At 43.0% G+C, this 565630-nt stretch overlaps 41 protein-coding genes, 1 pseudogene and 4 gene segments (V, D, J or C); 33 read left to right on the top strand and 13 right to left on the bottom strand.

The window, feature by feature from the left end:
* Positions 1-596: 596 nt before the first annotated feature.
* Positions 597-24960, top strand: ttyh2l (tweety homolog 2, like). The gene is made up of 14 exons (XM_041957691.1): positions 597-725; positions 4424-4596; positions 8570-8681; positions 12898-13118; positions 15952-16047; positions 17566-17638; positions 19932-20001; positions 20096-20151; positions 21604-21696; positions 21782-21874; positions 22991-23133; positions 23255-23440; positions 23519-23597; positions 24841-24960. Exons 1-14 carry the CDS (start codon positions 597-599, stop codon positions 24919-24921), a joined length of 1605 nt encoding a protein of 534 aa, XP_041813625.1. The 3' UTR covers positions 24922-24960.
* Positions 24961-27081: 2121 nt separating this feature from the next.
* On the top strand, positions 27082-32157 carry LOC121621215 (charged multivesicular body protein 6-like). The gene is made up of 8 exons (XM_041957607.1): positions 27082-27270; positions 27528-27637; positions 27925-28012; positions 28477-28563; positions 28956-29021; positions 30163-30243; positions 31656-31731; positions 31843-32157. The coding sequence occupies exons 1-8, from the start codon at positions 27205-27207 to the stop codon at positions 31890-31892; spliced, it is 624 nt and encodes a 207-aa protein (XP_041813541.1). The 5' UTR covers positions 27082-27204; the 3' UTR covers positions 31893-32157.
* A 1353-nt stretch (positions 32158-33510) lies between these two features.
* baiap2a (BAR/IMD domain containing adaptor protein 2a) lies at positions 33511-84486 on the top strand. The gene is made up of 15 exons (XM_041956822.1): positions 33511-33709; positions 47114-47189; positions 51324-51410; positions 63542-63603; positions 64682-64753; positions 67302-67439; positions 73064-73216; positions 75631-75873; positions 76463-76694; positions 77778-77979; positions 78101-78169; positions 78249-78402; positions 78637-78674; positions 82362-82404; positions 82918-84486. The coding sequence occupies exons 1-14, from the start codon at positions 33638-33640 to the stop codon at positions 82387-82389; spliced, it is 1626 nt and encodes a 541-aa protein (XP_041812756.1). The 5' UTR covers positions 33511-33637; the 3' UTR covers positions 82390-82404; positions 82918-84486.
* A 1285-nt stretch (positions 84487-85771) lies between these two features.
* Positions 85772-116723, bottom strand: aatka (apoptosis-associated tyrosine kinase a). The gene is made up of 16 exons (XM_041956443.1): positions 116623-116723; positions 115742-115770; positions 103401-103534; positions 98415-98556; positions 95095-95174; positions 94542-94660; positions 94319-94406; positions 94052-94185; positions 93029-93113; positions 92803-92924; positions 92274-92423; positions 91283-91472; positions 88061-91228; positions 87765-87954; positions 87463-87666; positions 85772-86254 (listed from the first exon to the last, which is right to left on the bottom strand). Exons 1-16 carry the CDS (start codon positions 116721-116723, stop codon positions 86226-86228), a joined length of 4965 nt encoding a protein of 1654 aa, XP_041812377.1. The 3' UTR covers positions 85772-86225.
* A 2755-nt stretch (positions 116724-119478) lies between these two features.
* On the top strand, positions 119479-132464 carry LOC121621193 (immunoglobulin lambda-1 light chain-like). Of its 4 annotated transcripts, none has more exons than XM_041957559.1 (4): positions 119479-119622; positions 119715-120040; positions 131002-131035; positions 131926-132464. In XM_041957559.1, the coding sequence occupies exons 1-4, from the start codon at positions 119583-119585 to the stop codon at positions 132249-132251; spliced, it is 726 nt and encodes a 241-aa protein (XP_041813493.1). In that variant the 5' UTR covers positions 119479-119582; the 3' UTR covers positions 132252-132464. The 4 variants fall into 4 exon arrangements, with proteins under 4 accessions (XP_041813493.1, XP_041813494.1, XP_041813496.1 ...); XM_041957560.1 differs by lacking the exons at positions 119479-119622; positions 119715-120040 and adding exons at positions 120789-120845; positions 124230-124555; XM_041957562.1 differs by lacking the exons at positions 119479-119622; positions 119715-120040 and adding exons at positions 120790-120845; positions 120931-121256.
* A 719-nt stretch (positions 132465-133183) lies between these two features.
* LOC121621191 (immunoglobulin lambda-1 light chain-like) lies at positions 133184-143967 on the top strand. Of its 3 annotated transcripts, none has more exons than XM_041957554.1 (4): positions 133184-133295; positions 133388-133713; positions 142583-142616; positions 143450-143966. In XM_041957554.1, exons 1-4 carry the CDS (start codon positions 133256-133258, stop codon positions 143773-143775), a joined length of 726 nt encoding a protein of 241 aa, XP_041813488.1. In that variant the 5' UTR covers positions 133184-133255; the 3' UTR covers positions 143776-143966. The 3 variants fall into 3 exon arrangements, with proteins under 3 accessions (XP_041813488.1, XP_041813490.1, XP_041813487.1); XM_041957556.1 differs by lacking the exons at positions 133184-133295; positions 133388-133713 and adding exons at positions 134582-134637; positions 134723-135048 and having other exon boundaries at positions 143450-143967; XM_041957553.1 differs by lacking the exons at positions 133184-133295; positions 133388-133713 and adding exons at positions 140777-140833; positions 140919-141244.
* A 698-nt stretch (positions 143968-144665) lies between these two features.
* On the top strand, positions 144666-150303 carry LOC121621203 (immunoglobulin lambda-1 light chain-like). Of its 2 annotated transcripts, none has more exons than XM_041957585.1 (4): positions 144666-144809; positions 144902-145224; positions 148942-148975; positions 149765-150303. In XM_041957585.1, exons 1-4 carry the CDS (start codon positions 144770-144772, stop codon positions 150088-150090), a joined length of 723 nt encoding a protein of 240 aa, XP_041813519.1. In that variant the 5' UTR covers positions 144666-144769; the 3' UTR covers positions 150091-150303. The 2 variants fall into 2 exon arrangements, with proteins under 2 accessions (XP_041813519.1, XP_041813520.1); XM_041957586.1 differs by lacking the exons at positions 144666-144809; positions 144902-145224 and adding exons at positions 147304-147450; positions 147536-147855.
* A 929-nt stretch (positions 150304-151232) lies between these two features.
* On the top strand, positions 151233-164198 carry LOC121621200 (immunoglobulin lambda-1 light chain-like). 6 transcript variants are annotated; one of them, XM_041957577.1, is made up of 4 exons: positions 151233-151339; positions 151432-151757; positions 162874-162907; positions 163690-164197. In XM_041957577.1, exons 1-4 carry the CDS (start codon positions 151300-151302, stop codon positions 164013-164015), a joined length of 726 nt encoding a protein of 241 aa, XP_041813511.1. In that variant the 5' UTR covers positions 151233-151299; the 3' UTR covers positions 164016-164197. The 6 variants fall into 6 exon arrangements, 5 of the variants coding, with proteins under 5 accessions (XP_041813511.1, XP_041813513.1, XP_041813512.1 ...); XM_041957579.1 differs by lacking the exon at positions 151432-151757 and adding an exon at positions 152654-152979 and having other exon boundaries at positions 151285-151339; XM_041957578.1 differs by lacking the exons at positions 151233-151339; positions 151432-151757 and adding exons at positions 152512-152568; positions 152654-152979.
* Positions 164199-164885: 687 nt separating this feature from the next.
* On the top strand, positions 164886-172015 carry LOC121621186 (immunoglobulin lambda-1 light chain-like). The gene is made up of 4 exons (XM_041957547.1): positions 164886-165046; positions 165139-165464; positions 170580-170613; positions 171494-172015. Exons 1-4 carry the CDS (start codon positions 165007-165009, stop codon positions 171817-171819), a joined length of 726 nt encoding a protein of 241 aa, XP_041813481.1. The 5' UTR covers positions 164886-165006; the 3' UTR covers positions 171820-172015.
* A 927-nt stretch (positions 172016-172942) lies between these two features.
* LOC121621192 (immunoglobulin lambda-1 light chain-like) lies at positions 172943-181837 on the top strand. Of its 2 annotated transcripts, none has more exons than XM_041957557.1 (4): positions 172943-173049; positions 173142-173467; positions 180453-180486; positions 181313-181837. In XM_041957557.1, the coding sequence occupies exons 1-4, from the start codon at positions 173010-173012 to the stop codon at positions 181636-181638; spliced, it is 726 nt and encodes a 241-aa protein (XP_041813491.1). In that variant the 5' UTR covers positions 172943-173009; the 3' UTR covers positions 181639-181837. The 2 variants fall into 2 exon arrangements, with proteins under 2 accessions (XP_041813491.1, XP_041813492.1); XM_041957558.1 differs by lacking the exons at positions 172943-173049; positions 173142-173467 and adding exons at positions 177838-177894; positions 177980-178305.
* An 875-nt stretch (positions 181838-182712) lies between these two features.
* On the top strand, positions 182713-189106 carry LOC121621188 (immunoglobulin lambda-1 light chain-like). Of its 3 annotated transcripts, none has more exons than XM_041957551.1 (4): positions 182713-182856; positions 182949-183274; positions 187730-187763; positions 188580-189106. In XM_041957551.1, the coding sequence occupies exons 1-4, from the start codon at positions 182817-182819 to the stop codon at positions 188903-188905; spliced, it is 726 nt and encodes a 241-aa protein (XP_041813485.1). In that variant the 5' UTR covers positions 182713-182816; the 3' UTR covers positions 188906-189106. The 3 variants fall into 3 exon arrangements, with proteins under 3 accessions (XP_041813485.1, XP_041813486.1, XP_041813484.1); XM_041957552.1 differs by lacking the exon at positions 182949-183274 and adding an exon at positions 184344-184669 and having other exon boundaries at positions 182800-182856; XM_041957550.1 differs by lacking the exons at positions 182713-182856; positions 182949-183274 and adding exons at positions 184202-184258; positions 184344-184669.
* Positions 189107-189714: 608 nt separating this feature from the next.
* LOC121621199 (immunoglobulin lambda-1 light chain-like) lies at positions 189715-194100 on the top strand. 3 transcript variants are annotated; one of them, XM_041957574.1, is made up of 4 exons: positions 189715-189851; positions 189944-190269; positions 192854-192887; positions 193701-194100. In XM_041957574.1, the coding sequence occupies exons 1-4, from the start codon at positions 189812-189814 to the stop codon at positions 194024-194026; spliced, it is 726 nt and encodes a 241-aa protein (XP_041813508.1). In that variant the 5' UTR covers positions 189715-189811; the 3' UTR covers positions 194027-194100. The 3 variants fall into 3 exon arrangements, with proteins under 3 accessions (XP_041813508.1, XP_041813510.1, XP_041813509.1); XM_041957576.1 differs by lacking the exon at positions 189944-190269 and adding an exon at positions 191174-191499 and having other exon boundaries at positions 189797-189851; XM_041957575.1 differs by lacking the exons at positions 189715-189851; positions 189944-190269 and adding exons at positions 191032-191088; positions 191174-191499.
* A 703-nt stretch (positions 194101-194803) lies between these two features.
* Positions 194804-202203, top strand: LOC121621197 (immunoglobulin lambda-1 light chain-like). 2 transcript variants are annotated; one of them, XM_041957569.1, is made up of 4 exons: positions 194804-194964; positions 195057-195382; positions 200853-200886; positions 201665-202203. In XM_041957569.1, exons 1-4 carry the CDS (start codon positions 194925-194927, stop codon positions 201988-201990), a joined length of 726 nt encoding a protein of 241 aa, XP_041813503.1. In that variant the 5' UTR covers positions 194804-194924; the 3' UTR covers positions 201991-202203. The 2 variants fall into 2 exon arrangements, with proteins under 2 accessions (XP_041813503.1, XP_041813504.1); XM_041957570.1 differs by lacking the exons at positions 194804-194964; positions 195057-195382 and adding exons at positions 196307-196362; positions 196448-196773.
* A 1602-nt stretch (positions 202204-203805) lies between these two features.
* On the top strand, positions 203806-205145 carry LOC121620404 (the record flags this gene model as incomplete). The annotated part of the segment is given in 2 exon segments: positions 203806-203836; positions 204619-205145. Coding segments are annotated over 2 exon segments (357 nt in total), but the record flags the coding sequence as incomplete, so codon positions are not given.
* Positions 205146-205882: 737 nt separating this feature from the next.
* Positions 205883-212914, top strand: LOC121621187 (immunoglobulin lambda-1 light chain-like). 2 transcript variants are annotated; one of them, XM_041957548.1, is made up of 4 exons: positions 205883-205993; positions 206086-206411; positions 211541-211574; positions 212388-212914. In XM_041957548.1, the coding sequence occupies exons 1-4, from the start codon at positions 205954-205956 to the stop codon at positions 212711-212713; spliced, it is 726 nt and encodes a 241-aa protein (XP_041813482.1). In that variant the 5' UTR covers positions 205883-205953; the 3' UTR covers positions 212714-212914. The 2 variants fall into 2 exon arrangements, with proteins under 2 accessions (XP_041813482.1, XP_041813483.1); XM_041957549.1 differs by lacking the exons at positions 205883-205993; positions 206086-206411 and adding exons at positions 209978-210034; positions 210120-210439.
* Positions 212915-213593: 679 nt separating this feature from the next.
* Positions 213594-220922, top strand: LOC121621194 (immunoglobulin lambda-1 light chain-like). 2 transcript variants are annotated; one of them, XM_041957564.1, is made up of 4 exons: positions 213594-213754; positions 213847-214172; positions 219549-219582; positions 220409-220918. In XM_041957564.1, exons 1-4 carry the CDS (start codon positions 213715-213717, stop codon positions 220732-220734), a joined length of 726 nt encoding a protein of 241 aa, XP_041813498.1. In that variant the 5' UTR covers positions 213594-213714; the 3' UTR covers positions 220735-220918. The 2 variants fall into 2 exon arrangements, with proteins under 2 accessions (XP_041813498.1, XP_041813497.1); XM_041957563.1 differs by lacking the exons at positions 213594-213754; positions 213847-214172 and adding exons at positions 217748-217804; positions 217890-218215 and having other exon boundaries at positions 220409-220922.
* A 697-nt stretch (positions 220923-221619) lies between these two features.
* Positions 221620-239894, top strand: LOC121621185 (immunoglobulin lambda-1 light chain-like). Of its 8 annotated transcripts, none has more exons than XM_041957540.1 (4): positions 221620-221780; positions 221873-222198; positions 238452-238485; positions 239372-239894. In XM_041957540.1, exons 1-4 carry the CDS (start codon positions 221741-221743, stop codon positions 239695-239697), a joined length of 726 nt encoding a protein of 241 aa, XP_041813474.1. In that variant the 5' UTR covers positions 221620-221740; the 3' UTR covers positions 239698-239894. The 8 variants fall into 8 exon arrangements, with proteins under 8 accessions (XP_041813474.1, XP_041813479.1, XP_041813477.1 ...); XM_041957545.1 differs by lacking the exons at positions 221620-221780; positions 221873-222198 and adding exons at positions 222945-223000; positions 223086-223411; XM_041957543.1 differs by lacking the exons at positions 221620-221780; positions 221873-222198 and adding exons at positions 229019-229124; positions 232524-232849.
* A 620-nt stretch (positions 239895-240514) lies between these two features.
* LOC121620405 lies at positions 240515-241138 on the top strand. The segment is given in 2 exon segments: positions 240515-240715; positions 240801-241138. Coding segments are annotated over 2 exon segments (378 nt in total).
* Positions 241139-242943: 1805 nt separating this feature from the next.
* LOC121621204 (immunoglobulin lambda-1 light chain-like) lies at positions 242944-246138 on the top strand. The gene is made up of 4 exons (XM_041957587.1): positions 242944-243000; positions 243086-243408; positions 244747-244783; positions 245608-246138. Exons 1-4 carry the CDS (start codon positions 242961-242963, stop codon positions 245931-245933), a joined length of 726 nt encoding a protein of 241 aa, XP_041813521.1. The 5' UTR covers positions 242944-242960; the 3' UTR covers positions 245934-246138.
* A 695-nt stretch (positions 246139-246833) lies between these two features.
* LOC121621198 (immunoglobulin lambda-1 light chain-like) lies at positions 246834-251239 on the top strand. 3 transcript variants are annotated; one of them, XM_041957571.1, is made up of 4 exons: positions 246834-246934; positions 247027-247352; positions 249864-249897; positions 250733-251239. In XM_041957571.1, exons 1-4 carry the CDS (start codon positions 246895-246897, stop codon positions 251056-251058), a joined length of 726 nt encoding a protein of 241 aa, XP_041813505.1. In that variant the 5' UTR covers positions 246834-246894; the 3' UTR covers positions 251059-251239. The 3 variants fall into 3 exon arrangements, with proteins under 3 accessions (XP_041813505.1, XP_041813507.1, XP_041813506.1); XM_041957573.1 differs by lacking the exon at positions 247027-247352 and adding an exon at positions 248424-248743 and having other exon boundaries at positions 246880-246934; XM_041957572.1 differs by lacking the exons at positions 246834-246934; positions 247027-247352 and adding exons at positions 248282-248338; positions 248424-248743.
* A 776-nt stretch (positions 251240-252015) lies between these two features.
* LOC121621202 (immunoglobulin lambda-1 light chain-like) lies at positions 252016-259040 on the top strand. Of its 2 annotated transcripts, none has more exons than XM_041957583.1 (4): positions 252016-252070; positions 252163-252488; positions 257586-257619; positions 258522-259040. In XM_041957583.1, exons 1-4 carry the CDS (start codon positions 252031-252033, stop codon positions 258845-258847), a joined length of 726 nt encoding a protein of 241 aa, XP_041813517.1. In that variant the 5' UTR covers positions 252016-252030; the 3' UTR covers positions 258848-259040. The 2 variants fall into 2 exon arrangements, with proteins under 2 accessions (XP_041813517.1, XP_041813518.1); XM_041957584.1 differs by lacking the exons at positions 252016-252070; positions 252163-252488 and adding exons at positions 255776-255815; positions 255901-256220 and having other exon boundaries at positions 258522-259039.
* A 925-nt stretch (positions 259041-259965) lies between these two features.
* LOC121621196 (immunoglobulin lambda-1 light chain-like) lies at positions 259966-270944 on the top strand. 3 transcript variants are annotated; one of them, XM_041957567.1, is made up of 5 exons: positions 259966-260101; positions 260194-260506; positions 266596-266599; positions 269562-269595; positions 270418-270944. In XM_041957567.1, the coding sequence occupies exons 1-5, from the start codon at positions 260062-260064 to the stop codon at positions 270741-270743; spliced, it is 717 nt and encodes a 238-aa protein (XP_041813501.1). In that variant the 5' UTR covers positions 259966-260061; the 3' UTR covers positions 270744-270944. The 3 variants fall into 3 exon arrangements, with proteins under 3 accessions (XP_041813501.1, XP_041813500.1, XP_041813499.1); XM_041957566.1 differs by lacking the exon at positions 266596-266599 and having other exon boundaries at positions 260194-260510; XM_041957565.1 differs by lacking the exons at positions 259966-260101; positions 260194-260506; positions 266596-266599 and adding exons at positions 268236-268292; positions 268378-268703.
* Positions 270945-275051: 4107 nt separating this feature from the next.
* LOC121620406 lies at positions 275052-281117 on the bottom strand. The segment is given in 3 exon segments: positions 275052-275253; positions 280591-280924; positions 281017-281117. Coding segments are annotated over 3 exon segments (576 nt in total).
* A 4061-nt stretch (positions 281118-285178) lies between these two features.
* On the bottom strand, positions 285179-286231 carry LOC121620466. The segment is given in 3 exon segments: positions 285179-285348; positions 285769-286090; positions 286176-286231. Coding segments are annotated over 3 exon segments (375 nt in total).
* Positions 286232-288309: 2078 nt separating this feature from the next.
* LOC121620407 (immunoglobulin lambda-1 light chain-like) lies at positions 288310-291859 on the bottom strand. Its single transcript, XM_041956445.1, has 3 exons — positions 291729-291859; positions 291311-291636; positions 288310-288861 (listed from the first exon to the last, which is right to left on the bottom strand). The coding sequence occupies exons 1-3, from the start codon at positions 291766-291768 to the stop codon at positions 288496-288498; spliced, it is 732 nt and encodes a 243-aa protein (XP_041812379.1). The 5' UTR covers positions 291769-291859; the 3' UTR covers positions 288310-288495.
* Positions 291860-292626: 767 nt separating this feature from the next.
* Positions 292627-294707, bottom strand: si:dkey-282h22.5 (uncharacterized protein LOC107988040 homolog). Its single transcript, XM_041957790.1, has 4 exons — positions 294639-294707; positions 294248-294341; positions 294043-294172; positions 292627-293284 (listed from the first exon to the last, which is right to left on the bottom strand). Exons 2-4 carry the CDS (start codon positions 294339-294341, stop codon positions 293005-293007), a joined length of 504 nt encoding a protein of 167 aa, XP_041813724.1. The 5' UTR covers positions 294639-294707; the 3' UTR covers positions 292627-293004.
* A 5573-nt stretch (positions 294708-300280) lies between these two features.
* On the top strand, positions 300281-301515 carry LOC121621452 (tetraspanin-10). Its single transcript, XM_041957927.1, has 3 exons — positions 300281-300378; positions 300529-301124; positions 301209-301515. Exons 1-3 carry the CDS (start codon positions 300289-300291, stop codon positions 301513-301515), a joined length of 993 nt encoding a protein of 330 aa, XP_041813861.1. The 5' UTR covers positions 300281-300288.
* A 1554-nt stretch (positions 301516-303069) lies between these two features.
* Positions 303070-303510, bottom strand: LOC121621263 (annotated as a pseudogene).
* A 1743-nt stretch (positions 303511-305253) lies between these two features.
* On the top strand, positions 305254-309943 carry ccdc137 (coiled-coil domain containing 137). The gene is made up of 8 exons (XM_041957642.1): positions 305254-305351; positions 305758-305789; positions 306362-306644; positions 306851-306993; positions 307103-307328; positions 307447-307529; positions 308293-308372; positions 308460-309943. Exons 3-8 carry the CDS (start codon positions 306574-306576, stop codon positions 308655-308657), a joined length of 801 nt encoding a protein of 266 aa, XP_041813576.1. The 5' UTR covers positions 305254-305351; positions 305758-305789; positions 306362-306573; the 3' UTR covers positions 308658-309943.
* Positions 309944-311499: 1556 nt separating this feature from the next.
* Positions 311500-316724, bottom strand: LOC121621290 (G-protein coupled receptor family C group 5 member C-like). Its single transcript, XM_041957700.1, has 4 exons — positions 316578-316724; positions 314719-315718; positions 312310-312413; positions 311500-312231 (listed from the first exon to the last, which is right to left on the bottom strand). Exons 2-4 carry the CDS (start codon positions 315689-315691, stop codon positions 312133-312135), a joined length of 1176 nt encoding a protein of 391 aa, XP_041813634.1. The 5' UTR covers positions 315692-315718; positions 316578-316724; the 3' UTR covers positions 311500-312132.
* A 4155-nt stretch (positions 316725-320879) lies between these two features.
* btbd17b (BTB (POZ) domain containing 17b) lies at positions 320880-324104 on the top strand. Its single transcript, XM_041957900.1, has 3 exons — positions 320880-320967; positions 322425-322710; positions 323030-324104. The coding sequence occupies exons 1-3, from the start codon at positions 320880-320882 to the stop codon at positions 324102-324104; spliced, it is 1449 nt and encodes a 482-aa protein (XP_041813834.1).
* Positions 324105-325015: 911 nt separating this feature from the next.
* LOC121620673 (dual specificity mitogen-activated protein kinase kinase 6-like) lies at positions 325016-333516 on the top strand. The gene is made up of 12 exons (XM_041956828.1): positions 325016-325333; positions 329348-329417; positions 329990-330038; positions 330121-330234; positions 330485-330604; positions 330695-330811; positions 331094-331145; positions 331254-331381; positions 331714-331791; positions 332599-332738; positions 333004-333049; positions 333318-333516. Exons 1-12 carry the CDS (start codon positions 325315-325317, stop codon positions 333393-333395), a joined length of 1011 nt encoding a protein of 336 aa, XP_041812762.1. The 5' UTR covers positions 325016-325314; the 3' UTR covers positions 333396-333516.
* A 20711-nt stretch (positions 333517-354227) lies between these two features.
* On the bottom strand, positions 354228-357938 carry LOC121620351 (inward rectifier potassium channel 2-like). Its single transcript, XM_041956376.1, has 2 exons — positions 357819-357938; positions 354228-355780 (listed from the first exon to the last, which is right to left on the bottom strand). Exon 2 carries the CDS (start codon positions 355542-355544, stop codon positions 354228-354230), a length of 1317 nt encoding a protein of 438 aa, XP_041812310.1. The 5' UTR covers positions 355545-355780; positions 357819-357938.
* Positions 357939-358688: 750 nt separating this feature from the next.
* Positions 358689-359837, bottom strand: LOC121620408 (inward rectifier potassium channel 16-like). Its single transcript, XM_041956446.1, has one exon. The coding sequence runs from the start codon at positions 359835-359837 to the stop codon at positions 358689-358691; it is 1149 nt and encodes a 382-aa protein (XP_041812380.1).
* Positions 359838-365949: 6112 nt separating this feature from the next.
* LOC121621106 (5-hydroxytryptamine receptor 3A-like) lies at positions 365950-370784 on the top strand. The gene is made up of 9 exons (XM_041957427.1): positions 365950-366103; positions 366208-366353; positions 367766-367810; positions 367893-367999; positions 368095-368264; positions 369115-369230; positions 369684-369894; positions 370002-370160; positions 370250-370784. Exons 1-9 carry the CDS (start codon positions 366004-366006, stop codon positions 370504-370506), a joined length of 1311 nt encoding a protein of 436 aa, XP_041813361.1. The 5' UTR covers positions 365950-366003; the 3' UTR covers positions 370507-370784.
* A 1639-nt stretch (positions 370785-372423) lies between these two features.
* On the bottom strand, positions 372424-376034 carry zgc:112148 (uncharacterized protein LOC550424 homolog). The gene is made up of 7 exons (XM_041956967.1): positions 375986-376034; positions 375729-375796; positions 374932-375076; positions 374311-374400; positions 373691-373816; positions 373459-373587; positions 372424-373366 (listed from the first exon to the last, which is right to left on the bottom strand). The coding sequence occupies exons 1-7, from the start codon at positions 375995-375997 to the stop codon at positions 373340-373342; spliced, it is 597 nt and encodes a 198-aa protein (XP_041812901.1). The 5' UTR covers positions 375998-376034; the 3' UTR covers positions 372424-373339.
* A 630-nt stretch (positions 376035-376664) lies between these two features.
* On the bottom strand, positions 376665-380145 carry LOC121621171 (proton channel OTOP2-like). Of its 3 annotated transcripts, none has more exons than XM_041957519.1 (7): positions 380124-380145; positions 379205-379575; positions 378962-379098; positions 378815-378873; positions 378212-378354; positions 377268-378118; positions 376665-377176 (listed from the first exon to the last, which is right to left on the bottom strand). In XM_041957519.1, the coding sequence occupies exons 2-7, from the start codon at positions 379572-379574 to the stop codon at positions 377006-377008; spliced, it is 1731 nt and encodes a 576-aa protein (XP_041813453.1). In that variant the 5' UTR covers position 379575; positions 380124-380145; the 3' UTR covers positions 376665-377005. The 3 variants fall into 3 exon arrangements, with proteins under 3 accessions (XP_041813453.1, XP_041813455.1, XP_041813452.1); XM_041957521.1 differs by having other exon boundaries at positions 380112-380134; XM_041957518.1 differs by lacking the exon at positions 380124-380145 and having other exon boundaries at positions 379205-379750.
* A 1883-nt stretch (positions 380146-382028) lies between these two features.
* On the top strand, positions 382029-388368 carry ush1ga (Usher syndrome 1Ga (autosomal recessive)). 2 transcript variants are annotated; one of them, XM_041957613.1, is made up of 4 exons: positions 382029-382219; positions 385563-386016; positions 386405-387201; positions 387554-388368. In XM_041957613.1, exons 1-4 carry the CDS (start codon positions 382056-382058, stop codon positions 387555-387557), a joined length of 1419 nt encoding a protein of 472 aa, XP_041813547.1. In that variant the 5' UTR covers positions 382029-382055; the 3' UTR covers positions 387558-388368. The 2 variants fall into 2 exon arrangements, with proteins under 2 accessions (XP_041813547.1, XP_041813546.1); XM_041957612.1 differs by lacking the exon at positions 387554-388368 and having other exon boundaries at positions 386405-387205.
* A 1257-nt stretch (positions 388369-389625) lies between these two features.
* On the top strand, positions 389626-393560 carry LOC121621395 (tripartite motif-containing protein 16-like). The gene is made up of 6 exons (XM_041957846.1): positions 389626-390223; positions 390349-390444; positions 390564-390797; positions 391047-391218; positions 392364-392438; positions 393018-393560. The coding sequence occupies exons 1-6, from the start codon at positions 389819-389821 to the stop codon at positions 393551-393553; spliced, it is 1518 nt and encodes a 505-aa protein (XP_041813780.1). The 5' UTR covers positions 389626-389818; the 3' UTR covers positions 393554-393560.
* Positions 393561-394055: 495 nt separating this feature from the next.
* On the bottom strand, positions 394056-396621 carry amn (amnion associated transmembrane protein). Its single transcript, XM_041956447.1, is given in 3 exon segments — positions 394056-395529; positions 395531-395613; positions 396523-396621. Coding segments are annotated over 3 exon segments (1656 nt in total).
* A 43-nt stretch (positions 396622-396664) lies between these two features.
* Positions 396665-399358, top strand: LOC121621394 (proton channel OTOP2-like). The gene is made up of 7 exons (XM_041957845.1): positions 396665-396761; positions 397234-397634; positions 397713-397849; positions 397934-397992; positions 398061-398185; positions 398262-399067; positions 399180-399358. Exons 1-7 carry the CDS (start codon positions 396709-396711, stop codon positions 399348-399350), a joined length of 1752 nt encoding a protein of 583 aa, XP_041813779.1. The 5' UTR covers positions 396665-396708; the 3' UTR covers positions 399351-399358.
* Positions 399359-400059: 701 nt separating this feature from the next.
* Positions 400060-408459, bottom strand: hid1a (HID1 domain containing a). The gene is made up of 19 exons (XM_041956662.1): positions 408323-408459; positions 407499-407648; positions 406457-406627; positions 405913-406029; positions 405025-405131; positions 404778-404894; positions 404115-404322; positions 403978-404034; positions 403751-403891; positions 403568-403658; positions 403326-403477; positions 403137-403215; positions 402794-402958; positions 402444-402671; positions 401760-401911; positions 401597-401683; positions 401123-401214; positions 400867-401025; positions 400060-400780 (listed from the first exon to the last, which is right to left on the bottom strand). The coding sequence occupies exons 1-19, from the start codon at positions 408386-408388 to the stop codon at positions 400717-400719; spliced, it is 2403 nt and encodes an 800-aa protein (XP_041812596.1). The 5' UTR covers positions 408389-408459; the 3' UTR covers positions 400060-400716.
* Positions 408460-409351: 892 nt separating this feature from the next.
* On the top strand, positions 409352-412850 carry LOC121621423 (protein FAM104A). Its single transcript, XM_041957895.1, has 3 exons — positions 409352-409882; positions 410147-410264; positions 410673-412850. The coding sequence occupies exons 1-3, from the start codon at positions 409866-409868 to the stop codon at positions 410886-410888; spliced, it is 351 nt and encodes a 116-aa protein (XP_041813829.1). The 5' UTR covers positions 409352-409865; the 3' UTR covers positions 410889-412850.
* Positions 412851-436442: 23592 nt separating this feature from the next.
* On the top strand, positions 436443-497899 carry LOC121620969 (BAH and coiled-coil domain-containing protein 1). 6 transcript variants are annotated; one of them, XM_041957233.1, is made up of 28 exons: positions 436443-436614; positions 463753-463935; positions 470130-470255; positions 470469-472808; positions 473720-473834; positions 474193-474392; positions 474982-475143; positions 476642-476967; positions 477311-477656; positions 478554-479492; positions 480990-481159; positions 481303-481439; positions 481643-481756; positions 484569-484683; positions 484994-485228; positions 485374-485568; positions 486831-487004; positions 487139-487422; positions 488084-488164; positions 488662-488791; positions 488890-489004; positions 489695-489770; positions 492161-492269; positions 492400-492516; positions 492625-492786; positions 493173-494410; positions 494583-494819; positions 494957-497899. In XM_041957233.1, the coding sequence occupies exons 1-28, from the start codon at positions 436443-436445 to the stop codon at positions 495164-495166; spliced, it is 8808 nt and encodes a 2935-aa protein (XP_041813167.1). In that variant the 3' UTR covers positions 495167-497899. The 6 variants fall into 6 exon arrangements, with proteins under 6 accessions (XP_041813167.1, XP_041813166.1, XP_041813169.1 ...); XM_041957232.1 differs by having other exon boundaries at positions 474985-475143; positions 481640-481756; XM_041957235.1 differs by having other exon boundaries at positions 474985-475143; positions 481640-481756; positions 485377-485568.
* Positions 497900-514781: 16882 nt separating this feature from the next.
* fscn2a (fascin actin-bundling protein 2a, retinal) lies at positions 514782-527258 on the top strand. Of its 2 annotated transcripts, none has more exons than XM_041957366.1 (5): positions 514782-515676; positions 522503-522659; positions 522751-522876; positions 522940-523157; positions 523791-527258. In XM_041957366.1, the coding sequence occupies exons 1-5, from the start codon at positions 514854-514856 to the stop codon at positions 523994-523996; spliced, it is 1530 nt and encodes a 509-aa protein (XP_041813300.1). In that variant the 5' UTR covers positions 514782-514853; the 3' UTR covers positions 523997-527258. The 2 variants fall into 2 exon arrangements, with proteins under 2 accessions (XP_041813300.1, XP_041813301.1); XM_041957367.1 differs by having other exon boundaries at positions 522751-522872; positions 522990-523157.
* A 7401-nt stretch (positions 527259-534659) lies between these two features.
* Positions 534660-539678, top strand: LOC121621359 (transmembrane protein 235). Its single transcript, XM_041957792.1, has 4 exons — positions 534660-534835; positions 535730-535807; positions 536196-536333; positions 539434-539678. The coding sequence occupies exons 1-4, from the start codon at positions 534664-534666 to the stop codon at positions 539676-539678; spliced, it is 633 nt and encodes a 210-aa protein (XP_041813726.1). The 5' UTR covers positions 534660-534663.
* The last annotated feature ends 25952 nt before the right edge of the window (positions 539679-565630 follow it).

Consider the following 565630-nt stretch of genomic DNA (forward strand, 5'->3'; position numbering starts at 1 on the left):
GTGCAATCAACATTTTTTTTGCGTTCCCTCGCGCACTAAACAGTGTCATGTGGAGAAATGGGTGGAGGCCACTGACACCCACCCTCGCTATACGTGACACCTCGTCGCTGTTTGATCGTGTTAATGGTTCAGCTTGCAGTGTAGTTGGAAAATTCTCCTCATGCTTTGTTTTTCAGTGCTGAGGTTCAACAGCTTACTGTTTACTTCTCTGCAGCCAAAGTCTGCGGTGGACCAGACACCACTTGACTGAAAAATGGTTGTCACGCCTTCTCTGCTCAAGGAGGCAGGTTCATACAGTCACTCAATCCCATGTCTCGGATACAAGCGCTTGGCCCGCTCTGAAGCTGTGTGGGTTTTTGAGCCGTAGCGCAATTTAACAGTTCGTGCAGACCTATAGGAACCGGGGTGTAGTGACAATCTGACTGTCCTGAAGGTGTGATGGCAAAAGAAGAACTTTCTGTATTCTGTGGTGATTGTTCCCTCAGCTGAAGTCGCGTTTCTTTCTTTCTGTTTTTCACTTTACGAGGAGTCTGGGAATATTTGAGTGGCAAGGTCTCCAAAGGGAAGCGTGCGGTGGAGCGGCTTTCCGAGCAGGAATGGCCACTGCAAGGCTTGATTACGTTGCTCCGTGGTGGACATACTGGCTACACAATTTCCCTCACTTCAATTTCTCCTTCCAGTCGCTCGACAACACTTTCAAGCCGGAGGACGCGAGCTACCAGCAGGTTGGTAACTGCACTTGCGCGTAAAAGCGCACGTAGTTTCAAAAGAACAGTTATTGGGAAACGCTGTCTTTGAAAAGCAATGGTGAAATCCACGTTTAAATGTTTGGATAAACAGACAGTTATTAAACTCGTGTTAAGTGATTAAAACTTTTTTTTTCCCCCTTTTTGTTTTATTTGGTTGTTTCTGTGATGCAGCAGCGTCGCTCCTTCAAATCCTGTCAGGAAGTAAGAACCCATGTTCCGCAGCTCTCACATGATCACACATGACATGTATTAACTGGGCTGTGAAATATTTTAGGCCTTGAACAACCGTGTCTGTAGACCGTATCTCTGTATGCTTTTAAGTTGGTCACACTGCTTAGAGGGGCAAAACCATCCTTTTTCTCAATCTTACTATTTAACACTAACATACATGCACTAACGTACATCAGCAGCTTCTAACTATACTTGTGCACTATTTTTCATGCAGTTTGCTACAGTAAGTTAAAAAAGCAAACAAAATAATAATAAAAAACTTTGCATGACTGCTCATTCTACTTTGAAAACACATTATTTGTAGGAGATGGTTGTGTTCTGCTCTTTTCTATTTCCTGTTCATGATAAATTGTATGAGACATGTCCAAAACGAGGAAACTCTTTTTCCCAGTATGAAAAAAATGTCCCAAAAAATCTTTTTCAATTGAAATATTGTGATTTCAGTCCATTTACGGTCATTTACTGTACAGTATGAGTCCCACTCTGTCATGTTTAGTGATGGGACTGACTGCAGGCAGCAGGACCAGAGTCATTATAGATAAAAGAGGCTGCATGATGGGACAAAAATATTGGATGCTCATGCTCAGCTGTTGTCATCGTTTTCCATCTGCACTCCATCACTTCATTATTATACATTCACGTTTTGGACTTTGTTTTCCTCCCTGTCTGTTTGGCTCGTCCTGCATTCCTGGCTTGAGTTATAATGTGTTTGCCTATAAAGGCGTTGGATTTCTCCTCACACGGTGTATTGCAATACAAAAAAAAAAGTGCTGTGATATCCTGACAAGATGGTTTGAAAAACCTTAATTGAATTAAAAAAAAACCCTAACGAAGTTCACATGAGCCAACACTATCAACACTGCCTTGTTGAATTTATTAAGCTTTGTGTTTATTTGCTTGCATGGCAGAACTGTTTCTGAATCTAATTTTAAAAATTGTGTACATATTTGTATAACTTGATCATTTTGAGCTCAGATGGACTTACACTTGTTTTTTTCTGGCCTTTCTTTAAAAACCAGACAACCCTGTGAATCCCCATGAAATATGAACTGAGTTTGAGTCTAAGTATTTCTGTGTGTGTGTGTGTGTGTGTCTGTGTGTAAGTGCATATCCACATGGTACCACATGCTCCTTTCGCTCCCTGCTCATCTATGAATCCAGAAGCTATTACCAAGAACCTCCCAGATCCATGTCGTGTCCTTCACTGCACCTCTCTGTCTCCTTGTATCAAGGTCCATCTGGGTCAGTGAATCCCAGCAGTGTCACGACGGCTCAGCTGAGCGCCAGTCAGTGAGGGGTGAAGAGCGCCATGTTGCCTTCACAGGGACACTCGGTAGCCTTTGACACACGCTCATGTTCTTAACTTGTGTCGGCCTGTCGTCCGGTTTGGAGAAAGTGGGGAGAGCAGAGCAGCTGCACACACGTTTCCCTAAAGCTTTTTGTTTACTGCTTAATTAAATTAGACAGAGACCACTCTTAAGCCTGCTTTATACAAACATCCATCTGGGAAGATGAAAGATCAATAACCTCATGGTCAACGGCCGCGTATACTGTAGTTGTTTCCTCCCTCTTTCTCCCACCCTCTCCTGCATCCTTTGCCTTGTTATGGCATTGCAGCGGGTGGAAATTGAAGTGCCTGCATGTCTAATTACAAAACAATGGAGTGGAAAATTAGAGGAGAGAGCGGAACTAGCAGCATTGTGCATATGAAAGGCCTGAGTTATAGTGACAGGAAATCTAAGCGGGGTTGAAGCCACTGTGAAACTCCACACAGCGCGACTCTTGGCTCACCAACAGTGTCCTCAAAAACCAATGATAAGCAAATCATTGGATTAAGGTTTCGGCCTGGGTGCCTGTGAAGGTAGGGCAGCTCAGCCTGCACCGTGTCTATATTGACCTATTTCGCTGAGGGTATACTGGGTATGACGACAAGTGTATTTGTATATATTGGCCTTTTTTTTTTTTTTTTTTGAGGCCGCTGTTGATCTCTGCAAAGCACCAGACCAGCGACATCGTGTTTATTACTGCATGGCAGCCCGCCGCAGGTCGAGCGTCTGATCTCATTTCTAATTGGAATATGCTGACGAGTGAAACTAAGAGCAACGTAGAGCCCAGCACGGCATAGCTTGAAACAAAGTTTGAACAATGAAGGACTATGTTAGAATAATATGCAGAAGAATACCATTTAAATTCAGTCACAGTGTCAATGTCATCCAAATGGAATAATTAGTTGCAGACGCTGTAGCTGAGGAATAGCTGTGCTTAGTCAGCCAGACAGACTTTCTGAACTCATGGGCATTAAAACTTAAGTGCTAATTATTTGCAAGTAAAATCAAGGTCATGCTTTTCTTTCATTGTCTTTAAACTAGTGTAACCAGGAACGCAGTGCTTTGAGTTTGAGCCCACTACATTTAACGTGCCCAGTAGTGATCAACACTACAGGGGTGCCCCAATGGTGATTTTTTTTTGCCTCCAATATCAGCGAATACCAATGTACCGATGTTTGTGCAGCGGTGGAAGCACTTTTTATTTGTTTGGGGGTTTGTTTTCTGGTGCTGCTGTAAAGACAAATGGATCAATTGAAGTGTCTGCTGCCTCCAGACAGCTTGTTCAGCGAGAAATAAGTTACAGAAAACTACAAGCGTGTTTGTTCAATAGTCATATGACATGTCTGTGCAAAAATAAACAGGATTAGAAACTGATTGGGGTGTAATTCAAGAAATGTTCCCCCAAGTACAATTTAAGGCGAATAAACAATTCCATTTGTGTCTGCCTTGGAGGATATATGCTACCAATTCTGTATTTATTTACTGTGTAGTGATAAAAGCTTTTCAGAGAATAGGAAAAAATTAGAGGACTCATGGGGATTTATCATGAAATAGTGTGTGTGTGCAGTGTTTCATGTCCAATCTGTCCACATACAGGCTCTTTCAATACAGCATTTCTCTAATGACTGTTTTCATCCTCCAGGCTTTAAATATTTTGCACACTCAGAAATCACAAGACTGGATGAAAGCCTCTGTGCCACATGATGCTCCCCTCCCTCAGGCTTAGACCATTTCTGTTTTCCCTCTGAGCCGCAGTCCAATATCTGAATCAAGATGGGCCCCTTTCGCCGCCCAGGACCACCAGCCTCTATGTTTCTGTCCCCTTTTGCTGTAGGCAGCGGTGATAATGTTGATCAGTGGATAGCTGCGCATATCTTTACACATGAGTGTTGTTTGATGCTGGTGGGTTGTTTTCACTCAGTGCTGTCAACCTCTGGAGCGTTGGGGTCACCCAGCCTGACATCTCAAGACCACACACAACAGCTGCCTGCCCATTTCAAGATATGTGTGTTTAATCTGCTGCAAACCTATTTTTCAGTATAAAATGAGATCCCAGCCTTGACTTTAACTGCAGTTTTGTCTTTTGCCTCTTCTCTCTCCACTCTCCTGCCTCAGTCTCTGATCTTTCTAGCATGTGTCGGTGCAGTGGGTCTGGGGCTGAGCCTCCTGGTTCTGGCTTTGTACCTGGTCTGCATGTGTTGCTGCCGCAGGGACACAGATGAGGACACCAAGAGGCCCGAGACCTGCTGTGTCACCTGGGCTGCTGTCATCACGGGTCTCATCATATGGTGAGTCTGAAGGGCAGTTTTATTGATGTGGCGCCAAATGATACCACAAGTTATCTCAGGGTGCTTGCAAGTCTGGACTCTATAATATTATTCGCAGACACCCAAAGATGAAGCACTTGGCAACAGTGGCAAGGAAAAAAGAGAGAGAACAAACAGTAGCACAATGCGAGTTCTGCATAGGTGTAAAGTAATAATAATAATGATGATGAAAGGTGAGATGGTCAAATAATGCCATACAAGTAAGGCTCGTTCAACTGGTGTATTTCTGACATGCACATCATCAATAGGGCCCCATCAGCTGACGGCGAGCTGACCAGATCTCTAAATCCCTCAGGTGACTGCTCAGCTGACTAAGCCCACCAAAACTTGGACGTCTGACTGCTCAGCTTGGTCCATTTAAATGCTCGGCCTAACCAGAAAGCTGCATCCTCCGATTGCCAACCAAAATCTCATCTCGCTACAGGTTGCATTCCCTAACTGCCTTCGCTGCGCCGCTAATTTATGCTTGCATAAACAAGAAGGGAGCTTGCATAAAACTTGCCAGACGTAACTGCTCGTTTGGGTATGACGTAATCCACATAAGCGACCTTGTCAGAAAATCTCCAAAAAAGACTCGATTGAATTTGCCCACGGATCCGCTTCAACTTGTGACATTTATCTAAGTGTTGGGCTTTAACTTTGTTAGCTTTCTGTGTCCGTTCCGAGCCACTGCTGCAGCACACAAGGCCCGTTGTAATGTTAAGTGACTGGGCATGATGCTGCTTAGCAAAGGATCTTTGTTCTCTGGTCTCCGCACAGAGCTCTCATCTCTCCCTGTAGAAGCTGCTTCAAGTGGACGTTAATATATTCAGCTCAACAAATTAACCACCGCATCTGGCATCCGATTAAATGATCAAGCCATATGAGGTTGAGCAGGCTGCCTTTACGTTGCAGGTTAGGTTTAGTGGTTTAGAGCAACGCCGGCAATAGAGTTTGGCGCTGTGGGGTACGGGAGGAATAGATCGGCACGCATGCTCACGCACACAATCCTCCTCTGTGAGTTCACGTGCTGGCTTATGGCTCATCCCAGACTCAACTCATAGGCTGCTGAGTTGTAAATAATCTGTGCTGGTGAGGAGGGGTGAGGGTCATGGCATTACACCAGCTTTGGATAGAATCTACAACACTCTGACCAGAAGTTAAGACTGAGCTGAGTCTAAATTTATACTGCAATAGAAAGGGGCAGAATGGCTGATGGTTTTACAACGAAATAATCGTATAAATAAACATATGAGGTTGAACAGACGGTCTTTATATTACAGGTTCGTTTTTTTTTAACATTTAATCCTTTGCGCCTATTGCCTGGTGTTGTTATTGGAAGTTGTGAGCTATAGCAGAATCATCTTAATCGAAAACATGCATGTTTTCATGCTCCATAGGAACAAAGAAGGCTTGTGCAGAAGCGCAATTAGATGCATATAGAATGAAAACTCTCGTGCATAATATGCTTAGCCGGACGCGGCGTTGTTCTCTTATGGTGGGTTCATGGGACTTTCATTTGCAAAAATGAGTCGAAATGTACTTTCATGTCGTCCGAGAGAGATCTAATTATTTGTCATGATCGCCCCATTCACTTTTTCCGGCTTTTTGATGTTCAAGGATGAATCGCATTACGCCGAAGAACTCGAATAGGAAAAGGCGTTTAAAAGCTGCTGCGCCTCTCTGAATGATTATTTCTGACCCCGCGGGAATGAATGGGGTAAATTAAGGTTAAAGATAGAAAACAAATCTAATATTCTAAAAATCCTTCCTCCCCAAGTCGATCTCTGTTAACCCTGATACAGTTTATGAAAGCAGCAATACGCTGGTCTCCACAGAATCAAGGCATTTATCTGCTATTACTTGTTCATCCTGTCCATTTGTTCAGCTCATAACATGCTTTGAATACTAATGTCCTGCTATCACACAGTCGGTGAAGTGATACATCCTTAGAGGAACAAAGGCACTAAATATCCTGCAGCACATATGCTGTAGTCCTATTGTTCATTGTGTGGGTTTTCACACCTCCAGCAGCCACAAAAACCCGGAGGTGAAGCTGCCTCATGACATCCTGTGTCATTACGGTTTCATTACCGTGTCATTAGTGGGTCTTTATTGTCGCTGACATGTCACCAGGTTGGCCCAGAGGGCTGATGAAGAGCTCATTATCCAGGCTGCCGTGGATCATCTGAAACACAAATATCCTGAAAAGCATAAAGGAAGATTGTTCCGTTTTCTTTAACCAGCTGAATTGTTTTATAACCACATCCATGCAGTTTGGGGTTTGAGGCTGACTGTAATTCACTGTAATTGCATCTATTTTTGTTATTGTTTTTTCTCACTCTGGATTGTACAAGGTATACCCTCGCAATCATAACCGGAGGGACCCGGTTAAGCTGAGGAGACACAGGCAGCGGTTTTCATTATGTTTACAAGGTTACAGTGAAAGGATGACACAAAAAGAAATTCCGGTGCGGTGACATATCGCACGCACACCCTGACAGGATGTATTAAATGCTAAAATAGAATAACTCCACATCCTGTCTTCGCACTTAAGATTCCCCTCCACTTAAATATGTCTTTGTTCTTGTTCCTACAGTTAAAGTTGTGGTGCTTCAGTCTACAGAACAACGTATGCACACACACTGAAGGACGTTTTCGCATTTATCTGCCGAAAGCGGAAAGTTTCCAAATCAGATTTTCAGGGGCGGCCCTACAGGCACGATTTGGGACATCACAAATGCTTTGGAAGCCAATCCGGGCCCAAAAGTCAACTTGTCACATATCTGGAGGGGATTTTTGAACTAACTCCCTTCATTTCCTTTCTGTCTATACCTGGCTGGCTGCGCATGATGTTTTTGCGGCACAGACGGTGTTAAAAGTCTTCAACGTACCAGTCATTGTGAGAGTAAACATTTCTTTTAAACATTTCACTGCTCTGACTTTCTGCTATCTGAGGTGTGATTGATGGGCTCCCTCCTCTCTCTATGGAAGCTGCCCCTAAATGCAGTTCAAAATGCTGGAAACCTCCGACCTTTGTGTAGAGTGACAAACTTATTGCAATCAAGTATGATGAAATTGTGTCATTGCTCATGTCACGGTAGACTGTTAGCAGTGGGGTATATTGACTGCGGGGGTTAGGACACCAATCCTCCCTGTTACAGAGGCTCAGGCACAGTCTCAGGCTGCAGGAAGGTGGGAAATAGGGATCCTGTGTATTACACTCGGATACGTTTTCGGATGCCGAGCAGAATTCTGATGTGGTTTTAGTCTCGAATGGAATAACAAATTCGGTCCAAGTTGCAGCTGAAAATAGAGGTTTGATATGTTTAACGGCGAATCTGCGTGTGAGAGAAAAGGGTGCACAAAACAGATGGAGGTACTGATGGGTGGAGGGAGGGATCTTAAAGGAAGAAAGATGACAAATATGAAGAGTTTGGCTTTCATGAATCAATTCTTTTTTGTTTTCTTGGGCCCATATGGCAGCCAGGTGGAAGAGATGAAAATATATTCGTTTGACTGGAGTTCATTAAGACATCTGACAAATAAATGATGATAAAAAAAAACTGTTGAAAAGGCTGAAAATTACTGAATCTTATATATATATATATATATAAATCATAAAGATTTTTTTTTGTATATCTACCCAAAGATGTCTTCATTTATTCATGCATTTGTCGATTTGTTTCCAGTTGCCAGTAGCATGTTTTATTCTATGAATGTAAAATAACAGCGATGAAGAATAAACAGAACACAGAACATTGACTGGTGTGATACATATTTACCCTCAAGCCTCAGTGTCTCCCCTTTGAGAAAGTACGAATAACATCTGTTTGTCTCACTTGTCCTATAATAACCTCATGCAGTCCATAACCAAGAAGCACAATGATAAAACAAATGGGGAATTAGGCATGTTTATTCATTTATTTAAACTGATTCTCACCTTTTTCCACAGTTCTGCTGTAGGAGTTGGTTTCTATGGAAACAGTGAGACCAACGATGGGGTGTACCAGCTGACCTACTCGCTCTACAATGCCAATCACACATTGGGTGGCATCAACAATCTGGTGAGAGAAGCCTGCCAAGCTCCTCTGTATAATCTACAGTGGCACCAGCATTATTTATATCATTTACAATTTCAGAATATTTTCCAGTTGAATCAGTGTGAGTTGACCAGGCGATAAATGTGTCATTGTTGTTTTATGTCATTTTCCTGTGAATAACTGCTTGTTCCATGCTTCTTATATGCAATTAGCAAACATTTTTTATTAGCCGCGGCGCCGCAAAGCATCATTTTAATGGCTTACTCCACATTTGAAACAATGATTTGCAGCTGTTAGACACCAGATCCCCTCCTCTGTTGATGGATTGTGCATCTGTCTCAAAGCATCACCTCCCTGCGGGGGGTCTGTGTCCGCTTTTTGTCACAGCGAAGGAATTGAGGTGACTGCCGCCTCGGGATTTGTAAATAGGGATTCTTCCTATACGACTCCTGACCTGCATTCAGGGAAGTTATTTGGGAGGCTTAGGGGGAGGGGGAGGGAGGAGGGATAGGAAAGAGGAAGGAGAGCAAGGGAGTCAGAACAAGGCCCTGCAAGAAGCAATAATCACAATGAGGAAGAAGAGGATTAACTCCCATCTGTAGTGCATTAATGGATGTTAAGCCTCTCCTCTCTCCATCTCTCTCAGCCCTACTGTCTGTACTGTATATGTTTGTGTGTGTGTGTGTGTGTGTGTGTGTGTGCATGACAGTATCACACATCCACTTCAAGGCCTCGCATGCACACGTATTGCATTCATGTGTGGGCACAAACAGATCTGTGTGCACTTTGTGTTTGCAGAACATCACGGTTATGTGAGGAGAGAGCAGATTTAGGTTTAATCCAGTTGTGGCTCACACATTAATTTGGGTCGTGATGGATAAAGGGTTACTCATGAACACTTCTGCCATTAATCCTACAATCACGAAGCTCCCAGTCAGTTTTTGATGAAACTGTTTTAGCGGCGATTCAGCTTCATTGTCGTTTTAAAAGCTCTGCCCTCGCCGCTATGAGCGTGGGGGACAAAATATTAGAAACGGCCAGAAAGTTGAGTCAACAGCTCTCTAATGCAGCTGCAACAAAAACTGAAGATTCCACCCTTTCTAAAGGCAGGATTACAGCGCTGGTGTATTGGGCTGCATTAGTTCCGGCTCAGTGTAACAAATCACCTGGAAAAGGGGTGTGCTTTGCTTTGTCTTTGCACTGGAGGAAGGAAATGGGATCCAACATTAACGATTTTGCATCCTCGCCGCCGACTCTCTCTTCTGCATCTTGGTATTGATTTGATCCAGTAGCATGATGTATGCTGTGGCTGCATGAGAAACGTAGCCGCCCCCCAGGGAAACAAAGGCTCTCTCTCACTTGCAGAATCGTGGCTTGATGTAACGTACTCCACTCGCGGAGCCGACGAGTCGGCCGGCTGCTCGCCCCGTAAAGCTAAAGCTGCCTTCGTCTGTGTTTAGTCTTTGATTGAGGGAGTAGTTCCTCTACTGATCTTCATTGGTTTTTCAAATCCTTTCTTGGCCCTTCATGTGTCTTTCTATTAAGGTGGTTCAAAATAATAATCTCAGCAGTTTGCATTACATTAATGCCTTAAATACAACACTGGGTTGATTTGTCCGCTAAAGTAGGCACAGCAGCGTCCTGATATCTCCTGCTAGGCTTCGTGATTCACACCAGCGGCTGTCTGGCTCTAGCGGTGGAAGGCCGTTCTCATCATGAAGCGCGCACTCTCGGGCTCTGCGAGGGATCGCCACGTGTCATAGAGGGAAAGATTTGATGAGGAGGCCCATTCGGTCGTCTGCCGTCGAAGCGGGTGGGGCTTCTGATCGTTGGCAGGCGTTCGTTATTTTCAGCGTTCAGCCTGCTATATTAAGAGCTCTTCAGTGACGCCTGGGATAATGTTAGAGAAAACATGGCATTCACACTTTATCAGAATGTCTGCTTCCAATTTACAACCCTGGATGCACTTTTATATATAGCTCTTCCTCTTTGAAAGTGAAAGCTGTCTTGTGATGCTTGGAACAAAATGATTACTACTTTCTGCGTTATGCACCATTCCCCTGAGTGTCTCTCCTCACTGTCCCGTTTCTCAATGTACTACCTTGCTTGGCTTTAAACCGCTGCCGTCATATATATTGTTTTATTGTCACAGTTAATACAGTAAATCTCAGATATATAAAATCACTGAAGGCATCAAGCAGAACAGCTCGGCTGCATATGAATTGGCACTTGGAGTACTGCCGCTGCGAGCCTCAAATCAGTCAGTCTCATTTAACAGGCGTGTCCAATACGGAGAAGCCTCCTTGTGACCCGCTTTCAGTAAAAGTGAGCTTTAATCCATTTTAAGGGAAGACGGGACGGTCCAGATTAGGGAAATGTGGATCACCCAGAGCAGCTAGCTGATGGATCCCATTTCTCACACTCAAGCATACAGGCTCGCAGATAAGATTCGGGGCGTTATGGCAGGAGCTGTTAGAGATGATGAACATAGAGGTGGGGAGTGGGAGCAGTTTACTGGCAATCACTTCCTCCCCCTTGGGAGTGCCGGAGTGGAGGATGGGCCTGTATCTCTGCCTCATCTCCACGTGGATACTCTTTCTGGGCTCTTGCCGTCAGACGCATCCACTAATCACGAGGGTTTGAAATGTGACAGAGTCAAGGAGATAGTTTTTATCTTCTTTGTGGTTTTTAGTTTTTCGTAGCGTGGGAATGAACCGCCTCACTCAGAATACTGGGATGTGTTAAAGAAGTCATGGGTGTAATGAGCTGCTGCTAAATGCTGCAGATTAGAATACAGAATGCAGCATCTGTTCAGAATTAGTGGAGCCTCCCACTCAGTTTAATGTTAAATATACTGTTGTTGCAAACTTATTGTGGTGTGGGTGGTGTGTGTGTGTGTGTGCGCGAGTCCATTTTTTAAACTAGGGACCTCTTGCTCTCCCTAGCCGTACCCTTTACAGCCAGCTTCCTTTTAGCTTAGCTTAGCACCAATACTGGAAACAAGGGGAAAAGTTAACCACATCAGCCTACCCGCACATCTAAAGCTCACTAATTAACATGATGTCATGGTCATTTGCCGGACCAGCATCTTGGTTCGGAGCAGTTGCCAGGCAACTAGTGGAGAGTTACTGTTCAGAGCCAGGAAATAGTCCGGCACATGACCCAGTGTAAAATTGCAAATTGTTGCTTTTACGTGTCTTTTTTTTTTTTTTTTTTTTTTTGCACAGATTAAAGATATGAGATGTAACGTCTTAATTAGTAATTAGCTTTAGAGTTGCTGGTAGGCTCATGTTAGAGTCAGGCTAGCTGTTTCCCTCTGTTTCCAGTCTCTATGCTAAGCTAAGCTAACCAGCAGCTGGCTGTAGCCTTGTATAAAAAGTTGAATAATGAGAGTGGGGTTGATCACCTTATTCAACTCTCCTCCAGAAAGCGCGAAGGATATTTCCCAAACTATTCTTTAAAAAAAAAGGAAAGAAATTTTTTTGTCTTTCTTCAAACTGCATATCCTTGTGTTTCCTCCGATATTAAACCCAAAACATCTTCGCTAAGATTCAAGTGTTCTATCGAAAGGCCTGATTTTGAAATGAGAGCAGGTTTCAAGCACATATTTCCATTTTGATGGCAGGGTTGGACTTTTGTTTACAGTTGCGGAGTGGATTGTGCCTTTAATGCCACTTTCAAAAATATCTGTATAAGTGGGTCAAGCTATTGTGCCTGTGATTCTCACTGAAATGTGGCTACGGCAGAAAAACTATTCCCCCCTGTCAGCACCGGGCTAAAATTGACCTGTTTCCAGCTCCGCTGATGCTGTGAAAGTGCAGGCGTTTACTGCATCACATTGTTTTTGTTCAAACAGAAAAATAAAATGTATTTACTCCGTCGTGCCCCCTCCCACTCTGTTCTCACAATCAAAGACCCCTGTGATAACAGGTCTCCCCGGTATTGTTATCGGTATTCTACTCTAACATTGTTTACCTGAATAAAACACACGGTTGAGGAGAAAACTTAATCTTTTCTCAAGGGAGTCCTGCTTTGGTTCTTTCACCTCTCGATATATTTTCAATCTTCTTTTTATGAATATCTGTTTTTTATGAATTTATTTGTGTCCCTGTTTCCTTCTGACCATCTTTTTTTCATTGACTTCTCTTCACCCCGTCCCCTCTCCTGTGCTGACACCTACTATTTCCTATTTTCAGTTTCGGATTTCATCCATTCGTCTTATCTCTGCTTTACTTTACAGGTTGCAGGATCTCTGGGCAATGCTGAAACTGGACTCAAACAGCACCTGCAACGGCTGGATGAAATCTTTGCCACAAGGGCTGACTACCTCCAAACTCTGCGCTTCATGCGGCTGATGATCAACAACGTCATCCGCGAGCTGACGGCTCTGCCGGACATCAGCAAGGCCAACGTCGACTTGGCAGCTATTGCTGACCAAACGGCCTTCATTGAGTACTACAGGTAGGCGGAGCCTTGCTTACCCCCCCCCCCCCCCCCCCCCGGGGTGATTGACGTTATTTTGTTTCATCTGCGTGTGACTGAAGTAAACATGCTGCTCAGAATGGCACAGTAAGTGATCTAGATGAGACACAGAGCAGATGGGATTTTATTGATCTCCCCTGAGGAACAGAGACCGGAAAGCTATTTTTCCTGATTGCTAAATAAATGAAAGCTGAAATAGAGCTTATTGCCCACTGTGCAGTTCGAGCTCTAACGCTTATTGCTCTCACAGAATGTTATGCATGGCAGAGTGGCTATTAGACCATAAATGATCTCCTTGCCCGCAGACCATTGCTCACATTGCAATTATTATTTTGATGTGGTTCCCTCTTTGAGAACTGTGTTCTTTTCAAAAGAGAACTGTGACGGTTTGAAAACTGAAATTCAATAAACAGATATTACAAACCCGACCAACACCAAAGTAGTCCAAATGAATAAAATATCCAGCATTAATTCACAAGCCGGGTACTAATTTATGAGGCTCCAACGGCTGCTGCTCTTCCAAACTGTGAGTGTAATTTGATAGCTTCTGTGAGTTTATTTTTATTTTTGAGCACATAAAACTTCATAGCGCTGTTATGCTGCGAAGTGTCACATTTGCAACCTTTTCATTACCGTACTCTGAGAGTAATTTGAATGAAATTAGAAGGCGAGACTAATGGCACGTAGATTTAGGGTTGTACGGTGCCTTCTATGAAAGGATTGTTTTGTATATGGTGGACACAAAGGGACCGGGGCTCATCTGGATGCATGCGTGCGCAAGCTCTGCAGAGATCTGAAGTTGATGTCAGCTTGTCCCATAACTCCTGTTATGCGCCAGTAGGTTGCAGATTTAGTAGAAGGTGAAGTGCGAAGTATAAAACCCATTCTGAGACATCTCGAACGCCGAAGTGCTGCATGCTCCTGACGAAACATATGTTGAATCATATTTCAGTGGAAAGTTACAAAAAATATGCATGCCTCTGCAGCACGATGATGAACAACACGGTTTATTGCTTTGTTTACTCGTTGAGGCTCGCCTCCCTGCGTCTGCGCGGAGCTGCGTTAGTCACCTGGCCCCGGGTTAGATAGGCAGTCGACGATAACCTCCACTGCGGCTCCATATCCAGCCTATTCACCATCTTCACAGAGGATTTTAGTGGTTTTATTCAAAACCTCTCCCCCTAAACGGTTCAGCTTTATCATGAGCTTTTAATGCCATAAATGCACTTGTTCTGGTTGGATTAGGCTGCTTATATTAATAGTCATGGATCTTGATTCAAACTAGAAATTTGCTCAATAATACTGGTTTAACTTTTTCCTTTATTATGTTTGCCATTGTTTTAAGTGGTGACTTCTTGTTTTGGACCGCATAAGGAATGTCAGGCAGTCCTACACGTCCACTGCAGATGCATATGTAGAGAAAAAGAACCACACAGTGTAAGAGAGCTGATGATCATGACTCACAGCTTCCAGCTGGTTGCCATGCAAACCTGTTTGTAGTACGTTTGTGCCTGCAAAGTGATACAGCAGAAACGTCTGCACAGCTCCGTAGTCAAGGTCTGAATTAAGTCTTCGGCTGAATGAAATGTGAGGGATGTTTGGCTCTAATGTAAACTGTAAAGCCCAAATTAAATGATAAAATAAGCCTTTTTTTAATGTATTTATCCAACCATCAAAATTTTGACTGGATTTTGATGTATAGCTTGCATAGGTTTCCACACTTTCTTCTATGCCTCTTAATTGAACCGGCTGTGCTGACAGCAAGTGTGTCTGACAGAGCACAAATAAGCACAGCTGGATCACTGGTGGTGACTCACTGCCCTGCGCCTCTCATTAATGTCGTGCATACAAATCCCCACACGGTTCGTCGTTCCCATCCTGGTATCAGATCTCCTTTAGCACCACAGTTGCCACTTTGTGCGTTCTGACACCAATCTCCTGGGTGCTGATTGGATTTCATGCAGCCGTCGGTCTATGACCAGCCTGTGGCAGGTCTTTATTGATGAGCAGCAAATGTTACGGCCAGCCCAGTGTTATTCCAACAAGGGGAGCTCATATCTCCCCTTCCCTTTTTTCTATTTCTGAATTAATCCCCGTCCCTGTGCTCAGAGAAACGCGTCTGCAGCTGTGTTTATGCAGATAAAGTAGAGTGCAGTCTCCTTTAGTGTTTTTCTCCATCCGCATGTCCTCTTCTGTGTGCAGCAGAATAACCAGGCGGCCGTTTATTTTCCAAGCTGATTATGGTACCAATAGGCGCCTTCGCGTAGCACGATAGAATCATATTCTGTGGCGGCCTTGGTGTACAGATTCACTACGACAGTGCAGGTAATTAAGCAGCATCTTCATAATTCACCCGCCTGTGTGACATCCTGAACGGCAATGTTGTTGGTCAATGCTAAAAGATTTACAATGCTACCGGGGCTTGAGGAGGTAAGAATGAGTCATAAGCATTCCCACGTGTTTGGCTGGTCAGAACACACACACACACACACACACACACACACACACATACACATACACACACTCCTCTAGTACAGGCCGACTGTGGGCCATTCCTGTGAAGGACATTTTCAGAGCTTGAAAAATTCATGTCTATGGATTTGTGGTGTTGAATTATTAAGCCAACCAGGCTGGAAATTACCTGAAACAGATGGGCTCTAACTAGGAGACAAGGATGCTGATGTACACAGACCTCACACGTTCAGTCCCGAACATATGTCGGGCGAGCGCTTCCCGAGGCTCGTACATGTGCGTAAAGTGTGCAAGCGGAGGTGATCAGTCAGGGCTGATGCCTCGCTGTCCTGTCTCGTAGATGGCTGACCTACCTGCTGCTGCTGATCCTGGATCTGGTCATCTGCCTGGCCATGTGCTTGGGGATGGCCAAGCAGTCCCGATGGCTGCTCATCACGTAGGTACCCCGAGTGTGTATGTGGATGTATTTGCTTTTCACGTTGTTCCCGCAGACATGCAGGGCACCAGTCAGCCTCTCCGGCACCATATAGGTCACTCCATTAACAGCACCAACGATAGATTTACATCTTCAAATAGCGCTGACAGTGACTCTGCCCTTATTCCTATCCTCAATGACTCGCCTTTTATTTCCTCACACAGTTAAAGGCAACCTTAAAAAGTTTGGAACTGCCTGCGACAAAAAGCTTAGCTCAGCACAATCAGCTGAGAGGACGTCTGTATTCTTTTGAATGGTCTTTCATGCTTTCAGCTTGTAGCTTGTAAGTCATCTTTACTTACTTATTTTGTATGAAAGACATGCAAAAAAAGTGATGTTTTGTACACGTAGCATGCTGCACCAGTGGTTCAACCAGACTGACAAATAAATGCTCTGGAAGAAATAGGAGGATCAGCAGGAGGAATGTTAGATTTAGTAAATTACCACCAGCAGTTTAAACCAACACTGATGTCTGACAAGCAAATCCACAGTCCAGACTTCCCTTCCCATTTGCCCAATTTAGTGCGGTCTACGTGTTAGCAGATGATGCTCAGGATCGCTCTTCACATCCCTCTCTGATGGGCCTCACTAATGCCTATTGATCGCTCCGGCAGGATGAGTCCGCTCCCTTAACTAATTATTAAGTGCTCTCAGGCTACTTTATTGGTGCTATCAAGAAGGTCTGAGGAGTGAGCTGAGAACAGAGGCGCTCTGCAGCCTTTGCACATCCATCATGGCGAATCTTTCTAATTCACAGCGACTTTCTCGAGCTTCTGCCATTGGCCGCTAAGAAATTGCGGTTAATAGCGGGGAGATTTTTTTTTAATGTCCTTTAGTATTCCACCTCCATAATGTTAAAGAGCCGCGTTGAACTCTTTTCAGACAAAAGGGGGCAGATAAAGCAGGAGGTCGACAACGCAAAGCTCATGTCGGCTTTTGATTGACAGCGACGGCGCACAGTGATTTACGGCCAATGCGCCCGTGATTGAGAGAAAGTGCGGCCAATTAAAACGTTGCCAGTGGAAAGAGGAAAGACAAGAGATGCAAAGTCCCCGGACTTCAAGTAGTATTATCTGACGCTGTGGCTTTCTGAGACCTCTATTGAACTGCTTCAATCAAACATATTTCTGAATAGGTCTTTTTTTCTATAAGTCTAGCGCTAACAAGTGAATTCAGCAAGGAGTCACGAGTTAATTTATCTTGATATCACACCATGATAAATTGAGTTTCAGCTGTATCGTCTAATCTGCGATGCAGCAGTACAAAGCGCGAGTCGGGCCTCTGTCTTCAGGCACAAGGAGAGCAATTCCCAAGCAAACGCTGAAAAGAATAAATCAAATTAACTAGGTGAAGAAGGGCTGAAGATCGCTGGTACAAAGACAAACGGATTCATCTGCTTCTCCCTGCGCGTCTTTGTTTTTGTCTGCATCTCCCTGTCACCCCCTGCCTCTCACCCCCGCTCGCTTTTTTTCCCCCCAGGATCATGGCCTTTGTAGCGCTGTCTCTGATCCTGAGCTGGGCCTCACTGGGAGCGGGCACCGCTACAGCCGTGGTGAGAAAACACTCTCTTTAAAAACTTGTCACAGTTGCTCCTTTGTTCATTTATTTCTTTATTTATGTGTGTTTGTGTTTGATTGGACCCTCAGACGCTCTTGCCAACCGCTTGTTCCTTTCCTTTAACCCTCGCAAGTCGAACCCGCGGACATCCTGGTGGACGGCGATGGTTTTTGCGTTTCGCCTCCCGGCTCATGCGATAACTTCCCAGGGGTATTGCTGTCAATGAGCATGTGTTTCTCTGACATGTTTCCTGGTTAGAAGAGTGTCCGTACGTGTTTGTTTAGTTTGCTCTGCTGCGGTCAGTCATGCGGTAAAGCTGATTACAAGTCCGCAGGCTTTAAGGTTAATCAACCCTTAGCCCCGCCGTTGTAAACAAAGCTGTTTCCAGCATTAATTACTAGCTCTGCTTTTCTTCAAAAGCTCCTCTTTCGTCGTGCTCGGCTTTATTTCTCCTTCCTCGTGTCCTCCTTGTTCCTGACAGATTGTTCTCTCCTCCTGTCGGTACGCCGTGCGTTCAGAACATCTGGGCTTAATGGAGCTGGCATTAGGGATGCTGTCTGGGGTACAAAGAGCAACCCCTTGCTTCCAACCTTCCTCCATCCCTCATGTCCACTGTCTCCTCTCCTGGATTTTGCATCTGGCCAGCTGTTTGGAGTGAGGCAGGGGGAAGAAAGAGGGCTGATTTTAACCTGAAATCAACTACACATGCGAGAGATGTAGACACCTCTTGTGTTTCTCTGTGAACACAGAGCTTCCCTGCAGCAGATTACCAACATCTGGGACTGTGCCTGTTGCTTAGCATTGTTCATTATAGTAGAACATGACCCTGCACGGCTCTGACCTCTCCGGCCGGCTGGCAGTATCCAGTTTAGTTGAGTATAGCTCGACTGCAGCGTGCATCTCTCTCAGATGCCGCGAGTTGAGCTGAGGTGAATTTGCTGAGCAACTTATACCTGCCTAGTTATTAATAGGCAGGCCGGTCCTCCACACAGAAGCGGTTTATCAAAGAGCGCAGTCCTCGGTAATAGAATTTGAATATGGGACAGTATGAAAAAGTAAGCATAAAGACATTAGTCGAAAGCTGCACGGTGCAAAAACACGGTGCATGTTTGTAAGGAAGGTACATGACGGCGGTGTCCTAGAAAATGCTCATAAATTTGTACATATTTGATGAGACGAAGCATAAACAAAATGTCCCTGCCAGTATAATGAGATAGAGATGAAGGGCAGCATCCCAACAGTGCTGTGCAGTCTCTGCCGAAAACACGCGGCACGTGATGGACGGCAGAGATATGTCAGTAAAATGAAATTGAGTTGGAACGAGTGTGACTTCAGCTACAGAGAGAAAGTGGAAATGAAGGTTAGGCGGGCCGACTTTGTGCCTTGTCTTGCTTTACAGTTGCATTCCCCTGTGTTTTATTTTGTTGCATCCTGTATTGCATCATGTCTTTTTTCATTGATCATTGCTTTGTTAGATCGAAGCAGGTCTGCTCACCGTAAAGTCCTTTGAGCTGTGCTTTACAAAGACAGACTATAAAAAGACACTTCTTGATTCGGGCTGACATGAAAAGCAGCGGACACGAGGCTGCATCGGGAATAAATGATGCGAGGCTTTGATTTTTGAGTGCGCGTCACAGCAGATTTCTCGATCCCTTTGAGCTTGATCAATTTGAATGTCAGCCTGTTAATTATGCATGTGTGAGAGAAATTATTCTGCTTAAGTTAGTTTTTGTTATTTGCCCATTTTTTTGTTGCCTTCTTTTTATATTCTAGAGAAGACAGTACACAGAGGCAGCATGAACTTGACCTCTAATTGCTTATGCATGCACATTAGCAGCTCTGAATGGATGAACTAGAGAGCATGAAAATATTTGGTAGATTTCCACCACGGTCAGGAAAGCAGGACATGGTTGTAGACGGCGAGTACAGCCTGAAGGTCTTCTGCTACATACTGCACATTTCCCTGTGTGCTTGTTTAATGCATGTGTGTGTATCTATACTGGTATGTGTGTGTGTGTGTGTGTGCACATGCTCACATGTCTGAGTGCATTTTTGTGTGAATACTGTTGTTTCACATTTTTTGCTTGCTCCGGATTCAAGAGCGATAACAACGTTGTAAACAAATAGTTTGTGCTGTTGAGAGATCGTCAATAACTGCCCGTTGCAAAATCAGTTTCGCTCGGCCGCAGCACCAGAAATTGGATCTAGTTCATGGTTTGAATAAATACCGAAACTCCTCTTGGTGTTGCGCGCTCGCCAGATTACAGCATGTTGTTGTTTTCCTGCAGGGCACCAGTGACTTCTGCGTGTCCCCAGACAAGTTTATTGTGAACCAAACGAAGGATTTCCTCAGCGCAGGTAATTTGTCTCCAAACGGAACTGCACGGATACCATCTCCCTGTAACTGAATATTAAGACACTAATGCCAATCTCTTTTCTCTCACCCCCCCAGATGTTGCACACTATTATTTGTTCTGCAGTCCGAATCTACCCAACCCCTTCCAACAGGTATCGACAAAATGTCTGAAGTCTCCGCTATCTGCTCGCACATGGAATTGTTTACTGAGAGTCACGCACTGGAAAATGTATTGCTATTTTAAAATGAGTTTTTCCTTGTTAGATGCCAGGCAGCCAGATCATTATCAGGCCCTAACCGGCTGTTCTGAAAAATGAGTCCCCAACACTAATTGAATTACTTAAAGTGATAAATGTTGATCAAAGAATATTCCTTTTTCATATGTGGGTCTCCAAAAATTAGCCGTATCTTTTACCCTGTGCATAATCCGTGCCTTGGGGTATACTCATGAGCAACAGTTTTTTTTTTTTTTTTAAGTAATTTATTCAATTTACTGTATATCATGAGTAAAGGCAGCTACTGCACATAGGCAACTCGTGTTATCCTGATACATTTCTATATATTCTTGCACGTATGACTTTTAAAAAAAACATGTAGACACCTCACAACCTCCAGAGAGGCTGGGTGTCGGTGCTTTAAAGGTGGTGCAGGTGCGTTTGGAATTGTCTAAAAAAGAAATGTAGAAATGATACAGCTGTCACGAAACCCTGGAATTTAATCAAATGCTTAAACGCTATTCAGAAACCAGTTGTTTTCAAGGCCAGCAGACTTCACAAAACCCAAGTTGTCTTTCGTTGTGTTTTTCCATGAGAATTATTTCCATCTGGATGTCTGAAAGAACATTTTGCAAAAGGCATTAGGCCTTAATACAGTTAAGGTCACCTTACCGTCCGTGGGCAGGTGCACCGGATGATACTGTTGGGTGAACAAATTCACTTAATCTGTCACTGAACCCGGTGTCAAGTTTTGGTGCACAATGTGAATTTTAGGCCCATTTACCAATGAAGAGGGTTTTTGTATTATCATTTCTTGTATAATACTTCACCTTCCCACCTCACAGTTAAATGCTTGCATGGCTTCATGCATTTTAAGCTAGTGTGATCCTGCTATTTCTTATGCATTATATACAAAGTCAGGCGTGTTTTTCACGAGCCGCACCGTATTTATGTGGCATGTACGCAGGGAATTTGTGGAGGATTAATCCATGACCAGTAATTATTAAAACCCACATGCTTACTGTAGTTATCGACGCAGCATCCATTTAGGGATTAAAATGATGCTTGTTAAGTCGGTAAGGATAATATTTTTCTCTGATGGCCTAGTTGATATAAATATTGCTCTTTTGTTTGTGCTTGAGATTGGTTGGTGGGAACGGGAGGAGGGATAGTGACTGGTGGGCGAGACGGTCGGTGGCGGGGGATAATCTGGGCCTATCTGTCTGGAAAGAAGTGTGTCCTCGCGTTAAGCGCATTATAAAACCTTCTTTAACACCAAATTACTTGTTGACATGTCGCGCCCGAACAATGCTCCCCTTAATGTGATCCTCTAATTGTTGTGGTGGATGTCTGTGCGTGCGATGGTGGTGGGCGATTATGTTTTCGCAGTCTTTGACAGCCTGCCAGCGTTCCCTGACCACCATGCAAATCCAGATCCAGGGCTTGCTGCAGTTCTCCGTGCCTTTCTTTCCCACTGCAGAGGTAAGTGGCTGGCTGACAGACTATTACACCAGACTGTGGAAAAGTGTGTATCATTCTCTCCTCTCCTTCATGCCTTGTTATACAGAGAGACCTTTTGGGTATCCAGCGACTGTTGAACTCCACTGAGTTCAGTGTACACCAGCTAACAGCCTTGCTCGACTGCCGCGGGCTACATAAGGTAAGGTCAGATTCTGAGGACAATTTTTAATAGTGCTGCTCTCTAGCATAGCTTAAAGCCACTTAGAGGACCAACTTCACTGATTCTCAGCCTTATCTCTGTGTTCATCTCATAGACTGACATGTTTAGATACGCCGCTGCAATTGTCAGTACACTGCTCGACAAGCTCTTTTCACCACCCCCAGTTTTTCTCACTTTAAAGTCTAACTTTGCTTTTGCAGGTTTCAGATTGACGGTTTTATCTGTGAGAGGAATGAGACATGTCCGCGCTGAAATTGGTCTTTTCTTGCTGCTGTGATCGTAGGATCAGATGTAGGCTTTTAGACGAATAAAGCCGTCACATGACAGCTGTAATAGTGCGTGCTGCGTGTAGGTGTCTCATAAGGTAATGTGGATGGTCAGGACGAGAGAGGTCAACGTGCATGCTAGTAATACATTCTAAATACATTAAAGAGTGCTTGATAACAGCGATGACACAAGTCCAGAGTGTCCTCAGAGCTGCTTACTCAGACATAAAACAAACAGAGAATGCATTGATAACATGTCATCAGATGTAACATGAGGGTCTCGGAAAAAGACAACATGATAACTGCGTGCATGAACTGTTTGTGAAAGTCTGCCCTCTGCTTTCCGGATGCTATCTGCTGTGAAAGGCTGCAGATTATCAGATTTAGAATAGTAATGTTGTATGTCAGCGTTATAAACAACGTTAACAATCTAATCACTTCCAATCCAGTATATCTCAAGTTCCCAGTGGACTCTCATTTGGAGACTAAGATTCAGTCTTAATGATAATAATGAAATGATTTTTAAGGGAAGAAAAAGTTTAGGGTGTTATGTTAGGTTAACCTGCAGGATAGGAATGAAAGCCAATTAAACGTCCCTAAGAAATAATATAGGGAATCATTTAAGAGTCATGTGAGAGAATGTCATGTTTGTCTGTAAACCTCATAACTCAAATCACCACTTTCTAACTGCTGCTGATGGGTTGAGAGGGATACGTTATGTACATGCAGACATAATACACTTAGGGGTATTGGTGAAAGGCGATATTGTTACTGGACAGCGCCGGTAACTGGAAGCACTATATTTATCTGTGTGTGTCCATTCTTCTAGGACTACCTGGATGCCCTAATGGGTGTGTGCTATGATGGGGTGGAAGGGCTCCTCTACCTCTCTTTGTTTTCTTTGCTGGCTGCCTCAGCGCTCTCCGCATTGCTGTGTGTGATTTTCAGAGTGTGGACACTAATGGCCAGCAGGTCAGCACCAAGCAACCCCCTTATCCCATTACGTACTTCCCGTGCTCCTGCAAAGTATTAACGCACGCACTCTTTCCGTTTGTGTCTTTGTTTGTGTGTTGTGTGTCCCACTTCCACCCAGGGACAAAGAATATGACGACATAGATGAGGATGACCCGTTCAACCCCCAAGCGCGGCGGATGTCCTACAACCCCAGAAGGTCCAACATCCACAGTTTCTGTAGCTATAACAGCAGCCTCGGTAGCCAGGCCAGCCTTCATCCACCTCCGCAATCTGCATCTAATGTCGCACCGCCTCCTGAATACATGTAAGATCAATAGATGATGACAGTATATGAGTATATGTGTTTCATCTCTTACCGCCTTTCTCTCCCTCTGTGATGCAGGAATCAGTCCATGCTGTTTGGAGGGAGTCCTCGATATGAGAACGCGCCGCTGATAGGGAGAGGATCCCCGCCTCCCTCGGTGCGTTGGCCCTATGAGGCTCTAGTGTCCCTAGTGTGATGGGGACGATGGCTCCACTGACCTCAACACTGCTGCAACACTAACTGAAAGCATGCGTAGCAGCAGAACACAACAATGCATATATACACTGTACAGAAGCTCACACTGTCAACGGTTAGTGAGGGGAGTGATGTTGCTCTGTGAGCGAGGAAAGACTGCCCTCTGCTGGCCGCAGGCTGAAATGCATTCATCTCTGTGTGCAAACACCTGATCTCACTAAACTGAGCACATTCTCATGTCCTTTTCACCACTGCCTTGGATTGCATTTCTGATTGTTTTCACATAACGCTTAAGAATAATGCATATATTAGTTAGGTGTTTGATGGATAAAGACAGTGCAGGTGTCTAGTTTTAAAGGAAGGTCTTGAAGCGTGTCTCCAGAGCTGAAGCTAGATAGTAGATAAGACAGGCAAATCCACAGGTAGAGTTAAATCCACAGTCCACAAGTTTCTTTTCCATTAAGTTTTCTGTTCTTTGGCTGACTCAAAACTTGAAGCACCAAATGAGAGAGAGGGAGTTTAAAGTTTTAGTTTGCCTCTGTGAGACATGTTTTTAACAGGCACTTACGTGTTTTTTTTAAATTATTTCTGTACAGAGATGCATTGGAAAATATATTTTCAGTAGATTAACAACACTGCAATGATTGAATCTACAGAGGGAAATGTGCTTTTCTTGTTTTGTTTATTTTCAGTGAATCAGCTTTGCAACGCATTTCACTCACGCTTTTATATAAGCTGTTTCTCAGTGAGGTGTCTAACTGCTCAATATTAACTAACCCTTTTGCCATTTTCATTTTTGTTACTCAGACTTTTAAAAACCGTAAGTTTTCTGTCTTCTCACTTCTTCCTGATTTGTCTCGCTCTCACCCCTCTGTGATGACGCTTGCTATGCAGAATGTTGTAACCTGTAACCCCAAACCCCCCTTAAAGCTCTATACAGTACCTCAGCTGCGTGACCTCCGGGCTCAGTGTTACATGTGAGTGTAACTTCCTCCGTGACCCCCGACTCATGCCTTCTTCACTTGCTCCTCGCTCCATTAAAGTACCACCCCCTGATTCCACAGCTTCCCAATTAAAGAGCAGCTCATCCTCAAAAGAAACGCTCCCCAAACTTGGACCACGTGCCATTTCACGCTTCATTTTTGAGATGCTGTTGTTTGAACGCAGATGTGCTAAATTGTGTTTTTCAATTCTTTCTCTTGCAGTATTCGCCCAGTATGAGGACCACATATCTATCTATGACTGATGCCCAGATCAGACACTTTGGGACTGACTTCCAGGTGTAGCCTGCAGCCTACTGAATCCTTTCCAGAGAAGCACTGTCTGAGACTCTGGGTCGTTATCAAGGAGGCTGTCTTCATGGCATAATCCTGTTTACGGGAGCTGCAGCCTGCTGTCCCAGTCTGAGACACGAAAGCAGGCCATATGAGACAATTACCTCAGTAACACACCAATGCAGTGCTCTGAAAGCCCTGCATGCGGCTCTGAACAAAGTCGACCTGTGATGTATGGAAACACTGTTGCTCCAGTGTCAGCATTTCCATGAGACAAATCAAGAGCCTTTGAACTGATTGGATCAAAACATATTTTTCACTTTTTCCTATATTCTGGTGGCCTACGTGGATATGATCATCAATACGGTCAGTATTTTGATGGGAAGCAGGGTGGCTGAATACGACTCATACACCATCCATCATGGCATTCAGATTTTTTGCATAATCCCGACTCTTTGGCAGCAATTTACATCCATTGTATGTCAGGTCTTTGTGAAATTTCTATTGGTTGGTGTTCAACCTTTCCAAATAATAACAGAAAATGTCAATGAAACAGTAGCAAATGTTGTAGTTTGGTTGTGGACAGTCAAAGATGCTACTAAGTTCATATTTGTGATCAATTTTCTCTTTCTAGGTATGTAACTACCACAGGTTTAAGCATCTTCTACGTTCTTGTAATACTATATTGCATTGTATGACCTGCTGATCAGGGGCGAGTCAAATAGTAATAGCTGGAGGGGTTTGCTGTAGTTTTGCTACATTTGGAGGTTATATAGTGGTTGCATGTGGAAAAATTCCCCTGGACTAAATAAGCAACACAGAATGGGATTGAATTCACCTCCAGGCATGTATCACTGAGCTGCGGCAGAGCAGGTAAAACAGAAATGTGCACAAATTTAAAGTTTATTCTTAGTTTATCCCCTATACCGTGTGAAAGAGAAATTGTTCTCTTTGTTGTTGGAGAAATCTGCTGTATGCTGTTTTCTCTGTTGGATAATGTGTGATACTAAACTAATGTTTGACCATAAATGCTGTATTCAGATTGTGTGTTGTCCTGTCGTCATTCATTTACCACTGATTATTTACTCTGACTCTAATAACAATGATAGGATGATCAGGATTTTGAGTTTCCCGCACCAGATGATGCCACACAGAGAAATATCCTGAGCCAGTACCATAAATCTAAGACCTGGTAGAAAATGTGTCACATGCTCCATCCGTTTTGCTCAGAAAACCAACTTAATAGCAGGCTAAATAACAGCTTCCTCTATGGTTGAAAGCCCTGGTGCCCCCATGATGGAAAAAGGGGCTGCAAAAGTGCCCTCTTGGATGCCTATATGGTAGATAAAACATGATAAAATGCCCTCTATGGTGGCCTGGTGTGCAATAAAACTTGATGGAGCATCCTCTAGGAGGGTGCCCTTCCAGTGGAGGAAATGTGATGCAGGGCCATATAGGCTGCCCTACAAGCTAGAAAATCAGGCCTATAGTTGCCCTCTGTGTGTCTCTGTCTTGTTAACACTTCCCTGTGTGTTATTACAAAGGGGTAGTGGTTTACTTATTTATTTGCTGCTACCCCTCAGACCACCACTGATGTGTACAATACTATATAGTACAATCTCATGAATCTCATAACTGAAACTTGCCGTGAGCTCTTTTCAAGCTGATGGACTCCTGTGAATATTGCTGAAAAAATGTATGTAAACTAATACTATATACTATTCAGCTGTAGTAACTTCTGAACACTATGAGTAGATAAACCACAGGGGTATACCGTCCTCCTGTCCTCCTGTTCAGCTCAGGTGAGTCATTTTCAGCAGATTTTGTAGTGATCGCTGTCCAAGGTGCTGATCCTAGACCCCCCGGGGAGTCAGGAGCTGTCCACGGGACTGAGCCTGGCGCTCGTGCTGACAGCCCGGAGCTATATTTACGGCTGACTGTGTTTCTCATTGCAAAAATAAATGTTATTTGTGGACGCTTGGCGATAATCTCTGCTGGTTTATTATTTTACGTCCTCAGTATTTTCTTTTTTTTAATCCGGTCTCGGATTGTAGGCCTGTTTATGGTGCTGATTCAGGATGCTGGAACTGAGAGAAGGATCGTCAAAGTCAAGTAACCGACCGACTGCTTGTCCTGCCTCGCTTGCCGTAGGAAACGCGGAAAAACTGTGGACATGGTGGTTGTCGGTTAGCCTGCTAGCCATTTTAGGCTATTTATCAGCATGGCAAAATGTTCAGTAAACGGTGATATTTTGTCTGTTGACGAAGGAGGATGTAGAGGGGATGTGGCTAAATAATGGGCAACGTTTTTGGGAGAAAGAGTCGTCCTTCTCGTGTAACGGAACAAGACAAAGCCGTTTTGGTGAGATGATAGCGGTTGTATTAGCAGATTAGTCCCGTTACATTCATACAAGGCAGCTAGCTAGCTGCAGAGTGCTGTGGCCACTGAGGCAACATGGATTAATGTTAGCATGTTATAGCATTTACTGTTCACTCTGAGTGCTATGCAGTATTGTGCAAATGAGTCAGCCAGATTATGAATTTGAATTGGTACGTACATGGTTTATTGTCAATATATATATGACATATATATCTGACTTTGTGCTTCTTGTTTCCCAGCAACTGAAGCAGCAGAGAGATAAGCTGAAGCAGTACCAGAGGAGGATCACCTTACAGCTGGAGAAAGAGCGACTTCTGGCAAAGCAGTTGCTAAAAGATGGCAGGAAAGAGTAAGCATGAAACACCAGTTTAGACCTGGAACATATCTGTCTTGTAGTCACACCACAATGAATGCAAATACTGTGCTTTTATTCTTGTGTAATGATGATTGGGGACACTGTTGGTATGCATGCATGCATTACGTGCACAGCTTCACACAAATAGCCTGTTTTAAATGCTTTTAACTCTTCTGAGTTGCAGACGCCTCAACAGGCTTGATGGCTTGATTTTGTCTCTTTTATTCTGTATGAAAGCCTCAGAAAAATATGATACTTTCCCTTTTTATCTGTTATTTCAGAAAAGCCCTGCTGCTTCTTAAGAAAAAACGATATCAGGATCAGCTACTAGACAAGACTGAAAATCAGATTTCAAACCTAGAGCGCATGGTAAGTTTTACGAGATTACACAGTTTGACCCAGAGCCGTAGCACATGGGGTTCAATGTGATATGAGATATTAAAATAAGAAATAAAATCTTCAAAAGTCTGCTTTTTCCCACCATCTGAAAGCTATAGATTAATTTCTGACCTCTTTCTGCTTTGAGCTGTAATCTCCCAGTGTGCTGTGTAATTTAATCAAGCAAATTTTCTGCAAAGTCAAACCTAAATCTGGGCTGCAAAAACGTGTAGAGAATGATAGATGCAGTTTTTTTTTAACATTATGTGGCTGACTCAAATTCAGTGCAGGTTCAGCACTATTGGTGTTGAAGCACTTCAGAATGAACCACTGTGTAGTCAATGCTGTATGACACTCTTAAAGCAGCAAAATGTTTTAGAAATATTTGCAACTTAGTTGTTTTTGTTTGCCATTTTGCCATTTATTTTTTTTCACATGCTAACATTTGTCAACAGGTTCAAGATATTGAGTTCATGCAAATTGAGATGAAAGTCGTCGAGGGGCTCAAAGTTGGCAATGATTGTCTGAAGAGTATGCACGAGGTAGATATGTTTTTTCTTCCTGCCTTTTGTGTTTAGAAATTTCGCATTTGTGTGATAATGATGCCCCCCTAAGCTGTAGATATGTGAGCGTACACTTAAACAATGTCAAAATTTCCAGTGATAAGCACACTTTCTTTAATGTGATCCTTGGGTGAGGATTGAGCAGCAGGGAAAGCGTGTGGTTTGTGTTAGCATAGCTGGTGCACATTGTTTGAAGATTAAAGGATTAAAACGGAAAGCCTTGACTACAGCGGTGTGACTGCTGCGCATCCTTGGATACAGTGCACAGATCTCGCTCAGGAAACACAACACGGCCAGAATATGTGCAAAGCACCTTTCATCCAAAACACTTTTCTCCTGTAATGTGGGCTTCCTTTTCTTGCTTGTGGCAGATCATGTCAATTGAAGATGTGGAGAGAATCCTGGATGAGACCCAGGAGTCAATTGAATATCAAAGGGTAAATGTCTGCTTGATGTCATTCATGTACACCTTTACAAAGCTATTTCTACTTTCCTACTTTCTTTAATTGTTTATTAAAACCTGTACCGTATATGTTTACATTTGGCATAAGCAGTGGTGGAAGGTATGCTTTTACCAGCTCCTTTACTTACGTACAGTTTTGAGGTACTTGCAAACATGATAAAAAAATATGATGCGTCGTTGTAGATTGAACTCCTGACTGATTATTGAGATGAGTTGAAATTAGCTCCGCATTGAGTACTTTTCTTACGTTAAGCACATTTGGCTGATCATGCCTCTGTACTTTTACTTCAGTAAGTTTTGGAATTAAGGACTTTTACTTGGAACAGAGTTATTTCCATTATTGTACGTAGTTCTACTTAAGTAAAGGATCTGAATACTTCTTCCACGCCTGAGTTCAAGCTTAATATCCACTTAAGTTCACTAAAATTGCACTGTAACAAATCGTCAGGATCCAAATGCTGTTATGAGTAAATACTTTAATCATTTCTTTATATGTATATATACCACAACCCCGATTCCAGAATGTTGCGCCGCTGTGTAAAACATAAATAAAAACAGAATGCAGTCATTTGCAATCAAACTGTGTTAACCAACACAAAGTGTTCCTGAGCCCGTGTAGTGATATTCAATGATGTGTTCATAAAGTGTTGAACCTCGCTCCATCCTCGCTTGTGAACGACTGAGCCTTTTCAGGATGCTCCTTTCATGATACTCTCACCTGTTACTAATCAACCTGTTTACCTGTGGAATGTTCCAAACAGGTGTTTTGTTGCTCCTATCCCAACTTGTTTGAAAAATGTTGTTGCACCAAATTCAGAATAAGCAGATATTTACAAAAAAATGAAGTCAATGAGGTAAAGCATCAAATATATTGTCTGTACTGTTTTCAATTCAGTATATGTCAAAAAGTATTAACAACCAATTGCATTCTGCTTTATTTATATGTTACACAGTTCGTTGGAATCAGGGTTGCTTATGTTTAGAGGATCCGACTTAAATCAGACCTATCCTTGACATTAAAAAGTCATCCATAGATAACTGTCTGTTTATACTAAGTCAGTGAAAAAACTGAGCTGTCACTGTACTGTCAGTTAACACACTTTTTGCTGCGGCAGCAAATAGATGAAATGCTGGCTGGAGCCCTGACGGAGGAGGATGAGGACGCTGTTTTAGCAGAGCTGGAAGCTATCACTCAGGTCGGTGTCGAGCTGCATGTTTAACCTTTATCAGTACAGAGAATGTCTGCTGAGCATGCATGCTCTTTGACTGTAACACCACACTTCACATTTCTAGTATAGTTACATACACACTGAGGGCTGATGTAACCACAGTGCTGCAGTTAAAACTGATCCAGAGTTGATCCAAGTGGGGATTTCACACCAAAAATGCACCCTAACCCTCAGATTTAGGAATAATTCTAGTAATATTAGGAGGAAGCCACAATATGATTCATATCTAATAATAGGCTGTATAATTGAAACTGTCATAATAATTAAATCATCAGCAGATTTCTTTTGTGATCTAATTATTATTCCAATCAACACACACAAACCACGCAAACTATTATGTTTCACGCTTGAAAACAGACACAAATTCTACGCTGAACAAAAATAGAAATTCAAGACTGTAGTTTTTACCCCTTTTGCTCACAGATGTGTTATTCTGTGTTAGCGAGCGCTTCTCTTTGCCAAGATAATCCATCCACCTGACTGTTTTGGAATACCATGATGCCATTTAAATAGCATGATTATTGCACAGGTGTGCCTCGGGCTGGTCACATAAAAGCCCACTCTGAAATGTGCAGTTTTATCTCACGACTCAAAGCCACAGATGTGGCAGGGGACGTGCGGTTGGCATGCTGACTGCAGGAATGTCCATCAGAGCTGTCGCCCGTGAATTGAATGTTCATTTCTCTACCATAAGCTCCCTCCAGTGTCGTTTCTGAGAGTTTGGCAGTGCATCCACCGGCCTCACAACGGCGAATACGTGTAACCACGCCAGCCCAGTACCTCCACATCCGGCTTCAGTAGAAGGCGTGTAGGCGAGCGCTTTGCTAATGTCGGGGTTGTGAACAGAGTGCCCCAAGGCGGGTGTGGGGTCATCGTATTGACAGGCATAAGCTACGAGTCCACAAACATATCGTTCCTCCAGCAACATCGAACAGATAAAACACCGATTTTCTTCCAAAAAGTCACTAAAACAAAAGTTTATGTATCTCATATTCATGTTATTTTGTTATTGCTGTTTCGGAGCCGTTTTGTTCGTTTTTATTTGTTTTTTGTTGCTGTGCGCTTGTGACCGTTTTGTTTTCATTACAGGTTATTGCTATTTGTTCTTTCGTGTGTCGAGTCATTTAATTTATTTTCTAATCTTTACATTGGGCTCATATTGCAATTTCTCATCTTATTGATAAGGTGTGATTTTAAATTGCCTTTTTTTTTATTGTTTGTTTTTGTGTGGACCCCATCAAAGACTAGGGACCACAAGCCAGGGGGATCCAAATAAAGACAGACGAACAGAATGTTCTTTTTATTATCAGCTTCGGTTTGTCGGTATAACCTTTATTGTTCCATCTCTTATCGCCCCTCTGTCTCTTCTCCTGACGCAGGGAGAAGATGTAGCACTTCCAGAGGTCCCCACTGAGCCAATACCAGAGGTCTCAGATGCAGCTAAAGCTGAACCGGGTACACTTGTTGGGGCTATTTTTTTATTTCACCACACATGCATTCCTTACACACTTAATATATTTGTGATTAATGCCAGACTGATCATACTTGCTCTGCTTTCTTTTCTAGAGAGGAGAGAAGCAAAGAACAAGCCCAACAGAGAGATGCTGGCAGCCTAACAGACTGAATTTGTGTCTGAGAGTCGTTACTGATTCTGCTCATTTCAGTATTTCATCTTTAATTGTTAGTCGGTGAAGGTGGGACCTGCAGACATCGGTGCACCTTCGCTCATTTTACTGGATCAGCACTGTGTCTGTCCTCGGCTCACTGCCCCCCCCGAGGTATCTTCATAAAGGAAGTGAAATGTTGGATTTCTGTGTCTGACTTGTCGTGACAGAATGAAAGGACTAATTTTTAGATGTTTTACACATGAATTTCAGTTGTTTTCCATAGTAAATTGAGCTGTGGCAGCAATATGTTGTCTTGACTTTTATTTCATAAACCGATTTTATGTTTTTCAGAAAGTTTCTATGGCTGTTGTCGTGGAGTATTGCAGTATTTTTGCTCACATTTCCTGTTTGTGTATCATACTTACTCCAGAAGGGGGCACTCTTTGCTAGTTTCTGTTTGTTTTGTTTTTTTTGACTCGACAGTACACAACAAATTCATTCAGATCCCATCAGTAGAGTGTGTGTGTGTGTGTGTGTGTGTGTGTGTGTGTGTGTGTGTGTGTGTGTGTGTGTGTGTGTGTGTGGTTATATTGACAGAGAGTAAAAAGCTCATGTTGCTGATATGTGGGAGATGTTTAGACAAGAAAGCTAATATAATATTTATTTAAGTGGGCTCTAGACTCTAATTAACATGTACAATGAAGCTAGCACAAATTATCCACTGTGAGCAAAGCATCACCTATGTTAGTAAAAACAGAGTATGACTCGCTTCCAGCCTTGCACAATGCAGTTATATACATAAAATGTTCTTTTGTGAGCAGACAGAGGAGAAACATGGCGACAGCACATGCTTGTTTAGGTGAATCATGACAGTAGAAGGTTGCACAAAGCCTTTACGGAACGAAAACAACAAAATGCACCATTAATATGTAGGCTAATTGTTTGATGAATGCAAATTTTACATCAACGCTGTGCCGTTAAGCACGTGAAGTACGCATTACAGGTGGCAATACAAGCAGGCAAATATATAAGGACGGGGTAAGGATAGCGTTTAAATATTACATTTATTTAAAGAGAAACAAATGTGTCTCGGTATATTACAGGAATTCTGGAGCTCAATTGGTACAGAAATATGGGGGGCGGGCACTAAATCTGTACTTTGACAAGATGGTGCTGCGTTATAATGCTGTGGAAATTGTTGCCCTCCGGTTTTTTAGCGCGCGTATGGTGAAAAGGAGCTCTGTAGTATGGAAGCCATAGCAATTTTACTATATGTTACTGGCTTTTATTGTAATGTGGCTTTTGTAAGCCTTTATTAGCACCCATTTTTTTCAAACTTTCACAGCAGTAATTCAATTTGTGTGATATTTCGCCATTAGGTATATTTCTGAATTTCTCCTGCCCAGCTCCAGTGCATTGGTGCACCGTTGTTGTTGTTTTTTTTTTATCCATGACTGCATATTTTACAAATAAGCGACATATGTTGTTTTTGTTGTTTCACTTCATTTCTGAACCCTCCCGAGGCGCGTCTGAGAGTGCGAGAAAGCCGAGCCGCGGAGGAGTCCGTGAAGGCAGCAGCGGGCTGTCAGCTGTGGAGAGGGAAGGTGCGTTTAGTTGAAGTGGGGTTTCGGGAGCGCAGCATCGTCTCGCTCGCTCACGGGCACATTGCCTCGCCTTTTGTTTGATCCAACTCGCGTATTTAGCCATTTTACCCTCCTTTCACGCGGATACACGTTCGAAGGAAAAAACCGTTTATGGTCCTGGCTGAAGATTTCACGATGTCTCGCACCGACGAGGTTCACCGCCTGACGGAAAATGTCTATAAGGTAAGGGTCAACTAATGAATAAAGTTTTTCAGACGCATATGATGATATAATTTCAGCTGTCAGACACACAGTGTGATTCCACCCTGAAGCAGACTTTATTATTTATTGCTTAAGACGCATTCAGAGCCTTGTGGGGTTTTTTATTCGATAATCTCTTTAGGGAGAGGCGCATTAGCTTTTTTTTTTTTGTGAATCACTTCCATTTGATCAAAATGCTCTGTCCTCCACCTCCACACATTTCTTTATGATACGCAAATCAAAGTCAGTCACTCAGGCCTGTGTTTTATTCCTCCACTGCGCTGATTGTAGTGTTGGATCATTCTGGGATTCAGTGGATTTCTGCAGCCCAGTTTATTTGCTGAAATGGAGACATTCCAGAAGTCAGTGTTTGACGGGTGGAGAAGGTTGGGCTTATCTGTTGCAACAAGTAAACATTTGCCCCATAGGGATTTCAACATTCAAACCTGTTCTACATAAAGAACCTGTGAGAACTTTGCATGTTACTGTTAAGCCTCAGTACTGAAAAAAAAGAAAACTATTCTCAGTGATCGGAACAGAATGGATTGCTAGAAGGGCTGCACCTAAGGTTTCTTTTCACAGGATGTTTTTTTGTTCCTACCAATTATTTGATCGTTTGACTATGAAATGAAAAAAAAAAAAAACTGCTTCAAATTGCCTGTTTTGTGCCACCAGCAGCACCAAACTGCATTCAATATGCAATCCTACAAAAAACGAAAAGAAGCTAAATGAGGAGTCATTTATTAACCACCGATGCTTGTCACTGTCGGTTGATACATGGCTGTGAAATGTTTAATTTGTCACAAAAGTAAAGGTTGCTGATTAACTTTCAGTGGAACAAGCGAATCCATTGGTCGAAAGCTGTTGCAGTGCAGATTTCTGTGTAGTTTGTTAAAACTTACTCTGGGCTTTGGTTCACCTATTGAAGGAATGTTAACAAAGCTTCCTGTTATGAGGGCTGCACACCTGTCTTGAGTGAATCTCAGGTTTCGCTTTTGAGAAGGAGGTCTCTTGCAATATATTCCTCGTCATTATTTACACGTAATAACCCATAGATATTACCCTACTTTTAACTGCCCCCCCCTTCGCCCTCAGCCAGCTGTAGCTCCCCTAACAGAAGGCCAGGAACGGGCAGGGGGTAGCTGCTCATTCTCCTGCAGGGAATAGACATCTATCAAAAAGGAGGTCAGATGAGCAGAGACTGACTGGTGCTTCTTTTAGAGCCGACAGGGGAAGCAAATGTTTCAGGTGGCTATTTCTGTCCCGAATTGGTCACACAGCCTACAGTGTATCCTTCTCATTGTGGATTTTATGCTGCGCTCTGTCGGGGGCTTGTCCAAGTGTTTACGCCTGCTAATGTGGGTTAATCAACATAGACACAGTGTAGGTGTCTGGATCCCGAACCCTTGGGGAGAACGGGCCCTTGCATGCGTGGTCTTGTTTTTCAAGTGCAAGCCCAGCAGCGGGGCTCTGTCTCTGGGGTGAAAGCACCCCGTCAGAGTCCTGACAGCCAGGAACGCTGCTGGGCAGTGGAGTGGACAGAGACAGAGTCCCTCTTCCACACTGGGGATCTGACCCCGTGGCGAAAGCGAGGAAGGTCACCCGGAGTGTTATCTAGAGTCACTGCTTTTCTTCCCCTGCAGTGTTAAAAACAAGTTTCTGAGTGTGCTTTAATATTTAAAGAGATGCGTTCAATTCGACTCAGTGATGAAAAGCACGAGTCTCTTGCACCACTTTGCATTTTTTTTAGATGTTTTTACCCTCATAACCACACTTGTTTTTGTTAAATTATGCCATTTAATTGTAGGGATGGGCAGTACTTGACATGTTTGGTCACCGAAATCTGCCGCCATTAGTTTGGATGCAGCATGACGCATTGTGTGAGTTTGAAGTGCAGACTATCAAGTTTAATTTCATGGGCTTCTGAGCCACGTTGGGGGATTGGTGAAGCTGCAAAGCTGGTTGCATAAGTATTGAAATGAGATAAAAATTGCATGATTTTGCAAGTAATTGAGAAGATGCCAAATGTATCCGAAATCCTGAAGTAAAGCTCACCCCATCATTAGTGGCACAGACAGCAGGGCAGGATGACATTTCTTACCAGGGAGCAGAGTGTAATGTTCAGAGTTGTTATTTCCACAGTGTTGCACCTTTCGACTTCTTGGAGCATCTTCTCGTTTTATGATGCATTTTCTAATTGTTTGCACAGATGATTAAACATGGAGACTTTTCATGCACCTGCAAGTGTTGGAAAAGCTCCAGCAGCCCAGTCACATTAACTTTGGTTGGGAAATGAAGGAGATTTTAACGTCAACAGCACAGGCCTGCCCATTTCTCTCCCCGACATGCATTTGAATGCCTCCGCAGAAGGTAATTGTGTTTGTCTGCTTTGTACGCCAGCAGACATCTCCAGAGGAAGAGGAGATGTAAAAAACATACGGCGGCTGCAAAGTCATAGCAGCCGGCAGCTGGGCCGATACTGAGTAATCGCTGGGGAGGAGAGGGGGGCAACTGCGCTGCTGTGAGTCATGTTAGCCCAGTTGAGTGTGTGTGTTTAACAGGGCTGGGACTGTAGGCACAGCGCGAGCGAGACAGGAGATTCAGAATCTCGCTGCTCCTCCGGTGGAGGCCGGAGGCACTCCTTAGTTTTTCGCCTTTATCTCGATCACCAGGGGAGTCAACCCTGTAAACCCGGCAATCCCGGCCTGATCCTGTGTGACTCACTTCCATCCTCCTCCCTCACGCAGACGGGCAGTTCCAGACGTGGCCATTGGCATCTAGTCATTCCCGCACTGACGGGGTGAGACAGATACTTAAGACTGACACCCGCGTGTTTGAATGCATCCGTCCATGTGCGTGCGCGCGCATGTCCGCCAGCTGGCCCGTGTCGCCTGGTGTCTGTGACCCCGGTCAAGCCTCTTATCGTGCCGATGGATGAAGTCTGAGCGCCGACCTGGCTTCTAACTTAAGCGACCAAACAGATTAATCAGACCGGAGGCCGAGGAAGAATGGAGCCGTGCGTTGAATCAGTCGGTAATGAAACGGTTCAAGTGCCGTGAACTTTTATCCCGGAGAGTTGAGGCAGTGGAAGGTTTTGATGGAAGAACACACCCTTTAGCACAATAGAAATGTTACTTGTGTTTATTCAGAGGCTTTGTTATAGGAAGTGTGCGTTCAGTAATCGGTGCACACGGTGCAGGTTTTGAACACACCCTGCCAGGTAAGGGAATAGAAGGGTGTGTCCCGTCTCTACCAGCCCTCAGGACTAAACACTCATTTTCCCATGCAGCACCACTCCCTGATTGTCAACACGGCCTGGAAAACAGTGAATGCCAGTTTCTCAAATGGTTGTTATGGCGAAGGCAAAATAGTTGTTTGACGTTGAACTCGATCATGTGTGATCGTCAGTCCTCTCTGAGGTTGTAGGATCCTGGCTGTGTCGCGAGGCCGCAGCACGCGGTTTGATGCGAAACCCCGATCCGAAAATGCGGCTTTTCTGCCTAAAAGGCGTCCTGTTATATAATCAGTTTCTCTCTCAGTTGCAATATTGTCGTGACATTCACTACACTCAAACGGGTGATATTCTGATAATGATAAGAGGACTAACAGTTTCACCACAATCTCATGTGGGAGATCTGAACAGGTGGTCTCTTAGCAACAGCGTGCCATTATTCTTATGTGTTTCTGTCATATCATTGTGCTAAAAGACTTGCAGTCGGTGGAGGGCTGGAGAAGGCAAGTGAGAGGGAGGAAAAGCGATGGAGAAGGGGAGGTGACGTAGTTTTTTTTCGTTTTCAGAGAGGGCTAAATCAGAAATGTGGAACCTTCTCTTAATTGATGGAAATGCTTCGTAAAAGGCCCATAAGGGGTCTGGAGTAAACCAGCTGGGCATACAGTGCCGTGATCTGGTCTTGAATTCAGAAGTTACCTGGAGTCACTCCATTGACGATGCCTCTCTTCGCTTTATTTACCCCTTTTTTCCAGCAGTATATCACATCAGGCGCCACTTGCCTTATAATATGCAATTTAATGGAGTTTAAAATGACTTCAGCTCCTGAACATCTGCCTCCAGAATATAGTGTTTCAACAAGTTTATGCCTGCTGGTGCCCGGGGCCTTGAAAAGATTGCATTATGCACTGCAGGAGATATCATAACATTCATTGCCTGTGGAACAGCAGATTTGTTCCCTGCGCCTTTGACTGCGATGCAGAGAGAGGACTATTGCTCCACACACCCACCTTCTCTGCACGTCCGGGGGTGGATGGTTTAGAGACATTCTCTCTTTTCTTTTACTCATCACTGCCGTTTCAAGGACGGAGACTTGAGATGCTCAGTGCTAAATCCAAGGCTACACCGAGCCGACTGCGGAGAAGCTCGGGAGCCGTCGCTGACGGGAAAAAGGTTGATTCTGAAGTCACCTTGTTAGCGTGGCTATCATCCAAAATGTGAATTGTCCGTCACAAGAGGAAGCACACGGCAGGATGTTCTTCGCGCTATAGAAAATGCTTTATTGTGGGGGTGGAAGAGAGAGGGAGATGAAGAGAGGGAAAATAGATGGAGACATTCCACATCCTTGTTGAAATAGTCCCTAATTACTGTGGAGGGTGAAGCTGTAATTACACAGACTGAAAGAGACACACAGGAGCAGAGACAGAACATTTCAGCTAGTGCTGTGGCAGCGGACAATGGCCTTACATTTACAGGTCGTGGCCTACAGTTAACATGCCTGTGGCTTGTGTTACTGTACGGCTTTGTGGCGGATGCTGCTACTTTCAGCTGCATGGGCCGCACTACACCCAGCGGGCTCGCTGAGCAGGCGACCGCAGCGTTTCTGCAAGCCCCACGCCAGTATCGCTATTGCACAGAAAGTAGCAAATTCAGCTTGCACGCTCACATGGTTTGTAGGCTCTTTTAGCTTAAGGCGTTTCTGTGCAGTAAAGTAAAGCGACTAATGCAGCACTCATTGTTGTGGCACTCCAGGTTCTTCCAGTTTATCTATGAATTTAGTCCCAAATCCAAAGTGCATTTGCATTATTTAAGCTGTATTAATTGACAGTGCGGCAGGATGTGCGTTTTTATCGCAAGCTGGCTGTGATGCATCAGTATGAAATAAAAGACAGACGGGGAAAAATAGTGCCTCCTCCGTGTCGCATTCAAATTGACTGAGCACTTAGGAAGACTGGCACTGTGGGACACTTTCATAGGAAATGTAGATGTATTTTGAATTTACATTCGCTAAGCACTAGACACGTTTTCTGTCTATTTGGGGCTATGCTGCAGTCTGAATGTTGCAAGCAGGAGGTCAGCATTGAGACCCTCACACAACACACCCATAACTCATAAAACAGCCTTCAAGGCTGCCATGCAAAATGTGAATTTGCTCATATCCCCTTCATCTAACCAGCGAAATGAAACTGAAATGGAGTTCCTCATCGCACAATGTGGTGCTTTCTCATTCGATGGTCATTTAGAGAAGCGTCAGTCCCGGCCGTCTGTTTATTAGCGTCTCGCTTTCACAATTGATCAGAGTTGGAACGATGTTTTGAGGGATTTTCAGAGGAGTGCCTCCTTTTCCTCAGCCGAAATGAATGGCTCTTTTGCTGGTCAAAGAACTAAAGCTAGCAAATAAGCCTGGGTCTTGGTTGCTGTGGTAACCAGTGCCTGTTAGTTGAGTTGCTGATGCCGGCACTGGCCTGAGTGAGTGTGTGTGCGTGTGCGTGTGTGTGTGTGTATGGGGGGGGGGGGGGGGTCACACTGGCTGCAGATGACAGTAGACAGAGCAAACAAACGCAGTAAATAGTTGGTCTCTGGCGAGCAGATTATTTGTTGTGCTCTGGCAGCGGGAGACACACAGTTAGAAGGTGGAGGCAGAACAAAGAGCCTGTTTCAGAGGTGGCTCCTCCACCTGAGACCTCTTGTCGGCGACTGCGGGGCCAAACACAGTCATCAAGCCTCATATCTCATCCAGCTGTGATTGAATCTGGCAAAATTGTGCCTTTTTAGATACGCCATTTCACTGGCAACAGCCCATAATAATACATCTGTTGGCAACAAACAGGCATGTCACAATTATTACATCATTTTGCACAGTTGTTAGAGTCCACAGTCAAGAGAATTTTAAGTCAAGTACACGAAACAGACATTAAGGCCGTGTTTCCGTCATGTTTTCCAGCATTTGAGGTTTGACTGGTGCTCTTTTAATTGCATCACCTCTTCTTCTGCGGCGGTTAAACGGCACCTGACTGGAGAATTAGTTCTGCCAACTTTTTGTCTTGATGCGCCCAACGGCTAATATTGGCATAATGGGGGTGGAAGGAAGCTTTTGATGACTTTCTTTACATTATTGGGTACAAGCTAGTCCCAGACCAGGGAAATGACTTTGTTACAGACAGCAACAATAGTAAGTAAGAAGGAGAATACATAGAATACATAGATACACAAACAACAGAAAACAACAAATAGACAATAAAAAGGAAGACACTATATATATGCAGCAGAGTGAGAACTCATGTGTGCAAACTAATTGATGCTAACTGACGCTATTTTGCCAACAGCAGCATCACTTTAATCAGCAGCCAACATGGATTTATGCCTAGCTGCAAAATCTAAACACAGATAATCACAATTATTTGTATAACAATGAATCATCAGCTAAAATGTCATGAGTGTGACAGCCCTAGTGACAAACGTTTGTACTTTTCTTTGCACGGTCGGGAGGCGCCTCTCCAACGTGACGAAGCATTTTACCTCCATGTAGGTTGGCGTGCATTGTTCACGATGCGTCGGCACTTTGGGGACATTTAAAGATGCGGCGCACGTGAACAGCTGACACTGAGAGATAATGAAGGATTATCACAAACAATAAGCCTGCATTTCTGCCGAAGCCTCCTCTACCTTTTAGCTCTCAGAGTCCCGGTAGCAAGGTGCAGATTGTGTTTGCGTGGCAGAGAAAGGGAAGAGCGTGGGACGTGCAAGAGGACGAATGTTAGTAAGAGGTGATTCAAGATTCATGGTGATGGAGATCCTTTCGCAAGAGTTGAGTTTCCTCGGTTAGCATAGCTCCTGTCTGATTGTATGAGTCACGCTGGACTCAAATATTGAATAAGCAGAATGAAATCTAGCTGAAACTTTGTGTCTTTGTGCTGTTATGTTCTGTCCACGTTACATAACGACAGAAAGATGCAGAAGAACACAATTATTGATGCAAAGGTTTGTGCCTACACTGACGGCGGAGTGCTGATGTGCATGTCCTCTTCGAGGTTCTGCAGGGTCATGAGTTTCATTATGACTTCTGTGGCTACCACCCGTAATTGGATCCCTGCTGCTAATAAGTTAGCTGTAATAACCAGCACCTAATGCTTCCTGCTCGAGCTGGACGAAGAGATCACAAGAGGCTTTGATGTCTCCGTGTCAGAAAATGTTACTTATCATCGGTCACAGGAGACTAAACCTTTTTACATCTGATCCCAATACGGAAGTGAGATAACTGTTTTAAGCTTTGTGCATTATGTTGTCAAATTCACTGCAGAGCTTCGGCATCCTATCCATTTGGCATGTTAGCATCACCTGTATTATTCAGGTTGTGTGATATACGCTGCGTCGGTGTCTGTCACATACGACCGAGTGCTGCAACTGTCAGTGTTTGCTGCGTCAACAGACAAAAGATTGCCTGTCACTTGGTGAAGTTATAAGGAGGACGCCTTTGATCGGCTCCGTATGGATCCCCGTCTGCGTTTGTGTGCAGTAATATACTCTGCACACTTCCACAACAAAAGAACACGAGAGCTGTTCTCAAACTGAGCAGTCTTCTCTCGGCTCACAACGTCGAAAAGTTTGCTCTCCTCGGTGCAGCCTGGGCACAAATATCCACGCGGCGCTCTTGCACTGATGTTCGGCTCGGCCTCCGCCGTTAGGAGCGAGGCTTTAGGTGTGACTTCTTCGTGGCGTGTGTTCAGAGCGTATACCTGCACTTTGCTCTGAAATAAGCATGTGACAGTCTGTGTGTTTTCTGGATTCATGTGTGTACTTTAGAAAGTTCTCTAACCCCTCAGCCTGCCTCTGTTTCCTTCACTTGTACAGAAGCTCTGCAGGGATTTTCAGACTCCTTGTACTCCCCACCTAAGATTTAACAAAAAGTTTGCCAGCATCCCTTATGAGGACATGGGAGAAGCGAAGACAATGACTTGAGTCTATTCTTGAGCATGATGTTCAAATTAAATTTGCATTCTTCTGGTGAAATGTAATGAGATTTGTGTGGCATGCAACCTCTCACAAGTGGCTGTTGTCTTTCCAATAGAGCAAAGAAGTCTGACATGCTCAGTTGTGACAGCAGGAGGAAAACTTTAACAAGAATATGAGGAGTTTGGGATGAGCTGTGACCAGTTCTCAACTTCCAGAACACTTAAAAGTTAAAGAAAAACCAATCAGCTCAATCATACGCTATAAATGCTGTGGTACATATAATTAATAGTTCGATGTATAATATATAACTAGCTTTTCTAAGCTCTCTGAAAGAAAATGCTAACTTTTCTGTTCCTACATGTGTGCTGATGCTGATATTCGCAGCGTGCGCCTGAAGGCAGCATGATGTATTTTTGACATGTTGTTTGGTCAGTCTATGAAGAGTACAATGGCAGCAACCAGAGTAAAGCTGTTGCACGCACACAGACACACACACACACACACACACACACACACACACACACACACTCACACACTCACACACTCAAAACTCCAAACCTCTGTTTTTACCACCGAGTATCAAAGCGATGCAGCATTTACTCTATAACTTCACAGACTTCACAGAGATTTTTGCCCTTTTTGAGCTCACTGTCCGCACTGCTTTTTATGGCCGTGCTCGTCGGATTTGCGTGCTCAAGCAATGCTAACTTGAGCGTGCATTGGTCCCTGTGGCGATGTAGAAGAGCTGTGGAATCCACACAGTGGGCTAGATGAAGAGGAACAGAACTGCAATCACATGCACACCCGCCGCTGCCCCGAGGCTCGGCTTAGCGCCGTTGATTTTAGCTTCGTTTAATCGTGGACAATTTCCTGTGCACATGTTTGCATATCGCAAAGTTGATTTTAAAGCTGCTAGCTGGACAAAAAAATAGAAAAGTGTTTGCTGAACTTCCACTCTGACTCACGGCGTTGCTTTTTTGTAAACATTGCACAAGTGATGCCACCAGCTTTATCCTTTAGCCTCACGTAAGGTAGCATAAGATGATATGGCACAATTAGCAGTTTTCTTCAGTGCAGTAACATGAGCAACACAGGGTTTCCCCCCAGGAGACCGTTGAGCCGAGGTGGATCCACCCGGATCCTGACGTGTCTCCTCTTGGTCCGGCCTTGTTCCTCAGCAATTGGTGGAGTCAGCCAGACAGGGGATCATGCTGCAACCTGACTCTCTCCTCTTGGCAATGCAATTCGTTAAAGGTCTCATCTATCCTCTGGCTGATTGAGACCCATCATACACTCACACTTTTCCTTATTAAGAAAGAAGGGGCTAACTGTGTGGTTGTCCATGATTCACTCCCCTTTTTTTTTTCCACTCCTCTCCGAATATAACATTAGGCTTGGCTGCCCCTGCTGCCTGTCACCACGTGACATGTCCTCAAAGCCCTCAAAAATACAGTAAGTGGTGGCTCGTCTGATGCCAGCCTGCGTGTAGAAGAGGGGACGACGAGGAGGAAGGAGCGAGGGGAGGGCGGCTAGGAACAGATGATGGCATCCTGGCGTCTGATTGCGCGTGATTCCCCCCGGTTCTAATCAGCCGGTGCCGCTTTGAAATTACCCCTTTGCATGTCATTACCGTGTTGGCGTGTGTGTTTGCGTGTGTGCAACTGAACAGAATGGGTGGAGGTGAATATCCCATATTATCCCATATACGAATCAGCAATCTGTTTCATATACGCTGACCTTGTTACAGTCGCTGCTTCCACGCCGAGGAGGAATTCATCGGGTTTGAAACCATTGTAATCCACTTAATAATGTTTTCTGTTATCTGCGGCCTTTATTGTCGCGCTCCCGACTTCTCTGTATTCTTCCCGTCTCGCAGCACAAATGAGTGTCGGATAGATTTGATTCATTTCGTAGGAGACAGTTCTCTGCCCCCCTTTAATTGTCTGCTTTAATTTTTGCCCCCAGTGCTGATAATGAATTCATTCAGTCTTCGTGTAGGCACTCGCAAAACGGACAACTTCACCGGAAAGGAAAAGATTACGCCTCAGCTGTGACACGTCTCTTATTTTATTATTACTTTAATTGAAAGATGATACAGAGTGATTGAATGGGAAGGGGGATACACCGAGTGTGATTAAATACCTTTTATTTCATAACTCTTAAAATATTCCATCCCCTCTTTCTGTCTTCCTCTCTGTCTCTCTTTCTCTTCACGTCATACAACTTCAGTGCCTCCTGGCCCCGTTTCCCAATTAGCTGCCACAATTAGGGTGACAATGTAGTACAAGAGAACTGGGATGACAAATTTAGCAACGATGGGAAGAAATGAAGGAAGAAACTACCTCACTGTTTTTTTTCTCTCCACTTCCCCCTTAGCTGCGTGTAATTTATGTCTTTTATATAATCGGTATATCCATGGTAATTCTTTATGTGCAGTTCTTCAGTAACTGCATGTATTTTCTGTGTGTTTATTAAGTGCCAGTGGGTCAGCGTGTGTGTGTGTGTGTGTGTGTGTGTGTGTGTGTGTGTGTGTGTGTGTGTGTGTGTGTGTGTGTGTGTGTGTGTGTGTGTGTGTGTGTGTGTGTGTGTGTGTGTGTGTGTGTGTGTGTGTGTGTGTGTGTGTGTGTAAGAAAGGCCTGTGTCAGCTACCTTTGGCCTCTTTCAGTGGGAGAGTGTGCCGTAATGATGCTGCGCTGGGCTTTGCTTCGTTATGTAATCCTCCCACCAGCTCGAAACACCACCACTCTTTTTATTATAAAGCCTCATACTAATGTAGGCGCGTGCGCAAAGGTGATTCGCACACGTTCACGTGCCCCCCCCCCCCCCCCCCCAATCAATGAGACGCACTTTAGTTCAGAATCGGGCGGAGCTAAGGAATGAGGCCCCCGAGGGACGTGTTAGGCTTTTATCTTCCCCGAGGCAGCGAGAGGGGGGATACCTTTTCATGCGAGCGCTGTCTGTGTCTGTGTGTGTGTGTTTGAAAATGGGATTCTCCCCCAATTACTCTGCTATCTCGTATCTAGTCTATTAGACGCTATTAAACGCTAGTTGCTGTTGGAGTAGTTCACAGAGCTCATTCTACCGTCTCTTTGAGGTAGCGTTGGAATAAGTTTATGTAAAACAATAAGCTGACATGACGCCCTCTGCACAAAGCAATCAGCAGTGTATTCAGCCTGTAGAGCCTTGAAATGCCCCCCCCCCCCCCAGGACCAGCTGTTTTGTCTTTAAAAGAAGCTTCTCTGCAGAATCTCGCCGTGTTCCTGAGAGCTGCTGAGCCGATGCACGGTGGACTTGCTGCAATCCTTTTGGCTCGAGGGCGAGAGCCAGCTAACGCCGGCAGAGGAATTCAATAAGAAGATAATGACCTCTGAGTTCAGACAGGCAGTTGCCACGGGGACCTGAGGAACACCCTAACGCTCTGTTGATGCTCACCTCGACCGAGGCCAGAGTTTGAGGCGATGTTGAAATATGTGATGCAGAGGTTGGCATCCTCCGAAAATGCAGCAAACTATCGAGAGTGAGAGCTCCAACTGCTACTCGATTAGGTGATCAAGATGAAAGTAATCTGCAACTATTTTGATAATTGATTATTGGTGTTAGTAATTTTTCAAGCTAAAGGCTGAACACTTCTTTGTTGTATATGAAATTTAACCCAATATCGCTCCTGTTGGACTGTTGGTCAAATAAAACAAGCTATTGAAATGGGTCGCTTTCGGCTGTGGGAAATTTTTCATCATCTATTTATTTCTTTTCTTAATTAGTCTATTAATCAAGCAATAAATTGGCAGATTAATTGGTTAGGAAAATAATCATTTGCTGCAGCCATAGATGCAAAAACGACTCTAAAACGAATTTCGGCTAATTCTCATGTTGATTGTAACCAATTTAGGTTCATTAGAAACTATTTAAAATAGATTAAGCTGCATCTTTTTCTTTAACAGCTTTCTTTTGTAATCCAGTCCAGTTTCTGCTGTCCCGGCTTTAGCTGCGCGCACAGCCACGGAGAGGCGTAGTAAAATAGTTACTGCTGGTAATGAAAGTATCAGTGGTTTACGTCTGACTCATTGATATTTTTACTGTAGGTGGGTTATACTGCACTCAAGCCACTTGAACTATGACTCCTGACAGGATACACAGCAAGACACACACACACACACACACACACACACACACACACACACACACACACCGCCCTATCCAAAGCTTGGCTCTCATTAAAAACAAAAGACAGACAGCAAGATGAAGGCAAAAGCCAAAAAAGCTGAAGTATGACTGATGATGAGAGGCTTGTGATTTTTCAGGATGAGCTGCCGAGGTTGTTTCAGGTTGACGCTGGTGGCACCCTGCCATATTATTCTGCCACAGTGTGGATCCAGGCTAGAAGTAGATTATTAAGTGTTCTCCTGCAGTATTGATGGCTTGTGTTTGGGACTGCTGCTGCAGCAGTGTTGTGGTTGTCTCTCTGTCCCCTGGCTCTTCCTGACTAGCTGACTGGGGACCGGCTAATTGGAGGAAGCCCTGGAGGAGCACAGGAGGAGGAAGGACAGGAGGGAGAGAAGCAGAGGAAACAATGGTGGTGGGAGATGTCAGGCATCGTGCTTTCTCTGCATTTGCGCCGACTCTGCCTGTGGTGCAGGATGGTACTGTATCTCCACAGCAGAGCTGCGTTGTTTTGAAGAAAAAGAGATGTTAAGGCAGTAGTTTTAAGTCTAGATGCTGATGAATTACGGCCAGCAGCATCGTGCATTATGTCCGTCTGCAGGATCGACACTGCTCCGTTCTCTAGCAGCCCCGATTAGCCTTTGTGTCCATCATCTTCAGCTCTAGGCTAACTCTATGCATCCCTGTCAAGGCAAATTTCACAGTCACTTTGTTTTCATCTCCCACTCCCCCGCCGCCTCTCCCGCCTCATCCACCTGCACTGTAAGAGGGCAGGACGTGGGTGGAGGAGCCCATTCCTGCCCTCATTAACATTCAAGACAATCACAGGGGATCGCCAAAGATTCCGTCAATGGCTGTTTACCAGATTTTGTGCAGCCGGTGCAGGTTTGCATGTGTCAGAGGGAGAAAGAGAGGCAGAAAGTGCATGAGAGAGTGAATAGAGCAAGGCAGAAGTCTTTCTCCTCTGCCCTTGACCCCGCTCTGCTGATAAATGAAACCTCCACCCCCTCCACCTCCCATCCATCTCTTGTTTTCTCTTTCAGACCATCATGGAGCAGTTCAACCCCTGCTTACGGAACTTTGTTGCCATGGGGAAGAACTATGAGAAGGCCCTTGCCAGTAAGTCCTTTTTTTTCTCATTTATTTTCTCTGTGTTCTTCGCTGCAGGTTTAGGCACACAGCCAAGCCAGCACTCTCTCTGTCTCTTTCTCTTTCTTCTCTCCCTCGTCACGTATACATATCTATCTACCTATCTTTCATTTTTTTATCTTACTAAAAGAGGACGATGTTTATCCTCTCGCCAAATGGGCAGGACTTATCGTGTGGTGCGCAGCCTCTGGCGTGGCTTGCATATTGTAGGGGACCTGCATTCAGAGAAACACAAAAAGCCTCTAATCCGATGAAGAGGTAAGGGGAGCTCACTGTCAGCAGTGAAATTCACACAGGGAAACATGGGGATATATGTTTGGAACTCTTTTTGTGATTTTTCATTTGCCCAATTGCTCGGCTTGCTCACCACTTCCCAAAAACCTTTCCCCAAAACGTCTCTCACCCTTTACACAAAGCCGAACCCTCTCAATCCAGCTAATCGAGAAATTAGTGGGGCTTCTTCCCTCTCCCCAAGCCTGTGCCTCTTTCCCCTGACACGCACGATAACTAATCCTGGCCTTGGTGTAGGTAGGAGACAGACTGGTAGGGACTCACTGAGCCATTAAAGACCCACTTTGCAGGATTGGCTCAACCCAAGGGACTAAGAGGCTGTGATGTGCGGGGGCAGGGGATGGGAGGACACACTTCCACCCATATGGTGCAATCACGGAAATTATTCAACACCAGAAATGCCAAAAGGGCTCCACGGGTAGGCCCGCTAGATCTGGACGTGGGTACGTTCCAGGTTTTCTAACACAGCAGTCAGCCGCTAAATCTCACAGCGTTTGATAGGTGTAAAAGCAACAGATGCACACAACTGAGTGACTCCGACTGCCTACCAAACACAGCCTGGAACTTGTTATACAAGTCCCCTGACAGCATGATGAGGACGGTGTAGGTGCAGGAAATGATTGTCGTCCTGATTAAGAAATGTGTGGTCCTTCCTCCTCTTCTCCAGAGTGAAGGATGAGTGATGGCTCAGTAGCTCTGAGATGAGCCCCTCCCCTACCGATTGTCTCCCAGCCTCGCAATCAGAAATCCGGTAATCCTCTCCGTCTGTCTCTGTGAGCCCCCTCACCACACATTTCATTAGACAGAAGTAAAGTATCCACATAGATCCAGCTTATCTACTCAGCCACCCTTCAGCTACACACACACACACACACGCGCATGACCGAAGCAACAGCATCGGCGAGAAGAAAGTGTCTGTTGCTTGGAGATCGCTTTGAAAATCTGCCGTAGCGCCCACCATCCTACTCATTCACACACACACGCACACACACACACACACACACACACATACACCAAGGCAGGCAGGAGGTCTGTTTGGCATAATGAAGAGAAATCAGCCGTGATGCTCGGGAGGGGCTCCGCTCTCAGCGCTCAGGTGTTCCCCCAGCCAGAGAGGAAGGAGGAAACGCATGCCACCTTCTGCCTTTGACTCAGCTGTAATTGGGATTAGCATTAGCATATGTCCCGCATCCTCGGAGCAGAGCTGCGAGGCTTCCAGCCCGGGAGACTTCCTCTATCGCGAGGCTGCATCTGTCTGCTGGAATTAGCCTGGCCCTGCCAGGCTATTGTTGTAAATGTGTCTTTCACCTGGCAGCTGTCTGCAGGCACAGGGCCCATCTGTCACCTGGACCGCTGTTGAGCTCACCTCCAAAAGCGGCGGCCATTATTCGCTGGAGATGGTGCTGATTGGCAGGCCGCGTGGCAGCCGGGCAGAAATCACCGGGAGCTGGATCTGCCCCGCGTGACCTTTGTTGGCCGGCACAGCAGCAGTTGGAATAATAGGGACTGAGGGAGGATATTGATCTGCAACCAGGAGCACTCTTGATCTCTATTCAGTCAGTGAGAGAGAGAGAGGAGGAGCTCTGGCTGCTGATTGGGATTAACCTCACAGATTGTTTTTGTGTACGCTCCAGATGTAAAGCAGAGGTCAAGAATTCTGCCTGTGCATCACACAGCAGGTCTGCGCATGCATGACATCTGGTTTTTGCGACCCTTGAACTCTCCCGAGTGAAAAACAGGTCATCAGGTGGCCCCATTAGATCATGAAGTCAATTAGAGTTACATCAGTCATCAATTCTAGAGCGAAAGACTCCTTTCGCTTACCCCCTCCCCCGAAGACTCGAGCTGCAGCGTCAGCCGCAGTGCAGCACACCTGAAGCTGGTCGACATCCACTGTTGCAGAGGGTCACCTCAGTCTTGTCTACACAGGTATATGAGCCATAATTCACCCGCTAATCACAGAACCCCCCAGGTCACCGTGTCGCCCCGCTGTCTAGTGTTCAGACATATTGACAAAAGAGATGAAATGGAAAGGAGGAAGGGAAAGGCCAGTGGTGGTTAACAGCATGTGATTAACAGCATGTGCCCGACAGTGTGATATTTGTATTTCCTTGACTGGCAAATATTGAATCTTGCTGGCCCGTCTGGTGACAGATCAAAACGAGTCCAGGAATGAAAAGCGCCCCAAAATTGACTCCGATCACCAGACAGCTGCAAAAATAAGCATGAAGTCTTATTGACCCGCTGCAATGTGTGCTACGTATCACAGATGCAGCAACAGACAAACTGTTAAAAACACGGAGAAAAAGCAAATGGAGCGTTTCCAGTTGTTATCTGGAGAAACTGACGAGTTCAGTGCTACATTTAATTCAGGCTTCACTGAATTTGGAGTGTGTGTGTGGGGGGGGAATATCCTTAATGCCAAAAAAAAAGGCTTCTAAATATTAAACTTAATGCTCACATGCACCAGCTTCTCATTATCACACGGGGCCAGAAACAAAACACAAAGGACGACACCTTTTGTGCTCGTGTGGCTTTCCCATCAAGCGCAGATGATCTGTCGGAAAATAATTTCCCCCTTCGCAATCAAGCGCGCCGAATGCCAACACGCTGCTGATGGGGAGTAATTGCGTAGCAACATCGCCGCGGCCTTGTTTTCGGATGGCGAGAAGCTGTGATCGGCGACTTGAGAGGCAGCTGAGTAAAAGCAGAGCTACGGTAGAAGGAGAGAGAGCGCAGATGCTTCGGCGTCACTGGCCAGACCGCTGACGGGTTTGCTTACACAAAGCTGAGCTGTGCTGTCTTTTCCGAAGTGGAGACGCAGGCTCTCACTGTAACCTGTGGAACGTGACAAAGGACATTTACTAAAGTACAGATTCCAGCGACTTTTACTTTACTTGGGTATTTCCATTTTATGCAGCTTTATATTTGTACGCCACTGCATCTCAGAGGTGAATGTTACACTTTGTCCTCCACAACATTTGCCTGGCAGCATTAGTTGCTACTATTTTATACACTTCCTGTCCAGTGAAAACCATGTATCTGCAAATTTTTCTGATAAACTGGAGGAATAATGTTCCTTTTTGGGTTGAAAAAAAATGCTCCTACTTCTTAAACTAAATAAACTATTAAAAAAAAACATCTTGGATTAGCTGGAGAATGTCACAAAGCTGTAAACAGGCTCCTTTTTTTTAACTATAATGTAAAGTTGATTTTTTTAGAGATACGTGGCTCTCACAGGACAGCAACACTACAAGCATGATGATGTTTTAGAATATGATGCATTGCTTTAGATTAAACTACCCAACTGTATGTAAAGTAGTTAAAATTGCCTCAAACTTAAACATCTACAGCAGCACAATGCAACATGCACATGAATGCAGCAGTAATATCAACCCAGAAACATCGTAAATGAAGGTAAAACACTGACAGGGACCATTTCACTGCACTATGGGTAGTTTTTCTTGTCATACTTCATACTTTACTTTGTATTTCATACAAATACAATTTGATAATACTTTAAGTGTGTGTTTTTTTCACTCAGTTGTTGGTTGTTTTATGTGTAATTTCACATGTTTTCTGATCTCATGCTTCAGTTTTTGGCTTTATTGATACAGTTCGATTTTTAAATTAGTATTGTTGTGTCATAGCGAACCTGAGGAAGACTAGCGGCCACTTTGTGGAAGCTAATTGTGATCCATTAAAGAATGAAGTGTTTTCACAGTTTTGTATTGATACTTTTACCTAAGTAAAGGATCTGAATACTTAACTTTATAACCATCCTGTTTTTTCTTTATTCTTTTTACCTCCTAGATGTGACATTTGCTGCCAAAGGCTACTTTGATGCTCTGGTCAGAATGGGTGAACTGGCCAGTGAGAGTCAAGGATCCAAAGATTTGGGTAAGTGACTGACATGCACCTGAAGACCTCCGTTATTTTCTTTGTATATTTTATGCCATTTTCTCTCTTTCTTTCCTGCCTTCGGCCCTCACGGCCACACTGGCCTCGCACAGGCAGCGTCGGCTCTTGATGCACTCACATGCGCGCGCGCATCATCCCAACATCAGCTTCCTGTGCAGGGGAAGCGTTGAGCGAGACGTGTGGGCCGACACAGGAGGTGTTTTTTAATTAGAATTTTTACTGAATCACTTCAGTTCTAAAGCAGTTTGTCGTTAGGCTGTGTCCTGGAGGAAATCACTTTTTCAATTTGTAGGCTTCCTTTTTGTGAGAGGCATGTCATCAGAGATAGAAATAGGAACGGTAATGAATGCAGTACCGTCAGCACGGCGAGGTGGGAGCTGATCATCATTTATTCACGACAGTATAGACGGTGGTAACATGTTTTCATCCGAGCTGAGGATTGATTCTGGAAAAGGCTTTTTATTTGACTGGTAGGAGTTTGCCAAGTATTTCCAGCGTCGTATTGATTCTGTGTGCAGTCAGTGGACCGCATGTCAGAAACGTTGCACCTTATGTGATGTGTGCATGTCATGTCAATTACCTGTGTCTGCCTGTGTGTGTGTGTGTGTGTGTGTGTGTGTGTGTGTGTGTGTGAGGAGGTCAACTGGAGAACCAACACCTGGTCCTCTCACCGCGAGTAGTTTCCCAGGTGATCTGTCTCGCAGAGCGCCTGTATCTGCCGTCGCCGGCCCATGGGGAAATCAGCTCCTGTTTGAAGAGGTTCCCTTTGCACTGATTGTGCTTTCGACGGCTTGATCCGCGCCGAAGTAGCTGTTGATTTGACGGGGCCTTTGTTGCACTGGAGCTGAGATCCAGTTTGGGTTTCCTCCAGCCCAGCCAACAGGGACTGACATGAAAGTGCTCTCAGGATGTTTTATTCAGTACGCGGCCCCACCCCCCCCCCCCCCCTCTCTCTCTCTCTCTCTCTTTCTATCTCGCGGCTTCTGTGAGGTTTCCCATTGATTCCAGAGTTTACAGCAGCTCCTCCGTGTTGAATTGAGCCTCGCTTACAGTAGCGGGCTCCTCATCCTCAGCTGAACTTGTCATGGAACAAAAAAAAAAAACAGTAGAGAGTGATCTGACTGATGGCTTGTTGGCACATTTTAAAGAATGCTTATTGTCAGACGCTTTTAAATGTGCATTTGCATTCCGGTGTGTGCTGATAGGTAGGGATGGGCGATATGGCCTAAAATAATATCAGAGTATTTCAGGGTATGTCGTTTGTCAGCTTGGTTAAAAGCTCACTGTCGCTGTTGAGCTCTCCTTGCAGCAATTTTGGCTCTCCTCGTACTCAACCGGTTGTTTCTTGAATCGCCCTGCCCCACCTTTTCTTATCTCCTTGCACTTCTTACATATCACTGTGGTTTGTTGTACATCTGATCTCTTGTAACCAAACCACTTCCACTCTAATGGAGTCGCTCCTCCACCGTGGATTCGGCAGCGATGCTACTTTCTCTTTCAGCCGCGCTTGCTGTGCTTAACAGCAGTGATAACATATGCATTACTCTGAATGACATGATATGGCACACCCCTGCTGGTAGGTGAGTCGACTCTGCCTTGCCAAGGATGGAAATCGTGCATATCTAGCGTATGTGTGTGTGTGTGTGTGTGCAAGCGTATCAGCTTCCTCACCTCTTTTGTCACAAGCATGCGTGACAGAAGTGAAAAGTGGAGTGAAAACTCTGCCCGGAGGTAGATCTGGATATTTGAGATGACTCATTCTCCTGGTCATCTGCTCGACGAAGGCAGACACAAACAGACTGAGCCTGAGTGTCTCTGTGCAGCTGTGAGGTTGTGATGTAGCTAAAGATATTAGCCCCTGTTGTTCATTGTCTCCAGCGCAATGCAAGACAAGAGATAAGATAATCCTTTATTAATCCCACAGCGGGAAATTTGCACTGTTACAGCAGCAAAGGGGAGAGTGTGCTAGAAAGAGGCACCAGTTAGAGTAAAAAGTACTAAAAATGCAGCAGTTACACTCCGCTGCGCTTCCCAAGGGAAGGATTGGTGTTTTTCCAGCCACCTGCTTGCCACTTTTTGCAGTCTCCACCCATGAGGACGCTGCTGGTGCGCTGACCTCCTGTCAAACGAAGTGCAGGGTTGAGCTCGGAGTTTCCTGTTCATCTGGTGGTGGAGCACAGAAATATCCCTAGATCCGGAGGAAAAGGGAGTACTGGAGGTCACAGCCTGTGTGCTAAGCTTAGTCGGAGATGGAAATCTTACCTTAATTCAAGAGCTTTGTGATTGATCTCGTCTTGATCTTTAAGAGATGTTTTCATGCAAATAAAGAGAGCAAATAAGTATTTTTTTTCCCACAGGAACTTTGTATCTTAATAGCTGTTTTCACCCACTTCTAATCTGTGTATTGATGGAGATTTTATTAAGGCTTAAGCTTTATTTAGGGTCTCTCCGGTTTCTCTGATTCAGCTGTGATGACTCCACCCAGGCTCCGCTACGTTGTCCATTATTTTCCTCACTCGCCTCAGTCACGTGATCGCTGATTGGCCGATCGTCCTAACAGCGGACGCGTGCACCTGCTGCTTTCTATGGGCTGTCTGTGTGTGCGTGTGCTCACACTTTCATGCGCGAGCATAAGTTTGGTCTCTCTTTGCAGCACTTTAAAGCCCGTTAATTCCACAGAGGCTCAGGGAGAGGCGGGCTGCGAGTGGTCCCACCTACACACCTAAGAGTCGGCAGCTGCTCTCCATCGCTTTCTTCCTTCCTCCCTCCCTCCACCCTTTTTTTTTTTGCCCTCCTGTATTTCACACACACACACACACACACATATAAACAGTATGCTTAAAACACGGGTTGAAATTACCTTGTGAAATAATGCCCCTCTGTCGCTGTTTTTATTATCTACAAATCAACATGCTCTGCAGCGTATGTTCCCACAGGAATGTGTGTGTGTGTGTGTGTGTGTGTGTGTGTGTGTGTGTGTGTGTGTGTGTGTGTGTGTGTGTGTGTGTGTGTGTGTGTGTTCATGCCTTTTTTTCTACTTGGTTGTATGCTTTTTCTATGCATAAATCTCCTGTCATTTCTACGTGTTTATACAGTACGAGTGCTCTTTTAATCCACTTGTGTATATCTCCGCCTAAAGAGACAGTCTCTCTCGCTCGCCAGCCCCACTACTCCCACACACTCCCTCCCACGTACCCTCCTCTGGTTGGGCTAATCATCGCCTGTCACTTTGCCACCCACGCACACGTGCGTGCGCACACACACACACACACACACACACACACACACACACACACACACACACACACACCTGCCCTCCCTCCCTCCCTCCTGCTTTTTCCCCTCTCTTCCTCTGTTTCTGCCATCCTCCTCTTCTTTTACCCTCTTCATTAAGTTACATTTGTAGCTTTCCAAGCCTTCTAGGGAAATACAGGAAACATGGAGTTCGTGGGGCTGGAGATATTTATGACGATCTTAACCAGCCAGCTCTGCTCCATTGTGTTTATATTCCTCTGAACTAAGAGGCTTGTTATTTACGTCCAGACCCGAAGCCAAATGGGCAAATTAGAGGTTTTAACTCCTAAAATTCCTGCCATTTTGATGCCCCTTTATCTTTGTTGTAACAAAATTCCAACCAAACAGCCGAATTTGCCTTTTTACAGAAAGTCAGGCTGTGTTTTACAGCTGTAGGTTGTAGAGATCACTTTATAGTTATGTATTTGAATGAATGGGTGGCTCGTCCTAACACCTCTGCTGCATCAGGTGACGAGCTAATGTTACTCAGGGCCAGTTACGTGTCACAAAGTCATCCGGGGGGCTCATCTTTATTCACATTTTCCTGCACACTAAAAAACACTGACTTAATATAATTCTGGGTTTACTGTATAGCAATGAGTAGAAGACCACCCAAGTTGAGTTGTTTTGATCCAGTAACTGTAATATAAAACACCCGATTGGTACCGATGTTGAATTGGTGCTACGCAGGGGTTGCTTCACTGTGTTCATTTACTCTTCTATGGTTTTGAATTCCACCATATTAGTTTCATATATTTCAAGCTTTTATAATGTTTAATATCTGTCAGGATGTAATATTGTGTGAAATCCTAATAAAGCATTTGTCCAACCCCCCAGAATCCCCTTGTTTTCATCCCAATAAGGGTCACTGTAAGTGATAATATCAATAGAAATGATATTTTTTTAGTGCTTCTCAAATGGTTTGCTTTTGTGATCTGTTTTGCTCGGCTCACTAGCTCCCTCAGTCCCAGAGAAGGACCATAGCTGCTAAGTGACGGGGCAGCGTGGCGTGCAGTGGTTCAGCTGGACGGTGCATTTTAGGTGCGCCACCCACTGGAGTCCAAAGCGGGGCCTGTTTTGATTACTGTGAATTCTGAATTTGAGTAGTGATCAGCCTGATCGTCTGTGTTCAAAGGATGTTTTGCAGAGACAAGACCAACAGAAGTTAGTTCAAAAGACCCAGTTTTATGCATCTGTTGTCCCACTTGAATCTAATGCACTGACAGAACAGTAAAGAGGTTATCTGCACCGTAGTACTGAAGGAAACAGGTTTCTGGCAGTGGGCCTGTTTACGACTCGCCAGTGTGGTCAGCCTGTGCTCTTCGTGTCCTCAGGTGAAGTGGAGTCTGTGCTTGGCTGGGCGTGTTCCACTATGCTGTCCTACATGGATAATGTTTCACTGTTGGAAGTTTTTGAGGATTAGTGTGAAAGTCAGAGCACAAACTGAGCACTAGCCTGATTCTTGCATGTATAGAGCAGACAAAATGAGCCGTATCTCATACTTGCTGTGGCTTCCCTCCATCCTGCCCCTCCCCCTTGTTAACGATTCAGAATGAGGTCCCTCTCGAGCCATTCGGCAGTTTTCGAGAAACCCGAACAGAAATGTAAAGTGCTTACAGTTCAGCCTCCCCAGCCAGAGGAAATCAAATATCTTTCTCCCCTCCTATCGACTTCTGTAACCTTGCTGATTGCCGGGTTTTAATAACACGCATGTGTGATTCAGCACAAATACATGCCTTTTGGGAAATTACATGCATGAGAAGGAAAAAAATGGGGGTTATTGTAAACTGTAAACACTGGATCACTTAGGTTGCTGCTGGGGAGAGAGCCCATGGAAAAAAAAAAACAACAACAACAAAAAAAAACACCTCCCAGTAATTACCTGAGGAGAAAAAGGTTCACAGAGGGAAAATGAGGCTGCAGACTGATGCAGCATAATTGTCTTTTTTAGGTTAATGGATCGGGGACATGAGCATTACATTTTCTGCCGGTAAATGGATGGCCGTCTGAAAGGCTAAATGACATGCCTGTTGACAAGAGCAGAGGTTAGCAGTGGCGGACGAAGTGTTAACTCTGGCATGCTGTGTTTGAATGAGCGCCCACGAGTGCACGTACTGTATCCACGCAGCTCTCTCTCTCTCCCTGTTTCCCCTCTCTGTCTCTCTGCCTTCAGTCTGGCCTACCTCTCTCCTCCTCCAGCACCTGTCCCTGTTTAAATGAGAGCAGAGGAGCTCTTTTCTTAGCTCTGTGCCACCATCCCAGGGGTCCCTGCCTGCCTTCTCCTGCTCTATTTCTGAGATGCGCACTGCATGATGGGAAGCCGCTGCCCCCCACACTCCGCATCTACACGCACTCGCATTGCCCTTCATTTGTTCGCGGCGGCGACACGTGCCGAAGGTGAGCTCGGACGCAGCTGGGATGGACGTGGCCGAAGCTGCACTGGCAGCGCTCTCTTATCCCTGTTGAATAAGCACACACACACACACTTACACTCCAGCACACGCTCGTGAGAATCAGCGATGCGTTTACTGTACGTTCTGCGCCGGCGAGGCTCGCACGCAACCATGCAAAGCAGCACAGTCAGTGCCATGCTAATGTGACGGTGTGGTCAAACCGGTACGCCCACATTTTGGGAGATATGGTGCTGCATGTTTTTAGGCGTGCAGGTTTTAGATCTTGTCCGTCATGTGATCATGACGAATGAGGCATCATCACTGGTAGCATCAGCAGTGTTTGTTATTTTTCCTCCTTCCAATCCTGCGACCTCTTATCCTCTTTGAAATGAGTTAAGATATTAAGTATGTGTCTGCCACTGCCCCCCCCCCCCCCACACTTGTGCATATTCAGACTTGATTAGTGTGTTTGGAGACTTGCACTGACCCTGGTTTCTTAGGGTGAACTGGATGGATCAAATAACATACACACACACTGCCAAAGAGCTCAGTTTGGGTTTTCACTCCGCCCCTCCTTGAATCTCCATACCTCAACAGGTAGCTGCATGACTCTTCACTTTTTTCCTATCGCCTCAAGTGCAAAAGGCTCTGCTACACAGCTTTGGAGAGGTGTCGTCAAGGCCTAAACGGCAGCTTCTCTTCTGCCACACTGAAGTATCACTTGTTGTTGCCGCGCTCTCGAGGGATTTTCCCAATCACTCCACTTTTTTTTTGCCTCCCCAGCGTTCGCTCTCTGCCTAATTTGCCCCAGAACGAAATCTGTTTCTCTTTCATGTTGAGCGTTCTTCGCTTTGCACTTCATTTGATCTTTAGAAGACTTTGTCGCAAAGAGCGGGGAGACAAAAACACCCCAGATCTTTAAAGGATTCCACACCCAACTTGTCGCAAACATACACACTATAATCTGCGCGTCACAGAGTAACTGTTCCTGCTCTCAATCCTGCCGTCGTTTTTGCTCCTCTCGCCATTATTTGACTTTCTTTCTGTCTCTACATTTCACCAAAGTTTGTCAAAGCCATCAAAGTGCTTGGAATTTGTCACTTATTCTCTCAGCGACGAGGAAAAGCAGATATATTGGCAGAAGGGGGTTTTTGTGCTGCGGTAATCAAAGTTTCTCTCAGGGGACATACTTTTTTAAGAGAGTTTAAGTCCTATCTCACAATTGCTTTTGCAGCCTTGTGCAGGTTTCTGTTAAGGTATTAAACTTCTACGGTGCCATAAAATCCTGCTTCAATCAGGGGCGACAAAGTGAAGGATATATGACCAGCTTATATTTCACGATGGGTAACATGATAAATGAACCAGCCCGCCGAGACTTGTTCTGGACCAATCAGCAACTCTGCAGAGAGCAACATGCAGCAGGTTAAGACGTATCAGCCACGCGGCACAGTTATTATCTTATGCATACTAGAGCAGGGGTTCAAGGATTAGAGAGGTGACACACATAGGTTAGCTTTATGTTAGCTTTAGCCCAGTCTATAGCCAAAGTCATTATTGCTCAAAAGCTGCAATGAGACCTGATATGTTTTCATTGTAAAGGGTTATCAAGTTTAAACACCTAATTGTTTTGTTAGCATTCAAGAACTACAGCTCCCATGAGGCTTTGACAGCCATCCTGTGGTGAAGACTCATGGGATATGCTGTTGTTGAGCTCAAACTAAACTATTATTAAAATAACTATCATGCTGTCTTTGCTGAAATGGCAAGATGCGAGAATGCATGCTCAAGCCATGACAGAAACAGTATTTAATCTAAGGACCGGAAACCTCATCGTTATGTTTCAGCCTGTTTTTTTTTTTTTTTTTTTTGCTCTGTGTAAATTGTGTCGTGTGGTTGAGGCGAGTGGGGCGGCGGCGGCTTATAAAGGAGGCCAGGATTTTGGCTCACTGATAGCAGCTTTCGGATTTGCTGCATCTTATCCAGCAGACAATGCACGGCAACCTACCTGAGACCTTCTTACGATAAACGTCGGGATGCTTTGCAGCCGCGCCGCGGCCCACTTCTCTTTGGCGGTCTCGCACGCCTCCCGTTAGGCCCTCGTCATGGCCTAAATGCATGACACCATTGCTGGACAAACTTATATTAGGCTAGTAGGCTGAACAGCTGGGATGGCTGCGCTTCCAATTTTAGTATCCGTATCAATAGTTTTCTCCTGTGAGAGGCTTCCACCCAGTTCACAAAACCGCACTGTGTGTGTGTGTGTGTGTGAGAGACAGCATGGGCAGGATGAACTGTGAGCATAAGCTGCCCTCGCTCCCAGATTAACCGTGTTGTGGTTTCACAGGGAGCGTACTCACACATGTGCACACGAACGTACACACTCCCGCGGCCACCCAGGCTCTCGGCTATTATCTGCGTCTCGCACATTATCCCGCCGCCGCCCCATTGTACTTGCCCACTTGTTTGTTTCCCTTGTGACTTAGCATGCTAGGTAGGCAGTTATTAACATCACTGTACTGTTTAGTCACACACACACACACACACACACACACACACACACACACACATACTATACACAGGCTCCCCAGGTGGGACTCACTCCACTTTCTCCCTCCCCGGCCATGTGTAGATGCTGATGTAATGGTAGCTGGTAGTAAGGGTGGAGATCTTTTGAACAGTGTTTTGTAACACAACACTTTGCAGCCGCTGGCCCTCATCTTGCAACTTCTCCCATGGCAACGACCCTAGCATTATCCTGCTTCCATGACAACCCGTAGTGAATCCAGCTTGACCTTCAGCAGTGATTCAGTGTCTCTCCATCCACCTCCACTCCTCTCTCCCTCCCTCCATCTCTGTCTCTCTTGTTCTCTCTGCAACATTGCAAACTTCCACTTTTTTATATATATATATATATATATATTTTTTTTTTCAGCTCCGTAGCCCACATTCTGTTAGTCTGTTTTTCTTTTTCTCTACCTGTGTGGGTGTATCATCGCTTCTGTTACACAAGCAGTCAATACAGCTACACCAGCTGATGTCATACTTCAGGGGGACAGTCTGTTCACATGCACCCGAGTCCTGTGTCCATGCTTCCTCCTCTGACTCAGTGGTTTAAGCTGGCAGGCTTGTGGCTGCTTGTTGCCGAGCTGCAGGTGCAGATCAACCTGAGCTCACCTCCCTACAAAGGAACTATTGTTTTCCCTCAGCCAGGAAGGACGCAGGCAGGGTTGAGGCGAGCCTGGAAGTCTTGATACATTAATGACAAGTCTTTTAGGGTTTATCTACTGTGTGTTTGTGTGTGTGTCTTTGTGTCAAAGCGTACGCTCTCTGCGTGCTCGTGAGCCCGTCACTGTGGATATCGACCCGTCTGTCATGTCGCTCTCCGCCGGTATGCGGATATCCTCGTCAGGCTGGCAGCTCTTACACCAAGTCTCACAGGTTGTGTCATGCCTGCCAAATATTTTCTGTACGAAACAATAATGTTACACAACACATTCAGATTTTCCACATTATGCATCTTTATTGATTCTTGATTGAATTCTCTGCTGTTAGCTGCCCCCGAAGGTTGCAGCCCAATTTTCTGTTACTGTTGTTGTTGCGTGATATGATATCGAAGTTGCCATGGCAACTGTTTGCATCTCCAAAGTGTGAATTTTTTTTTTTCCCCCCCTCCCTATGCTTTGGCATCCTACATTGTGCAGTAATGAAACTGCAGATGACAAGATGAGCTCTCTCCCAGATTCATTCATTCTTTACCTTTCTGGCTTCTTGCAAGCACCCTGTCTTACAGCCAGTTTACTTGAAGCGTGTGAGACTGTCTGTCTGTGTGTGTGTGTGTGTTTGTGTGTGTGTGTGGCACAGTGATGGCTGCTCATTTGTTAATTGATCCAGCTAGTTGAAGCCGCCAGGGTTTCTAAGCCTTGAAGGGCTGTGATCAGGGATGAGTATCTGTAAGCTGCTTAGCAGGCCTGCTGGGAACTGACAGCATGCTTTGTCCTGCCTCTCCGCTCCTGTGAGGCACTAGACCAGCAGGCAGGTTGCACCGTGGGCAAGTGGCCTGGCTGCCTGGGGTGTGCTGGAGTTGTAGGTGTTTGCCAGTGTTTGTGCTGAATGTGGATTTTGTTGCACGCACTTACATGTTGTTGGTGATGAACAGATCATCAGTATGTTTGAAATAGAATTTTACCAATTAATAGGTCATTAGTTATATCAGTGTGCAGCATGTTGAGCTCACATTGCTCTCCAGGAATCTTTTACTGTTTGATTTCATTGTAACCCTTTACTCTAAGTCCCCATTGTTAGCATGAATAAGCTGCATAGAAGCGTTTAATATGTCGTTTATAATACACTATAAAAATACACTATAATGTAGCTGTAAGCAGGTGCAGTGTGTCAAGTGTCTGTTAATGTACTCCACCAGAAATGAATGACAGGGAACTTTCAGAGTCTTTTTATTTACACTACAATATAAAACACTCATATTACACTGAAGACTATGTGTAGTTGTTTTAGATAGTTTTGCATGTGTGTGTATATATATACTGTATATATATCTGTGTGTATACATAATACACTTTAGTTTTTCCATTTTTATTTCTCCCATTATATTTTATTCTTTATATTCTAATTTTAATGTCTGTTCATACATTTTCTCTCTGTGCAGCACAGATGGGGCTGCGATTGCGGTTCCTGTGCAATCCTGTTTGTATAATGACAAATAAAGACCCTGAACCCTTGAACTGGAACTCCTCCTATTGGATTGCATTCAGGAAATGGAGGTTGGCACATAAACAGATAATGAATGACAATATTGTCAAACACTTAATTTGTAATGATATAAAATATGTCTTTACAAAAGAAGTTATAACAATTAATGTACATTACACTTTACAATGTTGTTATATCCGCTTATAACCAACACTTATGCATATAGTGCTAGTGAATGCTACATTAAAGTGTTAATGACTTGTCTATAAAAATGGCAGTTGAGCTATTAAACTTATCAGCTCTTCATACATTTTGCAGTATATTAATAACATATTTATTCATTAATTCTGGAGCAGCTGAAGTAAAGTTGCACTTTACGTTTGTGCGCGCTGTCTGTTGAGGCGGAGACCGTTCAAAAACCCCTCGGCGACTTCGACTTAAGTTTGTACTGAAACCACTTCAGCATCACTTCTGATTTCACTGATGGAGCGCGTTGAGAGGGGCTGAGATGCGCTCTTACAGGTTAGCTCTGGAAAGAGGACGCAGCAGGGGAGTGCAGTGAATCTGAAGTGTTGCACTAAAGCATGCGGCTCCTACTCAGCCACAAATGTCCAGTGCTTGCTTTTGTATACGCTGTATTGATGTCTGCGCTAACACGGCGATGGATGAGAGTTTACCACAGTTCACTCTTGCTCTGTGCTCTTTTAATCGTGCTTGTTGTGTGCCAGAATTGAATAGGTGTTATGATTTGCTCTTTAAATTTCTTGATACCATTTATGAGCTGTCACAACATTCTTGATATTTTCATCAGCGGCCTCTTATTGGACCTCTCTGCTCACTTAAGTGTTCTCAATAAAATCAATATGCAGTTATTTAAATTTAATGCACTTTCCCGAATAGCTGCAGTCGATACGAACCGCTATGAATGCTGATTTTGCATGTTTTCACGAGGCAACAAGTAAATAACTCATGTAATATGTTGGAGCCTAAGCGGAGGGGCTTTGGACCTCCAGGGAAATGTGTGCGTGTCTCATTTTTCTGCACATGCAGCTCTCACACTGTCTCTCCACCAGGTCTCTGTATGTATATGTGTCCTTCGCTCAATGTAGCTCTTTGTGTTCCTTTTCCTGACAATGCACTGCATATTCAGAAGAGGCAGCCTGTAGGTATATGAAAATGAAACACTCTCACTAGCTGCATGATCCTCCTTATCTTGCCCTTTTGCTTATTTCCTTTTCTACTCCTTCTAACGTGGAGACTTTAACCTTTCTTTGAGGTGATTTATTTATTTTTTGTTCTAGAAATCACATTGCCTGATGTTAAGATTAATCAAAGAAAGAAAGGCAATATATTTTCATCTCCGCCAGACATCAGTACTTACACGCTTGAAGAACCAGAATTTAATTTGAAGCATTTTGTCTCCACCATTTTTCACACTCGTCATCACTTGTTTCATTTTCTCTGTTTTCTGTTGTCTTGTACCAAAAACAAACTTTCATCATGTTCTCCGTTGTCCCAGTTCCGAGTCACTCGTCCTGTGTGTTTGTGTGTCTTGTGTTCCTGCATGATGTTTGCACGCTGGGGTCTCTCTGTTTCTCTCTCTTGCCTCTGCCTTCCCTCTCTCCTCTCTGTTTTTTTTTTTTTTATCTCTATGCTCATGCTCGTTGAGTCTTCTTCATGTGTTCTCTCCCCGTCTCCCTCTTTCTCTCTGTGCAGGGGATGTGCTGTTCCAGATGGCTGAGGTCCACAGACAGATCCAAGTGCAGCTCGAGGAGATGGTTGGTATTCTAAGCTCAAAGGGTTCTTAGCTGGGCGCTTCAGCGCTACAGCACTCTCAACGAAACTCCGGCTCTGTGAAAGGTCTCGTAATGTTTCAACAATAGTTTAGACGCGACAGCGAGTCAGCGCAGCAGTGGTGCACGTCAGTTTGGCGGCGCCGCTCTGCTCCATGATGCTCCGCGGCATATTTGCCCGGCTGTGACGCAGATTTGTCCCTGTGGCCAGTACAAGGAATACATTATAATTAAATGAACATGAGCTCATATTGAACGGACAGACATGCTGAGCTCATATAAATCCAAACTGCCAGCACAGGTGGCTTGGGAAGCTGAGTGAGATAATTGAACAGTGTGGCATTCTGGGTAATAAGCGCCTGTATGGCGAGTTATCCTCAGTTAATATTAAGTCCATTAGTGTGTGTCTGGTACATAGAGGGGTGCTCACCAGGTGGATGCCCTGCAGCTTGAGCTGAGGTCCAGCTCAGCTGCCCATGAAGGAAAAGGCTCATAAGTCTACACTGTCCACATATACACTATATCATCCTTTATTTTAGAAATTTCAAATAAATAGTATCATTATATAGTTGCACATACGGAATATGCACAAAAAATATATTTCTAAGTTTCTGAGGGGAAAAAAAACCCCAAAACCCATTAAAATAAATTCAGAAAAACAATGGAAAAATGACCTTATTTAAGACGATTTGTCAGTCTATAGAAATGAATGAGAGCAGATCAGAGATTGATCTTTTTGTCCAGATTTGGTAGCTACTTCTCCAGGCAGGTCAGTTTACAATGTAGTGACTAAATATTGTGTCAGATAGCACTGCATCTGTGACCGTGGCAGTGATTTGCAAGCTGAGAGAGGCTTCGCGGGCCAGCACTGTGTTGGTGAAACATTTATTCTGCAACTGAGTAAATGAGGCCAACACATGTCACTTAATAACTTATTTGACTGTCGCGCTACAACTTCACGTGGAAGCCTCTACGTATCTCTGTGCGGCGTCTGTGAATGATTTTGCGACCATAATAACAATCGACAGCATCGTATTTCACTGTTTTTGTGCTTCCTCCCCAGTTGAAATCCTTCCACAACGAGCTGCTCTCCGAGCTGGAGAAGAAGGTGGAGCTGGACGCTCGTTATCTGACGGTGAGTACCTGATTGGCCCGTGCTCCACATCTTAGCTCGTTGTAGGGCTTCATTTTATGTTGCGTCGGATCCGGGAAGGCCCGATTTGACTGACGATGGAGGTGAAGTTGTGTCTTAACATCTGGATCAAAGTCTGTCTCTGAGACAATTAGAGGATGTGTCTGTGAAAGGGGATGCTTTGAAATAACATTTAATCTCTACTCACCCTTCAAGGGAAGACTGATTATAATAAACCCCCTCTTGAGTGTGCGTGTGTGTGCATGCGTGTGTGCATGCGTGTGTGTGTGTGAGTACTGTGGAGCTGGTTGTGTGATATCTTTAGAATGAGTGGGTTGCAGCCTGAGTGTAGAGCAGCACTGCTGTGCGTTGTTTTGGGGGATGGGATAACGTTGCCGTTATTGTATTGTACTATTGGAAGAGCTACGTTACGAGCTGCTTCGACTCATAGCCACTCGCCCGCTCGTTATGGCAGATAACAGCTTTTGTTTGTGAGTCATTTCGGCTGCTGTTCTTTGACCTGAACAGGGAGACTTCTCAGGAAAATCAGATGTTGTCATGTTGAGTTCAAAAGAAAACCTGCTCTGATTTAATCTCATGTAATCTCCGACTCCCTACACATCTGCAAAATGTGTTTTTGCTGTCTGAACTGATACGGAAAAAAAGATCTGGAAATGTTTCATGCTTCTCACAATAATTCAACTACACCAACCATTTCAGACACTTCTATCCAGGCGTATCCCCGAGGTTTTAACATCCATTACTTTTAATGAATTTCCCACAGATCTGCCGCAGTGATAATAGCAGTCATTTTGCTTCAGACTTTGTGAATTAATCATCTGAAATTTTGACTGAGTTCAAAAAAGACTCAGAGGAAAGCTCGCTGTTTTCCAAGACTGAAGTGTGTGTGCCGTTCCCAGCGGTGCGCCTCCCTCCCTCTCTCTCTGCCTCGCTTTCTCTTGTCTCACATAATGGCTTACTGGGGGGGTTTTTACACACAACACAACACTCCTCAGTCATTATGCAGAGGTCACAATTTGGGCATAGACGTGAGACACGAAAAAGAAAAAAGCCTGTAGATCTGTATTTCTGGCAGATGAGCTGTAAAGGACAATAGTCAGATTCTGCATGTGTACCAAAGTTCATCTGCTGTCCACCCTGTTCCCGATCAGATTTAATCTCACTTATTATCAGTGATTGATTAGTTAGTCAACAGCCCTTTGCTTTGTTAATGACGAGGAGCATTCCCGCTCAGTGAGGCGGATGCTTGGGATGTTATTTATTGTTATTTACCCCGTTTGACCCTGCAAACTGAAACGCCTGATCGTGTCCTCCCATCACTGCGCTGTGTGATCTGTGTGTTGGAGATTTTCCACTGGGGGGCTGCGGTTTCTGGGAGTTAAATCGCAGATATGAACAGCAGAGCAACGCAGATTGCTTGTTGTGCTTTGCCTCTGAGGAGGGAATGAAAGGATGATTCATTCATTGTTATTGGGTGAAGACAAGACCAGTGCAAAGGCATGTTGTGGTCCACTTTGTGTGGAAACCTGTTCAACAGATCAGCCTCTCAGAGAGACCCCTACCTTGAAAGGTTCATTGTAGGTAGTTTCGTTGTTTTGAGGTTTCCAGTCCGGCTCAGTCCTGCAGAACTTATACCACCCGTCTTTGCTATGAAATGCAGCGCTTCATGTGTCATGCTGCTGGTCTTCCTGACACCAACAGCTTCCTTTCAGCTGCTTTTCAGCCAAACGACACCTAGAGGGGCATCTCAGCGTCTTCCAGTATGCAAATGTGGGTGTTGAACCCTCATGCATGAGCTCTCCTCTGCCACTCTTTTCCCCGTAGAGAAACGGCATGAGCTTTGTCACACCAGACACAGTTACTATAGCAACAGAGCTGGAACAGCCCGGAAACAAAGTTGTTATTCTCAATAAATGAACGATTAAATAAGCAAATTAAAAGAATTAAATAAATAAATCCTGGCTGTAAAAGGACCAGGCCAGTCGCTTGTTCGGCAGATCTGCACATTAGTCTCTACTTCGCAGGCTGCCGCACATTTCTGTTATTCTCACGACACAAAGAAAACCCACTTGGATCTGCTTGAGATGGGTAATCACTTACAGTGCGTGTTTTAAGAGACACATGTTGCAAAATCAAACCGGGAAGACAAATAATAAGCAAACATCTGAAGGAATCGTCGTTTCTTTGATTAAAAAGATTGCTTTCAGATGTCAAAGCCTCCGTGAACACACCACACACAGGGGTTTCAAAACAATCCAAACAAAGATCACGTCTGCTGTGGCACACAGATAATGCAGCTTCAACAAAAAAAAAGACATTTTCTGAAACGTAACGCAAGTTTATTTTCATACTTTTCATACTGCAGTGAAATCCAGTGTTTTGTGAGGTAGGAATTAGTCTAAAAAGGCTCAGGAACGGGTTGGCAGCGGCGTCGGGTGTTCGCTCATGTGCGCCCCACCCTCTTTCACCCAGGCTCTTTGACTTCGTGGTCCTAATTTACTGTTTGTGCTCTGCCTGTTGACCCACGTAGGCCGCCCTGAAGAAATACCAGATGGAACACAAGAGCAAAGGGGAGAGTCTGGAGAAGTGCCAGGCCGAACTGAAGAAGCTGCGCAGGAAGAGCCAGGGCAGCAAGAACCCCTCCAAGTACGGCGAGAAGGAGATGCAGGTGAGCATTTTCCCACAAAGCCTCATATGATGAAAATGCCTCATGCTGTTTAACCATCAAAATGGACTTCCATCGCGACGGGCTAAGAAAAGGGACAAAATACCCAGAAATGACAGAAGCAGAAATTAAAATACAAACACTCTCAAGCCGGCTCGTAGCGGTGTTCATTTTTAGCAGAATCTGCGTGCATGTGGGTGATTGTTGGATTGGAGACTCATGAGCTTTTGGTGCAAACTAATGACTTTATTCTTCGTAAAGTACAAAACAGCAAGGATGGGGGTGGAGGCAGTGGCGACGAGTTGCCCTGAGTGGGAAGGCAAATAGTGGAGGTTTGATTATGAATTGTGTGCCCTCGCCAATCGTTCGTACATCTACTCACGTACAGCAGGCGCACAGACACACACACGCACGAGAGAGAAAGTAAGTCGGCAGCAGCAATCGATGTCCTGGAAGAGAGTACGCATTTACTACAACTAATGTGTTCATGTACTTGGCTTTGATTGAGCTTTAACATAGTGAGTACAGGTTGTATGTTACCACAAAAAAGCTGACTCGAAGCTCCAAAGAGGAAGAAGAAGATAAGATGGCAATTTTTTTACCTCAAACACGGACATTTCAAAATAAAAGCTTACAGCAGAATACTATTATTTACCATGTTTTATAGTTATTTAGTGAAGGACTTTTATTCATCTTTCTCCCTATCCTTTTTATTCCTGCTGTCGTAACACATGAATTTCCCCGGTGTGGCGTCAATAAAGTCTTATCTTATCTTATCTTATAATATAGCATTCTGCTGTGAGTTCTTATTTTGAGTTGTCTGGGTTTTGTTTCAAATCTCTGTTTTTTAGTCAGAAATCTCAGTCTCTCAGGCTTGAAGTGGACACTGACGGCACATGTGAACATGTGAATGTGGATTGATTTGTTTGGGCATGCATGTGTAAGTGTATTTTAAACAGAAATCATGGAAACGCCTTATTATAGCAAAGGTGGTTAAGTGGTTTCTGGTCGTAACTTTTTTGCAATAGTTTCACTCTTGAGGAGTCCGACATTTACAACTTGTCAAAATGATCAGATGTTAAGGAGCAACGCAGAATTTGCTTCAGGTGCCATCAGTCATGCGATTATTTCCCCTGCAAAGCAAACTCCGACAGAGCAGCTCAGGTGGAATGTTTTTTGATGAGTTGGAAAGGAGCCTCGGCGTTAGACGTAGCTTGATTAGCTGTCTTTCACATTTAGTTTTCCGCCGCTCGACCGCCTACTTGACGGGGGAAGTCGTGACTGTGTTCTTTCTCCAATCAGATACGCTCACACGCCTGCGAAGACGCAGCACTCTCTGTATGAATCCCTTCATTGCAGGCCTTCACTGCGGCGTTGCTAAATTTATTGGTTCAGTCCTGTCGCCTGTGTTGCTGTCAAACTGAGGGGGAAAAAAAAATGACGCAGCAGAAAATGGCCACAGTGTGACTGCTGCGCCTTCACAAGGATTTCACTGGAAGCTGGAAGTCGGGCCGCCTGCAGGCATGGAAACAAAAATCTCAAACTAACAGGTCAAGGCTTGCAGGGTAATTGCCGAGCTCCTGTTGGTCTTGCTGTGAAGTGTGGCCGGCCGTGACAGAATCGGATAGATAGCTGGAGCAGAAACAGGATTCTGCTAACACTTACGGGTACAATGTTTTTGCGGAGTTCACTGAGTTTGGAAACTTTGCTCTTTGCTAAACAGATTGTAGAGTTCGTACAGGGGCGCACAAACATCGGCCTTTTCCTGTCTGGGATGGTATGGCGGTGCTGGATTGATCTGGCTGCTGCGTCGTATGTTTGTTCCACTGTGTCAGGGATGCCACCAGGAGATGGAGTGCGAAGCGACGTCTTAGGGCATCAAAGCTGGCGGCGTGTGCAGCAGTCCGGTTTTGCGTGGAGCGGGGGTTGGGATTGGAGGGGCGTTAGCCGGTAACTCTCAGTCAGGAATGGCAAGTTGTTGCATGTTCGTGTCTGACTGCTTCATGTGTTGCATCATTAGGCCTCTGATAGGTTTCCACTATGACATGAAGCACAATTTGATGAAGGCATCTTCTGTTGCAGATCAGTTCGAACCAAAAATCGAAAGACAATAAATCTAAAAATTCAAATCTAGATCTGTAATAAGTTGATCAATACAGATATGTTGGACTTGAGAGTTTACAGCCTGATGAGTAGTGGTGCTAATCTAAAGTTTGTCTTACAAAAGGCCACAGGAGCTTATATATCTAATATATCTAGTGTGCAATGTTGAAATTTTAAACCAGTGGTGGTTCAAGAAGAGAGATCCACACAAGAAATATATTCATATTTATATCCATATTATTGTGATTTCTTAGCAATCTGTCTGGTAGACATTGATATTTTATTTGTATTCGTTGAAAGTTTGGCCATACAAAAGATCAGGGGTTCCCGAAAACCTCTGGATTTGTCCTCGCAGTGTCATGAAAGTGCAGATGTGGTGACAAATGGAATAAAGCCAAACCACTAACACGGCGCAACAGTTTCAACTTGTGCATATCGGACATGGAGAGCAGCACTGGCCCGCTCTTACTGATCTGTATGACTGATCAATGGGGCCCATCTGTGCAGAGGAGCGAGCTCATCAGGCTCCGGACTCATAATGCACAGTCGGTTAGCAGGGGAAAGGAAAATCAATCTCCCTTTCTCGTTTTCAGTCTGCTCACTTTCACCGATCATATCGCGGCTGTGGGCTTGTGAGGGAAAAGTCAACCGTCAACACGGACAACCATCCATCAGAAAGGCTTCGGCGGTTTTGATCAGCTCTGAGACGGCTCCTTTCAGCCGCTCGGAGGTAGAAAGTACGAGTGAAAGTTGCTAGGCGAGCTCGACATTTCCTCCCCCTCGTACTCCTCCACCACATCTGTGTTATTTTAGCAGATGAGAAGTTTTCCTTTTTATCTCCTCTCTTTTCATTAAAAAGTAAAGTACGTCTGAGCGCAGTCTGGTGGCGCACACAGATGGCGGCGGCGTTTCATTGATTGCCGTCTCCATCGCTCTCTCTCTCTCGCACTCCTCGCCGTTGTCTCTCCCACCTCTGTCTCTTTGTCTGTCTTCCCTCCCCCTCCCTGCTCCCTCCCGCCCTCAGACACTTTCACTGTGCCATCTCATCAATGGGTAAAGCCCCTGCCAAAATGATAATCAGCTCATTATGTAGTTCAGTGGAGTGGACCAAGGTACCGTAGAAAGGGGGTTTCATCTAGATAAACTCCTTTGCACTACACGGGCTGTTAATAAGAGCCCAGACAGAGAAAGAGACAGACGGAGTTCAGGATTCAGAATTAATATCTCACGATGTTTGATAAGCCCTGAGTTTCTTGGTGGTGTCTTAAAATTGAAAACTGAGTCCAACCTGGAATTGCGGATTCAAACAGATGCAGAGAAAAAGGGCTTGTTGATGTGATAAGCACCAGGTACTGTAGGTGTAGGTGCTTCCTGTTGTGCCCGGAGCATTACAATGCGATTCTTTTGATTCCAAAGACTGCTGATGATGAAGGAAGAGAAACGCAGACCTGACTGTGCAGGAAATGCTTTTGAATCCCTACAGGAATGTAAAGGAGTATAAACAGTCTGTTTGTTGTGAATCCTGCCGTATGCTTGGTTGTGAGAGCACTTTTTTGCTGGTGTGTTCGGATTTTGTCCTGAATATGTCAGCGCGAGGGGACACACGGATCAGTTCGAGCCTGAATGTAAGAATCGACGTGCAGCAGGTTTCATTTATATTCATGACCTTTGCCAAACGAGTCATTCCAGCTATGATGTAACCTGAGGTCGCTTGAATATAATGGTGTCTGCTGTCTGCACGGGCTTTTCCCTCTGCGCTAATTGTCTTAGGTTACTTTGGTGACCTTTTGTGTGCTTGGAGAATTGGGCCATGTGGATGTGACAAGAGGAGAGGCCTCTTCACCTCGTCGAAGCTCACGCTCAGCCCTTTACCTGATCGCTGTGCCCGTCGAGAACTAAAACTAACTGAACTCAACCCGTTTCAAAGCACTTAGCTCAAGCTTACGGTGCACAGGAAGAGCAGAATAAGGTCAGGCTCTCGCTTGATTCGGCGACTCGGCTGTCTGGGTCGGTGTAATGGCGTTGGTGGGTTCCTTCGGGTGCTAATGCACACGGTCGTTCCTCAAAATGTTTGTGTTCAGTATCAGTTTGCCACCTTAAGTGTTCTTCCCCACTTTGCATTCCAGCAACCTCGTGGCTGCTGGCAGTGGGGAAGCAGTGTGCTCTGGTGGTTACTAAATGAAATGCATCTGCACCGTGTGGTGGCACCACAGGAACTTGGATTTGGCTGCAGGGAGGAACTTAACAAACTCCATTAGTCTTTCCATCGGCCTTTGCTGAATTTAATATGAAACTTTCTAAAATGTGCTCTAATGAGAACGCTGAACTTGAGGAGATATTAATCACACGGCAGCACCGACAACAACATGGATTACGATAATTTCTTCTCTCCTGTGGCTGAAATGACAAAAGTAACACAGTTATGGACAAACTTGATGCAGTGCCTGTCTTTACCATTTCCTGACACAAAGTCATGTGTCAACAAACAAGGTTCAGGAATTTATTTAAAATAAGATGCATTTGATCATTATCCAAACCAGCTTTCTTTGTATAACGAAAGAAAAGAAAGGTGTATGCCTCTGATACCGGCTAAGTGGGAGAAACATAGCCCATAACGAACTTCAAACCAGCCAATACCCAAGAGTAGAGTTCAGTCTAGGTCAAATCATTAAAGCAAGTAAATATAACGCTCTCTTCTAGGTCAGTATTTTTCAGCAGATGTTACAGTTTTAAAGCCATGAAACTGGACACAGTCGACCCACTTTGAGAGTACAGTATCGAAACCCTTCAGCCTTAAAATGCAGCGCCTGACGTGCATCTGCACACGCTCGGAAAAACACCTAAAGGCCACTTCCTCTTCAAAATTGGACTCCCCGTAGCTCCTTCACGCCGCCGTCGCTGACCATGTCGCGTGTGTTGCCAGTGAACTGGCTGAGACTTTCCCCTCTGACATTTCCTGTTTTTTGAGCGCCCCCGCGAAGACGAACTGACAGCGCCAGATCTTCCTCCCTCTTCTGCACTGTTGCTCAGTGTTTTACGCACATCTGCACACCTGTTGGCGTTGCCCAACGTTTAAAATGAATTAGTGGGTCGCTGTGAGCGGTGGGTCCTGCACACTGCGGGATCTTCGGTCATAATTGCCTTGCCTCAGTAGCACTCTGCAGGGATAGTCTGACCACAGAAAGTTCTGAGTAAGGATCTTTCGTTGGACTGCTATTACCGCCGAGGTGCACCTAACCTCTAATTGCTCCGGTGGAGCTGTGCAGTGATTGCCTGGATTTGTGAATGCGTGTAATTTTGCGAATGTGAAGCAGGGTGCTTGGATACTTTCCTTGTCAGACCTTCTGTCCATCGGCCCTGCCTGCTAAATGTGTGGCTAAGAGATGAAGCACCTGCAGACCAAAGCTTCCCTCTCACTGTCTCACTTGTAAAAGCCATAAAGGCAATAATCAGGTGTTGTGATTGTGTTTTATACAAATCTGTAGATACTACGTCTCAGCGAGATGTGTCAATGTGTGTTTCAGTTTGTGGAGACCATCAGCAGTAAGCAGACTGAGCTGGACACCTTCATCGCCGAGGGATACAAGACAGCCTTGTCTGAGGAGCGCCGCAGGTACTGCTTCCTGGTGGACCGCCAATGTGCCGTGGCCAAGAACAGCAGCGCCTACCATGGCAAGGTAAGTCCAAGTGGCACTTGAGGATTAAAAAGGAGATTTATTTTGCCGTCAAAGAAGGATCGTGGACGCCATAGTCGCAGGAAGCCACGGTTAACGTCCTCAAGAAGGCGGACGTTTAGTCGATTTGGCGACACCTGTTGTTGCTGGCGGTGAGAGCAAATGCGGTTTAATGCTGCAGGTCACAGACCTCTGTGGACAGCAAAAGATGTCAGGCAGTCCATCACAGAATGATGAGGCCGATATTATGCTGCGCACGGCGTGAGTCTGCAGACAGCAGGGGAAGGAGTTAGTAACATTGCAGAGAAGTTCACTGTGGCTCCCTGCAACATTTCAACCTGATCCGCTGTCAAACAGTGCCAAAAATGACCGTTGTCTTGTCGTGTAGACACAATTTTGATTAACGACTGTGGCAAGTGCGTCGCATTTCACCACTTAAATGCTTTTAATGTGAAGCTGCAGAAGTAGGAATTCTGGGAATGTGGCCAAAGGCACCCAGTTTGTAATACTGGGGATATATAAGTATTTCAGTGCCTGCATCAGTGGGTCATAGGCTCAGTCACCATTGTGTCACCTCTTTCAGCTATAGCTAGTCACTTAACAGACATTTATTTAAATGAAAGTCTTCAGGATTTCTCCTTTAAACCTTGAAAATCAGCTAATCCGCTTCATCAGGACGGTCAGTGTGGGTGTGGTTTGATTTTATTTGATTGACAATGATGGCAGCTTAAGCAAAACGCCCACAACCGCCATCACATTTTGATTCAAATGTTGCAGAACTCTGATTGGTGCACAGAAATACATTACATCATGTTTTTCTCCAACTGAGCCACGCCCACTTTTAATCGGGGAGCAAGAAATCGCTGTTCCTCTTCAAACTTTGGCAGAACGTAGCGTGTTGACCACATCTGAGTTTGCGGTCACAATTGAATAATTTGTTCAACCCTCAAATACTTGTTTGCAGTGGAACCTCAATAACTAATGGAACTCGGCCTGGTTTCAGTCCTTTTGATCTTTCAGTTAATCAGGAACACATTTTCTGTCCATCACGTTCAAAAAGGCCACGTGCCTTTTTGCAGAGCTCGTTAGGTCAGTGTATGAAACCTAACTTATTCCCTTTGTGCTCCGGTGCTGATTCCAGCCAGCTACTCCCCGCGTGTCATCTCTGTTTTATTTGAAACTCACCTGCTGTACACCATTGTTCAGCGGAAAGAGCGTGCTGGATGTATAATTCAAAGTCACATTAGCTTCGACCGCTCATAGGGGCCTCTTCGTTTTAAAAATTTATTAAGACTGTAGACAATGCCCAGCTGACAGGCATATCTGAAGCCGTAATCCATCACTGCGCCCTCGAGCGTCTGGCCACCTTTTTTGTGTGGGGAGCTGCCTCATAAAAGGCTTTCGCCGGAAAAGGCATCAAAACGCTGAATGCAGAGAGGAAGATGGATCGAAATCAAAGCTCAGTGCAACGAACAGGACAAGAGCTGTTTCTCACCCATATTGTTTACAACGGGCGGCTGGGGAATTTTAGAACAGCTGCTTGTTGTTTTCTCATTGCTGTTGACATTTGAAGCAGAGAACTTTTAAATCCAAACAAACTACTCCCTATATCATACCATCAGAGGTAATGGAGCGTTATTAACCGGGCTTTAGTCATTCTTTCTGCTTGTTTTTGTCTCTGTGTCTGTGTGCTACAAATGTATGCCTATCCATTACCCAAGAACCTAATATTCTTGGGTAATGGAGTACATCAGTCTCATGGGATTACTGGTGGGTGTGAACTGCCAGCATGAAGATGTGGCTGGAGGAGGACAGTGTGTGTGTGTGTGCGTGTGTGTGTGTGTGCACACTGTGTTCCCGCTTCCTTTTTCAACATGGAGTCTAGTCATTAATCAGGATGGGGGCGTGCGTGGGAAGAGTTCACCTTCAGCAAACTGAAGAACCCTCTCCCAGAGGGTTCCTAGTGTGTGTTTGTGTGTGTGTGTGTGTGTGTGAGCGCCCGAGAAAGACAAAAAGAGCTACAAATTAGCACCTCCAAAGGGAGAGACTGTCTGCGTTTTGCATGTGTGTGCATGCGTGTATTCTGTACAGTATATGTTGCGTTCGTGTCTGCCCGTTAAACTCCGTGTCTGCGGTTGTTGGTGGAACAGCCGTGTCCACAGGCTGTGAGACGCTGAAGTGGGCAGCTGGGTCGTCTGTCCCACATCCTCACCCACGCAGCACATTATCATAGCTGTGCAAAGGGCAGCGGTCAAGGGTACAGATAGAGGAAAAACCTTTGAGAGCAGAATGTTTTTTCAAGGATAGGCAGGAAATTGAAAGTTTAGCAAAAGAAAATGCTTAACTGGGCTTTTTTTTTTCCTCTGGCCAGACTGCAGCTGCATCGATATCTCTGATTTTTTCCTGCCTCCTGCCAGGGTAAAGACCTCCTGACCCAGAAGATCCCAGTGTGGCAACAGGCTTGCTCAGACCCGAACAAGCTGCCAGAGAGGGCCATGCTCCTGGCCCAGCAGATGGGCTCTGCTGCCCTCGGGGGCACAAGCCCCCTGCACAGCTCCAAATCCAACCTGGTCATCTCAGACCCTATCCCCGGGGCCCAGCCTCTTCCTGTGCCCCCAGAGCTGGCTGTATTCATGGGCAGTGGCCTGGGACACCCAGCGGTGAGTTTAGGAAATGATCTACTGTGTTTATATGTGTTGCTATTTTAGTTTGCCCCTCGTGCCCCTCGTCTGTCCCACGGAACAAGGTTTGAGGTGACCATTGATTGGATGATTGGATTTTGATATAAGAAGACTCACTTGAAATTTAATTAATTTATTCACACAGCAGTGGTTCTCGTTTTTCTCAAGAGAACTGAATTACTTAACTGAAATGACAACTTCCTCGTTTCCTTTCCACCACTGTGAAGGAGCTAACGGCTCTTTGGTAATGTCAGCTTGTCCACCTGTGGCCCTCCATAAAGATGCAAATCAGACAAACATCCCTCTCGTCTCACTTTAAAGATGGCACTTAAGTTAATGAGCTGTTTAGAGTCTACGTTTCATGCTGCGCCGCAGCTGACAGACTAGACTTAGATGAACTCTCACTAGACTTCAAAGTCAACCCCAAAGTTATGATTTGTCTTTTTTATCAAGATGTTGGTCGTAACATCACTTCAGCTTCTTCGAAATATTAGATAAAGTCATTTCTGCTGTGGCCATTTTCTCAATTTTACTAAATTAAATCCATATATCTGCTTGTTTATTCCAGAGGCTGATGGGCCCTGATGGTATGTCCATGGTCAATGGGACAACAGGAGTCCACGGGGAGGAATATTGGACGGACGGAGGGACTATGTCCGTGTCCCAAGTCAGGCCTTCATCCCCCCAGACCCAGGCGCAGGGCCAGTCCCAGGCTCAGCCCCAGAGACAGGTCAGCGATGTGTACTCCAACACCCTCCCTGTTCGCAGGCCTGCTCCCGCCAAGAACAAGAACCCTGTAGGTAAGACATCCGCAAGAGGAGCACCGCGTTTGATCGAGTCTCAGACCTATTTCTGAGGAGCACTTTAACATCATGTTAAAGGATAACTTTCATTTTTTACAACCTGGACCTTATTTCTAGCATTAAATACGACGATTTACCCACCCAGACAACTTTGGTGGCATTTGGAGACGTTTTGAAGAAATTAGCCCCAGAGGAGCGGCGCGTATATCCGTGTAATGCGAGTACTCGGGGCAACCATGCACAGCCTCTAAATAACGCATAATCTGCGGCGAAACTCATTCATATTCCAATATTTTGTTATGATATTCTGGTGCTGTTCCCCTCTGAGCCCGTGGTGGCATGTTATCAGCATCCGGCGTCTCTAGGCAAAACAGCTAAACTAGCCGACCGCCGCAGAGTCAGCTGTGTTGTGGCTGGCTGCTCGCAATGTGAGGCGTTCGGAAATGACATCATCCACGTCAGAGGTAGTTGCCTAGAGACGCCAAATGTTGATAACATGCCACCATGGGCTCAGAGGGGAATAGCCCTGAGTACTTGCATTATACGGATATACGTGCCGCTCCTCTGAGGCTAATTTCTTCAAAACGACTCCAAATGCCACCAAAGTTGTCTGGGTGAGTAAATGGTCGTATTTCATGCTAGAAATAAGGTCCAGGTTGTGAAAGACGAAAGTTATCCTTTAATAGTTCCGATCACAACAACGCTGATATCGCCATGCTACATTACAATGCTGGCCACTGGGATGGGAGGATTTAGCAGGTAGAAGTAACAACATACACTCAGAAACAGTATTTATGAGAAATATTGGCATGATATAGTCTACCAATTAACTCAAGAACTCATTTTTTATGGTGATTTTGCCAGAGTATCAGTGAATCTGGCAGTGATATATGTTTATTTACAAATGCTTGTTCAAGAGCACACTTCAAAAATTGCTAAATTCACAACATCTGCCTGGATGCTGACAGTGCCTAAAGAGACATGAACGTCGCCTTTAGTGAGCACTGCAGACTCCAGTTATTCAGAGAGTTTGCGCCTCTCCATGAACTTCATGTCACTGACTGTCCGCGAACCCCTCAGGAGAGACACGGACCCTGCCCAGGTCCAGCTCCATGGCGGCAGGCCTGGAAAAGAACGGGCGCTCCCGTGTCCAGGCCATCTTCTCCCACGCTGCGGGCGACAACGGCACCCTGCTCAGCTTCTCCGAGGGAGACGTCATCACCCTGCTAGTGCCCGAAGCCCGCGACGGCTGGCACTATGGGGAGAATGAGAAGAACAAGATGTAAGCGACGCATTCATGTATTCTGTTTTGCCTGAATCCAGACTGTGGGATTGGAGAAATATTTGTCCTGCATGTGGGTACAGTGAATGCGTAAGTTTAACGAGGCCTTTGCTTTCCGCAGGCGTGGCTGGTTCCCGTTCTCCTACACGCGCGTGCTGCCTGAGAGCGACAGCGAGAAGCTCAAAGTGAAGTACGTAGCGTGTTTGTCATGAACTGAGTGTCAGCCTCATGAGCTGGGGTCTGAAGCCTTTGTTTTCCTCCCCTCCCAGCCTGCACCATGGGAAAAGTAGCAGCACAGGGAACTTGTTGGAGAATGATGGATCACTGCCCACACCTGACTACGGCCTGACCGCCCGGCTGCTGGCACAGAGCCTAGCACAGACCCGCCCACGCCCCTACAGCATGGCAGGCTTTGGCACACAGGTGGGTACAACTTGACACGTGTAGAATCCGTGAACAGCACACAAACACTTGTTACTCTTGCTCAGCTAATTTGTAGCCCCCGTCTGGTTTTGTCCTGTGTTGCGTAATTGGATGTGAGTAATCCTGCAGTAACTGAGGAGACTTCTGCTCGAGATTCTGCTGCCACCTAGTGTTTGTATGCAAGTACAGCAGGTACAGCACACAAAGTAAGAAATCTTTCCTCTTTCTTTTCAGCCTGCTATTGAGGATTATGACGGGCGCTTTGCCACAAGGTAAGTGCCGTTTCTTCCCTGCCCTGTAAGTAATGACTGTTACGACTGCTGCTGTTATGGCCTGTATAGTTTTGGAAGTAGTGAGCTATCAGAGGAAGACATGAGAGCCAATCACCTCAGATAAATGGCGTTTCACCTGAGTTACTACATGCTCCAGCACTCAACAGACAGCAACTCAACTGCTCAACAGAGTTACTATAAATATACTATACTTAAAAAAAAGTTAGTATTCATACTGTATTCTCCTAAATACAGACTGGTGGAGTCACTTGCAGTTGCAAAACATGACGACAGAACACTGTTTTAATTCTGCGCACTTTAATCTGCAGAGGCTTTTCAAATTCACATTTTGATTGATGTCCGTCAGCACATATTGCATAATTTTGCGTGTATAAAATGTGTGAAAATAGGGACAAACGCTGATGACAGTTTCCTAGAGCTGTCTTCAAACGACCTGTTCTGTCTGAACAAAGTCCAAAACCAAAATAGAAAATATGCAATTTATGGTTAACAGGGAAAAATAAATTGATTTGACGGATTAATTTTTCGGCCCATTAACTAGTCAATCGATAGACTAATGGCTTCAGAGCTAGTTAGTAATACACAGCGGTTGGGCTCAGGCAATAGATTTGATGTATGCAGAGTGTTTCCTTTGAGTATTCTTTTACTGTGTCTTCTTTGTCCTTCCCTCTTTGCTCTGGCTTTACTTTTTTCTTTTTTTTAAGTGGCTCTTTAAAGTAATGAATGCAGCGTAGCGGGGGTCAGCGTCTCGCAGTTTATAGTCCGAGCGCTCTTGGCCCGGTATATTTGCACTGTAATCCTATCAAGTCCTAGCTGACTCACCAGGGCTGTGTGAGGTTAGGGTTAGGAATTATGCTGTGCCTGTTTCCGTCCAATCAGGGACTACATCCTTGTGTACATGTATATAAATGTGTGCGTTCGTGTGAGAGACAGCGAGTGCGCGTGAGAGGGGGGGGGTGAAATGGCCTGGTGGGCTCGTATCGGTGTTCGGTGGAGTACGTGTTGTGACAGTAGACATCATGCTGACTTCATCTCAGTCATCACTGCTTGTCAGCCTGGGGCTTCGGGCACCAGTGTCAAGCTGTTCTACACACTCTTGTCTGCTCTGAATGTGTGTTGGTTTTTTTTTTATTTTTATTTTTCCTGTATCAGTATTTTGAGACAACACTGTCCTGCAGGGTGTATTCACCCCAACAGACTAATCTAACACTACATCCCTCCAGCAAAGGAGATGACTTGATTTTCTCATCAACAGTAACTCCTGGGTTTGTTTTTGTCAACTTTTCAGTGACAACCTTGCTCTAAAATTGCTTGATGTGAATATCCAACCAGCAGATATATCTGGATTTTAAATAAAAAAAAAAAACAGTGTTGATGAGGGAATTGGAAGTCCGATCTTCCTGATCACGGCAGGTGTGTTTGGAGTTGTACCTGTAGGTGGGGCGGCGTAGATTTCCTGACCCCGCCTACGCTTCTCCTAAACTCTACCGCGCCTCCTTGTGCCTGTCTTGTCTTTCTCCATTTCTCTCTGAGTGTGTCCGACCTGGCAAGCTTCCTTCTCTCTTTGTTCCACAGTGACAGTCCTGATGGCAAATTGATTTCGACTGTGTGAGAACAGACATACAGACAGACACAGACAGCTCCGGATAGCACAGGGGCCTCTTCCCCCCCATCTTTCCCTCCTCTTAGCCTCCCTCCTGTCCACTTATCTCCACCTCTCCTCCTCCTCTGCCTCCACACACACCCCTTCTCCAAGTGGAAGAGGCCAGTTTCATCCCTCCTTTCTGTCCTCTCTTCCTCCCCGGGTCCCTCCTTTCCTCCTTCCGTCCGTCCTGGGTGCTGCTGCTGGTGGTGTCGGTGTGGACAGTAGCGGTTGGTGGGTGGAGGATTGCATTGAGCGAGAGAGCCAGAGCGGGGCCTACCTGCTCGGCATGCAGCGATATGGACTCTGAGTAATCTCTGATCACAGTCCACATCACGGACTGATCTCTCAAGAGACTGCCTTTGCTACTGCTTGTCTTTCATGCATGTACATGGTTGTGTCATTTTGTCAATCTAAAGGACATGTTCATGTACTGTACAAGTGCCAAAAGACTTCAATGTCATTGTACTAAAGCCACCGGCTGAATGGCCTTTATAAGCACATGTGGGGCCCAGTATTATCGAGTTCCCACCCAACACACACATGCTCAAAAAAAAAAAAAAAAAAGCTTTGTTCCAAGTAAGGCTGTGCAGCAGATTACTATGTTTCTGTTCTGAGAGATCCCGTAGGTCGCGCTGTGCTTCCTTGTGTCAGTGCTAAACTTGATTTTCCGTCCAGAGGGTGTGTGTCATATTTGCCTTACTTTGCTTCTTTTCTTTTTCTATTAAACGACACACTTTATGTGCAACGAAGCAAACCTTCAAATCGAGCTTCAAGAATATACGGTATATATATCTCTATATATATAAAATGTTTCCGTCAGTCCACCAAATTGCACTGTATTATGATCATTGCCAAAACATGTTTTCCAGTCTCAATCACAGCCCCACAGAAACTGTTTTTTTTTTTCTTTTTCGTTCTTGACTGAACTTTCCCGCCAGAATTGTCGGTTAAAATAAAATGCCTCTCTCCAATATAACCTTCAGTTTGGTCTTTTTTCTGAAGCGGTGAGTTCGGAGGGGTCTTTGATCTTCTGTTGAGCATCCTCAATAACAGCTGTGAATTCATTTTAGGTTAAATGACAACCACGGCTTTTGCAGCTCTCAGTGTTATTTATGATTGTATTCCCTGAGTGGCTATGTAGTTTTTGGTCTTTTCTTTAAAAAAAAAAGAAAAAAAAAAGATTATTGTCCTTGTTTTAAAAAAAAAAAAGAGCAAATATTTCCAGAAACAGTGAGAAAGTCCTGATTCGTTGAAGTGTTTATCTTATGCATGCTGTGGAGGGAAACCAGAAAAATGTGATACTGAAAATTGACCTTGAATGTATGGTGACTTTTTACAAAGGTATTCTAAATAAAACATATCTCTATATATTAATAAACAGTCTGGTCTGACGAGAAATCTGTTCTGTCAGTGACAATGACATTTTCAGTTTTGTTGAACATTTTCCTTGTTAGTTACGGCTCTAAACTGTTTTTTTTTTTCCTTCTTTCCCTTAAATGTTTCCTTTTTTTTTCCAAACCTCCACCCTTGCTTGAATCATTTCAAGCAGCATGCAGTTTCATCCTCCCCCAGTAACACCCACAGCATCTGTGCTTCTCTCTGTTGTCACCGTTAAGAAAAAAAACACAGAAAGACTGTGTGTGCGTGTGTGTGTGTGTATTGTGAGTATCTGAACTCTGCCTGCCTGCTGTGTTTTCTTTTTTGGTCGTATTTTAAGTGTGTTATTTTAGGATGACAGACATATTGATGCACACGTTTTAGCAGACACCACCTGCCTGTTGATTGCACTGCATCCACATCACATAGTTTAGGGTTTGGAAGGGAGCGTTACGGCGTTCGGCATGTCGAGCATGAAGTGTGTACTTCTGTTTTCCATCCCTCATTTCAGTTACAGTTCTTACTATCGACCGACAGTATGTTCATCTTGCGCCAGACTAACCAGCAGTGTTGTTACAAAATGTGACCCATGCATGATCTGAGAGATGAGCCATTCAAACCCAAAGGTTCTCTTTACCTTCCAGTTTGGGTCCAGAATTGTCCCGGTTCTGAGGGAACAGGACCTCCGTAAGTCACCAGCTTCCATCGCCTTTCAGCCAGCCAATCACTTTTCTTCTTCTCTCTATTACTGCCTGGTTCTCTCTGCTGTCATTGGCTGTCTGGCTGCAGTAGGATGCTGGGAATCACTAGTCTTTTCTGTCCTTTGGCCTCCTTGGATGTGGCAGCCTTTGAGTCTGTCAGTCCAGCAGGCCTTGGGTTGTAAAAGAATTACTTTTCTTTTCCCTTTTTTTTGGTGTGTGTGAATATCATACAGAGAAGGCACTAACCCTGCATGTGTGCACATTACAAGCTGCTTTTGTTCATTTTTTTCTTATTTTACTTGTTTTCTCACACCATGCTTGCTAAAACTCACAGTAGATACTGCAACCTTTTGCTCAGCTTATACTGTAAGAAACAAAACTGCAGGAAGGATCATTTCTGTGGGTGTGGTTATGTAGTCGACCTGAGTCTCTCTTATTTGTGTCACTAGTTCAACCTAACTGTCGCTGTTCCTTGTCTCACCCCCTCCTCTCCCCACAGTGACCGTTCCCTGGAGGTCTACCTCCGGCCCACCTTCATTGATGACCGATCTGCACCCATCTTCTACTAGCAGCCCGCTGTCCCCTTTTGTCCACTAATGGGCTCTTTTGAAGGGGAGAAAGAAAATGGCTAACAATGGCATGTTTGAGTTGTATGATGCTGATCACAAGAGGGCCCAGAAGCGTGACGAGCGGGGGGAGGGGGTTAAAAAGTCACCTCAAGGAACCTGTTGCACTACTAAGAATATAATTTCTTTGACACGGAAATTCACTCAGACAATTTCTGGTTAATCCTTGTGATGTTTCGCAAACGCTTCCACAGACGCTGAATGTCTCAGCCTGAGCATTCGAGTGCAGGTGTGATGATAGATTTTGTTAGTTATTTAGATCCCACCTGTTGTGGATAAGGTATGGCTAATAGGTTTTACTAGTGATGCCGTCACGTTATTATTTATCTGCACTTCTACTATGGGATTTTTTTTTTCTGCAACACTATACACTGTAAATTTCATTTGAGGATTATTTACATTAATGAGCAGTGAAGGCGCGCTCTGCATTAGCTGTTTAAGTGAGGCTTGAGGGAGGATAGAAGATGGTCAGTGCATCACTGTAACATACACTGAGGACAAAGTGTAGATTGGATACTGCCACAGATAGCTAGAACTTGACAGTTGGTGAGTAGACTACAGCTCTGCTTTTCTTAAGTGATATAGTTCTATATATAAATATATTTAGTAGTTGTGATACAGTGTGCCCATATTTTCAATGTGGGAACTGTGCCTTCTCATTTTCTTTTTTTTAAACTTATGCTTCATGCAGCATTGACCCGAACATCTGTAAACTGGTTTGAGGGCATATGCATCACTTCGACTTGTATTTTTGATATTCCTAAAAATATAAGTTTCGTTTTCTTTGCTTGTAATCTTGAGGCTTTTGTTTTGTTGTTTTGCTTAGCAAGCCTCCAGCACAGTGCAATTCCACCAAAATGATTCAAGAATATTTTGAATTGCTCTTCTTTCCGTCTCTTTAAATTTTAGTAGTATCTAAAAGGCCAGGTAGCCGAGAGATGAAATACAGTGCATACCTATTGGGTCTTTTTTTTTTTTTTTTTATATATATTTAGCTTTGAGGGAGTGGTAGCTTATTGGATAAGGTACAGTATTATCATGGCTTGTGATCATTCATTCTCAGTATTATACACTCATCTGGGAGAAAAGCTTGGAGCGGAGGCATTTATCTACAGTATGATGTGTGGGGATAGTAGTGAAATTGTACGGGATGGAAAAGCAATAATGTGTATGGTTGTGTGAATGAGCTAAAATGCCTCTTGGACTGCAATGAATTACAGAGTTCCATCGTGAAAAGTCAGTTTTCCATGGATGAGTCCTTTACACTGAGTGATATGATCAGGCTTTTATTATTTCATTTGGGCAGCAAGTTTCAAATGCTTTTTTTTTTTTTTTTTTTTACTTTTATATAGCTTTCATTGTCCATTTCTCACTTTTGTCCCGGTTTGTATTATATCTGTACTGTACAGAAAGTGCATATAAATTATCTTGTCCAAAATAAATCTATAAGTGGGCACAAACATCATACTTTCATGTACGTGTTGTTGTGTTGTTTCATGTTTTTGTTTGTTTTTTGCAGAACTTGCACTTCTTGGACATCAATGCAGAAAAATATACCACAGACACAAGAAGGGAAAAAAACGTATTTGGATTTATTTGTTTGGGATAGTACAATAGCAATGAGTGAGGAGGGGGGATGGGGGGTGGAAACAGCAATGTTGTTACTACCGGTGCACAGAACAGCCCACCTCACCTTCCCCAAAGGTGTCTGCCACTTTAGCCAAATTGGCTTTGTAATATCTCTTTGGCAAATTTGAGAGACTGTCATCCTGGATTGCGTCTTTTCAAATCGTACAAAAATACTAGCGACGTTTTCTCTTCTTGCAGAACTTAAAAGGCAAGGTGAGAGGAAACAGAATTGGCACTTTGAGCTACAGAAGGATAGAGAGGGGGAGGGAGCTGTCGATACAGCAGTAGTAATTCAAGTCAAGCTACCTGCTACATGTTGATAAAACATTCATACAATATGTGAAATATGTCATATTTTGAATGTCTTTTTTGTTTTTTTTTTGTACACCTCAGACCTGGGCATTCGGCACACATGTAATAGAATACATCATGTATGAGAATATGGACAATACGCAGACGTAGAAAAGATGCATAAAGATGGTCATGACATTCAACATTTATGACATGACAATGCTGAACTGTGTTGAAACACCTCCCTGTCCCTTTGGCGTCATTCTATTGCTGATGAAATGTAATATAAACAAAGCTAATGTGACACAAAATAAAGTGAGCCTGTAGCTGGAGCTGTGGACACAAAGAGGAGCCTCACACGTTTAGATATTTCATTCCAGGATGGGGAGATGTCGAGCAACAGAGCCATCACTTCTATAAATAAAGACCAAGTTTGGCTAATACAAAGTGCTTCAGACAGATATTGTGTCGACATGTATTGTAGGTCATCATTAACCAGAGTGAGTGGTGGTGATAATTAAGGGGGGACAACACCTGTGTTATGCCGCACGCTGAATCCGCCACATCCCACCATATATATGATTTAGATATGATCTTGATTAAATTTCAGCACCTCCATCTTCAAACACCACCACCCACGGCTGTTAAAAAGTCATATTTTGCGTCTGGAAATCCGACGCAGCTTCTTATGCGACAATCACCCGGCGTTGCTCTCTGGCTCCAACTATGAGAGCTTTAACAGTCTTTTTAAAAAAAAAAAAAAAAAAAAAAGCCAAATCAATGGTAAGCAAATGGACCAAGGCAGCCAATGAGAGGAGCAGCTACGACGCCTGCCATGTCACTATTATTATTTTTTTCCTCCTTTCATTCTTATTTTCGTTTAGATTAACAACTTCAATGACCCGAAACTGACGCTGCATTGAGCAAATAAGTTATTGTCATATACTGCATGTTAAAACTAATATACTGATGATTTCTGTTTTTTGCAAACAATGTAATCTGACTTTGGATCCACTCTCTGGTTTGTCTCAGTCAGGTTTATACCAGCAGCTATCACTTGTTCTTCACAACAAAAAAAAAGTGTGCAAATCATTGAGGGTCTTTCACTATAATATGAGGCACTGTCTCATAAAGGGTCACCAGGGTCAGATGCCCAAATGTTGATAAAAATAAAACTCTGTAAAACATCTAGATATAATAATGCTGCTTTTCTGTGTTGAGAAGGACCAGGACTCGTCCTCCAGTCAGGACCGCGGGGTGCTCAGTCTCTTGGGCTATCTTCACTGTTCCCTGTTGGAAAATTGATGGGAAATTACTATGACAGCTTTCATTGTGAGAGACTAATTAAACAGTTTTACATTATCTCCTCCCAAAATGTACTTATTGTGTCAAATACTTACCTTCCTGTGAGCTTGAAAGTTAGCTTTTAAAGATTAGCAGTTTCGTCCCTCAGAGACATTATTTGTTTCAGAGACAGTTTTCATAGCAGTAAAACTGTGAGTGCTGCAGAAATGAGTCCTAAAACCTAGAAATGAGTTAGCGTTGTTGCCCTTCCAGTGACGTTGAAGTCATGTGACCCTGGTGTAGTTCATATATATAGCCTAACATTAGCTTTTTACTTCTGCTGATTTCATTTATGCTTCAAAAATCCTAAAAGTGGTGTTCATTTTTTAAGATTATCTCACTGAACAAAATGTGCAAATATCTTCAACGTATATTCTGGAAATAAAATAAATCCAGAAGGCAGTGTAAAATCCTACTGACTTTTTGTCATGGGGACCAGCGCCATGGGAACTTCCAGATTCGTCTTACAGTACAAAACTATTTCATCCCTGCAGCACTCCATTTATTCACTTCTCAACTCGCCATCTTTACACTCACAGCCTGCATGCTGCAAACTCTAAGATATTTACCATAATACCTGTCATTTCACTTATTATTATGATTATGTGTGTTTACACCACCAAAATTTGAAACTCGCATATAAGCAACAAAAGGAGACCATTTCCATCCACCCAAACGCGTAAAGGTTTGGCATTTTTCACTAAAAAGTTTGTTGGTGGATTATCACTAAGACATTATGCTCACCGAATATTACACCAACTTTAAACTCCAACTGAAATCAGCCTTTTTGCAGTCAGAAATAATGTCAGAGGTATTTAAAATGTGTCATCAATCTGCTTTCTTTCCCTTTTTTGTTCAACTAATGAATGGAAGACAAAGAGGCATACAAGTATGGTTTAAAATTAAGCAATGCAATTGGCCATTTGGTCTCAACGAAGTCTCTGTGTTGAAGCTAAACCAAAAACTGTAAAATTTTAATCTCTCCCTTTTGGTCTCTGAGATGTTATCAAAGGAGAACACAAGCAGCGGAGAAAACAAAAAAAAAAACAGCGTTTTGATTTCAGTTGGACTTGAAAAATTTTGAGATCTTATTGCGAAATAAATGAACATTATACAACAGTCCATACTGTGTATGAAAGACAGTTAATACAGACCTGTTGCTGAACCCATGTGGGGGTCGGAGACATGTGTGATAGAGAATCGTGAGACCATAAAACGGTTAAGTACTACAGCTGCAGGTTTAGGAGCCTCGGGACTGTTGGAGGTGGATGTAGGTGAGGACTGGGGCTCTGGGATGGTGTCAGGTGAGGACGGGCGGGGCTCAAACGAGAGGTCATCTTTCCATTCATAGCCCCCACCTGAATGCACACAGACACGGTTACAGTTATCGTGGACAATCTGGGATAAGTCAACTGGGATTACTCCATGTAGCAGTTTATGTGCTTGACAAACTCACCCTCTTCTGAGTTGTTCCCGTCTGTTTCTTCAGAAACGCAGAATGTTTCGCAGGATTGAGCTTCAAGTTCAGCTTCAAGTTCAGGGTCAGGTTGCAGCTGTTGGTCAGAGGTTTTTCCCTCTGAGGATTCCTGCTCACTGGACTCTCCTACGGAGAAGGCATAGTCAGCCAGCTCTCCTGTGGGGCTCTCCTGGAAGTCATAAACACAAATATTCCTCACATACTCTCAAGCAATAAAATAATCCAATCAACAGATCATAAGCGTTGCACAAACTTGACCTGTTAATGTGTCATACCTGGTCAAAAAGGAACACCGTAACATCATCAAAAAAGGACACAGCTTTTTTCTTCCTCTCCAGCTCATCGCAGAAGGACTGAGTGAGCAGGGTGGGCATCTTCAGGAGGCTGCGGAGGTGTCCAGCCCTGCTGCAGTCGCCTACTACCACTGGCACTGCGGTGAAATCCTCCTCACTCTCCTCGCTGTCTTCATCTTGGATGTTGTAGGTCCTCAACTCTTCATCAGACTCGCTGTCTTCTGAGTCATCTTCATCCTCCGCCTCCTCCAGGGGAGCTCTCACTTCTTCTCCGCAGAGCTCCAACAACGACGAGGAAGAAGACAGGTCAACGGGACCGTTGGATTCTTCACATAAACTGTCCTGTGAGTCACATTCCTCTGCATCTATGTCCTCAAAATCTTCCTCATTTATTCTCACAGCCTCCCTTCTGTCCTCCGTCTCTTCCTTGACATGATTGAATTCGGGCAGCTCTTCCTCCTCGGTGGATCCATCACTGTTTTCATTTTCTTTGGGTGCCTCGTCTCTGTAGTCAGTTATGGTGGAGTCAGAATGCAAAGACTGGAATGGGGAGCAATCTTCTGCGCCCCTGTTCCCCTCCTCATGGTTACCTGAGGCCTCCTGGACAGTGGAAGAGGGTACAGACCCAATGGAGGAGCTAAGCTCAGAGGAAGGCTCCTCTCCTGAGTGTTCTGTCTCCAACCCGAGATCGTCATCAGCAGGGGCAGACTCTTTGGTCAGGCAGCCGCCCATCTGCGGAGGAAAGGGTGACAGCATGGACAACCCAGGGGTAGGAAGGGGATGGGGTGAACTAGGGTCAGCCTCTGAGAGATTCACCAAAACAGAACTTTTGATGTGTCTCAGATTTGTTAAATGATCTTCATTGTTGAACTGTCTTTTGACAGAGTCATCATCTCTGATACAGCTTAATTTCTCAGCAGTGACGTTCCTCGGACCTGCATAAAACTTGGTGCCTTCCTCTTGAGGGCTCTTCTCATTTTCAGCATCATAGTCAGAGAAATAGGCTGAGTCCCTGTATGGGTTTTTATCAGTCAGGCCCTTTAACTGTAGCTCTGAGGTGCTTGTGGAAGTGCAGACCCCTTGGCCTAAACCCACCTGCAGAACTACTTCAGCTTGTCCACCCAGCCTCGGGCTCCTCTCACCACCTCGGGGGTCTCCAAGCTCTTTGAAGATAAACTCTGGAGATTCGTTGTTCTCTGTGTCATAGCCACTGTCCAAGGATTTGGGTAGGACAGGGGTATTGAAGGGATCTGGACTGAAGGCCTGATCACACGTGCTTGCCATCGATGAGGACAGGTTCATGGTGTCTACAGAATCAGGAGTCCTCTCTGGATTCTTCAGTGGGCTTAGCTCTTCCTCCTCCACCTCAGCATAGTCCAGGTTGAAGTCTGCAAAGATCCCTGATGTTATATCTGTGATGTCTTCATCATCATCCTCACTGTAGTCACCAAGCTCAACCAGGCCAATGCTTGAGTTTCTGACCCCCACTCCACAGTCCAATGCTCTTCTGCTTTCTGATGTCTCTGCATAGTTAAGCCTCTTGTCCCCCAGACCAACAGAGATTCCTGCTGAAACCCCCTCCCAGATGTTACCTCTCTGATTCACAGACAAGGCTGCTGTTTGACCTGTCTGAGGCTCCTTGAAAGAGGATGGGGACTTTATAAAGCTTGCCTCAGGTATCATCTTAGGCTCAGAGTACAGTCTCTCTCCATTAAGCAACAATTGCTCATATTTTCCCTCTATTTTCCCATCCTCTGCTCCTCTGGCATTAATACTTGAGCTGATAAGAGAATCAATACTTCTTTGATTTTCTGCAGCTAACTTCCTTTCTCCTTGAGTGTCAGATCCCTCTCTTTCTTTATGATATAAGTGAATGTATGAACCTATTTCAAAGGGCTTGCTAGCAGCGTTACAACCAGAGTCTCCTCCTTCAGCCTCTAAGGTGCCAGAAGACCGGGAGCTGTGGAAGGTTCTGGTGGTGGCCTTGGTTAATGACCATAATTCTGTTGTGTTAGAGTGATTGGTATATTGAAGATCCAGATAGCTGTCATGCCCGCTGCCTGTATGCCTGCTGTCAAAGCTCAGGCTATTATTATTTGCGGAACGGTTTGAGGTCCAGTTAGTGGCCTCTCCTTCAGAGAAAAGGTCATCCTCAATGTCTTCACTTCCCCGCTGGCCCACCAGCAGGCCGTCGTCTGTCCCTACATCAATGGTAATGTGGTTAACAATGGGTAGTGTCTTTCTGAGGGGACCCATCATATTATGGCAGCTTTCATTTATCGTGCTACGACCTGTGCTCGCTTCAAGGTAGGGATCGCAGAATCCTAAGCTGGGGCTGCTCACTGCTTGTGACAAACTGCGTGGGTTGTCTAAACGCCCTACTGGATGGACAAGGTTTGTTTTGGACTCTGGCGATGTATCCAGTCTAGACAGACATGATTGGTGGTGTGTCTTGTATGCTGATGACTGTTCACAGTAGACTGTGTCATCATGACTGGATGAGAAGCAGTTGTGGGAATGGCCTAACTCTACAGGACTGGTGCTGGATGCCTGTCTTAGCAGTGGTTCCATGGTGAGTTGGACAGTGGGGCTTGAATCAGAGTCATAGGCTGTAGACTTGGTGTTGTCAGCGGTTGCCCAGTAAGCGCTGGGCTGTGCCATGGATGAACCAGTCCGACTCTCAGAGGACAACCTGCTGCTGCTGGCCTCCAATCCTGGGCTGTAGTCCACCAAGGAGTCATCCAAGTTAATGTTACACTCTACTGGTTCTTCTATGCGAATGTAGTACTCGCTGCTGACAGAGGGGCTGTGGGCACTTAAAACTGGGACCACACCTGGATGTTCAGGTTCATAGTAGGATGGGGATGTACCTGAGGTCAGACTGTCAGTCTTGCAGCCCCCTGAGGTGCTTCCTTTACTTGAATAGTAGATGTCCTGGTAATGTGGGTTCCCCTGGCCCAGTGGCCCACTGGTAGAGGACGAGCAGTATGGCTGCTCAGCTCTGGCTTGCTCCCATTTGTACTCAAAGTTGAGACCTTGGCTGGTCTCTGTGACAGTGAGTAGGTCGTCCCCTGTGTCAGAGTGGAAGCTGTCAGAGAAGTGCTCCAGGAGGGGGAAGGAGGACGAGGCAGAGGAGGCCAGCTCCACTGTCTGAGTTTGTTCTGCACAGGGCTCGTCAGCTGAGGCAGGCGTTGGGGTCAGGACCAGGGCTGTGGATGTCGCTGTGTGGGTGGTGCTACCGAGGAGGTTGGGTCTCAAGGCATTCCAGCGTTGTTCAAAGTCTTCTTCAGCCTCACTGGAGCCTTTGGCACACAAGTATGTGACCAGGAGGTGTACTTCCTCACTGCTGGGTCTCAGCTCGGGCTGCAGCCAGCAGAACTGCATCACCTCATACCTGGAGAGCAACGACAGAAAGAGAACAAGATATTTTAAGTCATATCTGTGTCACTCTTCTTATCAAATCAGTTAGCTCAGAAGAAGAATTTATTCATATCTTCAGAATATTGTTTTGGGTTTTTTTTTTTTTTTTTTTTTTACATAAGGAGAGATATTGGAAAAGTTAAAGAATTGATATAAGAATAACAACAAGGCAAAATAAAAGAAAACTCTTGAAGTAAGCACTTTCTAGCAACACCTAGTACTTTTACTTGACACGAGCCAAAGACATATAGAGTATATGAAGGAGGTGCAGTGCAGATGCTGACATAGTTAGAAGATGTTTACATCCCTCCTTGTGTGTGTGTGTGTGTGTGTGTGTGAGTGTGTGTGTGTGTGTGTGTGTTGCTCCTCATTGTTGGTGCCAGGCACATTTAATTTAGTGAGGAACAAGTCTGAAAAACAAATAAATAAAAACAATATTTGGCTGGCTTCCCAGGGAAAGATGAATGAGGTGATTCAACTCCAGTCGATGCCAAGGGGATCATAAAGAATAGGGAAAGTATTGATCATCTGCCCTTGCTAGCAAAGAGAAATACTGCTACAGTGGACTGGTGCACCATCAAAAGCAGAAAGCGATTTTAAAAACAGGACACACTGACTTGTTAGAAATTAATTGGTCAGTGAGACCTGGAGGTTTAGTAGTGTCTAAAATGGACCTTACGTGGTATATAAGATATATAACATTCTGAGTGTCAGCCTGTGCATGTGTATGTACAGCATGTCTGCCTGAGTGTGTGGGCATGCAACTATGTCTCACCAGCGCTCAACCATTGGGAATTGGAGCTGAGGTTTGGGCAGTTTGAGCTGCTGTTCCTTCACAGCATATGTCAGCACCTGTCTGTCAGAGTAGTGTCTGTACGGCTGGTTTCCCAGCTCAAACAGCTCCCACACAGTCACCCCCAGTGACCTGGAACAGGCAAAGAAATCATTAATTGTGCTCACCGCTCATATCTCAGACGTGGCCGTGCTCCAAAGAGGCCGTTCATTTCATACTGAAAACTTTCTTGATGTTATATATCTTTGTGCTGTACAGATATTTCCCAAAGCGTATAACAATAAAAGCAGAGGAGATCACAGGAAAAGAGTTCCTTCATGGGTACAAGCTAAAACTAAATCTATCCATGCTGCTTTAAATGTTAGAGAGTTGTAGAATTTTAAATGCATCACCCCTCAAACATAAAAGAAAAAGCCAAATCCTGTGCATTCAAAGTAAGATTCTAGCAATAGTCTGCATTAGTTCAAACTTGCAATAATATTTCCTGTTTGTCACTTTTTAAATATCTCACCATATGTTGCTGGATTTTGTTTGGTCCACGACAAGCAGGTTTCCGTGGACCTCGTCTATAAGCTCAGGTGCAATCCAGCGCAGGGGCACCCAAATCTGGTCTTGTGTTACATAGTAGTCATCCTGTAGAACAACAACAACGGCATAAAACATGTTTGAGTACTGATCGGGCGATAAGGTTAAAAGCACTCAGAAGAAATAGAAACATAATCAAATGACAGTCTGACCTTGTATCGGCTGTGAGAGAGCCCATAGTCTCCGATCTTAACTGACATTTCTGAAGTTAGCAGGCAGTTTCGCAAGGCCAGGTCACTGTCAAAACAAAGTAAACTGTTATCTAGTGTAGTACAGCTGAGCTGCATAAACATACTCATATTCATATATTCATGTTTACGTTCTTTACAGGCTCTGAAAACCTATTTTCTCAATCAGCATCTTACTGGGAGAGATTAAATCATATGTGAGCACAAAACCTTCTGCCAGCTGGACGAGCTTTAGTTTGTTTTACCTTCCCTATAGCTCTTGTTTTGTTTTGAAGCGATCGGGGTTCCTTTGGGAAAGTGCAATGTCACGTAATCCCATGCTCCAGTTGGGGTTTACACTTTAATCAAAATGTGTTTTGAGTTATTTTGCCAGGCCATTGTCGGTCATACTTGACCAAACCACACAGTTTTTGAGTATCTAACACTTAACTTAAAAATACTCACTTACCCCAGATGTGAAACCACATTTTCAGGGGTTGTAAAGTATTACTGAAAGGGTCAGGGTTACCACTGTGACAATATAAACAGCATATTATGTTCATTATGGGAAGTATTCCCTAGTAACACTAGGGTATCAGTGCTTTTTAAAATGTGTGTGTCATGTTGTCAATAAATAGGTCTCACTGCCTTATGATTATCCAATGCAGCCACAGCATTGATTAAAGCTTATCTATAGTTTAATTTACTGTTGCTTCTCACCTGATCATGTAAAGACACAGACTAAACTAAGTCACATTGTTTAATCTCACCTCCTCCGCAAACAGGGAGCTCTTTTGCCTGGCAGCCACTGATTGGTTGCGAGAGGGGTTCGCCCCCGGCAACAAAATCACTGATGCTGGAGTTTGTGACAACTACTCAGGCAGCACCAGGATGTTGTTGCAGGGAGAGACCAGCAGGGGGTGCACAGAACATTCAGGTGGATTCTTCCTTTCTAGGGCATTACTATTGATGAAGGTAGATGGAGCTGAACTGACTGACATACTGCACCTGTGTATAAAGTTGTATTTGTGGAGGTGCAGAAGCCCTGAGGCAATGTCACAGGCCATTCGCTGGAGGATCAAAGGGTCAGGAGTCTCGGAATCAGCCACCCGACAACTGCGCAGGTAGCTCTTGAGATCACCCTGAGAGGAGGGAGGAAGCGAGGTTGCTCTACGGTTTATGAATAATCCAAACAAAATTTCACAAAGAAAGGAAATAATGAGGTATATGGGAAGGACTGAATAACCAGAATTTGATCATTAATGTGCATCTCACCAGAGGGCAAAACTCCATGACCAGCAGATAAGGAGTGACCTCTGAGCACTGTGCCAGGCACTGCAGGAGGGCAGGGTGCTGGAGCGTTCTGACAGAGGAAACAGGATTTGAGTAGGTATGAATGCAGCATACAGTAAATGATCAGATCACTGATTTACGCTGTTTTGCTGCTGCGTGGTGCTTTTCGTGGGCTGAATGTGCTGAGCGATCGCTGCGAACTGACCGGTATGGCTGCACCTCCTCCAGGAACTGCATCTGATCCTGGACACTGGCACTGGCCTTCAGCTCTTTTACCACCACCTGGGTGGTGCTGAGGCCTGCGTTGACCTCGCCCAGCAGAACCTGAGAAGTACACACAAGAGAAAAGAGCAAACTCTAGGAATGTAAAGCGCAATTTACTATGAATGCCATCAACATGCAGTTCTCAACTGAGAATGCGTGAGGAAAAAAAACGAGGAGGGTGTGTGAGCGAACCCAGCAGCATGCACTGCGCAGTAAACTGCGAGGAATTTACTGTGACTGTGAATTTCAACTCCTCTCCCATGGAATCAACACGCTCACACGAGCGCCAAGAAATTAGCCTCGCTAGAATGAGATCATCATCACATTACCCTCGCATTCCACGCAGAGGAGAAACACATAGGAGTACAGTCAGTACAGTAAGGACAGATGCAGATAAAACAGTTAAAGCATGTAATGAGTACACAGGTGGCGTCTCTGGACCCAAAAACTCTGCGTGACTGTGTGTATGGAAGAACAAAAAACCTTGCTTTTACCTTGCCAAACCAGCCATGTCCAATCTCCTTTAGATATAGTAGACTATGGCGACCAAGGTCTGATGATTTCAGCAGCTGGACTGGAGAGAAGAGTAAGAAAGACATAAGATTACTTTTAGACAGAAAAAAGTGTGTTATAGTTGGAAAGAACTGATGAAGAGGAAAGAAGCTAAGGGGATTCCAGACAAGAAAGGTTTTCAACATAATAAGCAAAGTAAATAAAAGAAAAAGTAGAAAGCTGGGATTTGAATGGACATGGACCCCTGCAGGACATCGCAGACAGAGTTAAGAGGAAACAAATAGAAACTCCTCTAAGCTAAGCAATAAATGCACATTTTCCCCAATAAAAAGCTTCATCAGCTAAAGAGGACATGTCGCCTGAAGGCAACATGACAACCAACATGTATCTTCCCAGCTGGAAGCACCTGTAAGTACAAGGAAGCTTGTTGCCATCACACACAAATTCACTAAAGAGGACTGAAGTCTTGTGCAAATTCAAATACCTCCATGGATCCTCATATTTCAAGAATGGAGATGATGATGGTGAGTGGAAAGGTGATGCTGACGGAGCAGTGGAGCGGCCAGCCACTCTGCGCACCGTGACAGGGACTGAGTCCGAGTCCAAGGCAGGGATGAAGTACTGGTTCAGAGTGTGAGAACCGAGAGCCCGTGGCCCCGGCCCCAACCCCAGGCGTCCTAGCCTCATTGTGTGTATGTGAGAAAGAGCCCACGGTCGCAGTGTGTGTGTGAGAGAGCCTCGGCAGGATTTAACCCTCCGAGCCCTCGTGCAGCTGAACAAGCTCGCCACGCTGCCTCTCCCCGTCTGCACCGAGCTCATCCTCCAACTGGGACACACACAAACACACATACTGTCCTCGTCTAGAGCTCTCCAGCTGTCGAGCAAACACCGAAATCCTTGGTTCCTATACGGACCACTTTTAAACCTACAGTAAACTGAGCGGGACGGAAACCTCTCGCGGCTTCGAGTCGGCGGAGCAATCTGCTGGCGGTTCTCCGCAGGTGTTCCGGGGAGGACTTCTGCCCTGGCCGCTGAGATTTTCTGGTCATGTATCACGCCTGATGTGACCGTCACGCATGTTGGTAGTGTGCCGTCTGACGCGCCAGCTCTGTCTGCAGCTTCAAGACACCCAGTAGTGACATAAGGCCCACATAATGCCCCCCCTGTCACCCAGGACAGCAGCATTCCTCGGCCAAACAGGACACAAACGCTGCTCTGTCCGACGCAGAAAAGACCTCTGTCATACACGCTCGCCGCCCCTATCTCAAGCCTCCCCTCCCCGCTCTTAGGTCCTGGTACATGCCACCACCCTTCCCCTGTCTCTCCTCATTCTGGCACAGACACCTCACTGTATTCCGCCCATAATGCCAGTCCTCCACTGGTGCGTTCCACGGACGTTTCAGCGCGGCCTTATGCTCACCCACTGCCCGGCCGGCCTAAATCAGGGCCATTGTTCGGCTCGCTCACTCACACGCTCGCGCTGCATCTCCTGGTACCCGGCGCACCGAACACACACTCATCTGCAGACACACACAAGGCCCATTCTCCACTGGATGATAACAGACCCACACTTCTCCACCCAGAACCCTTCCCCGGGCCTCCATCGCCCCGCCCTGACCGAGAGAGAAAGAGAAATTAAGAAGCGGTATTATTCCAAATGTGGAATGTGTGAGCGTGAGTGTGCATTCCCGTCCTACTCACGGCATTCCCAGAGAAGATGGTGGAGCGATACGCACACAATCGCTTCACACATGCACTCACTTTGATGCATCGGGCCTCTGTGGTGGGTTTGAAAGCTTTACATGACCTCTTGAATAAAAGATTAGAGCAACAAGTGAAAAGGAGGACTGTCAGATCAATGGCAAACGTTGTACTGTGTGTTCACACAGATGTGTAAGTGATGCTCAGCTCATATAGAATGCACCATTCATGGTATAAACTATAGTAAATAACTGGCGTTTTTGTTGAACGCGCAATTACTGGCTCATTTACATCGAGTGTATGTCAGTGTGGGGGTGGATAATTTGTGATATGTGCATGATGTTAGTATGTATGAGGAGTCTGTTCAGTTCTTGACCTGCGTCTTGTTGATGTAATATGAGATTATTCCATTTCCTGTCAATCTTCTTACATTTAACACCAAAGCAATGGAAAACAACTGCAAAGATTACTTCCAGTCCAAATGCCTAAGTGCGCACAACACATACAAATAAAGAAAAGCATATAAAACATACAATAACTTAACATATTTTACTGTCTTTACATAAGAAAGGAGGAATGAGTAAGGGACGATTCTCTGTCTGCCTTAGCGAAAGGAGACGTTCTCCCTCTTTCACCATCTCGTCTCCTTTCGCCATTTATCCATTCCTCGCCCTGCAACACCTGGACCAATCATACAGCCGTAGCTATGGAGGACAGAGGGGAGGCTACTGATTGGCTGCGAGCCTGAGGCTGCCTTGTCCAATCATTGCCGGAGCTCACATCCTAGGATGCTGAGCCCCAACTCACCTCCCTTCTGGCTGAGCACAGTGCAGCGCAGACAGCCAGTGAGTCATGCAGGGAGAGGCATTTCGGGCACCCAGGATCTGGCTTACACTGAGATTCACACACACACACACACACACACACACACACACACACCACATGCATGCACAGGCTGGTCGTGAGGCAGAATGACCTCAAGAAAAACAAACAGGCTGTGATGTCGCTGAGAAAGATCATGGATATAGAATACAAACTGAACATGCCAGCATGGTATAGACATGTGCTGACACTGGATTTTGCAACATTCAAATAGAATAGGAAGAAAAGTCATACTAGACTCACGTACATGTAATGTAATGCATTTACAAACAGAAATTATGTACACAGAGGTTAGTCCAGATTCATTCCTCTCCATCGGGCCACACTGTTCACATACAGAATGCATCGCAGCACTGCAGCAGGTCAGTTTCTAAACGCATCACACAATGGACAAATGTCTGTCCTGTTCCTCGTGGGGATAATGCATGATAACAAATGAAAGAAGCCATGTCTGCTCCAGCTAAGGCTGACAAAATGTGCTTATCTCATCCACATCAACAGAGTGAGTAACATGTTCAATAATCCACTTTGGCTGTGCTCCAGAGAAGTAACAAGCTTTCTTAACGGAGTTAGTGTGATATAAATTCACTCCTTATAATAGGCTGGGAATTAAAAGTGACAGTGGAGTCATGCAATTCAGAGAAGAAGAAGTGGAAGCAAAGGAAAACTCAAGTGGGCAGAATTTGTCATGCGTTTATGGTGTTGTGTCGCTCCTTACTGGATCTGCCAGGCTGTCTGGAGACAGGCAGGGAGACCTCCGTGAGGGGAAGGATGTAGACCTCGGGGCCATTCTGGGAGGAAGGCGAGGCCAGGGCGGAGAGATCTGCCTGGTACTCCTCTCCCTCAGTGTTTTCAAACTCCTGGTGCAAAGACACATGCTGGGATTAGTCATCCACTCACAGCCATCCTACCACTGAGACAGTGGGAGACAATGGCTCAACTGTGAAGACATTCAAATGCACTGAGGCACGCCCACCTAGCCATATATTTAAGTCATGTACATTGTGGGGCGTATTGTGTGAGTCACTGTGAAGACGCTGTAGGGGGAGCACACAAATGTGTGTGTTCAAACTATATACACAAAGCCTTTCTTTCTTTCTTTCTATCTGTCTTTTCTTTCTGCCTCATATACACATGAACTGAGGTTCTTATAGTGAAAAAACCTGAAAAACTGCACTTTACATACTTTAAATACTGAAAGTAAGAGCAGTAAATATACAGTAAGATGATTTCACAGAAATTCTTAGTTTTTGTTTTATTTGGACAAAGTAAAAAGTACATTTTGTTTTCAAAGGATGTGTTGCATCTGCCAGGACATTGCACTACTTTGAGCCCAACTTTTTCCATCTCCACGATTTTTAATACCTGGAAAAATATGTTTTATTACACAATAATGTTGCAAAAACACACAAAATACAAGTGTTTTACTGTCATCAATAATAATCACAAGACCAGGACCTTCTGTTGAACATTTACACCAGCACGTAACTGTAAAATCCTGCGTACAGGTAAGTCCTCTACTGTGCACCTTTACAAAGAGAAGCAGAAATAACCTTTACAATAAAATGTGTCCACATTACTTTCAAATAAGAGTAAAAAAGAGTGGGAATTATCATCAGCTGTGCAGAAAAAATACCTCTAGTCCCTCAGATTCAACCCCGTCCTCCATACTGAGATGGTTGAGGAGGAGAGGGAGTGGAAAACAGTGACCCTCTCCCTTTTCATCCCAATACACCATATCCCACATCCTCTGCCTGTCTGCTGTATCCCTGCTACCCTTCTCTTGCCCCCATCTGTTGTTGCTCCCCGATCTACTGCAGTGTCCTTGCTCTCTAACTGCTGTGGTGCGTCCCTGTAGCACTCCGTCTCTGCAAACCCACATACAGTACAGTACGTCAGTGCTGATCTTAAATCAAAAGGTACGGCTGAAACCGACTTTGATGCAACAGAAGAATCTTGCATTGTGCAGAGTAGGAAATATATTAACAGTAAACTAGACAAACTGCATAATGCAGCATGAGGCAGGTCACACAGTAGAGTAGCTACTGTTACATAGTTACTGTGGGCTGTGAGCAGGGCTGAACTGTGCTAATTAAGACTCAATATTTTGGAGAAAATCTCCTCTTTTCCTGGAAGAACTGCCTGCAGGAACCTAACGCTATCAGCCCAAGGCGTGCCTGTGCTCCGTGCCTCAAAGCGCTGAAACAATGCGCTGAATGTGCTGCATGTAATTATAACCTCAGGTCAGCACTAAAGGTGATCGTAAACATTAAGTTAATATATTAAAGACAGTTATGGAATAGTTGGAAAAGAGAGGATGAAATGATTCTTCATGACGATGATGTGATTTGACTAAAAATATCACCATCATCATAATCTAACATGTGAAACAAGAAGAAAACTGAAACAAATCCTACTTCATTTCAAACTTCATTTCTTTCAAGAAGGATTTCCGGGTTAAAGACAGATGTTGCTGGATGCAATCTTTTAAAAAAAAATCCAAGGCATCATCCCCGAGTAATTAGTGGGCCACCGTTTCTCTTGAATGAATCTTCTATATTCAACACAAACATGGTAAAACTGACCAGACCTCAGTCACACAGTAATACTAATAGGAACCAGGAACAGAAATGCTGCAATTCTAATGATTTCTTTCTCTGTATAATTTAAATTATATAAGAAATCAACCCTCATCCCCCCTTTTCATTAAATATATCAGCTGAAGTCAGAATCCCTCCCGACGCCGTCCTGACTGTGTCCCGCCACAGGAGGCAACATCCCAAAACCATTCAAGTCGATCTTGTTAGCAGTCTCTAAGACTGTGGCTATGTTGGGACACCAGGCTGGCAATAGTGCTCTGCTCACAAGCACCCATCCATCCATCCATCCATCCATCCATCGGCTATTGAACCATTACCCATAACAAGCCTATCTCTCACTTTCAGCCACCAAGGCGGTAAAGAAAAAAAGAAAAAGTGAAGAGAAAACAGGAGGAACTGAGAAAGGAGGAGAGCAGCAGAGTGGGTTAATATGAAATATTTGAATGGCTCATTGTGTGTGTGTGTGTGTGTGTGTGTGTGTGTGTGTGTGTGTGTGTATGTGTGTGTGTATTTGAATGTGTCCTAAAACACCAGTGTGTGCACATAGGAATGTGTGTTTCTCATTCAGGAGAACCATCTGCCACTCTCCTCGGAGCGAAGTGTGAAAGCGAGCACCTGGCCGTGAGTCAGCGTTGCATAGCTCCCCAGAGAGCCTTCAGTTTAGAAAGCACTTAATGCCCAGCCTCACACAACGCGCTCCGGTAAGAGCGCAGCGATGGAGGGGAATAATGAAGCCTTTCTGGACGGCGCGGCGGTGCGGCGCCGTCCCGCACGAACGCACGCCTTACGAGTGAGCTGCTGAGCGACGGGGCTGGTGCCAAAGAGAGCGAAAAAGAGTGGAGACCTCTTGACCATTATGTGATGTTTGCTGCCACACTAAGAGAGCAAGATGAAGATTTGATGCTTAAAGATTAAAACACATCAGCCATTATACCGGCTTGTGTATGAATGAGCCCTGATCTAGACAACACGCACATATTTTATTAACTTAACTCTTTTGAGTTTGATGTTTGTTGACACATAAATAAGAGGATTCCTTCTTAATAATCAGCTACCACCACACTTGCTTTTATAATACCAGTAACCCACATCTGAGTGAGTCACATCTCAGTAACACTGTCTGACACACAGAAACAGCTGCTGTCCTTCAAGCAAAAACTCTCCACCTATTATTGAGCCCGGGCTCGCCTCTCTTCCCACATATCTACAATAAGATAAAAGCAGCATACATGCTAAAACAACACACACAGGGTGGCGTAGTGGTTCATGGCAGTCACTCTCACTCAAGCGTCCTTGAGCGAGACGCCGAACGCAGCTGTGTCTTGGCTAAACTTTCACCTCGGCTATCAGATGACAGGGTGCTACAGGACCATATCTCTGCAGGAATCAATAGTGTCATTTTGGTACGTCGGCCAGGCTTGAGGGGAGGCCACGGACGGTCGCGACGAAAAGAATTAACGATAGTCCGATGTTGTTTTAGCAGCTGAAGCCATCCTTCTGCCATTGCACAGTAAAAAAAAAAAGCCAGTGGAAACCTGGACTCCTACTGTTCCTGCAGATTATTAAAATACACTTTCACATAATGAGGCAGAGGCGATCTGCACAGGCGCGGGACAGACAGACGTGGGCACACATATAGGAGAAGTTGTTAATGATGCCCCTCCATGCTGTGCTCATTACTAACACTGTCATCCCTGCAGATTCTACCTACCACAGGCTGTTCACTGTTCACTGAAACTGAGACCTGAGCCTCCAAAAACAACAACAAAAAGCCAAACATGGTCTTCATTCCCTGTATCCACAGTATTCCAAGCCCACATGACTCAACACACAAAATGATTTGCATAAGTAATCTTAACAGAAGAATCAGGGCCTTAATTTAGCCGTTCTGCCACTAAAAGACTGAGAAATATTAAAATGCATGAGCAAAAATGAAAATATGTAATGATGCTGATGCCATAATATGGGAAACTTGTAACGGCAAGAAGCAGCCAGCAGAGCGACTGTGGAGTTTCTCCTCCCTCTCCCTCTCCATGTGCCTGTGTCAGTCTCTGTTAGCGCTCATCAGCCGCTCAGTTCAGCGCTGATGTTTGACACAGCATGGCTGAGTCATGCTGGCAGCTGAAGGCAACACAGAGACAATGTGTGCCAGCCTGGGATGGCTAAGGGTAGTTAGTTGCATCACTTGCACACAATGAGGCCACAGTCCTCAGGAAAGGGGCTTAGGGAGCAGATCAGTGCTGAAATATGAGAACAATCATGATCCTCACATCGCCTGAGAAGTTTTCTCCAACACGTCAGCCGCAACGATTAGCTGCTTAATCAATCAGTCAGTAGATCGACAGAAGATTTACTGGCAACAGAACAATCATGTTAGTATTTTAAGGAAAAATGCCAGGAATTTGTTGCTTCCAGCTTCTCAGATTCAAAGCTTTTGTGTTTCAAACATTAAAGCAAACTGAAACTTTGGATTCTTGATTGGACAAACAAGACATTTAAAGACGTCGTCTTGGACTATGAGAAAACAGCCATTCTTTCTGACATTTTACAGACAAAACAATTAATCAATTAATGAAGAAAATAATCAAATTAATTAATAATAGAATTGATTGTTAGTGGCTGACCTACATTTTACTACTATGCTTTTTTTAAATTAAACTGATTTCGTATCTCTGGCCGAAAAAGGGAAACACCTTAAATACATACAAGTGAAGCACAGGAACGCAATGGGCAACAAATCACTCATTAAAGCAATCAAGCAAAATATATAATTCGAGGATTTTCATTTCTCTGTTTACCCTCATGATTTTCAGAACTTGTGATGGACATCTTTCCCTTTAAAAAAAAATTCATCTGTTAATTCAGCCTGTATTTAGGGGTACATTAAAAAGAGGTTGAATTACAGTTTATTCAAACATATTAGAGACCTTTGGGTGTGTTTTTCATGTCTGTACAAAATGCATATAAATACTGGCAAAGCACACTCAGTACCTTGAAAGTATTAGTTCCTTTTAGGTTATTTAGAAACTCACTCTACCTCCATGTGCACACATGCAGTTTGTGCTCTCCTCATTACTTCCAGCAGGGGGCAGCAGTGAGCTCACCTTGAAGCCTATGTCGCCCTTCTTGCAGCAGAGGCAGGCCAGCATGAGGAAGACGAAGGTGAAGAGGCCAGAGAAGGACACAGCTACCACCGCCAGGGACGAAGGCCACGACAGCTCGCTCAGCGGAGCCCCATCTGCAACATCAGAGGATGACTGTGTTAAAAGGGTGGAGATCAGACGGCAAACTGCCGGGTCTTACAGGAAATGAAAAACAAAATGGAGATAAAGGTGATTTGAGTACGTACACACGCACACACACACACACTCACTCTCTCTCTCTCTCTCTCACACACACACACACACACAGATGTGTGGATGTTTTATTGGCAGCGCGAAGAAAGGAACATGTGACTCATCATTAGCATTCTCTTCTGCTTCCTATTCATCGCTACAATCTGGGAGTCTGAATAGGCAACAGGCCCCTGTGGCTTAATTACAGTGGTTACTCTGCGCTCAGGACTCATGGAGGCTAAAAGTTTGATACCACCCATAAAAACATTTACTGGCTCTCAATAATAATTGAATAAAGTAAAGGCTAAGTAGGCGTAGTGGCTCATTCTCAATGTAAACAGTTGTGATGAATGAAAATGCTCGCTGCCGATCTATAATCTGCTTTTCATCCTCTGCAGTGCCCTGCAAAGCTGTCCTCACAGCAACGTCTGCCATTCAAAACACAACCCGAAATTTATGTAATTGAAGAAACCGCTTTCCAGAACAATGCACACAATGCTATTAAAACCTAGCACACAATGAGAAGTGGTTATGTTTGAGTGCATGGCGCTTTGAAAAAGACCACAAATAAATATTTTGTGTGGGTCTGCGACCAATAAGCGGAAAGCACGCACATGTTTATTGGTGATTTTGTGTAATTGTTCCTCCGTCGTGCAAGTTATTTGCGATCTGACATTGTGTTCTCTTGTGCATATGTGCAGCACACGTGTCAGCTTCTCTGTTCGCCTGTAGGACCGGCCAGAGGGCCAGATGTCACAGTTTGGAGCACCTCCACATAATGTGATTTACAGTTTTAAACCTCCTGCCAGCACAGATGAAAGAGACGAGAGGAAAGGAGAAGAGAGGAAGAGGGTGAAAGAAACGGTGGGAGAGGTTGCACAAAGACGTGCACAGACACAAAATACTATTATTACCAGGAAGTTTACCCGTCAACACCTTTCAAAAAATGCGCCTGCATCAGCTGTGTACTGGGAGCGAAGAGGAGATCTCTACTGTTGCTGTCATCTCACAGGACACCTCTGGAGAAAGTATAGCATGCTCATCTATCTGACCCTCAGTCATATTTAATGCTTTAAAATGAGTTAATGCAGAATTGATTTTCTAATTTCCCCGTATGGTCTATTTTGGGTCCCATCCTGTTTACTAATAGCCCTGTCGCACTTTTAATTACATGCTACTTTATAAAGTGCCCGACTGTAATGTTAATTAAGAGGGAAGGATCGCCTGTTGTTGCTGCTCTATGTGCTGCTCTAATATGAAAATTTTAAGGTGTGTTCAAGGAATTCAGCTGCTTCCACACGTGGAAAGATAAAAACCCAAGAAGCAGACGCAGAGGAATCTGGATTTTTAAGGGTCAAGCTTAGAAACTGCTGTGTCCTACAATTCCCACAATGCACCTTCATAACATATTTCATAAGATGCTCTCCAGCTTGAACCACAGGCTGTTAAAAATAAGTCTCATAACCAATGAAACTGAACCCTGATGACATCATCAGGGTTATTAGGGTTATCAGGTAACTTAGGACGGCTCCCTCCAGAGCCACAGAAAACATAGTATAATGTTTCCACAGGATGAGTAAGGCAATTTTAAAGAGTTTAATCTGTTGAGTCATGACTAAATCATTAAGATATATATATTTTTTTATAATGCTACATTTGCATATTTTGTGGTTAGTTTCCCAAAATGGGCTCACAAACATTATAAAAAATGTTTTGGTTGCAAATTCCTGGCTAAATCCATTCATCCTCACTTTACCATGTTGTTTATATAAACCTCATTTATGCATCTCCGTCCTTGAGTTCTCACTCTTAACCGTTTTTCTCACAGCTTGCGCTCTTGTAAAAAATTGTCCCCTCCATAAAAGAAAAACCCACCAAACCCGAAGCTAAACTTAACTAGCCAACCACGGCAATCTGGCAGAGCTCCTCCATCTGTCAACACACCCCGTGACACCAGCTTGCCTACTTCTGAAATGTCCCACGCCTGCAGTTACCCATGTGGATGGCATGTTTGCTCTTGTTCCCTTTCTGTATGTACTGTCAGTCCATCCATAACAGCCCGTTAAAGAAGATGGTGAGCAACATGTCCTCGCTCCGGGATTCCCTTTGTTTCTCTCCCCTTGTGAGGACAACGTGGCGCTCCGGTGCTCACCGGGTCCACTAAGAGCTGCGGTGTGTGATGCTTGTGCGTGGGTACTTTTCCAGCTCACTGACTGGACTGAGACCCAGCGGTCCTGACCCATTTGGCTGGAGGGAACACACTGTTCCAGACATGACATCTCCTGCCGCACCAACAGCGCCGCTCCAACCAAAGCTTGACCCTAATGCCACGGCCACAAAGCCTATATGCACGGGAAGAGACACACACACACACATGGGCGGATGATGAAAACAGACAGGCAGAAAGCATCCGGGTTCCTACTTGAAGCCTGGTTTAAGAACTACAGTGTGTGTGTGTGTTTGTGTGTGTGTGGGCACTGACCTGCCAACACATCACCATGGCAACAACTTCGCTGGCCAACACATATTAATTGATTGGCATTTACGGTGCACTAAACCCTCTTTATTTCCCCACATTTGGAAGAAACTGTTTTGCTGATGGCACTCTCCTGTTTTTTCCCTCCTGTGCTATGCTGTGACAGCTTGTGCTAGTGTGTGTGTGTGCGTGAATGTGTCTGTGAAGTGGGAAAAGAAGGAGATTACCAAGTTAAACCAAGCAGTGGCCTTTCTGGATCCACCACATACCACAACACACAGCGTGGGCGGGTGGTGACAGGACGCATTGTGGAGAGGCTGATAGGGGAAACAGGGATGATGCTCTCCTTCTAATGTGCATATTCACAGCTTCTGTGCCGTCCCTTTATTATCCTCGTCAAGCAGCTCAGAAAACTAACTGCTATGAATGTGCTTTCTCCCTCTCTGCCATTACACAGATAAATTACTGGCAAAGGAGCTTTAGCACTTTACAACTGTGTTTTTCAGCCATTCAACAGAGTTTTTAGGCTTTTTTTTAGTACATATCAGTTGCCTATGTATGTGTAGAAGGACGGATGGATGTGAGCAAGACGGATGGAGTAGAGAGAAAGCACACTGGGCAGATGGTGTCGGAAACAGTGATGGCCCGTGCTGAATCAGAGGGCACAGTGACTCACACAACACACACACACACATTATAGTTTCTGGAGGAGCCCATCAAATCGGTTTTCATGATGCGCAAACCCTGCGCCTGATCACATGCTCTGGTTTCTGCCTCATTTTAAACATTGCCCTTCTATTTTTTTTCGCAGCGATCATCTCCTTTAAAAAGAAACAAGCATCTCCTCACATTAAAGTTTCAAGCAACTTTTCACCTCGAGGTAGGAAGTGTACGATCGTGTCCACTTCCTCCTCAGCTGGTCGCGTTCCCGCCACAAAACCTCATCCATCTTGATAAGCCGGCTGCCTTGAAAAGTTATCCAGCCCGAGGCTGATGTAGCTGGCAACTGTCAACCCTCTACAGGCACCGATGGAGCAGATGGTGAACACAAGCGTGCAGAGGACCAACTTATTGTTCCGCCACAGAAAATGGAGGAATCATGGAAATTGGCAGTCCACTCTAAATCTGTTCTGTATGTCTAGAGCAAATGACTGTTTCCCCTAAAGTAGTAACAGGGGGGCGTTCGGCCTTTTACATTTGGAACAAAAGCTGTGTTTGCATCCATTAAAAGCCACATTACATTGGACTCTGACAAGGGTGTGCCTCCTGTCTCTTTTATTCGAGACCCTAGCAGACAAGCTGAAGCGGCGCTCTGGAGAGTGTCAGGTCTGGTGCTGATGTGGTGGTGCGTCTGCGATGCTGATGATGTGGCTCTCTTCTGGAAAAATGACACATCCTTCAATTCAGATGAGAGGCAAGTAAATGCACAAGTAGAGGGGATCAGATATTTAAAGGCCTCATAAATAAGTAATGGTAATGGTTGCCGGCAGTGAAGAGGGAACTGCGGCAGGTTTTTCCCAGTAATGCAGACCTCAAGCCACAGCTACTTTGAAAGCACGGCTGAGCAATTAATCTAAATATCATCGAAATGGCAACGTTGCCAAGTGCAGTAATCACATCGCAGGAGCTGCCATTTTTTGATAAAGGTAAAAAGTGTCACAACACACCTTCATAAATGAAGCCATGCGGCACTATCATGTCATATAAATCATACTTTCCACATCGCCATTTTTATATATTCTCAATGAAAATGATATGCAAAAAATACCATTCCCACTAAAACTGTGACGCTGTTATCCCAATTGCAATGTGATTGCTCTGGCTTATCATTCAGCACTGCTTAGATAAATGTCTAAGTGCATGATTGGATGGATGCAGACTCCAGGGCAGACAGGTGGGGGAATCCCTTTAAAGATTTGGAGAAAGTTGCGGAGATAAATGATGCTTCTCTGCGCATCCTTTCACCACCATGACTCAGCCCAGGACAAAGGGTCGGAAAATAGATGAATGATCATCATCTGGTTCCCATTTAGCTTCATAGTTCTTCTGTTTCTTGGTGCATTGTGCAGTTATTGGTGTACCTGTGGATCCCCTGTACCGTGGCAGCTGGACTCATAAGATATACAGTAGCTATTGCATGTTTTAACAACAACAGACAGATCAACTGTTATTGAGTCTTCATTTACCACCAGGAAGTCTAATACGATCATCCAGAGGAAAATCAGTTGCACTATTTTCATAAGAGCCACATTTGGAGGACCCATCTCCCCCTCTCTCTGAAGGAAAGCGAGAGCGCGACGACCCGGGGTCCTCCATAAATATTTGAGGAGCACACATTACTTCGCCAGCTGCAAGGCGAAATGAAAATAAAGCACTTAAAGCCAGGCTCATACCCGCTTTATTAAAAAGCCGTCTTCTGGACCAGAGGAAGATGAGCAATGTCCTGACGGACGGGTGGGGAGAGCAGTAGAGTCACACTGCCACCTCCACAATTCAGGCGGATAATGAGGAGGATGCAGTGGGGTGAAGGGAGGGAAGGAGGGATTTCCCAGACTTATCGATAAAAGTCTCACTTCAGCGTGAGTTTGTACTCCTGCTGTGGATCTGTTTCCCTCAACTGATTTGCATCTCCTTAATGAGAGAGGAATGAGAGACATGTAGACTGACAAAGGCCCAAAAGAGGAGGCAGGAAAGCCAGGGAATGCTGTGTAAATGTGTGCCGATGGGTGTACGTACGAAACGAGAACGCAGTGCGTTCAGCACAGCCGCCAAGCTTTTCATGGTAGATCATAAATAAAGCATGCAGCGGCAGGGTAGAGCTTTCTGTTGCCGTGCAGCTGGAGCGGGTAGCCGAAGCGACTGAACGCCGGGTCTGCAGCTGCTGGGATATTTACTGTGTGTAAGTACCTGGTATACACGACAGAGCTCATCATGCATTCAACAAATCTGCTCCAAAAGGACTCGTGTAGGAGAGGGAGAGCGGACAAACAGGACAAGGGAGGCTAGAGCGAGAAGATCGGGATTTTTATTCAAGGCAGAGTGATGCATATTACAATGCCTCCCACACCCGTACCAAGGCCAGGGCCGAGCCGTGCGTTCCCACTCGCTTACGAGCGTGAGAGCACGCACCCACACAAAAAGCCAAGTCAGGGCATCTCACCGGGCTGCAGAGGAGAACTTTGGAGTTTCCGTGGTAACTGAGAGCAGCGGGTTGTTTCTGCTCCTGATAGCAGCAGCCCCCCGACAAAACCCATGAGGAGCAGCTCTAACACACCACAGATAATGTTGTGTGCTTTAATACACTCCTTTTTTTTTTTTTTTTTTACCTCTGTCTTTCTCTTTCCATGCAGGTCTGGTTGATTTGCATGCCCAAATGCATGCACATGCACACACACACACACACACACACACACACACACACTCCGCTTCTTGTTTTTCACCAAAAGACCAAGTAATGACAGTGCTGCAGGGTGGGCACTTTGCCAAACTACACACCACTGCAATCAAATTGTCTTGAGAAAGAGGGGGAGCCGAGGAGAGGGCAAAAGAGATACAGTTACAACTGCAATTAGTATTCAGTAGATTGGATACAAATAGGGACAAAGCAACCTGCTAGGTAAAGGTCTCCAGTTAATGTGTGGCGATTGGCTACAGACGGAGGTCCCACCTGTCCATCCAACAGCACAAAGAGAGCAGTCACTCCATATTGGAACACGCGCAAATAAAGGAGCACTTATGTGCCCAGGTGGCACTAATGACCAAGCTGCGTGGAATAGAATGCAAAAAGACCGGGGGAAGTTAGCAGTCGCCATTATTTAGCCACTTAACTCCCCTCAATGCTCCTGATGGCTAAAATCTGTGTCAACATGAGGGGAAAAGAACGAGACCCGAATCTTTCCGAGCACGCGTTTACATACGGCACGGTGCTGCAGGGGCAAACAAGCTCCTCCATCTGCCGTGCCTGGACTGCACCAACAAGAAAAGCTCGCATGTGCTCCCAGACGGATGCGTACACGGACAGCTGCGGACACGTCGTAGTTCTGTTTATACTGCTTTCTAGAGTCCACGTGTAGGATGCGCTCTACACGTGCACAGATGTATGTCGTAGCTTTGTAACAACAACTTGGAGGCAAGCGGATGTCCACACAAAGCCTGTGTGCACACCCTCTGATGACAAAATCTAAGTATGATTTTGGCTTCTACACACACATACACCAGCAATGGCGATGTAGGTGGTGTTGGTGAGGAAGTGCTTGGGATAGGACAGCCATGACAGACAGAGACAGGAGAAAATGTGACCTTTAAGTTTAGATTTACAGGTCGGTCAGGAGGCGGCAGGAGCAGTTCATATATTTACATGCAGTATATAAATGAACATACACTGATTTTTGACTGGATGAAAGGCCTAGAACAGGACAACTCATAAAAACAGCCAGCTTACAGTGGAGAGCTGCCCTCCTGTATATGAGCCAAGAAAAATATTGATTTTCCACTGCTTTTGTGCATTTGTAATTAAAATGCATAAGGGCCGTCGTTACGGATCAATCGTTGGCTTTGGCGGTGAGCTCATCTTTGGTGTCAAGATGTAATTTGAGCACCTGTTTTAAAAGACTTGCTCTATATATACCGGCGTCTAGGGATGCAGAGTGGCTGGAGTTAGTTCTCGTTTTCTTTTCTTTCTTTTTTTTTTTTGACAGCCACTGGGAGAGTCAGCGGGCTGCGCTGAAGGAGAAGTCAGCTGTCCTCTGACACAGCCTGGTTTCCCAAGAGAGGAAAAACGTCCGGCAGCAGCCCTCCGCTACAGGCTGCACGAAGAGGGGACAGATCACGAGTTAGGACGGGGGGAGGGAGCAAAAGTGCTCTGAAGAAAGGAGAGATAAAGTTGCAAGGTTGAAAAAAAAAATGGAGAGGAGGAGGTGCTCCGCAAGCACACACATGCACAAACATGTCAGTCTCAGGAAGGGCTGACAGCAGAGGGAGCAGCATGACATGATTAATGGCAGGGTACGGCATCCTCCATCGCTTTACATCCTCTCTGCTGCTCTCGAGTCATGCTCTCTGTGAATGGCTGCAGATGGCAGAGAGATGCGCTGGCCTGCAGAGAGCCATGATAACTGTCATTAACTGGGAGTGAGAGCCCAGGAGGACCACCATGGATCAGCATTACAGGCCTGTCATGTCCGTCCCCTGACAGTCGGGGAAGGGCGCGCTGCTGGAGAGAAGGGGTCTGAATATCAACTCTGCCTTTGATCTGCAGATATTTTAAGCTTATTTGGCGAGCTCAGTGACCGAGGCGTTGCATGTAAAGGTGCTAGCTGTAGCATTTAACATCAATAATGCATTAATGTGGGACATTTTTGTATTTAATGTAAGAAAGCACAAATGACTGCAGAGGAGACTGGCAGCCTCTACTGGCCTCTGTCCTGCAATTTTCAGTGTGGGCTGGTGGGTCAAATTTTGAAGGAAATCCGCTGAATTGGGGGTTTATTATGCCGGCACAAAAAGAATGAGAGCTACTGTCTCTTCTGCACAAACGGAACAAAAGCCGTTCAGAGTTTATCACACTGGCAAACAGAGAGTCAAATGAATGAATGGAATGAAAATATTTTTATCCTCTTTAGTCAAGAGGATGAGGAGAGGAGGAAACTCGACTGAGGACTCAAGGGTCCTCTTTGCAGCAGGAAGCAACACAGTTTATAGGAAATGCAAACTGTGATGAGGGCCAGCACTAACAGTCCTGTGAGACAGATGCTACCAATGTTTTGTGATCCGATCAGCAGTTCACAGTCATGCTAATCATCACAATGCTGCTGTCTGTAAAGTTAAAGAAGCAAACAGAGCTGTCAGATTACAATTTACCAAACTACTTCACATTACAAATAAAATAAAGAACACAATCGATTTTAATGAAGCAATGGCTCTTTGATAATTCAACCTGTATAAAGCAATATGTATGACAAGAGCATTTGCACACAGACCTGACAGAACAGAGCTTTACACACATGCAAGCATGCACACACACACACACGCACACGCGCACACGCACGCACACACACGCACACACACGCACACACACACACACACACACACACACACACACACACTCCAGGAAGGAGTGATTGGGCCCTCGTGTGTTTAGGCCTCAGGCTGATAAACACAAATTAGATGCATGTGCAAACCATATGCAGACATAGAAATATGCACTTGAGATGACATTTCAGCCCGGGTCTCATGACGCAGACAAAGGTGGTGTGTGTGTGTACATTTGTGTGGAGATGCCTGTGTGTGTGTGTGTGTGTGTGTGTGTGTGTGTATGCGTGTGTGTGTGTGTGTGTGGAGTGCATACAAACATACCTGAGCAAAATAAGTTAGTGTGAGTTATGCTGCCTCCTCAGCACTCATCATTCCTCTCATAATCCTCTGCTTCCCTGATGCTATTGTTCAGCACATGCCTGGACTCGCGGCGCACATGCAGCGAGTTCACACAGTCGCACTTTGTGTTAAGAACACACTTGTATGCCTTTCTGTCATTTCGTCGCCTGCCATGAAACATCCCTAAAATCAGCCCACCTCACCTCAGCCTCGCTTCGCAACAACCGAACCTCTCCAATCCTAGCCACCATGTGAGGTGTAGCTAAATGGCTCTCGGGGTGCTTTAACGTTTAAATGCACCACGAAATGATACTCAGTGACGGGTTAAATACCGCGTGGGACCCTATCTAAAAAATTAAGCATGTAATTGCAAGCGCACGAGCCTTCAACCAGTGTGGCAGCAGGAAAAAACCTCACATCCCCCACATCATCACACAGACAGCACATAGAGGAGACATAGATGGTTCCCCTTCACTGCTTAAATCCACTTCATTCTTATTCTAGTTCCCCCAGAGGCAGACTTATGTAACTAAAGTGCTTGGTGTTACACATGGAGAGATGAATAATCAAACAGTCAGTGGCTTGTACTGGCTGAGTCAGTGGGAGGAGCTCCGCGAGCAGGTCGAGAAACCATTTTTTAAGTCCTTTCTCTCCAGTATGGGCACCACTGTGATTATACCCTGCAGTGGTGCGTCCATGTGTGCGTGGGGGCACGTGGCAGCTTTCCTGCATGTGGAATGTGCATTATGCATTATGACCTGGTGTGTGTGACTGACATAAAACGTGTGCGTGTTAATTCACGCCATCCGTAACATGCTAACACTGGCTGTTACTGCCACCTCCAGGCATCAGAGGAGACTGCTGAGAGACAAGTCTCCCACAATGCTGTACAGTCAGCTTGTCGGTGTATCAGTGCCGTGTTCCAGGTCAGCCTGTCTCCTGTTTGCCCCGACAGGAAAGTGATGCATATTACTGCAGCCAGGTTTACAAATAGCTGCCCTGCGGACACACACACACACATCTGTGCCCTCTCCTGATGGGAGAGCTCTCCGTGGTGCTGAAGCAGTAGTCAGCCAGGTGCAAGCTGCAGTTGTCGCTGGTGCAGAGTGCCACACATGCTGGGCCAACACCACCCGTGGCTGCACACAAACCAAGCCGCAGTCTGGGTTCGCAAAGGACGATGCAGTCAGGAGATCAGAAGTCCTTGTATGGTGCATCCGTCTCTGCTGACACCTTATATAACGCCATGCGAAGTGACGACTGACCTGGCTCCTCTGTGTGTGTGTGTGTGCAGAGGTGAAACACACTATGTTCTTACATGTCCTGGTGTGCAGGTATGGAGGATGGCTTTAGGGGTGCTACAGTTCAGAAATGTAAGTGTTTTTCATTAATCTACTCATCACCCTCAAAGACAGCATATTCAGCAACTACAGCTGTTTGAATGCTGTGGATCTCGCCCCTTTAAGGGACTCCAGCATTTCTCTGTCCTTAGCACTGGCCATGAAAATGATTGGTCCCTCCTCACACGCCCCCCTCTATCGCCTAGACAACATTGATCCTCAGTGAGGTGGTGAGTTGCTCCTCTAATGCAAAATGTAGATCATTACGAAAGGGCAGCGACCATGCATTCCCCATCCTCTAGTCCAGCTACATACAAGCTACATGTGTATGCCCACTCACGCCCCACCCCCCCCACCTGAAACTAACCAATCGCAGTGCACGCATGCAATCGCATCCCGAGCTGTCACCAAGGTTATCCATTCATCCACCACCAGCCTGAATAAAGAAAACATGAGTGTTTCACTGCACATTCCTGAGGGGGAATTTTTCAAAAACTGCTCCAGGAAGAAAACACGAAAGACAATTAAATTAGACGATGCCCCTGAAGAGCCACAGTAAGCAAGCATTTTATCCATAACTCAGCTGGGAACCATTTATCTGGCTTCAAATTAAAAGATTACACTCCTCTGGTAGGTTTGTATCAAATTTCACTGCACGGAAGCAGGGAAAGCCAGCTCAGCATACACTCCATGCGCTCCATGCCGAGAACTGCTTTTGTCACGGGTTTTCCAAATACCTTCACACTAACCCGATTTCTCTTTGCGGTATATTTTAGAGCAGAGCAGACTAATATCTGGAACAGGTCAAGCATCATTTATGAACAAATCCTTCAGTGGTGATGTCACAGTAGTCTTATGTGATCAGTGATCTAGAGATCTGCTTGTTAATCTAAATGCTCTCTCAGTTTTTCAGCCAAAGCGCTCTGTGTGACGATAAAAGCGTCTTTTCTGGGTATGAAAATATACACTTATCACTTGTCTTGCTGCGGCGCTTTGCTTGACAGTGCTGTGCAATGCTGCCATTGCACATAAACTTGCCAAATGCACAGGGACAGCATACGTCGCGTGATCAACCAAAGTGATTACAAACGGAGGCCCCTTTTAGTGCCACATTCTGAGAAGAGACGCAACGAATGAGAAAGTGGGGAGTCGCAGGAAGGTAGACGAGGGCGGAATCGCTGGACGAAGAGGGATCAGAGATCACAGAGAGTGTGCAGTTTGGGGAGGACAGATAGAGCCTGAAACTTGAGAGCCACTGAGCTCACCGTCATTTGTATGCTCAGCACACTGCGCTCTGTGCGGGGGCTCTCTCTCAGTCCTGTTTACACTCTTGCACACGGTTAGTTATTCTGCTCTAATTCGAGCCCTCTCACAGGCTGTAAGCACAGGCATGACTTCCTGTTTGGGAAGAGTGGGGGGTGGGGGGTCCCTGTAGCACTGCAGCAGCACCTGGGTTCTCCTTCGCCAAAGGGTCCCATCACCCCTCGAAAGCCAGATGATGTCGACCAAAGGGGCACCAAGAACGGCAACCTCAAGCACCAAAGCCTCACACCTCTGTAACGTTGTATTCAGTTGCCACCCTGATCAGAACACACACATGCACACACACTCAGCTGCAGGGATGGATGTGTGGGACTCTGCAGAATCTGTGGAGGCACTTTTAACCCTCTTGTCACCAAGCTATAAGGGACTGAACGGAAACATCCACGCCTGAGCTAATCTTTTGAGGTTTAGGCTTACTGTGATCATGATGATGATGATGATGATGTTATGGCAATGATGCCGCTGCCGGTGGCTAAGAAAATGGCAAACACGGTGAATGTAGCGCCAAGAAACCGCGCATGGCCTTGCAGCAAACATCAGCTTGATTTTGAAGGAACGTCTGCAGCAAACGGACAGACGCCCTCGTCCAAGTCACTCACCTGTATCAAAGTGGGAGCTGAAGGCAAAACTGGGATTGAAAAACGCCGAAGACATGACAATCACATGTAGGGCAAAGAGCATCCTCCTCGCTGCAGAAGACGGCAAAAGCCTAAACACGAACAGGTCGAGGATAAACTCCCGCCTCAGGTGCGTTTCAGACTAGGTAACCTGTGGTCGAAGCAGTAATGCGCAGCATTTTATTCCATCGCACTTCACAGAGAGACCCCCGGTAGTCCTGCTCCACCTTCAGCTCGAACAGATTCGGATACAGATGTTGACATCTCCCCACATCTGTTAGTTTACTTGCTTGACAACAAAATCCCGCCTCGCGACTATTCTGGACGTGTTTACTGTGCCCACTCGGTCACCCGGTGAAACGCTTATCCGTTATTTACACCAATTTTAAAATAATGACCACTGCAAACATTTGGTCATCTCCCGTCAGTGCTCCCTCCAGAATGAACCCCCCGGCTGCTCTTTTTTTCTCGTATCACGCGTCAAAACGCCGTTTTTTCGGCAGAGCAGCTGGCTCGTTTTTAGAAAGATGCGTCGGTCAGCGATGCGCATTTGGGTTTCAGCTTCGGTTCAGAAAGAATGAGCGACATCTTGCACCACAGTCAAGCGACATAAGGTATAAAAGCAGTTCCGTTTCTAGCTTTCAAAATAAAAACATATGCGCGAGAGTTCTAATGCTTTTCTTTTACTTTGAAGACAAAATCGCGTACAGCTCCGGCTTTCTCTGGCGCGCTTGACGCAGCCATTTCCAGAGGAATCCTGCTGGTGATCGTGCGCGTGCGCCTCCGTGCGTGTGTGTGTGTGCGTGTGTGTGTGTTTCAAAACAGGACATTTTGCTGAAATGCTTCCATTTGCTTTGACTTACATTTGGGCCACACGGGCCACACCACACCTCCTATCCTGACGTCCCACCAGGTCCTGGAGGAGGCGAGGAAGGACACCGAGGGCCGGACCAGGCCACGACATACCGGACTGCAGGCCGGGCGCGAGGGAAACAGCATGTTTGGCTTCAGAGACTCTGGAGCTCTGGGCCAGTGGAAGACTCTGCTGAGTCCACCGTGGCCAGATTGTCACTATAACCCCACTAACAGAGTTAGATTTTTTTTTCCCGAGGCACATTGTTGAGGCGCAGTGGGAAGGTTTACCGGAAGAGACACGCAGCTGCGTGGGAAAGTAGCTAATGGTCAGGTGATTGGCAGAAGCCGAACAGGGCTACTAGTGGACAGGTGAGGAATGGCAGGCAGCACAGGCGAGTTCACTGACGGATACTGTATCAGTCAGTGTGGATAATTTTAATCTGTATATTTACCCCACATATGCTTTCTCCAGACAGAAATAACCTTTAAACCGAGGCAGTCAGAGCGAGCTTGCTTATGCTGCTTGGCATGATACCGAAAATTCCTCTTCTCCATCTTGTGCACCCCCTCTCTGTCTCTCTCTCTCTCTCTCTCTCTCTCTCTCTCTCTCTCTCTCACACACACACACACACACACACACACACACACATACACGGATATTTGCTACTGGCCCTCTGCTGGTTGTCATCAGTATGTCAGTAAGTCCCGACGATTGAGGGACATATTTATTTATTTATTTCATTTATTGATTAAAGAAGCAATTGCAGTTTTTATTTACTGTTACTCAAGTACTCTTTATACTCTTTATTTGCATACATTTCTTTCAATATATGAATAATTTACCACTTTGACTTTATTCAAGATTCAAGATTCTTTATTGTCATTGAGCATGACATGTCAATGAAATTTGCATTGCAACCCCCATGTTAGAAACAAGATAATAAGAAAGATAAGAAAGATTAGAAAAAATGAAATTACGATAACTACAATAAAACAAAACCAATGTGCAATAAAAATATTTGTAAATGCAATTAAAAATATACCAGAATGAAAATATACTATGGCAATAAAAATATACTAAACAATAAACAATGAAATATACTAGTGAAATGTGCTAACAGAATGAAATATACAAACAGAATAAAATATACACAGTGATGAAATGAAATACCAATGAAAATGAAATGTGCCAATATACTCAAATGTATATTTCAGTTAAGTGTGTGTGTGTACTTAAATGTTAAGTACACAGAAGGTGCAGGTGGAGGTGGAGGTGTAGGTGTAAAGTGCGGTGTGCAGTGGTTCACAGTTCTCACAGTCTCTCACTCCAGTGAGGGGCTGCTGGGGGTGATAGCTCTGACAGCTCTGGGGAAGAAGCTGTCCCTCAGTCTGTTAGTGGTGGTGCGGATGTTCCTGTACCGCTTTCCTGATGGAAGCGGTACAAACAGTCTGTGGCCTGGGTGGCTGGGGTCCGTGGCGATGGATCTTGCCCTCTTCCTGACCCGGCCTTCATATATAGAGTCTAGGTCAGGAAGGGGGCAGCCCACGATGCCCTGTGCAGTTTTAACCACACGTGCCAGTTGTTTCCTCTCCTATGCCGTGCAGCTGCCATACCACACTGTCACACTAAGGCAGAGGATGCTTTCAATTGTGGCCCTGTAGAAGTTGACGAGCAACGGAGAGGAGAGTCCAGCCCGTTTCAGTTTCCTGAGGAAGAAGAGCCTTTGTTGTGCCTTCTTTACCAGGCGGGAGGTGTTCATGGACCAGGAAAGATCAGATCTCTTTATGTGACACATCCTGATGACAACAAATAGGGCGGATATACAATAATATAATCACTTAACATAAGACTATGTTTGTCAAATGATATGTTGTTTTTTTGTCATTTATGCCAACATACGCTCATATCCTTACATTTTGTGCAATATTGCATATTTCTTTTACTGTTTTGTATATTTTCTCAATAGTATCGACACTATTTATTATCATTATTAATCTGAAGGCAGCATACATTTTTTCCAGTTATTGCAGCAATGCATATGTCTTATATATTTTTTCAATATTCTTTTTCTTTTATATAGTTTTTATATGTAAATTTTTGCTTGTATAATATGTGCACATATCTAGTCAACTTTTTATTTTGTTTTTTGAATTTCTCTATCTCTGTTGCTATTTTACATTCCAACTGCTATTAAATGCTGCTGTAATACCCAAATTTCCCCAGCTGGGGATACATAAAGTTTTATCTTATCTTATCTTATCTTATCTTATCTTAACAGAGGACATTGTTATTCTGTTGAATGCACACAAGAGAGCAGCACAGGTTCACGATTAGAAAGGCATACATAGGGGGAAAAAAAAGAAGCTTAGTTTCTGCTAGAACGTGGGCTCATTTTTCAACTCCACTCTCTCATCTGCAGGATGCACCTGCAGGCATCCTGTCTCTATTTAGCTTCATGTAAATAAAGTGGTTTTCTGTAAAACTGCCCTTGACTGGAAACATGCAGATGTAGTAACCCTGTATTAAGTGTCAACTTGAAACTTGTGAAAAATCTGTTAATATGAAGATTTTTGGAAGCTGTGAATCAAGCAAGGAAACATAAGGAGTCAAGGGTTTTACAAACTTTGATGCATTCCATTAACCCAAATCATTAGGCACAAAGACTGCTGCTATTACGATAAAACGACTGGAGACCTTTTCAGATCTTAACACACTGGATAACATTTATTTATTTATTTTGGTGCAGGGGGGGTCACCTGCACACACACAAAAAAAGACAAATTAGACAAACATGACAAATTATGCAGATTGAAGCACAGCTCCTCCTCCTGTCAGTCACTCTCAGTTTCCGTGTTGTATTAAATTGCTCCTCCAGCACCTCCTCTCCTCATCCTCCAAACCCTCCAATCTGTCAGCAGGAAGCTCACTTTCCCAGTTACAAGGCCATTCTCAGCACACACTGACAACATGCTGGGGACCCTCTGCACTCTCATCACTGCTCTAACATGTAAGGAGGCTGACTGACTGCAGCTTTGACCTCATGTTGGATTCATCAGTCTGTGTGTTTCTCTTCACTTCACATCATCTTGTTGTTTCCAGGTGTGAGAGGTGTGACGGTGGTGACACAGAAGCCTCCTGTTGTGGTGCTGAGGACAGGAGAGACAGCCACCATGGACTGTAACCTGGGAACTGTTACTAACCAAGCTGCTTCCTGGTATAAACAGATTCCAGGAGGATTTCCTCAGCATGTAGTGAGGTTTTATCACGGCTGGAGCTCTCCGAGCTATGGTTCTGGTTTCTCGTCTCCAAAGTTCACATCTACTCATCAGTCACAATCAGATTATCGTTTGATCATCAACAATGTGGAGGAGGGAGACTCTGCTGTCTATTACTGTAGCACATGGGACAGCTCTGCTGGTGCAGCTGTATCACAGTGATTTACACTGTGACAAAAACCTCCTCACTGAACACTTCTGCTTTTTGAAGTCTAATGCGACATGAGCAAACATTTAATTTCACCATTTCTGCAGTGTGTCAGCACTGACCTTTGCAAAGTAAGCCTGTAACTAAAATCTGTTTTTCTGACAAATATATAAATATTCACCCATCTTGAAATGGAGCTGCTGAAATTAACTTCTAGAATTCCAAAGAACAGGAACTTTTGGTCAGTTAGAATTTTTGTTGTCGGTAATTTTCATTGCATTCAAAAGGCCAAATGTTTACACTGAAACGTCTCAAACAACACATGCTACATAAACCACTTCTTCGATGTCCAACAACATCTCATAAACGAGCACACTGATGTTAAAATACTGCAGTATGTCAATGAGTCGAGTTGTGCATGCGATTGGACCTCCAACTGATAACTGACTGGGTCCATGAAATCACATCTGTTAACTGATATCACAGTGAGCAATTTGAGGACTGAGATACAAAACATCTTGTATACACACGAGAACTTAAAGTTCATTAAAAGTTCTCTGTTATGAAATGACTTGAAGATGTGCTGTGAAACCACTGACATGTTGTAGTTTATCTATGGCTGAAACTGTTCAGTGTTGAAACTCCTCCTCCTCCTCTTCTCCTCTCCTCAGTGTCTTTATAAGCTTTAGTCTCTCTTCTCCTCACACTCCAACCCTGCTCACCTCTCAGCTGGACAGTAAGGGACGTTTACACCACACACTGACAACATGCTGGGGACCCTCTGCACTCTCATCACTGCTCTAACATGTAAGATATTCTTCTCATTGCTTTTACAGCCCAGATGTTCACACACAAACCTTTCACTCATGGATTTTTCTCTGTATGTTGACAGATGTTGATGCAGTGATAGTGCTCACCCAGACGCCTGCTGTCCACACAGTTTCTCCAGGACAAGAGGTTGTTCTCCACTGCAATGTTCAGAGAGATGATGTATATACAGCCAGATGGTATAAACAGGTTCCTGGTGAAGCTCCTCAGTATGTTCTAGAATTTTACCATTCAAACAGTTCACCCAGCTTTGGAACAGGATTCTCCTCAGACAGATTCAACTCTAAATCCACATCAAACACAGATTACCAGTTCATCATTAAGAGGGCAGAGGCAGGAGACTCTGCTGTCTATTACTGTCACACATGGGACGACTCTGCTAAGGCGCACGTATCACAGTGATTTACACTGTGACAAAAACCTCCTCACTAACTACTCCTGCTTTCTGAGTCTCTGACGCATGAACTAAAGCTCTCTATAACTACCAAACATGAGACTTTAGAAAAACTACAAACCAGTTTCATCAGTCTGATCTTGAAAGACCAATTTGAAATAAAAGTAACTGACAAACCTCTCAACACTGAACTTGAAGAAAGAATCAGATTTAGTTTTTATAATTTTCTTTGTTTCATTTTGTTCTTTTCATTTGCTCGAGACAAAAAACACCAACAAATGATAAACCACAGAGAATTTATTCTAACTGCTGGGGATAAATATATGTGGTAAATATCTTCATTGATCAATAAGTGGACATGATGAATTTCTTCTGTTTGTGGTCTCAGAGACTCCGTCTGTGAAACAACTTTTAATTCAAAGGATTTGAATCAGCTCTCTGTGTGATTGGTGCTGTCAGCACTTTCTATGCAGCATGTCACCTCCCAAAGACCAAATTATTGTTATGTTCACAAAGAGCGAGGCCAGGACCCAGATGCAGAGACGAGAACAAAATTTATTCGTAGAAAGAAAAAAGCAAATAGCAAATTCTTCTGTTCAAAAGGTAAAGTCCAAATAAGAGAGGCCATGGGGGGCAAAGTATCAACAGAAGCTCAAGCAATTACAGGACACAGGGAAAATAACCCAGCAGCAAGAACAGAGCGTCATCATTTAAAACAATAATGTTCAACAAAATGATAATTACAGTTAATCCAGGACACACAGATAACAAACATATTTCTCTGACTTCAAAATGCATATTTCAATTCAGAAAGCTTCATTCTTATTGGTTATTAGAGATTAATAGCACTTTGTCTTGATTTGTTGTTTGCAGCAGTTAAGATGTTAGAAAAATCAGATGAAATGAACAAATGAAAGTGAGTTTTCATCCTCCGTCAGTGAAGCATCACCTCTCTACTCCTCCCTCTCTTCCTTCCCAGGATGCACCTGCAGGCCTCCTCTCCTTATTTATAGCTGCATGTAAATGAAGAAGTCAAGTGTCAGCTTTTGGCAAGAAACAGTGTGAGTGTGTGTGTGTGAAAATAAATCTTGATCTCATGAATCTCATTAATCAGCCTCTGGAAGCAGGAAAAACACACAACTCTGATGATGATTTTCTCATGTCATCAGTTTCAAAATGATACTTCTTCAACCCCAGAAGAACGATTGTGAATGCAGAAGGTGTAATTTTCTGCACAGAAGATATGAAACCAAAAAGTTTGTCTGATCACAGAAGGTGCAGTAACTCAGGTATTTCCTGCTTTGCAATCAGAGAAATCAACCCGAACAGTGTCAAACAAAGACTGAAAATATTTTCGAAGCAAAGCTCCTCCTCCTGTCAGTCACTCTCAGTTTCAGTGTTGTATTAAATTGCTCCTCCAGCACCTCCTCTCCTCATCCTCCAAACCCTCCAATCTGTCAGCAGGAAGCTCACTTTCCCAGTTACAAGGCCATTCTCAGCACACACTGACAACATGCTGGGGACCCTCTGCACTCTCATCACTGCTCTAACATGTAAGGAGGCTGACTGACTGCAGCTTTGACCTCATGTTGGATTCATCAGTCTGTGTGTTTCTCTTCACTTCACGTCATCTTGTTGTTTCCAGGTGTGAGAGGTGTGACGGTGGTGACACAGAAGCCTCCTGTTGTGGCACTGAGGACAGGAGAGACAGCCACCATGGACTGTAACCTGGGAACTGTTACTGCTAGTGCTGCTCGCTGGTATAAACAGATTCCAGGAGGAGTTCCTCAGTTTGTACTGAGGTTTTATCACAGCTGGAGCTCTCCAAGCTATGGTTCTGGTTTCTCGTCTCCAAAGTTCACATCTACTCATCAGTCACAATCAGATTATCGTTTGATCATCAACAATGTGGAGGAGGGAGACTCAGCAGTCTATCACTGCAGCACATGGGACGGCTCTGTGAATGAGTGGGCATCACAGTGATTTACACTGTGACAAAAACCTCCTCACTGAACACTTCTGCTTTTTGAGGCTCTGACACGTCTTGACTTGCAGTCAGCAAACAGCAAATTCTTTGTCCAACTTCACCAAATGTTTATTAAAATTATCTTTACAAACCTCTCAATCCCTTCATAAAATCCTGACAACTATCCAGTGGAAGTTGTCCATTATACAAACAATATTTTCTCAAATAAAGTCAAGTGTGTGACATGACTGTAAAAATCATTGTTTACACTTGATATTCATATTAATGATAACTTTCTCCTTTGTCATCAATCTTTTCTTCCCTTTTATTAGATGGTCACATACATCCTGGACTGATCTGGTTGTAGCTTTCTGTTTTATGTTCACAACATTTGCATAAATTAAATAATTAATTTGTCTTCGTAATCATCAAAAGATCACAAGAAAACAGAAAAAAACACATTCTTGTTTTAATCTGAATTCTCATCATGTAATAAATCCTTTCTCTGAAGAAATCCTCTGGTGCACATGCAGTGATGATTAGATTAAATCATATTTCAGATGTGTTATTTCCACGTCCTCAACAGGAAGAAGATCATATGTGAGAAAACAAAAACTGCAAAAACAAAAGAAAATAATTCTGCAATCCAGTGAGTCACATTTGTCTTGTGATGAAAGTTTCCTGATGTCTTTCAACTCTAACAGGACTTAAAAAGAACATTTGTGCCGCCCCTGAGAATATTAACAGTGATGTGAACTCCTCCTCCTCCTCTTCTCCTCTCCTCAGTATCTTTATAAGCTTCAGTCTCTCTTCTCCTCACACTCCAACCCTGCTCACCTCTCAGCTGGACAGTAAGGGACGTTTACACCACACACTGACAACATGCTGGGGACCCTCTGCACTCTCATCACTGCTCTAACATGTAAGATATTCTTCTCATTGCTTTTACAGCCCAGATGTTCACACACAAACCTTTCACTCATTTTTCTCTGTATGTTGACAGATGTTGATGCAGTGATAGTGCTGACCCAGACGCCTGCTGTCCACACAGTTTCTGCAGGACAAGAAGTTGTTCTCCACTGCAACATTCAGAGAAATGATGGAAATTATGTCCGTTGGTATAAACAGGTTCCTGGTGAAGCTCCTCAGTTTGTTCTGAGCTTTCACTATTCTAGCAGTTCACCCAGCTTTGGAACAGGATTCTCCTCAGACAGATTCAACTCTAAATCCACATCAAACACAGATTATCAGTTCGTCATTAAGAGGGCAGAGACAGGAGACACTGCTGTCTATTACTGTAACAAATGGGATGACTCTGCTGATGCAGCTGTATCACAGTGATTTACACTGTGACAAAAACCTCCTCACTAACTACTTCTGCTTTCTGAGTCTCTGACACATGAACTAAAGCTCTCTATAACTACCAAACACGAGACTTCAGTAACAACAAACCAGTTTCATCAGTATTTCTTAAAACTCAATAGTTTCCTTTCTAATCTCTTTCAACACTGAATTTGAAGAAATAATTTGATTCAGCGTTGTTCTCCTCTTGTCATTGGCAGAGTGACACCAATGAGTGATCAAGATAAACAAAGATTCATTCTTGACCTTGGGAAAAACTAGATGTGGTGAATATCTGTGTCGTTTAGTGAATAGATCAGTAAGTGGACCTTGAGGTTTGAATATTAACCACATCAACAAAGACGACTCCAAGAACGTGTCATGATTTTATGCTTTCATATGTAAAGAAGAGAAGGTCGCTATGCTCCTTAAATATCTCACAGTTCAGAGGGCAGAGGCTCAAGCTCAGATGAAGGTCACAGCAAACAACTCAAATTCACACCAAAATGTATTTACAATAAAAGTGTATTTACAAAACCCACGAGTGCTATAATATATACAGTGAAGTACAACCAACGAACCAAATACTGAGAAAATATTGACACAAAATCTAAATTCTCTGCAACATTTCTTTTCAGTCAGAAATTTGGTTTTGGGGAGTCGTTCATTCAGTGGATCAAATGTCTGTTTAATTCATTCAGTCTACATCGGTTCTAATCAATAATCACACCTCTCAATACTTCACAGTGCAGGAGGAATAAGAAAAGGATGTCCACTCTCTCCATTATTGTTTAACAATTTCACTGAACCTCTTGCGGCTGCTATTTGACAAAAAAATTGTATTATAGGTATGCAGACAAGGCATTTCTACGACAAAATTCATTTTTATGCAGATAACATTCCGTTATATATAAACCCTCAACAGCTCTACCACAGTCAGTGGGTTAAAATAAACATATGTTCAGTTTTTTTGTACAAATGGTTCCGGCTGTATTGATCTAAATATCCAATAATGCGCTGGGTTCACCGGACCTGTAAACACTGGCTGAGTTCCGAAAACATGTAAACAAACAAGGTTCAATCATTTCTGTTTTGCATCAAGAACTGATGTCAGAGGGATCATCCCGTCTGCTTCTTTTGATGATTAATGATCAGATTAGAAGTTATTTTTAGGAAAAGGAGATGTGACAGCAGACGTAAGAAACATCTTGTGTTGATATTTTGAATTGTGTTAGAATGGATAATTTAAAGTGACAAACATGAAACATGTTGAATCTCAATTCATTTCTGAGCTAATAAAACATGTGGTCATAAACAACGTGCAGATGTTCTGTGAAACTACAGACATGATGGAGCTGAATTCTGACTGAAAACAGTGTTGAAACTCCTCCTCCTCCTCTTCTCCTTCCTCAGTGTCTTTATAAGCTTCAGTCTCTCTTCTCCTCACACTCCAACCCTGCTCACCTCTCAGCTGGACAGTAAGGGACGTTTACACCACACACTGACAACATGCTGGGGACCCTCTGCACTCTCATCACTGCTCTAACATGTAAGATATTCTTCTCATTGCTTTTACAGCCCAGATGTTCACACACAAACCTTTCACTCGTGGATTTTTCTCTGTATGTTGACAGATGTTGATGCAGTGATAGTGTTGACCCAGACGCCTGCTGTCCACACAGTTTCTCCAGGACAAGAGGTTGTTCTCCACTGCAACATTCAGAGAGACGATGGAATTTCTGTCCGTTGGTATAAACAGGTTCCTCGTGAAGCTCCTCAGTATGTTGTGAGATTTCGCCATTCAGACAGTTCACCCAGCTTTGGAACAGGATTCTCCTCAGACAGATTCAACTCTAAATCCACATCAAACATAGACTACCAGTTCATCATTAAGAGGGCAGAGGCAGGAGACTCTGCTGTCTATTACTGTCAAACAAGGGACGACACAGCTGATGCAGCTGTATCACAGTGATTTACACTGTGACAAAAACCTCCTCACTAACTACTTCTGCTTTCTGAGTCTCTCACACATGAACTAAAGCTCTCTATAACTACCAAACATGACGCTTTAAAAAACTTCAAACCAATTTCATATGAAACTTACAAAACTCTCACAGCACTGAACTTGAAGAAATAATTAGTTTCAGTATTTGTTGTTTTCTGCTTTTCCGTTTTGTTTTTTCATTTGCACCAGACAAAAAACACCAAAGAATCCCAACAACTGATAAACATTCAGAGATATGATGGAAATTATGCTCATAAACAGACACAAGAACAGTTTCTTCCCACAGACCATCTGACCATCCATTCACTGCTGTTGAACAGTTAAATCAGTCTCATGGTGTCAGAAACCATCAGTGTGTCATAACCCTGAACTCTAAACATGCACTGTGAATACATTATAAATGAAAGGTTTCATAGTTTCAATGCACGTGTTTCTAAGAAATGCAAATGATCAAATATAAAGCTGAGCATGCTGTTTGGACACATGTATCCATGCATGCTGTCATATCCACCTATGTCATGCTTATAAAGGAACCTGTTTCATTCGTCATTCAATATTCATTCCATGCCTGTAAATATTCTCATTCATCCAGGTCATTGTAAGCTTCAGGGCATTCAATCGTTCGCAACTGGACCTGAAGGCAAGCCTTCCCTGAGCACATTAACTCAGTGGACAAGAACATCAAATTCACTCGAGAGGATGTCAAGGACAGAACAGGCGCCTCCATATTGGGGTTGACAGAAAACCTACCCACACAGACCAGTATCTCCTTTTTGACTCACATCACCCACTGGAACACAAACTAGGTGTTATCAGAACTCTCCAACACAGAGCTGATAATGTTCCAACCAGCCAACAGGCCAGAGACAAGGAACACAAACACCTGAGGGGGGCCCTCAAAACCTGTGGTTATCCCAGCTGGTCTTTTGTGAAAAGTTCAGCCGCTTCCAGAAAGAACAGGGTGACAGAGGAAGAAAAGAGAGACAGACGGCATAACATCGTCATTCCATATGTGTCTGGTGTATCAAGAACAATCTGGTGTATGCAGTCCAGTGCAGTGAGGAATGCACAGACTTGTATATTAGGGAAACCAAACAGCCACTGAACAGATTCATGGCACAATACAGAAGGGCTAACTCTTCAGGTCTAAACTCAGCTGTTTACCTGCACCTCAAGGAGGAAGCACACTCCTTTGAGGATAAAATGTGCATATTCTGGACAGAGAAGACAGATGGTTTGAAAGAGGGTTGAGAGAAGCCATCTATGTCAAGGTTGAAAAACCATCTCTGAACAGAGGGGGAGGTCTGAGACACCACCTATCTCCCACATACAATGCTGTCCTTTCATCTCTCCCAAAGAGATTCAAAGATTTAGCCTCTGAAAATAAACAACAAAGCCATTCACACATGACTCAAGGAGCCTCCCAATGACAACAATGAGACACTAACGAGGCAGACGACTGTCGTTGACACTCAAGGGTTGCACCCTACCCCCGCCTTAATGGGGGATCGTTTGCCTCACAATAGAGTGATACCATCCTTGGTTTTGGGGGTTGGCCTCACTCAGAGGATAAACACTGAACCTAACACCATTTCATGAGACTAGAGCTGTCCCATCTAGTCTGGTGCGCATGAACTATTGAAGCTTTCTCAGATGAGAGGCGAAACGTCTTCCAAGACAAACTGACAAAGTCCAGTTGCGAACGATATCATCAATAATGAACGTAAAAAAATTCACTGTTGTTTTCTGCTTTTTATTTTGCTCTGTCCATTTGCACCAGACAGCAGAGTGAAAAAAAAACCCAGAACCCATTTCTATGCAAATAAAAAATTTGGTCATAAACAACTTGCAGATGTTCTGTGAAACTACAGACATGCTGGAGCTGAGTTCTGAATGAAACCAGTGTTGAGTGTTGAAACTCCTCCTCCTCCTCTTCTCCTCTCCTCAGTGTCTTTATAAGCTTCAGTCTCTCTTCTCCTCACACTCCAACCCTGCTCACCTCTCAGCTGGACGGTAAGGGACGTTTACACCACACACTGACAACATGCTGGGGACCCTCTGCACTCTCATCACTGCTCTAACATGTAAGATATTCTTCTCATTGCTTTTACAGCCCAGATGTTCACACACAAACCTTTCACTCATGGATTTTTCTCTGTATGTTGACAGATGTTGATGCAGCGAAAGTGCTGACCCAGACGCCTGCTGTCCACACAGTTTCTGCAGGACAAGAGGTTGTTCTCCACTGCAACATTCAGAGAGATGATGGATATACAGCCAGATGGTATAAACAGACAGTTCACCCAGCTTTGGAACAGGATTCTCCTCAAACAGATTCAACTCTAAATCCACATCAAACACACATTACCAGTTCATCATTAAGAGGGCAGAGGCAGGAGACTCTGCTGTCTATTACTGTCACACATTGGACAACTCTGCTCAGGAGGACGTATCACAGTGATTTACACTGTGACAAAAACCTCCTCACTAACGACTTCTGCTTTCTGAGTCTCTGACACATGAACTAAAGCTCTCTATAACGACCAAACATGAGACTACTAACCAGTTTCATCAGTCTCATCTTGAAAGACCAATTTCATATAAAAGTAACTGACAAAACTCTCTCAACACTGAACTTGAAGAAATAATCAAATTTACTGTTTATCATTTTCTTTGTTTCATTTTGTTCTTTTCATTTGCTGAAGACAAAAAATGAATGTTATTCTAACTGTTGGGGATAAACATATGTGGTAGTTAATTTAAACACAAGATACTTGTGCTCAAAAAGAGGATTCATTCTCAGTGAAGAACCTTGGAGCTCTAATCTGCCTCTATACCTGCCAAAGAGCAGTGATTCCTAACACGTCTCTGGGGGTCATCAGGTGGAAACCTCCCTTCAACAGTGTTTCGCCTACTTAGTCCCACTACACCTCCAGGAGGTTAGGCAGTGAACTCCGGCGTCCCAGAGTCACCCCCCCTAGTGCCAGTTCACACTGCTCCTACACAATCCAAACAGCACCGCCACGTTCAACTGACCCAGAGATGCTCCAGGTAGTGGCCAGTACCGATGCTACCATTTAACTATTGCTAATGCTAATGCTAACCGCTAGGAAGAACAGAAGAAGACAATACAGTTCCGATGCTACCATTTAGCTAATGCTACGTGCTAACCGCTACCTGCTAAGAGGAACAGAAGAAGACAATAAAGCTAGATTCACCTATACTGTTAATGTTAATTGCTAGCTACCAATACTAACTGCTAAGATACTATCATACTCTCACCGCTTTAGCTATTGTTAGCTGCTACAATGCTACCACAGGCCTTTTTCTCCCCCTCTCGAACAAACTGCACATCAAACCTCTCCTTTCTAGAACTTCCAGAATTCACCTGCTTCCTTCTCTCCTCAATGATAGGTAAATATCCCCACTCAATGATATGTGGTAAATATCTACATTGATTAACAAGTGGAAATGATGAATTTCTTCCGTTTGTGGTCTCCGTCTGTGAAACAACATTAAATCCAAAGGGTTTGAATCAGCTTTATATGTGTGATTGGTGCTGTCAGCACTTTTATGCAGCATTCCACCTCCCAAACACCAAATTATTCTGCACAAATTTACGTTTCTGGAGTTTAATCACAGTTTGTTCAGAAGAGTTCGAACAGGGAGTTTGACCCCTCAGGTTTAATTTGCCTCAAACATCAGAAACATCATCATGTGTCAAAACACATTTTACATTTCTTTAATGAGTTCTTGCCAAACAAAATGAATTTAAAGCTGTCCATGTTTAGTCCAGATAACATAAAAAAAACATTAAATACATCTTTATTTGGTGCGATAAAGAAGCTTTATGGTCATTTCTGTATTTCATCGCTGTCATCAAGTCCAGTTTGAGGCAAAGTGGAGGATGACCACTTCAATATTTTTTTACAAAGTGGGTTTTAATGAAGTCATCAGAAGAGCAAATTGAGTGTATTTACACATACAGCAGTGGGTCTGTGGGTCTCCAACAATGTGAACAAAACACAGGGTTAACACTGTCACAGGACTAAATACACAGCCTGATAAGTTCAGTATAGCATGAGACATTTTTGTGTGTAATTATGTCTCTAACATTAAATCAACTGCTTTGATATAATGTGATTGCTGCATTGTCTGAATGATGCTGTTTTGCAGGAGGAACATTAGACTGAATTGACTGATGATATCTGGACTTTGAACATCTCCAGCATGAAAACAAAAGGATGCAGCAGAAGATTCAGAGTCAGTCCTCAAGTCCAGCAGTGTTTGTGAATAGAAGCAGACTGATGAAGTGAAGGAGATGTTGACAGTGAAAGTTGGTCTCAACAAGATGTTTCAGTTCCACTCCCCTCATCAGTGAGAGTCAGGAGGTTTTTGTACAGCCATGTGTACAAACTGAATCACTGTGGTATTCGGACAAGGCACCAAGCTGACTGTGACAAGTAAGTACTTTTTATCTGATCATTAAACAAGACAGATTCTCTGTTTTCATGTATAATTCAAGTATTTCATTTACTTGCTGCTTCTTGTCTGAAACATTGAACAGATGTTTAGTGCAGATTAATTGTTTGATGTTTGTACAGCAGCTTTGAAAAAGCATCAAGTTGTGCTTTACAAGACAATGGACAGGAGATAATTGTATTTTGAAAATTTTCAATACAAATCTGGATAGTTGTTTTTTTTTTTTTTTTTTTTTTTGGAAATTAAATAAAAATGGTCCAACTTGATGATGATGATTTTTTTCGTTATAATTAAATTTCAGTCAATACTTTCCAGAACTTTTAGGATTTTCAGATGAAGTTTGTTCCACTATTTGTCAATAGTAATTAGCATTTATTGCTATTGCTGAATGTTGATCTTGTAAAAACAAGAGTTAATTTAGGTTGATCTTCAGTCGATCAGACAGAGTAAACATTCTGTACTTTGCTTTGTTGAAAATTTGATGCAAAAGTCATCTTTCAGACTGAAGTGATATCTGCTGTAGTTTAACACAGTGACTGATAATATTAGATGATGTTCAATCACTGTGGTTGGACATAATTTCAGTGGTTGAATCAGAATCTTTCTGAAGTGATCCTCATGTGTCTGATTGCAGTGAGAAAATGGGAATGCTTCAAAATGGTTGAAAGTAAACTCTGCTCATGTTGTTGATGATGATTTTTATATATTCTGACTGATTTGAAAAGTTTATTTTTTGCTTTAGATGATTTTATTGGTTGTCAACGCAAATAATCTCCACATCCAAAACTGTGTCGAGCGTCTTTCTGTGACTTTTCTGTTTTCTATGACTTGATTTGTAGTTGTATGATGAATGTCCTTCATGTGTTTTCAGGCTCCAGCCTCCCTCCTCCTGTCCTGACAGTCTTCCCTCCGTCCAGTGCTGAGCTCCAGTCCAACAAAGCCGCTCTGGTCTGTCTGTCCAGTCAGTCTGTGCCTTTTGCAGATGTGAGCTGGTTGGCTGGTGGGAGTCCAGTGAGCAGCGGGATCTCTACCAGCACCGCTGTTCAGCAAGCAGACCACACTTTCCAAATCAGCAGCTATCTGGCCATCCAGACGTCAGACTGGAACATGGATAAGGTTTACACATGTAAAGTGTCTTTGGGCTCCCAGACTTCAGAGAAAAACATCCACAAGTCAGACTGTCCCACTGAAGAATAGCAGAGGAGCAGAATGACCATTTCAAAGCTGCTTCTTTACTCTTTGTGCTGTTTGCTCATTACAAGGTTCACATGCTCGAAGAGATGTGTGTGCATGCTTGTAATACATGTTGTGACCGTTAGGTGGAGAAGTTGTATCAGCTTTGCAACTGCTGCATTTGTCAAGACTCATTCAATAAAAAATAAACATACAAAAAAACTGTGGACAACAAAACTGTTTGTGTTTATTTGTATTCTTGAAAACATCATTTAAAACAATAATGTTCAACACAATGTTGGAACTTTATTTTTCTCCTGAAGTTCATCTCACTGACAATTACAGTTAATCCAGGACACACAGAAAACAAACATATTCCTCTGACTTTAAAATGCATATTTCAATTCATAAAGCTTCATTCTTTTTGGTTATTAGAGATAAATTTTCACTTTGACTGGTTTTAGTTGTTTGCAGCAGTTAAGATGTTAGACAAATCAGATAAAATGAGCAAACGAAAGTGAGTTTTCATCCTCCGTCAGTGAAGCATCACCTCTCTACTCCTCCCTCTCTTCCTTCCCAGGATGCACCTGCAGGCCTCCTCTCCTTATTTATAGCTGCATGTAAATGAAGAGGTCAAGTGTCAGCTCTCTGTAAAATCAGAGGGAACTGAATTCAATCCCTTTTATTAGCAAGTGAGCAAAGAAACAAATGCATGACAATATAAGAGCAGGAAGTCTTTTTCAAATCATCATGTTGTAATATTTTGGGGTCAGGGGGGAGACATTGCCTACAGAGACAATAATGGAGACAGAAAAGACTTTTCCCTTCAAACAAGATAAGAGAGTAAGAAATGTGAGAAAGCATGCAGATTGAAGCAAAGCTCCTCCTCCTGTCAGTCACTCTCAGTTTCAGTGTTGTATTAAATTGCTCCTCCAGCACCTCCTCTCTTCATCCTCCAAACCCTCCAATCTGTCAGCAGGAAGCTCACTTTCCCAGTTACAAGGCCATTCTCAGCACACACTGACAACATGCTGGGGACCCTCTGCACTCTCATCACTGCTCTAACATGTAAGGAGGCTGACTGACTGCAGCTTTGACCTCATGTTGGATTCATCAGTCTGTGTGTTTCTCTTCACTTCACGTCATCTTGTTGTTTCCAGGTGTGAGAGGTGTGACGGTGGTGACACAGAAGCCTCCTGTTGTGGCACTGAGGACAGGAGAGACAGCCACCATGGACTGTAACCTGGGAACTGTTACTGCTAGTGCTGCTCGCTGGTATAAACAGATTCCAGGAGGAGTTCCTCAGTTTGTAGTGAGCTTTCATCACGGCTGGTGGTTTTCAAGCTATGGTTCTGGTTTCTCGTCTCCAAAGTTCACATCTACTCATCAGTCACAATCAGATTATCGTTTGACAATCAGCAATGTGGAGGAGGGAGACTCAGCAGTGTATTACTGTAGCACATGGGACAGCTCTGCTAAGGAGCACGTATCACAGTGATTTACACTGTGACAAAAACCTCCTCACTGAACACTTCTGCTTTTTGAGGCTCTGACACGTCTTGACTTGCAGTCAGCAAACAGCAAATTCTTTGTCCAACTTCACCAATTGTGTATTAAAAACAAACTTCTCAATCCCTTCATTAAATCCTGACAACTATCCAGTGGTAGTTGTCCATTATACAAACAATATTTTCTCAAATAAAGTAAATAAATAGTCATATTAATGATCATTTTAATTTATTATGTTCATAATTATCATAAAAGATTTAAAATAAAGAAAAAATCTGTGGCCACTTTTTGTCTTCAATATTTTCTACCCTTTCATTAGATTGTAGCTCTAGATCTAGTTGTAGCTTTTTGTTTTATGTTCACAACATTAACATAAGTTAAATAATTAATTTGTCTTCCAAACCATCAAAAGATCACAACATAACAGAAAAAACACATTCTTGTTTGAATCTGCATTCTTATCATAAATCCTGTTCTCGAGAAATGCTCATGTGCGCATGAAGTGATGATTACTATTCTTACACTTAAATCAAATTTCAGATGTATTATTTCCACGTCCTCAACAGGAAAAAGATCATATATGAGAAAAAAATTGCAAAAACAAAAGAAAATAATTCAGCAATCCAGAGAAGTCACATTTATCATGTGATCATATTTTCTCGATGTCTTTCAACTCAAACAGAACTTTAAAAAGAACATTTGTGCCGCCCCTGAGAATATTAACAGTGATGTGAACTCCTCCTCCTCCTCTTCTCCTCTCCTCAGTGTCTTTATAAGCTTCAGTCTCTCTTCTCCTCACACTCCAACCCTGCTCACCTCTCAGCTGGACAGTAAGGGACGTTTACACCACACACTGACAACATGCTGGGGACCCTCTGCACTCTCATCACTGCTCTAACATGTAAGATATTCTTCTCATTGCTTTTACAGCCCAGATGTTCACACACAAACCTTTCACTCATGGATTTTTCTCTGTATGTTGACAGGTGTTGATGCAGTGATAGTGCTGACCCAGACGCCTGCTGTCCACACAGTTTCTGCAGGACAAGAGGTTGTTCTCCACTGCAACATTCAGAGAGATGATGGAAATTCTGTCCGTTGGTATAAACAGGTTCCTGGTGAAGCTCCTCAGTATGTTGTGAGATTTCGCCATTCAGACAGTTCACCCAGCTTTGGAACAGGATTCTCCTCAGACAGATTCAACTCTAAATCCACATCAAACATAGACTACCAGTTCATCATTAAGAGGGCAGAGGCAGGAGACTCTGCTGTCTATTACTGTCAAACGTGGGACGACTCTGCTGATGCAGCTGTATCACAGTGATTTACACTGCGACAAAAACCTCCTCACTAACTACGTCTGCTTTCTGAGTCTCTGACACATGAACTAAAGCTCTCTATAACTACCAAACACGAGACTTCAGTAACAACAAACCAGTTTCATCAGTATTTCTTAAAACTCAATAGTTTCCTTTCTAATCTCTTTCAACACTGAATTTGAAGAAATAATTTGATTCAGCGTTGTTCTCCTCTTGTCATTGGCAGAGTGAAAAAACACCAACGACGATCAAGATAAACAAAGATTCATTCTTGACCTTGGGAAAAACTAGATGTAGTGAATATCTGTGTCGTTTAGTGAATAGATCAGTAAGTGGACCTTGAGGTTTGAATATTAACCACATCAACAAAGACGACTCCAAGAACGTGTCATGATTTTATGCTTTCATATGTAAAGAAGAGAAGGTCGCTATGCTCCTTGAATATCTCACAGTTCAGAGGGCAGAGGCTCAAGCTCAGATGAAGGTCACAGCAAACAACTCAAATTCACACCAAAGTGTATTTACAATAAAAGTGTATTTACAAAACCCACGAGTGCTATAATATATACAGTGAAGTACAACCAACGAACCAAATACTGAGAAAATATTTACACAAAATCTAAATTCTCTGCAACATTTCTTTTCAGTCAGAAATTTGGTTTTGGGGAGTCGTTCATTCAGTGGATCAAATGTCTGTTTAATTCATTCAGTCTACATCAGTTCTAATCAATAATCACACCTCTCAATACTTCACAGTGCAGGAGGAATAAGAAAAGGATGTCCACTCTCTCCATTATTGTTTAACAATTTCACTGAACCTCTTGCGGCTGCTATTTGACAAAAAAATTGTATTATAGGTATGCAGACAAGGCATTTCTACGACAAAATTCGTTTTTATGCAGATAACATTCCGTTATATATAAACCCTCAACAGCTCTACCACAGTCAGTGGGTTAAAATAAACATATGTTCAGTTTTTTTGTACAAATGGTTCCGGCTGTATTGATCTAAATATCCAATAATGCGCTGGGTTCACCGGACCTGTAAACACTGGCTGAGTTCCGAAAACATGTAAACAAACAAGGTTCTATCATTTCTGTTTTGCATCAAGAACTGATGTCAGAGGGATCATCCCGTCTGCTTCTTTTGATGATTAATGATCAGGTTAGAAGTTATTTTTAGGAAAAGGAGATGTGACAGCAGACGTAAGAAACATCTTGTGTTGATATTTTGAATTGTGTTAGAATGGATAATTTAAAGTGACAAACATGAAACATGTTTAATCTTAATTCATTTCTGAGCTAATAAAACATGTGGTCATAAACAACGTGCAGATGTTCTGTGAAACTACAGACACGATGGAGCTGAATTCTGACTGAAACCAGTGTTGAAACTCCTCCTCCTCCTCTTCTCCTCTCCTCAGTGTCTTTATAAGCTTCAGTCTCTCTTCTCCTCACACTCCAACCCTGCTCACCTCTCAGCTGGACAGTAAGGGACGTTTACACCACACACTGACAACATGCTGGGGACCCTCTGCACTCTCATCACTGCTCTAACATGTAAGATATTCTTCTCATTGCTTTTACAGCCCAGATGTTCACACACAAACCTTTCACTTGAGGATTTTTCTCTGTATGTTGACAGATGTTGATGCAGTGCTGACCCAGACGCCTGCTGTCCACACAGTTTCTGCAGGACAAGAGGTTGTTCTCAACTGTAAAACTGATTCAAGAAATTATTTCAACTGGTATAAACAGGTTCCTGGTGAAGCTCCTCAGTTTGTTCTGAGCTTTTACTATTCAGACAGTTCACCCAGCTTTGGAACAGGATTCTCCTCAGACAGATTCAACTCTGAATCCACATCAAACACAGATCACCAGTTCATCATTAAGAGGGCAGAGGCAGGAGACTCTGCTGTCTATTACTGTCAAACATGGGACAACTCTGCAGCTGTATCACAGTGATTTACACTGTGACAAAAACCTCCTCACTAACTACTTCTGTTTTCTGACCTGCTGATACATGTTGAGCTAGAGTGAAGCCATCAGCCACTGCTTTTATAAGCTCCCCACTGGAACAAATATCATCTTAAACTTCTAAAATCTTGTTTTGGACTCTCATATAAGATAAGATAGGAAAAAACTTTATTTATCCCCAGCTGGGGAAATCTGGGCATTACAGCATGGAAAATCAGTTGGAAGAAAAATAGCAACAGAGATGGAGAAATTCCAAAAAATGAATTTCAAAATAAAAATGTAGACGATATATATGTACATACTATACAAGCAAAATGAAATGTTTGACTATACAAAAGACAAAAGTATGTAGGAAAAATACATAAACATATGTATTGCCCCAATAACTGTGAAAAGAATAGTTAATACTATTGCACAGAAGAATAAAATATAGAATACAGTAAAAAAAATATGTAATATTGCACAAAATGTAAGGATATGAGCGTATGTTGGCAAAAATGCCAAGAAAAAAAAACAACAGATTTTTTGGCAAACAACATCAGCACAGTTTTCTGTGTGATGTGGTGCTGGACTTGAATAATCTGACAGCTAATAGAATGAAGGACCTGCGGTAGCATTCCTTCTTACACACTGGATGCAGCAGTCTGTTACTGAAGGAGCTGCTTAGGGCCCCCACTGTGTCATGCAGGGGGTGGGAGGGCTTGTCCATGATTGATGTCAGCTTGGCTAACATCCTCCTCTCACCTACATCCTCAGTGGTGTCCAGAGGGCAGTCCAGGACAGAGCCAGCTCTCCTGACCAGTTTATTGAGTGTCTTTCTGTCCCTCTCAGAGCTTCCGCAGCCCCAGCAGACCACTGCGTAAAAGACTGCAGATGCAACCACAGAGTCATAGAATGTCCTCAGTAATGTCCTACATACTCCAAAGGACCTCAGTCTTCACAGAAGATGGAGACGACTTTGTCCCTTACTTTTCAGGGCATCAGTGTTCGTGGACCAGTCCAGTTTATTGTTGAGGTGTACACCCAGGTATTTGTCCTCCTCCACAATCTCAATGTCAATTCCCTGGATGCACACCGGTGTAGTCTGTGGTGCTTTCCTGCTGATCTATCACTATCTCCTTGGTCTTGCTGGCTTTGATGTGCAGGTGGTTTAGTCCACACCAGTGGACAAAGTTCGTGATGACTTCCCTGTATTACAAATTGTTCCCCTGCGACACACATCCAACGATGGCTGTATCATCGGAGAACTTCTGGAGGTGGCAGCTGGTTGTGTTGTGTCTGAAGTCCGATGTGTAGAGGGTGAAGTTAAGGCTACAGGCCTGAAGTGGTTGGGCTCCCTGGGATGCACAGTCTTTGGCACTGGAACCACACAGGAAGTTTTCCAAAGGGCAGGAACTCTCTCCAGGCTGAGGCTCATATTGAAGATGTGCTGAACAACTCCACAGAGCTGATCTCCACAGTCCCTGAGCAGCCTGGAGCTGATGCCATCAGGGCCAGTAGTCTTCCTCATCTTCGTCCTCTTGAGCTCCTTCCTCACCTGATCTGCTATTATGTAGAGGCCGGCTGGGGGACAGGGGGGTGGGTCCTGTTGGGTGAGGAGGGGTGTTGGGTCTGTAGTCTGTGATGTGGATTGGAGGGGGGTGAAGTCGTGTGAGGACGGAGCTGCTGGCCCCTCCAAACCTCTCTGTTGTTGTTCCCCTGCAGGCGCTCCTCCAGCTTCCTCCTATAGCTCTCCTTGCCTTTCCTGAGCTCTCTTTTCAGCTTCCTCTGCAGCCTCTTCAACTCAGTTCTGTCCACAGACTTAAAAACCATTTTCTTCTCGTTCAGTAGGGCTTTCAGTTCAGGGACCACTCAGGGTTTGTTTTTTTTGGGCAACACTGTACCTTCCTGGTTGGCACAGTGTTGTCCACACAAAACTTAATGTAGTCCATGACGCATGTTGTTAAACTGTCAATGTCCTCCCTGTGAGGACTGCCCAACACCTCAGTGGTGTCAAAACAGTCCCTCAGTGCCATTCTGGACTCATCTGACCATGTCTTTACATAACTAATGGTTGGCCGTTGTTTACGAACCAAAGGTATGTAAGTAGGTTGCAGATGAACCAGGTTGTGATCAGGTCTTCCCAGTGGGGCGAGTCTATTCTCTGGCACTCGAAGAAGGCGGACGCTTTTTCTCTCGCTCCCTCCCTGCCCTTATCTACCCTCCTATTGCTCTCTGCCCTGTGCTGTCTGTGTCTAAACTATCTCGGAGCCTCTCTTTACATTTTCCTCCAAATCCAAAATGATGGATCTGGTCAGCTGGTCTCTCAATGCAATTGACCGAATTTTCTCCACGATGAAGATGGGTAAAGGAGAAGCCACCTGCCCTACCCTGAACGTTCGCAGCCGGTTACACATTGGACTCCTGGGAGAAGTGGAGGATCATGTGTCTGTTGGTCCTTTCCGTTGAGGATGTTGAAGACGCACACATAATTGAATTTATGATTTCAGACTTTCTGCTGATTGGATTTGGCAGCTTCCTGACTTACTGCAATAAAAGGAATACGTTTCTTCTCAAGGATGCTTATCACTCTCCTGGATGTTTCTGCGGACAAGATGCTCCGACCCCCCACCTCCTTCTGGGACATTCAACCTTACCCTGAACTCAACACCTTCTTTGACCCCTCACCGCCTCCTTCGCGTAGTCGGCGAAGGGTTGAGGGCAGTGCTCTAGGAGCTGTAGCTGTGACCCCCCCCCCCCAACTTCCTCCCCCCACCCACTTGTGCAGGTGTTAGAGTCTTGTTGTAATGTCTTAAATGTGAGGTGATTTTTTTTCCCAATCCCACACTGTGGCCCCCCCAAGGGTGCACAGTCTGGGATTAGCTTTTTTTCCCCTCTCCCTCCCCTCCTGTTTTCATTTGTTTTTCATCTAAGCAGACGCCCTGCTGGCTGCATCGTGGTCCTCCTGTCCCCATCTTCTCATGTCAATTATTTGTACTGTCTCTTGTGCCTTTGTGTCCTCTGGGACGGTTGTAACCAAATGTAATTTCGTTGCACTTGTGGAACTCGTTGCACTTGGGTAATGACAATAAAACGTTTCTGATTCTGATTCTTCTGATTGCACCATTTCTTGTTCACAAACATCGCTATGAGATTAAAAAAATATTTCCTCATTTAGAATTTGATGCCAGCAACACAGGACAGTTTCAAAGATGTTCATGTTTCGTCCAAATACATTAAAAATGTGGTAATAAAGTTTTATGGTCATTTCTCGATTTCATTGCTTTCATCAAGTCCAGTTTGAGGCAAAGTGGAGGGTTCCTGCTTCAATACTTTTTGTTTTTAATGAAGTCATAAGAAGAACAAATTGAATATATTTACACATACAGCAGTGTTTCTGTGTAAGTACACTGAGAGCAACGGGAAAAATAAATTCCTTGTGTGTGTAAACATACTTGTTAATTAAAGCAGATTCTGATGATTACTGAACACTGTTTACTGCACACACTGCAATAAACAACAAAGAGAAAACATGGATCTGAAATCCAACAACATCATATTTATTATATGATCATATTTTCTTGATGTCTTTCAACTCTAACAGAACTTTAAAAAGAACATTTGTCCCGCCCCTGAGAATATTAACAGTGATGTGAACTCCTCCTCCTCCTCTTCTCCTCTCCTCAGTGTCTTTATAAGCTTCAGTCTCTCTTCTCCTCACACTCCAACCCTGCTCACCTCTCAGCTGGACAGTAAGGGACGTTTACACCACACACTGACAACATGCTGGGGACCCTCTGCACTCTCATCACTGCTCTAACATGTAAGATATTCTTCTCATTGCTTTTACAGCCCAGATGTTCACACACAAACCTTTCACTCATGGATTTTTCTCTGTATGTTGACAGATGTTGATGCAGTGATAGTGGTGACCCAGACGCCTGCTGTCCACACAGTTTCTGCAGGACAAGAGGTTGTTCTCCACTGCAACATTCAGAGATATGATAATGTTTATGTCTATTGGTATAAACAGGTTTCTGGTGAAGCTCCTCAGTTTGTTCTGAGGTTTGACCATGAAGACAGTTCAGTCAGCTTTGGAACAGGATTCTCCTCAGACAGATTCAACTCTAAATCCACATCAAACATAGATTACCAGTTCATCATTAAGAGGGCAGAGGCAGGAGACTCTGCTGTCTATTACTGTCAAACATGGGACAACTCTGCTAAGGAGCACGTATCACAGTGATTTACACTGTGACAAAAACCTCCTCACTAACTACTTCTGCTTTCTGAGTCTCTCACACATGAATTAAAGCTCTCTATAACTACCAAACACGAGACTTTAAAAACAACTACAAACCAGTTTCATCAGTCTGATCTTGAAGACCAATTTCATATAAAAGTAACTTAACTCTCACAACACTGAACTTAGAGAAATGATCAGATTCAGTTTTTATCATTTTCTTCATTGCATTTTGTTCTTTTCATTTACTCGAGACAAACACTGATGACTGATAAACAAAGACAAACAGAGAATCGTATTCTAACTGCTGGGGATAAATATATGTGGTAAATATCTGCATTGATCAATCAGTGGAAATGATGTATTTCTTCGTTTGTGGTCTCAGAGACTCTGAAACAACATTAAATCCAAAGGATTTTGACGAATATATGTGTGTAATCAAACTTATCAAAGTATAGGAATATGACCCAAATATAACTGCAAGCAGTGATAACAATTTGAATCAGCTCAGCCATAAGTTTATGTTTTTGGAGTTTAATCACAGTTTGTTCAGAAGAGGTCTATTAGGGAGTTTGACCTCTCTGAGGTTTAATTGACCTCAAACATCAGAAACGTCATCATGAGTCATAACACATTTTACATTTCTTGCCAAACAAATTGATTTAAAAGCTGTCAACACAAAGCTTTATGGTCCTCACTAACTATGGTCCAAAGTGGAGGATGACCACTTCAATCCTTTTCTACAAAGTGGGTTTTAATGAAGTCATCAGAAGAACAAATTGAGTGTATTTACACATACAGCAGTGGGTCTGTGGGTCTCCAACAATGTGAACAAAACACAGGGTTAACACTGTCACAGGACTAAATACACAGCCTGATAAGTTGAGTATAGCATGAGCCATTTTTGTGTGTAACTATGTCTCTAACATTAAATCAGCTGCTTTGATGTGATGTGATTGTTTGAAGAGGACTTTTGGCTGCAGCAAGTTCAACATGAAATGACTGTTATCCCATCCCTGCAGTCAATAACAGCCACACAAGTTTAGCTGCATTGTCTGAATGATGCTGTTTTGCAGGAGGGACATTAGACTGAATTGACTGATGATATCTGGACTTTGAACATCTCCAGCATGAAAACAAAAGGATGCAGCAGAAGATTCAGAGTCAGTCCTCAAGTCCAGCAGTGTTTGTGAATAGAAGCAGACTGATGAAGTGAAGGAGATGTTGACAGTGAAAGTTGGTCTCAACAAGATGTTTCAGTTCCACTCCCCTCATCAGTGAGAGTCAGGAGGTTTTTGTACAGCCATGTGTACAAACTGAATCACTGTGGTATTCGGACAAGGCACCAAGCTGACTGTGACAAGTAAGTACTTTTTATCTGATCATTGAACAAGACAGATTCTCTGTTTCTGAGTCAAACTGACTAAAAAACATCCATTTATGTGCTACTTCTTCATTTAACATGTTGTTCAGTGGATAATAGTTGTATTTGTACATCAGCTTTGATAGCAGGTTGTGTCTTTGACGAGATGATCTGCAAATGATCACAATATGTAAACTATTTTCTACAAATGATCCACTTGTTTAGTGAGGGTTGAGGATTTTTCATTAGATGGGGAACATTTTCTAGTTCGTGTTTTTCTTTTCTTTCACAGTTCATGACAAACTTTAAAATGAAGAAAAATCTACGTATATTACAACATATGTGACGATAATTTTCTTGACAATATCAATTTAAAACTGCTGCACTTGTGATTTTTATTAACAAATCTTTAAAGTTTAAAGATAACTTTGAATTGATGTAAATTGTATATTGGCTAAATTTTCTTTTTCTTTTTTTTTTTTTGTTAAATAGAAACCACTGAAGCAAACTCACAACTGACAAACTGTAATTTCCTGAAGTAACTGAAATAATTATATGAGAAGTCAAAAATCATTTGAAGGTGTCTCTTTAAATGTCTTAATCATCATATTTATTTTATTTTAAATATTTTATTTAAGCTTATGATTTATGAGTTTTGTTAAAAACAAATGAATTCTTCTCTTTTTTAAGATAATGATGTCTAGATGTTCAGATTTAAAATACTTGTTCTGACCAGATTTATGATATTGTGAAAATCTAATCTGTTGCTGTCATGTTTTGAATTAGTGATTAGATTTGTAGTTGTTTGATGAATGTCCTTCATGTGTTTCCAGGCTCCAGCCTCCCTCCTCCTGTCCTGACAGTCTTCCCTCCGTCCAGTGCTGAGCTCCAGTCCAACAAAGCCGCTCTGGTCTGTCTGTCCAGTCAGTCTGTGCCTTTTGCAGATGTGAGCTGGTTGGCTGGTGGGAGTCCAGTGAGCAGCGGGATCTCTACCAGCACCGCTGTTCAGCAAGCAGACCACACTTTCCAAATCAGCAGCTATCTGGCCATCCAGACGTCAGACTGGAACATGGATAAGGTTTACACATGTAAAGTGTCTTTGGGCTCCCAGACTTCAGAGAAAAACATCCACAAGTCAGACTGTCCCACTGAAGAATAGCAGAGGAGCAGAATGACCATTTCAAAGCTGCTTCTTTACTCTTTGTGCTGTTTGCTCATTGCAAGGTTCACATGCTGGAAAAGATGTGTGCATGCTTGTAATACATATTGTGACCGTTAGGTGGAGGTGTTGTATCAGCTTTGCAACTGCTGCATTTGTCAAGACTCATTCAATAAAAAATAAACATACAAAAAACTGTGGACAAGAAAACTGTTTGTGTTTATTTGTATTCTTGAAAACATCATTCAAAACAACTATGTTCAAAAAAATGTTGGAAGTGTACAAGATTTTATTTTTCTCCTGATGTTCATCTCACTGATAATTACAGTTAATCCAGGACACACAGATAACAAACATATTTCTCTGACTTCAAAATGCATATTTCAATTCAGAAAGGTCCATTCTTATTGTTTATTAGAGATTAAAATCACTTTGTCTGCTTTTAGTTGTTTACAGCAGTTAAGTTAGAACGTTAGAAAATCAGATAAAATGAGCAAATGAAAGCGAGTTTTCATCCTCCGTCAGTGAAGCATCACCTCTCTGCTCCTCCCTCTCTTCCTTCCCAGGATGCACCTGCAGGCCTCCTCTCCTTATTTATAGCTGCATGTAAATGAAGAGGTCAAGTGTCAGCTCTCTGTAAAATCAGAGGGAACTGAATTCAATCCCTTTTTTTGCAAGTGAGCAAAAATAAAAGTGCAGGAAATCGTAAATTCAAATCATCATGTCGCATTTTGGGGTCGGGGGAGACATTGCCTACAGAGACAATAATGGAGACAGAAAAGACTTTTCCCTTCACACAAGATAAGAGAGTAAGAAATGTGACAAAGCATGCAGATTGAAGCAAAGCTCCTCCTCCTGTCAGTCACTCTCAGTTTCAGTGTCGTATTAAATTGCTCCTCCAGCACCTCCTCTCCTCATCCTCCAAACCCTCCAATCTGTCAGCAGGAAGCTCACTTTCCCAGTTACAAGGCCATTCTCAGCACACACTGACAACATGCTGGGGACCCTCTGCACTCTCATCACTGCTCTAACATGTAAGGAGGCTGACTGACTGCAGCTTTGACCTCATGTTGGATTCATCAGTCTGTGTGTTTCTCTTCACTTCACGTCGTCTTGTTGTTTCCAGGTGTGAGAGGTGTGACGGTGGTGACACAGAAGCCTCCTGTTGTGGCGCTGAGGACAGGAGAGACAGCCACCATGGACTGTAACCTGGGAACTGTTACTGATCAAGCTCGCTGGTATAAACAGATTCCAGGAGGAGTTCCTCAGTTTGTACTGAGGTTTTATCACGACTGGAGCTCTCCAGGCTATGGTTCTGGTTTCTCGTCTCCAAAGTTCACATCTACTCATCAGTCACAATCAGATTATCGTTTGATCATCAACAATGTGGAGGAGGGAGACTCAGCAGTCTATTACTGTCACACATGGGACGGCTCTGCTCAGGAGCACGTATCACAGTGATTTACACTGTGACAAAAAACTCCTCACTGAACACTTCTGCTTTTTGACTCTCTGTCACATGCCAACTGATAATAGAGTCATCAAACAAGCTTCACTGTAACATCCCACCATGTACAATCGTTTGTTTCAAACATTTAAATGATTTTATTGTTTTTATTTACAAATTAATCAGTGAAAGTATATATTTATGTTTAACTTTCCTACATTCTTTTAAACTGAAAAAAGCAATGCACAAGTAAAAGCACTCCACATTCATCCATAATATCTGATATGTTCATATGCTGTAATTCAGGCTTAATTCATGTGGATGAAAAAAACAAAAAAAATGGCCACTGCGTCCCCAAATGGTCGCTACATCATTCACCTCCCACCCACCAAAACCCTGTCGAATAGATCATTGTTACAAGGTTGACGTTGCTTTCTTGTCCATTTGTTCCATAAACGCATCAGTTATCTTGCATCAACACTTCAAAATGTTTCACCCCTTGGCGCCTGAATTTGTTCAGAATTATATTTAAAAATTAATTCTTTGTGTTTTTGCTTTCAGATTGATTCTAAATTAAGAGGAGTTTGTTAATTTTTCTGTAGCACATACAATAGATATAAATTTAGGTATGATGCAAACAATAGTGACAACGGGCGTTAATGCTTGCATTTAAGCATTCACGCCTGTTGTCCCTAATTTACCTTTTTTTTTTTTTCAAAATTCAAAAATGTTCATCATAAAAGCCACAAAATTGGCTTATAACCATTACACTGTAACAACAAAACAACGGATGTAGTTTTCTACTTTGACCGGTCCGACAAGATACCAGTGCTTGCAAAAGGTTCCTTGGTGAATATGCACAAACCAGCATTAGAGGAATGCAATGTGGATTAAAGCGGTATGATGCGAATTCGCGACAATCTGCGTTAAGGGGTCAAAACCATGCAAGTGGCCTGGCCAGCATCATCATGAATCATGTTCTGTTGACTCTCCCAGTCAGACAGGTAGTCCTCTGCTTGGCTTGACCCCAGGTCTATTGTAAAATCTATACAATGTGTGAACCATGAGGGCACTATTGTGTGAACCATAATTGATCATCTAATAGAACGTCTTATTCATATTAAACCTGCTGCTTCTGTCACCAGCGTCTCTCCATGAGCCTTTTAAAATTTCACTGCTCAATGTGAAATCTTCAGGTCGCAAAAAATGTAAATGACTCAGACACTAAACTCTTTTTCAATGTCCTGTAAATGTTTTTTCACAGCATGTTATGGGCTTCCCACGGAAACAAGGACACACCCTCAACCGATTATTTCTAAAGGCCTCAATAGAACAGAAAATGACATTCTGAGGCTGTTGACATTTTCTGTAGGGAGTCCACAAGGTTCAGATCTTGGTCCACTGCAATTCAACCTATATGTGCTCCTTCTTGGTCCATCATACAGAATCACAATGTAAACTACTAATCCCATGCTGACGACACAAAGCTGTACGTCTAACTTTCCGTAGCAAACCTCAGTCCCATAAATGCATTGAAGACATACACTCACCGGCCACTTTATTAGGTACAACTTGCTAATACCAGGTTGGACTCCCTTGTACATTCAGAACTGCCTTAATCTTTCATGGCATAGAATAGATTCAACAAGGTACTGGGAACATTCCTCAGAGAGTTTGGTCCAAATTGACATGATAGCATCACGCACATCCATGATGCGAATCTGTGCCTGTTGTAATGCGATGTGAGCCGAACCACCTGCAGCTTCACTCTGGTCAGATAAAGGACTGAGATCAGAACTGAACATTTGACATATTCTGATTAGTATGTTCACTGAACATACAACAATGAAAGATGAACATGAACTGATACACTGATGATGATCTGACAGGAGTTAATAATACTCCTGCAAAGGACATCAACACACCTTTAAACACCATCTGTTAATAAACATTAACATTATAAATTTGAGCTTGTTTGTATGAAAATGATTGAATGGCACAATGTGAAACCACAAACACAATTTAGCTGATTTCTGAGTGAAACCAGTGTTGAGTGTTGAAACTCCTCCTCCTCCTCTTCTCCTCTCCTCAGTGTCTTTATAAGCTTCAGTCTCTCTTCTCCTCACACTCCAACCCTGCTCACCTCTCTGCTGGACAGTAAGGGACGTTTACACCACACACTGACAACATGCTGGGGACCCTCTGCACTCTCATCACTGCTCTAACATGTAAGATATTCTTCTCATTGCTTTTACAGCCCAGATGTTCACACACAAACCTTTCACTCATGGATTTTTCTCTGTATGTTGACAGATGTTGATGCAGTGATAGTGGTGACCCAGACGCCTGCTGTCCACACAGTTTCTCCAGGACAAGAGGTTGTTCTCCACTGCAAAACCGATTCTGGAAATTATGTCTATTGGTATAAACAGGTTCCTGGTGAAGCTCCTCAGTTTGTTCTGAGCTTTTACTATTCTAGCAGTTCACCCAGCTTTGGAACAGGATTCTCCTCAGACAGATTCAACTCTAAATCCACATCAAACACAGATTACCAGTTCATCATTAAGAGGGCAGAGGCAGGAGACTCAGCAGTCTATTACTGTAACACATGGGACAGCTCTGCTCAGGAGTACGTATCACAGTGATTTACACTGTGACAAAAACCTCCTCACTAACTACTTCTGCTTTTTGACCTGCTGATACATGTTGAGTTAGAGTGAAGCCATCAGTCGCTGCTTTTTAAAACAACCCCCCTGGAACAAATATCATCTTAAACTTCTAAACTCTTTTTTGGACTCTCACATAAGTCTTCAGGTCTTTAAACCACAAAAACACAAGTTATGATCTACAACAATGTTTCCACCAAAGTTGGGACACTGTGTAAAATGAACCAGAACGTGATGATTTGCAAAACACTGAAATCATTGTTGTTTGAAAATTATATCCTCATTTAGAATTTGATGCCAGCAACACAGGACAGTTTCAAAGATGTTCATGTTATGCCAGAAAACATAAAAATAACATTAAATACATCTTGTTTGGTGCGATAATGAAGCTTTATGGTCATTTCTCTATTTCATTGCTGTCATCAAGTCCAGTTTGAGGCAAAGTGGAGGATGACCACTTCAATACTTTTCTACAAAGTGGGTTTTGATGAAGTCATAAGAAGAACAAATTGAGTGTATTTACACATACAGCAGTGGGTCTGTGGGTCTCCAACAATGTGAACAAAACACAGGGTGAACACAGGACTAAATACACAGCCTGATAGGTTCAGAATAGCATGAGCCATTTTTGTGTGTAATTATGTCTCTAACATTAAATCAGCTGCTTTGATATAATGTGATTGTTTGAAGAGGACTTTTGGCTGCAGCAAGTTCAACATGAAATGACTGTTATCCCATCCCTGCAGCCAATAACAGCCACACAAGTTTAGCTGCATTGTCTGAATGATGCTGTTTTGCAGGAGGAACATTAGACTGAATTGACTGATGATATCTGGACTTTGAACATCTCCAGCATGAAAACAAAAGGATGCAGCAGAAGATTCAGAGTCAGTCCTCAAGTCCAGCAGTGTTTGTGAATAGAAGCAGACTGATGAAGTGAAGGAGATGTTGACAGTGAAAGTTGGTCTCAACAAGATGTTTCAGTTCCACTCCCCTCATCAGTGAGAGTCAGGAGGTTTTTGTACAGCCATGTGTACAAACTGAATCACTGTGGTATTCGGACAAGGCACCAAGCTGACTGTGACAAGTAAGTACTCTGATCGTTAAACAAGACAGATTCTCTGTTTCTGAGTCAAACTGACTGAAAAACATCCATTTATGTTCTACTTCTTTATTTAACATGTTGTTCAGTGGATAATAGTTGTATTTGTACATCAGCTTTGATAGCAGGTTGTGTCTTTGACGAGATGATCTGCAAATGATCACAATATGTGAACTGTTTTCTACAAATGATCCACTTGTTTAGTGAGGGTTGAGGATTTTTTATTAGACAGGAAACATTTTCTAGTTTGTGTTTTTCTTTTCTTTCACAGTTCATGAAAAACTTTAAAATGAAGAAAAATCTTCGTGTATTACAATATATGTGATGATGATTTTCATCATGACAATATCAATGCAAAACTGCTGCTCTTGTGTTTTTAGTAACAAATCTTTAAAGTTTAAAGATAACTTTGAATTGATGTAAATTGTATATTGGCTGAATATTCTTGTCTTTGTCCGTTGTCAGTTTGCTTTAGTGGTTTCTATTTAACAACCAAACTGTAATTTCCTGAAGTGACGGAAATAATTATATTAGAAGTCAAAAACCATTTGAAGGTTTCTTCATGTCTTAATGTCTTAATCATCATATTTCTAACCTTGTGATTTATAAGTTTTCTGAAAACAAATGAAGTCTGCTCATTTTTAAGGTAATAATGTTGAGATGTTCAGATTTATGATATTGTCAAAACAACAAATAACTAATCTGTTGCTGTCATGCTTTGAATGAGTGATTAGATTTGTAGTTGTTTGATGAATGTCCTTCATGTGTTTTCAGGCTCCAGCCTCCCTCCTCCTGTCCTGACAGTCTTCCCTCCGTCCAGTGCTGAGCTCCAGTCCAACAAAGCCGCTCTGGTCTGTCTGTCCAGTCAGTCTGTGCCTTTTGCAGATGTGAGCTGGTTGGCTGGTGGGAGTCCAGTGAGCAGCGGGATCTCTACCAGCACCGCTGTTCAGCAAGCGGACCACACTTTCCAAATCAGCAGCTATCTGGCCATCCAGACGTCAGACTGGAACATGGATAAGGTTTACACATGTAAAGTGTCTTTGGGCTCCCAGACTTCAGAGAAAAACATCCACAAGTCAGACTGTCCCACTGAAGAATAGCAGAGCAGCAGAATGACCATTTCAAAGCTGCTTCTTTACTCTTTGTGCTGTTTGCTCATTACAAGGTTCACATGCTGGAAAAGATGTGTGTGCATGCTTGTAATACATGTTGTGACCGTTAGGTGGAGGTGTTGTATCAGCTTTGCAACTGCTGCATTTGTCAAGACTCATTCAATAAAAAATAAACATACAAAAAAACTGTGGACAACAAAACTGTTTGTGTTTATTTGTATTCTTGAAAACATCATTTAGAACAATAATGTTCAACAAAATGTTGGAACTTGACAAGATTTTATTTTTCTCCTGATGTTCATCTAACTGATAAATAAAGTAAATCCAGGACACACAGATAAGAAACATATTCATCTGACTTTAAAATGCATATTTCAATTAAAAAAGCTTCATTCTTATTTTTATTAGAGATTAAATTCACTTTGACTGGTTTTAGTTGTTTGCAGCAGTTAAGACGTTAGACAAATCAGAAAAAAATGAGCAAACGAAAGTGTGTTTTCATCCTCCGTCAATGAAGCATCACCTCTCTACTCCTCCCTCTCTTCCTTCCCAGGATGCACCTGCAGGCCTCCTCTCCTTATTTATAGCTGTATGTAAATGACGAGATCAAGTGTCAGCTTTTGGCGAGATACAGTGTGCGTGTGTCTGTGTGTGTGTGTGTGTGTGTGTGTGTGTGTGTGTGTGTGTGTGTGGGTGTTATGTGCACAGCTAAAACATGTTTTCCAATAGATGAACACTCTTCACTGTTGTTTATCCAATATTTTGAAAAATGAATCTTGAACTCATGAATCTCATTAATCAGCCTCTGGACGCAGGAAAAACACACAACTCTGATGATGATTTTCTCATGTCATCTGTTTCAAACTGCACTTTTTCAACCCCAGAAGAACGATTATGAATGCAGAAAGTGTAATTTTCTGCACAGAAGATGTGAGAGCAACGAGTTTGTCTGGTCACAGAAGGTGCAGTAACTCGGGTATTTCCTGCTTTGCAATCAGAGAAACCTTCCCGAGTGTCAAACAAAGACTGAAAATATTTTCAAAGCAAAGCTCCTCCTCCTGTCAGTCACTCTCAGTTTCAGTGTTGTATTAAATTGCTCCTCCAGCACCTCCTCTCCTCATCCTGCAAACCCTCCAATCTGTCAGCAGGAAGCTCACTTTCCCAGTTACAAGGCCATTCTCAGCACACACTGACAACATGCTGGGGACCCTCTGCACTCTCATCACTGCTCTAACATGTAAGGAGGCTGACTGACTGCAGCTTTGACCTCATGTTGGATTCATCAGTCTGTGTGTTTCTCTTCACTTCACGTCGTCTTGTTGTTTCCAGGTGTGAGAGGTGTGACGGTGGTGACACAGAAGCCTCCTGTTGTGGCGCTGAGGACAGGAGAGACAGCCACCATGGACTGTAACCTGGGAACTGTTACTGATCAAGCTGCTTACTGGTATAAACAGATTCCAGGAGGAGTTCCTCAGTTTGTATTATATTTTTATCACACCTGGAGCTCTCCAGGCTATGGTTCTGGTTTCTCGTCTCCAAAGTTCACATCTACTCATCAGTCACAATCAGATTATCGTTTGATCATCAACAATGTGGAGGAGGGAGACTCAGCAGTCTATTACTGTAACACATGGGACAACTCTGCAAAGGAGTGGGTATCACAGTGATTTACACTGTGACAAAAACCTCCTCACTGAACACTTCTGCTTTTTTTTTAAGTCTAATGCGACATGAGCAAACATTTAGTATGTCCATTTCTACAGTGTGTCTGCACTGACTTTTGCAGTAAGCCTGCAAATAAAATCTGTTTTCCTGACAAATGCAAATATTCACCCATCTTGAAACGGAGCTGCTGAAATTAACTTCTAAAATTCCTAAAAACAGGAACTTTGGTCATTTTGAATTTTTGTTGTCGGTAATTTTTATTGCATTCAAAAGGCCAAATGTTTACACTGAAACGTCTCAACACATGCTGTATAAACCACTTCTTTGATGTCCAACAACATCTCATAAACGAGCACACTGATGTTAAAATACTGTAGTATGTTAATAAGTTGAGTCGTGCATGCGATTGGACCTCCAACTGATAACTGACTGGGTCCATGAAATGACATCTGTTAACTGATATCACAGTGAGCAATTCGAGGACTGAGATACAAAACATCTTGTATACACACGAGAACTTAAAGTTCATTAAAAGTTCTCTGTTATGAAATGACTTGAAGATGTTCTGTGAAACCACTGACATGTTGTAGCTTATCTGTGACTGAAACCAGTGTTGAGTGCTCCTCCTGAGTTGACTCCTCCTCCTCCTCTTCTCCTCTCCTCAGTGTCTTTATAAGCTTCAGTCTCTCTTCTCCTCACACTCCAACCCTGCTCACCTCTCAGCTGGACAGTAAGGGACGTTTACACCACACACTGACAACATGCTGGGGACCCTCTGCACTCTCATCACTGCTCTAACATGTAAGATATTCTTCTCATTGCTTTTACAGCCCAGATGTTCACACACAAACCTTTCACTCATGGATTTTTCTCTGTATGTTGACAGATGTTGATGCAGTGATAGTGCTGACCCAGACGCCTGCTGTCCACACAGTTTCTGCAGGACAAGAAGTTGTTCTCCACTGCAACATTCAGAGAGATGATGGAAATTATGTCCGTTGGTATAAACAGGTTCCTGGTGAAGCTCCTCAGTATGTACTGAGATTTTACCATTCTAGCAGTTCAGTCAGCTTTGGAACAGGATTCTCCTCAGACAGATTCAACTCTAAATCCACATCAAACATAGATTACCAGTTCATCATTAAGAGGGCAGAGGCAGGAGACTCTGCTGTCTATTACTGTCAAACGTGGGACGACTCTGCTGCTGCAGCTGTATCACAGTGATTTACACTGTGACAAAAACCTCCTCACTAACTACTTCTGCTTTTTCAGTCTCTGACACATGAACTAAAGCTCTCTATAACTACCAAACATGGGACTTCAGTAACTACAAACCAGTTTCATCAGTATTTCTTGAAAGAACAATTTCACTCAAAAGTTTCCTTTCTAATCTCATTCAACACTGAACTTGAAGAAATAATTTGATTCAGCATTGATCTCCTCTTGTCATTTGCACCAGACAGCAGAGTGAAAAAAAACCAATGACTGATCAAGATAAACACAGATTCATGAGTGACTTTGGGGAAAACTAGATGTGGTGAATATCTGTGTGGTTCAGTGAATAGATCAGAAAGTGGACCTTGAGTTTTAAATATTAACCACATCAACAAAGACGACTCCAAGAACGTGAAACACTGAAAAAAAAGAAAAAAGAAATAACTTCGCTGCGCTCCTTGAATATCTCACAGTTCAGAGGGCAGAGGCTCAAGCTCAGATGAAGGTCACAGCAAACAACTCAAATCACACCAAAATTTATTTACAATTAAAGTGTCTATACAAAACCCACTAGTGCTATAATATATACAGTGAAGTACAACCAACGAACCAAATACTGAGCAAATATTTACACAAAATCCAAATTCTAGGCTCAATAGCGACGTTACTGGACAGGAACAAAAACTGGAAACAAGACTAGCAAAATAACACTAAAGGCTGACTGGGACACCAAGGGTTAGGGGGACAAATTGCAAACTAGACAGATATATACGGGACCAGAACTCGACAGCTGAATTGCACCTGCAGATGCAGAAAAGACTTTTGATGAAGTCAACTGAAATCAACTGGACATTTCTTTTCATTCAGAAATTTGGTTTTGGGGAGTCGTTCATTCAGTGGATCAAATGTCTGTTCAATTCATCATCTACATCTGTTTTAATCAATAATAACACCTCTCAATACTTCACACTGCTGGGGGTACAAGAAAAGGACTTCCACTCTCTCCATTATTGTTTACCAATTTCATTGAACCTCTTGGGGCTGCTATTTGACAAAACATTTGTATTAAAGGTATGCAGACAAGGCATTTTTTTAGACAACATTCATTTTTATGCAGATGACATCCAGTTATATATAACCCCTCAACAGCTCTTCCACAGTCTTCGATCTCATATCCATGTCCTGTCTCATAATTTCTGATGAGTCCATAATTGGTCTAAATCTAAAATTCTACCAATACGTGTAGAAGACTGGAATAGTACTGAAACTGAAAAAAAAACTCCCTGTGACAATGACGACAGGCAACAACATTGAAGACCTTGGTATCAGTGTTTCCACCAATCTGTCAGAGCCGGGTCTTCTGCATTGTGCACAATGACAGAAAAACATTCACATTTATCCATCAATGATCTAACACAGGTAAATGGCAAATATTATTCACATGTGATGTCTGTATTGCTTGTAATTGGGTTGAAATTAACATGTTCAGTTTTTTTGTACAAATGGTTCCGGCTGTATTGATCTAAACATCCAATAATGCGCTGGGTCCACCAGACCTGTGAACACTGGCTGAGCAACAAAAACATGAAAACGACACAAGGTTCAATCATTTCTGTTTTGCATCAAGAACTGATGTCAGAGGGATCGTCCCGTCTACTTCTTTTGATGAATAATGATCATATTATAAGTTATTTTTAGGAAAATGAGATGTGACTGCAGATGTTCAAAACATCTTGTGTTGAATTGATTGCCATTACGATGGATAATTCAAAGTGATAAACATGAAACATGTTAAATCCCAAATCATTTCTACTCTAATAAACAACGTGCAGAAGTTCTGTGAAACTACAGACATGATGGAGCTGAGTTCTGACTAAAACCAGTTTTGGGTGTTGAAACCCCTCCTCCTCCTCTTCTCCTCTCCTCAGTGTCTTTATAAGCTTCAGTCTCTCTTCTCCTCACACTCCAACCCTGCTCACCTCTCAGCTGGACAGGAAGGGACGTTTACACCACACACTGACAACATGCTGGGGACCCTCTGCACTCTCATCACTGCTCTAACATGTAAGATATTCTTCTCATTGCTTTTACAGCGCAGATGTTCACACACAAACCTTTGACTCATGGATTTTTCTCTGTATGTTGACAGATGTTGATGCAGTGATAGTGCTGACCCAGACGCCTGCTGTCCACACAGTTTCTGCAGGACAAGAGGTTGTTCTCCACTGCAACATTCAGAGAGATGATGGAAATTATGTCAATTGGTATAAACATGTTCCTGGTGAAGCTCCTCAGTATATTTTGAGCTTTCACTATATAGACAGTTCCTCAGCTTTGGAACAGGATTCTCCTCAGACAGATTCGACCCTAAAGCCTCCTCAAACATAGATTACCAGTTCATCATTAAGAGGGCAGAGACAGGAGACTCTGCTGTCTATTACTGTCGAACAAGGGACGACTCTGCTGATGCATCTGTATCACAGTGATTTACACTGTGACAAAAACCTCCTCACTAACTACTTCTGCTTTTTCAGTCTTTGACACGTCAACTGATAATAGAGCCGTCAAAGAAGCTGAGTGTAACTTCTCATCTCATCTAAAATCCATTGTAATTTTTAGTCTTTTTTCTAACGCTGCTGGTCACATCCCGATGCAGCACACTCCTGAGAACCACGTTTTGGCCTTTCTTTGTCATGCAGGACACCAGGGATGTGTCAGCTGTGAACACAAACTTCGAGGAATTACAGCTGAGCTGAGGTGAGAGCTCTGGCTTGTTTTGTCATTGTGTTTCTGCCGTCATCAGCTTCCTCTTCAGGAGCTCCTGTTTCGGCTTGTGAGAAGTAAAAAAGTGATCACCTGTGATGTTGTGATCACGGAGTCCTGCGTCATTTCGCATTTTGGTGCTGCTGACTTTCCACCTGCTGAAGTTGAAGAGGCTGGTGCTGTCACACCTACAGTCCATTGTTAAACCATCACTGAACCCCCTTCAGTTTGCCGACCAGCCAAAGGTGGAAGTGGTAGAAGACTTCATTGTCCTGCTTCACCTTGTCTATTCTCACCTGGACAGGCTGGGTAGCCCTGTGAGAGTCATGGTCTTTGATTTCTCCAGTGTGTTCAGCACCATCCAGCCGGCCCTGCTGGGGTGCAAGCTGAAGGAGATGCAGGCAGACACTAACCTGGTGTCCTGGACTGTGGACTTGCTGGGGCAGCAGGTTGAGATCAGTCGACAGCAACACAGTTGACCTCATGATGACAGATGGACAGCGGGAGCATGAGGTCCTGAGCAGCTCCAGGTCCATTTCAGCTCTGATCTACACTGCTGGTTTAATGATGGGACACTATGATTACGACTATAAACTGACAGAAACATGTTCCTCATATTCAGAAAAGTCTTCTTCTTCCTAAGTGGAAGACACTCATTCACCACTAGCTTCTCTCCTCCTCTTCCTCTGTAGGGGGGCTGTTTACAGTTTAGTTCACAGACACTGCATTAAATACCCAAATTGTGATAAATACCTTTGGAGAAAGATCACCTGGTAGCCAGGAGGTGATGATTGCTTCACTTCCAGCTGCAGTAACTGCGACAGTAATCTGATTACATGAACCCTGTTTCATGAGACAAACCCCAACATCAACTGACAGTTTTAAGAAAACAGAGCTCATTTATGTTCATCTGAAATGAATGAAAACACAACAACGACGTTATATCAGGTCACCTGTGCAGAGATTCTTCATTTGTTTTAATCTGTTTGGATTATTAGAAAACATGTTTGTTTGCTGGGAAGAACATTTAGACCAGTGAAGATACTGAGATTAGAGGAGAACATTTCACCTCCACATGTTCTCATTATAGAAGAATGTTTACTTCAAACACAACAATGAAAGATGAACTAATGCACTGATGATGACCTGACTGGTGTTAATAATACGCCTGCAAAGGACATCAACACACCTTTAAACACCGTCTGTTAATAAACATCAAGGTTATGAAATGATTCAGTGACACAATGTGAAACAAAAAACGCAGTTTAGTTGATCTGTGACTGAAAGCGGTGTTGAGTGTTGAAGCTCCTCCTCCTCCACTCTGTGAGAGACTCACCACAGCTTTTATGAATCCTCACAGCATTTTCAGGATCAATCTCAGTTTGATGCTGATTTATGGAGTTTAAACAAACCAAGGTTCAGAATCAGTCCTAAAGTCCAAAAAAAGTTATTTATTGTCGTCAACAAAATGTTCAAACATTTAATAAATTTTATTTTTCTCCTGATGTTCATCTCACTGATGAATTCAGTTCATCCTGGAAACAAAGATAACAGAAATATTTCTGTCTGACTTTTTTTGAATATATGTATTTAAATTCAGAAAACTAAATTGTATTGTCACTTTGTCTGGTTTTAGTTGTTTGCAGCAGTTAAGACGTTAGAAAAATCAGATAAAATGAGCAAACGAAAGTGAGTTTTCATCCTCCGTCAGTGAAGCATCACCTCTCTACTCCTCCCTCTCTTCCTTCCCAGGATGCACCTGCAGGCCTCCTCTCCTTATTTATAGCTGCATGTAAATGAAGAGGTCAAGTGTGAGCTCCCTGTAAAATCAGAGGGAACTGAATTCAATCCTTTCATTATCAAGTGAGCAAAGAAACAAATGCATGACAATTAAAGTGCAGGAAGTCTTTTTCAAATCAAGTATTCAATTCAAGTATTTTGTGGTTGGGAGGGAGACATAAATAATAATGGAGACAGAAAAGACTTTTCCCTTCACACAAGATAAGAGTAAGAAATGTGACAAAGCATGCAGATTGAAGCAAAGCTCCTCCTCCTGTCAGTCACTCTCAGTTTCAGTGTTGTATTAAATTGCTCCTCCAGCACCTCCTCTCCTCATCCTCCAAACCCTCCAATCTGTCAGCAGGAAGCTCACTTTCCCAGTTACAAGGCCATTCTCAGCACACACTGACAACATGCTGGGGACCCTCTGCACTCTCATCACTGCTCTAACATGTAAGGAGGCTGACTGACTGCAGCTTTGACCTCATGTTGGATTCATCAGTCTGTGTGTTTCTCTTCACTTCACGTCATCTTGTTGTTTCCAGGTGTGAGAGGTGTGACGGTGGTGACACAGAAGCCTCCTGTTGTGGCGCTGAGGACAGGAGAGACAGCCACCATGGACTGTAACCTGAGAACTGTAACTAACGTTGCTGCTTACTGGTATAAACACATTCCAGGAGGAGTTCCTCAGTTTGTATTATATTTTTATCACGGCTCGAGCTCTACAAACTATGGTTCTGGTTTCTCGTCTCCAAAGTTCACATCTACTCATCAGTCACAATCAGATTATCGTTTGATCATCAACAATGTGGAGGAGGGAGACTCTGCTGTCTATTACTGTCAAACATGGGACAGCTCTGCAGCTGTATCACAGTGATTTACACCGTGACAAAAACCTCCTTACTAACTACTTCTGCTTTTTGACCTGCTGATACATGTTGAGCGAAAGTGAAGCCATCAGCCACTTCATTTTATAAGCTCCCCACTGGAACAAATACCATCTTAAACTTCTAAACTCTTGTTTTGGGCTCGCATATAAGATAAGATAGGATAAAACTTTATTTATCCCCAGCCAGGGGAAATCTGGGCATTACAGCAGCATGTAAAAGCAGTTGGAAGAAAAATAGCAACAGAGATGGAGATATTCAAAAAACAAAATACAAAATAAAAAAGTAGACGATATATATGTACATAATATACAAGCAAAATGAAATTTTTGAATATATAAAAGAACAAAGTATGTAGAAAAAATATATAAAAAATATGTATTGCCCCAATAACTGTGGAAAAAATGTATGCTGCCTTTAGATTATTAATAATAACAAATAATGTCAACAACTGTAATATTCAGAGATATGATGGAAATTATGTCAATTGGTATAAACATGTTCCTGGTAAAGATCCTCAGTATATTTTGAGCTTTCACTATATAGACAGTTGCCTCAGCTTTGGAACAGGATTCTCCTCAGACAGATTCGACCCTAAAGCCTCCTCAAACATAGATTACCAGTTCATCATTAAGAGAGCAGAGGCAGGAGACTCTGCTGTATATTACTGTCAAACATGGGATGGCTCTGCCGATGCAGCTGTATCACAGTGATTTACACTGCGACAAAAACCTCCTCACTAACTACTTCTGCTTTTTCAGTCTCTCACACATGAACTAAAGCTCTCTATAACTACCAAACATGAGACTTTGAAAAAAACTACAAACCAGTTTCAGATGAAACTTGCAAAACTCTCTCAACACTGAACTTGAAGAAATAATTAGTTTCAGTATTTGTTGTTTTCTGCTTTTCAATTTTGTTTTTTTCATTCGCACAAGACAAAAAAACACCACAAAATACCAACAACTGATAAACATTCAGAGATATGATGGAAATTATGCTCATAAACAGACACAAAAACAGTTTCTTCCCACAGACCATCGCTGTTGAACAGTTAAATCAGTCTCATGGTGTCAGAAGCCATCAGTGTGTCATAACCATGAACTCTAAACATGCACGGTGAATACATTATAAATGAAAGGTTTCATAGTTTCAATGCACATTTTTCTAAGAAATACAAATCATCAAATATAAAGCTGAGCATGCTGGTTGGACACATGTATCCATGCATGCTGTCATATCCACCTGCATCATGGTTATAAAGGAACCTGTTTCATTCGTCATTCAATATTTATTCCACCACTGTTTGTACTCTGCACTGTTGTGTTCTTGTTGGTCTGTACAGAAACAGTCTGCCATGTACATAGACATTGTTTGGTTGTTCATTGTTGATTTATATAATTTTTCTCTTGTATGTACAAACAGTACATACAGCTTTGTCGTCCTTGTTCTTCGTTGTATGTCTGTTTCTGTGTAAGTACACTGAGAGCAACGGAAAACCAAATTCCTTGTGTGTGCAAACATACTTTTGAAGCTGATTCTGATGATTACTGAACACTGTTTACTGCACACACTGCAATAAACAACAAAGAGAAAACATGAATTTGAAATCCAACAACATCAAATGTATGATATGATCATATTTTCTTGATGTCTTTCAACTCGAACAGAACTTTAAAAGGAACATTTGTGCCACCCATGAGAATATTAACACTGATGTGAACTCCTCCTCCTCCTCTTCTCCTCTCCTCAGTGTCTTTATAAGCTTCAGTCTCTCTTCTCCTCACACTCCAACCCTGCTCACCTCTCAGCTGGACAGTAAGGGACGTTTACACCACACACTGACAACATGCTGGGGACCCTCTGCACTCTCATCACTGCTCTAACATGTAAGATATTCTTCTCATTGCTTTTACAGCCCAGATGTTCACACACAAACCTTTCACTCATGGATTTTTCTCTGTATGTTGACAGATGTTGATGCAGTGATAGTGCTGACCCAGACGCCTGCTGTCCACACAGTTTCTGCAGGACAAGAGGTTGTTCTCCACTGCAACATTCAGAGATATGATGAATCTGCTGTTGGTTGGTATAAACAGGTTCCTGGTGAAGCTCCTCAGTATGTTGTCAGCTTTGACTATGAGGACGATTCACTCGACTTTGGAACAGGATTCTCCTCAGACAGATTCAACTCTAAATCCACATCAAACATAGATTACCAGTTCATCATTAAGAGGGCAGAGGCAGGAGACACTGCTGTCTATTACTGTCACACATGGGACGACTCTGCGAAGGAGGACGTATCACAGTGATTTACACTGTGACAAAAACCTCCTCACTAACTACTTCTGCTTTTTGAGTCTCTGACACATGAACTAAAGCTCTCTATAACTACCAAACATGAGACTTTAAAAACTACTACAAACCAGTTTCATCTTGAAAAAATAATTAAATTCAGTTTCAATCATTTTCTTAATTTCATTTTGTTCTTTTCATTTGCTCGAGTCAAACACTGATGACTGATAAAGACAGATTTTTTTTCTTTTAACTGCTGGGGATAAATATGTGGTAAATATCTGCATTGATCAGTGAACATGACGAATTTCTTTTGTTTGTGGTCTCAGAGACTCCGTCTGTGAAACAACTTTTAATCCAAAGGATTTGAACTAACCCAGACGCAGACACAAGGGATGTAGGAATAACTAAACAAATTTATCACAGTGACATCCAAGGAAAACCAAAACTCAGGGAACTAAGATTTAAGACACACTAGACTAGAAACTCAATTACATAAACTGTGGCAGGACTAGAGACATAGACACAACTAGGAACAAACTATCAGGGAATAAAATAAAGAACAGAAAACGCTCCCGAAGGAGGAAAACAAAAGCTGTGAAAACACAACTGACCAACTGAACTAGATATGAAAAGAGAACTCAAAATTCACTCCTGGAAAACAGAACAAGAATCAAAATAACAAAAGTAATCTAACAGAAAATGGCTCTTTACGAGGAGAACAGATCGGCTAAGCAAAAACTAAATTATAAATTTTACAAACAAATAACACTCATGAAAGGAACATGGCATGGAACTAACAAGGGAAACGCAGACAACACTAAGGACAGGGACTCTACATAAAACAAGACATGAACAAAGACAAGAACAAGGCGATAAACTAACTCGAACTGTGGAAAATTAAAGACAAAGACGAAACACGGAACCACTCAGACCTGAACAGAAACACGGATATGCACAAAGGTAAGGCAACAAGAAACACTTACATGAAACATGACATACACTCACTAAGGTACTATGGCTAGAACTATGACAATGGTGAGGACCATAGACAACAAAGTAACACAGACACCTACCCAACAAAGCCTGGGGCAAAGACACAGACTTAAATACACAAAGGAGGCAACACTAATGACACACAGGTGGAAACAATCTGACAATTACATGGGAGGGAAAACACAGGAAGTAAAGAAAATCAAAGACACATAACATGAACCTTCAAAATAAAACAGGAAGTAACAAAACCTAGACAAAGACAACACACAATGGGAAACTTAACAAAAACTGACGTGCATGGCACGGGTCATTAGAGAATCAGCTCTATCTGTGTAATTGGTGCTGTTGGCAGCATTTTTATGCATCATTTCACCTCCAAAACACCAAATTATTCTGCATAAATTTATGTTTTTGGAGTTGAATCACAGTTTCTTCACAAGAGGTCTATCAGGGAGTTTGACCTCTCTGTGGTTTAATTGACCTCAAACGTCAGAAACGTCATCATGTGTCACAACACATTTTACATTTCTTCTTGCCGAACAAATTGAATTTAAAGCTGTCAATATAAAGCTTTATGGTCATTTCTCTATTTCAGTGTGTTTTAATGAAGTCATCAGAAGAAGAATTAGTTTATTTACACATACAGCAGTGGGTCTGTGGGTCCCAGACAATGTGAACAACACACAGGGTGAACACTGTCACAGGACTAAATACACAGCCTGATAAGTTCAGTACAGCATGAGCCATTTCTGTGTGTAATCATGTCTCAAACATTATATCAACAGCTTTCACATATTGTGATTGTTTTTGGACTTTTGGCGGCAGCAAGTTCAACATGAAATGACTGTTATCCCATCCCTGCAGTCAATAACAGCCACACACGTTTAGCTGCATTGTCTGAATGATGCTGTTTTGCAGGAGGAACATTAGACTGAATTGACTGATGATATCTGGACTTTGAACATCTCCAGCATGAAAACAAAAGGATGCAGCAGAAGATTCAGAGTCAGTCCTCAAGTCCAGCAGTGTTTGTGAATAGAAGCAGACTGATGAAGTGAAGGAGATGTTGACAGTGAAAGTTGGTCTCAACAAGATGTTTCAGTTCCACTCCCCTCATCAGTGAGAGTCAGGAGGTTTTTGTACAGCCATGTGTACAAACTGAATCACTGTGGTATTCGGACAAGGCACCAAGCTGACTGTGACAAGTAAGTACTTTTTCATTGAACAAGACAGAGTCTCTGTTTCTGAGTCCAACTGACTGAAAAATGTCCATTTATGTGCTACTTCTTCATTTAACATGTTGTTCAGTGGATAATAGCTGTATTTGTACATCAGCTTTGATAGCAGGTTGTGTCTTTGATGAGATGATCTGCAAATGATCACAATATGTGAACTTTTTTCTACAAATGATCCACTTGTTCAGTGAGGGCTGAGGATTTTTATTAGACAGGAAACATTTTCTAGATTGTGTTTTTCTTTTCTTTCACAGTTCATGACAAACTTTAAAATGAAGAAAAATCCACGTATATTACAATATATGTGACGATGGGTTTTTTTTATGGCAATATCAATTCAAAACTGCTGCTCTTGTGTTTTTATTGACAAATCTTCAAAGTTTAAATATAACTTGTAAATTGTATATTGGCTGAATTTTCTTGTCTTTGGTTGTTAAATAGAAACCACTGAAGCAAACTGACAACTGACAAACTCTAATTTCCTGATTATACTAGAAGTCAAAAACCATTTGAAGGTGTCTTTATGAATGTCTTGATCATCATAATTAAAAGCTTATGATTCATAAGTATTGTTAAAACAAATTAGGTCTGCTCATGTAGGTAATGATGTCAATACGTTTAGATTTAAAATACTTTATCTGATCATTTTTATGATATTGTCAAAACAACAAATAACTAATCTGTTGCTGTCATGTCTTGAATGAGTGATTAGATTTGTAGTTATTTGATGAATGTCCTTCATGTGTTTTCAGGCTCCAGCCTCCCTCCTCCTGTCCTGACAGTCTTCCCTCCGTCCAGTGCTGAGCTCCAGTCCAACAAAGCCGCTCTGGTCTGTCTGTCCAGTCAGTCTGTGCCTTTTGCAGATGTGAGCTGGTTGGCTGGTGGGAGTCCAGTGAGCAGCGGGATCTCTACCAGCACCGCTGTTCAGCAAGCAGACCACACTTTCCAAATCAGCAGCTATCTGGCCATCCAGACGTCAGACTGGAACATGGATAAGGTTTACACATGTAAAGTGTCTTTGGGCTCCCAGACTTCAGAGAAAAACATCCACAAGTCAGACTGTCCCACTGAAGAATAGCAGAGGAGCAGAATGACCATTTCAAAGCTGCTTCTTTCCTCTTTGTGCTGTTTGCTCATTACAAGGTTCACATGCTAGAAAAGATGTGTGCATGCTTGTAATACATGTTGTGACCGTTAGGTGGAGGTGTTGTATCAGCTTTGCAACTGCTGCATTTGTCAAGACTCATTCAATAAAAAATAAATATACAAAAAACTCTCGACAACAAAACTGTTTGTGTTTATTTGTATTCTTGAAAACATCATTTAAAACAATTATGTTCAACAAAATGTTGGAACTTTATTTTTCTCCTGATGTTCATCTCACTGATAATTACAGTTAATCCAGGACACACAGATAACAAACATATTCCTCTGACTTCAAAATGCATATTTCAATTCATAAAGCTCCATTCTTATTGGTTAGTCGAGATTAATATCACTTTGTCTGGTTTTAGTTGTTTGTAGCTTTTAAAATGCTGGAAAAATCAGATAAAATGAGCAAACGAAAATAAGTTTTCATCCTCTGTCAGTGTAGCATCACCTCTCTTCTCCTCCCTCTCTTCCTTCCCAGGATGCACCTGCAGGCCTCCTCTCCTTATTTATAGCTGCATGTAAATGAAGAGGTCAAGTGTCAGCTCTCTGTAAAATCAGAGGGAACTGAATTCAATCCCTTTTTTTAGCAAGTGAGCAAAGAAACAAGTGTATGACAATTAAAGTGCAGGAAGTCTTTTTCATATCATCATGTTGTAATATTTTGGGGTCAGGAGGGAGACATAAATAATAATGGAGACAGAAAAGACTTTTCCCTTCACAGAAGATCAGAGAGCATGAAATGTGACAAAGCATGCAGATTGAAGCAAAGCTCCTCCTCCTGTCAGTCACTCTCAGTTTCAGTGTTGTATTAAATTGCTCCTCCAGCACCTCCTCTCCTCATCCTCCAAACCCTCCAATCTGTCAGCAGGAAGCTCACTTTCCCAGTTACAAGGCCATTCTCAGCACACACTGACAACATGCTGGGGACCCTCTGCACTCTCATCACTGCTCTAACATGTAAGGAGGCTGACTGACTGCAGCTTTGACCTCATGTTGGATTCATCAGTCTGTGTGTTTCTCTTCACTTCACGTCATCTTGTTGTTTCCAGGTGTGAGAGGTGTGACGGTGGTGACACAGAAGCCTCCTGTTGTGGTGCTGAGGACAGGAGAGACAGCCACCATGGACTGTAACCTGGGAACTGTTACTGCTAGTGGAGCTCGCTGGTATAAACAGATTCCAGGAGGAGTTCCTCAGTTTGTACTGAGGTTTTATCACAGCTGGAGCTCTCCTCAATATGGTTCTGGTTTCTCATCTCCAAAGTTCACATCTACTCATCAGTCACAATCAGATTATCGTTTGATGATCAACAATGTGGAGGAGGGAGACTCAGCAGTCTATTACTGTCAAACATGGGACAGCTCTGCTAAGGAGAACGTATCACAGTGATTTACACTGTGACAAAAACCTCCTCACTGAACACTTCTGCTTTCTACTTTATGACACGTCTTGACTTGCAGTCAGCAAACAGCAAATTTTTTGTCCAACTTCACCAAATGTGTCTTAAAATTGTCTTTACAAACTTCTCAATCCCTTCCTGAAATCCTGACAACTATCCAGTGGTAGTTGTCCATTATACAAACAATATTTTCTCAAATAAAGTCAAGTGTGTGACATGACTGTAAAAATCATTGTTTACACTAGACACACACTAAATTTTTTAATTTATTATGTTCATAATTATCATAAAAGATTTAAAATAAAGCCAAAATTTTTGGCCACTTTCTCCGTTGTCGTCAATATTTTACCCTTTCATTAGATTGCCAAATCCTGGAACTATCTAGTTGTAGCTTTCTGTTTTATGTTCACAACGTTAACATGAGTTAAATGTTAAATTAATTTGTCTTCCAAACCATCAAAAGATCACAACATCACAGAAAAAACACATTCTTGTTTGAATCTGCATTCTTATCATAAATCCTGTTCTCAAGAAATACTCATGTGCACATGTAGTGACGATTATTATTCTTACACTAAGATTAAATCAAATTTCAGCTGCATTATTTCCACGTCCTCAACAGGAAAAATATATATAAGAAATGTGATCATATTTTCTTGATGTCTTTCAACTCTGACAGAACTTTAAAAAGAACATTTGTGCCGCCTCTGAGAATATTAACACTGATGTGAACTCCTCCTCCTCTTCTCCTCTCCTCAGTGTCTTTATAAGCTTCAGTCTCTCTTCTCCTCACACCTCAACCCTGCTCACCTCTCAGCTGGACAGTAAGGGACGTTTACACCACACACTGACAACATGCTGGGGACCCTCTGCACTCTCATCACTGCTCTAACATGTAAGATATTCTTCTCATTGCTTTTACAGCCCAGATGTTCACACACAAACCTTTCACTCGTGGATTTTTCTCTGTGTGTTGACAGATGTTGATGCAGTGATAGTGGTGACCCAGACGCCTGCTGTCCACACAGTTTCCCCAGGACAAGAGGTTGTTCTCCACTGCAACATTCAGAGAGACGATGGATATTATGTCAGCCGGTATAAACAGGTTCCTGGTGAAGCTCCTCAGTTTGTTCTGAGGTTTTACCATAGTCACAGTTCACCCAGCTTTGGAACAGGATTCTCCTCAGACAGATTCAACTCTAAATCCACATCAAACACAGATCACCAGTTCATCATTAAGAGGGCAGAGGCAGGAGACTCTGCTGTCTATTACTGTCACACATGGGACAACTCTGCAGCTGTATCACAGTGAATTACACTGTGACAAAAACCTCCTCGCTAACTACTTCTGCTTTCTGACCTGCTGATACATGTTGAGCTAGAGTGAAGCCATCAGCCGCTGCTTCTATAAGCTCCCCACTGGAACAAATATCATCTTGAACTTCTAAAATCTTGTTTTGGACTCTCATATAAGATAAGATCGGAAAAAACTTCATTTATCCCCAGCTGGGGAAATCTGGGCATTACAGCATGTAAAATCAGTTGGAAGAAAAATAGCAACAGAGATGGAGAAATTCCAAAAAAATGAATTACAAAATAAAAATGTAGACGATATATATGTACATACTATACAAGCAAAATGAAATGTTTGACTATACAAAAGAAAAAAGTAAGTAAGTAAGAAAAATACATAAACATATGTATTGCCCCAATAACTGTGAAAAGAAATGTCTGCTGCCTTCAGATTAATGATAATAACAAATAGTGTTGATTCTATTGCACAGAAGAATAAAATATAGAATACAGTAAAAAAAATATGTAATATTGCACAAAATGTGAGGATATGAGCGTATGTTGGCAAAAATGCCAAGAAAAAAAACAACAGATTTTTTGGCAAACAACATCAACACAGTTTTCTGTGTGATGTGATGCTGGAGTTGAATAATCTGACAGCTGATGGAATGAAGGACCTGTGGTAGCGTTCCTTCTTACACACTGGATGCAGCAGTCTGTCACTGAAGGAGCTGCTTAGGGCCCCCACTGTGTCATGCAGGGGGTGGGAGGGCTTGTCCATGATTGATGTCAGCTTGGCTAACATCCTCCTCCCACCTACATCCTCAGTGGTGTCCAGAGGGCAGTCCAGGACAGAGCCAGCTCTCCTCACCAGTTTATTGAGTCTCTTCCTGTCCCTCTCAGAGCTTCCACAGCCCCAGCAGACCACTGCGTAAAAGACTGCAGATGCAACCACAAAGTCATAGAATGTCCTCAGTAATGTCCTACATATTCCAAAGGACCTCAGTCTTCTCAGAAGATGGAGATGACTTTGTCCCTTACTTTTCAGGGCATCAGTGTTCGTAGACCAGTCCAGTTTATTGTTGAGGTGTACACCCAGGTATTTGTCCTCCTCCACAATCTCAATGTCAGTTCCCTGGATGCACACCGGTGTAGTCTGTGGTGCTTTCCTGCTGATATATCACTATCTCCTTGGTCTTGCTGGCTTTGATGTGCAGGTGGTTTAGTCCACACCAGTGGACAAAGTTCGTGATGATTTCCCTGTATTCCAAATCGTTCCCCTGCGACACACATCCAACGATGGCTGTATCATCGGAGAACTTCTGGAGGTGGCAGCTGGTTGTGTTGTGTCTGAAGTCTGATGTGTAGAGGGTGAAGTTAAGGCTACAGGCCTGAAGTGGTTGGGCTCCCTGGGATGCACAGTCTTTGGCACTGGAACCACACAGGAAGTTTTCCAAAGGGCAGGAACTCTCTCCAGGCTGAGGCTCATATTGAAGATGTGCTGAACAACTCCACAGAGTTGATCTCCACAGTCCCTGAGCAGCCTGGAGCTGATGCCATCAGGGCCAGTAGCCTTCCTCATCTTCGTCCTCTTGAGCTCCTTCCTCACCTGATCTGCTATTATGTAGAGGCCGGGTGGAGGACAGGGGGGTGGGTCCTTTTGGGTGAGGAGGGGTGCTGGGTCCGTAGTCTGTGATGTGGATTGGAGGGGGGTGAAGTCGTGTGAGGACGGAGCTGCTGGCCCCTCCAAACCTCTCTGGTGTTGTTCCCCCGCAGTCGCTCCTCCAGCTTCCTCCTATAGCTCTCCTTGCCTTTCCTGAGCTCTCTTTTCAGCTTCCTCAGCACCCTCTTCAACTCAGTTCTGTCCCCAGACTTAAAAACCCTGTTCTTCTCGTTCAGTAGGGCTTTCAGTTCAGGGGCCACGCAGGGTTTGTTTTTTTGGGCAACACTGTACCTTCCTGGTTGGCACAGTGTTGTCCACACAAAACTTAATGTAGTCCATGACGCATGTTGTTAAACTGTCAATGTCCTCCCTGTGAGGACTGCCCAACACCTCAGTGGTGTCAAAACAGTCCCTCAGTGCCATTCTGGACTCATCTGACCATGTCTTTACATAACTAATGGTTGGCCGTTGTTTACTCAGCAAAGGTCTGTAAGTAGGTTGCAGATGAACCAGGTTGTGATCAGATCTTCCCAGTGGGGCGATATTCTCTGGCACTTGAAGAAGGCGGACGCTTTTTCTCTCGCTCCCTCCCTGCCCTTATCTACCCTGGAAATGCTCTCTGTCCTGTGCTGTCTGTGTCTAAACTATCTCGGAGCCTCTCTTTGCATTTTCCTCCAAATCCAAGATGATGGATCTGGTCAGCTGGTCTCTCAATGCCCCATAATCAACCCTGTGAATAATTCTCATTGCTCTTTTTTGTAGTATGAACAGTGGCTGAAGTGCAGTTTTGTGTGTATTTCCCCATGTCTCTGTACAGTACTGTAAATAAGGAAGAATTAATGAATTGTACAGCATATAGAGCGATTTATGATCTAGGACATGCTTTGCTTTAACCAGAACTGAAATGCTGCGAGACAGTTTAGATTTAATATGTTTGATGTGAGGTTTCCAACAAATTTTGTCATCTATTATCACTCCCAGGAATTTATTTTCATGTACTCTTTCAATGTTTACACCATCTATTTGTACCTGTATTTGATCGTGTATTTTACAATTTCCAAATAACATGATTTTTGTTTTGTTCAGATTTAGTGAAAGTTTATTCTTATCAAACCATTTTTTGATTTCCTTTAACACTGAAGTGATGACATCCAAAAGTTGCTGCAAACTCTCACCAGAACAAAAAATATTTGTGTCATCTGCAAATAAAATACAATTAGCTAAACTGGACACATTACAGATGTCATTAATATATAGTACAAAGAGTTTCGGTCCCAACACTGACCCCTGGGGGACACCACATACAATATCTAGACATTCTGACGAACAGTCTCCCATCTTTACATATTGCTGCCTGTTTCTCAAATAGCTTTTCACCCAGTTCAAGGGAACCCCCCTAACCCCATATTGTTCCAATTTATTAATCAATCTACTGTGGTCAATTGTGTCAAATGCCTTTTTTAGGTCAACGAATACTCCTGCTGCATATTGCTTTTTATCTATGGAATCTGTGATAGTTTCTATGAGTTCTGGTAAAGCAAGCGATGTTGAGTGGTTTGATCTGAATCCATATTGACTGTTGCTGAGTAAGTTGTGTTTTTCTATAAAACTGTCCAGTCTGTTGTTAAAAAGTTTTTCTAGTATTTTTGAGAATTGCGGAAGAAGAGAAACAGGCCTGTAATTTGTGAAGACATTTGAGAGATGAGACATTTTTGTGTGTAATTATGTCTCTAACATTATATCAGCTGCTTTGATATAATGTGATTGTTTGAAGAGGACTTTTGGCTGCAGCAAGTTCAACATGAAATGACTGTTATCCCATCCCTGCAGTCAATAACAGCCACACAAGTTTAGCTGCATTGTCTGAATGATGCTGTTTTGCAGGAGGAACATTAGACTGAATTGACTGATGATATCTGGACTTTGAACATCTCCAGCATGAAAACAAAAGGATGCAGCAGAAGATTCAGAGTCAGTCCTCAAGTCCAGCAGTGTTTGTGAATAGAAGCAGACTGATGAAGTGAAGGAGATGTTGACAGTGAAAGTTGGTCTCAACAAGATGTTTCAGTTCCACTCCCCTCATCAGTGAGAGTCAGGAGGTTTTTGTACAGCCATGTGTACAAACTGAATCACTGTGGTATTCGGACAAGGCACCAAGCTGACTGTGACAAGTAAGTACTTTTTAACTGATCATTAAACAAGACAGATTCTCTGTTTTCATGTGTAATTCAAGTATTTTATTTACTTCTTGTCTGAAACATTGAACAGATGTTTAGTGCAGATTAATTGTTTGATGTTCATACACCAGCTTTGAAACAGCATCAAGTTGTGCTTTACAAAACAATGGACAGATTTACAGGAGATTACTGTATTTTGAAAATTTTCAGTACAAATCTGGATAATTTTTTTTGCAAGTTCAATGAAAATGGTCCAACTTTTTGCGTTTTTTGTTATATTTAAATTTCAGTAAATACTTTCAAGAACTTTTAGGATTTTAAGATGAAGCTTATTCCATCATTTGTCAATCGTAATTAGTATAAGAATTAGTATATAATTAGTAATTAGCTGAATGTTAATCTTGTTAAAAACAAGAGTCCATTTATATTGATCTTCAGTCAATCAGGCAGAGTGAACATTCTGTGTTTTGCATTTGTGAAAATGTGATGCAAAAGTCATCTTTCAGACTGAAGTGATATCTGCTGTAATTTCACATAATGACTGATAATACTGGATGATGTTCAATTACTGTGGTTGGACATAATTTCAGTGGTTGAATCAGAATCTTTCTGAAGTGATCCTCATGTGTCTGATTGCAGTGAGAAACTGGGAATGTTTCAAAATGGTTGAAAGTAAACTCTGCTCATGTTGTTGATGATGATTTTTATATATTCTGACTGATTTGAAAAGTTTGTTTTGGCTTCAGATTATTTCATTGATTGTCAACACAAATATTCCCCACATCCAAAACTGTGTCAAGTTCTTTCTCTGACTTTTCTGTTTTCTCTGACTTGATTTGGAGTTGTTTGATGAATGTCCTTCATGTGTTTTCAGGCTCCAGCCTCCCTCCTCCTGTCCTGACAGTCTTCCCTCCGTCCAGTGCTGAGCTCCAGTCCAACAAAGCCGCTCTGGTCTGTCTGTCCAGTCAGTCTGTGCCTTTTGCAGATGTGAGCTGGTTGGCTGGTGGGAGTCCAGTGAGCAGCGGGATCTCTACCAGCACCGCTGTTCAGCAAGCAGACCACACTTTCCAAATCAGCAGCTATCTGGCCATCCAGACGTCAGACTGGAACATGGATAAGGTTTACACATGTAAAGTGTCTTTGGGCTCCCAGACTTCAGAGAAAAACATCCACAAGTCAGACTGTCCCACTGAAGAATAGCAGAGGAGCAGAATGACCATTTCAAAGCTGCTTCTTTACTCTTTGTGCTGTTTGCTCATTACAAGGTTCACATGCCAGAAAAGATGTGTGCATGCTTGTAATACATGTTGTGACCGTTAGGTGGAGGTGTTGTATCAGCTTTGCAACTGCTGCATTTGTCAAGACTCATTCAATAAAAAATAAACATACAAAAAAACTGTGGACAACAAAACTGTTTGTGTTTACTTGTATTCTTGAAAACATCATTTAAAACAATAATGTTCAACAAAATGTTGGAACTTTATTTTTCTCCCGATGTTCATCTCACTGATAATTACAATTAATCCAGGACACACAGATAACAAACATATTCCTCTCACTTTAAAATGCATATTTCAATTCAGAACGCTCCATTCTTATTTTTATTAGAGATTAAATTCACTTTGTCTGGTTTTAGCTGTTTGCAGCAGTTAAGATGTTAGACAAATCAGATAAAATGGGCAAACGAAAGTGAGTTTTCATCCTCCGTCAGTGAAACATCAACTTTCTACTCCTCCCTCTCTTCCTTCCCAGGATGCACCTGCAGGCCTCCTCTCCTTATTTATAGCTGCATGTAAATGAAGAGGTCAAGTGTCAGCTTTTGGCGAGATACAGTGTCAGTGTGTGTGTGTGTGTGTGTGTGTGTGTGTGTGTGTGTGTGTGTGTGTGTGTAATGTGCACAGCTAAAACATGTTTTCCAATAGATGAACACTGTTCACTGTTTTTTTTGTGATATTTAGAAAATAAATCTTGATCTCATGAATCTCATTAATCAGCCTCTGGACGCAGGAAAAACACACAACTCTGATGATGATTTTCTCATGTCATCAGTTTCAAAATGATACTTCTTCAACCCCAGAAGAACGACTGTGAATGCAGAAGGTGTAATTTTCTGCACAGAAGATATGAGACCAACAAGTTTGTCTGGTCACAGAAGGTGCAGTAACTCGGGTATTTCCTGCTTTGCAATCAGAGAAACCTTCCCGAGTGTCAAACAAAGACTGAAAATATTTTCAAAGCAAAGCTCCTCCTCCTGTCAGTCACTCTCAGTTTCAGTGTCGTATTAAATTGCTCCTCCAGCACCTCCTCTCCTCATCCTCCAAACCCTCCAATCTGTCAGCAGGAAGCTCACTTTCCCAGTTACAAGGCCATTCTCAGCACACACTGACAACATGCTGGGGACCCTCAGCACACTAATCACTGCTCTAACATGTAAGGAGGCTGACTGACTGCAGCTTTGACCTCATGTTGGATTCATCAGTCTGTGTGTTTCTCTTCACTTCACGTCATCTTGTTGTTTCCAGGTGTGAGAGGTGTGACGGTGGTGACACAGAAGCCTCCTGTTGTGGCGCTGAGGACAGGAGAGACAGCCACCATGGACTGTAACCTGGGAACTGTTACTGCTAGTGGAGCTCGCTGGTATAAACAGATTCCAGGAGGAGTTCCTCAGCATGTACTAAGGTTTTATCACACCTGGAGCTCTCCAAGCTATGGTTCTGGTTTCTCGTCTCCAAAGTTCACATCTACTCATCAGTCACAATCAGATTATCGTTTGATCATCAACAATGTGGAGGAGGGAGACTCAGCAGTCTATCACTGCAGCACATGGGACGGCTCTGTGAATGAGTGGGTATCACAGTGATTTACACTGTGACAAAAACCTCCTCACTGAACACTTCTGCTTTTTTAGGCTCTGACACATCTTGACTTGCAGTCAGCAAACAGCCAATGCTGTCTGTAACTTCCCCACAGAAATATTAAAATTATATTTTTCAACTTCTCCACCCTTTTCATGGATTCTCACATTCATCCTGAATACTCTCTTAGTTTTTTTCAATTGCATTATTTCCATTTTCTTCATTCGCCCAAAGTTAATCTGGGAGAAAAGAAGTTGCAAAAGCAAACAACCAAACAAGAATATTGTCAAAATGCAGCTAAAACACAACCAAATGAAACCACTACATTGACCTGCCAGTGGCCTCAAACAGGCACCAGTGGTTTTCTCTGCAGTCCTGACTGTCCGTTGTAGTCTGTTTGATGGATGAACAGAGTACAGACTGGATGACTGCAGTGTGGAACTGGATCAGCAGCTACTGTGGCAGGTTGAACTTCCTGACCTGACAGGAAGTACATCCTCTACTTGGTCTTTTTGATGATTGTGTTGATATTGGACGTCCGCTTTGGGCTGTGGGAGACTGTGGATCCCAGAAACTTGAAGGTCTCATTTCAGACACAGTGCTTTTGATGATGGTGATGGGGGACAGCATTGGGGGTCTCCCCCTGAAGTCCACTGTCACCTCGACAGTTTTAAGAGGGTTCAGCTCCAGGTTGTTCTGACCAGACCAGAGGACCAGCTGTTCAGCCTCCCCTCTGTATGCAGACTCATCACCGTCCCGGATGAGGTCGGTGATCGTTGTGTCGTCTGCAGACTTCAGGAGAGTAACAGACAAGTGTCCTGAGGTCCAGTCGTTGGTGTCGAGGGAGAAGAGCAGTGGAAGATTACTGATTATCCAGGTGCTGGATGTGATTTTTTCCAGTCTCACCTGCTGCTTCCTGTCAAACAGGAACTTTTTGATCTGAAAGGTCCAAAATAATTAGCAGGATGTTGAGCAAACACAACTGTTTATCTCTTTACTCAGTTTGATCACACATTGCTGACGTGTCCTCTCACCACCTCAACATGATCCACTTTAAAAAAGAGTCCCATGATTAATTTACTAGAAAAACATCATTAATCTGTGACTCTAGATCAGGGGTCGGCAACCTTTACCACTCAAAGAGCCATTTGGACCTGTTTCCCACAGTAAAGAAAACACTGGGAGCCGCAAACCTTCTTTGACATTTAAAATGAAATAACACTGCATGTAACTTTTTTTTTGCCTTTATGTTATGTACAAACAAACTATAATGTGTAGCATTTATGAAATCAATAAACGATTGCAGACAAAACTGAATGACATTTATGCAAGCAAAACATCTTGAACTCAGAATTAAAGACGTTGAGTTGAAGGTTACTTTCAAGTAAAATACTCAGTGTTTATTTGAGTCCTTCTTGTATTTATGAAAATAATTCTCCACCGGCAGCAAACCAAAAATGCCGTCCACTCTCTGCGTGCCGTCATCCTTTTACTGGCGCGTCAGTCTGAATAATAAAAGGACTATTTGACTGAACAATGAAAAAATATGAATATATGCTAAATAATAGGCAATTAAAATATTAATCAAAGTGGTTAATGTGATTTCTGCTCCTGACCCTCAGCGCACAGGGTCTGCACATCAGTGCTGTGCGCCATCACCTGCATCTTTACTCAGGATCGTAAACTGTCATCTGTGAGACGTGCACGATGTTTGTTTCAAAACGAAAAACTAAAATAAAATACATTTTAATTAAATGCTTATTAATTATTTTCAGGAGCTGCATCAGTGGGATGAAAGAGCCGCATGTTGTCGACCCCTGATCTAGATGGGCACCAGTGGCCTCCATTCAGGACTCCATTCAGGACTGATACATGTCCACAGTCAGGAACCTAGCAGCAAACATCACTGCAGACCCATCACACCCTGGACACAACCTGTTCCAACTTCTGCCCTCTGGTGGGCGCTACAGAGCTGTGCACACCAAACCAACCAGAGACAAGAAGAGTTTCTTCATACAGACCATCACTGATGAACAGTTAACATCATATCAGAAACAATCCAAATTCATTGTATGACTCCACATTGCAGCTGATTATTACTGAACACTGTTTACTGCACATACTGTGAAGAACACCTGAGACACATGAATCTGAAAACCAACAACATCAAATTTGTTATATAATCATATTTTCTTGATGTCTTTTAACTCTAACAGGACTTTAAAAGAACATTTGTGCCGCCCCTGAGAATGTTAGCACTGATGTGAACTCCTCCTCCTCCTCTTCTCCTCTCCTCAGTGTCTTTATAAGCTTCAGTCTCTCTTCTCCTCACACTCCAACCCTGCTCACCTCTCAGCTGGACAGTAAGGGACATTTACACCACACACTGACAACATGCTGGAGACCCTCTGCACTCTCATCACTGCTCTAACATGTAAGATATTCTTCTCATTGCTTTTACAGCCCAGATGTTCACACACAAACCTTTCACTCATGGATTTTTCTCTGTATGTTGACAGATGTTGATGCAGTGATAGTGCTGACCCAGACGCCTGCTGTCCACACAGTTTCTGCAGGACAAGAGGTTGTTCTCCACTGCAACATTCAGAGATATGATGGAAATTATGTCAGCTGGTATAAACAGGTTCCTGGTGAAGCGCCTCAGTGTGTTGTCAGCTTTTACTATGAGGACGATTCACTCGACTTTGGAACAGGATTCTCCTCAGACAGATTCAACTCTAAATCCACATCAAACACAGATTATCAGTTCGTCATTAAGAGAGCAGAGACAGGAGACTCTGCTGTCTATTACTGTAACACATGGGATGACTCTGCTGATGCAGCTGTATCACAGTGATTTACACTGCGACAAAATCCTCCTCACTAACTACTTCTGCTTTCTGAGTCTCTGACACATAAACTAAAGCTTTCTATAACTACCAAACACGAGACTTCAGTAACTACAAACCAGTTTCATCAATATTTCTTAAAACTCAAAAGTTTCACTCAAAAGTTTCCTTTCTAATGTCTTTTAACATTGAACTTGAAGAAATAATTTGATTCAGCGTTGTTCTCCTCTTGTCATTTGCACCAGACAGCAGAGTGAAAAAGATAAAGATAAACAAAGATTCATTCTTGACCTTGGGAAAAACTAGATGTGGTGAATATCTGTGTCGTTCAGTGAATAGATCAGTAAGTGGACCTTGAGGTTTGAATATTAACCACATCAACAAAGACGACTCCAAGAACGTGTCATGATTTTATGCTTTCATATGTAAAGAAGAGAAGGTCGCTATGCTCCTTAAATATCTCACAGTTCAGAGGGCAGAGGCTCAAGCTCAGATGAAGGTCACAGCAAACAACTCAAATTCACACCAAAATGTATTTACAATAAAAGTGTATTTACAAAACCCACGAGTGCTATAATATATACAGTGAAGTACAACCAACGAACCAAATACTGAGCAAATATTTACACAAAATCCAAATTCTCTGCAACATTTCTTTTCAGTGAGAAATTTGGTTTTGGGGAGTCGTTCATTCAGTGGATCAAATGTCTGTTTAATTCATTCAGTCTACATCGGTTCTAATCGATAATCACACCTCTCAATACTTCACAGTGCAGGAGGAATAAGAAAAGGATGTCCACTCTCTCCATTATTGTTTAACAATTTCACTGAACCTCTTGCGGCTGCTATTTGACAAAAAAATTGTATTATAGGCATGCAGACAAGGCATTTCTACGACAAAATTCATTTTTATGCAGATAACATTCCGTTATATATAAACCCTCAACAGCTCTTCCACAGTCAGTGGGTTAAAATAAACATATGTTCAGTTTTTTTGTACAAATGGTTCCGGCTGTATTGATCTAAATATCCAATAATGCGCTGGGTTCACCGGACCTGTGAACACTGGCTGAGTTCCGAAAACATGTAAACAAACAAGGTTCAATCATTTCTGTTTTGCATCAAGAACTGATGTCAGAGGGATCATCCCGTCTGCTTCTTTTGATGAATAATGATCATATTAATAGTTATTTTTAGGAAAAGGAGACGTGACTGCAGATGTTCAAAACATCTTGTTTTCAATTCTGTGCCATTACAATGGATAATTCAAAGTGACAAACATGAAACATGTTAAATCTCAGTTCATTTCTACACTAATAAAACATGTGGTCATAAACAACGTGCAGATGTTCTGTGAAACTACAGACATGATGGAGCTGAATTCTGACTGAAACCAGTGTTGAAACTCCTCCTCCTCCTCTTCTCCTCACCTCAGTGTCTTTATAAGCTTCAGTCTCTCTTCTCCTCACACTCCAACCCTGCTCACCTCTCAGCTGGACAGTAAGGGACGTTTACACCACACACTGACAACATGCTGGGGACCCTCTGCACTCTCATCACTGCTCTAACATGTAAGATATTCTTCTCATTGCTTTTACAGCCCAGATGTTCACACACAAACCTTTCACTCATGGATTTTTCTCTGTATGTTGACAGGTGTTGATGCAGTGATAGTGCTGACCCAGACGCCTGCTGTCCACACAGTTTCTCCAGGACAAGAGGTTGTTCTCCACTGCAACATTCAGAGATATGATAATGTTTATGTCCGTTGGTATAAACAGGCTCCTGGTGAAGCTCCTCAGTTTGTTCTGAGCTTTGACTATGAGGACGATTCACTCGAGTTTGGAACAGGATTCTCCTCAGACAGATTCAACTCTAAATCCACATCAAACATAGATTACAAGTTCATCATTAAGAGGGCAGAGGCAGGAGACTCTGCTGTCTATTACTGTCACACATGGGACAACTCTGCTAAGGAGGACGTATCACAGTGATTTACACTGTGACAAAAACCTCCTCACTAACTACTTCTGCTTTCTGAGTCTCTGTCACATGAACTAAAGCTCTCTATAACTACCAAACATGAGACTTCAGAAACTACAAACCAGTTTCATCGGTATTTCTTAAAAGACCAATTTCACTCAAAAGTTTCCTTTCTAATCTCTTTCAACACTGAACTTGAAGAAATAATTTGATTCAGCGTAGTTCTCCTCTTGTGATTTGCACCATATAGTAGAGTGAAAACACCAACGAGTGACATTGAGTTTTAAATATTAACCACATCAACAAAGACGACTCCAAGAATGTGTAATTATTTCATGCTTTCATATGTAAAGAAGAGAAGGTTGCACTCAGCAGTGTATCGTTTAATAAGTTCAGTCATCTGTCTGGTAAAACACAAAATGTTTTCAGCCATCCAGCCGTCAGTGTGAACAAATGCAGGGATACAATCCCGACTTAAGGGTGCCAGGTAAGCCAACAGGTGAATGAAATCGACCATCATTGTGTTTTCACCTAGAGTGGAATCACAGAGTTGACCATCAATCACTGTGACTCCTCACAGTAAATCATTGCTGTGCATCAAAACTCTTTATAATTTCATCTGAACCTCAAGAGTCAGACATTTTGAATACAAACATCATAAACTCAGAACATGCAGAACAGCACATGATTTCTGTGAACACGGACACAAGAATGAGCTTTTGGAAGACCCCTTCCAGGGTGAGTTTTGGCTTGTGATGACAGAGCGTGCGTCTGTTTTGTTCATTGTCTACATCTGTTTTAATCGCTAATCACACCTCTCAATACTTCACACTGCAGGGGGCACAAGACAAGGATTTCCACTCTCTCCATTATTGTTTTCCATTTTCATTGAACCTCTTGCAGTTGCCATTGACAAAACATTTGTATTATAGAGACAAGGCATTTCTACGACAAAATGCCTTTTTATGCAGATAACATCCCGTTATATCCAACTCCTCAATCGCTCTTCCAGAGTCTTCAATCTCACATCCATGTCCTCTCTCAGAATTTCTGATGAGTCCATGAATTGGTCTCTATCTAAAATTCTACCACTGCTTTATTCTTACTGCTGGTGATAAATATATGTGGTAAATATCTGCATTGATCAATAAGTGGAAATGATGAATTTCTTCTGTTTGTGGTCTCAGAGACTCAGTCTGTGAAACAACTTTTAATCCAAAGGATTTGAATCAGCTCTATCTATGTGATTGGTGCTGTCAGCACTTTTTATGCAGCATTTCACCTCCCAAACACCAAATTATTCTCCATGGGATTATGTTTTTGGAGTTTAATCACAGTTTGTTCAGAGAGTTTTGACAGGGAGTTTGACCTCTCTGAGGTTTTATTGACCTCAGACATCAGAAATGTCATCATGTGTCATAACACATTTTACATTTCTTTAACGAGTTAATTGAATTTAAAGCTGTCAACACAAAGCTTTAAGGTCATTTCTCTATTCCATTGCTGACATCAAGTCCAGTTTGAGGCAAAGTGGAGGATGACCACTTCAATACTTTTCTACAAAGTGGGTTTTAATGAAGTCATAAGAAGAACAAATTGAGTGTATTTACACATACAGCAGTGGGTCTGTGGGTCTCCAACTATGTGAACAAAACACAGGGTGAACACTGTTACAGGACTAAATACACAGCCTGATAAGTTCAGTATGGCATGAGCCATTTTAGTGTGTAATTATGTCTCTAACATTAAATCAGCTGCTTTGATATAATGTGATTGTTTGAAAAGGACTTTTGGCCGCAGCAAGTTCATCATGAAATGACTGTTATCCCATCCCTGCAGTCAATAACAGCCACACAAGTTTAGCTGCATTGTCTGAATGATGCTGTTTTGCAGGAGGAACATTAGACTGAATTGACTGATGATATCTGGACTTTGAACATCTCCAGCATGAAAACAAAAGGATGCAGCAGAAGATTCAGAGTCAGTCCTCAAGTCCAGCAGTGTTTGTGAATAGAAGCAGACTGATGAAGTGAAGGAGATGTTGACAGTGAAAGTTGGTCTCAACAAGATGTTTCAGTTCCACTCCCCTCATCAGTGAGAGTCAGGAGGTTTTTGTACAGCCATGTGTACAAACTGAATCACTGTGGTATTCGGACAAGGCACCAAGCTGACTGTGACAAGTAAGTACTTTTTATCTGATCATTAAACAAGACAGATTCTCTGTTTCTGAGTCAAACTGACTGAAAAACATCCATTTATGTGCTACTTCTTCATTTAACATGTTGTTCAGTGGATAATAGTTGTATTTGTACATCAGCTTTGATAGCAGGTTGAGTCTTTGATGAGATGATCTGCAAATGATCACAATCTGTGAACCGTTTTCTACAAATGATCCACTTGTTTAGTGAGGGTTGAGGATTTTTTATTAGACGGACAACATGTTCAAGTTTGTGTTTTTCTTTTCTTTCACAGTTCATGACAAACTTTAAAAGAAAGAAAAATCCACGTATATTACAATATATGTGACGGGAATTTTAATGACACTGTCATTGCAAAACTGCTGCACTTGTGTTTTTTATTGACAAATCTTTAAAGTTTAAAGATAACTTTGAATTGATGTAAATTGTATATTGGCTGAATTTTCTTGTTTTTGGTTGTTAAATAGAAACCACTGAAGCAAACTGACAACTGACAAACTGTAATTTCCTGAAGTGACTGAAATAATTATATGAGAAGTCAAAAACCATTTGAAGGTGTCTCTTTAAATGTCTTAATCATCATATTTATTTTATTTTAAATATTTTATTTAAGCTTATGATTTATGAGTTTTGTTAAAAACAAATGAATTCTGCTCTTTTTTAAGGTAATGATGTCTAGATGTTCAGATTTAAAATACTTGTTCTGACCAGATTTATGATATTGTCAAAATCTAATCTGTTGCTGTCATGCTTTGACTGAGTGATTAGATTTGTAGTTGTTTGATGAATGTCCTTCATGTGTTTTCAGGCTCCAGCCTCCCTCCTCCTGTCCTGACAGTCTTCCCTCCGTCCAGTGCTGAGCTCCAGTCCAACAAAGCCGCTCTGGTCTGTCTGTCCAGTCAGTCTGTGCCTTTTGCAGATGTGAGCTGGTTGGCTGGTGGGAGTCCAGTGAGCAGCGGGATCTCTACCAGCACCGCTGTTCAGCAAGCAGACCACACTTTCCAAATCAGCAGCTATCTGGCCATCCAGACGTCAGACTGGAACATGGATAAGGTTTACACATGTAAAGTGTCTTTGGGCTCCCAGACTTCAGAGAAAAACATCCACAAGTCAGACTGTCCCACTGAAGAATAGCAGAGGAGCAGAATGACCATTTCAAAGCTGCTTCTTTACTCTTTGTGCTGTTTGCTCATTACAAGGTTCACATGCTAGAAAAGATGTGTGCATGCTTGTAATACATGTTATGACAGTTAGGTGGAGGTGTTGTATCAGCTTTGCAACTGCTGCATTTGTCAAGACTCATTCAATAAAAATAAACATACAAAAAAACTGTGGACAACAAAACTGTTTGTGTTTATTCTTGAAAACATCATTTAAAACAATAATGTTCAACAAAATGTAGGAACTTTATTTTTCTCCTGAAGTTCATCTCACTGATAATTACAGTTAATCCAGCACACACAGATAACAAACATATTTCTCTGACTTCAAAATGCATATTTCAATTCAGAAGGCTCCTTTCTTATTGGTAATTAGAGATCAAAATCACAAATTGTCTGGTTTTAGCTGTTTGCAGCAGTTAAGATGTTCGAAAAATCTGAAAAAAATATCAAACGAAAGTGCGTTTTCATCCTCCATCAGTGAAGCATCACCTCTCTACTCCTCCCTCTCTTCCTTCCCAGGATGCACCTGCAGGCCTCCTCTCCTTATTTATAGCTGCATGTAAATGAAGAGGTCAAGTGTCAGCTTTTGGCGAGATACAGTGTCAGTGTGTGTGTGTGTGTGTGTGTGTGTGTGTGTGTGTGTGTGTGTTATATGCACAGCTAAAACATGTTTTCCAATAGATGAACACTGTTCACTGTTTTTTATCTGATATTTAGAAAATAAATCTTGATCTCATGAATCTCATTAATCAGCCTCTGGACGCAGGAACAACACACAACTCTGATGATGATTTTCTAATGTCATCAGTTTCATAATGATACTTCTTCAACCCCAGAAGAACGATAGTGAATGCAGAAGGTGTAATTTTCTGCACAGAAGATATGAGACCAACAAGTTTGTCTGGTCACAGAAGGTGCAGTAACTCGAGTATTTCCTGCTTTGCAATCAGAGAAACCTTCCCGAGTGTCAAACAAAGACTGAAAATATTTTCAAAGCAAAGCTCCTCCTCCTGTCAGTCACTCTCAGTTTCAGTGTCGTATTAAATTGCTCCTCCAGCACCTCCTCTCCTCATCCTCCAAACCCTCCAATCTGTCAGCAGGAAGCTCACTTTCCCAGTTACAAGGCCATTCTCAGCACACACTGACAACATGCTGGGGACCCTCTGCACTCTCATCACTGCTCTAACATGTAAGGAGGCTGACTGACTGCAGCTTTGACCTCATGTTGGATTCATCAGTCTGTGTGTTTCTCTTCACTTCACGTCATCTTGTTGTTTCCAGGTGTGAGAGGTGTGACGGTGGTGACACAGAAGCCTCCTGTTGTGGTGCTGAGGACAGGAGAGATAGCCACCATGGACTGTAACCTGGGAACTGTTACTGATCAATCAGCTCGCTGGTATAAACAGATTCCAGGAGGAGTTCCTCAGCATGTAGTGAGGTTTTATCACACCTGGAGCTCTCCACGCTATGGTTCTGGTTTCTCATCTCCAAAGTTCACATCTACTCATCAGTCACAATCAGATTATCGTTTGATCATCAACAATGTGGAGGAGGGAGACTCAGCAGTCTATTACTGTCAAACATGGGACAGCTCTGCTAAGGAGTGGGTATCACAGTGATTTATACTGTGACAAAAACCTCCTCACTGAACACTTCTGCTTTTTGACTTTCTGACACATCTTGACTTGCAGTCAGCAAACAGCAAATTCTTTGTCCAACTTCACCAAATGTGTAATAAAATTGTCTTTACAAACTTCTCAAACCCTTCATAAAATCCTGACAACTATCCAGTGGTAGTTGTCCATTATACAAACAATATTTTCTCAAATAAAGTCAAGTGTGTGACATGACTGCAAAAATCATTGTTTACACTAGATAGTCATATTAATGAACATTTTAATTTCTTCATAGTTCATAATTATCATAAAAGATTTAAAATAAAGTCAAAAGTTTTGGCCACTTTCTCCTTTGTCAATATTTTACCTTAGATATTCAAAATCCTGGAACTATCTAGTTGTAGCTTTCTGTTTTATGTTCACAACATTAACATAAGTTAAATGTTAAATTAATTTGTCTTCCAAACCATCAAAAGATCACAACATAACAGAAAAACACATTCTTGTTTGAATCTGCATTCTCATCATGTAGTAAATCCTGTTCTCAAGAAATACTCATGTGCACATGTAGTGATGATTATTATTCTTACACTTAGATTAAATCAAATTTCAGATGTGTTATTTCCACGTCCTCAACAGGAAAAATATCATATATAAGGAAAAAAAATTGCAAAAACAAAAGAAAATAATTCTGCAATCCAGTGAAGTCACATTTATCATGTGATCATATTTTCTTAATGTCTTTCAATTCAAACAGGACTTTAAAAGAACATTTGTGGCACCCCTGAGAATATTAACACTGATGTGAACTCCTCCTCCTCTTCTTCTCCTCTCCTCAGTGTCTTTATAAGCTTCAGTCTCTCTTCTCCTCACACTCCAACCCTGCTCACCTCTCAGCTGGACAGTAAGGGACGTTTACACCACACACTGACAACATGCTGGGGACCCTCTGCACTCTCATCACTGCTCTAACATGTAAGATATTCTTCTCATTGCTTTTACAGCCCAGATGTTCACACACAAACCTTTCACTCATGGATTTTTCTCTGTATGTTGACAGATGTTGACGCAGTGATAGTGCTGACCCAGACGCCTGCTGTCCACACAGTTTCTCCAGGACAAGAAGTTGTTCTCCACTGCAACATTCAGAGAGACGATGGATATTATGTCAGCTGGTATAAACAGGTTCCTGGTGAAGCACCTCAGTATGTTGTCAGATTTTACCATAGTCACAGTTCACCCAGCTTTGGAACAGGATTCTCCTCAGACAGATTCAACTCTAAATCCACATCAAACACAGATTACCAGTTCATCATTAAGAGGGCAGAGGCAGGAGACTCTGCTGTCTATTACTGTCGAACATGGGACAACTCTGCTAAGGAGCACGTATCACAGTGATTTACACTGTGACAAAAACCTCCTCACTAACTACTTCTGCTTTTTGACCTGCTGATACATGTTGACTGAGAGTGAAGCCATCAGTCACTGCTTTTTAAAACATCCCCACTGGAACAAATATCATGTTAAACTTCTAAACTCTTGTTTTAGACTCTCACATAAGTCTTCAGGTCTATAGTGGTAGTAATATACAGTAAATGTAAACCACAAAAACACAAGTTGTGATCTACAACGCTTCCAAAATAAATAAATAAAAATGGGACAATAGAACCAGAACATGATGATTTGCAAAACACTGAAACCTCACATTTAATGGAAAATAGCACAAAGACAACTTATTAAATATTTCATTTTTGTTTGTTTGTTTGTTTGTTTTTTTGGAAAATGATATCCTCATTCGCACATTGATGCCAGCAGCCCTTTTTAAAACAGTTGGGTCAGGGTCATGTTTACTGCTCTGTTGCATCAGCTCTTCATTTAAAAACACTCTCAGAGGTGGTTCTGGCAAGACTAGAGCCCTGGACGAACCCCCCCAAACAAAAAAAACAAAACAAAAAAACCCACAAATAAAGGACTTACCCCCAAACAACACAGCAATACATGATATCATTTGGATTAATTTATTAAATACATTAATAAATACAAAAAACATAACTAGAACAAAGAAAAAGCAGATAAATAAAGAAGAAAGCAAAATAAGGCAACTATATATTTTATCTTAAATACAAAGAACAGAGAAAAACAAGATCAATAAATAAAATATGGACAGAAATTGCACATGCTTGAGAAATTTGAGGAAATTGCCATTAGATAGTGATGTTTATCAGCCAGGTCCTGCTGAGCAGTGGTATGATGATGATGTAGAAAGGACTCCGCTGATACAAGCTTGAGTTGAAGAGACCTTTATTAACAAGCAGTATCAGATCAGATGCCGGCCATCTGAGAGAGCTTCAGGGTCAGATCAGAAGACTCTGCCGTTATCCTAAAGACAATACAATATATAGCATAATGGTCTGTCCTACTCCACCCATGTCTTACCTAACTCCCAAGTAAGGCCATGTTCTACACATTGTCTTACTGAGGGGTGCATTCCTCCACTCTCACCCATAAATGTCAACCTCTGTTGGGGATTCACATCTAAACAGTCCCCTTTGTATACGTTCCCACACTAGGACTCCCTCTTTATGGCCTGTCCTGTGTAGTCTCACATATCACTGAGAGTGTCTTGCAGTTTAAACATCAGTTTACCTCTTATCATGCTTAATCTAACATATGTGTAATATTTGACTCATCTGATCATATACCTCAATAGCGTGGTGTAAGGACGAAGCTGCTGGTGTCAGGGATGCACCAAGGGGGGAGGGAGGGGATGCTGACAGGTAACGCAGTCTGGTCTGAGCTCTGGATGGGGGAAGAAACGGAGGTAGAATCAAACCTGTTCAAAAAACAGGTTCAGCTCATTTGCCCATTCCCGGTCTCCAGATTCTGGGCCCCCGCCGTTGGGGGGGCCACTGCTGTGGCCTGAGATGGTTTTCAGGCCCCTCCAAACCTCTCTGGCATTGTTCCCCTACAGTCGCTCCTCCAGCTTCCTCCTATAGTTCTCCTTGCCTTTCCTGAGCTCTCTTTTAAGCTCCCTCTGCACCCTCTTCAACTCAGTTCTGTCCCCAGACTTAAAAACCTCTTACCTGTTTAGTAAGGCTTTCAGTTCAAATCACATGCAGTGTTTGCTATTTGGGAAACACTGAACCTTCCTGACCATGTCTTTACATCCCTAATGGTTGGCTGTTGTTTACTAACCAAAGGTATGTTAGTGGGTTGCAGATGAACCAGGTTGTGATCAGATCTTCCCAGTGGGGCGAGGGGTGAAGAGCTGTAAGCGTCCATTGTGTTTGCAGACACAATGTGTTTTATTGTCTCTGGTGTGGGATTTGACACACTGGGTGAAGGTGTGGAGAGTTGAGAACAGGGAAGCATGGTTGAAATCTCCAGAGATGAATAGGAAGGCCTGGGGGTGTGATGTCTGCAGCTGTGAGACCACAGTGTGTCAGAGCTCGCATGCTGCTGCCGCGTCGGCCGAGGGAGGGATGTACACAGTTATCGTGATGACATCCGAGAACTCCCTCGGCAGGTAACACGGCCGGATGCTAACAGCTAGCAGCTCAGTGTCTCCTGTGCAGCGCTGCTCCTTTACATCGATATGTGCTGAATTACACCATCTCTTGTTCACAAACATCGCAAAAGATTTTAAAAAAATTATTTCCTCATTTAGAATTTGATGCCAGCAACACAGGACAGTTTCAAAGATGTTCATGTTTAGTCCAAATACATTTAAAAAAAAAACAAACAAAAAAAAAAAAACATGTCTTTATTTGTTGTGGTAATGAAGTTTTATGGTCATTTCTCGATTGCATTGCTTTCATCAAGTCCAGTTTGAGGCAAAGTGGAGGGTTCCTGCTTCAATACTTTTTGGTTTTTAATGAAGTCATCAGAAGAACAAATTGAGTGTATTTACACATACAGCAGTGGGTCTGTGGGTCTCCAACAATGTGAACAAAACACAGGATTAACACTGTCACAGGACTAAATACACAGCCTGATAAGTTCAGTATAGCATGAGCCATTTTTGTGTGTAATTATGTCTCTAACATTAAATCAGCTGCTTTGATATAATGTGATTGTTTGAAGAGGACTTTTGGCTGCAGCAAGTTCATCATGAAATGACTGTCATCCCATCCCTGCAGTCAATAACAGCCACACAAGTTTAGCTGCATTGTCTGAATGGTGCTGTTTTGCAGGAGGAACATTAGACTGAATTGACTGATGATATCTGGACTTTGAACATCTCCAGCATGAAAACAAAAGGATGCAGCAGAAGATTCAGAGTCAGTCCTCAAGTCCAGCAGTGTTTGTGAATAGAAGCAGACTGATGAAGTGAAGGAGATGTTGACAGTGAAAGTTGGTCTCAACAAGATGTTTCAGTTCCACTCCCCTCATCAGTGAGAGTCAGGAGGTTTTTGTACAGCCATGTGTACAAACTGAATCACTGTGGTATTCGGACAAGGCACCAAGCTGACTGTGACAAGTAAGTACTTTTTATCTGATCATTAAACAAGACAGATTCTCTGTTTCTGAGTCAAACTGACTGAAAAAACATCCATTTATGTGCTACTTCTTCATTTAACATGTTGTTCAGGGGATAATAGTTGTATTTGTACATCAGCTTTGATAGCAGGTTGTGTCTTTGACGAGATGATCTGCAAATGATCACAATATGTGAACTGTTTTCAACAAATGATCCACTTGTTTAGTGTGGGTTGAGGATTTTTTATTAGCCAGGAAACATTTTCTAGTTTGTGTTTTTCTGTTCTTTCACAGTTCATGACAAACTTTAAAATGAAGAAAAATCCACGTATATTACAATATATGTGACGATAATATTGATGACAATATCAATGCAAAACTGCTGCACTTGTGATTTTTATTGACAAATCTTTAAAGTTTAAAGATAACTTTGAATTGATGTAAATTGTATATTGGCTGAATTTTCTTGTCTTTGGTTGTTCAATAGAAACCACTGAAGCAAACTGACAAACTTCAATTTCCTGAAGTGACTGAAATAATTTTATTAGAAGTCAAAAACCACTTGAAGGTGTCTCTTTGAATGTCTTAATCATCATATTTATAAGCTTGTAATTTATTAGTTTTAAAAAAAAAACAAATTAATTTTCAAGGAAATGATGTCAAGATGTCCAGATTTAAAATATTTGATCTGACCACATTTATTATATTGTCAAAACAAAACAAACAAACAAAAAAAAAAACTTGTGTGATGCTGTCATGCTTTGAATGAGTGATTAGATTTGTAGTTGTTTGATGAATGTCCTTCATGTGTTTTCAGGCTCCAGCCTCCCTCCTCCTGTCCTGACAGTCTTCCCTCCGTCCAGTGCTGAGCTCCAGTCCAACAAAGCCGCTCTGGTCTGTCTGTCCAGTCAGTCTGTGCCTTTTGCAGATGTGAGCTGGTTGGCTGGTGGGAGTCCAGTGAGCAGCGGGATCTCTACCAGCACCGCTGTTCAGCAAGCAGACCACACTTTCCAAATCAGCAGCTATCTGGCCATCCAGACGTCAGACTGGAACATGGATAAGGTTTACACATGTAAAGTGTCTTTGGGCTCCCAGACTTCAGAGAAAAACATCCACAAGTCAGACTGTCCCACTGAAGAATAGCAGAGGAGCAGAATGACCATTTCAAAGCTGCTTCTTTACTCTTTGTGCTGTTTGCTCATTACAAGGTTCACATGCTAGAAAAGATGTGTGCATGCTTGTAATACATGTTGTGACCGTTAGGTGGAGGTGTTGTATCAGCTTTGCAACTGCTGCATTTGTCAAGACTCATTCAATAAAAAATAAACATACAAAAAAACTGTGGACAACAAAACTGTTTGTGTTTATTTGTATTCTTGAAAACATCATTTAAAACAATAACAACAATTTTGCTCAACAAAATGTTTGAACTTCGTGACATTTTATTTTTCTCCAGATATTCATCTCACTGACAGACTGGTTTTAGCTGTTTGCAGTAGTTAAGATGTTAGAAAAATCAGATAAAATGAGCAAATGAAAGTGCATTTTCATCCTCTGTCAGTGAAGCATCACCTCTCTACTCCTCCCTCTCTTCCTTCCCAGGATGCACCTGCAGGCCTCCTCTCCTTATTTATAGCTGCATGTAAATGAAGAGGTCAAGTGTCAGCTCTCTGTCAAATCAGAGGGAACTGAATTCAATCCCTTTTATTAGCAAGTGAGCAAAGAAACAAATGTATGACAATAAAAGTGCAGGATGTGTTTTTCAAATCATCATGTTGTAATATTTTGGGGTTGGGGGGAGACATTGCCGACAGAAACAATAATGGAGACAGAAAAGACTTTTCCCTTCACTGAAGAGAAGAGAGCAAGAAATGTGACAAAGCATGCAGATTGAAGCAAAGCTCCTCCTCCTTTCAGTCACTCTCAGTTTCAGTGTTGTATTAAATTGCTCCTCCAGCACCTCCTCTCCTCATCCTCCAAACCCTCCAATCTGTCAGCAGGAAGCTCACTTTCCCAGTTACAAGGCCATTCTCAGCACACACTGACAACATGCTGGGGACCCTCTGCACTCTCATCACTGCTCTAACATGTAAGGAGGCTGACTGACTGCAGCTTTGACCTCATGTTGGATTCATCAGTCTGTGTGTTTCTCTTCACTTCACGTCATCTTGTTGTTTCCAGGTGTGAGTGGTGTGACGGTGGTGACACAGAAGCCTCCTGTTGTGGTGCTGAGGACAGGAGAGACAGCCACCATGGACTGTAACCTGGGATCTGTTACTGATAGTGGAGTTCGCTGGTATAAACAAATTCCAGGAGGAGTTCCTCAATTTGTATTATATTTTTATCACAGCCGGAGCTCTCCAAGCTATGGTTCTGGTTTCTCGTCTCCAAAGTTCACATCTACTCATCAGTCACTATCAGATTATCGTTTGATCATCAACAATGTGGAGGAGGGAGACTCAGCAGTCTATTACTGTAGCACATGGGACAGCTCTGCTAAGGAGTGGGTATCACAATGATTTACACTGTGACAAAAACCTCCTCACTGAACACTTCTGCTTTTTGAGGCTCTGACACGTCTTGACTTGCAGTCAGCAAACAGCAAAGTCTTTGTCCAACTTCACCAAATGTGTATTAAAATTGTCTTTACAAACTTCTCAATCCCTTCATAAAATCCTGACAACTATCTAGTGGTAGTTGTCCATTATACAATCAATATTTTCTAAAATAAAGCCAAGTCTGTGACATGACTGTAAAAATCATTGTTTACACTAGATATTCATATTAATGATAATTTTAATGTATTATGTTCATAATTATCATAAAAGATTTAAATAAAGCCAAAATCGTTGGCCACTTTCTCCTTTGTTGTCAATATTTTCTGCCCTTTCATTGGATTGGCACATAAATCCTGGAACTATCTAGTTGTAGCATTTAAATCATCATTTAGATTAAATTTCAGCTACATTATTTCCACGTCCTCAACCAGAAAAAGATCATATGTGAGAAAACAAAAATTGCAAAACCAATAGAAAATAATTCTGGAATTCAATAAGGTCACATTTATCATGTGATCATATTTTCTTGATGTCTTTCAACCCTAACAAGACTGTTAAAAGACCATTTGTGCCGCCCCTGAGAATATTAACAGTGATGTGAACTCCTCCTCCTCCTCTTCTCCTCTCCTCAGTGTCTTTATAAGCTTCAGTCTCTCTTCTCCTCACACTCCAACCCTGCTCACCTCTCAGCTGGACAGTAAGGGACGTTTACACCACACACTGACAACATGCTGGGGACCCTCTGCACTCTCATCACTGCTCTAACATGTAAGATATTCTTCTCATTGCTTTTACAGCCCAGATGTTCACACACAAACCTTTCACTCATGGATTTTTCTCTGTATGTTGACAGATGTTGATGCAGTGATAGTGCTGACCCAGACGCCTGCTGTCCACACAGTTTCTGCAGGACAAGAGGTTGTTCTCCACTGCAACATTCAGAGATATGACGAATCTGCTGTTGGATGGTACAAACAGGTTCCTGGTGAAGCGCCTCAGTATGTTGTGAGCTTTTACTATGAGGACGATTCACTCGAGTTTGGAACAGGATTCTCCTCAGACAGATTCAACTCTAAATCCACATCAAACATAGATTACCAGTTCATCATTAAGAGGGCAGAGGCAGGAGACTCTGCTGTCTATTACTGTCAAACATGGGACGACTCTGCTAAGGAGGACGTATCACAGTGATTTACACTGTGACAAAAACCTCCTCACTAACTACTTCTGCTTTCTGAGTCTCTCACACATGAACTAAAGCTCTAATGACCAAACATGACACTTTAAAAACAACTACAAACCAGTTTCATCAGTCTGATCTTGAAAGACCAATTTCATATAAAAGTAACTTACAAAACTCTCTCAACACTGAACTTAGAGAAAAAATCAGATTCAGTTTTTATCATTTTCTTCATTGCATTTTGTTTTTTTCATTTACTCGAGACAAAAAACACCAACGAATGATAAACAAAGACAGAGAATTTATTCTAACTGCTGGTGATAAATATATGTGGTAAATATCTGCATTGATCAATAAGTGGAAATGATGAATTTCTTCTGTTTGTGGTCTCAGAGACTCTGTCTGTGAAACAACTTTTAATCCAAAGGATTTGAATCAGCTCTATCTATGTGATTGGTGCTGTCAGCACTTTTTATGCAGCATTTCACCTCCCAAACACCAAATTATTCTCCATAGGTTTATATTTTTGGAGTTTAATCACAGTTTGTTCAGAGAGGTTTAACAGGGAGTTTGACCTCTCTGAGGTTTAATTGACCTCAAACATCAGAAATTTCATCATGTGTCATAACACATTTTACATTTCTTTAACGAGTTAATTGAATTTAAAGCTGTCAACACAAAGCTTTAAGCTCATTTCTCTATTCCATTGCTGACATCAAGTCCAGTTTGAGGCAAAGTGGAGGATGACCACTTCAATACTTTCCTACAAAGTGGGTTTTAATGAAGTCATAAGAAGAACAAAATTGAGTGTATTTACACATACAGCAGTGGGTCTGTGGGTCTCCAACAATGTGAACAAAACACAGGGTGAACAATGTCACAGGACTAAATACACAGCCTGAGAAGTTCAGTATAGCATGAGCCATTTCTGTGTGTAATCATGTCTCTAACATTAAATCAGCTGCTTTGATATAATGTGATTGTTTGAAGAGGACTTTTGGCTGCAGTAAGTTCAACATGAAATGACTGTTATCCCATCCCTGCAGTCAATAACAGCCACACAAGTTTAGCTGCATTGTCTGAATGATGCTGTTTTGCAGGAGGAACATTAGACTGAATTGACTGATGATATCTGGACTTTGAACATCTCCAGCATGAAAACAAAAGGATGCAGCAGAAGATTCAGAGCCAGTCCTCAAGTCCAGCAGTGTTTGTGAATAGAAGCAGACTGATGAAGTGAAGGAGATGTTGACAGTGAAAGTTGGTCTCAACAAGATGTTTCAGTTCCACTCCCCTCATCAGTGAGAGTCAGGAGGTTTTTGTACAGCCATGTGTACAAACTGAATCACTGTGGTATTCGGACAAGGCACCAAGCTGACTGTGACAAGTAAGTACTTTTTATCTGATCATTAAACAAGACAGATTCTCCGTTTCTGAGTCAAACTGACTGAAAAACGTCCATTTATGTGCTACTTCTTCATTTAACATGTTGTTCAGTGGATAATAGTTGTATTTATACATCAGCTTTGATAGCAGGTTGTGTCTTTGACGAGATGATCTGCAAATGATCACAATATGTGAACTGTTTTCTACAAATGATCCACTTGTTTAGTGAGCGTTGAGGATTTTTTATTAGATGGGAAACATTTTCAAGCTTGTGTTTTTCTTTTCTTTCACAGTTCATGACAAACTTTAAAATGAAGAAAAATCCACGTATATTACAACATATGTGACGATAATTTTAATGACACTATCATTGCAAAACTGCTGCACTTGTGTTTTTTATTGACAAATCTTGAAAGTTTAAAGATAACTTTGAATTGATGTAAATTGTATATTGGCTGAATTTTCTTTTCTTTGGTTTTTAAATAGAAACCACTGAAGCAAACTGACAACTGACAAACTGTAATTTCCTGAAGTGACTGAAATAAATATATTAGAAGTCAAAAACCATTTGAAGGTTTCTTCATGAATGTCTTAATCATCAAATTTCTAAGCTTATGATTTATAAGTTTTGTTAACACAAATGAATTCTGCTCATTTTCAAGGTAATGATGTCTAGATGTTCAGATTTAAAATACTTGTTCTGACCACATTTATTATATTGTCAAAACAAAAAATAACTAATCTGTTGCTGTCATGCTTTGAATGAGTGATTAGATTTGTAGTTGTTTGATGAATGTCCTTCATGTGTTTTCAGGCTCCAGCCTCCCTCCTCCTGTCCTGACAGTCTTCCCTCCGTCCAGTGCTGAGCTCCAGTCCAACAAAGCCGCTCTGGTCTGTCTGTCCAGTCAGTCTGTGCCTTTTGCAGATGTGAGCTGGTTGGCTGGTGGGAGTCCAGTGAGCAGCGGGATCTCTACCAGCACCGCTGTTCAGCAAGCAGACCACACTTTCCAAATCAGCAGCTATCTGGCCATCCAGACGTCAGACTGGAACATGGATAAGGTTTACACATGTAAAGTGTCTTTGGGCTCCCAGACTTCAGAGAAAAACATCCACAAGTCAGACTGTCCCACTGAAGAATAGCAGAGGAGCAGAATGACCATTTCAAAGCTGCTTCTTTACTCTTTGTGCTGTTTGCTCATTACAAGGTTCACATGCTGGAAAAGATGTGTGCATGCTTGTAATACATGTTGTGACCGTTAGGTGGAGGTGTTGTATCAGCTTTGCAACTGCTGCATTTGTCAAGACTCGTTCAATAAAAAATAAACATACAAAAAAACTGTGGACAACAAAACTGTTTGTGTTTATTTGTATTCTTGAAAACATCATTTAAAACAATAACAACAATTTTGCTCAACAAAATGTTTGAACTTCGTGACATTTTATTTTTCTCCAGATATTTATCTCACTGACAGACTGGTTTTAGCTGTTTGCAGTAGTTAAGATGTTAGACAAACCAGATAAAATGAGCAACCGAAAGTGAGTTTTCATCCTTTGTCAGTGAAGCATCACCTCTCTACTCCTCCCTCTCTTCCTTCCCAGGATGCACCTGCAGGCCTCCCCTCCTTATTTAAAGCTGCATGTAAATGAAGAGGTCAAGTGTCAGCTCTCTGTAAAATCAGAGGGAACTGAATTTAACCCCTTTTATTAGCAAGTGAGTAAAGAAACAAATGTATGACAATAACAGTGCAGGAAGTCTTTTTCAAATCATCATGTTGTCATATTTTGGGGTCATGGGGGAGACATGAATAACAAAGGAGACAGAAAAGACTTTTCCCTTCAAACAAGATAAGAGAGCAAGAAATGTGACAAAGCATGCAGATCGAAGCAAAGCTCCTCCTCCTGTCAGTCACTGTCAGTTTCAGTGTTGTATTAAATTGCTCCTCCAGCACCTCCTCTCCTCATCCTCCAAACCCTCCAATCTGTCAGCAGGAAGCTCACTTTCCCAGTTACAAGGCCATTCTCAGCACACACTGACAACATGCTGGGGACCCTCTGCACTCTCATCACTGCTCTAACATGTAAGGAGGCTGACTGACTGCAGCTTTGACCTCATGTTGGATTCATCAGTCTGTGTGTTTCTCTTCACTTCACGTCATCTTGTTGTTTCCAGGTGTGAGAGGTGTGACGGTGGTGACACAGAAGCCTCCTGTTGTGGTGCTGAGGACAGGAGAGACAGCCACCATGGATTGTAACCTGGGAACTGTTACTGGTAGTGGAGTTCGCTGGTATAAACAGATTCCAGGAGGAGTTCCTCAGTTTGTATTATATTTTTATCACAGCCGGAGCTCTCCAAGCTATGGTTCTGGTTTCTCGTCTCCAAAGTTCACATCTACTCATCAGTCACAATCAGATTATCGTTTGATCATCAGCAATGTGGAGGAGGGAGACTCAGCAGTGTATTACTGTTGCACATGGGACAGCTCTGCTCAGGAGCACGTATCACAGTGATTTACACTGTGACAAAAACCTCCTCACTGAACACTTCTGCTTTTTGAGGCTCTGACTCGTCTTGACTTGCAGTCAGCAAACAGCAAATTCTTTGTCCAACTTCACCAAATGTGTCTTAAAATTGTCCTTCCAAACTTCCCAATCCCTTCATAAAATCCTGACAACTATCCAGTGGAAGTTGTCCATTATACAAACAATATTTTCTCAAATAAAGTCAAGTGTGTGACATGACTGTAAAAATCATTGTTTACACTTGATAGTCATATTAATGATAATTTTCATTTATTATGTTCATAATTATCAGAAATTATTTAAAGAAAGACAAAATTTTTGGCTACTTTCTCCTTTGTAATCAATCTTTTCTTCCCTTTTATTGGATGTTCACATAAATCCTGGACTGATCTGGTTGTAGCTTTCTGTTTTATGTTCACAACATTTACATAAGTTAAATAATTAATTTGTCCTCGTAATCATCAAAAGATCACAAGAAAACAGAAAAAACACATTCTTGATTTAATCTGAATTCTCATCATGTAATAAATCCTTTCTCTGAAGCAATACTCTGTTGCACATGCAGTGATGATTAGATTAAATCATATTTCCGTTGCATTATTTCCACGTCCTCAACAGGAAGAAGATCATATGTGAGAAGACAAAATCTGCAAAAACAGAAGAAAGTAATTCTGCAATCCAGTGTAGTCACATTTATCATGTGATCATAGTTTCCTGATGTCTTTCAACTGTAACAGGACTTTAAAAAGAACATTTGTGCCGCCCCTGAGCATATGAACAGTGATGTGAACTCCTCCTCCTCCTCTTCTCCTCTCCTCAGTGTCTTTATAAGCTTCAGTCTCTCTTCTCCTCACACTCCAACCCTGCTCACCTCTCAGCTGGACAGTAAGGGACGTTTACACCACACACTGACAACATGCTGGGGACCCTCTGCACTCTCATCACTGCTCTAACATGTAAGATATTCTTCTCATTGCTTTTACAGCCCAGATGTTCACACACAAACCTTTCACTCATGGATTTTTCTCTGTATGTTGACAGATGTTGATGCAGTGATAGTGGTGACCCAGACGCCTGCTGTCCACACAGTTTCTGCAGGACAAGAAGTTGTTCTCCACTGCAACATTCAGAGATATGATAATGTTTATGTCAGCTGGTATAAACAGGTTCCTGGTGAAGCTCCTCAGTTTGTTGTGAGCTTTTACTATTCTAGCAGTTCACTCATCTTTGGAACAGGATTCTCCTCAGACAAATTCAACTCTAAATCCACATCAAACATAGATCACCAGTTCATCATTAAGAGGGCAGAGGCAGGAGACTCTGCTGTCTATTACTGTAAAACATGGGACAGCTCTGCTCAGGAGCACGTATCACAGTGATTTACACTGTGACAAAAACCTCCTCACTAACTACTTCTGCTTTCTGAGTCTCTGACACATGAACTAAAGCTTTCTATAACTACCAAACATGAGACTTCAGAAACTACAAACCAGTTTCATCGGTATTTCTTAAAAGACCAATTTCACTCAAAAGTTTCCTTTCTAATCTCTTGAAGAAATCATTTGATTCAGCGTAGTTCTCCTCTTGTGATTTGCACCAGATAGCAGAGTGAAAACACCAACGAGTGACATTGAGTCGCTCATCAATAAAGACGACTCCAAGAATGTGTCATTATTTCATGCTTTCATATGTAAAGAAGAGAAGGTTGCACTCAGCAGTGTATCGTTTAATAAATTCAGTCATCTGTCTGGTAAAACACAAAATGTTTTCAGCCATCCAGCCGTCAGTGTGAACAAATGCAGGGATACAATCCCGACTTAAGGGTGCCAGGTAAGCCAACAGGTGAATGAAATCGACCATCATTGTGTTTTCACCTAGAGTGGAATCACAGAGTTGACCATCAATCACTGTGACTCCTCACAGTAAATCATTGCTGTGCATCAAAACTCTTTATAATTTCATCTGAACCTCAAGAGTCAGACATTTTGAATACAAACATCATAAACACAGAACATGCAGAACAGCACATGATTTCTGTGAACACGGACACAAGAATGAGCTTTTGGAAGACCCCTTCCAGGGTGAGTTTTGGCTTGTGATGACAGAGCGTGCGTCTGTTTTGTTCATTGTCTACATCTGTTCTAATCGATAATCACACCTCTCAATACTTCACACTGCAGGGGGCACAAGACAAGGATTTCCACTCTCTCCATTATTGTTTTCCATTTTCATTGAACCTCTTGCAGTTGCCATTGAGTTGACATCCCGTTATATCCAACTCCTCAATCGCTCTTCCAGAGTCTTCAATCTCACATCCATGTCCTCTCTCAGAATTTCTGATGAGTCCATGAATTGGTCTCTATCTAAAATTCTACCACTGCGTAAAGAAGACTGGAATACTACAACTGAAAAAACTCCCTGTGACCATGACGACAGGCAACATTGAAGACCTTGGTATCAGTGTTTCCACCAATCTGTCAGAGCCGGGTCTTCTGCATTGTGCACATTTACAGAAAAACATCGAAGAAGGCATCAATGTCTTAATTATCATATTTATAAGATTAGGTTTTCTACATTTTCATTCATTTTATGTCATTCAAAAAATGAATTCTACTCATGCATTAGGTGATAATGGTTAGACTGTTATGCAGAAAATGTTTTGGGAGGTTTATTAAATTTTATATTTATATTTTGGGAGGTTCAGACTGACCATCAGCCAGCTCAAAAAAGAGCTGCTCAACTGCTACCCACAGGACCAGACCCTCAGCAGCCAGCCACAGGACCAGACCTTCAGCAGTCAGCCACAGGACCAGACCTTCAGCAGCCAGCCAGTGGAGCACTATGGATGACAAAAAATGGTGAAATTGAATTGTCGTCTTGACCAAGGAATGACACTCTGCCCCTCATGTCATATGGTGTATAGGCTGGCATGAAGAGGCTATGTGTTCAATGGGGCTGATGTGTTGTGTAGCCTTACATGAATGTATTCAATTTCTAATTAAGTTCAAAGAAATAAACATCAAGAGTGATGCCAAATGTTATTTCATTCATATTTGTTCATGATACACAAATTATTTTTAGGAAAAGGAGACGTGACTGCAGATGTAAAAAAACATCTTGTGTTGATATTTTGAATTGTGTGCTGTTAGAATACATCATTCAAAGTGACAAACATGAAACATGTTGAATCTCCATTTTTGTGCAAATAAAACGTGTGGCCATAAACGACTTGTAGATGTTCTGTGAAACTGCAAACATGCTGGAGCTGATTTCTGAATGAAACCAGTGTTGAGTGTTGAAACTCCTCCTCCTCCTCTTCTCCTCTCCTCAGTGTCTTTAAAAGCTTCAGTCTCTCTTCTCCTCACACTCCAACCCTGCTCACCTCTCAGCTGGACAGTAAGGGACGTTTACACCACACACTGACAACATGCTGGGGACCCTCTGCACTCTCATCACTGCTCTAACATGTAAGATATTCTTCTCATTGCTTTTACAGCCCAGATGTTCACACACAAACCTTTCACTCATGGATTTTTCTCTGTATGTTGACAGATGTTGATGCAGTGATAGTGGTGACCCAGACGCCTGCTGTCCACACAGTTTCTGCGGGACAAGAGGTTGTTCTCCACTGCAACATTCAGAGAGATGATGGATATACAGCCAGATGGTATAAACAGGTTCCTGGTGAAGCTCCTCAGTATGTTCTCAAATTTCACCATTCATACAGTTCACCCAGCTTTGGAACAGGATTCTCCTCAGACAGATTCAACTCTAAATCCACATCAAACATAGATTACCAGTTCATCATTAAGAGGGCAGAGGCAGGAGACTCTGCTGTCTATTACTGTCAAACATGGGACGACTCTGCTAAGGAGCACGTATCACAGTGATTTACACTGTGACAAAAACCTCCTCACTAACTACTCCTGCTTTCTGAGTCTCTGACACATGAACTAAAGCTCTCCATAACTACCAAACATGAGACTTTAAAAACAACTACAAACCAGTTTCATCAGTTTGATCTTGAAAGATTAATTTGAAATAAAAGTTACTGACAAAACTCTCAACACTGAACCTGAAGAAAGAATCAGATTTAGTTTTTATAATTTTCTTTGCTCATTTTGTTCTTTTCATTTGATTAAGACAAAAAACACCAACGAATGATAAAGAAAGACAGAGAATTCATTCTAACTGCTGGGAATAAATATATGTGGTAAATATCTCCACTGATCAATAAGTGGACATGATTAATTTCTTCTGTTTGTGGTCTCACAGACTCTGTCAGTGAAACAACTTTTAATTCAAAGGATTTGAATCAGCTCTGTGTGACTGGTGCTGTCAGCACTTTTTATGCAGCATGTCACCTCCCAAAGACCAAATTATTGTTATGTTCACAAAGAGCGAGACCAGGACCCAGATGCAGAGACGAGAACAAAATTTATTCATAGAAAGAAAAAAGCAAATAGCAAATTCTTCTGTTCAAAAGGTAAAGTCCAAATAAGAGAGGCCATGGGGGGCAAAGTATCAACAGAAGCTCAAGCAATTACAAAGTGACAAATTAAAGGATAAAGTAAAATGACCGATATGGGAAAAAACTTGTGACTACAAATTATAGAAAAGAATACTCAAAGCAAAATGCACTGCGTGGAAAACTCGATAAGCAGAGCGAGGCGAGAGACAGGCAATCACAACAACACCATACAGAGGCACAGACACAGGGAAAATAATCCAGCAGCAAGAACAAAGCGAAGGCTGCTTATAAAGAGCCAGTGATGAGGAAATTGGGGACAGGTGTGTCTCTGCGCTCTCTGCCAGGTGATCAGCACCGCCCCTCTGCTGCTCCAGCCTGAAACAAAAATAAAACATAGTCAGTGTGTCTCAGAGGACAAAGATTTCCCAACCACAACAATTATTCTGCATTAGTTTATGTTTTTGGATTTTAATCACAGTTTGTTCAGAAGAGGTCTAACAGGGAGTTTGACCTCTCTGAGGTTTAATTGACCTCAAACATGAGAAGCATCATCATGCTTTAAATTTAAAGCTGTTCATGTTTAGTCCAGATAACAAAGAAAACTTTAAAGACTTCATGAATCGACTTTTCATGATGATCATGAAATGACTGTAATCCCATCCCTGCAGCCAATAACAGCCACACAAGTTTAGCTGCATTGTCTGAATGATGCTGTTTTGCAGGAGGAACATTAGACTGAATTGACTGATGATATCTGGACTTTGAACATCTCCAGCATGAAAACAAAAGGATGCAGCAGAAGATTCAGAGTCAGTCCTCAAGTCCAGCAGTGTTTGTGAATAGAAGCAGACTGATGAAGTGAAGGAGATGTTGACAGTGAAAGTTGGTCTCAACAAGATGTTTCAGTTCCACTCCCCTCATCAGTGAGAGTCAGGAGGTTTTTGTACAGCCATGTGTACAAACTGAATCACTGTGGTATTCGGACAAGGCACCAAGCTGACTGTGACAAGTAAGTACTTTTTATCTGATCATTAAACAAGACAGATTCTCTGTTTCTGAGTCAAACTGACTGAAAAACGTCCATTTATGTGCTACTTCTTCATTTAACATGTTGTTCAGTGGATAATAGTTGTATTTGTACATCAGCTTTGATAGCAGGTTGTGTCTTTGATGAGATGATCTGCAAATGATCACAGTATGTGAAATGTTTTCTACAAATGATCCACTTGTTTAGTGAGGGTTGAGGATTTTTATTAGACAGGAACAATTTTCAAGTTCGTGTTTTTCCTTTCTTTCACAGTTCATGACAAACTTTAAAATGAAGAAAAATCTATGTGGCGATAATTTTAATGACAATATCAATTCAAAACTGCTGCACTTTTTTATTGACAAATCTTTAAACTTTAGAGATAACTTTGAATTGATGTAAATTGGATATTGGCTGTTTTTTCTTGTCTTTGGTTGTTAAATAGAAACCACTGAAGCCAAATGACAACTGACAAACTGTAATTTCCTGAAGTGACTGAAATTATTATATTAGAAGTCAAAACACCATTTGAGGGTGTCTCTTTGAATGTCTTAATCATCATATTTCTAAGCTTGTTTTGTTCAAACAAATGAAGTCTGCTCATGTAGGTAATGATGTCGAGATATTTAGATTTAAAATACTTGTTCTGACCATATTTATTATATTGTCAAAACAACAAATAACTAATCTGTTGCTGTCATGCTTTGAATGAGTGATTAGATTTGTAGTTGTATGATGAATGTCCTTCATGTGTTTTCAGGCTCCAGCCTCCCTCCTCCTGTCCTGACAGTCTTCCCTCCGTCCAGTGCTGAGCTCCAGTCCAACAAAGCTGCTCTGGTCTGTCTGTCCAGTCAGTCTGTGCCTTTTGCAGATGTGAGCTGGTTGGCTGGTGGGAGTCCAGTGAGCAGCGGGATCTCTACCAGCACCGCTGTTCAGCAAGCGGACCACACTTTCCAAATCAGCAGCTATCTGGCCATCCAGACGTCAGACTGGAACATGGATAAGGTTTACACATGTAAAGTGTCTTTGGGCTCCCAGACTTCAGAGAAAAACATCCACAAGTCAGACTGTCCCACTGAAGAATAGCAGAGGAGCAGAATGACCATTTCAAAGCTGCTTCTTTACTCTTTGTGCTGTTTGCTCATTACAAGGTTCACATGCTGGAAAAGATGTGTGTGCATGCTTGTAATACATGTTGTGACCGTTAGGTGGAGGTGTTGTATCAGCTTTGCAACTGCTGCATTTGTCAAGACTCATTCAATAAAAAATAAACATACAAAAAAACTGTGGACAACAAAACTGTTTGTGTTTATTTGTATTCTTGAAAACATCATTTAAAACAATAACAACAATTTTGCTCAACAAAATGTTTGAACTTCGTGACATTTTATTTTTCTCCAGATATTCATCTCACTGACAGACTGGTTTTAGCTGTTTGCAGTAGTTAAGATGTTAGACAATTCAGATAAAATGAGCAACCGAAAGTGAGTTTTCATCCTTTGTCAGTGAAGCATCACCTCTCTACTCCTCCCTCTCTTCCTTCCCAGGATGCACCTGCAGGCCTCCTCTCCTTTTTTATAGCTGCATGTAAATGAAGAGGTCAAGTGTCAGCTCTCTCTCGCCCCTATCAGAAATGTAATACAGCCTTCCTCCATATTCCACAGGTCCCTCCAACTAAGTTTCCTCTTCTCAACACCTTCCCAATTCAACCATTGTCCCTGTTTGGCCTGACCAACTGCTCTTGCCCCCCTGAACAACTCCTCCTGCCTACGCACCTGTTCCACTACAAGCTTTCTTTTCTCCTTTAGACCTGCTTTGTCCCAAACTGGTTTGCGTGGGCCAAGCCCCAAGCCTCCCTGGTCGAATTGAACATTTCCTACTTTTTCTGCATGGTAGGCAATGTTCAATTTGGCCAGCTTAATATAATCCTAAACTTTGAAACTCTTGTTTTGAACTCTCACATAAGTCTTGAGGTCTATAGTGGTAGTTATATACAGTCAATGTAAACCACGAAAAACAAGCTTTCATCCACAACAATGTTTCAAAAAAAGTTGGGACACTGTGTAAAATGAACTAGAACCAGAACATGATGTTTTGCAAAACACTGAAATCATTGTTTTTGAAAACTATATCCTCATTTAGAATTTGATGCCAGCAACACAGGACACTTTCAAAGATGTTCATGTTAAACCAGATGACATAAAAAACATTAAATACATTTTTATTTGGTGTGATAACAAGGCTTTAAGGTCATTTCTCTATTTCATCACTGTCATCAAGTCCAGTTTGAGGCAAAGTGGAGGGTGACCACTTCAATAGTTTTCTACAAAGTGGGTTTTAATGAAGTCATCAGAAGAACAAATTGAGTGTATTTACACATACAGCAGTGGATCTGTGGGTCTCCAACAATGTGAACAAAACACAGGGTTAACACTGTCACAGGACTATATACACAGTCTGATAAGGCCATTTTTGTGTGTAATTATGTCTCTAACATTATATCAGCTGCTTTGATATAATGTGATTGTTTGAAGAGGAACTTTTGGCTGCAGCAAGTTCAACATGAAATGACTGTTATCCCATCCCTGCAGCCAATAACAGCCACACAAGTTTAGCTGCATTGTGTGAATGATGCTGTTTTGCAGGAGGAACATTAGACTGAATTGACTGATGATATCTGGACTTTGAACATCTCCAGCATGAAAACAAAAGGATGCAGCAGAAGATTCAGAGTCAGTCCTCAAGTCCAGCAGTGTTTGTGAATAGAAACAGACTGATGAAGTGAAGGAGATGTTGACAGTGAAAGTTGGTCTCAACAAGATGTTTCAGTTCCACTCCCCTCATCAGTGAGAGTCAGGAGGTTTTTGTACAGCCATGTGTACAAACTGAATCACTGTGGTATTCGGACAAGGCACCAAGCTGACTGTGACAAGTAAGTACTTTTTATCTGATCATTAAACAAGACAGATTCTCTGTTTCTGAGTCAAACTGACTGAAAAACGTCCATTTATGTGCTACTTCTTCATTTAACATGTTGTTCAGTGGATAATAGTTGTATTTGTACATCAGCTTTGATAGCAGGTTGTGTCTTTGACGAGATGATCTGCAAATGATCACAATATGTGAACTGTTTTCTGTAAATGATCCACTTGTTTAGTGAGGGTTGAGGATTTTTATTAGACAGGAAACATTTTTTGATTGTGTTTTTCTTTTCTTTCACAGTTCATGACAAACTTTAAAATGAAGAAAAATCTACGTGTATTACAATATATGTGATGATGATTTTCATCATGACAATATCAATTCAAAACTGCTGCTCTTGTGTTTTTATTGACAAATCTTTAAAGTTTAAAGATAACTTTGAATTGATGTAAATTGTATATTGGCTGAATATTCTTGTCTTTGTCAGTTGTCAGTTTGCTTCAGTGGTTTCTATTTAACAACCAAACTGTAATTTCCTGAAGTGACGGAAATAATTATATTAGGAGTCAAAAACCATTTGAAGGTTTGAATGTCTTAATCATCATATTTCTAACCTTATGATTTATAAGTTTTCTGAAAACAAATGTAGTCTGCTCATTTTTAAAGTATAATGTTGAGATGTTCAGATTTATTATATTGTCAAAACAACAAATAACTAATCTGTTGCTGTCATGCTTTGAATGAGTGATTAGATTTGTAGTTGTTTGATGAATGTCCTTCATGTGTTTTCAGGCTCCAGCCTCCCTCCTCCTGTCCTGACAGTCTTCCCTCCGTCCAGTGCTGAGCTCCAGTCCAACAAAGCCGCTCTGGTCTGTCTGTCCAGTCAGTCTGTGCCTTTTGCAGATGTGAGCTGGTTGGCTGGTGGGAGTCCAGTGAGCAGCGGGATCTCTACCAGCACCGCTGTTCAGCAAGCAGACCACACTTTCCAAATCAGCAGCTATCTGGCCATCCAGACGTCAGACTGGAACATGGATAAGGTTTACACATGTAAAGTGTCTTTGGGCTCCCAGACTTCAGAGAAAAACATCCACAAGTCAGACTGTCCCACTGAAGAATAGCAGAGGAGCAGAATTACCATTTCAAAGCTGCTTCTTTACTCTTTGTGCTGTTTGCTCATTACAAGGTTCACATGCTGGAAAAGATGTGTGTGCATGCTTGTAATACATGTTGTGACCGTTAGGTGGAGGTGTTGTATCAGCTTTGCAACTGCTGCATTTGTCAAGACTCATTCAATAAAAAATAAACATACAAAAACTGTTGACAAGAAAACTGTTTGTGTTTATTTGTATTCTTGAAAACATCATTTCAAACAATAATGTTCAACAAAATGTTGGAAGTTGACAAGATTTTATTTTTCTCCTGAAGTTCATCTCACTGATAATTACAGTTAATCCAGGACACACAGATAACAAACATATTCCTCTGACTTCAAAATGCATATTTCAATTCAGAAAGCTCCATTCTTGTTGGTTATTCGAGATTAAAATCACTTTGTCTGTTTTTTGTTGTTCACAGCAGTTAAGTTAGAACGTTAGAAAATCAGATAAAATGAGCAAACGAAAGTGAGTTTTCATCCTCCATCAGTGAAGCATCACCTCTCTACTCCTCCCTCTCTTCCTTCCCAGGATGCACCTGCAGGCCTCCTCTCCTTATTTATAGCTGCATGTAAATGAAGAGGTCAAGTGTCAGCTCTCTGTAAAATCAGAGGGAACTGAATTCAATCCCTTTTTTTGCAAGTGAGCAAAGAAACAAATGTATGACAATAACAGTGCAGGAAGTCTTTTTCAAATCGTCATGTCGCATGTTGGGGTCGGGGGAAACATTGCCTACAGAGACAATAATGGAGACAGAAAAAACTTTTCCCTTCACAGAAGAGAAAAGAGCAAGAAATGTGACAAAGCATGCAGATTGAAGCAAAGCTCCTCCTCCTGTCAGTCACTCTCAGTTTCAGTGTTGTATTAAATTGCTCCTCCAGCACCTCCTCTCCTCATCCTCCAAACCCTCCAATCTTTCAGCAGGAAGCTCACTTTCCCAGTTACAAGGCCATTCTCAGCACACACTGACAACATGCTGGGGACCCTCTGCACTCTCATCACTGCTCTAACATGTAAGGAGGCTGACTGACTGCAGCTTTGACCTCATGTTGGATTCATCAGTCTGTGTGTTTCTCTTCACTTCACGTCATCTTGTTGTTTCCAGGTGTGAGAGGTGTGACGGTGGTGACACAGAAGCCTCCTGTTGTGGTGCTGAGGACAGGAGAGACAGCCACCATGGACTGTAACCTGGGAACTGTTGCTAACATTGCTGCTTCCTGGTATAAACAGATTCCAGGAGGAGTTCCTCAGCATGTATTATATTTTTATCACGGTTGGAGCTCTCCAGGCTATGGTTCTGGTTTCTCGTCTCCAAAGTTCACATCTACTCATCAGTCACAATCAGATTATCGTTTGATCATCAAGAATGTAGAGGAGGGAGACTCAGCAGTCTATTCCTGTCAAACATGGGACGGCTCTGCTAAGGAGAACGTATCACAGTGATTTACACTGTGACAAAAACCTCCTCACTGAACACTTCTGCTTTTTGACTCTCTGTCACATGCCAACTGATCATAGAGTCATCAAACAAGCTTCACTGTAACATCCCACCATGTACAATCATTTGTTTCAAACATTGACATGATTTTATTGTTTTTATTTACAAATTAATCAATGAAAGTATTTATTTATGTTTAACTTTCATACATTCTTTTCAACTGAAAAAAGCAATGCACCAGTAAAAGCACTCCACATTCATCCATAATATCTGATATGTTCATATGCTGTAATTCAGGCTTAATTCATGTGGACGAAAAAAACAAAACCCTGTCTGAAAGATCATTGTTACAAGCCTGACATTGCTCTCTTGTCCATTTGGTCCATAAACACATGTCAGTTATCTTGCATCAACACTCGAAATTGTTTAAAACCATGCAAGTGGCCTGGCCAGCATCATCATGAATCATGTTCTGTTGACTCTCCCAGTCAGACAGATGGTCCTCTGCTTGGCTTGACCCCAGTCAAGGTCAGCAGCAAGTCCATTGTAAAATCTTTACAATGTGTGAACCATGAGAGTAGTATTGTGTGAACCATGATGGTTCACGTAATAGAACGTCTTATTCATGTCAGGCCGGGACTCAGATACGGACTCAGATGCAGAGAGTTGAACACACAGATCTTTATTGATAATTATTCACTCAAGGTCCACTTCAATGAGTGTCAAAGGAATAGGCTATATAATTATACTAGGCCTACGGCTATAACTATGACTATCAAAATAATAGCAGAAAACGCTCACTATGAGGATAAACTCGAAAACACTAAGAAATGAAAATCACTAGAAACAGAAAACGCTCTCTAAGAGGATAATCTAGAACTCACTAAGTACTAAAAAGACAAAGAACAGAAAACGCTCCAAAGGGAGGAAAACACAATGGACTATGACTGCTAGGAAAACGAGACTGAATAAGATAATCTATGAAATCAAAAGAACTATCCTAAATACGAAATAACAGAAATATCTATGCTAAAAAGGAAACAACAGAAAATCGCTCAAGCTAGAGGAAAACAATTTGGCTAAGGAATAAACTGTGAAAATAAACCAGAAACTAAGGTATCAAATTTACACACAAAAGAACACTCACGAGGAGGAAACAGGAGCTTACAGAACGAACGAGATCTATGGCTGTGACAAGGACGGACGGGGAAAGACAGGCTCGGGTGAATCGCCGACGGACAAAGACACACTGGCACAAGACAGGGGAGACGCAGACTATTTAACACGTGGAGGGTAATCAGGCACAGGTAGAAACAATGGGTAATCAGGGCGGACACACGGGACACACGAGGAAGGGCAGGTGCTCTGAAACGAGAGGAGAGTTAGACCTTCAAAATAAAACAGGAAAAGACAAGACAAAACCCCAATGACAAGACAGACCTCACCGCGGCGTGACAATTCATATTAAACCTGCTGCTTCTATCACCAGCATCTCTCCATGCTCCTTCAAAGATTCACTGCTCAATGTGAAAACTTCAGGCCGCAAAAAATGTTCATGACTCAGACACAAAACTCTTTCTCAATGTCAACGGTTTTTCACAGCATGTTATGAGGTCCACACGGAAAACAAGGCCACACCCTCAACCTGATGATCTCTAAAGGCCTCAATAGAACAGAAACTGCCATTCTGGATATGACAATTTCAGACCATTTTTGCATCATTTTAAAATCTGACCTTTGTACCCAGACATGGCAATCCTCCTCACATCAGCATAACAGCCTAGTTGCCATGTTTAGTGTTTCACGCATTAACGCCAGTGTTCTTGACGAGGTGGTACACCAGCTTAAATCTTCTACCTGTTCTCTTGACCCCATCCCCACAAAACTGTTTCAATGTCTCTTTCACTGCCTATCAGATGATCTTCTCCAGATACTTAATGCCTCCCGACAGTCCGCTGTTTTCCCCTGTTGTCTCATTGGCTTGTCTGGACCTGTTCTTTAATGGCTCTCAGCATCTTCAAAAGGAAGGATTATCTCCGTATCTCTTGGCAACTTCTCATCTGAGGCTGTTGACATTTTCTGTAGGGGGTCCACAAGGCTCAGACCTTCGTCCACTGCAATTCAACCTATTCGTGCTCCTTCTTGGTCCATCATACAGAATCACAATGTAAACTACCAATCCTATGCTGACGACACAAAGCTGTACGTCTAACTTTCCTGAGCAAACCTCAGTCCCATAAATGCATTGACGACATAGATTACTGGACGTCTGACAACTTTCTACAACTTGACCACGAAACGTTCTGATTGAAGGCCCAAAAGTCAAAAAGCAGTAGACCGTGCCCATTCAATCATCCTTTTTTCTTCAGCATGTAGCAAATTATTCAGAACAATCTCAACTTCCAGCAACTCATCACTGCTATTTCATCACTGCTATTTCTGCTACTGCTACAACAACAGATTTGTGATTTAAGAAAATATTTTGCTTCCTGTCCCAGTCTGACACTGAAACAGTGGTCCATACATTCATCTCCAGCAGATCAGATTACTACAATGGCCTTTTGCAGGACTTCCCAAAAAGTCAAGGCTCCAGCTCACCCAGAATGCTAACCAGGACAACAAAAATCCACATTACACCTGTACTGAAAACACAGTAGAATTGAAATTAGTTGTGCTCCTAAATATATTTTTGACCTTCTGACTGGCTGTAGCCTGATCAGATCCTCCAGATCAGCAAGCATGTGTCCCCTGAATGTACCTCCAATTGAGACTAAATCAGGCGAAGGTGCTTTTAGTTGCTATGGTGCTGTTCACTGGAACAAACTGCCTGATGACTTGAGATATGTTGCAACCATATCGTCTGTGTGTTGTCACGTTTCTGTGTGTGTGCTTGTCTTTGTGTGTGCCTGTTATAATCCATGTGGCAAACTCAATTACAATCATCAGTAACCACCAACACCCAATAAATTGAGCTGAACTGAATTGGTGGTTCTGTCACCATCTCTGTTCACCCTCTTCACCTCTTCAGACTTCTTTCATCTGCAGAAGTTTTCTGAAGACTCTGCAGTCGTGGGCTGCATCAGCGAGGGGAAAGAGGCTCGAGCTTGAGCATCATGGACTGAAGCAGCATGAGCCGAACCACCTGCAGCTTCACTCTGGTCAGATAAAGGACTGAGATCAGAGGGGAACATTTGACCTCCACATATTCTGATTACTATGTTCACTTAACATACAACAATGAAAGATGAACATGAACTGATACACCGATGATGATCTGACTGGAGATAATAATACTCCTGCAAAGGACTTTAACATTAAACATCATCTTTTAAAAAACATCAACGATATAAAATGTGAAATTGTTTTTATGAAAATGACTGAATGACACAATGTGAAACCACAAACACAATTAAGTTGATCTGTGACTGAAACCAGTGTTGAGTGTTGAAACTCCTCCTCCTCCTCTTCTCCTCTCCTCAGTGTCTTTATAAGCTTCAGTCTCTCTTCTCCTCACACTCCAACCCTGCTCACCTCTCAGCTGGACAGTAAGGGACGTTTACACCACACACTGACAACATGCTGGGGACCCTCTGCACTCTCATCACTGCTCTAACATGTAAGATATTCTTCTCATTGCTTTTACAGCCCAGATGTTCACACACAAACCTTTCACTCATGGATTTTTCTCTGTATGTTGACAGATGTTGATGCAGTGATAGTGCTGACCCAGACGCCTGCTGTCCACACAGTTTCTCCAGGACAAGAGGTTGTTCTCCACTGCAAAACCGATTCTGGAAATTATGTCTATTGGTATAAACAGGTTCCTGGTGAAGCTCCTCAGTTTGTTCTGAGCTTTCACTATTCTAGCAGTTCACCCAGCTTTGGAACAGGATTCTCCTCAGACAGATTCAACTCTAAATCCACATCAAACACAGAATACCAGTTCATCATTAAGAGGGCAGAGACAGGAGACTCTGCTGTCTATTACTGTAACACATGGGACAGCTCTGCTTCTGCAGCTGTATCACAGTGATTTACACTGTGACAAAAACCTCCTCACTAACTACTTCTGCTTTTTGACCTGCTGATACATGTTGAGTTAGAGTGAAGCCATCAGTCGCTGCTTTTAAAAACAACCCCCCTGGAACAAATATCATCTTAAACTTCTAAACTCTTTTTTGGACTCTCACATAAGTCTTAAGGGTAGTTATATACAGTCAATGTAAACCACAAAAACACAAGTTATGATCTACAACAATGTTTCCACCAAAGTTGGGACACTGTGTAAAATGAACCAGAACGTGATGATTTGCAAAACACTGAAATCATTGTTGTTTGAAAATTATATTCTCATTTAGAATTTGATGCCAGCAACACAGGACAGTTTCAAAGATGTTCATGTTATGCCAGAAAACATAAAAAAACATTAAACACATTTTGTTTGGTGCGATAATGAAGCTTTATGGTCATTTCTCTATTTCATTGCTGTCATCAAGTCCAGTTTGAGGCAAAGTGGAGGATGACCACTTCAATACTTTTCTACAAAGTGGGTTTTGATGAAGTCATAAGAAGAACAAATTGAGTGTATTTACACATACAGCAGTGGGTCTGTGGGTCTCCAACAATGTGAACAAAACACAGGGTGAACACAGGACTAAATACACAGCCTGATAAGTTCAGAATAGCATGAGCCATTTTTGTGTGTAATTATGTCTCTAACATTAAATCAGCTGCTTTGATATAATGTGATTGTTTGAAGAGGACTTTTGGCTGCAGCAAGTTCAACATGAAATGACAGTTATCCCATCCCTGCAGTCAATAACAACCACACAAGTATAGCTGCATTGTCTGAATGATGCTGTTTTGCAGGAGGAACATTAGACTGAATTGACTGATGATATCTGGACTTTGAACATCTCCAGCATGAATACAAAAGGATGCAGCAAAAGATTCAGAGTCAGTCCTCAAGTCCAGCAGTGTTTGTGAATAGAAGCAGACTGATGAAGTGAAGGAGATGTTGACAGTGAAAGTTGGTCTCAACAAGATGTTTCAGTTCCACTCCCCTCATCAGTGAGAGTCAGGAGGTTTTTGTACAGCCATGTGTACAAACTGAATCACTGTGGTATTCGGACAAGGCACCAAGCTGACTGTGACAAGTAAGTACTTTTTATCTGATCATTAAACGAGACAGATTCTCTGTTTCTGAGTCAAACTGACTGAAAAACATCCATTTATGTCCTACTTCTTTATTTAACATGTTGTTCAGTGGATAATAGTTGTATTTGTACATCAGCTTTGATAGCAGGTTGTGTCTTTGACGAGATGATCTGCAAATGATCACAATATGCGAACTGTTTCAACAAATGATCCACTTGTTTAGTGTGGGTTGAGGATTTTTTATTAGCCAGGAAACATTTTCTAGTTTGTGTTTTTCTGTTCTTTCACAGTTCATGACAAACTTTAAAATGAAGAAAAATCCACGTATATTACAATATATGTGACGATAATATTGATGACAATATCAATGCAAAACTGCTGCACTTGTGATTTTTATTGACAAATCTTGAAAGTTTAAAGATAACTTTGAATTGATGTAAATTGTATATTGGCTGAATTTTCTTGTCTTTGGTTGTTCAATAGAAACCACTGAAGCAAACTGACAACTGACAAACTTCAATTTCCTGAAGTGACTGAAATAATTTTATTAGAAGTCAAAAACCATTTGAAGGTGTCTCTTTGAATGTTTTAATCATCATATTTATAAGCTTGTAATTTATTAGTTTTTAAAAAAAAACAAAAAACAAATTCATTTTCAAGGAAATGATGTCAAGATGTTCAGATTTAAAATATTTGATCTGACCACATTTATTATATTGTCAAAACAAAAAGTAACTAATCTGTTGCTGTCATGCTTTGAATGAGTGATTAGATTTGTAGTTGTTTGATGAATGTCCTTCATGTGTTTTCAGGCTCCAGCCTCCCTCCTCCTGTCCTGACAGTCTTCCCTCCGTCCAGTGCTGAGCTCCAGTCCAACAAAGCCGCTCTGGTCTGTCTGTCCAGTCAGTCTGTGCCTTTTGCAGATGTGAGCTGGTTGGCTGGTGGGAGTCCAGTGAGCAGCGGGATCTCTACCAGCACCGCTGTTCAGCAAGCAGACCACACTTTCCAAATCAGCAGCTATCTGGCCATCCAGACGTCAGACTGGAACATGGATAAGGTTTACACATGTAAAGTGTCTTTGGGCTCCCAGACTTCAGAGAAAAACATCCACAAGTCAGACTGTCCCACTGAAGAATAGCAGAGGAGCAGAATGACCATTTCAAAGCTGCTTCTTTACTCTTTGTGCTGTTTGCTCATTACAAGGTTCACATGCTAGAAAAGATGTGTGCATGCTTGTAATACATGTTGTGACCGTTAGGTGGAGGTGTTGTATCAGCTTTGCAACTGCTGCATTTGTCAAGACTCATTCAATAAAAAATAAACATACAAAAAAACTGTGGACAACAAAACTGTTTGTGTTTATTTGTATTCTTGAAAACATCATTTCAAACAATAATGTTCAACAAAATGTTGGAAGTTGACAAGATTTTATTTTTCTCCTGAAGTTCATCTCACTGATAATTACAGTTAATCCAGGACACACAGATAACAAACATATTCCTCTGACTTCAAAATGCATATTTCAATTCAGAAAGCTCCATTCTTGTTGGTTATTCGAGATTAAAATCACTTTGTCTGTTTTTTGTTGTTCACAGCAGTTAAGTTAGAACGTTAGAAAATCAGATAAAATGAGCAAACGAAAGTGAGTTTTCATCCTCCATCAGTGAAGCATCACCTCTTTACTCCTCCCTCTCTTCCTTGCACCTGCAGGCCTCCTCTCCTTATTTATAGCTGCATGTAAATGAAGAGGTCAAGTGTCAGCTCTCTGTAAAATCAGAGGGAACTGAATTCAATCCCTTTTTTTGCAAGTGAGCAAAGAAACAAATGTATGACAATAACAGTGCAGGAAGTCTTTTTCAAATCGTCATGTCGCATGTTGGGGTCGGGGGAAACATTGCCTACAGAGACAATAATGGAGACAGAAAAAACTTTTCCCTTCACAGAAGAGAAAAGAGCAAGAAATGTGACAAAGCATGCAGATTGAAGCAAAGCTCCTCCTCCTGTCAGTCACTCTCAGTTTCAGTGTTGTATTAAATTGCTCCTCCAGCACCTCCTCTCCTCATCCTCCAAACCCTCCAATCTGTCAGCAGGAAGCTCACTTTCCCAGTTACAAGGCCATTCTCAGCACACACTGACAACATGCTGGGGACCCTCTGCACTCTCATCACTGCTCTAACATGTAAGGAGGCTGACTGACTGCAGCTTTGACCTCATGTTGGATTCATCAGTGTGTGTGTTTCTCTTCACTTCACGTCATCTTGTTGTTTCCAGGTGTGAGAGGTGTGACGGTGGTGACACAGAAGCCTCCTGTTGTGGTGCTGAGGACAGGAGAGACAGCCACCATGGACTGTAACCTGGGAACTGTTACTAACATTGCTGCTTCCTGGTATAAACAGATTCCAGGAGGAGTTCCTCAGCATGTATTATATTTTTATCACGGTTGGAGCTCTCCAAGCTATGGTTCTGGTTTCTCGTCTCCAAAGTTCACATCTACTCATCAGTCACAATCAGATTATCGTTTGATCATCAAGAATGTAGAGGAGGGAGACTCAGCAGTCTATTCCTGTCAAACATGGGACGGCTCTGCTAAGGAGAACGTATCACAGTGATTTACACTGTGACAAAAACCTCCTCACTGAACACTTCTGCTTTTTGACTCTCTGTCACATGCCAACTGATCATAGAGTCATCAAACAAGCTTCACTGTAACATCCCACCATGTACAATAATTTGTTTCAAACATTGACATGATTTTATTGTTTTTATTTACAAATTAATCAATGAAAGTATTTATTTATGTTTAACTTTCCTACATTCTTTTAAACTGAAAAAAGCAATGCACCAGTAAAAGCACTCTACATTCATCCATAATATCTGATATGTTCATATGCTGTAATTCAGGCTTAATTCATGTGGACGAAAAAAACAAAACCCTGTCTGAAAGATCATTGTTACAAGCCTGACATTGCTCTCTTGTCCATTTGGTCCATAAACACATGTCAGTTATCTTGCATCAACACTCGAAATTGTTTAAAACCATGCAAGTGGCCTGGCCAGCATCATCATGAATCATGTTCTGTTGACTCTCCCAGTCAGACAGATGGTCCTCTGCTTGGCTTGACCCCAGTCAAGGTCAGCAGCAAGTCCATTGTAAAATCTTTACAATGTGTGAACCATGAGAGTAGTATTGTGTGAACCATGATGGTTCACGTAATAGAACGTCTTATTCATGTCAGGCCGGGACTCAGATACGGACTCAGATGCAGAGAGTTGAACACACAGATCTTTATTGATAATTATTCACTCAAGGTCCACTTCAATGAGTGTCAAAGGAATAGGCTATATAATTATACTAGGCCTACGGCTATAACTATGACTATCAAAATAATAACAGAAAACGCTCACTATGAGGATAATCTAGAAAACACTAAGAAATGAAAATCACTAGAAACAGAAAACGCTCTCTAAGAGGATAATCTAGAACTCACTAAGTACTAAAAAGACAAAGAACAGAAAACGCTTCAAAGGGAGGAAAACACAATGGACTATGACTGCTAGGAAAACGAGGCTGAATAAGATAATCTATGAAATCAAAAGAACTATCCTAAATACGAAATAACAGAAATATCTATGCTAAAAAGGAAACAACAGAAAATCGCTCAAGCCAGAGGAAAACAATTCGGCTAAGGAATAAACTGTGAAAATAAACCAGAAACTAAGGTATCAAATTTACAAACAAAAGAACACTCACAAGGAGGAAACAGGAGCTTACAGAACGAACGAGATCTATGGCTGTGACATGGACGGACGGGGAAAGACAGGCTCGGGTGAATCGCCGACGGACAAAGACACACTGGCACAAGACAGGGGAGACGCAGACTATTTAACACGTGGAGGGTAATCAGGAACAGGTAGAAACAATGGGTAATCAGGGCGGACACACGGGACACACGAGGAAGGGCAGGTGCTCTGAAACGAGAGGAGAGTTAGACCTTCAAAATAAAACAGGAAAAGACAAGACAAAACCCCAATGACAAGACAGACCTCACCGCGGCGTGACAATTCATATTAAACCTGCTGCTTCTATCACCAGCATCTCTCCATGCTCCTTCAAAGATTCACTGCTCAATGTGAAAACTTCAGGCCGCAAAAAATGTTCATGACTCAGACACAAAACTCTTTCTCAATGTCAACGGTTTTTCACAGCATGTTATGAGGTCCACACGGAAAACAAGGCCACACCCTCAACATGATGATCTCTAAAGGCCTCAATAGAACAGAAACTGCCATTCTGGATATGACAATTTCAGACCATTTTTGCATCATTTTAAAATCTGACCTTTGTACCCAGACATGGCAATCCTCCTCACATCAGCATAACAGCCTAGTTGCCATGTTTAGTGTTTCACGCATTAACGCCAGTGTTCTTGACGAGGTGGTACACCAGCTTAAATCTTCTACCTGTTCTCTTGACCCCATCCCCACAAAACTGTTTCAATGTCTCTTTCACTGCCTATCAGATGATCTTCTCCAGATACTTAATGCCTCCCGACAGTCCGCTGTTTTCCCCTGTTGTCTCATTGGCTTGTCTGGACCTGTTCTTTAATGGCTCTCAGCATCTTCAAAAGGAAGGATTATCTCCGTATCTCTTGGCAACTTCTCATCTGAGGCTGTTGACATTTTCTGTAGGGGGTCCACAAGGCTCAGACCTTCGTCCACTGCAATTCAACCTATTCGTGCTCCTTCTTGGTCCATCATACAGAATCACAATGTAAACTACCAATCCTATGTTGACGACACAAAGCTGTACGTCTAACTTTCCTTAGCAAACCTCAGTCCCATAAATGCATTGAAGACATAGATTAGGGACGTCTGACAACTTTCTACAACTTGACCACGAAACTTTCTGATTGAAGGCCCAAAAGTCAAAAAGCAGTAGACCGTGCCCATTCAATCATCCTTTTTTCTTAAGCATGAAGCAAATTATTCAGAACAATCTCAACTTCCAGCAACTCATCACTGCTATTTCATCACTGCTATTTCTGCTACTGCTACTGCTACAACAACAGATTTGTGATTTAAGAAAATATTTTGCTTCCTGTCCCAGTCTGACACTGAAACAGTGGTCCATACATTCATCTCCAGCAGATCAGATTACTACAATGGCCTTTTGCAGGACTTCCCAAAAAGTCAAGGCTCCAGCTCACCCAGAATGCTAACCAGGACAACAAAAATCCACATTACACCTGTACTGAAAACACTTCACTGGCTGCTGGTACAGTAGAATTGAAATTAGTTGTGCTCCTAAATATATTTTTGACCTTCTGACTGGCTGTAGCCTGATCAGATCCTCCAGATCAGCAAGCATGTGTCCCCTGAATGTACCTCCAATTGAGACTAAATCAGGCGAAGGTGCTTTTAGTTGCTATGGTGCTGTTCACTGGAACAAACTGCCTGATGACTTGAGATATGTTGCAACCATATCGTCTGTGTGTTGTCACGTTTCTGTGTGAGTGCTTGTCTTTGTGTGTGCCTGTTATAATCCATGTGGCAAACTCAATTACAATCATCAGTAACCACCAACACCCAATAAATTGAGCTGAACTGAGTTGGTGGTTCTGTCACCATCTCTGTTCACCCTCTTCACCTCTTCAGACTTCTTCCGTCTGCAGAAGTTTTCTGAAGGGCTGCATCAGCGAGGGGAAAGAGGCTCGAGCTTGAGCATCATGGACTGAAGCAGCATGAGCCGAACCACCTGCAGCTTCACTCTGGTCAGATAAAGGACTGAGATCAGAGGGGAACATTTGACCTCCACATATTCTGATTACTATGTTCACTTAACATACAACAATGAAAGATGAACATGAACTGATACACCGATGATGATCTGACTGGAGTTAATAATACTCCTGCAAAGGACTTTAACATTAAACATCATCTTTTAAAAAACATCAACGATATAAAATGTGAAATTGTTTTTATGAAAATGACTGAATGACACAATGTGAAACCTCAAACACAATTAAGTTGATCTGTGACTGAAACCAGTGTTGAGTGTTGAAACTCCTCCTCCTCCTCTTCTCCTCTCCTCAGTGTCTTTATAAGCTTCAGTCTCTCTTCTCCTCACACTCCAACCCTGCTCACCTCTCAGCTGGACAGTAAGGGACGTTTACACCACACACTGACAACATGCTGGGGACCCTCTGCACTCTCATCACTGCTCTAACATGTAAGATATTCTTCTCATTGCTTTTACAGCCCAGATGTTCACACACAAACCTTTCACTCATGGATTTTTCTCTGTATGTTGACAGATGTTGATGCAGTGATAGTGCTGACCCAGACGCCTGCTGTCCACACAGTTTCTGCAGGACAAGAGGTTGTTCTCCACTGCAACATTCAGAGATATGACGAATCTGCTGTTGGATGGTACAAAGAGGTTTCTGGTGAAGCTCCTCAGTATGTTGTGAGCTTTTACTATGAGGACGATTCACTCGAGTTTGGAACAGGATTCTCCTCAGACAGATTCAACTCTAAATCCACATCAAACACAGATTACCAGTTCATCATTAAGAGGGCAGAGGCAGGAGACTCTGCTGTCTATTACTGTCACACATGGGACGACTCTGCTAAGGAGGACGTATCACAGTGATTTACACTGTGACAAAAACCTCCTCACTAACTACTTCTGCTTTCTGAGTCTCTCACACATGAACTAAAGCTCTCTATAACTACCAAACATGAGACTTTAAAAACAACTACAAACCAGTTTCATCAGTTTGATCTTGAACGACCAATTTGAAATAAAAGTTACTGACAAAACTCTCTCAACACTGAACTTGAAGAAATATTGAGATTCAGTTTTTATCATTTTCTTCGTTTCATTTTGTTCTTTTCATTTACTCGAGACAAAACAGAACACCAACGACTGACGAAGACAGAGAATTTATTCTAACTGCTGGGGATAAATATATGTGGTAAATATCTGCATTGATCAATAAGTGGACATGATGAATTTCTTCTGTTTGTGGTCTCAGAGACTCTGTCTGTGAAACAACTTTTAATCCAAAGGATTTGAATCAGATCTATGTGATTGGTGCTGTCAGCACTTTTTCTGAAGAATTTCAGTTCCCAAACACCAAATTATTCTCCATAGGTTTATATTTTTGGAGTTTAATCACAGTTTGTTCAGAGAGGTTTAACAGGGAGTTTGACCTCTCTGAGGTTTAATTGACCTCAAACATTAGAAGTCATCATGTGTCATAACACATTTTACATTTATTTTACGAGTTAATTGAATTTAAAGCTATCAATACAATGCTTGAAGGTCAATTCTCTATTTCATCGCTGTCATCAAGTCCACTTTGAGGCAAAGTGGAGGATGACCACTTCAATAGTTTTCTACAAAGTGGGTTTTAATGAAGTCATAAGAAGAACAAATTGAGTGCATTTACACATACAGCAATAGGTCTGTGGGTCTCCAACAATGTGAACAAAACACAGGGTTAACACTGTCACAGGACTAAATACAAAGCTTGATAAGTTCAGTATGGCATGAGCCATTTTTCTGTGTAATTATGTCTAACATTATATCAACTGCTTTGATATGATGTGATTGTTTGTGTGACTGTTTCATCATGAAATGACTGTTATCCCATCCCTGCCACCAATAACAGCCACACAAGTATAGCTGCATTGTCTGAATGATGCTGTTTTGCAGGAGGAACATTAGACTGAATTGACTGATGATATCTGGACTTTGAACATCTCCAGCATGAAAACAAAAGGATGCAGCAGAAGATTCAGAGTCAGTCCTCAAGTCCAGCAGTGTTTGTGAATAGAAGCAGACTGATGAAGTGAAGGAGATGTTGACAGTAAAAGTTGGTCTCAACAAGATGTTTCAGTTCCACTCCCCTCATCAGTGAGAGTCAGGAGGTTTTTGTACAGCCATGTGTACAAACTGAATCACTGTGGTATTCGGACAAGGCACCAAGCTGACTGTGACAAGTAAGTACTTTTTATCTGATCATTAAACAAGACAGATTCTCTGTTTCTGAGTCCAACTGACTGAAAAACATCCATTTATGTGCTACTTCCTCATTTAACATGTTGTTCAGTGGATAATAGTTGTATTTGTACATCAGCTTTGATAGCAGGTTGTGTCTTTGACGAGATGATCTGCAAATGATCACAATATGTGAACTTCTTTCTACAAATGATCCACTTGTTTAGTGAGGGTTGAGGATTTTGAGGATTTTTCGACAGGAAACATTTTCTAGTTTGTGTTTTTATTTTCTTTCACAGTTCATGACAAACTTTAAAATGAAGAAAAATCTACGTATATTACAATATATGTGATGATGATTTTCTTGACAATATCAATTCAAAACTGCTGCACTTGTGTTTTTTTATTGATAAATCTTTAAAGTTTAAATATAACTTTGAATTGATGTAAATTGTATATTGGCTGAATTTTCTTTTTCTTTTTTTTTTTTTTTGTTAAATAGAAACCACTGAAGCAAACTGACAACTGACAAACTGTAATTTCCTTAAGTGACTGAAATAATTATATTAGAAGTCAAAAAAACACTTTAAGGTCTCTTTATGAATGTCTTGATCATCATATTTATAAGATTGTGATTTATAAGTTTTGTTAAAATCAATAAAGTCTGCTCATGTAGGTAATGATGTCTAGATGTTCAAATTTAAAATACTTGATCTGACCAGATTTATTATATTGTCAAAACAAAAAATAACTAATCTGTTGCTGTCATGTCTTGAATGAGTGATTAGATTTGTAGTTGTTTGATGAATGTCCTTCATGTGTTTTCAGGCTCCAGCCTCCCTCCTCCTGTCCTGACAGTCTTCCCTCCGTCCAGTGCTGAGCTCCAGTCCAACAAAGCCGCTCTGGTCTGTCTGTCCAGTCAGTCTGTGCCTTTTGCAGATGTGAGCTGGTTGGCTGGTGGGAGTCCAGTGAGCAGCGGGATCTCTACCAGCACCGCTGTTCAGCAAGCAGACCACACTTTCCAAATCAGCAGCTATCTGGCCATCCAGACGTCAGACTGGAACATGGATAAGGTTTACACATGTAAAGTGTCTTTGGGCTCCCAGACTTCAGAGAAAAACATCCACAAGTCAGACTGTCCCACTGAAGAATAGCAGAGGAGCAGAATGACCATTTCAAAGCTGCTTCTTTACTCTTTGTGCTGTTTGCTCATTACAAGGTTCACATGCTAGAAAAGATGTGTGTGCATGCTTGTAACACATGTTGTGACCGTTAGGTGGAGGTGTTGTATCAGCTTTGCAACTGCTGCATTTGTCAAGACTCATTCAATAAAAAATAAACATACAAAAAACTGTGGACAACAAAACTGTTTGTGTTTATTTGTATTCTTGAAAACATCATTTCAAACAATAATGTTCAACAAAATGTTGGAACTTGACAAGATTTTATTTTTCTCCTGATGTTCATCTCACTGATAATTACAGTAAATCCAGAACACACAGATAACAAACATATTCCTCTGACTTCAAAATGCATATTTGTATTCAGAAAGGTCCAATTTTATTGGTTATTAGAGATTAAAATCACTTTGTCTGGTTTTATATGTTCACAGTAGTTAAGATGTTCGAAAATCTGATAAAAATTAGCAAACGAAAGTGTGTTTTCATCCTCCGTCAGTGAAGCATCACCTCTCTACTCCTCCCTCTCTTCCATCCCAGGATGCACCTGCAGGCCTCCTCTCCTTATTTATAGCTGCATGTAAATGAAGAGGTCAAGTGTCAGCTCTCTGTAAAATCAGAGGGAACTGAATTCAATCCATTTTATAGCAACTGATCAAAGAAACAAATGACAATAAAAGTGCAGGAAGTCTTTTTCAAATCGTCATGTTGTAATATTTTGGGGTCGGGGGGAGACATTGCCTACAGAGACAACAATGGAGACAGAAAAGACTTTTCCCTTCACTGAAGAGAAGAGAGCAAGAAATGTGACAAAGCATGCAGACTGAAGCAAAGCTCCTCCTCCTGTCAGTCACTCTCAGTTTCAGTGTTGTATTAAATTGCTCCTCCAGCACCTCCTCTCCTCATCCTCCAAACCCTCCAATCTGTCAGCAGGAAGCTCACTTTCCCAGTTACAAGGCCATTCTCAGCACACACTGACAACATGCTGGGGACCCTCTGCACTCTCATCACTGCTCTAACATGTAAGGAGGCTGACTGACTGCAGCTTTGACCTCATGTTGGATTCATCAGTCTGTGTGTTTCTCTTCACTTCACGTCATCTTGTTGTTTCCAGGTGTGAGAGGTGTGACGGTGGTGACACAGAAGCCTCCTGTTGTGGTGCTGAGGACAGGAGAGACAGCCACCATGGACTGTAACCTGGGATCTGTTACTAGCAGTGCTGCTCGCTGGTATAAACAGATTCCAGGAGGAGTTCCTCAGTTTATATTATATTTTTATCACAGCTGGAGCTCTCCAAACTATGGTTCTGGTTTCTCGTCTCCAAAGTTCACATCTACTCATCAGTCACAATCAGATTATCGTTTGATCATCAACAATGTGGAGGAGGGAGACTCAGCAGTCTATTACTGTCACACATGGGACGACTCTGCTAAGGAGGAGGTATCACAGTGATTTACACTGTGACAAAAACCTCCTCACTGAACACTTCTGCTTTTTTTTAAGTCTAATGCGACATGAGCAAACATTTAGTATGACCATTTCTACAGTCTGTCTGCACTGACCTTTGAAAAGTAAGCCTGCAACTAAAATCTGTTTTTCTGACAAATGCAAATATTCACCCATCTTGAATTGGAGCTGCTGAAATTAACTTCTAAAATTCCTAAAAACAGGAACTTTGGTCATTTGAATTTTTGCTGTAGGTAATTTTTATTGCATTCAAAAGGCCAAATGTTTACACTGAAACGTCTCAACACATGCTGTATAAACCACTTCTTTGATGTCCAACAACATCTCATGAACGAGCACACTGATGTTAAAATACTGTAGTATGTTAATAAGTTGAGTCGTGCATGCGATTGGACCTCCAACTGATAACTGACTGGGTCCATGAAATGACATCTGTTAACTGATGTCACAGTGAGCAATTCGAGGACCGAGATACAAAACATCTTGTATACACACGAGAACTTAAAGTTCATTAAAAGTTCTCTGTTATGAAATGACTTGAAGATGTTCTGTGAAACCACTGACATGGTGTAGCTTATCTGTGACTGAAACCAGTGTTGAGTGTTGAAACTCCTCCTCCTCCTCTTCTCCTCTCCTCAGTGTCTTTATAAGCTTCAGTCTCTCTTCTCCTCACACTCCAACCCTGCTCACCTCTCAGCTGGACAGTAAGGGACGTTTACACCACACACTGACAACATGCTGGGGACCCTCTGCACTCTCATCACTGCTCTAACATGTAAGATATTCTTCTCATTGCTTTTACAGCCCAGATGTTCACACACAAACCTTTCACTCATGGATTTTTCTCTGTATGTTGACAGATGTTGATGCAGTGATAGTGCTGACCCAGACGCCTGCTGTCCACACAGTTTCTGCAGGACAAGAGGTTGTTCTCCACTGCAATGTTCAGAGAGACGATGGAAATTATGTCTATTGGTATAAACAGGTTCCTGGTGAAGCTCCTCAGTTTGTTCTGAGGTTTTACCATAGTCACAGTTCACCCAGCTTTGGAACAGGATTCTCCTCAGACAGATTCAACTCTAAATCCACATCAAACATAGATTACCAGTTCATCATTAAGAGGGCAGAGGCAGGAGACTCTGCTGTCTATTACTGTCACACATGGGACAACTCTGCTAAGGAGTACGTATCACAGTGATTTATACTGTGACAAAAACCTCCTCACTAGCTACTTCTGCTTTTTGAGTCTCTGACACATGAACTAAAGCTCTCTATAACTACCAAACATGGGACTTCAGTAACTGCAAACCAGTTTCATCAGTATTTCTTGAAAGACCAATTTCACTCAAAAGTTTCCTTTCTAATCTTTTTCAACACTGAACTTGTAGAAATAATTTGATTCAGCATTGATCTCCTCTTGTCATTTGCACCAGACAGCAGAGTGAAAAAACACCAATGAGTGATCAAGATAAACACAGATTCATGAGTGACTTTGGGGAAAACTAGATGTGGTGAATATCTGTGTCGTTCAGTGAATAGATCAGAAAGTGGACCTTGAGTTTTAAATATTAACCACATCAACAAAGACGACTCCAAGAACGTGAAACACTGGAAAAAAAAAAAAAAAGAAAAAAAAAAAGAAATAACTTCGCTGCGCTCCTTGAATATCTCACAGTTCAGAGGGCAGAGGCTCAAGCTCAGATGAAGGTCACAGCAAACAACTCAAATCACACCAAAATTTATTTACAATTAAAGTGTCTATACAAAACCCACGAGTGCTATAATATATACAGTGAAGTACAACCAACGAACCAAATACTGAGCAAATATTTACACAAAATCCAAATTCTAGGCTCAATAGCGACGTTACTGGACAGGAACAAAAACAGGAAACAAGACTAGCAAATTAACACTAAACGCTGACTGGGACACCAAGGGTTAGGGGGACAAATTGCAGACTAGACAGATATATACGGGACCAGAACTCGACAGCTGATTGATGAAGTCAACTGAAATCAACTGGACATTTCTTTTCATTCAGAAATTAAGTTTTGGGGAGTCGTTCATTCAGCGGATCAAATGTCTGTTTAATTAATTCAGTCTACATCTGTTTTAATCAATAATAACACCTCTCAATACTTCACACTGCTGGGGGTACAAGAAAAGGACGTCCACTCTCTCCATTATTGTTTAACAGTTTCATTGAACCTCTTGCGGCTGCTATTTGACAAAACATTTGTATTATAGGTATGCAGACAAGGCATTTCTATGACAAAATTAATTTTTATGCAGATAACATCCCGTTATATATAAACCCTCAACAGCTCTTCCACAGTCTTCGATCTCATATCCACGTCCTGGCTCATGATTTCTGATAAGTCCATAAATTGGTCTAAATCTAAAATTCTACCACAACGTGAAGAAGACTGGAATGGTACAACTGAAAAAACTCCCTGTGACTATGACGACAGGCAGCATTGAAGACCTTGGTATCAGTGTTTCCACCAATCTGTCAGACCTGGGTCTTCTGCATTGTGCACAATGACAGAAAAACATTCACAGTTATCCATCAATGATCTAACACAGGTAAATGGCAATAATTATTCACATGTGATGTCTATATTGCTTGTAATTGGGTTGAAATAAACATATGTTCAGTTTTTTTGTAAAAATGGTTCCGGCTGTATTGATCTAAACATCCAATAATCCTGGATCCAACGGACCTGTGAACACTGACTGAGTAACAAAAACATGAAAATGACACAAGTTTCGATCATTTCTAATTTTCAGCAAGAACTGATGTCAGAGGGATCATCCCGTCTACTTCTTTTGATGAATAATGATCATATTATAAGTTATTTTTTAGGAAAAGGAGATGTGACTGCAGATGTTCAAAACATCTTGTGTTGAATTGTTTGCCATTAGAATGGATCATTTTAAAGTGACAAACATGAAAAATGTTAAATATCAATTCATTTCTCTGCAAATAAAACATGTGGTCATAAACAACATGCAGATGTTCTTTGAAACTACAGACATGATGGAGCTGAGTTCTGACTGAAACCAGTGTTGAGTGTTGAAGCTCCTCCTCCTCCTCTTCTCCTCTCCTCAGTGTCTTTATAAGCTTCAGTCTCTCTTCTCCTCACACTCCAACCCTGCTCACCTCTCAGCTGGACAGTAAGGGACGTTTACACCACACACTGACAACATGCTGGGGACCCTCTGCACTCTCATCACTGCTCTAACATGTAAGATATTCTTCTCATTGCTTTTACAGCCCAGATGTTCACACACAAACCTTTCACTCATGGATTTTTCTCTGTATGTTGACAGATGTCGATGCAGTGCTGACCCAGACGCCTGCTGTCCACACAGTTTCTCCAGGACAAGAGGTTGTTCTCCACTGCAAAACTGATTCAAGAAATTATTTCAACTGGTATAAACAGGTTCCTGGTGAAGCTCCTGAGTTTGTTCTGAGCTTCTACTATTCAGACAGTTCACCCAGCTTTGGAACAGGATTCTCCTCAGACAGATTTAACTCTCAATCCACATCAAACACAGATCACCAGTTCATCATAAAGAGGGCAGAGGCAGGAGACTCTGCTGTCTATTACTGTCAAACATGGGAAAGCTCTGCAGCTGTATCACAGTGATTTATACTGTGACAAAAACCTCCTCACTAACTACTTCTGCTTTTTGACCTGCTGATACATGTTGAGCGAGAGTGAAGCCATCAGCCACTTCATTTTATAAGCTCCCCACTGGAACAAATACCATCTTAAACTTCTAAACTCTTGTTTTTGGCTCGCATATAAGATAAGATAGGATAAAACTTTATTTATCCCCAGCCAGGGGAAATCTGGGCATTACAGCAGCATGTAAAAGCAGTTGGAAGAAAAATAGCAACAGAGATGGAGATATTCAAAAACAAAATACAAAATAAAAAAGTAGACGATATATATGTACATAATATACAAGCAAAATGAAATTTTTGAATATATAAAAGTATGTAGAAAAAATATATAAAAAATATGTATTGCCCCAATAACTGTGGAAAAAATGTATGCTGCCTTTAGATTATTAATAATAACAAATAATGTTAACAACTGTAATATTCAGAGATATGATGGAAATTATGTCAATTGGTATAAACATGTTCCTGGTAAAGCTCCTCAGTATATTTTGAGCTTTCACTATATAGACAGTTGCCTCAGCTTTGGAACAGGATTCTCCTCAGACAGATTCGACCCTAAAGCCTCCTCAAACATAGATTACCAGTTCATCATTAAGAGAGCAGAGGCAGGAGACTCTGCTGTATATTACTGTCAAACATGGGATGGCTCTGCCGATGCAGCTGTATCACAGTGATTTACACTGTGACAAAAACCTCTTCACTAACTACTTCTGCTTTTTCAGTCTTTGACACATCAACTGATAATAGAGCCGTCAAAGAAGCTGAGTGTAACTTCTCATCTCATCTAAAATCCATTGTAATTTTTAGTCTTTTTTCTAACGCTGCTGGTCACATCCCTATGCAGCACACTCTTGAGAACCACATTTTGGCCTTTCTTTGTCATGCAAGACACCAGGGATGTGTCAGCTGTGAACCCAAACTTAGAGGAATTACAGCTCAGCTGAGGTGGGAGCTCTGGCTTGTTTTGTCATTGTGTTTCTGCCGTCATCAGCATCCTCTTCAGGAGCTCCTGTTCCTGCTTGTGAGAAGTAAAAAAGTGATCAGCTGTGATGTTGTGATCACGGAGTCCTGCATCATTTCCGAGACAACTCGCATTTTGGTGCTGCTGACTTTCCACCTGCTGAAGTTGAAGAGGCTGGTCCTGTCACACCTACGGGCCCTTGTTAAACCATCACTGGACCCCCTTCAGTTTGCCCACCAGCCAAAGGTGGAAGTGGTAGAAGACTTCATTGTCCTGCTGCACCTTGTCCATCCTCACCTGGACAGGCTGGGTAACCTGTGAGAGTCATGGTCTTTGATTTCTCCAGTGTGTTCAGCACCATCCAGCCGGCCCTGCTGGGGTGCAAGCTGACGGAGATGCAGGCAGACACTCACCTGGTGTCCTGGACTGTGGACTTGCTGGGGCAGCAGGTTGAGGGCAGTCGACACCAACATAGTCGACCTCATGATGAGAGATGGACAGCGGGAGCATGAGGTCCTGAGCAGCTCCAGGTCCATTTCAGTTCTGATCTGCACTGCTGGTTTAATGATGGGACACTATGATTACGACTATAAACTGACAGAAACATGTTCCTCATATTCAGAAAAGTCTTCTTCTTCCTAAGTGGAAGACACTCATTCACCACTAGCTTCTCTCCTCCTCTTCCTCTGTAGGGGGGCTGTTTACAGTTTAGTTCACAGACACTGCATTAAATACCCAAATTGTGATAAATATGTTTGGAGAAAGATCACCTGGTAGCCAGGTAGTGATGATTGTTTCACTTCCAGCTGCAGTAACTGTGATGGTCATCTGATTACATGAATCCTGTTTCATGAGACAAACCCCAACATGAACTGACAGTTTTAAGAAAACAGAGCTCATTTATGTTCATCTGAAACAGAAATGAATGAAAACACAACAACGACGTTATATCAGGTCACCTGTGCAGGGATTCTTCATTTGTTTTAATCTGTTTGGATTATTAGAAAACATGTTTGTTTGCTGGGAAGAACATTTAGACCAGTGAAGATACTGAGATTAGAGGAGAACATTTCACCTCCACATGTTCTCATTATAGAAGACTTCACACACAACGATGAAAGATGAACTGATGCACTGATGCACTGATGATGACCTGACTGGAGTTAATAATACTCCTGCAAAGGACATCAACACACCTTTAAACACCATCTGTTAACAAACGTCAAGGTTATAAAATGATTCAGTGACACAATGTGAAACCACAAACGCAGTTTAGTTGATCTGTGACTGAAAGCGGTGTTGAGTGTTGAAGCTCCTCCTCCTCCACTCGGTGAGAGACTCACCACAGCTTTTATGAATCCTCAGAGCATTTTCAGGATCATTCTCAGTTTGATGCTGATTTATGGAGTTTAAACAAACCAAGGTTCAGAATCAGTCCTAAAGTCCAAAAAAGTTATTAATTTTGTCAACAAAATGTTCAAACATTTAATACATTTTATTTTTCTCCTGATGTTCATCTCACTGATGAATTCAGTTCATCCAGGAAACACAGAAAACAAACATATTTCTGTTTGACTGTTTTTGAATATGTGTATTTAAATTCCAAAAACTAAATTGTATTATCATTTTTATGGTTATAGTTGTTTGCAATAGTTAAGATGTTAGAAAAATCAGATAAAATGAGCAAATGAAAGTGAGTTTTCATCCTCCGTCAGTGAAGCATCACCTCTCTACTCCTCCCTCTCTTCCATCCCAGGATGCACCTGCAGGCCTCCTCTCCTTATTTAAAGCTGCATGTAAATGAAGAGGTCAAGTGTGAGCTCCCTGTAAAATCAGAGGGAACTGAATTCAATCCTTTTTATTAGCAAGTGAGCAAAGAAATAAATGCATGAACAATAAAAGTGCAGGAAGTCTTTTTCAAATCATCATGTTGTCGTATTTTGGGGTCGGGGGGAGACATTGCCTACAGAGACAATAATGGAGACAGAAAAGACTTTTCCCTTCAAACAAGATAAGAGAGTAAGAAATGTGACAAAGCATGCAGATTGAAGCAAAGCTCCTCCTCCTGTCAGTCACTCTCAGTTTCAGTGTCGTATTAAATTGCTCCTCCAGCACCTCCTCTCCTCATCCTCCAAACCCTCCAATCTGTCAGCAGGAAGCTCACTTTCCCAGTTACAAGGCCATTCTCAGCACACACTGACAACATGCTGGGGACCCTCTGCACTCTCATCACTGCTCTAACATGTAAGGAGGCTGACTGACTGCAGCTTTGACCTCATGTTGGATTCATCAGTCTGTGTGTTTCTCTTCACTTCACGTCATCTTGTTGTTTCCAGGTGTGAGAGGTGTGACGGTGGTGACACAGAAGCCTCCTGTTGTGGCGCTGAGGAGGAGAGACAGCCACCATGGACTGTAACCTGGGAACTGTTACTGATCAATCAGCTCGCTGGTATAAACAGATTCCAGGAGGAGTTCCTCAGCATGTAGTGAGGTTTCATCACGGCTGGAGCTCTCCAGGCTATGGTTCTGGTTTCACGTCTCCAAAGTTCACATCTACTCATCAGTCACAATCAGATTATCGTTTGATCATTAACAATGTGGAGGAGGGAGACTCAGCAGTGTATTACTGTTGCACATGGGACAGCTCTGCTAAGGAGCACGTATCACAGTGATTTACACTGTGACAAAAACCTCCTCACTGAACACTTCTGCTTTTTGAGGCTCTGACACGTCTTGACTTGCAGTCAGCAAACAGCAAATTATTTGTCCAACTTCACCAATTGTGTATTAAAAACAAACTTCTCAATCCCTTCCTGAAATCCTGACAACTATCCAGTGGTAGTTGTCCATTAAACAAACAAAATTTTCTCAAATAAAGTAAATAAATAGTCATATTAATGATCATTTTAATTTATTATGTTCATAATTATCATAAAAGATTTAAAATAAAGCAAAAATCTGTGGCCACTTTTTGTCTTCAATATTTTCTACCCTTTCATTAGATTGTAGCTCTAGATCTAGTTGTAGCTTTTTGTTTTATGTTCACAACATTAACATAAGTTAAATGATTAATTTGTCTTCCAAACCATCAAAAGATCACAACATAACAGAAAAAACACATTCTTGTTTGAATCTGCATTCTTATCATAAATCCTGTTCTCGAGAAATGCTCATGTGCGCATGAAGTGATGATTACTATTCTTACACTTAAATCAAATTTCAGATGTATTATTTCCACGTCCTCAACAGGAAAAAGATCATATATGAGAAAAAAATTGCAAAAACAAAAGAAAATAATTCAGCAATCCAGAGAAGTCACATTTATCATGTGATCATATTTTCTCGATGTCTTTCAACTCAAACAGAACTTTAAAAAGAACATTTGTGCCGCCCCTGAGAATATTAACAGTGATGTGAACTCCTCCTCCTCCTCTTCTCCTCTCCTCAGTGTCTATATAAGCTTCAGTCTCTCTTCTCCTCACACTCCAACCCTGCTCACCTCTCAGCTGGACAGTAAAGGACGTTTACACCACACACTGACAACATGCTGGGGACCCTCTGCACTCTCATCACTGCTCTAACATGTAAGATATTCTTCTCATTGCTTTTACAGCCCAGATGTTCACACACAAACCTTTCACTCATGGATTTTTCTCTGTATGTTGACAGGTGTTGATGCAGTGATAGTGCTGACCCAGACGCCTGCTGTCCACACAGTTTCTGCAGGACAAGAACAAGTTGTTCTCCACTGCAACATTCAGAGAGACGATGGAAATTCTGTCCGTTGGTATAAACAGGTTCCTGGTGAAGCTCCTCAGTTTGTTGTGAGATTTCACCATTCAGACAGTTCACCCAGCTTTGGAACAGGATTCTCCTCAGACAGATTCAACTCTAAATCCACATCAAACACAGATTACCAGTTCATCATTAAGAGGGCAGAGGCAGGAGACTCTGCTGTCTATTACTGTCAAACATGGGATGGCTCTGCTGATGCAGCTGTATCACAGTGATTTACACTGTGACAAAAACCTCCTCACTAACTACTTCTGCTTTCTGAGTCTCTGACACATGAACTAAAACTCTCTATAACTACCAAACACGAGACTTCAGTAACAACAAACCAGTTTCATCAGTATTTCTTAAAACTCAATAGTTTCCTTTCTAATCTCTTTCAACAATGAATTTGAAGAAATAATTTGATTCAGCGTTGTTCTCCTCTTGTCATTGGCAGAGTGACACCAATGAGTGATCAAGATAAACAAAGATTCATTCTTGACCTTGGGAAAAACTAGATGTGGTGAATATCTGTGTCGTTCAGTGAATAGATCAGAAAGTGGACCTTGAGTTTTAAATATTAACCACATCAACAAAGACGACTCCAAGAACGTGTCATGATTTTATGCTTTCATATGTAAAGAAGAGAAGGTCGCTATGCTCCTTAAATATCTCACAGTTCAGAGGGCAGAGGCTCAAGCTCAGATGAAGGTCACAGCAAACAACTCAAATTCACACCGAAGTGTATTTACAATAAAAGTGTATTTACAAAACCCACGAGTACTATAATATATACAGTGAAGTACAACCAACGAACCAAATACTGAGAAAATATTTACACAAAATCCAAATTCTCTGCAACATTTCTTTTCAGTCAGAAATTTGGTTTTGGGGAGTCGTTCATTCAGTGGATCAAATGTCTGTTTAATTCATTCAGTCTACATCGGTTCTAATCAATAATCACACCTCTCAATACTTCACAGTGCAGGAGGAATAAGAAAAGGATGTCCACTCTCTCCATTATTGTTTAACAATTTCATTGAACCTCTTGCGGCTGCTATTTGACAAAAAAATTGTATTATAGGTATGCAGACAAGGCATTTCTACGACAAAATTCATTTTTATGCAGATAACATTCCGTTATATATAAACCCTCAACAGCTCTACCACAGTCAGTGGGTTAAAATAAACATATGTTCAGTTTTTTTGTACAAATGGTTCCGGCTGTATTGATCTAAACATCCAATAATGCGCTGGGTTCACCGGACCTGTAAACACTGGCTGAGTTACGAAAACATGTAAACAACACAAGGTTCAATCATTTCTGTTTTGCATCAAGAACTGATGCTAGTGGGATCATCCCGTCTGCTTCTTTTGATGAATAATGATCATATTATAAGTTATTTTTAGGAAAAGGAGACGTGACTGCAGATGTTCAAAACATCTTGTTTTCAATTGTGTGCCATTACAATGGATAATTCAAAGTGACAAACATGAAACATGTTAAATCTCAATTCATTTCTATGCTAATAAAACATGTGGTCATAAACAACGTGCAGATGTTCTGTGAAACTACAGACATGATGGAGCTGAATTCTGACTGAAACCAGTGTTGAAACTCCTCCTCCTCCTCTTCTCCTCTCCTCAGTGTCTTTATAAGCTTCAGTCTCTCTTCTCCTCACACTCCAACCCTGCTCACCTCTCAGCTGGACAGTAAGGGACGTTTACACCACACACTGACAACATGCTGGGGACCCTCTGCACTCTCATCACTGCTCTAACATGTAAGATATTCTTCTCATTGCTTTTACAGCCCAGATGTTCACACACAAACCTTTCACTCGTGGATTTTTCTCTGTATGTTGACAGATGTTGATGCAGTGATAGTGCTGACCCAGACGCCTGCTGTCCACACAGTTTCTCCAGGACAAGAGGTTGTTCTCCACTGCAACATTCAGAGAGACGATGGAATTTCTGTCCGTTGGTATAAACAGGTTCCTGGTGAAGCTCCTCAGTATGTTGTGAGATTTCGCCATTCAGACAGTTCACCCAGCTTTGGAACAGGATTCTCCTCAGACAGATTCAACTCTAAATCCACATCAAACATAGACTACCAGTTCATCATTAAGAGGGCAGAGGCAGGAGACTCTGCTGTCTATTACTGTCAAACAAGGGACGGCACAGCTGATGCAGCTGTATCACAGTGATTTACACTGTGACAAAAACCTCCTCACTAACTACTTCTGCTTTCTGAGTCTCTCACACATGAACTAAAGCTCTCTATAACTACCAAACATGACGCTTTAAAAAACTTCAAACCAATTTCATATGAAACTTACAAAACTCTCACAACACTGAACTTGAAGAAATAATTAGTTTCAGTATTTGTTTTTTTCTGCTTTTCAGTTTTGTTTTTTCATTTGCACCAGACAAAAAACACCAAAGAATCCCAACAACTGATAAACATTCAGAGATATGATGGAAATTATGCTCATAAACAGACACAAGAACAGTTTCTTCCCACAGACCATCGCTGTTGAACAGTTAAATCAGTCTCATGGTGTCAGAAACCATCAGTGTGTCATAACCCTGAACTCTAAACATGCACTGTGAATACATTATAAATGAAAGGTTTCATAGTTTCAATGCACGTGTTTCTAAGAAATGCAAATGATCAAATATAAAGCTGAGCATGCTGTTTGGACACATGTATCCATGCATGCTGTCATATCCACCTATGTCATGCTTATAAAGGAACCTGTTTCATTCGTCATTCAATATTCATTCCATGCCTGTAAATATTCTCATTCATCCAGGTCATTGTAAGCTTCAGGGCATTCAATCGTTCGCAACTGGACCTGAAGGCAAGCCTTCCCTGAGCACATTAACTCAGTGGACAAGAACATCAAATTCACTCGAGAGGATGTCAAGGACAGAACAGGCGCCTCCATATTGGGGTTGACAGAAAACCTACCCACACAGACCAGTATCTCCTTTTTGACTCACATCACCCACTGGAACACAAACTAGGTGTTATCAGAACTCTCCAACACAGAGCTGATAATGTTCCAACCAGCCAACAGGCCAGAGACAAGGAACACAAACACCTGAGGGGGGCCCTCAAAACCTGTGGTTATCCCAGCTGGTCTTTTGTGAAAAGTTCAGCCGCTTCCAGAAAGAACAGGGTGACAGAGGAAGAAAAGAGAGACAGACGGCATAACATCGTCATTCCATATGTGTCTGGTGTATCAAGAACAATCTGGTGTATGCAGTCCAGTGCAGTGAGGAATGCACAGACTTGTATATTAGGGAAACCAAACAGCCACTGAACAGATTCATGGCACAATACAGAAGGGCTAACTCTTCAGGTCTAAACTCAGCTGTTTACCTGCACCTCAAGGAGGAAGCACACTCCTTTGAGGATAAAATGTGCATATTCTGGACAGAGAAGACAGATGGTTTGAAAGAGGGTTGAGAGAAGCCATCTATGTCAAGGTTGAAAAACCATCTCTGAACAGAGGGGGAGGTCTGAGACACCACCTATCTCCCACATACAATGCTGTCCTTTCATCTCTCCCAAAGAGATTCAAAGATTTAGCCTCTGAAAATAAACAACAAAGCCATTCACACATGACTCAAGGAGCCTCCCAATGACAACAATGAGACACTAACGAGGCAGACGACTGTCGTTGACACTCAAGGGTTGCACCCTACCCCCGCCTTAATGGGGGATCGTTTGCCTCACAATAGAGTGATACCATCCTTGGTTTTGGGGGTTGGCCTCACTCAGAGGATAAACACTGAACCTAACACCATTTCATGAGACTAGAGCTGTCCCATCTAGTCTGGTGCGCATGAACTATTGAAGCTTTCTCAGATGAGAGGCGAAACGTCTTCCAAGACAAACTGACAAAGTCCAGTTGCGAACGATATCATCAATAATGAACGTAAAAAAAAATCACTGTTGTTTTCTGCTTTTTATTTTGCTCTGTCCATTTGCACCAGACAGCAGAGTGAAAAAAAAACCCAGAACCCATTTCTATGCAAATAAAAAATTTGGTCATAAACAACGTGCAGATGTTCTGTGAAACTACAGACATGCTGGAGCTGAGTTCTGAATGAAACCAGTGTTGAGTGTTGAAACTCCTCCTCCTCCTCTTCTCCTCTCCTCAGTGTCTTTATAAGCTTCAGTCTCTCTTCTCCTCACACTCCAACCCTGCTCACCTCTCAGCTGGACAGTAAGGGACGTTTACACCACACACTGACAACATGCTGGGGACCCTCTGCACTCTCATCACTGCTCTAACATGTAAGATATTCTTCTCATTGCTTTTACAGCCCAGATGTTCACACACAAACCTTTCACTCATGGATTTTTCTCTGTATGTTGACAGATGTTGATGCAGCGAAAGTGCTGACCCAGACGCCTGCTGTCCACACAGTTTCTGCAGGACAAGAGGTTGTTCTCCACTGCAACATTCAGAGAGATGATGGATATACAGCCAGATGGTATAAACAGGTTCCTGGTGAAGCTCCTCAGTATGTTCTCAAATTTCGCCATTCAGACAGTTCACCCAGCTTTGGAACAGGATTCTCCTCAAACAGATTCAACTCTAAATCCACATCAAACACACATTACCAGTTCATCATTAAGAGGGCAGAGGCAGGAGACTCTGCTGTCTATTACTGTGCAACATGGGACAGCTCTGCTAAGGAGCACGTATCACAGTGATTTACACTGTGACAAAAACCTCCTCACTAACGACTTCTGCTTTCTGAGTCTCTGACACATGAACTAAAGCTCTCTATAACGACCAAACATGAGACTACTAACCAGTTTCATCAGTCTCATCTTGAAAGACCAATTTCATATAAAAGTAACTGACAAAACTCTCTCAACACTGAACTTGAAGAAATAATCAAATTTACTGTTTATCATTTTCTTTGTTTCATTTTGTTCTTTTCATTTGCTGAAGACAAAAAATGAATGTTATTCTAACTGTTGGGGATAAACATATGTGGTAGTTAATTTAAACACAAGATACTTGTGCTCAAAAAGAGGATTCATTCTCAGTGAAGAACCTTGGAGCTCTAATCTGCCTCTATACCTGCCAAAGAGCAGTGATTCCTAACACGTCTCTGGGGGTCATCAGGTGGAAACCTCCCTTCAACAGTGTTTCGCCTACTTAGTCCCACTACACCTCCAGGAGGTTAGGCAGTGAACTCCGGCGTCCCAGAGTCACCCCCCCTAGTGCCAGTTCACACTGCTCCTACACAATCCAAACAGCACCGCCACGTTCAACTGACCCAGAGATGCTCCAGGTAGTGGCCAGTACCGATGCTACCATTTAACTATTGCTAAAGCTACTGCTAACCACTAGGAAGAACAGAAGAAGACAATACAGTTCCGATGCTACCATTTAGCTAATGTTACGTGCTAACCGCTACCTGCTAAGAGGAACAGAAGAAGACAATAAAGCTAGATTCACCTATACTGTTAATGTTAATTGCTAGCTACCAATACTAACTGCTAAGATACTATCATACTCTCACCGCTTTAGCTATTGTTAGCTGCTACAATGCTACCACAGGCCTAGATGCCACATGTAACTGCCAATTGCCACACTACCATCATTTACCCCTGCCTCTCACCAACTGCACCAAGAAAAAGCGGGGTGGGAATACAAACCCTGGTTCGGGTAGGGGATAGAAAATAAAGAGGTAGAGTCAAAAGATGAAAGTAGGGATTGGATACAGACCCTTGTTCGGGTAGGGGGTGGAAAATTTAGAAGGTGCTGAAGGTGGAGGCCTAAACCACAGACTAGATTTAACAGCCTCTTCTAACATTTCCTTCAAGAAGCAGCAAACCCTACCATTTCCTTCAAAAAGCAAACAGAGCAGGAAAACAAACCCTAACATTTCCTTCAAGAAGCAAACAAAACAGGAAAACAACCAAAAAGATCAAAAAACAAGCCAACTCTGTGTCTTACCACGCAAACTCACCTGAACAGGCCGCATGGTCCCAAAGAGAGACTCTAGCTGGCCACACCCCCACCTTATCTAAACTTCCTGGTTCTCTTCCTATTGGCAGAGCGAGAAGATGGGGCGGGGAAAGCAGAGCAGAGGAGAGGTGTCTTGTTCAGACTTTAACCTCTTCTCTTGCCGGGTTAGGCATGCATGTCCTCTGCCTGCCCCCCCCCCCCCCCCCCCCCCACTGTCCCTATTTCACTCCCCAACTACTATTATTTCTCCTGATCCATATCCACTGACTAGACCTAGCAGCCTCATCTGACATCTCCCTCACTGTCTTTCTTAAATTTTGCCCATGCACTCCCAGCTCCCTCAACAGTGAAACAGCTGACCCTGCAACAAAACCTCTACACCCCACTTCAACCGGACAGACCCTGGTCTTCCATCCCCTCTGCTCAGATTCTGTCTTTAAATCTGCATACTTAGTCTTCTTCCTTTCATAAGCTGCCTCCACTGAATTTTCCCAAGGGACTGTTAACTCAATAAAATACACAGTCTTTTTACTCATGGACCATAAGACAATGTCTGGCCTCAGATTACTATAAACTATTTCCTGGGGCACAACTAGCTTTCCTCCCAAGTCGACCTGCATTTGCCAATCATCAGCCCCTACCAGGCAGCCACCTACCTGCTTTCTCCCTGACTTAGCAGCTCTATTTTTCTCCCCCTCTCGAACAAACTGCACATCTAACCTCTCCTTTCTAGAACTTCCAGAATTCACCTGCTTCCTTCTCTCCTCAATGATGGTAAATATCCCCACTCAATGATATGTGGTAAATATCTACATTGATTAACAAGTGGAAATGATGAATTTCTTCCGTTTGTGGTCTCCGTCTGTGAAACAACATTAAATCCAAAGGGTTTGAATCAGCTTTATATGTGTGATTGGTGCTGTCAGCACTTTTATGCAGCATTTCACCTCCCAAACACCAAATTATTCTGCACAAATTTACGTTTCTGGAGTTTAATCACAGTTTGTTCAGAAGAGTTCGAACAGGGAGTTTGACCCCTCAGGTTTAATTTGCCTCAAACATCAGAAACATCATCATGTGTCAAAACACATTTTACATTACTTTAATGAGTTCTTGCCAAACAAAATGAATTTAAAGCTGTCCATGTTTAGTCCAGATAACATAAAAAAAACATTAAATACATCTTTATTTGGTGCGATAAAGAAGCTTTATGGTCATTTCTATATTTCATCGCTGTCATCAAGTCCAGTTTGAGGCAAAGTGGAGGATGACCACTTCAATATTTTTTTACAAAGTGGGTTTTAATGAAGTCATCAGAAGAGCAAATTGAGTGTATTTACACATACAGCAGTGGGTCTGTGGGTCTCCAACAATGTGAACAAAACACAGGGTTAACACTGTCACAGGACTAAATACACAGCCTGATACACTGAAGTTCAGTATAGCATGAGACATTTTTGTGTGTAATTATGTCTCTAACATTAAATCAACTGCTTTGATATAATGTGATTGCTGCATTGTCTGAATGATGCTGTTTTGCAGGAGGAACATTAGACTGAATTGACTGATGATATCTGGACTTTGAACATCTCCAGCATGAAAACAAAAGGATGCAGCAGAAGATTCAGAGTCAGTCCTCAAGTCCAGCAGTGTTTGTGAATAGAAGCAGACTGATGAAGTGAAGGAGATGTTGACAGTGAAAGTTGGTCTCAACAAGATGTTTCAGTTCCACTCCGCTCATCAGTGAGAGTCAGGAGGTTTTTGTACAGCCATGTGTACAAACTGAATCACTGTGGTATTCGGACAAGGCACCAAGCTGACTGTGACAAGTAAGTACTTTTTATCTGATCATTAAACAAGACAGATTCTCTGTTTTCATGTATAATTCAAGTATTTCATTTACTTGCTGCTTCTTGTCTGAAACATTGAACAGATGTTTAGTGCAGATTAATTGTTTGATGTTTGTACAGCAGCTTTGAAAAAGCATCAAGTTGTGCTTTACAAGACAATGGACAGGAGATAATTGTATTTTGAAAATTTTCAATACAGATCTGGATAGTTGTATTTTTTTTTTTTTTTTTTTGGAAATTAAATAAAAATGGTCCTACTTGATGATGATGATTTTTTTCGTTATAATTAAATTTCAGTCAATACTTTCCAGAACTTTTAGGATTTTCAGATTAAGTTTGTTCCACTATTTGTCAATAGTAATTAGCATTTATTGCTATTGCTGAATGTTGATCTTGTAAAAACAAGAGTTAATTTATGTTGATCTTCAGTCGATCAGACAGAGTAAACATTCTGTATTTTGCTTTGTTGAAAATTTGATGCAAAATTCATCTTTCAGACTGAAGTGATATCTGCTGTAATTTAACACAATGACTGATAATATTAGATGATGTTCAATCACTGTGGTTGGACATAATTTCAGAGGTTGAATCAGAAGCTTTCTGAAGTGATCCTCATGTGTCTGATTGCAGTGAGAAACAGAATGTTTCAAAATGGTTGAAAGTAAACTCTGCTCATGTTGTTGATGATGATTTTTATATATTCTGACTGATTTGAAAAGTTTATTTTTTGCTTTAGATGATTTTATTGGTTGTCAACGCAAATATTCTCCACATCCAAAACTGTGTTGAGCTTCTTTCTGTGACTTTTCTGTTTTCTCTGACTTCATTTGTAGTTGTTTGATGAATGTCCTTCATGTGTTTTCAGGCTCCAGCCTCCCTCCTCCTGTCCTGACAGTCTTCCCTCCGTCCAGTGCTGAGCTCCAGTCCAACAAAGCCGCTCTGGTCTGTCTGTCCAGTCAGTCTGTGCCTTTTGCAGATGTGAGCTGGTTGGCTGGTGGGAGTCCAGTGAGCAGCGGGATCTCTACCAGCACCGCTGTTCAGCAAGCAGACCACACTTTCCAAATCAGCAGCTATCTGGCCATCCAGATGTCAGACTGGAACATGGATAAGGTTTACACATGTAAAGTGTCTTTGGGCTCCCAGACTTCAGAGAAAAACATCCACAGGTCAGACTGTCCCACTGAAGAATAGCAGAGGAGCAGAATGACCATTTCAAAGCTGCTTCTTTACTCTTTGTGCTGTTTGCTCATTACAAGGTTCACATGCTAGAAAAGATGTGTGTGCTGCTTGTAATACATGTTGTGACCGTTAGGTGGAGGTGTTGTATCAGCTTTGCAACTGCTGCATTTGTCAAGACTCATTCAATAAAAAATAAACATACAAAAAAACTGTGGACAACAAAACTGTTTGTGTTTATTTGTATTCTTGAAAATATTATTTAAATAATAATGTTCATCAAAATGTTGGAGCTTCACAAGATTTTATTTTTCTCCTGATGTTCATCTCACTGATCGTTACAGTTAATCCAGGACACACAGATAAGAAACATATTCCTCTGACTTCAAAATGCATATTTCAATTCAGAAAGCTCCATTCTTATTGGTTATTTGAGATTAATATCACTTTGTCTGGTTTTAGTTGATTGCAGCAGTTAAGATGTTCGAAAAATCAGATAAAATGAGCAAACGAAAGTGAGTTTTCATCCTCCGTCAGTGAAGCATCACCTCTCTACTCCTCCATCTCTTCCTTCCCAGGATGCACCTGCAGGCCTCCTCTCCTTATTTATAGCTGCATGTAAATGAAGAGGTCAAGTGTCAGTTCTCTGTAAAATCAGAGGGAACTGAATCCAATCCATTTTATTAGCAAGTGAGCAAAGACACAAATGTATGACAATAAAAGTGCAGGAGGTCTTTTTCAAATCATCATGTTGTCGTATTTTGGGGAGGAGACAGGAAAGACTTTTCCCTTCACAGAAGATAAAAGAACAAGAAATGTGACAAAGCATGCAGATTGAAGCAAAGCTCCTCCTCCTGTCAGTCACTCTCAGTTTCAGTGTTGTATTAAATTGCTCCTCCAGCACCTCCTCTCCTCATCCTCCAAACCCTCCAATCTGTCAGCAGGAAGCTCACTTTCCCAGTTACAAGGCCATTCTCAGCACACACTGACAACATGCTGGGGACCCTCTGCACTCTCATCACTGCTCTAACATGTAAGATATTCTTCTCATTGCTTTTACAGCCCAGATGTTCACTCACAAACCTTTCACTCATGGATTTTTCTCTGTATGTTGACAGATGTTGATGCAGTGATAGTGTTGACCCAGACGCCTGCTGTCCACACAGTTTCTGCAGGACAAGAGGTTGTTCTCCACTGCAACATTCAGAGATATGATGGAAATTATGTCAGCTGGTATAAACAGGTTCCTGGTGAAGCGCCTCAGTATGTTGTGAGCTTTTACTATGAGGACGATTCACTCGACTTTGGAACAGGATTCTCCTCAGACAGATTCAACTCTAAATCCACATCAAACACAGATTATCAGTTCGTCATTAAGAGGGCAGAGACAGGAGACACTGCTGTCTATTACTGTAACACATGGGATGACTCTGCTGATGCAGCTGTATCACAGTGATTTACACTGTGACAAAAACCTCCTCACTAACTACTTCTGCTTTCTGAGTCTCTGACACATAAACTAAAGCATTCTATAACTACCAATCACGAGACTTCAGCAACTACAAACCAGTTTCATCAATATTTCTTAAAACTCAAAAGTTTCACTCAAAAGTTTCCTTTCTAATGTCTTTTAACATTGAACTTGAAGAAATAATTTGATTCAGCGTTGTTCTCCTCTTGTCATTTGCACCAGACAGCAGAGTGAAAAAATGCCAACGAGTGATAAAGATAAACAAAGATTCATTCTTGACCTTGGGAAAAACTAGATGTGGTGAATATCTGTGTCGTTCAGTGAATAGATCAGTAAGTGGACCTTGAGGTTTGAATATTAACCACATCAACAAAGACGACTCCAAGAACGTGTCATGATTTTATGCTTTCATATGTAAAGAAGAGAAGGTCGCTATGCTCCTTAAATATCTCACAGTTCAGAGGGCAGAGGCTCAAGCTCAGATGAAGGTCACAGCAAACAACTCAAATTCACGCCAAAATGTATTTACAATAAAAGTGTATTTACAAAACCCACGAGTGCTATAATATATACAGTGAAGTACAACCAACGAACCAAATACTGAGCAAACATTTACACAAAATCCAAATTCTCTGCAACATTTCTTTTCAGTCAGAAATTTGGTTTTGGGGAGTCGTTCATTCAGTGGATCAAATGTCTGTTTAATTCATTCAGTCTACATCGGTTCTAATCAATAATCACACCTCTCAATACTTCACAGTGCAGGAGGAATAAGAAAAGGACGTCCACTCTCTCCATTATTGTTTAACAATTTCATTGAACCTCTTGCGGCTGCTATTTGACAAAAAAAATGTATTATAGGAATGCAGACAAGGCATTTCTACGACAAAATTCATTTTTATGCAGATAACATCCCGTTATATATAAACCCTCAACAGCTCTTCCACAGTCTTCAATATCATATCCATGTCCTGTCTCATAATTTCTGATAAGTCCATAAATTGGTCTAAAACTAAAATTCTACCACTGCGTGAAGACGACTGGAATACTACAAGTGAAAAAACTCCCTGTGAGAATGACGACAGGCAACAACATTGAAGACATTGGTATCAGTGTTTCCACCAATCTGTCAGAGCCGGGTCTTCTGCATTGTGCACAATGACAGAAAAACATTCACATTTATCCATTAATGATCTAACAGAGGTAAATGGCAAACATTATCCACATTTGATGTCTTTAATCCTTGTAATTGGGTTGAAATTAACATATGTTCAGTTTTTTTGTACAATGGTTCCGGCTGTATTGATCTAAACATCCAATAATCCTGGATCCAACGGACCTGTGAACACTGGCTGAGTAACAAAAACATGAAAACGACACAAGTTTCGATCATTTCTGTTTTGCAGCAAGAACTGATGCTAGTGGGATCATCCCGTCTACTTCTTTTGATGAATAATGATCATATTACAAGTTATTTTTAGGAAAAGGAGACGTGACTGCAGATGTACAAAACATCTTGTTTTGAATTGTGTGCCATTAGAATGGATAATTCAAAGTGAAAAACATGAAAAATGTTAAATCTCAATTCATTTCTACGCTAATAAACAACGTGCAGATGTTCTGTGAAACTACAGACATGCTGGAGCTAAGTTCTGACTGAAACCAGTGTTGAGTGTTGAAACTCCTCCTCCTCCTCTTCTCGTCTCCTCAGTGTCTTTATAAGCTTCAGTCTCTCTTCTCCTCACACTCCAACCCTGCTCACCTCTCAGCTGGACAGTAAGGGACGTTTACACCACACACTGACAACATGCTGGGGACCCTCTGCACTCTCATCACTGCTCTAACATGTAAGATATTCTTCTCATTGCTTTTACAGCCCAGATGTTCACACACAAACCTTTCACTCATGTGTTTTTCCCTGTATGTTGACAGATGTTGATGCAGTGATAGTGCTGACCCAGACGCCTGCTGTCCACACAGTTTCTGCAGGACAAGAGGTTGTTCTCCACTGCAACATTCAGAGATATGACGAATCTGCTGTTGGATGGTACAAACAGGTTCCTGGTGAAGCTCCTCAGTATGTTGTGAGCTTTCACTATGAGGACGATTCACTCGAGTTTGGAACAGGATTCTCCTCAGACAGATTCAACTCTAAATCCACATCAAACATAGATTACCAGTTCATCATTAAGAGGGCAGAGGCAGGAGACTCTGCTGTCTATTACTGTCACACATTGGACAACTCTGCTCAGGAGGACGTATCACAGTGATTTACACTGTGACAAAAACCTCCTCACTAACTACTTCTGCTTTCTGAGTCTCTCACACATGAACTAAAGCTCTCTATAACTACCAAACATGAGACTATAAACCAGTTTCATCAGTTTGATCTTGAAAGACCAATTTGAAATAAAAGTTACTGACAAAACTCTCTCAACACTGAACTTGAAGAAATATTGAGATTCAGTTTTTATCATTTTCTTCGTTTCATTTTGTTCTTTTCATTTACTCGAGACAAAACAGAACACCAACGACTGACGAAGACAGATAATTTATTCTAACTGCTGGAGATAAATATATATGGTAAATATCTGCATTGATCAATAAGTGGACATGATGAATTTCTTCTGTTTGTGGTCTCAGAGACTCCGTCTGTGAAACAACTTTTAATCCAAAGGATTTGAATCAGATCTATGTGATTGGTGCTGTCAGCACTATTTCTGAAGAATTTCAGTTCCCAAACACCAAATTATTCTCCATAGGTTTATATTTTTGGAGTTTAATCACAGTTTGTTCAGAGAGGTTTAACAGGGAGTTTGACCTCTCTGAGGTTTAATTGACCTCAAACATTAGAAGTCATCATGTGTCATAACACATTTTACATTTATTTTACGAGTTAATTGAATTTAAAGCTATCAATACAATGCTTGAAGGTCAATTCTCTATTTCATCGCTGTCATCAAGTCCACTTTGAGGCAAAGTGGAGGATGACCACTTCAATAGTTTTCTACAAAGTGGGTTTTAATGAAGTCATAAGAAGAACAAATTGAGTGCATTTACACATACAGCAGTGGGTCTGTGGGTCTCCAACAATGTGAACAAAACACAGGGTGAACACTGTCACAGGACTAAATACACAGCCTGATAAGTTCAGTCTGGCATGAGCCATTTTTGTGTTTAATCATGTCTCTAACATTATATCAACTGCTTTCACATATTGTGATTGTTTGAAGAGGACTTTTGGCTGCAGCAAGTTCAACATGAAATGACAGTTATCCCATCCCTGCAGTCAATAACAGCCACACAAGTTTAGCTGCATTGTCTGAATGATGCTGTTTTGCAGGAGGAACATTAGACTGAATTGACTGATGATATCTGGACTTTGAACATCTCCAACATGAAAACAAAAGGATGCAGCAGAAGATTCAGAGTCAGTCCTCAAGTCCAGCATTGTTTGTGAATAGAAGCAGACTGATGAAGTGAAGGAGATGTTGACAGTGAAAGTTGGTCTCAACAAGATGTTTCAGTTCCACTCCCCTCATCAGTGAGAGTCAGGAGGTTTTTGTACAGCCATGTGTACAAACTGAATCACTGTGGTATTCGGACAAGGCACCAAGCTGACTGTGACAAGTAAGTACTTTTTATCTGATCATTAAACAAGACAGATTCTCTGTTTCTGAGTCAAACTGACTGAAAAACATCCATTTATGTGCTACTTCTTCATTTAACATGTTGTTCAGGGGATAATAGTTGTATTTGTACATCAGCTTTGATAGCAGGTTGTGTATTTGACGAGATGATCTGCAAATGATCACAATATGTGAACTGTTTTCTACAAATGATCCACTTGTTTAGTGAGGGTTGAGGATTTTTTATTAGACAGGAAACATTTTCTAGTTTGTGTTTTTATTTTCTTTCACAGTTCATGACAAACTTTAAAATGAAGAAAAATCCACGTATATTACAATATATGTGACGATAATGTTGATGACAATATCAATTGAAAACTGCTGCACTTGTGTTTTTTTATTGATAAATCTTTAAAGTTTAAATATAACTTTGAATTGATGTAAATTGTATATTGGCTGAATTTTCTTTTTCTTTTTTTTTCTTTTTTTTGTTAAATAGAAACCACTGAAGCAAACTGACAACTGACAAACTGTAATTTCCTTAAGTGACTGAAATAATTATATTAGAAGTCAAAAAAACACTTTAAGGTCTCTTTATGAATGTCTTGATCATCATATTTATAAGATTGTGATTTATAAGTTTTGTTAAAATCAATAAAGTCTGCTCATGTAGGTAATGATGTCTAGATGTTCAAATTTAAAATACTTGATCTGACCAGATTTATTGCATTGTCAAAACAAAAAATAACTAATCTGTTGCTGTCATGTCTTGAATGAGTGATTAGATTTGTAGTTGTTTGATGAATGTCCTTCATGTGTTTTCAGGCTCCAGCCTCCCTCCTCCTGTCCTGACAGTCTTCCCTCCGTCCAGTGCTGAGCTCCAGTCCAACAAAGCCGCTCTGGTCTGTCTGTCCAGTCAGTCTGTGCCTTTTGCAGATGTGAGCTGGTTGGCTGGTGGGAGTCCAGTGAGCAGCGGGATCTCTACCAGCACCGCTGTTCAGCAAGCAGACCACACTTTCCAAATCAGCAGCTATCTGGCCATCCAGACGTCAGACTGGAACATGGATAAGGTTTACACATGTAAAGTGTCTTTGGGCTCCCAGACTTCAGAGAAAAACATCCACAAGTCAGACTGTCCCACTGAAGAATAGCAGAGGAGCAGAACGACCATTTCAAAGCTGCTTCTTTACTCTTTGTGCTGTTTGCTCATTACAAGGTTCACATGCTGGAAAAGATGTGTGTGCATGCTTGTAGTACATGTTGTGACCGTTAGGTGGAGGTGTTGTATCAGCTTTGCAACTGCTGCATTTGTCAAGACTCATTCAATACAAAATAAACATAAAAAAAGTGTGGACAACAAAACTCTTTGTCGTTATTTTTACTCTTAAAAACATCATTTAAAACAATAATGTTCAACAAAATGTTATTTTTCTCCTGAAGTTCATCTCACTGATAATTACAGTTAATCCAGCACACACAGATAACAAACATATTTCTCTGACTTCAAAAATGCATATTTCAATTCAGAATGCTCAATTTTTATTGGTTATTTGAGATTAATATCACTTTGTCTGGTTTTAGCTGTTTGCAGCAGTTAAGATGTTCGAAAAATCTGATAAAATGAGCAAACGAAAGTGAGTTTTCATCCTCCGTCAGTGAAGCATCACCTCTCTACTCCTCCCTCTCTTCCTTCCCAGGATGCACCTGCAGGCCTCCTCTCCTTATTTATAGCTGCATGTAAATGAAGAGGTCAAGTGTCAGCTCTCTGTAAAATCAGAGGGAACTGAATTCAATCCATTTTATTAGCAAGTGAGCAAAGAAACAAATGTGTGACAATAAAAGTGCAGGAAGTCTTTTTCAAATCATCATGTTGTCGTATTTTGGGGAGGAGACAGGAAAGACTTTTCCCTTCACAGAAGAAAAAAGAACAAGAAATGTGACAAAGCATACAGATTGAAGCAAAGCTCCTCCTCCTGTCAGTCACTCTCAGTTTCAGTGTTGTATTAAATTGGTCCTCCAGCACCTCCTCTCCTCATCCTCCAAACCCTCCAATCTGTCAACAGGAAGCTCACTTTCCCAGTTACAAGGCCATTCTCAGCACACACTGACAACATGCTGGGGACCCTCTGCACTCTCATCACTGCTCTAACATGTAAGGAGGCTGACTGACTGCAGCTTTGACCTCATGTTGGATTCATCAGTCTGTGTGTTTCTCTTCACTTCACGTCATCTTGTTGTTTCCAGGTGTGAGAGGTGTGACGGTGGTGACACAGAAGCCTCCTGTTGTGGTGCTGAGGACAGGAGAGACAGCCACCATGGACTGTAACCTGGGAACTGTGACTAATCTTGCTGCTTACTGGTATAAACAGATTCCAGGAGGAGTTCCTCAGTTTATACTTACTCATTATCACGGCTGGGGCTCTCCAAGCTATGGTTCTGGTTTCTCGTCTCCAAAGTTCACATCTACTCATCAGTCACAATCAGATTATCGTTTGATCATCAACAATGTGGAGGAGGGAGACTCAGCAGTGTATTACTGTAGCACATGGGACGGCTCTGTGAATGAGTGGGTATCACGGTGATTTACACTGTGACAAAAACCTCCTCACTGAACACTTCTGCTTTTTGACTTTCTGACACGTCTTGACTTGCAGTCAGCAAACAGCAAATTCTTTGTCCAACTTCACCAAATGTGTAATAAAATTGTCTTTACAAACTTCTCAAACCCTTCATAAAATCCTGACAACTATCCAGTGGTAGTTGTCCATTATACAAACAATATTTTCTCAAATAAAGTCAAGTGTGTGACATGACTGTAAAAATTATTGTTTACACTAGATAATCATATTAATGAAAATTTTAATTTATTATGGTTATAATTATCATAAAAGATTTAAAATAAAGCCCAAATCTTTGGCCACTTTCTCCTTTGTCGTCAATATTTTACCTTAGATTGTCAAAATCCTGGAACTATCTAGTTGTAGCTTTCTGTTTTCTGTTCACAACATTAACATAAGTTAAATGTTAAATTAATATGTCTTCCAAACCATCAAAAGATCACAACATAACAGAAAAACACATTCTTGTTTGAATCTGCATTCTCATCATGTAGTCAATCCTGTTCTCAAGAAATACTCATGTGCACATGTAGTGATGATTATTATTCTTACACTAAGATTAAATCAAATTTCAGATGTATTATTTCCACGTCCTCAACAGGAAAAATATCATATATAAGAAAAAAAAATTGCAAAAACAAAAGAAAATAATTTTGCAATTCAGTGAAGTCACATTTATCATGTGATCATATTTTCTTGATGTCTTTCAACCCTAACAAGACTGTTAAAAGACCATTTGTGCCGCCCCTGAGAATATTAACAGTGATGTGAACTCCTCCTCCTCCTCTTCTCCTCTCCTCAGTGTCTTTATAAGCTTCAGTCTCTCTTCTCCTCACACTCCAACCCTGCTCACCTCTCAGCTGGACAGTAAGGGACGTTTACACCACACACTGACAACATGCTGGGGACCCTCTGCACTCTCATCACTGCTCTAACATGTAAGATATTCTTCTCATTGCTTTTACAGCCCAGATGTTCACACACAAACCTTTCACTCATGTGTTTTTCTCTGTATGTTGACAGATGTTGATGCAGTGATAGTGTTGACCCAGACGCCTGCTGTCCACACAGTTTCTGCAGGACAAGGGGTTGTTCTCCACTGCAAAACTGATTCTGGAAATTATGTCTCTTGGTATAAACAGGTTCCTGGTGAAGCTCCTCAGTATGTTTTGAGATTTTACCATTCTAGCAGTTCACCCAGCTTTGGAACAGGATTCTCCTCAGACAGATTCAACTCTAAATCCACATCAAACACAGATTACCAGTTCATCATTAAGAGGGCAGAGGCAGGAGACTCTGCTGTCTATTATTGTCAAACATGGGACAGCTCTGCTTCTGCAGCTGTATCACAGTGATTTACACTGTGACAAAAACCTCCTCACTAACTACTTCTGCTTTTTGACCTGCTGATACATGTTGAGTTAGAGTCAAGCCATCAGTCGCTGCTTTTCAAAACAACCCCCCTGGAACAAATATCATCTTAAACTTCTAAACTCTTTTTTGGACTCTCACATAAGTCTTCAGGTCTTCAGTGGTCGTTATATAGAGTCAATGTAAACCACAAAAACACAAGTTATGATCTACAACAATGTTTCCACCAAAGTTGGGACACTGTGTAAAATGAAAATAGAAGTAGAACGTGATGATTTGCAAAACACTGAAATCATTGTTGTTTGAAAATTATATCCTCATTTAGAATTTGATGCCAGCAACACAGGACAGTTTCAAAGATGTTCATGTTATACCAGATAACATAAAACATTAAATACATCTTGTTTGGTGAGATAATGAAGCTTTATGGTCATTTCTCTATTTCATCACTGTCATCAAGTCCAGTTTGAGGCAAAGTGGAGGATGACCACTTTAATCCTTTTCTACAAAGTGGGTTTTGATGAAGTCATAAGAAGAACAAATTGAGTGTATTTACACATACAGCAGTGGGTCTGTGGGTCTCCAACTATGTGAACAAAACACAGGGTGAACACTGTCACAGGACTAAATACACAGCCTGATAAGTTCAGAATAGCATGAGCCATTTTAGTGTGTAATTATGTCTCTAACATTAAATCAGCTGCTTTGATATAATGTGATTGTTTGAAGAGGACTTTTGGCTGCAGCAAGTTCAACATGAAATGACTGTTATCCCATCCCTGCAGTCAATAACAACCACACAAGTTTAGCTGCATTGTCTGAATGATGCTGTTTTGCAGGAGGAACATTAGACTGAATTGACTGATGATATCTGGACTTTGAACATCTCCAGCATGAAAACAAAAGGATGCAGCAGAAGATTCAGAGTCAGTCCTCAAGTCCAGCAGTGTTTGTGAATAGAAGCAGACTGATGAAGTGAAGGAGATGTTGACAGTGAAAGTTGGTCTCAACAAGATGTTTCAGTTCCACTCCCCTCATCAGTGAGAGTCAGGAGGTTTTTGTACAGCCATGTGTACAAACTGAATCACTGTGGTATTCGGACAAGGCACCAAGCTGACTGTGACAAGTAAGTACTTTTTATCTGATCATTGAACAAGACAGATTCTCTGTTTCTGAGTCAAACTGACTGAAAAACGTCCATTTATGTGCTACTTCTTCATTTAACATGTTGTTCAGTGGATAATAGTTGTATTTGTACATCAGCTTTGATAGCAGGTTGTGTCTTTGACGAGATGATCTGCAAATGATCACAATATGTGAACTGTTTTCTACAAATGATCCACTTGTTTAGTGAGGGTTGAGGATTTTTCATTAGATGGGAAACATTTTCTAGTTCGTGTTTTTCTTTTCTTTCACAGTTCATGACAAACTTTAAAATGAAGAAAAATCTACGTATATTACAACATATGTGACGATAATTTTCTTGACAATATCAATTTAAAACTGCTGCACTTGTGATTTTTATTAACAAATCTTTAAAGTTTAAAGATAACTTTGAATTGATGTAAATTGTATATTGGCTAAATTTTCTTTTTCTTTTTTTTTTTTTTTGTTAAATAGAAACCACTGAAGCAAACTGACAACTGACAAATTGTAATTTCCTGAAGTAACTGAAATAATTATATGAGAAGTCAAAAATCATTTGAAGGTGTCTCTTTAAATGTCTTAATCATCATATTTATTTTATTTTAAATATTTTATTTAAGCTTATGATTTATGAGTTTTGTTAAAAACAAATGAATTCTGCTCTTTTTTAAGATAATGATGTCTAGATGTTCAGATTTAAAATACTTGTTCTGACCAGATTTATGACATTGTGAAAATCTAATCTGTTGCTGTCATGTTTTGAATTAGTGATTAGATTTGTAGTTGTTTGATGAATGTCCTTCATGTGTTTCCAGGCTCCAGCCTCCCTCCTCCTGTCCTGACAGTCTTCCCTCCGTCCAGTGCTGAGCTCCAGTCCAACAAAGCCGCTCTGGTCTGTCTGTCCAGTCAGTCTGTGCCTTTTGCAGATGTGAGCTGGTTGGCTGGTGGGAGTCCAGTGAGCAGCGGGATCTCTACCAGCACCGCTGTTCAGCAAGCAGACCACACTTTCCAAATCAGCAGCTATCTGGCCATCCAGACGTCAGACTGGAACATGGATAAGGTTTACACATGTAAAGTGTCTTTGGGCTCCCAGACTTCAGAGAAAAACATCCACAAGTCAGACTGTCCCACTGAAGAATAGCAGAGGAGCAGAATGACCATTTCAAAGCTGCTTCTTTACTCTTTGTGCTGTTTGCTCATTACAAGGTTCACATGCTAGAAAAGATGTGTGCATGCTTGTAATACATATTGTGACCGTTAGGTGGAGGTGTTGTATCAGCTTTGCAACTGCTGACTCATTCAATAAAAAATAAACATACAAAAAACTGTGGACAAGAAAACTGTTTGTGTTTATTTGTATTCTTGAAAACATCATTTAAAACAATAATGTTCAACAAAATGTTGGAACTTGACAATATTTTATTTTTCTGATGTTCATCTTATTGACAATTACAGTTAATCCAGGACACACAGATAACAAACATATTCCTCTGACTTCAAAATGCATTTTTAAATTCAGCTCCTTTCTTATTGGTTATTAGAGATTAAAATCACTTTGTCTGGTTTTAGTTGTTTGCAGTAGTTAAGATGTTAGAAAAATCAGATAAAATGAGCAAATGAAAGTGCATTTTCATCCTCTGTCAGTGAAGCATCACCTCTCTACTCCTCCCTCTCTTCCTTCCCAGGATGCACCTGCAGGCCTCCTCTCCTTATTTATAGCTGCATGTAAATGAAGAGGTCAAGTGTCAGCTCTCTGTAAAATCAGAGGGAACTGAATTCAATCCCTTTTTTTGCAAGTGAGCAAAAATAAAAGTGCAGGAAATCGTAAATTCAAATCATCATGTCGCATTTTGGGGTCGGGGAAGACATTGCCTACAGAGACAATAATGGAGACAGAAAAGACTTTTCCCTTCACACAAGATAAGAGAGTAAGAAATGTGACAAAGCATGCAGATTGAAGCAAAGCTCCTCCTCCTGTCAGTCACTCTCAGTTTCAGTGTTGTATTAAATTGCTCCTCCAGCACCTCCTCTCTTCATCCTCCAAACCCTCCAATCTGTCAGCAGGAAGCTCACTTTCCCAGTTACAAGGCCATTCTCAGCACACACTGACAACATGCTGGGGACCCTCTGCACTCTCATCACTGCTCTAACATGTAAGGAGGCTGACTGACTGCAGCTTTGACCTCATGTTGGATTCATCAGTCTGTGTGTTTCTCTTCACTTCACGTCATCTTGTTGTTTCCAGGTGTGAGAGGTGTAACGGTGGTGACACAGAAGCCTCCTGTTGTGGTGCTGAGGACAGGAGAGACAGCCACCATGGAGTGTAACCTGGGAACTGTTACTAACATTGCTGCTTACTGGTATAAACAGATTCCAGGAGGAGTTCCTCAGTTTGTATTATATTTTCATCACGGCTGGAGCTCTCCAGGCTATGGTTCTGGTTTCTCGTCTCCAAAGTTCATATCTACTCATCAGTCACAATCAGATTATCGCTTGATCATCAACAATGTGGAGGAGGGAGACTCAGCAGTCTATTACTGTCAAACATGGGACAGCTCTGCTCAGGAGCACGTATCACAGTGATTTAGACTGTGACAAAAACCTCCTCACTGAACACTTCTGCTTTTTGAGGCTCCGACACGTCTTGACTTCAGCACCATCAAACCTGCCCTGCTGGGGTGCAAGCTGAAGGAGATGCAGGCAGACACTCACCTGGTGTCCTGGACTGTGGACTTGCTGGGGCAGCAGGGTGAGGGCAGTCGACACCAACACAATAGACCTCATGATGACAGATGGACAGCGGGAGCATGAGGTCCTGAGCAGCTCCAGGTCCATTTCAGCTCTGATCTGCACTGCTGGTTTAATGATGGGACACTATGATTACGACTATAAACTGACAGAAACATGTTCCTCATATTCAAGTCTTCTTCTTCCAAAGTGGAAGACACTCATTCACCACTAGCTTCTCTCCTCCTCTTCCTCTGTTGGGGGGGCTGTTTACAGTTTAGTTGACAGACACTGCATTAAATACCCAAATTGTGATAAATACCTTTGGAGAAAGATCACCTGGTAGCCAGGAGGTGATGATTGCTTCACTTCCAGCTGCAGTAACTGCGACAGTAATCTGATTACATGAACCCTGTTTCATGAGACAAACCCCAACATCAACTGACAGTTTTAAGAAAACAGAGCTCATTTATGTTCATCTGAAATGAATGAAAACACAACAACGACGTTATATCAGGTCACCTGTGCTTCTTCATTTGTTTTAATCTGTTTGGATTATTAGAAAACATGTTTGTTTGCTGGGAAGAACATTTAGACCAGTGAAGATACTGAGATTAGAGGAGAACATTTCACCTCCACATGTTCTCATTATAGAAGACTTCACACACAACGATGAAAGATGAACTAATGCACTGATGATGACCTGACTGGTGTTAATAATACTCCTGCAAAGGACATCAACACACCTTTAAACACCGTCTGTTAATAAACATCAAGGTTATAAAATGATTCAGTGACACAATGTGAAACCAAAAACGCAGTTTAGTTGATCTGTGACTGAAAGCTGTGTTGGGTGTTGAAGCTCCTCCTCCTCCACTCTGTGAGAGACTCACCACAGCTTTTATGAATCCTCACAGCATTTTCAGGATCAATCTCAGTTTGATGCTGATTTATGGAGTTTAAACAAACCAAGGTTCAGAATCAGTCCTAAAGTCCAAAAAAAAGTTATTTATTGTCGTCAACAAAATGTTCAAACATTTAATAAATTTTATTTTTCTCCTGATGTTCATCTCACTGATGAATTCAGTTCATCCTGGAAACAAAGATAACAGAAATATTTCTGTCTGACTTTTTTTGAATATGTGTATTTAAATTCAGAAAACTAAATTGTATTATCACTTTGTCTGGTTTTAGCTGTTTGCAGCAGTTAAGACGTTAGAAAAATCAGATAAAATGAGCAAACGAAAGTGAGTTTTCATCCTCCGTCAGTGAAGCATCACCTCTCTGCTCCTCCCTCTCTTCCTTCCCAGGATGCACCTGCAGGCCTCCTCTCCTTATTTATAGCTGCATGTAAATTAAGAGGTCAAGTGTCAGCTCTCTGTAAAATCAGAGGGAACTGAATTCAATCCCTTTCATTATCAAGTGAGCAAAGAAACAAATGCATGCATGCAATTCAAGTATTTTGTGGTTGGGAGGGAGACATAAATAATAATGGAGACAGAAAAGACTTTTCCCTTCACACAAGATAAGAGAGTAAGAAATGTGAGAAAGCATGCAGATTGAAGCAAAGCTCCTCCTCCTTTCAGTCACTCTCAGTTTCAGTGTTGTATTAAATTGCTCCTCCAGCACCTCCTCTCCTCATCCTCCAAACCCTCCAATCTGTCAGCAGGAAGCTCACTTTCCCAGTTACAAGGCCATTCTCAGCACACACTGACAACATGCTGGGGACCCTCTGCACTCTCATCACTGCTCTAACATGTAAGGAGGCTGACTGACTGCAGCTTTGACCTCATGTTGGATTCATCAGTCTGTGTGTTTCTCTTCACTTCACGTCATCTTGTTGTTTCCAGGTGTGAGAGGTGTGACGGTGGTGACACAGAAGCCTCCTGTTGTGGTGCTGAGGACAGGAGAGACAGCCACCATGGACTGTAACCTGGGAACTGTGACAAAAAGTGGAGCTCGCTGGTATAAACAGATTCCAGGAGGAGTTCCTCAGTTTATACTTAGTCATTATCACACCTGGAGCTCTCCAAGCTATGGTTCTGGTTTCTAGTTCACATCTACTCATCAGTCACAATCAGATTATCGTTTGATCATCAACAATGTGGAGGAGGGAGACTCAGCAGTCTATTACTGTAACACATGGGACAGCTCTGTTAAGGAGCACGTGTCATAGTGATTTACACTGTGACAAAAACCTCCTCACTGAACACTTCTGCTTTTTGAGGCTCTGACACGTCTTGACTTGCAGTCAGCAAACAGCAAATTCTTTGTCCAACTTCACCAAATGTGCATTAAAATTATCTTTACAAACCTCTCAATCTTTATAAAATCCTGATCTATTCAGTGGTTGTTGTCCATTATACAATTTAAAATATATTAAAATATAAAAAATATACTTTCTCAAATAAAGCCAAGTGTGTGACATGACTGTAAAAAAAACATTGTTTACACTAGATATGCAAATTAATGATAATTTTAATTTATTATGTTCAGAATTATCAGAAATGATTTAAAGAAAGAGAACATTTTTTGCCACTTTCTCCTTTGTCATCAATGTTTTCTTCCCTTTTATTGGATGTTCACATAAATCCTGGACTGATCTGGTTGTAGCTTTCTGTTTTATGTTCTGTTTTAACATTTACACAAGTTAAATAAATAATTTGTCCTCATAATCATCAAAAGATCACAGAAAACAGAAATAATACATCCTTGTTTTAATCTGAATTCTCATCATGTAATAAATCCTTTTCTGAAGAAATACTCTGGTGCACATGCAGTGATGATTAGATTAAATCATATTTCAGCTGCATTGTTTCCACGTCCTCAACAGGAAGAAGATCATATGTGAGAAGACAAAATCTGCAAAAACAGAAGAAAATAATTCTGCAATCCAGTGAAGTCACATTTATCATGTGATCATAGTTTCCTGATGTCTTTCAACTCTAACAGGACTTTAAAAGAACATTTATGCCGCCCCTGAGAATATACAACAGTGATGTGAACTCCTCCTCCTCCTCTTCTCCTCTCCTCAGTGTCTTTATAAGCTTCAGTCTCTCTTCTCCTCACACTCCAACCCTGCTCACCTCTCAGCTGGACAGTAAGGGACGTTTACACCACACACTGACAACATGCTGGGGACCCTCTGCACTCTCATCACTGCTCTAACATGTAAGATATTCTTCTCATTGCTTTTACAGCCCAGATGTTCACACACAAACCTTTCCCTCATGGATTTTTCTCTGTATGTTGACAGATGTTGATGCAGTGATAGTGCTGACCCAGACGCCTGCTGTCCACACAGTTTCTGCAGGACAAAAGGTTGTTCTCCACTGCAAAACTGAGTCTGGAAATTATGTCTGTTGGTATAAACAGGTTCCTGGTGAAACTCCTCAGTATGTTCTCGAATTTTACCACTCAAGCAGTTCACCCAGCTTTGGAACAGGATTCTCCTCAGACAGATTCAACTCTAAATCCACATCAAACACAGATTACCAGTTGATCATTAAGAGAGCAGAGGCAGGAGACTCTGCTGTCTATTACTGTCAAACATGGGATGGCTCTGCTGAGGAGTACGTATCACAGTGATTTACACTGTGACAAAAACCTCCTCACCAACTACTTCTGCTTTCTGAGTCTCTGACACATGAACTAAAGCTCTCTACAAACAAGACACTTTAAAAACAACTACAAACCAGTTTCATCAGTCTGATCTTGAAGACCAATTTCATATAAAAGTAACTTAACTCTCACAACACTGAACTTAGAGAAATGATCAGATTCAGTTTTTATCATTTTCTTCTTTGCATTTTGTTCTTTTCATTTACTCGAGACAAACACTGATGACTGATAAACAAAGACAAACAGAGAATCGTATTCTAACTGCTGGGGATAAATATATGTGGTAAATATCTGCATTGATCAATCAGTGGAAATCATGAATTTCTTCTGTTTGTGGTCTCAGAGACTCTGAAACAACATTAAATCCAAAGGATTTTGACGAATATATGTGTGTAATCAAACTTATCAAAGTATAGGAATATGACCCAAATATAGCTGCAAGCAGTGATAACAGTTTGAATCAGCTCAGCCATAAGTTTATGTTTTTGGAGTTTAATCACAGTTTTTTTCAGAAGAGGTGTAACAGGGAGTTTGACCTCTCTGAGGTTTAATTGACCTCAAACATCAGAAACGTCACCATGTGTCACAACACATTTTAAATTTTTTTAATGAGTTCTTGCTAAAAAATTGAATTTAAAGCTGTAAATTTAAAGCTTTGTGGTCATTTCTCTATTTCATTGCTTTCATCAAGTCCAGTTTGAGGCAAAGTGGAGGGTGACCACTTCAATACTTTTCGACAAAGTGGGTTTTAATTAAGTCATAAGAAGAACAAATTGAGTGTATTTACACATACAGCAGTGGGTCTGTGGGTCTCCAACAATGTGAACAACACACAGGGTTAACACTGTCACAGGACTAAATACACAGCCTGATAAGTTCAGTATAGCATGAGCCATTTCTGTGTGTAATTATGTCTCTAACATTAAATCAGCTGCTTTGATATAATGTGATTGTTTTTGGACTTTTGGCTGCAGCAAGTTCAATATGAAATGACTGTTATCCCATCCCTGCAGTCAATAACAGCCACACAAGTTTAGCTGCATTGTCTGAATGATGCTGTTTTGCAGGAGGAACATTAGACTGAATTGACTGATGATATCTGGACTTTGAACATCTCCAGCATGAAAACAAAAGGATGCAGCAGAAGATTCAGAGTCAGTCCTCAAGTCCAGCAGTGTTTGTGAATAGAAGCAGACTGATGAAGTGAAGGAGATGTTGACAGTGAAAGTTGGTCTCAACAAGATGTTTCAGTTCCACTCCCCTCATCAGTGAGAGTCAGGAGGTTTTTGTACAGCCATGTGTACAAACTGAATCACTGTGGTATTCGGACAAGGCACCAAGCTGACTGTGACAAGTAAGTACTTTTTATCTGATCATTAAACAAGACAGATTCTCTGTTTTCATGTATAATTCAAGTATTTCATTTACTTGCTGCTTCTTGTCTGAAACATTGAACAGATGTTTTGTGCAGATTAATTGTTTGATTGTTAGTACAGCTGCTTCGAAACAGCATCAAGTTGTGCTTTACAAGACAAAGGACAGATGGACAGGAGATAATTGTATTTTGAAAATTTTCAATACAGATCTGGATAATTTTTTTTGTTTGTTTGTTTTGGAAATTTCATGAAAATGGTCCAACTTGATGATGGTGATTTTTTCATTATATTTAAATTTCATTCAATATTTTCAAGGACTTTTAGGATTTTCAGATGAAGTTTATTCCACTATTTGTCAATAGTAATTAGCATTTATTGCGATTGCTGAATGTTGATCTTGTAAAAGTCTTAAAAATAAAAGTTCATTCATGTTGATCTTCAGTCGATCAGACAGAGTAAACATTCTGTATTTTGCTTTGTTGAAAATTTGTTGCGACAGTCATCTTTCAGACTGTAGTGATAACTGCTGTAATTTAACACAATGACTGATAATATTAGATGATGTTCAATCACTGTGGTTGGACATAATTTCAGTGGTTGAATCAGAATCTTTCTGAAGTGATCCTCATGTGTCTGATTGCAGTGAGAAACTTGGCATGTTTTAAAATGGTTGAAAGTAAACTCTGCTCATGTTGTTGATGATGATTTTTATATATTCTGACTGATTTGAAAAGTTTATTTTTGGCTTCAGATTATTTTATTGAGTGTCAACACCAATATTCTCCACATCCAAAACTGTGTCGAGCGTCTTTCTGTGACTTTTCTGTTTTCTCTGACTTCATTTGTAGTTGTTTGATGAATGTCCTTCATGTGTTTTCAGGCTCCAGCCTCCCTCCTCCTGTCCTGACAGTCTTCCCTCCGTCCAGTGCTGAGCTCCAGTCCAACAAAGCCGCTCTGGTCTGTCTGTCCAGTCAGTCTGTGCCTTTTGCAGATGTGAGCTGGTTGGCTGGTGGGAGTCCAGTGAGCAGCGGGATCTCTACCAGCACCGCTGTTCAGCAAGCAGACCACACTTTCCAAATCAGCAGCTATCTGGCCATCCAGACGTCAGACTGGAACATGGATAAAGTTTACACATGTAAAGTGTCTTTGGGCTCCCAGACTTCAGAGAAAAACATCCACAAGTCAGACTGTCCCACTGAAGAATAGCAGAGGAGCAGAATGACCATTTCAAAGCTGCTTCTTTACTCTTTGTGCTGTTTGCTCATTACAAGGTTCACATGCTAGAAAAGATGTGTGTGCATGCTTGTAATACATGTTGTGACAGTTAGGTGGAGGTGTTGTATCAGCTTTGCAACTGCTGCATTTGTCAAGACTCATTCAATAAAAAATAAACATACAAAAAAACTGTGGACAACAAACTGTTTGTGTTTATTTGTATTCTTGAAAACATCATTTCAAACAACAATATTCAACAAAATATTGGAACTTGACAAGATTTTATTTTTCTCCTGATGTTCATCTAACTGATAATTAAAGTAAATCCAGGACACACAGATAAGAAACATATTCATCTGACTTTAAAATGTATATTTCAATTAAAAAAGCTTCATTCTTATTTTTATTAGAGATCAAATTCACTTTGTCTGGTTTTATATGTTTGAAGTCGTGAAAATGTTAGACAAATCAGAAAAAAATGAGCAAACGAAAGTGTGTTTTCATCCTCCGTCAGTGAAGCATCACCTCTCTACTCCTCCCTCTCTTCCTTCCCAGGATGCACCTGCAGGCCTCCTCTCCTTATTTATAGCTGCATGTAAATGAAGAGGTCAAGTGTCAGCTTTTGGCGAGATACAGTGTGCGTGCGTGTGTGTGTGTGTGTGTGTGTGTGTGTGTGTGCGTGTGTGTGTGTGTGTGCGTGTGTGTTATGTGCACAGCTAAAACATGTTTTCCAATAGATGAACACTCTTCACTGTTGTTTATCCAATATTTTGAAAAATGAATCTTGAACTCATGAATCTCATTAATCAGCCTCTGGACGCAGGAAAAACACACAACTCTGATGATGATTTTCTCATGTCATCTGTTTCAAACTGCACTTTTTCAACCCCAGAAGAACGATTATGAATGCAGAAAGTGTAATTTTCTGCACAGAAGATGTGAGACCAACGAGTTTGTCTGGTCACAGAAGGTGCAGTAACTCGGGTATTTCCTGCTTTGCAATCAGAGAAACCTTCCCGAGTGTCAAACAAAGACTGAAAATATTTTCAAAGCAAAGCTCCTCCTCCTGTCAGTCACTCTCAGTTTCAGTGTTGTACTAAATTGCTCCTCCAGCACCTCCTCTCCTCATCCTCCAAACCCTCCAATCTGTCAGCAGGAAGCTCACTTTCCCAGTTACAAGGCCATTCTCAGCACACACTGACAACATGCTGGGGACCCTCTGCACTCTCATCACTGCTCTAACATGTAAGGAGGCTGACTGACTGCAGCTTTGACCTCATGTTGGATTCATCAGTCTGTGTGTTTCTCTTCACTTCACGTCATCTTGTTGTTTCCAGGTGTGAGAGGTGTGACGGTGGTGACACAGAAGCCTCCTGTTGTGGCGCTGAGGACAGGAGAGACAGCCACCATGGACTGTAACTCTGCTTTAGATGGACCTCGCTGGTATAAACAGATTCCAGGAGGAGTTCCTCAGTTTATACTTAATTATTATCACACCTTTAGCTCTCCTCAATATGGTTCTGGTTTCTCGTCTCCAAAGTTCACATCTACTCATCAGTCACAATCAGATTATCGTTTGACAATCAGCAATGTGGAGGAGGGAGACTCAGCAGTCTATTACTGTAGCACATGGGACAGCTCTGCTAAGGAGTGGGTATCACAGTGATTTACACTGTGACAAAAACCTCCTCACTGAACACTTCTGCTTTTTGAGGCTCTGACACGTCTTGACTTGCAGTCAGCAAACAGCAAATTCTTTGTCCAACTTCACCAAATGTGTATTAAAATTATCTTTACAATCTTCTCAATCCCTTCATAAAATCCTGACAACTATCCAGTGGTCGTTGTCCATTATACAAACAATATTTTCTCAAATAAAGTCAAGTGTGTGACATGACTGTAAAATCATTGTTACACTAGATAGTCATATTAATGAAAATTTTAATTTATTATGGTTATAATTATCATAAAAGATTTAAAATAAAGCCAAAATTTTTGGCCACTTTCTCCTTTGTCGTCAATATTTTACCCTTTCATTAGATTGTCAAATCCTGGAACTATCTAGTTGTAGCTTTCTGTTTTATGTTCACAACATTAACATAAGTTAAATGTTAAATTAATTTGTCTTCCAAACCATCAAAAGATCACAACATAACAGAAAAACACATTCTTGTTTGAATCTGCATTCTCATCATGTAGTCAATCCTGTTCTCAAGAAATACTCATGTGCACATGTAGTGATGATTATTATTCTTACACTAACCTTGGTCACAGTGTTTCCACCAATCTGTCAGAACTGGGTCTTCTGCATTGTGCACATTTACAGAAAAACATCCAAGAAGACATCAATGTCTTAATTATCATATTTATAAAATTAGGTTTTATACATTTTCATTCATTTTATATCATTCAAAAAATGAATTCTTTTCACATAATGGGTGAAAATGTTTAGGTGGTTATGCAGAAAATGTTAAAATATTTTATCTCGGCACATTTATTATGTTGTCAAAACAGTTAGATTATTGATTAGATTTTGGAGAGGTTGAGACTGACCATCAGCCAGCTCAAAAAGAAGCTAAACAACTGTTACCCACAGGAAGAGACCCTCAGCAGTCAGACATAGGACCTGACCCTCAGCAGCCAGCCACAGGACCACACCCTCAGCAGCCAGCCACTGGACCAGACCATCAGCAGCCAGCAAGTGGAGCAATATGGAAAAAAATGGTGAAACTGAATCGTCGTCTTGACCAAGGGATGAGACTCTGCCCCTTATGTGGTGTATAGGCTGGCATGTAGAGGGGTGTTCAATGTGTTCAATGGGGCTGATGTGTTGTGTGGCCTGACATGAATGTATTCAATTTCTTATTAACTTAAAAGAAATAAACATCAAGAGTTTGTTGTTCATGATATACAAATTTTTGTCCATCCATACCTTTTTTTTAAATCACATTCTATCACAAAAAATGAATTTCACTTTTATTCACCAATGATCTAACACAGGGAAATGGCAAATATTGTCCACATATGATGTCTATATTGCTTGTAATTGGGTTGAAATAAACATTTGTCCAGGGTTTTGTTTTTTTTTTGTTGTTTTTTTTTTGCAAATTGTTCCGGCTGTATTGATCTAAAAACCCAATAATGTGTTGAGTCCACCAGACCTGTGAACACTGGCTGAGTAACAAAAACATGAAAACCACACAAGCTTCAGTCATTTCTGTTTTGCATCATGAACTGATGTCAGAGGGATCATCCCGTCTACTTCTTTTGATGATTAATGATCATGTTAGAAGTTATTATTAGGAAAAGGAGATGTGACTGCAGACGTAAGAAACATCTTGTGTTGATATTTTGAATTGTGTGCTGTTAGAATGGATCATTTAAAGTGACAAATATGAAACATGTTGAATCTCAATTAATTTCTATGCTAATTAGACATGTGGTCATAAACAATTTGTTAATGGAGCTGGAGCTGATTTCTGAGTGAAACCAGTGTTGAGTGTTGAAACCCCTCCTCCTCCTCTTCTCCTCTCCTCAGTGTCTTTATAAGCTTCAGTCTCTCTTCTCCTCACACTCCAACCCTGCTCACCTCTCAGCTGGACAGTAAGGGACGTTTACACCACACACTGACAACATGCTGGGGACCCTCTGCACTCTCATCACTGCTCTAACATGTAAGATATTCTCCTCATTGCTTTTACAGCCCAGATGTTCACACACAAACCTTTCACTCATGGATTTTTCTCTATATGTTGACAGATGTTGATGCAGTGATAGTGTTGACCCAGACGCCTGCTGTCCACACAGTTTCTCCTGGACAAGAGGTTGTTCTCCACTGCAAAACTGATTCTGGATTTTATGTCAGCTGGTATAAACAGGTTCCTGGTGAAGCGCCTCAGTTTGTTGTCAGATTTTACTATGAGGACAGTTTACTCATCTTTGGAACAGGATTCTCCTCAGACAGATTCAACTCGAAATCCACATCAAACACAGATATCAGTTGATCATTAAGAGGGCAGAGGCAGGAGACTCTGCTGTCTATTACAGTCAAACATGGGACAACTCTGCCCAGGAGTACGTATCACAGTGATTTACACTGTGACAAAAACCTCCTCACTAACTACTTCTGCTTTCTGAGTCTCTCACACATGAACTAAAGCTCTCTATAACTACCAAACATGAGACTTTAAAAACAACTACAAACCAGTTTCATCAGTCAAATCTTGAAAGACCAATTTCATATAAAAGTAACTGACAAAACTCTCTCAACACTGAACTTAGAGAAATAATCAGATTCAGTTTTTATCATTTTCTTTGTTTCATTTTGTTCTTTTCATTTACTCGAGACAAACACTGATGACTGACAAAAAGACAAACAGAGAATTTATTCTAACTACTGGGCATAAAGATATGTGGTAAATATCTGCATTGATCAATAAGTGGAAATGATGACTTTCTTCTGTTTGTGGTCTCAGAGACTCTGTCTCTGAAACAACATTAAATCCAAAGGATTTTGACGAATATATGTGTGTAATCAAACTTATCAAAGTATAGGAATATGACCTCAAACATCAGACATGTCATCATGAGTCATAACACATTTTACATTTCTTGCCAAACAAATTGAATTTAAAGCTGTCAACACAAAGCTTTATGGTCCTTTCTCTATTTCATCGCTTCCATCAAGTCCAGTTTGAGGCAAAGTGGAGGATGACCACTTCAATAGTTTTCTACAAAGTGGGTTTTAATGAAGTCATAAAAAGAACAAATTGAGTGTATTTACACATACAGCAGTGAGTCTGTGGTTCTACACAGCCTGATAAGTTCAGTATAGCATGAGCCATTTAAAAAAAATAAAAATACAAAAAATTGTGGACACAAAAAACTGGTTCATTTATTTGTATTCTTAAAAACATCATTTAAAACAATAATGTTCAACAATTTTATTTTTCTCCTGATGTTCATCTCACTGATAATTACAGTTAATCCAGGATACACAGATAACAGACTTATTTCTCTGACTTCAAAATGCATATTTCAATTCAGAAAGCTCCATTCTTATTGGTTATTAAAGATCACAATCACTCTGTCTGCTTTTAGATGTTTGAAGTCGTGAAGAAAATTCAGAGGAAATGAGCAAATGGAAGTGAGTTTTCATCCTCAGTCAGTGAAGCATCACCTCTCTACTCCTCCCTCTCTTCCTTCCCAGGATGCACCTGCAGGCCTCCTCTCCTTATTTATAGCTGCATGTAAATGAAGAGATCAAGCGTCAGCTTTTTGGCAAGATGCAGTGTGACAGTGTGTGTGTGCAGTGGCGTGCACAAACTTTTTGAAGGGCAGGGGTGTAAAGGAAAAAAAGGGCACATATAGCGTGTCCTCGCCACCGAAGAGGGCATTTTAGCACGCATTTTGGCTCCCAGGGGGCACTTTAGAGCGCGTTTTGGCATCCAAGAGGGCACTTCAGTGCACGTTTTGGCTCCCAGGGGGCACTTTAGCGTGCATTTTTCAGAAACTGGGCCACGGGGGGGGGGTGTTCGCCCCCCCTGCCCCGCCGCTGTGCACGCCACTGCGTGTGTGTGTGTGTGTGTCTGTGTTTTGGGGGTGGGGGGTGGGGTTGATGCTCTGAGATATTTGGATACTTTATCAGTAAAGACTGGATGATGGACATTATGTACAACCTGAACAGAGCATTTGGAGTGCACTATAGGACAGAGACAGCATTGGTTTAAGTCACAAACAAGCTTCTAATTGCATCAGACAAAGGACTTTTCTTTGCCATTAAGGGCACTGCATTAAGCTGGTCTAACTCCTACTTTTCAGAACGATTTCATTTTGTACAGGTTAATGATGACTCCTCTGTGTACACGAAAGCAAGTCACTGAGTTTCCCAGGGTTCTGTGGTTGGATCGATCCTATTCACTCTATGCTTCCTTTCGGCAAAATTATCAGGAAACATTCCATACATTTTAATTGTTATGCAGATGATAAACACTTTAGGACTATGGACTAGTACTATTAGAACTATGGATGGCATTGCACTGGCCTCCAGCCCCACTGCAAGGAATCCAGGAGTCATCTTTGATCAGAATATGTCATTGAACTCCCATGTAAAACAAATTTCAAGGACTGCCTTTTTCCACCTACAATGTAAGAATCAGGCACTTCCTGTCTCAAAATAATGCAGAAAAACTAGTCCACACATTTGTTATTTCCAGGCTTGATTAATGCAATTCCTCACTGTCAGGCTGTCCTGGTTCATCACTAAATACTCTTCCAGCTGATCCAGAAAGCTGCGGCACGTGTTCTGACAAAAACGAGGAAAAGAGATCTTGTTTCTCCGATATTAGCCGCTCTGTACTGGCTCCCTGTAAAATCCAAAATAGAAATGAAAATCCTTCTCCTTACCTACAAAGCATTAAATGGTCAGGCACCATCTTGTCATAAAAAGCTCATAGTACCCTATTATCCCAGTAGATCATTGAGATCCCAGAACGCAGGCTTACTGGTGGTTACTAAAGTCTCTAAAACTAGAATGGGAGCCAGAGCCTTTAGCTATCAAGCTCCTCTCCTGTGGAGCCATCTTCCAGTCGCTGGCCGGGAGGCAGATACTCTCTACATTTAAGAGCAGGCTTAAAACTTTCCTTTTTGATAAAGCCAACACTTTGGGCTTGCTCAGGCTTTCCTTGGACCAGCCCCTAGCTATGCTGCCATAGGATTAGGCTGGGGACTTCCAATGACAAGTAAAGCTCCTCTGTTCTTCTCTCCCTCTTCATCTCTGTGGATTCCTGTCCAAGGCAGGCTGCCGACTGGGCTTCTTCTCCGCAGTCTTTGTGCTGTCTTGTCTTGCAGGTGAACCCGACCTATTGATGAGAGCTGCATCTCCTGCTGTGGCCCTGCCAGACATCCACTGCAACTTTTATTGCTAGATCACTAGTCCTGTGCTATGTTTACATACTATCTGCTATTAACATGTGAAAACAGACATAAATACATCACATATGCATATACTATGCCATATGGACTTCATGTGACGGTTAGTGCTGAGAGAGACCCAGGAGCGGAAGCGGAGAGGGTTAAAAGGTTTTATTTACAACAACAAAAACAGAAGTCGCTGGCAGCGTGAGGTCCAAAAAACATTAACTAAGAGAGGACCAGAGAGTGCTGGGCTGTGTGGGCATGGGAGGCACTGAAACAAAAAGGAGAGGAGACAATTACTCCAGGTGAACAATAACCAGAAAACACTAATGTACGTTACCACTAGAGATACGAGGCCACTGGTACCACGGTACGAAGAAGTATACTCTGCCGTCGAGGAGCGTCTCCACAGAGATTAAATAGGCGTCTTGATTTCAGGAAGTGGATTCAGGTGCGCCCAATCACTCCTCGACGCAGCAGGGGGGAAGGGAGCCTCAGGAAAACAAAACATAAGGTTAGCACCAACACAAAAGAACACAGGAAGTGGACCTTCAAAATAAATGCACCGGGAATACCAACCGCCACGCTTCATACAACAATAAATCTATTAGAGCTGTCAATACTGTGTTTTCCGTCCATCCTCGAACCTCACTCTCCCTGCCTCTCTCTCACCCAACCAGTGGAAGAAGATGGCCGCCAACCCAGAGCCTAATTCTGTTCGTGGTTTCTGTTAAAAGGAAGTTTTTCCTCAAATTATGTAATTAACTTAGAGTGAAGGAGTAGACGTTAATGACAGAAAATGTGTCACAAAACACTAAAGACAGGAACATATAAGGAACATGAGCAAGGTTTTAAAGAAAATGTGAAGATAAAAACTCATGAACAACAACTTGTTGGTAAGAACTGATATGAGGATGAGATGTGAAGCAACATAAAGTCTGTTTGAACTCTTGCTGAAACTCCTCCTCCTCTCCTCAGTGTCTTTATAAGCTTCAGTCTCTCTTCTCCTCACACTCCAACCCTGCTCACCTCTCAGCTGGACAGTAAGGGACGTTTACACCACACACTGACAACATGCTGGGGACCCTCTGCACTCTCATCACTGCTCTAACATGTAAGATATTCTTCTCATTTCTTTTACAGCCCAGATGTTCACACACAAACCTTTCACTCATGGATTTTTCTCTGTATGTTGACAGATGTTGATGCAGTGATAGTGCTGACCCAGACGCCTGCTGTCCACACAGTTTCTGCAGGACAAGAGGTTGTTCTCCACTGCAACATTCAGAGAAATGATGGATATTATGTCAGTTGGTATAAACATGTTCCTGGTGAAGCTCCTCAGTATGTTCTCAGAGAGCGCCATACTAGCAGTTCCCTCAGCTTTGGAACAGGATTCTCCTCAGACAGATTCAACTCTAAATCCACATCAAACACAGATTACCAGTTCATCATTAAGAGGGCAGAGGCAGGAGACTCTGCTGTCTATTACTGTCACACATGGGACGACTATGCTGAGGAGCACGTATCACAGTAATTTACACTGTGACAAAAACCTCCTCACTAACTACTTCTGCTTTCTGAGTCTCTGACTCATGAACTAAAGCTCTCTATAACGACCAAACACGAGACTTTAAAAACAACTACAAACCAGTCTCATCAGTTTGATCGTGAAGACCAATTTGAAATAAAAGTTACTGACAAAACTCTCAACACTGAACTTGAAGAAATAATCAGATTCAGTTTTTATGATTTCCTTCGTTCCATTTTGTTCTTTTCATTTGCTCGAGACAAAAAACACCAACGACTGATTAAAGATAAGCAGAGAATGTTATTCTAACTGTTGGGGATAAATATATGTGGTAAATATCTGCACTGATCAATAAATGGAAATGTTGAATTTCATCTGTTTGTGGTCTCCGTCTGATTGGTGCTGTCAGCACGTTTTTTGCAGCATTTTACCTCCAAATACCCAATTATTCTGCATAAGTTTATGTTTTTGGAGTTTAATCACAGTTTGGTCATAAGAGGTCTAACAGTGAGTGTGACCTCTCTGAGGTTTAATTGACCTCAAACATCAGAAACGTCATCATGAGTCATAACACATTTTACATTTCTTTAATGACTTGTTGCCAAACAAATAAAATTTAAAGCTGTCAATACAAAGCTTTAAGCTTTAAGTATAGCAAATTTCAGATGTCAGAAAACAAAAAATGCAAAACCAATAGAAAATAATTTTGGAATTCAATGAAGCCACATTTATCATGTGATCATATTTTCTTGATGTCTTTCAACTCAACAAGACTTTAAAAAGAACATTTGTGCCGCCCCTGAGAATGTTAACAGTGATGTGAACTCCTCCTCCTCCTCTCCTCCTCTCCTCTCTGTCTTTATAAGCTTCAGTCTCTCTTCTCCTCACACTCCAACCCTGCTCACCTCTCAGCTGGACAGTAAGGGACGTTTACACCACACACTGACAACATGCTGGGGACCCTCTGCACTCTCATCACTGCTCTAACATGTAAGATATTCTTCTCATTGCTTTTACAGCCCAGATGTTCACACACAAACCTTTCACTCATGGATTTTTCTCTGTATGTTGACAGATGTTGATGCAGTGATAGTGTTGACCCAGACGCCTGCTGTCCACACAGTTTCTGCAGGACAAGAGGTTGTTCTCCACTGCAACATTCAGAGATATGATGGAAATTATGTTCGTTGGTATAAACAGGTTCCTGGTGAAGCTCCTCAGTTTGTTGTGAGCTTTTTCTATCCTCACAGTTCACTCATCTTTGGAACAGGATTCTCCTCAGACAGATTCAACTCTAAATCCACATCAAACATAGATTACCAGTTGATCATTAAGAGGGCAGAGGCAGGAGACTCTGCTGTCTATTACTGTGAAAGATGGTACGACTCTTCTAAGGAGATTGTATCACAGTGATATATACTGTGACAAAAACCTCGACACTATCTACTTCTGCTTTCTGAGTCTGTGAAACATAAACTAAAAATCTCTATAACGACCAAACATGAGACTATAAACCAGTTTCATCAGTTTGATCTTGAACGACCAATTTGAAATAAAAGTTACTGACAAAACTCTCTCAACACTGAACTTGAAGAAATAGTCAGATTCAGTGTTTGTCATTTACTTCATTTCATTCTGTTCTTTTCATTTGCTCGAGACAAAACAGAACACCAACGACTGATAAAGAAAGACAGAGAATTTATTCTAACTGCTGGGGATAAATATATGTGGTAAATATCTGCATTGATCAATAAGTGGACATGATGAATTTCTTCTGTTTGTGGTCTCAGAGACTCTGTCTGTGAAACAACATTAAATCCAAAGGATTTGAATCAGCTTTATCTGTGTAATTGGTGCTGTCGGCACTTTTTATGCAGCATTTCACCTCTCCAATACCCAATTATTGGCTGCAGTAGGTTTGACATGAAATAACTGTTATCCCATCCCTGCAGTCAATAACAGCCACACAAGTTTAGCTGCATTGTCTGAATGATGCTGTTTTGCAGGAGGAACATTAGACTGAATTGACTGATGATATCTGGACTTTGAACATCTCCAGCATGAAAACAAAAGGATGCAGCAGAAGATTCAGAGTCAGTCCTCAAGTCCAGCAGTGTTTGTGAATAGAAGCAGACTGATGAAGTGAAGGAGATGTTGACAGTGAAAGTTGGTCTCAACAAGATGTTTCAGTTCCACTCCCCTCATCAGTGAGAGTCAGGAGGTTTTTGTACAGCCATGTGTACAAACTGAATCACTGTGGTATTCGGACAAGGCACCAAGCTGACTGTGACAAGTAAGTACTTTTTATCTGATCATTAAACAAGACAGATTCTCTGCTTTTGTGTATAATTCAAGTATTTCATTTACTTGTTGCTTCTTGTCTGAAACATTGAACAGATGTTTAGTGATGTTTGTACAGCAGCTTTGAAACAGCATCAAGTTGTGCTTTACAAGACAAAGGACAGATGGACAGTCGATTATAGTATTTTGCCATTTTTCAATACAAATCTGGATTTTTTTTTTTTGCAAGTTAAATAAAAATAGTCGAACTTTCGACTTTTAAATTTATATTTAGGATTTTCAGATTAAGTTTATTCCACTATTTGTCAATAGTAATTAACATTTATTGCTATTGCTGAATGTTGATCTTGTAAAATTCTTGAAAATAAGAGTTTATTTATATTGATCTTCAGTCAATCAGGCAGAGTTAACATTGTGTATTTTGCTTTTGTGAAAATTTGATGCGACAGTCATCTTTCAGACTGAAGTGATATCTGCTGTAATTTAACACAATGACTGATAATATTAGATGATGGTCAATCACTGTGGTTGGACATAATTTCAGTGGTTGAATCAGAATCTTTCTGAAGTGATCCTCATGTGTCTGATTGCAGTGAGAAACTGGGAATGTTTCAAAATGGTTGAAAGTAAACTCTGCTCATGTCGTTGATGATGATTTTTATATATTCTGACTGATTTCAAAAGTTTATTTTTTACTTGAGATGATTTCATTGATTCTCCACATCCAAAACTGTGTCGAGCTTCTTTCTGTGACTTTTCTGTTTTCACTGACTTGATTTGTGTTTATTGATGAATGTGCTTCATGCGTTTTTAGGCTCCAGCCTCCCTCCTCCTGTCCTGACAGTCTTCCCTCCGTCCAGTGCTGAGCTCCAGTCCAACAAAGCCGCTCTGGTCTGTCTGTCCAGTCAGTCTGTGCCTTTTGCAGATGTGAGCTGGTTGGCTGGTGGGAGTCCAGTGAGCAGCGGGATCTCTACCAGCACCGCTGTTCAGCAAGCAGACCACACTTTCCAAATCAGCAGCTATCTGGCCATCCAGATGTCAGACTGGAACATGGATAAGGTTTACACATGTAAAGTGTCTTTGGGCTCCCAGACTTCAGAGAAAAACATCCACAAGTCAGACTGTCCCACTGAAGAATAGCAGAGGAGCAGAATGACCATTTCAAAGCTGCTTCTTTACTCTTTGTGCTGTTTGCTCATTACAAGGTTCACATACTAGAAAAGATGTGTGCATGCTTGTAATACATGTTGTGACCGTTAGGTGGAGGTGTTGTATCAGCTTTGCAACTGCTGCATTTGTCAAGACTCAATTAATAAAAAATAAACATACAAAAAAACTGTGGACAACAAAACTGTTTGTGTTTATTTGTTTTCTTGAAAACATCATTTAAAACAATAATGTTCAACAAAATGAATGAACTTCACAAGATTTTATTTTTCTCCTGAAGTTCATCTCACTGATAATTACAGTTAATCCAGGACACACAGATAACAAACATATTTGTCTGACTTCAAAATGCATATTTCAATTCAGAAAGCTCCTTTCTTATTGGTTGTTAGAGATTAATATCACTGTGTCCTGTTTTAGTTGTTTGAAGTTGTGAAAATGTTGGACAAATCAGATAAAATGAGCAAATGAAAGTGAGTTTTCATCCTCCGTCAGTGAAGCATCACCTCTCTACTCCTCCCTCTCTTCCTTCCCAGGATGCACCTGCAGGCCTCCTCTCCTTATTTATAGCTGCATGTAAATGAAGAGGTCAAGTGTCAGCTTTTGGCGAGATACTGTGTGTGTGTGTGTGTTTGTGTGCGTGTGTGTGTGTGTGTGTGTGTGTGCGCACAGCGAAAACATGTTTTCCAATAGATGAACACTGTTCACTGGACCGTCTGAGACCGTTTTTTATGTGCTATTTACAAAATTAATCTTGACCTCATGAATCTCATTAATCAGCCTTTGGAAAAACACACAACTCTGATGATCATTTTTACATGTCATCAGTTTCAAACTGCACTTTTTTAACCCCACAAGGATGATAGTGAATGCAGAAGGTGTAAATTTCTGCACAGAAGATATGAGACCAACAAGTTTGTCTGGTCACCGAACATGCAATAACTCAGGTATTTCCTGCTTTGCAATCAGAGAAATCCACCCGAGCAGTGTCAAACAGCGACTGAAAATATTTTAAAAGCAATATCCTAGAGCTCTCCAGGATATGGTTCTGGTTTTTCGTCTCCAAAGTTCACATCTACTCATCAGTCACAATCAGATTATCGTTTGATCATCAACAATGTGGAGGAGGGAGACTCAGCACTCTCTGACTCTGACACTCTGGTGATTGGCTGTCTTTTCACAGTGATTTGCACTGTGACAAGACAGTGGACTGTTGAGATGCTGAGCAGGATTAAAATAACAGAGATTTAGTGAACCTGAAGACAGGATTTCTCAGATGAGGAGTCACAGAAGTGGAGTTTGACTTGGCCATAGCATTTGTACCACGATGGCAAACTGATGGATATGGAGACAAGTGACTGAAAAACCAGGTTTGATGCGCTGCAGGGTCAATGAGTTGATGGGTTGTAGGTGAGCGGCTTGCAGCAGGTGTGTTGGCTGAACAGCAATCAGGAGCTCATGAACAGAGGAGTGCCACACCCACAACACAGCTACAGACAAACACTGAGAAACAAACAGGGGAGCACAGAACACACAATGTCAGAGAGAAAACACAGGAAACACCAGGAATAACTGAACTTCACGATGGCTGCAGAGGCTGGGGTCCTTGCTCAGACAAGATCAATGTTTATTGATCCCACAATGTGGAAATTAAGTGGTTACAGACAGCAAGAATAGCATGAATAAAAAGTAGAAGTTGAAAAAGAGGCATATAGACACATGGACAATTAAAAAAACGGATACAAAATAAATCAACTATATACATATATATATGTATATACATGTATATTCCGTAACAAAAGAGTAAAAATTATATTACCTTGAGAAGGATGGCTCAGTTTCTCTCTTGAAAATTTTGAATTGCACACATGTAAGATATGGATAATACAGTTCAATGTTTTTGTTCTGTTGCATGGCAGAAAAATATAACACATCAAAAAAAATTAATATTGCACAAGATATTTCCATTTAATGTGAAACATCAACACAGTGCTACATTCAATGATGCTGGAGTTCAACAGTCTGACAGCCACTGGAATGACGGATCTTGAAGTTGTGTTCCTTCTTGTGTCGTGAATGCAGCAGTCTGTTGCTGAAAGAGCTGCTTAAGGCTCCCACTGTCTCATGCAGGGGGTGAGATGGGTTGTCCATGGTTGATGTCGGCTTGGCTAACATCCTTGTCTCACCCATCCCCTTGATGGTGTCCACAGGACAGAGCCAACCTTTTGTTCAGCCTTTTTCTGTCCCTCTCAGAGCTCCCACAGCCCCAGCAGACCACGACATAGAAAACTGCAGATGACACTGCAATGTCATGAATGTACGTAAAAGAGTTTTGCACACTCCAAAGAACCTTATGTGTAATGGATGAACAAGGGGTTGAACCCAAAAAGCAGACCCAACAGATAGAGCCGGTGCAATTTTCTAAATGTATTAAGATCAGTGACAAACAAAATCAAGATGTACATGATGGTGAGGAAGGCTAGGATAGTAAGTAAAAAGTCCAAATAGGCAAATACATCCAATGAGGGAGCATAAGTCCAAAAATGAGAAAGCAAGCAAGGTCTAGTGCAAAACAAAGTAGAGTCCGAAAGCACGGGAAAACACTCAGGGAGGCAGGCATGCTTGACATAAAAGGTACAAGGACAACCTAGCAAATACACAAGGGGAGGGAAGACTAACAAGGAACAGGTGAAAACAATCAGACAAAATGTTTTAATAAAACATTTTGTTTTTTAGAGAAAAAAGACCACTTGAGATTATGAAGGCACTTGGATTCTCTTTTTTTATTTTTAATTTATGACCTATTAATATTGTTGCCACTCACAGATGAAGCAAATATGCATTGCTATATATTGACTTGATTCACTGCAATTTCCCAGTGCAGTAGTTTATTTTCATTCATGGATGTTCCTCTATTTAAACATGGTTTGTCTTTGAGTTTCTCATCGGATGAGGTAAACAGGAAGGTGCCTCTTTCACATTGTTTTCCATAGTAAACTCCTACATTCCTGTAAAATTTCAAGAAGTTCATTAAAAACGTATAACAGTCCCAAAGAAAATTAATATTTCACCTTTGTTTTTCTAATGGTATGTCACAAAAAACATGGACATTTGCTCTATTTATCTGGATGAATATCTATATTCAGACATCTATATTCATACTTTGAGGAACTATGCTTACATTTAACCAAAGTATATTTATATATTGAGGGCATCAACAACACTTTCATTCAAACCCTGTGTAATAATTCCAATTAATTCCTTCATTTGGCTAGAAATGACCCACTGAAGCAGGATATCCTTGTTTTTGGAATTTCACTGGCTATATGAAATGCCAGCTGTCCGTACACATGATTGGAGCTGGCTCAATCTTTACACAAAAGAAGGGAAGGAGGCACTTCCATTCACAAAGTCTGGTTGGCTGTTGTAGGCTGTGACCATGGCACAGAATGTTGCAGTTGGTCAAGTGAAATGTCAATCAAAAGGTCAGAGTGCAGCGGCCATTTTGAGACCAACATGTCGAGTTATAAGTTCATCAAGATCATCTCACCAAAGCAACTGTCAATCAAACCATTTAAATGTACCAGCATACTAGACTGTCTGCAATATGAGCCACGATAAGTACTGACATACCTGCATAAAAGTGACATACTCTGTAAACTCTGCATGCTGTCTATACTTTATTTGTGCCAAGCACAAATTAAGGTATTTGATGAATTTAAAGAGAGCTGACACTTCATTTACATGCAGCTATGTAAATAAGGAGAGGAGGTCTACCAGGTGCATGCCAGAAGGAGAGGGAGGAATAGAGAGGCGATGCTTCACTGACGGAGCATGAAAACTTTGTTTTATTTACTGATTTGAAAAGATGTTTTGAACAAACTGTGAGCAACTATAACCAGATGAATACCTGTTAGTTTGGCTCTGTTGTGCTTTAGTGCACTTAAAAATAAGACATTTTCACAATTTACAGACTTTGACATTTGTATGCAAATCTGCAAAAAGATGACAGAAAGCAAAGTCTTGAAATGCTTCCTTTGTGTTTTCTTAACTGCCACACTCATTGACCACAATGACAAAAGCAATAGATGTTTTGACACAATGCTTTTTTATTGAAAAGGTCTGAATACATTTTGCAAAGCTGATACAACACCACCACCTAACTGTCACAACATGTATTACAAGCATGCACACACATCTTTTCTAGCATGTGAACCTTGTAATGAGCAAACAGCACAAAGAGTAAAGAAGCAGCTTTGAAATGGTCGTTCTGCTCCTCTGCTATTCTTTAGTGGGACAGTCTGACTTGTGGATGTTTTCCTCTGAAGTCTGGGAGCCCAAAGACACTTTACATGTGTAGACCTCATCCATGTTCCAGTCTGACATCTGGATGGCCAGATAGCTGCTGATTTGGAAAGTGTGGTCTGCTTGCTGGTAGAGATCCCGCTGCTCACTGGACTCCCACCAGCCAACCAGCTCACATCTGCAAAAGGCACAGACTGACTGGACAGACAGACCAGAGTGGCTTTGTTGCTACTACAAATTAAGTCAAAGAAAACAGAAAAGTCACAGAAAGAAGCTCGACACAGTTTTGGATGTGGAGAATATTTGTGTTGACACTCAATGAAATCTGAAGTCAAAAACAAACTTTTCAAATCAGTCAGAATATATAAAAATCATCATCAACAACATGAGAGAGCAGAGTTTCAACCATTTTGAAACATTCCCAGTTTCTCACTGCAATCAGACACATGAGGATCACTTCAGAAAGATTCTGATTCAACCACTGAAATTATCAGAATTATGTCATCTAATATTATCAGTCACTGTGTTAAATTAGAGCAGATATCACTTCAGTCTGAAAGATGACTGTCGCATCAAATTTTCAATCAAGCAAAATACACAATGTTTACTCTGCCTGATTGACTGAAGATCAATATAAATAAACTCTTATTTTTAACTTTACAAGATCAACATTCAGCAATAGCAATAAATGCTAATTACTATTGACAAATGGTAGGATAAGATATATCTTAAAATCCTAAAAGTTCTTAAAAGTCTTTACTAAAATGTAAATACAATAACATAAAAAGTTGGACCATTTTTTTTATTGAGATTTATATTGAAAATTTTCAAAATACAGTAATGTACAATGTACATCTGTCCATTGTCCATTGCTGTTTCAAAGCTGCTGTACGAACATCAAACAATTTATCTGCACTAAACATCTGTTCAATGTTTCAGACAAGAAGTAAGACAATGAACAATGAAATACTTGAATTACACATGAAAAACAGACTTTCTGTCTTTCTTAATGATCAGATAAAAAGTACTTACTTGTCACAGTCAGCTTGGTGCCTTGTCCGAATACCGCAGTGATTCAGTTTGTACACATGGCTGTACAAAAACCTCCTGACTCTCACTGATGAGGGGAGTGGAACTGAAACATCTTGTTGAGACCAACTTTCACTGTCAACATCTCCTTCACTTCATCAGTCTGCTTCTATTCACAAACACTGCTGGACTTGAGGACTGACTCTGAATCTTCTGCTGCATCCTTTTGTTTGCATGCTGGAGATGTTAAAAGTATTTAACAGCTCGCCTTAGGACGGTGACGGGTCAGACTAAGAACGGTTCCACATCCCCCAATGACAGATTAAAAGCAAGGAAGACTATGTCGCCTGGACTGGGGTTAACGGGGCCCCACCCTGGAGCCAGGCCTTGGGCGGGGGCCCCAAATGCCCAATCCCTGGACTCTGAATCTGGCAGTGGGGACATGGAATGTCACCTCGCTGGGGGGGAAGGAGCCCGAGCTAGTGCTGGAGGTTGAGCGGGCTCACCTCCATGCACAGTCTGGGTTCCTAAACCCAACTCCTCAAGAGGGGCTGGACTCTCTTCTACTAGTTGCCCGCGGTGAGAGGCGGTGGGCTGGTGTGGGCTTGCTTATAGCCCCCTATCTTAGCCGCCATGTGTTGGTGTTTTCCCCGGAGAACGAGAGGGTTGCTGCCCTACGCCTTCGAGTCGGGGATAGGTGCCTCACTCTAGTTTTGGCCTATGGGCTTGGAGTCTGTGGGAGGGGCGCTGGAAAGTGCTCCGACTGGACTTCAACGCTCACGTGGGCAGTGACAGTGTTACCTGGAGGGGCGTGATTGGGAGGAACAGCCTCCTGATCTGAACCCGAGTGGTGTTCTGTTATTGGACTTCTGTCACAGTTTGTCCAAAACAAACCATGTTCAAGCATAAGGGTGTCCATCAGTGCACGTGGCACCAGGACACCCTAGGCCAGATGTCAATGATCGACTTCGTGGTCGTGTCATCTGACCTTCGGCCGTATGTCTTAGACACTCGGGTGAAGAGAGGGGCTGAGCTGTAAACTGATCACCACCTGGCGGTGAGTTGGATCCGCTGGACAACTGGACAGACTTGGCAGGCCCAAACGGATAGTGAGGGTCTGTTGGGAACATCTGGCGGAACCCTGTCAGAGGAGATTCCAACTCACACCGCCAGGACAGCCACCTCCAGGGTACTGGAGAGGAGAATTCGGCCGATAGTCGAACCTCAGATTCAGGAGGAACAATGCGGTTTTCGTCCTGGTCGTGGAACACTGGACCAGCTCTCCACCCTCCACAGGGTGCTTGAGGGTTCGTGGGAGTTTGCCCAACCAATCCACGTGTGTTTTGTGGACTTGAAGATGGCATTCGGCTGTGTCCCTCGTGGCATTCTGTGGGAGGTGCTTCGGGTGTATGGAGTCCGGGGCCCCTCTAAAACGGGCTGTTCGGTCCCTGTACGACTGGAAGAGGAGCTTGGTTCACATTGCCGGCAGTAAATCAGACCTGTTCCCAGTGCATGTTGGACTCCGGCAGGTCTGTCCTTTGTCACCGGTTCTGTTCATTATTTTTATGGACAGAATTTCTAGGCACAGCCAAGGGCCAGAGGGAGTCTGGTTTGGAGACCACAGGATCTCATCCCTGCTTTTTGCGGATGATGTTGTCCCATTGGGTACTTCAAACCCGGACCTTCAGCATGTGATGGGGCGGTTTGCAGCCGAGTGTGAAGTGGCTGGGATGAGAATCAGCACCTCCAAGTCCAAGGCCATGGTTCTCGACGAGAAAAGGGTGGCTTGCCCCCTCTGGGTTCGAGGAGAGCTCCTGCCTCAAGTGGAGGGGTTCAAGTGTCTTGGGGTCTTGTTCACAAGTGAGGGAAGGATGGAGTGTGAGATTGACAGGTGGATCGGTGCAGCGGCAGCAGTAATGTGGTCATTGTACCGGTCTGTTGTGGTGAAGAAGGAGCTGAGCTGAAAGGCAAAGCTCTAGATTTACCAGTCAATCTACGTTCCTGCCCTCACCTATGGTCATGAACTTTGGGTTATGACTGAAAAAACGAGATCTCGGATACGATTGGTTTCTGAAATGGGTTTCCTCCGCATGGTGGCAAGGTGCTCCCTTAGAGAGGGTGAGGAGCTCTGTCACTCAGGAGAAGCTCAGAGTAGAGCCGCTGCTCCTCCACATCGAGAGGAGCCAGCTGAGGTGGCTAGGGCATCTTTATCGGATGCTTCCTGGACGCCTTCCTGGGAGGGTGTTCCGGGCATGCCCCACCGGGAAGAGGCCCCAGGGAAAACCCAGGACACGCTGGAGGGACTATGTCGCTCTGCTGGCCTGAGCGACATAGTCCCTCCCCCCGGAAGAGCTGGAGGAAGTGTGGGCATCCCTGCTTAGACTGCTCCCCCTGTGACCCGACCCCGGATAAGTGGAAGAAGACGGATGGATGGATGGATGTTAAAAGTCCAGATTTCATCAGTCAAGTCAGTCTAAGACGAAGCCAAAACACATTCTGCATGTATTCAAACGGCAGAGCTCCTTAGTGAAAGAGTCAGAGTGATAAACTTGTCTGTCTGCATGCCTGACGTGTCACCCACTAAAAATTTTTGGCTTCTTCTTCTGGCACTCGAAGAAGGCGGACGCTTTTTCTCTCGCTCCCTCCCTGCCCTTATCTACCCTGCTATTGCTCTCTGTCCTGTGCTGTCTGTGTCTAAACTATCTCAGAGCCACTCTCTGCATTTTCCTCCAAATCCAAAATGATGGATCTGGTCAGCTGGTCTCTCAATGCAATTGACCAAATTTTCTCCACTATGAAGATGGGTAAAGGAGAACCCACCTGCCCTGACGGAACGTTCGCAGCTGGTTACACATTGGACTTCTGGGAGAAGTGGAGGATTGTGTGTCTGTCAGTCCATTCCGTTGAGGATGTTGAAGACGCATACATAATTGGATTTATGATTTCAGGCTTTCTGCTGATTGGTTTTGGCAGCTTCCTGATTTACTGCAAAAAAAGGAATACGCTGGTGAAAACTGACAAGCTGCTCGCCTTGAACGAGGGAATGTGCAGGGCTGCCAGCACTCAGACTCAAGTGATTTGTGAGCTCAATCGCAAACTGGATGCAATTCCTGAGCACCTTCGCCAGATGAGTACCAACTTGGAGAAGCTGTCAGCTTGGCTCGGCTGAATCTGGCCACTTATTCGGACATATTGGACGAAGCCAACGGGAGACCCAGAGAGACTCAAGGGCAGACAGAAAATTCCAGCGTCGGCCCGTCCCAAAGCTATCTATTATCTCCATTGGCTCCCAGACATAAACGGCCTTCTCAAGGATGCTTATCTCTCCACTCTCCTGGATGTTTCTGTGGACAAGATGCTCCGACCCCCCACCTCCTTCTGGGACATTCACCCTTACCCTTAACTCAACGCCTTTTTTGGCCCCTCACCTCCTCCTTCCCCCGTGCGGCGTAGTCGGCGAAGGGTTGAGGACAGCGCTCTGTGTAGTAGTTGCAGCCCTTGTTATAATGTCTTAAATGTTGCTTTGTGCTGAGGTGTTTTTTTTCCCAATCCCACACTTTGTCCCCCCTTGCACAGTCTGGGATAAGCTTTTTTTTCCCCCTCTCCCTCCCCTCCTGTTTTCATTTGTTTTTCATACAAGTAAGCGAGGCGCTGCCCTGCTGGCTGCATCGTGGTCCTCCTGTCCCTGTCTTCCCATGTCAATTATTTGTACTGTCTTTTGTGCCTTTGTGTCCTCTGGGACGGGTTGTAACCGAATGAATTTCTCCACTGCGAGATTAATAAAGTATTCAATCAGTCAATCAATCAATGTGTTTTCACAGAAAATCATTTCTTATTAAAGTCAACACGTTTGACAATTTCTCTTGCTCATGATAATGTATCTGAACATGATTTTGTTAGCTGAGAATGAGTGTGTGAATTTTATCTACATCAGTGGTGATATCAGATCACTTTCTGTTGTTCTTTCTATATATATTGTTTTTCAAATAATCATATCGATCAGTGGATGAATGTATTGTCAATAGTTTTTCAGTTTGTGTTCAAAAGTTCTCACTTAGGATTAGTGTAGTTCTGTTACTGTCAGATTTACTCCATCTGAGTCAAACCATCATCACTTCCTGTTAGGTTCAAAAATATTTTCTCCATTTTGGGGATTCTAAACATTTCTGTAAACTTTCTATGATTAGAACAAGTTAAGTGGAAACACAAAGAAGCATTTACAACTTCTTTTTATCTCAGATATTTTGCATGAAGCTGGTGTATTTCTGCAGGTGCTTTGTTGTTTTTATAAGCATGTGTGCAAAGTGCAGTTTAAGATATAGTTTGAAATATTCATGGAGGAATCAAATGTCAGCGTTTAGATGTTTGAAAATGATTGTGCACAGTGTGTTGTTATGCAGAGTGGCTCTATGATCAGTTCAGAAGTGTGAGAGACTCAAAAAGCAGAAGTGTTTAGTGAGGAGGTTTTTGTCACAGTGTAAATCACTGTGATACATACTCAATAACAGAGTTGTCCAGTGTGTTACTGTAATAGACTGCTGAGTCTCCCTCCTCCACATTGTTGATGATCAAACGATAATCTGATTGTGACTGATGAGTAGATGTGAACTTTGGAGACAAGAAACCAGAACCATAGCTTGGAGAGCTCCGGCGGTGATAAAAATATAATACAAACTGAAGAACTCCTCCTGGAATCTGTTTATACCAGCGAACTCCACTATCAGTAACAGTTCCCAGGTTACAGTCCATGGTGGCTGTCTCTCCTGTCCTCAGCACCACAACAGGAGGCTTCTGTGTCACCACCGTCACACCTCTCACACCTGGAAACAACAAGATGACGTGAAGTGAAGAGAAACACACAGACTGATGAATCCAACATAAGGTCAAAGCTGCAGTCAGTCAGCCTCCTTACATGTTAGAGCAGTGATGAGAGTGCAGAGGGTCCCCAGCATGTTGTCAGTGTGTGCTGAGAATGGCCTTGTAACTGGGAAAGTGAGCTTCCTGCTGACAGATTGGAGGCTTTGGAGGATGAGGAGAGGAGGTGCTGGAGGAGCAATTTAATACAACACTGAAACTGAGAGTGACTGACAGGAGGAGGAGCTTTGCTTTGAAAATATTTTTAGTCTTTCTTTGACACTGCTCGGGTGGATTTCTCTGATTGCAAAGCAGGAAATACCCAAGTTATTGCACGTTCTGTGACTAGACAAACTTGTTGGTCTTATATCTTCTGTGCAGAAATTTACACTTTCTGCATTCTCTATCATCTTTGTGACGCACTTCCATTCACAAGGTTTTGTTGTCTGTTGCAGGCTGTGACCATGGCATGGAACGTCAAGTGAAATGTCAATAAAAAGGTCAGTTCAGTTCAATTTTATCTATATTGCGCCAAATCACAATTGAAGTTGTCTCAAGACACTTTCCATATAGAGCAGTTACGGACCAAACTCTTTAGCCACAGAGACCCAACAATTCCCTCATGAGCAAGCACTTGGTGACACTGGCAAGGAAAAACTTCCCTTCAGCCAGCAGAAATGTTGTAGCAACCAAAAACGTAATAACGGCCAATAATGTAATAACTACCAATAACGTAATAATTTTGGCCATTTTGAATGTAATAAAACCAATAATGTAATAACTTGCCAATAATGTAATAAAACCTTTGAGCCAATAACGTAATAACTTTTTGCCAATAATGTAATACGTTATTACATTATTGACTGGTTATTACGTTATTATTAAAAACCCTTTGAAAATGTAATAACTGGTGCTGATAATGTAATAATATTATATATGACTGCAGTTCTTGGGAATAATACACTTTTTTGTGCAGTTCACTGAATTAAAATAAGTGCAGTGGACAAATTTAAGATTTAGATTCTCTCTCTATCTCTCTCTCTCTTGCCTGATCTCTCTCATTATTAATATTGATCAGATAAAAATGATATTTGATCCTGTAAGATCCTGTGATGTCATCCAGTTGTTTAACAGAGGGTTTAGCACAACTCTATGATATAACAGCCTATAGATCACATCTGGACTCTGTGAGGAACTGGAGCTGTTTTATAAAATATGTGTTTATATTGTTGATATATATCTCATCAATTAATATCCATCTAATGTAAGCTGATGGAAGATTTTCACTTCCACTCCAAACCTCTTCATTAGCTCTCTCTCTCTCAACAATATTATTTCTTGGAATATTATTTATTTCCAATCAAAACTTCTCAACTGTAACATACAATATACAGTATACTGTGTGAACAACAAAAATAAAATTAAAACTGTTAATCCTCAAATGAAAAATGGCTTCACAGTATGTACATTCCAAAAAGCTGAACTGTATACATACATGTATATATATATACTGCATATATGTAGAAAAACATGAACAATAAAAATGAAACTAGACAATTCCGGCGCCGCCGAAATTTTGACAGTGGCACGAGGGGGCTGCTGGTCTTTTTAACTGAATCAATAAACATGAATGAATTTAATGAAAATGAACCATCTCTATTATCATCCAAAGTTTCCTTTTACTAACAGAGCTAACGGCGCTAATGCTAACGGTGCTAACAGAGCTAATGCTAACAGAGCTAACACTAATGGTGCTAATAGAGCTAACGGTGCTAACATTTCTAATAGGGCTAGCAGAGCTAATGGTGCTAATGCTAATGGCGCTAATAGAGCTAACGCCGTTGTGCCTGTCTCTGTATATGAGGCTGTCTGTGTGTATTTAACTGTATTTGTGTGTGACTGCATATGTGTGTGTCTTCGTCTGTTTGTGTGTGTGTGTCTGCTTGAACTACACATTTATCAAATTGTCCCAAGTATTTTGAACAAGCAGCCCAACCAGTTCCTACATGGAGATGTGTCTGGTATATGTGTGTCTGAATGTGTATGTGTGTGCGTGTGTAACTTCTGAGCATTTTTTTGAGAAACTTTATGGTCTTGAGATGGTCGTAGCTCGAAAACCGTAAGAGATATCAAAAAATGTGCTGAGGTTCATTTCGACCCAACAAAATTACCTACGTTTTAAAGTTTAAAGAATGAAGTCTCCAGGAGAAAGTATGGCAAAGCAGCGGACAATTGAAAAAGGCTGAAATTTGAGGAAATTTCCCCATTCATTTCTTATGGGAAATTCTTCGCAGTTTTTTGCGTATAACTTTGCGAATTATTGACAAAAGAGCTATAAAAGTCGTAGCACACCATTCCTGATCGAGCTGCACGTTTTGATATATAATTTGCAAGGGAAGAAAAAACGCGTGGGATAACAATCTTTGAGCTATAGAGGCGAGTGGCTCTTGCATTGCCTCGTGCCACTAATAAAACTGGCATTACTTTTTCCAGTAGATATCCATAACTTTGTACTGCCCAAAACTCAGATAACTTAGAATTAGCCAGGCTTTCATCCATTGGCTATGTTTGCCAAACAACTCCCTTATCCGTGCACTGAGACCACTGCTGCGTCCAGCAGCCTTGTATAGCTTCATAATACTGATGGTGAAGTCATTTTCTTTGTCCAGCTCTAGGCTCTCCTCAAGTGTTTCTCTTATATAGAGGTTGGGATAAAATGCTGCCGACAGTGCCTGGAATGAGCGCGACACTTGATTGAATGTCCCAAGCATGGACATATCTTGCATTAGAGCAAACTCAATAAATTTGGAATTTTGAATGGGTAAAATTGTGCTGCCACTTAATTAGCAACTTCAGTGACTGAATGTTCTGGAGATAACACTAAGCATCATCCATTTGCAAGCACATAATTAGCATTGTAGAAGTTTGCATCTCAATGTAGATTAGAAACAGGCACGCATTGCAGAACTTAATTTCACAATTGTGTTGAAGTCATTGTGTGATCATTCAGTGGCATCAATCTGAGCATAAACTAGACATATTTGACAGTGAAAATAAAAAAATAACAGTCATATATAATTTTATTACATTATCAGCACCAGTTATTACATTTTCAAAGGGTTTTTAAATACTAGGCCAATAACGTAATAATCAGCCAATAATGTAATAACTGATTACATTATTGGCTGAAAGTTAATACGTTATTGGCTCAAAGGTTTTATTACATTATTGGCAAGTTATTACATTATTGGTTTTATTACGTTTTTGGTTGCTACAAACCTCAAGCAGAACCAGGCTCTGGCTCTACAGCCATCTGTGTTCATCAATCGATTGGGTTCAGTCGCTCTCTATTCGAACCTGCGAGACAAGAAAGCACAAAGACTGTGGGGAAGAAGCCCAGTCGGCAGCCTGCCTTGGTAGGACAGGAATGCACAGAGATGAAGAGGGAGAGAAGAACAGAGGAGCTTTGCTTGTCTTTGGAAGTCCCCCGGCAGCCTAATCCTATGGCAGCATAGCTAGGGGCTGGTCCAAGGCAAGCCTGAGCCAGCCCAAAGTGTAGGCTTTATCAAAAAGGAACGTTTTAAGCCTGCTCTTAATTGTAGAGGTCAGAGGTCGTCTACACGTACATTCTTACTTGAGTAATAAGTTCATCAAGATCATCTCACCAAAGCAACTGTCAATCAAACCATTTAAATGTACCAGTGTACAAGACTGTCAGCAATATGAGCCACTGGAAGTACTGACATACCTGCATAAAAGTGACATACAGTGTAAACTCTGCACGCTGTATGTCATTTATTTGTGCCAAGCACAAATTAAGCTGTTTGATGATTATAAGAGAGCTGACGCTCAAACTCTTCATTTACATGCAACAATGTAAATAAGAAGAGGAGGCCTGCAGGTGCATCCTGGGAGGGAAGAGAGGGAGGAGTAGAGAGGTGATGCTTCTCTGACGGAGCATGACATTTTTTTTTCACTGATTTTAATAGATGTTTCAAACAAACTGTGAGCAACTATAACCAGATGAATACCTATTAGTTTAGTTTGGCTCTGTTGTGCTTTAGTGCACTTAAAAATAAGAAATCTTCATGATTTATATCAATACTTGATGAATTTTTTTGGATGCAAATCTGCAAAAGGTTTGACAGAAAGCGTTTCCTTTGTGTCTTCTTAACTGCCACTCTCACTGACATTTACAAAAGCAATAGATGTTTTGACACAATGCTTTTTTTATTGACTGGGTCTTAATACATTTGCAAAGTTAACACAACACCTTCACGAAATTCTGACTGCATTTATTGCAGGTCAGAAGAGAAAGTAGAGCCGGGCTTGAAATACTGACAGGCTGATGAGCTGATGGGCGGAAGTTGGGCAGGTTCAGTTGGTGTGTCTCATCAGCAGAGATCCAGGAGACAGTATGATCCAGAGAGGGATCGCCACGACAACACCACAGACAGACAGGAGCACAGGAGACAAAGGAGAGAGGAAAACATCAGAGAACACAAGGAGACAAACTGGGACACGGTTGTGACAATTGTTGTTTTGGGGTTTTTTTTGTCTGTACTGTCTAGTGAAGACAAAACACGACAAAAATATATGATATAATAATTATTATCATTGCTTCATGTTCAGTAAACTCCATGAAACTAAACTTTTATATTTAACTGGTCTTTTTATGAAAGATTGCGGTAGACTGAGTCATTTTTAAAGTTTCGTGTTGGGTCGTTATAGAGAGCATGAGTTGAAATCAAAAAGCAGAAGTAGCTAGTGAGGTGGTTTTTGTCACAGTGTAAATCATTGTGATACCCACTTCTTAGCAATGTCGTCCCATGTAGCACAGTAATAGACAGCAGAGTCTCCTGCCTCTGCCCTCTTAATGATGAACTGGTAATCTATGTTTGATGTGGATTTAGAGTTGAATCTGTCTGAGGAGAATCCTGTTCCAAAGCTGGGTGAACTTTGACCATGGTTAAATTGGAGAACATTCTCAGGAGGTTCATTAGGAACCTGCTTATACCAGAAGACATATTTATTATCATATCTCTGAATGCTGCAGTGGAGAACAACCTTTTGTCCTGCAGAAACTGTGTGGACAGCAGGCGTCTGGGTCACCACTTTCACTGCATCAACATCTGTCAACATACAGAGAAAAATCCATGAGTGAAAGGTTTGTGTGTGAACATCTGGGCTGTAAAAGCAATGAGAAGAATATCTTACATGTTAGAGCAGTGATGAGAGTGCAGAGGGTCCCCAGCATGTTGTCAGTGTGTGGTGTAAACGTCCCTTACTGTCCAGCTGAGAGGTGAGCAGGGTTGGAGTGTGAGGAGAAGAGAGACTGAAGCTTATAAAGACACTGAGGAGAGGAGAAGAGGAGGAGGAGGAGGAGTTGCAACACTCAACACTGGTTTCAGTCGATCACCCAGCATCTATGTGTTTTCACAGTAAATCATTTCTCATTAAAGTCGACACATTTGACAATTTCTCTTGCTCATGAAAATGTTTCTGAACATGAATTTGATAGCTGTGAATATTATTTTTTTTCAAATAATCATACAGATCAATCGATGAATGTATTGTCAATAGTTTTTCAGTTTGTGTTCTAAGGTTCTCACTAAGGTGTGGTTTTAATATCAGTGTTTTTATTTTTCTAAACATTCCTCTCAGTCAGAAGACATGTTTGCTATTAATCCAAGTTGTTCTAATGATATTAAAAACTCCTCAGACGTGTCTGTATCTACGTGACCTGCAGGCAGGTTAAAGTCATATTTCTATTTGCTCATGTTTGAGCTGCAGATTAATGAACTGTTTGGCTTTTGAGCCAGTGTGAAGTGTTTGATCTTGAGGTCTGATGCCTCATGAAACAGGATTAATGTAGCTCTGTTACTGTCAGATTTGCTTCATCGGAGTCAAACCGTCATCACTTCCTGTTTGGCTCAGAAATATTTTCTCCATTTTGGGGATTGTAAACATTTCTGTAAACTTTCTTTGATTAGAACAAGTTCAGTGGAAACACGCAGAAGCATTTACAACTCGTTTTTCATGATGATCTCAGATATTTTGCATGAAGGTGGTGTACGTTTACTGGTGCTTTTCTTTTTTTATAGGCATGTGTGCAAAGTGCAGTTTAAGATATAGTTTGAAATATTCATGGAGGAATCTAATGTCAGTGTTTAGATGTTTAAAAATGATTGTGCACAGTGTATTGTTACACAGAGTGGCTCTGTGATCAGTTCACAAGTGTGAGAGACTCAATAACAGAGTTATCCAGTGTGTTACAGTAATAGTCTGCTGAGTCTCCCTCCTCGAAATTGTTGATGATCAAATGATAATCTGATTGTAACTTGTAACTGGGAAAGTGAGCTTCCTGCTGACAGATTGGAGGGTTTGGAGGATGAGGAGAGGAGGTGCTGGAGGAGCAATTTAATACAACACTGAAACTGAGAGTGACTGACAGGAGGAGGAGCTTTGCTTCTAAAATATTTTCAGTCTTTGTTTGACACTGCTCGGGTGGATTTCTCTGATTGCAAAGCAGGAAATACCCGAGTTATTGCACGTTCGGTGACCAGATAAACTTGTTGGTCTCATATCTTCTGTGCAGAAAATTACACCTTCTGCATTCATAATCGTTCTTCTGGGGTTGAAAAAGTGCAGTTTGAAACTGATGACATGAGAAAATCATCATCAGAGTTGTGTGTTTTTCCTGCTTCCAGATTAATGAGATTCATAAATTCAAGATTCATTTTCTAAATATCAGATAAAAACAGTAAACAGTGTTCATCTGTTGGAAACCATGTTGTAGTTGTGCACATAACACACACACACACACACACACACACACACACACACACTCACACTGGATCTCGCCAAAAGCTGACACTTGACCTCTTCATTTACATGCAGCTATAATTAAGGAGAGGAGGCCTGCAGGTGCATCCTGGGAAGAAAGAGAGGGAGGAGTAGAGAGGTGATGCTTCACTGGCGGAGGATGAAAACTCACTTTCATTTGTTCATTTTTTCTGAATTTTCTTCACGACTTCAAACATCTAAAACCAGACAGAGTGATTGTGATCTTTAATAACCAATAACAATTGATCTTTCTGAATAATATGCATTTTAAAGTCAGAGAAATATGTTTGTTCTTGGATTAACTGTCAGTTAATCCAGAAATTTATCAGTTAATTTATCAGTTTTTTAGTCATTAACTGGATTAACTGTAATTATCATTTAATTATCAGGAGAAAAATAAAATATCATCAAATTCCAACATTTTGTTGAACATTATTGTTTTAAATGATGTTTTCAAGAATACAAATAAATGAAACGGTTTTTCGTGTACTCAATTTTTTGTATGTTTATTTTTTATTGAATGAGTCTTGACAAATGCAGCAGTTGCAAAGCTGATACAACACCTCCACCTAACTGTCACAACATGTATTACAAGCATGCACACACATCTTTTCTAGCATGTGAACCTTGTAATGAGCAAACAGCACAAAGAGTAAAGAAGCAGCTTTGAAATGGTCATTCTGCTCCTCTGCTATTCTTCAGTGGGACAGTCTGACTTGTGGATGTTTTTCTCTGAAGTCTGGGAGCCCAAAGACACTTTACATGTGTAAACTTTATCCATGTTCCAGTCTGACGTCTGGATGGCCAGATAGCTGCTGATTTGGAAAGTGTGGTCTGCTTGCTGAACAGCGGTGCTGGTAGAGATCCCGCTGCTCACTGGACTCCCACCAGCCAACCAGCTCACATCTGCAAAAGGCACAGACTGACTGGACAGACAGACCAGAGCGGCTTTGTTGGACTGGAGCTCAGCACTGGACGGAGGGAAGACTGTCAGGACAGGAGGAGGGAGGCTGGAGCCTGAAAACACATGAAGGACATTCATCAAACAACTACAAATCTAATCACTCATTCAAAGCATGACAGCAACAGATTAGTTATTTGTTGTTTTGACAGTATAATAAAAATGATCAGATAATGTATTTTAAATCTAAACGTATTTACATCATTACCTACATGAGCAGAATTCATTTGTTTTAACAAAACTTATAAATCATAAGGTTAGAAATTTGATGATTAAGACATTCATAAAGACACCTTCTAATGGTTTTTGACTTCTAATATAATTATTTCCGTCACTTCAGGAAATTACAGTTTGTCAGTTGTCAGTTTGCTTCAGTGGTTTCTATTTAACAACCAAAGACAAGAAAAATCAGCCAATATACAATTTACATCAATTCAAAGTTATCTTTAAACTTTTTGTCAATAAAAACGGAAGTGCAGCAGTTTTGCATTGATATTGTCATGAAAATTATCGTCACATATGTTGTAATATACGTAGATTTTTCTTCATTTTAAAGTTTGTCATGAACTGTGAAAGAAAAGAAAAACACAAACTAGAAAATAAAAAATCCTCAACCCTCACTACACAAGTGGATCATTTGTAGAAAACAGTTCACATATTGTGATCATTTGCAGATCATCTCGTCAAAGACACAACCTGCTATCAAAGCTGATGTACAAATACAATTGTACAACATGTTAAATGGAGTTTAAACAGACTTTGTGTGGCTTCACATCTGATCCTCATATCAGTTCTCACCAAAAAGTTGTTCGTGACCGTTTCACATTGTCTTTGAAACCCTGCTTATGTCCTTTATATGTTCTTATCTTCAGTGTTTTTAGACACATTCTCTGTCATTAACTTCTTTTCCTTCACTTTCAGTTAATAAGACAAATGAAAACATCTTCATCAGTTGTCAAGCTCGTCATCATGATCTGTTCAGGTTGTACAAAATGTCCATCATCCAGTCTTTACTGATAAAGGAGACACAGTACAGACACAAATATCTCAGAGCATCAACTGGAAAATAATAAGATGTGCACATTCAGATGTAATAATATTTCCACATGTATGTAAATAACTGGTGAGGCTCTTTTTCAGCCAGTTTTGCTTCCTGACATTTATTTTGTAATTGTTGATCCCAACTCTTTCTGTCATCATCCAATCAAATAAAATCTTAAAAGATGAGTCACCTCAGTCTTGATACGTGTTTATTGTTAATAGTTGATTAAAAATGACATTGATTATGGGTGATGGGACCATGGAAAAATCCAAAAACAAAGAGAAATGCTCTCAGTGCATGAAAACATTCAGGACTTAATATTACAACTCACCATTTGCAGCCTAAATATTGAGCACATACAAGACACTAGTCAAATACTTACTGCTTATACTGGTAACCATCAGCTCAACCCTGTCTCCTAGAAATTCTGTTTATATCCAACTAACCTGCTGTCATAGCAACATTGTGGTGACAAAGTTATCGCTGCCTGGATTATTTTCAGAGACATAATTTCTTTGATTGATTTGATTGATTTGATTCTTTGCATCCAATCATAGCTTCTGGGGGACAAGGCTGGTCAGCAAAGGCAGCGGAGAAGACGACTGCTGGTGATTTAACAAGTCTTTTCTGAAGGAGGAAATGTATTCAGCACATTAGTGAGACCTCGAGGATACACACAATGAGTTTGGTGAGTAACTCTTGTTGTTTTGTTTGCTTGGTTACATGTAGACTCCACTGGGCATCTTTAAGATACTGTTGCATTTTGGGTAACAGCTGATAGACCACCGCTCCTCTTTTCAATGGACAGAAAACCAAAGAATTTGTTGCTGTCAATGGAATTTGACTTGTGTTTGGATTACAATGTTTATAACTGTATGGATTCTCTTTGTATCAAACAAATCTATCTTTTGTACACATGTCTAATAATTATTTTGAGACCTTGCCTGAACCTGATCGTTCACGACACCCCTGATAAAATATGATTGGTCGACAAGCCGTCATGCCCCTTCAGTCGTCCCCAATCAAAGTGGATCAATAACCTCACACAGTAGCCAGACATTGCTTATCTGGACATCTATATTTGATCGAATCACCAGCGAGTGTTCGGCTCAGCGTTGTCTTTAAATAAGCAACTGTTTGATCTGGAGCTGGGCTCAGATTTAGTTGGAGACAACAGTCGTGTTTACTGATGCTTTTTGTCGTCAAAAAGGAATTTAAACTTCAACAAACATGAAGAATTAAGGTTCTCTGGAGGTGCATACATTCTTCAGCTGTGGACGGGTGCAGGTTAATCTACATATAAAACCTGTGGGTTCAGACTGCACCATCTATGTAATACTGAATATGATTGTATGTGGCAATAAAGAATCTTCTTCTTCTGATTGTGGACACTGTTCTGTTGTTGAGAGTGTTGTTTGATGGCTCCGTCAGTTCACCAAGCCTAAAAAAAAGCAGAAGTGTTCAGTGAGGAGGTTTTTGTCACAGTGTAAATCACTGTGATACCTCCTCCTTAGCAGAGTTGTCCCATGTTTGACAGTAATAGACTGCTGAGTCTCCCTCCTCCACATTGCTGATTGTCAAACGATAATCTGATTGTGACTGATGAGTCGATGTGAACTTTGTAGATGAGAAACCGGGACCATAGAGTGGAGAGCTCGAGCCGTGATAAAACCTCAGTACAAACTGAGGAACTCCTCCTGGAATCTGTTTATACCAGCGAGCAGCACTGTTAGTAACAGTTCCCAGGTTACAGTCCATGGTGGCTGTCTCTCCTGTCCTCAGCACCACAACAGGAGGCTTCTGTGTCACCACCGTCACACCGCTCACACCTGGAAACAACAAGATGACGTGAAGTGAAGAGAAACACACAGACTGATGAATCCAACATGAGGTCAAAGCTGCAGTCAGTCAGCCTCCTTACATGTTAGAGCAGTGATGAGAGTGCAGAGGGTCCCCAGCATGTTGTCAGTGTGTGCTGAGAATGGCCTTGTAACTGGGAAAGTGAGCTTCCTGCTGACAGATTGGAGGGTTTGGAGGATGAGGAGAGGAGGTGCTGGAGGAGCAATTTAATGCAACACTGAAACTGAGAGTGACTGACAGGAGGAGGAGCTTTGCTTCAATCTGCATGCTTTGTCACATTTCTTGCTCGCTCATCTTCCGTGAAGGGAAATATCTTTAATTTCTCCATTCTTGTCAATATGTCATCATACATTTTTTTACTCTATTGATACCCTTCATTTTATCAACCCATCATGCTCGTGAGTTAATTTTGCAGCTGTCTTAAAAAGAAATTGAAATTGTTGTCGACATTACATGAACTTGGAGTACAGTGTTATTACACTATATTCAATACTGCTTATTTATTCTATGTTGTGGTTAAACACGGAAAGCACGAAACACAGAAATGTGTGACTCATTTTTTTCTCAGAAATTCATTCAAGTTGTTCAGAAACCAGTTTCCTTCCATTTTGCTTCCTATTTGGTCCATTCTCAAATTCTAGTCCTGTAAAGAAACAAATCAGGATTACAGAGAGGGGAAAAAGAAGATAAGCATATGGGAGAAAGATAGATATAGTTTTTCAATTCAATTCAATTCAATTCAATTCAATTTTATTTATATAGCGCCAAATCACAACAGAAGTTGTCTCAGGACACTTTACATATAGTGCAGGTACAGACCAAACTCTTTATCTACAGAGACCCAACAATTCCCTCATTCCCTCCCATTTTTCATTTCATATATTTTATACTTATATAGTTATATATATATTATATATGTATACATACATGTAGCACAATGAAAAGTGCTTTGTCCTGTATAAGCCTGTATAGTCCATTTACAATATACCACATGCTGCTGAATGTAAGTTGAAAATGAATCTATTTTTCATTGAAAAAAAAAAAAAAACTCAAATATAAACCATGTCCAGACACACACGGAGGAAGCAGCAGGATGACCGTTGACATAACTTGATAAATGCTGCCACCTTGTGGTTAGAAGTGGCTTTGTACAGAAAGGCAAAGACAAATCTGTCATCCTTTCTCCACCATGCATCAGTCAGGCTTATGTGACCCATTCTCACATCACACTCATCAATAGAACTATAGAAACTAATCATCTTTTTAAAAATATGTAAAAAAAATTTTTGTTTGATACATCAGCATTGATACGAGACGAAAACCTGGCAGCAACAGGACTAAACTCTCTGTGGCCCTCTCCTCCTCGCTCTGAGCAGTGTTGGCCCCCTGATAATGCCCCTGACAGGAGCTCTCATCTGTGCTCGCAGTGGAGACCTCAGACCAACGCTGGGGGGGGCCCTCTGCACCGGCCGCTGAGGCACAGTGAATCTGCCTTCCTTGAGGTCGTCCACAAAACCCTCCAAATGGTCAAACTTTGAGGTGAGCACCACCAGCTCATCTTTTAGGGAGTTAAACTGCCTGTAGAGGTCTCCCAGGGCATCTGACAGGGGCTGGATCCTGGACACACGCAGAGAGAGATTTGGGAAAGTACAAATCGGTGAATTTTTTCAGCATTCGAATGAGCAGTTAAAGAGCTTTGGCACTGTAACGTCCCACAAGGTCACATGAAATCGGAACATTGATAATTGGCGAAACCGAGAGGAGAACCGAGTCAAATTGGCAGCATGAACATGAAAGTCACGACATGCTGTTGAGCAAGAACAGCCCCATCATCTGCAGGAAACATCAGGATAACAGACAGAACGGAAGGCCCTTTAAAAAAAAAAGATGAAAATATTAAAATAGCAGATTTTTGGCCCAAATTAAGAAAGGACACAGAGACTGCAGTCCAAATGAAATGGTTACTCTGAAATGTTGACATGAAACATGCTCTTAGCTGCTGGCCTCATGGTGTGCTCCCTCATCTCCAAAGGAAAGGGCCAATGACTGGCAGTAATATCTACCAGAAACATTTCCCGTATTCTGCTGGCAAAATCTCCCTGTTGAGGTCATTTACAAAACAGAGTCGGCCTCGCGTGGACCAAAGTATTCGGATCGCGTGATTGGCTCTGACGGGTCAGTGGTCATGTGCAGAGCAACGGAAATTACATAATTCCTAACTTTGTACGACTGCGAGTGAACAATAACATGCTCACTGACATCTTCCCCTCGCACATTTTGCCTCTCTCCTGCTCAACTTTCTGTTTTCTCTTCTTGATCTTGCTTCTTTGTCCACCATCACTGCAAGTCACAGTCATTCAAGTCAGACGACCCACCTGTTGTACTCAGGTAGGACAGAGGCGTGGTCATTGACCAGCAGGTCTTTCACTTGGGTTACAATGGCAAATTTCCAGTTGTCCAGCACCTGGGTCAGGTTGGAACAAGTCTTGCCACTGGTGTGTTCTGCTGCAGACAGAAATTTTGACATTCAGCCTTTTTCATAATCATTTACAGATTGTGGAGAATCGTATCGTCCCTGACCTTTAGGGTCCAATCGTGAGGTTTCCTGTTTCCACTTCTGAGCTCCACATGTTAAGGTCATGCAGAGCAGGGCCAGAACCGCCCTCATCCTCATCTTCCTCACCGATAAAAAGCAGAAAAACAACAAGACGTGGGTGCTGCTGAGAAACAAGCGTGCAGGAAAGTGATGCCAGGAAAACTTGGACGTTTCGTAAGTAAGCAGACTTTCACTTGACGAAAACCACCTGGTGATAATGATAACATTTCACTTAATATAACTAATAATCTGCATATAATTTGCTTTTTTTCAGATTCATGCATATATGTGAGGAAATGTAGTCTACTCTTACTCTTAGCTTTAGTGTTGTGCAGGTGAAACTCAGTGCAAACAATCGAATCAGTTTTACTCTACCTTTCTGTTAAGCAGCGCCGGGCGTCTTTCCAGCTCGCAGCAGCAGAACGCAGTCTGCAGTATGATCCTTCAGCAGTTACACACTGAGAAAACATGACCTGGGCAGCGCTCTCTTATAACTGCCTCCCTAATCTCCAGCAGCCATTCCCCCCACCTGCTCCCACCCACTTCGGCGATGACACATTCTGTTCCTTTGCAGCATGCATGCACAGACACATAACATGGCACTATAGGCAAAGCTCGCCAAACACATGCTTTCCACTTCAGCCGATTCATGTCTTGCAGCGTGTGCATCTACTAGAATGATAAATAAATCACTGAGCCTGAATGGGGGGTCCTGATAATCCCCCATCTATGCTCCATCTATCCTCCACATGTCTTTTAGCTGCTGTGAGTGGTGGAGGGCAACTGCACTCCTTTATGGGCTCTGATCCAGAGGAGGTGTTTGATGTAGCCGTGTGGCTCCAGCATAGCATTCTTACTGCCTACTGTAATACAATCTGCTCAACATCTGGGCTACGACAGACCCAGCCAGCGATGGTCCCCTTAACTATCAGGGGAGACGACGCTGAAAAAAAAAGGAATGAAAACATGCATTGTTTAGTGTTAACCAGTTGAATAAAATAGACTGTTTTAGATTTTAGCCAGTTTTCCTCAGTCAGGGGCTGCTAAGTCGGCTTTGTTGATAAGTTCTTACATATAATTTTAAAACAGCCGTTATATGGTAACAAGGAAAACATACAGCCCTCAAGCGAATCCTTCACACCCACACCCTTCAGTCAAATAAGCTGCTGCCTGTTGTGCTCCGTAAGGTCACTTAACTGTATTGCATCTGTGCAATATCTTGGTGTGTATGTTCTGGGGTTTGAAGATCTGGGTGTGATGCTGCATGTTAACTGCGTTTTGCTGCTATACTGACTGTGTTCTCTCCAGTGCCCGAGACAAATTTCTCCTAAGGGAGACAGTAATGGCGAATTTAATGCAATCTAATGTAAAGCTGACATGAATCCACCTGTGATGAGTCTGGATACTTTCTGCTGAAATAATCTCACAATCTCTCGCAACACATTTTCTTTCGTTTCATTTCTAAGACAGATTTCTTCAATCTTTAATCTGGACAGTTTTGGGCAGGAAAATGCAGCTGGACCCTGAAGAAGTAAAAAAATATATTGTCACCAAAGCACATTTTCCTTCTTTATTTAAATACCGGGCAGAAGGAGCGCTTTTTCCTTGTCGGCTCTGAAATGAAATACCTTTTGTCGCAAGAAATTCCAGGCCTGATCTATTCCAGATCAGAGCTCCTTATTCAATTTGAAAGACTGTTAATGCTGCTGCATCCTGTGCTGATGTCTGCAGACAGTACTGATGTATGACAGGAGGTTTTCATCACTGCTGAAAAGGAATCTGCCTGGGCAACGATCCCTGCCATCTGCACCAGCTTTAAACCCATAGAGACTACATACTGTACTGCATGCTGTCAGAAGGATGAACAGCATGCCATCTGCACAATACATCTTCAGAGCTGACAACGCTACAGAATGAGTTGGATTTCATTCAAACAGCAGGAACTAAATGCTCCTAAAATCCAACCCCCCTAAAAGATTTATAAACAAGGAAACAGTAAGATTTGCTAAAGGAAAACTATCTAACACCCAACTGATAATGCATTCTGTCGACAATCAGTCACAGGACATTAGTCAGTTTGTAAATCTGGGATCTGGATTCAAAATTGACATTTAAATGTTTGTTTTATCTTTTGATCACAGACTGATCACAGACATTGATCGCTTATTTGCCGATACCACATCGGTGGAAATGTGCAGAAGCAGCAGAGCTGCGAGAGGAGATATGTGTCCGATGTGCAGTGGAAGAAATACTGAGCAACAAAGCTCCACTATAAAAAATCTAGTCTGTGGTTTAGGCCTCCACCTTCAGCACCTTCTAAATTTTCCACCCCCTACCCGAACAAGGGTCTGTATCCAATCCCTACTTTCATCTTTTGACTCTACCTCTTTATTTTCTATCCCCTACCCGAACCAGGGTTTGTATTCCCACCCCGCTTTTTCTTGGTGCAGTTGGTGAGAGGCAGGGGTAGATGATGGTAGTGTGGCAATCGGCAGTTACATGTGGCATCTAGGCCTGTGGTAGCATTGTAGCAGCTAACAATAGCTAAAGCGGTGAGAGTATGATAGTATCTTAGCAGTTAGTATTGGTAGCTAGCAATTAACATTAACAGTATAGGTGAATCTAGCTTTATTGTCTTCTTCTGTTCCTCTTAGCAGGTAGCGGTTAGCACGTAGCATTAGCTAAATGGTAGCATCGGAACTGTATTGTCTTCTTCTGTTCTTCCTAGCGGTTAGCATTAGCATTAGCAACAGTTAAATGGTAGCATCGGTACTGGCCACTACCTGGAGCATCTCTGGGTCAGTTGAACGTGGCGGTGCTGTTTGGATTGTGTAGGAGCAGTGTGAACTGACACTAGGGGGGGTGACTCTGGGACGCCGGAGTTCACTGCCTAACCTCCTGGAGGTGTAGTGGGACTAAGTAGGCGAAACACTGTTGAAGGGAGGTTTCCACCTGATGACCCCCAGAGACGTGTTAGGAATCACTGCTCTTTGGCAGGTATAGAGGCAGATTAGAGCTCCAAGGTTCTTCACTGAGAATGAATCCTCTTTTTGAGCACAAGTATCTTGTGTTTAAATTAACTAACTAAGCCATGCATCAAAGTATTCCCAAAGCACAAAAGGATAAGCAGGAAAAAGTAGAAAACACTCATTATGCAGCAGAATGACCCCTGTTGCTGTTATAGTGTATTATTGGATTATTGTTGCTGATTATTTTTGTAGCATATTATAGTCAAAATAAAGCTAATTTCTACTTGTTGGAGTTATTTATGAATGTAAATCTTTAATCTTCACATTAAAACTACAACTGGCAGATAAATGTCCTACTTTTTCTTCTGAATTGTAGTCAGGTAGAAGCATGGAGTAGCATAAAATGGAAATATTCTTGTAAAGTAGAGTAGAGCAGTGAATACAGGTACCTGCTCAGTGTGTATCCACCTGCAGGCACACCACCACACACATTATTCTGCAATGCCACGGAGGCAAAACCCATGAAAACTACTTGTGTTAAAACCATTACTAAGTATGCACACAAAGTCATCTGGAACGTCAGTGATGAGTGTCACAAATCACAATTTGTCTTTGGGTTAATACACATATGGAAACAGATTTATAGCAGCGCTAATGCCCAGCCTTATAGGCCTTATAGGCCCCATCTGCAGTCCACCACTGACGTCCTTCCAGCTCCCTGCAGCTCAGTCCAGCACAGTCAGAGGAAAGAATGACAGCAGCGGCCCCGCAGAGCCAGAGAGTGAGATAACCAGGCCTCTCTCTGTCTGCTTTTTAACTCACCGTCACATTTGTTCCCTCACATGCTGCTTGTTATTGACACAGCGGCTCATCCCTTCGAGGACGGTTAAACCGAAATTTATCAGATCTCATATGTCAAAGTGAGCCGCCAAACAGAAGGTACACCATGAGGATTCTCATGTTTCCTACTGAGCCACATGACTGTCAGTGTTTATAGAGGGCAAGAAATGAGTAAGAGGATGCTCAGTTTTTATCTTAAACACTTTGAACAATTACCTGACAGTAGGGATCATTTAGAGTCAGTTTCACACTTTGAAAGAGCTGCGACAACCCTGACCTGACTGTGATGACAGTTAAGATGGCTCTCCTAACTAACTGGACTAAACGGTAGAGTGGATGCATCATTGACTGAGTTTGACATGAACATACAGAAACAAATAAGACCATTCTGGAGCTGCTGGAAGGTGTTTTTCTCCCTTGTTGCTGGTTGGCTGCTTTCTGCCTCCAGTGTTTGAGCTAAGCCATGCAACATTAACAAGCCTGGATCAGCTTCTCTCACTGCCACAAAAGAAAGGTGCTTCGAATCAAAGCTGCAGCAGTGAGACAGAAGCAGATTAGCTCATCGTGCCAGGACCTGTCAAATCACTTTTTGTTTCTGTGCATGTTACAGACACTCATTATGGGATATTTATGTTTTATGTGCATTATCATAACATGTCATCATTATCAGCTTTTCTGCTTTTTTTCAGGGATTATTTTCTTCTGAACGTGCATCAGAACAGTCTGGGCTTTCTTAACTCTGTTGAGATGATTCGTGGAAACTTTGATTGATCTTCTTTTATTCCAACTGGCAAAATAAAGTACAGTTCGTAATACCAGGGCCAGCTGGTCTGTCCTTCTCAGCCAAACAGCCTTAACTATGTGAGCAATGAAACTGAGAAAAACACACACACACAAAAAAAGTAATTAGCTCACATGATAACATACATTTTCCTGATGTTGGATCGAATCTGCATTGAGGAACTTTGCCCTTTTAAGCAGGTAAAGGCAGTGTCTCTAAATACTGTGGTATATATGGGTAGTCAGGGCAGAAAATATTACTGCTCTTGCTGGCTTTAACCGGCTCAAGCAAAAAGTGCTTTCTCTTACTTGTTTGAGTCCTGAAGAGGTAAAATTATCCAGTTGTTTAAAGCAAAGATCAGGAAAAGGTCTGAAAAAAAAAAAAAGAATTTCATGTAATAGATTTTTGATCATGCTGGCGCCATGGCAAGGATGGCACTGTTGGTCACTCGGCTGGTTGGTTCACCACTTTGATTTGGACTGAAATATCGTCGCAATTACAATTCGATAGACTGAAGGCAATTTTGAACAGACGTTCATGTTCCGCAGGCGATGAACCCGACTGGCTTTGGTGGTCGCCTGCCACCACGAGCACCACCAGCTTTCACCAGTTTTCACATATCCACGTCAGCATTAACTCTATGAACTGGTGATCCTCTCTCAACATTATTTGGATAGATTGCCAAGAAATGCGGCACATTAATGTCCTCTTCAGGCTTGATCGTAATAAATGTTTCCTCAATTGCGCCGCCATCAGGTCACAATTTGGATTTCTCCAATTCCCATCAGCCTCAGCTACACTTTGTGTAATAAGCAAAAGTTAGCACATGCTAACACACTAAACTAAAAGGAGGAACATTATACCTGCTTGACATCAGCAAATTAGCATTGTCATTGTGAGCATGTTAGCACATTAGCATTTAGCCTGAAGCCCTCACAGCCTAACAGCATCACAGAGGTGCTGGTCTTGTTTCTGCTGTCCTTTCCTTTCCTTTATCTTGAGACCCCTTGAACGGGGCCTTGACCCCCAGGGTGAGAGCAACTGCAATTATCATTCAGGAAACTGAGGGCCAAACAATGAGAGTTACACTCAGCAGGGCATAAAAAAAACAAAACCTTTTCTCTTTTACTTTCCACTAGTGGCTTACGTATGAGAGTAAACCTCACATCAAAAGTCTCATGTTCCAGTCCGAGTCCCACTCTTGTGTGTGTGAGTCTCTGATACATGCTCTGATAGCTGTAATCCCCTCACTGTGACTCTCACATGATGAAGAAATCCAACGCCTCGCAGCAGCCCGAGGCTAAACGCTGCATGGTTACTCCACCTCAGCTCACATGCTCCTCTGTAGCAAACCCTCACCCCATGCTCCACTTCAGCTTGTGCCATTCTGACCAGCTAAAAGCACAGGGGGAACCGTCTCCCAGAGGCTGACACCATGAGGAGGTATTTGGGGATAACGAGGATTTCTTTGCCGTGGTCGAGGAGGGTCACCACGCAGAATGAGTCCAGTCCACTTCTACCAAAGGTAAGGGGTCACTTTTGACCTTTGTTACCTTAAGTTTCTTCGTGGATTTTTGAGTACCCCTCTGTGTTGAGTAAAATTTGGTTTAATGTTCGATGCAGCATTAGTTCTGAAAAATATGTGGTATTTAGTTGGATTCCTGTGTGTCCAAAGGCAGGCTCTGAAAAAGAGAATGGTGAGGAGCTCAGCCACGTCACTGCTGAATTTCACCAAGCAGGGCCAAACAGTGGACGGGACAACAACAACCCTGTGTTCTCAAGGGTCCGACCCCACTACAGATACTCTTTCATGGACTATTTCCTAAAATACTTCCTGTTCCTATGCAATCTGATGTTCACAGTTCTGGGTCTCGTGGTTCTGGGTCTGGGGATGTGGGGTCTCATCAGCAAAGAGTCGTTTGCTCAGGAGAGGATCGGCAGCATCGGCACCGATCCGATGCTGATACTTGTGGCTATGGGCTTTGTGCTGACTATGCTCTGCCTGTCGGGCTGTGTGGGCGCCCTGAGAGAGAACTGCTCCTTACTGAAGCTGTTCTCTGCTGCGGTGCTGGTGCTCATCATAGCCCAGGTGCTGGTCGCCATCTTGGCCTACAGTCTACAAGATCAGATCGGAGGCTACTTGCGGTCAGGGATGCTAGCTGCCATGGTGCGTTACCAGGATGATCTGGATCTGAGGTTCATCACGGACGAGATTCAGTCAAATCTGCAGTGCTGTGGGGCAGATGACTACCGTGACTGGGAGATCAACATGTGAGTAGAGGGTGACTAACATGCATATGTTTATGAACGCTTGTGCCGATCAGAGTGTCACTGGATATTTTTTCCTTTCCTCAGATATTACAACTGCTCGGCTCCCGGGGTGCTGGCCTGCGGGGTCCCTGCCACATGCTGTGTGGACCCTTTGGAGAACGGCACAGTGTGGAACTCTCAGTGTGGTTTAGGAGCCCAGCTGCTGGATGAGTTTACTGCTCAGAGCGTCATCTTCCTGGGCGGCTGTCTTGGGGGGATCTCTCGCTGGATCGAGCAGCACCAGGGCCTGATAGGGACAGTTGGAATTGTTGTACTGGGGGTCCAGATCCTGACTCTGTTTATCACGACACGACTGCTAGAAAGCATCCAGTGGCATAAGGTTTACATATAACACAGAGTGATGAATACTGTACATTGTATGCTGATAATTAATGAGTGCTGAATGCTTTTGGATGTCCACCTTGTTTGTCACCTGCAGTAAACTCACTGTACCTCCAAAACCAGAAGAACAAAACCCCTTTACTCAGCTTCACTGAAAAGACTCAGATGGCTGTGCTTGTTTTGCCAGTGGAAAAAAAAATACTCATTCTAAGGACACAAATTCCAATATAAAATGTGAAGGTGACAGAACAAAATGCTAAATCAGATCTAAATTTAGAATTAATCAAAATAATCTAAAACATTTGAAGTCTCGGTGCCCAAGAAGACCTATTTACATTTAAATAAGAGACCAGCAATGCCTTGCCTAACTCTGAATTCACAGTTTCTGCCTGAAACTGCTGTTGCACTGCAAAAACCTTTCAGGCAACCAGGAGAGGCACCAGGAAGGTGTTGCACTCGGACAAGAAATAGTCCCTCAAACAGTAGAACCCAAACTACAAACAAAATATAACATGTGCTGTTAGGCAGATTTTGTCTTTGGACAGATTCACATTGGCTGTTTCACACAGTTTTTTCGTTGTGCTAAGCTAAGCTAACTGGTTGCCAGCTGCAGCTTCATATTTACCACATATGCATGGTATCATTCCTCTCTAACGAGGCGAGAAGCTTTCCCAAGATGTCAAAGTATTCCTTTAAGTGTCAGAGAAATGCTGAATTCACTGGGAATTCATCTAGCATGCTCAATTCCTGAATTACTTGACTCTTCTGCTAATCTTGTGGTTCACATATGCTACTCTTTGCTAAAAAAGGGACAAATAAAGTATCATAATGGGAATTTCATAACGTGTACAAGTCAGTAGCATGGTTTAGTAACACACAAGCTTGGCAAAAACAAGAAATGTTTGAAACTGTTTTAAAAATCCAAGCTTTATTCTGAGATTGAGCAAACATGCTGCTGCCAGTTGTGCAGAAACTCTTTTCGGCAATATCCACCTTCAGCCTCACAGCCCATCAGCTATCATCTGAAATGATTTAGCCTCTGGGAGCAATGGCCAATGTTTCAGCGCCTCAGGTGTAGCCAGTGAATAACAGATATCCAGACAAAGACTTCCTCATCCGCCTGCCGGTCGTTGTTGGGATTTAAGGATGACATTTCAGCTAATCTATATAAACAGATATCTGCATATAAATGCAGTTAAATATAAAAAAGCTAATTAAAAGCTAAATCATTGTCAGACGATTGACAGATGGGTTTTCAGACTGCATTTCAGCCGATGTGTTCCACCTCTTTTCCTCTCCACACAGGCTGTTTACCTGCATGCAACCAAAGCCTGCTCAAACATGATTGGTCGATAGTACTCGGACTACAGTCAAAAACCACAGCACTACGATAGCAAATCTTGTCCCTTGCCTACAGATTCGGCTTTCATATGTAGCTATCTGTTTATAGAGATTACCCCAATTTAAACCATTTAAAAAAGCCACGATTGATCATCCAGACTGTTAAATCACATCAGTTCCCTTTAGGAAATGCTGTATGGAAGTTATTCCTCAGCAAAGAGACTCAGATGATGCCATACTGAGCCAGTTCATATGGCTGTACGCTTCCCATGGGGAGATTACAGTGATGTCTGACAGAAAGAGAACAAATAGTGAGTAACAAAAAGGAAAAGTTGTGTCATTTGGGTGTACTCTTTTTGTTGTGCAGTAGCCTAACTTTGGTATTGCCACTTACCAGTGCCAAGCCCTTCCATTCCTGGGATCTCCTCTGCAAAGCTGAGGAAGAAAGAGCGCTTTACTGCGATGAAATACAAACTCTCTCGATGACCTTCATGACAGTTTACTGAAGAAACACCTACCCAGTGACGCCCCTCTTGGGAGGCTTGCTCTTGAATTGGCGGCCGCTCCTCTGTTTGCACTTGGGTGGGCCGGATCCAGGGCCGGCGGCTCTGAGGGGAGCTTTGTTGCCGATCTTGGCTTCAGGTTTGGCCGCGTCCAAATTCATGTTGTTACAACTGTAATGGGACAGCAAGTGTGTCATAAAAAAAAGTGATGTAATGCATGAAAATATCAAGACATGTTGTTTATCATGGAAACATTTAAATACAGTGCATCTCATCATATCTCTGCTCCTTGCTCAGTGCTTTGCTTTTAACTTGAGACAAACTAATATGGAATAAATTGCAAACACTTCTAAATCACTACTAAAACACTTACACTGCTAATTAACCTTTTAAGGTGCCTTAAAGCTTGACGGCACCTTTATAATCAGATTACTGTGAGGACAAATATAAATATATAACGAAAATATGTCCCCAGGTGCAGGTATATGATAAATAGATAACCAGCAATTCTAAAGAAATTCAAAGCAGCTTGATGGTTAATACTTTCATCCACATAATTTCGATACTATGCAAACTATAAATTAGTGGCCACTTTATCAGGCACACCTGTATAGTCTAATGCAATTCAATAAAAAAGCTCAGCCTTTACAAATTTTAAAATAATAATTTTTGTTGCCGCTGTTTTGAATGTGTAAATTCAGTGATATTTTTATTATTGAGGCCAAAGTTAAAGGTGTTTTTTAGCACACCACATTAAGTTTAAAGGTGTTTCTGTTTCTTTTATCCTACCTATTTATATACACAAGGGGGCAGAATACAACACCACCATTAACTATGGCCTCTGTGCTAAAACATATATTTTTGTTCATAATTAACACCTCTATGACAGTGTCAGCAAAAACCTAAATGCCATAAAAGTGGCATTTAGAGTTTAGAGTAGAGTTTATTGCAGATTTTATGGATTGCATTATAGGTGTAAAATAAAGTGACTAAGTCTATGTGTCTTGTTGGACACAATATCGGTTTCAAAATTTCCAGTAATATTTTCAAATGTGACTTACATTGTTTAATCCGATAAACTCATGTCTAAATTAAAATATATATATATTTAAAAAAAGCAAGCATTTTTGTCAGAATAATAAAAAAAATTATATCTGAAGTTGAAAATAGAAAAATAGAAAAAAAGCAAAAATATAAGAAGACAAATTGTTCTATTTATACAACATATGATAAATGTGTCCAAAAAGCATTTGTGCATTAAAATCAGGCTGCAGCTCAATAACAGTCCTGTTTGGTGAGACCCTTTTATGCCCCTCACACTCTGAGAAGATTATGAGGCTGCCAATTACTGAACTGCAGGTCCCTCACATTGTGTATGTGATGTTTGTGTATGTGTGCATCCATTAGGGATTGGCTGACAGGCAGTTTAGGGGATATCTGAGCTGAGACTGATCAGAACAGAAGCACAACAGTAGAGAAAAACATTTCCAGCAATGAAGATGTGTGTCGGGGTGTCCATCAGGAGTCATTTAGTCATCCAGAAATGTGGGGGACATGAATTGTGGGATTTTCTCACAATATGTCGCATGATCCTCAGTATCACTTCCTGCAATATTATGCAACGTCTGCAGCAGAAATCATACAAGCATGAGCAGCTACAGTGTTCTCCTTTCATCAGCATTCTCTCAGATTGAGTTGCATTATATCACCCTGAAAATCCCCTCCACACACACATAAACACACACCTGGTCCATTCGCCTGATCGTTTACTGAAGCTTCTCTCTTTAAATCTGTTCCAGTCACACATACTATGCACACACACACACACACACACACACACAGAAGACACGTGTGTGCACACATGCTCTCACTTCCTGTGCTTTATTTAGTCTCAGTGGTCCTCTCATAGACTCATGAGCAAAAACACAAACATCACAGAAACCTGTGTCAGGATCAAAGGATGCATTTCATAGCAATATTTCTACTTTCACGATTTATAATGGTGAGTTTCTGATGAGATCATTTAATCCTCCACACACACTGAAAACCATGTGGTGCTTATGCTGCTGGAAACATGAATGGCACACTGCACGCCACATGTCTGAAACTGAATGCTGAATGAGCTACAACTAGCTGTAGATTTATTTGTGGATGAATCCATTAATCATTTAATCTCTTGGAGCAGAGAAATAACACTGTAGTTTTACTACTTTTACTTACTTACTCCTTTTAAGACCCTATTTCGTCATCAAACCTATTTATAATATGAAACCTACTCAGTGACGCCATTTTTAAAACAAAGATTTAGTGCATGGTTTGATTTTTCACCTAAGATTGTCACCTTTGTCTGACTTCTGTTTTGATTTGAAAGCAATAATAACCAGCTTTCTCTTGTTTTGGAGGACCAGTTGATTCAGGATCAGCTCCTCAGGTTCTACAGGTGTGTAGACCGCTTTGTTAATATTGTATCTATTCATTATTTTGTGTGTGGTATATGACCTGACAAGCTTAAGCAGTCGTTATTTCAGTTAGAATTGCTTATGATAATCAATTACAAAGTCTGGATGGTCAAATGAACTGTACCAAATTCAATATCATCATTGAAGCAACAGCTATGGATAAACTGAGATAACAACGCCATCTAGTGGTTGTATATAAGTATCGGCAGTTCTTTTAGCCAATAGGCGTGACATTTACAGCAAAGATCGTCTATTTCATTGTGTATCACTCTGAGATGAAATTCAGACGGAGTTTCTGTCAGATCTGTTAAAAAGGTGTGGGAAAGGACGTATTTTTTTTAAGTCATGGACATAATGATTAATTTAACTCTATTAAACAGAATCAACTGCACATAGGCCTCCAGTTAAACGAGTAGAGGAGAGTGGAAAGGTGCACAACAAGTTGCCGCTTGGTTGGGCCTTTAAAAACCCTGAAGTTGTTTTGAGTTGAGTGAAATTGATAATTACATGTTAGGGGAACGGGGTTATTTTTTCTTTGATCGATTTTCTCCAGGTCGCTGTGAGGAGAAGTGAGCTAGTGTTCCTGAATGCCCCAAGAGGAGTGGAAACGGTACCCGAAAAAAGCCTCAGAGGGAGACCTCCTCATTTCCGCCCTCCCTGTCGCCTGAGGTTGAAGTTCGTAGGTTATAGGCTACACACGCTGCTCCACATGTGTCATTGTTTTGTTACGATAATTTGACATGCATTGAGATAAACTGCAGTAACATGGGGAAGAACAAGAAGAACAAAACTAACGAGTCAGGAAAACACGCGGAAAAGACCGGAAAACGTCAAAGGTAACGTAAGGAAGCTAACAGAGAAAAACTGCTAGCTAGCTAGCTTACAGCAGCTAGCTCTCAACATTAGTTCCGAGCTTTCGAAATGAGATCCAATTTGTATCTAAGTGAGGACATGTACCTGTATTATACATCGCTTTCAAAGGCTAATCTTTACTCCACTTTTTCCTACATGCTGTGTGGACTCGTATGTGTCTAAACTTCAGTGATAAGAAGCTCAAACGAGATGGTAAACCCAAAAAAGCCAAACCAGACCACCTCAAAGACATCCCTTTTAGGCTCCGAGAGATAATGAAGAGCAAGGAGAGGATGAAAACGGGAACTTTGAAGGCCAAAAAGCTGAAAGAGGGTGAGTAGAAAGCTTTTTCATACTTTGCTTATACACTTACACTTTTTTTTTTCTAAAACAGACTTGGGTTTGTTTATAACCAGCGATTAATTTTTGTCTGTCTCTTTAGCCATTTCCCATAAAGGTAAACCAGAGGATTCCTACAGTGGAGACATACCTGTGCCACATTTCAGGAGGAGGAAGGAGGAGAGCGAGAAAGCATACCTGCGGCGTATGGATAATGAGACAAAACACGTCTTCTTCCTCACCAAGAACCAAGTGGACAGAAAGCCGGAGCTGGATGCAGACAAACAAGAGAGGCCTGCAGACAAGGGCAAGTCTGAGAAGAAGAAGGAGTGAGTACACAGATCCTTTCTTACCTGATGCTGTGAAAGGTGGGGCCTGCTGGGTCAGTGATGATCATCCCTGGGTGGTCCATTTCTAATTCATTTGATTTTTGCTGTCTTGTTACAGGTACGATAAAGTCAGGTTACAGCGACTACAGCAGAAGAAATTGGACAGACAGGAGGCCAAGATGGAAAAAGAAATGTTTGTTGGTAATGAAAGCATATATTTCCAGGAGCATTTGCCACTGCAAAGGATGTGAGGAAGCAGGTCTGTCCTCTGTAATTAAGTGCAACAGTTAAAATCTGAGACCTACTGCAATAGTTCACCCTGCTTCAGAGTAAACATTATTTTCAAAATCCTTGAAAGGACTTGAAACCTTTAGTTATTGCTGCAGCTTTGACCTTAAATGTAGCTCATGGTTTTATTAAATTTTTTATCAAATGTTTGTCCTTGAAATCAGACCAACCTTGTTTTCTGCAAAAAACAAAAGCTGCAATAAACCAGTTGTATGCTACCTGTATAGCCCCAAAAAAGATATACAATCTGGATATGCCAAAAACACGCGGTATGAACAACCTTAGCAGATAAGGTGCCAGTGACTTCAAGATGGTGCCGCGCGAGTGGCAGCCTGATGCAGCAGCTCCGACCATTCCTTTCTGCAGCAGCAGCTTTTTATCATAGAACTTGGTAGAGACCAGAACAATCACAGCTCCAAATGAATGTTAATGTTTCTTTGTGTCTCTTGGATATGTAGATTGGCAACTTTTGGCGAACTCGTTTTTAATAACAACTGAATAAAAGGATATATGTTGTGTCTATTACTTCTTCTGCTTCCCCCAAAATAGCCAAAACACATCAATGCTGCCTTAATAACTTCAGAATTACTACATAGAGATGTGCATAAAATTGTCAAAGCAGAGTGAGATTTAAAACTTGTTTGTATGCTGATATTTAGATTTTTTGTTTTTGTAGATAATGTTCCCTTTGGTGAAGTTACAATGGCCCCGCCGTCTTTGAGTGCCAAACCCAAGAAAGCGCCAGTCAAATCTCAGGTAACCTGCTCAAATGTTCTGTCACTGATCTTTATGGCTGAGTGGGAAGTTTACTGTTTTTTCTGCTCTGCTTCCATCATCCCAAAGGGAACCAAGAAGCTGCTCCTCAATTCTCTCCTGGGCCACACCGTAGCCTCTGCAACCAAGCCGTCCATGGCCCGACAGAGAATTATGGAGGAGGAGAGGGAGCGAGCAGTGGAGGCCTACCGGCATCTTAAAAAACGGAAACAGGAGCAGAACGAGGCCAGGACTGCCAGTATGGAAAAACTGAAGAACCTTCAGTGATGTTTCACCTCGAAGAATTATAAATTCCTGGCTTCAGCGTTGAAGACGGATCGTAAGATAACCATCAGCAGACTGGACGTGTTATGTAACTCTGGATCTGTTACGCCAGCGCAGCAGTTTAGCACGATGTAGCTAGCTGTCAGGGAAACTGGTCGCAGTGTGAGGTAAGTAGTCACCTGCCACTTTCAGCATCACATGTTTAACTCGAAAGAGAACAGGACGTTCAAATGGTTAATGCCTGTTTTAAATGTCTTATAAAGAAGACGAACTGATCACCCCTGACTGAACACATCCAGACAGCTGACTTCTGTTGATGTCTCACCTTTGTGACTGTGTTCACTTGCGTTTACACTGGTGTAAATATTTGCATCTTCTGGTTACCACACTGATGTAATTTGTGATATGGCAGACAATAAAATCATTAAGGCTGTGCTGTATCTCAAGGCAGCGATACACCTCTGACTGTTTGCTGTGGTTCCACTAGATGGCAGTCCTCCAGTAGAAAACTGGTTTCATAGTGTTTATATGGGGAGCAGACAGGTGGACTGACTTATTTTGTACTTTTTGTAAAGTAAAAATTTATTTTTGGTGGCACACCATGCCCTTTTATATATGTGAATTTGTGGCTCTATTCTTTTACCATGTTTTTCTTTTACCATGTGTTCAATGAGTGGAAATGAGCCTAATTTATATATATATTATAAAATGTAAAAGAATTAAGCCATGAGGCCTGTTTAGTAGCTGCTCTGGAGCTTTTGATCATATCACATGATGAAGTTTGCCCAGCTGTTGTAAAACTGTAGATGGTCAGACTCCCACTTTTTGTTTTTTTCTTGAGGACTTCTCGTCCATATTGGCTTGAAATGATGAGGGTTCAGTTTTAAGCAGATGACATGACACCTTCAAAGTTCACATAATATTTCTCTGTTATAAGAACACATTTGCAAAAATACTGGGAAATTAAATATATAAACTCCATACCATGTTTCATTTCGTACCTCTCTGAGCGCCTGAATCCTGGGAAAAATAAATCACATCAGCCTTTTAAAATGCTGAGCACTTATTAGAGCCTGGCACAGCTATTTACTTTTGTAATCCTGAAAAGGTTTACCCTCATGAACAAGGCCTTTGTTTAAATATTGGCCTCTGGGACAAACTGTACAAATTCAGAGATGTTTTTTTTCATCTTCATTTCATCTTTCAAAGCATCCTCGATCTAAAAGCAAACATTTATATTGATAATAGTTTTTGTAAGATGATCCACTGAATAAAATCATCACATGCTATTACCTATTAATACTGAATCTCTGTTGTCTGGTCTGTGGGTTCACAGTCATTCCTGCTCAATCGGCTTTTTGTTTGTTTTTTTCGTCCGTGTTTGTCCACTGAGGGTTGTCACAGTGACAAGGAAATGCATTAAGAGGGGACAGCTGCTTGTGATTGGTAGGACTGACTCCCTTGAGTGTGGAGCTCCACCAGCACCGGTCATGTAACCACCCATGTCCATGTGCACAAGACAGCTCTTCATGTTATCAGGGGGTTTGCACTTGCTGCCTGTCAGAGAAAGATGTTGTTGATCTTAGCTGAAATCACTGTTAATAATACAGTTTAAATAAAAGCCATAGCAAGATTTCATGAATTTATACTGTAGGATCTCTCACCAGTTCCCTTCTATAAGATGCATGTGTAAAATACAGCTAAGGCTCCTCTGGGACAGCCTATAGCGATGCTCATTAATCTAGTGCTAGCCAGGTCAGTAAGATAAGACACTACTACTACAACTACTAAGTAAAGAGGCGGATGTTGTTGGAAATGCAAAGAAAGCTTTGTATCAAATGTCTGAATGCTCTGTTTCGTTTAAATTTGGATACATTTCTGAGTGTGGTCACTGTGAGGTTATTTAAAAAGCCTACACTCCCTATCTGCATGTTTTTTGCAGCTCGTTGCATCCACGCGTAGGGAATCAAAGGGTGCAATCACGAGGCATTGTAGAATAAAATCTAGACATTTGCACACATGCTCTCTTTTCTGATCTGTCTGATTTCCAGTTGGTGAGCAATTTCCTCTCTGAGCGAGTACTCGTTGATGCTGACAGTACAGGATGGTGGGAGTAATTGAGAGAGAGCCTACTCAGCCTGCTGCTAGGCAGCCACAGCTCACTCTGAAGCCCTTTAAAGTGTGTACATGTGCAAGCGCGTGTGTGTGTGTGTGTGTGTGTGTGTGTGAGACAAATTATATTGGAATAATTGTTCCTCTCCCTGTAGAGAAAAGCAAGAGCTCAAAGTCACAGCAGTTATCCATGCTAATTTGTCTAAAGCTAATTTGTCCCTTCATGATCATGTTTTAGATATATATGTTTATTTCAAAACCATATATTTGCATTTTAAACATATATTTTCATTTTTTTAGGAGACACCGCATCAAATGTGATTGTAATGCCTAAACTCAAAATGTAAGTGCATCCACTCAGTGGCTCTAAGACTTAAATTCAATCTAGGAATGAGAATTACATGGACTTATTGTCAGATTTTACTCTTCGGTGGTGTAACATTTCCCACATTATCACTGTCAGTGCCACCTAAAATAGATTACAGCCTCGTTCAGCTGTGTAAGCCCATACGCCACAGCATGACAGCCAATCCCTGTACTGGGCCCCGGGTGAAAACTGTTAAAGTTTATCAAGACACCATATGCAAATAAGTGCTCTGTGCAGTGTACATGGTGATCTTTGTGGCACTTCCTCTTGCATTATGCCTCCTCATCCTGTTACAATCCAAACATCCAACAGCCACACAGGATCTAACCCTTACAGGTTTAATAAATTAGACTGTATACCGTCACATAAAGTTACATTTTCATAAGTCCAAGACTACAGAATCATACAGTTTTCAGAGGAAGTCTGAATCTCAACATGATTTCACAGCAAATTACAGTCAGCATATTTGTGATAAGAGCAAAACATATTGGTGAGAACACAATAACAACTTTTCAGCTAAATTATAGACTGTTCAACTTTCTGTAGCTAATCTGTACTGTCACCTTAACATTTTATACATTGTTCCAGAGAGCAGAGACCGAACAGTTTTTGGTCTTTCTCTTAGCTAGAAAGTGAAGGAAATGCTTCCCAAAGACATACGCTGATGCCACTCTTTCTCTTAAATCATTAAGTTTTTGGGGAGTGAAGCTACAAGTGAGCAAAGCTGGTTTGTCATTGAAAGTAAAAGGGTTAGGATGCTGGTTGCCATGGAAATGTAACAGAGTAGATGAGGTGCAACTTTCCAAATGAAAATAATTTTGGCTATGTATGCATTAGCCTTCATAAGCTGCCCATTCCCAATATTGTCTTTCTAATCTTTTAATTTATGACACTGAGCTTCTGTGCATACAGGACAGAGAAGATAGGAACTCTGAGGGTAAAACAAACCCCTGGTGGAGACTTATTTCATGGCTGTAACATCCGAGCGTGTGATAGTCCTTAGGAGGGTAAGGACTCGGTTGAACGAGGCAGGGAGCTGCCACTTCCTGAATTCAAAGATGGGGCTCTGGCTCTTGGGATCATCATGTCTTGTTCCATCTGTGGAAAAAAGCGAGTAATTCAGATGTTATAGAAGAGGAGATGTTCTGCCGTGTCAAATATTGTGAACACACTCACCTTTGTCAGACCCTTGGCAATCAGGGCTATTTCAGTGGGCTGGTACACACAACTTCGTAGCTGACCATTATAAGCAGCATATGGAGACATGGGCTTTGTTGGTACTGGCAAAGAAAAGGCAGAGCTTGATTGGAAATCAAGAATGGCTTGTTATGATAGCAGTTGTCCATTACTTTGTATTTTTGGTAAGAGTTCCACATTAAAACACCAATGAAAAACAGAAGCAACCCTTTTCAGACATCTGCCATTGTTTAAAGAGGACTTGGACAGCAGTCTCTGTAGCAACAGACATTTACTCAAGTTGACCAGTTGAGTGACTCAATATTTGCCGCATCTATTCTGATGTAAGCAAGTAAAGCTTTATTTATCTAGCACTTTTTAAAACTCAGTTACAAAGTGCTTCACTCACAGGGAAAAAATACAATACAAAACAGCTCAATGACAGACAGACCAGGCAAAAAACTAACCAAAAAAGACAAGTGGAGATCTATAAAAAGGCTTGCCTTCAAAGACGGGTTTTTAGAAGCTGCCTAAAACAGTCCAAAGATTCGGCAAATCTGATGGCGGAGGATGATTCCAGAGTGTTGGGGCTAAAACTACATAGATCACCTTTTGTTTTGCATTTGGAGCAGAGGATGGATAAAAGGCCAAGATCAGAGGATCAGAGTGTCGAGAAGCAGAATGAGAAACAAGGAGATCAGAAATCTAACTGGGGCAAGATCATGCAGAGTCTCATAAGTCATTTCACAGAATTTCACAGAAGCTAGTGGAGGGAAGCAAGAACAGTGGTAATATGGAACTGTGGGGTTTTAGTGATTAGTCTAACTTTAAACTGTTGGCGGCTATGTTTTATCGGCATAATAGTGATATAACATGTCTGAACAAATGACCCAGAGGAGACATGTACAATGAAAACAGGACTGGCCCGAGGACCGACCCCTGAGGGACACCACACAGCAGATTAGCTGAGGAGGACACATGATTGTTTATACATACATCAAAATATCTACAGTATTTGTCGAATAGGAAGGAAACCAGGAAGGCAACCTGTCAAGTTGAAATTGAAATTTTACGACCCTCTTCCATGTAAATGTTATTTACAGGTAAATAAATTCCTTTAGTTGAAGACTTTGTAACTACGATGTGATGATTGTTGTTTGCACGTGACTGATGCCTCATAATATTGGCCAAGGACACAACCTTCAGTCAGACTTTTGTCCTAAAAAGGGGGGGCGCAGTTCCTGAATGGCACATATTTAGTTTTATCCTATAAGTAGATTCCTAGATTCTCATGAGCGCTGCGAGATACTAACACATGTGGACAAAAAAGCAATTCACTGTCCGTCGGCGGATGTGTCAGACAGGTAAGTACTAAAGAGTGTATGTGTTACAGTGCAGCTACTTTCTTGTCTGACTATCATTTTTCAGACAGGATTGGACATTCCACTGAATGTTTTTATTTATTTTTTGCACGGCAGACGAGACCCAATTCAACACGTTCGACAGACGGAGCCACAGTCGCACAGTGCCTATGAAAAGTATTTACACACAACAATCCCCTCCCCCTCTCTTCAGACACGGAACGGCTGACGCTGAATAACCGTGGATGCTGTTTATGTTCATTCAGCTTCACAGAAATTGAGCACCTTTGCAGAGAATAGGAGGAAAACTGCCGATGCAAACCTGGCCTGTCATCATTCGTGTTTCTGGATCGTTTTTTGGAAATATTTTTATGTCACTCCTGTGGTATTTTTTGCCTGTTGGTTGGACTCACATGGCTGACATGATTTCAGACAAACATGATTTCTTGGTGACTTTTTGTCAATGCACCTGGACTAATCACAGGGGAAGCTAAAATTACAGTGGCCATGTCTGCTCAAGGCAGTGCAACTTAAGAAAATGCATGCAAATAGACTTAACACAACCAAATATAGAATATAAATATAGCACAGACGACAATGGAAACTGTTTCAAGGGGACATTCAAAAGCAATGGTACTATGATGCTGCTTGCAGTATTTCTGTATTCGCATTTGTTGTTTTTTCTGTTGATGTGTTAGGGGATATGAACACTTATGGTTACACTGACAGATGTACTGCAAGTTGTTATTCTCATATTTCATGTTTATACTTGCCAACGGGTGCTGCTTCTTGCTGTTTTGTCAAAAATCAGAAACATATATTGTCAGTTATTTCACAATCTTGCCTTTGGCACAAGAGGCAACAGCAGATTAATGATACCTCCTATTAGCTACATTGTTGCGCTTCGTTACGTCATATAGCTCACCTGTGCTTGGTGTATGTGCAGAAATAAATCATTTAATTGGAGAGCTGCTTGCCGATCCATCTATGTATAATGAGACATTGTTATTGCAAGATTAATGTTAGACCATGGTGTGTCTTGCAGTACCTGTTGGAGGCTCATCCATAGAGAAGGCTTTATTCTCCATGTACACGTTGTGTTGGGGTGGCTCCTGCTCCTTGAGGATGTTGTCATAAACCAGGCTCCTGGCGGGATAAACATTATCTCCATCATGTGGCTGCTCCTGGTCTGGGTTCTCCTGGGTCAGCAAGCAGATTTCTGGGATGGTGTAGAAGGAAAGGAAGACCCATGCGTTTGACACCAAAGCTACAGCCAAAGTAGGATCGTCCCAGCTGGGATTCCCGATCACTCCGTTCCCATGGATGTACATGACAATCCAAACTACCCAGATCGCCAAGGTGAAGAGCCCTGTGACCAGGATTAGAGCTCCATCTCGGCGCCATTGCTTGTGCTTGTGTGTCAGTGAGGGAACAGACATCAGGAGTACAGCCAGAAGCAGAACCATCACGTAGATCAGAGACATCACAAAGTCCTTGTTTGCAATGCTGCAGGACAGGTCGGGGGCAATGACGCCACTAGGCGGGCTCCTGACCACGGTGATGACAAGCCACTCAGTGTTGATGATCACCTCAACCAACCACAGACCCAGAGCTCCCAGGCATAACATCCAGCTCCTGGGCCCCCGACCACGCCGCTGAAGCAGGGCGAGCCACAACCCATGCATCACCAGGCAGGCTAGACAGCCTGAGAACAATACTCCAAAGAGGAACCTCCGTGCAGCACAGCTGGTGGTGTAGCGACCCACGATGAAGGCAAAAGTGAGTCCAAAGAGTCCCAGAGTAAAGATTAGAATGCCAGCCTGCAGGGCCACCATACCCTTCCTCTTCTTGTCTGTCACAAAGGGCAATGAGGCCATGAGGATGATGAACAGTACAAAGGAAGTCACCACACCAGCAGCAGCCACGGCCTCCACCACGACCCCCCACACTGTAGTCAGGTCACACAGGTTGTAATATATGGAGCTGATACTGGGACCACATCCTTTTGGAGCACTGGCCATGACTTCACTGCAGGTTTTAAAAAAATGCTGCAACACAAAAACACCCTGGTTATTTACACTTGCATGCAAATACTGTACCTACAAACTGCAGTATTTGCATCCCTGGTTATTAAAACAGGAATGCAAAGACCAACCACTGACAACAAATGCTGATTCTATAGACTATTACTGTGTCACGTAGATGGACCGTCCCAGTGGAGTCTTACTATGTTTATTTGAATTTTATTTAATTTATATGAACCCCTAGAGAATCCGGCATATTGTCTCCCATGTCTTTAATTATAACTCGCAGTCATGTTTTAATCACAGCTCAGTCTGGCCTTGTTTCACCATCTAATGCGCAGAGGCATCATTTTAACATTTGAACAGGATGATGCATAATGAGCATTCCCAGTATTCCCACTTACTGGATATACTGGGAATCATCAACGGTCAATTACAGTTTGATTTGTTTTGTAGTCAACTTTGTAATTAATCTTTTCCTCTTTCAACAAACAGTGATCAACATGAAATAATGTTTTCACCGTCCAGTGAAAAACCTCGTATCTCCAAAATATGGTGATTTTGAAGTTTTTTTAGGTAAACTGAAATATTTAGTGTTTCTGTATAGGTTGAGGAAATTCCCTTATTATATTTCTAAGAATAAAAAAATATACACCAGCAGAACACAAGCTAAAATGAGGCCCTCTTTTGGCTACTTAGCCCGCATTAAAAATGTATATTTTGGCGAACATTAACCTTATAATAATTTTAGAATGGCACATTTAAGGATCCTGGGAAATAATCGTTATGATAAGGTTTATATAAGCACAGCACTAAGTACATGACAACACAATGCCTAGAATTAAGGGAATATCATTTTACAAGCCTGTGACCGACTTCTTACCTGGACTGACGACACCGCTCCGACAGGTGACTCCGGTAGATTCACTCAGGTGAGGAAAACACACCTCAGAGGCACAAAAACGTTGCCTTGCTCGAAATATATTTTCTGATTATTATTATTGTTGTTTCCTGGAGCTCCTCGCAGATGATGGACCGATTTCTGAGCGTTTAAAAAGTTGACCTGATGGATCGGCGGGTCTTTCCGGGCGGACTCACGCCCACTCCTGCTGCGTTTCTAATAAAGCATGTTGTAATGGACACACCGGCAGTGGCATCAAACAGCGCACTTCTTCTTACTCTGTGAATGTGATACTTTCTCTGACCGCCCTGTCTCTTTAGACGACCTCTCTGCTGTGTTGGCAGCTTTGCATATTCTGTGAGATTAGGCATCCAGCCTACTTATTTGTTTCAGGCAGCTTACATCCAAACAAAGGGACCACTCATCTCTCAAGCCACACACTCCCACTCGTATATGCAGGCTGTGCAACATGGTCTGTGACCTGCTCGACACTTTCAAACGCGCTGATTATTGATGATTAATGGCTTTCACGGCTTTAGTGATTAGATTTGGGCACTGGTGGAAGAAGCATTCAAGTAAAATAAGCAATGCCACACTGTGAAAATACTAAATTTCAAGTTCAGCTCCTGCTTTCTCAAACAAAGTATTAGGCTGAAGTTGCTTCAGTATAAAAAGTACTCATCATTCATAAAATGGTACGTGTCAGTGTTTTTCTGTTATTATTTATCTAGTTTCTGGATTAATATATCTGCTGCATTAATGTGTATGTTGCATTTTTCCGCTGTAGATGTTAAATTACTTCATATGCTGTTTTCAGCTTTGTGTCATTTTCTAGCTAATCCAAGAATTTTGGGGGGGCTGAGAATTTTCTCTGCCCAAAAAGGAACATTAATCCTCCTCTAATCAGAAACATTTACGGTCAAAATCACCAAATTTGGAGCTGTGTGGATTTCACTGGACAGGAAGGGTATGAAAAAAGCTGTCAGACAAATGTGGTGGAGTAGAAAGTCCAGTGAGATGCTCTGGAGTAGAAGTATAAAGTGGCATATGGTGGAAATATTCAAGTAAAGTACAATTACTTCTATTTTCTACTTAAGTTTAATATAATAAACGTCGGTAGTTATTTCACCACAGTTTTTGTAATTATACTCTAAAGGTGATTTCTTATGAAGTGATCAGCTGCTGCACATACAGCAGTTTACTTTGTTGACCTACTTTCAGTTTAACAGAGGAAAAAGGCCCACATACAGTTTAATTTGAAGATAATTCGACTCTAATGCATGCCATTTAGCACACACTCAATGATTAACTGGATACTTTATGCATTACATAAGCATAAACAGGCCCCTGAGAAACCTGAGTGCACTTTCCGTCTTCGAGGATGCTTCAGAATAGCCAACGCCAGAAAGGAGGCTGCCTCCAGTTTGCAGAGCCACCTGGTGGAAAACATTGTTACAGGAGCGATGGACTCCTGCGTTACATCCCACTAGATTGCACAACAAACTATAGATTTGTATTGATCTGTTTTCGGCCAGGCCACTTAACAACCATTTGATTAATAGGAACATTTACTGATGCCATTGATTTTAAGCTTTTAAATTGTCTCCACTCAGTAAAATTGAAAAATATGCCTTTTTTCAGTAATGACACACCTGAAACTTGCTGAAATACTGTGATAAATACGAAACTATAACAGTCCATCAAAACCTCTTTTTGTGCCTACAAACGTTTTTGCACCATTAACTGCTTATAGTGGTTACAAATTGTGATATGTAGACAATATAAGAATACAAAAGCAGAATTTAGTCCCCTGTATTTTTGAGATATTCATTGACAATGATTTCTTTGACTGTGTGAAGATTTAAAGTCTCAGCACTTCTACCTGGTTTAGTCGTGAAACTTGCAGTTTGACAGTGACATGAAGAAATCAAATGGACCAGCTATGTAATTTCTAAACTGAATGTACAGCCTAAGTAGCTCAGTTTGACATTGAGATGCTTGGAAATGTCACTGTGAAACAACAGAGCATGCTTTTTCCCCATGTAGCTTGTTTTCTTTTCCATTTTCTCATCTTGTGTTCTTTTTATTCACTGGACACTTGATGCATTCAGCGTGTAAAATGCTTATTTACATCAAAAGCTCTTTGTGTCATGTTTGGGGAGACCTGATTAGCCAGTGCATCCCCTCCCCTCAGCACAAGAGTAAGGTCATCCAGGACACCTTGCTGAAGCTAACTCTGGCATTCAGCCTGTACTAAACATGCTGTTTATACTGCATGATGGAGCCCCCTGTGGTGCATCGATCCCTCAATGGATCTCGTCCCGAGGGGTGCTCTTACAAGCCCAGCAGCTCGTCGATCTGCCCCTTTGCATTGTGGTCCTGTGAGCAGATTCTTAATAGGAGCTGATCTCAAAGGAGAAAGCAATGTCACCGTAGTGAAGGGCATGCTCTTTTCAGATGCATAAAGAGGGCTTTGGGTTTATTCTGTTTGTATTATGCAGCTAGACAACAGTTGCCTGAATTGTCTTTTAGTCTTCAGCCATACTTTGAGCTGTAAGCCAAATATATGTAAAACAGTGTTATAATACCAGGTAGAACAATATGTTAGTCTCATTATTTGCAGTCATATAGGTTCCTTGCGTAATGAATCTTATTTGTGTGCATCTGTATCGACCCGCAGACAGGCAAGCAAATAGAAGATGCTACCACATACGTCTTCGTTGTCTCGCCCAGTTTGTTGCAGCAGGCTTCATTAGGGCACCTCAGCAGCACCGCTGTCCTCTGAGAACCTGTCAGGTTATTCATAGCAGTGGCTCAGGTCGGGGTCTTGCAGGATGCTTTTTCTCCTGCATTTTTACTGCAGCCTGGCAGCCCTCGGGGCTTCACCACAACCCAATTCCCTCTGAAATGATGTCTCTCCTTGTCCGTCTCTGTGGTGGCTACGGCAGATTTGGGGCTATTTTAAATGCATTTGTCACCTTGCACCATGTTAGTATAAATATTGCGATTGGACTAATGGCCTTGTCGGTTGCAATGATTTTTTAATTTCAGATCCATACTGAGCTTATCTTTTTGGGAAGATTTTAACAGGGATCTCGGTATTGACTGACCCATCTCTGACTGACAGATCAATGCTAACCGAGGCATAAATACAGATGAATGGCACCGTAAACATCTCTGTGAGCCCGGAGGTCATGATCAGAGCCATGTGTTATCATTGTTGCCATTTGACATTGTGTTTTATAATAGGATGTGTGATTCTCTCGTGTCACAAGCTCACATTGCGTTGTTGTACCATTTTGTATTGATTCTCACAGCATGTTCCTCACAAGCTGCAGACCATTAACTCCATATCCAGCTGAAACTTGTATCACACACATTCATTAAACCCTCTGCCCTGTGCAAGGTTTGTCATGCAACAGCTGCACCTGAAAATAGTTGAAGAAGCTCATGCACGGTGACATCAACAAAAGCTTATTTCACATGGATAAACTGCATTTATTGCAACATCGGTAAGGTCCCTGCATTAAGTCCTGATTGGCAGTTGAATATGATAAACAGAGCTCGCCATAGATTGATGAGCAGCAATAAAATTATGCCCCCATTAGTGAGATTAACATGCCGTCAGAGAAATAATTGCTCTCAGCTGCAAAACTGTCCAACAAAATGGATTATGAAATTTGATTGGCTGCCGTTGGTCACACATATTAGAACCTCGTTTACTTTTGGCAGATAGTCTCAGTGGCAACCTACTGTAATTAATTCACTAATTATATGGCACTGATTGTACTTTATTTAGATATCATGAACATTTTTTTTTTGCAGCCCAGAGATTTGCTGCATACTGAGTGCCATTAAAACGTGAAACTGTGTTAATATTGATTGTTAATAGTGTCTAACTCCCCTGACTTTTAACCAAAAAAAAAAAACAAAAAAACAAAAAACCATTAAGCTGAGTCCTTGGCTGGCCTGGTGCCGCTGATCAATGCCATGTAACATCCAAAAGGGAGAAATTCAAAATCAAAGCTGTCGCTATAGCAACGCCCCTGCCAGATTCCACCAATCAATGGAGCCCGTGGGGTTGCGAGATGCGCCAGGGAAAGGCCAGCGTCCTACATAAAGAGTGCGGGACAGGGAGCCGGGCGGCACACACGGGGCAACACACCTTTCTGCGCGCACACGACAAAGGCACAGCAGCGAGAAGAAGAGTCAGGAGAAGGCACAGAGTGAGGAAGAGAGGGGGAAAGGACAAAGGAAAGAGAGGCAGGGAATAACTGAGAAGAAATGGTACGCTCATTTGAACAAGGGATCCCTGCCTGGGTCTATGTGGGCACCCTGCTCCTATTAATCCACTCTGTCACAGTTAGAGGAGGTAAGATGACAAATGGCATCACTTTGGATTGTTTGCTTTGAAAGGGTCATATCACTTTAGCATCTTTTTTTTTTTTTTTTTTTTTTTGGATATCCTACATTGCAAGAGAAGCCGTATTGTTCTATTTCAGCCCAGCTTCCCCCATACTGTCAGAGGATAGTAGGGCACAGCATGAATGTGTGGCTCGTGCTCAGCCTCGGGGCAGAGGATGGGTTTTTATCTGTTCTACTATCCTGTCCTCATCTATCTGTCTGCTGGGTGCAGAGAAAGACAGGCAAGTCCATTTGCTGCCTGGCTTTGTGCCGGCTCAGTAGTACAGTACAGTACAAGCACTGAGGGAAGGCTTTTCTTACTCCTTAAAAGATGATCTGACTTTGACTGATTTTGACCGAGGCTATTGAAGGCCACATTCCTGTGCTGTCGGATTAGATTCCAGTTGAAATTCCGCGTGTGCGCACAGTCATCTAATCCTATATTTAGGGACTGGGTTTAAAATGTTTTATTTAATGTTTTCAGCTCTTCTCAGCATGAGTGGAAGAGACACTGAAACATTCTTTATTCATAACTTTTTTTGGTCTACTTCGAATTGAATCTCGCGTATGTTTTTTTTTTCTTGCTGAATCAGAGCAAAAAAAGTGAATTATATAACAGATATTATGTGCTGTTCCCCCATTTTAAAAGAATTTGCTGATTTTTGAATTGGCCACACTTCATTTGTCAAAAGACGCTCCACCGTGCTCAGCTGGCTCAGGGTGCTGGGCGGCTAATTGGAAAAAGGTTACTTTGAAGTGGGGGGCGCTTGATTGTGGTAAAGATATGAAGACTGTGAGGCATTCCAGGGAGCCAAGTGTGCTCCCCCTGTGTCTCATTAAACCCCCAGTAATAGGCCACTGATGGCTGTGGCAGAGCAGAATGGAAACAGTAGCTTGTCTTGCTGAGTCTTTCATGTGTGATTCCCCAGTATGTGGCACTTGTACTTACGCACAAGAGGGTCCATAGAAGCAGCCATCTGCAATGGCACCGCAAACTCTTTTCTGAGCACCTGGTACCGGAGGTTTTCTGAGTCAGCCACCTGGCTTGTTGCTCTCTTTCTCTATTCACTGAAACTAAAAGAACAGAAAGATGTACAAGTCTGCTTTCTCCCTGACACAGTTGTGGTTTAGTCAAAGAGTTCGCTTCTCCAGTTCCCGGTGAGTCAAATCTGATTTAAGTTGTAGAACAAATGCACAAGAATTGTGCTGTGAAATCTCGAATAGCAGAATCAGGTTGGTGCAAATTACGGTGATGAAAATAGAATATAAGAAAGAATGTGAGCTACTATCTGAATGAAAACAACCTCACGAAAAGCTGATACTGTGAAGTTACTGCTGCTCCACATTTCTTCTGCATTTAAATTGTGATCATTGTGCTTTATGATAGTGCCACTAATCCACCTCCTTGCACTGTGTTTCCCACAGCTCCCATGAAGCAGGAGGTAGCATTAGACAACGGGGCCACGGTGCTGAATCACTCCATGAGCTTGGTGCAGCGTATGGAGGCCCTGCTGGCCATGGGGAACAGCAGTGATGTCACTCTCCGGGTGCAAACCATCAACACGGATGAGGTGAAGGTGATCCAGGCCCACAGCCTGGTTCTCACAATGCAGAGTGACGTGTTTGAGGAACTGCTGCTCAGCCGCAATAACAGCGCTGTGGTTTTGAGGGAGACGCCCGACTGTGCAGCTGTCTTTGACAAGTTTGTCAGGTGAGGATGACTCCAGCTGCAGTCATTTGTCAGAATTAATCAGGTTCAATTGGCTGTAACCATTCATGACACTGTGGAGCTAAATGTAGATGCTGCTGTACTTTCCACAAGCATGAAGTTCTAGGTCTTCACACACCATTTTGCCTCTCTCCTTTGGAGGAGTGAGATGCTCCATCTTGTGAAATATTCTAAAATTACACCTACTGTTTTAGGCTCACAGCAAATCGGACAGTGTGGGTTTATTGAGTGACTCAGATGTGAGGAGAGAAAACAGGCTTCACGATACAGCACGCTTTACTGACTTTACTTACCCTTGCAGGTATCTGTACTGTGGTGACATCTCAGTGCGGCTAGATCAGGCCATTTCCCTGCACAAGCTGGCCAGCAAGTACCATGTGTGGGGCTTGCAACAGGGTCTGACCCAATATATGACCCAACATCTGTCTAGTGATTCGCCCACAGGCCACGTGGTTGGCTGGTATAATTATGCGCTACAAACTGGGGACATGGCCCTGAGGGACAGCTGCCTGCAGTACCTGTCCTGGAACCTATCTTCTGTGCTGCAGAGCGGAGAATGGGGCTCCATCAGTGAAGACCTGCTCCTCTCCTTGCTCCAGCGCTCTGACCTCATTCTGCAAAGTGAGCTCGAGCTCTACGAGGCCCTGGAGGCCTGGATTAGCCAGAACCAGCCTGTCAGTACAACAGTGGAAAGTGCCCTAAAGGCTGTTCGATATGGCATGATCCCCCCTCAGCACCTCTTCCGTCTTCAGAAGCAATCCCCCCTTATGCTGAAGTATTACGAGTCCATCCGTGATCTACTCTACCTGGCTTTCCAATTTCACTCCGCCTCACCAATCCAGCTGGCCAAGTACTTTGATGTCAACTGCAGTATTTTCACTCCTCGTAACTACCTGTCCTCCTCCTGGGGTTCCCCTTGGGTCATCAATAACCCCACCCGTGATGACCGCAGTTTCAGCTTCCAGACCCAGCTCGGGCCCAGCGGCCATGACTCCAGTAAAAGAGTAACTTGGAACGCCCTGTTCTCCCCTCGCTGGCTGCCTCTCAGTGCCAGGTCAACTTATACTGAGCTGGGCGCCATGCAGCCTACACGCACAGACGGAGGTCGACCTCGCATCATTGTTACACCAGCCACTTCCAGCCCAGACTTTGCTGGTGTGAGTTTCCAGAAGACCGTGATTGTGATGGCAAAACAACAAGGAAAAGTGGTGGTTCGCCATGTCTACAACTTCCACCAAAGCACGGAGGAGGCTGGGGATTTCCTGCTGGATGCTGACCTGCAGCGCCGTGCATCAGAGTACCTAATTGACAGCTCCCTCTATCTGCACATTGTAATAAAACCCCTCTATCATACCCTCCTTGTTGCCAGGAAGTAAAAGCAGGAATTTGGCACGGTCCCAGTCATCAACCCTCCACCCACACAATCACATGCACATATTCCAAAGTCAACTCATATCACGGCACACGTGTATGCATCAGGTCTGAGACATCTCCATTGTTGAGTAGTTTGTGCATTTTGTTGTCTTCCAACTATTTAGGAAGGGGGTGCTTGGTAAAATAAAGGACTCACAATTTAACAGCTCAGCAGTGATTATCACAATAATGATGGTGTTTTTTTCAGTATTTCATTCAATCATGCTAAGAAGAAAAAAAAGACTTCACTGTACTGTTTTTTTGTTCAGGTATTTTATAGTCCGGCAGTTTGTTTCTTGAATTTATTAAATCTACATGGTGGTTAATGTTGTTTGAATAAGTACTATAGATGTTTTGCTTTTAAATAAAGTGTTCTTGCTATTAATTTTAATGCATTCCACTGTTCAGCAGTCACATATAGATTTTTAGTTCATGCCACTTATATCCTGTGACATACACTTATATACTTGTTTGTTGTTTACATACTAAAACACGTAAATTAAAGTGCAATCCCATTATCAGTGTTCCTTTGTATAATGTAGGTTATTTGCAAGATTTTTTTTCTTATTTATTGTTACACATGTATTTTATCTAGCTTTTAACAACACAACACCAGTATGTGATTTTCATCCTGATAATAAATAATAAAAGACAAAAACATGAAAAAAAAAATGTCTGTGGTAGGCTGTAATGATTTGTAAAAATAAACTTAAATAAATGAAAAAAATAATGTGGCTTAATATTTTTGATTAGTTACAGTAATTGTTGAAAAGCAATCTTTTTTGCAGAAAAGTGCTCACACAATATGAACTGCGCATCCCATGATGCTTAGCGCGAGGCAGGAAAGACGTCATCACGTCGCTGGAACCTTCAGCTGTCAGACTTTGGCCACCCTAAAAGTGCAGGTTTTGTTAGCAAACTAACTCGAAGTGTACAACCCGCGCAGACTTTATTTAAAGTTGTGCATTCATCCGCTAATCGATCTTTGAACGTGTGAGCCGGCGATTGAAGCACTGAGATTGCACGAAGACGAACCATTTAGTTTTAATCGCTGCTAGTTTTTGCAGAAGCCAGCGATCCTGAGCGGGTGTAAGGCTAGATGCAGGGAGGGAGGGAGTAAAAAAAGGCAAAAGTCTTTGTGCTTCCCTTCCCCCTCATCAAAGCAAAGGGGAAATGTCTCTGTCTAAAGGAGGTAAGTGTTTTTTTCCCCCCACTCTTTTTAAAGAAACAAACACACAAAAAAAAACATCCGTGCACACATTTTCAACATGGAGATGCAGTTTGCGTGGAAGTAATTTAGCTAGCTATGTTTGAGTAACGTAACCTTGCCAGGTGGAAAGCTGCATGTATGAGAGGAGGGAAAAGAAGCTAGCCAGCATGTCTTTCCTGCTTTCTATCATCATACCAAGTCTCCAGACACCCTGGTGTCTGAAGGTATTCCTCACAGACTTACTGCTAGCTGTTCGTGGGCTAAATGATGATATTTTAGCTAAACGGCACGCGCGCATCGCCTCGTTTTAAGTTCCCGTGTTGTGGTTAGCTAACTTACACCATTTTTCGCGACAATGAAGGACTTCTGCCAAGCTGTAATTATCGGCCAAGTTGCCCCTCAGATGGAAATTACCGCGCTGGGATTAGTCTCTCCTTTTCGGTTAAAGTAAAGCACATTGGGACCACAGGTGTTTGTATTTTTAGGCCTCCTGACTCATGACTGATCGATTGTGTGTTGGCTCCTTTTAGCCTGTGTGTTAGCGCTAAAATATGTTTAGCGCCGCTTCCATGAAAATGCCTTTTATTATTATTTTTTCCATGGTGGAAATTCCTTTATTTTTAAAACAGGCGGCGATGCCAAAGGGAACCGGGTCGCTCTTTCACACACACTTGGCTTCCGCCAGTCACTCAGCGAGTGCGTGCTGTGTAATTACTGTACACTGAAGAAAATACACACCTTGGAAAAATCAAGGTCTTTCCTCTGCGTCACACACACACACACACTCGCACAGAGCATGATGATGATGTCAATTTACATTTCAAGTTCACCGCTGGTGCTGTTACACAATCATACTAGCGTTACCATGGTCGGGAGTACACACTGTTTTGAGAGGGCTGTGTAGATTGGCTCAGGCAGTAACAGCCTTTGGCCTACCATGGCATGTTTTGACTTGCAGCACCAATACCTGGTGCAGCCTCTCTTTGTTGACAGTTCACTGGCTGCAAGCATATACCGTACAGCAGCTACACAGGTTCCCTGCTGTAATTATTGCGTGCATCACAACAGGCGTGAGGTGTCTTTTATGAAAGTGTTCTTCTTTTCTGGACACTCATAAGGAGTTGTGCCTGTGGTGGTCGAGGGCGGAGTGCATTGCAGTCAGTGCTGTTCATGCATATTGCTGAGGCATGTTTGGAGATTGGGTTCTCCCTAACAGCACTGATAGGGTGGTGTGGAAGATTATCTGTGCATGACTCATCCTTTTCTGTATATGGACCCACTCTGAGGCTGGAGCTTCCTGATGGTGACTCGCCACACAGCTATTGACACTTTGATCCCATGCACAATCCAGAAATTCTTGTCCACATTACGTATGTATTACTGCACCCTGGATAGTTTCCACTGAACATCTTTGGGTTTCTTAGAATTGCTGCATTTCCTGCCAAAGTGCACCAATTCATTGCTACCGTGTGTAGTCGCTGATGCAGACCCCGAGAAGCCCAACACTGCAACTGCAAATAGAGTGATTTTATTTAGGTACCATGAGCAACATTTACAATGATTAATTTTTCAGATTAATAAGCATCCTCCTGGGGGCCCTGGCAGCTCACCCGGAATAGCGTGTACCACGTTACCAATGCTGAATCCTTCCTTCAGCAGCCTGGGTTTTGATTCCAGCATGCCCCTTTGCTGCATGGCATCCACTCTCTCACCCTGCCTTCTCTTAAAAGAATATCTTCCCATTTTCCCATTTTGTACATAAAAATGCTGACTGCAACTTGTGCCAAATTTGGATATGAGACAAGGTGTCAGTGCACACACTGATACAAATCTTTACTTTCATGATATACCACTGACATTGGTATGAATGACAGGTAAGCAGTGGGATTGCTTCTCTGTGTCACCAGCCTCTTTGAAGTTCTTACTTCTTTCTGAGAAAATGTTATCTGAGTACATGTTTTTTTTTTTTTTTTTTCGCCCCCTGTGCTGCCTCGATACACTACTTGCAGCTGAAGCTGCCATCATGGCTCTGCTGTGCCCTGTCGGGCTCAGCTCAAGGGCCAGGCAGGTCTTGCAGCAGAAAGCTGTTGTGAAGCTGGCCTCAGTTGGCCCTAGCGGGGACAGCAAGCAGCAAGCGGGCCAAGTGAAGTGACATCATATTTCCCAAAGGGTCCCTGACAGTTGTTGTGTTTTAAGCGGATGCGTCCAGTCTGGCTGGTTGTGAGTCATATCCCACCCCACAGTCCCGGCTACAGGGTCACTGCACACAATGCTACCTGAGAGGGGCTTGTCCACTAATACTTCACTGTATATATGTATAGATGTTGATTTCTCAGAGTTAATTTAAGCTTCAATGTACAGTCTTATAAGCTGCATGCGTGAAGTGTAACTTAGATGGAACAGCTGTGGCATGTCAGATGTTTTTGCACTGCACCACTGTGTTCATGTGCTACCCTAATTTTGTTGCACGAATAAAAGGTCTTTTAGTCTTATTTGTCAGGTCATCGGAAGGCTTCAGTGCTCATACTTTATCCCACGCAGAGGAAATGCACGGTCTATTTTTGACTGAGCATGTGTGAGTAAATCACACTTCAATCTCTCCCTACCACATGAGACTGCCGTAGTCTGTCCAGACACTGTAGGCCTATTTTAGGGCTGCAGCACAAAATGGACCTGTCTGACGTTTCAGTGGTAGAATGAGCCATAGAATCTAAAATCTTCGTAAAACCTCACTTCCCTTCCAGTGTGATCTAGCAAGGAGGGGTTTACCCAATCGTACTTCCTCTGGTGTGGTGTGACTCACGCAATGGCAAATACAACCCTGCAGTAATAATGACAGTTGAAATCATACCAATAAACTGCCCCGTTACTAACTTGTGCGAGCTTTCTAAAGAGCTGTTCCATTTGTTCCAAAGTGAAGGTGACTTGTTTGTGCATTAAACCCGTTTCTCTGAACTGGGCTAGGATAATTACACAGCCTGGCCTGGGCCTGTGTGCAGCAGGACAAGAACAGGAAATAACCAGCCAGGTTTAAACTGTTTCTCATCGTATCCCAGTGGGGCAAAACTGCGGCCAAGTCCGAGCGCACACACGCGGATAAAGGTCAAGAAAAGTGTTCTGTTTTTCCCTTCGACCTTGCAACAAGAGTGAACATGCTGAACATTAGTGTCCATGTCGAGAAAAGTGGAGTTGTTTTTCCTGTGTTGTTGCTCGTAGGCCCGGTAGCTGTGTCATTCTGGCATGGACTCGCAGCCCCTTGTGGGAAGTCCCAGAGGCTGCTGGTAAACTGTGTTTATGAATGGACTGCTGTCAGTGATTTAACACAGAAAGGTCCCAGAGCTGCACAGTTTACAGCACCATACTCCAGATACTCCTACAATGAAAACACGTAAAAGATGTTGAAAAACACTGATAATTAATTTCATCGCAGTGATTGTATCAGTAAAAAAAAAAAATCATGACAGGAAGGAAAGCTTGATTCCCTTTAACCCCACCCCCCCTTCTTCCCTCTCCATTTGAGTCATCATACCAATGTCGATTAGTCATTTAGTCCACCTTCTCTCTATTGCAGGGCCTCAGCTTTGAGTACACCTAATCTCCAGTTAGATAACAGATCATTCACTGTAGTTTTGACAGAAGCAACTGCAAATTGATTGTAACCTTGAAAACACTCCTTACTACCAGAATAGAACAAAATCCCATATCAACAGGCCGATGTGGATACATGAAAACAAGCAAAATCCATTTAGTTTGCACTTAATGATCTGATTTAGAGCCGTGGATCTCTGCTGTGGCGAGCCTCTGCTCCAAACCCAGTGTAGTGTGGTAAATGGGCTTCGAAGAGTCTGTCGATGCGGAGTCCATTTAGCTTAATCCCTCCACAAAACACAGCTAATCATACTAGCTCGTGGTTGCTGCTAAATACAGCTTTATTGATCACTGTATGTCCATCATGGAGCTGAGGTGGTAACGGTTTTCTAATTTCTTGTTTCTTAGGGAAGAAGAAAAACCCTGGGCTGAAGCTGGCCAAAGAAGTATTTGCACAGCCCCCACCAGCAGCAGCAGCGTGAGCCTCGTTTTTTTTTCTTTTAATTCATTTATTTTTTTGAACAAAGCTGCAGTGACTGCAGCAGTACCACCACAAGATGATCTCAAAATTAGAGGAACAATGCTAAAATGGCAGGAACAGTGTATTGGCCCAGTATTAGCTTATTGCAAATATCTGTATTGGCGTCCAGGTCAACCAGTAAGCCAAAAAATGTGTTTGAGGCAGGCAATTTTAAAATGTTTAGTACATATCGTAGCCACAAATGCTAACAAATAAAAAATGTTCTTTCTTTTAGAAAAGAATAATATTGGCTGATATATAGTCATCATATAGTTTTAAACACTCTCCATAATTGGTTTCGGCATCTGGTGTATCTCAAAATTCTGCACTGGCTCTTCACATAGTAACATTTTTGGTATGTAGATGTTTTTTGGGGATATACACAGGTCATACGCAGGCCACCTAGAGCACCTCTGCCTGGTGCACTTGTTAATTACAAGTGTCAGTTGCATGTGACTCCTTGCATGAATCACTTGACTTTATAATTGCTTTTAGCACCGACTTTGACCGACGTTGCTCTCTCCCCGCAGGCCCCCTCGAGACCTCGACTCGAAAGCTTGTGTCACAATTGGAGATCAGGTAAAGTCGGCTCTCGTGCCTGCTCTGTCTCTTCGCTGAGCTGAGCAAGTGTATGAATGTAACGTCTGCCCCCTCTGTCCAGAACTTCGTGGTGAAGGCCGATGACTTGGAGCAGATTGCAGAGCTGGGGAGGGGAGCGTACGGGGTGGTGGACAAGATGAAACATGTGCCCAGCGGTGTTATCATGGCTGTCAAGGTAGGTCGGGAAGCTGCTGCTCAGGTTACCTGATTTGGCATTTCTGCAAATGCACCACACTTTTAAAATAGTACCATGACACACAGATGTATTCAACGCATGAGCTCAACTTATAAACATGTGGCTGAGATCTATTAGCTCTATGACATGTCATATTGAGGGTTATAGGACACTAGACACCATTTGGTTTAAGCTATATCTGCCCCGCTGATGACACTGGCAGCCTGCTCTGTGATGTTTGTGTCTGCAGAGGATTCGTGCCACGGTCAACACTCTGGAGCAGAAGAGGCTCCTGATGGATCTGGACATATCCATGAGGACAGTGGACTGCTTCTTCACTGTGACCTTCTATGGCGCCCTCTTCAGAGAGGTGAACGATGGCATGAACTCCTGCCTGTGTTGCGTCGAGTGTGTGATCGTCTTGTTTCTCACATTAACTTTTTTTTTTTTTTTTTTACAGGGGGATGTTTGGATCTGTATGGAGCTGATGGACACGTCTCTGGATAAGTTCTATAAGAAGGTTATTGAGAAAGGCAAAACCATCCCCGAGGACATCTTGGGCAAGATCACAGTAGCAGTACGTCCTGTCACATACTTCACACCAGCTTCAGTATAAAGGAATAGTTCAACATTTTGGGAAAATGTTCACTTTTTCTGAGAACAAGATGAGGGGAATGACAGTTTGTGGTGTTGTGAGGAGTTAACATACTGCAATTAATATTATTTAAATATTGCATCACATAACTTCCCCTAAAGTCAGGTCAACCAGCAGACCTTTTCTGCATATTGTTTCATTAATGTGCACGTTAAACACAACTATCTATGTGAATATGTCCTTCATTTTTTCAAATCACTGCAGATTGTCAAGGCATTAGAGCATCTGCACAGTAACCTGTCAGTGATACACAGAGGTAATCACAAGCCCACATCCTCAGCATATACAGTTTTCAGCTTCCTGTCGGTGTTTCTCATTGTTTGTTTGCAATGTTCTCTCTCTCTCTCATCCTGTCCCTCTTCAGATGTGAAGCCCTCCAACGTTCTGATCAACACTCAGGGCCAAGTGAAAATGTGTGACTTTGGCATCAGTGGCCATCTGGTGGACTCTGTGGCCAAAACAATGGATGCAGGCTGCAAGCCCTACATGGCGGTAAGTGGGGACTCCTGGTACCAGCTAGCTGAGATTAAGGAGGGGGATTCTCCAGAGATTCTGAAACCTCCAGTCTTAACCTGAAGCTTTCATAAACATTACCTCAAATGTACCCTCACAAAACCAGTGCATCATTTAAATCATCCCTAAAAACACATTTTAACTGACATTTGTTCTTCACACAGTTATACTTATGCTCGTCATTATATACTTCTTTAATTGATGCAGGAGTTGATGAAATAGCTTTATTATAGTTATAGCTCGTAAATATTGTTCACATTATTTTCAGCTAGTGCTGCTACTTAATCTGTTGCTAATAATTTCCATTTCAGCCGGAGCGGATCAACCCTGACCTCAACCAGAAAGGCTACAGCGTCAAGTCAGACATATGGAGTCTCGGCATCACGATGGTGAGTTGGGTCGGACGTCAAAATGTGATGCATTTTTAAGGGAAATTTAAAAACTGTTCTTTCATTTAGTTGAAATGTGAATAAAAACCTACTGCTACTAAGCTGCTACAATTGCATTCAGATATCGCTAACACCAGTGGTAAACACTACAATGCACATTACCATAGTCTTATACAATCAGTTTTTTCACTACACTTCCATTTGATTATATCAGTTATTATATCACAATAATAAACTCTTATTTACTTCTTAACAAGGTGTAAAAGTGGATCTCGAGGACTAACAGCAGAAATATGACCCACCAGTGAAAGTTGACCTTCTTTCTTTCTGCTTTCCTTGTTTTGTTTGACGTTCAGTACGCTCTCAGTAATACACAACTCCATTTCGGTCTGGCAGCCCAACAAAAGTTTACTTTCTCAGATATGATAATTTACTAAACAATGTAAAAAGAGATCCCATTACAGGTAACATGGATGTCCAAACACAAGCAAATGCCTGTGCCACGTTGATGTCTGATCGTTAGCGGTCCATGCTGTCCTCGGTTATTGAATAACATGGCTTACAAAGTGACAGAACTTGTATTTTTTCATTGTTCTTTGAGGACACAAAGGAGCTGCTCTTATGTCTTATTTATCTCCATTTTCTCTCACATGAAGAAATAATTTGACTCATATGAAGCCGGAAAAATCTCTGAATTATCCAAAAAGCGTTTTGTGAAATTTGCATAAAATGTACGGTAGCGCTAACGGCTACAGCAGCTCTAACATGTGCGGCCCTCGTTGAATCTGCCTTCGTCTCTCTTCCTAGATCGAGCTGGCCATTTTGAAATTCCCCTACGACTCATGGGGGACCCCGTTCCAGCAGCTCAAACAGGTGGTGGACGAGCCGTCTCCACAGCTGCCCGCTGACCGTTTCTCCCCAGAGTTTGTAGACTTCATCTCCCAGTGGTGAGCCTCGCACTCGGTGGCTTTTCTTCAGCGTGATGCTCCTCTCTCACCTTGCTGTGAGAATGAGGTGGCACTGATGCCCAGCAGGGGTCAGTGTTTGCCCTGTGTTGACTGAGAGAGGAGCAGGAGTACAGCATCTGTGGAGCTCCAGCTTGAGCTTAAATGTTTATGTCACTTTGCTGTTTTTAGATTTAGTTTATGTGAAGTTATAATACATTTGAATTTCAGTTGTTTTTCTCACTTTTCCTTCTATCTCTCTTTGCAGCTTAAGAAAGAAACCAAATGAAAGACCAGCTTATACAGAATTAATGGTTAGTAGCTTTTACATTTTTATTCTTCTTACCCCAAAAACCTCTTTAAGATACTATGCATCGTCCTACTTTGTCCGCTATCAACATCCCTGCTGTAATATTCATTGTGCTCTGATTCTCGCATTTGTCCACAAGAGGCCAGGCTTACCCAACTAACCCACCAATGATGTGTGTGTTTCACATTCAAATAACAATACAGCCATCGTTCGAACCATTTTTGTCATTCAAGAGCATATTCCTAATGATGTTTTTCCTTCTTTTGATGCAGCAACATCCGTTTTTCACTCTGCATGACTCCAAAGAGACAGACGTGGCCAGTTTTGTCAAGGTCATCCTGGATGACTGACGGGCTCCCTGCGGGCTCCACCCCATCAGGGTAGGCGGGGACCTCTCAGCGAAATGAACCAATGGCCTACCTTTAAAAAAAAAAAAAAAAAAAAAAACTCACTGGAATGACAGACTCATGCACCCACACACAACAGGGGGGAGGGGTGGGCGGGGGAGGGAGGGCGTGGGTGACCAAAAGACTGACAGCAGCCCAGCAGCACTGGAGTGGGAGAGTGGTGGTAATATGAACTTGCGTACGGTCAAACACCCAACTGGAGAGGTTTAATTCACTCCTCCAAGCTTCCTGTGTGTGCAATTTTTCAATATGACAAATATGAACTGAACCCGATTTGTTTTGTTCTTTTTTTGTCTTGTTCTTCTTTTGTTTTTGCCCCACTGCCCCTTTTATCCCTCTCTTCAGAACGAACAGAGCCAGCCATTGTTTCTTTGTGACACATATTGTATGAATACTTTCATCTGCAAAACCAACAGTTAATGTGTATGTTATTGTGTATTGAAAGCTATATTTGCATATGCGTTTGTACGTTGTCTCATTATGCAGAGTTTTGATACTGTATATCGTCGACAAGTGTGAATTTTACCGGACTAGGGCCTTATTTGTCAGATCACATCAGGTGAGCAGCTCCACCTGGTTCCGCCCTGAGGTGATTGGTCAGTGCAGGGGCTGCAGTTGTCGCGGGGCCGGGCCGTGGGAGACTCCAGACAAGAAAAAAAAAAACGTAAGACATGTCAAAGGTCGCACTCTGGACGGGAGGAGTTGCAAGTCATTCCTAGATCTCTCGGCAGCGCGCGAGCAGGAATGCAAAGCGTCCAGTGTCATCAGAACCGATATCGGCCCGAGCTGAGGCCCTTCATGCAGCGACCCCTCCGTGCTCTTCTTCTTCTTCTTCTTTCTCGGGTATTAACGAGTTGGCTTCAGCGCTGCCATTGTTACTACCTAGAAGTATTCAGGGGTTGCCTAATCAAGCTCACAGCTTTATCTATATCTGTGTGCCATTTTGCAAAACGTTCTCATTGATTACTGCATTACTTGTGTTTTTTTTTTTCTCTCTCTGTTTGGACTTGTTCTGGCCTGGATTTTATTTCAGCTGCGTTTAAACTTTTTTTCTCTACCTTTCTCAATTCTGGAGTCTGCATAGTCTTTTCATATGAGGCACTTACGTTTATTTCTTTTCCCAGAGTCCTTATTATGCATTACACAGACAGTATGTTAGGGAAATAATTTATGCGTTGAAGATGTAAATACTATCTCCTTTTTTTTAATGTAACATGGCACTGTCCCAACCTGGCAGTGCTGCCGAGTGGTAGAGTGGTTGGTATTAGTTAGTTTTAATGCAGTGTGACACACATACACAAACACTTGTACTCACAGGGCCAGCTGACTATCGTACACCTATTTTGGACTGATGTGCTGTCAGGCTCCACCGCTCAGGTTTCCGTGCGCTCCTTCATGCGGAGACGACCCCATTTCTTTTTCCCCCAGGTCGTCTACTCCTTGAGCGCTTGGACCGAGCGCCTCTTTTCAGTCCGTGGTGGGCAGCCATTATCTCTTCTGTCTGACCATACTATGCAGAGCCCCTTCGCCTTGGACACACAGCAAGAGGCCCTTGCCATGTGGCAGTTTCCCCACTCCCAAGTGTTCAGAGACTGTGATGATGATGGTGGTGGTGGTGATGGTGAAGATAGTGATGATGAGCCATGCCTCAGCTCGTGGCTAGCACTCATCGCCTCTCTGGTTTACACTGTAGTGCAACCTTTATCAAAAGTCAGTGAGTTAGGAGTATTTATGATTGTGAATAATAAGGGAAAGCTAGCAACACCACAAAGAAGCTGCTGTTATTTTTTTTTTGTTTGTTTCTAGTTTTTTTTTTTTTTCCTTTTTTTTTTGTTTACTCTGCCTTCTTTGGATGGCCATTCCCTTGGTGTGTAAAAGTGAGTTTTTACGCTGATCACAATGAGAATGGAACACTTGCTCTACCTCTTACTCCTTCACTCTATTTGCCACCTTTTCATTGGGTGGGACTGACAAACTTGAACTATGGAAAGACAAAAAAAATAAAGGCTTTATTGTTCAGTATGTCCGTTTACAGCTTTCCTTTCATGGTTCGTGGGTAATGCAGAGATTAGAGAATACAACACTGCAAGTTTAAAACTGCCATTACTTTAAATCTATATTCTTATTGCAAGTACTCCATTCTTCTAACAAGTATTGCATGTACAGCTATAGTGCAATGTACCTTATTCTTTAATTGTTCTCCAAAAACACATCAAATTGTTGCGTTGGCTGTCATATTCCATCATTACCACGAACACAGGCACAGTAGTTCCTGGCACTTTTGGCAGAGGGTCACCAAAGTCTTTTGAGTTTCATCTGCCGGGTCCATCCTGCAGAAACATTACACTTAAAACCAGAAAGGTCAACCACATGGGTGGGGGCTAGAGGAAGAGTCAGACAAAATTTCATGCCAGTCCAGCAGTTGATGGGAAATGGACCAAAGCGGTGGGGCTGATTGATGTTTCCATGGCTACAGCCGCAGCACAAGTCATCAGTTGTGACTGTGGCTTGACGGTTGGCACACGTCTCCTAATTTGATGGGCTGCTTGAGGTTTTGTCATCTGGAAACACGGACCTGTTTTATTTTTTATTTTTTCGTCTTGGAATTTGTTTAAAACTTTTAACTTGACGTTCTGACGTTTGACGTTTTTTTTTAATCTACGTGAGCGCTCAGATGTGTTTGTATCATGCAAAAGAAAGCTCATCTAAAATGTTTTCACTCCTGTTTTATTGGGTATTTTTGCAGCGAAACACCAGCCATGGCCTCCTTGCATTTCAGGGTGCTCCTCAACCCACTTAATTCCCACTTCCATGTCACTAACAGTTCCACTTAAGACTCTTATTCCTGCAACCACACACTCTAATCGAGACTGGAGATACTGGAGCTGACCGATCCAGCTGATTAAAGCGAGCCAAGTCTTTGGGTTTCTACCAGCAGCAGCATCCAACTCTCTCACTTTTCTCTCAAGTGTGATTCTGTAAAGAAAGTATAATGTAATGAAAGCGTGATGGAAACGATACACCTGACCTCAGCACATGAGCATGGTAACTTAACCCCACTTGCTGGTTGGATACATCAGCCTCTACCCTCTGCAGCCTGAACTCCAGACAGTTTTCTGGAAATAATCATCATTAATAAGGGTTAAAGGTCGAATACTTTAGAGTGCAGCCCAGTTTTATTACAATTGATTGGCTTTTTATATCACAGTATGCCTTTTGCCAGTAATATTACAGTTTCTGTTTGTGTAAACATGCTTATGTAAGTGCACGTAAGTGAACGCACGCTTCTTGGCAAGTCATGATTCTTCAGGATGTGTGATGAATAGAAAGAAGAGTCATTTTGATGGCTCTTTCTGAGTGCTTTTCTGCTGTGAATGTCAACAACAGAGGTTGACAAAAGCTCACTTTCAGCCTGCTACTCCGCTCCGAGTGTGTCCGTCAAAGGCCAATGACTTCATGCCGGGCTGAGAAAACTCAATGTCGGTAGACTGCAGGCAATTGTCCAGTGTTGTGCAGAGAGAGTGGTTTGCCAGCCAAACCAAAGACACTCTTTTTAGGAAAGAAAGCCTTTGATGGGAACTTACATAATGCCGCTCAAAAGATCGTCGTGTGAGGAGAAAAAATAGGCAACATCCAGTTCAATTACCGTCCCGAACTCAATTCAATGTGGACTGTGATGCAGAAGTGAATCACAACCTCTCTGGGCTGCAAACAGGCATTTTAGGAACTCAGCAGGGTCGCAGTGAAAGTGAGTAATTGTGGCTTGGTTTGTACATAACAAATATTATAAATGCAAGACATTAGAAAAGCTGTGAAATGTAACCAAGTACAATTACTTGAATTGTGAAATTGAGTATAAATTACAGGTGCGTTAATTTTATGCTACTTTATACTTCCAGAAAAAACATGGTACTTTTTACTGCACTACAATTATCTTACGGCTATAGTTACGAGTTAACTTTGCACATTAAGATTTTATGTGCAAAACCTTATGAGGACTTCACAAAATGTGATGCATCATTACAGAAGAAAGTACCCAGCAGAATTTAAATCGAACTCCACAGACCAGCTTCAACAGTAAAATACTACCTACACAAATGCATCAGCAAAAAAATAAATTAAAAAAAGTCAAAATAGTTAAAAAGGACTAGTTTTCTCAACACCTTACCCATACTTATTCCTGAAACTTGACAATTTTATGGTAGATGTTAGACCTGCAATACAAACCCATTTCTGGGGAAAGGTGTAATTTTATTGATTGATGTTATAATTATGTATTCCACCTTTTCCCAACAGTCCAACCCAAGCAAGCAAATTATTTATCCAACGAGTGCAGGGCAATACCAGCAGGAGAGCTGTTTCAAGTCTTTTTTCAGTCTTAAACAGGTGCTTAAGAGACAGAGAACCACACTCTTTTGCCTTTTAGCCGCTCCATGATTGCATTATTTAAAGTTTTTCCTCTTTGCTCAGCCTTTACCTTTTTTTTTCCTTGAGCAGGTCTGATCTAACAAACAAGACCAAGCGATTCGATCCGTGGCTATTTTTTGCTTGGTGAAGTTAAGTTTGGGAACGCTGTTTGCTGTTGTCCCGGGGGACAGGCAGATGGACAGAGGAGTGGCAGACGAGACATGGTATGAGAGAGTACTCCACTTTGGAATGATTTCCTTAATCTTCTGCCAGATCTCACGATCTCCTGACCTGCCTGCGTCCTGGAGATGGAAATCCAACTGCAGGGTTTGCACACCGCCCAGCAACTCATTAAAGCTCTACACACACAAACACAGCGTTCCATACAATCATCCCGCTCATGCTGCGATGTGCCAATTATAATGATTATGCATTGTGATTTTAAAAAGGACAAATGGGAGTTGTGGGGAGAACTTTGGACATCATCCCTCATCAGCCCGCCGTGAATCTGTATTCCCTGCCCCCTCTCTTCGTTCCTTGCCAAGGAAAACATGGCCATCATTGTGCCCTTAGATGGCAGACCTACAGGCAGCAGATGACGTTGTATAAGTTTGTCTTCTACAGGCGTGACACAGGGTGACCTGTGGTGGAAAGTTAGAATGGGGTCCCTTTTCTGAGGAGGGTAAAAGAGCCTTTATGGAACCAGATCTTCTTAGGCCGTGGGCTGACACTGCATAACCTTACGCAACATGCTGGGCTCCCATTGCACTGTGAGTCTAGGTCTGAGAGTAGGGGAAGGGGAGGGGCTGTGACTGTTGACATGGCCTCGGATAGACATGACAGGTTGACTAGCCTTGAGTAATCTCATTACAGTCAAAATTAGAGGGTGTCTGATCTCTACACGCAAACATATTGTATAACGTGCACACAAGAGAAAATGTTATGTCAGAGCCCTTTTCACAGCATCCTTTCATTTCTGCAAAGGGAAATGGATGAGATATTTCGTGCGAGTTGACATAAGATAGGACCCGCTTTGTCGAATATATGCTGCGCACCCAAAATTAGTTTGAAAAATGCATTTTTGCCCCTGGAAAGAGCACCGTGAAAGTGTTTATTTGAAATTTGATTCAATGAGCCAGACGTTACGTCAGCGTGCAACTGGCAAAACGTTAGGAAAGTTCTGGTTCTGCTGCAAGACGTTTACACTAAAAGTTAAAAAATTGGTGTTATTTTATATTGCTGTTGGGTTACTGGATCATAACAGCCCTTCTACCCTTTGGTTGGTTTTCTACACATGGGTACTGAGCACTATTAACCGCAAAACACTGGGTCAAAACGGCCATTGTTACATGGTAAAATGAACCCAGCGCTAAATCAGTGCTATGTTGACCCACACTGGGTCCATTTTTAATCCTCTGATTTTTAGTTTGAAGTTATGGTTGCACCACCATCTCATGATTTGGTAAATTCTTGATTGCTGCAATAGTGGATGAGATTCTTCAGATTTGATATGAAACATTTGACTGAAACTGATATAAATGGATATAAATTGAACCCGAAAATAAAATACACTTTCACTATGTAGCACCATTTTGAGATAAAGGAGGACACAAAAGTTTCTCCATCCCCTCAGTAATTTAGATGCTTACTTAAAGCTGCAAACTGGTTAAGTTGTTTTAATGCAATGCCATTGCTATAATGCAAATGCTATGCCCAAAGTGGACCTCTGCACTGCTGGATGTAAACTTCCATCTATCAAATGCCTCCAGGGCAGTGCTGTGCTCTCTGGATTCAATGGACTGGGCGACAAAGCAGACTCTAGACCATGAACAAATCTCCTGCAGAAAGAAAATGTCTCAGAGGGGACTCGTACAGGATGAGGCAATTACATAATTACATTTTGGTGACATCTTTGGGAATAAGAAAGAGCCAGTGGCTTGGGAATATCTACTGCTGTATTTTTTTATTTTATTTTCTCAGACTTCTTAACCCAGTTGGCAGCGAGGATTACAGTTATGATACAGCCCTTACATGGCGTCACATTCGAGGTCACAGCGCTACATATCAAATATAAGGCCAAAGCTGGATTAAGCATCGAACAGAAGCGGTAACGGGTATCCTGGATCATGAGCAGCACACTGCTCAATAGATATCTCTTAACCTTGGTAAGTTGAGATGACGATGTGCTTCAAACTGATATCCCCAAACTCCAGCTGCCTTTTGTAAACAGAGTTCAAAGTAGTCTGAACTCACTGGAAATACAGCACTCTAGTATTACACCCATACAATCCAATACAGCAGCTTAGCTTCGCCGGTTTGTGCCTGAAACAATCCCTCTGTGGAGGCTCTCTCTTGTGTTGAAGGTCACATGTGCAGACTGATGAATAGTGTGCGTGTGGATAAGCAGACATCACCATATTAAAGCAAATATTTGTGACCAGAGCGCCTCATAAAATGCAGATGACGGCGTATTTAATCAAACAGGCGAATGCGAGAGATGTTCTGCGTGCTCTTTCCTGCAATGCTTGATTTATCGTGCCGGTTTACGGCTTCAGTAAATTCACAAACTCCCAAGATCAAACGGTGAATGAGCGGCGCAATGCACTTTTTAAAACCCGCCTGATTTTAGTCAAGTGATCAAGTGATGTGAAATATACTCAAGCCACCATATACAGCGTGAAACATTAATAGAAACCCTACATAGATATCAGCAATAGCCATTGTGATTGCTGCTGTGAAGGATTCCTGTTGCAACATTCAGAAGACACTGCAGTGCTGAACAAGGGTGTGTGTGTATGTGTGTGTTGTTTACTGCATGATTCAGAACATTTGGACTATTTTGAAATGCGGGACAGCCAAAGAAGGTGAAATGCAATATCTCCGCATACGCTGATGGAGGAGAGGTGCTGTGGGCTGATGTCAACGAGTGGAACAGCTGCAGCTAGGAAAGGCACCCTCTCCTGTCAGACCACAGCTGAAGGCAGAGCCATCGCCATCCGGAGCTGGCCAGATATTCTCATGGATGAATATTTGCTCAAGACAAGTCAGTGGCTCACACACTGCGGTTTGATTCACACCTATTTTATGCCGCAGGGTTTAGTTTTCAGCCGGAGCTAAAGGAGGGAAGGATTTTTTTTTTTTTTTGACCTCACGCCTCCCTTTTGCCTGATTACATAAATGTGTTTCCATTGATGACCTCCAGCATTACTGACAAGCATCTATTGATCCACCAGTTTTGTTGTGGTAGCCGGCTCGGCAAATGAGCAGAGAGACTGCTAACACCGCACAGACTACTACTCCGGCTGCTAGAATATTGTCAAACCACACAAATGAATGTGCAAGAGTTTTCATAGCCTGCGGCAAGACTGCGGTCTGCACTACTTTTTACTTTTTTTTTTAGCCATGCTGGTGGCTCTGGGGGGGTCGTCTGTCAGTAATAACTGTCAGATATCTCAACAACAATTTGGTACCGATATGTCCATCTCAGGGTGAATTTTAATGACTGCGATCTCCTGATATTTACGTTTGCCCAATGCTTCGGTTTAAGACCAAATACCTGCATGTCCATCAGCCTCATCAGTAGTTAGTGTTTAGAGCTAATTAGCTAATGATAGCATGCAAACATGCTAAACTAAGATACATGTGCTAAACATCAATATGCTCGCATTGCCAACTGGCTCAGCTGCACTAATAGGAATGTTAGCATGCCTTAAATTTAACAAATGCTATCATGCTAGCATGCTCGACTAAGATGGTGACCATAGTAAACAATACATATTTTAACATCAACATGCTGGCATTGTAAACTGCCCCAGCTGTCCTTTTTATATGTATGTTAGCATGTAATGCCTTAAATTTAACAAATGCTATCATGCTAACATGCTCAACTAAGATGGTGACCATAGTAAACAATACAATTGTGTTAAACATCAACATGCTGGCATCGTAAACTGCCCCAGCTGTCCTATATGTATGTTAGCATGTATAAAATGTTGCAAATGTGTAGCAAATGTTAGCATGCTAATAATATTATGACCGTGGCAAACATACCTAAAAGTGCTTGTAAAACATCTGCATGTTAGCATTGTTTTTGTAAGCAGTTAGCATTTAGTGCAAGGCAGAAATTATACTTTAAACATCTGTGAGTGTGCGAGGGTCCGCCTGACTTAAATTTCATCATCACAGGATGCACATGTAGGTGAGCGGACTCCAGAAAGCAGTAAACAGAAGTACTATGTGTCTGGCAGCAGTCCATGCACGTATCTGTCTGAGAGTACATTCAGGCCTTTCATGTCACCTTTTGTAACAAGGTCAACCTGACACTCTTATCTAGACTTTGCAGTCAGTAATAAAGAAGTCATCAACTGAGACACTTTGAACCTCAGGCTGAGTTTTCTACACCACAGAAAATAATAATAATAATTAAAAAAAAAATGGGCCAAAACAGGTGCTCAGACTTCTGGAAATGGTTTTCAGCCAGAAATCTTACTGTAATGGATCTAATTACCTGCAGTTGGCTAACTTCATATTAAAATCTGTCCCCAGAACACATGACATGAAGTATAAACAGCATTTCTTCAGCCTCTTTCCACCTGTTACTGTTGACACTGGAGTGAGGTCAGCAAATGGTTTGTTTTCTTTGTTGCCATCACATGGCTCCTGGTCTCTCATGGTGGGGAGTGAAGCTGGCAGCAGGGGACAGGACGAGCAAAGTGCGCTGCCCCCCTAACCCAAGCTGTTTTCCTGAAGGAGAGGTGATGTGTTTGGAGCCCAGCTGGTCTAATGGAAACATGCTCGTCCCCAGTGAGAGTGAGTGTAGAGAGATGCTTCTCATCAAGGCTGTCTCTGTGCAAGTCCGCGCAAGTTAATGCAAAACAACCAGGACTAAAAAAGAAGCAGACTACGGAGAATTCATTTTATATTTAAACCTCTTCCAGTCTTCTAAATGTCATGAAGCCTGGCCTGATGATGAAGCTGAGGATTATGTCTTTTTATAACCCCACTCTTAACATACATTTGCATCATACTGTAGCAAGAGATGCTGAAAGAGTGCTGCAAGGGCAGATGGTCAGCTACACTGCATTGATGGAGGGAAGTCTCTGTTTTATAACTACTGGATACATTTGAATTGACCTGATGAGATACAGACATCCGCAACCAGGGAGAGGAAAAGCAAGAAAATAAAAAGGATGCCGAAGTGTGTGGACTATAGAGTGTCGCAGTGACCGGGGCAGGTGTACAGTATGTTGAGGATTAAGTTCCACACTGGAAAAGTGGATGGTCTTTCTTTCCAATCATATGATTTACTTGCAGGAACAAAGCCAGCCAGGCGGTCCTGCTCCCGAGGTCCTAAAAAATCCGCTGGGAAGTAATTAGTGTCCATAACCCCCAACATGCCCCATTCACGTTCTTTTTTTTAATAGTGATGGAAAGTAATCGTCCCTCATGAATGGGATGATGTATTGTTCCTGAAATAGACTTGGCGAAGGGTTTGACTTTTGTCCAGATTATTTCCAAGTCTGCCAATATTTAAATGACACAAATAATCCTGTCTTCTGGGAAAAGGATGATGTCTTATGTGCTGTGTCTCCTTTTCAAAGTAATCTTTCAAGTTGGCAAAACAGTGCAGAGCAGCACATGCACACACGGCCGCAGCACGGCGAGAACATGATTTAAACTAAAATTCTTGCCTGACACCTCCTTTATTCCGCTGGAAGTTCTTCCCGTCTTGCTATCAGCAGCTTGACTTTTAATTGGCAGGTCTTCGTGCTGCTCATCTGGTGTTGTAAGTGATAAGGAAAGTCAAGAGATCAGAACACAACATTGATTACCTGAGCCAACAGGTGTAACGCTGAGCCCTGTCTCTGGTGCAAAGACGTCCTTAAGTGGCGTGCCACTCCTCTCCTGTTACCTGTTCCTCTCGAAGGACATGGAAAACTTGCCATGTATTCAGTGCTCTACTAGAGTGTAGGTGGCTTCCATTACACTTGTGGTTCTTGTACATTGCATTAATTAGACCACACTGGAGCATCTGTCCTGTCTTTGGCACCATGCCAGTGGAGATACTGTGTGTGTTTGCTGTTCCAGAAGAGCACAAACATGTGTCAGTGTTGTATATTACACTTGTTTTACAGTAGCTGCTATTTTAGGCACAGATGTAGTTGTACGCTGCAGAGCCGTCAGATTGCTTTTCAGATGACAAGGCTGCTAATAGCAATGTTGTATGACATAAACCTTTGTGTTTGATTTTGATCACTGCCCACAGAGGGAAATTGCCCACAGTGTCAACCTTTGCCCTCTGCAGAGCTTCTGCATTGTTTTCCTTATGACAGACCTGCTTAAACCAAACGTAAGCCACCTCGATAATCTCAGGACAGGCAGGACAAGAAAGAAAATTGTGCTGTGACGTAAGGAATAATCTTCTTGTTGGGAGCAATTGCATTCAGGGCAGAATGAAGAAATCGCTTGTTATTTTTAGAATAGAGTAGCTGTTTGCTTATTAACAGTTAAAATGTCATTGATTAAAATAATGCAGTCACATAGCCTCGCCAACGTTTTATGTGTTTTCGCAACTCAAGATGAAATTGTTGAAATTGCACTCAAAAAAAAAAAACAACAACAACAACAACAAAAAGAAAAATTTCTGTCCTTGTTAGCCTCCCCTTTATGGCGTTTATGTATGGCACAGGATGGGATTTTTACCACACCACACCAGAGACATCAAGGACCCCATCCCAGCTGGTACATTTTGGGTCTCAAGTAGCTTGACACCATGGGAAACTCACCGTCAGCATCCCGCAGCCGGATGGCAGAAAGGCCACAGTCACAGTAAACATCCACCCATGAGGTCTGATGCCGAGGAGATAATCTCACCTAGGGAGAAGATGATATCGACCATCTGCTGCGTCTGGAGGGGATTTGATTGGCTTGCCACAGCAGAGCAGAGCAGTGGGGATGATTAGGCCTCCCTGGTGTCCCATTCCACTGGATGCCGGCTCAATGTCACCACTGATTGGATCCTCTAATCTTGTTCTGTGCGAATTAAATCTAAAGTGGGGAGGAGGATGATCGCATTCACTTTGCCTTGTGCTCCGATTCTCTGTGCGTGCGTTGCTGTAACTAACTTCCTCCCTCCCGTGATTAACAGATACAGTATGAGACAGCTATCCTAGCTCTGGACAGGGATCTGTATCATTGACACCGTTTCTAGCGGACGTTAACAGGCGCCCACGCTAGATTCTGAAGTGTGGTGATAAATAACTAACTAGCATTGTGATAATGAAAGATTCAGCAAATTAATGCATAAAAAACATGTTCACGTAATTTGATCAGTTTTGCAGTGCTTTGAGCTAAATGCTCACACCAGCATGCTAACATGCTACAATGACAATGCTGCATGTTGATGCTAAGCAGACATAATGTTTTACCATGTTCACCGTCTTAGTTTAGTGTGTTGCATGCTAACATTTGCTTAGTAGCACTAACCAGTAAGGATGACTGAGGGGAACATCTAATGAGAATAGTTTTGCTGGTATTTCACCATAAGCTAAATGAATCTATAGGGGGGACAGGAATGTGTGAAACAAATTTCATAAAAATTTATTCAATAAGTGCTGAGATACTTCTGTTTGAACAGTAGACCAACCAGCTGTTCCACAAAGATTAACAACGCTAGAGTAATGCTAGCATGGCTAACAAAAAAAAATAGCTTACTTTGAGTTATAATTTACTAACCCATTTCTCTGTACACTTCAAATCTAGATATGAAAACTAAATTAAAAATGGTCAAAATCAAAGCAGCAGAGGTCAGCGTATCCTGATTTGTGGTTTCTTGTGGGGGTCAAGGTCCAAAACCTGGATCCAACACTTTCCAAAACTCAGCCCAAGCTCAGTTAACCCTTTCGCCATTGTGAGGTTTTACAGAACTTAACTTTGTCCTGCAGATGAAAATCAACTCTCTACGGCACATTACACCAAATAACACAATTTCTATCTTATATTATGCATGATTCATTACAAATAAATACTGTCACAGTTAGGTAACAGACACAAATTAGGGTGTGAAGACGCAGTCGTGAAGGCTGTGCATTTCAATAAGAGCTCTAAAAATAATCAAACATGTCATACAATCACCATATTCATCTATCTTTGGACACTGAACAAACAACAGGAGTTCCATTTCAGGTTTCTGTCTCTCTGTCTCTGTCTATCCTCCAGAGGGATCCACACTGGAGCTGATGCTGCTGGTTGCCCAGATATCGTTATAGTAACCCTGGCTGTCGGCCTTTCTCTGCTCTTTTATGTGCGGAAGCTGCTTTGCCCTGAGGGGCCTAACATGCAATGCATTCAGTAGAAAGGCGATAGCTCCATTCACAAAAAAAACATCGAGTGATCAGAGGGTTCTTTGAACATGGAGCCAGCAGCAGAGCAGGTTTTGCAGTTGGAGTGAATCCCCAGGGGAAGGTTGGGAATATGTGGGTGGGACGAGTGAATGAGTATCTCTCCTCTGGCCTGATAATTATCACACCTGTGCCCAAACTACCAGGTGTGAATGTGTTTAACTGTGTGAATGTGAAGCATGGTATTCCTTGAGAGGAGCATGTATTTGACCTTGCCTGAATATATAAGGTTTTAAAGAATCATTGTAGTGAATAAGGAAATATTCTTTCATTATGTTGCAGCCAATATAGCTATTTGGCAGACATCAACAGACATAAATAAGCAATGCCCTGTCTGGAACTTACAGTGGTAGTTGGTGGTCCTCTGCGTATGGACATAGAAGCTGGCTGACAACACCACTTTGGTAGTAACCTTTATCAGTGAAGGGCTGGACCCAGTTCAGAGGTATCCAACTCTCCTCAGCTGTCCTCATAAACAAACCCCTCTCAAGTATCCCCTGTCCTTTATATTCTCCATCCTTGAAATCACCCATGCTTTTTTATATTCATATTTGATTTCATTGTTGCTCTCCAGGGCTCACTTTGCAGACTTGGCAAAGATCCTGGCAGGATAACCAACGCCATAACAAGAATAAAGGGAAAAAATGAAAGAATAAAAAATAGATCGACTTCGTAAGTGATTAAGTTGTCTTCTGCAGCTCGATCCACATTTGGCAAAAAAAAAAAAAAAAAAAAAAAATGGAGAGGGCACCCCAGATGGTCATGTTTATCACATTTTCTCCCATAGAGGGGCACCCCAGAAGGCCACGTCATCACATTTTCTCCACCAGACTGGCAGCCCAAAGAGCACATGTTCACCTTTTCTCCACTAGAGGGGCACCCAAGGGGGCACTTAATCATATTTTCTCCACAAGAAGTGCACCATAGAGTACCCTTTACTGACTTTTTAAGCACATTTTATCATGTTTTCTCCACTAAAAGGGCACTGTATCAGCTGTTTTAGATACCTCAGGGGCATCCAAGAGGACACTTTTACAGCAATTGCCCCCTCTTGACACTCACTCGGCGTCCACCACCGGAAGCATGCATCAGAAATGGAGGGGAGGCTTTGTGTTTACTGCTGTGGCTCAGTCGCTGATGAACCTCCATTATAGGCAGCAAAGAGCCATACCACACCGAGCCAAGTCCTCTGAGTACAAGGTGCCACTGGTCAAGAGCCAACAATGACCATAAAGTAGGTATTACTTTTGTTTCCTGGCTCCGGATGTATTTGTCAAGGTCAGAGGAGCCTGAGCCAATAGGATAAAGGTCAGCGGCATGAATAGATGAGAGACATGACGGCAAGTCTGTAAATGTATTCTGCCCCGACGATAACGTGCAGACAAGATAATCATAGACAGTGACAGAAACATAGATATATTTGCGTGAAAAGGTAAAAGCAAAGCATGAGCAGGAAAGTAAAGCAATAACCTAACACACAAATACAGACGGTTGCACTGTGAGCTTCTATGTGCCCAATGACTTTTTGTTTCTGCTTGTGTGACCAGACACACCCACTGTGAATAAATATACATATTGTCTTTCAGCAGGCTCGGGGAATGGAAAAAGCCTGAAACTTGTCCAACATATTGTACCTGCTGGATTCTCCTATTCCTCCCCTGAGTGTCATGAGACACTCAGCTGTCAAAGTTAGAGCCAAAATGAGTGTCAGCAGGTGTGTTTGTGAGAGAGAGAGTGTGTGTTTGTGTGCATGTGGAAGGTTATTATAGTTCAAAAATGATTGAAATATAATTAAATGTGAGCAGGGGGAACAAGTATGCAAAGCTATGCCAGATAGAGATAATGACCTGTTTATAAAGAGGATGAAGTTAGTTTTGACACAAGATATCCATGTTCACATTTCACTGTCAGGTGTTTTTGGTCAAATATGAGTATGGTATAAGTATTGAAAGATAAATGACACATAGGAGGAATCTAAACTTCAAAATAAAATCCTCACATGACACTAAAAAGAGTTGGAATACCCTAGCATGAGGAAGGGGGACTGATCACAGGGGTTTCACTGTCACTAGCCAGGAATCCCCTTCACACACACTGACACACACACACTGACACACACACACTGACACGCACACACACACACACACACACACACACAGCAGCAGCAGCAGCAGAAGGTTCTGGCAAGTGTGTCAGCTGTTGGCTGTTTGGTGAAACACATTTATCTGTGATCTGACACTCCAGTACTGTGCAGAGTTAACTGTAAACCTTTAACGGTCTAGTGTATTCTAATGTTTTAGACACTCACATCAGCTCCCATCTGCTCTTTTGAATTAGCTGAATTTTCGAATTGCACCGAATTTTGTAGGTTTACAACGAGTTTGCAAACACTCAAAAATGCATAGGAGGTATTTGAATATTCCCTGACCATATTAACTCCAGTAAAAGTCCAGCTGCAGTTTGAGGGCGGTTGTCAGTAGTCCTCATTAGTCAACTCGCTGCCAGCATTGACCGAATAGCTGGCTGCATGAGACAGTAGGTCTCCGTTGCACCGTCAGACCCACCAGACGCCTTATGCAATTGCTATGTAATCAGAATTATATAATTGGCTAATTTAATCCCATTGCGCTGTGGGAAGATGTGTCATGGTATTTTTTAATTTTTTAATTATTATTATTTCGTGCAAGTTTAGGGGCAAGGTGTCAAACAAAGCTATGAATGAGAGAGCTGAAAATCAACAAACTTATAACTGCATTTTAAGCTGTTATTGTGGCATTCCCGGTCTTAGTGACCTGACTGTAGATCACAGCCTTCAGCAGGCCGTTAATTAAGGCCTCGCCATGGAGAGAACATGTTGCATGAGTTATATGCTTGTCAAAACTGAGGTCAAAGCCCCTCAAAGCACATCCCTCAAACTTTTATTGGCTCTCATTCTCTGAGAAAAGTTTGCCGTCTGCAGGTTCTGTCCCACTTCCAGGCTTGCTGAGGCAATAACTCATTTTGACTGAATGGTTACAACGTGTGAACGTCACTGCTATACTACAGCCTCACTTTACGGTCAACATTATCGCACCTTCTCGGAAGTAACGCAGAGTGGAGTAGCTGGGCGTAAGAGAGACGTCACGTCTGTCAGATGGCTGGAAACAAAGCCTGACGACGGGATAAACCTGTGTGTGCTTCGGCTCAGTCGTGTACTGAAGATCGATTGCCTCTTCTAATGTTTGGCACTGCAGACAGAGCATCGTCATCACTGAACACTTCCCTCATCTTTTCCCAAATTCTGAAGGGACAAACCGCAAATATCATGGCTTTAAGATAGCAAATCAAGTCCAGCTGCCTTTCACTTACTTCTACTTGTTATCTCATGACTGAGAACCTCCATACACAGAGATACTGCACTCTGTTTATCTGCTACATATTGTTTTTGGCCGGATGGGCGTGTTTCTCTCTCTTTTCACACTCTTTGTTCCTAGTTAAAGCAGCTCCAATGAGTTTTTAACTGATAATGAAACAGCTTCAGTTTAATACTGATGCCTCTATATGACATACAGAAGCAAACGAGAGAGAAGACTGCCTGTCACCGGGTCCGATTCCCCCACGATGTATAGAAAAGGAGAAGAACTGATACAAATACGCGTCGCATACGCAACGTCATGGCTACTCGCCCGGTGGAGATCTCAGGAGTGTGTACAGCATCACCGCATTACAGTTATTGATCTTACCCAGTCACAAATAGATACATTACCTCCTCGCTATGCATCCTGCAAACAAATATGCTCAAAAAGAAAAATAGTATTATGAATAAGACGTCTTCCAAAACAAATGCATCCAGATCAAGAGCTTTACAACCCAAGGTGGTGGTGAACGTGGAAGAAGCACATCTTTTCTTCTTTTTAAGTTTGATGTACAGTATTAATGTCAGTGATGTCTGATTTGGGCCAAACACATTCAGTTCCAGCTATTTATAAAGCTGCAGGCTGTGGATGTGGCCCACATAAGATGAGAGTCAGACATTTTTTCTGATGTAACACTTTTTCTAAATATGTTCAGGAAAGACTTTGTCCAGACTACACACACTTCCTCCTGAGCGATAAATATGCCTGTGACTTTAACACTCTCTGAAATTATGTGTGTATAAACTGTCTCTAAGTGACAGTTACTGAGATAAAGCAGGGGTGATTCAAGGGGGGAACAAGAGTACAAATGCTACATTTCCACTGGTTATATCTTTGTTTTATCAGTTCGTGCTGAGGTCTGGAGCATGGAATATGTCAAAAGCTGTTATCTTATTCAACATTAAGCAGATAAATCAAGTATTATGTGTTGTGCTTCACTCTGCTCATGAGTTGTTTATGTTTAATTCACTAACCTCATCTGAAGGTCACGCTGATCAGCCTGTTGTTAATGAGCCAGTTCAGGGGAATCCGCCAGAGAGACGTCATCAGCATCATCGACAGGAGCTCTCTGGCCAACGCTGGCTGTCAATTCCTTTCTAACAGTGCGCCCGGCACAGACTGAACAGCCACCGCGTCGTTCAGTTAAATGTCATCGAAGAGGTTTCAGGAGTTTAGGTGTGACTGACATTTTGAAAGGAAAGCTAAAAGGAAAAGGGCGAGTCCACATTTTCACTCTAAACCGGGGCTTTGTGGCACTTTCATTGGCTAATGTGGAAAAAGCCCAGAGGCAGCACCCACTTCCTATATGCAGAACCAAATCACATCGGCTCGCTGCCTTCCTGCGGACGTGTCTGATCAATACATCCCCGACTACGTCTCATGCTGGCAGGACGCAGCTGTGGATGGAAACTAACTAAATTTGCCGACAGATGTGTCGTGCTGCAGACCCACGTTCATCTCTGATACGGCTGTATTGATCAGTTCTATTGCTTAATAGTGTTTTATGCATGTTTATGCTGGATTAGAGGAGTTGCTGGGTAGTGGGATCCTCCCTGGAGCATTGGTGTGTTATGTAATCTGTGCGTCCACGTGGTTTTGTAGACAAATCACCTTAAATATCGATATCATTTCTATTGAAAAAGTGAGCAAATTTGGATTCATTAACAACCAATTGTATTGTTCATTTAAACGTTTGAGAAATATGAATTCTGCAGTATGTCCTCCTAATTCTACACATTAGCACCATCGCTAAAGACACTCCAAGGTGCAGACAACACTTATTTTCCACAGTTTACTGAAATAGATTGGGAAAGGCGAATGAGGTGTTCTTTCCATCGCTGTCATTGGAAACGACTTCCAGTGGAGCTGACTGATATAGCAAGGGATCTCTGTGGGCTTTCACAGGCTGGAGTGAGTCAGTTTGGTGAATTATAGTAAATGACGGTGTGAGCTCTGACAGCTAGCAGCCTGGAATTTGGGCCACAGCTCCAAATTAGGAGGAGCAGCATGTGCATCCACAGCTAAAAAAGTCGAGCAGACCTCTGCTCACCAGCTCCAGATGTCACACATTTTGGGTCAAAATGCAAATCCTTGGAAAATTATTGCACAGTAGACTGCAGATGCAAACACAGAAGGATAGCTAGCAAGCTCATACAAGTCTGTATCATCTGTTGAAAGTGTTTACAATCAATGCATCGACTTCATCATGATTTTTTGCGCTTTTATTGAAAAAAAAAGGACATAAACAGTTTTCAACAACTGCAATATCAATATACAGTATTTGCCTTATAATTTACAAAAGATAAAAAAAAATCTGTACAGTCTCTGGTTTGTGCAGGAAGATGGGAAGACCCTGGTAGAAAAATAAAGACCTAAGACAGGAGAAGTCACTGTGAGAGCAGACCAAATGTTTTAATAGATTTCCTCACCAGAGAAGTGGTACAGCATTCTGGCTTCCACTATCCAAGCATTAATGTGTCACAGTAACACCTAGAGTAGTAGTTCAAAAACATTAAAGCTCAATCTTGTGTAAGACTGGAGTCGAGCGTGCTACATCCGTTCAGGATTTGCAAATGTAACTGACACGTTAATCAGCAGACCTGATCTTTCGAAAGACAAAGCAAGGGCCCATTCAGAAATGACAAATAACTTCACAAGACCCGCAGCGGTGAAGTGTGAGGGTTAACTAGGATGTGTCCAGATTCTGCACGTCTGCCACGCCAAGAACACTGATGTTAATGTAAAGCAGACTACGTCAAGACCAACTCAAGGAATTCAATGTTTCGACAGTCAACCGCTGTTAGATGAGGGAAAGCTCAGGTTCAAAATCAACATCAACTAACAGATAAGTTACGGTTGTCTCTTATATATGTACACATTTGGCTTTGGGTAATAAAACAGTTTCTGCTGTTATGGGGGGGGGTGCACTAACGCTTTGGAAAACACACTGACAGAATCATGCTCGTCTACATCTAGAAATAACATCATAGGCTGCATCTGCAATCTTCAAAACGGATACTTTAAATGACAAATAATACATTTTGGCTCCTAGATTTCTCTCTAAACATACAATATGTAACTTAGCAGCACTTATCGTCAACATTCATCACCTCGGCTCAGGGCTGAGCTTCCTGCCACGTTCTACCACTGACCTGTATTGCACATTACAACATGAAGACCTGCAATGAGTGGCAGTATACCGCACAGTGAATCACCTCCGAATGCTCCGTCTTCTTCTTCCTGTAACATCTATTGCAGCGTGTGCTAAGTCGAAGCCAAACCTCCTAAGTGCCTCCAGCAGGACTGAGACTTCCGTCAAGGCACCCACTGCGAAAGATGCTATACTGAGACAAGATGATAGGCTGAGGAGCATAGTGTGCTTGTGCTCATGAACTGTGCAAGACATCTCTTTCCTGCCTCACGCCACAAGAGCTAAGCCCATCACAATGAAGAAGACTGTAAATATACTTTGCTATGAGACCAGCTCATTAACAATCAGTAGCTTTTGTGCAGGTGGTTTAACTGGTTTAAAATTGTTTTAGTAGCATTTAAAACAAGATTCTTAAACTGAAAATGATTATAAATATATAAATTTAGGTTGGCATTTGAAAAATCTCAAAATTTTAGGTTCAAGTCTTATTTTGAATCTTTTTAGTTTTAATTAAATATATTTAATTATTTCAGTCACAACCTTATGTGACATTTAGGCCACAAAAAGACATATTGCAACCCTGATTCCACCAAAGTCGTGTAAAACGTGAAACAGAATGTGATGACTAGCTAATCTTTTCTGACATATACTCAACGGAAAACAGTTCAAATGTTTGACCTCATCAACTTAATTGATTTTTGTAAATATCTGCATATTCTGAATTTGATACCAGCAACACATTTCAAACAAGTTGGGAGAGGAGCAATAAAAGACTGGGAAAGCCGTGAAGCGCTCCAAATACACCTGTTTGGAACATTCCACAGGTAAACAGGTTGATTGGTAACAGGTGATAGCATCATGATTGGGTATGAAAGGAGCATCCTCGAAAGGCTCAGTCTTCACAAGCGAGGATGGAGCGGGGTTCACCACTTGGTGAACACATGATTGGATAAAGGAGATTACCACATGGGCTCAGGAACGCTTTGTAAAAACCGCTGTCGGTAGTTCAATTGCAAATGATTGCATTCTGTTTTCTGTGTCCCGACTTTTTTGGAATCGGGGTTGCATACTCAGGATGCTAAATGCAAATGTGCAAACTGGGAATATGCACTTGAACAAATTAAAAGCTTCTGAGCCAAATTGGCTATTCTACTCAAATCTATCAAGAAGGGCAGACTGCACAGTCTGTAGGTGAAGGTGTCATTTCCTCCCTCTAGCTCCATGTATCACTTTCACCATAAACAACGCGACATGTCTTGATTTCCATGGTGTTCTTGTGCTTGAGCTTCTGCATAGAGAACTTCATACTCAGATCACAGTCTTTACAAACTATCATGCATTACAAACAACAGCAATCAGGACCAAATTCAAGCTAGCTTTAACATACCCTGTGGTGGTATTTCACCCTTTTTTATCTCTGCAGTCATATTTCTGATTCTGCTGTCAAAGGCCTTGATTCTAAAGGCAAAGAGTCCAGATTGCATTCAGAGTCTGACACAACATCTGCGTTTATATCCTCAAGTGCACCGACCTCAACACCCCTCATCTCCCTGTTTTCCTCTTCCTCAAACTCCTCCTCCATCTCGACTTTTTCGAGAGCCACCTCGTTCTCGTAACAAAAGGAGTTCCTCGAGCTGGTGGCGTTGGACTTCTTCTCGGCGAGTTCTCTGGCACTACAGTCGGGCGTGCTGGGCACCTCGTACGTGTTGTCAAAGCGAGAGTAGTCCACTTTGTAGTAGTTCTTTTCCTCAAAGAGCACCGGCTCGAAGCGGTGGCCCCAGAGGATCTCGCTGGCCACGTACGAGCTCCGACACTGAGTGGTCATGGCTGTGGCCTCCACCATGCCCTCCAGGATCACTACGATCTCAAATTCTGACGTCTCCAGCTCCTGTTTGCTCATCTCGTAGAACGGGCTGTCCTCATCGATCTCGTGCACAATGGTGATTGGAGACACCAGGAAGATTCTGTCAATGCCGCTATCGAAGCCTACGTCAATGTCTACCTGATCCAGAGGGATGAACTCGCCCTCGGCGGTGGTGCGGGACTTGAGCAGCTGGGCCCTGACGTGAGCCTCCACCAGGTGGCTCTTCCTCAGGTTCCCCACACGCCACATCAGGCAAAGTTTACCGTCCCTCATGGCCACTGTAGCATAGTGGCTGAACACCAGGGTCTCATTCCTCTTTTTGGGCTTGGCCATCTTGGCCATGACAGCCCCGATGATGAAAGCATCGATTATGCAGCCCACAATGCTTTGGAAGACAACCATGAAGACGGCAACGGGGCACTCCTCTGTCACATAGCGATAACCATAGCCAATGGTGGTTTGGGTCTCCACTGAGAACAAGAAGGCAGCGGTGAAGCTGTCCACATTGGAAACACACATCTGAGTCTCATTCTCTAAGTCCCCGTAAGAGAGGGCCACTACCCAGAAGACTAAGCCAAAAAACAACCACGACAGCAGGAAAGAAAGGCAGAATATGAGCAGCATCCAGCGCCAGCGGATGTCCACGCAGGTGGTGAAGATATCTGCCAGGTACCGCTGGCCTTTCTCACTCATATTGATAAACTGCACATTGCAGTGGCCGTCCTTCCTGACGAAGCGGCTCTGATGCTGGTGCTCTGTGTGCACCTTGTTCACGTTGCCGTTTCCGTAGCCATTCGGGACGGCAATAGCGGCCAGCTTCATGCCGTCTTCCTCAGAGGACACGATGCTGTAACGGTGGCTTCGCACACTCCCCATTACTTCCACCTGGGAGGGCTGGGCCGATTCTGCTTTGGAAAACAGTCTAAGTTTTTGGTAGAAGCGTTGGAGAAACAGTTTTGAATGATCCCAGGGACAAACTCAGGCAGAAAATGTGGACAACAGGACGAGATCCTGCAGGGAACAGGGGGCCTGTGCTTCTGCAGGCGTGCTGTGCGCCTTTGGTGAGGTCACTCCTCTCTGACAGCTGCTTTGGACCTCATCAGTGAAGTGGGCTGTGGAAATTACAGACAGAGAGGAGAACAGTTTTAAAGTAATTGGCAGGAAGCAAAGCAAAGATCAGTGTGTGGGGGTATGTGGTTACCTGTGGTCTAAATAATGCATCGTACACTCAAAGTTAGCAGCATTATTCTTGCGTACACAGACAATATAAAAACGCTGTGCTGTCAGAAAGCAGAGCTAATGCATTTTGCATGCATTATCTTTATTATAACTATCAGATTCAAAATATGATTGAAGCATTTAGATGGCTCACAAAGTAGGAAAGGATCTTTACCCTGCTTAATCTAAGTATTAATTAGTGCATGGGAGCTGAGTCAAATTACAGCTCAAGTTCATGTGAATCCAGTATCTCTGTGCAGATGTGCCTCTAAACTGTGCACAAACATATTTAATAATACTAATTATTACACTTGCTATTCAATGGCAGTTGCTGAATGCGCAGTGTCGGTGACACATTTGCATACGCACGGCCCGAACTAATCCACAACTACAGTTCATCATGTAACAAGGGCTAATGAACCTTGCAGCTTTTCAGAGAGGATGAGTCTCTTTCTCTGAAAGCAACAGTAACCTTGCGTCATATGTAATAGAACAACAAGGACAGCTAAATTAGAAAAGCTATTGACTTGGTGTGTGTGGCCTGAGAGGTCCATTAAAATGCAACACCACCACAGGCTACAAAAGGCCATGGTCAGCCAGACATTCTCTGCTTGTGCCAAAATAACCCTCCACCTCCACTTCTGACTGCATCGCATGTGAGGGTCAAGTGAGAAGATCTGACGAGACGTTGACAAAGTTTGAAATAAAGTCTAGCACAGCGCAGACGTTAAAAAGGAAACTTTTTTCGTCATTTTTATTCCGTCTTCTCGCTGTGTGCGCGTCACGCCGTTCTGAAAGTGATCAACAGTCACGTGGGATGGGATGTGCAGGACGTGGTCCTAAATCCCCGTGCATCATCTTTGTTTTTCTCAACTAATGATGTCACTGCTGGGTCAACTAGAAATAGCAACCTGTCACGCACACTATTGGGAATATGGGCCTCCATTCATTCACAGCTCAGAGGCTGCCAAGACAATTTTGTTCAACGGCATTTAGTGATTTTATAAATGATAATGAAAATGTTGCATCCAGCTCTTTTATTATTGACACGTTTATCGTGGGAAAGACTTACCACAGGAAACATTATGTCAACCATCTTATTACAAGTACAGTATCCAGTTTACCTCATGCGCACGGCGGCCATTCAGTCATCTATTTGTTTAGCTGCACAGAGGCCTATTCCAGACTGAATGGCTGGAGAGAAGCAAAGATCAAGAGGACGTCTGATGGGACGTCTGTGTGACACTTATATCTGAACCAGCCTAAGGCTAACATGCGTTTTTTTGACGTGGGAGCCCGCAGTGGGAATCAGATCTCTGACCTCTGTGCTGTTGAAGCACTGACACAAGCTGAGCACCCTCTCCCTCCTCTGCCACTGTTTACTGGGCTCCTTCTCGCTGAGCTTTCATCTGCTCACTGTCTCGCATCAGGTTGGTGCAGCACACGGTGACAGAACGAGGCTCCCAGAGGCTGAACCTGTGATTGTTTGTTTTGCATGCGGTCTCAATTAGAGCCAACTGCTGAGGCAGATGGAAACTGGTTACATAAAGCTGCTCTATTTATCATTACACAAATCAATAACTATGGCCAATCCTTCAGCAGATGGTATCTTTTGCTACAAGCTTTCACAACACTTGTTGTTTCAAGATAGGAGCTTGTTTATAACTTTGCAGCAATTCCATCCTACAATCCTCAATTGGACGATGCACGAAAAAGTGGCATATAATAAAAATAATGATACAGTAGTAAGAACTGTGATGTTTAAAGCTACATAATAACTCATGAAACAGCTTTTCTCAGAATTAAGAATTAATTTCTTCACACAGGACATCAGTTTATGCATCTTTATGCCTCAGCTGGTGCAGGAAGTAGCTATGTTTCCCACATCACCCTCATAATTAAAGACGAATCTTTCCCGCTTATTGCGCCTACCTGTTGGTCCTTGCAGCGCAAGTGTGCCGTGTTTTCGTTGCGATAAGTCCCATATGCGCCAGATCTGCGCACTGCGTCCCCTTTCCTTCTTGCTGCTCTTTTATTGCGCACACTTAGTTTCCCATCTGGCGCGGCGAATTCGGCCATAACCCTCTCCAGCGGTACTGAAGAAGATGTTTGCCGTTGCAATGACAGACTTTAAAAACACGTGTGCCCATCCCCGCCCCCGTCAAACCGGCGGCCAATAGAAAGCTGCAGCGCCCGTTTGAGGGTCTGAGCCCCCCAGGAGGATTTATATTATCTGTCCTGGAGGAGTCAAAGCCACGTTCCTTGTTGGATGAAAACTTCACGTTAAAACTGGAAACAGGCTTCAGCTTGAGTGGAAAACTTTTCCAGAAGCAGTTATTTGTGCAATTAGTCAAACGACCATAATTAATTAACTATAATTGGAGTTTAAATGTTTTTCTCTCCATGAAGCAAACATGCTGGATGGTGTAGAGGAGCGAGACCTGCTTTTATGGAGCCAATCTGAGACTTTTCGAAATAATCCCCGCTGCTGGAGTGATGGTGGGTGCGCTCAGTGGACACAAGGTGGCGTCGTAGAGCTGCAAAGAGGACAAGCTCACACACAGCCGCTGGCAGCGCAGCAGTTTGGCTGCACGTGCATGTTTCAGAGTTTCACAAGGACAGTTTCACTTTTATTTGACTTGCATTTGTGGTGCTGGATTTTATTCATTTAAAGCATAAAAAGGCATAAACACTGTATACAAAATCACATATAAATATATTTACAGGAGCACATCTTATTTCACTGTTTCATCCCTAAAATATAGCATTATGGGATGAGTCCACTCATTAAGCAGGATTAAGCTACAAAGAGGTTTGGTGCATCACCTCTCCAGTGATGTCAGGATTCGTCTGGTGGGCATGTCCATTTCTTTTGACTAATGGGACTGGTTGACCGTGGGACTGGCTGCCCTCGACAGGACGTCTCCCCCTGTCAAACTCCTCTGCACTGAGCTGGGGCACCGACACCCACGTGGTCTCGTTGAAAAGGGCGTAGTTCACCTTGTAGCGCTTCTTGCCCACTTTCAGCATGTCCTGGAAGCGCTGACCCCAGTGGATGTCTGCCGGCGTGTAGGAGGTTCGTGTCTGGTGGAGCATACCTGTGGAGTCTCCAGTGTAGGTGAAAGACACCACCAGCTCAAAGGTGTCCTCCAGGAGGTCGTCAGGGCCCAGGCTGTAGAGGGGACTGCCGGGCTCCAGCTTGTGAATGATGGTGGCCGGCGTGGCCAGGACAACGTCTCGATTCTGGATTTCCAGGTCCTGGTACGACACCAGTATAGACCCCAGTGGCTGCTTCACATAGCAGACTAACTGGGCCTTGGCGACACCGTCCAGGATGTGATTGCCTCTCAAGTCCCCGAGCCGCCATGACAGACACAGGACCCCGTCTCGCTGGTTGACCACAGCACACCTGCTAAAACCGACCGTCTGAGCTCTCTTGCGAGCAGATGCCATTTTAGCAACAACAATACCAATGATAATAGTGTCGAGGAGGCAGCTGAATATACTTTGAACTGTCAGCACTACAATGGCCACCGCACATTGCTCAGTCACCGTCCTGAAGCCATAGCCAATAGTTGCCTGGCTCTCCATTGAGTACATGAAGGCCCCGGTGAAGCCACGCACGTTTGCCACACAGGGTACGTTGTCCCCATCGTCAGTGTCTCCGTTTGCGTACGCAATGAGCCAATAACAGAGGCCGAAAAGGAGCCAGGAGAGAATGTAAGAGAGGGAAAATATGAGGAGCATCACCCTCCAGCGGATCTCCACAAGAGTGGTGAAGATGTCCATCAGGAATGGGCTCCAGTCTCCGGGGGCCTTCTGGAAAACCACAGGGAACTTGCCATCTTTCTGCATGTAGCGTAGCCGCCTGCCTTCATTTTGCCTGCCCAGCATGTGGACTGTAGTGTGGTGGGTGTCAATGGTGCCCCGCTCGCCCCTTTCTGTGCTCATCATGACCAAGGCTGCCTTTCAGTCTCCTGTAGAAAGACAGCAATGAGACAGAGAATGCAACATTTTCAAGTTAAAGTTGAAAAAGAGCAGGAGGCACAGAATTTCGCTCATTACACGTGAGTGAAATGTAAAAAGGCTTTCAGACTTGTTTGTTGAGCTGAACCCTTCATGTTTGAGCAAGCAGCGGAGGTCACTCAGAGCCTCGGGCCGTCAGCAGCAAAAGCTCGGCTGCGGGTGTGAGTTTCTTACCAGTTGATTATTTACCAGGAGCTCCATGACAGTCTGGATGCTGTCCAAAACACTAAAAGTGCTTCATAAACACTTGAAGGTCTAAAACGCAGCTGAATGTGTGCAGTTATACATATAATAATAACACGGTTATGATCAAATGTCCTATTTCCACACACCAAAACATTAGCTGTACTGTTTTAATGTGTAGTTTTTTTTTGTTTGTTTGTTTGTTTTTTACTTGCTTAAGTGCAGTAAGAGGGCTCAGAATAAACCTGGTACATAAACCCTGTTTATCACATGTACATTACAAGCAGTCGCACTCTTGCTTCTTTTAAGTGAGATTTATATTAGCTTGGTATATTGTAATAGTGATTACTGTTCTTTTCTATATATAAATTAGTGGCAATTGATCTCACCGTTTTTACAATTAGGCGCTACTCTTATTTGTCTTTTCCTTTTCGCTCTACCTGCTGTTTTGCCTCATTTCCCTAATTTTTGTCTTTTTCTTAGATTAAGCTTTATCCAGGACAGGTTTGATAGGTTTGAGTGTCTCATAATGTCTACTTTAATATTTAGTTTGTGTGTGTGTGTCACATGACGCTGCACTGAACTTCAGCTTACAGTTTCTTGTTAATGTGAATCATATATATATATATATATATATATATATATATATATATATATATATATATATATATATATATATATATATATATATATATATATATATACATTCAGAGAGATTTGACATGACCATCTGACAAGATTAACTAAGGCTTCGGGTCAGGGAACTCAATCTATTTCCCACAGTTTAATCAGTTTGGCTTATCTCTTCTAGTTTTGAGTCTGTTGCCTTCCAGATGTGACCTGACTTATTTTAGTGAAATCAAAACAGTGAATGTATGGTACTTGATGTATCCCTATAGTATCTCAATGTTTTTGTCCCAAGTTTACAGGAAAAAATGTAAAAAGAAAAGAAAAAGCCGGCATGGTTGTCACCAACGTGTTTCTGCAGTCTGTGTTTATACTCAAAGGCCCGAAATAACGTGTGTCTCGGTTAATTAAGCAAAACCTTGACCTCCGCATTATTCTCTTTTTGTCCTCATGAGGGTAAATTATTAGCCTCTAACCACCTCTAAAAGCTCTTACCTTCTCAAATGTCAAACTTTAACCACACCAACTTCTTTTCAGTAACGCATAAAATACAACAGTCAGGACATTTTTATCACTTTCTTATGCTGCACTTCAGTAATCTGGAAATTTCTTCAGTTGTCACTGATGAAAGGGACGCTATCAAGTTTATGCCAGCCTGTTTAATGCTCAGCAAACTCGCTCATTGACCAACAAGTGTTTTTAAGACGTGCTTCCTTGCGAGAAGTCTGTCACAGTTTTATCTGTAGAGTTTTTATTGCTTAATTGAGTCACCTGAGAACACGTAGCTGATATTTATCTGAGTTCACGATGAATGACTTCTAATTTTACACCTCCTGTGTTTTAAATGTGTTGCCAAACAATTATTGAGTGTTAGCTGTCTTGATAATAGTGTTTGTGCAGTAATGACACCTCAGTGTCCCTCTCAGTCAGAAGAATGTCGGTCCACATTAGATTTCACTGCAGTTTGAATGGGCTCCTGTTGGCAGGTAAACAGTAACTGAACACATAAGTAAACAAAAATACTCAGAGACTGAAGTGGTCAAAGATTGTGGAAATATGCACCATCATGCATGAGACCCAAACCAACTTCTAGTTACACAAGTTTTGTTTTTTTCTCAGTAATTCTGCAGCAAGTGGTGGGAAGCAGAGAAGCAAAGCAAGTTAGCGACACAGCGTGCATTTATAAGTGGGTGAATACTTGACTCATAAACAGCAGCGTCACAGTTTTCAGACAGTTGCAGCGTGATTTCCACACAGCAATCACCGAGGCCATGGACGAGGACAAGAACGGGACAATCAGGGAGGAAAGGGGTCAGCGGGGCCGACCTGCCGACCCTCCACCACTTGTATGAAGCAGGGTCACAGAATGAGGGGGAAAATTACCACAGTGTTGTTAAGGTATGGTGGTTCCAATATTATTCTGTTTAGGTGTATCAGCTCGACCTGCATGTTTGATTGTTAGTCTCTATTTCTTCATCTTTTTACATTTGTACCCTATCTTATTTATATTTTATCCATATTCATCTTTTTGTGAATCTTTTATGTGAGCACTGCAGTCTGTGCTGTGTGTGACCACACTCACACGCTGGACCAATAAGCTGGAATCTGACTTTAATGTTGTGATATCTATAGAACTGCCTAATAGTTTCATGCATATTTCTCCCTAAACGTCCCAGAAACTGGAATTATTTTGTGTTTTGTGAGGGTTTATGCTTGAATGCCCTTTAACGTGTTTAATTACGCAGTTTATGTGTCAAAGCATGTTAATATTCCCCCTTATTTAACACGAATTCACTGCAAGCGCTATTCTTACTTTTTCTCATTAAGCAGCATTTTTCATAAAGGCAGTGCTTACTAATTAATGTTCTATTTGGTCGTCAAAGAGATAATTCGTTATGTTTAAGGATTACAGCTTGTGATATTAATATTCTGTAGATTTTTGTAGCAAATCAGCTGCATTTGTAAATATTTAGTGACTTCAAGCTACGAAGGTTTGCAGGAACATAAAAGCCAATTTTGTTTTTATCTTCAGCACAGAAAATTGAAAATGTCATAATTCTTCATTATTACTCTGAGTTAGACTTTAGTAAACCTACAGGTCTCATGAAAAGCACACATAGTACATTTCAATATTCAACTTACCTGCAGAGCTGTTTGTCAGGTGTTGTGTAAGCCCATTAGTTGATGAAAGGATGTGTTGCCGCAGCGGCGGTAACCTCTGAGTTTAGTTGGTTGCAGACTGTTGTGGGCCGTCCTGGTCCTGAGGCAAAGTCCCATTTTGTCCCGATATCACAGCAATCACTTCCCTCTAAAACCTTATTGGACAGTTTGAAGAATTTATGACCTATGGAATATTTTAGAGTGTCCTCCGGCTAAAAACACCAAATGTTCTCTCCACTGTTTCTGGGTGATAAAATAGAAATTGTGCAATAGTTTTCCATAAAATGATAAAGGCAGATAAATAATGATGATTTATGGCAGGTTAATTTGGAGCTATGTATGTTTGAGTCATTTCCCTTCAGATTTCCATGATTCATTAGACAGAAAGTTAACCTTTACCCCATCAGACGGCCACAAGGGTTTTCTTCGTCTCCGCTGTCCTCAATTTGGTTCTGATAAGAGATCACAGCTGAACTTCCGGGACTTTTAAACCACATTTATTGCAGTCATAAGAGCATCCAAAGCTGTTGCAAAGAGGTCGACAACACCAAAACAACCTTGTTGTGTCTTTGAAAATAGAACAACCACACTCCTCCGCAACTTCCCGGATTTGTCATGTATTGGTTTTTTAAGATGATGTGTGAAGAAAGAGATAAGAGACATTCCTCTGAGAGATAACCTGGGCAGATCAATCATGAGTCTGTCATTTACAGGCAGAAACTCTGTAATTAAGGAGTGAAAACACAGAAAGTATGACTTTCTTTACATAATAACACCAATAAACTATAAATGTACAGGACAAATAGATTGATTTATTGATTGATTTAAGTGCCCTGCGCCACGTGGAGCTACAATAACACCCAGCATGGTCATGTGATGAATTGCAAACATTTCAAGAAATCCAATTTACATGACAGATATGAAGGAAAAAGGATCAGTGAGCCAAATAGCTCGTGAGTCAAAATATCGACCGTACGACTACCTGCTAGGATTTCTCAAGCATACTTAGGAAAGAGTTAATTATCAGCTCTATAAACAATACAAGTGCAACAACATTTGTCGAGAAAATGAAAGCAAAAACGTGTGTGCTGTCAGCAGAAAAACAACACTGTAAAGTCTACACGCTTGAGTGTGACTGCGTGGGTGAATCTGAGGGTTTATGTAGTATGCAGGCCTGGATTACGAGGTCATGCAGGTGGAGACCGCGTGGTTGGACGAAGGAAGGTCATTTCACCACTTCAGTGTTGGGGGGTAATGGCATTCGTCACTCAGCTGGCTTGAACTACTTTCATGCCATTTAAGAGGAAAGGAGAAAATATATTTCATATTTATTTTTGGAAATACTCTGTACCTTTGAAGCACAGTATATCTGTACATAATTACTTGATAGGTTCTGCAGAGTGTCAGTGTTGTTTTCCACTACTATACACCATAAATTTAATTTATAAATATATTCTAAGTGTAATTTATTTCTCCTTAGCTCTAAAGTGCCCAGTTGTTTCCCACAGTCTTGATCGAGTCATGCTTTATTGGTGCTTGATTCTTACAATGGAATTACACTGTAAATCACAGGCAGTAAAGTTTTCCCGTATCATCTTCATAAAACCTGAGGCAGATAGGAAAAGAGCCACGCATCTGTTTTCCCAGCATGCACAGGGTGCCAGTGGTGCCAAGAAGGAGGAGGATGAGGGTCCTGAGCAGGGAGGCGGCGGGAGCAGCGTGGGGAGCTGTAGAGACACCGGAGGGTGTTGCATATCTCACATATTTGAGAGCAGAAGGTGATAACCTCAGCGCTGACTGATAACGATCAAGTCGATCAGGTATGAAACAAACGCACCTGCTTCTCAGTGGTCCAATAGTCCAGCGAAAAAAACGATGATGTCAAAATCCCTTTTTCATGAGGCTCTTGATTGGATTTGAGGCACACCTGTAGCTCTTGTTTTGTGTTTTTGTCAGTTCATTTTTGTCTTAGTTTAACCTTTTAAACTACACCTTATATGCATGGTACCTTTTTTCAGCACAAACTCAGCTGTAAGTCTATACTGCTATAAATCTGACTTCTCATTTTGTCAATTTAGCAGTTGTAAAGCTGCCAGGGACTGAAAATATATACTGTATATACCTATAATATATATACCAACATTGAGTGACAGTCACTCAGCATATTACTATAGAACAGGTCAAGGTTGTAAAAAAAAACTATTTGTACACATTTATATGGCAGAAATACATTTGCATTTGCATAGAACAACATTTTTTTCTTTTTCATTGAAAACCTGTAAATCACTGGAAACAATAATAATTCATGCTTTTAAAAAGTCTTCTAAAAATGTTTTAAGGTCTACAGACACACAAAATGAGAGACTGTGTGAAAACCCCATATCAGCACTTTTAATTAATAATAAATTAATTCAATTAATTTTTTTTCATTGTTTAGGTACGAAAGCAAGATGCAGCTCATTATTCTCTGTTTAATAAATATGGTATGATGTTACCCTCACCACCACGTCATATACCGCTGATATATAAAAATGAATGTTGCGGTAATGCAATCTAAGTCATATGAAGAGTCTAATTAGCTTTACATAGCCTAATGAGCTTGGGAGCCATATTAAAGTAAGACCTGAACTCGCCATCCAGCTGTCAAAACAAAAAGTTCTTAACGGCCATTCTGTGAGGAGACTCGCCTTCCCTCGACCGCACTGTAACCATGGCGGTGTCAAGTCTTTGTCCAGCACCCATGATTGGGTGACCCGGCTCTTTCAGGCAAACTGGCGTCTCCATTATTGGCTGCTTTAGCTCAGTCTCCTGTATGACAGCCGCAGTGCCATTGTAATGCAGAGCAGCATGGCAAAGCCTTAATGACAGATAGCAGCTGGAGCCGCCTGAATCTGCTGACGGGTAAACAAACATTGGGAGTAATTGCATTTATGTTCTGAGTGTTTACAGAGGATCACTGATGTTATATTGTCTTGTCGTGTGCGTACATGGTAAATATGTGGTGAAACGTCACAGACAGGCCTATTTAAGTGTCGGGTCAGGCTGACGAGAGGAGTGAAGACAGGGATGGTAAAAAAAGAAGCAGGTGTTAGTAAATGTGCAGTTATTAATACTGAAGGTTATGAATCGTGTCATTCCTGCTGTGATGCAGTCAGAAATGTTGAGATTTCATATCCTGAGTCTGTTAAAAGCAGTCTTCTTGCTGAGTCTACTTGCTGTGGGTAAGTGTAACTTTCATCTCGCAATGTTTTCAGCAGTAGTGGACCTAGACAAGTTTTTTCTCCAAATATTCAAAGCTCTGGCTCACATGTATCTCTGATTCCAGCGTGTGGTCGTGCTGACTCCAGATGCACCACTCGCCGGTGTCTGGCTGAAATGTTGATCAACAAAAGTTATACATCTCAGCCACAGTATGAAAACTGCACCCAAATTATTTACGTGCCGTTCATTGAGTACCAAACTCTGTCAGTTGTAAGTATTGTCTCATGTGTTGATATAGTGGAGCTAAGTGAGAATTTTGTCTCTCCTGATAGATCGCTCACAACCTGTTCATTTTAATTGTTCAAATTCTGATTATTCTGTGTGTGGCTGCCCTTTAGAGTGGTGGAAAAAGTACTCAGAACCTTTACTTAACAGGAAACTTCAGCATTTTCCCATCTTTTGTGCCTAAGTGACAAATGGGGACAACAATTTTTTAAAACTAGGCCAGAATGGTAAAGCTGGTAAATGGGCTGCAATGCAACCCTTTGGGGCAACTGTGCACCATCAATCCACTGAAAGTGTTTGTTGTTTGCCACTGACAGATTCAGCTTGTTTTTATAAGTGTCTGACAACATTATGAAAAGGATCCCTGCAGAGAAAGACCTCTTGGTTAAAGAGTAAAATCCTTTTTGTTTAACCAGAAACAGACACTATAGCGGCCTCGCCAAAGCCACCAGAGTCCATTTACAAAAACAGTGATTTTATCATGGTAAAACACAATTCTTTCAAACTCCACAGAAACAAAATAGAACTCATCCAAACAGTTTTGGTTAGTCTTTCCATTGTTCCAACTATCACCAACACTGGTTTGGTTGAAGTAAACCTTTAATTCATCATTAGATGTGAAAATAGCCAGGCTATACGCTCTGTTTTCCCCCGGACTTCCCGCTCACTCCTATCACGATATTGCATTCACAGTTTATTTTGACCATACCAAAGCTTGTGACTGTTGGAGCAGTGAAAAGACTAACCAAAATGGTTTTGTCCAGTTTGAACTGTGTTTTATGATGAGCTGCTAGGTAAAATTACTGTTTTTGTAAATGGAGTCTGGCTGCTTTGAGGATTTGAGGCTTTGACGATGAAACAGCTGTTTCTGGTTAATCAAAAAGGATCTTACTCTTTAAAGCAACAATCCTCTGTCTCTCCATCTGTAGGGATCTTTTCCATAATCTTGTCAGACACTTGGAATACCAATCTGAGCCGACCAGTGGCAAAAACAAACACACAGTGTGCAACTGCCCCAAAGGATTTCAGCCCCTTTCACAGCTGTCGGCTGCTGCGCTCTCCCTCAATACTGGACCAGTTTCAAAAACGATTGTCCCCACAAAAAAATGGTAAAAAAAACTCCTTTGTTTACCTTGAGCTAAAAGTACTAATACTACACTGTGCAAATACTCTAGTAAAGCATGAGCTTTGTTAATGTAAGCCTGCTGGTGAGAATGTTGAGAATGAAGGTAAAAATTCATACAGGAAGTCTTAATACATTACAAACCTGATTCTTCTGACCAGTATTTTGAGACACAAAGACACAGATTAATTGTTAAAACATTACCAGCAGCACTAAAGGACAGTTGATATTTAGCTTCGCCACATGTAATTGTTTTTTCTTTTTTTTTTAACAGGACACAAAGAATCTCCGCCTAATTAGTCGCCTGCAGGCCTCACTCGTAAGCTTCAAGATAGTTATGCTTGGACAAAAAGAGGCGCAGAGTATGTTTCAATCACATTAATTTGGATTTTAAACCACAGGTGTGGAGCGATCTTGAGTTGGGATGGAACACGTCAGTCTACCAGTATGACGAAGTGGTCCTGCCAGTGAGTAAAGTCTGGACCCCGGAGCTCCACGTGACAAACGGGTCAGTCAGCTGCAAGAGCTTCAATTATTATCTACAGTATCTTATCTGACATCTTGATGTCCATCTGACGCACCTGTTGCCTCTCACATGTGTAGAATAGTAACAACCATGAAGCACAGCTCCCGTGATCTGATGGTGTACAGTAATGGCACGCTGAGGCACAGTGTGATCATAAATGCAGAGGTGAACTGTGAGGTCAACCTCTTCAACTATCCCTTCGCTGCTGACGAATGCCCCGTCGCGATACAAACCTGGTCCACAGACGGTGAGCTCAGCAGTTCACTTGCACCAATAAAAAAGGTTTTGATTCATCTTGTTGAGCCGTAAATGGTAATGGTGGCAGAGGTGCATATGTTGCTCTGGTTGAAACATGTGAGTTGTGTGTAATTGCCTATTTTTTGTCTACAGAAATGTAGTACTACTGCAAAATTTAAAAACAAGTTTAATCAGGATGACATGAATGCAGACGCTTTATTTGATAAAGACCTTGGTGTTGACCCTGTTGATTAGAGGGATGTGTAGGGATGGAGCCCCATAAGTAAGTTCATAGATGGGGCCTTCACACTGGTGGTGGTGGTTTGGTGGAAATAGGTAGTTGGAAATAGGTAAACTGGTTTAAATATTCTTCAGCTGAGATGATCATTAGATGATGGGACAGCGCACACATAAAACCCAGAGAAATAACTGGATAATAGCTGTGAGGTGGGGCCTCGAGTTGTCTTGATTTTGCACTAAAAGCCTCAGTTGCATAAAGCCTTTAAAGCTGTGCAAAGGTATGCAAAGACAACTCGCCTCAGGTGATGTCACTTGAGGCAAAGCCACCATAGGCTGAAGAGTGCAAGTTTGAAAATTAAAAAAAAAAATGGAGGTATGAAGAAAGAAGCAAGCTTACTCTGTAGCTCTGTAGCCTGCTCCATAAGCATAGTTACTGCTAGCTTAATGCACCCAAATTGCATTGTGGGTAATGCAGGTGCTGTGTTATTGAAAGAAGTGGAATAGGAAAAGCTGATATATCTGGTTCTGCTGCATCAGTTTTCCATCTTTTTTAAGTGTCCGTCACTATCTGACCATGCTGTGGGAGCGCAGTGCTGCATCAGTGGCTTCATGTCTTTCAGGATGCGGTACGGAGCTGGCATTTGGCGAACTGAGGATGATTGATGGAACTCATGGAGACTGGAAGACGGACTATGTGTCCCTCCAGAAGCAGAGAGATGACCGCAATTACATCATGGTAACTTCATGATTCACCAAATTCATGCAATAGTGGTGTTAATCTAACAATATTTAACTTTAACTGACTAACTAGTCGATTAAAAATGACAAATGTTACCAGGCTCCAGCATCTTAGATGTGAAGATTTGTTTCTTTCCTAGATATCTTTGAGTGCGAATCAAGCAATGTGAATGCATCATCTTGGGCTCTGGGGACTTAAAAAATAGACATTTGTCACTATTTTTTGGCATTTTATTGGAAGAAAAAAGCACTAGTTGCAGCTTTAGATGGGACTGTTCATGAACTTTTCCCAGTGAAATCGGCCAAATAAACAACATGCCTTCACTTCAGCCATTCTTAGCACCATTTTGCATGAAACTCTAGTAGAAAATTTAGTATTTGCCCACATTCTAATAGTTTACCAGTTTCTATTACTACTATACTAAGAAATTGTGTCTGCCGTCCTCCTCAGGTGGCACTGAGAATCAAGTATCTGAACCCCTTCATCACATTAATGCTGCCCAGTATTCTGATCGTCCTGGCTGATGGGGTCAGCTTCGCTCTGCCGCTGGGAGGCGGCGAACGCAACTCTTTCAAGGTCACTCTGGTGCTCAGCTTCACCATGTTCCTCATCATCCTGAACAACGAGCTCCCCGGAGACAGCCACTGCAGCCCCATCATCCGTCAGTCAGCTCGCACGCAGAAGCAAACGCACCCGCTGCACAAACCAAGCATGTGAACACAACAGTGTCACGTTTGTCAGCCAGTAAACGGTGTGTCTGTCCCGCAGGAACCCACTTCTGTGTTTGCCTGGTCCTCATGGTGCTGAGCATGTTGGTGTCGCTGGTGCTGACCCGGGTGGCCAAGGATGGCGGCCTCATTTTCTGCTGCTGCAGCAAAGAGTCGACCCCAGAGAACGCAGCGAAGAAGGACGAGAAAGAGGATGAAGGTGAGGAAGAATGAAACAAACACTGCATGTGTCGAGTCTGTGCTGCAGCACTTTTGATATGTGATGATGGTATTTTGCTGGACTTCCAGAAGCCAAAGCTGGCATTAGCGTCGTTCAGCCGGATGCCTCAGAGGAGCACAGTCGAATGCTCAGAAAGGTGGTCAACTTCCTGCAAGATCTTCACGCGAAGGAGCAGGAAAGTGAGAGACATCAGAAGTTGGCTAACATCTTGGACAAGACATTTTTCTGGTTCTACTTCATTCTTGGCATTATATACTTTTCTGCCATGAGTTATGTGATGGTAAACTATAAATGTTCAGTTAACCATTTTGATTTCTGGTACTAATAAACCTTCTAACTGTAATTAATGCATGCCATGACTTTATAAAAACAGCTAAACCTGGTGTTTTCTTTGAAATTACAACTTTTATTAGATCTTGTGAGTTCAAATGCGAAGATTCAAAGACTGATCTCAGTGCACATTTGCTACGTTTGTGTTTAACTTCACATTCATCATAACATGTCAAATGTCTTGGTGCTGGTTTGTATTTGTAGTTTGCCCAATGAAAACGAAATCAAACAAATAAAAGAACTTCATCTTTCAACCCAACTGAGTCACAAAATGTAAGCAAATCTATGAAATGACTATTTAAAACACATAACAAAGCTAAGTTTTATTCCAACACACTCTTCATTATTCCAGCTATTCCGAGGCAATTTTAATCCTCCTTATATTATAGTATGCCCACACAAACTTACTCAAATACTGTACAAATTCAAAGTACTTGTGCTTTACTTAAGTCTATTCTTTACAGGCCACTTGTTCTTCTACTTCACTTCAGTTCAGACGTGCTCTTTACTTCACTACATTTATCAGCTTTCGTTACCAGTTACTTTACAAATTAAAATTTTTGCACACAAAACGTGATGAAATAGTCAATTGACAGAAAATCAAGAGGCAACTATTCTGGTAACAATTTAAGTAATTTTTCAAGTCAAAATATTTCATGGTTCCAGCTTCATCTTTGCTGCTTCTCCTTGTAATTATTCTCATATTAATGGTGAGGTTTGGACTGCTGGTTGTACAATACACACTTTGTGAAGGTGATACTTTGGGCTCTGGGTAATTGTGACGACATTTCTCGCTGTTTTCAGAATTTTTACAAACCAATGAATCTACAGAATAATCAATGATGGAAATAATCATTAGTTGCAGTCCTATACAAAATAGTTCAAAATGAGCTCCACCTCAACCAACTCCAACAGTAAACTCCTGCTTTCAAATTAATGCAAGAGTTATAAATAATCAAATATTGTATAAGACCTTCAGCTTTTTAAGAACATTCTCCTGATCACACTTCTATACTTTTGCCTAGTAGTACTTTTATCTATGTTAAGTATCTGACTATTTCCTCCACCACTGCTCAACACTGCTGTTCCTTTGTTGCCACCTAGTGGCTGAATCATTCACTGCAGACAGACCAGCGATATGCTGGCCCCCGCTCACCCTCACTTCATTGGTCTATTCACAAGTATGAGACAGAAACAAAGTCATGTTAAAGCATTTATTCGTTCAAGCGTCAAAATCTCTCACACACGATGCTGACTGATGGGCAAACCAGGGTGGATGTAGGCCTACACCAGCTGATAATTTTGATGAGTCACCCCAGCCTTGAAACGTCTGAGTTCAGCAGCCATCCCAACACACAAGAACACAGAGACATCACAGGAGAATTGTGCAGTGGAGATGGAGGATGTGACAGGAGCTTATTTGCATTGCCAGTACTAGGTTAACTATACCACTGATTGACTACTAAGTTATCTAGGCTATACCAAGTTGTAGGACTCCCTGTTGACTCTCTTATTGTACCTTTGTTTTCTTCTTGACACAGGTTCTCTCTCTGACACAGATGTTCTTGATCCTGTTGAATTGATTCTGGATGTACTCCTCGGTCTCACTAGAATACCTCTTTGTTATACTATTCTTATTTACAGGTCAACAAACAATATGTTTAGACAGCATGTAACAGGATTAATATAGTTGCTCACTTACGCTGTTTGCAATAAGTCATTAGTACGATTGACATTCCCAGTCAGACGTGAAGGTTTTGAGTTTATTGTTGTTTTCCCACAATCACAATTTCCCACAGAAAGTAGCACTTATTTCAAAACATTTTCAACTTTACTGAACTTGAATTTCACCCTACCACTCAGACGATGAAAATGTGTATTGTAACAAAATAAATTACATTAAAACGAGAAATCTAAAGCAGTAGTGTTACTTTAATGACCACAACCCTGGTTTAAATAGACATAAGGCAAGAAATTTATCTAAATATTAACCCCAAAAGCCCTTTTCACAACAGTATACATGACATTCATCGATGCTGTCTGCGGGGCTGAGCTGTCCTAAGTCACAAAGTGGCTCAAACTCAAGCTTCATATGAAAAACATTTAATGCTTTCATTTTTACAACAACACCATCCTGAATCAGCTTCTTAGAGGTCCAGTTTGAAGGATTTAAGGGGCAGAATATGGCAGAAATGGAACATATTAATCATAAGTATCTCTTCATTCGTGTATAATCACCTGAAAATAAGAACTGTTTTCGTTACCTTTAAATGAGCTTTACACCAACAGAAGAAGCAGGTCTTCTTCCACGGAGTCCAACATGCTGCACTGCCGCTTCTACAGTAGGCCAGAACAGACTAACCAAACACTGACTATAACATTTTTGCATTTCTTTCCACAGTGGAGAGAGTCATGAAGTGTGTCTGCAACCTCACCACTAGATGTCACTCAATCCTAAACACTGGACCTTTCACTCCTGGTTTAAGATCAATTCAAGCCTATTAGGGACTGTGACAGTCTTTTAACAAGCAAGGAAGGGTTTGATAGTGATTTACATTTCACAGCTACCTCACATCATTCAAATTATAACTCTCCCTGCGCTCTGCACTGCAAAAAGTACTACGTTCTACCTTATGTTCTCAAAAGCAACTACATTCATCAGTTGATGAATTCGGAGGAAACAGCTTGTACAAAAAGCGGTTTTACAAAAAATTACACAAACCCTTATACCCTGAGAAAAGACCTTCCATTTTCAACAGATATCAAGTAAATATAACGTGTCCATCCACCGCTGCACTTAAGGTGGTCGCCACTTGGCCTCTTCAGCTTCAAGGTGCTTCTGTTTTCTTCATTGCCTTCGGTGTAAAAACATGAAAATGGAAACATAAATGCATCAGGTCATTAAGACAAAAACTTAAGGAGGGAAGTATGATAACTTTTCACATACCTGTTTTAAGAACTGGACCCCGAGATAGTTCTTTGCCATGTTCCTCAGGTCGGACTTCCCACCCACCTTGCATCTGACGTAGCCATACAGGTTGGCCCATTGTAAAACCAAGCCCATGATTACTACAGCCTGCGGGGAATCACAAACAGGGACGAGACAATTAACCAACAATTAGCAGCTAATAAGACAGAAATTCAGTTGGCATTCGTGTCCGAAAACACTGAAAACTGACCAGCCATTTAAGCTTCAAAGAGAAGACGGTGCTGAACACAAAAATGACCCAGAAGACGGGGCACACGATGAGTCCGAGCCAGAAGATCCGTGACTCGGCGCTGGATGTCCCATTCAGACTGTGTGTCTGTTAAGAAACGTGAACAAGGTTTCATTTCCTGCTATTCAATAAAAGTCCAAGACGAAAAGTCTTTGGAAATTCATGTCTGATGTTCCCATTGTGCCGTATGATATTTCTACGTGAGGACAATGCAGCTGTTCTATGTTACACTATCAATTGTCCAATAAGGTCATGCAGCTTCGTTACACTGTAAAAGGGCTCAGCAAAGGTTACACTGGCACTTAAAAAAATCGCCGCGAGCTGTACTTAGTCTGTGAAACTGTAGATGTACCATATTTTCTGGAATGCAGTCGGCTCTGTGTTACTTGAACATCCCTGTTTTACTGAGATCTCTATTACTTTCTAGAGAAGCAGGATCACACTTAAGTGCAAAAATGAAATGTGATGCAGCTGTTTATCTTAGAAAGGATGTTTTATTCCAAATGTGTGTCTTCCACGTGACAAACCTGCTTTGTTAAGATTTCTTTTTTGTAGCATGTGCCTGATGAGCTCCTGCTTACCTTCCTTGACTCAAATACCCAGTGACTCTTTCCATCTTCATCCACGTGATTCCACCAGCGAAGGCCCACCAACAACCTGCCGGATACATTCTGGAAGGGGAGACAAGGATTCCTAAATTAAAGCCTGGTATTTTTACGTACAATTCACAAAACAAAATAAAGAAAAAAAATACAACCACACCTCCAGATTCAATCTGCCAAGAGACATGGACGTGCAAAGACGTAAAATATAAAAGAAAAACAATAAATAGCATGCTACTAGAGTTACAAAATTAAACGGTAATAATTTGAATAATCAATTTATCATTTTTCAAGCACAAATCATTCTCTTAACAGCTTCTTTAATGTGAGGATTTGATGTTTTCCTTCATCATTTGTGATTGAAAACTGAACTTAGTCAGGGTTTGGAATTTTGCTCAGACCAAACAAGCAAAAACAACAGTTTTTTTCAGATTTTATGAACAAAATGATTCATGGATTAAGCAAGAAAATAATTTGCAGATTCATCTGTCATGGAAATAATCACTAGTTGATGCTCTACATGTGGCACAAACAAAATGTTATGTGTAAAACTGAAGCGGGACATGCGATGACTGGTTAAACATGACCTGACCTGCTCACCTTGACAGTCCAGAAGTCACATGACAGCAGAAGGATGATGGTGACCATGCAGGCAATGAAACGACTGCTGAGGATATCACACAGCAAGTAGACCAGGATGGCACTCGCTCGGAAGAACAGATGGAAGAATGAGGCCAGCGGGTGTCTGAAAGGAAGACTGTGGTTTTATTCTTTATAGTTAAACATTAGGTCAGAATAAAGTAATGGGTGGTGGATGGAGGAAGTGTTCAGACCTTTTACTTGAATAAAAGTACTAATACCACACTGTAAAAATACACTGGTGCAAGTAAAAGTCTTGTACTGAAACCTTTACTTAAATAGAAGTCTGTAAGTGCAATGAGGAAAATGTACCTAAATATATTAAACTTAAAAGTCTGAAAAGTGCAGAAAAATGTCCTCTGTGGCTCTTCCAGTATTATATATAACATATTACATCATTAGACAATTTTTACTCATGCATTAATATCAAAGCAGGATTCTGCTTCTGCAGTTGGTTGATGTGAAGGCTATATTTGATTGAAAACATATTTTATAAGCTTCGCATGTGTTTTTAGTGCGTACATCTTGACTTGTAAAGCAACCAGTAACTAAAGATGTCAAATAGTGAAGTAGGAAGTGAAATATTTCCTTCTGAGGTGTGGCGAAGTAGAACTGCAGTGGTAAAGTGGCCTGAAAAGACTCCAGTAAAGTACAAGTACCTCGAACTTATACTTATAGGTGCAGTACTTAAATAAATGTACTTAGCTGCATTCGACCACTTCCTAGGACAATTAGCTGCTACCACAAAAGCATCTCACCTTATTTTGGACTTTGTTGCCTTGATGTTATCGTCATCTTCCCCGAAAAGAGGAGCGTCTTGTGAGTCCTGAAAAAACACATTAGCAGGTTAACGCTAATACGAGCTGAGTCTGTTTCTACGTCTTAGTTTGCATTTAAATTTGAAAAGTCATTAATATTAAAGTTCGAAGTATCTATTCAGACGAATTACGCTGGACTCAAAAACAAATACTGTTTAGAAGTTTTAAAAAACAAAGACAAAATTAAAATCGATCACCTGTCTCCGCATTTTGACACCTCGGGATGTTATTTCCTGGTGACGTGTTGTAAACAAAACCGTGTGCTAAGGACCCCACGGAGGTGTGACTTTAAATGTGCCTGACTCAAAGGTAAGCCAGCACGAACAAATAGCGATTCAAGTGTAGATAAATGCATTTATTTCAAGCTTGTTAAGAGATTGATTGTTTTGTTTATACTATTCCAAATTCTTAAGGAAAGCATTCCTTTCGTGTGTTGAGTTAAATGACTTTTTGTTTAGGCGTTGCCTAACAAAGTCTCCAAAAAGACAACTAGCTAACATTTATTTTCATTAGAGATTAAGATACTGATTCTTTTCTCGATTACTTTAATTAATAATTAAGTCTCAATGTCAGGCAGTTATTAAGGTGTCTATTAGAATTTCCTGAAGCCCAAATTGGAGAAAGAAAAACAGCCGAGTTGACAGGCTGTAACTTGAAATGTTTGGTATTTTTGCTTGAAAATTACTTAATCAATAAATTGACAAATCGTTTGAGCTCTAATAAACATCCGTTTATTAAAAAAAAAAAACAATTACTCTAGTAAGCATCTTTAGGTGTAGATGCTAACTAGATGTAGCTGCTTTCAAACTAACTGTCTTGTAAAATAGGTCATTTCCACTATAGTACTCAACTTTGTCTACTACAAGTAATAATAATGTTGATAAAAAATAATTGGTGGCACTAGTCATTCTCTTTTACTCAGCTTATTGCATTGCTTGCCTTTATTTTGTGCATATAGAGGCTAAAGCATAAAACAAGTATTACAAGATCAGCTTCACAATTATTTTTGAACTTTAGAAAATAACATATTTGATACATTTACATTGTCACATATACAGGCCATCATGAGAGGCACTGAGGAGATATTTCTCAGTCAATGTCTGCTTCACGAATTTTTAGAGAACTAACAAAGCATCGTCAAAACAAACTCAAATTTATACAAAACAGCTTTATAATGTCAGAACAGTTGGCTGTATACATCATATGATCCTGCAGCGTTATGAGGTCAGAAAAACCTCAAACAGGCTGGCGACTGAATGCATGCGGTAGAAGATGCCGAACGGAAGTCCGACATTCACAACAGCAGCCCACATGTTGAATTCGAAGAAATCAGTTTCAGTGTCGTGGTCAAACTGGGGACGAGCCCCGAATGCCGGCATGATCCACAGCTGTCAAAGAAAGAACCAAGAGAAACGGTTAAGTGTTTGGCGAACTTGAGAAAAAGTGAATTTAAGAGTGTGAGGGAGTAATGGTACTCACTATGATATTTCCCAGCAGCAGAAACGAACAGACCTCCTTCAACACCCGCCTCTTCCACAGCAGTTTGGGTCTGTGCTCGGCTGTGTGGCCGTGCAGGCTGTGTGCTGTGAGTACTGGGCTGGGCTTTATGTCCATGTCTGAACCTTCAAGGCTGCTCAGCTCTTTGCTTGGCTGCAGCACATATGGATTTGCAACCACAGTGACCACCGGGTGCACCTCGTGGAAGGGCTCCCGGTGTAGACCTTCAATGATGAAAAAGTTCTGCAGGCCGAGTTGGATCACCATCAGGATAGCCCCGGTGAGGTTGAGCCTGTTCAGGTGGCCTTTGGCTCCAGTTGCAACCATGGCTACTATGGTGAAGTAGCTGATGATGAACTGTCCCAGTGAAGCTCCAACCAGCAGGCCCACATCCAGGCTGCGTGTGGGGTTTTTGTCCGATAGGTGCTCCCTGTGGTCCACTTTGAAAACAGCACAGCCAATCACGGTGGACACAGACATCAGGGTCAGTATCACTATATTCATGACAAAGTGCATCATCACTGCTTTCTCTCTGTCATCATCATCGCTATCGTCTCTTTGCATTTCCATCTCATACACGATGAAGGTTGCCAGACCTGCCACCACCAAGAGAACTCCTGCCACAGGACCGAGAAATATGTCCTTAAGGCGGAATTTGATGTGATGGTGGCCGTGTTCGTCCACTACTCTGCCAACATTTTTCCACAAGACGTAGGCCATGGCAGAGGCGAAGAGACTGTACTCGATGTTGAAGGGGTACAAGTAGTAGTAGGCCTGCTTGAAGATGCTGCATGAAGTGTGGCTGCACTTGCACTTTTCGTCTCCATAGCCAGCTGCAGGACATGACAGGGAAGTGTTAAGTGTAATGTTGTGGTGTTTCAGTGATTGATATCACCACTGCTGACGGTTTTATCTGCTTTAATTACCTTTATTGATGTACATGCTCCGCCCATGTATTTTAGTGTAATTGCTTGGATCTTCGGGAACTGTTGTTTGGTGAACGGACTCTTCAGTGACCGCAGTCATCCACACAACGAGATTCGTGGAGAGGGTGAGCATCAGCCCACAGCTAAATAAAAACACACGGAAATAGTGATCAGAGGAAAAAAAAATAGTGTCAAAGTAAAGAAATAATTGTCTTGATTTTCATTCAATTTGGTTTTCATACCAAAACTGCTGTAGCACAGTAGAGTTAGAATTAAAACAACAATTTTAATTGATTAATTGACCTATCAAGAAAATAATTTGCAGATTAATTGATCATGAAAAGAAGCATTTGTTGCACTGTTCACAGTAATAAAACTAATAACATAATTGCACATTTCCTAGGTGAAGGGAAATTTTTTGTTTGGCAGTGTAAGTATTATGGCAGAAACTTCAGTCTAAAATTACTCTGTTATCCAGGTTACGCTCAGATTTAATGTTAGAGGAGGTGGGTTAAGTTTCAAAATAGATACCTTCAGGGATAGCATGTTTACAAAGACAGTAAGTGGCGAAAAAAGCAAAAAGAAAATCCACGAATCACCTACCGTGTAATGTTCTTTTGTATCTGCGCACAGTCCTTGGCGTGGATCCACAAAAAGTACGTCTGCAAATTGAGTGCACCATTATGTTTATACTTTGCAATGATGAAGACTTCAGTACATTTCTAATTTGTTTGTGATTGGCATTTTTACCTGCACAAGTATGAAAAGAAGCTGCACCACAGGGAATGCGACCTTGACAGCAGAATCGCAGTGGAGGTAGCCCACATAGCTGGCTATCTTGAAAATGTCCATGATAATACTGAGGAGTCCAAATAGCACAAGTCCTCCTGAAAGAGCAAAAAACATGTAGAACACAGGGAAAATCATAAAACTATTTAAAATTGCTCTGCAAATAAAAAACTTAATGCTAAATATTGGACAAGATTAATTTACCCCTGAGCCATACAGGTCCAGCATGGCCATCCTTGTAAACAACAGCGTTTTCTTTCCTGGAGATGTAGATGGCATAATACACCATCCAGATGGAGGTGAGGATGATGATGATGATGAGGAAAACCTGTAGGTCAGGGGTGCTGATGTCTACATTGTTGTAGGCGCTGCCGCTGACCAGGGCACAGCCCAGGATCAAAATGTTGACACAGATTATCCCAGACAGCATCCATCCCCAGTTTCGACCCCGCTCCCTCGCCGCCCCGCTGGAAGAGATGTTCAGGTCGGGTTCACACGGGGTCCCCGCTTGCCCCGGCGCACTGATGTTGTTGGACAGGTGGGCCTCCTCCGTCTCCCTGTCTTTGGCCGTCATCCTGCATGGTTCACAGGGATTGCCATCGGTCAAGCAGTTGCATGGATAGCCAGTGTTCAAACACATGGTTCCTCTCTCTAAGAGCTGTTCACAAATGAGCCGTTTCCTGTATCTGGTTCCATATGAGACGCTACAGGTTTAACAGCTACACCCACTCATAGGCTCCTTTTCAAGACAGATCCCGCCCAAGTGAAACCTTTCCACAGGGACAACATCAGCATAATTGTCACCCTGTTGGTTCTACACAAAAGAGCAGACTCAAATAAGCAAATGGGATTTAATTTCCTACTTTTGGCAAGCAATACATATAAACAATGCTGTGTGAGAATCCACAAACATGTTTACGCAGATTAGGGCTGTTTTATTGAGGGAAGTCATCTGCACTGTTATCCCTCTCCATCTCTCATTAAACTAGGAATCAGGACAGGCGAAACAGCAATATAGTCATGTAAAAACAGCTCTGGTCGATTACAAAAATCTTTTGACAATCAAACAAAGCAGCGACCTTCTAAAACTGAAGAAAAGGTTTCAGGATACCTGTTAGCCTACCTGATGCAGCGTGATCCTGAGAAGCAGGCTGAGCTGTCATGGCTTTTATATGCCCAAAACACGGTGCTTTACTGCCCAAAGAGTCATAAATGTCAATAAATCTGTTATGAACAACACCATATTATTACCAAACACAGCCTGTTTTGCACAAAATAATAATGTAAAGTTCAAAAGATGTTTCCAGGAAAAACTTTTTCTCACGAATTCCAAAATACAAGGAACCGGTTCCTTTTCTGATTAACAGCGATTTTGTTGATGGCATGCAATACATTTTAAACTCCTGTCATTTACTGTAGAAGTTTTAACACCATGCATACAGCAAATGTTCAAATACAGGAAAAGCAAAATTTCATTTTACAATAATTATCAAAACCAATTTTTCTTTATCTTTTTGTATTTTCAAATTCTTCAGAGGCTTCGTGGGCTGTGCTGTGTTCGTGTTATTTAACTTGATCCTTTTTTTTGCTGCAGCTGACCACATGCCGCTACGCCTCAAATTAAACATCATCTAAATTCTCGAAATAGGCGTAGCATGCGTTACTCGCCTATCTTTTTGATTCTGTGCTTGAAGGGAATGCTTTCAGTTCTTTAATGCTATTCATGGCTCAGTGAATAGATGTGTGTCCCTGCAAAGCGCCCGAGGTGCAGTACATGAAAAGCCTGGCCACTATCTGTGCCTATTGTTATGGAAGTTTCAATTGGGTAGTGTGTCTGAGAACTTCAGTCTAAAATATGCTTATTTTGGATCTATACTTAAGCTAATTTATACCCATTTCATCAGGGTGGGGCTAGGAGCAGAGGTACTGTTTTTATTGCAAAACTCCACATCGCTGATGAAATCCTTCTTTGTCTGCACTTGTGTCTCTTCACACATCCTGCTAGTAATGGAGAGTTTAAAGAGAACAATGGTTTACTCAAAAGAACGTGGAAAAACAATGACGCCAGAGTCGCTCCGCTTCTTCCCCATGTGTCAATCACAAAGAGACATCACACTGCTGTATCCTCATATCATTTCCTTCTAGTTTATACAGTTTATACGGTGCAATGGATGATTTTATTTTTCTCATGAACAAGTTTGACGGAACAAAGGAGGGTTTTTAGAAATTTCATCTACCACGTCAACCCAAGTGAAGTGTGTGGAAATATTATTTAAATCGTGCATTGACTTAATATACAAAATACCTTTGCTTGCTCCATATATGACTTTACCACAGCAGCACATCTGCACATCAGTTAAGTGAGATGCAGATCTTGTTTTTGGTCTTTTGTATTGCCTGCAGCCAAAAAGGGTAGATTACACGCATGGCAAGCGAGCTGCATTAGCTTGCCACTTTATTAGGCACACCTAATAGGCACAACTAATACAGCCTAATACATCAGTCCTGCAATATGCTACATTTATGATGGTTGTGATGTCCAGTCTTGTGCTAAATGAGGATTTATTGCAGGATTAGTTTTGGTTTGGTGTACCTAATAAACTGGCAAAGGAGTGTATATCAGCATAGCAAGTTATTTCTGAGAGCCCCAGGCAGGAGATTAAACATAAATAGCCCAGGAAAGTTAAATTCACACCCGCTGAAGTGCCAATTTGTTATATGAATTAGGACATCAGTAAACGGCAAAATGTTTTGGTTTGGTTTGGGCTACCCGGACTTACAGTTTGCTTATTTATTTGGGATTTGTCGTTTGGGGACCACAGACGGGTCCCCGGTCTGTGATGGACCACCTCGGCCACCGGGAGCACTGTTACGCACACGGTGCGCGTCTCGGCGTCCCTGGAAACCACCGCCGCGCTCTGCCTGGCTGCGGCTGGCTGTGGGAGAACGGCCGGAGGAAGTGGCGCATCAGCCGGTCTTCATCGCCGCGCGACGACGATGACGGTGGTGCTGTTGAAACGGAATGGAGACGAGCAGGGTGGATTAATTCTGCGCCATGAATGACAGGTACCACAAGGCGGCCCGGGACGGCTACCTGGACCTGCTGAAGGAGGCGACTCGGAAGGACCTGAACGCGCCGGATGAGGATGGCATGACACCGACGTTATGGGCTGCTTATCACGGCAACCTGGAGGCTCTGCGGCTCATCGTGGCGAGGGGGTGCGTACAGAGCTTTGGCTGCTTTATGACTCAGTATGGCGTGTTAACTTACTTATCTATCTGCAGCCATTCGTGTTGGATAACGAAACATATTTCACAATTTTCTCCTGTTATTCCAACAATTTCCAGGGTCAGTTTAGGCAGAATAAGGTTAAAGATAATAAAATGAAATATAATGTCAATATTTGAATTACTTAAGGGCACGTTGAGCCGCACAAAGTCCAACTACTTAAGTAACAATACACCACTAACAATGTAGGTCACCAAGTAGAGAGTTTTAACATACCCAGAGGAGAGGGCAGGTCATGGCCTTGTAATAACCCCAGGCTTTGCTCCCGGCCAGCAGGAGCACCTTTAACCAAATAACCTGCTTTCTGATTATTTATATCTCCATGTTGAGCTGAAGAACCACCATATAACCACCATATATGGAGGCCTATATCCACTTTTTTGGGGGGCAGGGTATTTATTTGCTGCATATGTTCTATGTTTTAGAACGACATGAAGCTTTGTGAGCTAAACTCATTGTTAAAACTCCCTGAGCATCGTCTGAGAGTCACATCCCATGATTGTTGCCAGCATCGTCATAGCAGCAGATCCCTGCCGTGCCATTTGACATGATGACACTGTTCAAGGTATACTGATGAGAGGTGCACATCACTTGAAAGCACCCAAACATGGGTGAGACAGAGTTGGCCCATAAAAATACTTTAAAGACAATATTATGCACAAAATATAACTAAATAAATCAATCAATAAATCATGCCTGCTTATGTTAAAAGAGCATTTCATTACTTTGCTTTCATAGATTATTATGGAGGGGCACCATAGCCCATCATGACATAAAAGAATAATTTACAATATTAATGTATCATTAACTTGTTGCTTATTAGCATTCATATTAGTAGCATATTGACTCTTTATTAGTCATTATAACCATTTCTGAATGCCTTATTCTAGGGGTTGTGGTTATTAACAATTAAGGTTTGGTTATTAAGAGTGTAATTCATGTAAAACAACTTCCCCTGCATTAGTTCTTAGTTAATGGCCTAGCAGTTGTAGAATATGGTCATGTTAAATAAAGCATTCGTAAGTGACTAACAAAGAGCCAGTGTGGTATTAATGAGCATGCTAATAAGCAATGAGTTCATGATGAATATGTCTACCTTAATATAAAGTGTTACCAAACTGTTAAATGAACAGTGGAAAGCATCTTTTTAGGAGGCTGCAACATGGTATGAAAGCTGGCCTTGGTTCAGCAAAGTGAGCAAATGTGATTTTCTATTCATGGGCAGTCGGGACAGGGAAGCACACAAGAGCCCATTCCTCATCTTTTCTGGCTGACCTGGTTTGCTTGTCAGCCAGAAAAAGACAAAACAGGCCCAATGGGAATCTGCTTAATTGGACAAAATTTGTGAGAGATTTTACCGTAAAAGCGAGGTAACATCGTTCATCAGAGTTTAGTTTACTGAATGCAAAAACCGAGGAACAGTTTCCTCAAAACACACAGACAACAGGGCAACAATGCCTTCCAGCGCCACGTGATAACACAAAATTCACCATTTCCCACGGAATAAGTATAAACAAGGCTTCGGAGGCCTCCGGCTGCCAAGGACATATTCCTCCACTGATGGCAGAAAACATAAACTCCTGATTGACAAGAGGTACTAAAGTTAAACATTAATAGCCGCCATAATGTTTCACAGAGGCACCAAACTCGTGAGACCCGGGGATATAATGAAGGCACGTTTGATTCTGCGTGACAGTTTCATGGGAAAGATGCACCGGGCGGCCTGCCGTAGCATAAAGCTGTCACAGGAAGAGGGGACACAAACAGCCCATAATGTGATAAACAACAGAGGAGGGATAAGTGGGCAGACCTGTCCCCACTGCGGTCAGCCTTTTATTAGGACAGACATAAATTATGACACGTAAAGCTATCGTGCTGGATGTTCTCTTCCTGGAACAAGCATATTGTATGATCTGAACGTGATAAATACTTCATCCCCAAAATAAAAACTGAACGCAGCTAATTGCTGTTTGTCTTTTGACTTGAATTTATTGCATTTCAGGTAGTAACAGTGGCACTGAAGTTCCTTTTCATTCCTCTGTTGTTTTATGTTCATCATGCTGATAACCCTACGTTTGAACTCGATCAACCCTTCATCCTAAACCTGCCTTTTCTCTCTGTTTTAAACCCAATCCTGTCCACACTGAAAGAGACGGGGGCTGCAATCAGAGTGGGACTTTGCTAATCGCTGCCCAGGTCGGGTCTGGAGGATCTGACACACATTCACTGTGAAAACCTCACAACGCAATCCATCAATAATACATTTGCACTTCGTCGGTGGCTTCACGTCCGTCGCATCAAATATTCAGCAGTCTGTGCGTGGCTATGTTGGAAGATGGGGACAAGATAGTTCAGTAAACATGTAAATTCAGGGTGTCTGACACCAATCATAGGACCCCAAAGCGAAAGAATAAAGGACGGATTTTTAAGTTGAAACTGCATTATCAGTATTTAGTTCTGGTGGCCACAAATAAGCCGCATATCATGAATAAATCCTGTTTTTCTTTTAACCTTATTGATTATCAGTGAGATGCTTAACAGAATACTAGTTTGACGAACATTTGCATAAGGAGCAAACAAGCGAGCTTTCATAGGCTTCCATGTCTGGGTTATGATGGGATGGGAAAGCAAGAAAAGGCCCACACACATCTGTCCACCACATCCTCCAATCAGCTGTAATACTGTATGTTTTGACTCAAGGAATCCAGCGTGACGTCTCCAGCCGTGCGCAGTGGTGCTTTTTGAGTCAGCTGCTATCTGTTCGGCCTCCCCTGAAACTGGATACAGGTAGTGTAGCAGTGGTGCTGGCAAGCCTGTGGTCATATTACAAACCAGCAGCAACAGTGCAGCACATGCAGAGGTAACCCTCAGGTCGTGAACTGTCAGCCAGGGCTAAATGTTGCTGATGTTGTTAGTTATGGCCCCTGCGTGATAGTAAAGCTTTTGAAGGTTAAATGAATCCTATTTGCCGATTGGTCAAAGTCTTTAAAAATGTGTGGCCTTCAGAGGCTCTGTGGTTGGTTTTCTGAAAAAAGCAATATGGTGTTTAGACCGTAAATGATTAAATAAGGCCCTTTAACAACCCACGGATGGCAGGTCAGTGCTGACAACATAATCAAAAATCACATGCTTACTCATGAGTGAGTCATCTAAACAGAGGACCAAAGAGAAAACCTGTATCTGTAACCCCTCTGACAGTCTGAGCAAGAAATGAAAATATTTGTTAATAGGTTACATAAAGGCTGTTTCTAACATCTTTCTTATGGCCCACAGAGGAGACCCTGACAAGTGTGACATATGGGGGAACACGCCACTCCACCTGGCAGCTGCCAATGGTCACCACAACTGCCTCTTCTTCCTGGTGTCTTTCGGTGCCAACATATGGTGCCTGGACAACGACTACCACACCCCGTTGGACATGGCCGCCACAAAGAATCACATGGACTGCGTCCGCTACCTGGATTCCATCGCCGCCAAGCAGACAGCCCTCAACACGAAGCTGGTCAGCAAGCTCAAGGACCGGGCGTTTCGCGAAGCTGAGCGGCGGATCAAAGAGTGCGTGAAGATGCAGAAGAAACACCACAAACGCATGGAGAGGAAGTTCCATAAGGACGCCTCTGAGGCGTCTGCGTCCGACGTCATGAGCTTTTCCAGCTACACCAGCAGCTCTCTTAGCCACAAGCTGCGCAACTTAAATGCAGCCACCGTCAGTGTGCCATATTCTCAGGTCAGGGTGCTTTATTTGTCTGTTCGTAAAGGTCCAAGTTTGTTTGACCATTTTTGCGTGGTCAAAACTGCATAACGTGTCAAGACTAAGCTAAATGCTAATGTGGTTACGCTGACAATTCTAGCAAGCAGGTATCATTTTTACCATGTTCACCATCTCAGTTTAGCATGTTAGCATACTAGCATGTGCTAATTAGCACTAACCACAAATTACAACCGAGGTTGCAAGAATGTTGCATTTGATCACAATCCAAAACATATTGGACAAATAGAAGTAAAATAAAAGTTTGTCCATCTCAAAGCATTTAAAAGTCAGTAGAAGTGTTTGCAAAGTCGAACCCTTTCAGTCCTGATTGTGTCTCATTGCTGTGTTATTCATGTCCTGCTAGGCTACCCTTCATGCCACGAACCGAGGGAAGACAAAGATTCAGAAGAAGCTCGAGAAGAGGAAGCAAGGAGACGGGACCTTTAAAATCTACGAGGATGGGAGGAAGAGTGTCCGCTCCCTGTCTGGCCTCCAGCTGGGCAACGATGTCATGTTTGTCAAACAGGGGACTTACGTCAACCCGAAGGACCGCGGCCGCCGAAACATTCGCGACATGTTCCCCACAGACAATTACGATGTCATTTCACGTGCCATGAGCGAGCCGGACCTCCACGGGCCCGATGTGGACTACTCTGAGATCAGCACCGATTCAGGACATGATTCTCTGTTCAACCGGCCCGGTCTTGGCACCATGGTTTTTAGGAGGAACTATGTGAGTGGGGGGATGTTTGACCTCGGTGCTCGGGATGAGGCCAGCGTGGACCGGTCAGGCAATAACGTGCGTTTGCGCAGTCGGCTGCGGCAATACCCGAGTCTAGACGAAGACAGCATCGGCAGTGCACGCAGCCTGCAGGAGAGGAACGTGGATGAGCTGCCGTGGGAGGAAGTCGAATTAGGGCTGGACGATGACGACGAGCCGGACACGAGCCCTCTGGAGGTCTTCCTCGCCACACAGAGCATGAGCGAGTTTTTCTCCATCTTCAAGAGGGAGAAGATCGACCTTGAGGCACTGTTGCTGTGCTCTGACCACGACCTTAAGAGCATCCATATCCCCTTAGGACCAAGGAAGAAGATCTTAGATGCCTGTAAGAGACGGCTGGAGACCATAGAGGATCCGGACTGCATCGAGGACTCAGAACTGTGAGTGATGAGTCGGTTCATCGACATAAGCAGTAGGTTTGGCCAGTGCAATGGAAAACCTATTATACCATAGCAGAAAAAGAGGGTGCAACGAGATGATGTTATCAAAAAAGCACCAGTCAAACCTCAAATTGTGAAAAGAAAAGTGGAAAATATGACAGAAAGGTGTCATTTCTGTTTATTTCATGTATTAATGTGAGGAAGCTGCTTCTTCAACCTTTTCTGATTCCATACTTCAAAATGTGCATAAAAATATGTGGTGAAGCGAGGAAGTATTTGGATATATATTGTTTGTTGTGTCATCTTCAGTTACAAACACAGCGTCTCCTCTTGCCTTCGCTCTGTCCTGCAGATAATAGAAGTCGTTGTAGCCGAGCCCCCCCTGCCGTGTGTTCATCCAGCCTTAAAGGTCAGCGGAGCATTGTGGAGTGAATGTCATGTACAGACAGCGAGGACTTAATGATTTACCTCTCCTGGTACCTCAGTGGCAACAAAGCAGAAAGGACACTGTCAAGATGAATATGTCAAGCAAGGAGAGTCGCGCGAGATAAATTCATAACAGGATTCTTTTACAGAGTCTCGTTAGCCTCAGGAGGATGGTTGAAAATAACTCTGCGCTCTGGTTGGTCTGAGTCTGCTGTGCTGCATGGTTTAACAAACTGAAAGTCGGTTATCAGTGTGCATTGCGGTGCAATGTCATTGCATGTCATGTGACATAGTTAACAGAGAGCTGATTGTGATTTATGTGTCCCCTGAGCGTGTTTTGCCCCTGTGGGGTAAATCCTCCCACCTCATGTGCCTGCATTGCTTGTGCCTGTGCATTTGCTTAAAAGACTCTTCTTGTCATCTTTGACACTAACTTCATATTAACTTCATTATAAACTGGATCGATTACTGTTTCCTTACTCATATTTGATCTCTGTACATGTTTACATACAGCAAACCACGTCAGTCCAAGTGTGGCTTACTGGCAATGCAGGCCAACTCTGTCATTGAGATTACTGTTTTGATTTACTGTAGTATCGTAAACCATGTGAAAACACAGTATCTTTAGATAATAATTTATGATATATATATATATACAATAGTTCTGCATTTTGCACGTTCAGTCATTTCACTAGGAGAATTATAGACCTTTATATATCACACATGTCAGTCTTGACAATATGGCAGTCTTCCAACTGTATCTTGAGCATTTTTTTTTTAAATGTATCTGCACATGTTTACTAACTTTTTAACGTTTTAGGTGGATTTTAAATAAAAAATGCTAATGTTTTTAATGCTGTGAATGACTTTACTAATGCATGCGTGTACTTTGCTCTCCTTACAGCACTCCACTCGCTGTATTTCAGAGCAGAGTTGCTCAAACTGAAGATATGCAGAGTATATTTCTGTCAAATTGGAGGCGCTACTAATGACTTGAAGAAACATTTACATCCTAGGAATGCACGCGCTGGATTTAGGATAATATGTTTAAATTGCGGCCAGCTTTGTCCGGCCTAAAACAAAGAGTAAAGATTTGCACAGAAGGCTTCAGAACATAATGTCAAAAGACAAGAATGTAGTTGAACAAATATGAAATAAAATTTGTTCTTTTAGCCTTTTTAAATACTAAAAAAATTAGTATAGAGTTTGGTTAGTAGCAAGTTAAAAAATTTAGAGGGGATTTTCTACTGGGACAATCCGGCCTCTGTTCCTAAAGCCCCAGTTTAAAGTAAATTAACTACTCGCTCATCAGTGTACCAAACATGTAAATCGATTCCTACTTATGTAATGTGTAAAATGCACTGTTATAGTCGTGTGTTATGATACAGTTTTTACAGATCAGTGAACATCCCGTCTCCGTCGTTGCCTGTTTATAAAGACATCATTCCCGCCTGGACTTTGGTGTGTGCGTCTGTGTGTGAGCGCGACAGAGAGAGTGGAAAATGCTTGTTTTGCCATCTCCCATCCATTGTGATAATCCCCTCATGCTGCTCACACACAAAACACGAGCATCATCCTTTCCTCCGTGCTGCATGACATGAAGTCAGGAAGCTGTACTGTAGATAAATGCCGCTGTCTGGAAGCCCCTTGCTGTTACATAACATTGTTATCAGAAGGAAACACAGAGTTGAATTCTCCCTCATGACTCTTTTAGCAGCACTGAATTGTCCACATACTGATATTATACATAGACTACACTGATATTTGATTAAAATAACCCAAACACCACTGTTTTCTTTTCACCACTATTGCTGAAAAAAACCCAACTTTGCCAGAGAATATTACGTCAAAGAGCACGCCAGGTCATTAACTTTGACAGAATGAAGAAGAGGATGTTCATCGCCCTCCCTCTCTTAATACACTCGTCATTTCCTTCCCTCATCTGTGTAATCTGCTGTGTCTCAAGCTTGGTGAGGTTGGATACAGAGCAAAGGGAAGTGTAAACCAGGGGAGGGCTGAAGAAGGCGAATTCTTCTGCAGGCTGAGTACAAAATACTTTAGGCGTGGTTTTTAATTCCTCCCTCATGCACTCTGAGGGTCTCAGAAAAGACAGGAAAAAGCAGCCGTAAGTGAGTAGACCGCCTAAAGCTCAGGCAAACCAGGTTTCAGGTGACTGGAGGGACATTCAAACATGGCAACTATCAGCAGCAACAATGGGGAGAACCAGAAGGAGAGTCAGCTCAACACAGACATAAAGGAGGAACAGAGGGAGCCTTCCCCGGAGACGCTGCTCCCACAGGATGTGTTATGTGACTCCTGCATAGACGGCCCCAGCAAGGCCCTGAAATCCTGCCTGACCTGCCTGGTTTCTTACTGCGAGGCCCACCTCAGACCCCACCTGGAGAGCGCCAAGTTTCAAAACCACCGTCTGGTGGATCCCCGCCACGACGTCGACTGTCGAACCTGCGACGTTCACCGGCTCCCTCTTGAGCGCTTCTGCCTGACGGACGACTGCTGTGTGTGTCTGGACTGCGAGAACCAGGAGCACGGAGGGCACACGACTGCATCTGTGGGGGAGGCGCGCACGCAGATGGAGGTCTGATAACACATGTAAATATTATGAAATGAATGTATTTTTCGTCTATATTTACATTTTTTAGGCCGTGTCAGACGGGCTTACGCAGCATCTGTTGCAGTTGTGTTTGTGATGATTGTTTGTAGGCTGAGCTGCAGAAGAAGGAAGAGGAGATCAGTCAGAGTGCATCAGCAGCTGAGAAAGCAATCGCAAAGCTGCAGAGCAACAATGATTTAATTAAGGTATGCAAATATTACGCCGTAACACATTTTTTTGTACATCAATTTAATGCACAACAAGAGTTTCAATGTTTTTTTTCTCATTTCATGCAGTTTTTTCTCTGTCCTCTCTGGCCCTTCAGTCCTCAGTGCAGGAGGTTTGTGTTATTGTTGAGCAGCAGTTCGCTAGGCTGCAGACAGCCGCCGAGGAGGCCAGAAAAGGGGCGGTGGAGGTGCTGGAAGGGGAGCAGAGACAGGCCCTCAGACAGGCGGAGGGCATCCAGGCACATCTGGTGCAGAGGAGAACGGAGCTGATGAAAACTTTGGCTCAAATGAACAAACTTTCCAAGAGCAAGTCTGATGTTGACTTCCTGCAGGTACGAAGTTTATCACACATTTAAACACAGACCTGCTCCGATCTGGGATTAGCACAGGATGTTCTCTGCAGACAAAGAGTTTATTTTGGATGCCGGTGTGTTGACAGACTACACAGAACAGGCATTAAGGCATTTTAGCTATTTCACTGAGGAAAGTTCTGGGTCAGAGAAAAGGAGCTGCGTGTTATTTAACAGCTTTATTGGCATCATAACACTTGCTACATGTTGCTTTTGTTTTGCTTGTTCCAGGAGTTCTCAGAGTGGAAGAAAGGAGCGGCGGATGTGCGTCTGCCTACTGCGAACATCAACCGCATGGACCATCTAACCTCGTACGTCCAAGTAGTGACGGATGCAACGCAGGAGCTGTGTGACCTGATCCTCGGCTCCTACAGGGAAAAGCTGAACCTGGCTTGGAAAAGCAGTGAGTGTGTATCATGTTGTATACTTCACCTTGCATCGTTCTGGCTCCTCATGGAGAAAATATCTGCAATATTTCAGCAGCAATTTCACAGATTGCCATGAAGTTTAGTACATGCATTCATGGTTCCCAAGTGATAAATCCTATTGATCTCCTGACTTTTCCTCTAGCGCCACCATGAGGTTCACGTTTGTGGTTTTGAGAGAATTTGCTCAAAATCTATTGGATGGATTGTCCTGAAATCTCCAAAACTAAAAGCAGTCCCAGCCTCAGCTTTTTGTTTCATGCTTATTAGAAAACGTTAGCATGCTAACATGCTAAACTGATGATGAACAAAGTAAATATCATACCTGCTCAGCATCAGCTTGTTAGCATGTTGATGTGAGCCTGTTAGTAGCCTGCAGTCCAGGGGCCAGTTCATGAGCCAACATTAATAATATTAATCAGATAAAATGAATAAACACTAAAAGGCTCATAACTTGTGTTTCTTTGAAATCCTTTATTTTCAAATTTACTCATTAACTTATTCACAACAATTATTTAGTACAATGGTTAACACTCAGCCTGTATGAAAGATAAATCAGACATTTACTGAATGTAATAGCTGCATTAACTGCAGCTTATTATAAATGCTTTGGCAACATTTGAAAGAGCTTATACAACATTAAACATACAGCTGGAACCTCTTCCATCATGCAATCACTAAAATGTTCAAGTGATTCATAAACACAAAGCATAAACTGCTCCTACCAGGGACAGAATGAACAGAATGTTTAAGCTCTTTTAGTGTGAAACACACATTTATTGAACAGGAATTATCTAAATTTCTGGATAACATTTGCTCCTCTTCAGCTAATTGTCTTCCTCTGCACAATGCACCGTCTGATCCCACTGCACCTTATGTGTCCCTCTGTACAGCCCTGACCAACTGGTATTAACAAACACACAAAAATCCCAGAGTGAATCAATTTACTTAACTAGAAAATGGCCATAAGTTGATTATCACTGCTGTAGACTCTTGTTATTGTCTTGTTGTTCAATCTTCCTTATCTGTCCTTTCTAAACTTTTCTATTATATTCAGTGCATTTTAAAAATCCTCTGGTCTTACTAAAATACTGCATCATCTCTGTGCAAAATGCTAAACTAGGTACTAAATCACCAATGCCAGAACCTCAGCCTTCATCTCAGCCTGATCCTGGGACCCGGGAGGACTTTTTGAAATGTAATTATGATTTTCAGTATATTATGTTTTCTGTTTTCTGTTTGTCAAACTGCACCTTTTCATTTAGCGTACAACCCTGGACTCTGTGTGAAAACTTTAATAAAACAGAATGTGATCATTTGCTAATCCTTTTCGACACACACCCAATTGAAAACAGTACAAAGACAATATATTTAATCTTTTACTTCATAACCTTCATTGATTTTTGTAAATAACTGCTTATTCTGAATTTCCTGTTTCAAACAAGTTGGGACAGGAGCAACTAAAGACTGGGAAAGTTGCGAAATGCTCCAAAAACACCTGTTTGGATCATTCCACAGGTGAACAGGTTGATTGGTAACAGGTGATAGCATCATGATTGGGTATGAAAGGAGCATCCTGAAAAGGCTCAGTCGTTCACAAGTGAGGATGGAGCGAGGTTCACGACTTTGTGAACACATGACTCTATAAAGTATGTTAGTACATGGACTCAGGAACACTGTTTGCAAATGATGGTTTTTATATAGGTTTTACACAGCCAACTTTCTGAATTGGGGTTGTATACAGTTTTTATAAGCCATATTTCCTTCTGTATTATAGACACAAAGAGTTTGACCTTTGACCCGGACACCATCCATCATTTCCTTCGTGTGATGGACAACAACAGAAAGCTGACCAACACCAGCCCCTGGCAGCACAGCTACCCGGACCACCCTGATCGCTTCGAGTACTGGCGTCAAGCAATGACCGTGGAGAGCCTTTACCAGGGGAGGCACTACATCGAAGCAGAGCTGAGCGGGGAGGGGGCACATGTAGGAGTCACGTACAAGAGCATCGATCGTAAAGGAGAGCAGAGCACCAGCTGCATCACGGGGAACGACTTCTCCTGGTGCGTGGGAAGGAACAGCCGAGGTTTCTTCGCCTGGCATGCTGCTGTGGAGGTGCCCCTGGAGGTCACTGACATCCACAGAGTCGGCTTATATGTTGACTTTGAACAAGGCTCTGTGTCTTTTTATGATGTAACTGGCGCTATGAGGCTGCTCCACAAGTACACCACTGGTTTCATAGAGCCGTTATATGTTACAGCCTGGCTGTCAAAGAAAGACAATGCAATCTCTCTGGCTGATGCAAAATGATGCATCTTCCAGTGTTTTACTGACAAATGATCATCTGCCTTCACTGTGAGCTTATAAAAAAAACAGTGCGTTGTAAATGTTTGGTGAGCTTATCTAAAAAGATGCATAAAGTTTTGGTACATGTGGGGGGTTTTTTTTACGTCATGAAGGTTAGATTTACTGCCATCTAGTGGTAGCTGTGCAGCACGAACGTACGAAAGCCACCAGCAGCAGGTGTGTTGGAATTTACTGCAGCTTTATTGCAACTTTACTGCTCTTGAATGTGATATAAATGAGGGAAAAAGTACACAGATGTCTGCCAGCAATTCCTTTATTTGTAATACAGGTCCATTTTGTCATCAACGCTTCAGTGTCTCAGTATTTTTACGAGTTTATTTACTTTGCTGAATTATTATAAAGCTATCAGGAGGATTTATTGGTTATGATGGGTCTGTAAAATCATCAGTTTAATACAAAAGTAGGTATACTTTGGAATTAAATTAAATCGTGATGTTAACTGCAGTCAGGCGATAAACTCAGATTCATTCTCATCATAAACTGGATTTACAAAGTACACCCCTGTCTGAGTCAAGGAGATTGAATTATTTGTTTCAGTCCCATACAGAGCGGGGATTTCAGGCAGCATGGTGGGTTTGTCGAACATGGGATTGTCATAGCCGTGGTCAAGAGACCCGCTGAGCTCTACAGCATCACTGCTCCTCTTCAGCGACGGCAGCTGTGGCACTCGAACGACCCCCTTATGGATCAGGACGACCACGACGACAACGAGTGCAATCATGATTATAACTCCAAACACAACTCCAACCACCATCCCAGCAGTGCCTCCGGATTGGTCGCTGCTGCTCCCAGACGAGGCCTGAAATTCAGCTCCAGCGATCCCCAGGCTGGAGCCGTGAGTGCGGGCATCCCTCACGATGTCCCAGGCCAGGGCCTCTGACTGTGCTCCCTCCTCTCCGTCCAGGATAACCACCTGGATCTCAGGTGAGGTACAAAGAGGGATGATCCCCATCAACCGTTGCGGCTTGAAGACTTTGCTCATGCCCAGCCGAATGGATCTGTATTGCGGCAGGATGAGAAACAGGTGATGGATTCTTTGCCTGTAAGTCTGCAGGTTGAAACCAGCAGCACTGTGGATGGTGACAATGGCACCACAGATATTACAGCAGTGTCCTGCAGGGAGGAGAGGCTTCCCACAGCTGGGAGAGGCGCATGTGACAGTGCCACAGATCCGCTGGTGGTGCACAGTATTCCCACAGTCACATCCAGATGCGTCCCCGCAGCCCCCTTCTCCCACAGCCACAGGAGAGGATCCGTGAAACTGCAGTCGGCCCGAGCGCGAGCTGAGATACTGGGAGAACTCATCTCTGCTGTCAAACGTCTTCCCCAGCACGGACACAGATTTGACAGGGATACTTGTCTGACTGGAGCTGGTGTCCACCCTGAAGGAGGAGCGCTCTCTGAAAACCACATCGTCATACCGGCACGGGACGCTCTCCTCGTGGACTGAGAACAAGAGGTTTCCACGTTGCAGGTCATCCAGAGTCGCAGCCGCCTGCCACAGGGCTGGATCAAACCACTGAAGAGACTCTGAATCTTTGAACCGGGTCGTGACGCCCGCTCCGCAGCTCGGATCTGGTCTGCTCGCTGCGTAAAACCCAGCTCCTGAATTCAGGATGAACTCTCCGTCGAGTGGCAGCCTCATCTCCCGCACAGCATGTGTGGTCTCCACGAACACGGACACGTGTCTCCCGGCTGAAAACTCAGCCGCGTCGCTGCCACACGGAACAGCTCCTGTGTCCCAGTTGGTCTCATTCTCGTAGTTGGTGTCGGGAATCCACCGCTTGTACAGAGCGCTCGCTGCCCCGACGAGGCAGACGAGAAGGAGCACGTCTGGTGTTTTCAGCATCCTCAATATTTATGACAGACTGACAGAACATTAGGTGAACTTTGTGTCCAACCTTGTGACTAACAAGCGCAGCTTACCAGTAAAACTGATGAGCTATGAACCACATTAACCTGCTCAAGCAGGTGATCTGTAAAAGATTGACGAAGATTTTATCCTTTTTATGTTTTTTTCCCCATTTCTTGAACACATTTTCTCAGTTTTCAATAGTTCAGTGGTTATCCAGATGTGGGCCTCCTCCTCCTCATATCTCTTCTAGCCAGATAAACCAACAGAGATGTCAACTGAGTGTATTATAAATAAGTCTAAATAAATGACCAGGCATTCACTGCAGATTTGCAGGGACAATTTATCTAAAAGGACAACTTTTGGACAGACATATGAGCTTCTTTTGCCCGTCAGGTGCTCTGGAGTCTGCCTGTAGACTTTGCAGAGGTTTCCATTATAGGAGCTGTTATCTATAACGATCCATCAGGAAGGCTGTTAAACTTTTATTCAAGTTTCGCACAGTGACATTCAGATGCCTAGTAATTCAGCTCTTGACCTATTAAAATGAATAAGAAATCCAGTTAATTTACAGACACAAATGGAATTAAATGTGAATTTTAACAACTCTAAAACGTTTATCAGAGCCAAACAACTCAAGGTCAAGATTATGGCCTGTTTGCCATTAAAGCAGTTAAAATGTAGTTTTAAAAAGAAATACCCACGTCTGAATTTAAATCATCTTCTTTTGCTGTTGGTTTTATAACCGCTTCTCATGATCAGGAGGCAAACTGTCATTTATTGGATTTTCAAATGTGTCAAGTCAGCAGGACCAAAACTTTACTCAGCAAAGATCTCCAAATACGGCAGGAGGCCAGTCCTGCTTCTTGGAACAGGCAGCTGGACTCTATATGCATAACAAACACACGCACACGTCCTCCTTGAACCTGAATTGCCCCCCGAGGCGGGGGCCGCGGCTGCTGTTACAGGTGTTTATGGAGAATAACAGTAAAATGCCTCTGGACTGTGATGGAGGAGGACTGTGACGCGAGAGGAACTAATCAGCTCCGATTGACCGCACCTGTTTGTCTTTATTTACGCCACCTTGTGCAGCGCGCCAGCTCTCCGTGCAGTCACACCTGCAGAGAGAGGAACGCTGCTCCACTTCACCTCCTTTCATCGCTGACTGCGTTTCATCTATAACACGACCTAGACTCGTGCAGCCGTCCCCAGACCTGTTTCTTTGTTTTGTGGCGTGCAGGACATCATGAAAACCGTAGCTCAGCAGATTTTCCGGACCTGCAACAAACTTTTCTCCCGGTAAATTCGCGCTGATGCATATTCAGGATGAATTTTGCGCACTTTTCAAGTTTTATTCCTACTGTGCGGGAGAGGTTCAAGGGTCAGCGGAGATCCGGAAATTTGCCCTGAAATCTGAGCCTGAGGTCACAGATCATTTAAGAAATTGTGCAATATCAATAGATAAATTACATTTGCACCATTATGGCACCATTAACTGTCAAAAATGCAGCTCCTGCCTACTTAAAGATACTGCCACATGTCCAGTTTTATTGCAGATTTCAGAGATGTGTTGATTTATCGTTTCTTAATGAGGTCAAAGTTAGTGGTGGTGTTGCATTGTTTGGAAAGGTGCACATAAGTATAAGTATATTTAGCATTTGCCTAATTTTATGGCGAATACTGTAAAATGCCCTGTCTTCTAATCCCATATATAAACCACTTACTGTTTTTTTGAGACATGCACACCGTCACAACTTGTGTCCTCTTGTAGAAAAACGCCAAATGATGTTGTGGAGGTCCATCCATCCAACATTGAGACCGCAGCGCAGATGGAAAACATCCAGCATTTGCCCAGTCCCTCCCATCCTCCCGCTGTGGAGGAGGCTCGAGAGAGCGTTCACCACTTGGAGGCGGTCATGGAGAGGGCCCACCATGGCGGTGGATGGCTCCTGTCTGGCATCATCTGCATCAACATCCTGATCCTGGGCTGCGCCCTGGTCAGCGGCAGCGCCTTCAACAGCGTGGCCATCACTGCTGTGCACAGGCAAATCTTCCTCATCATCCTCCTCCTCCTCACAATGTTGTGGATGCTGTTTTACACAGCCTTCACCTCTCGAAAGGAGCAAGCCGTCTTGTTTAAAGACAGCCATGCAGGGCCCGTGTGGCTCCGAGGTGAGAGCTCTTATTCAAGGTTTCTGTTTTGGAAGAGGGTGAATTCAAAGCTTAACCACTGAAATGTTTGCATTCCAGCTGGACTTGTGCTGTTTGGGCTTCTCAGTTTCCTCATGGACATCTTCAAGATTGCCAACTATGTGGGCTACCTCCACTGCGATTCTGCTGTTAAAGTGGCCTTCCCTGTCGTCCAGGCCGTGTTTTTGTTTGTCCAGGTTGTCAGATTTTCACATCATTCCGCTTCATGCATTCTCACAGATTGAGTTTGGAAAACTTAACGAAACCTTCCCTGCTTTCAGACGTACTTCCTGTGGAGTCATGCGAAGGACTGTGTGCAGCTGCACACCAATTTTACACGGTAAATTCTTCACTTACAAGAAAATCTACATTTAGTCTTGCAGGCGAACCATGTTTCCGCTCTTCCAGGTGCGGGCTTACACTCACGCTTTCAACTAACCTGGTGGTGTGGATGGCAGCCGTGACTGAGGAATCGATTCACCAAACGGAGGTTCCTGATCTAAACGTCAATGTCTCATACAAGATGTACAGAGGTATTCAAGCACAGTTTGTGTTCAGTTCTAATCAGACGAAGAGAAATATAACTCAAAACTGCTCTTTCTATTTCAGCCAGCTATGGCGATAAGAAGTGTAAATGTACTCACTCAGTGTGTGACACCTTCAAAGAGGCCTCCTACTACCTGTACCCCTTCAACATAGAATACAGCCTCTTTGCTTCAGCTATGGCCTACGTCATGTGGAAAAATGTGGGGCGACTTGTGGAGGATCACAGCCACCATAGTGTGAAGTTCCGTCCAAAGGAGGTGTGTCTGGGACCCGTAACAGGAATACTCCTGGTGGTGGCAGGGCTGGTGACCTTCATAATGTACGAGGTGGATGTGCTAAAAGAGGAAGAGGAGAGGAGGAACAAGGCCCTGCTGATTCATTTCATAATGAACATAGTGATAGTGAGCCTGATGTCTTTCTCCACCGTGATTGGCTGCATCGTCTACAGGCTGGACCACAGGGAGCACGTATCGGAGAAGAACCCCACGCGCAGCCTGGACGTGGGGCTGCTGGTGGGAGCCTCCATGGGCCAGTTCATCATCAGCTACTTCACCATCGTGGCTGTGGTAGCGACAGGAGCCAGAGGCTACCTGAACGCCCTAAACCTGTCCTGGGCTGTGCTGACGGTGCTCCAGCTCGGCCTGCAGAACTACTTCATCATCGAAGGCCTCCACCGCGAGCCCTTCCACGTGATGCAGGAGGCAGCCCTGCACACAAACGCTCACGTCTTCCAGGAACACACCGAGATGAGCATTGTTGTGGAGAGCAATAAGTCCAGCTACTTCCTGACTGTGTGTCCTGATGAGCCGAGCTGGAAGAGACGAGTGCTGAAGGAGGTTTGCGCCTTTCTGCTGCTCGCTAACGTCATTGTAAGTTATTTTAATGCTTCTTTTCTCTCATTCACTCGAATTGCAAGAAACTAACGATAAATGCGCTTTCCTGTCAATGTGTCCCTCTCATTCATTCTTTCTGCACCGACAGCTGTGGATCATCCCTGCCTTCGGTGCTCGTCCCCAGTTCGATCATCCCCTCGAGATAAAATTCTACAAATTCACAATGTGGGCTGCCATCGTAAACATTGGACTTCCCTTTGGAATCTTCTACCGCATGCACTCTGTCGCCAGTCTCTTTGAGGTGTACTTAATCTCTTAAATGGACTTATTTACTGCACTTGTTTGCAAACTTAAAGTAATTTTATGATCTATTTTAACTGTTTTAAATGAATCTATGTAAATAAATTTTAACTTACAATAATTGTCATTATCTCTTGAATTTGCTGACCTAGCACTTGTAAATTCCCACATATACATTTATATTAATTTAAAAGGGTTGTGTTTAGTGATGTGCTGCACATTACAGGTGATAACATCTTGATAACCATGAAATCTAATTGGTTATCAAACTACTCAGTCATTTTGGCAACAGTCAGACGCTTGGACAGGCCCGACAGGGTTAAACCCACCCAGTACTTCATAAGAAAATGGCAATAATTATAGAAAGGTTTCATCTTGTAGAGCGTGTTTTTGATGATCCTTTACTGTGAGTCATCTCCTGACCCTTCAGGTTTGTCCTGTAACACTTGAGGTACAGGCTGCATACTGTTCCACAGGAGCGAGATTTCTGGGAGAAAGTGAGTTAAAGCTGAGTGATTGCTGGAGAGGGACATGGTGCCATCTAGTGATCGTTAGCTTTCACTTGACACAGCATGTTAAGGGCAAGCTGCATGCAGAGGGTGGCCAAAGCAAAGATTTACCATAGCTGTGCAGTTAATTAGGGTGATAACATGACTTTGTTTTGTTCAGGATCCGCATGCAAATAGTGAAAGCTGACTCTTGGAGAACAGTGAGCACAGTGTTCAGAATTCACAGATGCATATTAATATATATTTTCAAGATAATTTAAGGAAAATACAATTTTCAACATCAAGCACTGTAAGCATAGCCGGCCAGATCAAAGCGTGAACCTGGCCACATACATACAAACATACAATCTGTATTCTTGTCTCCAAAATCCTGCCGAGTTACGTTGTCACATAAACTACAACCATAATAACAGACAACTCAAAGAGTGCAAGTTCACTTTTAAAGCATGGCGAGAATGACGAATAATGTGAAACATCGATATTGTGCCTTCCCAGATATGTTACAAGCTTCTGCAGGAAGGCCTGTGTCTTCTATGGTAAGTCTGACCGAAATCAATATTTCACTTCTATGCCGTCAAGAGAGGAGCCTCAGCCTTCAGGATACATCTCAGTGCTTTGACTGACATTCTGTGGTCTTGAGGTCTAAAGAAATGTACGCAGTTGGACAATATTGATAATTCCATCATCTTCCGTCTTAATCTGAAGGGTATCTCTACCTCACTCGTCTGAATGACTCTAACACCCAAGTCGGTGGTGTAAGCTTTACGATGATGATCACGGAGGCAAGATAAACACAGTGAGGTTTACTGGGAGACCAGCAGATACTGAAGGGAAGAGGAACCCTGGAGTTGAACAGTCCCATTTTGGATCTTCCGCCTACATCCTCTGAATCTCAAAAAGACGGACGTCTGTGTCGTACCAGATAGGAGGGTCCACGTTGCTAGAAAAACAGAATGAGATGTTAGAGTTTGGTCAGTGTGCAAAGACTGCTGCTTCATCAATTCTCAGCTCTCGGGGCTGACTCACCGCAAATAGACGACACCCCACATGTAGGTGCGAAACCACATGGCGGTGCCTGCGTTGGCCTGATACTTTCTGATGAGGATGGGGTGAGGGACCGGCAGCAGGCCCACTAATGTGCCGTGCTGGAGAAACTTCAGGATCTCGGATTCATCTGTCAGACCCCTGCAGTGAAACAAGTGAGCGTAATCTAACATGGTAATATTTCAAAAGAATCTCAGCCGATACGTCCGACTAAAGAGAGACAGAAGTGTTTACGTACTTGTCGATGCAGATCTTCTCCACCTGCGGAACAAGCACTTGTAGAAGTCGCATGATAGTCTGCAGGGGTAGTTTACACTTCCAGGAGAGGACCTGGGGACGGAGAGAGGGTAAATCCAGATCAGTTGCACATTCTGCTAAATATCTAAGATCAGAGGGCAATTTGAGGGAGGATGCCATCCCCTTTGTTAGCAAAACAACAAACTGCATCCCGCTTCTAACCTGCAATCCCCATATTCGTCCCCTAATGGCAGAAAGACTGCATGAGCAGAGGAGCTGTTTGCTGAATATGACTCACTGATCCTTTATCTCACTGAGGTTTCTGAAAGTTACAATCTATGGCCCCGACCACGGCTCTGAAATATCTGCTGTATACTGATAAATCCATGCCGCTGTATGTGGTCCTGGAGTAGGAAACAGATTTGTAGTTTTCCTCTCAGTCCCACTCTTCCTATAATATTGCTTAGTTACTGACCCAGTCTGATGTGGGAGCCCAGAACGATGTCGAAGACGCACTGGACAAACGTCTTCTCTCCATTTCTGCTTCAGTGTAGAAAACGTCCTGATAACATGAAGAGGGAGATTTACTAACATGCACTGGCCTTTAAGCAAACACATGCACACACACACACACTTACCTCGTTGTCGCGGCCTGAGTTCGACTCTGTGTCACTGGTCCCGGCGACCGCACTTTGGTCTGTGTGGACTGTGTGTGGGACGTCTGTCTTTGGAACTGACACCATGGTGCCATCTTCTGATACCTGGGACTTCTCGGTCAGTTTATCAATGCCTGCGGGGAACCAATCACTACTTAAAGCAGAAGCCTGGTGATATTCTATATTTTTCTTGTTGCCAACAAATCCCATGAAACTGGCTGATGTTTCTTCTTTCCCATGAACGTGGGCACTGTAGTTTATTTTGAGTTAATTCTGCATACACTTTCTTGCTACCGCTAATATGCGCTAGCGCGACAAATTCGCGCTAGTACATTTATTTGTGTTAAAGTAACACAAGGCGAAATTACTTGGCATTTTTTGTTTGTTTTACAAATGTAAGTCTGTATTTGTGGCCTGTTTGTTTGATTTTTCTGTCATTTTTTTAATTGTTAGTTCTACCAAAACTAAAAAACATCAAAAACCATATCCCTAAAATTGCTTAATTTTAAGACATATTTTTGAGAAACTGACCTACTGGCTTACTTCACATTTGTCAACCCATCCTATATATTTTAGTTAGACAATCACAGTCAAGACAAAATCACTTTAATAAAATGTGAAAAGTTGATTAATGAACATCCACAGAGCAGATAACAGAGTCATTACCTGGTATAGCGACCAGACTGGCCTTCAGTGTCCCAGGCTCTGCCGGCACAGCAGGGTGGGAGCCCTCCATGGACACAGTCTCCTGGGAGCTAGTGCGGGAAATGACATCTGGAGACTTCCTCTTCCTCTGCAGAGCCTTCTGGATGGAGGCAGGGTCCGAGGGCAGGTTGGCCAACTGGTGGAACACGTTACGTTTGCGGATGATGGCGTACACCAGGTTGCAGTTCCCTGGAGGTGAGAGAAAGAGGGGAAGCTTTACTACATGAGCAGACGTACAACAGAGTTCCTTCTACTACCCTGATGTTGACAACAAGACAAAAAAGACAGCTTTCACACAAGCTTTCTCTTACCGTCAAACTGGTACTGGATGATATTGTTGAAAGCCTCGAGAAGGAAGAATACAAGGTGATGGTTCTGGGCCGCAGAGAACAGGAACCAGCTGGTGGAGAAGGCCTCCAGCAGGTGGAGCAGTTTATTGGCCGCCACCATGGATAGGCTCTTCAGGTAGGGAGACACTGCAGAGGAAGAAGAACAACAACACTGAGAAGATGATTGTGTAATTCAATAAAGAAAACTACAACAGAGAGTTTTATTTGATTAAGTGGCATCTGTTTCTGATTAGATGCTGCAACTTTTAAATAATTGCAAATAAAATCCGTGCATCACCAGACAGATGGCGACAAGGCAACTCACCATTTACAACAATAGTGAGAAGGCAGTCAAACAGAGGCTGGAGACGCTGGTGGCCTGTGGTGATAATCTTGTGAAACACCTACCACACAGACACAGTGACAGCTGTGAGCATTAACTGCGTTAATAAGGAAGACAATAAAGATAAAGAGCGCGACCGTTTCAGATGATGTAACGAAGCAGACATCTCACCACAATAAGCAGGTCAGCGTGAGTCCCTGTGAACACTGGGATGTCCATAGGCACATGGATGGAGTAGGGCTTATTCAAGCGCACGCCAAAGTTTCTCTCGCCACTCAGCAGCAGCAAAATGAACACGCCAATGTGCATGAGTCCAACACGGGCTGCAGCCAGGGATAAAACACATCAGAAGTCAGTAAGCATGCCTGGTTGAGCCTTGTTGGCCGCAAGGATAGCACTGGGATGAGACTCACACTGGTCGGCCCTGGCGTCATTCAGGTAGTAGAGTATAGGAACCAGAATATCCAGCACATCGCTACTCTTCAGGACAAAAAACAGGAACTTCTGTGATGGGAACACAAAGGGGGTTTTGTTGAATAAAAGCGCAGACTCTTAAATCTACATCCTGCAGCTTCATTTTAGTTCTTTTTTCCAACCTTATTGAAGTCGCACAGCTTCCAGAAAAGCACCAAAAGCTCTTGGTGGAACTGGATCTTCTTGGTAGAGTTAGGCAGGTAAGTCTGAGCCAAGGGGTTGGTCAGCAGACGAGCCAGGCCCTTCAGTACGAAGTCGAAGTCCTGCCGAGGGGGAGACAGAAGGTTGAGCTTCGGACATGTTTGCAGGGAAGATCTTCACGCATTTTACAAAATGATAACTGGATTACCTCCTCTCTGTGAATCCTCGACAAATAATTCACAAACAGGTTTTCGGGGCCTGTAGACTGTGCAAAGATAAGGAGATTTATTATACGTGGCGCATACTCATGGGACTGATTCGTTCGTGGCGGTCTCTGTGTCGTACCTCTTGCTCCTCCATGCTGGATGGGGAGGCCGGGCGATGGGGAACCCCTCCGTCATGCTCCAGCGTCACAATGAGGATCTGTACAGCCTGCTCCACCAGCTGCTCCCGGTAGTCAGAGAAGAGCAGGTGGTTGTATGGGATGCCGTAACCCACTGGGTCATAGGCGCACACCACATTCAGCAGAGAGGTGAACAGAGGCAGAGCGTGTCTACAGACAAAGACATGAAGACCATGTTAGCAAAATCATGTGCATCTGTGTCACAGTTCAGTCAGTGCAGTAGTTATGTAGTGAGGTCCACGAGGGAAATGAAAATGCACTTGTTCATAACATAAATATAAAATAATGTGGAGGCACAAAGTGAAAACAAAGACTCAAGGTCCGCTTACATGCTTTTATTTGGGAAATTTCATCCACATCTCACTCACAACTGAGCCAAGAGACATCTCCATGACAACTGAGCAAACTCCACTTGTGATGAAGACCATGAGAGGTGGCTGAACGGCCTGAAAAAAGCCTTGTAAGAGGACCTTGGGCCACATACAAACAACTACCCTTGTGTTCTCCGACTTGGCTAAATCCTGCTTACAAGTTCCCTTGACAGTTGGATGGATGCACGGCTTCACACAAGTTTGTCCATGGATGTGCCAGCATTTGGCCATTACCTATTTTCTGTGGAGCAGAAGAACGTCACCCAGGGGTTGAGGACATTGTTGTCCGATGATGGAGGCAGGTACATGGCCTCCGAGAAGCAGGTTAGTAACAGCCTCAGCAACTCTGTCCTGAAGAGGAACGGCGAGAAAAACACAGAGGTGGACAGAAAAATAAAAGTCAGTCCCGCAGAAAAATGAGACACTGTATCTGCGATGCAGATGCTGCCAAGCACAGCTGCGCAGAAGCCGGCCAACTCACCTGTTCAGGTCATGGATGTAGTTGAGAGGCGGCGACTGTGCAAAGCCCACCCCTGCCTCCCAGATGTATTCACAGCTGTCTATCGACTGCATGCTCTCTGCCGAGTCCTGGAGGTGGTCAGAAATCAATTTATTCAATTCAGAGTGCAGGATTAACATTTCTAACGAGACAGCAAATTACTTTCTGTAGTCTCTCCAAAGTCCTCAAACCTAACAGACAAAGTAAGTTGTTTAATGCTGCATACTAACACGATGTGAGCATTTTCAGATCTTTCTATCTAAAGAATAGTGAGGAGGAAAACATCATGGTCACAGCACATAAAGTATAGTCAGGATTTGGTGAATATTAAGCAACTAAATCATCCCTTGAGGTTACAGAAAGGTTGCTGTTGGTAAGAAATGGGACGTGTCCTGTCTCCTTACTCGCACACTTCTTCCTGCTTTGCCACTATCAGTCAACACATTTTGTCTTAAGAAACAAATGCCCAATGAAGGGGACAGTCTGGCTTTTTTCTGAGCTGCCCCTTTGCAGCTGCATCTGAGCACATTTTCCATGATGCCGATATTTCACAAGCAGGTAAGTTAAAACCCCTAAAGGGGTCACTGTGAGCTGCAAAGCAGTCAACATTCCTTTCTAGCTCATGAGGGACGAGGAATTCTTCGCGGTGAGACTGACAGTGTTTCATCATTCATGGTGTCTTTTTATGTTCTCTTGTGTCAGAAACTTGATCGACAGGTTCCTCAGGCAACTTCAGACCAGGAAGAAGGAAACGGTGCTAAAAAAAAAAACATCTTTAACCTTTAAAACGACCAAAACAGATCATGTCACGATGTGTCAGCAATTATTGATTTTGCTGAATGGGGATGAAATGACAGACTTGGCACTCACGGGGCCTCTCTTATGGCTGTGCACGGTGAAGTCAGGGCAGAAGAGCAGGTCGGCGATGGCCAGGAGCAGCGACTCAGCCAGCGGTCGAGCTCCGTCATCATCATCCAGCTCATCTGTCTGGAAGAGATGGACAGGCATGAGACCAGATCCATACGATGACCATTGTTCTCTACCGGTCATCAAAATAAATTATGCAAACGGTGAAATGGAAAAAGTGTTCATTGCTTGGCAGAAATTGTTCAGTACAGCTGAAATTACCTTGCAGCATTACATTTCCTGCTCCACAAAGAAAAAAAGTCAAATATACCTCCTTGAAACTGGAATGAGGAAACCAATTTAACTGAGAGAAAGATGTGTACTGTGAAGAGCAGAGGTTTAATACCTCAGTGCTTTCATTATGCCTCAAAGGACTGAACATCAGATGAGAACACCATGTTTTTGTAACTCATCGAATCGATCATCTTGCATTCAAAGCAACACTGTTCGATAAAAGGTGTTAATAGTGATTAAAGGACCCAGGTTCTCCCTCCCTGTGCCCACTCACCCCGGCCCGGCCAGCGCCAGGCACCGTTGACCAGAAGAATCCTCTCCAGTCCTGGTCCTCAAAGATGTAGGGGAGGATGCGGCTCAGGATGCGAGTGCAGTTCAGGATCACCTGCTTCTCCCTCTCGGTGGGGCAGCCGGACTCCGCACCCTGCACCAGCTTCTCCACGGCCTGAGCAGACGAGACATACGACAACGGGGAACGTGAGAGCGAGCACAGCAACATAAGTGCCTATTTTCGCGCTGTTTGTCAGTTATTGAGACACTATCCAGTCAACATACACAGCACCATAACATCTAGACTTGTTCTTGCATGACAAGTTATGTCTTTTAAAATATAAAAGTCTTTGTATTTGCAAATAATGTCATGAGCAGTGACTAAAACCCTTTACAGCGAGCGTAAGCTTATGTAATATTTCTCTTTAACTATGCCATCTACTGGACACTAATGATTATGTTTCTGGAGAACAGAGATACAACAGTTTTACCAACAAACTACAGCATCTCATAAATTGTTCATTAAAGTCTGCGTGTACACACAAACAAACATTTACACCGGGAATATGCACCAGCTTCTTTCACTCGACAATGAAAATATTTGGCCTGTGAGTTGGGGACATATGTTGATGTTTTGGGCTTTTAACCAAGATTTACTTCAGAAAACGATTCAACATCAGCCTGTGTCTAAAAAAAGGTAACAAACCCCTTTGAATCAGGCCAGCTTCAAGAGCTCTCATCTCCTCCTCTTCACTTAATTAGGGTGTAAGTACCTCAGCATGTCTGTTTTGTTTCAGATAGGCAGCTTCAAACGGAAGCTGGAACCAAGAGACGGGAAGCGGAGGGAAAGGAAGGGGAGTTGACTCACTTATGCCCACATCTGAGAGCACGAGGCTGACAGACTGTGCTGGGCTCTGACAAACAAAATCCTGATCCATAGCAACGTTATTCCATGGTGCAGCCTCAAAGCAAGGTGCGCCCCGATGCAATCTCACCTCATGGACAAGTTTGCGTCATACAGACGCATCAGCCTCTCACACTCGTACCTTATAGCAGAGCGTTGCTAAATTCGAGGGGGACTCCTCTCGAACAGCTCTTATCTCTGCAGATGGCACCAGTGCAAAAACATCCTGGACTGTGGTGGTGGTGTCTGCCCAGAACTGGTCCCAGAAGGCGTCATCTGTGGCTTCAACTGGCTGTAAAAACATGATTACGTTTTAATTCTCATATGTCTGAGCCAAATTGAGCATTTCATACAAGTGAGATTTTTTTAATACAAATACCATGATTGATCTTGCAGTGCATTAAAATATAATGGTGTCCTTTGTATTATAATACACACACGGTCGTTTGGGTTTACTCTATCCAGCTCACTAGAGGCCTGCCTAATGGCAATGTAAACACAACCTCTATTCTAACAACAGTGAGCATTATCTGGCACACTGATCTAAGCACAGTCCACCTGCCGCATCTGCGAACGTGGTCATTCCAAGACCTACGTCATCATTTTTGATTTAACTACGCCACCGTTTGTCTTATCGTGAAAATTAAACGTGCACATCCCGAATAAAGCTCAGTGAGAACGAATTCTGCATCGCAGAATCGACCACCATTTGATCCGGTACTTCATGACAAATGCGACATGGTTGGAATAGGGTACACGCAGTCTTTCTGCACAGACCTTATAAATCCTTCGATGATAATATGATGTTTAAACGATAAACGACAAAAAAGATGGCATGCAACATGAGGCAGTCTGGTTTTTTTTTTGCTGCCACATCATTCGCGTTATCTCATCTCCTCGGTGATGCTGTTCGCCACACCATCTCCCTATTGAACCCCTTATTGAGCTGTATGCAGGCGCATATACCTGTGTTTTGGTTGTCAGCTGGATCACTGCTTTCCTGAAGTTCAGCTTTGAATCGGTGCTGCCCATTGCGATTATTTCCCTTTATAATAACAGGACCGCTGCTGCTGCTGAGGATCCCTGTTAATCTCACCTCCGTCCGTCGCTTGAGTCATTGACGGAGGCGTTTTCTTTTTTCTTTTTTTTTCTTTTTCTTGTTTATACGATTGGCTGGCTGGACCTGCTGCACTGCAGGGTGTAACTTCCGGGTTACAGATCGCATTAGATTATTTGTTTCCAGCATTTAAAATGCTTTGTACAGAACAATATTTATTTTTCTAATGCCCTTAGGCTGGAAATCGTTCCTTATTTGAGAACAGAGTAGCCATAATGGTTTTATGAGTAAGTGGACTGCACTCACTGTCCGCAACATTGTAGATATGTTGTTTTTAAATTGAAGACACAGCACGGTGTTTTCAACACTTAAAGCGATAATTACATTCAGCTACAATGTGTCGAATAGAACCGTTCAATTGTAAACAGCGACATCTTTTGGGGAAATTAACATTGTGTCAAGTCATAAAGGCCACTATTTGTTGATTAATATTTCTTATGAAAACCAATTACATTTTACTGCAGAAACAAATGAATAAACATGGTGTTTAGCTAACGTCAATGAATCATCGAGTTAATTAAAAGCTTTCTTGTTTTGCGCTCGTGATTGCGCTGCTGAATGGGGAGGGTTGAACGTGCGCCAGTGTTTTTTTTAATGCTGCTTTTACGTGTTACCAGTCAACTCTAAACAAATTCCATTCTGAAATTAGCACACCTGTATAACGTGCATGTAACCTCCGAAAGAGTAATAGAGTCAATCTTTTCAGTTACTATCATCCTCGTCATGACTATCGCGCTCACCACTCTTTACACTTCTGATGCCACTGAAAACTGAACTCCGATTCTTCAACGAGAACCCCTGTTTTCCGATAGCCTGTAAAAGCACCACAAGTGGTCTTCGCGCAGCCGCAGTAGCATGTAAACACAACTGCCGCGGTTGGCTATGGGTGTAGATGTGACTCTTACAGCTAGCTAGGTTGAATTAAAGTAGGTGTAATTCTAGTCGGGCTCTGGCGTTGAGATTGTTGTCAAAGAAACTACGGTTTTTCTGCAGCGTGTCCTCTGGTCAGCTAATTAAGAGCATTAGCTAGGAAGGTTAGCTAGCAGTGTCGTTAGCTTGTTACTGTTACGCTGAAGCGTTTGGGACTAGCTTGTTAACTAACCTAACGTTAGCTATCTTAGCTGTAGTTTAACAGCCAATTGTCTAGAGTGTCTGTGTGGTTAGTGAGATTATTTTTTAGTATTTCCAAAATGGCTTCTAGTATCACATCAATATTCAACATAATTAGCTAGCCGGGCAAGTTTAGTTTGCTAACTCAGGTGATAGGCCATCGACTGACAGAAAACAAGCTAACGTTCCGTTAACAAGTGGATTACTCCGACCAGCTGCGTCCTCCAGCCTGGTCCGAACAAACACAAAAGAAGCTCGTCAAGATTGATTTAGTATCATCATATGTTGACTGAAAACAGGTGAGCGAGGCCTACAGAACTTAATGTAATGCTAACTGATAAAATATTGCCTAAAGCAAATGGTGGAGTAACGTTATTGTGGCCTACATTAACCGCTTGTAGCAGCCATTTAAAGAAAATGCCGGTCACCGTGCTCTGCTAACAAACAATCGGGGTTAATACATGCGAGCTGTAGCAGGTGGTGAATGGGTTACAGTATGGATGTGTGTGTGATGGTATATATGTGTCTGTGTTTTAAATGTCTGTATGCTTGCACCCAAACAGGAAACGGCAGCGCAGTGGCGGTGATGAGGAGAGCGGCCACCTGGTGCCCCAAGCCAAAAGGCAGAGCAGAGGTCACCCTCTCTCCCCTGAGCCAGGCCGAGATGCCTGGGACTCTGAGGTATAAAATCAGTGAAATTAAATTATCATATAGAATAACCTGTAACAGCCAGACGGATCCTTGTCTCACACTAACTTTTCAGTAGCAGCAGTTTTAAAATGCTTTAAAATAGTATCATGTATCTTAGTATTATAATATCTGTTATAACTACTTTACACTGTCAGATCAAAGTCTTAATGTCAAACTGCTTTCACACCAGCATAAAAAACCAAGATCAGAAACACATCAGAGTTTTGTCTGAACTGCACCAAACAAAAGTCATGCATTACCCCAAAAAATGTCAGATGTAAGGCTTTGAATTTCAATTGATCATCAAATTAGTTACTTTGAAGCTGAAATCTGCATTATTGTGGATGTTGACTTGCATATCCAGCTAGCACACTGCTAATGTTGAAATCTGCATTTCAGTCATCCAACAGCGAGAGCAGCATCAGCAGTCCAGAACATGCGGCTGGGACCTGCACCAGTCAGTGCGCTGTGGGCCCCTGCAGTCCCCTCAGCTCTGGGGACACCTCAGAACTGGCCGGCCCCACAAACCTGGTGACCTACCTGCAGATCAACCGCATCCTGAAGCAGGCCCACTTTCAGAGCCTGCAGAGCCGAGGCCACCTCAGAGACACATGATGACCTAATATGTGTCTTTGTCAGCCACCAGGGGACTGAGTCCCTGAGGCACTTCAGAGCATCACATGCTGATTCACTTCACTCTGCTCTTCCCACCCATTTCCAGTTACTGTGATATCTCGCAGTTCTACGTATCTGTGGATGGAGACCAGCTCCTGGTCAGGTATCTGGAGGGGGTTCATCATTCAAATTAATCAAAATGATAACCATTTTAGCAATAATAACTGTGTGATCAACTTAAACATTTTTTGTGATCCACTTGATTTCTGACCAGTCTGGTTTACATGCTGCTCTCAGAGCGTTATTGTGACTGAGTGATGACGATGATGATGAATCCCTGTGTTTTGTCTTAAATGTTGTATGAAAACAGTGCTACTGTGGCTGCAAAAGTGGCAGCAAACACAAGTTTAGGCCGGTCAGTGTGACTCGTTTAGTCCTCTAGTAGGGTACGTGGGTTGTATAATGCTGAATCTGATGTCTGTGTAAGTACATGGACCAGTCTCAGGGAGGATTTGCACTTGTCTTGGACTGCTCATTTACTTTCATATTCAGACAGGGACTCCTTTACAGGGACATATAGGTGCCATGGATGTTAACTTGACCAAGGAGGCTATGCTTTCTGTTAGTTATTTAAAAGCATTTTTCCAGAGACTTCAGTTCAATGTAGTGGAGAGTCAGACAGGGAATTTTGAGCTTTTAACTTTCCGTCAATTACTGCACATTTTCTGTGGCACATTTATTCTATATTTAACTGTCAGTTGTTGTGGAACAGTTGTTCCTGGTGCGGATTAAATTTTTAGGAACATATTGATTATTGAAATAACATGCAGCCTGTCATCAGCTATAATGTGTATGTTTTATTTTCTCCTGATCAAAATGACTTTGTGATCTTGACCATAAGATTCTCTTCTTTTTTTTGTGATCTCGATGTAGCCCATCCTGTCATCTCATGATAATTAAATAATGATACTGTAGATTCTGACACGGGAATAATCATCTATGATCTGCAGCACTGCCAAATGTCATTATTGACATCAGAATTTAATGCCATTATTATTGTGAACTGATGCAGCGACAGCCAAAGGAGTCCACGTAATACTACCATGATATTCCCCTGTAGGGAGTGATGGTGCACCTGTGGTTGTGAGCAGTTATTTAACAATATAATGACCTTGGACACAAAGTAATATCAAGTAGAGATTGACTTTTGTGTATGGACTATAGATGATTACATCTGGCATGTCTTTTTTAAGAATAGCTTTATGTTGAATCAATCATGAGATGACAAAGCGTACTATGTCGATCATGAGAGAATCATAGGAATACTTTTATTATGAGTTTAGGTCAGATAAATGACGTTTGTGTTTTTTGTGGACATGAAAAAATGAAGTGATCGTAACCAGCTTCTCATGACCACAAAAAGACAAACAGAGTGATAGCTACCCATTAACTCTACAACCTTCCATACTCCTTAAACTCTCAAGTGTGTGTGTGTGTGTGAGTGTGTAGGGCTGTTTGACATTGCATTTGAGCATTTCTGTCCAGAGGGTGGGGTAACAGTACAGCCTTTTAGCAACAAAAGACATTCCCCAGGCTTCGTTTGCAATATTACTGGAGCCACTACAATGCTGTTTTAATTGCGGACGAGCCTTTCTGCCTGTGCACTACCGTTTGATGGTTGCTGTATTTGTGTCCCTGTGCACTGAACATCCAGGTACAAGCACTGACCGTCAGGCTGTGCGACTCTCCTTTCCTAAAGCGGGATGGTCCTCATCCCAGGAGTAAGCTCAGCTGTTTAGTTCTCTTGTTTTTTTCAGACTGGTGTCAGAAATGAAAGCATTTCAAAGATGTGCTTTATTTTTTTTTTCAATTATATATTTTTTGTATTTAGTAATGTACATTACATTAACCTGACATTGACTTTTTTTTTTCTTGTAAATACCCCTTCATTTCAAAAATAAAAATTAATGTTTTTGAACAAAGATGTTCTTTACTCTTTTTTCTAAAAAAAACATAATGCTGGGATGATCTGGATCCGATCACATGCTTCTTCTGAGGGGGAAATATCTATAAGCTTTGCATGCTATGTACTGTATGTGCAAACAGGAATTCCCAACATCACATCCTCCCTTTTTTTTTTCTCCTAATGTCCGGTAATGAATGACTCCCCATGCATTGAGACCATCATTAATGAGATATGACCTGTGTCTAAGTGAGGAGCAGTGAAAGGTTTCTTTAATTAGCACACTACATGTCCTTGTCTTGTCACAGACACAGTAACAGATTACATACATTAATGCACCACACGTAACCACGGTTACCTTGCTGGCTACTGTGGGTCCTCATTACTACTGTGGGTCCTCATCCTCGGATTCCCTAGCTCCACCTCTACAAAGTTGGAGAAGACGAAGCCAATGGCTATTCAGGATTAGAAATAGTCCTGCGTCGTGGCAACGTAGCTCCGTCTTCTCTCAGGTGTATGCCCTCTCATTATTTTGAAAAGCAGCTACCAAACAAACAGCGCAGCAACATGTAGGGAGGGACAATTAGCGAGTCGTAAGTGAACCTTTCATCTTGGCATCTGAATTCTGGACGGCCTTTTGTATCTTAAGCAAACATCACATTAGAGCCGGGTGAGCTCTCTGTAATTAAGGTGGTGAGGATGCAATTAGCAGCGACTTGGAGAAATATTTTCTGGGTGATAATCCAAATTTCTGCTCGAGAACAGCATCGATGCATATTGAAAAAATAATTCACCCCAAAACTGCTAATTCAATGAAGCCTCCAGAGTACTTTTTAAACTGTCGATGTTAAGTTATAATGCTGGAAAAACAGTTTGGATAAGACAAAGCAAAGTAAGTGTATTTAAAATGCAATGGGTGTAATCAAAGGGCAACAAAACACTTGCACGTGCTTTTTGAAATGGCTTCTTTCTCAGAGGTTTAAAAGATCAACGCTTTGCTGGGAAAAGATTTGGACGCGTGTTCCGACACCTTTTGATTATGTGTCATTCAGGGTTGATGGGTTGATGAGTATTTATACAGGAGAAGGACTGAAGCCTTACTCATACAAGCACAGTTTTGTCCAGCATAAATACTTAGGCAGCAGATGTTCTGAGTCCAGATGTTCATGTGAAAGGCAGTAGAGGGCAGCACACTCTGAGTGTTAGCTGGACACAAACTGTATTCCTCGCAGTCTCATAAATCTCATAAATGCTACGGGATTCTACGACGGGATCAAAACGTGTGGCCTAAGTAGGAGATTTTTATCTTTAATCTGTTTTCACACACACACACATGCACACACACACACGCACACACCGTCCTTTCCGGGCAGCACACAGATATGAAGGTGGGCGGTGATGAATGGCTCATATCAGTTGAGTGGAGAGGCAGGAGAGAGTTAAATGAACTGTCCTTGTTCTGGGGTCTATGTATGCGCATACATTGTTATATTTTTACCGTGGCCAGCGAAAAAATCTGGGTTATTCTGTGGCTCCATTTCTTCGCGTCCTCTCTTGATTCCCATCTCTCCTCAAAGGCAAAAGCACAGCGAACATCAGCCGCACACAACAAACACAGACGACCAGACAAGCCACTGCGAGTCTTTTATTTATCTGTCAGTTCACCTTTCGGCTTCAAGACTTGCAAATTAAAACATAATCTCACTTGTCCGAGATGATTGTGCACAGAGGAAAAGACGAACTGGCTGCAGGACAGTCCTTCAAGTGAGTGGCTTTGGTGTGTGTCAGGGCTAAAGCAACATCAGCAAGCGTGAGCTAAAGCCGGTCTGGTCACCCTTGCCTCTCTTTGCCAGACTTTGGCTGAAATGTATTTGGGCAGCTGCTGCCTAGCATGAGATGGTGATTGGGTTGGCATCGGGTACGCTGCTTTTCCTCGCCAGCCAACACAAACATCTGCTTTGCCTCCCCACCACCATTTCGCCCAACATCAAACAACAAAGCTCGCCTGCTCTGCTGCCCCCATGGCCATCCGAAGAATTAATGACCCACCAAGCACATTAGCGGTGCCCTATTGCCCCGGCCTGGCTGGAGTGGGGAATAGGGAAAGCCGTGGCAGGCGAACAAGGAGAGGGAAGGGTTAGTGGGTCAGGATGATAAAGTACTTCACAGGTCAGGAATTAAGATGGATGGATATTCAGGTGATATTGGGATGTTTACTGCATTTATGCAAGTCCTTTTTTATCATCCTGCAGCAGGCCTTTGTCATCAATTTTACAGGCGTGCTGACAGATTAAACAACTGGATTTCATGCAGTATTACAGTTAGGAACTCTCCACCTGGTTGCAGAGCAAACCAGCTGTCTCAAGTTGAGCACAGGGGTTGTTAAAATACAAAATGTATGACTATGAAGGTGCAGCACTCAGACTGGAACGACCAGCTCTTGGGCAGAAACAAAAACCGAGGAGGATCTTCCTCTTTGAGCCAGCCTACGCTGCTCCTGCAAGCGCTCACTCTTTCCCCAACTGTTGCTGTCAGGGTGTGGAGAGGAGGACTGGGTTATCTCAGTGACTGTAGCCTAAACATGCTGCCCCAATGCAGCTGAGAAACAGTCGTCATTTCCCTCAGCAGAAGGGAAAGCAAACAGCGCGGCCACTCTCTATAGAGCCGTCTGCAGTGTTAATGCTGTAAGCGGACCGAGCAGAGAAGCAAGATAACGGACAGGCTCGACATGCTTGGGTCAGTGTCTCCGGTTCCACTTTTACGGCCTCCCTATTCAATTTCACACAATGCGCTCCGGAGACAATGTACAGTGGAGTGTTTTCATTGCACAGCGAAGTTACAGTCGAGGCCCCGATCAATCATAATAAATGTTCGCCCCAGAACACAGAAAGACGGGCCTGTGGGCAGTTTCTCGTCCCACATGCAGGCCACGAATGTTCCTCCTTTTATGGCGGCCTGTGAGAATATTCCCACACCCCGTCTCGCATTTGCAAAACGAGATGTTTACATGCTGCAGCTTTGACCCGTTCCGCTGTCGACACTCGCGGGCTTTCAACCCCGAGAAGAAGTGCAATAGTTTAGAGGGAGCCGTGCTAAGTGGGACTGCACTCAGCGCACCACCGTATAGACCGCTGTTTTCTAAATGGCCCCTATTAACTGAATGGGAATAGGCTGCACTCAGGCCTGCGTTGTTAGCTCAGTGAGGACAGGCTACATGGCTCACACAGCCTGGTGTCGTCTCCACGCGGCTGACCTGCCACACAGGCGTGTTTCATCAGTGGAGGACTGATATGGCGCCGCTCACAGCCACCGAGGTGCAATTTGTTGCATTTGGACTATAACTGTCAGGAAGAGATATACCCTCACTTAAATAGCCGCCCATAATCTGCCCCTCTCCCTGTATTATCCTAATTGAACCCATGGGCAGCCAGCGCCATCAATAGCTGAGCTCATCTGCAAATTAATAAAACATGGGCCCTCACCAAATCTATGCTTGTGATAGAGCTTGAAGCTACTTAGACACACTAAAGGACTGAGTGTTTGTGATTGTTATTATCAAAAGAAATGGAAGCACAATAAAATCGTTCTCATTTTGCTTTTCAGCAGTGATGAGCAGGAGTCTACGGCTCCCGTGGTCCTACGTGTATCCCCAGTGAGCTCCTCTTCCTCCTTCCTTTTCAGTAATGGAAAATGCTTATTAAAAACCATCAAACACCATTTACCTAAACATGTTTTCGCAATGCCCCCCCCCCCCCTGCAATCTGGTGACGTTAGATCAGCTTGAGGCTTCGAGGAGCACATTCTGACTGATTCAACAGGTGATCCCCACGCAAGGCGTTTTGTTTTCTCCTCATTGCTGACTATTGTAAAGCCACGTATTCCTTGGTCAGGACTGAGACATGCTGGCACCATCAACAAGTGCCACATCAGCACAAGTACAGGGGGGCTTTTGACTTGTGTTTATTTTGACTGCCTGGACTGACGCCCAGCGTCATGTGGGAGACAATGACAGAGGTGGCCATCATAATAAGACCGAGATCTTAATAACAACAAATCCTGGAGGACACTAAAAAAGCAGCCAGAGGTTATTAAAGACATCTATCATGTCTGATGGTCTAGTCGTCACGAAGTCACCATCCCCTCTCTGCTCGTCTCGCCCGGTGATGATCGCTGCTCTGTTGAGCATGAAGCCAAGGATGCCGCGACCAAACTTTCTCCCTCTTTTTCTCTCACACACAGCTTTCTCTCATGTAGTCCCTTTGTTTTCACACACACAAAAACCCAAGGCAGACTCTCAGAGGCTGCGACCTCCTACTGTTCCCGCAAAAGAAAGGCAGAGCCCAAAGTGGCATCGCGCTCTGAAGGAAGGCAGGACCGCTCCAACATCAACACAATGTACCTGGCCTTGAGTGCACCTCAAAGCTTTTGGTCTACTCGTTGGCTTATTTTACAGCACAGTCAGTGCGCGGTGATGGAAAAAAAAAAAAAAAAAAAAACACCTCTCCAGACATAAAGAAAGGAATGCAGTAAAAGCTGGAAGGCCATGACAACTTGATGAGCCATCAAGACCAACTGTGAACAACCAGAAACATGGAGAGAAAAGGCTGACATCACAGAGCTCGGGTATATGGAGTCATGGATATATGGACAAAATAGAAAAACAAACTGACTCTCCAAAGAAAACAGTGAGTAATTCTTGGACAGAGCATTGTTTGGGCACGCTCACGATTGCTGAAACAGTGAATGATGGTGCACACTTGTCTATGCTGGACCAGTCACAAAGCGGGGGGTGTAAAAACAGGAGGAATCATCAAACCAGAAGGGAAACAAGTTCCCATGAACAGTGTGTACACAGAGATGAGCCTTTATTTCAGGAAAATATTGCACCTTTAAAGGGACACTCCACTGCTTTTACTCATGAAGTGTTCATGTCATCAAGATGTACGACTCAGCCTGTAAAAACAGCTGTATGATGTCTTCTGCAGCTCCGAGGGGAAATTCCAAAGTCTGAAAAACCAACTGATGGTACTGAGTTGCATTATGGGCAATGGAGTTTTTGGAGCTTGTCCTGTATGAGGAACAGAAAGTTATAGGATAGCTCAGCCTTTATTTGGGAGTTATACGAGAACATTAATACCTCCCTCCTGCAGTCTCCAGCAGTCGGTTAGTTTAGTTTTTAGCGTAGCTTAGCTTAGCTTATTTTAGCTTAGCAGAATGCTTTGGACTGTTTCTTCAAAGTTGGCAATTCATAAAACAGCTGGGTAAAACGTACAGTTATGAGAGTGGTTTTAATATTCTCATCTGACTCCATATCAGAGAGCAACCAGAGCAAAATTCTTAAAATGTTGAGCTCTTGCTTTAGCAGAACCACTCACATCTGCCATCACCGTTAAGTTATTCTGCCTGAAAAGATATTATGTGATTACAAGATTATCCAGGACTGTGTGACGCAGTTTGACCAATTCTACATTAAAATACTTAAAAAAGGACCATTCTTCACAGAGATCATGGTTACTATGATGAATGAGCAGTAGATGTTGACACTCACACACACAGCGTGTAATTTCTGCCACGAGACAAACACACAACAAAAGACTGAGTTTGATGATGTCGTGAAGTAGCGTGGGATTGTGGGAGTTGTTGTTTTCATTGTGAAACAACCACAATTGCAGATGAAAATGAATAATCACTCCATCATGAGTGAGCTATAGAAACAACAGTAAATGATAGAGTGGCTAGCTAGCTAGCTAGTTTGCTAACATCCTCCCTCACTGTCTGACCAATCATCCGGTGTTTCCTGTGTTTCCCAGGAAGTTATAGCAACTAGAGGGGGATATGACAGGTTGAACAAAGGAAATGCACTTTGAATCTGGGTTTGAACATTATTTGGATAATGTAAGCACAGAACAAGATATAAAGAAAGAAAGCCGAAGCAGAAATGTTACATATGATGCCTCGCAACTTCATTCGTCGACCCGCACCGTCACTGCGAATGACATTTTTAAGACCGAATCGGATTCTAGAAACAAGGCCAGAAAGGAAACCTGACACAAAATTACTTCAAGTGTGGCCTCCTTAACAGTACCGTATCATTTATTGGACTGTCTGCATTTTATTTAACGATTTACTCCTTCCAAACTTCAGTGGAAACATAATATTTTACATCCCTTTGAATGTCCTGTGTAGTGCGACAGGGTGTAATGTCGGCTTTCATTACTGGAATGGGAGTTTTTGAAAGAGTAAACCTTGGAGTTTCTCCAGACTGCCTTGTTGAAGTTTGCTGTGTTGATAAACTTTTTTTTTAAAGAAGTCACTCACTGTCATTGTCACTACCCATAAAAAGTGGAGCCCAAAGGACATTAAGTGGAGGATTTATGGCCACCATATATTTGAGTGGACCGCTGCTAAACCTTATGAAGTCTCTCTTGGCACTGTAAGGTTTTGCTTTCTCTGTCTCGCTCTGTTGGTTTTTTCCCTGTTGCTTCAGAGTGCCTACAATTTCCCTCTCTTTATTTTCATTGGCATTTAAAGAGCTCGGTGCTCTGTTGAATGTACTCATTCAATAGTGAGCTTTTCAACACGCACACACACACACACGCGGATACATTAGAGCCGACGCGCATGCACGCACACACACACACACACACAAAGGAAGCGGCGGCGAACATGCGGAGAGTAGACCCTGACTCTCCTGCTCAATGCCACAGGATGCAGGAACCCAGCAAGTTTCAGACGCACACCGGGTCTGAAAGCATTTCTCCCTGTCTATGGCTGTCATTGTCTGGGGGGGCATTAATTGATTGGCTTGGTTTCTGTTCCCTTTTGTGAAGTGGCTTTAGTCCTGGCTTTATGAAGGTTGCTGAAATCTATTCAGACCATTCTCTCTGCCAGGTGGAGCAGAGCACAGCGGTGGAGCAGCCGCTGTCTCCACCTTTATTGGTGGAAATCGCCCTTGCACATTTTAATCTGCCATTTCCCGGGGTCTCATAACACTTTATAGCTTTATATGTCTCATCAGGTTTTATATTCTAGGATGAGACAAAAATTATTATTTTTTTTTAAATTCCCTCAATCTACTCTACTTTTCAGTCGCCATATTTTTTACCTCTTAGATATTTGATACCATCTTAGATATTCGAGCATTGCCTTAACACAGAAATCTGTATTGTCAGCTTTTTAAATTGCATGAATCCTGTGTGTGTGAGTGTGGATCTGCTGATGAATGGCGGCAGTCTTCAGGATATAACTGACCACACATGAGATCAAAGTGTGCTTGTGCAGCAGCATTTTATGATCTGCTTTTTAATGCAGAACTGTGACAAGATGCTGGAAGCGTGTGTACACCGTCCAAACTATGTTCCAGTAATTAAACGTTTAGCTGTTTTTCCTCCCGTAAAACAGCCAACATTCACCTCGAGGCTATTGGGAGCTACAGTAATCCCGACGGGGGGTAATTGGTAAGGTGGGTGTCAGAATCAAATCATCAAAAATAGTGACATTACTCACTTTGACTCATGTAAGCTGCAGCTTTCAGAGCCGTCTTCTTCTTTTTTTTTTTTTTTTTTAAACACACAGTCACACATGCACGCACAGTAACAGCTCATGCAGATGGTCCTATATCCACATCTGGCAACAGCTGGGGTTGTGAGCACATCTGTTCCGTGGAAACAGAGAGGGTTGCTGCTGCTTTAATGCTGACCTTCCCTTAAATATTTTCACTTTCTCAATCCGCTGTAGTACCGCAGCAGCCAAAATCCAACACCAGCGGGGTTCTCTTACGTTCCCCCCTGATTCAGACAGAATGGCCTATCAAGCTCGCCCGAGGGGAACAAACGTCTGTCCAAATCACATCGTTTACACTCTCATACACATCGTTTCCCCTCCTTCTTTGTGTTCTTGCTTCTGTGACTTCACTGACTTTCTTTGGCTTTCCTCCTTTGTTCTTTCTCGTTTCTCTCTCTCTGTGTCTACTCTTCTGTCTGTCTCCTCTCCCTCCCTCTTATGTCCGCATATTATCGAGGCAGCTGGTGAATCGCCTTGAACTTCTAAGCGCTGCGGACAACACACAGCTAAGATCGGCAGCTGTGTGTGGGAGACGGACGTCAAGTCCTAATGTCTGTGGCTGCGAGGGTTGGTGGTCATTTCGTTGACCCCTTTTGATGACATCTTGCCGTCAGAAACCACATCTGTATCTCAGCACGACAGATATATCTCTGTCATCTTTATGAGGCCTGTGCAGGTGGCAAAATAGATTGAAAAGATGCAAACATTTTTGAAATACAGCCCGAGACACATGGCCTGTCTCTTACTCATTTAATTCCACTCCCCCATTCTTCTTTCTGCAGATCCATGAGACCTATTTCCTTTCTCCTCCATCACCTTCTACTTCTCTACATCTTACTTTTTACTTGCCCCATTTTGCAATCAATCTGCTGTTCATCTTATCTAATGAGCTCATTAGGGTGTCTTAAGCAATGGTGATTGATAATAATGGCTTAGAAATGTCCCATTGATTCACTTCTATATCAGGCCTGCAAAGTAAAGGCTCTCTACATTAAAATCATGGGTCAACTGAACCCTCTCTCCTATCCAGCGTGTCTGTGTCTGGGTGACAAGTTCTTTGTTTTCAACACAACCGCCCCTCCCCCGCATCCAATCCATGATGAGTGAAACTGGTTTGTAGTTAACGCATCTGCTTGGCTCCATAATACTCTGCAACAAAAGTGTGAAAACGCATTACCGCTCGCAGGATGAATGACTCCTTTGCTGTGTTTTTTCCCTCAACATGCTTGAATTCCGCCATATTTTACATGTTTACAGAGACCAGTGAGTGAAACCGAATGTTAACAGTAGACATCATATTATTCCAGCCAATCAAAACAAAGGAGACGTCTTGCAGTTGGTCAGTTTGCTGGAAGTCTTTAATTTTTATGGCTGGGCTTCTTAACAGCCATGACTGATGGAGCCATTTGACTTTAAAGCTGTAAGAGCTACTGTCTGTAATGCGGGCAAGTTTGCGAGGCCAGTGGCAATATGTCTGAGGATATACTACAGCTTTATGTATGCCATTTGTGTGTTTGCATTTGCATGTGTGTGTGCGCATGAAGGAAGGAGGGAGAGAGCGATGGAAAAGGAGAGAAGAGGAGGAGGGTGGTGGTGGTGGGGGGGCTGCTAATGATAATTTGGGAGGGGGCGTGTGTGACAGAATTTGCACCCACATGAATAGCGCACAGTCAGCATGCAAGCTCAAATCACTTCAATAGTTTCACATCAACCAATTTAATGGCACAATCCCGGCCAGTGAAGTTTTTATTCCAAATCCTGTCCATAATCTAATGGCCTTTGAAAGTCTGCCACTTCCCCCTGGCTGACAGGTTGTGCATTTGGATCTAATTGAATCCATTTACATCCTGCACAAATGGAAAGCACATGGAGGCCTTCCCACCTGGTTCTGATCAGCTACCGAGTTGGGAGAACCACACTCTTCGGAGCACGCCCAGTGCCAGCAGGGGATACACTACACAGCGCGGCGAGGAGAGAGAGGGAAGGGAGAACACCTTTTGATATTACTCTTGGCTCTAATTTAATTCAGTTTGAGTTCAGTTACCCGTTCACATTTCCGTGTCTTCCTATCTGTCTGGCAGACCGCGCTCTTTTACGGTTGTGTAATATTTTACCACAAGGGGGAGTCCAGCAATACCCACTCATGCACAGTGGCAGTGTGTCTGCTAATGTGGGCCTGCGAGCATTCATCTACTGTACAACAGAGAGGAGCAGAGTTAAGCCATAAAATTCAGAATTAATACAAGACTCCACGATGACATCTGGGCCAGGTCTCGTCTGATTTAATGTTAAATAGAATATTAATGTGTTCTTGCCACCACGTCAGTCACACAAAACATTCACAGGGGGCTGGCAAAATATTGTACCCTAACAACTGATAAAATCATTAAGTGAATTAATTGCTTAATTAACGTTTCACATGCTGCTACAAAGGTGTGGGATATTAGTTTGAAGGCTAATTAGCAGCATTTGTCAGTAAGTAAAATCTGACATTCAACACTTTTGAATTTGCAGAGCGACGTGAGGCAACTGGCAGCTAAGAGAGCTCCAAAGAGGCCGAATCGCCTGGACCCAAACTGCACATGTGCTGGTCAAATAAGATAAAATACCCCCCAGAGAAAAAAAAAAGAAAAATTTAAATCATTGCAGTGTTTGACCAACACTGACAAATCTGCACCAACAGTGAAGCTGAAACTAACTGCAAGGACACGGCAATAATTTGCGTGCAAATTAAATACTACGCATCAGCATCAGCAGTTTTAGATGCTTACTTAGTTATTAAAGTCTCTTTTCACAGAAGGCATACTTCCTTTCAGAGTTAGATCAGAAGATCAACACCATTCTCATGTCTGTACAGTAAATATGAGGCTACGACCAGCAGCCGGGTAGCTAACTTAGCACAAAGATGGAAAGCTGTAAAATCATTCCACATAATCTAAATTCATTGGTTATTCATCGGGATTAGACCACTGAGATAAAAGGTGTTGGTGAGTGAGCTTTAAAGGTGCTGGTAGGCAGATTTTTGAGCTAGGCTACCTGTTTCCCCCTGTCTCTGGTCTTCGTGCTAAGCTAAGCTAACCAGCTGCTGACGATTGCTTCATATTTGCCTTCCAGATGCGATCTTCTCATACAACTTCCAGCAAGAAAGTTAATATATGCATTTCTTTTACATGAAGTGTTCCTGTATGCTGGGGGAGAATGACACGTGGAAGCTTGTGTTTTTGTGGATTTATTTGCATGTGCACCAGAATCCAGGCTTTGTACGCAACCCACATTCATGCGCGACTGCAAATGGATATGGTTAATGGGGGCAGCGGGTAACATCGTGACCTTCATCGGGTCCCCCTCGCAGTCCATCGCAGCCCCACCTCACACCACATCTGGTTTGACCATCTCCACCCCAAACCCCTGCTAGCCACCCCCGCCTGCACCTCATCAATCCTCTGTGTCATCATTGCCACACTTCTGGTTATTGGCAAAGTAAGCCATGACACGAAGACGTGAAAATGATTTATGGACTTTTCCGGACAGGAAGCAGCGATGGTTGAAGAGACACCCCACCCTCACTCATCTTTCCGATCCATTTTTCACTTTCTTTCCTCTGCCACGTCTCTCTGTTGTCTAACCCTCTTGAGCCAATAGGACCCAAGCGATCGTGTTACACAAATATAGCTCTCCAAAGCATGCGGTTGGATTTTTTTTTCATCTTCTCGAGAAAGTTGAGACCCCGCAAAGGCTTCGAATCACCAAACTTTTTCTGTACTGAGCCCTGTTGGACTGAAGAAACTTTAATTGAATAAGGGCAACACATAAATACACTTCTTTTACATGGTAATTTAAACTTCACCCATCTTTGCACCACTATTTTCCCCTTTTTGACAATCAAAAACATTGCAGTTCTCTCTCTGCTTACACAATTCCATGCTGAGTTACAGTGAACCTTGAGTTGGCGTCTGCACACTATCCATTGTTGTGTCTGCCTACCCATAACATGTGCATTCACGGCTGGACAATGGTATCCATTAACTATTATATGGGTTGCTGTAGTTTTATTGGTTATTGATGTGAATAGAAGTCTCGCTGTGTTACATGGGAGACATTATCATTCTCGATCGCCATAACCATCGGCTACGACTTGCACACTGAGGCTTCTGTCCAACACTTATGTATTGTCCCTGAATGCTGTAGAGGTTCTCATAATGGCTCATGACTGAGATATTCATCTTAAACTTCGGTCAGACATGGTTATTACCTTTATGAATTGTAGTAATTTTCTCTGTCATATGTCATGTGATTTTAATGTTTGTGTCAGGGTGTGTGTTAAGGCTTTAGGCGCATGTTTTCCAACAGAGCCAGCTCTTAAAATACATCCATAGTCATCACTTGCATTTCGCCTTCATGAACTCTAGCTTCCAATATCAGACCAAAGAAACACTCCCTTGTTTCTATGCTCCCTCGGGGCGAAATGGCACTGGTAGATATTTAAGAGATTTAAGCCTCCTTTGTTTAGGGGACTAAAGCCACTCCTTCTCCAGTCCCCTAAAGCACAGTATAGCCGCCAGATCACCAAGCTTTAACGCAATATCCTCGTCATCTACACGTCTAATTTAACACACGGAGAGAGTTTTGTTTCCATAAAAGACGAGATGAATAAAACATCCGCTTAAGTTACGTGCAAGTTTTCTTGAGACCATTTGTTTTCTGAGCCTTTCAAAAATAATCCTCCAAGGAGTCGCACAGTTTGTCTGACATCAATTATTTCGAATAAGACAAACAGCTCTCGTTAAAGCCGCCGTACACAGCAGGACAGATGTGAATATTCAATAAAAGGCACTACACTGCAGGTTAAACACTCCCAAAGTAGAAGTTTTTGGTGCTCATATTTAATTTCAGTTATCTTGAGGAGACATATAGAAACTTAAATCCTCCACAGTGTTTCAGTGTGAATGTATTGAGAGATTCTCTTTCATGTAATTTGATTAGTGGACCAGGATTACAGCCAGCCCTCCCTCATTTACTATTACTGAGGAGAGAAACAATTAAGCTATACATGTTAGCTATCAAGGGGACAGCGCACGCATGCACAGGCACACCAATGGATGAAACACACACACACTCAAAGGCGCTCACGCACACACACAAGTCTCATTTAATCCTTTATGATGCGCCTGGAATTTGTAATGATTTTAATTAGGAAAGGTGCAATAGGAGTCTACTCCGTGGCAATGCTGACACTCCAGGGTGCCTGGAGCCAATTAAAAATATGTGCTGATCAAACAGCCTGCCCTCGCCATGCTCGACTATCCCCGGAGCCTGTGCTGCTGCTGCAGAGGGACGGCCAAGCTCAGGGCCTCTAGCTCCCACCGAACAGGCTGCGGAGGAGCCGGCAGAACTACAAGCGACACTCTCCACCCCGAGATCTGGTTCAAGGCTCAGCTACTCCCATTAGCTGCATACGACGGTGGAAGCCCCATAAGAGGAATCCTTCAGTTCACAATCAAACGTCTGTGAGAAAATGTCACACACCCCATTTGATCCCCCACAGAGACCCCCCCCCCCACCCCCCACCCACAAGGGAACTGGTTCAGCCCAATATTCCCTCACACTCAGAGTGAGAACGGCACAGTAAAATTAGAATTATATGACAATTTAGAGTGACAATTAAGCCTGCTATTAATTACACTGTTCCTTTTGTTTCGAGCAATCCCTGCGATGTTGCCAGACCCAGGAGTGCCCAAAATAGACAAACTTAAATTAATCTGAAGGCAACTTATATTTTCCAAATGTTAATATTCTTCAGGAATATTTCATCTCTGTCATATCCTCCCTCTGTGAAGTCCCTCCTCCCTCTATCATTAGGCATCTCTGTCCCCGGTGATTAATGATACTAATGAGCATGTGCAGCCATTCACTCTGCCACACATTATTCTATCCTCTGGCCTAGGCCATGTGTCATGTCCCCCTGAGGACGGAGAACATGGCTCCCTGGTCATGTTCAGCCAAACAATAATATCAACTTATATCTTTTTGCAATATCTATATCAGAGGGGCAAGTGGATGCACTGGCACGCGTGTATTATATGTGCGCAGGCATATGCAGGAACATGCATGCAGCTTCATTCTGAACAAGTACAAAGATATTACGTTTCTGAAAATAAATGCTAATGAAAGAGAGAGGATAGAGAAAGATATCTGCATGCACCGGAGGCACATATTAATAATCCGCCGACACTTTCCTGTATCTGGACTACATTTAAAGTTAGCTCTGTGTTTGTTGGCTAATAAATCTCAATGCATATCTGGTGGTTGAATCGAACGTGTTTTTATTTTGCTCGCTTGCTTTGTGTTTGTCTATTTGCTTGGCCAATCAGAAACTAACATTAAAACTATCCCCAAAAAATGCAGGTTGAAAAGCTGTTCATGTGTAAGTGTTAATGGGTTACACTTTGGGTTTTAATGCACATGTTGCTCATTGAACTGACTGCGCCCGCCGCCGTTTCTTCTTTTCTTCTCAGCTTCGACATTGTTGCGGTGATGCGGCATTGTTAAACTTTTATCTTTGGCAGACGTTGCAGGCTTGTCAGGTGGGCAGCAAGAGTGATAACTGCGTATTTGAAGATCCATAAAAAGGCCCCAATGTATTTGGGAGAGCCATCAGCCGGGACGCTGAAATACAGCTCATCACTTTTATGTCGGAACCACAATCGGCTATTGGGATGTGAAATTAATATGACAGAGGGCCCATCTGCTATAGGGGGGCACGATGGCAACCAGGAAAACTGTTTTAGGCCCTGCAGAGGACATTTTTAATTGGACGCTTCATGTGAAAAGCATATACATGTCATATAAAATGATACGTTGGTATGAGGCCTGAGCTGGATTTATAGAGGGGAGCAAAGCGACATAGAGGGAGAGAGAGTGAGATGCTTGGAAGAAAAAGAAAAGTACTGCATTAGTTTATTTATTACTTTACAATCATTGCACCAAAATCTGATGGTTTGAATCTGCTCAAAAGTTGCTTGTTGTCAGGAGCCTTTTAGTATGATGCGACTTCAGTGCATGCTTGTTATTGCTGCCATTGTTACTGTAGATAAGCATCAACATGTAACGCTTTTAACCACCTTTTAAGTGAGCAAGACATTCTTAGTTGGGGCTGCAGCCTGCTGTGCTGCGAGGCCTGAATCACTGACTCCCTATTGATCATTCATCAGTAACTGGTGGCCCGGTCTCAGCACCTTCTTGATTCAGCAACAGTTTACAGAGAGGTGGATGATTGGAGGGTGCTGTCACTGTGATACTCCAGTTTCATTTTCTGGCATCAAACGTGTCTGGCTGTCGAGTCCATGCTGAGGTTCACATTAGCGGCCTAATTGTTAGATTTGTCCGGGTGGTCACAATACAAAAGTTTGCTGGCAAAGCTGAAGTTTTAATATTTGTTGTACAAGTGTAAACCAAGCTTTTATAGCTGACTTATAGTTTATTCCTCCATGTCATTCCAACAGCTATATGGACATTCTTTGCAATAATTATAAAATGTCTTTGTCTTCAAATTAAATAATTTGACTTTGTAGCTGAATATCTGACTGTATTAATACATGTTTTACTCTCCGTACTTAATTTCATGATACTCTGGTGTCCATAGTTTCTGAACTCATCTGCTTGCAGGGGATTTTAGCAGTCTGCTACCAGTCAACTTGCAGTCGAAACACCACCTAGCTCGTGTCACTATATAAGCAGGACGGATACAGTAGCCTTCATTTGCACCATTTCACTGCCAGCAGAAACCCTGCGGTGTTATGTCTCTATCGACCTGGCAAGAGGAATCAGACTATCCTAATCCATCAGCCCTAACAAGCATTTAGGGTGTTGCGGGAGGAAGAGGATGAGTTGTGTAAAATGAATGCAGGGCCTCTGTGAGCTGACTTAGGCACGGACAGACCTGGATCTGGGACCCCGAGCTGATCTACATGATCGCTGCTCAGTCCGGCCATGTGATGCTTACGCAATGCTCCTCCGACCTGCAGCTGGGGGAGAAATCAATCACACCACAAACCCCCTCTTCTTCTCCCAAACAAGAGCTTTTTAGTGACAACAGCCATCTTGGTCACATGACCATGGGAGCATCATTCACCCATTCATTGGTCAAGTTGTAACAATTAGATTGTATGGCACATGCATGAGGATAAACACGTGTCCGCCTTTGAAAACTTTTGTGCTATAAGCAGAGAGATTCTACGAACAGCCTCTAACTGCTGATGGACTTTGCAAATGTTGTCATTTCCATTGTGGGCCTGAAGGGCTGCGAGGGGAAACGGCCTCCTGGCCTCCTCTAATGCCCAGTGAGGTAATGACAGGGTTAAAATATGATGTCAGCGTCGCTGGGTGGCTCAGTAAAGGTAAAGAAGGACAAATGTGCCAGAGGATGTCACGGGATTGTCGCCTAGTGCAACAAATGATTAGATCTTCTATTTTGGTCCTGCATGCTTCAGTGGCAAGTGGAATATTTTGATTGGAAAAATCGCCTTTTTTAATTTCTATTTTAGGAATCTGTAGGGGAGACAATAAATATTTATTTATTCATTTTTGGTGCCCCTCTGATGCGTGTCGCGGCTCTGCGCATCGTGTCCACACTCGCGCTCCCGATGATCCTTTGTTTTCAGCCAGGGGAAATATGATGTGAATTAACGACACCTGGTTTAAAACAGACTTTTCTTTGGACTGTTGCTAAAACTGAAATGTGTCTGAGTTGCCCTTTAGGGAGACTTACGTCTCGGCGCGAATTGTCTAAAAATAAAAGGAACAGTTTTATTAGGGTGGTAAGATCATATCCTTGAAGTGAAGACAGATCTGTGTAACAGCGCCAGCCTTCAGTAGGCTTCTGGTTATGCCATATGCCACTACAATTCAAGCAGTTCTTTCGTAGCACCCCCACCACACACACACACACACACACACACACACACACACACTCCTAGATTATGCCAATCCACCCATGATAAGCATAAAAAATGTTTTATGTTATGTATATTTTCAGGATTAAAATGTGATCTATTAAATGTGCTTCCTAAGTATCAAGTGTGCGTTAAGATACACCTGTGCATACGTCTAAGGTTCAATTAATAGATCGACTGCATCATGCGTGCGCGCATGCTCACAGACACACACACAACACACACACACACACACACAGACACACACACACACAGGTCAAAGGCCACCCGTTGTCAGCCTTTTCCAGATGATTTCGCACTACGCCAACTTGACCAAAATAATCACATAAAACTGATCCCGAGTCATGCACTCACCCGTTTGGGATGATTTTTCATTTAAACACGAAGTCTCAATGTTACGTCCTTGCAGTGAGATTTTCAGCATTTAAAGAACTGCATCAAAAATGAATCTCTTTTAAACTGCCCGGACAAGTTTAACCAAGAGGCGATCTGAAGCGTTTTGTTTCGAATTTAAAACAGTCGCAGATATTTTCAGAAAATACATCAAACATCGCTGTTAGATGATGAGCCAGGCTCGTAGAGGCTATTTAATGTATGGAAATAAACGCATGTAGACAATGAGTTCGTCTATCGTTAATATCCAAAGGCCCTTTCACCGTCTGTGAACGTGGGTGGGAGGCGCACACTGTCAATCATCAACGCTTCATTGATCAAGGACAATCCTCGTCGTAAAACTGGTCTTTTTCTTAAGAAATCACTCACTCCGCATTAATTATTACTCTGCCTGTTGTGTGTGTGTGTGTGTGTGTGTGTGTGTGTGTGTGTGCGCGCGCGTGTGCGCGCGCGCGCGTTCACCTAAACCACCTCTCTGACTATTTCACATTGCATGCAGTCACTTGAGAGGAGCCCATGATGAGATGAAATTCCAACACCCTCTGCTAAAATCCAAGTTAGTATTCAAGCAAAGCAGCCGACCTTTTGTCAAATCTCACACAGGGCAGTGCACAGTGGAAATAGTGTCCGCTGTGGCAAATCACATTATGGTCACACTGAGAAACGCATATGAGAAAATTCATTCATCTGTGCAAAGAAAGATGATTTCAGAAATATTCTGTATTTCTTTTTCTTAACGCAAGTCTTAGTTCGGTGACTGTATGAGGCAATAAACATTAAGAATTGACAAATAACACCGAGCCAGTTTGAGTTTCCCTCTGCCCAAAAATAAATAAATAAAAATGAATAAAAAACAATTTGTTATTTTTGTCAGACCGTGTAAACTGCTTTAAATAATAATAATAACAATAATAATAATAAAAGGTCTTATGTGGGTCAGGGGTCACTAACATACGGAAATGTGCTAATAATTTAACATAAATCCTTTTTTGGTCATCAATATTAATCGCCTCCTTGTATATTTTATTTCCCTGTGATCTGACAGTTAAATGAAACATTTACTCAAGAGTACAAAAAAAGGAAAAAGATTACTCAGTTTAATGCTGTGTGGAGAAATAACCAAATGAAAGTGAGTGGAGACAGTTCTCTGCTTTATTATTCTTACAAAACAAAAATGTAAAGAGGAAAAAAAATAATGTTTTTACATGAGGAAGTGGCAGCTATTTATTTACCAAAAATCAGAGGGTCTCTCTATTTTCAGACAAAAAAGAGAAGAAGAATAAGAAAAAACGTGATGGAAAATGCTGTTAAATGGCTGGAATGAAAACATGCTCGTGCAGGACTCTCGGTAAGAAAATGTCAAACATTCAAACATTTCGGCTGCACCACGTTTACGATCGCCTCCACATTGTCTTCGTGCATCCATCCGCTGTCTCGCTCGCCTCCATGTAAACATTTTTACACCCTAATCGGTGTATCCCGACTAAAGCCAGACCACAGCTATTAGGCTACAGCATGCGACGACTACCACCCGATTAACTCGACGTCAATTTTTACATCAAACAAATTAAACTGTTGTGCTTTATTTTTACCGCACTAACCCCGCTACGACAAACCTCATGCAGCCGCGCTTTAAAATGGTGAAAGACTCCATGCAGATTTTCTCCATTAAAGCGGACTTTGGCGGGGCGATCCACAACCGGAGCCTCTTTCTCTCCTCTCGCCCTCACGTGCAGCCTCTAACCTGAATTATTTCGAGTTTCACTTGTTTTCATAACTTTTCATAATGATTAGCCATCGCTGGTCCGCATTTATCCGAAAACTAACCTCGATTATTTTATATATCCAACATATAATTTCCCCCTCTCTGCAGTATTCCCTTTGATTCACGCTTGACTCATATGGCTTCAGGGCCAATAGGGGTCCGCCTTTGGAGCGCCTTGAAACCGTCTCTTCTTATCCCCTTTCATCATCTAACCCGGGAAGCCTTGAAACCGCAGGGCCAGTTATTGCCTTTTTTTTTTCAGACAGCCCAATGCGGACTGGCCAACAGCCAATCAGAGTCTTGTTTACATTCTGTGACTGACAATGCTCTGGCGCCGTGCCAGCCAATCAGAAGCGTTCATATAGGGGGGGTTCATTTGTAAACATTTAGCATAATGTAATAACCAAAGTCCATAGTAATAACATGAGGGAAATGTTGGAATTACTGTCTTGTCTGCATGATTCAGTGTAGAGTTTCAAGAAATTGGCTTTGAAACCATTTGTCAAAAAAAGCCTCTAGTGGCTCTAAAGAAGGAGAAAATGTAGACAAGTGCAGTGAGTGTTTGATGTGTGTAAATGCCCTGAATGGTTAGCAAAATTCTTAAAAGGGGGGCTTTCAGTGACAGCTAAAAAATACATATTAACCTGTAACAGAGATAGGCTACTGCAATTTCATGCTGCATTTATTCGGCTGGATTCATATTCAAGAAATGTTTTTAAAACATTACTGGGTGGATGTTTTTATTTTTTATTTCTTTTACTCCACATGTTAGAGTTTCAGTGACAGCCTTAAATCTCTGAGTCACATAGGCAGAGAAAATAAAATAAATAAAAACCCTCTTTTTTTAATGGTGGCACTGATCTTTTTTGATATCAAACTAATTGAAGTTAAACTGGGGTCTTCTTGAAAACACAAAAACATAACTGTCCCTTAAAAATCAATTTTTGTTTGGTTTTAGATTTGGCTGCGTACATTGTTACTAAAGAAGTTGTTCCTTTAGCCTAACTGCACATTTCTGAGTAACACTCTTGGTAAATGTCATATAGGCAGTGTATTTGGAGCATTAAGTAATGTAAGTTAAATTTGTTTTTTAAAAGCATGTATGAATTGAATTGCAATTTCCTTTTTGTTTTTACATTATTGGCATTATCCTGACCACTGCCTGCAGACCCTTCATCCTCTACGTGAAGCTGTGCTCAGGATGCACTCGGCTCTATTGTGAGATTCAGACCATCCCGAGCTTTAAATCTGGCGCTTTTCGCTCTGTTTAGCATTGCCAGTCACCACACCATTGGCCTGTGCTAACGGCCAATCAGAAGCTTCCGTATCTCCGGGCGGGCGGCACGAGCTCATTAACATACCGCTTTGCGACCAATGGGAGGGCGTGTTTACCCTGCCCCTGGACGCGAGGTACGCAGTTGCACCGGGAGAGAAACCGCTGCTCGGAGATCCGAGCCGCGATCCAGCCAGGCCGGAAGCCCCAGTCCCACTGCTTCCATAGACTGAACCAGAAGGCTACTGCACAGCCTCAGATGGAAATATTGTAGGATTTCACTCTAGCCACATGGTTTATTTCAGATTTTGACTTTAAATGGGCGTCGCACTCGGCCTTGCTCCTTCCCTCCCTGTGTTTTGTGATTTTATAATTTATTGTTATGCAAGGATTTAACATACCAGTAAGTAGTAATTTTATATACTTTATGGTTTTTTTTTTTTAGTAAATAAAAATATTTTAAAGCGTGTTTCCTCGTTGGACAGTGATAGCAGCTGTATTTAGTCCAAAATGCTATGTGTGACATGCTGTTCATTATACACAGTACATTGCTATAATTTATAAAACAACAAAACAGTATGTAGGCCTATGAGGTTTATCTTTTGTGGCATAAATCGATGATTTAACGCACTGAGCTGACAATAAATACATTAAATGAAACTATAATTATCGTTTTTATTATTAGTAGTACGCCTCTCAGTATTAGTATCGATAATAATGATAATGTTAATAGTTTCATTAGATTTTGACGAAAGGGGCATTTTTCTAATTAGATAAAACATTTAATCATCGACCGATGTCTCAGCTTATTTGCTGATGCTTTGTTTTTAATTATTCTATATTTTTAGAAACGTGATAAGTATGTATTTTTTATTTTTACAATTGGTCAAGATTTAGGAGCCTTCGATTAATTGTTCAGACATGTTTATATTTTTTATTAACCTGCCGGTGGGGTGTAGGCTGTGGTTGTTGTCAGATTGTAATAAATTCCAAACGCGGAATTCGTGTTGAGGGGACGGTAGACATGTTTCCACTCGGCCCGGCCGAGGTGCACTCCCTGCCGGCCAGCTCAGCCGCGGAGGGCCGCCTGTCTCGCAGCGCGGTCCGACCCACACGGCGTAGCTTGATTTATTATCCGCGTCTGTGCTTTCGATCGGATTTCTGCAAATGAAATTGACAGCTGCTTAATGAACTGCATCAGGGGCGTCGATTATTTCAACGTTTGTTTTTGTTTTATTTATTGTAGCACATATTCGAGGGGAGATTCGCAGATTTAAGGTTAAAACGAAGGAAGCCAACCGTGAGGATTTACGCCACTGCAGTTAAATTCGAGAGAAGGCACATTATAAACATTAACACAGCAGCAGTGTCTTCCCAGCGTCGTGTATGCTGAATATTTTTTTATTCTGAGGTTGTCAGTGAGCATATAGAGTGGGCTGAATGCAACAGCATGGCGAGGGGGAAGGTAATGGCTGACTGCAAAGCACTTTCTCAGTATGGAGACAAAGGCAGTCCTCCTGACGGGCGGCCATTCACCTTGGATCTCCGTGCAGTCCACAAACTGGAGACTCAGCTATCGTGCATGCAGCAGCGAGGCTTCTCAAACGGCTTCACGTTAAGAGGCCACATGCATGCACACGCATTAGCTCACGAAGCCACAGTTGATAAGATTTTGTCCCAGGGAGCTCCGTATGGAAGGATTTTTATTGTTGTTGATGTAGCACTGAATTGTAGGCTCGGCTGTAACTGGCTACATGGGGAGATAATAGTGCTGAGAGTGAAATAGCACATATGATATGCCTGCGCGTTCGTACACATTGTAGAGTTTAGATTTTTTTTTTTTTTCAGGGGATGGAGGGGTAATTTAATTTATGATAAAATGATGCTTTTATCATGCTGGGGACCCCCTGCAACCCATTTGAGAAGCCCTGTTGGGCCCCCAATTTGAGAATCTATAATGCACAACAAGACATATGAGCTTCTGTATTAAGAACATTCAGGCATGTAGGATGTATTAATTAATCTACGTTTTTTAGCTATAAAGTTAAGCTGCCTTCTGTTTGCCTGCTCCCCTTTTAATTACTCACAGCCATCACTGAGGCACAAAAATGGGCTGTCACGTTTAGATGATTGTTGGAAAGACAAAAAAATGGGTTTGTACAGTGAAATTAGGTTTTATTTGAATTTTATATCAATGTTTTTGTTTCCCCCCCCTGATCTCGACCGTATAATGATATTTTTGTGGCGTGGCAGAGGATGTAGCCTTTAATGTATTTACTACTCCATTTGATTACCTGACCTGAAATAGGTCAAGGCAGATGAAGACAGTGAGAGTGCAGTTATTCACATGCACACACACTCACACACGGGGGCGCGCACACGTGCAAGCATGCACACGCACATACACATACACACGTACACACACACACACTGAGAGAGAGAGAGTGGGGGGGTCCATGTCTTTCAGGATGCATCTCTGTTATGGAGCGGCATTTTACTGATATCCCTATTTAAAAATATCTTTATTTATGATTTGTTTCGAAACTTTAGAAACTGACAATACAGGTTCTGCGTGCCTGAAGGTCCGCAAACTGGTCGATGCTTGCTGCATTTTTTTTTCAGTTGCCAGTTTTATGATGAACTGGGTTATTCTGTAGCCTGCAGATGGTGCAAAAAAAAAACAAAAAAAAAAACATTTGGCATTTTGCGCCAGATGAGATTTAAAATCACTGTTGCGCAAAATGTGGAAAATAGTGTGAGGTGTAATGAGGGCTGGATGGACAGAGGCAGAAAAAAACCTGTATCAACCGGAGACAATAGGACGAGCAGGAGCAGGCAGGCAGCCTTGTTCACCTTGAGATGTAGGCTGAGTAGGCTTCCATCATTTTTAACCCGCCCAAACAGGACAGCACACTTCCTCCTCCAACAGAAGCTCTGTGGATTGTTGCAGCAATCACGATTTCATGAAAAGTAGTATATATGTGTGTATGTATATATTGCATGTTAATATGCTTCCCATGGTTTGGGGAGAGACAGACAGCTGGCAACTGCTGACGTGGTAGTGGAATTAATTGCTTGGATACGATCATTAAATAGAAGGGGATCTATAGAAAGCCAAAACCTGCTCGTTGTGCCTGTGTCTGTGGAATATGAAGTGCTCTTCTCCATATGATGCACGTTAGGCCCATATCCCAGGCTGATCAATAGAGCTGAATGTGAGCCCGGCTCACTGGGCTTTTGGACGCCTCGCTGGCCGATCCTACCCGCGGTGACTTATTTTGCTCCATCAGTTTTAGGTCGAAAAGGCTGATTTCAGCCTCATGCAAAAGAAAACCCGGGTATGACAGAAAGGCAGTGAATGGGGCGGAACTAATTATTTGTTTTCTCTGACATTTCGTGGGGGCCATACTGCACTGTCAGTACTTTGCATCGTGCAATTCTTTTCCATTTGTCTTGCTAATGAAAATTGCTTTGATTTCCGTTTCCTTTGACAGAAAAGATGATCGTGGGCTACGTTTTTGGCTGGGGAAGCCTGCGATCGACTGAATGCAACACATAGATCTGAAGGAAAGGATTATTATATGGGTTGCATTTGATTTTCCTGACCTGCCCTATCCGGATTTCGGATTACTCAACATTCTTCGGAATGGAAGGACGGGATTTCGCTGCTCCGGCGCACCTCCTATCAGAGCGGGGCGCCCTGGTGCACCGGGCCGCCTCTCGGATCGCTCCCTCGGGCCACAGCTCTGTGCAGCACGCCGGTCACTTCCCGCCGGGAAAATATTACCCCTCGCACATACCAATGGCTCCGCACTCAGGTTAGTCAAACATCTACGCGGGTTTTGCAACACAAGAATGTCGCTGCCGAAATGTTGTTTGTTCCCATCCATCTACCTCAAAGCTGGCTGTTGCTGCTCCTCTCATAAGGTTGCGCCTTAAAGCGTGTTCATCTATCAGCGTGAATAATAGGCTGGGCCTGCATGTGTGGTGTGGCACAAAGCTGATTATTTTTGCACAAAAAAAGAAGAATAGACGAGGCTCCCTCAGTTAAATAAATGGTTGCTCAGGTGTGGCTGTTGACAGAGTTTCACCATTCAAATATCAGCGAATAAATCAGGTGAAATTTGATTTACACCAGGGCCCACGATCAGGAATTTCGATTAAGCCGAATCAACATTTCTAGTTTAAATATCTCAGAGGTAATAAAGGCATCTTAGTTAAACAAATAGCCATTTGATAAGTTAGGTAAATGCCACGGTATTTAAAAATGGCATTTAAGATCTGTTTTAGCGTGCACGCTGGAAGTTGGACAGGGCACACTGGCACCGGTTTCCCGTTGGCTCTGGAGCTGAATTTGAAATGAGATTTCGTCACTTCACGTTACGTTGACGAGTGTCACACCGGTGCCACCGCTAAGCCAAAGCCCATGGGCCATAATCGAGCAGAGGGGGGAGGCTGGATGAACAGGTCTGCACGGGTTACAGTGTTGTAGGAAGAGGAGCAATACCAGAATATCCTCCATCTATATTGGGCTTCAAAGTGTCGGGGTGCAAATGTGTTCACAGTGCATGCATCAGGTTTAACAAGTGACTTGGGTATCCTGTGTGGTACCCAAACGTGCACGTCTACAAACATGAGCACACACGTTTGAGTCCACACAGAGCAGCTCAGTGTAAAAAAAAAAAAAAAAGCAAAAAACTGCTGAACACAATCATCCATAAAACTGTGCATTTATTTTTCAAAATACAACAAAAGCAGCACATGAAAGTGCAATAACCCTCTAAAAGACAAAAAAAGCATGGAGATGCTTATGCTTGTTGAGAATGTGTTACCAGATTTCTGATCATTTTAATGATGTTGTTTTGGATTTATAAAAGCAAATGACTGTCTTCCTAATTCTGTGCTCCAAAAAAAGGACAATATATTTATAGCACACATTGAAATGGACTGGATCACAGTATACGGCCGTTGCTTTTATTTTGTCCACCCATGCGGAACAAAAGACATTTAACTAAGTCACCACAGTGGCACATTGATTGCATCAAACAGCAACACTTCTGAAACAGTTTCCTTTGAAAATATGTTAATGTGGCTTCTAAAAACACACCTTTATGATGCAGCAGCTGAGGAATCTTGGGGTCAGTGGAAAGCAAGGAATATCTAACCCTTTAAAGCTATTTTATGTAACGTATATCAGCTAAAATGATCAGTGTAGGTGGCTGTTGTGGGTGGTTAAATACAGCATCAAAGTAACCTCTGACAATATTTTGACATTTTTATTTATTCATTCGTATTTTTTTAAATGCCTTATCAAACTGATGGGCGGCGTTGTGGTTGGCGAATCAGACATATTTTTAAAAATCCACTGTGTCTATAAGGATTTTGAATTCATTTGCAAAATCATGCTAAACATGAGGTATAATTAGGCATTCAGGAGAATTCATGGGCGCCGTTCACCATTCATCTCTCACCATTCATGTTTGCTTTTGGCAGCACTCGTGCACACGCACACACACACACACACACACACACACACACAGTGCCTGCGTCCGTATGTTTTTTTTTTTTTTCTTAAAGATGCTCTGTTGAGAGCATGAAGGCTAATGCTGGCTACGGGGCACAGGTGCTCCCCCAGCCAGATTTGGTGTTTCTTTTATGGTATTGTGCTGCACCAACAAGAAGACCTACCCTCCAAATGTCATCACTGTTCAATGAGCAGCACAGGTGGTTTATTGTTCTCCCCAGCCCCGTCCGTAACACATGGGTGTGACTGGAGAGAAGTCTATCTCATATCCCCAAGACTTGCAAAATGACTCAATTCTTTGCATTTCAGGTGTTTTATTGAATTAACATGGAGAATAATTTTGCACGAGTTCCCCTCCAGGCGCCGCTAGAATGATTTGGCTATTGTGCTCCGCTGATGTGCAATCTTTGATTTATTATTTTAATAATATTTGAAAATGTCAAGAATGTCATGGTGCTAATAGGTGGATGAGGCATGAGGCATAATTTTACAATTATTCATGGCATATATTTTTTTAGGTGGTGATTCGTCAAAACAGCACACAATGCACATTTATAATCTATGTGACACAAGAAACAAAACAAAAACAAAACATGTTTTTTACCTTTTCAAACCAATTTTCATTCATTGTGTCCAGATTTAATATGAGCAAAAACATGCACATTTTGTTTTGGATTTTAACAATTTCTGTATTTCATCCCACCATCAATAAAAGAAATCTTTTTTGTCAGTCAGTTTACCCTAATGAACACAGGCCAGTCACACTATGTAAGAAGAGTCAAACGCTTGTAGGTTGTCAGACCAAACTGGTCCCAGACTCTTGTTTGTCTTGACAGGGCAGGTCATTAGTGTCCCCTCAAGTGTCCCGCATGCTAGCAACATTAGCACAACTGAGAATGTTGTTTGCTGAGTGTGTTGGATCCCTTCGGTTGCTCCCCACTTTCCCCCTGGGGACTAACTTGCACACTGGTTCACATGAATACTTTACAAAGAGCATGAATATTTCAGGGTTGATGTAAAAATGCATTCAGAGGCAGGTTTCTGATGTGGCTCCTTGAAAGGGCTCCTCTGACTTTGCAGAGGTATTTATTGTGAGCGCTCCCTTCAACCCTCACTGCTGAAAAGAGTGATGGCGGTTTCAACACCCCCCCTTTGGCATTGTTCCTTGCCGGGTTACAGCATTTCAACAGATTTTGGGAGGACATTTCCTCTCTTTCTTTTGCACACACTGGTGAGTTTGCAATTAGGTAACAACAGACACACACTCCTACCTTCTTGCCCACTGAACCATGTTAACTCAGAAACAGTGGAGATTCTGCCAGTGTGCATTTGCCCCTGTCCATCTTCACCTACTACAAGCCAGTCATTTGTAATGCATGTCAGGTGGTCGATTTATAGTTTGCACTTGCACTGTGTTCTGGGAATGTGACATTGGAGCAACTTCTCTCTCCGTTTGCTCGCTGATACAGTGAGACGCAGACCTGTAAACTCATCTAATGCCGTCTAATTCAGCCAGTTCATTTACAAGGACTTTGAAATCGTAATTTTATCTTCTGCTGGCTCCGGCGCAGACTTGGAGACAGTCTTCACTTGGCTGTGAGGCTGGGATTCAGATGTTGGATTGTGTCAAAGGAGGAGACACAGTGGAGCTGCCTTTACTGCTGGCATTTATGGCTGGGGGCTCATCTTTCAGCCATATTGTTCTGATCAGCGTGCTCTGGCTGAGGTGTGGCTGTGTGAAAGCAGCAGGGGGTTCAGAGGCTGTCCATGGCTGAGCTCTGCTCTAAACACCCCGTGTAATCAAAGGTCATATTTGTGTCATCTCGCCTGCTCTGCCTCCCCTTCCTTTGCATCTCCTCTGTCTCCCTTTCCATAAGCTGTCCACACTCTCCTCCCCTCTGCTTCGCGGCCTCTTTTCTTTCCAGCAGGAAGACCCTTGTGTCTGGGAAGCGGTGGTCTTCCTGCCACTTCTGTTTTAGCCACCCTCCCCTGCCCCGGGCTATTGTTGCAGACCCCAGCTTTGTGTGTGTTTTACGGCTGCTGTTAAAGATAAAAAACAGTCCCTTCCACCCCCTTTATTGTTTTCTGGTAGGATGTCCCTGTCATTCCCTTGGTTTTTATGTCCTAGCTGGATATCCGAGCAGCTTCCCCCCTCAAAGGTTAGCTATGCTGTCTGCCTTCTCCCATTTTTTTTTCCAAAGGGGAATAAATAACTTTACTGAGACTTTTATTGAACGTCTCATTGCTGGAATATCCCATGGGTCTGTGGTTGTTAGGAAGACGCTTCAAAGACAAACACAGGTGTTTGGTGGAGTTAGCAAAGGCCTGGTTACAACCAGGGTCTTTTAAAGAATAAACCTCAGTGAGTGGGTTGTTTGTGGGAAGGGAGGCTTCTTCTTCTTCTTCTTCTTCTTGGCCATGTAGCTCTCATTTTGTGAGCACTCAGTTCGTACCCAGCTTTGGCTTTACCAACCCCCCCCCCTCCATCCTTGTTGACCCCAGACAAGAGCAGCGGCTGGAGTGTGTTGCGTGCTCAGCGTAATTATTTAGCAGCACAGCACCCAGAGCAACCGAAGGCCCGCGCCCGTCCTTTCCCTCTAAACAGTTTTTAGGATTTGGCAAGAGAAACTCGAGAGGTGAGCCTCACCTGCCTGAAAAGAAAACTGATGTGTTGAAAAACCCGTCTTAAATATTACATTCAGAGGCTACTTGTATCCGGGAGCCACCACGGTGGATGTACAGTGACAGAACATGGGTCTTAGGCCAAGTTCCATTTGGCTCGGGCCTCGTGCGCTCCCTCTCTCAGTCGCTCCAGCTCTGCGGAACAGAGCGAGAACCTTGGCCTGTAGTCGGGTTCGTTTGTGGATGACACGGTTCAGACGCGATGTCACAGGAGTTCCCCTGAATAGTGGAGGTGTTGCTTGGCATCGTACGCCTGGCTGAAATAGCACCTTGCCCGGTGCTGCAGCCATCTGTCACCTTCCCCTGACACTCCCACTGGAAACCCAAATGACTTGCAAGGGCAGTCAGTTTTTTTTTTTTTTTTTTTTAAAGACCAAGCAAATGCTTTTGGTTACAAGGGTAACAATGTGCTCACCATGTTTCGAGTGGATTCAGACGTCAGTGTCATTGAAACTCTGGCAAGCCATTTTCGGTCACTGTTGGGTCTTTAAACCAGGTGTCCAATAACCAGTCAGCAAAATATAAGTAACAGCATCTGGAATTCATCACACTCAGGTACTTAAGTGACAGATTTGATGTCGGATAAATGATATAATCAGTTCATTTGCTTTGCTCATCAGCAGAACTGTCCACAGAAAGTGACGGCTGAGTGGGGGAAGAAAAAAAAAAAGGCTTTGCAAGTGGAATTTGGCTGGTGAGTGGCCACGCTGCCTCAGAGACGGCCTCTTCAAACAGACCGCCACCCACACTAAACCGTGTGGCATGGTGCCACCGAGCCCTCGCCTCGAGCACGGGGTGTGTACACAGGACAAACACAAAGGAGACCCACGGGTGAGAGTGACGGGCAGGGTAATACCTTCCTGTATCGGATTTCAGGGAATTGGATTTCAAAACCTTCCCATCTATTTATACGCTCGGCACGAGGAAGTGAGAAGTTGCATTAAGAATCCAAAAAGTCCATGAAAGTCTTTTGTTCGCTTCCCGTGACGAACTCGCACACACACACACACACACACACACAGAAACTTGAAGAAACAAAAAAAAAGAAGCTGGACTGGAAATATATTGTTGCAAGATTGAATAGACTGATGAATTTGCCCAAAGTCAACCACTGCTGTTTTGTTTGTGATTTGGATCTCGCTCTCTGTTTTGCTCTTTTTCTCTTTCTTTTTGTCTCTCTCTCTCTCTCCCCGCCTCATTCTCCCTCCCTCTCCCAGTATCAGGCTGCTTCGCATCAGGCAGCCCCGGGCCCACCTCAGCGCATGGCCGTATTGCATGTGACAGCTGTTAGACATTATTACCGGCTCAAGCAGAAAATCCAGATTACTTGTTTTTTAATTTCAATTTTATTATTGTAATCGTTCAGTGAAAAGAACAAAAAAGGGCCGTTGCCCTATTGTTGTCCGCAGATTTGTGGTCAGTGACGATACTGTATGCACATGAGTGTGTGCGGTTATGTTTGGGTGGGCGGCTGGGTTTGCATGCGTGTGTGTGTGTGTGTGTGTGTGTGTTGGGCTGTGTTCTCCAGACACCCCCCACTGGAGCCGAGGCACCCTGTGGTTGGCTGTGAAGCCCAGACAGGTGCATTGTTAACCCTCTAACGTCTGAGTCTGCCCCTGCTGGATCCGCCACTAGTGCTCCTGGCAGGAATTCATGCTTGTGATGCAGCGGTCCCACTTTGTGCTTCATTCTAATAAAGTGCTCTCTCTCTGAAAATCCCAAGTTTTCACCTGTCAGACGCCCGTTTAGTAGTGCAGGTTCCAAAATCTTGCAAAGAACAGGCAGAGGTTTCTCTTGTAGCACAAACATCTTGTTAATGGGATTCATTTTGAATGGGAAGCAATTACACCTCATCAGCGGCTCCTGCGCAGTGCTTCTTTTCTGCTCCCGTTTGTTTTTTTTAGTTCATATCTTCTGGACTCTGAGCTTCAATCGGCAGACGTGGGTCCATAAATGTAGATGTGGTGGAAGGGCAGGACTGAGGGCAGACAAACTCAAATAATGGGCCGCGATTCGGCGACTGTCAGCGGAACAGCGGGCCGCGGTGACACAGAACCAAACAATGAGGTGCGCTGCTAAATATATGCAGAGATTTGCCATTAAATATACATGCAGTGTTCCTCTCAAGGATGTGTCAGCCCTTTTGTGAGAAAACAAAGATTAGCATCAGGAATTCCATTTTAATAAGTCTCTTGGGACCATCCAACCAGCTGCCTAGTCCTCAATCCAAAGGGGACTTGTTGCTCGCTCTCTCTTTCTCATTTGTCTTCCTCTCTCTCGCTCCCTCCGTCTTGCGTGGATTTCCTCCCTCTGACATTGATTAGAACAAAAACCCTCCTCTCCCCCTCCCTTCCTGCTTTTTTTTGTCAAATCACTTGTTTTACACCACAAATTCTTTCATGTCTACATGTTCTCTCTTTGATGATCCATGTCCATAGCCTGTCTGCTCCTCCCTGCTGCCCCTCCCCCGCTCCTTCTCTTTTACATTCATTGTCCTCCATGTTTCTCAGAGTGGGTCCCTCTCTGCCCTCCACCTCGTTCTGCAGTTTTGTTTTTTTTATTTTTGCCCCCTCTGCCTGGTGTGACCACTAGGCTACACTGCCTCCTCTCTCTGATACTGTAGTGTCCTGGGGATCTGGGGCAAATGACTGGCTCCTCAGCAACAGATGTGTGTTTGTCTGCTGGTGCTGCATGCATTAGCTTTCTGTGCTTGCCATGCACGGCCACTGACCTACCCTCTGGTGAATGGGGGGGAGGGGGGCGCTGAGCGAGGGTCTGTGTTTGTGCGCGAGAAGGAGACAGACAGGGAGAAAGAGAGGAGCGCGACAGCAAGACTAGATGCACACTGTCACATGCTGTCATACACTTACTGGTGCATTGCAAGCGGACGCACACAAAGGCAGACGCGCACGCACAGGCATGCACACACAAACGCTTGCACGTCAAACACGCTCGCACTTCTTGCCTCCCAGGAGGCCACGGGGCCAGTGGGACAGAGCGAGCTTGAGAGTCTGGTTCGTCTGTTTACATCTAATTATAGAAACAGGACTATTTCTGCAACCACTGCTCCAGCTTTTTTATATTCTTACGAGAGAGAGAGAGAGAGAGAGAGAGGAGCGAGAGCGAGAGAAAAACAAAGCTTTGACAGCCTTTTCTCACAATGGTGAACGGTTATCTCATCCCCTCAGCGCTGCTACAGTCTGCAGGCACTCAGTACAGTACAACAGGAGACAGAGGGGGAGGGGGAGAGTGTCTTGTATCGTAAGCCCTCTCATCCTCATGTAACATGAATGTGCAAATTTACGAGACGTGAGCAACGGCAAACAAGGTGATGCATTTTCCCCCATTAGCCTCGCTGATACATTCAGTTGACAATCGCCCCCGATAAAAAGAGAATCATTTCCTCACCCCTGCCCCGCGGGCTCTCGCTTCGACCCAGCAGAAAGTGCCGTCCATCACGACAGTCAAAACAAAAGGGAGAAAGAGTTGATGTTGAGGATTAGCGTTGTATAAAATGTATCTAGCATTCAAGGGACGGGGCCAGTGTGGTAGTTAATCCTCAAGCTTGGTGGCTGATATCCAGCTGAGTGGCTGTTGTGAGCCAGGGGGGCCTGGAGGGGGGGGCCTGCGCTGGCTGTCGGCCCGCCTGGGGGTGCCAGGTGAGAGCCGGATCAGACCAGGGTTGGGCCTGTAGCTCTGGGCCAGACAGGTTGCAGTCTCTTGCAGGTGCTTTCATAAAGAGGCCCCTTGGCGAAATGCACAGCTCGCTTGAATGCAACCTGAGCCAGGTGCTCCCCATCCCCCACCCAAATACATAAACCACTACATAATGGAAATGTGTGCTTGCGTACACCCCACCGCCACCACCCACTCCACCCCCTTTATTCGGAGACATGGCAGGTAAATTAATTGGCCGTGAGAATGTAACGTATATGGCGAGATAAAGGTGCGCTGTCTGGCCGAGGCGTAGCGTAACGGCCGTAATGATGGCTCCATTGTGTTGATGTTGAGGGGGGTAGTTAGCGGCACAGCCAGCGGGGCCCTTGCTGGAGGGCTGGGTAGTCTCTGATTAATAGTAGAGAATGCTTTGAAGTGACACCCAAGTGCACCGGCTCACAGGCTAATAGCAATACCATCAGTATAGGGAGCGTTCCCTCTTCCTCAGTCTTCATTAGCTAACGTTTCCCCAGCGCTATCTCGCCACCCTCCTCTCCACGCCTGCCTCATCTACACAGGGCCTTTTGGAGCGCTCGGTTTTTATTTTTGCAATTGTTTCACGACTTTGCTGTCATTTCTCTCTGTCACGTTTGGTAAGATAGGAATTTTTTTTTGTCTCGAAGGCAGAGGCGAGGCCTTTACTCGCCGAGCTCCACCGCAGAGGTGAACTGTGGCACAGCCTAAAGACTCCTGGGATTGATGTGGCACAAGTGGGACATGGCTGGGGACTATTCCCAGGATCCATTTTGATCTCCCTTACTGACAGACGAGCTACAGCTGTGTGTGTGTGTGTATAGGAAGCCGAGGAGGGGAGGCTGGGTTGGGTCTGTCAGCTGTTGGAGTAAAGTAAACTATTAGCGGTGGGAGAAGGCAGTGTTTCCAGTGAAGAATTAGAACCACTTCTAATTGCAGTGAGGTTGGGCTATGATTACATGCTGGCTAATGCACTGACAGACCTCTCACTTGGCTAGCTCTCAGAACACTGCTGAAATGGCTGAATGCCTTTTGGTTATACAGCATAATGGGAGGGTGTGTGGATGCACGTGTGAGTGTGTGTTTGCTATGTGTGGGTGGCTGCCTGTGTGTATCTGTGATTAAACTTGCTTTTAAGAGTGGTTTTCTGTGCTTTTGGCATGTTTTTGTGAGTTATGCATTTTGCTCGCCTGCGTGTGTGTATGTGTGTGTGCGTGTGTTTTCCGTGTGATAACTGCGCTCTGCTTGTTTCTTGAGTGCCTGTCGTTATTTGTAGTGGAGGCAACTTTTCTCTCCAAATCAAAACTCAGCTGGTGCAACTGTCTGTGAACATTACGGAAGAAATGTGCTTTTGTGTGCGCATGTGTTGTATTTGTGTGTGTGTGTGTGTGTGTGTGTGTGTGTATGCCCACGGGAAAGAGCAATCAAAGGAGCTGTGTGGTGGAGAGATTGTGTAAAAGGAGTGAGAGAGGAAACAGAGTGGCATGCAGCTGAGAGGGCAGCATGTGGGGGTGGACGGGGGGCTGATGCAGGTGCCTAATTCTACCTCAGCCCTGGGCGTTTTATATTCCATCCATCTCTCTCCTCTCCACTTCTGCATGGGGCTGTTGTGGCATGCAGTAAATCCACCTGCTTCAATTACAACGTTGATTAGCGGACATATCTATGACGGTAATCATAATAATAACACACGCAGATGGATTTATACGGCATTATACTGTAAGTCTGCTGCATAAATAATCAGGTAAGAATTTTAAGAAGCTGTGTTCATTTTCCCCCTCATAATCTTAATTACTAATTTTTTGCTTGTGGAACAGCTTGTTCTCAGGTGTGCAGCCGCCCCCATTTGCGAGAGGCTGCGGTTTACTGTTTTGCCGGCAAGCGCTGTAAATCACATCACATTCCCAGCATATGGGATGACAGTTATGGGAGTATCTGCTGTTTCTTCATCAGACCCTCAGGCCCGTGTTATCTCTCTTTTAACGAGACAGAAGGAATACAGAAGATTGTGGTTTCTGCGGGGGTCAGGAGGTCAGAGAGAACTTTATGCACAGCAACAGGAATTCTGTTGTGTGCATCTCCGCTGATTACTTCCTGGGTTAGTGATGGGTCATAGATAGGCGGGAGTGTTTCTCAGACCACTCAAGGGATTACACGAGAGGCCTGCAGGAGGCGTTTTTGTGCAGGAGGTCAGCAGTGCACCATGGCTGCTAGGGGATCGTAAATGGACTCGGTTGCGCACATGTGGAATCGTGTGCAGTTGTTAGGAAACAAAACAGGACATGTGTCACATTTTGGTGATGTGGAAGGTTTGTGCCTTCCTGGCTACTGTGTGACAGGGCGGTGAGGTATGAGGAGAGAAGTGGTCATCCTTAGTAACACTGCATTACCAGACCAGAGCTGTCTGCACACATGGAAACTGGATGGATCAATACCACCGGCTTGGTGGAGGTGGAGTAAACTATGCAGCTGTGTGGGAAGGGGAGGACGGTTTTGCATACTGGAACATGTGATGGTGCTGCAGATGTCTGGTATTTTGGAGAAAGAATTTTATTTAAGCTATGAGGTCCGCAATGTATTAACGCCTTGTTTTTTTTTTTGTTGGTTTGTGTGTGTGTGTGTAAATGTGTGTATCCCCATTTGACAGATCGTCTTTCAGAAAGTGGAGCTGCTTTGAGGATCAATACTGACACACTGTCTGCACAAGTACACACACACACACACACACACAACACACAGACGCACACTTTTACACTCACTGTCTCATCTGTCAGTTGACAGAGTTTTCTCCAGCTCCATGGGTTCTCTTTCCAGCCAAGCAGATGGTGAACATTCAGAATGAAAGCAGATCCTAAGTCCTTTTGGATCTCCATCAATCCGGCAGTCTCTGGGACCGTCCTGCACGGGGCTCAGGTTTCTCAGCACCGACTGAGCCTTCCCGGCTCTCCAACCAGGCCGGAGTCGCCGCCTTCCCTCCACCGCGCACATATGTCCAGTCTCACCGCAGCGCTTTTTAATCTCACATTCACCCACGGCCCACATTCATTTGCACAAACACTGATGCTGAATGAGGGCTGCTGACAGTTGCTCCCATTGCTCGCTCCTTTTGCTCCCCACCAGCTCAGTAGATACCTCCCAACCCAGCAGGGTGCGTCTGCGCTCTGTTCTCCCACATCCTCGCCCAGCGTGTGGCACCCTACTGCGTGCACATAGCGAACGCTCTGAAGAGCTCTTTCCCTCGTCTGTCTGTCTGTCCCACGTACCTGTAGTAGCAGCTGCACCACCCAACCCTCCTCCCACAGCCCCCCACCCGGTGTGTTTTTATGTGACAGAGTGAGCAGGATTTATTTCAGCACGCGTGCTTGGACCCTTTAACAGGGCTGGTTTGAAGGCGCGCCACTTTGAAGCCGGCACCACTCCTAACTGTATGTGATTTTTACGAGACGTGTTCCTGTGCCAGCCAGCCAGGCCACCGCGCCACAACCAGATTGGCGGAGAGCAATGGGGATGCCATTCCAGCACACGCCATCTGGGAGAGTGTGCAAAGAGGAACGGGGGAAATGCGTTTCTTGCGTATGTGATTCTGCACATATGTTTGTGTAAGTGTGTGTTTGCGCACATGTAAAGGGAGAGAGGTGGTTAGCGCTGGCTGTGAAAGGGAAAAAAAAAGTTTTGGCTTTTTGAAGGAGGCCTCATACTGCCCCTGCCTGCGTCTACTGATTTATGAGCTTGTGAAGGAAATCTCTCATTTGTCACTTTTCATCTCTTTACTCCACGTCATCCTTTTTTTTTTCTTTCTCTCACTCTCTCAATGGAATTCAGCTTTTCCCCCCAAATCTTCCACAGCTTCCAAAGGCAGAAGAGGAAGAGAGAATGAGCGAGGAAGGGAAGAGCCAGGAGGGAGCTGCTTTCTTTCTGTATCTGGTTAAAACCATGTTGAACAAAGCCGTGTCTTAGTGGATATGTTTTAGTAAATATTCATAGGTGTTGACATGCCAGCGTAATGTATTTTGTTTGTGGTACGGACGCGTGTCATTAGGCAGTGTATACTTTCCGCCTGTAAATAATTCAAAGCACTTGTTATGGTGCTGTTCCTGCTGCACTGTTTGAGCAATATCGTTGGAAATGGCAAAAAAACAAAAAACAAACACAGAAAAAACATCGGGTTTGAATCCTCTGTGCAAGACTGTGGAAGTGTGGAGAAGATTCTGGCCACAGGGACACATGCACACAGGTTTGCTGCTAATACCTGCTAGCCAGTACATTACTGCACTGGGGTCACAGTCAGGTCAGCTGCAGTCTGGAGCCTTTGTGTGTGTGTGTGTGTGTGTGTGTGTGTGTGTGTGTGTGTGCGCGCACATGAATGTGCACTAATCATGTGTTTATGTGCCAGCGTGCACCTTACTCACTCAGGTGCTAACCATAAATCTGCCTCACCCTTTCCTGGCCTGGTGAGGACACAGCAGGAGCGGTTGGGGTTTCACCCTTTTTTCAAGGCAGGGGAGGAGAGAGGAAAGGGAGGGAGAGGGTAAAGGGTTAGAGGGGAAGAGAGATAAATGAGGGAGGGGGCTTAATGAGAGCCCTGGCTCACATGATTATGGGACTGGCTGATAGAAATCAGGATCTTTCTCAAAGAAGTCAATTAACCCCCTCCCCCCTTCTCTAATTATGCATGGATTGCTCCACTGGCTCTTTACTGATAGGGCTGCTCAGCTCAGCTCAATATGCAGACTCATGCTGCCTGAGTCTACAAGGGGTTGTGAGAAGCGCATTGTGAGAAGCATTCGTCAACCTTTTTTTCAGAATGTGTTGGCAGTCTGCTTTAAACTCAGGCTTTTTCAAAGCCATTAGTTATCCCCAACCCCCTCATCTTTCTTCTCACCTGACAAGCTGAGAGCCAGTACCGGGCAGAGCCAGGAGGGGGCTCCACCCCCAGGAGGCCTCCGGTCATTAGTGCATTAAAAGCGAAATGATGGCTGAACTCTGTGGTCAGAGTAAATAATCAGTGTTGTAGAATATCAACACGACCAGGCGGCTCCTTCACAGCACCCAGTGTTGACATAACTGCTCTCTTATCTGAGAAGTGCAAAGCCCAGCCCCACAATAGAACACTGTGCCAGAACAAATACAGTAAGGAGATAGAAAACACACTCTCCGACACACAAGTCCCACACACACACTGGCTGCAAGGGAATGTGTCACATGGCACTAGAAGTCAAAGCTGCTGATGCCGGCATCCATATAGCACAACACAATGCACAACTGATAATACAGGACTGTGCTGCTGTGGTCCCGGCACAGGCTGTTCACGCTACCAGACCATGTGAGCTTGTGAAAATAATGGGGTGTTTAGGATCTCGCGAATCTGGGTGAAGGACCTGGAGTCTGCTCGCGCCGCTCAGCGTGGCGAGGAACGAAGGCCAGCCTGACTGTCATGAGACGAGCTCTGCCACCGGGCTTCGGTGAATGAGCAGTTTGTGAAAGTTGCAGCTGCAGCTATCGCTTGTGCGAGTGTGTGAGCAGAGAAAGGAAAGGAGAGAGGGAGAGGGTGCAGAAAGAAAGATGGCGCTGGTTTGCCTTTCAAGCCCTTGTTTAAGTACCTGTGTCACATTTGCTATTTTTCTGTGTCAAAACATTTCAGTAAGCTCTCTTCCCCTCATTGCCTCACATCACCCTAATAACTCTTCTTTATTCTCTTCCCTGCCCCCCCCCCAACCGCCCCCCTCTGCTTCCCCCCATCTCTCCATTATGGCCTCTGCCAGGTCTAGACTAGAGTTTGGCTCACACTGGCGTTGCGATAACCTGCTGAAAGCTGTTGCCCTCCCGCGGATACGAGGACACCCAGCTGAGGTTGCTCTCCACGCTACGGCTCCCTCATGCTTCCTCCCTTTAACTCCACAGCCATGACTCGCTGTCTTCCCTCCACAGATTCCCCAAATCATTTTACTGGTCAGGCCTGTCACATAGTTTGAGGCTCTCTGGCCCAACATGCAGCTGCTGACATGTTTTATGGCCGACGGAGCTAAGCATATATTAAAGAAAAATAAGAAAAGCCAACATGTACACTCATAGGCACGCTGTTCAAAGTCAGTTTAATGGTTACGTGGGGATGTCGGGTTTTTATTTGTGACCCAAAACACTGCCAGTAGTGCGATTGAGCATGGCCAGCTGGAAAATACGTGAAAATCTCCAGCCCGCTAACATGTATATTTTTTTGTGCCGTTTCAGTGTGTGTATATTTGTGCGTGTGGGTGTGTTTGAGGATCTGCTACGGCAAACAAAACGAGCAGCTGCACCACATCTGTTAACTTCGATCAGATGCTGCAAGCCCCTCGTAACCCCACAAGGCCTCCCTCCTCCTATGCCGGTACCGAGTATGACCTGCAGACAAATACAGAGTGAGGGCGCAGAACACGTGACCGTCTGGACCGCCCACCTGTCCAGCGGTGTAGATGTGATCACTGCAAATGAGATAGACGACTGCAAAGGTAGCTGTGCAGCCAACCAGCCAGACAGACAAGCCATGAGCAGTTGATCAAGATGATATCCATCCTCTCAGCCTCCCTGGTTTGACCTTGGATTGTGCCTCCGCTACTCCTAGCTGTTAAAGGCCTACGTCAAGCTAACCAGCTGTAGAGGAGAGGAGAGGCTTTTTATGGCTGCCCTGCTCTATGTTACACTTCATCTGCTCATGATCGGGTGAGGATGACCTTCTCTCCTCTGTACAGATTGCAGGAAATGCTCCTAATTTTACTCATCTCTGCTCAAGTGTATTGCTGCAGATGTTGAGCAGGCCCCGGCAGCGGCATTCCACGGATGACCAGTGTCAGCAGTTGGGAGACATAACTCAACTTTAAAGCCCGGTTTGTAAGATGCGTTTCAAAAAAGAATTTACTGTGTGATTTGGCCGACCTTGCACGCACTTGAAAGTGTAGGCTGCTACAGCGGGGAAGAAGGTGGTTATCTGTATGGGCCAGCTGAGGCATTGTCCTTATGGCTGAGACGCTTTGCAGCAACAGAAGTCAAGGAGATGCACGCGCATTATACAGTGTGTTCTTTACAAGGTAATACTGTATATCGTTTGGCCTTGGCTACCCAGGTGCCTTCCCTCCGCTTGTCTGTAGGTTATCAGAACAAAAATGCTTGCATTTGTCTTGGCCAACGCTACAAGAATTAAACATTTCTCCTTTGTTCCCCTTGTGAACCAGCAGCAAATTATATTCAGGGCTGCAGAAAGACCTTGGGCTGGCTGGTTGGCTGGCTGGCGTGGCAGCTCTCCGCTCCGTTATCTGCACTGTTCTGTCTCTGCGCCTCTGACAGGCTACATCAGACGGAGAGAAGCCAGAGCAGGGAGCTGCCTTCTGTTTCTCACACACATCACTCCAGGACTTTATCATATTACAGGCCAATCCACGAGAACTCAGAGGACAGCAGCACAGCGGCCTCTTCAACCACCAGACCCCTCTTATCCAGCACTGCTCTCCATGACCTAAAGGAGGCGCCGCGCCACAGATGGAAGAGGGAGGAAGAGAGGATGGGAGGACAAGAACGGGACATTCCGACGAGCCCTGGTTGCCAGTTGAATGCTGGGATGCTGATTTATGGGTGCTTCTGATGGAGGGAGGGACGGGTGAACCTGTGACTCCCCATAAAACAAGACGTTCATTACCCTCCCAGGCCTCAGGAAACTGATGGACGAACAAGAGCGGAGAAACAGAGCGCAAGTGGGATGAGGGAGTGGGAGGGAGAGCGGTTTTTAAAAACCCAAAAAAATGAAGAGAAAGTGTTTCCATTTTGAAGCACGCAGATGACGGCAACTGAGGGAAGAGAGAGCGAGGTGATGAGGGAGGACAGAAATATGGAGCTGAGCAGCAGGGGGAAGGAGGTAGAGTGATGGGGGGATGATGGAGAGGGTGTGAGGACGGAAAGGGAAAACCGAGAAGGGGAATGAGTGATGGGGCTCAAAGGAGCAAAGGGAGAAGAGGGGATGAAAGTGAAAAAGGGAAGACAGCAGGCAAAATCTGCCCCAATGAATCGAGCTGCTTGCAGATTTATGTGGTGTTGTGGTTATCATTATACATCAACCAGAGGAGATGGGGAGACTCAAGCAACGTGACGCCTATGGGCTTGTGTTTGTGTTTATCTGTGTCTGTATTGCACCGCACTTTTATTCTCCATCCTCACGCTGTTCATGTCTCCTCCAAAGCAAACTGACTTCTGAGTCCGACAGAACACACTCGCCTGTGGTGAGGTAACATCCACCCACATCCACACTCCACTTTTCTGCAGCCTATCTAGCTCTGCGGGTTGAGAGAAGAGAGGCTCGGACCACCCAGGACTGGGTAGTCAAGGAGCGGCTTTGATGTGGCACAAGCATATGTGCAGTGCATGGGTGCAATCTCTGCTAAAACACACTCGCAAAACACAGTTTTACTGCCTCCTGTGCGGCGTCATTACTCCTCGTCACTGGAGCAGTGGGATGCTCAAAACGAGCGAGAGAAAGAGAGAGAGCGAGGGAGAGGCAGCCACCTCCTGTGCCAGGCAGTGCCAGGCTAAAATACTGGAGCCGTATGGTCACCCTGAGGGAGGGGAAACCTGCCCAGTCTAACCACATCTCAATTAACCAATTAAGTTCAAAAGTTAACAGGGGACTAATTAGAGAGAATAGTGCTGAGCACTTGTTTTAATCTGCCTTTTTCCCACTACCAGACATGTCTCTGTCCGTGACCTGGCTGGCTGAGCTCTGGCTGCGTCGGCAGAAACATGGCACGCAAGCCGCCGTTAGTCACCCATCCATCCCCATGGCCAGAACATAAAACCAATGGATTTAGACAGATCAGTCATCAGCTGTAAAGCAAACCAGATCCCGTGCATTCCATGTGATGTTTCCAGTGGAACAGGAGAACCATGAAAATCCCGTATTCGAATCTGGAGATTGAGAGACCTGGGAGAGAATGTTCAAACGTGGAGGAGAGTTTTTAGTCATATCTAACGTGGCTATTTCCTGCTCGCCCCCTCGTATTTGGTCGTGCAGATGGGTTTTAATGGATGCCAAATGGGAGGTTTAGTGCCTCGCTATTGGCCTGTTGCGAGTCTCCTCTTAACACCATCATATTAAATGACTTGTGTTTAGGACTGGAGGCTACAGCGTGCTCCTCTCGTTGACAACATGCCTCGGGCAGAAAGCGATTGTAACTTACCACTAAAAGTACAAATTTTATCCCTGTGTTCAAGGGGAGGGGGGAGGGGGAGGGGGGGGGTTGCTATATTGGCTGCTACCACCAATAAAAGATATGTGGGCTCTATGACACAATTGTAGCGGGACTGCTTTGAGCCCCGGAGCCAAATGCAGTGTGTTTGGAATCAGGCTGACAGCGAGATAGAGAGAGAGAGGTGAGAAATCCCTCTTTGACTCTGCTCGTTTTCCAGCGGGGATATCTTTGTGCTCTGATTTTTTTGGGCTTTATTTGAAGGCCGTGACAATTTAAGTTCCTGCATGGTTGATTAGCTGTGTGTGTGTGTGTACGTGTTTCTGCATGAGGAAGAGGGTGAGAGAAGTCTTCGATGTCAGGATGCAGTTTGAGGGGTGAAGGACTCCCCTGTTGTATGCGAGGCCCTGGAGGATTCCTCCCCCTTTCCTCTCTTCCTCCTCCTCCTTTCTTCAACCTCCCCCCCTTACACTCATCTCTTCCTCTGTGAGATCCACAATGCTGGGAAGAAATGTGTCATTAACAGGGGAGACCAAAATAATGTTTATGGGCTCAAGCAGCACTGAAATCATTTTCCATATCAGTGCAACTGCATGGGCCCTGTGGGGGAGTAAATCTGATTTTCTCCTCCCTGTGCCAATGGGAAACATCATGGGAAAGAAAACAGATTGGATTGTTAGAGAGATGGCCTGACGCAGCTGTGGGCGGCTCTTTTTTGTGTTGGGTGTGTTGCTGCGTGTGTGCATCATGTGTGTATGTGCGTGTGACACGAGAGAGCGAGACCGAGACAACGGCGGAGGGGGAAGAGAAAGCAAAATAAAAATGCGGATGTTTAGCGTGCGTGTGTGGATGAGAGAATGAGATGGATGAGCCCCACTATGGTAATCACAATTTCATGCCTCAGGAATAAAGAGCTGGAACGCAACAAACGGCCCTGAAACGCTCTCATGTAACAATGGGTCAGTTAACAAGCACACTCACCAAAGTTTGGACAGATAACAAATGGTTCTCCTTGAGGAGTGCGTAGCTGCCCTATGCACAAAGAACAAAGTGCGTCTGGCCCTGCAAGCAGTCAGCAAAATGTCAGGCCTTTATTGGCCATTCCATAAGAAACACTTGCATTTTATCTGAACCAAGAGACAAAAAAGCAATTGCTTTAGTCAGTAGCGCGGAGGGGGATTTAATAAAGTAAAATGCTGATGGAAATAACAAGATGGTGCTTAGAGAGAAAACACTTCGTAATGAGAGTCCAGTCCAAGGAAAAGTGCATTGGTGTGGCGTAATGTGCACTTCCTGTTACATCATGAACATTTAAGTTCTGAGAGAAACGACAGAATGGGAGAAATTAAAACCAGAGTTTAGTGATTTTTTTTGTTGTTGTTGTGACATTGCTTTTCTTGCGTGTGCTATTAAGTCTGTGTTGTGGGAGTAGGGAATGTGAGTGTGCATGTGTGGGTGGGTGTAAAAGGAAGGTAATAGGCCTTGAGCTCATTTGTCCTGGCCTGGTCCTGCTGCTGTTTCGAATCTGTCCTCCCACCTCCTGTGTCCCAGCCTGGAATGTCTGCTTGTTCTCCACAGACGAGGCTGGTGACTCAGCAAACTGCTCTTTCACATGGATAACAGCGAGCGCACCGTAACACAGGTCCAGGTGAAAATCCCAAACCTAAGATCTTACCTTTCGTCCTGCCGTTTAACGTCCCAGCTACTTCATGCCCAGTTTCCTTCCTGGTCTATCTGGCGTTGAAGCGGAGCCGCTTTCCCTCCCCCGTTCTTTACCCTTAACCTCTTCACCCTTTCCTCAGCCTCTTCTTCCCTCATGGCCTTCACACACACTGCTCGACCCCTCAGCCAGCTCTTACTTTGACAGTCAGAGGTCTTATTGTCTCTTAAACGACACACTTCCTGGCCTGTTCTTTGGCAAATAGCTGCAACAGTGCTGCGTGTCCAGCTCTTATTTACAGTGCCCATAAAACGCCTCTTCAGCAGGAACCCTTCCAGACATTGCTATCTCTTCCCGTCGGTCGCCCCCTGCCCCCCTCACACCGCTGATGGAATTAAAGGTGGAGCACCTTTCTGACAATGATAACCCTCTCTCAAAAGGAGGCTTTATGAATTATTAATCGCGGTAAAATAGAGGTGGAGCACCCGTGAGGAGGGTGGCCAGGTAGTGGCTCATTTCACATGTGCTTCGCCGTGTCAAGAAAGCTGGTGTTTTTGCAGGCTCTTGTACAAAGAGGGTGAGAAAGAGAATAGTTGGAGAGAAACCTATATTGGTGGGATGTGTGCATGCTCTTTGACATTGCTCCACCCCTGCTAGAACAAAATATCCCTCTGAGACATTTTCTCCTATCTGTTTTCTCTGTAGCATCGCGGCCTGTGTGGGTCCATTGTTGTTTTCGGGCTCACTGCCAAGCCAGGACGAGCCAGTTGGACTAATTTGTTTAGGATTAGAATCTCTTATCCCTATCATGTCAACTTGTATATTGTATAAACAGCTGGGTGAAGTGGGCGGGGTGGTTCGGCTGACCTCCGCCAGCCAATTTTATTTGCATAGCACTTCTGCAAAAAAAAAAAATCCCAGATTCCCTTTTGCCCTGCCATTGCTTCAATCGTGAGCAAGTGGCTGACCACAAAGCCACTCTGCAAACACAGGCTGTCAACTTCAGCGAGACGACCACCATACGCACACACAATCGCACACAGAGGCTCGCATATGCTCTGCGACACACACACACAACACACACAACACACACACTCCCACACGCTCTCTGCTGCTCCTTCACTCTCAAAGTTTCTCACAGCTCCTCACACCCTTATCTACACTTCTAGCCTAAACTCGCGCCCCCTCACCCCTCCTCTGGATGTTGCCCTGTAGTGTAGACAATCTTTCTCACTCTCATCCTCCATCCATTCTTCCAACTGCTTCTCCCGCTCCCGCTCCCTTTCCACTTCTCCCACCCCCGCACTGACCACATCCACTAAACTCACTCCACAGGCACGCAGTGTGGAGAGTGTCGGAGGCGTGCGCTGCTGGCACTTTCCCCCACCCCTGCACTGGGCCCAGCTCCAGGACCGGACCGCCTGCTCGCTCTCTCTCTTGCTTCAGAATGCTTCTGAGCAGACCAGCCTCCTACTGGAGTTGCAGCGGGGGCCGTCTCCCTCAGCCCCACCGTTCAACCACCCACCAACCAAAAGAGACAAAGTCAGGGACAGTGTTTATAAAGCGGTGGGGCAAACAACTAAAACAAAAGAAAAACTTCTGCTACAGTTGTTTCCGAAGTGAGGAGGAATTTGGCTACTAGTTGTGCTAATGTTTTCAAGATGACTTTGTTTGAAGGAAATCCCCCCTCTTTAGTAGCCATTTGAAATTCCTTCTGCGTTTTATTGTAAGGAAGTAGGCGCTGGGTTAGTCAGCGGCCCTCCAGGGTAGCGTGTGCAGTCTGTCTGGGGCCGCCGGTGTGCACAGTTGCCCAATCCAGTCCAGCTTCCCCGCGTTGCTAGAGAGGGTCAAAAAGCTTAGTTGTGTGTTTATGGGTGAATATGTGTGTGGAAAGTCTGGCTGGCTTCGTCTTGGGCGTCTGAATTCCTGGGCAGAACATGGGACTACATCGGTAGGAAAGTCTGATGAGAAAGACACTGAAGTGGGAGTGAAACTCTTACCAGCAGACACCCTGCTCAATATGTTTTCACTTGGTAAGTTACCATTCAGACGTCTATCTTCATCCTTTCTGCTTTCAGACCCTATTCCCTGCTTTGTGGTTCCTTCCTGATGCTAGTCAAATGTTTAAGAGCCAAGCTAAGAACACATAAACACAGAAATTCTCAATGGCTTAAGGAGAAAAACTTGTCTGGAACCAGTGATCCAATGTTACCGATACATGTTCTGGCGTCTCGTCAGGGCTAGAGCAGCTACTTTGACTACACGCTGGATTTCAAGCAGCTCTTGGAAAAGAAAATGTTGTCTTGTTTTCTCTTTGATCATCCAACTCTTGCTGATATTGATTTAATTTATTTGAGAGAAGAAGGGAGGGGATGTGTGTTTTGTCACAGGACATGACAGAGCGAGAGTGTGTGAGCTGTAATCATTCAGTCTGCGTTGTGAACAGCTACAGAGCCTGGCTGCCACATGGCACTGACCGCTGACTGTGCAGCCTCAACCGACTTGTGCTCATTCACTCTTTGTGTGAAAGGAGGTGCATTAAACCAGTGGTGTGTGTGTATGTGTGTGGGTCTTCTGGCATTTCTTTTTCTTCTATCCCCCCCCTCCCTGGCGCTTCCTGATCACTGAGCTGTGGAGAACAGGTTGATGCAGTCACACCTGCAATTTTCTCCCCATCTCTCTCCTTCTCTTGTCGCCATCACTCTCATCTCGCGTTGTCTGTCTGGTGTCCTTGTCTAGACGACACGTCCATCCGTCCCTCCGGGCTGTCTTCTGCAGATAAGGCAGAGAGCTGCGGACTACCTTGGCTCACTTTTCAAGAGCAGACAGGGAAATATGATGCACGGCGAAATAATTGTACTTTATCTTCTCTTAGACAATAGGCATGGTCGTAGATCTGCGCTTGGGTGTGTGTGTGTGCGCGCTTGCATGCCCAGGCACACAAATGCATGTGAATGGGTGTGTATTTCTCCAGGAGGAAATTTTGATCTGATTCCCAGCATTCAAAAGAACAACGTGTTGTGGGTGGGTGCTTGTTGTCTTCTCAGCTTTTTTTTTTTCCCTGTCACTGCTTGGCACACGCTTATCCCTTTACATCCTATTATTGTATAATTCCTTATTAAGACACCAAACAACCACTCACCCTCGAGTTACATTAACAGGAAGGGGCGTTCATTGGGGCAGATTAGTGACCCAGTGGAGCATAGATTATGACACTGCCCTCCTCAGATCCTAACAAATGAAATCAGAATAAAGCCCGGAGAAAGGTGTGTGTGCTTACAAGCTTGTGTGCTTGGGTGGGGTTTCAAGGTAGGTCAGGAGGGCTGCTGTTGCTGAGCAGCACACTGACCAACTGCATCTGCCCACTGCTGTTGTAATGGCTAGCATTCAGCCTCCTTGCCTCGAGCGCTGTTTCTCTTTCGTTCCCATGACAACAAGGCCTTCAGTCTCCCTGCTCCGCCTCCCTGCCTGCTGCTCACTCGGTGCCGTCCGTGGAGGCCTCTTCCTGGGCCCACGTTGCTGTGTGTGCATGCACGTGTGTTTTGCCGTGCACAAACTGGCCTCCTTCACCCGACACACCCACGCTAGAACGTGGGTGGAGTAGCACTAGTTAACACCTCCACCTCCAGAGGTTCTGGGATATTTGTGTTTGTTTGTGTGTTTGTGCATTTCAGCCCATTTGAACGCAGCTGTGCGAGTGAGGGTGTCGGGGTGGGATGTTTAGATGTCAGGGAGGGAGGTGGGCTTCCCTCATCCCAATGCTCCCCTCTCCTTTAATTCTCTAATAGGATTAATCTCCATCGCTGTCAGGGATCGGCGCCGATTAGGATGCACATGACCCGATTTTCTTAAGAGCCCATACAAGTGCACTGCTGGCATCACTTAAGAACCAGAGAAATAAATAAACAGGGGTTTTTAAAAAATGCAGGCATAAAAAACACAACTTTTACAAGGAGCTGGTGTAGCGGTGGCAGGCTCCCTGGATCCATGTCACCGTTTAATAAGCTGCTAAATAAACAGTTGTGGCGAGTCCAGCGCTGGTGCTGTCATGCCTTGGACCTGCGCTCCACTTGTTCTGCACTGCTTTGGTTGGCGCCCAAACTGAAACTGCCCCAACACCAAGGCCCACTTTTATAACCTGTGTGCTTTCTCACCAACACCTCTGATTCATTTGGCTTCAAATGGGCTTGAGGAATCCAGTTAGATGCCTTAAATAGTGGTACAATAATGTTTGAGCAAACAGCAAGAGATTTGTGCAGCACCATGCTCAGTATATTTCTCAGCAGGAGGTAACCAGCAGACATAACACAGAGGGAGGGGTCCTTTACTGAGGCGCAGGCTGTGGAGTCAGTAAGAGCCAGTGTGACCGAAGTGGAGGCCACTGATTTAGTATTCTGTGCCGACTGCAGCTCAGACTGGACCAAATCAGCACTTCGCCCGGTACAGATCCTATGGCTAAACTGGATCAGTCATACCCCTTTGCTAGCAACATGGAACAGGCTCCGTTCCGGTTCACACACCTAAATTTGAACCGCGTTTTGACCGAGAATAAATTGGTTCGAAACCCAAAAAGTTTCCAGCTGGAACCAAAAAATAGCTCAAGTGTGAACGGTGACGACATCAGTAGCTGTGTCATATTCTACAGGTTGGAAAGAGAGAATGGAGAAGGCCATTTGTTTGGCATGAAACTGTCCTCTGCATCTTCTTCTCATTAATAGTTGATTCATGCTTGTTTTCGGATAAAAACGAATGTCTGAAAAAGCTTGCACGAAATCAATGCTGTTTGTCATCTTGCTACTATTGTTTATTTCCATTGTACAATGTGCGACGCCCTCTGTTGATGACGCATCCTCAATCACAATGGTTCCACTCAGAACCAGTGGAAACGAGTGCTGGTTCACTGGATATCACTGAGGCTCCAAGTATCCTGAATGGAACAGGTTCATGAACCGGAGATAATTTGGTGGAAAAGGGGTATGAGAGGTCTGATCTGGTGCTGTTGTGGGAAGGGCCGCATGTATGAGTTGATCTGAGACGCTCCTAAGGTTTTCCCTCAATCCCCTTCTCCCCTAACATCAGCTCAAACTTCAAAGATCCCCTTGCCTGACATCTAGACAGTGCCTTTTTATGTATTGTCCCTCTCCTCTCCTTGTCTTTCTGGCAGAGGCTCTCTCCTCTCTCGCTGTGTGAAGAGGGGCTTTACAGCCTCTCTCTGTCACTCTCTATGTCTCTCTCACCCTTTCTCTCTCTCTGGGGCGAGGCTGTTAATAATGCAGGAGGATTAGCTGATTTATGTGAGCCGGAGGCACCGAGGAAAGCTGGGGTTCCTTGGGGCGACAGGCAGAAAGAGAGGGCCGAGGAGTGTGCAGTGCGGAGGGCGGTGCCATACAGGAGCCCAGGGTGTCTCGATGATGGGGACTGGATGTGAGCCTAGCGAGCACGCTGGCCACAATCCACCCCCCACTGCCCCCGAACCCCACCTTACACTGCAGAGCTCTGCCAGGAGCGCTCCGCAGGGTCAGGGGTGATAGGAGGTGGCAGCAGAGAAGGAGGGGGGTGAGGCGAGAAAAACATGGACTCTGCAGTAATCATCAGGCTACCTCTTACTGACATGTACAATGTTGCTATAGCACCCAGTCCTGTGTGGCTGCCTCCTGAAGATATTTAAGTCATGCTCATCAATTCTGTGTGCTTTAATCCAGCAAATGTCTGTAATGGGAGTGGAAAGTGTTTATATTTTTTCCCTCAGAAAAAAGAAAATTTGTTTGTTTAAATTGACTTAGCTGACTATGACTTAAAAGGTTAAAAAAATATATATATATATATATATAGCAGGTTTTCCTGTCGTACTGGAAAACCCATGAAACCCAGATAAAACAAATGACAAACAACAAAAACATTATCAATAATTACCAGCACTGAAACAAGTAACACAAACGACTTCAGCTTTTAGATTTTCTCCTGTGGCCAGATTTTGGAGGCTACTTTGTGTTGCAGTGATAAATGTGCTAGTTAAACACAAAGGAGACTGTTATTGTTTTTCCATGAGTTTGTGATAGACCCTCACATGGGCGCGCACACACACACACACACACACACACACACACACACACACACAGGTTGTTTTTTCTAGGTAAAGCTCTGTAAGGTTGGGGATTCTGGGGGATTTCCACCTGTCTGGGGCTGTGGTGCAAAGTGTGACAGAAGTGTGTCTGTATGTGTGCAAGGATGCGTGTCCGTGCCTATTTCTATGAAGGAAATGTGTGTGTGTGTGTGTGTGTGTGCGCGCGCCTCTGTATGCTCCTGTGCTCTGGCCCATGAGCCATAGGCTATTCGGTGCAGGAGCGAGCGGCAGGCTGATGGGTTTATCCCTGCTGTCTGCCCAGAGGATGTGCTCACTCACTGCCTGGCTGATTAAGACTTCCACACAATTGTTCTCACACTCCCAGAAAAGGATCGATTCATGTTTGGACTGATTCATGCTTAAAGAAAATCAAATCAAACAGCGTTTCTTGTTAGATCAGCTCGTCACGAGGGGCTGATAATGAATTTTTACCATGCTCCTCTCCCCTTCGTTATCACAGCGTGCTCCGTGCGCACAATGTACGCTACACCGATGTGAGTGTGTGTGTGTGTTTGCGCAAGCATGTGCATGTGCGCTCTCATTCAGGCATCGTCATACATATGCATGAGACTTCATGGCAGTGTGACTTGGGGGAAATGAATGTGCAAAGAGCCGGGCACCCGGGCCCCTTGCTGAAGTGCACTGGCGGGCGCGTAATGGGAATGTAATTTAAGCAGTGGTTAATCAGTGTGTTTTCTCCGACTTGCCCAGCAATGCATAATAGACAATCAGCCCCCAGTCACACGGGCGTTGCTACGAATGGTCAATTACTCATCATAGTCTTGTTAAACACACAGTTCAGCCAGCCAGGGACAGATTGCTCTGCTGGTGCCATCATTATGGTAAAGAACAAAGCAAAGCAATGCTATGTGTCAGAGAGAAAGCGATAAAACCAGAAAAAACAGACCCTTCCCCTTTTCAGGAAGAGATACCACAATGCCGCCGTAAAGAAGACCCGTCATTACACCGGCTTTGCTTTTTTACTGTGAACCAAACAATGGCGGCTTCATGTTGCCCCAGTGTGTGATTTTAGATAGCGTGCCAGCATTTCGGAAGCAAGAGGCATGATGTGTAGCACGACAACCTTCGCGTCTAGGGTGACCTGTAAATGCTGGGCCTCCCCAACATTGTTGTCTCCCCGATTCAGAGACATTTTCGGTTGCTGTGGGTGGGTCCAAACGGCACGCACCTGTCCCGTCCCGCCGGCTCACCCATTTTACATAGACATCGATTCAGCTTAGTTACGACCTCAGCTGCTGGCTTAATGGTGGAACAACGATGTCCCTCCGAATCCGTGTTTGTACGTTTTACATAGAATGGCGAGGCTGAATCACGGCGCAACATTCCACCTTGGACAGGCTGTATGAAAGGGGCTAACGAGGGAAGAAGAATGCACATAGCGAATCTCTGCTCATCGAGATGGGACAGAACAGGGAAAGAGAGGACTGTGACAAAGCATGAGGGGGAAGGAAAAGGAGTAAAACGCCAAAATGGAACCACAAAAGAAAGCAAGAGTACAAGGTTGTCAGAGTCGTGCAGAGAGAAAGGAAGAATGAAAGAAAGAGAGACGGAGAGGAGGTGAAATGGAGCAGAGCCATAAGAGAGATTGAGGGCATGAAAGTGAGAGATGGAGAGCATAAGATAATGGAGGGAGGGAGAGAAATTGAGAAAGGGACACTGGGGAGCGGGAGCAAAAGTGTGTGAGAGCGAGAGGGAGAGAGCCTGAGAAAGTGTGTACTCAGCTGTGAGATGAGACCTCTGTCTGCCCATGGGGAGAGGCGGTGTGAGGGGAGAGAAAACGGGGGGAGAGGACTCTGCTGTCAGCGAGGGGGAGGAGAGTCTCACACTCTTTCCCTCACACACACACACTCTCACCCGTTCACCCTCTCTGCAAGGCAGCGATCAAATCTGCCTTAATGATTCCACCTAGAGGGCCTGTGGGCGCCATCCTTTTACATCCACACCCAGATCTGATGCAGTTTGCTTTCTTTTTGCTCGCTGTGTTCACGCGCTCCTCTAACTCTAACCATGTTCTCTCTGCTTACCTTTGTCCCTGTGGGAATGCAGGCAGTGGATTGATGGGCAATTCCTCCGCCTCCTTCATGGGGACCTTTCTGGCCAGTAGTCTGGGTACCCCCCCTTCCCACCCGCCTCACCCTTCCCGGCCGCCCTCCTCGCCCTCCTCACCCTCCTTCCGGGGCGGACCCCACTCCAGCGCCTCGCAAATCTGGTTCCCCCATTCGCATGAAGGTACCTCAAATCACACAAACACATGCACACAGCCTCACCCCCTCACCCGACCACATTGTCTGCATGAGGAGATATTCACGTCTTGGCAGTATTGGGGACAAAGCAGCGCAGGGTGTATTGTTACTATGATATTGTGTATTTTTAGGCCGTGTTAAGTTTCCACCACAGCACGGCTTGTAATCATCTAGCAAAAGCCAGGCTCCCGCCCTTTTATTTGTGCACTGAAATAGGCCCAGGCATGTTTGGGACGGAGCCACAGTGCCCTGGTTTTGGGGACACAGGGTCAAAAGTTCAGCCAAGGAATCTTGCGGTATTCGATTCACGTCAGCAGGAATGTCACTCTCTGAAGCAGCACGCGCACATGCGGCCCAGTAAAAAAGTTGCAGTGATTGCAGAGCTTTCAGCTGGTGTCTCCATCACAGTTTAATAGGGTGGTTCCCACCCAGCGCTCAGAATTACAAAACCCTGCCTACACACACGTGCGCAGTCAGGAAAATATAAACACACACACAATCAGTTCAAAACCTCACATTTCTGCTTAGCTACAGCCAGGAAGTCAGACAAGGATAAAGCAGAGAGATTAATCTGTGAAGGTATTTCGGGAATTCAAAAGCTAAGGATGACAGATAAAAGTAAGACCTACTCAAAACCGCCCACTGATATATTAATGCAAGGTCTGCTTTCCTGTGACTTCGCTTCTGTCACTTTTACATTTACATGTTCATAATCGTTCGCTAATTACACGATGTGATGGCCGCCCAATGCCATCTAGTGAACCACAGCCTTTGAAGTCTACCGACTCTTGTTATTTCAGCCCCCCTTGTATTTATTTATGTATTTTCTAAGAATAGCCCAGCTGTTAGTCCGTGGGGGGGATGCCAGTGGGGAGTGTTTGTTATTTGTGGTCACTGATCAGCGGCGCCCCAGTTGCTTGATGCGTGGCTGGGGCTGATTGGGTGCAGCGCAGCTGAGATTTTTTTTTTTTTTTTTTGAGTGTGTTAAGCCATCCCCCCACCTCGCTCTCATGTCACCCCCAGCCACCAGGGGTTGAGTCAGTGGGCAGCTGCTCCAGCGGCGAGAAAAGGTGAAACTCCAGGCTTATTCGAATAGACACAGGAAGAATAAATCTGAATGAGGCGTCAACTCTATCATCGGATCAGTCGGAAACATTTTCCCTCAAAACTCATTTTGTAATCATCCGTGTTTCTTTTACCTTGTAGTTTCAGGGTTTCATTGTCAAAGATTTTCTTCTTGTGGAAAAGTAGAATAATATTAATAAGAGTGATGATGATAATGCCAAGCCTAATAAAAGTAATGGAGGTGATTATGACTGGGATTATTACTCAGTTGGCAATGGAGGCCATTATCTCTATTGCAGTTTAATTGCATATAACGCACTAAGAGCATGATTGAATCCAGACTGTTCATCAACCACATTCAGCTGTTCCCTCCTCAAGATAATTGCATATTGTCTTTTTCCTGTTTTGCATAAAAAGCAAGTCATCAAAATGAGCGGCACAATTACCCAGACTCTCGCCTCCTCTCTCCGGGTGTCAGCAGAACCCCACCAGCAGCGGAGCAGGCACTGACTCGTGCGTGTGTGTGTTGGCGTATTAGTGTGTCACTTGTAACCTTAAAGATATTCTCTGGCTTTTTTTCCCTTTTTTTCTTTGCAAGTGTGTTTTTAAAGTGGCTGTTTGCATGCAAATCCAAGCGTAGCAGCTCAAATTTTCTATTCAAAGATTATTGCATGATCCCCGTGTCTGCGGCATATACCTGTCAAGGTGCAGAATGTCTTTGTCTCTGCTATTCTTCTGACACGTTTCTCACAGATTAAAGAGCTGAATATACCATGTATCAAGCAATCGATAACAATCATCTCATTAGTCACTTGCTAACCAGTCACTTAGTGAGGATAAACACTTTTTTTATTCTTATTATAAGTCAATTAAGAACAAATTCTTCTTTCTGTACAATAATGGTCAGAAGCTTTTGAAATAGTGGAGATGAAAAGAAGCCAAATAAAATGTATTAATAATAAGAAAGCACTTAGGGACTGCCTTCCTCAAGTCTGCACAGTCCTCTCTGAATGTTTAATTCTAATGGAAAAGGTGCAGAAATGTTTAACCCCCTTTCGGATCTCGATCTACAACCAAATTCACACACAGCGAAAGACACACGTGGCTGATGTGTTTTTATTCCGGTAAGTGCATGAGAACACTTTCTCAAAAACGCGGCGCTTTCCTGGATATGACATTGAGTCTGGATTTGCACCAAAAACTAATCACAACCTAATCAATCCAATTAGGAAAGAGCTGTCAAAGCTCAGTTTCTGGGGCCTGAAAGCCAAATGTTTTCCACTTAATCCGCATTAGTGTGGACACAGTGTGAGTATGTTTAAAGAGGGCCAGTTAACTCATGCTTACACAGACCACATTTCTATCGGGAGCAAGATTGACAAACCATTAGCTAAGTGACACGTTAAGCAAAACTATAAATAACGTCACCACATAACAGCGGTGGTATGGTCCCGCGGATCGAGTTAACTTTGACAGAGGGGATCCGTGAATTTGGGACAGAAAAGCCTTGTGTTGACTTTTGCTTAAAGATTTATTGTGTTGGGAGAAGGAAAGTGTCCAGTGTGCGGTCTTACAAACGCTGAAATATCTGTGCAAGGCGACAGCGCCAAGAACCAAACCATTAGTGGCTTTTATGATGTCAGAGGGTAGCACGGATTAAAAGAGGTTTTTTGTTTCAGATTCTCTCTTCAGATTGATTGCCACATACAGTAACAGCCATTGTGTGTTCCACGCATGGGATTGTCTGTTGTTCATTTGCTGAGGGGAGACGTGGACTTAGGCACAGAGAGAGAGAGAGAGAGAGAGGGGAGGCAGTGTGTGACAGAGACAGATGCAGTGTAGTGACCGTTTTAATAAATGTAATGTAAAATGTTTTTCAAAACACCTGGTGAAATGGATTAGGCCCTCTGAGCTTTTGAAAGATTTATTTTCATATTTGAATAAACCCCACTGAATCAACTGAGTGGAAAAATTAAAAAGAAAAATGGATGGGAAAAAAAAAAAAAAAAAACCTGCGGGCTCCTCGCAGGCTTGAGGCCAGCTGGCTGCGGTCCAAATGACTTCTTACGTTATGCCAAAAACAATCGCACTCTCATATCTCTGTCAACACGTATAGACACACATGCGTGCACACACACACACAATTGCCTGCGCACACCTGTCTAATCCACTTCTGTTTGATACGCCTTTCCAAGCCTATCTTCAGTTGTCCATCTTTCCTTCTGTTAGCAGTTGCTAGCTTTTCCTTTTGTGGGATTTAAGCCGCAGCCCCCCCATCTCTCCTCTCTTCCATACTCCTGCCTCTTTCATTCTCTCTCATGCCAGCCTGCATCCCTTCCTTTCAATTAGTCAAACCTGAAGAGATCCACCACGCTGCTGCCCCTCCTCCGCCAAACCCCTCCTCCTCCCTTTCTGTGTCCTGATGGTTCTGTCACTTTTTCTCAATTAGCGGACCTGACAGGCAGCTAAGCCTGCTCCTCCTCTCCTCTCGGTCTTCCTCTGCCATGTTCACTCACTCTGTGCCTCTGTCTCTCCATCTCTGAAACGTTACAGCCATTTCCCCCTGGAGACGATATACAATTCGGTGTTTATGTTGTTTTGCCTTTTAGCAAGACTGAAGAAGTCCTTACGAGCGGGTTGCATGGGCTGGTGTTTTCAGAGCAGGTATAGGAGGAGTGGACAGGAATGGAAAGGGGATGGTTTCGCGCTATAGAGAAACGAAGCACTCTGGCGTCTGCCTCTAATTCGGCAGGCTTAATTTGCCTCTGCCTCTAGGTGCTGTTCTATATCCAGCCCCCTTCTTTGTCCTCCCTGTCGGCCTGCTTTTCTCAACCCACCATGCTGGGAGAAATACCTTCAGAACTTCTGGAAATCCCTCCCTGGGATGCAGCTCTGTTTGTTCTGCCTCTCGCCCCTGCTCTGCCTGTGGAAAGGAGGGCATGCGCTGCAAACTCCCCTCTGTCATTCACTCACCGATTCAGACTTGTTTATGTGTGCGAAAGAGAGCGAGGCTGCTGTGCAGTCAGCAGACTGCACTAAGACCCTGCTCACGTCGCCTGCAGCAGCAGCAGCAGCAGCTTCCCTTGTCCTGGCCAGATTAATGGCTGAATGGGCTCTGCCGTGCCCAGCAGTCCCCCTCTTGCCGCCCCAATGGAGGGCATGCTGAAACTGAGCGGGCTGGCATTATCGGGCACAGCCAGACCACGCTGTGAAAAGGGATTACGCCGTCAATCGTCACGCTCACAAACAACATGCTGCCGTAGAAAAAAAAAAAAAGCTCTTCTCCCGGCTTGGATAAAGACTGCCAAACAGCTCTCTGCTTTTCTCCCTCCCAAAATCAGAGAAAAACGTCTTGCTTAAACAAAGGATCCCCCCCCCTCCTCCTACTGTAGATGAATTGGCATAAATGTGTGTGCTTATTAATCATGACAGCGAAGAAAGAGACAGAGACAAAAGGGGAGAGAGCGAATAGAGTAAGAGGTAGAAAAATTGGTGAAACAAAGAAAAAGAGAGAAAAAGTGAGGGTATGTAATTATCACCCCATTGCCCTACTCAGAAAGCAGCACCTCCTGTGTTATTGCAGGGCTGTTTGCCCTCTCTGTGCATTTCATTAATTAAGATGGGAGCATGCGGAGGCCGCTCTGAGACAGGGTCATTAAGCCCACCACAACACTCCTCCCTCCCCAGAGCCGGCTCACAGCACCGGCCCCATTGTTCCACCGGCAGAAAGTGAGACATTCAACACTCGGAGCTCCTGTTAAAACCATGGTGCTGCGCACACATACACACGCACACACACACTAGGCCAAATGAACTGCATCTGCGCTTTCCGGGATCAGGTCGCATGCTTGCCAACACAAATACGTCTGTCTTTCATTTAGCTTGTAGAGCCATGTTTTCCTCTCTTTATCTCCCTCCTCCTTCCTTCGCTCCGTTTGCGAGTTGCGTTTGAAAGCGAGTCTGGAGGGAGAGACAGGTGCAAAAGCAAGGGAGAGAAGACGTGAAACACCTGGGCTTCTCTAGATGACTCGGAGGTCACTGAGATGCCTGCATGTGGTCGCAGTCAGACGGTTAGAAAAGAAGCACTAACAGAAAATAACACTCCATGAGGTCTCCTCTCTTTATGTCTGTCTTTTCCTCCTTCTTTTTCATTCCCACCCTGACATTGGTTCACTCATGGTGATAGGTCAGTTTTCTTTACCTTATTTATTTCATGTGCATAGCATAGAGTAGACATAGGGGCACTGGCTTAATCATAGCTTTTTTTTTTAGTATCACATTACGTAATATGCTAAGTAGAGAATATTCACTGTAGTTCTATAGCACTGTTGTCAGCAAAGACATTTTTTATATGCTCGTACTGCCCTATTTTTGTCATTTACAGTACCTTGATTTTTATTAAATATTTCTCTTGCAATAGCGTAAAATAATTACTTGTACACTAGAAAAGGAGGGTAATTCAATTAATGTTGATTTGTTTAAATGTTATAGTTACCCAATTGCAGGGGAAGTGGGTTGTCATAGCAATGCTGTTTCTCTGTCCTAATATTGCGATGGGCTTTCATCTCAATCCATGTTTTCTCTCTCCTCCACCTTCAAAGTCCTTTGTGTTTTTGAATGTCCCATCGCAAAATGAGTTTCGTGTTTGGTTATGGTGCAAATTTCCTCCAGATGGGCTTGATGTAATAAGCCCAGGTGGACTGGCTTACAGGCCCAACATCCAAATGTCCTTTTACCCCTGATGTAGGTCAGTAAAGGTCAGCCACTCAGCTCGCTCTTCATTGTAAACACCAGCTTCAAATCCATCCTTATCACTCCATTCAGATGGATAGAGGTGCCACTGCCAGTTCTAAGAGGGAGATAAAGAAAGAGCCATGTGTTTCAAAGACAAATTTCATACATCACAGCAATCCCCAAGCTTGTCTTGCATTGTTTGCATTCTAAACTCAAGCAGGAAAGGCAAACATGACAGGCAGAGCCAGTACTTATTTGCGTATGAACACCACCAGCTGCATTGGACCTGAAGGATTATGCTGGGTTACTCTGGATAACTGCATCTTGGTGGTTATTGTCCTGTCTTATCAATTCCCTCCCTCTCTCTGCTATCCATCTCAGCAGCTCCAGGGTATCCTCGATTCTCAGGGAGTCTGGCCCACACTTTCCTTCCCATGAGCCACTTGGATCACCATGCCAACAGTGGAGTTCTCTACGGGCAGCACCGTTTCTATGACACCCAAAAAGGTGAGGCGTGAGATGATTAAAATGTAATCAGACAGAAATAAGACAGTTAAATCCAATTTATACAACATAGTATGGTGTAATTTGATGTGGGATATTGATATAAGGATGCCTAGGGACACTATGATGAGGGCTGAATAATCTAATTCTGCCAATGCCTTTTCCTTTCTTGACTAATGCATTTGTCTTTACTGGCCTGTCTTCCTCTTCAATTAGAGAACTTCTATCTCCGAGGTCTCCCGTCCCAGCCACCTCTCATCTCAGCCAATCACAGTCTGCCACCAATGTCCAGGGCAGGACACTCTCAGGGGTCCTGCAGCAGAGACAGAGATCCAGGTGTAGGGACAGGTCTACATAAGGGTCTTAAAGAAGGTTCTGTGGAGAGAGGAGTGGTACCTGTCAAGGACAAGGAGAGGACCAGTAGCAAACAGGAGGCAAAGGAGAGACAGCAGCAGCAACAGCACCAACAGCACCACAGCCACCAGCCGCCCCAGCCCACACACCACCACCATTCCCACTCTCATCAGCAGCACCCACACTATTCACAGCACCCACTACCCCTGGAGGAGGTCAACAGTCGGGCCCTGGAGAGACACAAGGCATCACTCTCAATGGAGTACAGCAAGGAACACCCTCAGAGTATGGGCAAGCCCCTCAGTGCCTGCTTGCACAATGGCAAGATGCAAAATGGAGATGCAGGAACTGGAGCAGGGGCTAAGGCCTCCATGTCCAGCTGTGGGGGGGAGGGCACAGCTCTTGGGGGTATGGGGGGTGGGGGCAGCAGCCAGGGCAGACATATGGGGTCCAGCGGCGGTAGTCGCTGCACAAAAGAGGGGATAAGTGGGGAGATGAGGATCAGTGAACAACCTTCAGACTGTCTGGAAAGGGGTCAGGCACCACTCCACCACTCTCTGTCCTACTCTGTACCCCCAGCCTTACACATGGGTTCTGCTGCTGGCGGGGCACACCCCCATCCACATCCTCATGCTCACCCCCATACACATCCTCATCCAGGGGGCTTCCATTGCCTTCAGCTCCACCCTAGCCACCCACATCATTCCCATCATACGCACCACCACCCGGACTTCTTCTGCCCGCCCCCTCCTGCTCCTCTAGCCAATCCCGCCTCACATGAGAGGGGGCCAGCCAATGTGGGGCGAGAACCTAAAGTCACTGGGCCTACATTTGTGCCATCAGTGGCAGACCTGGGGGACAAATCTAGTGGGCCCTTCCAGCTTGGCAACCCTGACTGCCAGGGTGTGGGCGGTGGAGGGGGAGGCAGCAATACCAAGGACAAGGTAATAGAAAAGACTGGAGGCGGTGGGCACCACAGTAGTTGGCACAGAAAGCAGCAGCAGCAGCAGCAGCAGCAGCAACAACAACAACAACAACAACAACAGCAGCAACAACAGCAGCAACAACAACAGCACCAATACAGAAAGACGGAGAAGGCTCCAGACTGGATGCAGTCCCATCATCAACACCTTCAGCCCTCACAGCTTCCTCCACCTCCCCAACTACAACAGCCTCCACATCCCCAACAGCAACACCAGGTTGTGCGATCACGCAGTGCTGAGTGTATTAACAGTGGTGTGGACATGGATGTGTTCAGACCCTCGCTGCCCCAGGGGCCCAAGGCTGGGCACCCTGTCCCTCATTCTGTCAACACTTCTCCTTACAGAGACTGTTCCCATCCGGGACCTCCACCTAACTCCTCCCCGCTTGGAAGTAAAAGCATGGGTCAACATAGTGGGGCTGGAGCAGCCCATGGCCCTGGTCCTGGAGGTAGCTGCTCCTTACAGAGAGATGGCCAAAAGGTAGCCAGGATACGCCACCAGCAGCATGGCCGACCTGGCCCAGATGCTCCTTCTCCTGCTGAGCTAAACCAGGGGACTAGTCAGGAGCTTAAAAGAAAGATGGACATGTCTCCTTATGGTTATAGCAGTGGGCAGCACCACCACCAGCAGCCCCCAGTGCCACCCTGGGCCATGAGGCCTCCCCACCACATGTCACAACCTGAGGAGGAGCAGAGAAAGTCCTACATGGAGTTAGGGAGCACTGGTGGGCAACATTCTCAGCAGCAGCAGCAGCCGGGAATGAGCCTGCCTCCTCCCCAGCCTCCCCCTGCACCCCCTCTCAGTCAGCAACAGCAGCAGCCACAGCAGCAAGCTGAGCCCCAGGGCCCAACTCAGGGGGAGAGCAGCGCCATGAAAAGCTTACTAAAGTACAGCAACCAGCAACAGCCGCTGCTCCTCTCCCAGAAGAGCCCCTTTGGGGGGCTCGGAAGCCTCAAATCAGGTCCTGCTGGGGGGAGCTGTGCACTGCAGGGCAACAAGCAGACTCTACCTTCCAGAAAGGGCCCGGCCAATGACAACGAGCGCACTGACTACAGCGGGCGCAGCCGGGATATGGGGGAAGCAGGTCATGGGGAAAGTGAAGTGCGTCAGCCGCCGGTGGGAATTGCAGTGGCTGTGGCCAGACAAAGGGAGCCACCTTGTCGCTCAGCAGACGGTCATCCCAACAGCCGTCAGGGCAGGGTACATCCCTCAGTGAAAGGTAAGCAGTCTAGGTCACTGCCTCATAAACAGAGGTGAAGGGAACAGAGACATATTTTTTTGTCCTATTCCGTGACCTGTTTATGACCAAGCTGTGAAAACAAAAGAAATATAAAAAAAACAAGCTGAAAAAGCTTGAAAGATAATGGTGGCACTGAGCCTTTTTTTTTTTTTAAGTGATGCGAAAAACCTTCATTTTTGGTGAGCACATTAGGACTCTTGTTGGGTATGTAGCTCTCACAGGCTTTTATAACTAGTGTCAAACCATGCCTATCTAACTATAAGAGAGTCTTGTATTATTCATCTTTTCTGTTACCTTTAAGCACAAATTTTTAAATTTCACAGATTTTACTAGAATATCTGAATTCCAAGAAGTAAAATCTAAGCAAACAGCAATTTACATTACATCAGCACCACTAACCAAGGCTCAACACCTGTCGGTTTGTCAAAACACAACACAGTCTTGCTTTTTATGAAATTTAGATGCCTACCAAAATGAATTCTGTAGCGTTATTATTTCAAATATAGCAACAGTACGCAGTCAGTAGCACATTCTGTATGTGTCCTTGTTTGGATCTGTACTCACTGCCCGCCCATTCATGGTGTCATTTTGAAAACAGCGCACAGTAGTGCTCTCATTTTATTAAAATGTTATTTAAGTCCTCGCAAAACATGTCAGCAGATGGCTGATTGCATTTTTTGGGAAGGAATAGATGTATGATAGGCCAGTAAACAGTAAGGTCTATTAGAGTATGGTTAAAATGGCATTAAAAAGTAATAAGGACCATCAGTGCTCCAAGTCTTTTGTGAATCACATAGTGCTTCGAGAAATGGTGAGAGATGTGGGAATATGTCCTCACCAGGGGGACACTGTGGTGAAAGCTAATGGTTAAGCAAATTTTTGTCTCACAGGACCGCCCCGCTCCATGTATCCCTCAGATCCCAGCAGCGAAGAGGAGAGGAAGAGGATGAGTGGGGAACAGATAGGTCTGACTTGCTTGGACAGAGAGAGGGATGCATATATCAGGTGAGCAACTGTGAAGCCATGCTTAGAGTTAATTTTGTTAGCCTTTCTTTTTTTTATTCAGTCTCAGGACTATGTCAAATGCCGATTTTAGCTTTTATCATATTTGGTCAAACTCACTCTTTTTTTTAGTCAACTTTTTGGTGAGTTTCTGTTTTTAAACTAAATCTTAGTCTTGTCTTTTTCGTCAATAACATTGCTTGTTGGTATAGTCACAGTCTTGTCAATGTCTCGTATTAGTCATGGAAAAAAAGGTCATTAACAAAAATGTTTAGTCATAGCAAAATCAACTCAATACCCAATTAAAATCTGCTACCTTCAGCACATGTATTACCTTATCTTTGTCTCACCCTGATGCCAGGGATAATAAGGAAAGGGTAGAGTTTGCAAGAATCCACCCCTCCAACAGCTGTCATGGAGACCTGGCCTCTCATCTCATGGTGCCAGGCGGGACTTCCCTCCAGTCTGGCCAATTAGGAGATCCTGCTGCACATTCTGCTCACCATCATTGGATGCCAAGAACTGGAAGCCCATCCCTCTGGATGACAGGACACTCTTATGGTAAGAGAATATGCACGGTTTTGGAAATTAAGATGTTAAAATTGTACACAATTCAACTTGTGGTATCATTGATTTCTGTGTTGCAGATCATGTAAAGAAGGTAGTACAGCTTTTCCTATTTATGGAATAGGTTAAAAAAAAGGTGTTTTTATGCTCTGCTGGTGTACGGATCATTTATGCTTTTACATAATCTTGCTCAGCAGCAAATATTGAGTTTCCTTTCATGCCTCCAGAACTCTGTCATCTAAAATTTGTGCAGAATTCAGCAAGGAGGATTTTTTCCATTATGCTGAAGAGAACAGAGCATTTGAACTTTAGCATCTTTTCACTGGCTCCTAGTTATGATTCAAGCTAAATCAAGTCAGTTTTATTTACACACACAGCCCAATAACACAAATTGCAATTCACCTGAAGGCGCTTTACAGTCTGTACAGCATACAATACCCTCTGTCCTTAGGCCCTCCCCCCAAAAAAAAACTTTTTAACAGAGAAAAATGCAAGAAACCTCTGAAAGAGGTTTTGCTTTTTTTTTTCTTTTACATAAAATGTGATGGGTGTATAAATCTAAACTGAAAACCTGTCTTTAAAGCAGGTATAGGTCATACAGCCCTGCACCAGAACCTGCCCCCAGGTTTCTCTGCGGCTATGCCAGGGCCTCTGCAGCCTGTCCTGCCTCTGCCTCAGGACCCCTCTGCCCAGCTGGTGGTCCTGCCCACTGAGCCTCCCGCCCATCCTGCCACCCATCACCTGGGTATGCCATAACCTTGTTTTCTCCTCTGTAAAGCTAAGTGTGTTTATAAAACACTTTGAACAAATCAGTCTGCCCAACAACTCTGCATGTACCGCCTCACATGTACTTGCCCTCATAATCTGCCAAACAAACGTAAATCCCCATAAATTAGAAACTCACCAAATGTACCTTGTATTCCACAGCTTCTCCTCCCACTGACTTGCCATTAACACAATGCTATTGCTGTGTACATATACATCTGAGTCTAGCATTAAAAGAACTGACTGTAATCATAGTGATCCTGTGAAGACTGCTGATGAACTCCCCCTTAATGGGCTCATTCACAGACAAGCATGTACGCACGCACGCACCAAAATTCAAACATTTCCTGCTCACCACCTGCTTGGCTCAGCAGGAATAGAGTTCTGAAAGGGTCAGGGTACTCATCCAGAGCTATACTGTATGTGTACCACCCCACACTCAACACACAAACACACATGCATACACTGAGAACCACACCAGAGGAAGTGTGAGAGTGAAGGAAAGATCACTTCTCAAAACTCACTGTAGACACACATTCAGTGAACAAGCTGTGACATTTAATTAGCTCACAATTTTCGACGGTTCGTTTCCTTCTGTGCTCCACAGGAGTTTCAGCCGAGAAAGGAAGTGCATCCACAAAAGCTTTCCCACAGGAAACACTTGTGTATCCAAGTTTATGTTTCTGAACAAGGATTTTTGGTGTGTCAAGGAAAAGGGGGGGGTGGAGGAGAGAGTCAGGGCGAGAGACAGGAAAAATACCAGTTTTGAGGTTCCTATAGTTTGGGCCCACTACTTCCCAAGTGGGACCTCTGTCATAGCACATCAACCACATCTAGTTGTACTGATTTTTAAAGCCATATAATGAAAACTGTTATCCACGGACATGGGAACAAAGCTTCCTGCTGGACCCCTTTGCAGACCTTTCTCTCTGTGGTTTGGCTGGGCAGGTGGGGCTTTTCGGTGGAAAGTCCACGCTGAATGCTCCGGCGAGACAAACTTGCATTTCCAGCCTAGCATTTTGGCCTCTAATCAACTTACAACCATCATCATCTGTTCGCATTTCATCATTGTCATGACTTTTTTTCCAGCATTCCGGCAAATTCTCAAGGCGGTTCTTAAGAGACAGCTTTCTGTTCAGAGCGGGGGAGAGTGTGGGATTGTTGCTGCCTGGGGAGATGTTGTACTGTGGAGTCAAAAATCTTTTTTTTTTTTTTTTTTTTGAAGAGATTTGTCTATGTAGTTGCTATAAAATGTGAATACGATGATTTTTAAATGATCCATAATGGTTTTACTGTTTTGAAATGGGTGTGTGGGAGGTAGATAATGAGAGATATGGATAACACAATGTTGTATTCTAGTGTGTTTGCGCAGAGTGTTGAATCCAAAAGGATAAGGCTGCTAAAGTGTGTATGTGAATGCGTGTCTTTTTGTTCTAAGGTAGCCCCTTTGTCACATTCCTCCTCCTTTTTCTCATTAGATGTGATGGAGCAGCCAGGGCTGTGGCCCCCTGTGTATGGCGCCCGGGGCCCACCCTCCCACATGCAACATCCTGCTGTGTACTCCCGATCCCAGTTTCTACGGCAACAGGAGCTGTACGCTCTCCAGCAGCACCAACAGCTCCAGCATCAGCATCAGCACCAGAGCCACCAGTCACAGCAACCACAACCACAGTCTCAAACCCAGCAGCAGCAGCAGCAGCAACAGCAACAGCAGCAGCAGCAACAGCAGCAGCAGCAGCAGCAGCATCAGCACAGAGCTGCGCATGGCATGGACATGCAGCATCACGCCACTCACAACTCACAGGTGACTATAAAGTCAAACTGCGCAAGAAACATTAAGGTTTTAGAGTGAAGAGAGTTTCATTAATATAGATCTATCTATTTAACTATCTATCTATACAAAAGAGTCAAGCAGAGTAAGTGAGTCATGACTTAAACTCTCACGAGTATTTAGTGTATTTTTAACTCCCCTTATATTTTTCTGGGATATGCTGATTTTCTCACAGGGATAGACTGAATCACTAAATATAGGCTGCGGAGCACGTAGCTTTTTATGTTAATGATTAGATTGCAAGGAACTGGTTATTACATTGCAAATTCACATGCTAGAGGAATGAAATGAAAGTAACTTTATTTTAATGCCACAGATGCAGAAGAGGCCCGATGAGCCATCGGTTGAACTAGAGGAACTAATTTCAGAACCCAGAACGTCGAAACCTGCCAAGCCCTACGCTTACAACCCACCTCAGAGGAACACTTCTCCCCCTGGGGCCTGTGCCGCTCACCTGTCCCCTTGCTGCCAGTCCCCCTCACTAAGACCACATCCCAAAAGCACTCCTTCTACACCCTGCCCTGCCCCCAGCCCCGCCGCAGCAGCCCCTCACTCACCTGCCATCAGCCCTGCCCCACCTCAGATGCCCAAGGGGGCTGAATCCCAGGACAAGAGAGGAGAGGGACAGCCCCCGCAGGATTACCCAGAGTCTCTAGAGCCTGGTAAGCGTAAGCACAAGTATGTATATGCAAACAAAAATATACAAATGTGCCTCAAAGTTTTCCGGCTGCCTTTGATGCTCTGCATGCTGTGGCTTAAGTATGAGCTACATTGATAAGATCAGATGAAAGCCTTTCAAAGAACATGCTGTTTGTAATCAGTTTAAGATGCTGCTAGTGACAGATGTTACGCCAAATAACTCTGAGACTGCAACAGAAAAAGGACAGTGAATTCTAGGATACAGCAGCACCTTGTACATTATACACAATGGTAATTGGAATAGCCAGTGTTGTTAATGATCCTTTTCTTCTGCTGGTGTTGTGGTAATATGTGTGGGTGGCTCTGTTGGCAAGCCCCTGATTGACTGAACAGCTCAAAGCTGCAGAAAATGGCTGCCGGCTGAGCTGGGGCTTTCCAGTACCGTTACCTCAGTAATGACTGAGAAACACCTCAATAGCAGCCCTCGCCTCTCCTCCACCCCCACAGGCCCCGCACTCCCTTCATCATCATTAATGTCTGGCTAACTGCCGCCACACGCCAGAGGAATTGTGTCAGGTGCTCTGATAAACCAAACGCCTGGCCCACTTCAAATAACACACTCACACAAGGTTGCATGAGGTCCTCTGCTCTTCCTACTGCGAGGAGATCAAGGCAGAGTGGTTTTCCTTTTCCTGGTTTTCACCCCTTTTGACCTTGAAGGTAGCGAGGGAGTTAAGTGAGTGGGCTTGATGTGTAAGGATTTTAGGTTTGCATTAACACCTCTAAATGTAAGGCTGATTTTTAGAAAAAATGCGTTTTCTGTTGTATTTCAGATAGAACATCATATGTGGGAGGTTTTATCAGAATGGTTTAGCCGAAATTTACAATTTCTGACTATTATCTATACTTTCTCTCCACAGACTTGCCTCCTGGATACACCTACCCTGCTATTGCCATGGGCTACAGGAGCGGGCCCTCCCCCCAGGATGTTCGACTGGCTGAGCCAGCTGACCTGGAAGCAGTCCAAGTGGAGCCTGCTGAGCATGCTCCCCAGTCCCTCTCCGGCCTGGGGGAGGAGCTAGACTGCCAAGCGGTGGTCAGGCCCCTCCAAGAGCCTCTCCAATCTAAGGAAGTGGAGCAGGAAGAGGAGGAAAGAGTGGTTGAGAGAGTTCTGGAACAGGGGGAGGAGGTGGAGGGAGCAGCTGTAACAGCAGCCAACTATGTGCCTGGAGAGAAGGAGGTGGAGGAGCAGGGGCCCGCTGAGGAAGAAGTCCTGGTCTGCCCCCCTGCTGAGAGCCCAGTGTGCGAGGCAGCTTCCTGTCCAGTCCCCCTTTCAACAGAGGAGCCTGAAAGGCCAGGAGCTGTCATCACCTTAGAAGAGGAAGAGGATGATGAGGCGGTGGGTGAGGAGAGCCAGGTGGAGCATGCTCAAAAGGTCAACATGCCTGGAGAGCAGGATCCAGAGCTGCCCACCATCATCGAGCTTGACCCTGCTTCCCCTGCAGCCCCGGAGCCTCAGTCCCCGGCCCTTGAGGGGACAAAAGACCGCAAGAGCGAGATGACCCCTGATGACGCCTCAGTGGATTTTGTCTGTCTTTCCCCTGCCTCAGCTTCCGCCTGCAGCCCGAGCCAGGCAACTGTCGCTGTGCCCCACAAACCTCTTGTGCCCTGCTACTGGAGTCTGGAGCTGCTGATTGCTGCTGCCTTCTGCACAGACGTACCTCCATTTCCCTTGTTCCCTCTTAGCACTCCCTCAGTTGCCCCATCACAGCCCAACCCCCACCAGGGTATGGAGCTTCTGAGTGAGCTGGCAGATCTGGAGCTGCAACAGCAAAAGCGCACCTGTGGGAAAAGCCAGGGTGAGGGACCGTGGTTCTTCCATTACTCGTACACATTAACACGCACATAGAAACACACTCATATCAGCAGAATGCACTCCTCTCTCGTAGTTTACCCTCCTTTTCCTCTGCGTCCACTGAGACAAACTCCCACTCCCCCCTCAGGCCTAGCCTGTGTCGCTCTGTGTTCCCTCCCAGATACTCCTCTCTTCCTGCTGGTCTCAAGAGCCTCTGGTGGATTCTAACATGTCCCCAGAGAAGCCGTCTGCATGCCTGCTTGCCGTTCCTCTTCTTTGGTGTGTTAAAGGCACTTTTATTTTCTAAAAGGCTGTTCTAACGATGCAGAGGCCTCAGGAGAGGGAGAAGAAGCAGGAGGACAGGGCTGAACTACTAGTGAGGGGTGTGCACCGCCCTCTCTCACTCCCTCTTTTTCCCTTCCAGCTTTCCTTAGGGATCTGTCTCTGTCTCTCCATCCTGCCGCTGTTTGATCCACACATGTGCACAAGTGCACACACAACCAAACACACGTGAAAACACACACCCAATTGCAAATACACACACTTTAACAGAAAAGGAAAAAAGAGACGCACCAATTGGCTTCCCTCTCTCCCACACACAACACGTTACTGAAAGTTAGTGTGTAATCACAAAAGCAGTCGATGTTTTCAGCACCCTGGAGCATTGCCTGGCTAATTAGACCCCATTGTTTTAAAGTGCCTTTAAAAGCTTCCTTGTTTTTCAAAGCGCCATGTGTTTTTTTTTTATTCATGCAAAAGGATGTTTTGTGTTTACCACAGCATCCTAATGCATTTAACTGCTCCCAAAAGAGGGTTCTATAAAAAGGGTATCATCAACTGATTCCAGAGTCAGTGATGTTGTCTTTGTGATGCGATACTGTTGACAGCTCAGGGAAGTGGCACATGTCGAGTCACAACAATAGTCTTTATCAAAACAAGTACTAAAACAAGTGAGAAGAAGAAGAAGAATCAGCGTTTTTTTTTATTTAAATATGTAAAGACGCAAGGCAGTGTTGGTTTGTAAACAAAATTTTCTGTTTCTGTCTCTGTGACGAGGCTGCAAACCCTTTTATTCAGCCTTTAGCTCAGTCCATTGATGGCAGATAGCACAGTCAGTGCCACAGGCAGGTAGGGCTGTATAGGAAGAGCCTGGCCCAGATGGCCACAGACATAGTAGCATCTGGTGAGTCCACATTGATATGACCTCTGAAACGATATGCTGCTGCTTCCTCATACTGGCTTAATGCGTCCAATTTCCCTCAGCGTCTTTCTTCCTCAGCATTTAACTGATATCTCACCACTACTGCTGAAATAATGAGTCAAATGTACAGGCTTCGCTGCTGAATGTGCACATGTAACACTCTCGCGCACAAACTACCCATTTTGCTTGTTTCTTTCTGAGCTTTAAAGAAACAAGCTCAGTTCAACTGTAAGCTAAATCAAGCATGCACACGGATGCAATGTAAACAAAACCAACATCTTTTCTTTTGCTCCGTAACAGAAGAGGAGTTGCTGATGTTTGACCTCCAGAGCCTTGCTACCCTGGCTACAGCCCGTGCACTGGAGATGGGCTCCCAGGAAGGCAGCAGTACAGGTTCAGGGCGACACTTCCCAGCCCGCAGGATCCTAAATTTACGTAGGAAGTGCAGCTGGACGCCTCGCAATGAACCAGTAAGACTGCAACTACAGTGTTCCTGCATCAATGTTACCTAAACATAAAGATCGTATAGGGTTTCATTTAAGTAAATGAACAGATAACCTAGTAAAGAATGTTTTTTAAGGTCAAAAATAACCACCAATGATGTGTATCTCAGGTGTGCCCGGCCAAAGGTACCATGGAAACAATGGACGGTCCTGAGCTTGCAATGCGTGTGAAGTTGGCTGAGCTACAGCGTCGCTACAAAGAGAAGCAAAAGGAGCTGGTGAAACTTCAGAGAAAACATGATCATCAGTGAGTACGACCTCTTTTTCCCTAAACTCATCTCCACCCTTTGCATCCAGAGATTTCAAATGTAATAGAAACTTGAACACAATTGGCTTCTAGTATTTCTAGGATTTCTTACTGTGTGCTTAGCTACTACAGCCTTTTGAGTTTAGACGCGTGTAGTATCTCAGAGTCCGTCTGCTTGTGTGTTTACATCTGCATGCAAGCAGGAAGGAGGAAACACCTCGCAGCCCAGCACGACGAGGACCGGGGCGGCCAAGGAAGCGGAAACCCACCCTCACCACAGGTCCAGTGTCCTCATCTGAGGGCCACAGAAAAGTCAAGTGAGTATCACTCAGCCCATCTACGGCTGGCTATGGTCCAATCTTGCCTGATAAGCCCGTCCGCATCACTGGCATAGAGGGACTGCCTCTCCCTGACATAAACAGGAAATGGGAGAACACAGTTGAACCATTAAAGGAAGTCTACTTGAGCCCCTTCTCATCTTATCAACACTGGCATTAATTGTATAACAGCATAATCAGTATCAGCTGAATGTATGTCTGCTAGTACAGAATATTTCTGTATGCTTGATATATGGACTACACTTCCCTAGAAAAGCAGTCATTGGCCTCATTAGGCTTCAACCCGCTAACCTTAGACCCCAGTAGCATTATTGTAGTGCATGTTGAGCTTAGTGGCACTGGATTCGGGGGGAGCTGGCTGCTGGCTGGGGGGGGATGACAGGCGGAGGATGTAATTAGAGTACTGTGAATTCTCCTGTAATCTGTCCCAGCAGCAGGAATGTGACACACCACAGCCCCACAGGGTCACCAGGGGTCCAGAGGATAACATGACAGTCAGACAGCACAGGCACTCAGAGATAAGCTGACATTTAGAACTCTCATACGATGTCCATGTGTGTATGAGGGGAAAAAAGAAAACAACTAGAGGAACGAACAGCTGAATAAAAATACAGATGGAGACAGAGATAAAGAGATCGGAGGATATCCAAGAAACAACCCTACGCAATCTCAAAATTAGTTGATAACATTTTAAAAAAGTGCAGCCGTCAAAACAGGGGTACTACTGCTGTTTGGTGGGGGTGAGTGAACTAATAAACCAAAAGGATCTAGGGGATAAAGGTTGCTGTCAGGCTTCAATTGCCTTGTCATCAGGGTTTGGAAGGGCTTAGAGCACTAAATGTCACGTTGCAGCGCTCTCTCTCTGTCTCTCCATCTTCTCTTCTCCCTTCTTTTCTCACTGTGGTTTCTGGGCAGCGGTCCACAGTGTTCCCAGCTGCCCCTCTGCGATGTCACCTCCACTCTCCTTCCACCCGTGCACCCCTGCTCCCTTGCCAGGCCAGCACTGATCGGAGTGGGGATGCTGATGCTGGGTGACAATGACACCCAAATGAAAGGGTAACGGGCCAGCGCCCTGCAGCGAAGTGCAGTGGAGGGAGGGTTGGGGACGACATGGGGATGGTGGGGTGTTACGCAAGCCGGAGTACAGTAAACTGCAGTTTGTCCCTCTATTGTGTTAAAATTTGTGCCAAGCAACAACTCTGGTACTTTTACTTCTCTTCAACGTAGCCAGGGTGTACACCCTTTTGTTTCTGAAGATGTGTGTGTGCAATGCAGCAGAGAATGACACAACGCTTCTGAACAAGGAACAGGCAGACTGGGGACTGATTAGCCCCATGTTGAGTTACACGGCAGGGTTATGTAAAAGCATGTAGTGCACCTGCCACTCATGCCCCTACAAGAGGCTGACGCTTGGGTGCTATGATGGAGGGCAGTAGGTCAGTGGGTAACAGCCCAGCCTTCTAGTATCTCCTTCCTCACCTTATTTGCTTGAACCATTGAGGGTGTGTGGCAGAGGTTGAGCGAGCGATAAATTCAAACCTCTGTGCCTGTGCTTTCTATGGATCTGTGCAATTAGGTATGGATGTAGCTGTGTGCTTATGAGCATTTATGCAGGCATTGTTTGTTTTTGCATGCGCCTCAGTTATTCCTGTGGGTAAAGCACTGGGGTCCTTTGTGGTGCTGCTTTGATTGGGGGGAAGGCTGCAGAGAACTACTGCTCGCCAGCAAACCCTGCTAATCAATTCTGTTTAATTAGTCACTGTACGCTCAGCCCCACCAGCCCCCCACAGAGGGGAGGGACTCTGTCATATTGTGTTTGTCAGCAGCGGAAGGCAAGCCGTGGCGGGATGTGCCTCACAGGGACAACTCACACTTCAGTGCCACCTCTGTCACTCTCCTGTCAGTCAGTGGGCAGACAGCCCCACTGCCCGACAATCGCCTTCATTCCTTTCATGTTCCGTCACAGATGCACGCTGACACACACTGATTATGAGATTTACACACAAACGAGACCTGCCTGCAAAGTACTTCTTCAAGTGTTGTGTTCATACGCTGACTACACATAAACAAAGACGCAACACAGGCTTTTGATTCGCAACAATGTGTAGTTACAGAATTGCATGTGGCGTAACCATGCCAATAAACATGAAATGTTGAATGTGGCTTATTTATCTACTTCACATTTAAACCCTGCTTACTCTGTAAATGTGACTGATTTCCTTGGCTGTGCGCACACTAGGAGAGGGGAAGTTAATCTTTTGTTTGAGCATGGCCTGGCTCACGTCGGTGTGGTCTGTGGGCAGGCTTCCAGAGGGAAATTCAAGGGCATTTGGAGTGTTTGGCCTGTGATGCTGCTCAGTGTAGGGGAAATAGTGTGCCGCGGTGATATGAAAATGCAACTGGAGAGCTATGATGTTCGCTGAGAACAATAGAGCTGCATACAAATGCAATGCCTTCCAACCATTTACTGTATCTTTCAAAGCTATGCACTGCTTCACAGGCTGCAAAGACACTCCCTAGATAAAGCGTTAAGGCTTCTTTTGCCACACTGCCCTCAGACAATCCCACGTTCCTTGTTAGATCCCAGTTTTTCTAGTGTGTGGTTCAGACACTGGGTTCTCCATGTCCTTTTTTGTCATTCTGTTCATCAGACAGAGAAAGGAGAGTTATTAGATCCCACAGAGAGGTGACTCAACTCTGTTTTCCCCTGTGATGTCCTACCCCCTCTTTTTTCTTTCAAACCACCGCCATTCTCTTCTAATGAATGCCTCTCCGTTGTTTTGACTGGCAGGTCGATGGGGGCGGGGCTTGCCCTGTCGCCTGAGGACCTCGGAGGGGGCGGAGACAACCAGAGAAGGAAGAAGAGGCTGTCCAGTCGAGGCTTTGAGCGACTCAGCAGCACACAGGTCAGGGTCCCCTTGTCCTCCTGTCTTTTGTCCTCTATGGAGCTAGAAATGAAAGAGACTGCTCTTTGTTTCTTTGTGTTTGATATATTCCTTTGTTGCACACTATTTCTAATTAGGTGCTACCCTCAGGAGTCAAATCCTCTGCTCTCCATATTAATATCTTTTTCATTGGGGCTTCTACGATTCCTTTTTCTTCTCTGTGTGTGAGCAAACGAGAGCCCTCTTCCTCTGACGTTTTGATGCTTTTGCTGCCGCCCTGACCGGGAGTGTAACTGGCTCTCTCCGACTCTCTCATCTCTCTCTGTTGCAGCAGGTAAAAGCACAGGTCTGCAGAAAAAGCAGCCTTCACAGCATGCTCAGCTCCAAGCTGGCCGGCGATGTGACTCAACTCAAACAGAAAGCCCAGGGTAAAAAGAATCTCTCAGGGACAGGCTCTGGGGACAAGGAGGTTTCACCCTGCAACTCCAACCCCAAGCATAGACACAGAAGCCAGGGTGCAAGCAAAGCTGAGTCCAGGCGAGAGTCTGGGGGACAAAGCGACACAGGTAGATACTGGCAATCACAGTACTAACAGAGCCTCATGCTGTTTTAATAAGGACAGTGCTGTGCTTTCAGTGTTGAATCCCTAGAATTCCACTGACGATTCTTAACCTACATTTGAACTGTGACCGGTTTTCCAAACTTTCTCAGCAGCCAGTGTGGACAGTGGCCCCCAAGAGAGCTGGACTGGAGTGGCGCGTCGTGGACGTAAAAAGGGATCCACCATCCTGACACAGGGTTCTTCCCGTCTGAGCCAGCCCAGAGCGAGGGTTCTCCGTGGCCACAGGCAGGAGGCAATGGAGGAGGGAGAGAGCTCTCCCGCAGAGAGTGACTCCTCTGATCAAGGTGAGGCTGAGAGCTGGCTAGGAGACATGTACAGTGATGGGTAATAAATGGCTCATTGGTAAATATTGCCTTTTCAAACTCCAGTGGTTTCAGCCAATTAGCATCCTATGAGGTACTACTAGCAGCTCCAGCGAGTGTGGTCTAGGTATGATGATAGCGCGACTGTTCGTTCAAAAACAACAATGGTGGCTCCAAAAGGGGTTAGCGTAGATGCTGCTACGGCATCAGTTATATCACAACTGGAGAGTATTTCTTCTTTGAAAGATAAGCAAAGAACAGCAAAGAAGACTTTTCTTGATGGAAAAGATAAAACATCCTCCCCCGACTCGCTTCAGCTATCCTACTGCGCTGTATAGTCTATGATCCGATTGGTTGAAGTTTGCCCGTGACAGACAGTGATAGACAGATGGTTCATCCAATCACCTGCCAAGTATTTTTTGAAAGAGCCTGTTTCCAAGGACGACTTCTCAGATGACAAACCATCTGGCAGTCAGGTTAATGAAAGTGTTATCTGTATGATGGAACAGCCATGTGACAAGGGTGTTTTTGGCTGATGAAAAGACTCTATAGACAAACATTCACCCTACATAGAAAAAAAAGACAACAAAAAACAAATGATTAGGGGCTGCACAAAGCACATTTGACCAGTTTCAAGTCAAAAACACAGAAGCAACCCCTGACATATTCATGTTTGATGCGAGTATCCCTAACACACTATATCAGGTATCCTTTAAAGACAAGCTATGCCGCTTTAAGCCCAGTGTGCCTTTTGATAATTTGGAAATCACTTTAAAAGTACTCAATGGTGAGCAAATAAGTGCTGATGATTGCCTCGTAACAGACAGGGGTGTGCATGGACATATGACACCTCATTGATCAGCCTTGTTTGCAGGCCTGGGCTAGATGTGCAGCCACAGCTGTGGACACTTGCTTGTGAGAGGCTTTGACAGCCCTGGAGACTAGCAGACTGGGTCAAAGAGCTGCTTGAGAAAGTGCAGTGATAAACACACACACACACACACACTAGCTTTGTAGCATGTAGGTTCACACCAGGAAATACCAACGAGGCAAAGCACTTCATACATAATTTCTATGAACAGTTAAACAATTTACTTAAATGCTAATGAAGTGCCCGTGAAATGATGGCGAGTGAGTTAAATAGCTTTGCTGGATGGAGAAGATGGATTTGATAAGTCACACAAGTTCATAAAACCTACCCAATAATTGTATCTCTATGTTACATTGCTTTCAATCTATTACAGATGACGATGAGGAGGAGGGCAGTTATGATACTGATGAAGGTCAAGACTACAAAGCCCACCCCCCCAGAGACATCACTTCAAGCTCCTCTATGACAGGTCCGAGTCCCTCATCTGTTGTAAAACTGGAGGCCAATCAGAAAGCCAGGAACAAAAAACAGAGACAGGAGCTTTATGGTAAGGCCGTCCTTTGAAACTGATTCATAAGTCAACAAAGCTGCCCCACATCTTCACGGGAAGCATCTGTTTTCTGTTTCTCCTCCTGGCTTGTTAGTTTGGTCTAAATCTGTTTCTCTAATTGAACTCCACAGGCTCCCAGAGTCTGTCTGGAGCAGAAGGGGAGGTCAAAGTGAGGAAGAAACCCCCCTGTAGGCTGGGTCTGGCCACTGCAGTCAAAAGCTACCATGAAGATCACCGGCCAGAAGGAGTTAGAAGGCCATGTGTACCCAGGCCGAAAGAGCCCCGGTGGGGCAGCCTTGGGACCAGAGGCAACCGCTACCGGAGGAGCATGGGACTGGCCACCTTCCCAACCACCAGTGAGAGGCTAAAGAGGGCAACCCGCAAGAGCACCATGTTGAGAGGAGCAATCAATAAGGTAAGAAATTTACATATCCTGAATTGGAAAACTGAATACTGCTTACAATTTATAGGACAAGGAAATTTTGCAACAAAGAGAAATGGAAAAAGGTATCAAAATACGTTATATGGTATAGTCTTGGCATGATACTCCCAAGAAAAGATGCGTCTAAATGGTTTTTGGCCATCTCAGCCTCCCAGACATGTCAGATGATTTATTTTCCCTCCAAAGCAAAAAAGCAACCGCACATACAGTAACAGGTGCTCTTACCATTTGGTGTTAAGTTGCATACAGTTAGTCATCACAAAAATGCACATGGTAGTGTAAAGATGGGTGATTTCATTTGGTGACTGAAAGGTGTATTTAGTTCTACAGAAGCATAGACTGGCAGGTTTTGATCATTTGTACACACTCATTTTAATTAATACCCTCAGTTTAATCAGTGCATGTGAACTGAAAACTTGAATTAATAACTCTCACACATTAGAAGTATGTTTCCTCAAATTAATAATTCGTAACTGTGCGAATAATTTTGCGCATAATTAGTTTGGGTAATTTATGTGCACAAACTCTGCACCCATTCCTGCTTCTCCTGCACTGGGACCATAAGCAGGGTGTTTGGGGAGATATGGCACGCTGTCTCTCACTCATTTTATCCATCCTCATGACACCCTGACAGAGGAGGAGTTGCTGGTCAGTTGGGGCACCATCTTCACAGAGCGAGGAGGGCAGCAGAGGACGAAGGAGCAAGGACCAGCAGGTATCAGCCACAGTGAACTCATAAAGCGCTCACTCCTCAAACAGGAAACAAGGCACATGCAACATGCCAAACAGAATCCCGTTCTCCAAAAATGCCAGCCTTCATACATTCTATTATCAATTCTCATGATGTCTTACTGTCCTACATTTCTCACCCTGAGGAAGTTACTGTAGAACTATTAAAAGTACTTAGCACATTGCACATAGCCCAACCTCCTGCTGAGTAATCTTAGGGGAGGAGAGGATGGGAGACGAGATGTGGGAAGGGGGGTGGCTCACACCTTCTGCTGTGACAGAGTGAAAAAATGCTTGAGCAAAATGGCTACTGATAGGAGATGGTACAGGCTCTGTGAAGTCCCCTGTGGTTAATTGCTACTTTGAGTAGCATGCTAAACAATTTCTTCTTTCTTCTATCACACTTTCTATTCCAACTTTATTTTTTTATCCATCCCTGCATCCATTTATTCTTCTGGCCGTCCCTTCTGTTATATCCTGCAGCCAAAGGGAAGGGCAGTGAGTCGGCTGCTAGAGAGCTTTGCGGCTGATGAGGGCTTTCAGATGGATGGAAGCAGCTTCTCAGAGGAAGAGGAGGACAGCAGCCACCCATACAACCACAAAAGCTCTGAATGTAAGAAATCCCACTGAGTATCACAGCAGTGTTTCAAGCAGCAGATAGTTTCAACAATGTTCAAATATTATTTGTGATGTTTGATTTTCCTTCTGCAGTTCCTAACTGTGTCCTGACCAAAGAACTCTTAACTGACGGACTGAAGGTGCTGGTGTCCAAGGAGGATGAGCTTCTATATGCTGCCAGGGTCCACACTCTGGAGCTCCCAGACATGTAAGAAGTCAGGATGTTTTCTCAATACACATATAGATGAGGCAATACTACATTTTTGCAAATGTCATTCAAATTGTCTTACATATTAATATTTAACATAAAACAAGTGATGCCTCGCTATTCTTAATGCCTGTCCTCGGATCAGACTCACCGCTAAATCATACGAAACCATGTACAGCATGCAGACCAATCTCGCATAGCCACAAATAGATACATTACCTCTTTGCTATGCATTCTGCTAACAGCTGTGGTTAAAAAAAGAAAAATAGTATTAAATTAAGTTGCATCTTTCTTCCAAGACAAATGCATGTATTAGCCAGATCAAACTCTTTAGGACAGTACTGCTTTTGTCCACAGGGACCGCCAAAATCAATGCAAAATTTTTACAATCACAAAAAGAGGAATTTTGCATCGGAGGACCAGAAATTCTCACCAATTATCACATTTTTTTTGCCTCTTTTTATCTCTCCCTTCGATCCCACTTTATGTGTTTCTTCCTTACATTGCAAACCCAACATTGTCCCATGCCTAGCTCAATATCAATACAGCTCCTCTGGCTCAGGCAGCAAAAAGATGCTATAACAACAGCAGAGTGGGAGTAACATATGACATGGGAGCCGGGCGAGCATAATACAAGCATCTGAAAATAGCCTCATCTTTCTCTCTCTCTCTGCTGTGCTTCTTCTCTAGCTTCAGCATTGTTATCGACGGAGAAAGAGGAAACCGCCCAAGAATCTATTCATTGGAGCAACTGCTACAGGAAGCTGTAAGTTCACCCCGCTGCACTAAAACATTCTTTGTCACGAGACAAAACCATCACTTGTTTGGTCCTTTGGGTCATTCAACACTTGTATTTCTCTTAAACATCCTTCTCACCCTCTTTGCATTTCTCCACTGCCTTCCAGCCTTCTGTAGCTCTGGCAGTCCCTTCGCTTTCTCTCTTTCACCCTCCCTTGACTGCCTCTGAGGGTCACTGAGAGCCATCTAAAACCTTCAAATGAATATGAAAAAATGGGTGGCAGGGACTGTGGGTTTATGTGTGTGTGTGTGTGACTGTCATTTAAACCAGATCTTTGTGTTGATGGGATAATCCCACAAACACCTGGATCCATTCATGGGAGATGACATGGACTTTACATCCCTATTGCTGCCAAAGTAGTTGTTTTAAGGCACAGATTGACAAAGACACAACAGCATATGAAGAGAAGCTAGTTAATGATGACTTAATACAAAGTAATACAAAAGTGTAGGGGTATCCAGCTATCATAACACATATCTATTTTGCAATAAAGCTGTTCACCCCTGTAGTGTTTTCAGTCTCATCTGGGGTGGTTAAGATTTTTTTTTTTTTTTTTTTTTTACTGAAACCACACAATTTGTAACTCTCATTCAGTTGAATGTTAAGATACAATTATAGTTTACCTAAGTCATCCATGTAATGAGACATAATTATACATTGTAGAAACCACAGCACATTCTTGGCTGGTATTCATTCGTATTTAGGTAACATGTGCTTCCTGGTGTGCTTTGCATCCAGACTGGAGTTTAGGTGCTTGTTACAGCAGGTGACCTTTGTCCCATTTTTCCACTGAGAGGACGCTGGTCTCTATGAACTAATAACAGCTGGGTCACCTAAAGCGAAGCCGTCAAACCCACATCTTTTCCAACTGTGGAAATAAGTCTTCACTATTGCCAAACAGGGCACAGGACGTTGTGTTTGCACACAATGGAGTGTCCGGTGATAATGACCCTGGAAGAGTAGAGCAGAGTTCAACTGGCATGATTGTGCTTTGGATTAATGGCTTTTGCTGTCATTCTAATAGGGGAAAGGAGACGCTCCCAAGGGGGCATGATAACTGTGCTGGGACCTCATCTAAAATGGTTTTGTGATCATATTTCATCCAAAGTCACGAATGATAAAGTAGTGATGTATAAAACTCCACACAAGATTTTAACTAGACATACAGCAATCGAATTTCCTGTTGGTTATGTTGAAGTGCAGAACGTATGGAAGTGAGCTATTTGAGTTTTTTTGAAAAACATAGCTGGCATACATTTTCAGTTAAAGTCATGCGGAATTACTAGCCATAGCCTTCATGTTTTCAATTAAAGCAGGATAAAATATTCAGTAAATATTGTGAGGAAACTTGAAACCTTATGTTTTTTCACCTCTCTGGAAACATGTGTTTTCAGTTAACTGAGATTACTACATCACAGGTGCACATGATTCAATTAAGCTTCTTCAAATTCACTTCCTTTTTCTTTCCACATTATTAGTTTTTGTTTGTTTAGGTATAACTCCAAGCACGCTCTTAAAAGAGATCCCACATGCTATTATTTTTTTTATATCTTCCTATTGGCCAGGAGTAGCATCCAATTGTCCACAAAATCAGTGCTCATCAGGTCCCTGTTGTTCTGTAGTAGAAGAACTTTCCCCTCACAAATACATTAGTCTATTTACTATCTGGATGACTGTCTCCTTCCATGTAAACTTGCTCAAACTGATCAATGTTAGTTTTCCAACAAAGCCTTCTCAGGTGCCATTTTCTAATTCTCCCGGCCGTTCCACACCAAGCACTTCTGGCAACTTTAGTCTTATCTAAACACTCATCGGATAGCAGCTGGTTCTAATTATGCCATACTTCCACTTTCTTGTCTTTAAATTAGTCCAAAAGCCATGTCTTTGACTCTGACACCAATACCCTGATTTTCACCATGCTCCTTCTCTCTTCTCCATGCACACACACACACACACCCACATCCACACCTCATCAGTCAAAGGGTCCCTCGCCATGGCAACAGTAAATGAAAGCAACCTGAAAGAGCCCCCAGTGAGCGGCGGATGCTGGGGCTGCCTGCATTGTTGGAGGGAGGATCTGGCAACCTGCAATCACAAGCCCTCTATTCAGGGCCTCTTTAGTATTACTCAGCAAGTCAGGATTTACTGCATCATGGCTTCCGTTCTTTTCAGCCCTGACTGGCACATTGGCATGAGATAAGTGCCGCTTGGAAACGTGGCACAGTGACTGCCCATGCACAATGCTCCATGGCTCTCACACTGTTTGTATGTGTGCGTGTGTGTGTGTATACATGTATCTGTGTGTGTGTGTGTGTAGCCTGTAATGAATCTTAATGATGTTTTGGTTTGACCTACAGGTCCTGGATATACGTCCAGAGTCGGAGACTATGCTTAGTGAAGGAACCAGGGTATGTGCTTACTGGAGTGAACGCTCACGCTGCTTATACCCAGGCTATGTTCGTCGAGGTGAGACATCAGTTTCTTCTGTTTTTCCTATGTGTCCTCTGTATCTTCAACTATATATTTTATTGTATTTATGCACTTAATTTGCCTATTTGCCTGGACACATGAGGAAGTACATTTTTATCTCTTGCAGGTGGTTCGTCTGATGAAGGGAAGCAAGGAGGAGTGATGGTAGAGTTTGATGATGGAGACCGAGGGAAGATTTCTCTCCCAAACATCCGCCTGCTGCCTCCAGGATACCAGATTCACTGTAGGTGTCTCCCCTCTGTATATATCCCCTCTGAATTTTCCCTTTTATGTTGCACTGTATTGTCTACCTTCAGGTAAACACTAACAATTTTTTTCCCCTTGTTTTTAGGTGGGGAGTCATCTCCTGCCCTGCTGGTACCCAGTGGGACAACAGCCAAAAGAAGTTCTAGTCTGGAGCAGGCCCCCGTCAGTGACAGACCATCTGACAGACTCAACGCTATCAATATTATAAACAACAGCCAAACTCTAACTGTTCACAAAAGACGACCAGGTAAGAAATAACCCCTAAATTACATGGACATGGTAAAGTTAAACAAAAAATCACTGTGTAATAGTATCACACAAATTTAGCAATCTTTGACAAGCATGGGTTCATGAGTTTTAAATAAATCTCTGTGGGTTTCGACACTGCTCAGCTATGGAATCCAACACAACAGCGTTGTAAAAGATCTTAGCTTTGTAAAGTTTCCAATGAAATTTTTGTTAATACTCTTTATTCACACTTCATGTTGAGCAGCAGAAGCTTTACAACAAGACCTATTGTGGGGCTATTGTTTTGTACAACTGTACCAAATAAACTGGTCAGTGTACAGTATGTACAAATGAGACGCAGTCATGTTTCCTGTATTGCTAAAACACACATTTTCTCCATTCTAGGGAGACCAAAGGGTTCTGGGAAAAAACAAAAACAGCAGCAGCAGGCTGAGAATGCCAACAAAAATCCATCACCTTTCCTGGGTTGGCCTTCATTGGCCAACACCAGGAAGAGGATGTCTGACAACCTATTTCAGCTCAATGGGTCACCTAAGAAGGCCTTGAGAGGGAAGGAGGATGACTTTTTCCCCTTGTCTCAGACCCAGCCACTGGCATCCACCCCAGCCAAAGGCCTTTTCAGCAGTAGCTCCTTTGAGGTGGACTCCTTCAGCAGCATTGCAAATGGCTACTCCTCCTTCTGTACTCAGTCAACAGGGCCAAGTCAAGGTTTATCTATGGGCCCTAGAAGTGGGCTGTATGGTCAGAGGCGTAGGCAAGATGAGCATGTTATGCCAAGGAGCAGGAAGTCTGGACACGAGTTCCTGGTCAAGTTAGATCATGAAGGAGTAACCTCCCCTAAGACAAAGAACAGCAAGGCTCTGCTGTTGCGAGGTGGATCTTCCAGTTTGAGTGGTATGCCCAGGACAGAGGCTTACTCTCACCCAGTCCTGCTGGTTAAAGACAACAAAAAGGGTGGTGCCTCCAGGGTAGAACTTCTTGTGAAAGGAACCACACTTCAAAGAAAGCCCTCGGATTCTCTGCGTCTGGGTGAATATGGTGACTTGGGCTTCAGCTACCATAGAGAGTGCCACAGCTCCTACTCTGATCTGGATGACGAAGAGGAGGAGAGAAGGAGGGCTGCATTGGCTGCAGCCTCAGGGGGACTAAGGACGGCTGGCCGCTTCCTGTCTCGTCTCTCTGTCTCCTCCTCCTCTTCTGGTTCTTCAAGCTCCTCCTCTTCAGGTTCTCTCTCCAGTTCCAGCCTGTGTTCCTCTGACAATGACTCCTCCTACAGCTCAGAGGATGAGGACAGTTCTACACTGATGCTTCAGAGTTGTCTGTCTTCCCACCGTGGGCTTCTGCAACCCTCTGAACCCTCCACGTCTTCAAGGTCGCACCAGCACTCCTTTGTGGCCAAAGCTGTGGCTGTCTCCAATGCCAAAGGAGGTCCCCCTGACCAGGTCTCCAACACAAAGTCCCTGAAGAGGAAAGAATGCACCAGCTCCACCTCTAAACCATCTAAGGATTTCATGAAGAAACCTAGGATGCTTCCAGATGACACCTCATTTATTCCAAGGCCCAAGATGTCTGCGTTCCTTGCAGGACGACAAATGTGGAGGTGGTCAGGAAACCCAACACAGGTGAGAATAGTAATAATGCTTCTACTGCGTACTATTGATGTAGCAAAGTCTTGTCTTTCTTTTCTTACATAGTATAAGTTCACATTTCCTGAATACTAAATCATTAGAGGCCAAGAGAGATACTTATCATTATCATCAAAGAAGTTTGGTCAAAGTGTCTGGTTTTCCACAGCGACGAGGTCTAAAGGGCAAGGCCAGGAAGCTTTTCTATAAGGCCATCGTGCGAGGAAGAGACACAGTAAGAGTGGGAGATTGTGCTGTGTTCCTCTCAGCTGGACGGCCAAACCTTCCATACGTAGGTCGAATTGAGAACTTCTGGGAATCCTGGACCTCCAGCATGGTGGTCAAAGTCAAATGGTTCTACCACCCTGAAGAGACCAAGTTAGGCAAGAGGCATCGAGATGGCAAGGTGAGCCACGATGAAGGTCACAATTTAATGGAGATTGTTACTCGTTTACAGCTTGTGAAACTTTCACATGACATTGGACTTTCTTCATTGGTTCATACATATAATAATCCAACTAACCCTATCTTTTCCCTATTCAGCATGCCCTGTACCAGTCGTGTCATGAGGATGAGAATGACGTCCAGACTATCTCTCATAAGTGCCAGGTAGTGAGCAGAGAGGAGTATGAGTGTCTGACTCGAAATCAGAAGCCGAACAGTACCTCCCCAGACCTCTACTACCTGGCTGGGACGTATGACCCCACCACTGGTCAGTTGGTCACTGCTGAAGGGGTGTCTATTCTGTGCTGAACCTCCATGAGGACACTACTGAAGGACTCCTTTGGAGGAAGGATAAAAGTCCATGACTTTGCCTACAAGACCCTCCAGGCTTGGAAGACAACAAGTGTTCCTTGGGTATGCCTCAAGGACCCATGGACTAAATGTCAGCACCAAAGCAGTTCTGTCTGAGGTTACACACTGGAGTCTATTGGCATCTAACCTTTGTGGAAGTGAAGGGGATGTCGATAACTGGTTGATCCTTTCGAGAAGAATAGTAGTATGTCTGGGTCTTCCTGGGCAAATTCAATTAATGGCGTTTCAGTCGTCTAACTAATCTCTTTTTAATGGATCCATGTGATTGACAGCTTCATAACTGGTTTTAAGACTCATGCTTCCAGCTCCTATGACATGTCACCAAAGGAGAGCTGAGAGTGCATTTGACTGTGCAAAGTATCAAGAGGCTGAATAGTCTTTGTGGACCAATTCTTTCAAGGTAGCCTTACCTAAGGGAATGGAAAAGAAAGTGAGGCTGGGGATTCTCCCTAGACCTCTTCATTCCAGGGAAGTTAAAAACATGTAAAGGATGTAAAGTTGATGTCTGTAAATATTTTGAATTTTTCCCAATCAAGCCATACACTTCAGTACCTCTCACCTGTCTTAACTGTTCAGGTGTACATTGTACAGTTCAATTATTGTATTGTTGTCTGTTGTCTATATGTACATAAAAGCTATTTTATATAGGAGTTTATTGTATATATGAGATGTATCTTTCCATGTTTGCGATTGATTTATTTTTATATCGGTGTAGAATACATTACGTTGTGTTTCCTTTGCTTTGGGAAGTCAAGATTGGAGACGTTAGTGTTGCACTGCATATGCCCTGCTGAGACAGACAGAGACAGACAGAGCACAAACAAAGACAGAAGGATTTAGTCTATGACAGGACAAGACTTACTTTCTGAGAGAGAGGGGTCATCCTGTTTAAAAAATAGGTCAAGTGGCTTTTTGTAAAACTGTTCTGTTACTTCGCATTTTTGTTTTCCTGTTTTAAACACACCTTTTATTTATGTAACTCTCAGTTGGTCATCATCACAAGGCAGATCCCACTGGACTGCAATCACGGGTCAAAAATGATTTAAGATTAAGTAAATGAGTATACAATTTTGACACAATATTTGTGTGTGATGAGTGTCCTGGCATCACTATAATCATGTCCACACAAATCAATTTAGAACAATACTGGGTCTCTTAATGAAAATGTGCTAAATGTGCATTGCACCCATGAATGCATAGGTTCAGCACACTATGACCTAAAATACCAAAGTGTCTTTTAATATCTTTATTTCCTTTATTTAAATTTAACATATGTCAAGCACCTGTACTGAACTCAAATCAGAAATCACTGGTAACTTATAGAATACTTGTCCTCCACTATGTGCATATATATTGGCTTTGCATTGTGACAATGGTTTCTTGCACATGTACCTGCAGTTTTGTTTAGTGCAAACATATGCAGCAAAAGGCCACCTGGGAGTGTGATTATGAAGGTCAAGGTACTGACAAAGTAAGATGTGGAGTACTGACAATTTGTTGGAATTAGTCTATTTTAGTTTCATCAGCCATCTGTGTCTATTTTGTACAGTACACGCACATACTCAATGCTAACTGTGAAGGACAATCAGATTCACAAAGCAATGGACATAGAGTAGGTTCACTCAATCTGAAAATTACTTAAGTTTATTTAATTTGTGCCAAGTACATTTTGTCTATTTTTGTCTTGTTTGATATGCAATCCTGAGTATTCTTTGTTCACAAAGTTTTATTTTGTTCGCCAACATTTTATTTATTGTCAATGTTGCTGTTTGTTCATGCCAAGAGCGCTTTATGAGAATGTGACATTGTTTTTTCTTGGTGTGATGTCGCATTTGCATTTCCTAAATAAAACTGGTCTTGTAGAGGCCATCTAGTGAAAAGAAATAAAGCAACACTGGATTCTTCTCATCCACAAACCTCTGTGAATTAATTCTGTTATTCTGGCTGTGTCCCCTTCATCTTACTGCACCCGCCATCTTACTGCACCTGCCATTTCCCATCAACACATTTGGTAAATCTAGCATTTTGCACCTACTGCTATTTTCAAAACTTTGTTTTATCAAATTGTAAAATTGAGGTTGTCTCTGCTTTACACACAGAAATAGCAAAATCTTTACAGCAGTAAAATTTTACTGCAGTCACCAATTATAATGTGTGTGTGATTTGAATGTGCTGGAGTTAACGTGACTGTGGGTCACAAAAATAAACAGGGTGAGACATTTCAGAGGGTCTGAATGAAGTTTTGTAATGTGACTAAGATACTTCCTTTGAAAGAAAAAAAATACAATGTATTTTGTCATTTAAAGAGACAAAAAATTGATACCAAAGAGACAATTTTTCAAAACAGACTAACCCAGTCCACTTCCATTTGTACCCTTTTCCACAAATGTCTAAGGTAGATTTGTTGGTGTTGTAAAAGAAAGAAAAAAAAACAGGAAGTGCAAAAAGTTTACCTGTTAACACAAATGGAGCAAGTAGTTCAGACAGAGCACTTACGTCGCGTATGTCATCAGCTGATTAGTATCATTTGACTGGAACAATCAGGTGAGCCAACAAGTCAATAAGGCTTTTTTTTAATGACAAACATGATGATTTGTGCTGCTTTTGCTGGTTATACTGTTTATAACTACCTATATCACATGCCTGATTTCTCCCTTAACCATCCCCCAGCCTCCACCTGTTCTAGTTTCTTATTACTCAACACGGTGATGGCAGCTCTTGCCTTGTTGTGTTGCATTATGTATATCACATATCTCATTTATATGTGTGTGCTCGGCTCTGTTCTTTATACCCCTTAGGGAGTTTTAATGTGCTCCCCTTAGAATTTTGAGGCTACTTGGATTCATTTGTAAAGCACCACCAAGAACAAGGCACATTTTCTGCCAAATTCTTTTATTTGTTGCAATAAATCCTTTGATGTAAGTGTCTCTGGCTGAACTAAGTTTACGTGAGCTTTGAGTTCCTTAGTAAATAGAGACAGATCTGTCACAGCATCAAATAAAGCCTACTGGGTTTAGCTGCCAAGCTCTGTAAATATGATGTTGACTGATTCAGAGATAGATGTGAATTTTTGTGATTCATGATAAAATAAATTTGCCCATTTTCTTTTAAAATGAATTGGTTCTTTGTTGTGTATCTCTGAGAGGGTAGAAAACCAGTAGATGGGCCTAAACTAAAACTAAAACTACCACTTTGTCCCAAACCTCTCAACAAGCCTATCAGCATTCAGTGTGTCGATGTTTTCAAGATCTGTAAATGTGTAATTTCTGTATTTGTGCTGCATTTTTTACAAATAAATCTGTGGTATAGGATCAAAATTTTTAAAAATGAATAAATATCATAAACAAATGAAATATTTTATTCAAATTGAATGTTTGTTTCTATCAAAATAAAGGGACTCATAACATGCATTTTTTTCACATCTTGTACATGGAGGCTAGATGTAATGGAGGGCGCTCTCTAGTGGAACACCAACCACACTACATCACACATAACAAGCGTGTAGAACACCTTTTTTCTATTTTTTTTTAATCAAGGACACGCTGTAGTATTATTTAGGAGGTTTTGTAGCGTACAGTAGTGTACAAAACGCCAGCAGTAATGTGAACCCTTCTCACTTCAGTGCCTGGAGCGGCAGGTATATTCCCCTCTCCCACCACACCATCCATAACCTACAGCATCTGTCCACTTGCATACGTACTCATCAGCTTTGACAAAGCCAATCTCTGTAACCTGAATCAGTGAAATAACCACTGGCTAGGCCTGAAGGAGACACAATATGGGTCAGTGACCTTTCTCTGCAGGCCCAGGGGTCTTTTTGTCCTGCATAGAGGCCCTGCGCCACCACCCCTCCCCCCACTACCCAGACAGGGGCTAATGGGCACATCAGTCATCTCCAACAGTGGCCCAGTGAACACAAACAGCTCTGTTTACCACCACAACCTTTAGTGTTGACTATGGCCACTGCCCCGTGTCTGAGCCATGGCCCTTCCTGCATCAGCAGCATGGGGGTAGGAGAGACTCTCCTCACTACTGGAGCTGAAGACGGGGTTAAGAGTGGGAGTGTGGGGGTGTTAAGGTTATTCTCATGCTTTTAGAGGGTTTTGCTTCATTACTCTTCTATGCTGTGTCAAGACTCATCAGGGATCTAATACGGACAATTTGGGTGTACTTCAGATATTTTTGACAAATTATGCATTCTGAATTAAGCCAACCAAACACGATGTATCTATGGGAAGGATAAAGTCACTTAAATAGGTCAATGCCCCAACCTTTTTTTGCTCCTTTCCTCATTTTAAAGTCTATAACCTGGATTCTTTTACCTCTCACTCGACAGACTGGTCGGACTGCTGCACTTTTCTGTGCCTGTCTGGTTCAGCTCGCTCAGCATCCAGACTGTGTTGCTCAGTGTCAACAGGAGGAATGCTTTCCTGCACAAATATCTACACCTCATAAATGTCTCGCCCTCTGCTTGACCCTGTCTGGCCTCTGACTGTGAGGGGGTTGAACAGGGGACAGACAGGCCGGTGTGTGTATGTGTGTGTGCGTGTAGCAGTGGGGTTGAGGTGAGGTCTTGGGTCTTAACAAGGTGCTGGGAGAAGGGAGCAGGACAAACAGATCACTCAGATGCTGACTGCTTCTTCTTAAAGGGCACTAAAGCCCTGATCGTTCGTTTCTGAGCATATCAGCTATAGAGCAGTTACAGCAACTGTAGAGTAACCTCAACCGTACTGTAACAGAAGCTTTCAAGCAATTCCTCCATGGAGTGGAGCCAAAGTGCAGCCTCAGCGTGAAAAACATAGAACGTCTTTGATGTCTACATTTGGATTCATACAAATATTCAAGAGTGAGACTTGCATACGCAACCGCAAAAAGGAAAATTACAGGCAAGTTACGGAGCCTTTCAGTCGATCTGATGGTAAACAACATAATTTTGTTTAGTGATGGATTCCAGACTGAAACAACTTTAAGCGCATGAAACCTCCACAAGCAGAAAGTGTGTGCATGTTTACAGCGTGCATTACGGAAGGCTTTCGGAGGTGAGCTGAATGCTGAACCACCTGCTGTTTGCAAATACCTACACTTCCTCGTAGGGATATGCTGGACTAATGTGCTGCACAGATGCATATGCCAACACAGTCAACTCACGAACTGGTGGTGTGTGTTGCTTGCTGTGGCCCAGATCCAGCCATGCCACCCCTAATCCATTTCTCTGTTGCTCATTATTAGTGGCTTGTAAAGATTCTGTATCAGCTATGCTAAAAGAGCTTTTCACAGTATTACATGGGATTACTGTTGCTCCTCGCTACATATGTTGCTCGCAAACTCTGATGTAATATTGCCACCCTGTTTACATGGCGCTGACAAAATAACAAACGCGTGACTCATTATCAGCGGCCGCTCTCTTTGTGTTTGTGGGTTATGGTTGTGTCACATCCTCTTTTATCCAAAAATCATCCCTCTAACACTTTTCCATGTCTTTCCTTCTGTTGTGTTACGCAGCAGTAGTGTGTCCACAAAGCAATGAATGAGCGAAGAAAATGAAAAGAGAGGAAAAGTCAGCAGGTCCGTTTGAATATACAATTTCAAGAGCATGGTCCACTCGTGTGAATTCCCCACAAGAGTTGAGGTTTAGAGAAAGGGGAGTCAAAGCCACATGGTCTCAAACTATCTCAGATTCGTATCTGGCCCAAACTGCTCACTCTTAATGTATTTATCCAGCTTGGCAGCAATCACAGAATACCAAGTAATCAGGGGATGGATGCTGTTTGTAAATGGGTCTGAACCCAAAAGATCAAATCTTTCCCAGCTTCAATTTTGTGTCGCATGACCTAGCTGTGGAAAAAAGAAAAAAGACGAAGGGAGGTCAGCAGTAGCCAGCTGAGCCTGGTCTAACAGGTGTGGATGTCTTCCTGCTTTCCTCTTGTCGCGTTACAAAACCATACTGTGCCAACAGTAACTCTCACTGTCCAGAGTACTCTACTGTTCCAAGAAAAGTAGGAGAAGTTACAGCCTGTCATAAAAGGGGTCAGGCACCTTCTCGTACTATCCCATTTGTAAATGCAGGACAGCTGGAGAGGCTCTATAACTCATAAATAATAAAGACCCTTGGCCATCTTAGGAGGGAGATCAGCCCTGAGCTTAATTAATCAGTTGCACCCAAAATCAAATCTAATCAGGGCATTTGGTTGATAATTAACCCACAGAATAGTACTGATTTTTTCAAATTTGAGGAACTGGGTTAAGTAGGTATGGCAACTCTTCTAATTATCTGTCTCATCAAAATGAAAATATAGAGGTCAGGTACTGTATGGGAACTTGAGGCTGGAGTACAGCTACTGTTTAGTTCCTTCACAACACAACCCCCTTTCTTTCCACACCTTCCTGTGTAGTGGTGTTTGTGCATTCCTGTGTTGACAACCCCTCCATCTAGTTCTCTGGGGTGTTTACCCCCTTTCACGGTAGCAGGGAAGCGGCTCCCGCCATCCCATCTCTGTTTACATTGCTCTTCTCCTCTATTTACTCTGTGCTCTAGCGCCCTGGCGCACCGCGCTCCAAACAGCTGTTCCATTATGGAGAGAGCAGGCGCTTCAACCGCACAGTGCTGCCACACAGCTCCCTCTGACAGCCCACCATGGTTGCTACCATGATGACTGCCTGGCTCCGCTGGCACGCCTGCCATTGTTGCCATAAAGCTCAGTCTCCTTCAATGCCAGAGTGGCTTCTGGGCAGAGAGTCAGCCAGGGCAACTGTCAGAGATTGTCTTTAAACCGCAAGACAAATTTGCCAAGTTCAGCTTTTGATTAAGTGTCTCCGTATGGGATGCAGTTTTGTGGTGATTTAAACAAGCAGCAATCATATCCAGATGATCTAGAATAAACTGGTACAAACATCTTTACAATGAAACTGGGCTTTTATAGGATGTCATTACAAAACATACTGCATTATCATCATTTTGGCACATTTTCTGTAAATAAAATATCCCTATATACATACATACATACATGCACATATATATATATATATCCCACATGATATCATCCATAGGGCCATTATCCCTTGGAGCATGATGATCCCTCCTCTGAAATGCCTTGCCTGGCATGCTGTCAGCTAAAAGAAAGACTATTGTCTAACTGACTGCCTTAGGGTCACACTATACCATGAATCTCCAGTGAATTATTTTTACCCTTTGCATGTTCTTTTTCCTACTGGTGTGCACAGCTGGTGCTGAGTCAGGAGACAGGAAACCAGGGAGAAAGGCCACCAAGCATCCCCAGGCTCCCAGTGGACCGCTGCAGGGCCCTGTGGCTACAGGGACAGGAGACACTCCATTTATCACAATACAATAGCTTCTGCTTAGGGCCAGTGGAATATGGGCCTGTCTGGTTCTATATACTGTATGTTCCTTCATGTCTATACAAGTGCTAATATGTGAACTGGCATCCGTGTGCGTGTGTGTCTCTTCCTCTCAAGTTGTGTTTGTGTATGCATGATTAGAGGTGTTTCATTTAGTGTGACATACAGTGCCTTCTCAAATATAAAAGGATTAATGACGTCAGCAATACAGTAAGTTACACATTTAAAGACCTGCTACAATCGCCTCCTTCGAACGTACACTAATTCTGAGCTGCGTGATATGAATGACAAAATGGTAACAGTATTCGGTGCATAATCCATCATCCATGTCTCACACATGCTAGTACACCACTGATCAAAGGGCTTAAGATCCCCCTCCCTCTCACTACAAAGACCTTTTCTAATTTAATTTTTATGGGCTTTTTTTTATCAGATGGTGCACACAAAATATTGCTCCAATAATCACCTCACTGCAACTTCCTTGCATTTGTTGTATTCTCTTTCAGCTAATAGCATTCATATGGAGCAACAAATTAGTTTGAATTCACACAAACATGGATATTTGTGCAGAAAAGTCGCCAGTAAAATGTTTTTCATCAGACTGAAGAATGAGCTCTTGGTACATGTGTGTAACACGTAGGGCTGATCTACTGAGTTCTTGTGTGAAAGCTGCCTGATATAAAAAAAACAAAACAAAAACAAGAGAAGAAATTAGAAAGGGAGAGGAAAATCTCCCCTATCCTGGGATGCAGGTGAAAACAACTGATGCACTGTCGCACACTCACCGCAAACACACACTTACACTCACACTCACACACACACACACACACACACACACACACAGAGCCTCTTTCTCCTATCTGGCCTAGCTCTGTAGTAGCCTCACCCACGATGAAAAGGGATATCAGCGTGTATAATGGCACGAGTGGTGAGTGAGCGCATTAAAGAGAGAGACGTACAGAGAGAGAGAGAGAGACAGAGAGACAGAGCATGAACTCATGCATGCATGCCTGTGTGTGTGTATAAAAGTGCCAGTCATAGCAGGATATAAAAGAATTCTGCCCAGCTGCCAGGCCCCCAGCGCCGGTTGCCAGAGCCCTTAAACACATCCATGTCCTTCACTGGATGGCTCTCCTCTCCTCTCCTCCTCAAATATATCTAGCACTTTAAAAATATACAATCTGCTTAGATACTAGGCAGTCATAAGCTCCATGACTGGCACTTGGACATCTTATCAACATGAGTTGAAGCCCATGGGCAACTAAGCCAGGCTTTGATCAGACATTTTGGAGACATCTCTCATTTTCTTCAAACAAATCCATTGGGGCTGGTGTGCTAAATTCGAAACAAACTCAAAGCACAAAATGTACCTTGTGATGCGGGAAAACAGAGGCACCTCCATATACGGGCTGTTTAATAAAGAGGTGAGAGGCTGAAAAACAATCTGTATGTGCGAGGGAGGAAGTGAGGACAAAAAAAAGGTGAAAAGAAATCCTGTCAGAGAGAGGAGAGGGAAGAGCACAGCATGCACGGGCCATGCTATGAGATCAACTGACAAACATCTCTGCAACCTTGGCAGAGGCAAATCAGCATCCATCCCCTGAATGGCCTGTGACAGTTGTTATGTACAGAGACCCAATTTCACCTTATACCTTCTCTTGAATTTTAGCCCTGCCACCTGTCAGTGGGAGAGAAAGAGAAAGTGAATGAATGAAAGAAAGAGACAGAAAAGTCAGGCTCTGGGCCTGCTGCTGAACAGTAGGGGAGAAAGTGAAAGAAAAAGAGAAAGAGAAAGATGTAGACAAGAAAGAAAATGAAACCTAAATGGACCAATTCAGCTGGTGGAGCCACACAGAGAATTCACCTGAGGGCAGTCTCATGCCCTGTTTGTGTCTCCATGGAGACGAGCCTCCTGAGCGTGCGCCTCTGTACAGACTGACAGTAGTCCAGCTAGCAAGTCCTGCTATTGATTTCCACACAATTTCCCTGACCAGATCAGTGGAAAAAGCTAGCCTGTGGTCAACTCCTCTGCTGCAAAGCCAAACTGGTGCAGATATCTGCAGAAAGCTGCTGTGTATTCTCATCAGTGTTTAGATTAACTTGTAGACAGCAGTATTTTTAGTATTTAAGAGGCATTTCACATGTGTGCGTGCATTCTTTTACTCAGCTCTAACGTATAGCTCCCATCAGATCAGATAAAGTATTTTTTCAGCTGCTACCAGGCATTTGCTTGGGAAATCTCCAGCTTTGAATATATTAAGTTTTAAAGACTTCAACCAACTGGGCTAAAGACTTGATAACATCTTACAGTCTGGTGCCTTGAGATATAAATACATCTACAGTACAGGGCATATCTGTTTTGTATCCTGCATGGTTTCAAGCCCTCGGGCAAGGCTTCTCTGTCATCTCTGCCCACTCAGCTCCACTTCCCTTGCCATCCTGACCATAGGAACCAGATCAGAGGCTCAAGATGGCCTTTATCTGGGGCCTATTGGCCAGTGTCAGCTTACAGGCCCCACTCTGTACACACGGCACATTATGGAAGTTTTAATAGGTGATCAGAGCAGCTGTTGCCGGCACAGCGTTGATTTACTGTGGCTAAGAGAGGGCTTAATGACTATAGAGGCAGACAGCTCTTAACCCTTTGATGTTCGTTGGATAATGTAATAGGATCAGGTAGCCCCCTGGGAAAGCTGCATGTACGCTCATGCACTATCATAAGCACACACTAGCACAAACGCTTTTGGAATACAATTACACTGTCTAAAAGCTCCTTAATAAGAGAGTGCTAACCTCTTACTGTTATACAGTAGAAAAACAACATACGGGTTTGACTTGTGCCACTAGTCATGGCTTCTGACGCGCTTGTAACGTCCATGCATGAACACATAAACACACACGAAGAACACACATCGACACATAGCTGTGTTGCTTGCTGACAGGTGGTGCATGCTCGAGGAAATACAAGCTTACCCAGCACAAACAGCCCCAGTAGGCTTAGCACTTCAGCAGCGAGCAATTGGAGTACTTATGCCGAAGGAGGCACTATGCAGACCACGCAACATCCATCTTGAGGGTCAAAGGGCACAAATTCTGTTTGCACCTTGAAGACACCACGATCCTCTCTATTACAGTGTGTCTGAAATCACAGCTGGGCAAACAACAGGGACTGGCCGGGCCAAACAGCCATGAGATGGATTAAACATCTGATGACATATAGCTTTGTGAAAACAAGACTGAGTCTGCAGCCCTGCTGGTGGCTGTGAGGCTGTAGTTAGGCACAGCCGTGCTTTCAGCTAAATGTAAACGGCATGCTAACATGATTGCAGTGACAATGATTACATACTGATGCTATGCAGGTCTACTGTTTGCCACGATCACCGTAAACAGCAATTCAGCTTTTAGTGTTTAACGTCAAAAAGGAACCTTTTTTAAGACCCTTTCCATACATTGTAGGACGTCATCGCCACTTCTAGTCCTGACCAGTTAACATCAGCAACTAACATACAGCAGGGAATGTGTACTTTATTATAAATCGATTGTAAGCCGCTTTCCCCTGCTGCTTCTCTCCACTCTCTCTTTCGCTCCTCTCCCGCTTAGCTAAGTTTATCTCAACCAAACCAGAGTTAGTGCCGATTATTGGAACAGTGGAAAGTTGAACCAAGTGAGTTGGTGAGTTCTATTTTCTTTCTGTCGTGTTTGAATGAAGCATGTTTTGTGATGATAAAATTACTGATTCTGTGAATGGAGTCTGGTTGTTTTGGCAAGAGCTATATAACAGCTGTTTCTGGTTAAACAAAAATGATTTTACTCTAAAACAAAAGGGTGTATCTCTGTAGGGATCCTTTACACTACGTTTTCAGAATCTTAGAATAACAATCTGAGCCTGTCAGTGGCAAAAACAAACACTTTTTACTGGACAACCATTGACGGTGCACATACGGCCACAAGAATTACATTGCAGCTCACTGACGGGCTGATGGCTGCTCCACTCTCACTTGATGCTGAAAAAAAAAAGGCAAATAGTTGTCTCCATTTGTCATGTAGAAACAAAAACATGGGAAAATAGGGTCCATAATCAGATTATATGTGATCGGACTTTCTTCCATTTGTCCGATCTTTGGAATCTTGCATGACACGTGGACCAATTGGAAACCCTGCAACACAACATAATTTTCACTGATTGAAAATAAAATGTAGGTCAAGCTGAAATGAGCAAATAATTCAGCAACACTGTATTCCACATTATTTGTTTATTTTGAAATGTATAGGTAGGTAATTTTACATCAAAGCTACAATTATGGCCTGCTGACACACAGAGCAGAACACCTCACAGTTATTCCAAGAGATGGGCCTCAGCCATGGTTCAGACGCACTGCCCTCCAACCATTTGTCAAAAAACTTGGATTTCCCCATTAGCTTGGTAGTAGGTACCTTTGCATAACATTATCATGCAGCAGTCAGTGAGTGGTCAGTGAGCACCTTAACGGACGCATAGAACAGCCGAGGCTGATTGGAATGTGCTTTGTTTTGCAGGTATTTTGCTAAAAAACAACAACTGGATATAATCTAAATTTTGACCTGATCCTGACAGTAGAATGTCAGGGGATCACCTGAATTACCACAATTCATCCTTAGGGGGTCATAAATGCGTGTACCAAATTTCATGGAAATCCATCCAGCTAGCTTGGTGATAGCGAGAGCTTGCATGTCCACACACACACACATATATATGGAAGAGAAATACCACAAAAAACATTTGTATGCAGTAATCATTACCGTAACAACTGAAAATCTCAGCCAACCTACTGTTTTGAACCCCAACATAAACCTCCAGCCTGGGCCCCATTAACCCATCTAGGAATGATAGCTAAATTGTCCGCTTGCTCTCTGAGGCCAGCCAGGATGTAATCAAAAACAGACGGAATAATCAACAAAAATGCTCTCTATTCCGGTAAGGATGTCTCCCGAAAGCACATGAATTACATTGAAGCAGGCACTGGGACTGTGAATGATGTTGGGCTACCAGCACCAGCCAAGTCACTGTCTCCCAGTGCCAAGTGAGAGGATGCCAGGCACTTCCTGGTGTAAACAATCTACCCACAGACGGAGAAAGAGGGGAGGAAACCTCTGAATAAGAAACAACAGGAGACGTAGAGAAGACCCAGTTGCTCAATGAAAATTTCTCCAGTGAACAAATGTGCTCAATTTGTCAGACAAGCTACCGTAGTCTGTTTGTGTGTGTGTGAGTGTGTGTGTGTGTGCGCGCACTAGGACAAATGGCATCTCTCTGTGCAGATGAACACATAGCAAGTGCTCAGGGCTTATGGAGACAGACGTTGGATATACAGCTTGGCTGAGTTCACACTACATAATAAGGGCTTCCTCTCCTTTCTTCATCATTGTCTCTCCTCCCACACATTGTCCCCTCTATTCCAACTGCTGGTCTAAACTGCTGTCTTCTAGCCAGTTTCCTATGCACCAATATCGAACTCACAAGCCGCCATGAGTGGCGTCTAGTAGAAGTCTGACAAACAGGTGAAAATCTTGTGTTAATTTAAATACCAGTGATGATTCCTAAGGTTTTGCACTTGGAGTCTTTTTGGATAATTCCTCCTTTCTTAGCCCCTGGCTACTGCACTACAGGTTTTGCTGGGACGCCAAACAAACACGCTCCTCTGACCCTCTTAAAGGAACCTGGGACTAAGTGAAGCTTTTGAATTAGCATGGGAAGGGGTATAGTGCATAGACTGTATCGCCAGCTCACAGTATTTATGCACTTCTGTGTAAATCACTCTCTTTTACAGTCTCTGCGTGTGGGAATGCAGTAAAAAGTGAAGGAGGAGAAATGCAGTGTGACGTATGTCTGGCTCTTGCAGAATGGCAGAGCTTGTATATAAACCTCTGAGTGAACAGACCCAACATGTGGAGACGTTGAAACACATGTGTTCGCACATAAATTACCATGTATGCATGCACACGCACGCACAGGCGCAAACAGAAAACACACACAAGGGCAGTGAGCGTTAGCTCCGCATGCAAGCTCACATCCACCTAGACAATAGCTCACACACATACAAGCACATTTTCACAGACAGACACACATACCTGTCATTGCAATTCACATGATCATTCTCTTTATATGAAAGAGACAGGGAATTGTCAGAGTGGCAGAAGCTGAGGCCTCATATTTGCCCTGCTGTCAGAGCCAGTGAGCAAAGGATGACATTAACATGAGCGCTCCTGTCCCTTAAAGCTCACCCTGTCTGCATCGAAACGAGAGCCCGGTCTGCACACGGCCGTACTCAGTGCCCAGCAGTCTGCAGTTTAATCAGTGCTCTTCTTTGCTTACCTATTTACAGGTTGCTTTCCTTGAGAGTTGAGCTATCTTGGTCAATAATGTATTGCACTGACAACGGTGTAACCTCCAATGAAGTTATACCACCTTCTCTCTCTGCATGACCAGCTCTGTCTTCACTCCTTGGAAAATGAGCGAGGGGGGGTGAGGGGGGTGGTTTAACAAGTTTGGCTCACTCTAAAAACAAATGACAGCCTACAAAACAAATGTGGCATTACAACTGAGTATTAAAAGGCTTGACATTTACCAAGGCTCATTTATATGGCTGCCCATACTTAGCTCATTGGCAGCCCCCATTACACTGGGTAGAGCAGGAGGCTGGGAAGGGTTGGGGCTGGGCAAACACAGTGGGGTGAGCCTTTAACGGCCTGTGTGAGGATCGTCCTGTAGATGAATGAACACCTGGATTAATGGGGTCAGTGAGCACCAAGCTGCTGAGGAAGGAGAATCCCAGCCAAGGCAGCCATTTTATATTTTACTTTTACTGCATGTCTCATGGACTGTTTTCCTCTGCTGGTTTTAGAGGGGGCAGCAGGAGGGTCCCACGGGGGCAGGAGAGAGCAAAGAAAGGACATTTTTTGGACCTGTGTACTGTATACAGGACACGAGCAGTGGGGGTGTTAGCTCTATAGTTATGGTTTCACTTCAAGGACACGACCCCAGAAGAGAAACTGCAATAGGTTTATACTGATTTACAATGATTTGAATAAATTACAAAAAAACAGAAATTTTAAAAGTATTGAATTTGTCAGAAGCTCACCTGAATTGTGCATGGTTTCTGATTATATTTCATTGTGAAAAGATGTACTGTGTACCGAAAGTGTCATTTTTCTTACTACATTTGCACCTTGGTTATTTGTGAGGTAGTTGGGCTCGATTTACTATTGTCAACCTTCACTGTTCTCTAGCTAACAGGGAGGGTGCTGGCCCTTTAAATGGTGCTCTGAGTGCTTGGCAGGCTAATAGATGCAGTAAAGGTGCTATTGGATGGCAACCTGAAAAATGGTCTTATCTGAAAAGGTCCAGGACAGTTATAAATGAAATAATCGCGCTCGACACATTAATCCATGTTCATGCCCTGGGGGGAGACCTAAGCTCACCATTTGATCTGTGTGTGAGTGCATGTATACAGTATGCTTACGTGCGTGCACATGCATGTCTCTGCGTACTCGCAAGTAACCAACCCCTCTCACTCATTTTTTTCCCCGCTTTTTCGCCTCCTTCAATCATTTTCTTTTAGAGCTAACAGCAAAGGTTTTATTATTCTTTCTGACTTGTTTTTAACTGGGAAATCCAGCAGGGGATGTGGCATAGGGGAAGAGAAGGAGGAGTGAGAAACAGTGGAAGAAGAGAGAGAAAGATACTAAGACAGGAAGGCAAGTGAGGAAGATAGAGAGGGAGGGAAATTAAAGACATTTAAGTCACAATATGCAATTTGGCATGGCCACTGGACCACCACGGTTTAAATGACGTACAGTTATAGCTCAAAAGGTTCCTGGAGAGCCAGGCAACCCAGACGTGCGAGGGAGAAGGGGCATCTGAAGGACAGACGAAAGACTGTCCTCATTTGTTGCATATTAATTCCATCATCAGAGACTCATGGCCTATCAGCGACACTACGTCCTCTTAACACCTTGGTTCTTTTCGGATTCGTGTTTGCAAGAAGAAGCAGGAATGGGCAGCTGATTATAGAGCTCAAAACCAGTTCATCAAATCACACCTGCAACACATAAATCTGTTTATATATTTCTTACAACTCTTAAATAACACTTTCCATCCGTATCATTCTATTTGGGACCCAAACAGCTTGCACAAACATGTTTTACAGTGGCACAACTTGGTGCTGCTTGGCCATCTTTCCTAATTCTGATTATTTTGCTATGATTTAACACACTTTTATCTCAAATATAAATGACACTCAAACAGCAATTTATAAAAGGCTGCAAAACTACTGATTATTTATTTGCCCCTGTTCTAACAGTCTATTATTTATCAATAAAGAAAATTGCTCAGGTGACTTCAGACTGATAGATAAGCATGTGAATTGGTTGACTGAGTTACTGTCCTATCCAGAAAGAGAAAAGGACAACATGAGGTGATTCTCTCCTATACACCCTCAGAAATCAATTTGCTGCACTGTGTCATGAATCAATTCAGCTTTTGCTTTGTGTTCACCCAGCCGAGCAACTATTTTCTATTAGGAAGCTTGTGAGAAAATGAGTGACATTCTTCTCATGAAATGTTTCTCATTTCACAGCACAACCCAGTGAACACAGGAATCCAAATTTGTAAGAGAAAACACGTTACAATCTGTAGTAAACACTGCCATCTACTGGACATGAATCGACTGTGCCAGCCATAGAAGCATGGCGCACATATGCACAGAATTGCAAAGATAATTGAAAGCTGGACCGTGTCCCAAAATAGATAATTAGGTGTTATATTTGACATCCAAAAACAAATATCATTCACATAGGGACTTATAATGTGTTTGTACTAATTAATTACAGTATTGACTGTGATCTCACTTGTGAATTGTATTTTTCAGTCTTCTCTGGTAAACAAAATTCCCATGACTGACAAATTAAGTGGTACTCAAATTAGTGTTGCATTTCCAGAAAGGTAGGGGTCTTCTAAGAGACATATTTAAAAAGAAAAAAACAAGTTCAAACAACATCATTCCAACCAGATGTTGAGAGATCCTGACTTTTATTTCATAGTATGGGTCAAGCTTCACAAAGACTGGATCTAAAACAGATATGTAACTCTATACTGTCCTTTGTCAGACTCTTCCTGCTGTGGTCATGTCTTCCAAATTCAAAGTGATTTCTGTCTGTGGTCTCCAAACCAAACCAAAACCAAGATTACTCAAGTGATGTGATACATCTGATAGCTCATTTAGTCTTTGCAAATATTTTAATAAGCATGAACTGCTATGTCATATGTTACAGTTACATAATACTATTTGATACAATTATCAATACTTAAATGCCACAATCTCACAATGGGAATAAAAAAAAAAACTACAAAATGTACAAACACCAGCAAGACGGCACAGTATTATATTCATTTACCATTAATTGTAAACCGCTATTGTGCAATGGTACAAGGCAATGCTGCCACCCAGTGAGTACAAGGTGAAAACACATGAAAAATAATGCATACTTATGTTTTTTGTTTGTTTTTTTTAATCACACAAATTGAGGCAAGCCAGAATGGACCAAGTTTGAAGAATGAGATTCTGATTACAGACTACTGAGAGTTTATTATTGGAGTACATTACTGTTTGTTGGTTGAAGTTTTCAGAGACAAGACTTTTCTCAAAAGTGACAAGACTTGAAATTATTACTTTTGGCTTACAAAACACAAAAAACAGAAATATGTTACCACACAAGATAATATTGTTGTTTCAGATGACAATTAAGAGTCAACAGAATCTTACCTAAAGGGTCCTATAAAACAGATGAGAAGTTAGAAGTGCAAAATTGTTGGCTACTTCCACTGATCCAACACTGACCACACAGCTCGCTGGAAGCAAATATAATCCAATGCAACCTGCAATAAACTTACAACTGTACTGCGCTGAGTTAGTTCTGTAGGTCAAGATCATGATGCTGACAATGAGGTTGTGATCAAACACTGTACAACATCTGAACGACATCTGAATTGGAGGGCTGCATCCCACAATTGTTTTAACTTTCTGAAACTGACTGACGAACAGCCACAATCACACCACACAGCCATTGGACAGGTGTGCAGAGGAAAGAAAGACACAGTTTAAACTTTTTAAGCTCTCTTTTTGACTCTTCACTACTTTTGTTGCTTTTCATTGTGCCACTATTGTGTCTCAACCCTCTCTATAGCCTCTTTCACACAGTTGCCAGTAAATTCCTAGGATAACGTTTAAGGTACTGTTCGAGATTTTCACTATTCACACATGCTGCTGCATTCAGGAACATTTCCGTCTTGCACCTTTTCACACATGCCATGGGGATGCTGAAATAGAGGGGGCAAGGGAAAGTCCAGCAGATGGTGGCAATGCAAAATTTGTGGATGCCAAAGACAACAAAAGTCAACAGAAGCAGAAGAAGATGGGGCAAGGCTGGATGTACATGTACCTGGTGGAAGATGCTTTTATCATTTTCAGGAACATGGCAGATGAGGAGCTGCAGCGTTCTTCCAGAGTTCTGGTATTGTTCTGTATTGTGTTTTATCATGATCTGCTTGAATCACAAATACTCCTGGCTACATTAAAAAAGCGCTGGAGCCTCGTGGATTCAAATACCTCTTGAGTCTTGTGATTGGTTCGCTTGTCTGAGTGACGTGAGATTTTTTGTGCTTGCCCCTGCAATGTTACTGCTTCCATTCACAACACAGCCTTACTGGCACTTTCCCTGAAATGCTACAGGGTTTTGAGGTGGGAAATTTGCAAGACAGATCTTCTATCCCTGCTCCCATTCACACATGACCCCATGTAGGAACAGATCTGAATTGACTGAATATCTTAGTGCTTATAAAACTGCTTCTTTTTTAGCGTTGGGCTAATAGATGAGAGCACTTAAAGATTATTGAGTAGAAATAAAACGCCAAGGATTTTGCTTTGTGCTACAGTTTGAATCATACACTTTTGTGGTTTTGGTATTTACAACAAGTTCTCCTTGGCATTACCCTCAACATCCCCAGGAACCTAAATGAAAGAGGGTGGTAATGCTCTTACAACGGTTGATCTCAGTGCGCAGTGTGACAAAGGTCATGTGACATGGAGTCATGTCCTCTATTATCAATTGACTTATAGAATAACAAAAGTGGGTTTGGAAGAATCAGAAAGAAAGAGGTTAAGAGTCAAAAGAGGTGAAAGTGGAGCAAAGGCAAATGGGCAATGCTAGCACATTCAAATTTGTGTTATTCAAATTTCTCTTAGCTAAGCGAGACTAAAAAAATGTAAATATCTGACGACTTGAAGTAAACATAATGTCCCTTTATATCTCCTGCATGTGGCTAACTGTGGCGATAACTCTCAGAAAGAAACCTTTGTACTACATTGGGAGTTAAGACTATGCTTCTAATTCAGTCAACCATGTACATTAACCTTGGTTCAATGCAATGTGAAAGAGGCCCTTTGTGAATACAATTTTAATCTTAACATCAAGCCTTTAAAAAGCAGCATGCTTATTCGTGGATGGGAAACGTTATTCAAAAGGTGTTTATCTTTACAGGAACTGAATCAAGAAAAACTCAATCTTAGACCATATCTGTTCAAAAAGGGACTCAAAAGAGAAGGAGAAGCAGGGGAGCAACCGAAAGCACCTCTACTCTCTGGACATTTTCCAATTAGGCTGTGGCTCGGCAGCAGATCAAAGCTAGGATAATCCTTGGGCTGGATGGTGTGGCTACTAGTATGTGGACCTAAATATGAGAGTAACAACAAATACGGAGCCAGGTTGACAAATGAGTGTGTCAGTGTGAGTTACAGGGAAGGAAGACAGGGGTGGAGGATAAAAGGGGAAGATATGGAATAGATAGAGAATGAATCGCTGCTGAGTGTGAACCGGAGAAGGAGAGGGAGGAGGGGAGGTTCGCGGTTGGTGCACTGGCATGTGACGTCAGCGGCTTGTTGGATTGAGGTGCTTTGTCCTGCTGATTTTAATCCTAACTCATTAAGGAACAGAGAGCAAGTGCCTGTGCAAACCCTCTGGGGAAGAGAGAAAGTGACAGAAGGAAGGAAGGAACACTTCACAACCTACCGAGGGAGATCAGTGGAGCTAATTTACTACTTGAGAGGCAGAAGAAGAGAGAAATCAAGCATTTTATTTTTGCTTTTCAGTCTCATGCCTGCTTTTCCTCATTACCCTTTCCCTTGTTTGTCCTAAACATCTTTACTGGCAATTTTTACGTGTAGCCTGTCCAAGCATGCCCCCAAACGGAATTAACAGGGCCCTGAAGCTGCAGTTTGGCCTCATCAACTATGAGAACCGCTACCTGACGGCTGAGGCATTCGGCTTCAAGGTGAATGCCTCGGGCATCAGCTTGAAGAAGAAGCAGATTTGGACCTTAGAGCAGGACGAGCAAGATGGCCAAGTAGTGTTCCTCCGCAGCCACCTGGGACGCTATCTTGCCTCTGACAAAGATGGGAAGATCACATGTGGGGCAGAGAAGCCTGACCCTGAATGCCGTTTCCTTATTGTCCCCCAATCTGATGGTCGCTGGGCACTGCAATCAGAGCCTTACCTGCGTTACTTTGGAGGCTCGGCTGACTACCTGTCCTGCTTTGCCCAAGCCATTGGGGAACAAGAGCTTTGGGCCGTCCATTTGGCTTTACACCCACAGGCCAGCCTGCTCAGTGTAGCACGGAAGCGCTATGCCCATCTGTCTGCATCAGATGGAGAGATCTCAGTGGACAGTAACATTCCCTGGGGAGTGGACTCCCTGGTCACCTTGGTATACATGGATGGCAAGTACAGCCTGAAGACCTGTGACAGCCGTTTTCTTAGTAATGATGGCAAACTGGTGAAGGAGAACACCAATACCACTAGCTTCACACTGGAGCTGAAATCTGGGAAGCTGGCCTTTAAGGACTGTGATGGGAAATATCTGACCCCAGTGGGTCCCACAGGAACGCTGCGATCTGGCCGATGCTCCAAGCCTGGAAAAGATGAGCTGTTTGATCTTGAGGAGAGTCATCCACAAGTAGTTTTTCAGGCCGCCAACAAAAGATTTGTCTCTGTCAAGCAAGGTAATCAGCCTGTGATGCAGCCTTGAGATAAAAGCATATTTGTCATGCAATCACATCTTTCTTACGTAATGGTAACAAGCGAGAGTCTGATATTGACAAAACTGAACCGTTTCAGTGCTGCACTCGCAGTATGACATTCACAATTCAGTATCAAGCACTGAGGAACGTTAAAGCGGAAATGACTTTCATTGTTGACAGGTAAAAAAATTTGATTTGATTGTGTGCAAATACATTTGGAAGAAACTTGAATCTATTCAAAATGAGGTGAGGTAAAAGCATCTTGATGGTAATAAATGGGCATGAAATAAGTAAGTCGAAACATAGCCAGATCTACTTCTCAGAGGCTCCATTCTTAGTTCACACTTGAATGAATACAACATTATGGTTAATGCATCGCTTTTGACAAAATGACATAGCAATTTTCACCAATATGAAATGGCAATCATTGTGTAGCTGCTTTAAGTCTTTGTGCACTTCACCACAGTGTTAGTATGTGAGACGAGACCACTTTCAGATCCTTTAGAGAGCAGTGCGCGATTTTTGAGTGTAGACCCTTTTTCACTTGACTTGTTGCTAAAATATGTTTCGTATTTTGTTACTATCCTTCTCAGTTTAGGTATTGAGGTTAGCTATGAGTCTAACTTTGGCGCATGCAAAATATCTAAACAATGTAGCACAGTAGAGTACATGGCGTGCCTTTTGTCAGCTAAGAATACAGTACATTCCTGAATGGAGCTCAATTCCATTAAGGTAACCTAAAAAGCTAACCCGTCACATATATCAGCTACTGAGTGAAAGCGTTGCTTTTTTACATGCTGGATCCAGAACGGTTGACAGCCGTACTGTGGAGGTAATTGTGGTAATGGGCTTTGTCATTTCCACTGTGTGTCCATTGAAGATTAAGCAGCGTGCAAATGACTCTAGGGCAGATCTGTGCCCCATGGGTGTCAATTACCATCAATGGCCTTTAAGCCTTGCAGCTACTCACTCCTTACCATCACCCATCAACTGAATTTCTCCAAATTCTGTGAATCTATAGTCGGCCAGTGTGGCAATGGTAGCATTAAGAGCTACAGCCATGTCTTACCAGACAGATCAGTTACAAGGTCTCTTGCATGATGTGATCTGCTCTGCCCTATGCAATTAGCAATCAATGTGGGAGGACAGGAAAGCAATCCGTGTCCTGATGCAGTTTTTCAGGCTTTAAAATTCAATTAAATCAACCAACAGTTATTACAAGGCATGTTTTAGAATAAAACTCTGCATTAAAAAGGGTCACTACCCTGGCAACAGTTCAACAACCTGGCATGCCATCCTCATAATATAGGGCAAATAATTAAATAACTGTAGTGTCTGGCCTTGTGGCAGTTCCACGTTTTTTAAGGAACAAGGCACTGAAAGCTGCTTAGTGGGCCCTGCAGTGCAGATTTGCATTTCACCACTCAGGGAATTACAGCAAGCGAATGAACGGGAAGGGTGGAGGGGTGACTGTGGGGGATTAGGGTTGTAACAGGCTTAAGAGAAAGGTTGAAGGATATTTCTGTGGCATCTAATTTGAACTACAGCAGACACAGTGAAGTTATGTGTGTCTGTGTGTTCTCCCCCACCTGACACACCCCACCAGACAGAGTTAATACATGTGGATTAAGTATATAATACTTGGTTGGCTAAAAGTGAGGCACTCAGTTTTGGAGAACAGGGCGCTAACTGACCACCTGGAAAGATGGGCACAATTTTAAGCAAATTTTGGATATTTTTATGTGTTGGTTTTCGCAAATGCTGTTGTATGCAAAACCAATCACACGCATTGATTACATGGAATTTGCTTAAGAGCAAAGGCTTACTAAGCGAGGCATGGAAACATCCACAGCTTGCAGATGGCAACAAAACAGCTTATATGTGGAAAGTGATCCTCAACCAAAAATCTGTTTTCTCAGTATGAAACACTAAAGGTGAAACATGTTCAGCATGATGGCATAATGGCATGTTTTCATCGTGGGGCAAAAAGGACAAAACAGATCTCAAGACAATCCCGCAGCATATTCACCACTGAAACCTGACCAGAGCGTCTGCTTTTCTGTGATGGTGTAACAAGAGTTTTCATCATTACCCCTCGAGTCTAACAAGCGTGAGAGTTTCGGAAAACTGAAACACATTTTCATTAAATGATTAACAATGAAAAATGAAACGTTGGCAAACTTTGCAACCTCAGTGTGTTTCAAAGTCAGACTACTTTTCACAAACTGCCATCTTCTTATAGTTACAGTACATCATGATATGATAAATGTTTAAATGCCATAAATCTATTAAAGTAAAACTGAAAATTGGGTCCAAGCATCGTATTAGCATTTGCTATTGTACTTGGCCACACCGTTGCATTACATCACTAATTAGAGGCTCATCAGAGTAGCTCTGAAACAACACCATGCCAAAGCACCATACATGTGTGTGCCGCATAATGACACAGCCACTAGAGTGGGTAACAATTTTAACACTCGCTGGAACCCAGGGCTAGTATTGCACAAAATAAAGCAATGAAAATAATTTGGGATATTTGCGGAATAAACTAATGGATGAAGATGTAATGTGTTTTTTGTTGTAGGTTTTAATTAACGTGGATATATAATATTTACAGCATCAACAAATAACAATGTGCCAAATAAAATTCAGTGTGACCTGACCCAACACCTGGGGCCAGGTGTATAAACAATACGCACACAAAAAAATATGCATACCCAATTTCCCACACATAAACTGGCATTTATAGAAGAATGAGTGAGAATGTGCATACCTACTCATACTACACCAATATACACACAGTTTTCCGGAGATAGCTGTGATTAATATGATAACATGGAGACAGAGACATAATCTTACAGTAATGAATAAAAACTATTTAAATTAACAGATTGTATTATTTTTGCAGTCTACAGAGCATTCTGTCCAATCAAAGGTCATTTAGAAACTTGATTTTGAACTATTTATTAGTGATGAATTTTACTTTTTACTTACTTTTGAGCTATAATTTCTCTGTTATTAACATTTTACTTTCGTCCTGAATTGTGAAGCACTTTCTGAAGTTTGTTGCAAACTGATAACTGCCGCATATGCATATTTTTATATTTGTGTGTACTCACAGCTTCAGAAGGGAATTTTATGTAGGGAGTCTTATGTATGTCCCTCCTTGAACCGCCACCTTATTGTGGTGGAGGGGTTTGAGTACTCAGATGATCCTAGGAGCTATGTTGTCTGGGGCTTATTGCCCCTGGTAGGGTCTCCCAAGGCAAACAGGTCCTAGGTGATGGGTCAGACGAAGAGCGGTTCCATAGCCCCTATGAAAACAAATAAAACAAGGACCATTACGTCGCCCGGATTGGCGTTACCGGGGCCCCACCCTGGAGCCAGGCCTGGGGTTGGGGCTCGCAGGCGAGCGCCTGGTGGCCAGGCCTTTGCTCACGGGGCCCTGCCGGGCAAAGCCCGAAGGAGCGACTTGGGCCCGCCCTCCAGTAGGCCCATCACCCGCAGGAGGGATCAGAAGGGGCCGATGCGGTGGGAATTGGGTAGCAGTCGTGGGCGGGGGCCCCGGCGGCCCAATCCCTGGACTCAGAATCTGGCAATGGGGACATGGAATGTCACCTCGCTGGGGGGGAAGGAGCCCGAGCTAGTGCGGGAGGTTGAGCGGTACCGGCTAGAGATAGTCGGGCTCACCTCCACGCACAGCCTGGGTTCTGGAACCCAACTCCTTGAGAGAGGCTGGACTCTCTTCTACTCTGGAGTTGCCCGCGGTGAGAGGCGGCGGGCCGGTGTGGGCTTGCTTATAGCTCCCCACCTTAGCCGCCATGTGTTGGAGTTTTCCCCGGTGAACGAGAGGGTTGCTGCCCTACGACTTCGGGTTGGGGACAGGTGCCTCACTGTTGTTTCGGCCTACGGGCCGAACAGCAGTGTAGAGTACCCACCCTTCTTGGAGTCTGTGGGAGGGGTGCTGGAAAGTGCTCCGACTGGGGACTCTGTCGTTCTACTGGGGGACTTCAACGCTCACGTGGGCAGCGACAGTGTAACCTGGAGGGGAGTGATTGGGAGGAACGGCCTCCCCGATCTGAACCCGAGCGGTGTTCTGTTATTGGACTTCTGTGCTAGTCACAGTTTGTCCATAACGAACACCATGTTCAAGCATAAGAGTGTCCATCAGTGCACATGGCACCAGGACACTCTAGGCCGAAGGTCAATGATCGACTTTGTGGTCGTGTCATCTGACCTTCGGCCGTATGTCTTGGACACTCGGGTGAAGAGAGGGGCTGAGCTGTCAACTGATCACCACCTGGTGTTGAGCTGGATCCGCTGGCAGAGGAGAAAGCTGGACAGACTTGGCAGGCCCAAACGGGTAGTGAGGGTCTGTTGGGAACGTCTGGCGGAACCCTCTGTCAGAGGAGTTTTCAACTCGCACCTCCGGGAGAGCTTTGACCAAATCCCGAGGGAGGTTGGAGACATTGAGTCCGAATGGACCATGTTCTCCACCTCCATTGTTGACGCAGCTGTTCGGAGCTGTGGCCGTAAGGTCTCTGGTGCCTGCCGTGGCGGCAATCCCCAAACCCGGTGGTGGACACCAGAAGTAAGGGATGCCGTCAAGCTGAAGAAGGAGTCCTATCGAGCCTGGTTGGTTTGTGGGACTCCTGAGGCAGCTGACAGGTACCGGCAGGCCAAGCGTGCTGCGGCACGGGCAGTTGTTGAAGCAAAAACTCGGGTATGGGAAAAGTTCGGGGAGGCCATGGAGGAGGATTATCGGTCGGCCACAAAGATATTCTGGCAAACCGTCCGGCACCTCAGAAGGGGGAAGCAGTACCCTGCCAACACTGTTTACAGTGGAGGTGGGGAGCTGTTGACCTCGACTGGGGATATTGTCGGGCGGTGGAAAGAGTACTTTGAGGATCTCCTCAATCCCATTGCCACGCCTTCCGTAGAGGAAGCAGGGGCTGGGGACCCAGAGGCTGGCTCATCCATCACTCAGGCTGAGGTCACCGAGGTAGTTCGGAAGCTCCTCGGTGGCAAGGCCCCGGGGGTGGATGAGATCCGCCCTGAGTACCTCAAGTCTCTGGATGTTGTCGGGCTGTCTTGGTTGACACGCCTTTGCAACATCGCGTGGCAGTTGGGGACAGTGCCCCTGGACTGGCAGACCGGGGTGGCGGTCCCTCTATTCAAAAAGGGGGACCGGAGGGTGTGCTCCAACTACAGGGGGATCACACTCCTCAGCCTCCCTGGTAAAGTCTATTCCAGGGTACTGGAGAGGAGAATTCGGCCGATAGTCGAACCTCGGATTCAGGAGGAACAATGCGGTTTTCGTCCTGGCCGTGGAACACTGGACCAGCTCTACACCCTCCGCAGGGTGCTCGAGGGTTCATGGGAGTTTGCCCAACCAGTCCACATGTGTTTTGTGGACTTGGAGAAGGCATTCGACCGTGTCCCTCGTGGCATTCTGTGGGAGGTGCTTCGGGAGTATGGAGTCCGGGGCCCTTTGCTACGGGCCGTCCAGTCTCTGTATGACCGGAGCAGGAGCTTGGTTCGCATTGCCGGCAGTAAGTCAGACTTGTTCCCAGTGCATGTTGGACTCCGGCAGGGCTGCCCTTTGTCACCGGTTCTGTTCATTATTTTTATGGACAGAATTTCTAGGCGCAGCCAAGGGCCGGAGGGAATCTGGTTTGGGGACCACAGGATCTCATCTCTGCTTTTTGCGGATGATGTTGTCCTGTTGGCTTCTTCGAACCAGGACCTCCAGCATGTGTTGGGGCAGTTTGCAGCCGAGTGTGAAGCGGCTGGGATGAGAATCAGCACCTCCAAGTCCGAGGCCATGGTTCTCGACCGGAAAAGGGTGGCTTGTCCCCTCTGGGTTGGAAGAGAGCTCCTGCCTCAAGTGGAGGAGTTCAAGTATCTTGGGGTCTTGTTCACGAGTGAGGGAAGGATGGAGCGTGAGATTGACAGGCGGATCGGTGCGGCGGCAGCAGTAATGCGGTCGTTGTACCGGTCCGTCGTGGTGAAGAAGGAGCTGAGCCGAAAGGCAAAGCTCTCGATTTACCGGTCAATCTACGTTCCTACCCTCACCTATGGTCATGAACTTTGGGTCATGACCGAAAGAACGAGATCTCGGATACAAGCGGCTGAAATGAGTTTCCTCCGCAGGGTGGCGGGGCGCTCCCTTAGAGATAGGGTGAGGAGCTCTGTCACTCGGGAGGAGCTCAGAGTAGAGCCGCTGCTCCTCCACGTCGAGAGGAGCCAGCTGAGGTGGCTCGGGCATCTTCAACGGATGCCTCCTGGACGCCTTCCTGGGAGGGTGTTCCGGGCATGCCCCACCGGGAAGAGGCCCCGGGGAAGAGCCAGGACACGCTGGAGGGACTATGTCACTCGGCTGGCCTGGGAACGCCTCAGGGTCCCCCCGGAAGAGCTGGAGGAAGTGTCTGGGAAGAGGGAAGTCTGGGCCTCCCTGCTTAGACTGCTGCCCCCGCGACCCGGCCCCGGATAAGCGGAAGAGAATGGATGGATGGATGGAGTCTTATGTATGATCCCTGCTGCCTATGTAAGGATACAGAAACCTTGGATGAGTAATTTTAGGCAGCACAGTGTATTATGTAGTGCAACAACAGCCAAGGCATGGATGCAATCAAATGTTGGATTACTACTGTATTATGCATACAAGTCTCCTTGGTGACGCCTGAGAGAGTAAATTACATTCAGGAGGAGGTAAATGCCATTCAAGGGGATGCAACATTGTGATTCATAATTTCTGCTGAATACAGGCACAATTATCAAGGCCGTCTCTGTGTTCCCTTGTTACCAGGAGTGAGTATTTCAGCCAATCAGGATGTGGAGACAGACATGGAGACCTTTCAGATGGAGATTGATAAGGAGAGCAAGAAGTCTATGTTCAGGACCAATGGCGGATCCTACTGGACTCTAGTGACTCACGGAGAGATCCAGTCTACTGCCACAGAGGTGTAAGTAGCTTTTCCAACGCTGAAAAGAGCAGCTTTCTTCCGTGTTTTCCCATAGGTCTTACCTGAAACCCCCATATCTTTACTTTCCCAGAGAGGTCAACACAATGTTTGACATTGAGTGGCGAGGACAAAGGGTGGCACTCAAAGCAAGTAATGGAAAGTATGTGTGTACAAAGAAGAACGGGCAACTCTCAGCTGTCAGCGATACAGTGGGTAAGTGCTTTCAGGCAATCCACTTAAAGACTCGATGTCTGATTTCAAAATGCCACCACAGATAGAGTATTGTTCCCACATGCGCAATAGATGAACGGCATTTGTCCTTCATTGCAGGTGATGATGAATTATTCCTCATGAAACTCATCAACCGCCCTATACTGATCCTTAGCGGAGAGAATGGCTTTGTATGTCACCACAAGAACTCCAACACTCTGGACGCAAATCGATCTGTCTATGACATTTTTTCATTGATATTCAACGATGGCGCCTACAACGTAAAAAGTCAGTGTTGTCACAACATGTTAAATTTCCAATCCGCTCTCATTCCCAGGTCTTTAAATACCAACGTTTTGCTTTTTTTTGTCACACCTTTGCTGCCAGAAAGCCTTTCTAACATGCGATCAACGTTGTGAAGCTGTTGTAGTTTGGTTAGATTTAGTAAAAGATCATGCTTTCAGTTAAAATAATTATGTTTATGTGATGTAAGTACGTTACAGACGTTACATTATGTATGTGATGTAAGTTAAGTACGTTCTGTAAGTTCACTTACATAAGTTGAAATAAGCTTGTTGACTTTTGGTTTGACATGGACATGAACCCTGGTCTTCTGGGTAAAAGCCCTGTATTTTACCCATCCACATTCACTCTTTATACAATGTCACCTTTCTCTGATTATCTAAAATGGTCACAGATGGGTTTACATTGAGTTAGTTGAAAGCCTGACGTGTCTCATACAGATGGTAAAGGATACCTTTGTGCATCTGTGTGAAACAAATGTTGGTATCTGACGATTTGGGAATGAGAGCAATCTGAAATTTCTGCATAACAATCAATATTTCTGTATCCTGTTTTAATAGCAATGGATGTTAATTTAAACAAATGGCTAAAATCTAATCCACTGATATCCTTCTGCAGGTGTGAATGGAAAGTTCTGGTATGTCTCTAGCAGTGGCCTGGTGTGCTCAGATGGAGAAAAACCAGAGGATTTTTTCCTTGAGTTCCTGGAACATGGACGCATCGCCATCAAGGGCTCCAACGGCAAGTACCTTCGTGGAGACCAGGGGGGTACCCTTATGGGTGACGGTACAACGGCTGATGCATCTTCTCTTTGGGAGTACTGATCCCTTTCAATCAGGGTCCTCAAATAGAAGCAAGAAGGCAGGGTGCAGGACCGGCTTCCATCAGCTCAAATGAAGCGAACTGACTGGGCAACATTTTCCTGCTTGTTTTTATACTAGCTTCCAGGTGCCCGATACCATGTTCTGTTTTGTTTTGTTTTGTTTTTTTTAATTGGGAAGAAGTGAACACTTTAGGGAGATACTGTATGTGTGTTTTTTTCTTAAATATGTCAAATGTTTTGTCTTTCAAATGACAATGCCAACATCAGACAACACATCCATCGTGAAAATGTGCAATTTCACAAATACGGATTAAGACAGTAGCTGTTCCAATCTTTCAGACATACTGTATTCAACATAGCTATTGTACCAAATATCTTTGAGGGCAGCCACACTGATCAGTCACTGAACTGTCAGAAATAGAAAACAAAAGCCCCTTTCACACGTGAAGTCTATCCCCCGTAAATTTCCTGCATGTGTGAATGGAAGCAAGGATCACTACTGTCACCATAAACATTTTAGGGAAAATGCCAGTACTGCTGTGTTATGAATGAAAGCAGTAACATTGCGGGGACAAGCACATAAAAGGTTACATCTGTCTGACGAAAGGCACTTTCACTCTGAGACGCTCCAACGTTCGATACTTTCAGTGTATTGAATGCATTATTCTGATTCAAGTATATCATAAAAAAGATTATTTGTCTCACAAACTTATTTTATATTAAATACATTACAAGAGCAATGGACAAAAACAACCCCTCGCCCACCATGTTCCTGAAAATAATAAGGGACGTCTTCCGCCGAGTAAATGTACATCCAGCCTTAACCCTTCTTCTTCTTCTGCTGGGTTTCAAGTGGTTGGCATCCAAAAGCTTGGCATTACCGCCATCTGCTGGACTCTCCCATGTCGCATCTATTCTGGCATTGCAATGTGTGAAAAGATGTTCCTGAATGCAGCTGCATTTGTGAATAGTGAAAATGACTGGCGGTGCCTAAAAGATTATCCCATTCACTAGGAACTATGTGTGAAAGAGGCTAAAGAGTGTTTCTGCATTTGACACATTTTCTGTTATCCCATTCAGAAAGCGGGGCCATGAATGGCAACAAAAGGAGCTTTTAGTCCTTTGTTTGCTGCTAAACTCCACTTGCTAAATAGAACAAATATCTCCAAAATCTGAGAAGATCTCTTCCAATTTGTCTGTTAATCAGAAGGGAAACAAATCTGGCAGTGAAGGACGGCTCAGTCCTGAAAAACATTCACACACTCTAACTGCAAATCATTGAAAAACAAACACAGACAACGATGGATCAGTGTGGCTGCATCTTTTGGTTTCTTTATTAAAAAAAGGATATTCATTTATAGACACAAAATTAACTTCATTTGGTTTAGATGGCCATACTATAGTCATCTACCTTTTTCTGGATATTACTTCTGTAACATCTGTCAACAGTCCCACCACGTTTGTTTACGGCTTTTAAATGATTTCAATGCTTCGACATGTTCTATAAGAACAGTCAGTGATGTCACTCTAAGCACTAAGGTAATGCACCATTGTCCTAAAAGACATGAATGGCTGCTGCCAATGGTGTTTTCATTCATCTTAATAGGCCATTTAGAGCTTCCATAAAAGCGCAATATGAAGCAAATGAAGTGGACTGGAGCGAATAGACCGTACTGTCTCAGGCACCTCTGCAATGCTGAGCAAAGAGGACACATTTCAGCATCACTGTAAACACTGTAATAAATTTTTTGATATAGATGTGTACACATATAGTATTTCAGTGATCAGACAGTTGTTCAGGATCAGTAGAAATGTCATTTATCTATATCAGGGACATGTGAGAAAGGGGAAGCATATATGAAGCATTTAATGAACAATACATCATTTTAATGTACCAGGTGTGAACTCAGAAAGTGCTTTTTTTGGTGTTCTGCCTAGGGGCCTTAAACCATACTGCACTCGATATCCCTTTATACCCTGTTCTCATGTTCAGAGTTGGGTGGTAAGATTAAAAAATATAATGGGCAACAGATATCTTAACAAATTACTTACTGGAATACTTGTAAGTGAAACAAGAAAAATCATTATGCCACTGTAGCAGCGATGTCCCACAAAACATCATGCACGTGCAAATACAAATGTTAAAGCAACATTATGTAAGAATTGGTCCTTTTTGGCCCTACAGTTTCTTAGTGCAATTCACTTATACACCACTGTGGTAAATATGGGCAGCTGTGCGTGCATTTGTTACAATTAGGCCACATTATGTCAGAAACCAGCGAGTTGACCACTTTGCAAACACAGCCTCCTACAAACTCCGTACATCACCGAGAGTTGAGGCAGCGCAGCCAGAGGACATCAGAGGCAAAACCAGAAAGTGTTTTCTCCATAAAACATAAGCCGGTTTCACCAAAATCTGGGACATATTTGGGGGTATGTGATGTAGTGCTGTAAAGCGTTACGCACTTCCTGCAAGAGATCGTACCCAATCACACGTTCTATAGTGCAAGAATAGGTGTTGAGGGCTCAGACTGGCAACGACAGAGGCACCATTCTTCCTATTAAGAGTCAGTGTACCATCAAAATGATCCTGAAGCTATTATTTTAAGGTTTGGGTTACATAATGTTGCTTTAAAATAATGCTTGTTTTCCATCTATTTGCCCAGTTTGCTGACACATTGGGCAAATGTGTCAGCAAACTGCTCCTTCAGACAGCTTTGGAGTTGTTTGAAAACATGTTACAGAGCGGGGCAATTTGCCTCTGCTCTGCCTCCAGTCTTTCTGCACTGCTAGGCAAAGAACTTCACACTGAAACTCATATGAATCTTCTCATCTTACTTTGGACGTGACAGCAAACAACTGTATTTCACAAAATGCTGGAGTGTTCCGCTAAGTAATCAACCCAACACTGCTTTTGTAAAATGTGATCAGTAGCCTCTAGCACAGCCCTTTAAGGGAGACCTTTGTATTGATTGTAGACTCTTGACACTCATTAAATCCCTAATGGCACAAGCTGCCCAGATTTTATTGGCCCAGATGTTGGTGTGCAGCACAGAGGACAACCCAAACCTGTATACAGTTTATCCTGTAGATTTTTGTCAGTTATATCCCAGGAAGAAATAAAATCTGCAGTAGTTCAAGAGTAATATCTAAAGCAACGGTTTTGTGATGTGTGTAACTTGCAATTAATAGAGAAGCATTTTAGAAAGCAAGGTCTAAAAGGCTTGGTCACCTATGCATCCTGCATCAGCTCTATAGAGAGCCTCCAGCCAGAATGTATTCAACATATATAGATGTTTTACTATCTTTGTTTTCTGATATGATTTTTGAAAATGTTGATGACAATAAAAACTTGACAATATCTTTGTTGACTTTGCTACGATTGTATGCCAGTGAAACTGTGAGAGAAATTTGTGATTCAGTGGTTCAGATGGTAGAGGGTGTTGGCCAATGATTGCTGGTGATTGGAATCCTGGTTCCTACTCTCTACATAAGTGTGCTTGAGCAAGACACTGTATCCAAAATTGTCAAAAGAGTTTGAATTGATATTGAATTCAATGTATTATTGCTATCACTGATGTTTTCAGTTCAGTTACCCAAGACATGGAGCACAGATGACCCAATGATGATGATGATGATGATGACTTGCATGGCAGATATTCTGACTAATAACATTAACAATGGCTCTGTTCTACGTAAGTGTCCCTGTAAGCCATAAGGGTTTTTCCATCCACCTGTTTTTAGGCATATTTTGAATTTGCGCAATTTAAAAAAAAATGCTGGAAAACACTGGAAATTTGGAAAAAACTTCACCTGGTAGAGTCGCACTATGTATTAAGGCTAAGTCATTGCCACAGTGGCCTAGGTTAGATTACAGGCGAGGGACCTTTGCTGCATGTCATCCCTTCTCTCTTTCTCCCCTGCCTTTCCTGTCTCTCTCCAGCTGTCACTATCTAAAATAGGTGGAAAAGTTGATGTATCGATAAACAAGCCAAGTACAGTGGAAACGGACTTAATCTGGAATTAATCATGATGTACATGAAGCACATGATTTGTCACATGAGCCACCGCTCTGCTGCAGGAACGAAATATTGTGTAACCAAAACATCAGATCTGTGTGGACAGATGAGGAGACTGTAACAGTCCTCAAATTAACACATGAAACAAACACAACAGCCATATTTCCATCATGTTTTCGAGATGGTTTTCTACTATCTGAGCTTCAACTTGTGCTCTTTTAATGGCGCCATCTTGTAGCGTCACATCTGTTTACCTCAAAGTGCTCAACTCCTACTATTTGTAGAACCGTAGTGGATGGAAACACGTTACTTCACATTACACCTACACAACATTTGGATGGATACCTGACCATGACAGTGTGGCAGTCAGGCAGCGTGTACAATACCAAGACCCTGACACTGAAATAGCTACAATGACTTCAGCCACCATTCTTATTATGAAATTTCCTGTACTTTTCCTACTGCGTGTGAAAAGGGTCTATTATAGTTAGGGCTCAGTAATATGACAGTAAATGTGATACTGACAATATAAGTTTATCCCACGCTGCCAACTTTGACACAGAAAGAAAAGCAGTATAATTAATAACTGATGACTAATGATGACAATATTCAATCTAGGTGTGCTAGCCCCAGGGTCAGGATAGTATATCATTAACACTGTCAGTGACTGCTATTATGAGTAACAATGTCTGCTGAAAAAGGCAGGTGAGCCCAGTAAAGAAAAAAACAAAAACAAAACATCAGTATATGGCCTAATTAAAAAAAGATGGTAACTGTTGTGACCAAAATGCTCAAATGTACCCTTGCCAGGTATTCGGCTGGTGAATTTTAATGTCCTAACACAGAACACGTTTCAACCTTGTCAGCACTCATTAGAAATAAATAACAGTTTATTTCCCATTCACTACACTGGGTGGCAGTGTGCACCTCTCTTAGTTCAGTCTCTGTCACAGTAACAACCAGTGACAAGTCCTGTGAAAGCAGCATATCCTGCTGCTATGACGACAAACATCTGTTAGCAATCCACCACACTGCAGCCGACCCCCTCGCATCTGCTAACGCTTTCAACATCTTCATCTTTTAAACTGGAGCCGGCATCAGCTGTCACTTGCAGAACACTATGCCCTTAAGAAAACAAGACACGATGTCACAACATGCATAGGAAGCCTTTGAGATTCCCCAGTGGTTTCACAGTGTTTCTATTTATCCACAACAAAGAACAGAATATTTTTCTATTTCATTTGTCTCTATTTAAACACGCACACATACACTCACTCTCACATGCACCCACAGTAAAAAATTTCTCAAGGCCAGCACATTTTACTTGGACACTTTGCCTCCTCTTTTTAATTACATGATTGCACTGACAAACTTTTCTTTGAGAGTCACAGTCCATAAATGCCCTGCTCACTAGCCCTGATAATTACACACTACTCACTGAACTGGAGATGTTTTAATGGATTAACTTGCCTTTAACGTGACACAGACCCTGCCTGTGGCGAAGCATTTTAATTGTGCAATCCCTGCGATGAGAATGGGAGCGCCAAAAGATTTTGTCATTTGTGAACAAAGTCTAGAAGAACGCTGAAATTAAATTAAATGTTTTCGTTTCAAAGAACCAACCTTTCTGCCCCGAGTTTCTGTTGTGTGTTTAAACAAGAAAGCTATAGAGCTCAAGTGAGAATGGGTGGCTGGAGGTCAATATGTATTACTGGCACTGTTTTCCTCCTCTGTGTGCTGTACTGCAACACTAGGTTTGCAAACAATACCAACATTTTTGCAAGGATTATCAGACACATTTTTTGATTAAATCCTCTAAGGAGGTTATCTTAAAAAACACAAATATTAGACAGAAGTCCAGTTGTGATTTATTTTGGATTAAAGGAAAACGCTTGTTTTAAACAGGTGGCTAGACACCCTAAGCTTGTATGCAAATCATGTTTAAATAAAGTTCAGCCAACTCCTTCCAGTCGCAACATTCCAGTAAAACACACACAATGAGCAAATACACACATAACACAGTGTAAACACAAGCATCAGTGTAGATGCTTTGTGGAAGTAGATTGCTTTTGCTTTTGATATCTTTGAATATGACATCCTCTTTGGGGGGAGAGGTGATGAAGCCAAAATTAAAGCCCTAAAACCAGGAAAGCCAACAGCTTTGATGGTCTATGTTTAATCTCTATAAACTGATATTTGCATATGAATGGAAAATCTGCAGGAAAGGGGCAAGATTTTAGTATCTGCAGCACTCTGGTTTCTCCTTGCAGTCTGATCAGTATTAACCAGTTATGTTTGAGCAGGCTTTGGTTGCATGCAGGTAAACAGTCAGTGTGGAGAAAAAATAGAGACGGAATACATTGGCTGGAATGCAATCTCAGATTATCACCTTGCGACAATTTAGCTTTTTAAAATGTATCTGCATTAATAACCAGATATCAGTTTATAGATATTAGACGAAATGTCATCTTGGTGCCTCAAGTCCACAGAAACACAACACACAATTGATGCAGCCCTGAAATAGACCAATTTACACTTTTAATTAGGATCCAAGAAGTGCAAGAGCAATACAATTCTCAAACACCTAAAAGCCAATGAGCCCAGCTCCTACCATTACACAGCTGCAGAGAGAAGAAAATGGAGACAACTCCTTTCAGTGAGATGGTCATGAGGCTCAGCTCATCGACAGTCAATGACCACAACCTGGCCATTGAGACTGGTGGGCACAGATAAACCTGGCAACTCAGAGTAACTTCTGCCAACAACAAAAGGAACAATGCCAGAGTGACACACCAGTTTCCTGAGTAAAGACAGAAAACTGGACAGGAAAAAGAGCTGGTTCTGTTATCAGAACCAAGGAGAGGTTCATTTCTCATGTCTGCCTTTCTTACCTTTGACCGTCTGACACTCAGTAGGCTCATCACGCTGCTCACACATCTTCATACTGTCTTCCACAGTTTGGATATAATGTGGCTTAGTCAATGTCTGCTGCATTCCTCCGATGAATCTGCAAAAACAGAATAGATTCAGTGATCCACAAAATGCATCAGAAGATAATTTGCTTTGCACTAGTTCAACCATACCACATATCGCATTATGTGCATGACACCTATGTGCTGATGGATGGCATGGATGGTAGAAGGAAGGTGCGAATTTTTCAAAAAGCTCTCAAAAAGTTCAAACTAGGGGCTGTGCCAGAGCAGAGGTGAGCCGCTGACTGACTTGTATGTTACTTAACACAAAGCAAAACCAATCTAATGACCCCTCGGTGGAAATTATGCAGGTGAAAAATGTGTGATTCAAATTTAAGAGACAGGCATGGCAATTCTTATTCATCTTGCTATCATCACAAGCCAGCAGTAGGGATGTGTGGTCACACCAAACATGAAGCATTTTAGCTCTAATATTCTAAACTAAAATGCTTGTTAATTTAAAGTGATGCAAAGCTTTTTCCATTAAAAGTTTACTGACCAAAGCCTGCAAAATAAAGTGCTAAAAAGACAGATGTTCTCAGTGAAAACCTTTAAAAAGATGAAATAATTAACTGAGCCACAGCAACACTGGCACATCAAAGCATTGCTGCTTTCCACCTAAGATGACATTTCAGTAATTCTAGTGAAGAATTTGCAAATTAACACAGGTTCACAGGTGCAGGCTACATTTGTGAAACTGTTGGATTGAATTAGTCATTCCATTTTTTCAATGCAAGACATAATCTGTGCAATGTAGTCTCTGTAACATGTAACAGACGATGAGGATCAGGGACATAATCTGTTTTGAACACTAATTACGTCTGCTGTTCAACTGGGCGATAATCAAATGCAGCTCTTCTCCTCCCTATAAAAACATGTCTGTCTTGAAATTGTGCAAAAGTCTGGTACGAAATCAATACTGTAACTTTTCCATGAAGCACATGTCGCGTGTGATCTGTCTTTTTTGCAGCAAACTAAAAATATACAAAACCATCATTGTCTGTGCATGTGAGACATCAATCTCTGTTGGTTAAATGATAATCAGGAGCTTAAATTACGTTGCAATGAAATGGATATCGTATCAATGATGATAAGGTAATTTTTTAATCTGTCCTGCAAAGACACCATCTCATTAAACAGAGCCATTCAATAACAGAACTGACGTTACTCTGATAAAAGACTGTCCACTCAATAATCATGATGGATTGTCCCAAAGATAGCATCTGCATACCACAGAGGTGTCACCTTCATGAAGTCATAATTAATTTGCCAATGGGCTCTGAACTAAATGGAGAAATTAAATAAATTTAGTTTCTAAGCACAGTCTATTTAATGCAATCAACTGCTCTGACTTTCCTACACGCGTTTCAGCAGAAAGAACTGAAAGGCAGCTCAGCTACAAGTAGTTTTGATGCCTCTGAAAATTGCAGCGCTCTGGAAGAACCTACATTCGACAAATCCATCTTTCCCTCTCCTTGATGTCGGGTGTAAATGTGTAAAATTAGGCTTTTTATGAAAAGCGGCCACAATCAATTCTACCTTTGTCCGCATGTTTTTTTTTTTTGTTTGTTTTTTTCCGATTGAAAACGTTTAGGAAGGCTGTCAAGGCAACAATCATTTTGTCAAATGAATAAGTCAAGATGCAGTTTTAGGCACCAGCAGGTGTGTGTGCTACAGCAAGTGGCTTCATACTGGCTGTGCCTTTTAACAAAGACACCGGCTACATCCTCTTGCAACACAGTGGTATACTCAAACACAGCGAGCAAAGTGCGTCACTGTCAAAAATGTCAAGGATAATCCTGCAGTGCCCAGTTGCTTCCTTGACCTTTTCTAACTGTGTGACAGTATGACAGCTTAATACCTGAGTTTTATGATTTCATGTCCATTGTTCTTACTTGTTCTGAAATAAATTTATACTTGGTTATTTTTGACCTTCCATGTCACTCACTGCACTGATTTCAGCGCAGTGTAATTTGAACATTTTCTTCAATCTCACTCAACATGAAAAAGAGTTACACCCACAAGTGTGGTAGACTGGACTTGATCACTAGGGAGAAACTGTATGTTGAAATCCTCCTCTACATCCCTGCTGTTTTTCTTTTACACCACTCCCACTTCAAAATACATTTAAATAACAGCTAGAGAGAGGTTTTCTAATCTGCAGGAGAACTGGATAGATTTATTTTCCAGCGAGATAAACAACAACCCAACACACTGTAGAACAGCCATAAAGCCACACAGGAATGGCTTCAAAATGTCCTGCAGTAGTGGTCAAATCAGAGCCACGTCCTCAGTCCGACTGAGAATTTGAGGCTGGAATTGAAAATTGCTTTTCCACTCCCTGCCCCTGTGGCACTTGACAGCACTTGGGCAGTTTTACAAGGAATAATTGGGGTGAAAAACGTATTCTACAAGTGTGTAAGGCTGACAGACTGACCCACGCAGACCCCAGGCTGTAACTGCTGCCTCCATTATTGACTTGAAAGGGGCGAATGCTTATTAATTTGTTTTATAGTTGTGCTTAATTTGTCAGTTTGTTGAGTTTTGTTTAAAAAAGCTTAATCATATCGACTGGAGTCAATTGTAAAAAAAAACTAACAACAACAACAAAACACCTACCTCAGAGACCGGTGCTAAAGCTAGATAGCCTAGCTTAGTTTAACAGGCGTCCATCGCTGCGTAACTTAACAGTTCTCCGTTACTGTCGACTCATACTAACTACTGTTTAAAACGTTAGCCGACAAAGCAGTTAGCTTCCAACACGTATCGCGTGCACTCTTCACGATTTAGACACACAACGTCAATTAGCTAACTTGCCCCACCTATAGGACTCTTCCGGTATGACAGGTGACTAAGTGCCTGGTCAGAAAGTACAGGTAAGTGTTTTAAATTATTATTTGATTTAACCAGGATATTATACAACCGAACTTCTTAAATTTGTCTATCAAATAAGCCGAGGGACTTTTATGTATGTTTTATTAAGTGTATGTGCACAAGGCGATGTACTAAGCCTTAAATGTTGGCTTTTATTTAGGAAGTCTCGGTATTTTGCCTCATCCTAGGCTACGTTTTCATTTACTACTGCTACTGCAATGGCAGGGACAGGAGTGTGGTGGGTACAGTTATCTTTACAACAGTAGCAGCCACTGTTGCTGAAAAAACACTATAACTGAGTTACATCACGTCAAGGTTAGTTGACTACTCTGGAGCCGGATGTGTGCTTTTTTGCAAAAAAAAAAAACCCAAAACAAAACAAAACATTCTAAGCAGCTTCACAGCGCATGTTTCCCGGTGGTGCTTTTATTTTGGAATTCCGCCGCGGAAGTGTGGAGCTTTATTCCGTTTAACTTGACTCTGTGGATTAATCCAGGAGCGCTGCTGCCGCTGGCGACCACTATTGCAGGACCGTGTGTAAGGTGGACACATCTCTCCTCTCCTCTTGTTTTCTTTTCTTTTAAAGTAAACAACGCAAACAATTAATGGATTGCGGTGTTTTTTCCTCACTTTCCACCCTAAACTACATTTTAGGACCGTGGTAGCCGTGGAGAAGCAGCATTTCACAGAGATGAAGCAATCTGGAGAGCTTTTACGCATCGCGCATCTTTTTACGGTGTAGAAAAATATAAAAACTTCATAGTGTATTACAGTAACTGCGCTCTGCGTGTGGTCTGTATATAATGAGGTACGAACTGGTGGTCCTCACTGCTGGGTTTACAGGTTTGCTCAGTTTTAGCCTCCTCGCTGTGGCTATTGGGACTGATTACTGGTACATCATCGATGTGAATAAACCCAACCACACAGGTCCAGACGAGCTGAGTTCACATTCTGGACTCTGGAGAATTAACGAAGGTATGACAACTCAAGCCTGCACATCACAGTCTGTAGGTTGTGTGAGCTTTTTTTTCAGAGAGTCTGCATAACCTAAGCAAGGTGTTTGTGCTCTGATAAAACTGGACACAGCCCTCATTTTTGCTGAATAACTTTTGCGCTGCTTCTTAGTCTATAGAGTAATTTTGAGAAGCCTTTTGTATTGGGTTGTATGTGATGCTGTGGGGATCTAACATTGCTCATGGATCATGCGTCCGCGATGTTGCTGCGTTGCCTTGATTTCCCCCCATCACTCCACTGGAAAACTCAGGTGCAAAAACTGCTTGCAGTGAAAATCAATTTTGTGATACGGATGTTCCAAAGAGGTGACAACGCCAGTGCTTTTAGCTCGCACAAATAAATGATAGCAACAGCCTGGTGCAGAGGTATTAACTCCTCAGTAAGATTCTTGAATATTTCAGTTTACATTCAGTGATTAGCACACCACACAGGACAAACAGACATGTTAGATACTGTAGTTTTTCCTTTTCTTAGCATTAACAGTAGCAATTACAACCATTCACACCTGTGTTCAGCCCCCCTTGCAGGCAGCTACAGACAAACAGGCAGGAGGCTGCAGAAAGGATATTTTCTTCGACACAGCTGCAGTATAATATAATTGTTGGCTGCACAGTTTAATGCTGTTGTTCACCCAGTAAATACACACGGCACAACATTTAGTTTGAAGCTCTTTAAGCAGCGGTCACCTGCAGTGAAAATGCACTGAAATTCTTGGGACGTCTTTAATTGGTTTGATTAATTCACTCATGCAATGTCTTACATTCCCGAATATTATTAATTGTGCAACTCTGGGATAAAAACTGACACCATTTGCTATCCTCGGTCGTGTGCAACCTTTTCCCTTGACATTTTCAGGTGCAAACAGGAGCTCAGTCATCCCTTCTTTCACAGCAAATATGTCCAGCCTGTCAGAGGCAGAAAGACACCTTCTTGGTGAGTGGTGTTTTTTTTCTCTTTCTTTATCATCTGATATAGGAGGAAGATTTAAAGCAGAAATTGGAGAAATTTGTTGTTACAAAATCTAATTCATAAGACATAACAGTCCCTGTTTGCAATTTTGTCAATGAAATGCAATAAATTGCCCACTGTGAGAAGCTTAAGCAAGTCTCAACATGCTTGATGCTCGCTGACAATGGGAATGAAAACCAATGCATCTCTGGACGGCAGAAATCAATCTGAAAATCAGAGCTGCTTTTGAAAGTGGTTGTACTCAGCAGCAGTTTGCCGTCCAGCTGACTTGTAATGAAGTCACGGTAACAGTCGTAGTCCTTTAAAATCTGTAAGCACAGTGGCCGTCGTGCTTCTGTATGTGCGTCTGCAGGCTTGCACAAGGTGGTGGTCATCGTGTTGCCCCTCAGCCTGGTCCTGCTGGTGTTTGGCTGGATCTTGGGACTCGTCAGCTCGTTCGCCAGCCGTCCCAACCTGCTGGCTGGATCAGCATCCTACTTTCTCTTTGGCAGTAAGTCCACACATATTTCTTTTTTTGTGTTGGTGAGTCCGTAGCAATTATGAGTGCTTACGGTGTAGGCAGGTCTGAAGGGAATCGTCACTGTGTTAAGACGTCCAGCGCAAGAAAAAATGCGTGGGCAGCACATCGTACACATACAGGAGTCTTTGTGTGTGTCAACCACACTACACTACACTAGAAAACCTTGAAAATTCTTTATTTCAGGTGCTCTCTTTCACTTTTGATTCACTACTGACTAAAGGCAACTGCTGTCATTTTTGCCGTCTTAGACTTTAGCAACAGACTGAGGGCCGATGAGAAAACTGTGGTTAGTGTTGCATATGCTGATGGAGAAGACTGTTATAGGTAGAATCCACAGCTACATTTTGAATTCAAAATCCCATTCGACGGGGTGACCTTTTCGCTCACAGTGCCATTAAAGTGAGAGGACAAGGGGTTTTTCTCAGGAAGTGAGGAGAAAAGTGTGAGTGCCTTGTGCAAGACTTCAGTCTCTGTATTCGATCAGATTTGTCAGGTTTTGTGAGTGGACACAGCATTCAGACGCTACATTCAGATGCAATTACAGCAACACTGTGAGTGATGGTGATGCTGCTCTGGCAGGGACTCCCATATGTTAAATGGCTTTTGTTTTGACACCCTTCTCAAACACGGCTATGCTGCAGAGTGGTGTGAATAAAGCAAATCTTAGGTAATGATCATTGTTTTTATTTGCGTAACATACATCATGATTGCAAGCTAGTTCCTGATGACCTGGAACATGAAATTTGACACCAAACCACCATTTTCTCGATGATTACAGACACAGCTACCAGTGTTGATCACAGCAGTGATTGCTGATCATGATGAAGTGGCACAAAATTGCAGAAGACTGTGTCTTTGATTGAGAGAGACAGTCAGATTCACCCCTGAAATCATCAGCAGGCTCCTTCTCATGTCATCCCGAGGTTCAAAGGGCTTCCCTATATCAACAGAATTTAATTTCCTGTTAGGAATTTCGGTGTGATCAGCCATGCTAAGGGTGGTAATGACAATCTGTCAGTTGTTTGGCCAGTCAGCTATTTTTTCAAGACTAAAATATGTCAGCAACTATTGGATGGATTATCCTGAAATTGGAAAACAGTCATGTTCCCCGCAGGATGAATGGTAATAACTTTGGTCACAGAGCTGAGAGCGCTGCTGCAGACTATATATGATTACTAACTGTTTTATATATCACACAATAGAAGAGAATAAAAAACGCCCGTGGTCGAAATAGTTGAAGTGACCTCTGGTGTGCCCTTTCAGTGAGGAAAGTTGCCCTACATCCTAGAAAATGTGTGTTTAATAGTTATACTTTACATCTTTAAATTCAAAGTGTTTTCGGAGGGTTTGGAACTGCTTCGGCATAAATGCCTCACCACCTCATGCAGCACCTTCAGACAGCCCCAGTCTGGAACTGAGCATCACCCGGTGAGGAGACCTGGTCTGCAGAAGCCTTACATGGCAGTATTAGGAGGACACGCTTTATAAACAGTACAGCAACAGAGAGATTGCTTCTTTCCCTCACCGTGACGGATTCAGCTGTTGACCAGGCACAATAAGTAGAATATCCATCAAACGTTGCATTTTGAACTGAAAGGAAATGAGCTTGAATCTAGATCTGGGTGTGGATGAAGTTTAGCTGGATGAATCTGTCACGGAAATAGAAGGCATTATATTACTGTATATACCTCATCATCTGCGCTGACGTGCCCCCCGCCTCCCGTGTCACACTGAAGAGAGCTAAATTCATGCCTTGCACCGAATGTCCTGTCCGCATCTCCACATCAAAAGAGCTGCAAGCTCTTCCACTTTCAAAACCACCTCTGACATTAAGTGAACAGAAAAGGGGTAATGGATTTCAGTGTTTTGTTCTGCTGTTTTTCCCCCTTCGTCTTATTTAACACATTAGCAACCTTTTCCTGAGTTTGAAATGTTAGTAGGAGAGATGGTACACCCAAACACTATGTGTCAGTAGGTGTTTTCACTCACATCACGTACTGCGGCACTGATCAATCTGTCTCTTTGGACTGTGGACAGGCCTCTGGGAGCATGAGATCCTGCAAAACTGACATTTCCATCTTGGACACTATTTGCTTCTTTCTCAGCTTGAACAGCCTTGAAGCTGCAACTCAAGGTTGTTTAAAAAGAAAAAAAACGACCTTCACTCCATTAAGAGGTTTTGGCTTTATTAAGTGAGCACAATACTAAATGTTTATCCATGATGATCCATGTGTGGCGCAGCAGCAGCTCACGTAAAGTGCAATGGAACTATAAAAGTGGAACTGTACACATAAAACCACACTTAGTTACATAATTGACGTGAACTAGAAGGAAAGGTGAAATCTTGCCCGTTTGGGAGGTCTAATCATCTGCAATAGACACTGAGAGCAAGACAGACTGTCCTTTCTTTCTTTCTTTCTTTCTTTCTGTCTTTGCATGGAGAGAGAAGCCCACAAGCACACGGTTGTGCAGTGTGTAGTGGTTGTGCCTTCCATGTTGCCACACTAAAGGTCATTCTGAACCTTGCATGTAATGGCGACTACTCGATAGTTTAGGTCTTTTGGAGCTGACATTCGGCAATATGTCGCTGCTTTCAGCCCACCTCTGCGGTAACTCTTAACTCAGAAGCGTCATTTGTCTGTTTGGGAAGAAATAAGAAGAAGTCAGAAACAAAACGCGGTAGAAACTTGCATCACAGCTTCCTCCTGTGGAGAAAATGATCTGATTAAATTCAGAAGCACCTTGCTAGATTAATTTGGATGTGACTGAGAAAAATGTTTTTCTTGAAACTGCTTTAAATCTTTAATGCTTTGAGATTATGTTAAGTGTTTCTCATTATTGGACTAGCAAGTCTTTTATTATCTTATCTTGACTTATGTGAAAATGTGCTAATTACCGCATTATTACCTTAATGAGCTCGCTGTAAAAACTGGTTAAGTTTAATACATCATGGTGATTATGGTGTGTGATTAGGCAGCTCATCAATGGATCCATTTCCGTGTTCCAGGTGCAAAGGAATTTGGGTTGGTTTTTTAAATGGTGCCATCTGTCTGTTTCTGTGTGCCATCAGGTCTTTTTACCCTGACCGGGGTCAGCACCTACATCAAATACTCCAACCAGGCCATGGAGGAGTTCCAGCGGATGGTGTCCCCAGAGAACCTCGCCAACGTGGATGTGTCCTTCGGCTGGTCCTTAGCTGCAGCTTGGCTCTCCTACAGCCTGGAGGTGGCCACTGCCCTGCTGCTCATGCTAGCTGCAAGAATAACGCAGATGAAGGGACACTATGACTCTGGTGTAGCCGTCGCCATGTTATAGGTTCATGCTTTTGACGGCCGAGTGAGTCTAGAAGCACACAGTTTGGATGGTATGTTATTGCTGTTGTTATTTGTTTATTTATTTTGGGGAAAAACAGTGTTGAGGGGTATTATATCTGTTTGTACAGATATATCAGTACAAACAGGCCAAAAAAACTAAAATGTAGATGCAAACTGGCTTTACATAACTGCAGCCATAGACGCACAGATTACATTTACATGCACAAAATGTTCTGTTTTTTGCCCGTACTCCAAAAAAGACAATATTCCTACTAAGCTGCTTGCATGGCTAATGAATAGTTTGTTAATCGTCCTGTTTGCATGCAGGTGTTTTTTTGTTTTCCGTCTGTGTCAGATTTGAACACAGCTTCCCTCCTTCATTCGTTCAGCCACCTTCTTGAAAAGCCGCTGCGATATTTGCGAATATCCAAACACCTGTGCGCATCCAAGTCTTTCATAACATTTAAACGTAGTGTGTTTCTCCTGACCAGAAATGTGGGCTTTTCACGACACCAGCGTCGCAAGCTGTTGGCTAGGCAACACGCAGAGCTGACTATATACAGACAAGAGGCCGTGTGTGGTAAAAACCCCAAACTCAGACGCATATTCTAAATGTGCTTAGTTAGAAAATGCTACATTCAAAATAAGGCCTAATTTGGAATATCCAAACGGAATACGCTGTTTACATGACCTGCTTCAAAATCAGGTGCAGGTAGTCACTGATGAACATCTTTTTTTTTTTTGTTGTTGATTACCTGTTATGTGCCCTGCTACCTTTCATCCTCTCATTTTCTGTCCTTTGTCCCACTCCACAATGATGTTGGAAATGTGGCCACAGAAACAGAAAAACAGGCGACCCATTCTGAGGGTAATTACTGCATAGATAAGCAGTTTTTTTCCTTCTGTCTTTGCTCTCTTTTGAAGTGTTTCTCAGCCATTTCAGCCTTCTGTTGCCATGTTTCAGTCCTTATATATATACATGTATACAACTCTGTAGCGGTTTACAGAAAACAGCTTCATCTGTTCACCCAAATGCAAATTCACTGCCTTTGCAATACGAACGCAGGCAGAATGAGAAGTGAAGTTGAATGGGACGGTTTTCTCTTTGACGCACGCTATATGAGGCTTTTCAGCTTGAGGAGAGCTGCTGCACCTCCTCTGCACCCATTTGTTATACTGTATTTAAATGTGGTGCATATCAGTGGTATTCCTTTCAAGTGAAAACATTGCTGATTCTGCAGCAGAAAACCACCAGGCTATGAAGCCACTCCAGCACACGGGCACAACTCATAGGCTATATTTCACAGCTGCTGTGTTGTTTATCCACGCGCGGGAGAAATTTGCATCTCGCAGCTTTTGGAAAGCGGTTAGAATTTGGATGATGATATAGAAGTTAAGACAGTTATGGCTGCTGAGAATTGTGACATTTAGAGAGACATCAAAAATGTTAGTTTGTGCCTCCTGCTCACAAACTGGTACTTCCTGTAACCATCCTACCGGTAGATGCATTAATCATGCAAACAGGGCCGAAGGTAAGTGCACTCTGGGGGATCCCGCAAGCTGCTTTCGGCGATACAGAATATGTGCATGTGTTGCTGCTTGCTTTGCAGTCGTTAACGGCTAGATATTGTAATATTGTGTCTGTGCTGTCCATTTCTAGAAATGTGACTTCTCCTTTCTGCTTACTGGAAGTAAAAAGATCACTGTGAACATCGACAAATGACCCCTTTGCATTGCTGTCAAACGCATTGTCTTTTTGTCTTCTTTTTCTCTTTCGTAACAAACCTTCCTTACACTTTCATTACTGAAAGGCTGAAGTTTTTAAATTTACTGTGGCATCAATGAAACATGAATCCAGCTGTAGCTTGAATACTGTAAGTAGGCAACAGAAAAAGGCCACATTGATCAAATGTCAGCAGAGTTTTGTGTTATGAGACAATAATATCATCTAAAAAATCATGATTATATGCACTGTGTATTAGCTATTGTATACATAGCACGATTCTGAGACAACAAGTCTTGCAAGTCTTACTGAGTCTAGCCTCAGTCGAATTGGGACTGGCTGCCTCTGAATGTAAATGAAGCACATCAGGAGTGAGACAGAAAAACAACTGCGTAAAGAAGTTAGCCTCAGGATAACTCATCTCACCAATGCGTTGTTGTCTGTAAAAGCTGCATTTATTCACAATATATTTGCACATACAGCCCACTGGAGATGCTGTGGCAACAAGTTTAACACAAAAGTGAGTTCATAATATTCAGTACGCTACTGCCTTTTGTGTGGGAAATAAGCTGTAGAGGCCATTAAAAGAGGTGGAGAAGGTGACAGCAAGGCAGCGTAAACAGTGCAGGTTCTAGAAGATCCACAAATGGCTTTGCAAATGTGTTTTTCTTAGAAATGAAAAAAAGGAGAAATATGTTTAAAATAGTGAGAAATATGAAGTGTTCAAAAAACAACTGAACAAAAAAAAGGTCAAGGAACTTTTGCTTTTAGCCTCCCTAAACAGGACGTTTTCCTCTGGACTGAATGCAGTACTCCAAATACAAGTGAGGACATGAGGCCCTGAGGCAGAAGTGTTGGGTGAAGGCCTACTGCCTTTTTGTGTGTGCACTGACGACTGAATATCACAGCCGAATGAACTACAGTATATGACGTGTTTCCTGGCAGTTTGATAGGAATTTTATAAAAGATTACGAACAAGAAACTGATTCGCCTGTTCAGCTGTATTGCATTGTTCCTCAAATGCATGGCTGTGAACACAGCAACACGTGAAATCTCAATTCAGTAGACGTAGGATCAAAATGTTGATGAGCTGAGGAAGAGTGGGTTCAGAGGTTAAAGAGATGCACTCTGGACTACTAGAGATGTAAGTGGTATTTGCCACCCTAAGATGCCGACCTGCACTAAACACACTTCTAAATTACGCTGCTCAGCATCGTAATGTGAAAAGCAGAGCTCGTGGCAGAGATAGAGGCCATAGCATTAAAAGGTGTGCTCATGTTTGTCTAAATGTGATTTGCTACATGATTGAATGCGCCTCGGCCAGTGAATCAAAATCCAAACGATGAAACATTGTGTCCACTCAGCTGTTTGTTTGGCAGCTTCCTGCCCAGTAATCCTGCCTCAGATGGTACAGAGAGCACAGAGCTATAAAGGAAGGACCGAAGCACAGCGACTCAGTCTCGCAGCCCCCTTTTATATATTAGGCCGGCTGAAATCCCATTAAACTTTTATGGAACATAATAATTCAATCCGCTCTGGCAGAAGAACAGCAAAGTTGGTGCTAAGCCATTACTCTTTGGTTTGTGTCCTTGTCCTTGACAGAGTGCAGTAATTTTCACTTTTGGACAACCTCTAGGCTTTCAGTGTTCAGAAGTTATTTCAGGAACACAACCTGTTTTCATCCTTTCATCCAAAAAAGTTGGGACGTTGTGTGAAACTTAAATTAAACAGAATGCGATAACTTCGGAATCATTTTTTTTTGACATATACTCAATTGAAAACAGCCCATTGACCTCATCAACGTCACTGATTTTTGTAAATATCTGCTTATTCTGAATTTGATGCAGCAACATGTTTCAAACAACAGGAGCAACAAAGGACTGGGAAAGATGTGGAACGCTCCAAAAACACCTGTTTGGAACATTTACAGGTAAACAGGTTGACTGTTAACAGGTGATAGTATCATGATTGGGTATGAAAGGAGCATCCTGGGAAAGCTCAGTTGCTCACAAGGATGGAGCGAGGTTCACGACTTTGTGAACACATGATTGCATAAAGGAGATTATTACAAGGGCTCAGGAGCACTTGTAGGTAAACACAGTTTGTTAGCAAATGGTTGTTTTTATTTCCACAGCGTCACAGCTTTTTTTGGAATCGGAGTTGGTCTTTCCTGCACATTGAATCCTCTTGTTTGGTGAGATGGCTTTTAAGCTGCCTTTGTGAAATTTGCCTTTGTCTCCAGTTGTAGACTTTGGCGCAGCAGAAGAGTCTTTTGAAATGTCCTTGATACCAAGCTGTTTAGGAGCTCATAGACTTAACTGGACCCTAATGTGATCATATGTCTAATGGGTCAACAGCCTTTGGCACACGTGCCACCACTAGTATGTGTCACCAATGCCACACGAGGAACAGATCATATTCACACTGTGGCCATTTTCAGCATTGGAGCTTGAGTGTACAAGAGAGGTTTTTTTTTGGTAATGTTGGTGCGCTCTCATCTGCATGCCAAATTACCTCTGTCACAGCCAATGGCAGTTTTGCGGCCTGTTATTTACGGTACTTTAATGGTTTATTTCTCCTGCACACATTCCACAAAGACCTTCCTTACTGTGCCTCTGGTTGGCTAGTACTCATTGCCTTCTTTGCAGATTGCGACCGGGAAGAAAGAAAGCTTGCGTAAAGGTACAGTATGTGCAACATCTTAAAAATGTTGTTTGCTAAACTTCAAGGATGAAGCAGACAAGGCTGAATCTTTCAAACGTGCAGGTACGGGAAGTAAGCAAACTCTTTGTCCTTGCTACTGCTAAAAATCATGCCACCACGGCAAGCTATGGCTTCGCTCAGTGCATTGCAAAACCTGGGAAGACATTGACTGAGGGGAAATATAATAAGAAGGCTTCCCTCTGTAGCTCAGAGCTTTTAGAGACAATAACATCGAGAAAACGAGAAATTCCCATGTCTGTCAGAAGCGTTGACCCGAGCGAAAAACAAAAAATCTGACAAAGCTTGTGTACAACTTCAAGTGACTACACATGACCCCCAGATAATGGAGCTCAGCAAAGGAAAGCAAGGCCAGATATCATACTGACTGGCATCTGTTAACCTGTAGCACACATGAATTTGCACAGCAGAGCTCTTTATCCTGGTCTTCTTTTTTCTTTTTTTTCATCCCAGATGTGGATGTTTCCCTTTTTGACATTTGCTGCCTCTGCAAAACTTAACTTTGATTCTAGATTTTCTGTTTAGTACATTACAGGCCTGTAAGACAGTGAAACGTTTCAGTCCGTGTTAGACTTCCCTCAGTGCAATATGAGGCATGCACGATTAGTCAGTCTATATGTGGGCTTCTCCACAGGTGCACCTCATCACTCAACCAGCGCTTGATTGACTACACATGAAGCCAATTGCCAGCATGTCATTATACAACTCCATAGTACTGAAGCATTCTCATTTATATCAAGATAGTTTGTCTCGTATGTTTCATACATGTTCTCATATACGATACAGAAGGGCAATAATATTGAGTCCCAGAAAACATGTCATGGCTGATTCTTCATTTAAAGGCAGAGGACACATCTGCTTTCACACTGGAGTAAAATTTGATCAACGTTTTTGCCACGACAGCTAATAATCATGTGTCAGTGCCACAGAATGTCTGATCCTAAATAGAATGACTCCCACCTGCTGCTGTCACCTGATTCTGAATTCAAGCTGTCGTCTTGGTTTTCCGACGTATTGGCTGCCACATTTGATACGTGCAAGAAGGTGGACAAAATTATTAAATCCCTTGTGCAGATGCATGTTTCACACAGATAGACCAGGTGCACCTGTGGAGTACCCCACATGTAGGGTGACTCATAATGCATGCCTCATTTTGCACAGTAAAAGTGTTCACCCCTGTACATCCCTGTAATTTGTTGAATAGAAACACTTGAAGTCCAAACTTAGATCTGAATGACTTTGCTGTTCTCTGTGTGTGAATCCTCCCTGGCTGCACTATAACTTTTTCCCTGAATAACACAGAAAAGAAGACAACAGACAATCTTTTAAAAAGGCACTTCATCAAAAAGGTTGTCAACCCCTAGTCTATAATACAGGCATTCAACATTCACAGTGGATGTACGAGCAATATTTTACATAAAAAAAGGTCAGAAAGCATTATAGTTATTTTCCAAAGTGATCTATTGATTTACCGTGATTAACAAGCATGTAGCGCTGCTTGTCGCTGCCGTCAGGCCCTTTTTTCCCTTTCTTTCTTTCAGTAGGTCTATCATCATAATGAACAAGCCACTCACTGAAAGGTTACAGAAAAGTGAATACATCACCGCCTCGAGGTCAACAGTCTTCCTGAATTTCACAGTGCCGAGAGGGATTTCGCCCTTGTGGAGAGGCGTTGTGGCACTGATGGACCATCCCTCATGAAAGCGCATTCAAGCGGAGCACAATGGAAAAGGCAGAGTTATTTAGTGAAGGAGGGTTTAAAATGAGCCCTGTGCTGTCTTCAAGTTTGGCCCCTGCGATGTTGTTAACAGCAACTTTGACTTCCTGTCTTATGAGCTAGTGTTAGATGTGATGAAGTTATTTTAACGCACCCCATCAACACTTTGAATAGGGCGGATCACACCAGCAATAACACGTTATTAAGAACTGCTACTGTAGCTGTGAAGGCAGCTCATTAGCGTGGCTGAAATCTATGAAATTCTGGACTCCCTTGGAGATTGTTCTCTGCCTGTAATTCTTACACAAAGGGACTCTTACAAGATGCAGCACACTGTGGTGTATATACTGGACAGGAAAAATAAGTGACCCCTGATGAGGGAACTAAAGTGGTGCTACTGTACGGCCTTCAGATCTGAAAGCACATCCATTTAGGAATCCAGTACATCCTTAAAATTTATGTTCTGTATAATATATTCTTCCTTTCATCTCCACATTCTGATTCAGACCATCCTTCCTCCACGCTGCGGTGGCAACTTAAATCTTTAACCTACACGGACACTTCACGTCACTTCAATCCGGCGCCGCATTCGAGGGGCGTGCAGAGCTGATGCCTCAGGATTGAGTGGTCTCATAAACCGAGGAGGGACTCAGTCCCCGGAGGAACATGAATAAGATGTGTTTTCTCTTGCCACTTGAAAAGTTAATTAGACCTGTCCCTTGCTCAGTGAGCACCAATAGTAATGGGCTCATTCTGGAAATTGAAGATGAAGCCACGTATCTCATCTTCACTTGTTTCCTGCGATGGGAGCGCGGGCTGCTCAGGTGAGTGATGAAATGGGAGGAAGCGCTCACACAAGGGTAAACGTGTAAATCGCACGGCACACAAATTGGAAATGCTGAGGCGAGTGACCTACAGAAAAACTTGCACATGACTCTGAAATGAGGACCTGACATCTGAAGGAAAAGACTTGATCAGCTTTGCCAGTAAAAATCTGAAGCAATAAAAAAACTACGTAATATCACGAGGGCCTTATATATGTAGTGCCACACGGAGTCCATATTTCATTGTCAGAGCTAAATTAAAATGGCTCGGCGGAATAAAATGAAGATCTTAATACACTCTTTTATTCCCTTTATGTTCAGAAAGGTTTGAGTAATGTCTCAGTGCAGCCACAAAGCTTATTACATTGGGCTACAGCACACATTTATTTGGTATTTGCTTTTAATTATTGATGCTCAAGCAGTTTAGAATTTTAGTTAATGTATTGCTGATGTTTTTACAACAACATTTGATACCAAAATGTACAGAAATAGGGTTTTGTCTGTAAACTTTGAATTACAGGTCTGACATATTTTGCACATTTTACTCTGATACTGTGGCTGGCCTTGTGCCTGTAGCCACTACTACAGCTAATCATAAGCAGTGTTAGCTATAGGCTTATATATCTATTTGTCCAACTTTAAACTTTTAAGAAAGGTATAGAGCAAGGGTGGGAAAAAACTGATTCATCTAAGCATCGGGAAAGTTTGATTTAAAGGCTCATATTTGTGCTGCGTGCAGTTTTCAGGGGCTCTGTTCAAAGTTGTATTTAATTTTTTATTTTCTTATTGCGCTGGCTCGATGAGCAGGAACAGATAAATGTAGCAGCACAAAGTATTTTACTTGCCGTTTTCGTGTGCGGTGTGGCAGCAAGTAATGCGCTCTGGTTTTTTTTTAGATCATGTAGAGTGTCTAGAAGTGTATGATTCAACTTTTTCTCACAATATAGCTTTAAAAAAGCAAACAAAAATTGCAATAAATCATAATATCGCAGCAGAGATTAGCAATTAAGAACTGCAGCACATATCAAATCTGCACCCAAGTAATGTGACCGTTCCAAGCATATTGTCCCAGCCCGAGTTTTTTATCTGCATATGGTGTCCAGTGTACTAATGGATGATACCTGTTTTTATGGCACACATTTTGTCGCCAAACGTCATAGAGAATTATATGTATGTAATAATGGTATGTTTAATCCTATTTAAATGGATCAGACTCAGCTATAATGCGCTTGAAATGCTGCATCATTGTAACCCTGACTTGCAATTTCCTTATGAAGACTTGGCTTGTGTTGGGAAGCTGTATCTCCATTCTTTTGGCTGAAAAGGAACAGAACAAGAAAGCCTCCGTGGCTGGTTTGCAAACAGAACATTCAGACAGGAAGATCAAAACACAAGTGTAGAGAAAGAATATGATGAATGGAGGGATGGATCACAAATTCCCCTCTATGAATAGAGCAGTCCCACTTCCTGTTGATGAAAGCTGCACATTACTGTCTGCTGTGACCCAAGAGGGAGGAAAAGGTAGAGGGAACAGGACAAATGGCTCTATTTTCCCTCCACCTTTGTCACCCTCTCACTTGCCCGTCTCGCTGCTTTTATTTCCAAGGACAATGACAAATTGTTCCCGTCAAAGCTAAATGCATTCTTATCTCCGCCGTGCAGCTTCCTTCATAGCGCCAGCAGCCACCGACATTGTGAGGCTAATAAGGTTAAATGAAGCCGGCAAATAATGCAAAGAGGGCATGAGGTAAATTGTCAGTGAGAAACAGGCTTCACGCTGCTACCTGGGAATATCATGCAGGCTGGCTGCAGCGGCTGTGATGGCGTCATGCCTTCCAGAGACCTGCTAACCCAATAAACCACGACACACATGGCCTCTAATTTGATTCAAGACACCACCTGAATCCTTATGACATTCTCTGTCTAAGCTTATATGAACCTGCAAAAGTATTACGTTTTCCTCTAAATCTGAAGGGCCAGAGGCTTCTATGGGTCCACGTGGGAAAATTCATGGAAGCCCCAAAATAAACAGCAGCAATTGTTGTCGATGCTGAGGTTAAACTGCAGGAAGGGAAGACAATAAAAAACAAGAAGAAAAGTAAACTTCTGCTGCTTTTTGGACAGATGTGAGGACTTTTGACATCATTGTTGAAATGACAAAATGCTTCCTTTGTTAAATTTCTCCACCAGCTGTTATTAGAGCGTCACATGAATTTCACTTGCACGCTAAGAGCGTATAGCAAATGGCTGCATGTTTACACGTCCAGCAGACGCATTAGCATTGATCTGGAGTGTTTTGTGCAATCGAATTTACGTTCAGTGTTCACACACGCCCTTTTGTTGTTACTCTCCTCTCCTCTCTGAGGGAAATAATTGACTTTTACCAATTAAATGCTCCAGTGCATTTCCACCAAACTGTTCACTAACTTTGTCTGCGGTTTGGAAGGGAGCACGAGCATTTCTGCAAAAAAAAAAAAAAAAAAAAAAAAAAAAAGCACTGATGACGAGACTGTAAAGTCGCGGCATGTAAAATCAAAACAATAAGCTGAAAGAGGCTAAAACGGCCCTTAGAGCTGAGTGGAGGTCCACACCCTCCCCCACTGCACTGTAATTCAGTCAATCTCAATCCCTAACCTGTCAATGGTATCAGAGATGGTGTCAGATGGGGTCACCAGTAGTACAGTGCTAGCATGGTTTGAAAGGGATTGTGTATAAATGCACAGAGCAGGTGAGTTTTTGCTCATAAATAAACAGAACTATGCCATGTATGGAAATAAAATGTCTGGAAATGTATCAATAGCCCGTAAACAAACACATTAACAATTAATACAGCAGTAAAAGGGCGCTAATGGCTTTGTGATGGCTTTTTGATAAACAGGAATTACTCAAGCTTTATCACAGGCTCATTGTGCATGCAGGGCGCCTGTAGGCGAGTAATTAATCATCCAGATGGACCCACAGTGTAAGTGACAGTCACATTGATCCAGCGTCCTCTGGGCTCACCGCGCTCTGGTGGAACGGTATCATCCACTAGGTGTCAGCATCCACCCATTCTCGTCACACGTCACCCTCAGGCTGGCATCAAAATGACATCTTTGTTAACCAAACGCACACCTCCACCGAGCCGGCGCACAGCGCAGCTGACTGACTTCTGACTTTATTTTGGTGACAGTTTTTAGGATGTTGCTGCTGTTAACAGTGGAATTACAGTAACACGGTTTAAACTGCAATTACATTAAGGTGGATGTATGCAGCCTCTGAGGTTGTCCTGACAATAAAACCTCATACATAGCATCCCGGCAGTCACATTAACACATACTTATGTTGCTGGGAATCCTGCGTTGAACTAATGAAGACTTTACAGGAGAAGTATATCCACCTGAGGCCTGCTTTCCTGCTCTATGCAAGTATGCCCTGTGCGGTGTTGTTAAGGCATCTATTACACGCTGTTATCTGTTTTTGTCTGCCTGCCAATCACTATATTCCTCCTGGCGGGCGAGAAGTGACACACACATGTCATGTAAGGAAATCCAGATGACACTGCGCTTCCAGTAAGGCCCAATAGGGTGTTGGCAGCGCTTCCTCCTATTCTCTTAACAGAAAGGTCCTGCGTCCTGTCCTGTGCTGGCTGCAATGTGGTGACAGTTTCCTCCTGTAAAACGTCTGCAAACACTTTTATATTTGAATAAGGCTTCTTTGCGTAAATAATGGCAACTTCCTTAAGTCTTGCATGCACATTCAGGATGAAGTGGATGCAGAGGCGTTTCAATTGTCCACCATCTGAAGCCAACTTGCAAACTTCCCCCAGATTTTTTTTTTTATTTTCAGCTATTTACTGGCTCGAACTCAAATGACCCTGCAGTCAATTCCTCTTCCTGCTTTTTTGGCGAATTACCCTGAAATCTGTCACTGTAAAACGGGAATCTACAGTCTTAAAAGATGAAGTTCAACCTGGTCACTTTCTGCATAGGCTTTTTGGCGAGAATAATGTTGAAGTCGACTGGGGGCTTTCATGTGGAGGCCGTCAACGCCCATGTCTCGTAGGGGGAAGATTCCTTTGTTCAGTGTTGGGAATGCCTTTTTGACCCATTTTTGATCTCTTCATGTGGACACAGAACAAAGGCCCGCATTATGGCCTTTTCGCTGTGTGTGTGGGTGTGAACAACATCTCCCTCTCAAAGCTGCTCTGACTCATACACGGTAAACAAACAAACAATCGCAGTGTTTCTAAGGATAGAACTCGTTTCCATTTACGCGGCCTACATCTACGTCTGCTGAGTCTCAGTTCTGCGTCCGACGCTGGCATCGGCCGGGCTCAGCTGAGAGTGTGTGTGTTCATTCCCGTAGACATGCTGCCAAAACAAACAGCGCTGCGGGACTGGTCACTGTGTGCCCTTTACCATCTTAATCCAACATGGCTGTGCCCACCGCCAGCAATGTTCCCTCGCTCCCACTGTGGTTCAACAAAGGCGGCCCGAAACACCTCACCGTAGAGCTTACACCGCGCCGATGGCCCCTGGGGGATAAAGCAGAAGTCAAGCCAAGATGGGAAGGGCCAACATGAGCTCATTGTTGCTGTTCCTGCCAACCCTCCTGCCCTCCACACACACTCGACCTCCGTGCACCCCTCCCCCCTCTTTCCCTCCACAATCTTGCAATAAAAGCAGACAGGCGCTTGGATTTGGCCTTCCATGAGGCGGTCACAGGCTTTACTCAGATGCACTCCATGCTGCAGCTGGGTGTCAGACTAAAGAAATATGAATGTTTTTTTTTCTTTTTTTCATCATGGCCCGTTTCCACACATCTGTCCAATTGTTCTCTGCGCTCTTATTTCTCCTCTCTCATCCCGTCTCCCCCTCTTCTAGGAAACAGAGTAAGGCTGACCTGGATTTTACAATCTGTTTGTCTGTGGAGCAATATTTCTTGGCCCTCAACTGCCTGTATCACAACAGCCAGATGGAGGTCACAACAAAGACAGAGGTGCGGTGTAACCTGTTTCCATGTCTTTGGGAGTGACGTTTATTGGTTAGTTACCTCAGGCTATGCTCACACAACTATCAGTCCCTCTCTGACTCACACAGCTAATCCAGCCGGAGGGCTCACATACAAATGCATGGTCTCACGGATCCCATATTATCTTAGAGGCTAATGATTAACCATCAGACTGTCAGTTCAGCTCACCCCAACAGGGTGGGAACTTGTCGTCTGCCGATACTGCAGGTCAGACGGCAGGTCTGTCGATCTCATTTGGCTACTAGGAAAGAGGAAACAGTTGAGTGAATCTTTTCTATTGTGTCACAGACAAAATTCCACGTTAGAGTTTCTTATTTGGCAGGTGGCCACGATTCACAAGAAATTGTTAAATTGGTTAAGTAACCTGCAGCCACAAGCGTACAAGCTATCTGATATCGGATTAAACAGAAGTGTGGTTGGTGAAATCTTCCTTTTAAGGTCAGTTCCACAATGTAGGACTTCTTTCCGAAGAAGTCTTCAACACATGGTCATTGTGTATCTTACGGGGCTCAGGCCTTATTAACCACACTCCAAGCACATGATTACATAATGATAGCAATATCTCTTGTACTTCTCCGACCCCATGACTTGGCCATTCAGCAGTACATAAAGAAGGTGAAATTAGCTTCACCTTGATTAGCTATGGCAGTTAAATACCCACATGTTAATGCATGAGTGATAATAAGTAGAAAATATTACAACAGCAGGGGACATTCTGCATGAGTGCTTTCATTTTTAATACTTAAGGTATATTTTGCTGAAAATACTGCTGTCCTGTACTCCTCCCCTCAGGAAAACAACACAGTGACACTTTAATCACCACCAGTCGTTAAGCTAACTTCTTTCTTTTTGCACTACCACATTTGCACTACTACATTCTCTTAAAGTGTCATTGTTTAGATTGTACAGTTCTTATTTATTTCTTTTTAATATATGCCTTGTCACAGAGTAACGCAATTTCGATTCTCTGTTTGTCTTGTACATACGGCAGAATTGACAATAAAGCTGACTTTAACTTTGACTTTTTGACTTTGACTACTACGTCAAATTTAGAACATGGGGCTTCTTGTAATGCAGGACTTTTCCAGGGTATTATTGCTACTTTTGGTTAAGTAAATGATCAGAGTAATTTATCCCCAACTACATGATATACACGAACCCTTTATTTGAAGCATGTTGCTGTAACATCATCCTCCTGCAGCCACAAGTCATTTCTCTTGAATACAGATATAACCTGACCACCCACGCATGCACGCACACACACACACACACACTTAAATTTCCATTTTACTGTCCACCCACATAATGTGGGAAATGTTTGCCCTGTGGTCACCATTCACAGTGATGCAGTCTCACTTTGATCACTGTACCGATACTTCCTCAACATGCCTGAAAAGTATTTTTCTGTGTATGTAGTACTCAGGTGAGTGTGTGCTCTAAGAATCCCACCACCAATTTTTTTTAAGTACCGACAATCTAGTCTGTCTGTGCTTTGGGGGGGTTGCATCACAAGTTATCTAATATCCAGAGGAACAACACATAATATTTACTATGTGCTGTGGCTCCAAGTATTACAGACTTACAGAGATATTTCCAAGTATGTGTTGCCTTTATGCATCAGTACTTCAAAGATGAAGTATAAGAAATATACTACGCACCTTTAATCCACTATCCAACCTTACAACAAACACTCTCTCGGTAGAGGTCACTACATTTCTCATCCACCTATTCTCCAGTTTTTCAGTTTGTCATTGATGAACTTCGCTCAGTAGACGTCTCTGTGCTGCAGCACAAACATTTTTAAACACAATTCTTCTTCAGGATTGAGCTGCCATCCTGACAAAAAAAAAAAGCAGTTTGATCCATAGTCTCGGAGCATTGTTTGATGGGAACTTTATTGCTATTTTCAGTTCTAGGAGAGGAAATAAGACTGTGTGTCAACATGAAAGACAGTGAGGATGTGTGTGCCAGTGACGGATTAAATATGGAAGTGTTCCTCTCTGGTCTCCCTGCTGTCACCTGATACACTCATGCAGCCGTCTGCGCACACTGTGGCATTACCTCAGACCGGAGGAGCTTGGGTTTCTCACAGTGGACACAGGACAAATGGAGTCTGGCCCATTCATTGTGCAACAGCAGCTCTTTCTCCACTATCCACAGCATCCACAAAAAATGAGCTGAAAGTATTCATTGTATCTTAACACAGTCATTTTTATCTGGCTCTGAATAATACAGCACTGTTCCCTCTCCCAATGCACTGGGATGACTCTAATTATTTTAGCTGCAACATTAACATGCACGCTTAAACAAATTATTATATTATTCCTTCCTCCTATTATATAGTATTCCTCACACAATCAGTATTATTATTCTTATATCACTGTTGCATTATAATGCAGTAGAAAATACAGATTGATATAAGACACCTTCCAGGTTGGTGTGTTCAGGTGCTGATGAGGAAATCCGACATGCAACACTTTTGAGTTTGGCATCATAATTTCAGTTTTGCTTTGTTAGAATGTGAATAACATATTAAAACCTCAAAGAAAAGTACATTTTCAATCTGTGCTGAAGTCAAAAGAGCTGACGAGGTGTAGACAACAGTAAAACATTTGGTATGCTTTGGAAAGGACTTAATGTATAACTAGCTTTGCACAAATTCTACTTATTTTTTATTTAGCCTTTATTTACGCAGGACCTCTTCAGTCCTGGGGCCTGTTCAATAAAGCACGCTCAGTGGGGATGAAAGTCTCAACAACAACACCTGACTTGAATAAACATAACAAATCAGTCGTTGGCTAAAGCGGTTCCATAATGGTAAGTTCAGGTTCACGGGATCAGACTAATTCAATTCGATTCAAGTAGTCAAGATACTCTTAAGCAGCCTGAGAGGTTGAACGTGGATCAAATTGATCCACCGGGGCGAATAGCAGCGGTAAAGAGAGAAGAGCAAATATCGGGGCCACCAAACCTGAGAGAATTACTTACATCAATTGAATAAGTGTTTTGATGCAACCTAATTAAACCTTGGACGCGATGCATTTGAACAGCTAGAACAAAAAAACCTGCAGGTTAAATGAAATATAAAGATATTGTTCAGAAAGGTAAGCATGCCTACAGGCTATAAACACTTGAGCATGATGCACTTGATGATGGAACTGTCCAATCTCATGATGTCCATTAATTGCAGCAGGGGAGGGGCCTCCACTGGCACACTTTAGTCCTGCAGAGGAGCCAGCCTTGGAACTGAACAGGAGGAGGCCAGTCGTTGAGGGGATAGAGGGGGTAACAGCGTCTGAATCCATGCCACCCAGTACAAGGAGAGACTACATAACAGGTTGGTTTATCTATTTGCATATTCCTCAAGTATTTGTTCGAACATGTTTTGCCTGCAGGACCCTATGAGCATGAGATGGTTTAAAGCACCGGTTTACCGTCAGTGTTAAGTGGTGAAGGCCTACGTGGGTGGAGTATGAGGAGACTGTACGACCTCCTCAAACAAATGGATGCACTGGATGTAAACATCCGACACAAAAAAACTTGAGATGAGAAAGCTGGAAGTGGAAATCCAACAGCTGGAGAAAGATGCAAGCAGAACTGCCATGATCAAGACATGACACACAGCCTTTCGTTTTTCTGACACCATTTAATTGTCTGCCTCCTCCCCCAACAGGTGGCTTCAACTTGCAATGAAATATACAAATTATGTGACTTGTGTGTCTTGTATGCTTAAATTAAATTGAGGAAAGGTAGAGAAAAACAAACAAACAGAAGTTTCAAAAAACGAATTAAGCAAAGCCGAATAACATAGACATGAGAAAACATGTTTAACAAGAGGGATGTGAGTCACTACATTTCAAATTGTGGACAAAACTCTGCTGAATTAGGCCTATTCTGTGAAAAGATGTTTAGATCAGTGTAATTTGGAACAGCTGGAACAGCTTATTGTACAATAGAAGCCTACCAGACCATTACCTCTTGATACTGTGCAGTGATTTCCCACTGAAGAGGTCTGCCTTGCGTGGACTGGACGGCTTAGCCTCCAATTGTCCCCTCTAACATTAATATAGTACAATTAATGCTTGAACTTTCCCGCGATCCCATAAAAGGCCTCTTTAATGGGACAGAGCAGCAAACTAATGCTTTGCCAATACTCTCTGCACCTCCAGCTGTGGACTGAGATGTGCCACTGGCATAAATAGCAAACTACATACAGTCTTTACTGCTATTCGCAGTATGTGGCCTGAGTAAGCTACAAATCTCTTCAAACCCTTCTCCTGCGAACGTGTACCACTCATACAGGTAGCTGTCAGGCTAAGCCAAAGGGTGGGTTGAGGTCCTCATTAACAGAGCTGTACTTAATTCATAAAAAAAAAAAAAATAAATAAAGTTAACTTTTTTTACATTGTTTTGTGATGTAGCACAAAGAGCAAAAACATGCCCGTATGGAGGAGGATGGGGTGGGTAGATGGATAAAACACACAACTTTCACCCACAACGCCGGGGTCTTTGTCCAGTTTGCAAACAACAGTCAATGTTGACTTATTGTAACTTACATAACTGAACTTTCATCACATTCGTAACAAACTATAATCTTTTCCTAAACCTAACCGAGCAGTTTTATAGCCTGAACTGTGACGGTGACGGTTTGACAATGTTAATCACGTGTTGGAAAAGCTCTCTGGCAGGAAGGCCATGTTCTGCGTGATGTACTGTATGGGGATGTGTTGGTATTTGCACATCTCTGGCAGAACTTGCACTTTTGAGCAATAACATAAAACCTGAAGGATTTGATAACTGGACGACACATCTGAACTTTATTAGCTGGAGGTTTTCACATGCTGTGCCAAACTCCTGCCTCGGCCAGTTGTGTATGTTTGCACGCATCGGTCTGTTTTTCCAGAATATCTGTGTGTGCATGATCGAACCTGTGCTTATTTGACTCTAAATGCTGCAGTGACTCAGTAGAGGCAGCTGGGTGAACACGGGGCTTTGGCTGGCATCACTGCCAATCTGCTCTGGTCAGGGTCAGGCACCGTGGTCCCCATACCCGGTCAGGCTGCCTGACCGCTGGGGCTGTTTGCTCAGCGAATGAGGGCGCTGCTTGCCCTGTCACCTGGTTGCCATAGCAACAGTGTGGTTAGCCGTTTCCTGTAAAGAGTGGAATAATAGAGCTGTATCCTGCATCACAAACAGCCCCAGTGGGTTTGGCTGAGAAGAGTTGCTCTCTTTTCATGTGCTTATGTTCAGCCAGTTTTTCTTTGTCTTTGTGCTCTTACAGCCAGTTTGTTTGCCTGTCTGTCTCTCACATTCTCTCTTTGCCTCCTCTGTTATCCCTTTGTGTGCATTTCTCCTCAGCGAATTGACTTCCATGAATAGTCCGCCTCTTGCTGTCCCTGTAAATGCCACGCAGCTCGTCGGTCGTTGACCTGGTAGGTGTCAGTGTGTGGCATTTGTTTCCTGATTCTGGTTTTCACTAAAAAAAAATCAACCTTTTTGTGACTTTCAGTGAGTGCAACGCCATTTTTATGACATCTCAGGCAGACACGGCCGCCCTGAGGAAGCTGTCAATAAACTTCCTTATCACAGAATTCACAGTTATCCTATTGTGTTACTCATAAGTACCGTGAAGCAGCGCTTCAAGCAAATGAACTTCAAGGGAACTGATAACAGCGGTGACTTCTTAGTAACAAGCAGCCTCTTGATAACAAAGGAAAGCTTAAATACACAGCATAGTGACCACTTCACTGTAAGCTCCACAGAAGATGTGAGTTATCATTTTCAGGCTGCACCCGTGCAGTGTTTGCATGCGCAGTCGTTTGCGCTTACTGTAGCTTCTAAGCTGCCAGCCATCTCTTTATTGGATGAAATCATGTCAACAATGTCAATCGGAAGCCAGATGCATTGCTGCAGAATGACAAATTGTGGCAAATCAGCAACAAATTAGCAGCACGCCGCTCACTACAAGAGAAATGCCTCATGATAGCCGCATAATGTGCTGCAGCTGCTTTTGTGTATTCTGCCATGCCTGCTTCTGACCTCATACTCCGAGCTAATGGAAAATCTTATGACTTCGTTTCAGACCCTTTCCCACATGTACCTTAAGCAAACGTTGGGGCAGCTTTCTGCGCGTGTGCATCATGTTGCAGCAGGATCCGGAGCTGCTCTTGATTGCAGTTTTGGCCATCATGCATGTAACCCTGCATTCCTTCGTTTCCCAAATTTCGCAAGTCTCATTGTTTTTGGGAATGGTTCTGTCATGTGGGAACGCACTCGATGTGGACTTTTTTCTGTGTGTGAGAGAGATTTCACTGTGCGTGTGTGTGTGTGTGTGTGTGTGGGGGGGGGGGGGTGGTGGGGGGGGGGGGGTGTTGTGGGAAAAGCGCTTATCTGCTATCTAAGATAAATGTTAGCTTTATTTCTTCCACATTGGGAAATAGAATCTGTCGGGTATATCTGCAGGTAAATCAAGTATATCTGAATAGTATTACAGCGTTTCTCAACATGCGGCATGAAAATAAGACTGCAAGCGTGACACCTGCGCAATGAGTTCAAGTCAAAACAGTGTGTGAATGTAGAGACAAGCCTGTGGCACGAGCGCAGGCAAGCAGGCAGCCCGTTGTGCTGCTTCTGCACAGACAGCCTAGCAGATGCGCTGTTTATGCGTGTGTAATTGCAAGGTGTTTATGCAGAGACAAAATGAGAGGTCGCCAACCCGGGCGTCCCATTGGTTAAACATTTACATGTTGTTCTCGCCGTTTACTCACTCCATTAAACAAGCAGCTGCTTTATCTGTCCTTGAGCCACCGGACAGTAAAGCTGACCAGTGGGCGACTTTATGGGAGTGATGAGGAGGCAATGCAAGAAAGTGGCACAGGAAATTAACTTGTCTTCTTTTTATCTACCTATTCAGAGCCTGACACGAGTGCCTGTGACAACAAGTATGAATTACAGATGATGTGCTACTCCTGCTCATAGACATGATGAAAAAAGAGCAATACGTGTGGTGGGAAAGATTAAAATATGAAAACTAATGAATGACAGGAAATACTGAACACAGGAGCTTACATGCAATGTGCAGTGGGGTGTAACAAGGCATTTCCCTATTTCATATCTGAATTACTGGAATAAATGCTCATTTGAATGGGGCCTGTGTCATTTGGCTTCCAAATAAGGCTATCCATTTGATTTCCAGGAAGGCCAGATCAGGAAAAGCAGTACGCTGAAGTCATTTTAAGCTATTCAAATCAAAAAAGCGCAACTAGGCTTGTTCCAGCAAAAAGCATTTATATGTGCTGTAATGTTTAATCCCTGCCTTGTTTCTTTTCATGAGAAGCATTTGTGGTGTTGCAAGTCTGCAGTTTGTGGAAAGCCCATGATTTCTGGTTACCTGATGTGTTCAGAAAAACTCAGTTTTGCAAGAGGCCTTTCCAGGAAGCAGGGAGAGGGCTCCTGTGACACTGCTCACCTGAGTCAGATTAGCATGAAGATATGAGGTCGACATCTTTCATGTCCAAAGCCACAAGTGCTTCACTCTCACTGAGTGACTTTATCTCACCTCTGTCTCTCATTCCCTTGCCATCTCTGTTGTGTCTTTTTCTGTGCCTCCCCGACCACACACACACACACACCGGATGAAGAGGTAGCATACTTGAGAAAAACTGTGCCAGACGTGGTGAAGTGAGCGCGTCTGCTGCCTCTCTTCAAACGAAATGAAATACCCATTCAAGCGCTGGATAGCACGCTCTTGCCATCCTATCAAGTCAAACCCTATTTTAAATGAATGCAGTTCCTTGAATGCATCGTACATAAACGGTAGTATTTATGCATATAAAACAAAGGAAAAAATGAAGGAAATTAAAGATGTTTTCATGAGGCTGATCAGTGTTTTCTTATTATATGTCACCATGCTATTTAGTGATTTAGTCAATCACAGAAAGCTAACATTAGTTTAGCGCTACCTGTGAGGAGCTTCTTGTGTGTCAGACCCCTGAACATCACCGTGGAGTTCGGTGAATCTTACAGGAACTGCGTGTACTCATATTGCCCACCCGACAGCAAAGCAACGGAGTCATTCAATCTGCTGCCTTTACCTTCCTCTGACTAAACACGACACTCGCACGCTTGTGGTGAAGACGCAGGGTTTAGAGGAAACCAATCATCTGGCAGGATTGGGCCATCGGGGTGTTATCATCACCGCGGTTGAGACCTGGGGGTCCTGACGGTGTCACTTCCTATCAGCGCCGTGGGTGAGAGGAGGGGGAGGGTTTTGTCACTCATCCATGAAAGGGAGAGAAACCTGGGGGAGGTCTCTCTCGCTCCTCCAGCTCTGGGGTTTTATTAGAAAAAGCTACATGTTTAAAGAAAAAAGGTTGATTTTCAGCAAAGGCTGAAGCTTCTGAGCGGGCTTACACACATTCATTCCAGATGAGTGATTCAGATGTTACTGATTCCTGATTCATTTGTTCTTTCAACAGTTTTTTTTTTTGGTTGAGCAATTCACCCTTTAAATTCCTTTAATAAGTCTCACAGTTTACTTATTTGCTGTAAATAATACAGGACCAGTAATCCAGGCTGATTGCTGTGCCTGTTATGGGAACTGGGCGGGGGGTGAGGCTTTTGAACAAATGCAACTTGTGACCTTTTGGGATGTGAAGTTATGTTTCTGTGTTGCCACTTCCACTCACACACGCGTCAACATCCTGCGTGAGTTGTGGAGAAGAGCGAAGCTGCAGTGCCGGGGAGAGTCAGAGCAGATTGAGTGGGGGGGGGGGTGGGTGGGGGTGGGCAGAGAGCGGGACCCGCCGTGCTCAGGCGGAGGTGGCGTAACTTTTGAGAATGTGAATGGGTTTTAAAAAGGAGAACAGGCGTGAGGAGTGTTTTGCATAAGATGGTCACATTCGCTGAAGGCACGCAGGTTGTGAGCAACATCTGAAGGGTTTCCTGATACGCCACAGCCTGAGTCACGACTTCTCAGAGGCCGCAATCGATTCCTTGAATTGTTACTAAGAGAGCAACTCCCCCTCTCCTCCCTCCTCTCCTCCCATTCTTCTATCTGTGGTAGTCACTTTCTCATTCATACGTAGTGTGTCAGACTGTGCTGATGGCAGCTAAGCCTTCATGTTTCAAAGGAAGGTTTCACTGTGTTTCTAATGTCAGTAACTAGTGTGTGTGTGTGTGTGTGTACTTTTTTGTGACTTGTATCATGATGTTTTCCCATTGATTTACCATAAGAACTGAGAGTAAAATGGTGATTATTTTCCACTTCCCCCTTAGATTTCTCCAACAAGCCATTGATTGACACATCAGTGGTGCTGGTAAGCATATTTACTCAAATACTGTACTAAGATACAGTTTTGGGTACTTATGCTTAATTTTTTTTCCATTTTCTCCTACTTTATACTTCTGCTCGTCCATATTTCATAGGCAAATATTGTGATTTTTGCTGTACTCCATTTATTTAAAAGCTTTAGTTGCATGTTCCTTTGCAAAATCAGATTATTAATGCAAAATATGATGAAAAAAGATGATATATGAAAATAAATTAAACTACCCAGCTGTGTATTAATCAGAATTAGTCCCACCTCTTTCAGCTCCAACATTGACGTGATATGTACATTCATTCATCAATGATTATAATCCAATAATACAACATATTTCTGTAAAATGGGGCTTTCTGCACAATGAGTCCTCCCATCACAGAGTATTTCTCCACTGTGGTATTGCTGCTTTTACTCAAGTGAAAGATCTGAGTACTTCTTCCACCACTGAAGACCACTTATCTCAACAGCAAACATGATGCCCTCATGAATCACAACGTCAGATTAGACAGATACGATCACACAGAGACTCCCGGTTCCTCGTAAAAACATTAAAATCACCGTTAAGTCATAGATTATTCCATGGGAAATCATGCAGGCGCCGCACCGGAATGGAAGTGATGCACGTCAAGCTCATTATCACACAATTGTCCATTTCCAGTTAATTAGCGTCACGCCAACGCTGACTGACCATTGCGGAATAATGTTAGCAGTCTTTCGTCACAACAACTGAAAAAAAAGACCCACTTCTCCCTCAGCGCATGGTGTCAGAACACAACCATCACAACACGATCATAAATAATGAATTTCCCAGTAAGCCCCCCCCCCCACCCCTTCCTGTAGCAGCTGTCTTTCTCAGTGATCCGTTCACTGCTGGCCCGCAAGATATCACATTTTTTAGCGTTTGCACCTGTGCAATAAGTCACACTCACTATTTCATACTTAATACACACAGACTTATTTCCGCACTTCCTCTTGTATGCAAATTGTGCAAGTACATTTCTAGTTAGATGCATTTTGCAAGAGCGTACTGTACGTTATAGCGTCACCATGCCCGGATGTACTGCAAATAGACGATGTAGCAATGTTTTTTTTCCTGTTTTGACCAATATTGTATTCATTACATTAGTTTCAGTCTTTCCTTAGTTGCACTTCCCACTTGGATATACATTACGGTGAGGGGCGAGATGTAAGAAACCGTCTGCCATGAGCATTTTGTTATGATGGCCAGAGGGCTCACATTTGGGCGGAAAGACGAACTGACACCAAACATTTTTTGGGATGATATGCCGTCAGGCAGGATGTGTGTCAGTGTGTGTGTGAGTGTGCAGATGATGGGAATTGTGATCCATCCCTCTTTACAGTCACAGTGTGGACTTTGTGACTCAACCTGCAGGAACGGAGTCTAATAATCACCTTGATTGAGTCAAAGGTTTTATGAGATACGTTGATGTGCTGCTTAAGAATTTTCCTCAGACTATGATAAATAATCACTTCACTGAGTGTAGTCACAGACCCATTAGAAGCCTTGCTAAAAGTGTCCTCAGGGAGCTGTTTATTAAGTTTACCTCACACTCAATCCTGGTGTTTTGTGTTAGCTGATCCCCAGGCTGATGGATGTTATTGTGGTAAATAAAGTGCTTGTCTAAGAAGACTTACTTTATTCTTGTGATGTCTTGGTGAACCAGCAAGAACAACCACCAACACCACAACACAAACCAGCAGCAAGACCATCATGAAAATGACCTAAACCACAACGGCATGAAAAGTGTGATCTAAAAAAACAGAGAGATAAAGAGGGAGGGACGATGCAACCGATCCAAGTCTCCTCCTCTTCCAAATCTCCATATATTAAACATGTGAGTCAGCCCAGTGAAAAGGAGTTTGCCTGCGTGTATCCTGTCCTCTGCTGACCCGTGAGCTCATATTTCTACAGTGTGTGTTTACTTACCATCACAGCCATGGAAATAGCATTCAGCAGAGTTTAAATGTTCAACACATAATGCTGAAGTTCCATCCATTCTTTTTTTACTTTGTCTCAGCCTGTTGCTAAACATTTTGTCATGGAGGACCTTGCAGTTTCCAAAGCTGTGACTCAGCTGCGATTATTATTGTTTTCAAAGAGGAGTGTTCACATCTGAACTTTTCCGTTCCTGCATTAATACACCTTATACCACCTAAATTGCATGTACATGCTCCTAACCCTGTGCTCAGTAATATACCTCACCCCTATGCATGTTTACTTTAACATGAGGCCCACTTTCTGCTCCAGAACAGGCCAAATTCTTGGCGGCTACACCCAAAAAGACTCTAAAATTGTTTCACAGAAATCACTCGTGCAGTTCATATAAATCTATCGGCAGGGCGGTCATGCTGCAAATATCCCTGTCCACCTCAGCTGTGAGGTCCGTGTTGCACCGGTGCTTGGCTAATTCACAGCCGGCTGGAAAAAAACAAAAAACAGTGATCATTTGACTTTGGCCAAGAAGCGTTGTTGTCTGCCAGAGTCTTTTCAGACGATGAGGCCTGCACCTGGCCAGCTGTAATGTTCAATTATGCGATCACATTTAAATCAGGCTCTGTTTGTTAGTAAAGGGCCTCAAATAGCCACTGGCATAAAAGCACTCCCTGCGCATTATGCCTTCACACTGAATCTGCGCTGACACCTGGCAAGTCTAATCCTGGATTCTGTGTTATGCTCATGTCAGACTGAGCCGTTCCCATTAGCATGTTGCAGCGAAAATCAGTTAAAAGAGGTTGGTGATCGCGTTGCACTGCGGCCTCATTTTCCTGTTCCAGACAAAGTGAAAAGCTAATCGTGTGCACATGAGCTGTCATTACCGTGCTTGCAAACCTTTTCATCATATTTTATAGTGCCACAGAAAGTGCCACAGACTGGGTTTTTGTAGTGGATAGCGCCATTTTTAATTAACCCTTGCTACAGTGGTGTGCAAGAAAAAAAATCCAATTCACTTGACCCAGCACACCAGGCATCAGTGTTCAAAGCAGCTCAAATCAAGCACCTCCTTGTAACACCTAATTGGAAACCGAACCTCTTCAACCTGTCAGCATGCTTCACATTGAATTAACATGCAGCACATGCACTGTACTCTGCACTGTTTTAAGATTAACATAGAGAAATATACCCTTAAGTGCTACCAAACTATGAGGAAATACATCTCAACTCCAGCTGCACTTTTAATAAACACAAATGCAGATAAAAATCTTTTATGTACATGAAAAACACACGCAGAGTCCTGAATATTGTGAACTTTTTACAGGAAGTGTTTAAAAGCGTAAAACATTCCTTTTGATGTAAAAATGCCCGTAAACGCTTTTTATAGCAGTGGAAAACACCACGACTGACCGTCTATAGTTGAGCTTTCCCATCAAGAAAAGGGCAGACAGACTAAAAAGCTCTATTTCCTCTTTATGCCAGTGACATTTGAGGTTGAGGTTTGTTGTGCTGCGAGAGTCAGCGTGCGGCGGGACGTGTTTTGGAGTCGTGTGTGGGCTGCGCGAGGCCTGCTGGGACGCACCGAACAGTGTACAGTATCAGATTGTTCTCCTGCTCGCCGCGCTGCGTTTCCATGGAAGTGGCGGGAGCTGTTTCTGGAGCACTCTCTGTGCCCTGCGGTTTTCTGTGACGCGAGAGATCCGAGTGTCTTCAGAGGACATCTCCATGGCAGCCGCTTGTTTTCCCTGCGACACCTTTCATGTCCTGACAGGAATTTTCTACTGGAAACAGAATACAGGGGTCTGCCTACACGTTTCCCCCCCTTAGTCCTGTGTTGAATTTTCCAAAAAGGATTAGAAATTCAACACCAGTACATTTTTTTTGACATGAAACTAACGTACAATGTTTATTTATTCAGCAATCTACAACACAGGGTTGTGTAAGGACATGCAAAGCAGATTTGTATGATGGATGAATAAATAATAAGTATTAAAAATAACCTGTTTTTTATGGTGGATTGTGGAGGATGAGTTTCACGGCGTGAGGAACGAGCTGCTCTGAAGTCTGGTGGTACAGCAGCAGATCCTCCAGGCTGTGGCTGTGGTGGGTACTCCTTTAGTATCCTTTGGGTTCTGCATAGACACTTCACCTCACCGATATCTCAGATGCTCTGTAAATGGGTCCCTCCTTCGTGAAATTTTCAGTCAGGATGCGTTCTATTGCTCCTCTTACTATTTTGCCTTCTTACGTTTCCGTAATGAATCTAGTCTTTTCTGAGCTTTCTGAACCAGGATAGAAATATGTGGAGTGTAGACGGGAGTGTGTGGATCTTTGCCTTCTTTTATTCAAAACCTGCTTCTTGGCTTTGTTGATGTGGAGCAGTAGGATACTCTGCTGCAAGACAGTTTATTTCCTGGTGGTCGTGGTCATGGTGATGGCGGTGTCGTCCACAAACTGCACAACGGAGCTCCCTCCGTGTTGGAGGTTGCAGTCATGGGTGCACACTGCCCTGCACACTGGAGGTGTGGCCTCCAGTGTCTGGGGTCTGTTTGTGAGGAAATTTCAGACTGTTGCCAGTTTCATGGGAGAGATTGTGTTGAATGCTGAGCTGAAATCAACAAACAGCGTTCTGATGTAGGTGTTGTTATTTTCACGGTGCGTGAGGACTGAGCGGAGGG

Source organism: Chelmon rostratus, chromosome 17, assembly GCF_017976325.1.
Source record: "Chelmon rostratus isolate fCheRos1 chromosome 17, fCheRos1.pri, whole genome shotgun sequence".
In the NCBI taxonomy this organism is placed as follows: Eukaryota; Metazoa; Chordata; class Actinopteri; order Chaetodontiformes; family Chaetodontidae; genus Chelmon; species Chelmon rostratus.

Excerpts from the sequence above, each read along its gene's own strand:
- ttyh2l (XM_041957691.1), top strand. The coding sequence starts at position 597 with ATGGCCACTGCAAGGCTTGATTACGTTGCTCCGTGGTGGACATACTGG. Across the intron at positions 16,048-17,565 it reads TCCCGATGGCTGCTCATCAC|GATCATGGCCTTTGTAGCGC; the intron begins GTAGGTACCCCG and ends TTTTCCCCCCAG. Across the intron at positions 23,134-23,254 it reads TGGACACTAATGGCCAGCAG|GGACAAAGAATATGACGACA; the intron begins GTCAGCACCAAG and ends ACTTCCACCCAG.
- LOC121621215 (XM_041957607.1), top strand. The coding sequence starts at position 27,205 with ATGGGCAACGTTTTTGGGAGAAAGAGTCGTCCTTCTCGTGTAACGGAA. Across the intron at positions 28,564-28,955 it reads GTCTGAAGAGTATGCACGAG|ATCATGTCAATTGAAGATGT; the intron begins GTAGATATGTTT and ends TGCTTGTGGCAG. Across the intron at positions 30,244-31,655 it reads AGCTGGAAGCTATCACTCAG|GGAGAAGATGTAGCACTTCC; the intron begins GTCGGTGTCGAG and ends CTCCTGACGCAG.
- baiap2a (XM_041956822.1), top strand. The coding sequence starts at position 33,638 with ATGGTCCTGGCTGAAGATTTCACGATGTCTCGCACCGACGAGGTTCAC. Across the intron at positions 47,190-51,323 it reads CTATGAGAAGGCCCTTGCCA|ATGTGACATTTGCTGCCAAA; the intron begins GTAAGTCCTTTT and ends TTTACCTCCTAG. Across the intron at positions 51,411-63,541 it reads TCAAGGATCCAAAGATTTGG|GGGATGTGCTGTTCCAGATG; the intron begins GTAAGTGACTGA and ends CTCTCTGTGCAG.
- aatka (XM_041956443.1), bottom strand. The coding sequence starts at position 116,723 with ATGTCGTGGCCTGGTCCGGCCCTCGGTGTCCTTCCTCGCCTCCTCCAG. Across the intron at positions 103,535-115,741 it reads CAGCTCCCACTTTGATACAG|ATGGGGCTCCGCTGAGCGAG; the intron begins GTGAGTGACTTG and ends CTGATGTTGCAG. Across the intron at positions 87,667-87,764 it reads CGGGAACAACTCAGAAGAGG|GTGGGGGCTATGAATGGAAA; the intron begins GTGAGTTTGTCA and ends GTGTGCATTCAG.
- LOC121621193 (XM_041957559.1), top strand. The coding sequence starts at position 119,583 with ATGCTGGGGACCCTCTGCACTCTCATCACTGCTCTAACAT. Across the intron at positions 120,041-131,001 it reads ACAGCTCTGCTGGTGCAGCT|GTATTCGGACAAGGCACCAA; the intron begins GTATCACAGTGA and ends TGAATCACTGTG. Across the intron at positions 131,036-131,925 it reads CACCAAGCTGACTGTGACAA|GCTCCAGCCTCCCTCCTCCT; the intron begins GTAAGTACTTTT and ends ATGTGTTTTCAG.
- LOC121621191 (XM_041957554.1), top strand. The coding sequence starts at position 133,256 with ATGCTGGGGACCCTCTGCACTCTCATCACTGCTCTAACAT. Across the intron at positions 133,714-142,582 it reads ACAGCTCTGCTAAGGAGCAC|GTATTCGGACAAGGCACCAA; the intron begins GTATCACAGTGA and ends TGAATCACTGTG. Across the intron at positions 142,617-143,449 it reads CACCAAGCTGACTGTGACAA|GCTCCAGCCTCCCTCCTCCT; the intron begins GTAAGTACTTTT and ends ATGTGTTTCCAG.
- LOC121621203 (XM_041957585.1), top strand. The coding sequence starts at position 144,770 with ATGCTGGGGACCCTCTGCACTCTCATCACTGCTCTAACAT. Across the intron at positions 144,810-144,901 it reads TCTCATCACTGCTCTAACAT|GTGTGAGAGGTGTGACGGTG; the intron begins GTAAGGAGGCTG and ends TGTTGTTTCCAG. Across the intron at positions 145,225-148,941 it reads ACGGCTCTGCTCAGGAGCAC|GTATTCGGACAAGGCACCAA; the intron begins GTATCACAGTGA and ends TGAATCACTGTG.
- LOC121621200 (XM_041957577.1), top strand. The coding sequence starts at position 151,300 with ATGCTGGGGACCCTCTGCACTCTCATCACTGCTCTAACAT. Across the intron at positions 151,340-151,431 it reads TCTCATCACTGCTCTAACAT|GTGTGAGAGGTGTGACGGTG; the intron begins GTAAGGAGGCTG and ends TGTTGTTTCCAG. Across the intron at positions 162,908-163,689 it reads CACCAAGCTGACTGTGACAA|GCTCCAGCCTCCCTCCTCCT; the intron begins GTAAGTACTTTT and ends ATGTGTTTTCAG.
- LOC121621186 (XM_041957547.1), top strand. The coding sequence starts at position 165,007 with ATGCTGGGGACCCTCTGCACTCTCATCACTGCTCTAACAT. Across the intron at positions 165,465-170,579 it reads ACAGCTCTGCTAAGGAGAAC|GTATTCGGACAAGGCACCAA; the intron begins GTATCACAGTGA and ends TGAATCACTGTG. Across the intron at positions 170,614-171,493 it reads CACCAAGCTGACTGTGACAA|GCTCCAGCCTCCCTCCTCCT; the intron begins GTAAGTACTTTT and ends ATGTGTTTTCAG.
- LOC121621192 (XM_041957557.1), top strand. The coding sequence starts at position 173,010 with ATGCTGGGGACCCTCAGCACACTAATCACTGCTCTAACAT. Across the intron at positions 173,050-173,141 it reads ACTAATCACTGCTCTAACAT|GTGTGAGAGGTGTGACGGTG; the intron begins GTAAGGAGGCTG and ends TGTTGTTTCCAG. Across the intron at positions 180,487-181,312 it reads CACCAAGCTGACTGTGACAA|GCTCCAGCCTCCCTCCTCCT; the intron begins GTAAGTACTTTT and ends ATGTGTTTTCAG.
- LOC121621188 (XM_041957551.1), top strand. The coding sequence starts at position 182,817 with ATGCTGGGGACCCTCTGCACTCTCATCACTGCTCTAACAT. Across the intron at positions 182,857-182,948 it reads TCTCATCACTGCTCTAACAT|GTGTGAGAGGTGTGACGGTG; the intron begins GTAAGGAGGCTG and ends TGTTGTTTCCAG. Across the intron at positions 183,275-187,729 it reads ACAGCTCTGCTAAGGAGTGG|GTATTCGGACAAGGCACCAA; the intron begins GTATCACAGTGA and ends TGAATCACTGTG.
- LOC121621199 (XM_041957574.1), top strand. The coding sequence starts at position 189,812 with ATGCTGGGGACCCTCTGCACTCTCATCACTGCTCTAACAT. Across the intron at positions 189,852-189,943 it reads TCTCATCACTGCTCTAACAT|GTGTGAGTGGTGTGACGGTG; the intron begins GTAAGGAGGCTG and ends TGTTGTTTCCAG. Across the intron at positions 192,888-193,700 it reads CACCAAGCTGACTGTGACAA|GCTCCAGCCTCCCTCCTCCT; the intron begins GTAAGTACTTTT and ends ATGTGTTTTCAG.
- LOC121621197 (XM_041957569.1), top strand. The coding sequence starts at position 194,925 with ATGCTGGGGACCCTCTGCACTCTCATCACTGCTCTAACAT. Across the intron at positions 194,965-195,056 it reads TCTCATCACTGCTCTAACAT|GTGTGAGAGGTGTGACGGTG; the intron begins GTAAGGAGGCTG and ends TGTTGTTTCCAG. Across the intron at positions 195,383-200,852 it reads ACAGCTCTGCTCAGGAGCAC|GTATTCGGACAAGGCACCAA; the intron begins GTATCACAGTGA and ends TGAATCACTGTG.
- LOC121621187 (XM_041957548.1), top strand. The coding sequence starts at position 205,954 with ATGCTGGGGACCCTCTGCACTCTCATCACTGCTCTAACAT. Across the intron at positions 205,994-206,085 it reads TCTCATCACTGCTCTAACAT|GTGTGAGAGGTGTGACGGTG; the intron begins GTAAGGAGGCTG and ends TGTTGTTTCCAG. Across the intron at positions 206,412-211,540 it reads ACGGCTCTGCTAAGGAGAAC|GTATTCGGACAAGGCACCAA; the intron begins GTATCACAGTGA and ends TGAATCACTGTG.
- LOC121621194 (XM_041957564.1), top strand. The coding sequence starts at position 213,715 with ATGCTGGGGACCCTCTGCACTCTCATCACTGCTCTAACAT. Across the intron at positions 213,755-213,846 it reads TCTCATCACTGCTCTAACAT|GTGTGAGAGGTGTGACGGTG; the intron begins GTAAGGAGGCTG and ends TGTTGTTTCCAG. Across the intron at positions 219,583-220,408 it reads CACCAAGCTGACTGTGACAA|GCTCCAGCCTCCCTCCTCCT; the intron begins GTAAGTACTTTT and ends ATGTGTTTTCAG.
- LOC121621185 (XM_041957539.1), top strand. The coding sequence starts at position 229,085 with ATGCTGGGGACCCTCTGCACTCTCATCACTGCTCTAACAT. Across the intron at positions 229,125-230,549 it reads TCTCATCACTGCTCTAACAT|GTGTTGATGCAGTGATAGTG; the intron begins GTAAGGAGGCTG and ends GTATGTTGACAG. Across the intron at positions 230,879-238,451 it reads ATGGCTCTGCTGATGCAGCT|GTATTCGGACAAGGCACCAA; the intron begins GTATCACAGTGA and ends TGAATCACTGTG.
- LOC121621204 (XM_041957587.1), top strand. The coding sequence starts at position 242,961 with ATGCTGGGGACCCTCTGCACTCTCATCACTGCTCTAACAT. Across the intron at positions 243,409-244,746 it reads TGGACAACTCTGCTCAGGAG|GTGGTATTCGGACAAGGCAC; the intron begins GACGTATCACAG and ends AACTGAATCACT. Across the intron at positions 244,784-245,607 it reads CACCAAGCTGACTGTGACAA|GCTCCAGCCTCCCTCCTCCT; the intron begins GTAAGTACTTTT and ends ATGTGTTTTCAG.
- LOC121621198 (XM_041957571.1), top strand. The coding sequence starts at position 246,895 with ATGCTGGGGACCCTCTGCACTCTCATCACTGCTCTAACAT. Across the intron at positions 246,935-247,026 it reads TCTCATCACTGCTCTAACAT|GTGTGAGAGGTGTGACGGTG; the intron begins GTAAGGAGGCTG and ends TGTTGTTTCCAG. Across the intron at positions 249,898-250,732 it reads CACCAAGCTGACTGTGACAA|GCTCCAGCCTCCCTCCTCCT; the intron begins GTAAGTACTTTT and ends ATGTGTTTCCAG.
- LOC121621202 (XM_041957583.1), top strand. The coding sequence starts at position 252,031 with ATGCTGGGGACCCTCTGCACTCTCATCACTGCTCTAACAT. Across the intron at positions 252,489-257,585 it reads ACAGCTCTGCTCAGGAGCAC|GTATTCGGACAAGGCACCAA; the intron begins GTATCACAGTGA and ends TGAATCACTGTG. Across the intron at positions 257,620-258,521 it reads CACCAAGCTGACTGTGACAA|GCTCCAGCCTCCCTCCTCCT; the intron begins GTAAGTACTTTT and ends ATGTGTTTTCAG.
- LOC121621196 (XM_041957565.1), top strand. The coding sequence starts at position 268,253 with ATGCTGGGGACCCTCTGCACTCTCATCACTGCTCTAACAT. Across the intron at positions 268,293-268,377 it reads TCTCATCACTGCTCTAACAT|ATGTTGATGCAGTGATAGTG; the intron begins GTAAGATATTCT and ends GTATGTTGACAG. Across the intron at positions 269,596-270,417 it reads CACCAAGCTGACTGTGACAA|GCTCCAGCCTCCCTCCTCCT; the intron begins GTAAGTACTTTT and ends ATGCGTTTTTAG.
- LOC121620407 (XM_041956445.1), bottom strand. The coding sequence starts at position 291,768 with ATGCTGGGGACCCTCTGCACTCTCATCACTGCTCTAACAT. Across the intron at positions 291,637-291,728 it reads TCTCATCACTGCTCTAACAT|GTGTGAGCGGTGTGACGGTG; the intron begins GTAAGGAGGCTG and ends TGTTGTTTCCAG. Across the intron at positions 288,862-291,310 it reads ACAACTCTGCTAAGGAGGAG|ATTTGTAGTTGTTTGATGAA; the intron begins GTATCACAGTGA and ends ATGAGTGATTAG.
- si:dkey-282h22.5 (XM_041957790.1), bottom strand. The coding sequence starts at position 294,341 with ATGAGGATGAGGGCGGTTCTGGCCCTGCTCTGCATGACCTTAACATGT. Across the intron at positions 294,173-294,247 it reads CTCACGATTGGACCCTAAAG|CAGAACACACCAGTGGCAAG; the intron begins GTCAGGGACGAT and ends TTCTGTCTGCAG. Across the intron at positions 293,285-294,042 it reads GTCCTACCTGAGTACAACAG|GATCCAGCCCCTGTCAGATG; the intron begins GTGGGTCGTCTG and ends GCGTGTGTCCAG.
- LOC121621452 (XM_041957927.1), top strand. The coding sequence starts at position 300,289 with ATGAGGAGGTATTTGGGGATAACGAGGATTTCTTTGCCGTGGTCGAGG. Across the intron at positions 300,379-300,528 it reads CCAGTCCACTTCTACCAAAG|GCAGGCTCTGAAAAAGAGAA; the intron begins GTAAGGGGTCAC and ends GTGTGTCCAAAG. Across the intron at positions 301,125-301,208 it reads CGTGACTGGGAGATCAACAT|ATATTACAACTGCTCGGCTC; the intron begins GTGAGTAGAGGG and ends TCCTTTCCTCAG.
- ccdc137 (XM_041957642.1), top strand. The coding sequence starts at position 306,574 with ATGGGGAAGAACAAGAAGAACAAAACTAACGAGTCAGGAAAACACGCG. Across the intron at positions 306,645-306,850 it reads AAGACCGGAAAACGTCAAAG|TGATAAGAAGCTCAAACGAG; the intron begins GTAACGTAAGGA and ends TCTAAACTTCAG. Across the intron at positions 308,373-308,459 it reads AAGCGCCAGTCAAATCTCAG|GGAACCAAGAAGCTGCTCCT; the intron begins GTAACCTGCTCA and ends ATCATCCCAAAG.
- LOC121621290 (XM_041957700.1), bottom strand. The coding sequence starts at position 315,691 with ATGGCCAGTGCTCCAAAAGGATGTGGTCCCAGTATCAGCTCCATATAT. Across the intron at positions 312,414-314,718 it reads TATGGATGAGCCTCCAACAG|TACCAACAAAGCCCATGTCT; the intron begins GTACTGCAAGAC and ends TTTCTTTGCCAG. Across the intron at positions 312,232-312,309 it reads TTGCCAAGGGTCTGACAAAG|ATGGAACAAGACATGATGAT; the intron begins GTGAGTGTGTTC and ends TTTTTTCCACAG.
- btbd17b (XM_041957900.1), top strand. The coding sequence starts at position 320,880 with ATGGTACGCTCATTTGAACAAGGGATCCCTGCCTGGGTCTATGTGGGC. Across the intron at positions 320,968-322,424 it reads CTCTGTCACAGTTAGAGGAG|CTCCCATGAAGCAGGAGGTA; the intron begins GTAAGATGACAA and ends TGTTTCCCACAG. Across the intron at positions 322,711-323,029 it reads GTCTTTGACAAGTTTGTCAG|GTATCTGTACTGTGGTGACA; the intron begins GTGAGGATGACT and ends TTACCCTTGCAG.
- LOC121620673 (XM_041956828.1), top strand. Across the intron at positions 329,418-329,989 it reads CCCCCACCAGCAGCAGCAGC|GCCCCCTCGAGACCTCGACT; the intron begins GTGAGCCTCGTT and ends CTCTCCCCGCAG. Across the intron at positions 331,146-331,253 it reads CCTGTCAGTGATACACAGAG|ATGTGAAGCCCTCCAACGTT; the intron begins GTAATCACAAGC and ends GTCCCTCTTCAG.
- LOC121620351 (XM_041956376.1), bottom strand. The coding sequence starts at position 355,544 with ATGGGGAGTGTGCGAAGCCACCGTTACAGCATCGTGTCCTCTGAGGAA.
- LOC121620408 (XM_041956446.1), bottom strand. The coding sequence starts at position 359,837 with ATGAGCACAGAAAGGGGCGAGCGGGGCACCATTGACACCCACCACACT.
- LOC121621106 (XM_041957427.1), top strand. The coding sequence starts at position 366,004 with ATGAATCGTGTCATTCCTGCTGTGATGCAGTCAGAAATGTTGAGATTT. Across the intron at positions 368,000-368,094 it reads GAGCTCCACGTGACAAACGG|AATAGTAACAACCATGAAGC; the intron begins GTCAGTCAGCTG and ends TCACATGTGTAG. Across the intron at positions 370,161-370,249 it reads GGACGAGAAAGAGGATGAAG|AAGCCAAAGCTGGCATTAGC; the intron begins GTGAGGAAGAAT and ends CTGGACTTCCAG.
- zgc:112148 (XM_041956967.1), bottom strand. Across the intron at positions 375,077-375,728 it reads GCAACAAAGTCCAAAATAAG|ACACCCGCTGGCCTCATTCT; the intron begins GTGAGATGCTTT and ends TCTTCCTTTCAG. Across the intron at positions 373,588-373,690 it reads CTTTGAAGCTTAAATGGCTG|GCTGTAGTAATCATGGGCTT; the intron begins GTCAGTTTTCAG and ends GATTCCCCGCAG.
- LOC121621171 (XM_041957518.1), bottom strand. The coding sequence starts at position 379,640 with ATGTGTTTGAACACTGGCTATCCATGCAACTGCTTGACCGATGGCAAT. Across the intron at positions 378,355-378,814 it reads ATACAAAAGAACATTACACG|CTGTGGGCTGATGCTCACCC; the intron begins GTAGGTGATTCG and ends GTTTTTATTTAG. Across the intron at positions 378,119-378,211 it reads GAGCATGTACATCAATAAAG|CTGGCTATGGAGACGAAAAG; the intron begins GTAATTAAAGCA and ends CATGTCCTGCAG.
- ush1ga (XM_041957613.1), top strand. The coding sequence starts at position 382,056 with ATGAATGACAGGTACCACAAGGCGGCCCGGGACGGCTACCTGGACCTG. Across the intron at positions 382,220-385,562 it reads CGGCTCATCGTGGCGAGGGG|AGGAGACCCTGACAAGTGTG; the intron begins GTGCGTACAGAG and ends TATGGCCCACAG. Across the intron at positions 386,017-386,404 it reads TCAGTGTGCCATATTCTCAG|GCTACCCTTCATGCCACGAA; the intron begins GTCAGGGTGCTT and ends ATGTCCTGCTAG.
- LOC121621395 (XM_041957846.1), top strand. The coding sequence starts at position 389,819 with ATGGCAACTATCAGCAGCAACAATGGGGAGAACCAGAAGGAGAGTCAG. Across the intron at positions 390,224-390,348 it reads AGGCGCGCACGCAGATGGAG|GCTGAGCTGCAGAAGAAGGA; the intron begins GTCTGATAACAC and ends GATTGTTTGTAG. Across the intron at positions 391,219-392,363 it reads GAACCTGGCTTGGAAAAGCA|GTACTAAATCACCAATGCCA; the intron begins GTGAGTGTGTAT and ends ATGCTAAACTAG.
- LOC121621394 (XM_041957845.1), top strand. The coding sequence starts at position 396,709 with ATGAAAACCGTAGCTCAGCAGATTTTCCGGACCTGCAACAAACTTTTC. Across the intron at positions 397,993-398,060 it reads CTGCACACCAATTTTACACG|GTGCGGGCTTACACTCACGC; the intron begins GTAAATTCTTCA and ends CCGCTCTTCCAG. Across the intron at positions 398,186-398,261 it reads CTCATACAAGATGTACAGAG|CCAGCTATGGCGATAAGAAG; the intron begins GTATTCAAGCAC and ends TTTCTATTTCAG.
- hid1a (XM_041956662.1), bottom strand. The coding sequence starts at position 408,388 with ATGGGCAGCACCGATTCAAAGCTGAACTTCAGGAAAGCAGTGATCCAG. Across the intron at positions 406,030-406,456 it reads CTGGCGCTGGCCGGGCCGGG|ACAGATGAGCTGGATGATGA; the intron begins GTGAGTGGGCAC and ends CATCTCTTCCAG. Across the intron at positions 403,892-403,977 it reads CGAGGATTCACAGAGAGGAG|GACTTCGACTTCGTACTGAA; the intron begins GTAATCCAGTTA and ends CCCCCTCGGCAG.
- LOC121621423 (XM_041957895.1), top strand. Across the intron at positions 410,265-410,672 it reads GAGATGCCTGGGACTCTGAG|TCATCCAACAGCGAGAGCAG; the intron begins GTATAAAATCAG and ends TCTGCATTTCAG.
- LOC121620969 (XM_041957233.1), top strand. The coding sequence starts at position 436,443 with ATGGAAGGACGGGATTTCGCTGCTCCGGCGCACCTCCTATCAGAGCGG. Across the intron at positions 487,005-487,138 it reads ACAGAGACAGGAGCTTTATG|GCTCCCAGAGTCTGTCTGGA; the intron begins GTAAGGCCGTCC and ends TGAACTCCACAG. Across the intron at positions 494,411-494,582 it reads GGTCAGGAAACCCAACACAG|CGACGAGGTCTAAAGGGCAA; the intron begins GTGAGAATAGTA and ends GGTTTTCCACAG.
- fscn2a (XM_041957366.1), top strand. The coding sequence starts at position 514,854 with ATGCCCCCAAACGGAATTAACAGGGCCCTGAAGCTGCAGTTTGGCCTC. Across the intron at positions 522,660-522,750 it reads CAGTCTACTGCCACAGAGGT|AGAGGTCAACACAATGTTTG; the intron begins GTAAGTAGCTTT and ends TTACTTTCCCAG. Across the intron at positions 523,158-523,790 it reads TGGCGCCTACAACGTAAAAA|GTGTGAATGGAAAGTTCTGG; the intron begins GTCAGTGTTGTC and ends ATCCTTCTGCAG.
- LOC121621359 (XM_041957792.1), top strand. The coding sequence starts at position 534,664 with ATGAGGTACGAACTGGTGGTCCTCACTGCTGGGTTTACAGGTTTGCTC. Across the intron at positions 534,836-535,729 it reads ACTCTGGAGAATTAACGAAG|GTGCAAACAGGAGCTCAGTC; the intron begins GTATGACAACTC and ends TGACATTTTCAG. Across the intron at positions 535,808-536,195 it reads GGCAGAAAGACACCTTCTTG|GCTTGCACAAGGTGGTGGTC; the intron begins GTGAGTGGTGTT and ends GTGCGTCTGCAG.